Source organism: Pseudorca crassidens, chromosome 17, assembly GCF_039906515.1.
Source record: "Pseudorca crassidens isolate mPseCra1 chromosome 17, mPseCra1.hap1, whole genome shotgun sequence".
In the NCBI taxonomy this organism is placed as follows: domain Eukaryota; kingdom Metazoa; phylum Chordata; class Mammalia; order Artiodactyla; family Delphinidae; genus Pseudorca; species Pseudorca crassidens.
In genome coordinates this window covers 24,802,127-25,306,055 of record NC_090312.1, presented here as the reverse complement: position 1 = coordinate 25,306,055, position 503,929 = coordinate 24,802,127, and the positions used below count along the sequence as shown (strand labels likewise).

The 503,929-nt window shown below is 34.4% G+C and overlaps 1 protein-coding gene across 1 annotated transcript; it reads right to left on the bottom strand.

Moving 5' to 3' along the window:
- Positions 1-18,146: 18,146 nt before the first annotated feature.
- On the bottom strand, positions 18,147-370,008 carry LOC137209954 (CUB and sushi domain-containing protein 3-like). Its single transcript, XM_067711455.1, has 6 exons — positions 369,762-370,008; positions 253,014-253,236; positions 228,441-228,553; positions 134,958-135,152; positions 74,529-74,736; positions 18,147-19,008 (listed from the first exon to the last, which is right to left on the bottom strand). Exons 1-6 carry the CDS (start codon positions 369,937-369,939, stop codon positions 18,864-18,866), a joined length of 1,062 nt encoding a protein of 353 aa, XP_067567556.1. The 5' UTR covers positions 369,940-370,008; the 3' UTR covers positions 18,147-18,863.
- Between the last annotated feature and the right edge of the window lie 133,921 nt (positions 370,009-503,929).

Sequence of the window (503,929 nt, the reverse complement as noted above, 5' to 3'; positions counted from 1 at the left end):
TTGAAGTTACCAATTTTTTTAATGTTTCACACCTTATAAAATCAGAGTAGCATATGGTATTCTAGCAAACACTTTCCTTGTTAGTATTTTTTCCTGCAGTATTTTTATTAAGTGTTTTTGTCAGTTACCTAACCTAAAACACGGATAATATTAATGTTATACAGAAATGGAAAAAAAAAACTACTGTAATAATTATAATATCAGTAATAGTTTATGGTTTAATAAAAACCAAAATAGGCTCTGAAAAAATAGAATATAGAACAGAGGTTTTGAGGTAAGAGGAGGAAAGAACAAATTCAGGAATCTGAATTATTTAGTGAGATATTTTTAGAAGAGAAAATGAAGAAAAAGCATATTTTTGGAACAAATGGAAAAACCAAGATTTAACTCCAGACATTCTGATTCCAGAAATACTATTTACTACTATGCTATAGAAACCAGTGTTCCTATTATCTTCAAATTACATCATACAAGAAACTGTATATTTCAACAATGTATCAATCAAATCTTTGTGTGTGTGTGTGTGTGTGTGTGTGTGTGTGTGTGTGTACAGACTTGACAACATATCTCTATCACTTCTTTGAAAGACACTGGCCTCCGAAGATATGAAACATTTATTTTCCTACTGATATATTTAAGCTATCCCCACTCTATTCCCCTGTAAAAGCAGTAAAGACTAGTGACAGAAATACACTGTAACAATATAATTTATTTTGAAAGGGATATCACTTTTTTTTTTGGTTTTGTTGACATCATCTTGATTAAAGAGGCCCTCAGGTACAGGTATTTTTGTAAAGTTTTCTATTAAATTAAAATAATAGAACTTGTACGACTTTAAAATGTGTTAGTCTCTAAGTACCAACAAAACACTAAAGAATGAAATTCTCTTGTAGGGTACGAAACAAATTGGTCCCATTCAGATTCAGGTTGATTTTGGCCTACAGCCTTACTTATCATTTAATTAAATGGGAATGCATTATGCAGAGCTATTAAGTAAGTCCTGTAGCAAAAGAAGCAAAGAAATGTAGCATGAAAATACATCATAAATTATATAGAAAGAATTCTCACAGGAAGATAAGGGTATCACGGGGTCATCTATATACAAAGGTATACTAAGAAGCATTCAACATCCAAAGAGAAAACATGAGAGAAAACAGAAGAGTTACTGAACAATGTTAATATACAGGAAGACTTAAAATATTGGGTCTTTTATTTGCAAAATAACATTGTCATAAAAAAGGACCTTGACCTCACTTCCTTTACCTCTAATCAGTAGTTTTGGAAAGATCATTCCATTTCAGAATATTTAGCACTAGATCTAGTTAGTGTCTTTTTTTCCAAGGTAACTTAATAGCTGTGGAATCAATATTATAACTCAATGGAGAAAGTTAAAAATTAAAATCTGTGTACTAAGAAAGAACTTTAATTATTTTGGCAATTCTTATGCAGAATTTTAGGAAAAGGAAGTAAATGAATCAGAGGCCACATTTTTAATTTGCTTATTAAAGTATTTATTCATGGTTGGCAATATTTAGTGAATAATTTCTTAAAGATTTAAGTAATTTAATTAAAAAAATGTCAAACACATTTTGATAACGTTAGATAAATTTGGTGCCGTGCTTAAACTTCCATGGATGAGTAATTTAACTTGCATCCAGTGACTGTCTATCTATCAATCAACAGAGATTGAGAGAAAGAGATGGCAAAATAAACCCCTCAGCAAGTACTACTGAATCACTGTGAACCAGGAAAAAAAAGGACATCAGTTTCCTCAGTCTGGTCTTCAATTGCCATGTCACACAGTCAACAAATAACTATGGCTACATAACCATGGTTTAGATGCCCTGGGACTTATTAAAAATAAACGTATAAATGAATACAATCATGTCAGGACAGACATATGCTATATACTGACATATTCATAAAACATGGACTATGTAACTTAAATTAAGACCATATAGAAATCAAGTTCATTTGATTAATTCTTTTTTAGAGTCAGAGCTGCAAAACAGCCCTGAATAAATGAGAACATTTATTCTCATAACCATATACACAAATTTTGTAAAAAAAAATCTAAAATATAAACATGCCCTCAAATGTTCTGTCATCTGCAAATAATTCACTGAGTTATAATTTAAAAGAGAAATGAAATCATTCAAGATTTTTTAAAACTTAGCCAAAAAAGAGAATGATGATTATATAATCCATCTCCTTCAGTTTCTTTATGAGCAAATTAAGACTCAAAGATATTCAGCAAATTTTCTACAGTTAACATACATTATACACTGTATAATATACCATTATACAGTGACATAACTGGGATTCCAATACATAACTTTAGATCTTCAGCTTAATATCAGTGCCTCTCCAAATTTCTCTTATTGAAAACAAAGAAATTTTATGTGCATAGCCTTCTATTTACCTCAGATCCATCCTAGACTCCAGAAATTCCCAACTACTGGCTGATTTTGTATTATCTATTCCTTGTTGGCTTTTCATGTTTAGTTTATGAGCTACACAAATCATAGGAGTTCAACTGCGGTGTGAGAAATAGATTATTGGGAGAGAAAATTTTTACAACTAAAAGAAGATGCAAATCATATGTAAAAATAGTATACTGTAGAAAAATTAATAAACAGAAACTTCAATTAAAGGGGTTGTGGGAATTCCCCAGTGGTTAGGACTCCGTGTCTTCACTGCTGAGGGCCCAGGTTCGATCCCTGATTGGGGAACTAAAATCCCACAAGCTGGCGGTGTGGTCAAAAATTTTAAAAATTTGAAAATTTAAAAAATGAAACAGTTGGGAGATGAGAAGAGGGCACTCTCATGCCCTGCAAGATAGCAGAGCCCAGCAGGAAGAAGAAAGATTCCTCTTCTTTCCTGGAAAGGACTCAGCCAATGAAAAGCCATGGATGGACACTCTGTTTACTGTATCTCCTCCAACTTCTTTTCCCCCCTATACAAGAGGTCTTCCCTTGCCATGTAGGGACTTGCATATGGTTCTCCAAGACTGCAGACCCCTAACCCTAATTGCAATTCTCTGCTGATCTCAGACCCATCTTTGCTGGAGAAATATCTGGCAGTCTATTTGCTTTAGATCAATGATACAAAGTACTGAAAAAGATAAATATAGTTTCCATTGGCTATTAAACAGTCTGACAAGGTAAAAGTTTGATTTCAGCAAGTGTGTAAACATTTCCATATATATGTATGTGTATGTGTGTGTGGAGTGTGTACTAGGAGGTTAGAATGGGGCTCTTCCTGATTCAGTTTCAATGAATGCATTGATTTAGCGGATATAGAGATATTTAAGTGAATGTATGATAGATTTAACTTCTTATATGAATCATTTTCAAAGGAATTGTAGGATTATCTGTTTTGTGACTCATGTACTCTTCAGACCCAGCAAGGATGTCAAAGGGAGACAGGAGAGAAAGAAATTGATGAAATTGTTTCCTTTAAGAGAGCCCATTTAGATTAGAGCCTTTCTGAAGAACTACCTTCTAGTGCTGGTCTAGTGAGTTGGGCTTCAACGGGATCACTCAGTTATGAAATTTGTTTCATGCAGTTGGCACACAAAAAAGACTGGCACACAAAAAAGACTGTCTGTTCATCTCTGAGAAAGCTAAAGTCAAATTCACACAGTAATAAGCTAAAACTGACATCTGTTGAGGAAATCTTAGAGGGTAAAAGAGAAGAAAAAGCTTCTGTGTTGAGATAAACCTGATCTTTTTGTGTTTCTCAGAGCAAGAATTTGTCTCCTGTTTCACCAAGGATTACAGAGATTCAAAATGGCATCATCTGGGGACCTGTCCAATTAGGCCACATGAGGGGTAAAAAATACCTTAGCACAAGAAGACTGAGGGTATCCAATGGCTGGGGACCAAGTTGGGCAAGTATCCCTTTAGAATACTGATGAATCCCCCAGGGATAAGGAATTTCAGAAGAGAGAGGCCCCCTGAAATCACTGAAATGGCCCCACGACTGCCCATGACAGAGTCAGCCTGAATATTAGGATGAGAGAGGCTGTAGCCCGCTTAGGACTTAGGTCCAGGCCAGTCCCTTTACCTCTTCTCCAGTCTACCTCTGTTTGATCTCAGAAAAACCTGAAACAGCAGCAAGGAAGGAGTTTGGAAGAAGGAAAATATCAAGGTGGAGAGACCAGAACAGTCAATCTCAACATTTCCCTTTCTTTACACAGGTACCTAGCTAGCAAGCCTGGGATGGGAAACAGGGTAAAAAGTTTGGCATTCAATCACACTTACTGTTTTGAGTAATATCTGGGGCTTGGTTTTCTAATTATAGAATTGAAACTGTGTTTCTAGTTTTATGGGCGAAATTATATTCCTTTAAAATTCATGTGCTGAAGTCCTAAACCCCAGTGCCTCAAAATGTTACTGTATTTAGAGATAAGTTATTTAAAGAGTTGGTTAAGTTAAAATTAGTTCTTTATTGTGGGCCTTAATCCAATATGACTGATATTCTTATAAGAAGAGGAAATCTGGACATACAGAAACAGACACAAGTCATGGGCATGCACAGATGAAAGGCCATGTGAGGACACAGCAAGAGGTGACCATCTTTAAGCCAAGAGAATGGCCTCAGAAGAAATCAAACCTACTGACACCTCAATCTTGGGTTTACAGCCTCTAGAATGGTGAGAAATACATTTCTGTTGTTTAAGCCAATTAGTCTGTGGTAACTTGTTACAGCAGCTCTAGCGACCTATTTCACTGGTATAATGTGACAACAGGACCTAACTAGGTTTTCATCCTGGAGGAGATGTATGTTGAGGGTGTCTTTCTTCTATAAAACTGAAATTATTTATTAGCTTTTGTCCATATATATTAGCTTTTGTCCATGAAAACTAGAAGAAATTTGAGGCTCTTCTTAAAACTTAATATGCATTTGTGACATTTTGCTTTTTGTATACAGTTACCACACTTTCTGAAACAATGAATATCTTTATAGGGAAAATGAAACAAACAGAATGTATGAAATCAGGCCCATGGTAGAGAATCAGAACATACTGAATCAGAAATATTCATTCAATTTCTTAAACATGAGGTTAATCTCAATATCTTTGTGGTAGGAAAAGACAAATCTGTGCTACACGTCCGAGAGAGTGAACATATGTTAAAGGGCACCAAAAAAAAAAAAAAAAAGAAAGAAAGAAAAGAGAGAAAAAAGAGAAAAAGAAACTGGTTTTCAAATAAATTAATGCTTCTAAAAGTACTAAATAGGAAAAGATGGAATTTTGTTAAATGCTTTTATTTTATGGATTTATTTAAAAGTTCATATGGTGGGGAGAGAAATCATAATTTTAAAAATTAATTATGGACTCTAAAGTTCTGAGATAAGGCAGATATTGGTGGATAATAACAACAAAAAGTTGAGGAAAAATGCTAAAAATGACACTATATCATGTTCTCTCATTGTATTTACTGTGATTTTTGAACAGATTTCTTACATTTTTTATAATTGCAGAACACTAACAGCTGCCAAAAGAAGACTGTGGAGGCTGTACAGTCCAATATGGCAGCCACTAGCCACCTGTGGCTTTTGAGCATTTGAAATGTAGCTAGTGAGACTGAAGAACTGAATTTTCACTTGTATTTCATTGTAATTAATTTTAATTTACATTTAGAAATAGGCAGCACAAAATATTTCATCCATTAAATGCAACTTTATTGTATAGGTAGACTACATATTAACTGCTGCATTGTGTAGGATACAGTATTGTAGGCAAAGTATTGGAAGCATACACTAATGTAACATTAAAATGTGTTTATCTGAATATTTAATTCAGACAATAAGAATTATATTGAAGCCTAAGTAAATCATAATTGCTAACAAAGTATTTATTATTTTAAGTATAAGTAAATGTTTCTTCTGGTCTATAAAAAAATCAACTCTTCCCAATGAAAACGTAACAATCAGTATGAGTTGTGCTGTGAGTGTAAAATATGCATTTAGATTTCAGAGACTTAATGACATATTTTGCATTCTGTTTTTCAATTATCATTTTTATGTTGATTAAATGTTGAAATGTTAACATTTTGGACATATTAGTTAAAAATAATTAAAATTAACTTCGTCTGTTTTACTTTTTTATGTGGCTACAAGAAAATGTAAAATTATATATATATATATATATATATATATATATATATATGTATATGTGTGTATGTGTATGTATACATAACACTGTGGAGCTAAGCTATCATTGTAGCAACTTTTATGAGTTACTGGCATTGGGAACAGTAAATTAAGCCAAAAATTTTAGAACTAGAAAGAAGTGTATTGTTCCATTATCTAATGGCCTCAGGGTCCTGAGATGTTAAGGAATCCATTCAAGTTCACAGAGATGGGTCTGTACCCAGATTTACCAACTTCCAGTCTAGTGCTCTTTCCAGAACAATACTTGGGTGAAGGAAAATATAGCCCTGGGAATCATAGTTTTTATTGTCATTTCTTATTTAAAAATCTGCTTCAGAAAAGAGTTTACTGGCTTTTTTTTTTTTTTTTGCGGTACGTGGGCCTCTCACTGCTGTGGCCTCTCCCGTTGCGGAGCACAGGCTCCGGACGCCCAGACTCAGCGGCCATGGCTCACGGGCCCAGCCGCTCCGCGACATGTGGGATCTTCCCAGACCGGGGCACGAACCCTTGTCCCCTGCATCGGCAGGCAGACTCTCAACCACTGCGCCACCAGGGAAGCCCTACTGGCTTTTTGTTATACTGATAAGCTAGAAAAATAAGTATTTGCTTGGAGGTTTGACAGAAGTACATGACTGCAAAGTCTGGAGGCTCATGTTAGTTATAGAAACTCTAAACGGTACTTGTATTTTTTTGTGGGAAGAGAGCATATAACAATGCAAAATGGTTGTTTCCTTGTTAGACCAATAGTATAATGTTTTAATTTGACCTTTTCCAACAAAAATATATGGGGTATTATGAACTCATTGCCTTTCCTAATAAGGGTTATTATACTTCTTTCATCTTAAGCTGTTTTATAGCTACAGATTTCTTCTCGGATTTTCTAATAACAATCAGTAGTACCTGATCTAATAAAAGGATAAATAAGCCTGTAACAGCAGACTATTTTGTCTGTTTCACCCCATACACATATAGTAACAAGGAATATACTCTGCTGATATTTAACATGTTTAATTCATAAGATGTTTGACTGTTAAATATCTGATATATTTTTACTCTGAGTAATTTTCATTATAATATCTACTGTATTGAAATCTGTATTAATGGATTTTTTTTTAATTAACAACCAACCACTTATATTATGTAATGATATAAATGAGCCTCCAACTAATTACCATGAAAGGTTGGGATATTTTTATTTCACATAATATTCCTATTACTCATAATACACTTGAAATTGCCTTCTAAGTCATTTTTAGTCAAACAATAAAGATGATGATGCTTCTCCTGCTACTGCTGCTATTAGTAATAATAGCTAACATTTTATATAATGCTTACTATCTGTCAGGTACTATTCAAAGTGCTTTACATATGTTAACTAATTTATTAACTGACATTGTTTTATGAACATGTCACTTATAGTCAAGGACAGTCTATTTTCACAAATTCATTTATTTTATTCACTGAATTTGATTCTCAATGAATTTTAGCCTTTTCTAAAAGTAAAAAAATCCATTCTGTGAATTTGCAAATTTGAGTATAACTAAGACTGGAGTTCATAGCGGAATAAGCACAGGCCTTAGAAGCAGAAAGCTCTAAGGGTTGAGACCTGGTTCTGCTAATTCCTAGTATGACATTGGGTTTAACACTATTTTGACAGGGCTGCAGCTAGCTCAAATAGGATGTCGGAATGAATCAGACAAATAAGCCCCTTTCCCTGGGTGATGCAGCATTAGGCAAAGGGCTTAGCCAGAGGTGCACAGCTCCCACTGCCACCTTGCCTGGGTGTCCTTGTGCAAGGCATGTCTGCAAACTTGTCCTAGAGTCTTTGTTTCTTGTTTGATAAAACAGAGATAATGCAATAGATAGATATTGTGAGGATTACATAAAATAATGCATATGCAAATATTTTGTAATTTGTGACACATACATCTGGATGTACAACAGTCAATCATTCTTTCAGCATATACTGGGCATCTATAATATGGTAAACTCTGGGATGCAGAGATAAAAAGATACAGTCACTGTTTTTTGAGAGGTGCAAATTATAAAACCATAAAACAATTCAGAATCTGCTTTCCAGCTTTTATACAGTAGGTAGAATATTTATATCGTCCATACATTTTAATTTACACAGAGGTGTGCTATTCTTTTAATTGAACAATACATTTTAAAAGGCATCCAATAGTAATAGAGAGTAATAATTTTTGCTACTTGCTGGTCACTTTGAATTTGTCATAAACCAGAAGGTCTGGGGTGATACTGAGAATACTGAGTAACAGCTGGTAGGGACTAGAAACTGAATTGTGAATGTTGAACACAGAAGTATCCAGAAGGTGCCCAGCTATGCCAGCAATTAGCCATTTGCTGTATTATAGGACAATCGAGGGGGTCCTGAAGGAGATACGGCAGTTCAGGAGTCAGGAAGGCAGTGCAGGTACTCTGGGCCTAGTGGGAGTGGCTATTTACCAATCAATACTATTTCAATATTTTAATTATCTGTAGAGCCATAGTGGACTAACACAGTTTTATATCACATAGTTATCACGTGTCCATTCTAACGGAAAACTACTCTGCATCCTTGAGACACAAGTCTGAAAGCTTTCCTGGACCATGCATTCTCCTTCACTCCCCACATGCACTCACATTTTCTTAATTATAATACTTCAGAAATTATTCTTCTCTTAGTGGAATATTTACTCATCATTTACATACTAGACAAAAAACTCTCTTAATTCAGGGATTGTGTAATATCAGAGCCTAGTGCAGTGTCTGGTACAGAGTAAGTGCTCAGTAATATTTTTGTTGAACAAAATCGGATGGATAGGTAAATAAACAAATAAATAAATGTGCTATAATACATCTCTAATGGGAGCTTTAATTTAAAAAATCATTTTAGTTTAATTAAACAACATTAGCAATTGGCCTGCCTTATTTATAACAAGTTAATTAAATAACTGAAGAAAAGAACAGGCTAAGTAATGGTAAATTTATTGACAGATAAAGTCAATCCTTTCTATCATAACTTATAGGATCATTTCCCAAAATGTGTCCCGAGGAGTCATAGTTCCAAAATATGCTAAAAGGGCTTATCTGCTTAAATAAAATAATTCAGTTTAAATTTGTTTAACCTAGTGCTTCCAAAGCATTTTGGGCCACAAAATTGGCTGATCTGCTTTGTCATACAGCAAAAACTAACAAACCATTGTAAAGCAATTATACTCCAATAAAGATGTTAAAAAAAAAAATTGACCTCTGCATAACTATTACCATACAACTCTAAATTTCAGGAAAATCCTAGGTTAATAATATCTTTGTCATTTAAACAAACTTTTCCTAAATTGCCTTTAGCTATTTCTGGGTATCTTTGAATTTGAATTTAAGAGTCTAGGGATTTTAATTTCATGATGTCATTTTCAAATGGCATGGTAAAACTGCCTATGAAATAAATGTAATAATTAAAGTCTATAGGCTTATTGTCTCAAACTCCATTTTCATACCAATATGGAGGAATCAATCACATACAGTGTTTTTGACTACTTGTACCTGCTGTGCTTGATTGAAGCCCTTTGGAAGTCATTTTGAGCAATTATTGAATCATTACTAAAAATAAAATTACTTGTTCAATATATTTGTCATCTCAACAGAATTATAAGACAGTGAATTTTGTTTATTAAACACTAATTCATCAATTATTTTTTGTTATGTGCTATTCTTTAGGTGATGTAACAAAACTGCCCTCACTAGAGATAGTAAATGTGAACATTTAAGACTCCTTATTGTGAGTAAAACCCTATCATATATATTCATATACAAATGAATGCTAAATGGAATAGTATTGAATCACCATGAGGTACCACCATAAAAGAATGGCAAAAAAAGAAAAAACTAATAAAACAATGGCAATTTTTTGTAATACTTCATGTTAATTTTTTGTATACTTGAAAATATAAGAAATTCATACAAGTAGAGACTAAAAAAGTATTATTCATTAATTCATTACATTATAGTAATTTAAAGTATTGGATAGAAATCACATTAACTGAAAGGAAAGTGCTAACCCAAAGTTAGTTGGGATAATGAAGACAGTAAATATTGTAGACAATGTATTTAAAAAAATAACTGCAGCTGTAAATGTTCAATAATGTTGAACATTATTAAATCAATACAGAATAGATTTTAGGCTTATGTAGGAAACATAATATGTATATTTCCTTGAGGATATCAGTTTCTCACTTAATAAAAGGTAGGATGTTTTGAACATCTTAAACATTTGTTTTTCTTGTTACTATTAATCTTGATTCTGTGGACTTCCCTTATTCTTTGATTACCTTGGATTCCTCTAATTTGGGAGAGTTCTTGTACAACCTTGACTGAAAATTACATTTTTTAAAGTCCAACCCAGATATTAATCTTGAGAGTCATGCTATATTGAGAGAGATTATGGAATATAAATTTCAAACAGTTCCTTTTTCAGATCAAAAGGCAAGCCTGGAAGACTAAGTTAATAGAGCTTTACAAAAAGTCATGATTAGTGAAAACTCAGGACATGACAAGAGAAAAGTTCTCCCACCATCTGATAGTAACGAGAAGTCTAAGCTGCACCTTCATATAAAAACTCTCATGGAGGTTTTAGGTTAGTGAGGGACAGTACAAACTTTTATATAGATTTGTTAAACCCCATTTGCTAAAGGAATTAATTCTGAAGTCTTACAGCATTGATTTATGGAAAAATGTAAGCACCTTAAATACATACCCACATTCAGTAGAGCATCAAGAATAATATATGTTCAAGATGGTAGTTTTGCATTTTGTTGAAGGATGGGTTTTGGGTGGCAGGCACATATGAGTGAGTTAACAGAGAGCCAGGAACCTGTCATGGGGCTATGATGGTAAGAGAAAAATAAAATTTATTGTAGAATATGTGGTTTAAAGAGTTCTAGCTAAAGAGTGAATGGAAGACCCAGCAAAAAGTATCATGGAGTCGAGTCAGAAAGGTGCACCACTGACGATGCTAAAACTGCAAACTATAAGTTGCCTTGTGGACACCAGCAGTGATGTCTACAGGATTCTCAGGTACCAAGAAATGGTGTCTCCACTGAAACCAGCTAATTTTCATGAATGAGAACAACGGTTTACATATAACTAGTAGGTTTCACCCCATTACTATTAGGCCTCATAGAATATCACTTATAACTAGAAGCTTTCTTTAAAAAGGAAGGAGGTGACCTAAGCCCTGAAAGTTTGAACGTTTGCCCCAAGGAAGCTAAGTTAACACAAAAGAGACTTTTATCCCAGAAGAGACTGTCAAATTTTAAGTTTATTCCATCACCAGTAGGCATGTGTGATCCAAATTAAAATAATAAACAAAAATATTTTTTTTCAGTTTTATATTCATCAAGTACTACATTTTAAACCTACTAGATGTTTTAAATGATCTATATTAAAACTGGATATTTGATCAATTATCTCCTGTTAATAGTAGTTGCTGTATTTGAAGAAAGTAATCTAAATCACGTTTATTTTACTAAGATATTTCTTGATTTTCACAAATTCCATGAGATTTTAAAATAAGGTTAATATAATTTGCCTTTCACTTTTTAAGATATAGCAATAATGGGTTTATATATATTAATTAAACACATTAAGAAAGAACACTTAGCAAATGTAAGCATTATAGACCTTTTTTTAAGTAACAATCTATAATATTTTCCTTTTTGACTATAAGTTAGAGTCCCTCAAGTATCAAGGTTATGGAGACTGATTCAATTCCTCAGAAAATAATGAAATTTTTATAACAGAATCTCAATCCACTATTTAATATGTTGATTTATGTGACTATTTCTTTACATACTTCAAATTTCATTTGAAATGAAATGATAACTACCCAGTTACTGTTAAACATATCCACAATTTACGAACAAAATTTTGGGGTGGGAGATATATAAGACTGGAAAATAAATTTTAAGGATTGGAATGAAAATATAAATATAGTTAGCTATGGAAGAATTTAATTCTAACATCATTATCAACTAATATGATAAAAGGCCTTAAATTTTATATTGGCACAACTATGAAATATACATTTACATCACACAAGAAAATGCTATCAAAGAGTTTTTTTTTTTTTTCCTGGTAGCTACCCTATTTATTTATTTATTCATTTTTTTAACATCTTTATTGGAGTATAATTGCTTTACAATGGTGTGTTAGTTTCTGCTGTATAACAAAGTGAACCGGCTATACATATACATATATCCTCATATCTCCTCCCTCTTGTGTCTCCCTCCCACCCTCCCTATCCCACCCCTCTAGGTGGTCACAAAGCACCGAGCTGATCTCCCTGTGCTATGTGGCTGCTTCCCACTAGCTATCTATTTTACACTTGGTAGTGTATATATGTCCATGCTACTCTCTCACTTCGTCCCAGCTTACCCTTCCCCCACTCCATGTCCTCAAGTCTATTCTCTACATCTGCATCTTTATTCCTGCCCTGCCCCTAGGTTCATCAGAACCATATTTTTTTAGATTCCATATATATGTGTTAGCATATGGTATTTGTTTTTCTTTCTGATTTACTTCACTCTGTATGACAGAGTCTATCACTTCACACCGGTCAGAATGGCCATCATCAAAAAATCTGCAAACAATAAATGCTGGAGAGGGTGTGGAGAAAAGGGAACCCTCTTGCACAGTTGGTGGGAATGTAAATTGATACAGCCACTATGGAGAATAGTATGGAGGTTCCTTAAAAAACTAAAAATATCAGGGAGTTTTTAATGGTTGCTTTAGATAGACCAATGGTTACTCTTAGACCATTTTGATTACTAAATATCTTCTTTTAATTATCTCTATCGGTTGTGTAGACATTATACTAGTTAAGTTGATGAATCTCATAGACCAGATAGATTTATAAAGACAAAAGTAAAAGAAGTTATTTTTTTTTAATCCCACAAAAATGTTTAAGTATTTCAAGATAAAGTAATTATTTAGCATTAAAGGAGACTTAAAGATAAAAAGGTTATATTGTTATTAAAATCAAAAGGAAATAAAGTACAAGATTAGGAATTATTTTCAAACACTACAGGCCAATAGAACTCAACCTCCTATCCTCTTAAAACTCAGTAAATGAAAATAACTAGCTTACTTTATAAGCTTAAAATACTGCAGTTTGTCCATGTATGAAAAGGGGATTATTTTGAGATAAGGATTCAAATTTGCTTATGAATTTTCCCCCAAAATGTACTCAATTAAAATTTAAATAATAGGGACTTCCCTGGTGGTGCAGTGGTCAAGAATAATCCTGCCAATGCAGGGGACACGGGTTCGATCCCTGGTCCGGGAAGATCCCACATACCTCAGAGCAACTAGGCCCGTGCGCCACAAATACTGAGCCTGTGCTCTAGAGCCCGTGTCCCACAGCTACTGAGCCCACGTGCCTAGAGCCTGTGCTCTGCAACAAGAGAAGCCACTGCAATGAGAAGACTGCACGCCACAATGAAGAGTAGCCCCCGTTCGCTGCAACTAGAGAAAGCCCGTGCACAGCAACGAAGACCCAACGCAGCCATAATTAATTAATTAATTAATTAAAAAAATAATAATACCTTCTATTATATATATGCATATATTCACTGAATATTTCTTAAACTGTGCTGACAAAGCTGTGTCCACTGTCTTTATCAGAAATAGCCCATTGGGCCATGTGCTACATTCCCATGAAAGTAAACTATACCTAAACTGTCCAAACCAAAAAGTTTGATCTTCTCTTATTATATCACACTCCCACCTACAACTGTGAAATCATAAACATGACTCACATTGATAGTTATAAAATTACAGGAGAGATTTCATGATTAGATAGTGAAATATGATTCCCTCCCTTTTTTTAAACAATGTAAATATGAGGTACAATAAGAAACAAAATGGTGTCTAAACAAAATTAGAAAAAACTGTAATTAAACAGATTGCTTTGATGCTGTGCTCTATTTTTAAACTTGGATTTTATTTGTGATTTTTAAAATTCTGCTATACAGAGGAAACTGTTTCTCAGTTACAGTTCTAACAAAAATCCTATTTTAAATTTCGGTTCTAAGGATAAGTGCTTTTTTCCTGGAGAAATATGGACACCCTCATTTGTGACAGTGAGAAATACAAAACCTAACATTTTCCTTTTTTTTTTTTTTTTTGTGGTATGCGGGCCTCTCACTGTTGTGGCCTCTCCCGTTGCAGAGCACAGGCTCCGGACGCGCAGGCTCAGCGGCCATGGCTCACGGGCCCAGCCGCCCCGCGGCATGTGGGATCTTCCCGGACCGGGGCACGAACCCGTGTCCCCTGCGTCGGCATGCGGACTCTCAACCACTGCACCACCAGGGAAGCCCACATTTTCCTTTTAATTGTGATTCCTGGATTTAAATGTTATGTTTGGTCACAATTTTTTAACTATTTGTACCTCATTGTTAGACAGTGTGTTTCTCACTCATTGCATATGGTTGATTGTCTCTTTCATAAAACAGCATCTTTACTGACTGCATGTCTGAATTTTACTATAAGAAATCTTAATGCCTTTTGATTTGCACAACAATAACATGTCTAGCCACTGTGACTATTTTTACTCTTTGGGAAACCAAGGCTCAAGACAACTTAGACAGCAGTTAGTAACTTCGCAGTTCAACGCTCATCTTCTGACCCCCAAATCCTGTTCTTTCCCACTATATTACGTTGCATCCCTGATAATCTTATTTATTTTTGTTCAGTAACAGTGCACACACGTTTATGTCAAAACATTTCCAACTGTAAAAAACAGAGTAACTAGTCTGAAGTTATTTCCCACTTAAATTATGTGCGTCTAAAATGTCAAGCAAGGGCCTCTGTGTAACTGGGGTTTATGACAGTGAATTTTCAATACGATTTGAAAGTTTTGTCCATTAAATGTTTTTCTTACCAAAAAGAGGCACAGCTGATCCCAAAATGATAATCTCTTTTAGACCCTATATGAAATATTTTTCTACATAAATTGAAAATACACTGTATTACTATTGACATACCTTTGTTAAATTGCAACTGTCTCTAAAATGTTAACCTGCATAAGAATCATATCAACAAAATTATGAAAGATAAGAGAAAAATCAAAATGTGATAAAATCTATAAGGATTTAGAAAGCTTAATCTATAATATAGGAAAATTCATATACTTAGATATTTGGAATCAATTAAATGCTGTAATTCCTAAACTTACATGTCAAAAACAATTTTATAAATAACTACAGCTGTAGTATCTTTCCACATTAAAAATGTATGATATGCTGAATAACTTAAAATGAAAAATGTAATAATTTTCACACTTGAATAACTGATCTTTATGGATAAAAATAATACTTTTTAATAAACATGATCTAAAGGTAAAATTTTCTCTATTGGACAGTTGTCATCTGAAAATCTCCTTCCAATTTAGAAATTAAGAAAACTTGATCAATTATTCATGTAAATGGAAAATAATAGATTTTAGGTTTATAATAAAGATCAAGTGACAATAATATAGGGATTTCAATAAATAGGGAACTTCCAAATACCACAATTAATGAAAAGTTATACTATTTATGTGTGAAGTAGCACTATTCAAGTTCTCATTAGAAGAGACTTAATGGAACTTGAATGTAGGAATCTTATTTAAAATCAAAGACTAATATAGTAAAATGACATTGAAGTGATTTTCTTTGGGGGAGAATTGAAAAATTTTAAAGCATAGAAGAGATAAGAATAGAGTTTTAAAAGAAGAGATTTCCAGTATAAATAAACTTGGTGGGGGCAGGAGCTGCTTTATTTATTTTAGATACATGTGAATATTTTCAATGTGGGATCTGGGGGAGGGAAAACATATTCTGTATCAAAGTCATTTCATTTAAATCATGATTTTTCTCAGTACTTTTGAGTCAGAACATACTATATTTGTTAATGTGTTATCCTCAACCTCTACTTAACCTGATTTAAGTTATTATATCTAAAAAAATAAGCCAGTCTATAACACAACTGAAAGGAGGTCCTATGGAGGAAAGCATGTTGCTGTGTCTATGTGCCTACTCCATCAATTAAGGATCAATTAAGGGACAAGCCATAAAAAATAGCTAATGGTATTTAGGAATCCTTAGGAGTTTTCAGTTAATTTTCACGGTATTTTATAAAGAATACAGATTAAACAGAAATGCTATGGGGAAAGTCATCAATCTTTGGAAACTCAGAACATTAAAAATGAACTCAAAAGACTAGATAAATCAATAATAATTACTGAGTACTCAATAAGTATTTGAGTTATTAGGAAGCTGTGCTACATGGAGACTTGGCTGTGACTTTTGAATAGTATATTCTACAAAATTTTCTATCTTGAATTAGTTATAATTTAGACACCACTGAAATTATATGGTAGCATAGAACAATCTAAAAAGCAGGATTATCAGTTCATGCCAGGGCATGTATTCAGCATGTCAGAATTATGAATTTTATAGCTATTTAAGTTAGCCTAGTAGAGTTTTTGTTAATCAAATTTCTTTGCTTATAGTTTCAAGAACTGCTTTTCCAACTGAGCTTATGTTTAGGTAAAATATTATTTGGAGATAATGCAATTAGAGAAATCAAGCCTGAATCTGGCAAGTTTTGAAAGGATACAGTGCAAAGGTGTGTTTTTATATTAAAACTTTTCCTTGATTTTATTATAAAATTATAGCTTACACTTTCTCAGGCCACTTTATTCCCTCTACAGTGTGAAGATACAGATTACACCAAAAATTATCCTCTTTTGAGCTCCTTTTCCTGCTGAAAATAGAAATAATTCATACCCCATAAAACACTTCCTTTCTATTTTACTACAGTAAATTCATTGATATGTTATTCTTCAGTGCTAAAACCAGACAGGCAATGCAGGAAAATCAAACTGCATCTTGAAAATACTATAAAAGTCAATTTAAGATTAGTGAGTAGAATACTGAAAATGATAACTAAGCACACAAATCTACTAGCAGCTTTGTACTACTGTCTTATAATGCAAAACAACCTATATCTAAAGATACCAGTTTCAAGAAACCATAATGCATAAAACAAACAAAATACCATTTTATTTTTTAAGATAAGAGACCTATGTTTGTTTTTTTCTCTCCAGGCTGTACATTTAAATATAAAATAAGTGCTACTTTATTTCTATTCAGATAAAGAGTAGAAGACATCTTACTGAAAGATTCCATGAATCAAACAGAAAGGATCACCACATGAGTCAAAGATGATAGTCTTCTGAATTTCTGCCATGCCATCTGCCTTAATTCATTGAAGAGGGAATCAGAGCCATAAAATTATGTGAGTGGAAAACTCCACAAGGAAAGGGGTGAACCCAGAGATAAAGAGGCTCTACAACAGCTAATTATTTTCAATAAAAATTCCTATTTCTGAACTACACAAAAATTTTAGAAATTTAAATGGAAACTCAGTAAAATATAATTGCACATTTAAAAGTGACACTGGTTGAAACTGGTAAGATTCGAGTTACTATGCCCAGTTATTTTTAATAAAATAAAGGAAAATAAATTTCTTTATAAACATTTTACTTTTAAAATATAATGTTTTATGATGATAACAGATATGATAGACAATATATTCTATCATGAGAGATGTTAATACAATGCACAGCTTTAAAAGCAAATTTGCATTCATTTTTCCATTCGAATTAACTACTTTACAAATAGAAATTATAGGTTTTTCTACAGTGGACTTTGTCTAAAATCTTCACTTTTAAGTTACAATCTTAGGAATTTTTATTACAGTGATACCCAATACAATATTACAAATACAATCACAATAATCTGTTGCTATTACTGTGAGAAACATATCGATAGGGCATCTGTAGAAAGGTTACTGGTCTCCAAAGTATAAATTGTTGAAATTTGTATTCCAGAAAACAATATGTAGTCTAATACTATTTTAGGTATTAACTATAAGCTGCCTAAAGTCATCATATTCAATTTACAAAGTGCTTCAGCTGAAGATTATTAAAAAGGAAAGCACTAAAAAAAAACATAAATGGAAATATTTAACTGTGGCAATATTCACTATTCTCTGAACAGTAGCTAATATACTGCTAAGAATGAAATGAATTATTAACACAAGTAGTCTGAGAATAAGTGCACCAAACCCACATAATATTACTAAACATTGTAGAACCTACATTTTTATTAATACTCCATCTTCATAATAATCAAATTCTAAACAAAGAGTTTTTTCAAGTTAATATATCAAATACTATATCTCACTTATTCAAAACTTATACCTGTAAATAATAATACTAACGAAGTTAATGAAAGTAACATTTGCAAAAACACTGTATATGGAAATGGATTTCAACTGATGAAGAGCCTATTTACAACTGCAGTTTTCTGCAGTGTTTTGTGGTACATATTTAGGTAGTATTTTCAACTAGTGAAGCACTTTATTAAAGGTAAATATTACACCTATTACACATTACCTTTTAGAGGTTAACAATATTCTTTATTCTGGACAGTGTACTACAAAACTCAACTAACTTTTATACTGTAATTTAGTTATGATCACAATATTGCCTCAGCAAGAAAATGACCATTTTTGCTTATTCAAATTACCATGGGGTAATGCCAAAGATATTTTGCCTCTATGATAAAATGCAGTTGTGTATACCAAAATCATTTTACACATCAAAAGAGGCAGAGGTATTCATTAAATATACCTTGATATGGAGCACTAAATCCACGGTATCGGTGATTGCTGTCTGTAACAAAATGCAGTCTGAGCCAGTTTTTGTTGCTGATAATTGGTGGTGGTATATTCATTCCAGATAACCTGAATTACAGAAGACAACAAAAAAAATTTAAAAAGCTTTTAAGTAGTAAACATTTTCACTGAATTGGGACCCCCCAAAATGTCTACTTGTATACAATATTCGTGACTTTTTGCCTTGCTAACTTTTTAAGCACAAGTGAAATAGTTATTTTATGCATAGAGAAGTCAATCATAGAATAGTGTAATTCCAAAATAAGCTATTCCAATCAGCTTGCATATATTAGTAAAATCAACTGTAAACTGCATATAATTTTGATTCTCCAAAAATAGACAATAATAACCATAATGGCTGCTGAGCTGACAGTGCTGGTCACAGCATAACACATGTATGTATCAATACAGTATAGTTACAAAACAGAAAGACTTTAAAGCAATTGATATACTTTTTCTATTTAACATATTTTCAGCATTTCACATTCAATGGAAGATTTCACAGTTTCAATTCATAGAACAAGCACTATTTTAATGTAATTGCACAATATTGTACATTTAATGATTAGCTCTCATTATAATGCATACTTCTATAAGGCTCTGGAGGTCTGCTCCAACTGATAGATAGAAAACAGACTGTACTTTGGATATATAGTCACCACATATCTAGTCACAAAGGTAGCACTACATAATCTCCTTAAAGCAAAAATTTTAAACTATGCCCCAGATACTGGTCACAATTAGTAGATGAAATAACTCTCTTGCTCTCTAATCTTTTGAAGATTTCCAGCAAAGTAGTTTTGCTGATTTAATTCAACAAAGGAATACCACCCCTACATACCTAACAATTTCAACACTAGGTGTGTGTTATAAAGCCAAGGTAAAATACTCTCAAAAGACTATTACATCATGAAAGACAATTTTAGAATAAGGTTTCCTAATAACCAGTATATGACATATCTTTCCCGTTCTTCAAAGCTTACACTTTTCTTCATAGGAAGGCAAACTAGACAGCTGGTGTGTGTGTGTGTGTGTGTGTGTGTGCGCGCGTGCGTGTGTGTGTTGGAGGAGGTGATTTCTTCTCTCAGTGCTTGGCAGTCATTCATTCTAGGGGACAGGTAGGGGAGATTGGAATATCCATCCTTGCACATGTAATCAGCAGGTGTAGACACAGTGATGCAAAAACCCTTTATCTTACATTCTCCTCCTTTATTTCCTAAAACTCACTTTTCCTAGGATATTTGGGAGCTAGCCATCACTTTTAGTAGATGACCACCTGCCATAGCATAAAAATATGAATTCACATTTATTTTATCATTGTGCCCATGAATGAATAGAATGGGCTTGGCAACATTACTGTGTAATCCAATTTTTTTGGATTCTAACATGAACAAGTTGGGTTCTATCCCATATAGTTCTCATTTCTCCACCAGCTTTGGAATGAATTTTCTTTAATTTTTCCCCATCAATGCCTTATTTCCTCTCTTCATAGGGGTGACTGTTTACTAGTCAAGCCGGCTGTTTTTTTCATATCTGAATTGAGTAAAGACAGACATATAACATACCTGTATAATTTTAAAACTCATGTTTTAAAATTTTACTTCATTACTTTCAGAAAATGCAGTTATCCAGGTTATCTTTACTTTTGTTTGCTTGTTGGTTGGTTTGGTTCAGACAGCAATTCAATGAAAAAAAAAAACAAAACTTGGATTTGGTACAATTATATTTGCAGTACAGTAGCATGTTTTATGCCAGATTTTGATTTACAATTTGATTCTCTTCAATTCCCCGATTCAAGGAGCATAAACATCCATTAGGAAAAGTTTAAATTATTTCTGACAGGCTGCACACATTTCTAAATGTAATGAGAGTATAATACATGAATGGTTGTGAAAGACTAAAGAACAGAGTTTGGAGAACGGTCCTTAAAAAATCCAACAGATGAGAAGCAACACAACAAGGACATCACGAAAAGTGTGAGAGGAAAGAAGATGAAACAGACAATGCAAAAGGATAAACTTTCCATCTTTCTCAGGAACATCAAAGATAATTTGAGTAAGAGAGTGTCGTAAAAGCAAGTAATAGCTACTATGGAACTATAGTTTTTAACCTGAATTCACCTTCAGGAATTGAGAAAGATAGAACTGAAGATGTTACAGAAGCAGCAGCTAGGAAACACAATGTACATTAGGTGGAGCAAAAATGGCAATTTAACAGAGGTGGAACTAAGAGGATATTCCTGACAGCCTCAGTGCTTATTCTCATGAAGCATAACTGTAGATAAGTCAAGACAGTGAACTAGAAATAGAAAGCAAGTGCACCAAAGACTCATTTGCCACCAGAGAATGAAAATAGCTTCACTGGTTATAAGGGAATCACACGGACCTTCCTGACTGTGGTAACTTAATATTGCTCACTATTTAAACATGATTTACACAGTATGACTTTGTGGCTTATGGAGCAATCTAGTAAATGAAGTTACATATATCTGCAACACATTTCACATGTTATCAGGAGGTATGAGAAATGGAGGACTAAGATGTGCCAACTAGAAAGATTCCATTAAACTAATTAATTGAGATAATTAATTTCTTAAATACTAAAGGAGATATTTTGTAAATATAAATCACTGTTAATCCTATATGACATTACTATGGTCATTTGAAGGTAGGCAATATGGATTAATTCTAGTATAAAGCCAGTGAGAATCACCCCTTAGTACTGAAAAGATTAAGTATACGCAACAATTATTAATTGAGCACTTACTATATGACAAACACTGATGCTAAGGGTTGGAAATATAATTGTAAACAACACATACAAGATCTGTGGTCTTATAAATAAAGAAGGTAACATAAACAAATGAGCGAGATAATTTCAGAAGGCGGCAAATGATGTACCAAAAAAAAAAAAAAAAAAAAGAGTAACCTGATAAAGAATGTCTACAAATGAGGTTTCAATTGGTCTATTACCTTCTCTATTTTACACTCGAAATAGCCATACTCATGATTATATGTCACAAATTACTATACTGGATTTTAGGAGAATTAAATCAATGAAAATAATCATAATGATAAATGTCATAAATCTGTATCCTACAACAGTTATTTGTACCCAAAAAGAGTTTAAGACATGGCTTTTGTGTAATTAATAAATTTGAATGAACACTGTAAATTAACAATGATATAAAATTTCACTGCATATTCAATATAGAATACTGAAAATAATACAGTGTAACTGGCCATAATTAATCTTTGCTAAATTTATTTTTATTTACATCATTTTCCACAGAAATAGTAACTAAATAATAAATTGATATTTAAAAATAATGCAACATTGGGCTTCCCTGGTGGCGCAGTGGTTGAGAGTCTGCCTGCCGATGCAGGGGACAAGGGTTCGTGCCCCGGTCTGGGAAGATCCCACATGTCGCGGAGCGGCTGGGCCCGTGAGCCATGGCCGCTGAGCCTGCGCGTCCGGAGCCTGTGCTCCGCAATGGGAGAGGCCACAACAGTGAGAGGCCCGCGTACCACAAAAAAAAAAAAAAAAAAAAAAAAAAAATGCAACGTTTTCTTTTACAGATAGTACCTTGGAGAATATGATCATAACCCTTACAAGATTTTTTAAAAAATCAAGTGTAAGAATCCTGAGAGAACCAGAGGTCTTTACCATTTTTTTCAAAAGTCCCTAGAACTACTATGAACTTACACCTTTGGTTTATAACTCTCTTGACCGGTACTCATTGCTGTCATCTGTTGACTTTGGTTCTCAACTTTCTCAAAATTAGCATTTGCAACAACAGGTGTCATCTTTGGTGGCTCTAACATCTATTTGTCAATCTGTTCAGTTCCCTAAGATCAGTCAAATCTAATGATCTGTTTTACCTCATCTTTAGTACCTATAGACAGTCAAACCTAAACCCATGACTTTTCAAATAATCACCTGCCTGACTCCTGTCATAGAGTATTCTGCCTATGCTTTCCTCTTAAGAGTTTTATAGTGCCTGGCCTTACATTTAGGTCTTTAAACCATTTTGAGTTTACTTTTGTGTATGGTGTTAGGGAGTGTTCTAATTTCATTCTTTTACATGTAGCTGTCCAGTTTTCCCAGCACCACTTTTTGAAGAAGCTCTCTATTCTCCATTGTACATTATTGCCTCCTTTATCAAATCTGAGATGACCATATGTGCATGGGTTTATCTATGGGTTTTCTATCCTGTTCCATTGATCTATATTTCTGTTTTTGTGGCAGTACCATACTGTCTTGACTACTATAGATTTGTAGTATAGTTTGAAGTCTGGGAGCCTGATTCCTCCAGCTCCGTTTTGCTTTCTCAAGATTCCTTTGGCTATTCGGGGTGTTTTGTGTTACCATACAAATTGTGAAATTTTTTGTTCTAGTTCTGTGAAAAATGCCATTGGTAGCTTGATAGGGATTGCATTGAATCTATAGATTCCTTTGGGTAGTATAGTCATTTTCACAATGTTGATTCTTCTAATCCAAGAACATGGTATATCTCTCCATCTGTTTGTATAATCTTTAATTTCTTTTATCAGTGTCTTATAGTTTTCTGCATATAGGTCTTTTGTATGCTTAGGTAAGTTTATTTCTAGGTATTTTATTCTTTTTGCTGCAATGGTAAATGGGAATGTTTCCTTAATTTCTCTTTCAGATTTTTCATCATTAGTGTATAGGAATGCAAGAGATTTCTGTGCATTAATTCTGTATCCTGCTACTTTACCAAATTCATTGATTAGCTCTAGTAGTTTTCTGGTAGCATCTTTAGGATTCTCTACATGTAGTATCATGTCATCTGCAAATAGTGACAGCTTTACTTCTTTACTGATTTGGATTCCTTTTATTTCTTTTTCTTTTTTGATTGCTGTGGCTACAACTTCCAAAACTATGTTGAAAAATAGTGGTGAGAGTGGGCAACCTTGTCTTTTTCTTGATCTTAGTGGAAATGGTTTCATTTTTTCACCATTGAGAATGATGTTGGCTGTGGGTCTGTCATATATGGCCTTTATTATGTTGACGTAAGTTCCCTCTATGCCTACTTTCTGCAGGGTTTTTATCATAAACAGGTGTTGAATTTTGTCAAAAGCTTTTTCTGCATCTATTGAGATTATCATATGTTTTTTATTGTTCAGTTTGTTAATATGGTGTATCACATTGACTGATTTGCATATATTGAGGAATCTTTGCATTCCTGGGATAAAACCCACTTGATCATGGTATCTGATCCTTTTAATGTGCTGTTGGATTCTGTTTGCTATCATTTTGTTGAGGATTTTTGCATCTATGTTCATCAGTGATAAGGCCTGTAGTTTTCTGTTTTTGTGACATCTTTGATCTTGGTATCAGGGTACTTGGTGGCCTCACAGAATGAGTTTGGGAGTGTTCCTCCCTCTGCTATATTTTGGAAGAGTTTGAGAAGGACAGGTGTTAGCTATTCTCTAAATGTTTGATAGAATTTGCCTGTGAAGCCATCTGGTCCTAGACTTCTGTTTGTTGGGAGTTTTTTAATAACAGTTTCAATTTCAGTACTTGTGATTAGTCTGTTCATACTTTCCATTTCTTCCTGGTTCAGTCTTGGAAGGTTGTGTTTTTCTAAGAACTTGTCCATTTCTTCCAGGTTGTCCATTTTATTGGCATATAGTTTCTTGTAGTAATCTCTCATGATCCTTTGTATTTCTTCGGTGTCAGTTGTTACCTCTCCTTTTTCATTTCTAATTCTGTTGAAATAGGTTGCAGATAGATTCATTATAACCACATTATCTTTGACATTTTAGGGATGTGTGTTTATGCATTTGTATGCATAAACTACTATTCACGTATATTAAGTAGTTAGGGTTGACAGGTTGGATATTATTAAATTAAAACTTCTGCTCGTTGAGTGGAGCTGGGTGTTAGCATTGAGATGGAGGTCGCTGAGAGGGCTTTCGCCATTTGATATTATGAGGAGCAGGGAGCTCTCTGGTGGAACAATATCCTGCACTCTGCTCTCCCACCTCAGAGGCTCAGGCCTGACACCCGGCCAGAGCACCAAGACCCTGTCAGCCACACGGTGTATAGTACAGGGAACTACATTCAATATCTTTTAATAACCTATAATGGAAAAGAATCTCTCTAGTGCTGATAAGCAATTCCAGAAATTATGTTCTTGAGACAGGCTGAAACTGCAATTAAGTCTTGGTTTGCTGTCCTGGGGGCTAGTGGCTCTACCTTGAGCCTGTTTTTCTTTCTTCTTCTTCACACCGTGAGCCACAGAGGCAGTGTAGAACTAGACCAGCTTCCAGGACTCATCCTGACAGCTGCGACTCTTCTCCGACTCTCACGGGAATGAGGTTTGGCTGCCAGGCGTTCTGCCTGCCAGACACATGGTAGCGTACAACTCTCCACTGCTTGGCTCGGCCACTTTGCTGAGCTGCTTGTTTTTCAATGCTACCTAATATATCCAAATTTTCTACTCAATATCCCCACTTGGGTTTCAAATAGGTGTCTCAAACTTAAAGTCTAAATCAGAATTTTTGATGTCCCCTTCACAAGTATGTTTTTCCTCTATTCTTCAATACTCGAATATACTTCAATATTCGTCAAATGGCACCAACACACATGAGTTGCTCAAACATTTAATTGTCATCTTTTAATTCTCTATTCTCCTCACTCCCAGAAGCCCAATCCATTTGCAAATCTTCTTCTGCCTCTAAAATCCATCTTAAATTTGTTCATTATTTTTACTGCTGCTTTTATCATAATAGCCAGGTCCCCATGGTCTCACATAGACCCTGCAGTAGGGTCTTCTTTTGATTCTACTGAGCATTCCTACAAACTGCTCCTTATCCAGTAGCCAAACTGTTCTTTTTCCAACCTACTTATTACTGCCATGCTTAACTTTTCATTAAACTTGAATTAAATTTGGACTCTTTACCCAGGCCTCAGAAAGCCTGGAAATTCCGGTCCTTGTCCACCCTCCTCGCTCATCTCACACGAAGCAACTTTACCTTTAGTACATTCTAGCCACACTGACATTTCTTTTTCCTTAAACATGGGAAATTCTTTGCCACCACAGGGCCTTTGCACTTAACATTTGCTAAGTTTTGAATGCCATTTCTCCAGATGGTCCTCTGGTTACCTAACCTCATCTTTCATTATTCAATCAAGAGTTTATTCCTCATGTGACTGTACTAGGTTGATCCATATCAGGCCCTCCCCACTCTAGCACATGATGCTACCTTAATATTCACATTTTTTTCAGTTTTTGAGCTGGTTCTTTTATTTACTAATTTAGTCATTTTAGAAGCCCTTCCTTTAGAGTACCAGATCCATGCAAGCAGAGACCTTGTCTATCTTGATCACCAATCTATCTTAGAACTGCAGAATAGTATAGAATCCAATTTAAATGAATTTCTTAAAATTCAATTGAATAGAAACTTTAACATCAATTTATAATTTAAAAAGAAAATTTAGGTCTTCTGTTTCAGTCAAAAATATGTACATCCATCAGGCATTCTGTGACAACAAAGTAAGATTCTCTATAATCTAAAAGTTACCAGAACATGGATCTATAATAATTCATAAATATTAATGGAACTATAATTTTGGCCATATAATTATCATGTACTATTACTCAAATCATAAATTAGAAAAGACACAATGAAGTTATCAATAAATAATTTCATTAGAAATAGCCATAAGAGAATTTTCAGTTATAAGTAATGTTAATAAAGATGAAAAAAAATACGTATGACAATCAAGAATCCAATATTTCATAACTAAAATAGAAAGTTTTTTAAAATTGTATCCTCCTACATACCTATATAATAACTACTTCAAAACTACTACTCTTAGATGCAGAGGAGTGAACAGAATTAAGTACTCCAAGGCTGAGTATCTAGGATGTGAAACTTTTTTTTTTTTTTAATAAAACTGCTCATTTTGTTTGATAGCTGAAGTAATGAACTAAATAGTAATATGCATTTTGTCAACACATCTTCAAACACTTTGATTTTCCTATTATGGAATCACTAAAGAAAAATCTCAGCCATGTTTACCTGTTAAGGATTATTTTAATGAGCTGATAGGGATTTCTTTAAATTGAACTCACTGTTCTTGGTAAATGAATACTTTTATTGATATGGAAATATTTTAATTAAAATATTAAAATTCCGTTGAAAATTCACATATTGGGTACACAACCTTCTTTTAAATAAATTTCATGACTTTTTATCAGGAAAACTTGAAAATCATGATCTAATTTTGTTTTTATTGTTATTTTTAATTAGTAAACTACTTTCCTCTGAATATTAGCCAGTTTAGAACATCAGGTATTCTGTGTTCCATTAGAATATCGCCTGAGCTTTAAATATTTCCACTTAAAAATTTAATGAAATAGCTACACTTTAAATAAAATTCAATTATTATGTTTGTAAAACATTTTGTGTAACATATTAAAATTTTCATCAGTCTGTGTTTTTTTCTTTCAAACCAACAAGGAAAAAACTTAACCTCTAATCCAGGATAACAGAGAGAAATATTGGAAATAAATCCCTTAAGTTCAGTTTGTCTAATACGGATATATGATCTGGAATATGTCAATTCATCTGTTTCCATTCCAATCCCTATGTTAAAAACATGCACTACTGGGCTTCCCTGGTGGCACAGTGGTTGAGAGTCCGCCTGCCGATTCAGGGGACACGGGTTTGTGCCCCGGTCCGGGAAGATCCCACATGCCGCAGAGCGGCTGGGCCCGTGAGCCATGGCCGCTGAGCCTGCGCGTATGGAGCCTGTGCTCCGCAACGGGAGAGGCCACAGCAGTGGGAGGCCCGCGTACCACAAAAAAAACAAAACAAAACAAAACATGCACTACTAAAATGATATGCTTAAAGATGCTGAGTTGAATTAAAAAAAATGGAAATATTTATATTATAATTTTATAGTCAAATATTCCCTTAAGTACTCTTTCTACTTTAATTAAAATTATTTTATAAATCTAAAGAAGAAGCTTCCCTACTGATACCTGTAATCCAGTATCTTCTCATGGCTTCACTTATTTGAAAATGCTGAATGAGGCAAAATTATACTTTTGCTCTATGGTGGGTTTTTAATTTAAAAATTCAATACCACCTACAAAAAAATTCTACACACTCAAAGTTTAAGAAAAGCATATTGGAGATAATATAAACTTCAATAAATGATTTATAAGTATTCCAGATTAATAACTAACAAATTACATTATAGCTAGCATAGTGAAAGGTAAGCAGGGTTATAATCACCTGGAAATTAGCAAATTTATTCAAGAAATTACACAGGGCAACATTAATGTTTTGTAGCACAGAGTCTACTCATGATCCCCAGAGACATTCACAATGGTTAAAAATCTAAACAGTTTAGAAATTAACAACAAAAGCACAAAGGTCCATCTCTCTAGGCAACTCAAAGCAGATTAGATGATTTTATTCTGTCAGATTATATAAGCCAAAATTTACATTCCCATCACTGCATGAAACAAAGTCTATTAGATTTATGTTTTGAGACATAAATCTAGCACTTGGAAAATGGAAAGATTTATTTCTGATTTGGCCTTCATATGTAACTGTCTAATCATAGTGCCCTGATAACAGCTGTCCTTCAGTTACTGCATCCTACTTCCACAGTCTCCAGTCTACCCATTTCCCCTCCTACTTTTTAGATACTGCCTTTGTTTCAGGACAATAAATGCTTACATATAAATTAGATAAAATTTTCCCTGCTGATATTTTTGCTAACTACTGATTCACTAAAAGAAAACTACTACTTAAAATTGTATTTGAAATTCCTTTGTCGCTTACTAAATTCTAAAAGTGGCTATTGGCTGAAACGTTTAAAAGAACCTGAGACTGTAGCTATATGGAAGATGAAGGTATTACTTGCTAACTTGAGTTTTAGAACCATGAATCAGTTATTTTTTAAAAAGTCTGATTTACAGAGAACAAAGAAGAAAGACAGGGATTTAGACATGGGCTATCACCTTTGCTTCCAGGTTTCTACTGGCAACATTTGAGTTGGAAACAGAAACAGGAACTTTCTACTTGAACTGCAGAGGAAAGCAGAATCCATTTCTCGGAAGCAGCTAGGGACTCAGCATAAGATAGAGTTTAGTGTAATACTTTTTTGCTTTTAATAAGATATACAAGTTAATTAAGGGTAATTAACCTAGCAGTTGGTTCTAAAGACTACAGGGCCTTGTTTTCTTGCCAAGGTTCATGTGGGACTCTGAGGGCTGCAGGTGCTTGGAACAGAATACCATAAACCTGAGCTTACTTAATTCGTGACAAAATACAATTAAACCATAGACAAAATTGTGATACGTCTCCCACCTATTTGTGCCTATTTAAAATCTTTGATTTTAAGCTATGGTATTCATGTATTTCAAAGAAGTACTACATATTATAAAGAAACATCATTATATCTGTTTTAAAAAAAATGGAAATGGAAGAAAAGGAGGTTGTACCAAATGATAATGCAGAAAATGTGCAGTTGGCCCCCTGGAAAACATCTCCTTCTCTTCTCTTCCATAAGGCCATAACTGTTATTTCTTTTTAAACTCTCTGTCAGCTTCTCCTCAGTTCCTTTATGGTCTCATATTTCCCTGCTCTCTAATGTTTAGAGTCCCATGCTCACTATTCTTGTGCTTTGGAAGGTATCCCTGAAAAACCTTCCTTACTTCAGAGGTTTCTGCATCAGCTTTATGTACAGGATGAACTTTAGTGTCAAACAGACTGTACTGGAGTGTTAGAGGGACCATCATCCACATGGATACTAAAGTCATCCACGATAACTGTTTGAATCACAATGCAGAGCAAATTTGTGAGTTTGCGAGTTAAGTCCTAGGAACATGACGTGGAATTACAGGAGGAAAGGAAATATGAGGCTGAGACAAAAAAACAAACATATTTTCCTGTATTTTGTAACTGATGGGAAAGAAATAGATGGAATTAACTGTTCACACATTTCAAATGGACTTTTCTCATAAAGTTCTTTTAATTTTTAACAGCTGGTTTAGTTCCCCATGTATTTTTGATATTTGATTCCTATAGCTCTAGAATTTATACCTCTAGAATTATGTTCATGTTTTATAGTGGAAGCACATTTATTCAATATCATTGGGACACGTGAATGAAAAGTTAGTGAGCAGGGTATCAAATACTCTGTAAAAGGATCAACAAAAATTTTAAATACTTTATCTTAAGACATGTAGATGTATACTCATTCACTGATCTTCTGATATAAACCCAAGAATTTTCCCTTTAAGTAGATATCTAATAATTACAATTGTAATTAATTCCTTACATATTCTTTATACATAATTCATGATATACAATTTCTTACCATTCCAATTTATTTAAAATTGAATAATAATTAAATACACCTATTAAACAATCTCAGTTTTAAAATGCTTCTCTTTAATATTATTATTTCTACTATTTTTCTATTGTTTTCTACTTTTAACTATTTTCAGTTATTGTATTCCTACCTTTAAAGGTATCTTGTCCATACTCAGTCTATAGAAATTTTCAGTGATCCATCCTTATTAAGTTGTCCCAAAGCATCCAAATTATTTTCATACAAATAATTTTCACTGTTTATTCACTGATATTTCTTCAAGAAACATATATACATATTCACACTAATTCCCAAACCTATGGTCTGTGAATTTGTTTTACAAAGTTGTATTCACTGAATTCATCTGAAGCTACACAAAAGTATTTTCTGCTTTTGGAGGTGGTTTACATACATATATATGAAAGGAGGTATACTTTATTACAGATTTAGTGGCTTCTGATTGTCATATTGTTAAAGGCCAACTTACATGTAAGAAATAATTTGAATAATAATTTTGACTGTTTACAGAAATCTAACTAGAAAAAGACAAATGAAAACAAAGCTATATACCCTACAGTGATAAACTGAGATTAGAATTCAGATTTTCTAAAATCCTTTGAATTTGTACAATAAGGATAGAATATTCTGCCTTCTTCCATCATACTTTTTATCCAACTGATATTGTCATTGCTGTGACACTATAAGTTATTTAGTTAAAGCATATCTTCACTTCATGGATATTCATTTGAAAACTCTACTGATTTAAAATACATGTTACATTTTATACTAAAAATACCATGCTCTACATTTAACACATGTTTTGTTTTCTGCATTGTCAGATTTAATTTGGTGATGAAAGTGCAACTCAATCCATGTCGGACTCACTATTTATACACTTGGTTTCCTTTGAAAATCAAAACCCTGACCTAGAAAACAAGCATGCTGTTCAGGGACACCATCTTATAAGTTTGGTCGTTAGCCACCTGCTGTTCTCAATAAATCAGTCTGCAAACTACTGATCCATGTCACAGCATTTTCACCTATTTGTGGAAAGAATTGCTTACAAACCCACCATTCTTCCACTGAGTTTGTTCAGTTGAAGATATCCTACTTCCTTTAGGTCTAATTTATGTTTATAGACTTTTAAATGTAATATTGTAATAAGTATTAGTTAAAATGGTATATTAATAGGCTGTTAAGTACTGTTATATGTTGTAATATATTAAAGGACTTACCTAAATTCATTGCTTAAATGATATTATTCATTATAACTATAATGGTAGAGGCTTATTATAATCAGTATATTTTAAAATCACTTCCATAGTTTTACATTATACCATTTGCTTTGTCTTCAATCTCAAACACTGTTAAGTAGCTTAGATAATTACTTAGTCTTTGAAATGGTGGATTAACTTTAAAATAAATTTATGAATACAATTAGTATGCATCAACAAGTTCCCATTTTTTTCATTTTGCTAAAAAATATGTATAAATTGTTTTGTTCTTTTTTGTTTCACTTTGCTTAATGTATAATCTACTTAACATGTTTACAGAGCAAGCACCCCATAAGGAAATAATAAACCAGTTACACAGAACTTGAGATTCTTTAAAAAGATATGTTTCTTTTTAATTGAATTACTTAAGCCCTACCTTACTCTTCAAAAGTCTATGATACTCTTATCAATAATACCACAGGATAAAACTAAGTTATCAAGGAAACTAGTAAAGGGTATTTAATAAACGAACAAGATAAAGTCATCCTCTGGTGAGCTGGAGCCCCTGGTCCAGCTTGAGAGAATTTGCACATCTCTTCACAACCATATTCAGTGACAGGAGGTTACTAGCTTGGTTGGCATGGAATTGGAACACTTCACAGATCAGTAATTTTTTTCCTTTATTTTGGAAGAGGAAGTTTAGTAGCTTATCACTAAGGCCATCCCACCTCTGCAAGTCTAGAAAATATTCTGGATGTACTCTATTATATAGACGAAATGTTCGACATGACAAAATTATGTACCATAGAGCAGAGCCACCATAAGTTCAGCTTGGATGCTTTTTAAAGTAGTACAGCTCACTATGTTTAATAAAGTATCCATACAATGATTATTTCTAAGCTATGTGATTTCCTGCTGTATCTTCCACAATAAATTAGTGAAAAATACACAAATATATAATTGGTGATCTAAAGTTTTTGGATATAAATTAATTAGGTATCTGTAAATATATACCAAACATAGTGCTTTGGGCTTGTTTAGATTTTAATAAGCTATTTTATTTGGCAATAAAAAGTAGCTGGATATGTTATTTCTTAGGTCACCCTTAGTTTGTAACAATAAAACCATAAAACTATCTAGAAAAAATGTATCTTGCTATTTTAAGTTCCAAGTACATCAAAAAGCTGTTTCATGTCATTAAAGTCCAAATAAGAGACATGGGATGAGGGACAAAAATAGCCTGTTATTACTTTATCTGGTTTCTATAATACATTCCTTCAAACCCTCCATTATGATGTCATGAAGAGTTAGGAGATATTACAGCATGAGTAGCTGAAGTTATGAATTAAGTTCATAAAATTTAGAATCAGTAGTCTCCATATCAGGTGTGAAATGCGTATGATTTATTAGTATTGGTATCTATTATGTAGTCAATACTCTATATCATATTATGGTTACATTTTATAATATATACTATGTTGCTGTATATTATATATAATAATATATTAAATATTTGTATATATACATATATACTTTGTAAATGAATAAACAAATAAGCAAACAGATATTGGCAATGAATACTCAATTGTTTTTTTCCTGATAGATGTGCAAATTTAGAAAGCATGGAGACTTTTGTTCTGTTCTTTCTTGTCTGAAGACCAAAAGCCCAGGCAAAAGCAAATCATCTTGCTCTGTATTTTGTGTTATAGAGTAATGATCAGCAGTAGAATAGCCAAGTTACTATTACAAGCTTCAGGTTCTTCATCCATAAATTTTACAGGAATTTCAAGATTGTTGTGAGGATTTTAAAGGTTTTAGCATATATCTTAGAGGGAAAAAGTGATTTTAAGTATTAGGTCTAGGCCCTATATATAGTTTGTTGTGGAGGGATAAAGTAAAGAGTGAGGAGGGGACTGTGGTAGAGAACTTCAGTTTAAAAAAAACGAAAATAACAGATGCGATACGCTATCTAAAACACAGATAAGATTAAAGGTGTGTTTGGCCAATCAGAAAGGGAAAATTTTAGTTGGAGTGACAGAATTCTTTCCAAGGCATTTATTTAATTTCAGACTTTAAAAAAATTAATTGAAGTATAGTTGATTTTCAATGTCGTGTCAGTTTCAGGTGTACAGCAAAGTGTTTCTGTTACACACACACACACACACACACACACACACACACACACACACATATATTCATTTTCAGATTCTTTTCCATTACAGCTTATTACAGTATATTGAATATAGTTCCCTGTGCTATACAGTTGGTCTTTTTTATCAATTTTATATAAAGAAGTGTGTATCTGTCAATCCCAAACTCCTAATTCATCCCTCCCCCTCCTTCAGCCTTTTAAATCAACTGTGCCTTGGATTCTAGCTTTCACTATATCAGAGAAGAATCTATAGTATACCTTGTTTGGACTTGTATTCCTACTATAAATCTGAGAAAACAAGCCTCACTAACATCAATCACATATATCATATGGGAGGATAAACCAGAATCTGTCTTCATTCCTGATTCTAATGTAGAGGACTAAATTGTGGTATAAGAAAAGAATCTGTTGACAAGGGTCATCTAAAAATCATGAACTATCTCTGAAGAAATGAATAGCTGTTGGTTTAAATTCTCACAGGTCAGGACTAAGGAAAATGCTTCTTTGTAATGCTGATATACTATCCCATAATAAATTAGGTATGGGTGGGGTGGAAATTAATGCCATTTTCTTTATTTCTAATGGAAGAGAACAGCCTCAATTTGGGTCAGTCAATGTAAAGGCCTGAATCCTAAAGGAACATTTTTTTATTTTCTAATAATCCAAGATTGGTTTTTGCTTCCTCTTGAAATGGCAAGGAAGGAAAAAGAGAATTCCAGCATTGGTTATCTTCTTGTGCTCCAATAGTTTACCTGGGAAAGATGAATAAGTGAAATTTTCTAGATCCCTTTAATCCTCACGTTCTCTCAGTATCCAGATTTTTCAGTAATGATCCAGTCTAAATGGAAGTCACTGTCCCTACTCTAAAATGGAATTCTACAACTCTAGTCTGTTACTACCCCTGGTTACCTTATTCTTGTCTATCAATAATGCGCCAACAAAGCAGAAGGATACTCTCTTACAATCATGAAGATAGGGAAGATGTCCCATAATGAATTTAGAAGCACATGTCCTAGTTTAGACAGTCAAGTGCCTTTTACAGTTTTCACTTAAATCAAGTAGAAAAATTCTATGACCATTCCTTTTCAGATGAAGAAAAACTTAAATAGGTTAACTAACTATTCAAAGACACATGGCTAATAATTAGTAAAATAGGGCTTGAATCTAGGCCTGTCAGTTTCCAAAACTTCAGCACTTAAAACTACTACCCCATGCCTCTCTCAGGAATACTGGCCAGAAGGTTCAGCAAGGCCTTAGCCCTTTTCAAAGTCTATTGGGCTTTTTCTCCTATAATGTGACAGATGGCCTATTTGTACAGATGGCCCTCAAATCAGTAGCTATTTACATCTGAGTCTAAGGATTTTATTTAAATTCGTTGTTGCTGAAAGTACATTTATTTACTTAAATGTTGAACTCTTTAGTATACTAAAATAATACATGTAAACCCCTCTCCATATGGTCAGAAATTGTGTTATCTTTTACTAAACATTGCTAGCATGTATGCCTAGTGTTTGACAAAAGGTGGATAATCAATAAATGAACATATACATATATTCTTGCCCTGAATGTATACATAAACAAATGATCATCTAGGAGAGAAAGAGAAATATGTGTGTGCATGCATGTGTATATGTGTGTGTGTGAAGGTCGTACTTATTTTAAAGTATAAATATATTAGTCAAAATAGGCAATTTGAAGGCATTCTGTTTGAGCAGAAAACTATTCAAAGTTTAATCATGAACTTTTGTGGAAATAGCTCATCATACGTTAACAGGTAGCAGGTGAAATAAACCAACAAACTCTTTGAATCTATCTAATATTCCAGTAATTTTTTAAAGATACAACATTAGAATTGTTCGAAAATCTTAAAGAAGCTTGAGAAATTACTACAAAAACCACTGGGGTGAGTGGGCTGTCCATACATTGCAGCCATTATAAAAAGGAAAATTTTAAAAGAAAGAATAGGCTAACTATAATACAATTGTATGAATAATAATAAGCAGATTAAACCACTGTCAAACATTAAAAGCAAGAAAGAATAAAAGTTAAAATGAATGAAGAACAACTTTGAAAATTAGATTTAAAATGCAGATAAAACTCTAAATCAGTAAAATCAGATATTAGGTACATAAGAAAAATAAATTTTTATGTTAGTGTTATTGTTTACATATATACCTATTTTTATAATAATCATATATAGAAATAAATACCTCTGTTTAATGATTTTTTACTATTCAACCACTTACAATATATGCAACATTTTCTTAAATTTAACCAAATTATTTTTCTTCTCTGTCTTAGTTCTTAGCTCTTTAGAGATAATGTTTATTCTTTTGAATGTAACTGACTTTAATATATTTTTACAAAGATAGTCACTAAGTCAATATTTCTTTCATATTTTTCTAAATCAATATGTTTAACCACATTCAGATTCATTCATTTGGTCTCTTCTCACAGTTTTTTATTAATCTACTTCATTCCCCATATCTCTGCAAATGTGGAAAACAAAGCTAAAGTTCTAACTGGATTCACATTCTTACACAACTCTACATTAAAGATTTAAAATATTTTTTCTTATTTTACTTTACCATTTTTATTGAATACTGGTTTCTAACACTATATAAGTTTCATGTGTATAACATTACAGTTCTACTTCTATATAACACAGCATGCTCTCCACCAAAAATTTAGTTTCCATCCATCATCGCACAGTTGATTGACTTTACTCATTTTGCCCTATCCTTACCTCTTCTCCTCTGGTAACCACTACTCAATTCTCCGTACCTACATGTTTGTTTTTGTTTGGTTTGTTCCTCTACTTTGTTTTTTTATAGTCAACATATGACTGAAGTCATACTGTATTTTTGTCTTTCTCATTCTAACTTATTTCACTTAGCATAATACTCTCAAGCTCCACCCATGTTGTGGCCAATGACAAGATTTCATCTTTTTATGGCTGAGTAGTATTCCACTATATATAAATACCACATCTCCTTTATCCATTTATCTGTCAGCAGGCACTTAGGTTGTTTCCATATCTTGGCTATTGTAAATAATTACTGGATGAACACAGGGGCGCATGTATCTTTTCAATTTAGTGTTTTCATATTCTTTGGATATATACCCAGAAGGAGAATAGCTGGATCATATGATAGCTCTATTCTTAATTTTTGGGGGGACCTCCAGAATGTTTACATAGTGCCTGCACCAATTTACATTCCCACCAACAGGTTATGAGGGCTACCTTTTCTCCAAATCCTTGCCAACATTTGTTATCTCTTGCCTTTTTGATAATTAGCCACTCTAACAGATAGGAGGTATTATCTCATTGTTGTCTTGATTTGCATTTTGCAAATAATTAGTGATGTTGAACATCTTTTCATGTGTCTGTTGCCCATCTATATGTGTTCTTTGAAAAATGTCTATTCAGTTCCTCTGTACAGTTTTAATCAGGTGATTAATATTTCTGTTGTTGAGTTGTGTGAGTTCTTTATATATTTTGGATAATAACCCCTTATTGGATATAACATTTGCAAATATCTTCTCCCATTCAGTATGTTGTCTTTTTGTTTGTTGATGGTTTCCTTTGCTGTGTAGAAGCTTTTTTTTTTTGGCCATGCCATGCAGCTTGTAGGATCTTAGTTCCCCAACCAGGGATTTAACCTGAGCCCTCAGCAGTGAAAGCTCAGAGTCCTAACCACTGTACCAGCAGGGAACTCCCACAGAAGCTTTTTAGATGATGTAGTCTTATTCATTTTGCATTTGTTTTTCTTGCCTGAGGAGTCATATCTAGAAAGATATTACTAAGATGTGTCAAATAACATACCGCCTACGTTTTATTCTAGGAGTTTTATGATTTCAGGTCTTACGTTCAAGTTTTTAATCCATTTTGAGTTGATTTTTGTGGTTTGAAAGAGTGGTCTAGTTTCATTTTGCTGCGTGTGGCAGTTCAGTTTCCTTAACACCATCTAATTAAACAGACTATCCTTTCTCCTTGTATATTCTTTGCTACGCTGTTGAATACTAGTTGTCCATATATACATGGGTTTATTTCTTGGCTCTTAATTCTGTTCCATTGATTTATGTATGTTTTTCTACCAGTACCATGCTGGTATTTTTGAAGTATAGCTGATTTACAATGTTGTGCTAGTTTCAGGTATACAACAAAGTGATTCATATAGATATCTGAATCTCCATAAATACATGTATCCTTTTCCAGATTCTTTTCCATTAAAGGTTATCACAAAATATTAAATATAGTTCCCTGTGCTATACAGTAGGTCCTTGTTGTTTATCTACTTTATATATAGCAGTTTATATCTGTTAATCCCAAACTCTCAATTTATCCCTCCCCTATCTTTCCACTTTAGTAACTATAAGTTTGTTTTCTACGTTGGTGAGTCTAGTTCTGTTTTGTAAATAAGTTCACTCGTATCACTTTTTTAGATTCTACATATAAGTGATATCATATGACATTTGTCTTTCTCTGTCTGACTTACTTCTCTTAGTATGATAATCTCTAGGTCCATCCACATTGCTGCAAATGGCATTATTTCATTCTCTATTATGGCTGAGTAATATTTCATTGTGTGTGTGTGTGTGTGTGTGTGTGTGTGTGTGTGTGTAGGTATACATACACACACATATACATATATGTACCACATCTTCTTTATCCATTCATCTGTCAATGGATATTTAAGGTTTCTTCCATGTCTTGGCTATCGTAAATAGTACTTCTATGAACACTGGGGTGCATATATCTTTTTGAATTAGAGTTTTGTCTTTTCCAGATATATGCCCAGGACTGGGATTGCTGGATCAAATGGTAGAGACTCTAGTTTTAGTTTTTTTAAGGAAGTTCCACACTGTTCTCCATAGTGGCTGTACCAATTTATGTTCCCACCAACAGTGTAGGAGAGTTCCCTTTTCTCCACACCCTCTCCAGCACTTATTATTTAGACATTTTCATGATGGCTATTCTGACTGGTGTCAAGTGATATCTCATTGTAGTTTTGATTTGCACTTCTCTAATAATTAGTGACGTCGAGCATCTAATCATGTGCCTGTTGGCCATTTGTAGGTCTTCTTTGGAGAAATGTCTATTTAGGTCTTATGCCCAATTCTTGATTGGGTTGTTGTTTTGTTTATATTTATATATATATATATATGTATGTGTATATATATATATATATAGAGAGAGAGAGAGAGAGAGAGAGGGAGGGAGGGCTGTATGAGCTGTTTGTATATTATGGAATTTAATCCCTTGTTGTTCACATCATTTGCAAATATTTTCTCTCATTCCATAGGTTGTCTTTTCGTTTTGTTCATGGGTTCCTTTGCTTTGCAAAAGCTTTTAAGTTTAATTAGGTCCCATTTGTTCATTTTTGCTTTTATTTCCATTACCCTAGGTGGCAGATCCAAATATATATTGCTGCAATTTATGTCAAAAAGTGTTCTGCCTATGTTTTCCTCAAGGAGTTTTATAGTACCCAGGCTTACATGTATGTTTTTAATCCATTTTAAATTTATTTTTATATATACTATTAGAAAATGTTCTGGTTTCATCCTTTTCTTTCTTTTTTTAATTGAAGTATATTTAATTTACAATCTTTTGGGTGTACAGCAAAGTGATTGCTACACACATATACATATTGTTTTTTCAGATTCTTTTCCATTATAGGTTATTATAAGATATTGAATATATTTCCCTGTGCTATACAGTAGGTCCTTGTTGTTTATTTAATATATAGTAGTGTGTATCTGTTAATCCCAAACTCCTGATTTCCCTGCCCCCTCTAGTTTCATTCTTTTACACATAGCTGTCCAGTTTTCCCAGCACCACTTACAGAAAATATTGTCTTTTCTCCATTGTATATTCTTGCCTCCTCTGTCATAGATTAATTTACCATACGGGAATGGGTTTATTCTGGGCTTTCTATCCTGTTCCATTGATCTATGTGTCTGCTTTTCTGACAATACCATACTGTTTTGATAACTGTAGCTTTGTAGTACAGTCTGAAGTCCTCTAGCTCTGTTCTTCTTTCTCAAGATTATTTTGGCTATTTGGGCTCTTTTGTGTTTCCGTACAAATTTTAAAATTATTTGTTCTAGTTCTGTGAAAAATGCCATTGGTAATTTAATAGGGATTGCACTGAATCTGTAGACTGCCTTAGGTGGTATGGTCATTTTAACAAAATTCATTCTTCCAATGCAAGAACATGGTATATCCTTCCATCTGTTTGTGTGGTCTTCGATTTCTTTCATCAGCATCTTGTATTTTTGGAGTACAGGTCTTTTGCCTCCTTAGGTAGGTTTATACCTAGGACCTCGGTATTTTACTCATTTTGATGTGATAGTAAGTGGGATTCTTTCCTTAATTTTTTCTTTCTGATATCTTGTTGTTAGTGTTTAGAAATACAACAGATTTCTTTATATTAGTTTTGTATCCTGCAACTTTACCAAGTCCACTGATAAGCTCTAGTAGTTTTCTGGTGGCATCTTTAGGATAGTCTATGTATCGTATCACATCATCTGCAAAGAGTGACAATTTTACTTCTTTTCCAATTTGGAACCTTTTATTTCTTTTTCCTCTCTGATTGCTGTGGCTAGGACTTCCAAAACTATGTTGGATAAAAGTGGCAAGAGTGGGCATCCTTGTCTTGTTCCTGATCTTAGAGGAAATGTTTTCAGCTTTTCACTGTTGAGTATGATATTAGCTGTGGGTTTGTCATATACAGCTTTTATTATGTTGAGGTATGTTCCCTCTATGCCCACTTTCTGGAGAGTTTATGATAAATGGATGTTGAATTTGATCAGAAGTTTTTCTGCATCTATTGAGATAATCATATGGTTTTGATTTTTCAATTTGTTAATGTGGTGTATCACAATGATTGACTTGTGGATACTGAAAAATCCTTGCATCCCTGGGATAAATCCCACTTGATCATGGTGTATGATCCTTTTAATGTATTGTTGAAGTTGGTTTGCTGGTATTTTGTTGAGCATTTTTGCATCTATGCTCATCACTGATGCTGACCTGTAATTTTCTTTTCTTGTGTTATCTTTGTCTGGTTTTGGTATCAGGGTGATGGTGGCCTCATAGAATAAGTTTGGAAGTGTTCTTTCTTCTTCAATTTTTGGAATAGTTCCAGAAGGATAAGTGTTAACTCTTCTTTAAATGTTTGGTAGAATTTTAGCGGGGCCTGGTCATAAGGTGACTGGTTACAGAAACCTAAGGAGCCCCAGGGCTAGTTCTGGCTTACTGGTGGGCAGAGTCCACACCTGATTCGGGCTGTTGCCCACCCCCTGGCAGGTGGAGCCAGATCCTAGAGTTAGTGCTGGAGTACTGGCAGGCAGAGCTGTTCCTGGAGTCTGGCTGCAGGCAGGGCTCAGGTATCCCAGAGGTCTTTTCAGATCACTGAGGGTGAGGAAGGGTGTCCCGGTTCCTGACACAGTTGGATATGAGGCCTGGGGTGTCCCAAAGGTTGCACTGGCCTGTTAGTGGGCAGGACCAGGGCCCAGCTAGTCCAAGGGCAGGGTCTGGACTGCATTGGTGGACTTGTTCCATCAGCTCTGGGATCATGGTTTTCTTGCTTCTGGTGTCTGCTTCCTGGTGGGTGAGGCTGGCTAGAGTTTTGTGCAGTCTTCCTTATGGTAGGGGAGCTGGGTCTTGGCCCTCTTGTGTGCAGGGCTGTGTCTCGGGGCATGTCTGGAAGTGGGTGCGGGCTCAGGAAGTCTTTAAGCACCCTGTCTGCTGATGGGAAGGGCTGTGTCCCCACCCAGTTAATTTGGCCTGAGGTGTACCAGCACCAGTGTTTACAGATTATTGAGTGAGGCCAGGTCTTGGCACTAGTGAGCCAAGATGGCAGCCATCAGGAGTGTTCGTGAGGTTGAATGTTCCTAAATATGTCTGCCACCAGTGTCTATACCCCAGGGTAAGACACAACCACCTGTCTCTCCAGGAAACTCTCTAAAACCAGCAGGTAAGTCTGGCTCAGGCTCCTATCAAATTACTGCTTTTGCCCTGGGTCCTGGTACGTGTGAGATTTTGTGTGCGCCCTTTAAGAGTGAAGTCTCTATTTACCCTAGTCCTGTGGGGCTCCCGCAATTAAGCTCTGCTGGCCTTCAAAGCCAAATGCTCTGGGGGGTTCATCATCCCAGTGCCAGACACCTGCATGGGGAACCTGACATGGAATTCAGAACTCTCACTCCTGTGGAAGAACTTCTGCAATATAATTATTCTCTAGTTTGTGGATTGCCCACCAGAGGGATATGGGATTTGATTATATCACGAGTTTGCTCCGACTACCTGTTTCATGGTTGCTTCTATGTATCTTTAGTTGTAGAAGATCTTTTCTGGTAGGTTCCAGTCTTTTTTCATTGATAGTTGTTCTGTAGATTGTTGTGATTTTGGTCTGCTTGTGAGAGGAGATGAGCTCAGTGTCTTTCTACTCTGTCATCTTGGCCATCCTGTCTCAGATTTTTTAAGGTTAATTTCAGAAGTGGTTTCAAAATTTCCCCTCCTCCTCCAGGCACTCCTCCCAACATTCAGTGCCAGGCCAGCCACTCACTGAATCCAATACCATGCTGTTTTGATTACTATGGCTTTGTAATATAGTTTGAAGTCAGGGAATGTAATAATTCTAGCTTTGTTCTTTTCTCTCAGGATTGCTTTCACTATTTGGGGTCTTTTGTGGTTCCATATAAAAAATTTAGCATTTTTTGTTCTATTTCTGTGAAAAATGTCCTTGGAATTTTGAAAGGGATTGCACTGAATCTATAGATTGCTTTAGGTAATATGGACATTTTAACAGCATTAATTCTTCCAATCCATGAACACAGATTACCTTTCAATTTCTTTGTGGTTTCTTCAATTTCATTCAACAATGTCTTCTTCAATTTCTTTCCACAATGTCAAAACCTGTACAGTTTTCAGTATACAGGTCTTTCACCACCTTGGTTAAATTTATTCTTAGGTATTTTTTGTTGTTTCAATTGAAAATGGGATTGTTTTCTTAATTTCTCTTTCTGTTAGCATACAGAAACACAACAGTCTTTGTATGTTGATTTTGTACCCTGAAACTTTACTGTATCCATTTATAATTTCTAACAGTTTTTTCGTGGTGTTTTTAGGGTTTCTATATATAAAATCATGACATCTGCAAATAGTGATAGTATTTAGTGTTGTAAAGTTCGGTTAGAGGGCTGGGACTGTAGGCACCACCTCTGCTGTTCTCTTGGTTCCACGTTCTCTATGTGTTCTAGTCTACCCGCCTTTAGATATATAAATGTGTGGAATTATCTGGTGTACTGGTGTTTTGGGAACAGGCACCTTTGTTGCACCATGGATATTTTATTAGTTGTAGATTAAAGGGAAAAGACAAAGGTATATTTTCACTCCACCATGTTGCTGACATCAGGCTAAAACTATTTTTCTATTTATCATCTTATACAATTTATAATTTATCTGTTGCTGGTGTGGTTTCCTACTGTATTGTTCCTGTTTCGTATATGTAAGTCATCACTCAACCACTCCCATCCCTATCTGTGAACTTCTTCCTATAAAACATCTTTTCATTTTCTGAGGGATTATCAGAATTTTCAAGTGCTAACTTCCATTTCCACTTTTCAAGGATATTAGTGCTTTATTCCATTCATCTTTGTTTATATGTTATGAACCAATTTATTTTCACTTAACTGGCAAAACTATATATATATATATATATATATGTATATGTATATACATATAAAATCAGGCAGTATACAGTGTTTACAAACACAAGAAACATGTATTAAATAAATAGTATGCTAAAACATTACTAAGCAATGATCTACAAATATACAAACTGCTCTTAAGGAAACAGGGAGACCTACGTCGTTAATAATTTGTGGCTAAAATTTCAGAAGAGAATTTTAATGAGTTACTGAAGAGGTAAGAACTCTTTAAAAACTGTCTGAATGTACAACTCCTAGCTGAATAAGTCATTAGTTCAGTTAACTGCCAGAATATTCAATTATTGGTAAATTGGTAAATATTACTCAGGTATGAACAAGTACGTATTCCTGGTTCATCTCACAGTCAACTATGTCCTTAGTACAATGCAAGATTCTGGTGTGAGTATCACAAAAAAACAATGATTACATTACTTCAGACAAAAGAAAAAACATAAACACATGGCCATCAGTATTATCAATCCATACTGAACATAGAATTGTATAGAACTGACTGAAATTGCAGAATACAGATTTAAGGAGAATGTGCCAGTTTTTAAAGTTGGGAAAGTGATGAAATTTTTATACTTTAAAGCCTTGAAAGACAAAATGTATCTTGGTTGCATACGTTATTAACACAGTTCCAGGCAAAATGGACAGAGAAATATATGTATATTAACAGAAAATTATATAGCAGAGAGAAACATTCAAAAATTATAATTTATTTTCGCGCTTTTCTAATATTTCACAAAATATTTCTTATATGACTTTTTTCTTCTAAATTCAGCACCAGGAAAAGAGTGGTAGATGTGAGTTTATACATGGTGTGCTTATGATTTGAAAGCGTTAATATGGCTCTTCAACTTGAATAAACGGCCTGAGTAAATCTCATATACCATTTTCCTAAAATCACCCGGGCAACATTCTGCTTCAATGGTTTAAATGTACCCTGGTAGTTTAAAACATAATTGCACTTCTCTGGACACCTAATTGACTACAAGGGACTGACTCAGGTACTTTAAATACAATTTTATTACTTTAATTATTGTTCAGTGAGGTGTTCCAAAGTTTTAAAACAAACTGCTCATGTGAAATTTTGTTTCCAGGAAAAAAGAAAAAAAATGCTATCTGAAGTAAATTTGTTTTTTTTAAATAAAATTCCAGCTTTACAGAAGATAAAGTGAAAAATTTTGGGTGAATTTCAGTAAAATAATCTTTATTGATAAGGCTTATTTAGTGAATGTGATTCTCATTGTCAAACAACAAATGTGAGTATTTGGAAAACTGAAAATAATAATAATAGCTAAACTGTATTGAGCAAAGTAGGCCCATGCTGAGGTCTCCTGGGTACAATTTCATACTCCCATTAGGTGGGCATTCACATTATGTTCATTTTAGAGATAAGGAGAATTAAGTATAGAAAATTTAAGTATGTTGTTCGAGGCCAGACAGCTGGAAAGCAGTGGAGCTGGGATTCAAAGCAAAGTTCTTTGGTGCCAGTGATTTTGACCATTACATTATAAACAAAATCAAGACTAAAATATCAGTAACTGCAATGGCAACACCATTTCCTGCTTACTATGTGTGACACATATAGTTTTATAATAACTGATAAATGTTTTATACATTATCTTATCCACATAATAAACCTTCTTCTCTCCACATTTTTACTTGGTGCACAGGAGAGGAATCACGTCCCCTGACACTTTGGATTAGAGTTTGCTAGGGTACCATCACAATGTACCACACACTGAATGATTTAAATGACAAAAAATATTTTTTTTCACAGTTCTGTAGGATAGAAGTCTAAGATCAAGATATCAGCAGTATTGGTTCCTTCTGTGTGATGTCAGAAAGAATCTGCTGCATGCCTCTCCCCTAGCTTCTGGTGATTTCCTGGAAACCCTTGGTATTCCTTGGCATGTAAAGGCATCACCACAATCTTTGCCTTCATGTTCACAAGGCATTCTGCCTGTGTGTGTCTCTGCCCAAATTTCCCTGTTTTATAAGGACACAGTCATATGGGATTACGGTCTACCTAATGACCTCACCTTTAACATGATCATCTGCAAAGACACTATTTCCATCCAAAAAAGTTCACATTCACAGGCTCTAGGGCTTAGGATTTCAACAAAAAAAATTTCGCTGGGATACAGTTCAACCCATAACACAGGTCCTGTACTCCCTACCACTTATTTTCAGTTCTCCTGAAAAAAAGATAAATGCTACTAATATGAGTGATGAGACCCAGAGCCATTTTTACATCATTTCTCAACAATGGGCAGGATAATTGACTTAAAGGTCTACAACCATTCTTCATACACTCCCTGTTTCTTTCCATGTGGTAAACACACCTAGCCCTTAGGACTGGGCCAGCCATCATCTTTGTGTGCGTGATTAGAAAAGTCAACTGACATTCTTCTCCACAAAAGCAATTTTGTTTTGTAGAAATACAAATTAAGAATCATGTTAGTCTTTTAGAACTAAGCCTCCTATGCCAGAAAGTTCCCTGTTACACCTGCAAACAGCTGGGTCTTTCTTAAATGTTAAACAAAAATAGCATAATTTATTTTCTGTTTGAAACTGATGATCCTGCTATTGATGGCTCTGTGGCTGTCAAATCCAGAGTTGAAAAAGTGTGAATTGAAAAATTCTAGCAAGAAAAACCCACCCTTAAACCTTGACAGGTATGATTTGGGTCTCACTGTTAATGCTGTTTTACAGATAAGCAAACAGTACAAAGGTCTCAAGCAAACAAATGAACAAACAAATAGAAGGAAGAGTAGAGAAGACAAAAGACTCTTCTGATATTTATGCCCTTCCTCCCTGTCAAAAGGACCAAATAAAATAAATTTTATTTAAGTTCCTTAATTTATTTCACAACGGGCTTTAATTTTGTATATTAGAACAGGCTATTTTAAACTTCACATATACTCACAATGACACCTAGCAGTTTAGAAAATAAATATAACCCTAATCTATTCCAGGGAAGTCCTCTCATCTAACAGTGAAGAAAACAGCAGAGCATAGGAAACCTCTGGGTTTCACTGCCTGCAAGCTTGGAATACCACGTGCTTCTCCATTTCAGTGCCCACTCAGATCTGGTGCTAGCCCTGTCTGCTTAGTTTTATAACAGAAATATGGAATTTGAACTAAAAATATCTAACTAATTTTAAATTCCATGAATGTAAAACAGTATTTATTTTGAGAGCTAATCTAAAGTAAATTAAACATATTTTTTCTTGACTCTGTTACGATCATGTTTGGCTTCAGGGGATAAAACTCTGACTTATGGTAGCCTTAATGAATAGAAATACATTGTTCTTATTTAGTAAGATGTCCAGGGGTGGGCAGTACAGGGCTAGTATAATTGCTTAAGGTGACTAAGAGTATTGCACTCACTAACGCTCCCTAGTCTCTGGTACCCCTGCTCTTTCTGAGCTCAATGAAGACTGTACTACTTTCTTGCCCTATTGCAGCGAGGCAAGGTCATGTGACTAGTTCAGGCCAAGAGACTAACAGCAGAAGTCTTGTGTCACTTTCAAATTAAGGTAGTGAAAAGTCCCTTCATGACCCTCTTGATCTCTCCTCTTCCCTCCCTGATTTAGAAGGCTTACGCTGTAATTGCACTTATAGGAGAGCAGCAGACTAGATCCCCTAGCCACTGTTTAAAAGGCAGCTGCCCTAGAGAGGACCTGATACTACAACTGACTATGTTTGAGTCAAAAATAAACTTTTGTTTATTAAGCAATTGAGATGTCAGGGTTGATTTGTTGCATTCCATATCCTAGACCCTGACTGATACATGATGATGGCTTTCATCCTCATGCTTGCAGTAAGCTAACTGCCAACCTTTTAGCCATCACTACCACATTTCAGGCAAGAAGTTGGGGAGGGGGGGGGAAGGTGAAAGGGAAATTGCCAAAGGTAATTCTAGCCAAGTATGCTTTTTCAAACTGCTCTCCTAAAAGGCAATCTCAGTGACCTGTACATGAATTCCACTGGCCAAAATTCTTTAACATAGCCATTACAGTTGCCTGGGAATGTTGGAAGGTGAATATATTTAACTGAATACTCTGACATCCCCCAAACAAGTAAGAAAAAAGAGAAAATTGGCATAAAGCAGTCATCCAGTAATATGTGTCTCAATCAATGGAGTTCTTCTAGAAAAGAGCTATTTCCAAATTTTTCTGGGACCTTCTAACTTTCAAATTCTTCTAAGTATTTCTTCCTTGATCTTTCTCAACTTTCAACACTCTCGGCTACTATCCTCCCTGAAGATGTCTCCTCTTGCTTCCATAAAAACTCTCTTTCTGCATTCTCCTCCTTCCTCTCTTACAACTTTCTCTTTGGTTCCTAATTTCTCTTCCTGCCCATCTACCAAGGTTGCTCCTTCTCTGTTTTTATTATTCCACTCATTCCCTTTGAGCTCATGTATTCCAATAGCTTTATCTATGATTCCCTAAAATTATTCTCACTCATATTCTAAATCTCTTCTACCTACGAAGTCATCATTTGGACAGTCAATATCTAAATAATTAAATGCTTTTCTTCCCATCAATCTCCTCCTTTCCTATATTCCTCATTTCATTTAGAATCAGAAAATTTTGAGACATGACCAATTGCTCTATCTCTTTTATCCCATCTTACTTCCAACTGATTTTCAAATACTAAAGACTAAGTTAAGTTTAAATCATTCTCCCGATCCTCAACCTGAGTATAACTCGATTGGTTCTTGTTCTTTTCATCACTCACAGGGGCCAGTTCTCAAAGTTTCTGAGCTGGTACACTTGTCTGCAAATATTCACTCCATTCTCACACAACAGCCTTAATGATAATTCATATTCCAAATCTGATTATGTAACTCACCTGTTTAGAATCATTATGTGTCCCTGTTCCCCCCCAATTAACCTTCAGAATAAAAGCCAAATATATTAGTAAGATATGGCAAGATCTTCATAATCAGGTAACCTCCCTGGAATTTTCACTTTTCATGTACCGAAGAACATACTATCATTTATCTACATGAGACTTCTTAGGGTTGTTTTTTTTTTTTCTCATTAAATGTTTCATTTATTTTGTACATCCTCTATAAACTTTTTTCATTTTTAACAATATTTCTAATGGTAAACATAGAATTGTTTCTCACTTTCTACTCACATGTGTATAAAAAGCAAGATGAAAAACACAACATACTATCTAATCTCTTAGAGATTTATATTTGGTTGCTTCTGTTGAGAGCCAATTCATGAGTCTCTCTCATTTCTTCACACCTTATAAGTAGATCATTGACTTCCTTCTTCCCAATCTATCTTTTCAAGGAGTTTTTAATCACAAACAGCCTCACAATTCAGTTAAGTGGAGCAAAGGGTAGGTTTCATCACACAGCCCTTGAAAGACAGAGATAGCATCTTACTCCAGAGGAATGGATAGGCAATTCTTACTGTTCAGTATAAAAGATTCAGGTTTCCTCAATTCAGGGTTTCTGTCTTAAAGGGACCTACCACATGTGCAGCTATCACTTGGTCCTCTTCATGTCACCCTGTGGGAAATGGGGTAGGAGAAACTGACAAAAACCTGAAGTTCCCCTGTTGCTGTGCCATGGTTAATAAAGTCCTTTAGATCTGACCTAGATGTCTTGTGTCTTCTCCTGCATATTTGAAAATATGTCAGGCTAACCTATTAGTTGACAAGTAGAATACAATTTATGAACCTTCACAGTTGACAGTTTTCTCCCTAGGGAATGTTGCCTAATTTTGGATCCTATGGAACTCAGTCTTGTCATCCTAATTAAGCAAAAGCCTTGCTTTAAGACTTTGCTGAAATGTACTCCCTACATGAAGTTTCCCTTAAGTTCTTGAGCCAGTCTCTTCCTCCTATATTACTCCAGATATGCTTTATGCATATCTGTAAGAATCTCTCAGGGAATTGTTGATTTATAGATGTTTTCCTTATGAGCCTGTGATCTTCTTACTAAATATTATACCTTTTTTGACTGTATATTCTATACATGGCCTGGTATGTAGTAAATACTAGATGACTCTCCCTTTAAAAAGAAAATTTATTGGTAGGTTATCTTACATATGCTGTCTCTAAAATGTTACTTAAAGTGCAAAGACACACATATACACACAAAGAATACATTGGTTTCTACTGATCTATCATCACCAGTCTCTTTTTCCTACAAGAACTAACAGTTTAATCTCACTGTTCTTCTGAAATTGTAATGCATTATTAATTCCATCTTCTTAAGCAAGTTGCCTGTAATTATAATTGTCTTTCTAAAAAAGAAAATGCAACAGCTGCACCTACTCTGAAAATGGACCCTTGGAGAATGTAATTAAGTTATTTCAATTTGGAGACTGAATATTATCAAGAGCTATGGGATGCTAACCTTAAGGTAGACCTTTCCACCAGGTTTTTAATAGTATGTCATTTGCAGAAACCTAGATAAGTACAAAATTAGAATGTAAATTTTTTGCCTACTCCAATCAGAGTCTTAATAAGTGGAATTATATATCATATAATCTTACACGCTATAGTTAGAACACTTGGTAGACCACGGAGCTGAGGCAGTTAAGGCCATGTGTTCACTACTTTTGTGACATTCATTATAGCTTTATTTACTTTGTTTTATGGCCATGGAGTTTCCCCATAACCCACAAAAAATATTGCACAACTGTTTTTTTTGTTGTTGTTTTGTTTTTTGCGGTACGCGGGCCTCTCACTGCTGTGGCCTCCCCCGCTGCAGAGCACAGGTTCCGGACGCGCAGGCTCAGCGGTCATGGATCACGGGCCCAGCCGCTCCGCGGCATGTGGGATCCTCCCAGATCAGGGCACGAACCCGTGTCCCCTGCATCAGCAGGCAGACTCTCAACCACTGCGCCACCAGGGAAGCCCTCACAACTGTTTCTTAAGTTACAAACTTAAGGCAAAAAGAAAGCCGTTATAAATTGCTCATCTCTCTAGAAAATTCTATTCCAAGGGCATAAATATTTTTCTATAGATTATGCCTTCATATATGACAATAGAATGATTTTATAATTGGCAATTACTTTAGGGGGAATGAAAATTAAATATGGTTTAATATTATGTTTAAACAGTTCAAATACTAAGTTAAAACAGTGTTTTCAAACATTACTTCATCTTATTTATTACATTTTGCTTTTGATAATGGTCTACATCTTTAGGCCTGAGATGATCAATGAATGGCTAAATGACTGGTATCATAGCAAGCACTGTCTAAGCAAAATTCAGGCTAGATGAAGTTTTATTTGATGAACACACCATTTAATATTAATAACACTTGGGAAACACTGATGAGACTGTCAATGAAAACAGAAGCCTCACATTAAAAAGGTATCATTATTGATTTCATGAATCCTTTACTGCCAATAATAAATTGCTTACCTCTGTATAAGTCTTTTCAAAGAAAAGGTCTTACTACCTACAAACAATCATCTATTTGGGGCGAAAGCATTAGTCACTTAAAACGTTTACTTATTTTGAGCCAAATTCTCTCCCTTTATAATTTATAACTGTTAGCCTTAGTTTTTCCATTTATTCGAACTGGCTAAGTATAATCTCTCCTGCATTATCAATATTTTAAACATCTGAAATGATCTCATGTGACCATCCTAAGTGTTAAATATTTCATGCTTAAGATTACCATGAAATAGCCTCAAAATATATATTTAGCTGGTAAACCAGATCTAATAGGGCCTTGGGCTAATTCATTCTTATCAACAGAGAGACAAATAATTTAATATTTGAAAGAGACTTATTGAAGATAATGGTCATGAAATATGCTTATAGTATTCAGAGTAACTCATCTATCTCAACTTATTTAAGTGGCACCCAATATTATTAAGATAGTTAAGATGGATACATGCTGATATTGACCCTCACATGAAAACAAATAACAGGTTAAAAAATATTTTCAGAGTTTGTCACTGTTACAAATGATTTACTGTTACATGTAAAAATGATAAATGCAATGTACCAGTGATTTCCTGCAAAGATCAAAATTTTCTATTAGTAACATAAAAGCTGAATACTCTGTAAATTCTGCTGTTTAATCAAAGATGATTTGACATGGGGAAATAGTAGATATAAAAAACAGCATCAAGCAGTCACCATTTCTTCTGGTCTCTACAACTACTGTATTCCCACTGAGCACTATCACTAGAAACCAAACTTGAAGGAGTTTAAGAAAACAAACACAACAAAAGATGTTACCTTATAAAGTAAAGCGTAAACTCATGCATCTCGGTCTTTATACATGGCAGTAAGAACATGGAAATAAAAAACTTATTCAACTAGAATCTAGAATAAATTCATGGACGCTAGATATACAGCAAGTTATCTGTGTAGATATGTAAATTAAGAATTCTTGTGGACAAAATTAACCTTTTGAACTTGATGCCTAGTTATCAAAGTTGTCTACAATAAATCCTTTGCTGCTACTGTCAAGGATAAATTTGTGAACCGACTGTAACATTGGCCTAATCCTTTATAATTTAGAGTTTGAGTTAATGTAAATAATAAATTAAAGCTAGAGGGCAATGTTATAATACCTAGAAGACCAACATTAAATAGTTCTTCAGTTTGAGGCAGTTTTACAATCATAAAATATAAACCTTCTTTTGATCTTCAAAAGCTTTAGAAAAGTGTAAAACCCAGAAAGAGTAAATCTTACCCTATGCTTACCCCAAAATTTAGTGGTAGAGCTAGCACATGCTGTATATAATAATGCTTTATATTTTTAAAATATTCAATGGTCTTTCTTAATAGAACATTTATAAATAAAATTTGAGCAAATTTTATCTCATTAAAGCATATCCTTACAAGGATATACAGTGGATTCCAAATGAAAGGTTGGTAATAGAACTATAAACTATGGTTATAATGACACAGCCAATGTCTTGGGAAAGTCTAGGGAGACAATATGACAAGAAGGAGGTGAGAGAGTAGAGTCAGAAAAACTAGTTTAAAATGTCTCCAATGCACAAGAAAGGCTAGAGGTGAAGCGAGGACAGTTTAATGTCACCAGGAATACAAAGAAAAGAAGTGATATGAGAGAAATAGCAAGGAATGTGTCAACTAGTAATTGAACTACTTGGAGTGGACAACAAAAGAAGTCAGAAATTACTAATATTTGAGACTGAATTTAAGAATTATAGCATTTTTGATATGGGAGAAACCAGTGAGAATGTATGTCTCCGGCACAAGATTATGTCTTTGTTTCCTGAGATGCCTAATTGGAGTTTCTAGAGTGAAATGTCTAAGTAAAATCTGGAACAAAAATAAAGAAGGGGAGTTTGAAGTTAGGAAAGGACGTTCTCTCACTCATCAAAAATAACTGATTTTAAAAGCTTTTTGTTCACATTAGTACAGCCTGGGTAGGGGAAGACAATCCTGGCAAGAAATTACACTCAATGCAAAGAGGAGAACATTTACAGTCACATGGGCTGTGCACTGTACAACACAAAGATGTGTCATTTACATAGACTATGATATAACTGGAGTCTCCTGGAGTTCTATGTTGTATCACCTGCCCAGCTCTACTTGCTGGATGGGGAGTACGGTATACACTCTTTTTTCCCCCATGCCACACAGATCCCCTTAAGACAAATCAGAGATAAAATAGAAACGTAAGTATGCTTTTATGGCATCAATTCTTTTGAACATCCATTGCCTGGTACATAGTTTTCATTGTGTAAATAACTCCAATTTAGTAAATTAAACATGAAATATGTTCTTTGCCTTAAAATATTCTTAAATTAAAAAAATAAGCTATCATGAAAGTTCAGCCTACCTTTCATTAAAATATATGAACATAAAACAAATTATATCATGATTTTTATTAGCCTTATCTTAGTCACTCTGCTTTTGTATAAATTTGGGGTGTTTAAAAGCCTCACTTGTGGTTAATTTTTGGATACCCATGTTGGCTTTAACGAAAGTGAAAATCTTCATTATAAAGTCTGTATTTTATTTCATTTTGTTTCTCTTTGAGGAAAACTATTTTGAAAATACTGTGAGTTAGCTAAAACCGCTGTATCACTTTCTTATTCTATTTGAAGAGTAAGAGATGGACAAACTCCTCCTAAGAATCCCATCTATATGTAAATGCCACAGACAGGAAGTGTTCACCGAACACCTTCAGAACCAGACCATGTAGGAAACCAAGCCAGGGCTCCTGAGGCAAAGGACAAAAAAAAAATTTGAATACTAGACAATTTGTACCTGTTACTCTCTGAAACATGCAAGATTATGGACACAAAGCCTGTGAGAACATCTTTTGTCTCACAAGCAGTATATATTTTAGATGAATGGAAATGCTGCTTTGTGCAAGGATTATGGCAACTTTTTAGCAACCCTGATGCAGGAAGAAAAGTATATTTGAAAGTATTTGCCTGTCATTTACCTTTTCAAAAAACATTTACTATCCTAAACTGTCCCTTAAAATCAAATATTAAAATTAAACAAATGATTGAGACGGTAAAAATAATTTGGAATTTCTCAAAATAAATATTATTCAATATATATTAGATAACATACTTTGGCAAATATATTCTTAATAAATTATAAAATTAGCAAAATTTAAATTACTGAATTAATATAAAACCTACATTTATATTTTCACCACAGGTAATCTTATTCTCAATGAACTTGCTAGAAGTAGTGAAAAAATGACCAGAACAATTTTCCCTAGTATTAAACTTTGATTTTTCTTCAGTTCAACTTAGTTTCATTTTTTTCTTCCTAAGTAGAGAGAATGTTATATATATAGGCTGCCAAAATTTACATTTATACAAAGATTGAAGTAACACAGTAAGTTTATAGGATTTTATATATTGGCTAAAGGAAAATGAAGATTCTTTGAGTGTTAGAAATGGAACACCAATCTTTTGTACAAACTTAGATGAAGACAAATCATACAGATAGGATAGAGCTGAAGAGCTGCACACTAGAAGAACATACTCCAAATCTTTGTTGAAGTAAAAATTAAGTAGTACTTTCCCATTCAACATTATTTTTGGAGTTCTTTGAGGAGTCACTGAAACCACTGCTTCAGTTCTCTATTATAATATTCTGACTTCTTGATCACTTACAATAAGACACCCTAGTTTAAGTGCATTGTTGCAAAGAAACCTGGAGTGGTTATCTTCTAAACCATACTGATAAGATCTTAAAGTGTTTTAAATTTATAATAAACTGCCTTGGTATTTTAATATATTTTTCTTTCTCTACATTCTACCACTTTCAGGTAAACACACTCTTTTTCTGGGCTTGCATAGAACCTTTTGCCTCATTCTTTGGAACTGTCACTGTTCTCGCTCCTGTGGGCAAGAGCAGGGTCTTATTTTATTCTTTTCCTTTAGTTCTCAACATATATATTGGGTGATGTCTGCCGAATAGATGGACTTCAGCACTTCTTAAATGAAACAAAAAACTTTGTCAACCAACTCAAGCGTACACAGGAAAGAATCTAAACTAAATGCTTAATGACAGAATGCCTAATTAAATTATACTATATCTGCCCTCCTTAATGGAGTAATGTCAAAGAACAGTTTTGAAGCTTTTGATTATTTGAAGATTACAATAAAATAAACGACACCTGGAATGGTCATGGCTATTCAAAGTTGTGAATATCATAATTATTTTAACTAACAAACGTTTATCATGCATCTACAATATACTAACTAGGCTAGGCACAAGCCATACACATATGAGTGAATAACTTAATTTGTCTTTGAGGAGCTCACTATCTAACAGAAGAGAAAGAAAAAACACTCCGCAATACACTGTGATGAGCACTACAAATATTACTTAACAAATATAATAAAACCCACATAAGTAAGTTATTAACTCTGTAGGTACAAAATGAGTCTCTACTACTATAAATATTTTCATTATAAAAAAACATGGTCAGGAAAAAACAGGAAAAAAATTACATGTTTTTCATCAAGTTTAACAGGTTTCATTAAGAAAAACCAGGTTTCTTGGTTTTTCAAAACCAAGCCAATCAAAAAACAAGACAAATTTGATTGACAGAGAAAATACAAATGATGTAAATGTATTTCCTTCAGTTCTAAGTAAGATTTAACATAACAAAAACTCATGATCATATTTCACATTCTAAATATAAATTATTTCCATCTATATCATTATTTCTGTTACTTTTTAAGCAATGAAAGAAAATGAGTAAAACCTACTTTTCTACTTTCCAGTTCTCTGTTGTAAGAACTGGGAAACTTTAATGGCATTTCTCCCACACTGAACTTATGTAATGGAAGTATGGAAACATTAATTAGCACCATACTTTTATTTCATGTTGTTATTTGTCCTTGAACCCTTGAATAAATTTTGTACACTATACGAAAGAGCTTATCTATTCCTTTAAATGTGCTCTGAAAATCAAACAAATTACTGAAAATCAAACAAGTTACTGAAAATCACTGTTAGTTCATTAATTTCCAAGGAATTCTATTAAAAAGTACCATAAACTAGGTGTCTTTAAAAAACAGATAGTTATTATTGTCTCACAGTTCTAGACACTAGAAGTTTGAGGTCAAGGGTCAGCAGCACTATGTATGTTCTATCTGAAGTCCCTACCACAGGATCCTTCCTTGCCTCTTCCTTGCTTTCGTATGGTTGCTGGTAATCCTTGTCATTCCTTGGCTTATAGACACATAATTCCAATCTCTGCCTCAGTACCACATATCCTTCTTTCCTGTGTGTCTATATCCAAATTTTCCTCTTCTAATAAGGACAACAGTCAATGGATTAGGGCCCACACTAATCTAATCTGACCTTATTTATACTTGAATATATCTGCAAAGACCCTATTTCCAAATAAGGTCACATTTATAGGTAAAGGGATTTAGGTCTGAATATATTTTTAAGGGGGACACGATTCCACCCACTTAACGTGGTAACAAAGAAGTGGTAGTTTGGCATAATGGAAATAGCATGAGCAGGAATTTTAGGGAACTGGCCAAAAGGCTACTATCCTTCAACATCCAGTTCAGGGTCTACAAGTTCTGTGGAAGTTTCCCTGACAACCACAATCTGAATGCTTCTCCATTTTCTGAACTCATAAATACTTCTACCCTGTACCTTGTATTTGGGGCTTCTATAACATTTCTTCAAATATATAATACAAAAACAAAACTAGGATGCTTATTCTTACATTTCTTTCTTTATAGGATACTCTAAACTCCAAGAATACTCTTACATGTAATAACTACTTAAAGATAATTATTTAAATTCTAAATGTTCCATTATATTTTATTTAGAATGATGAATTTGTACATGATTACATAACAGAAAGTAATAAAACAATGGCTTAACACCATAACATTGTGTGTACAGACAGTTAAATATGGGACAAAAAGGAATTTTGTTCAGCAAAGGAAACCAAAAACAAGACAAAAAGACAACCTACTGAATGGGAAAAAATATTTGCAAATGATGCTACTGACAATATACTGCCTATAGAAGACCCACTTTAGGGCAAAGGACACACACAGATTGAAAGTGAGGGGATGGAAAAAGATATTTCATGCAGATGGAAACGACAAGAAAGTGGGGGTAGCAATATTCATATCAGACAAGACAGACTTTAAAACAAAAGTCTTAAAGAAAGATAAAGAAGGATACGATATAATGACAAAAGGATCAACAAAAGAAGAGGATATTACACTCATTAACATACATGCACCCAATATGGGAGCACCTAAATACATAAAACAAATACTAACAGACATAAAGGGAGAAACTGACAGGAATACAATGATAGTAGGAGACTTTAACATCCCACTCACATCTATGGACATATCTTCCAGACAGAAAATCAATAAGGCAACGCAGATCCTTACAGTTAGACTTAATTGATATTTTCAAGAAACTACATTCAAAAAAATCAGAATATACATTATTTTCAAGTGCACATGGAACATTCTCTAGGACAGACCACCTACTGGGACAGAGAACAAGCCTCAAGAGGATAGCCTCAAGAGGATATCCTTAAGAGGATAGAAATTATTTCAAGCATCTTTTCTGTCCACAACAGCATGAAACTAGAATCAACCATAGAAACAGACACAAACAAACAAACAAAACATTTACACAGCAAATAAACAACATGCTACTAAAAAGCTGATGAGTCAATGGTGGAATCAAAGGGGAAATTAAAAAATGCCTTGAGAAAAGTGACAATGAAAGCACAACCATACAAATCTATGGGGTGCAACAAAAGCAGTTTTTAGAAGGAAGTTCATGTGACACAGGCCTTCCTCAAAAAACAAGAAAAATCTCAACCTAACCTACCACCTAAAAGAATCAGAAAAAGAAGAACAAACAAAACCTAAAGTTGGTAGAAGGAAAAAAGTAATAAAGATCAGAGAGGAAATACATAAAATAGAGATTAAAAAAACAATAGAAAAAAACAGTAAAACCAAGAGATGGTTCTCTGGCCAGGCTCACCAAGAACAAAAAAGAGAGAGGACCGAATAACAAAAATAAGAAATGAAAGAGGAGAAATAACAACCTACACCACAGGAATACAAAAAAAAAAAAAAAAAATACTATGAACAATTATATGCCAACAAATTGGACAACCTAAATGAAATGGACACATATCTAGAAACATACAGTCCACTGAAACTGGATCAAAAAGAAAAAGATAATTTGAACAGAACTATCACTACAAGTGAAATAGAATCTGTAATAAAAGAAATAAATAAATAACTCCTTGCAAACGAAAGTCCAGGACTGGGTAGCTTCACTGGGGAATGTTACCAGACATACAAAAAAGAACTTATACCAATCCTTCTCAAATCCTTCCAAAAGACTGAAAAGGAGGGAGCATTCCCAAAGTCATTCTACAAAGCCACCATCACCCTGATACCAAAATCAGACAAAGACACTACCAAAAAGAAAATTACAGGCCAATATCTTTGATGAATACAGATGCAAAAATCCTCAACAAAGTATTAGCAAACAGAATGCAACAATATATAAAAGGTATCATACACTATGACCAGGGTGGATTCATCCCGGGGTCACAAGGATGTTTCAACATATACAAATCAATCAATGTCATACACCATATCAACAAAAGGAAAGACAAAAAACCCATGATCATCTCAATAGACACAGAAAAAGCATTTGATAAAATTTAACATCTATTCACGATAAAAACTCTCATGAAAGTGGGTATAGAGGGAACATACCTCAACATGATAAAAGCTATTTATGACAAACCCACAGCCAACATAATACTCAATCCTGAAAAGCTGAAAGCCTTCCTGCTAAAATCTGGAACTAGATAAGGATGCACACTCTCACCACTTCTACTCAACATTGTATTGGAAGTCTTAGCCACAGCCACCAAACAAGAAAAATAAATAAAAGGTATTCAAATAGGAAGGGAAGAGGTAAAATTGGGTTATATGCAAATGACATACGTTATATAGAAAACCTTAAAGATTCTGCACAAATACTATTGAAACTGATAAAAGAATTCATCAAGGTAGCACAATACAAGATTAACATACAGAAATCTTTTCCATTTCTTTACACTAACAGTAAAATATAAGTAAAAAAAAAAAATTTGTTTATAATCACACCCAAAAAAAAAAAACTATGAATAAACCTGACCAAGGAGGCAAAAGACTTATATGCTGAGAACTATAAAACATTGATAAAGGACACTGAAGATGATTCAAAGAAATGGAAAGGTAGCCCATGCTCTTGGATTGGAAGAATTAGTCTTGATAAAATGGTCATACTACCCAAAGCAATCTACAGAATTAATGCAATCCCTATCAAATTACCCATGACATTTTTCACAGAAATAGAGCAAATAATCCTAAAATTATATGGAACCATAAAAGACTTATCAGAATTACTAAAATCAATCCTGAGGAAAAAGAACAAAGCTGGAGGCATAACCATTCCAGAGTTCAGATAATACCACAAAGCTACGGCAATCTAAACAATGGGATATTGGCACAAAATAGACATATGGATCAATGGAATAGAATAGAGAGCTCCCACATAAAACCCACACACCTACAGTCAATTAAATTTGGACAAAGGAGGCAAGAATGTACAATGGAGAAAAGACAGTCTCTTTAGCAAGTGGCACTGGGAAAGCAGGATTGCTGCATGTAAATCAATGTTAGATGTGCAAGTTGAACCATCTTTGTGACCCTGGGATGCACATCAATGTAGCTGGATGTGCAAGATGGAACACATCCTCACACCATACACAGAAATAAACTCAAAATGGCTTAAAGACTTAAATATAAGACATGACCCCATAAAACTCCTAGAATATAAGACATGACCCCATAAAACTCCTAGAAGAGAGAACATAGGCAAAACATTCTCCGACATAAATTATATCAATGATTTCTTAGGTCAGTCTCTGAAGGCAATAAAAATAAAAGCAAAAATAGGACCTAATCAAAGCTTCTCCATAGCAAAGGAAACCATAAACAAAACTTAAAGACAACCTAACGATGGGATAAATTATTTGCAAACAATTCGACTGACAAGGCTTAATTTCCATAATATACAAACAGCTCATAAAACTCAATAACAGAAAACAAACAGCCCAATCAAAGAATGGGCTGAAGACCTAAATAGACATTTCTCCAAAGAAGACATACAGAGGAACAACAGGCACACAAAAAGATGTTCAACAGTGCTGATTATTGGAGAAATGCAAATCAAAACTACAATGAGGCATCACCTCACACCAGTCAGAATGGCCATCATCAAAAAATCTACAAACAATAAATGTTGGAGAGGGTGTGGAGAAAAGGGAATCCATTGCTGGTGGGAATGTAAGTTGGTGCAGCCACTATGGAAAACAGTATGGAAGCTTCTCAAAAGACTAAGAACACAGTTGCCATATAAGCCAGCAATCCCACTTTTGGGCACATACCTAGAAGAGATGAAAACTCGAATTTGAAAAGATACCAAGAAATAGTCAAGAAATGGAAGCAACGTAAGTGTCCATCAACAGATGAATGGATAAAGATGTGGTACACACACACACACACACACACACACACACACACACACACACACACATATACATGCAATGGAATATTACTCAGCCATAAAAAGGAATGAAATAATACCATTTGCAGCAACATGGATGAACCTAGAGATTATCATACTAAGTGAAATAAGTCAGAAAAGGCAAATATCATAAGATATCACTTATAAGTGGAATCTAAAAAAATATAATACAATGAACTTATTTACAAAACAGAAACAGACTCACAAACATAGAAAACAATCTTATGGTTACCAATGGGGAAGGGATAAATTACGAGTCTGAGATAAGAGTTACACACTACTATATATAAAACAGATAAAAAAAACGAGGACTTACTGTATAGTACAGGGAACTATATTCAAAATCTTGTAATAACCTATAATGGAAAAGAATCTGAAAAAGAATATATATGTATATATATACACACATATATATACACATGTATATATCTGAATCACTTTGCTGTACACCTGAAACTAATACAACATTGCAAATAAACTATACTTCAATAAAAAAAATTTAAGTACCTATTATTTTCAAACATAGGAGATACTGAATATTATTAAAATTATCATTATTATGGAGAATAGTACAAATATGTCTAAAGTCTCCATACCTTCCTTTATTATACCCTTTGTAATTTGACTGTGCAGCTTCTCCCAAGAGTCTGCCATCTGCCTTCTCTTGAATTGAAAAATCCATATCAGTTTGTAAGATTCATTGTCTCTACTGTTCTGTGCTTCATCCAGGAAACAAAACAAAACAAAGCAAAACAAAAAAGAAAAAAAGAAAATATCTATATTTTCTAATCACTATGACTGTTGAGTATATTTAAAATATGTTAAATAAAGTTATGTTGAACAGAAAATGAGTGTTCAGCAAAAAGATTACAGTCATTGAAGAAGAGAGGGGCACTGCATAATAATATGATTTATAAACAAAGTCTTTCACTGCTCAATCAGAAGTGAGTTTAAAATAGGTTTTAACATTTAACTTTTATGTTGTAGTTTGTATGTAAGTAATTCTATATGAGTTTACTAATTATAACTTTGGAATCTATGCTATAAAAGCAATTTTGGTATAAAAATTTGCCTGTAAGAGTTTTTTAGGGTCACAACACCATTTTCTGTATAAGTGGATTTAATCAAGTTAGGCATAGGCTAGTTTTATGGAAATTATTATGTTAAAGGAGGAAAGAACTATGGAAGGTAACTTACAAAAGCAATGGTAAGTCAGGAATTACAGTTCCACTTTAACTAGAATGAAATCACTAAGAAAAATATACTGTTAAAATGAACAAATACGATATATTTCAAAGTTCATAAAATAATCTAAGATATTTGTGTATTACAAACATACCAATACATAAAAACCTATATAACATTAAAACTTTATATACCATATTATACAGATTTCTAGACTCTTAATTAGCATTTACCTTTTTTTGCAAGCTCTCAAGAATAAATGGTTTATACTAACTTACAGCTAAAATTCATGGATTAAAAAACAGTGTGCTTCAACACTGTGAAAATGACTATACTACCCAAAGCAATCTATAGATTCAATGCAATCCCTATCAAACTACCAATGGCATTTTTCACAGAACTAGAACAAAAAATTTCACAATTCGTATAGAAACACAAAAGACCCCGAATAGCCAAAGCAATATTGAGAAAGAAAACTGGAGCTGGAGGAATCAGGCTCCTGGACTTCAGACTATACTGCAAAGCTACAGTAATCAAGACAGTATGGTACTGGCACAAAAACAGAAATACAGATCAATGGAACGGATAGAAAGCCCAGAGATAGACCCATGCACATATGGTCACCTTATCTTTGATAAAGGAGGCAAGAATATAAAATGGAGAAAAGACAGCCTCTTTAATAAATGGTGCTGGGAAAACTGGACAGCTACATGTAAAAGAAGGAAATTAGAACACTCCCCAACACCATACACAAAAATAAACTCAAAATGGATTAAAGACCTAAATGTAAGGCCAGACACTATCAAACTCTTAGAGGAAAACATAGGCAGAACACTCTATGATATAAATCACAGCAAGATCCTTTTTGACCCACCTCCTAGAATAATGGAAATGAAAACAAAAATAAACAAATGGGACCTAATTAAACCTAAAAGCTTTTGCACAGCAAAGGAAAACATAAACAAGATGAAAAGACAACGCTCAGAATGGGAGAAAATATTTGCAAACGAAGCAACTGACAAAGGATTAATCTCCAAAATTTACAAGCAGCTCATGCAGCTCAATACCAAAAAAACAAACAACCCAATCCAAACATGGGCAGAAGACCTAAATAGAAATTTCTCCAGAGAATATATACAGATGGTCAACAAACACATTAAAGGATGCTCAACATCACTAATCATTAGAGAAATGCAACTCAAAACTACAATGAGGCATCACCTCATGCCAGTCAGAATGGCCATCATCAAAAAGTCTAAAAACAATAAATGGTGGAGAGGGTATGGAGAAAAGGGAACCCTCTTGCACTGTTGGTGGGAATGTAAATTCATACAGCCACTATGGAGAACAGTATGGAGGTTCCTTAGAAAACTAAAAATAGAACTACCATACGACCCAGCAATCCCACTACTGGGCATTTACACTGAGAAAACCATAATTCAAAAAGAGACATGTACCACAATGTTCATTGCAGCACTATTTACAATAGCCAGGACATGGAAGCAACCTAAGTGACCATCAACAGATGAATGGATAAAGAAGATATGGCACATATATACAATGGACTATTACTCAGCCATAAAAAGAAACAAAATTGAGTTATGAGCAGTGAGGTGGCTGGACCTAGAGTATGTCATACAGAGTGAAGTAAGTCAGAAAGAGAAAAATACTGTATGCCAACACATATATATGGAATCTAAAAAAACAAAACAAAAAAATGGTTCTGAAGAACCTCGGGGCAGGACAGGAATAAAGACGCAGACATATAGAATGTACTTGAGGATACGGGGAGGGGGAAGGGTAAGCTGGGACGAAGTGAGAGAGTGGCATGGACATATATACACTACCAAATGTAAAACAGATAGTTAGTGGGAAGCAGCTGCATAGCACAGGGAGATCAGCTCAGTGCTTTGTGACCACCTAGAGGGGTGGGATAGGGAGGGTGGGAGGGAGATGCAAGAGAGAGGAGATGTGGGGATATATGTATATGTATAGCTGATTCACTGTGTTATAAAGCAGAAATTAACACACCATTGTAAAGCAAATATACTCCAATAAAGATGTTAAAAAAAAAAAAATCCAACCCAGAAAAAACAAAAGAAACAAACCAAAAAAAAGTGTGCTTAGAAGAGGCAAACTCCATTGGAAATCACTTCTTTCCCTCTCCAGGCCATGCTCTACCAATACCTTCAATCTCCTCCATTGTCCTAATGTAGTTTGACCTAATGTAGCAGTAATGTTGGTGCCTGCCTCATTGTACTTATATTGTTGCTAAGTAGTTTTGTAGAAATATTGAAGTGCATCAATTATTGCCACTAAAAACTCATGTTTTAAAATCTCAACTGGATTCAAAACACTGCCCAACAATCCTTCGATTTCCTTAGTTGTTTGTTTTTCCATTCTTCAAAGAAGATATTTCAAATAATCCCACTCTCCTTAAATATCCTAATTTATCACCTCCCCTCAGTTTCAGGAGATGACCTTGAATCTTTCGTCAGGGAAAAAATAGAAATCACAGAAAGAATGTATCTCGATTTCTGGTCACTACAGTCATAAACTTTAATGCAGACACACCTGTTCTTTCACACTTTTCTCCTTTCTAAATGGAGTGGTGTCCCTGACTAAGGCTAACGTACAAGTTAATAAATTGCAGAAAAATGAATCAAATGAATATGACAAGCACTAGAGTTTCTGATGAAATTAAAAAAAAATACACAGATGAAGGGAGTAAGCAAGAAGAACAGTGGAGTTTCAGAGTTGTAGTGGCTCTAAGTAATACTTATCTAGGTAATACTATAGGGAATACTTTATTAGAGAGGAGACAAAAAGAGCAAGGAATTATGAAAAGGGCATATTGGGACTTCCTTATGAATAATAGTGACAAACAAGTGGTGTTTGATTTTTATGGATTAAATAAGATGATAAAATTAGTCATGTATTTCACATACTAGAGCTTTGGTTTAACCTTAGAGATCTGTACAGTTTTCCAGTCTTTATGAAAGATCACACAAGATTAAAAAAAAAGTGGAATCAGACATGACATCTTTTTCCCTTTGATGTTGAAACATATTTTTGATGAGTGCATTCCTTAATTAAAATATTATGTATAAGTAAATGAGTTTCTTAAATTTAAAAACAGAAGTAGTATTCGTTTACTTCTGCACTTGCATTAAAAATGCAATTTATTGGGCTTCACTGGTGGCACAGTGGTTGAGAGTCCGCCTGCCAATGCAGGGGACGCGGGTTCGTGCCCCGGTCCGGGAAGATCCCACATGCCGCGGCGCGGCTGGGCCCGTGAGCCATGGCCGCTGAGCCTGTGCATCCGGAGCCTATGCTCCGCAACGGGAGAGGCCACAACAGTGAGAGGCCCGCGTACCGCAAAAAAAAAAAAAAAAAAAATGCAATTTGTTTAATTAAGATGGAACAATGAATGCAAGGTCTGTTTCTTAAAGGTATAAAAACATCACTAATAATAATTAGTGTACACACTAATAATTAGAAGGATAACTTCAAATTTGTCATAAATAATTATATATAATATATATACATGAAATTTGTATTTTTTTATTTTTTATATATATAATTGGTTTTACATCAAACAATGATGTTTTATCTCACATCTAACAACTAACTTTTTTCAACCTAAGAAGTCAGAGAGGAAATATTTTGCATTTACATGGAAGTGGTCTGGTTAGAAACCTTTCAAAATGCTTCTCTCAGTAGTGAGCTGTTATTTGTGTTAATTCTGGTTTCATCTATTATGTAATTCTTTTTTTAATGGATGAGCAAGCCTTACATACATTCTTAACGCTTCTTGCTGCACTGTCAAACAGGTTGTCCTTAAGGCAGAAAAAATATATTTAATTGTACTAAAAATGGTAAATTAACCATACTCGGGATTCTCAGATATCTACAAGAATTTCTAACTCTTTGAAGCAAACTTATATTTAAGTATCAACCCAATATATAATGTCAACTTCAGGCTATATTTAAAAACATTAATCCATACTGTGGTATTTATATGTCAAAGTTTCAGGTTTTCAAAATGTTTTGCTGATATACATACATAGTTTTAAGAAAACCCTGGCTGTATGCCTAAGGAGTACTTTTGTAAAAAAGTACACTGCAGCAAGCATTAGGAGATCTTAATTTTCATCTTGAATTTTCAACAGACACAATGAGCCTCAAGATTCATTTCCCTCAAAGGGGAACACTGAGCAGTCGGATCCTTAGAATTCCTCTGGCTCTCATCATTTTATGACTACTCTGTTTGTCTAAAGAGAGGCAACCATGGATAAAGAAAATGTAGCATATACCTATAAAGAAATAATATTCAGCCTTAGAAAAGAAGGAAATCCTGCCATATTCAACAACATGGATGAACCTTGAGAACATTACGCTAAGTGAAATAAGCCAGCCACAGAAGGACAAATACTTCATGATTACACTTACATGAGATAGCTAAAACAGTTAAACTCATAGAAACAGAAAGCGTAATGGTATTTGCCAGTGGATGGACGAAGGGGAAATGGGGAGTTGCTATTTAAAGTTTCAGTTATACAAGATGGATAAGCTCTAGAGATCTGCTGTCACAATATTGTGCCTATAGCTAACAACAATGTATTGTACACTTAAAATTTTGTTAAGAAGGTAGATCTCATGTTAAGTGCTCTCATCACAACAACAAGAAGGTTAATTCAAAATTATGGAATCGTAATAGATATTTAACCAAATTACTGTTATGCATAAGCAATAAATATGCATGAACCATAGCTTCATTGCATGTTTTAGTCTAATAACTGTCAGAAATAAGGTAGTAAACAGGAACACCTGTTTGATAGGATTAGTATCTACAATATTTACTTTGTAGAATGAATATTATAGCCAGTTACCTCTAATTAATTTATCTTATTTAGTTGGACAATTGTTGATTCACTAGCACAGTCTTTGTGCTATCCATTACATAAATTCATACCATATACATATGTGTATGCATCATAGAATTAGTTTAATTAGCTTGATATATCATGTTAATTAGACCTTCAGCTTTTTGAGTACTAAGAAATATTTCAGCTCTTGTGGGATAGCTTAGAGGACAGTTATATGACAGAGTTGCAATACTGATAAAACCAAACTTACTGCTTTATTTGCTATAGCAATGGACTGGAATCATCTAGTTTGCAGAGTTACTAATTTCATGCCTATAGAATGTAAATGAATACATTTGTGTGGGAGCTCAGAAATCCACACTTTAAGAAATGCTACAGGCAATTCTGATGTAGATATTACAAGAACACCATTTGAGAAATACTGCTAAATTTGGAACTATTAGCATATATAATAATATATATATTCCATATATATGAATGATAATATACCACATATATGTATATCTGATTTATGTATTTGTATATAACATATACGTACCTATCTGTATCAATACATATCAATACGGACCCACACATAGTTGTATTATATGTAAAATACTAATGAATATATATTTTCTCTGGAGGAACTGCATCAGTAAAAACAATGTGGAAGTTTTTTAGTTATATCCTAATATTTCTCCTTTTCTTTCATTAACAGGTTTTTAGCTGAGCAAAGGCCACCTAGAAGAAGAGTCATACTTCCTTGTGTCTCTTTCAGCCAAGTGGCCATGTAAGAAAATTTTGGCCAATGAGTACAAGCAGAAATAGTAGAAAATGCAGGGTAGCAACTAGAACCTTGTTTAAGAGACAGTTGAATGATGAATACCCTTTGGCCCTTCCCTTCCCCTTTCCTTCTTCCTACTGTCTAGACTGTAAACTAAATGGATGTAGTCTGGACATGATATGATCTTTGGAATGAAGGCCACCTACAAATAGAATAGTAATATAAAAGGATCCTGAGTATTTGATATCAGGGGTTTCCACAACTGTCTTGTACACCTACGTCCAGACTTTAAATTTAAAAAACAAAACAAAAACTTGCATCTCATTCAAGCCTGTTGGTGTTTTTTTACTTTAATTTTCTTTTACAGTTGAACCTAATCCAAACTAATGCATATGGCTTTCTTAAATCAAGTGTAATCACTGGGTAAAAGAGGTAAAAACAGATGGTCAACTGATGTCCTTTTTATAAAGGGCAAAAATCATTTATTCATTTCACGAATATATTCGAAATACCTAAGGTGTACAATGTAAAGTTCTAGATATTATGTATAACTTGAGATCCAAGCTGTCCTTAAGATTCTGTTATTTTTGTAACAATATGTATACAACTAGAAACAAAGTACGACAACCAATAATCATGAACATCAGGAGAACTGCAAGTTCTTAAGATCACTGAAGCCATGGAGATTTATGCAAATTACAAAGTAGAGTGAACAGAAAAAAAAAAAAGAGAGAGAGAGAGAGAGAGAAACAGACAAACGTTGGACAAATGCGGGAACACACAGAAAGGATAAAGAAAGAAAATCCACTCAAAAAGATTCTGGAAGATACAGTCAGTAAGGAATAAGAAAGGGTAAAAGACAGGACTTCATAGTAACAAGGGAGATGGATGTTCTTGAGGAAATGATCATTCAAATGTTGCAAATAAATCAAGTAAGATAAGTATTAAAGTAGGAATTCAGATATCATTGGTCATTTTGGAAAAGGCAGTTCTAAAGAAATGATGGGACAAACCAAGTTACATCTAGTTAAAGAGTGATTAATCAGGGAGCAAAAATTGATGGTGTAGAAGAGAATTAAAATTGTGGGCATAACACTCCTCAGTGAGAAAGGATAGGTTCTAGTGTACACATGGAGGAATTAGCTTTCAATGGGAGTTAGCCTATGATGGAACAATTTATCAGCTCAAATCTAAATATTAGGTAGTTAGCATTATTTAAACTACCTAATAAATATAAATAAATGTGCATATATAGTTTAAATAAAATACACTATATACTTTCTTTTATTCTTAATTTGAATACAATTAATTTAAACAGGTCTTCCTATGTTATATGATCTGAGTATGTTTTTGCTAATATTCTGATTTTGATAACTGTGTTAATTCCCTTGATTTTATCCAATACTCCATTTTTTTAGATACTGTAGAGATTTTTAACTATAGGAGAGTAGGAATAACTATGCCAAATAATTATTCCTACCTCAATATCTGTCAGAATTATGTTACATATTACCAGTTTCTGGGGGGAACATGCTCTGTGGAAATTCTGCTGAAGCCTCAACCTTATACCTTACAAAATGAACTCATTTCCCTTCTGTTTAAAATATATTAATGGGTCTTCCTGATCTTTCTATTATTGTTCACATGTGTACTGTCATCCAACCTGAAAAATTACAATTATTATACAATTCTTTATTACTGTCTGTGATAATAACTCATTCCTTGTGGTCTTTGATTGCAAGCCTTTGGTCTTTTATTTCTATGTACAGGGCTTCCAAATTGGTTAAATTCCTTATAACCTCTGCCATGGAATCATCCCTCACTTGACCTTTTAATCTTCATTTTCATGGTCTACCTCACTCTCTAGTTACTGCTGCTTTTTCCTCCTTCCTTCCTTTCACAAACAGATTTTTAAAAGGAAAGATTAGTTTCACTATCTCCACTTCTTCACTTTATTACAGCAAGTCTCCCCACTCTCTCCATCACCAATTTTTTGCACTTTAGCAGATCATTCCCACCAGTGTGAACACAGGGTTTTACCTATCCCAGTTTAACAAACAAACCAAAAATTAAAAAAAAAAAAAAAAAACCCTCTTGACTCTACTTCTTCCTTCAGCAATTGCCCTATTTCTTTGTTCACCTTTGGTTACAAATGTCCCTGAAAGGCTTATGTATACTAATGGCCTACAATTTTTACTTTCCAATTCTCTCTTAAAACCACTCCAGTAAGACTGTCACCGACAAAACTCCTTTCATCACAGTAATCAATAACCTCCATATTACTAAATCCAGTGATCAATTTCAGAGTTCATCTTACTGGCTTATCATCAGTATTTGACATAGTTCATCAGTTCCTTCTCCTTGATATACTTTCATTTGGCTTTTAGGAAACCACACTCTTGGTTTTCCTCCTATCTTATTAATTATCCTTTTGAAACTCTTACCAGTTCCTCCTAGCTTTGTTGTGTTTTTAGTGTTGGAGTGTCCAGGATTCAGTTCTTAGTCTTTTTCTCTCTCTCTTTTTTTTTAATTTAATAATCACTTCCCCTTCTAGACTTCCAAATTTAGATCTTTATCCCACAACTTTAATTCTGCACTAAGACTTGTATAGCCAACTGCCTCCTTGAAATCTTCATCAGAATGTTTATTAGCCATCTCAAACTGCACATGTCCAAAATTAAGCTCTGGAGCATCTCTCCAAAAATGTTTCATCAACAGCCTTCTCAATATTAATTAATGGCTATTTCATGTCCTCAGTTCTTCAGGCCAAAAGCCTTAGAGCTGTCCTTGCTCCTTCTTTTCCTTGAGCTTCACCATCAGTTAGGAAATTCTCTTAACTTTATCTTGAAAACCTAACAATTTCTCATCACCTCCACTGTTATTTCCTCATCCTAATAATTATAACATCTTACCTAGATTACTGCAAGTAATATCCATTTTTCTACCTTTCCTCTCTATAGTTTCTTCCACAGAGTGATTCTTTAAAAACTAAGACCAGGGCTTCCCTGGCCGCGCAGTGGTTGAGGGTCCGCCTGCCGATGCAGGGGACATGGGTTCGTGCCCCGGTCCGGGAAGATCCCACATGCCGCAGAGCGGCTGGGCCTGTGAGCCATGGCCACTGAGCCTGAGCGTCTGGAGCCTGTGCTCCGCAACGGGAGAGGCCAAAACAGTGAGAGGCCCGTGTACCGCAAAAAATAATAATAATAATAATTAAAAATAAAATAAAATAAAAAAATACTAAGTCCAATCACTTTAATGACTTCATATTTCACCTAAAAGCCAAATATAGGTCTTTATCTGGGCTCCATTAATTCTCTTTTGCTTCTACTATTTTCACCCATGTCAATACTTTTGTAGTCACAATCACCTCCTAGATGTTCCTTAAACACAATGAGGCACACTCAAGATTATATATTTTGTTCTAGACATCATTTCTGCCTGGAATGCTCATTGTTTAGCTATCTTACTTGTGTCCAGACTTTGCTCAAATCTCAACTTATCAATTAAGTAACCTACACACCCATCACCCTACTACTGCTCTCCTGACCTCTCTTACCCTACTCCACCTGTTCTTTCTTATCACTCTCTGAACAGAGTGTGTTATTACTTTATTTATATTGATTGCTTTTTAGAGCCTTTTTCCCGTCATAGGGCATAAGTTCTACAGGAGCAAGCCTCTCTGCCACTTTGGTCACTGATGCATTTAGGACAATAGCTGCCATGTAGTAGGTATCTAATAACTAACTGCTGAATGAACACTGAATGAATAGAATTCTAGTAACAACCCGAAAAGATTAAGTTTGGAAACAATTTTAAAGGGTATCTAATCTAACTCTCCATCCAATGCTTTGTAAATAAGGCAGCACCTAGTTACTTTCTACCTCCTTGACCCTGCCATAGCACCTAAGCAGATAATGCCAAACAATATTAGAGTTGAGAGAAGCCTTAGATATTACAGACAAAGAACCTGAGATCTAGGGAGGTGACATAACTTACCCAGTTTCATCTATCCACAAAGAGTCAAAGCTAAAACTAGAACTCGAGCTTCTTTATGCTATGTTATTTTTCATTTCACTGCAATGGAATTAGCTAATATTCAACAGGCCTCATAAAATTCTGCCATCCAGTAATGACTGAGTAGATCTTCCATCCCTGTTGGATCATGCAACGGTGCTGCTGACTGTTGTTTAATAAACAAGAACTTAATGAGTTAGCATATATAGCTTATAAGAGAGGCATTGGCTAACTTAATATTCTCCGTGCAGCACAATTACTGGGCTGATTTATTCCCTGTTGCCAAAGTCAAAGGCAGGTTACAGTAAGGCCTGCTTCACTGCCTGAACTTCCAGAACAGAATAAAATGCATAGTGGCCAGTGGCAAGTTCCCAGTTCCTCAATGAAGGGCCTGTAATCAAGGAATCGTCTGTAATTTTAATCAAAATAATGTAAATGGGTCCCCTTTTCTCATTTATCTTTTCAGTTCTATTAAGGATTGAAAATATTATATGAGCAATGCATACTCATAAGAAAGAACCAATGTAATGCCACCTGAAATAAAATGTCTCATTCTGATGACTATATGTTTAAAAAGATATGAGAACATTAAAAAATGTAAAGGGATTAGAGGGCCAGGATTAGATTTAAAGTTTTAATTATTCACAGATCATTTTATACATCAATTCTGTAACTAATACAATTAAAAGGAATGTTGTTTTATTACATTTAAGTGACTACAGACAATATTATTTACTGACACTGTATCTTTCAATTGCCATTTATAAAAATATAACATAGTTTTGGTATTTGTATCATTTTCTTGAAAAGTGCCAAATGACCTTGGTGTTTATATTTTACAACAAGGAATTTAACAAGTCTATCTAAATATTCATGGTAACATTAATTTAAAAGGACAGTAAAACAATTAATTTCTTGCTATTTTCTTCCTGAGGAAGGGGGAAATAAATAAAGTGGTCCAGTGTCATTTAATGAGAAAATGGAGAGAAAAGAAATTTGTAGATCTGATACTATTATTGAATAAGCTGTATTTATTCCAGAAACTTGGAAACATATGAAGGGTGTTCATTTAGATGATAAACAAATTATTACTAAGAATGCTTAATCTGAAAAGAGAAAGTAACTATTATGAACATAAATGGGTATGTTATGATCCCTAAAGTAAATGTGTTAGATTTGGTTTCTAGAATGCAGTGGTAACAAAGGAACAGGTGCCAAGAAACAGTGTTTTCTAATTTCCTTCTAGTAATCAAATATGTTGCAAGTTTAAAATTTTTCATTTTTAATGGGATCTCTTCTACACCAAGAGATAAAATTATTGGAAAATCCACGGCATTATCATCTACCTTGATATGACTCAAATATGTAACACTGTAGAAGTAGCAATTTATGAAACAATAGTTTTTGAATTCTCTAACATTTTTAAACCAGGATTCTGCTGAGTTTCATTGTACCCAGGCACAAAATTATCATGGGAAGAGTTAAAGTTATATAAACTTGGGTATCGAGGGACTGAAAGATAGAGGAAAACACAAACAAACAAAAAAACAAAGTTGGTATAGCTAAGTGTGTTATTTTCATCTTACCTAAAAAGGTATGACTAAGCTGATAGAAACACGGTACTTTTGCTGACGTCTAGCCAACTATGAATGTATTAAAACACATACACACACACACACACAAACACACACATTTACCTAATGTCCTTTCAACAGCAATCTGCAATGTTGTCTTATTCTTTCTTCTTCACATTTGTCTTGCCTGTGTGACAGCTTATTCCCCTAGATTTCCTCCTGTCTCTCTGTCTTAGTCTCCTTTGCTGGATCATCCTCCTAAGCCTGGGCCTTATATGCTGTTGATGCTCCAACTCAATCCTAGTGCCCTCTTATCTTCTCATTCCATCCTGTCTCTGTCTAGCCAATGTTATTGATGCCTTTTGGTTCTATTACCATCAATATCAACTACACTATCAGTGATGCTTCTCCTCACAGCTCCTGAATCATATAGATAGATATTGTTGTCTATTAGATGGCTTTAACAGCATGTCTCAAAGAGACTTCAAACTAAATATATGTAAAACATCTCTCAATAACCATAGCATTCCCATCCCAAACGTGACCTTCCTTCAACATTTTCCAATTCAGTGAGTATCTCTCCTGCCTTTACCAATTTACGCAAGCCAGAAATGATGTTTTATTTGAACACCACCTTCTTTATCACTCTTCAATTCACTACAGAGGTCTTTATCATTATACCTCCTAAAAATCTCTCAACTCATTCTACTTCTTTATCTCCATCAGTACCATCTTAATACAAGCTACCATGATTTTTTTTCTTGGATTACAGCAAACATCTCTTAAGAAATTTTCTTACAGCTAATCGAGCCCCACTTCAAATCAATCTCTATACTTCAGCAAGAATCATCATTTGAAAACACAAACCTCTTCATGTAATTGCTTTTGATAAAAATCCTTTAATAAGTTCCTGCTATTCTTATTAAATATTTTACCTGGTTTAAAAGGCCCTTTTAGTCTAGAGTTTACCTATGTCTTCATTTCACTAATCCCACCATTCTTCAATTACTAAGTCTACATTATACTTCAATGATATCAGTGCATTTAAATTTTTAAAACAGCATAAAGAAATATTTTCTTTTTACAAATACTATATCCTAAAAGTATGTTCTGAAAACTCTAATTTTCATGAGACCATGCCTTGAGTCTCTAAAGAAACGGACCACATTCACCCAGATCACAGTGTTTAATTTTTGCCTTCAGATAACAGGATACATAAAAGAGCTATCTACAAAAACAAAGGCAAATTACTTCCAAGACTATTCAATTAATCTGAAAGGAACCAGATTATGAACCAGAGTATGAACTGGCACACTAAGGAACACAATTGTAGGAACAACTCTTATTTCCTTATACAAGTTTTGATAAAAATCACATTATTTTTCATTGATTGAGTGATAAAGAAATACTGATGGAAAGCTTCATCTTTCAAAATTCCATTCTATATATTAGTACCCAATCTCCAAAATCTTCCTCAGCTCTGACAGCTACGCCTTACAATTTTCCTGTAACTGTTAGTTCTTTTAAATATTTAATCCTTTAAAGGCCCACATACAGTTTTTCTCTGATTCCCAACTGGCCTCAGGCAATGACATCAAAGCTAGATTGATAGAAACTACTTACCATATTGTAGGTGGCTCAGAACCTTCTATTTCTAAGTAATCATACTTTTCTTCCATTTGGAAATCAGTAAATATGAGTGAAATTGTGTCCCCAGGCTCTGCTACAATGGTCCAAGTGCAATCAGCATTATTATGATACTCATTAGGAAAACTAGGGCTTGATATGACGCCACTAGATCCTCTCATTGTTCCTCCACATGCATCTTCAGCTGTTGAAAACAAAGATGAGATGTTCAGATATAAATCATTAAGAGAAATGCGATTAAATCAACTCTGTTAACATTATTGGATAAAAATAACAGGACAAATGTTGTGATACCAAGTGCATATTATAATAATAGAGATTAAATGAGAAGTCCATGAAAAATTTAAGCACATATATAAATACAAATGCTATCTTGACTATTTTATAACCATTGATTGAAACAGCAATGAAAGTAAGTAAAAATCTATACTCCAATTAGATCTCAGGATAACAGAATTAAGATTTCCTTTTCATTGATTAGGTGATGAAGCAAGTAAAACAAATGAAACATCATTCTTAAGGTCTATAATAGGAAATCTTTAGTCACTTTGTGCATGTTCATGGTAGGTCTGAGCTTTGTTTTTATTTCCTTAATGTAGGTATATACCAAATAAATGATGTAAGAGAGAATATAATATAGTTTCTGTCATTGGCATTTTTCAAAAGCTACTGAAAACATTTGTGGAAATGCAGTTTAAATAGAATACATCATCACATATCTACAAAACTTTAATTAGAAAGAAATAATATAGTAACTTCAATAATATATTCAGTAACATATCTTTAGTAACACATTCCTATGACTCTATCAAACAATGTAAACATATTTTGCTAGGTATTCATACGATTATGTATACACAACATTATAAATGCAATGGCATCAATGCTAGGTTAAATAGAAACTATCTACTTATGATATTGTAGGTGGCTCAGAACCTTCTATTTCTAAGTAATCATACTTTTCTTCCATTTGGAAAGTTTCTACTAATTTTACATTTGGACCTGTGGTTCTCATTTCCCAAATAAGGGTCATAGATTATCCATGAGTCTACTTTTGGCCAATGTTGTATGTAACCCCAACAGAGGGGTTACATGACCACCTGTGTTTAGTGTTAAAACATAAGATAAAGCTCCTTGCTTTATAAAGAAACTGAAGCTATAAAATTTGTCTTGTCATAACACTGTTTAGGCCAGTCAATAGGCTACTAGATTATTTGTGCAATCAAATTTCTCAAGATTTATGCTGTTATCGTGAGCTACTCAGGGAATTCCTTCCATTCAAATCAAATGTCTGAGGAAATATCTAGCTCTATAAAGACCAATTATTATTTGATGTAATAGTTAACAATCTGTAACTTTAATAAATAGAGATGGCAGCATCCTGTTTAACTCCACAATGGGCATGGAATGGCAACATGCTTTGGTACTGGGAACAACTTTCTTACCATATTGTATGCATTAAATAACATTAGCTTCTTTCTGTCCCACTCTTTACCCACCTAGCTCCATAATTCATAAATTGAAAGCATAAATAATATTGTTCTTAAAAGATACTTAATTTTCATCATACACTACTGTGTATATGATATTTATTTTCATGATGCCCTCTCTATTTTTTTAAGTCTGTTGAGTAATTAGAATGAACTAGTAGTGGTCCAGTCTAGACTATGAGATATATTACTACAATTTTCTCGTCAGAACATACAATGCCTTCCCTCAATACCTTAACTTTAACCTCTGGTGAAAATGTCCTGCTGCCCCCAATCCCCAACCACAAATTATTTCTACTTTTTGTCTTCTCAGTACTAACACCAACGCTGAGTACTGCTTCAGAAATAAAATGTTACATTATTATATATTTGTAGTGTAGCTGGCATACAACATATTCAAACCAGCTCTGTGAGCTATTTACTTCCCTGTCTCTAGATAAAATCTCAGGCAGAAACATTTCAGTTCACACTCAGATTAAGAAAAAATTCCTCCACTTTTTTTAATTCAAAAATATCAATTTATCAATTAATTTGTCTAGTCCTGGATACTCACAAAAAATTGTGACTTCATTTAGGTTAAGGTTCTTTGCTCCCCTGGGCTTGTGGCAGATGGGGCAGAGGTGAGGCAGTGAAGTGGGCTCTTCTTCCCTGTTTCCCCTCCTAGAATTTCTTTTCATCCACCCCTGCTCACTGAGCTCTCTATGATTCATCCTAGATTTGGAAGTAGAAAGGATCAGGGGAGATGAATCTTATTTGCTTGGCACTGATTTGGTACTGGTTTCCAAGGGCTTTGGCAGATGATTAAAGAAAGATGGTTCATTTTGTTCATGAACCTTTTCATGGGACCCTCAGAAGTAACCCAATCAGTTCCCTTGTTGTGGGTGAATGTGTTTCTCTAGCTGGCTGCTTATTTTCTCCCTCATACCATGGGTATAGAATGGTATCCTTCCACCCTCTTTCCAACTATGTCTCCTTATCCTTCTAGGTGGGCCTCTTGGGCAGGATCTAGGACAATTCCAGGCCAGAACTCCCTCACAAAAGTCCTGCATATGGTTAAGAAAACATGCCCCATTTATTTATCCTCTGTGGACATGCAATTTCTTCCCAAATGTAGCCTTCTGGGTTTACAACAGCAGACATTTAAATATTTCAGCCATGGTCTTAATGATAATACACTGTGTCCCCCAAGCTCCAGGGCAAACAAATCAATTTCTCTGCATGGTCTCCTTTAAGAAGTAATCTAGGCTCACAAAAGAGAGAAATCACCCCAAACTCCTGACACATGAGATGGAGAGCAACTAACAGCATAGTTCACTCCAGGGAAAGTCTTCAACCCAAAAGCATGACTGACTTGCAGTTGAAAACAAGGATGGGAACTGAGATCTTCCAGCATTCAAACCAATGCTCTTGCCAATTCCTGTATCAAGTTCTTTGTTCAGCACTCCTGTTTGATCTCTTTATTACTACAGAGGCTATCATAGAATCAGTATCTGACAAAATTGTGAAATAAATAAAGTTTGCTTTTAGTACACGTTAGATATACAACATTTTGGCTAGGTAATCTACCTGAATGCTAGAACCTTTGTATTGCAATTCAGACTGGATTTACTATAATATTTATAAAAAAACAATACATTTTCTGTAATCATAGACTCTTATAGTAAAATGTATTATCTAAATTAAAATTTTTACTTTATACCAGAGTTAGAACAAGTGAAAGGCAGAATTAGGACAAACCATGAAACCCTTAAATCTAGTGCTGTGCTCTCTCTGCTAAGTAATATTGCCTGGTCTCTGGGCAAAGTGAGTTGGTACAAATCCTGTCAATGATAGAACTTTTATTCTTTCAGCATCACTCTGTCCTGGCCACCAGGCTTGCCCGTTTGATTAGTGTTGTCTGTAGTATCTTCTGTCCCACATGTCACAGAAAGGGCAGGGTTCACAGGCTATTAAATAGAACCATTTTTTAACATACTCAAGATACACATGGGGTCATGTTGGTTACTTGTATACACTTTCTGTGAATTTTAAAGTTTATTAATTTGGTTATCTATTCAAAAAAATATTCATTGAGATCTACTAAGTACCAGGAGGAACTGCGTTAGTCTCTCATGCTACAGTGGTGATCAAAAGTCAGCACAATACCTGCCCTCATTAAGCATCCTGTCTAGAAGAGAGTAAGGCTCTAAACAAATGACAAGATAAACATATAAAATTACATTTCTGTCAGGTACTTTGCAGAAGGAGCATTTAGTACCGACATTGTATGTTTGGGGCTTTGCAGTAGTTAGAGAATTCAGAAACAAGGATTCTTTGAGGAAGCAATGATGGACTAGAAACCTGAAGGGTGAATAGTTAATGAGGAAAAGGAAAATTGTTCTGAGTAGGTACACTTATGCTTTCACCAGAGGAAATGGGCATTCTCCAAAATTTTCCAAACTGAAAGAAAATCTGTGTGCAACTGCCAAGTGGTACCAAATGAGGTGGAAAGGCAACTAGGTGCTAGACCTTGCAGGATCTTTCTGACAAAACTATTCAGAGCAGTGGAAAGTTACTGATGGGTTTTCAGCAAAGAGATGACATGATTGGTTTTGAGTTTTGAAAACATTCTGGCTGCTCTATGAAGAGGAGAGGGAAAGAAGATAATGGAGGATACAGATTAGGGGGCTGAATCAAGAATCCAAGCAATTTTTGGCATGCTTTATTGTTTCCTAAAGATAAACCACCTCTCGTTTATTCAGTAGTTTAGCATATTATTATCTCAATATCTTCAAAAGATTAATTTGGTCTTTGTAGGCACTTTGGAATAAATAGTATCACTGAACAATAAATCAGAATAATTCTCTTAGGCCCATTTTTAAGAACAGTATTTTTTCACCTAAAGAGTAAAGCAACGTGATTAAATATCTTACACTTCTCTTGAGGTTAACTAGAAGTTATGATTGCTTCAAAATGTAGTTATTTAACATACAGGGAATATAAAAAAGGTTGGTAGTTTCTCTACTCTTGTCCTAAAATCTGTATAGGTTGTAAGATTTTAGGTGTGCTTTTTTTTTTTAATGCAATACATAGGCTGAATGATGGCAAGTTGCATGTTAAGAAGTTTGAAGACTCAGTCTGTTGTAAAACATGAAGGAAACAACCAGTTCAGCCAATAGAATCAATGAAGGCAATGTAGTCTTTTGAGAATAAGAATTTTTTAAAACGTGATCATTTGATTTGGGATTTATTCCAATCACCTGGAGGAAATACTAACAACTCCCTCTTAAATTCTTAGTGTACTCAAATCTACTGATAAAAAAATATAGCTATTAAATTTAAAATATTAAACCTAATTTTGTTTATAATATTATAAATCTATCATCGAATACTCCTATTTCTACACTTTAAAATAACTAAATTTATACAAACTTGATAAACAATGTCCTTTAATCTCTTACAACGTATAGAGCAGGGAAAAAAGTGACAAAATAAAATCAAAATTATTTGTACTTGTTTATCCCATTTGTAAAATTTATCCCATTTGTTTATCTTTGTTTTTATTTCCATTACTCTGGAAGACAGACCAAAAAATATATTGCTTTGATTTATGTCAGAGAGTGTTCTGCCTATGCTTCCCTCTGAGAGTTTTATAGTGTCCAAGCTCACATTTAAGTCTTTAATCCATTTTGAGTTTTTCTGTACAGTGTTAAAGAATGTTCTAATTTCATTTTTTTTACATGCAGCTGTCCAGTTTTCCCAGCACTTTACTGAAGAGACTGTCTTTCCTCCATTGTATACTCTTGCCTCCGTTGTCATAGATCAATTGACCATAGGTGCATGGGTTTATTTCTGGGATTTCTATCTTGTTCCATTGCTCTGTATTTCTATTTTTGTGCCAGTACCATACTGTTTTGATGACTATAACTTTGTAGTATAGTCTGAAGTCAAGGATCTTGATTCCTCCAGCTTCGTTTTTCTTTCTCAAGACTGCTTTGGTATTCGGGGTCTTTTGTGTCTCCATACAAATTTTAAGGTATTTTGTTCTAGTTCTGCAAAAAATTCCATTGGTAATTTGATAGGGATTGCATTGAATCTGTTGATTGCCTTGGACAGTATAGTCATTTTGACAATATTGATTCTTCCAATCCAAGAACACAATATATCTTTCCATCTGTTTGTGCTGTCTTCGATTCCTTTCATCAGCATCTTATAGTTTACATAGTACAGGTCTTTTGTCTCCTTAGGCAGGTTTATTCTTAGGTATTTTATTCTTTTTGGTGCGATGGTAAATGGTATTGTGTCTTGAATTTCTCTTTCTGATATTTCATTGTTAGTGTATAGAAATGCAACAGATTTCTGTGTATTAATTTTGTATCCTGCAATTTTACCGAACCTCATTAATGAGCTCTAGTAGTTCTCTGGTAGCGTCTTCAGGATTTTTTATGTATTGTATCATGTCACCTCCAAACAATGGCAGCTTAACTTCTTTTCCAATTTGTATTCCTTTTATTTCTTTTTCTTCTCTGACTGCCATAGCTAGGACTTCCAAAACTATGTTGAATAAAAGTGGCAAGAGTTGACATCCTTGTCTTAGAGGACATCCTGATCTTAGAGGAAATGCTTTCAGCTTTTCACCACTGAGTATGATGTTAGCTATAGGTCTGTCATATATGGCCTTTATTATATTGAGGTATGTTCCCTTTATGCCCACTTTGTGGAGAGTTTTTATTATAAATGGGTGTTGAATTTTGTCCAAAGCTTTTTCTGCATCTATTGAGATGATAATATGGTTTTTATTCTTCAATTTCTTGATGTGGTGTATCAATCTGTTGGTGTGTTGTTTGATCTGTGGATATTGAAAATTCTTTGCATCACTGGGATAAATCCCACTTGATTATGTTGTATGATCCTTTTAATATATTGTTGGATTCATATTGCTAGTATTTTGTTGAGGGTTTTTGTGTCTATATTCATCAGTGATATTGGCCTGTAATTTTCTTTTTTTGTGGTATCTTTGTCTGGTTTTGGTATCAGGGTGATGGTGGCCTCACAGAATGAGTTTGGGAGTGTTCCTCTCTCTGCTATATTTTGGAAAAGTTTGAGGAGGATAGGTGTTATCTCTTCTCTAAGTGTTTGATAGAATTCGCCTATAAAGCCATCTAGTCCTGGACTTCTGTCTGTTGGGATTTTTTAATAACAGTTCCAATTTCAGTACTTATGATTGGTCTGTTCGTATTTTCTGTTTCTTCCTGGTTCAGTCTTAGGAGGTTGCACCTTTCTAAGAATTTGTCAATTTCTTCCAGGTTGTCCATTTATTGCCATACAGTTGCTTGCAGTAGTTTCTTATGATCCTTTGTATTTCTGTGGTGTCAGTTGTAACTTCTCCTTTTTCATTTCTAATTTTATTGATTTGAGTCCTCTCCCTTTCTTTCTTGATGAGTCTGGCTAAAGGTTTCTCAATTTTGTTTATCTTTTCAAAGAACTTTTAGTTTCGTTGATCTTTGCTATTGTTTTCATCTCTATTTCACTTATTTCTTCATTTCTATTTATTTCTGCTCTAATCTTTATGATTTCTTTCCTTCCACTGACTTTAGGTTTTGCTTCTTTTTCTTTCTCTAGTTGCTTTAGGTGTAAAGCTAGGTTGTTTATTTGAGATTTTTCTTGTTTCCTGAGGTAATACTGTATTGCTATAAAATTCCCTCTTAGGATTGTTTTTGCTGCATCCCATAGGTTCTGGATCATTGTGCTTCCATTTTCATTTGTCTCTGTATTTTTTAATTTCCTCTTTGATTTCTTCAGTGATCCACTGGCTGTTTAGTAGCATATTGTTTAGCCTCCATATGTTTGTGTTTTATACAGTTTTCTCTTTCTTGTCATTTATTTCTAATCTCATAGTGTTGTGGTCAGAAAAAAGGCTTGATATGATTTCAGTCTTCTTAAATTTACTGACGCTCTCTTTGTGGCCCAGCATGTGGTCAGTCCTGGAGAATGATCCATGTGTATGAGGGAAAGATGTGTATTCTGTTGCTTTTGGATGAAATGCTCTATAAATATCAATTAAGTCTACCTGGTCTAATGTGTCATTTAAGGCCTGTGTTTCCTTATACATATCGATAATTACTTTAAATATAAATGGATTAAATGATCCCACCAAAAGACACAGACTGTCTGAATGGATACAAAAACAAAACCCACATATATGCTGTCTACAAGAGACCCACTTCAGACCTAGGGACACATACAGACTGAAAGTGAGCAGATGGAAAAAGGTATTCCATGCAAATGGAAATCAAATGGAGTAGCAATACTCATATCAGACAAAATAGACTTTAAAATAAAGACTGTTACAAGAGACAAAGAAGGACACTACATAATGATCAAGGGATCAATCCAAGAAGAAGATATAACACTTGGAAACATACAGGCACCCAACATAGGAACACTGCAATATACAAGGCAAATACTAACAGCCATAAAAGGAGAAACCAACAGTAACACAATAATAGTGAGGGACCTTAACACCCCACTTTCAACAATGGACAGATCATGCATCTATTTTTGTTCGCATCATATCTGTTTTATTAAAAGAAAGACTGACATATAGTAGAGGTTTATAGGAATTTACTGAATTAAATATGAAATAAACAAATGAGTAAATATAACCATTTAAGCTCATCATCAAATTAAATTCTGATGTCTGAGCCATCTATGGGGTAGAATAAAAAGAAAACACAAGTAATATGTCACTATTACAAAAGAGATTAATTGATAATTGGAACAAAATGTCAAAACAAAATAGAAGAATGAGAAGGACTGCCAAATAAATTTTAAGAACAAAATGTATGTTGCAGGTCAAAAGCTTTATAATAAAAAGGTGAGCATAAACAGAAACTGATTATTGCTATTCAGTACCAAGCAAGTGGGAGTTAACTAATTTTTAGATTTTTCTCCATATTTAACTTCAATAAAGTACAACTTCTTTAATTACAGATAGCAGAATTATGTACGTGGAGTATTCAAGAGACTCACCAGATAAAATACATGACTTAATCTGTGAATTAAGCAAGGTTACTGAATACAAGGGCAATATACAAAAATATATCAGCACTGAACAATTACAAACTGAAATTTTTTTAAATATCATTGCTAATAGGATAAAATTTCAAAAATTTAGGAATAAAAATAGAGAAGGAAAGCCTGAGTAAAGCTCTAATTATATTTTTGAGAGAAAATATAGACCTATGTAACTAAATAGATCTATGTAAATAAATAGATATTCCACGTAATCTAAAAATGTCAGTTCTCCCCAGATTAATCTAGAGACAAGCCCAGAAATTTGCAATTTGAAACTATGGTTTCAGTAAAGATAGTAGCTACCAGCTCAGTTCTTTCTATTTTATAAAAGCCCTGTCCTTGTTTATACCTTATTTTTAACCTCCATTGCTCTCCTTGAGGCCCCACTCCATGTGCTGATTACTACTCTCAGAAGGCAAACTTTAATGCTACTTCATTTAAAAAAGAATGTTCAGGGTATGATTTCTCTCAGAATTTCCAAAATCTTATCACTTCTGTTTCAACACAGATTGAATTATCAGAAATCTGTGTAGAGCATTTTAAAACACCTATACATCAACCCCAACCCCAAGATTCTTATTTACTTGCTTGATAGTGGGGTCAATAGTAGGGCAATCTTTTTTTACATTCCCTAGGTGATTCTACTGCATAGTTAGAATCAACAATCACTGTAGTAACTCATGTAAAATAGCTAATCCATTCATTTGGGTACTTGACCCTATCTTCTACCTAACTCCAGGTCTTTACTTGGGATCACTTAAGCTGATAAGTACCTCTCTAATACCATCCTAAAAGTCCATATAAGATGGAAGCCAACCCCATCCACCTCCAAATAACAAGACAAACTAAATTTATCTTGGTCTATTAACCTCCTTTTCCTCTTCCCTTTCCAAATTCCTCTGAAAATGTACCTTTGCTTAATGTTTCTACTTATTTACCTCCTAGTGATCCCTCAATTAACTGCATTCTTGTTTCTCTTCATACTTTCTATTGAACCCCTTCTCCTAAGCTCAACATTGACTTCCTAACGGACACATACTTGTTAGTATTTTTTAAATGGGTCTCTCAGTGACAGCTGGCATTGTTATTAACTCATTACTCTCCTATTCTTTGGCTTCCATGTGAAATATTTTACTGGTTACCCTTGTAGCTGTCTAACGCTTCTTATCCATCTACCTCACTGCCTCCTCTTTCTCTACCAGTTACTTTAATATCAGAGCTCCCTAGGCTTCTACTCTTCTTTTAATATACTTTCTCCCAAGGTGATATTATCCACTCTCTTTATTTCAACTATCCTCCAGGTAAACTGACAATTCTGTTATCTATGTCATTTAGCTCAATCTTTTTCACTGTCCATTCAATTGTCTAGGGGGAATCTTCAATGTTAATAAAACATATTAACCAGTTTGGGTAGCAATTAGCCTTTCCAAAATCTTTGTCCATTTCATAGTGATGGACTGCATAAATTTCAGTAGGAAGGGTTACTAATTCTCACCTGGAGACAGAACTCTCAAACACTGTAGGAGTTTGAAACAGTAGCTGGGAATAAGTAAAAGAGAAGAAATAATTATCATTTAGACATGAGGAACTTTTGCTTCCAAGATTCTGATAGCAAATGTTGTGAAGCAGAAACAATATTATGTGTTTACTGCTCCATTTTCTCAGTAAGACTGCATATCACCACCACCCAGGAAGCTAGAATGGTGCCCTGAAGCTAAGGGCTGTCAGATGGGAATTGGGCAAAAGCGACTTAAGTCACATCCAAGCCTAGTTCTTAAGAATATTCTTTGACATCCTTTCTGCTTAGGAATGATACAGACCATGACTTCAATCCCATCTCCTTCTCGTGTACCTTTATAATTTATTTTCTAAAGGGGAGCCTAGAATATCTTTTGAAAGTGGAAATCAGATCATTTTATGCACACTCTCCTGTTTGTAACATTTTAATGGCTTTCCTTGAATTTAGAGTAAGACCACTGTCCTTACTTTGGCCTTAACTGATCTTAATTCACAGACTTCTCAAGATAACAGCTATCACAGATGGCAAAAACTACAAGATCAAGATGGGTCACCAAAGCTACATTAGATATTGCATGGGTGAGAAATAAATATTTGCTGAATTAGACAATTGTAATGTCAAGATCTGTTTACTTTTGCAACATGGACTATTAGTTATATAGACAATAAAAATCCATTCCACTGGAACTCATTTTGTCAAATAATTTACTTTAATTAAGGAATTCTCAAATTCATATTTAAATCTGATGTATTTTTGAGGATTCTTCTCCCTGTTCTACTTCATAGACCAGATCACTGAACAGTCATTTATGTCTTGTGTTTAGTTTTATAAATAACTTGGAGTACTTCACCATATCTAAAATTATAGAACTTGAGCCCCATTTACTTGAAAATGGAAATTTTAAAATTTGAGTGAATCTGTTAATTTAGTTTAAAAAAGACAAGGCTTATTTAAACAGCAAGAATTTAACCCTGCAGGGACAGAAACAATTTATGTCTTTTTCATCCCTGTATTTTCAGTGCTTAGAAATATGCCTGACACTTAATGGGGAACCAAAATATCTATCTTAAATGACATTGAATAGAACGGCTTTGGAGGATATATTACTGACTTTTATATGAACTTTGAATGATTTTTTTCATAAAATTAGAGTATTTCCCTCATCCAATTCAAGCTTGCTGAACTTAGGAGTATGTTTATTTCTCAAATCTTTCCAGATAGGTACTGAGTTCTTTGAAGATAGGAATCATGTTTAATACAACTAATAGTAGTTATATATTTGAGTATTAATTTTATGCCAGTCTCTGTGCTATCAATTTTAAATATATATAAATATTTATCTATTTCCCTATATATTTTTGGTTGATTTACTTATCCATGTTCTACCATTTCTCAGTGTGACCAAATTAATATCCTTCTAATGAGAGCCTACTGTATAGCACAGGGAACTCTACTCAGTGCTCTGTGGTGACCTAAGTGAGAAGGAAATCCAAAAAAGAGGGGATATTTGTACACGTATAGTTGATTCACTTTGCTGTACAGTATGAACTAACACAATATCATAAAGCAACTATACTCCAACAAAATTTTTTTTAAATATCCTACCAACATCAATTCCTCTTTCCTCTCTTCTGCCATTAAAATTTATTTGTTACAAGGAAGTAAAGAGTGCTTTTTTAAAGTGGAAATGAAATGATGTCAATCACACTTTCCTATTTGTAACATTCTACTAGCTTTTCTTGAATTTAGAATAAAACCAGTGTCCTTACCATGACCTTAATGATTGCAACCACAGACTTCTCAGTAAACTCAATCCACAGTGCTCATTTTCCATTTCCTTAAATTTAACAAAGCTCCCTCCACCTTTAGGACCTTTGTTCTAAACTATTATCTAAGCTGGTGGCTTCTTCCTCAAGATCTTCCCAAGGCGTCTCAATGATGCCATTCAAACTAGTGAGGTCTTGCTTCACTAATGATTCTAGGTAAAACAGTCCCCCATCAGTCTCTGTCACAACATCTGCTACAGTCTCTTCATTCAACTTATCACTATCCAGTAGTTTTTGTTGTTTTCTCATTTATCTCTAGAATATAAATGTCGTGCAATCTTGACTGCATTACTAATACACTAGTCACAGAATTATCCCAAGTACTCAGAATGGGGCTGGCTTATAGTAGGTACCTAAATAATACTTTATCTGGTTAAATATATTTTTTGCTCCCCAGTATGTCCATGAAATTTCTTGGACAATTATTTGACAGTTTTATGGTGAGCTTAGAAATGGGGGCTCTAAAATCACAGAGACCCAGGCACAAATGCAACACTAATAAATTGGGTGACCTAAATCAATTTACTTAAATTTCTTCTAAGCTAGATTCTTATTTGTAAAATTATCATTATTTTGAGAGTGCACATTTATTGATTTAAATGTTGCCAACAATCTCTCAGTTACATATTTTCTATATTCCTTATCAGTGTCCTGGAAGCTTTATTTTTGTAGGTAGGAAGGTTCCTACAAGGTGATGGCACAATTGACTTGTTACTCCCTCTGGCAAAATTGCCACAGCAGGGAGACAAGAAGGCACTCTCAGTCCCATATAGTTCATTTCACTCTTGCCATCTCTACTGATTAAATGAGTGCTGCTCCTTGTTTCTCATTTTCTGCTACAAAATAGAGTAGTAAGAAAAGAAAAGAAAAGAAAGTGAGAAAAAAAGTAGCAAATCCTTGTCCATGAGGAGCCCTGAAAAAAGGCAATTAATTAAAGTATTTTACTGTAATTTGAAGAGTTCCACAGAACCTGATTGCTTAAAAACTGGCTCTCTCTCAATCTGCTCCTGAATTTACTATATTTTAAATATGTTTGCTTTGAAATCTATTTCTAACCAATGATATTCAGAAGAAAGTAGATATTTAATGAAACAGTTAATTTCAGTTAATAATGGCTAATATTCATTGTGTACATGAAGGTACTGTTCTAAGCTTTTAAAATAGTGTTTTTAATGGGATTAGGCAATATTGACATAACACTCTTGTGCAAATTCATGATTACAGTTGACCCCTGAACAACATGGGTAGGAACTGGGCAGGTCCACTTATACGTGGATTTTTTTCAATAAATATCTACTACAGTACTATATTATCTATGTTTGGTTGAATCCATGGTTGCAGAATTCAACTAAGCCATGGATGGCTCACTATAAAGTTATATGCAAATATCAACTGTGCTGGGGTCCATGCCCCTAACCCCCACATTGTTCAAGGGTCAGCTGTATATTATAGCAATGCTGACAAAATTTACAACACATTGAAATATTTCCACTTAATTAACAATCACAGGCCTTTTATGTGCATCAAGAAATTCATTCTTATTTAAATTAACTGAACAAATCTGATCCCTTAATGATATTTTTCTTTTTTTATTATTTATTCTAAACTAAATGAGTATTCATATTTTTTGTATCTCAAATGTACATTCTTAGCAATAATGCTCAGGATGTATTTTCAGGTTGGTTTAATATGATTGTTGCTTCCTTTTCTTTTTTATTCTTTTCCTTTTCTTTTTTGGGAGGGGCGGAATGGTGTAGTCTACAACTATCTGGTGACATGAGATGGAATGAAATGGAAAATTATGCAGATCATTATTGTATATTTTTTTGTTGATGACTGTTCTTTAGCTGTAATACAACTTCCTATTTCAAAACAAAGTGTTTTTTATATACATGTGAATGTGTTGATCAAAATTAGATTTTCATCTGATCAATTTTAAAATTCAAAGTTAAGAATGAATAAAATGAAAACCTTAATACCTCTTAGTTAATAAGTATTTACAATATTAGCATTTACTTTTACATGTAAAAGTAAACAGTGTTTTCATTTATTCAATTGATAATCTGAGCACCAATTTTGTACAAGGCATTACTATAAGAAATATGTATCAGATTCTACTACAACCGAAGTTGCTACAGCAAAAATGCACTGATCAAAAATTATAGGTGATCCACAGTTCAAGTGTAAATTTTTAGCTGTGTGCTGTTCATCCAAAATCTTGCCACCTACTACTTATCTGGGTCACCTTTTCGGGATGTCAGTTGCCATGTGGTTAGAGAAAACAAAATAATTTTTATAGAGTCCAAAACCAATTATAACTGGGAAGGTAAGTCCAAAGCCAAATGTAAATGAGTTTTGGATACTCTGCTCTTTTGAATAATTTATCTCTTGGCACAATAAATGAAAACTTGGCTGCACAGTCATACCAAGGGTGAACAGAGGTATAGAACATGCACATTTTCATGCAGGGCCCCAGGAACAGCAAAGCTTATCTGTTTCTAAATGGTTAATTTTACCATCCATCCAAAGTGTCAGTGAGCCAGTTAGTGAGGTGAAGCTGCACTTTAAATGATGTCCAAGTGTTTTTTTATACAGTGTTATTTAACATTTGCATAAAACCAGCTTTTTTGTGCCTTATGTTTCCAAATCAATTTAGCTTTGTGTGCTAATATTTTACTACAGCCCTGGAGATAAAGAAGCATGCAGGTCAGCCATGTGTGTTGCTAAATCCCCAAAGGAAACCTTCACTAAAAACCAAAAGATTGACACCAGACAAGATTAGCAAAAGAATTAGTCATGCATAATCAACTGTGTTAAATACTGGGGAAAAAAACATCTGCTTCTCTTGTCCTTCAGGAAAAGGCCATCAGGGTAGAGTGTTAATGCTTCTGGCGTATATTTTTACGTGCTTCTGAGTGTGCCATTGTTTTACAAAGATGGATTTGTTAGAACCAACTACCACAGCTACTTTAAATGCTACTAATGAGGAAGGCAAGTAAAAGCTTCCATGCCCTGTACTATTTAATTCCCAGACCTAACTAGACCCAGAGACCTCCCTAAGGAATACAACAATTAAGTCTCTTTCTCAATCTGGAAATGAATAGGTTTGGGCTCTATCTTCAAAAATGCTGTACAATGGCTGAAATTTTCCAAACCAACAAACCAACAAACAAAAATATTCAAGCAAGTCCTTTCCCTAAAGGGCTTATTATCTAAAATTGCTGATTAAAACAAAGGAAGAAAATCCTATCAAATAGCTAAAAATCATTCAAGCTCAATTTCTGGGAAAACTGGGGATTTGTGCAGTTTTTCTTTGTTTTTTAATATGCTAAATTTTAAGATCTCAAAGAATTATAACTAAAATAGGATGATTTTTAAAAAAAAATTATTCAAATACCTCTCATACCATCTAATAATATTTAAAATCTGGATTATTTGGGAGGATTATTTTATTGTTACTATTAAGAAATAAACCAGAGAATAGAAAAGTAAATGATGCATAAAAAGAGATATTCTATACTTTAGTTCTTATATGTTCAGTCCATCTCTTTCCCTTCTTAGGTCCACATCAAGAAAATAAATCATTTTAGCATAAGTGCTTTAGCCAATTAGGTGGTTACTTCTTTTTTTTTTTTTTCCCAGTACGCGGGCCTCTCATTGTTGTGGCCTCTCCCGTTGCGGAATGCACAGGCTCAGCAGCCATGGCTCATGGGCCTAGCCGCTCCACAGCATGTGGGATCTTCCCGGACTGGGGCACGAACCCGTATCCCCTGCATCGGCAGGCGGACTCTCAACCACTGCGCCACCAGGGAAGCCCGGTGGTTACTTCTTGAGACATCATCTTTCTTTCTACCTGAAATCTACAGGGACATAGCGAATTGTGAGGTACACTGGATTCGGTGGCTTCATTGATTAAGCATATATATTATGCAAATCCTCTGGTTTACACTTTACTTGTGTTGTTAATTAAGCCTTATTCACAGGCTTATTTTAAAGATGAGGAAATAAGCTCAGAGAGGGTAATGACTTTATCCTCCATTACACAGCTACTAAGCATGTGGATTTAGAAAAATTGTGTGAACACTGTGTGCTAGGCAAAGTAATACCTCCCCTCATAGATGTCATCCCTGGTAACCTATGACTATGTTACTTTACATGGCCAAAAATAATTAAATGTTGCAGATGCAATTAAGGTTGCTAATCCGCTGACTTTGAAATGATGGCAAGATCACCCTGAATTATCCCAGCAGGAGACAAATTGAAAGAATGATTAAATTCATACACACATACACACTATAAGTATATACATATGTGTGTGAAAATATAATAATGTGTGCAAAATTATACATTTGAAAATATGTAAAGTATAACTATATTTGAAAAAATATATTAACAAATATAAATATTATATAAGGTTAATACCAAAAAACTTTTAAAAATTAATAATTTGGTTGGAATTAATAAATGCAATTTTGATGAGAGTGAGATTTGAGACAGATTGTTAAGGGAATGGTAACACAGATTGGCAGAAGAATAAATAAGGAGGAAGAAGAGCAAAGGGAGGAGAATATACAACTCTTTTTACATAGTTGTTGACTGTTTGACAAATTTAGGCATTTTTATCTTTCATAAGAAACAGCAGAAGACTCCGTTTACTTTCCCGACTTCAGTTCTTTCCACACCTCCCCTCCACGCTTCCTCTCCTCCCAACTAACAAGCAAGCGCTCCCACCACCAGCATGAGTCCCACTTTTTTCCCTTCTCCTCTTAGATAATCCCTTCCCCTCTTCTCTCCTTCACTAACTAGATAACTCTTAACTTTTGCTTTCAGCATAATCTCAGTTATTATTTCTCTTAATCCTTTTCTGACTTTTCCAGGCCAGGCAATGGTTTCCATCTAAGTGTTTACATTAGCACCATATAGCACTACATTACAGTAATATGATTTATTTGTGTCTTCAGGATACCATAAACTCTTTGAGGTCAGGGCTGTGTCTTACCTCTCAATTCCCTTTTGTCTAGCAGAGTTCCTTGCTTCTGGGAAGTGTTTAACATTTGTGGCAAGGAGATTACTGAATGAACAATGATTCAGAAATTAGAAACTGGAGTTCTAAAATCGCATGTTAACAATCACCTGTCAATGTCCACTTGGATATCTCGCAAGCATCTCAACGTTACATCAATAAAATGAGGTCACAATTGCTTTCATACTTACCACCTTTTCTTGTGTTTTCATATATTCAATCAGCCATTCAGACATGATACAACATTTATTGATTACTGACTGTGTACCAGAATGTATTTAATGCTTTGGGGACCATCAGCATCACCACCTACTCTGTGGCTCGAACAGGAACTCTATGTATTTCCTCCTTTCCCTCATTCCAGTCCCCCATATCTAAGTCACCAGCAAGTCCTATTCATTCTATCTCCAATAAATACTGAATATACCAACTTCTCCATATCTCTAGGTTTAATCCTTTGATCCAAGCTGTCATCTGCATCCTCCTCCTGACTTGTCTCCTCATTTAAAGTCTAATCTCCTTTAATTTCCTATGCAGCAGCACAACTGATATTCTGAGAATGTAAATCAGAGCATGTTCCTCTCCTCCTACAATGCTTCAGTGGTTTTGATTACATTTAAACCAAAAGCGGAATTCTTTCCTGTAAGTCCCAAGGACCTGCATGACCTGGTCCCCCAATTTTGCCTTTCCTATTGTGTTGCCAGCTCCAAAGCAACCACTAAGGTCTTCTTTCATTCCACTGAATACTCCAACCAAGTTCTAACTTCAAGGCATTGTATGACCTTTCTTCTGCCTAGAATATTCTTTACTCCACTCCTCACTGGAAAATATCTCTATCAGCTTTTAGAGTTCAGATTAAATATCACCCACAGAGAGAGGTCTTTTCTGACCATTTTACCTTAAAAAGTTATCCATTATTCTTCATTTCTGCCCCCTGTTTCTTCATTTCAGCCTCTTGGTTTTTTTCTCTCATAACCTATTACTATATTTTACAATTTTGTAATTACTTTGGTTTGCTTTGTTTTGTTTTTCTGTCCTGTACCATGAAGGAACTAAGAATGCTGAGTTTCCTACTGAATATTTAGTTCCTAGCAGAGTGCTTGGCATTTACTACACGCTTAATAAAATTTGAAAATGATGAATGAAGAGAACAAGAAAAAAAAAGATAGGAAGGTAGGTAGACAAGAAGCAATACAGAATTATAACTTGTTGCTTATCTATTAAAACAAAATCCGTAAAAACAGTCTTTTCCCCCCATGGGTAAAATTCAATGACTAGCTCACTGTAGAAAAGATTTTACACTTAAAAAATAGAGTTAGGAAACAAAATTTGCATGTAGAATTTTTATTCTATTAATCAATGACTATGTCAATTTAAAGCTTTAAAAAATACTCCATTATATAAATCATATTAAGTAAAAATGTGTTAAAACTGTATTAAAGAGGAAGACCTAGATGCATTGATTTAAATAATAAATCATAAATATAATTAAAATGCATTTCCAAATATAAAAAATAAGTTAATTTGTTTAAAAACTATAAAAGATACAGATAATACATGCACAGAGCCTTATTAAAATTCTAAACATAATTTAATATATAAATCAATTCCAATCATTTTTTCTCATTTCAAGAACAATTTCAAAATATTGCTCTTCATCGTCTATGCTTTCTTACTTTCAAATTAATCTATAGCTACAGATTGAATGCTTACAAGCAATGTGTGGTGCTAAGTGAATACAGTTCCTCAGGCATAGTGAAAATGTCAACTTTATGGTATAATTTTTTTATGTCAATGGATAATACAATATTTTATAAAACCTAAAAAATGCATTTCTGCTTAAATATTCTGTTTACTGATAAACTGTCTTCCATTGGAAGTAATCAGTACTTTCATATTTTCTTAGCAATGATGACTGCATATATGAACTGTTGCATACAGAAAATATTAAAATGCATAATGAAGACTGGATTTTCACATACACAGAGTTCAATTTTACACACATTTTTATATTTGTCTTTTCATAGTGTAAGCATAAACTTGGCCCACAGAAACTCAATGACTATAATTCACTGACACATATTTTCTCAGGGTACTCCCACCTTTTGAAGATATAGGCGGCAAAAGAGTGGGAAACAGGTCATAGAAGGCATGGAAAGGAAAGCTTCATCCATTTTTTTCCAGACCTCAGAGAAATATTCTCTATTTTCTTTCAGCATTCCAATGATAAGGAAGAGACCTAGCCAAAGGATTCAACAGCAGGCCACTCAGCCCCCCCAACTGATCAGAGTTAAGGATGAAAAAGGAAATCTATCCCATCTTATTAATATGGGCAACTAGATAGAGGCTTGTGATGAAATTCCCATTAACTGAACAAATATTTATTGACAACCTGTTAAGACCTACCACTGTGCCAAGCATTAAGGATAGAAAGATGAAGTATTATAGCCTCAAGAAACTTCACGTCCAGTAGGAAATTATAAATTACATGTAAAAAAGCATTTTGGAAATACTGAGGAGTAACAGCTACCCCAAAGAGGCTTCATGGTAAAGTATAGTCATTAAAACATGACTATGAAATTAGCCAAAAAAAAGAAGGAAGGGAGAGTGGAAGACATTTCATGCTAAGAAGGTAACCAGAACAAAGAAAAGGAAGTGAAAACAGAAGGATCTGAGTGGGGAAATCCAACCTATAGTTAGAAATAAAAATTTCACATTGGGCTTGCTTTTCCTACATGAAAAGATGTCTCAGGAGTGACTATGGCAACATGATGGATGGAGCCTGGAATCTTGTACTTGGCCATGAATTTGTTCTCTCAGAGACAGGAAGATGGATGCAGCCAGTAATTTTGCAGAGAACTTTTAGTTTATACATGTTTTGACTTTATGATATTTTGAAAATCTGACATATTAATAAATTTATAACAGTAATGTGGATATAATTAATACTATTATCATACTATCATTACCAGCATTATTAATCATTAAGGTTAAAAATAATAGCATCTTATATGTCATTGAGCACTTTGTGGCATGCACTGTACTAAATGCTTTGCATGCATTATAATTATAATCCTTTAAGGGAAGTAAAATAAGATTAATCTGCATAAGATATTGGGTTGGCCAAAAAGTTCGTTCGGTTTTTTCTGTACGATGGCTCTAGCAGGACTTAGTTGTCATTAACTTCTTTTGAAACAATTTTGTTAGCTTGTATTGTGACAGCTGTCATAACAGCGTGCATTTTAAAAAAACTATCAAAATTGGTGAATTTTTATGTAGCCATTTTAATATTGGAAATGGAAGAAAAAAAGAAACATTTTCAGCATATTATGATTTATTATTTCAAGAAAGCTAAAAACGCAACCAAAACACAAGAGAAAGATTTGTGAAGTGTATGGAGAAGGTGCTGTGACTGATCAAACATGTCAAAAGTGGTTTGTGAAGCTTCGTGCTGGAAATTTCTCGCTGGACTATGCTCCACGGTCGGGTAGACCAGTTGAAGTTGATAGTTATAAAATTGAGACATTAATTGAGAACAATCAATGTTATACCACATGGCAGATAGCCGATATACTCAAAATATCCAAATCAAGCCTTGAAAATCATTTACACCAGCCTGGTTATGTTAAATCGCTTTAATGTTTGGATTCCACATAAGTTAAGTGAAAAAACCTTCTTGACCGTATTTCTGCATGTGATTCTCTACTGAAACATAATAAAAACGTTCCGTTTTTAAAACAAATTGTGATGTGTGATGAAAAGTGGATCCTGTACAATAATGTGGAACAGAAGAGATTGTGGGACAAGCGAAATGAACCACCACGAACCACACAAGAGCCGATCTTCATCCAAACAAGGTGATGTGTATATGGTGGGATCGGAAGGGAATCCTCTATTTATGAGCTCCCTCTGGAAAATCAAACGATTAATTCCAATAAGTACTGCTCCCAATTAGACCAACTGAAAGCAGCACTCGACAAAAAGCTTCCGTAATTAGTCAACAGAAAACGCATACTCTTCTATCAGGATAACGCAAGACCGCATGTTTCTTTGATGACCAGGCAAAAACTTACAGCTTGGCTGGAAAGTTATGATTCATCTGCCGTAATCACCAGACATTGCACCTTCAGATTTCCATTTATTTCAGTCTTTACAAAATTCTCTTAATGGAAAAAAATTCAATTCCCTGGAAGGCACCTGGAACAGTTCTTTGTTCAAAAACATAAAACGTTTTGGGAAGAAGGAATTACCAAGATGCCTGAAAAATGGCAGAAGATAGTGGAACAAAACAGTGAATATGTTGTTCAATAAATTTCTTGGTGAAAATGAAAAATATGTCTTTTATTTTTACTTAAAAACCGAAAGAATGTTTTGGCCAACCCAATAGCAATCATCAGAGAGAGAAGTAGTTAGGAAAAAGAAGTGAAGTCTCCACAGGATGAGTAAGAGTTTTCCAAATAGAAGGAGAAAGCATTTTCCAAAGAGACAACAACACATGAGAATTCACAAGAATATTCAAGACATATTCTGGAAACAGAAAGACCCTTGTGCGGCTGTGCATTGGGAGTAGGGAAGGGGACTTACGTGTAATGAAATTGAAAATTCATGCTGAGTCCAAATTAGCAAGTCATTTGCCTTAGTTAAGAAGTGTGAAGTTTATCTTGTAGCTTCCAGTTTTGTTTTGTTTTGTTTTTTTCAGCTAGTGAGTAACAGGATTCCATAAAGAAAACATAAAGATCAGTCCAAGGTTTCTAGCTTAAGACAGCATCTTGATAGTAGATAACGTTTCCCCCAGTATGTTCTTGGAATAAACATAAAGCCAAGGACACAGCCTTGTAAAATAAGATAAAAGCAAAAAATAAATAGACAAAAACAGGACTACATCAAACTTAAAAACTTTTGTGCATCAAAGGACACAATCAACAGAGTGAAAAGGCATCCTACGGAATGGGAGGAAATATGTGCAACTCATATATCTGATAAGGGGTTAATGCCCAGAACATATAAAGAACTCCTACAACTCACTGACCAAAAGAATCAAATAACCCAAATAAAAATGGGCAAGAAGCTTGAATAAACATTTCTCCAAAGATGATATACAAATAGTCTACATGCATATGAAAAGTTGTTCAACATCATTAATCAACAGAGAAATGAAAATCAAAACCACAAGGTATCACCTTGTGGGATCGTCACACCCATCAAGATGACTACCGTCAAAAAATAACAAGAAAATAGCAAGTGTTGGCAAGGATGTGGAGCAACTGAAACCCTTGTATACTGTTGGGAGAATTGTAGAATGGTGCAACCTCTACAGAAATCAGTATGGAGGTTCCTCAAAAATTAATAATAGAACTACCATATGATCCAGGAATCCCACTCTGAGTATAAATCAAAAAGAACTGAAAGTAGGGTCTTAAACAGATATCTGCACATCCATGTTCATAGTAGCACTATTCACAATAATTACAGAGTGGATGAATGGATAATCAAAATATTGTATACACATACAAATGAACATTATCCAGCCTAAAAACAGAAGGAAATACTGTCACATGGTACGAGTCAAATAACCCAGTCACTAAAAGACGAATATTATATGGCTCCACTAAGCTATCTAAAATACAACTGACCCCCAAACAGCACAGGTTTGAACTGTGCACGTCCACTTATACACGGATTTCTTCCACTAAATATTCACTACAGTACTACATGATCTGTGATCTGTGGGTGCAGAACTGTCTATACAGAGGGCTGACTGCGAAGTTATATGCAGATTTTCAACTGCACAGGGTAGGCGCCCCTAACCTCCATGTTGTCCAAGAGTCAACTGTAGTCAAATTCATAGAAACAAAATAGAATGGTAGTTACCAGAGGCTGGGAGGAAGAAGAAAAAGGGGAGTAGTTGTTTAATAGGTATAGTTTTATAGTTTTGGATTTGCAACATGAAAACAATGTGAATATACTTCACTCTACTGAACTTCACACCACTTGGAAGTGGTGAAGATAATAAATTTTAAATTTCATGGTTTTTACCACACACACACAAAAAAGCTAATGAGCAATACCAGCATTTAAGAATTACAGACTGCAGCAGTTTGCAGAGTTAAGCAATACCAGCATTTAAGAATTAAAGACTGCAGCAGTTTGCAGAGTTAATAAACTCATATATGATCAAATATCAAAATGCTTTTCTTGTTCTGGGCTAAATTGTAGAGTAGGTAAAGTCTTTGTATCTTATTGTCATTCTTCTACTTTACCTCCTTATACTACTTTTTTCATTACAACCTCAGCTCTTAGAAGGAATGCCTCATATAGGTTTAATCCTTTTTCTTCATCAGGATAAAAAAAAAAAATGAAGAATCTTCTTTGGTGTTCTATGTGCTATGTGTCCTAGGTACATTTATTTCAGTTTCAATAGCATGCTTTCAGTTGAGGTCAGTGCTCATTCCATTCTATCTCATAGTATTCATGAATACTATTCATATGAATAGTATTCATAGAATACTATTCTATCTCATAGTATTCAGTTGTTGACACAGACAGTCCACTTGTTACAGGACAACAGTCAAAGAAATCAAAGGGTTTGGTTTAGAAAGGGTGTTAGAACATGGCTAGCCATTTATAGGGTGTAAACTAAAAGTAACAACTGTAATCTTATTAGAGGGGTACTGTATCTACACTATACATATACATATACATATACCTACCTATGCATGACACATGCCTGTACACATGCACACATACATACATATACATTTGTGTCTACATATATTTATATATATTTTTTAGGCCTTTATAACTTTATAAGATAATCTCAGTGCAGGGGATGTGTGTGCTGCTATGCCATTTATATTTACATATACATATACTCAAAGAGGGACTTCAGCTGTGTTTTTTAATGCGAATGTTGATGTATACCTGACACATATTAGGCTATAGATGATCACTTCCACACTAATTTGGCTATATGTAGACCGAAACCCAATATAAACACCATTTTCAAATTACTGATAAATATGAATAATTAAATGAGTGATAAAAATGATAATTCCAGCATATAGGCACATAGTAAAAATATAATTTAAATGACTACAAGCTCAGTCATACATCCAGTTCTTTGGCCCTTGTTATGTTTCTTTAGATTGAATAATTTTCTTGAGTTTTGATATCAAGTAATACGTATTGTGTTCCTACTGGGGAGGTGACTCTGTATGAAAAATGGCTTTGTGAAACTCAAAAGAATACTTGAGTAGACTGTATTTCTAATCACTATATAATTTAGCTCAGTTTAAGGAGAGTTGGATTCTATATTCTAATCAGAATATGTGAGTTGCTTCTTATTGCATAAAGTCTGTATTATTTAAACATTAGGAATTCCCAAATGCTTAGAAAAAATATATTTAAGTCCTGAGGGCAATTAATTTCACTTTCATTTATGTGTTTTGCAGGCAAGTCATTATTTTCTTAGAAGCCAATCATTGTTTTCTTGATTTGAAATGATCCAAATCAATGACTCTTAAAGAACTACCCAAAGAAACTGATCCTTTCCCCCACAGGCCACTACTGGGTTGACCTCTGCAGAAATATGTGCTAATAAATTTGAATTAAGCCCTAAAATATGAAGAAATTTTAAAATATGAAAAATGTATTTTATGTCTGAATTTAGCTGAAAAGTGCTTAATATGTCTGATTAGTATTTAATTGTTTCATGTAAAAATATTTTGAATGTCTATTATATATCAAGCACTGTGTTAGATACTGAGAATGCAAACATGCACAATGTAGCCCTTGAGAAACTTACAAGAAGTATGGGGGAAAGACCCATGACCATAATAAAATAAATTATCGTAAGTACTGTGAGAACAAATTAAGTATGAGAATAGCTAGAAAATGAAGGAGGGGATGGTCAAGTGTCTCTGGTATTGGGAAGCAGTGCTGATAACTGAATATTTAAAGATGTAGAAAAGTGTTCTGAGACACAGGAGACAAGTAAGTATTTGCTACTAACTGCTTTGCCCACTATGATAACCACTAGACATCTGAAGCTCCTGAGCATTTAAAATGAGACTACTATGACTGATGAAGAGAATTTTTAATTATAGCTAATTAATATTTAAATTTAAATAGTTATCTTCAGGAAGTGGCTACCATATTAGGCAGCAGATCTCTACAAAACTGTGAATAATTTGGTATGGCTGGGACATAAATCATATCGTTTAAAGATCATGGTAATAGATGGAGCTGAAGAGAAAAACAAAGGCAAGAACTAAGAAAGCCTTCTTTGCCACAGGTAAGTCAGATAAGTAGGATGACAACACAAAAGACCCTATCAAGTTTATTAAATGATCATAAGTGACAGAAGCAAAGGTAGTTTTTCCTGGAGTTTTGGAAGCAGAAGGCTGGTTTTAGTGGATTAAAGAAGTTAGTGAGAAGTGAGGAAGTGAAAACAGTAAGAATTTATTATTTTTCAGATATGTTGAGTATAAAAAGAAAGATCTATAGGAAGGTGGGGTTGAGAAAACATGGGTGTAAGGAAGGATTGTAAATTGGGAAACTAGAGCATGTTCACAGGTAGTGGAGGAAGTCAGAAATACAGATCATTTTATAGACAGTAGTTTGAACTAATAAATTCAGTAAAGCTGCAGGATACAAAGTCAATATACAAAAATTCGTTGGGTTTCTTTACACTAACAATGGATCATCAGAAATATAAATTAAGAAAACAATCCATTTATAATGTATCAAAAAATACCTAGGAATAAATTTAACCAAGGAGATAAAAGGCTTATATATTGAAAACTATACGACATCAATGAAAGAAATTGAAGAAGACACAAATAAATGGAAAGATATTCCATGCTCACAGACTGCAAGAACTAATATTGTTAAAATGTCCATATTACCCAAAGCAATATACAATTCAATGCAATCTATATCAAAATTCCAATGATATTTTTCACAGAAATAGAGCAAACAACCCCAAAATTTGTACAGGACCACACAAGACAATCAGAGAAGAAAAAGAAATAAAAGGAATCCAACTCGGAAGAAGTAAAACTCTCACTGCTTGCAGATGACATGATACTATACATAGAGAATCCTAAAGATGCTACCAGAAAACTATAGCTAATCAATGAATTTAGTGAAGTAACAGGATACAAAATTAATGCAAAGAAATATCTTGCATTCCTATACACTAACAACAAAATATCTGTAAGAGAAATTAAGGAAACACTCCCATTTACCACTGCAACAAAAAGAATAATATATCTAGGAATAAAGCTACCTAAGGAGACAAAAGACCTGTATGCAGAAAACTATAAGACACTGATGAAAGAAATCAAAGATGATACAAACAGATGGAGAGATATACCATGTTCTTGGATTGGAAGAATCAACATTATGAAAATGACCCTACTTACCGAAGCAATCTACAGATTCAATGAAATTCCTATCAATCGACCAAGGACATTTTTCACAGAACTAGAACAAAAAATTTCACAATTTGTATGGAAAATCAAAAGACACTGAGTAGCCAAAGCAATCTTGAGAAAGAAAAATGGAGCTGGAGGAATCAGGCTCCCTGACTTCAGACTATACTGCAAAGCTACAGTAATCAAGACAGTATGGTACTGCCACAAAAACAGAAATATAGATCAATGGAACAGGATAGAAAGCTCAGAGATAAACCCACCCACATATGGTCACCTTATCTCTGATAAAGGATGCAAGAATACACAATGGAGAAAAGACAGCCTCTTCAATAAGTGGTGCTGGGAAAACTGGACAGCTACATGTAAAAGAATGAAATTAGAACACTCCATAACACCATACACAATAATAAACTCAAAATGGATTAAAGACATAAATGTAAGGCCACACACTATCAAACTCTTAGAGGAACACATAGGCAGAACACTCTATGACATAAATCACAGCAAGATCCTTTTGGACCCACCTCCTAGAATAATGGAAATAAAAACAAAAATAAACAAATGGAACCTAATGAAACTTAAAAGCTTTTGCACAGCAAAGGAAACCATAAACAAGATGAAAAGACAACCCACAGAATGGGAGAAATCATTTGCAAATGAAGCAACTGACAAAGCATTAATCTCCAAAGTATAGAAGCAGCTCATGCAGCTCAATAACAAAAAAAACAAACAACCCAATCCAAAACTGGGCAGATCTAAATAGACATTTCTCCAAAGAAGATATACAGACTACCAACAAACACATGAAAGAATGCTCAACATCACTAATCATTAGAGAAATGCAAATCAAAACCACAATGAGGTATCACCTCATACCAGTCAGAATGGCCATCATGAAAAAATCTGTAAACAATAAATGCTGGAGAGGGTGTGGAGAAAAGGGAACCCTCTTGTACTGTTGGTGGGAATGTCAATTGTCACAGACACTGTGAAGAACAGTATGGAGGTTCCTTAAAAACTAAAACTAGAACTATCATACGACCTAGCAATCCCACTACTGTGCATATACCCTGAGAAAACCATAATTCAAAAGGACTCATGTACCACAATGTTCATTGCAGCTCTATTTACAATAGCCAGGACATGGAAGCAACCCAAGTGTCCATCAACAGATGAATGGATAAAGAAGATGTGGCACATATATACAATGAAATATTACCCAGCCATAAAAAGAAACGAAATTGAGTCATTTGTAGTGAGGTGGCTGGACCTAGAGTATGTCATACAGAGTGAAGTAAGTCAGAAAGAGAAAAACAAATACCATATGCTAACACATATATATGGAATCTAAAAAAAAACAACAACAACAAAATGGCCATGAAGAACCTAGGGGCACGACGGGAATAAAGATGCAGACCTACTAGAGAATGGACTTGAGGACATGGGGAGGGGGAAGGGTAAGCTGGGACAAAGTGAGAGAGTGTCATGGACACATATACACTACCAAATGTAAAACAGGTAGCTAGTGGGAAGCAGCTGCATAGCACAGGGAGATCAGCTTGGTGCTTTGTGACCACCTAGAGGGGTGGGATAGGGAGAGTGGGAGGGAGGGAGACACAAGAGGGAAGAGATATGGGGATATATATATATGTATAACTGATTCACTTTGTTATATAGCAGAAACTAACACACCATTGTAAAGCAATTATACTCCAATAAAGATGTTAAAAATTTAAAAAAAAAGAATGGGTTGAAGACCTAAATAGACATTTCTCCAAAGAAGACATACAGAAGACCAACAGGCGCACGAAAAGATGCTCAACATTGCTAATTATTAGAGAAATGCATATCAAAACTACCATGAGGTATCACCTCACATCAGTTAGAATGGTCATTGTTAAAAAGTCTACAAATAATAAATACTGGAGAGGATGTGGAGAAAAGGGAACCCTCTTACATTGTTGATAGGAGTGTAAATTAGTGCAGCCACTATGGATGACAGTATGGAGGTTCCTCAAAACACTAAAAATAGAGTTGCCATATGATCCAGCAGTCCTACTCCTGGGCATATATCTGGAGAAAACTCTTATTCAGAAAGATACATGCACCCAATGTTCATAGCAGCACTTGTTATAATAGCCAAGACATGAAAGCAACCTAAATGTCCATTGGCAGATGAATGGATAAAGAAGATGTACTATATACATACAGTGGAATACAACTCAGCCATAAACAAAGAATGAAATAATACTATTTTCAGCAACTTGGATGAACCTAGAGATTATCATGCTAAGTGAAGTAAGTCAGACAAAGACAAATATCATATGATATCATTTATATGTGAAATCTAAAATATGATACAAATGAACTTATTTACAAAACAAACTCACAGACATAGAAAACAAATTTATGGTTACCAAAGAGGAAAGGGGGAAGGAGAGGGATAGTTTGGCAGTAGCAGATACAAACCACTATATATAAAATAGATAAACAACAAGGTCCTACTGTATAGCACAGGGAACTATATTCAATATCCTGTAATGAACCATAATGGGAAAAAAAAAAAAAAAAGAGCCTAACTGATTAAGTCTTTGAAAAAAAGTATCAAAATACTTAGGTGTAAATCTAACAAAATATATTCAGGTACTGTATCTTGAAAATTATAAAATGTTGATGAAAGAACACCTAAAAAACAGAGACTCATTCTGTGTTCAATATAGTAAAAATTCAACATAGTATAGATGTTATTTTTTATTAATTTGATCTATATGTTTAATGTGATTCCTATCAAAATCTCAGCACACTTTTTGTAGACCCAGACAAAAATATTATAAAATTTATATGGAAAGGTAAGTGGACTATAAGAGCTAAAATGATTTGGGAAAAGTAGAATGAAAAGGAATGAACTGGTCTATCTATCTAATTTCAAGCCTTACATAGCTAGAGTAATCATGACTGCATGCTTTTGTTGGGGAGAAGACACACAGATCAATGGAACAGAGTGGAGAACCCAAAAATAGACACACACAAATATGCCCAACTGATTTTTGACAAAGGTGCAAAAGCAGTTCAATGGAAAAAAGAGAGCACTTTCAACAAATGATGCTGAAGCAACTGGAAACCTACAGAAAAGCAAGATGAAGTCGGAGAAAACCTTTAGGATCTAGGACTATGTAAAATTTTCTTAGACATGACACCACAGGCAGGATTTATAAAATGAAAATTTGATAAATCGGATTTAATGAATTTATTTTTAAAGAATGTTTTGCAAAAGACCAATTAGGAGGATGAAAGAAAAGTTACAAACTGGGAAATAACATTTGCATACCATATACCCAACAAAGACTGGTATCATAAATACATAAAAAACTCTAAAAAATTAGTTTAAACCATTTTGAAAAGGGGCAAAAGACATGAAGAGACATTTCACTGAATAGGATATATAAATGGCAAATGAATACCTGAAAAGATATATATTATTGTACAGTATTGAAGACCTAAACATGTTCTGAGTTCAGAGACTACAGTGAGTATATGTAACTTTGTCTGATCACTATTCTCCACCCATCCCATTCTTTCTGGTAGCAGCTTGCTTCCTTTGAGGATTTGCCCTTTCATCATTCTAGGCAGTTCCACTGGGACCAACCAATCACAGTATTCCCACTCTCATCCCCATTACACCTTGACCTTAGGGCAAGAGGCATTTCAGTTTTGTTCAATCAAATTATCTCTCTTGAGAACCTGTATTTTGACTAAAGATGCACAGATTTAAAGGCACTGAATATGAATTTGTCATTCACAAACTATCTTGTCTCTGACAGTCCCAGAGATAGTCTCACTCTTTCCAAGAGTTGAATGCTTAGCTCTTCCCTTAACATGACTGTGATCCAACATCCTTCAAATATTTTTTTTCTTATTTGAATTATTCAGAATTGTTTTCTGTTGCTTATCTGCCCCTCCCATGGCTCCAAAAGCAACAAAAAATTCACTAAGACCAATTTACTTGGTTGTCTTAAGTCCCTATATTTTAGTCTTTAGAGTACCTGTATTTCAAAATAATTTTAGCTACTCTAGTCCTCTTGCCTTTGCATATAAATTTTAGAATACTTTTGTCTATGTCCATAGAATAAAATACTTAGAAAATACCAACTGAGGTCTATTATGCATAAGGCTCTGGTCTAGATGCTAGAACCAGGGGGACAATCAATAAAACAGACCAAGTCTCTTAATCTTAGAGGTTACATTCTAATGGGTGAGAAGGAAAAGAAACAAATGAAAGTATATTACTGTTATTAAAAATATAATAAAGACTATGAAAAACAATTAATTTGAATATTCAGAAAGAGAGTATGTGATAATGCTGGGTACTGTTTTATATAGGGTGGTCTGACAAGGCCTATCTGACGAAGTGATACTTAAAAGAGACCAGATGGGAATGGGGGAGTGAGCTATCATATGTCCGAGGAAGGGTCTTCCAGACAGATAGAATAGCAAGCACCCAGGTGCTGAAGTCAAGAGTATACTGGCAGGGTAGAAGAATCCCAAAACAGTGGTTGGGATGGCCTGGATGGAATGGGTGATGGGAAAGTGGTAGGAGATGGACCAGAGAAATAACAGGACCATGTGAAAATCTAAAGGTCAAATTTAAGACCCAAGGCAAAGACTTGGGCCTTAACCAAGTGTGGTGGAATATAATCGGAGGGTTTTAAGATCTGGTGGCCTTACAAAATTTACTATGGGAATTTACTATGGGAATATTGGACTTATGGTTGATTAATAAATCCTTTTGAAATGGATGAGTGAAGTCCAAAATATTGTATTTTGATTTATTAAATGCCAGTTTTTCTTCTGACTAGAATGTAAATCTCAGGAAAGCATCTAGTTAGCTTGTTTTGTTCACTTTAGTTGTCCAGTTTCTAGACTAGTTCATGGCCCAGAGTAGGTATTTAAAAATTTGTTAAATGAGTAAATGAATATCCTAATTTTACTGATGATAAAGCTGAGTCCAAAAAATATAAAGTAAATTGCTTTTGGTCACACACGCACAGTTAGCAGGGCAGAATTCAGCTACACCAGATCTATAATATGCTGTCTTTCTACTACAATAATTAATTTAGTCATTCTTTCAACCAGCAATTATTGAGTACAAGGTAGGTGCTTAATACCATAACATTATTCTACAAGGAGACATGCTGCTTTTATTTCTCAGTGAAAGAATCTGAGAAATAGCATAGAATGTAAAGACATTATGGTATTCATACTTCGGTTCATTCAAAGTAAAATAAAAGTTGACTAACATAAATCAAAAATATATTAATGCATAGAAAATGAAGGGCCAAAAATCAATACCGTGAAAGTTGATTTTATTTTTACAGTCAAGTATTCAAGAATATAAAAATGAGTATACACAGTATTTACTAACTTCAATACAACTACTTGTTACATTGGCAATAGGAGGTAGTATAGTACTAGGACACCCTGTTCACATTATAATGTGAATTGTACCCTCTGGAGCCTTGCATCTCAGCAGTGCTGAAGAAGTAAGAGTATCAATACATACATTCTAATTTACCAGTAAGTCATCTGATTTACTTTACAACTCAATGTATCAGAAAGAAAATTTTAAAAAACCTAACGTGAGTACATAAACAGTGAAAGAATTAATGTCAGGATTAAGGACCTAATTTGAATAATTCCTAAGATCAGATACATTTTATTCAACATGTAGAAGGTGGCAAAGAATACAGATTAGCAAAGGGGAAAATAGAAGCTCTTACAGAGAAGGAATGCACATCAGAATGAACAAATTAGGGTTGGCAAAATAATAATAATAATAGTAATAATAATTGTAGCTGTAAAAGAAGATCTAGACATTTTAAAAATGTTACAGCGGGACTTCCCTGGTGGTCCAGTGGTTAAAACTCTGTGCTTCCACTGCAGGTGGTGCGGGTTTGTTCCCTGGTCAGGGAAGATCCCATATGCTGCAGGGTGCAGTCAAAAAATAAAAAATAAAAAATTTTACAAAGCATTAGTTATGATTATTCAAAAGGCTATTAAAATATAGTTTGCAATTCTTCAGAACTACTGAGTTATAGGGAATCAAAAGTGTTCCCTGCTTGACGGCAAAAGAAATTCATGTATAATAAAAACCGGCCAGGGTCAGAATCACTATGAATTTAAGTGAGAACTAAATTGGGCTGACTGTACTTAAAAGATAATATGCATAATTGAGCACTTTCACTGTGTACTACTGGAGTGTTTAATTACATCATAGAATAGAAATGTAACATTAAACATTATAGATCTTATGGCCTGATTGTTAACTGTGAATATTTTAGCATGATTGACATCACTCGCTAATAAATAAATAAACTAAAAGGTAGCATATGCTAGTACTTTTCCTTACATAGAAATAAAAGAGAGATGATTTGAGGAGAAGCTTTCTGATTATAAACTGTTTTTACAATTTAGTCTAATAACCATTTATCGAGCTCTAAAATAAGTGATGGGAATAAAGAAAAATAACACTTAGACTCTGCACTCAAAAACTGTATACTGCATGAAATTCTTCCTGGCCTCATTCTTCTAATTATAAAATTTAACCTTAACAATTGACAGTCGGCACAACTTTTTCTCAAAACACTCACTTCTTTTTATTTTCATGATATCACACTCCGCCAGTCTTTCTCTTACATCTCTGGGAGGTTTTTCTATTTCTCACTTCTTGGATCTCCCGACCATCGTAGGTCTTATACTCTTCACTGCCTCTGGACATATTCTTGGACGTGCTTCTCTTCCCATTCCATACTTTCCAACATTTACATTCCAAAGATCTCCAAGATTATAACCCCAGCTCACACTTCTTTATTCTGAGCTCCAGATCCATATATCTTACTCTTTGTTTTGTTTTTGTTTTTAACTTTGTCACTTAGATATCTTTAAAGTACCTCAAAATTAAAATATACAAAACTAATATTTCCTGGTTTAAATATATTTCTCTTCCATCATTCTTCATTTCAATGAATGGGGTGTTTTCCCTCACCTCTGTTCTCTTGACTGATAACTCTTCATCATTCAACCACACATCCACTGATTTAAAAATCTCTAAATTCTGTTAATTCTCCTCCCAAATATATATCAGATGCATCATGTCACTACCTCTCCTCTCTGACCACCCTTGGCTAAGTCACCAGTACCTCTTCCCTGGACCACTACAATAACTTCCTCTCAGTCACCACTCCCATGTATTCTTGGTCACTAGAATCTTTGAAAATGCAGGTTTGATTCTGTCACACAACACCAACACACTGTCTCTTTCTCAAACTATTTAGTTGCTTCCCATTGCTCATAGGACAAAGTTAAAAACTTTTAACATAACTTACAATGTCCTACAGCAAAGTCTTATTTCTAAATTGTTGCATATCCACATTTTTCACTCCACTTTCTCTCACTTACTATTTTCCCAATGCACCAGAATTTTTTATTTAGTTCCTCAAAAGTACCAAATTCATCTTGTCTTCGACCACGTTGTTCCAACTGCTAAATATACTCTCTTTATCACCGTTCTTATGCTTCTCACAGCCTTTTGCAATGCTGGCTTGCTTTATTCTTCACACTGAGCCTGATTGTCATTCCCTTGGGTTGCTTTCTCTAACCCTAAGCATCACTTATATCCTCTCATAGAACACAGAACACTACATCATTTCCTCATAGTCCTTACAACAATTGGAACTGTATCATCTGTATAATATTTTAATTTTATATTTATCTGCCTCTTTACCCCTCAGTAATGATGTGTAAAACAAACCAAAAGTCAGCGTTTTACTGGTTTCTTCATGTATGTTATAAAGTAACAAACTTTAACTTTATTAAAACAATCCAAATAGTAGCATTTTTTAAAAGAGAATTAAAGCTAAGTAGACACTAATTTCTCATATGATGCATTAGCTTTTACATTAATTACAGTTCTCTGAAGATTTATATAGGTATTATCAATGGCTTCATGTATATAATATTTAAAATAAATAAATCATGTCTGGCGATGCATGGTACAAATCTTGAATATGTGTATTTTGTGAAGTCAAAATCTTCTGAGGGGGAAAAAAAAATCTTCTGAGGAGCAGGTTGCCATTTCAGAGTTTGAGTGATGAAACTTAAAGTCTAAAATTTTAAGCTCAATATAATCTCTTACAGTTTCATTTACATTATGCCCAATATCTGGAACTTGAAAGATGCTTACCACAATTTTGTATCCTCTAACTGTTGCTTGCTTCTTCACTATCACATCAGCCAAATTCCTAATACAGGATACGTGGACTGCATCCTCATCTTTCAAGTTTCACTGCCTTCCCGCACTGTTTCATTGCTATGTATTAAGACAGCTCTTTTATAATCAATTATTTTTCACTTCTAAAATCACACTGCTTGTAGAAAAATCCAAAAGTCACTGCTCAAGCTAGTGCTAATCAAATTCAATTCCTTTATTTAAGTTAAAGAGCACTTTTTGCTTCCTTGAATTCTATGCAATTCCTTATACCTCCAAAGTCTAAAAATATATTTTCCCAGAGAAAAGATTTAAATGTTTTCCAAAGTTTCATTGTGCAACATCAACCTAGCCCAAGTCCTGTGACTATTCATGGTGTAATCCTAGGCTCTACTTTTAGCTAAAGAATGGAAATGGTATATTTCCCTAAGATCTAATTAAACAATTTATGAAAGAGGAAACTCCTTTGAAAATAACATGAGCTTTCACATATGCTATCCCTCAAAGGGTCCTAGAGTCTCCAAAGTGTATCAGCTGTGGTGCCATCTGTGATCTGAATCAATAGCAAATGCCATCAATATAGAATTTAGGCCAAAAAGTTAGGATTCGGTCAGAACTTATTAATAGATTAGTAGAACACTGCTACCTCCTAACAAATTTAATACTCTGCATTTAATACTCTAAATGCACCGTGTGAAGATGAAAATTTTTTGAGCAACAAATACTTTCCTACGTAGTTGCAAAATTACCCAGGTTCTTTGATTCACTCACCTGGAAAATATTCAGTGATGGTATCATGATAGGCCATGATCCTATGGCTACAATAACAAACAAAATAGAAAAGTGTATCCCACTCTCTAAGAGTATTCTACATGGGTTGTACACTTCCTGTATAATCTCCTCTGCTTGAGCAAAGGCTGAGCCGTTGAATATGAAAGTGTATCACTTCTGTGATTATTCTGTGTTCTGTTGCAAAAAGAAAGGGCTTTGCAGATGTGATTACAGTTCCCAGGTAGTTGACTTTGAACTAATCACAAGGAAGCATATCCTTGGTGTGCCTTATCTAATTAGCTGAGCTCTTAGAAGAGATGAAGAGTGTAAGTGCAGCAAGCACTCTCCTACTGACCATGAAGAAGCAAGCTGCCATGTTAAGGAGAGTGCCACATGACAGAGAATGGTGAGAATCCCCTGGGATTTGAGAACCTCAGTCCTAAACTACAAGGAACTGAATAATAACAACAACCAGTGAGCTTGGAAGATGAAACTGCAGCCCTAAGCAGCAATTATTTCAGCATGATGTGACCCTGAGCAGAGGATACAGCTAAGCCATGTCCAGATTCCTGACCCACAGACATTGTGAGAAAAAAATTTTGTTGTTGTTTTAAGCCATTGTTTGTGGTGTTTTGTTATGCAGCAATAGAAAACTAATATGGAGGGGGAAAGTCTTGTACTTTTCACCTCTTTAACTATTGAAGGATCATATTTAGTTCCTCATGATCACTACTGGACTTAGATATATAGATACATGAAGCATCCTATGAAAGAGTCACAGCAATATATTAATAATATAAAATAACAGAATATATAATTTGAAATATACCACAAATTTCCTGATTTTTATTAACAGAAATTTCTGATAAGTTCAGAGGAATTTAGTTAGTTTTATAACTGACATTTTATTTCAACAGAAGCTCAACGACAGAATCAAACCAAAAAAACTGTATTATTTTACAGATACTTTGATATGGTAAAAGAAAATCTGTGGTTTACAGTCAAGAATATTTAAACTCAAATTTTATTTCTGCCATTATCTTACTGTATGATCTTGGGAAATGCTTAGCTTCTCTGGAAAATATTAGAAATTTTGATTATGCCATAATTTGGCAAAATATAACAGTAATTTCAATACATTATTAGTGGGACTATAACAAGGTGTGTCTATTTTGGAGAACAGGTTAGAAATAATTGGTCAAACAAAGAATACATGTGTACCAATGACCCAGCATCACATTTCTGAGTACATGGAGACCTTAAAGTTACATGGGTGAAATGTTCATCACAGGGTTATTTGTGGTAGCAGGGTGTCAGAGGCAATCCAGGTAACCTTCAGTGGTACTACAATGGCTTAACACTATGTGAAACCATACAATACAGCATTAGAACCACCTGAAGAGCTTTCTAAAAAGAAATATTGATATTCTGGCCTTACCCTCAGAGTATCCAGTTGGTCTGCAATGGCCTGGGATACTAGATGTTTCATGGAAGGTTGTGCAGCCAAGGTTGAAAATTTTGGACAAAGCTTAAAATCAGGGTGCTGAGTAAAGGGTAAGGAATAGTAAGAAATCTACAGCACAATACGATTTATGTCAATACCACTTATGTAAAAGCATATAAACACAAAATATCACTCCATATTTTATAAGGACACAAAAATAAAAGATGTAACTGACACATTTGAGCAGTTCCTTACGTGGGGAGATGCATGGGAGTACAGAATGAGGATAAAAGGTAGTTCAATATACACATATTCACACATAACTACCTGCATCCAGACAGGAAAGAGGTCTGACAAAGAATTCTGATAACAGCATTCCAGGAATAAGAAATGTGATTAACTCATTACTCTGTAACTGAGCTATAAATAATAACAATGACAACATAAAATTGCAGGATGAGACAATCTTTAAAGACCTATTTTATACTGTGCATTTCTTTTTTTCCTCCAGAGAGTACTTTTTAATGTATATTTCCATCTAGTAAGATGAAAAGTTCTCTTTACTCACTCATTGCCTTTTCAGCTTGAGACACTGTTTCTTTGGCTGAGTCTCACCTACTGAGAATCCAACAGATACAAAGGAATATGCCAAGACTTATGATTATTTTAAGAGGAATAATTAAGAGAACAAACAATGATTGCTCTGCAGAAGGAAAGACTTGGTAATAGGCACTGAGACTATGAGAAATGTTTTCTAATATTTGAAAGGTCTTCATCTGTCATATGCAAAAAAGATGACACTGATTTTGTTTGGCATCAAATGGAACAATGGGAATCACTAGATGGAAGTTACGAGAACTTCACATTTCAACATAACGTGGCTTCTATTTAGAGTTGTCCAGATAGGGAAAGATATGCCATTGAAGATTGTGAGCTCACAATCATTAGAGCACTCAGTTACTTTATTAACCTTATAAGAAATCTAAGTGTATTGATAATCTCCACATTCAGGTTCCCAGAGTGCCAAATAGAAATATATTGTAAGTAAAACTGGATATAATTTCAATATATCTGAGTAAGCTATGATCATATGAAGCAACTTAAAATTTCCATTCCAAACAGCAGATAGTTTTTAATGGTACCTTACCTTTTTTATAGACTTTTCCCTTTACAGCACCCACCGTAGAATGTAATTATATAATTTGGTGGTGATTATTTGTAAATATCTATCTTCTTCACTAGGCTATTCTCTTCATGATGGTAGGACTATGGTTTTGTTGTTGTTGTTGTTGTTTTTATACAGTAGTATCTCCAGTGTCTAGTGTATTTTTTAAAAATGAATAAATTGTCAGCTGCTCCAATCTATCATTTCTCTAATCCTTAGTTTCATAATATCTGGCCTTAAAAAAGGGTTACCATATTCTAAATAATGTTAGAAAGAGAATAGTGGTTTGATTATATTGAATTTTGGTCTTTTAAAAATAGGTTTGGGGGTCACCTCACACTCATTAGAATAGTTACTATTAAAAACAAAGCAAAACAAACAAACAAATAAAAAACAGAAAATAACAAGTGCTGGTGATGATGTAGAGATACTGGAACCCTTGTGTACTCGGTGGGAATGACAAATGGTACAGCTGCTGTGGAAGAGGGTATGGTGGCTCCTAAGAAAATTAAACATAGAATTACCATATGATCCAACAATTCAACTTTTGGGTATATACCCAAAAGAACTGAAAACAGGGTCTCAAGACATATCTATACACCCATATTCACAGTAGCTAAAACATACAAGCAACCCACATGTCCATCCGTAGATGAATGGATAAACAAAATGTGTTATACAGACACAATGGGATATTATTCAACCATAAAAAAAAAGGAAATTCTGACATATGCTACAACATGGATGAATCTTGAGGACATTATGCTAAGTGAAATAAGCCTGTCAAAAAGAGACAAATCTTGTATGATTCTATTCACATGAGGTAGCTAAAGCAGTCAAAATCAAAGGGAGGAAGGAAGAATGGTGCTTGCCAGTAGCTTGGGTGGGAGGAAAGAATGTAGAGTTACTGTTTAATAGTTATAAAGTTTCAGTTTTGCAAGACGAAAGAGTTCTGAAGATGGAAGGTGGTAACGACTGCACAAAAAAATGAATGTACTTAAACTGAACTGCATGCTTAAAGTTGTTTAGCCAGTAAATTTTTTGCTTTGTGTATTTACTACAATAGGAAATAGGGCTAAGAGAAAAAAGATTTTGTTACTACAAAACAAGAAAATTCACTAAGAATGTTCAGCTCTGTCATGTCTACTGCTTACCTTTTAAAATAATTTAAAACTCAAAGGCATATACTTAACTCCTAAGTGTAAGGACATCTTAGGCCACTATTAAAAGGGCTTTGGGAAAATATCAAACTGTATTACTGAGGCAAAAGAATGCTCATAATTCCTAAAGTACATCAAAAGGCTTAGTCCAGACTCTCTCAAAAGAGTGAGGTATTTGTGTCCCACTTATATTTTACCCACTAAAAGTACTGGAAACATCTGAGAACCATCTAAATCAGATAGATTTTATCATATTTCTTAGAATCCCTGATATGAATTATGATTTATAATGTGATATATCTAGAAAATGATCTTTTGGAAGTATTTTAAGATGTATTTTTCAGCATCATAAGCTTATTAAATATGACAAGTAACAGAATACACAATAACTGCATAAAACAGTATATTATATTTCTATGGGGACATACATGATTATAGTATTTAGGCAAACCCCAAAATATTTAACTTCAATATTGAAAAGAAAAAGAAAATAGTATACCTTGGGAAGAATGTATTTGGATCTTAGTACAAAGAAGCCTTTTGTACAGAATTTAACATTATCTGTTAGATGCATTTTGAAGCAAAAAAAACAGCAAGAAATTTAGTTTGTGCTTATTAGATGACAAGGCACTTCTGAATTTTATATCAGCATTAACAGGGCCAGAAGTAAAGTAAGTGAGGCACTAATCTCAGGTGCAAAAAATTCAGTAATTAAGATAAATTATAATTCAACATTAAAATTTTTATAAAAATTAATACAAAAATTCTATAATGAGCAAGTTATCAAAGTCTTAAATAAAGACAAGATCAATACTCTTTTTTTTAACCCCCTTTTATCTCCTTTGACTCCAATATGACTGGGCACAATATCATAATAAGGATGTTTGTATAACAAAGAGTATTGGAAGACAAAGACAGTATCACCCTCTGGAGCAGAGGGGAAATTTCTTACATAAATAATAAAAAAGAGTGTCTCCCTTTGGGGCAAATGTTGAACATGTTTGCTAGAAGTCTGCATTTGAAATACTGGGGTTTCCTAAGTTTGTGGCTCCTCAACTCTGACACAAACTCACTGCATATACAGTATCCACTAGTGGCATTTTACTTTGTCTTGTGGTATTCGGAGGGCAACTTCTGCAATAAGAACTGATTTAACTATGAAGCTCATGGTATTTACTGTGCTTTAATTAATAAAGTCCTTTGTCTCTGACCCAGGAGTCTCATGTCTTTGCTAATATATATGACACTGTGGCAAGTTAACTTCTTAGCTTCCGAGTAAGGCAAAATGTTACAACTTTCATAGCTGTAGCATTTTGTTTTGTTTTCCAATTTCTTCAAAGGCAAATAAAATCTTGGAACTTTCTGCATGCTACAATACTGGTGTTTTCATCTGATACAGTTTACTTAAGCCCCGCAAAATTTTAAATAGCTTTATATATAATTAATATTTAAAGGTCTTTAAATATATTTTCTTCAAAAAAATTTACACTAAATAAATTAGATATTGATGGAGTTGAAGAAAACAGTGGTGCATTTCATATACTTTCTATGTTTGCATTCAGCATTTCAGAAATAGATGCTCAAAATGCAGAGGGAGTTGAATTTTCAGAGGATGCCATATGTATTATAAGCATAGCTCTCTGTGAATACATAACTGCCCTATGCTGAATTTAAATCTAATTTTGTGAACAGCTGTAAAAATGGTTATCTCATAAAGAAAAGCAAAGAAATCAAATTTGTTATTCTCTGAAAAGTTACAATGCTAAATAAAGCATTGTTCTGAATTTTAAACCATAACATTTCCGCCTCTAGTGCAGTTCCTGGGAAAATGTAATCTTTAGAAAATATTTATAAATCACCTTTCATGATGAAGAATTTTGAAATAATTTCCAAACATAAGTAGAAGGAAAAGTAGAGTGGAACTTCTCACAGAAAGTATTTGTTCATAAACATCTGGGCAGAAAAAGAATACTGCAACCACAACCAAGGGTGCTGAAAATTATGATTGAATAAATCAGGTATGTACTAAACCTACAAGATGCCAACACTTCCTGACAAAAAAATGAAAAAGAGGAAAAAAAAAAAAAAACAGATGTCAACATAGAGAAAGGCTGACAACACTGATTCTACGAGCATAGGAGTAGGAACAAGAAAAAATATTCGTGAATCACATGTATGGCAAGGAAGGTCCCCCCGTAGATTATTTTCAGCTTTTTAATTTTACTTTTATCAAATGATGAATGAGAACATAATAAAATAAAGTTGAATATCATCACTTGAGTTGACTCTAAGCTCACAGTTTTCAAGTGCAAGTTACCCAATTTCATCCTTGAAGCAAACTGAAACAGGTAGTGATATTTTCTTTTATCCTTTCAAAGGTCAAAGAGTCTATCCCTGAGTACAACTGCAAACCTAAGCTTAAAGTCATTATAACCATCCACTTGGGACACAGCATATAAAATATTATACTATGAAAAGATATATGATCAGAAAACATTTGGGTTATAAATATGTATAAACATATAGATGTGTATGCATATGTATAAAATTTTTAATGGGCACACGATAAGAAACTAATGATAGGGAAAATGTTTCTTAAATTTGAAGTAATAATCTTTCTTTCACCACATTTAGGAGGGAAAAGAATGGTGGAAGAAAATAAAGATGGTGCCAGATGTTATCTTAAAATCAGCAAAATCTTCTAAGGAGTCCCAGTACTCAAGTGTCTTTGAGATTCCTTAGCCCGTTAGCCAATATTGATGGTTTTTTACCTAAGAAAAGGGGGTGCCCTCATTAGAAACTCCAGATATAATATCTGTTCCTAAAAGCCATGTTGGAAGTATTATGAATATTTATAAATATTCTGCTACTTCTATGCTTGTGTAGGATGCAATTCGATACCATTTGGAGTCACGTGGCTTGTTTTAGCCAATGAAATAAAAAATAGATATATCCTGTCTTACCTCCTGACCAAAGTTTTAAGAAACACTATCTAGTTGCCATTTGTCCTTTTTTGCCCCTACATTAGAAGTTATGGGAAAATGTCCTGAGATGGGGCCTCTATAACCCTGAGTTAGCCAATGACTATGGTAAGCAGAGCCCCTCTGCTGCTTGCATTCTATAGGTAGACTGAGAAAATATTTAACTTTCATTATATGAAGGTACTGAGATTATAGGGTTATTTGTTGTTGCCGCATGACCTAGCCTAATCTAACCGATACAAGCCACACATTAGTCAATTTTGATGTATTAAAATGAAAAGACATTTTTTCTTACTTTTTTTTCTTCCTGAACTGCAGTCACTTCATCTCAAACATCTCCACAGATGTTCATTATAATATCTCTCTTGAGCTGAATTACTCATGAGGGCAGAGGAATTAACCTAAATTTAATTAAGAAAAATCGATGAGGGCTTCCCTGGTGGCGCAGTGGTCGAGAGTCCACCTGCTGATGCAGGGGACATGGGTTCGTGCCCCGGTCCCGGAAGATCCTACATGCCATGGAGCAGCTAGGCCCGTGAGCCACTGCCACTGAGCCTGAGCGTCCAGAGCCTGTGCTCCGCAGCGGGAGAGGCCACAACAGTGAGAGGCCTGCGTACCGCAAAAAAAAAAAAAAAAAAAAAGAAAAGAAAAATCGATGAAACTGACTGAGGTTCTAATTAAATGATTAAATTACTCCTCACTAATAATTTGTTCCTACAAAATAATAGAAAATACACTTAAAGTTCACTTGATTAACACTGTGGGATATAAATTGATTGCATTATTGTTCAAATGACGGAAAATAATGAAAGTGGCCTCTGCTCACTACTCCTGCTAACTGAAGTCAGAGTATTATAGAATGAAAGCTTCATCTCTTATAAGCTAATCAAAACACTGGTGCTCAGGAAAAACAACACTAAAAAAGCCATATACCAAAGAGTAGAGAAATGATGGTCATTGACCCTTTGGTAAATAACTGTAGGTGAGAATGATATCTTGATTTTACTGAAAACACAAGTTGATAGAATAAATGTTTTTTGAATTTATGGAGTCAAGTACTTTCAATTGCTTATCTATATAACTTGTTAACAAGTTTTACTGGGGAATAATTTGGAAAATCATAATTTATACTAATATGAGAAATAACCTTACTAAATTTTCCTTCTATAATCATCTGGGAAAGACTCTGCAAGGTTGTTTAACATATTCCTCAATAATAAATTACTTAAAATGGAAGGCTCATTGATGCATATTAGACTATTTCCATTGATTCAAGTGAATGTGTGGAAATGATGATAATATTTTTTTAATACTGAATCCACTAAATATCAATGGCTAAGGTACACAAAATATTTGGTCATATAGCAATATTTTAAACATTTTCACATTCTCTCTTTTCTACTTTTTCTTTATTCCTTTTCTATCTTTAATTTTATTTTTAACTCTGGATTATATGTTGAAAGTAACTCAAAATAGTAAGAATTCTAAATTTTGAGTGTCAGTTGTAAAAATGCTATGATATGAAACAAACTAATTTTCCCAAGACCTTGTGTATTCATAGCATATAAAGAAAAATGGACCATAACTTGTAATATTTACTTTGTTAATTTAAATTAAATTTAGTTAAACTTTAGAAGGTTTCACAGAGACAAATTATTCTCATACAACTAGACACTTTCCTGTTGAGATTACTGGGTATTGCTAAGGAAGAAAATCATTAAAATGCCCTCATTGAATAATCTACTTCCACATGCCACATAACATCCTTTTATCTCTGACCATTACCTAGAAATTCTCTCCTTATCCTCAAAGAAATCACCAGCAATATGATCCAGGAACAATATGTTTTGTTCAGGGGACAGATGTTAAATCAAAACAGATCATGCACTAAATATGCTAAAACATGTAGGAGAGATAGTCCTACAAGGAATTTAAATATGACCTTTCTGAAAATGTTACAGGGCTAACAGCAGCATGTTCCTAACTAAGCTTTAACTAGTTACACTAAGGTAGATATCAACAGCCACTCAAATTTTTCATTGCTAATGAAAATTTTAGTCTATCTTCTGTGCATTTACAGATGTCCTGGGGGATGAACCTTGATTTGTCTAAATCAGTTGATGGGGAATTCATCCCCCACTGACAAGTGATTGGGGTAGTCTTGCTTTCAATGAATTCAGAGTAATGCACATAGGAAGAATTATCATCATTGGAAAGTTACAGGTTCTAAAATCTTACTAAGATTTTACAGATAATGGTTTTTAGTTTACTCGGTTCTAACTCCTATTCCAGTGTGAACTTTGGCAGGGTTTTAACCTCTACCTGCCTCAGTGGATACTTGTAGTGAGAAAATCATAATACCTTATTGGTAAGTTTTTATAAAGGTAAAATGAGAATTCTTAGAACTATCCTTAGAACATGATAAGGACTTAAAAAATATTAGGTGTGTTATTATTATTGTTGAGATGGTGCTATAGACTAAATGTATGTGTTTCCACAAAATTCATGTTTGAAACTTACCAGTGCTTTAATCTTAGACTTCCCCGCCACCAGAACTGTGAGAAATAAATTTCTGTTGTTTATAAGTCACCCAGTCTATGTTATTTTGTTACAGAAACCTGAATAGATAAGCTGGATGATAAATAGAAACATCCTTCGACTATCATCCAACTCTGTGCAAACTGTGTGTGCGTGTGTGCACGCAAGTGCAAAATGGAGGACACAAACCTTCTGCCTATTGCCGATGCTCTCTCATTTACAATGGATACATTTACATAAATGCCATATTGCCAAAAAAACAAGCTTACCATCTCAAAAATGTTCAAATACACTTACTTAATGGCTTACACCCGCCTAGAGGATAAATCTGAGCTTTAAAACTCTCCTAAAGATGATTTCAAATGATCTTCTCAGTTGAAATTATAACCTCTCCTCTCTACATTTGTCTCCACCAGCAAAAGTCAATTCACTTTTAGTTTCCCCAGGTGATGTGTTACAGTACCACAGCTATAAACATTTACAACTGTACACATTATATATTACTGAATACATTTGTTCCCTAATCCTAGAAAGGTTGAAACATCTTGAGAGTTTGAAAAAGGGTTTGGTGAAGAGCAAAGAAACAACGAAAGACTAATAATTGATTATTAAAATTAAAATCTTTTAATTGATTATTAAAAGATTAATAATTGATTATTAATCAATTTTGAGTTGAAATAAACTGGAAGAACAAGACAGTAACTCAAGACAGCAGGTTGTTATAATCTTAAAACCTTTTGTTTACAAGGTTGATTAGATTTAATTTGAGAGAAAATGTTAAGCATTTTCAAAGACTAAGACTAAAGGAAAAATGGAAAGAATAAGTTTTATAATCAAGACAATGGGGAAGAGAGTATAACACGAAGGTTAAGAACATGGTATTGGAGCCAGACTGCTTAAATCCAAATCCTCACACTACCTTTTACTAGCTATGTGACCTTGGGAAATATTAACCTCATTGTGCTTCAGTTTCCCCATCTATAAAATGGGGATCGAGATATTATCTACTCCGTATAGCATGAGTATGAAGATTAAATGGGTAATTGCAAACTGTCTCTGACCCAAAGAAAATGCTCAATAAATGATATGAGATAAAAAGAAGGCAATACAATATGAACATCTGAGTTATTTTTCAAATCTCCATCAAGATTAATCTCCCTCTCACCAAGACAAGATTCACAGCTGCCTCTGATTTTCCATGACATTTTATTTGTACCTTTCTTGAGGGATGCAGTAGAAGGGGCTGTTTATACTTTACTACAGTATATATTTATGTATGTGTTTTCCATATGTCATAGGCTCCTTAAAATCAGCAACTGTTGTGCATCTCTTCTCCATCATTGTCAATCAACAGATATTTATTTATTTTTGCAGTACGCGGGCCTCTCACTGCTGTGGCCTCTCCCGTTGTGGAGCACAGGCTCCGGACGCGCAGGCCCAGCGGCCATGGCTCACGGGCCCAGCCGCTCCGCGGCATGTGGGATCCTCCCAGATCGGGGCACGAACCCCTGTCCCCTGCATCGGCAGGCAGGCTCCCAACCACCGCACCACCAGGGAAGCCCTCAACAGATATTTAATTGAATATAAATACAAAAATATTATCCCTCCTTTATTTGAAAATATTTTTTGTAATTTTCACATATTTATTATTAGCACTTCAACCATCAAATTCTGTTTTTTGAATAAAAATTAGAGCAATAAAATGCCCGATATTTTTACTGACTCATTATACTTTGTACTGTGATGATTTTCTAAATATGCAGTGGCATTGACAATGACCTCATCTTAGTTGTTTAGAATCATTTTCTTCATTGTAGATATAAAGATTCAGGAACAACAGCCATTTAAGGAAGAGCTATGATAAACACAATCATATAACATTTTCAAAAAATTTGGAATAATCATTAATATATTTACAATAAGCAGTTAAAGATTCATGCTAAATATAAAGTTTTGTTAACTATATTCACACTGAATTTCCTGTATAAGATGTCTAAATATAAAAAAACTAACTTATTTTTGAAATTAATTACACATCTATTAAATGACAAAATGTAAAAGACAAGATCATATTAATGCAGAAATATTATGCCCTTGCTTCTGTTCTCAGATGATGAATTTTCACATCGAATTTCACATGTACAAACTAACAAAGAGATTCACATTTCGAAAATATACAAAAATTGGGTCAGAACTAAATCTAGATAGTTGGGTTTGTACGTCACTGATAATGGCCAATGACATTAGGCATGTGTTGTTTGATTATATTGATTCTATGAATACGATCCTCCATCTTTTCAATAACAAGGCCTCATTTACACATCAGTAAGATGTGATGCAACCCTGGGAAGCTCATTCTCTGAGTTCATATTTACTAATATAGGACATAGACATTAGAGTATACTGTGCCTTCTTCATGTTGTATTGCATAAGAAATTTTGCACTCTGCTTAGTAAGTGTGGTCTTCCCTCACAAATTGTTTGCTTTGTGAGACTATGAACTAATAATGCTCTCCAGATTTGTTTAGGTTCCCAGGTGGATTAAAGCCAAATTTAATGTTGATTTTAACAAGTATATAAGAATACAGAACATCACTTTTGTATATTAACTTTGCTCTTGGTTTCAACTTGCTCTTCCATTATTTTCTCTTAACACAGTTATCCTTATTCTCATTTATTTTATTTACTGTGTAAATCATGTTTTTATGCTACATCATCTGCCTTTTTTACATTAGCTATAAGTCAAATACAAATATATAATAAGTGACCTTAAAATTGTAACTTAGTTTGAATGCTAGGGTAACCTCAAACATAAGGAGAAATAAATGAAGGGAAAACTGTCTTACTCAAAAATACAAGGAATTAGTGACATAAATATGGAACCATTAAAAGCTATAGATAAAATACTTATTTTTCAAGACTCCTTCAATATTTAAGATACTTAGCACCAGTTTTACATACATAACAATTATATAGTAAAAAAGCAAATTATTTGTTTTGTTGAGTCAGATCTGCACTTGGGAAAATCCTAAGAAAAGTGACTGTAGAAAGAATTTAGACTTCAAGCACACTGAGCAATAGACCAAAAAAGTAGAATTTCTGAAGGCATTCAAATTTCAACATTTAAATTTTGTCTTCTAGTATTAACTGCACGAAAGATCTTTCATCACTGAATGGCTCAAACACACACACACACTTAACATAACTTACTAAGGTGACCAATAATACTGCATAGGAGAGAAAGAGCCCAAGCCAAAAATGTATGAAGTGTCCTTCTAGAATGATTCCTATAAAAATTTTGTTTACTGTGCTTTCTTAGCACACAAAAAAAGGACTTTTCACATGAAGCTAGTCCACATAGCTAGCCATGTGTCACATGACATTACTCAATGTCATTTTCCTAAATTATTTTGCCTTATCTTTGGAGTGATGGCTTTACAAAGAGCAATAGAATACCAGATGGTCATTGGTGTGGTTCACTGAGTTTATATCCTAGTAGGAAGTTAGGTGATTGCTCTTCAAGGTTCTTATCATGCATTAAACAATCTATTTCACCACAGGGAATTCTGAAGCTGTCAATATATTTTTGGCTAAGCATGTTCCATCATCTTTTCTGTAAGTCATGGTCCCAAATAATCATGTGAATTCTTTGTGAGCACTGAGACAGTATAATTTTTCTTTCTTTCTACAAGATTTGAAATGTAGGTAAGTGTTAGAAATGAGTACTGCTTAATATTTATAAAATTCTGTTTTTATTTTGGGTATAACATTATCAAACTATATAAACTTTCCTCAAGCAATATGAATCTTTCATTTAGAACAAATACTTTAAATTCTTACACATCAAAACAGATAAACAAAAAACTCCAAATAAACAAAAGTCTCCACAGAAATATATGGCTTAAAGTTACACAGAATAGGCATAAACAATTGAAGACTCAGTTGCCTCAAAAAGAAACTGATTTTTGTGTTTGATTTTCAAAATACACTTTGTCAGCATCTTTCTAGGAATTGTAGAGAAAGAGAAAGAAGTGGAAATCATTCCATTAAGGAAAAAAACACAAACATCTATAAATTAACAATACATTATAATAACATATAATACCAAAAAAATACAGACTTAATGACCATTTCTTTATTGTCAAACAAAATGGATTAATTCAAAATGAGAATGACATATGAAGGAACAAAAAACTTGGACAATAGAGTAAGGCAACAGAAACGTTTGAGTTTTTATATACAGGATGGAAAAGGAAAAAATAATAAACAGCTTCCTGAATGGAGGAAGATGTAACTCACAAATACCTAGTGGGGAAAATAATGTGTGAGTTGAATGTTAAAGAGAATGCTGACTGCTAATTGCAGCAGCAGACAATTATATGGTAAAAATATAGAAATCCAACTTTCTTTTCTAAATATCAGAAATACACAGAAGGCCAGCACCTATTTCTTATACAAGAATGCCACTCTATCTTTTTGCATGGAATTAAAGTACACACATTTGGACAATAACCCAGGTCACCAAATAGATCATCTTCCAAATAAAAGTTCCCATATTCAGTAGACTATGAGTTTCATGAAGCCTGGGGCTGTTTCAATTACCATGGCTCTTAGCTGTATGGCATGTGCATAGTGACTTCTTAGTAGATACCAGTTTAATTACTGAATATATTTCAAATGTGAGAACTTCCAGAAATTAATGACTCAGAAATGCGGTTACCCATGGGAAACATATTTTCACCACTGATGTTTATTACTTGATGATCCCAATCTAATGTGTTAGGCTAATGTGGGGTTTAAAGGTCCCCTTAACTACTACAACTCTGAGAAAAATTCATTCCTCTGCCTGTATGGTCATAGAATGGATATATCTAGACCGGTTTTCAAATACCTGTTTTGATGATGACTATCATCAAGTAAGAAGTAAGGCAGTAATCACTACTTGTTGAATATTATGGAGTCTGTATTTTATATATATTAACTAATATAATCCTCATTATAGTAACTATCAAGTAGTAAGGACTCCCCTATCCTACAGATGAGAAAACTGAGACCTGAAACACTAAATATCCACATAAAGATTCTATATCTTCTCAGTGGCAGACATGTAAAGGAAACCAAAGCTTTTATCAGACCAAAGTCCACTCTTTGCAGACTTTTTTACTCTCTTGTTTTAAAGAAAATATCTTGGAGCTATAGGCATATGTTTAACTGGCAATGGATATTTTAAAATATTCTAAACACATATATAACACAAGTGATAGCTATTACTTCTATATTATTTTTTTAAATTATTTTTTCATGTATTTGAAACTATTTGTAATTTTTGAGTACCTTCTATGTGCTAAGCATTATAGAAACATTTTAAAAATGTTATCTCATTTAATCCAGTCTCTCTAAATTTACAATCTCCTGAGATAAGTAAAAATATTCAATTTTTGACAAAAGAAACAACATTCCAGTAATATGTGGCAGAAAGGCAAATCAGCTCATGGATCTAATACCCTTAAAGACAAGTCTTGCAATCTTTGCTCCATCATACTGGACACTACTAAGACAATTTAATCAGGACATTTTCATCCTTTTAATCACACAAATGAACTTTTCAGAACAAGGTTAGGGTACATGAGAAGGTGGTTGAGTGTTGGCCTGATTGTTGATAGAACAGCCTACATTTTCCTGGGAGAGATGAAGAAACAGCAAGTGACCTGAGACACTTGTCAATTTTTCCTTGTAGCCTGACATCACTAGGATTTTGGTAGTCTTTGAGGTGATAAAATAACCCCATTATCAAATGATTTACGCTTCTCTTGCATGTTTATTAAAAGGCATGCAGAAAATGTTTTCCTCATTACTATTAAATACAGCCGTTCACATAAAGAGACCAGATCCCTTTATCTGAAACGATAAGGCTAATGAATGATTTTGTGCCCAGATAACGTTGTCAAGATAGTAATGGAAAGTGTGGTAGAAAAATTCAAAGTTACACTTAATTTATGTGTAACTTTCACATGCACTTTTATTAGTTTGCCCCAGGTTGTGTATACCAAAATGCCATTCTGAATATAGAATATCATTATGAATTTTAGAATGGTTAATCTAGGACTAGCAAATCCATTTCACCTTGTCTGCCAACTGCTCTTAATTTGTAAGAAGTGTTGGGAGCACAGAGTTGAGGACTCTGAGGCCACATTAAAGCTCAGTGAAATAAATGGCATGGAATGTCTATCAAAGGGAGAAGTGCAGAACAGGTATGTATGGCAGGTATTTTCATTCCAGACTTAGTGCACAGGAATTTGGTTTCACTTTTTATGGAATATTGTTTAGCCCAGCATCAAGCAGTTAAATACCTTTACAAATACTAGCAGATGGTGTTGATAAAGTTCATCGTGCTTGTAAACACAAAAACCCTTGCACCATACTCTCTAGGTTGATGAGGCATTCATTTTTTCTTAAACTATCATGGTTAGGGATCACCAAAACAACTCTCTAAAAGCAAAGGTTTCATCAAGGAGAGAATATGTAAACTCCAGGGAAAGCAATAAGCAGATCATTACAATGTTATCAGCCCCCTGCAAAGTTATAAATTAAAGAATCAGTGTGCTATCAAGTGGCAAAGAGTAGAGCAGGGAAGCCATGGACTGAATAGTCTTTTTTTTTTTTTTCCAAAAATGGCAAACACACAAAATCCAAATTCACTATCCCTCTACTCTTTTAAGTTTTAATTAAAAAAAAATGGCTAGTGGTAAATTGTTCCTTAGAAAACTAGATCATACACTCTATGAAGTATGACTTCATAGACTCCACCTTTAGCCAGTGAATATTAGTAATACATGAGAACTACTTTTGAGGCTAGAAAGGAAAATTATTGCCTCATTGAAAAAGTTCTTGCTCTATACAGTTTGTATTTTTAGCAAGTCCTCTGTGAAATTTTCTCTTAAAGCACTGTTCCAACCTCAACTCCCTTCCACTCAACTGGGAGAAATTAAGGTCTTCCTTATCAAGGTGCCTAAAATTCCATACATTCTGTTATTAAAGCAATTATCACACATTACTGTAACTACTTGATTACATTACGATCAGTCCCACTAGAACTGGGTTCTTAAAGGCAAGATGTGTTTCTTAATCATATTTTGATCCTCATCACATGAAATAATGCTTTGCACAAAGCAGGCCCTTAATAAATATATTTGAATGAGTAAATGTATTCATCAGTATTATTGATAAAGAGAAAAAAAGGTAAGCTTGGCAAAATGAAATTGAGGAGACAGAATTTCAAAAAAACAATGGGCGCCATTTTTTGATAGATAAAAGCCATAGAGGTTAGAATAGGAGTCAAAGAAAATATGCCTGAAGGGACTTGAAGATGACGAGTAGGGAAGTAGAGTATATGCCCTGGCAAAAACAAACAAAATGGCAACAAAATCAACAACAAAAACAGAAGTGCTGGTTGGAAGTTTAGACTTGGATATAAGTATAAATGATATTATCCATCAAGATTTTATTGACTGTAATTCCTTTTTTTAAAGAGAAGATGGTAACAAGTGCTAAGGAAAAGTGGAAAGATAGAGCTACATAAATAACTTTGTATGTAACTGACACTTTACATATGCTATCATATTAAACTCCAACAGTACTGTGATTTTGGTATTTCTATTAATTCTATTATAGCTAAAGAAATAGTTTCTAAAATAATGTAATTTTTGCTCAAAGGCCCTAGTAGGTAAGTGGAAGAATGAGTATTTAGATTCAGATCTTCCTGACCCCATAGGCTCTTAGCTGAAGGGAAAAAAGGAGCCCCACAAAGGAAATTAACTCTAGGATAGTGTTGGGAATACTCCACTGAAACCTCTTAAAACACTTCTTGGTTTTAAGTACCTTAAAAAGTCCTTTTGATTAAGGGAGTTTTATGCATTTAAAAAATTGACTAAACATTTTTGGACTGATTCACATATAAAACTCCATTTACTATCTTGTTATTAAACATTTTTGAAGAGAGATGCAAATAATTTTGGTGAAGTATCAAAGGGATAACAAGCTAAGGCTTTGGAACCTGACCGAATGGGTTCAAATCTGGCATCCCCCCCACCACACCCCAAATCAGGAAAAATTTCTTCATCAGACTCTAATGTTTCTGTACATCTTGCAAGCAGAGATTCCAACTGTCCTTCTTCTCTTTGTACCAAACTATCTTTTCAGAGGTATTTGTCCTGAAGCTCATGATTCCTCTCCTGTAACAACACATACTACATATGCAGATATCTCATACTCTTCATACATTCTATGGGAACTGGGCTTGGAGAACTGGAACAAACGCTGATGCTCTGTCTCCTGACACTTCTGTGAATAATAAACTCTCCTTTGTTTCTGACCCAAGAGTCTTGTGTCTTCTATCACCATCCAAGAAACTATGGCAGAGAAATCGTTAATTCCAAGTCAAGTAAAATCTCAAACTCTTCATGGTTCTTGACATTTCTTGAGTAACCCTGAACAATTTTTTTAAATTTTTTAGTTTCAGTTTCATACTGTGAAATTTAAAAGTGAGCATGCTTATAAATTTCCTAATATACTATAAATACTTAAGCAAACGATAGTTAATTAGCAGTCATAGAAGTAGATAGGGGTGCCATCAGCATCACTGTGGAACGAGAGATGCTCTCTTTGTTTCTCCTCTTCAAACTACAACCAGTAAAAATCCATAACTCAACAAATATGACTTGGCCCAGCACACCAGGGTGCTGGAGAATTCCACACATTTGTACATGTAAAGGTGGATGGACTGGAATACATAGAGAAGGCAGAATCAGAAGAAAAGCAGAGACAGTGCCTGAGATCCTGAACCCCCAACCACAGCAGCTGAGCGCACAGTCCCAGAGAACCTGGTAGCATCAGGGAAGGAGGCATACATAACTCCAGCCTCCCAGCCACAGTGGCTCACAGGGAACCAGGCAGCAGTGGCAGTTGAGCCTGCAACTGGTCTCTCCATCCATGAAGGTGCCTACCACTGCAGCCCTGCCCATCCACAGTAGTAGCACATGCAAACCTAATAACCCCAGATGCAGTAGAGGCAACCGAGACTCCAGCTCACTCCCTACTCTCCTACTCCCTCCACTGTAGCAGAGCCTGAGACTCAGGAGATCCTGGGCACAGAGTAGGTTCTTGCCATCCCAGTGCCCCAGGTAATGATGCCAGCTACAACAGCATCATTAGCAGCAGCGAGGCACAAGCAGCTACAATGATGGTACAAGGCAATACCTCTAGCAAAGGTGGTAGAGGGTGGAAAGTGGTGATTCTCAAATATAACTACAGGCAGCTCAGGTAAGAGAAACCAAAAACAGTGCTATAGCACAAGCTGCTGAAAAACAAAAGAAAGGCCTCTGACTACTAATCTGTTAAATCATTAGAATCAAGGAAATAAAGAACATTCATCTAAAGAAGAAATGTATCCACTACTTCAAATGTACCGGCATAAGAACAGCTCATCAAGCCCCATGAAAAACCATGGTAACACAGCATCACGAAAAAGAAAATTCTCCAGAAACCAAACTTAAAGTCACACTTATGGAGAATTATCCAGAATCCGACAGCACATTAAAAGGATCATACAACATGATCAAGTGGGATTTATCTCAGGGATGCAAGGAGTTTTCAATATCCACAAATCAATCAGTTTGATATACCACATTAACAAACTGAATAAAAACCATATGATCATCTCAATAGATGCAGCAAAAACTTTTGATAAAATTCAACATACATTTATAAGAACTATCCAGAAAGTGAACATACAGGGAAAAACCCTCAACATAATAAAGGCCATATATGACAAACACACAGCTAACATCATACTCAATGGTGAAAAGCTGAATACATTCCCGCTAAGATCAGGAACAAGACAAGAATGCCCACTCTTGCCACTTTTATTCCACATAATTTTGGAAGTCCTAGCCACAGCAATAAGAGAAGAAAAGAAAGAAAAGGAATCCAAATTGGAAAGGAAGCTGTAAAACTGTCACTGTTTGCAAATAACATAATACTATACATAGAAAATCCTAAAGATGCTACCAGAAAACTACTAGAGCTCATCAATGAATTCAATAAAGTTGCAGGATACAAAATCAATATACAGAAATCTGTTGCATTTCTATACGCTAACAACAAAATAGCAGAAAGAGAAATTAAGAAAAGAATCCCATTTACCATCACATCAAGAAGAATAAAACACCTACAAATAAACCTACATAAGGAGGCAAAAGACCTGTACTCCAAAAACTGTAAGATGCTGATGAAAGAAAATGAAGACCACACAAGCAGATGGAAAGATATACCATGTTCTTGGATTGGAAGAATCAATATAGTTAAAATGATCATATTACCCAAGGCAATCTACAGATTAAATGCAATACCTATCAAATTACCAATGGCATGTTTCACAGAACTGGAACAAAATTTTTTAAAATCTGTATGGAAACACGAAAGACCCCAAATAGCCAAAACAATCGTGAGAAAGAAGAATGGAGCTGTAGGAATCATGCTCCCTGACTTCAGACTATACTGGAAAGCCACAGTTATCAAAATAGTATGGCACATGCACAAAAACAGACACATAAAAATGACAGAAAGTCCATAAATATTCCCACACATTTATAGTCAATCTACAACAAAGGAGGCAAGAATATACAATGGAGAAAAGACACTCTCTTCAATAAGTGGTGCTGGGAAAACTGGACAGCTACATGTAAATGAATGAAATTAGAACATTCTCTAACACCACATACAGAAATAAACTCAAAGTTGATTAGAGACCCAAATGTAAGACTGGATACTATAAAACTCCTAGAGAAAAACATAGGCAAAACACTCTTTGACATAAAACACAGCAATATTTTATTGGATCTGTCCCCAAGGATAATGGAAACAAATGCAAAAATAAACAAATAGTATCTAGTTAAACTTAAAAGCCTTTACACAGCAAAGGAAACTATAAACAAAATAAAAAGACAACCTATGGACTGGGAGAGAATATTTGCAAACAATGCAACCAACAAGGGGTTAATTTCTAAAATATACAAACAGCTTATACAACTCAATATCAAAAAAACAAACAACCCAGTCAAAAAATGCACAGAAGACTTAAATAGACATTTCTCCAAAGAAGACATACAGATGGCCAACAGGCACATGAAAAGGTGCTCTACCTCACTAATTATTAGAGAAATACATGTCAAAACTACAATGAGGTACCACCTCACACCAGTCAAAATGGCCATCATCAAAAAGTCAACAAATAATAAATGCTGGAGAGGATGTGGAGAAAAGGGTATCCTCCCACACTGTTGGTGGAAATGTAAATTGGTGCAGCCACTGTGGAGAACAGTATGGAGGTTCCATAAGAAACTGAAAAATAGATCTACCATATGATCCATCAATCCCACTCCTGGGCATATATCCAGAAAAGATTAAAACTCTAATTTGAAAAGATATATGCACCCTAATGTTCATAGCAGCACTATTTACAAGAGCCAAGACATGAAAGCAACCTTAATGTCCATCAACAGATGAATGGATAAAGCAGACACAGCACACGTATATACATATATATACACACATATATATATATACATACACACATATATTTATAAAATATTCCATTACACGTATAATGGAATGTTACTCAGCCATAAAAAGGAATGACATAATACCATTTCCAGAAACATGGATAGACCTAGAAATTATCATACTAAGTGAAGTAAGTCAGACAGAGAAAGACAAATATCATACGATATAACTTATACGTGGAATTTTTAAAAAATCATACAAATGAACTTATTTACAAAACAGAATTAGACTCAGAGACAGAATACAAACTTATGATTACCAAAGGGGAAGGGGGGGAGGGATAAATTGGGAAATTGTGAATAACAGATATATAAAATAGATAAACACCAAGGACCTACTGTATAACACAGGGAACTACATTCACTATCTTGCAATAACATATAATGGAAAAGAATATGAAAAAGAATAGACAAGATATAACTGAATCACTTTGCTGTACACCTGAAACACTGTAAATCAACTATACTTCAATAAAAGAAGACTATTTTATTTATGAGATGTTTTATATAAACCTCATGGTAACCATAATACATAAATCTAGAGCAGAGACACAATAAGGAAAGAAAAAAGAAACTGAGAACTATATCATAGAAAATCACTGAAATAAAATGGCAGACAGAAACAATAGAAAAAAAGAAACAGAGATATAGAGCAACCAGAAAAAAAAATGGAAGTACGAATGTAAATGGACTGAATTCACCAATTGAAACACAGAGTGGGTAGACAGAATACAACACAACAGCCAACTATATGCTCTCCAGGAGACTCAGCTCAGCTCTAAAGACAAGCACAGACTCAAAGGGAAGGGATGGAAGATGACACTCTAAGCAAATGGCAGCCAAACGAAAGTGGATGTAGCCATATTCATATGAGACAAAAGAGAATTCAAACCAAAAAATGATAAGGAGACAGATATGGAAATACTATAATGATAAAAGATACAATTCATCAAGAAGACACAACAGTTATTAATACATATGCCCCTAAAATAGGAGCACCAACATATATAAAATAATTATTAACAGAACTAAGTGAGAAACTGAGAGCAACACAATAATAGTAGGGGATTTTAACATCCCACTTACATCAGTGAATGATGATCCAGAGAGAAAGTCAAAAAGGAAACAGTGGCCTTAAATGAAACACTAGATAAAATGGACTTAATAAATTTACAGAACATTACATCCAAATGTGGAACACACAACCTTCTCAAGTGCACATGGAACATCTCAAGGATAGAGCATTTCTTGGAACACACAAAAAAGAGTCTCAGTAATTTAAGACGACTGAAATCATATCAAACATCTTTTCTGATCACAATAGTATGAAACTAGATATCAATTACAAGAAGAAAGCTAAAAAAATCACAAATATGTGAAACATAAACAGCATGCTACTGAACAACTATTGGATCAATGATGAAATCAAAGGAAGATTAAAAAATACACCTGAAGACAAATGAAAATGAAAATACAACATACCAAAACTTATCAGATGCAGCAAACGTGGTACCAAGAGGGCAGTTTATAGCCAAACAGCCCTACCTCAAGAAATAAGAAAAATATCAAATATACAATCTAACCTAAAAGAACTAGGGGAAAAAAAAAAAAAAGAACAAATCCCAAACTGAGTAGAAGAAGGGAAGTCATACAGATCAGAGTAGAAATAAATGAAAAGAGACTAAATAGACAATAGAAAAGATCAATGAAATTAAGAGCTGATTCTTTGAAAAGATAAACCTTTAGATAAACCAATCACTAAGGAAAAAAAAAGAAGAAAGAAGGTGCATATAAATAAAATCTGAAAAGAAAGGGAAGAAGCAACAAAAGATATCACAGAAGTACAAAGGATTATAAAAGAATACTACGAACAGCTATACACTAACAAATTGGACAATCAAGAAGAAATGGATACATTCTTCGAGTCATACAATGTTCCAAGACTAAATCATAAAGAAATAAAAAATTTGAATAGACAACTGATAAGGTAATTAAAACAATGATCAAAAACCTCACAAAAAACAAAATTCCAGATCCAAAACGGCTTTTCAGGTGAATTCTACCAAATATTCAAAGAATATTTAACACCCATTCTTCTCAAATTTTTCCAAAAAATTGAAAAGGAGGAATGCTTCCTAACTCATTTTATGAGGCCAACATTACCCTGATACTAAAACCAGGCAAGTACACACAAGAAAAGGAAATTACAGGCCAACATCTGATGAACATATATGCAAAAATTATGTTACTATTAATGTTACTATTTATGTTACTATTAAAATTATGTTACAACAAATATTACTAAACTGAATAACAACAATGCATTTTAAGAGAGCATACATCATGATCAAGTGGGATTTATTCCTAGAATTAAAGGATGGTTCAACATCTGCAAATCAAGCAATGTGAGATATATATATATATATACACACACACACACACACACACGTATCTGTGTGTGTATATATACATACACACACACACATATATCACATTAACAAAATGAAAAATAAATATATGTTCCACTCAATAGATACAGACAAAGCATCTGACAAGATTCAACACACATTTATGACAACTCTCAATAAAATAAGTATAGAAAAGAGTATTTCAATGTAATAAATGCCTAGAAGACACAAAGAAATGGAAAGATATTCCACGCTCAGCTCATGGATTAACACTGTTAAAATGTTAGAAGAATTAACATTGGAAGAATTAACACTGTTGAAGCATCCATACTACCTAGACCAATCTACAGATTCAATGAAATCCCTATCAAAATTCCGGCAATATTTTTCACAGAAACTGAACAAAAAGCCCTAAAAATTATATGGAACCACAAAAGACACCGAGTGGCTGAAGCAATTCCAAGGAAAAAGGACAAAACTGGAGATATCACACTGATTTCAAATTACATTACAAAGCTATAATAATCAAAACAGCATGATATTGGCAGAAAAACATACATAGAGCTCAAATGGAGTAGAATTGAGAGCCCAGAAATAAAACTACATATATATGGAAAATTAATTTATGACAAAGCAGCAAAGAACACACAATTGACAAAGGATAGTCTCTGCGGTGAAAGGCACTGTGAAAACTGGACAGCCACGTGCAAAAGAATGAAATTAGACTGCTATTTTATGCCATATACAAAAATCAGCTCAAAATGGATTAAAGACTTGAATATAAGACCCAAAACCATAAAACTCCTAGAAGAAAGCATAGACAGTACACTGTTTGTCATCGATCTTAGCAATATCTTTCTGGATATGTCTCCTAAGGAAAAGGAAACAAAAGCAAAAATAAACAAATGGGGCTACATCGAACTAAAAAGCTTCTGAACAGCAAAGCAAAGGACCAACAAAATGAAAACACAATCTAATGAATGGGAGAAGATATCTGCAAATCCTATAATAAATAAGGGGTTAATAACCAAAATAGAAAAAGAACTCATAAAACTCAACAACAACAACAAAACCTGATCAAAAAATGGGCAGATGACTTGAGATCATGATTTCTCCAGAGAATTTTTTGGGCAAGATTCATGCACGAATTCAGCTAATGTTGAACATGTTCTGTCTTCCAGGCTATGTACTTTGTACCTTTGTCTACATTAGTATATTACTATGTTTTCCCCATAATACAAGTGATCCTTATTAGTATCAATAATAAATTATACAGCATTCTTAATTTCACGAATTCCCATGCTAAACTCTCTACCAGAAATCTTTAAAAGATTCATAGATTCAGTCAATATTTCAAAATGAAAACAAAATCATGATTTTGACAGCCTAACTAAATTTCTAAGCATCATAAACTCCATGTTTTTCCAGTACAAACATCAAGACACATATATACACAATGTATGTATAAATATGTATAGAAATATAAAAATATAATCCATTGTCTCATTTCACAATGTCCTAAGTATTTTTCTTAATCTTTCATGTACTGTATGTGCTTTTTCTAAGCTTCAGATTTTATAAAAGAAACAAGCACCAAATATGTTTTGCAAATATACTGTCTGATTATCACTCTTATTTTTAAAATATTTTCATTATGTCAAACGAATATTCAGTCAACATAAAAATAAACATTATTTTTTTCTTTACCTCTACAGATGGGAACAGGAAAATCCCATGAGGCTGTATTAACTGAACTGGCTATACAGGTGAGTTGAGGGTGGCCGTCAAGGATATATCCAGTTACACAGCTGTAGCGGATCTTGTCCCCAACATCGAACCTTGTACCATATAGCACACCTTTGGGTGGAACTCCTGGGTTTCCACAAGAGCTACTCTGCAATTCTATAGAAGGGAGGGAAAAGAAGAGTTTACAGTTATTTTAATATATATTTTAACATTTTACATTTATAAAATTATATGTAGATACAGGTGTCTTTTTTTTTTTCCTTTTAAGAAGATTTACAGAGAAATGGAAATGTCTGCTATTTCAATTACATAAACAGAGAAGTATGGGAAAGGAATGAAATTTTACTGAATAGATATTAGGTGTCATTCTTCATGCCAGCAAAATTTAGATACTTTATATTGTTTAAGTTTGTGGCTATTTTTTAAATTAGTATTTATTACTCATATTTTACAGATGAAAAGATCAATACCATTTATGTGGCTTCTTCAAAGTTACATTCTACTAACATAATAATATGCAAATCAAGTTTCATCAGTATGCTCTCCATTACTCTGATGCTTCTACTTAACCCCCAACCATGAATATTTATCTGAAAAAAAATATAGTCTGGGTGGAAACTTTTTTTCACTTAAATAAGAAAAATATAGTGCAGCAAAAAATGGACATATTTTTGAAGCTGGAGAGATTGGAATAGAATTCCAGCTCTAATATGTGTTTAACCTGGAGAATACAATGAGAATTATCATAGTAAGTGCATACATTTGTGAAGTTTTAATTAGATCAATACGCAAAATATCTGGAAATTGTCTGATATTCACCTATTGCCCTGTTATTTTATTAGTTGATGCTTAAAAGTATACAAGTATACAAATATAAGAGATTTTTAAAATAATATTCATCTCAGAGAAAAATACATTTTCACTTTAAGTGAAAAAATAGAAAAAATATAAAGAAATAGCAGAAGTTGGGGAGAATTATTTTTTTCTTATAGTATATTCTGAATTTTTTATTATATTACCTTTACATTATATTACTTTTATACTACAAATAATAATCAATAGAAATACAAACAGTAAGGAATGAATGGACTAAAAGGTATTCCAGTTTGAGTAAAGTCTATGGCTTACTTAATAGTATTATACAAATGTTAATTTCCTAGTTTTGATAACTGTGCTATGGTTACATAAGCAGTTAATATTAAGGAAAGCTGGATAAGAGTATGTATATGGGAACTCTGTACTATTTTCACAATTTACCTGAAAGTCTGAAATTACTGCAAAATAAAAAGGTAAAAAAGACGTCGCAATGCAAAAAAAAAGTATGTTTCCAATTAGTCTTGATATTCATCCTATTTGTTCAGTTAGTATTCCATGCAATATCATTTTACATTAAATCAAATAATTATAAACCACTAATATTGAAAATATCAATAACAATAGTAAGTAAAAATACAATACCAAAATAAAACACTTCATAAAATGTAGATATAACTGTACAAAAGCAATCATAATTTATTGATAATTGGTACAGTAAACAAAGCTGAAATTTTATATTTTTACCCATAATATGCTTATAGTACTTTTGAGAGTGTTTCTTACATGAATTTTTTTTTCTGTTTAATTTTTCAAGAGTAATGAAAAGAAAAAAATCAATGATGAATTTCCAATGAGATCAATCAGTGAGAAGTGTATTGAGGATTCATAGAACTTGCTCTATATACATTAGAAATGAAGTATATACTTTTAGTTTAAAGCAATTATTTTAGGTTCTCAATCCTAGAAAAGAACTTGACGAATATTAATTAAATATCAATGGTTTCTATAAATAACAGGCAATTTCCTTAAGCTTCCTCACCATTTAATTATACATTATAAACTGATATCTGTAAAATATTTTAAAATATCTGTAACCAAGATTAATGATTTTTAATATCTCACTTTACTCAAAGGCATATTTTATAGATTCATTTTCAGTAAAATTTAAAACATATTTATTGTCTATAAATTTTCAGCCATTCTTTACAAAATACTTTTAAAATGAACAGTTTATTTTGAGATAGTTACTTTTTTAGAAAATTCAATTGATTAATAGATGAGATGTTTGCTGTAAGAGATGGTGAGGTTAATAAGTTTTGATGAAATGAGTAAGAATTCAATCCCTTGAATATAGTAATAAAAAAGGAAATACTTTTAATGAAACTACAACTTGTGTCCTTAGATTCAATCCACTCCTTTCCCTCTCACCCCTAAGAAATAATTAAGGTCAGGACTTCAATTATCATGAAGTTATATATCTAGGGGAAAAAGCAGTTTCCAAATTATTTTACAAGAAGTGGTTAGGTGTAGGGATGAAAGGAAGAAAGAAGAAAGCTCTAAATAGTTGCTATACTCAAACTTAACTTTTATTTAAATGAACAAACATGCATTAGCCAGAAAAAAGTACCTAAAGCAAAAGGAAAACATGAAGTCAATCAGTGAATTAATAATAACACTGGTTGGAATTTTAATAGATTACCTAATCTAGCCCTTGCCTTATGGCTGAATTATTTCTAAACCAGAAAACAGATAAGAATTTAGCCTGTTTCGAAATGAAACTCAAAGAAGATAATTCCAAAATATATCTGGTTCTCACCTTCAGAAATTCCTGCTTTCATTTGCCCTTGTTCTTTAACCTTCAAAAACAACAACCTACCCATCGTTCTCTGTACATTGAGTAACCCAAGAAGACAATTATTAGGATGCTTCACATTCAGGTTTAATAGATCCCAATTCTATAGTCATTGATCATGGATTCCATTTTTTGTGCCCTCCCAACTCTTTAATTTGGGACTTCTCTCTAAGCTGTTTATATCCATTTTAAAACGCAGAGCCAAGAAAGATGTTTTATTAACTGGAAGAATTATATAACCCACCATTAAAAAACCTGCTATATTCTGATTGAACATTCACTTTTTTTAATTTTTTTTTTCTTTGCGGTACACGGGCCTCTCACCATTGTGGCCTCTCCCGTTGCGGAGCATGGGCTCTGGACGCGCAGGCTCAGCGGCCATGGCTCACGGGCCCAGCCGCTCCGCGGCATGTGGGATCTTCCCGGACCGGGGCACGAACTCGTGTCCCCTGCATCGGCAGGCTGACTCTCAACCACTGCACCACCAGGGAAGCCCGAACATTCACTTTTTATTCTTGATTTTTTTAAATAAATAGTGCTGCACATTTGAACTTTTAAATAAAATTAGCTTTTTCATTACTATAAGAATTTTGGAACTAGCTTTAGATTAATTTTTTAAACACTGTTTCTACCAGCTATCAAGAGTTTGAATTTCGGAAAAAAATGAAGATATACGTGGTAGGTCACGTTCAGTAATACAGATTACAAATCATTAATATACATGGTATTTACAAAGTAATATTGTTTATTATGAAATCATTCTTAAAGAAAATAGAGATTTAAGCATAAAATAAGAATTTTCATGTACTTCATTAAATGTACATGCAAGATTACCACATCGTGCTTGTCACTTCAATGTGTTTCTGAAGCAGATGATTAAATCTAAAAGCAGAATTGCTGAACAGACTACAGCTATCTTTCTTCACCAACAGATGACACTAATATATCAATCAAAAGGTTTAGGTGATTAAAATAAAACTACAGAACCTGATAAATCTCATTTGATATTCCATAATGCAAAGTTTAAAATGGGACTGGAGTGTGTTGGTGGGGTACTATCAAGTTATATTCACCATACTGTTGGTTGAGAATTGATCAAATTTTTTAATGCAAAGATTACTAAATAAAAGAAACTCCCGGAGCTTCCCTGGTGGCGCAGTGGCTGAGAGTCCGCCTGCCGATGCAGGGGACACAGGTTCGTGCCCCAGTCTGGAAAGATCCCACATGCCACGGAGCGGCTGGGCCCGTGAGCCATGGCCGCTGAGCCTGCGCGTCCGGAGCCTGTGCTCCGCAATGGGAGAGGCCACAACAGTGAGAGGCCCGCGTACCGCAAAAAAAAAAAGAAACTCCCTATGTACTAAAGATTTATTTGAATTTACTCTTGGAATTATGCCACGAGATCATGTTTGTAAGACAAAACTGAAATACTTAGGGTGGACAGTTTAGTGAATTGAAAAGAAAACTGGAAAACATGTCTGAAGACTTTACACTCAAAATATGTCTCTAAAAATGTCAGAGACACTTTATTTAAATTTACTGCTCTATCCACAATAAATTATTGTGCATTTGTTGGAAAGATGTATATTTTATTTATCTTCTCTCTTCTCACAGATATTGAAATTATCAGCAAGTAACATGAAGGAATTTGGTAACATAAACTATTCTAAAGTGTAAAGGATTGTTGATACAGCAAACAATTACTTGGGAGAGATACAAGATAAACAAAAATCTAATTGAGTTATAGAGGTTAGAGTTTAGTGACATTCATCTATATTAGTTAAAAGGAAACAGAACAATAAATTACTTGGTAAATGACACAATTTATTCATCAGAGGCTCTTGAGGATTGCCATTAACATTGCTCTGTGATGTGTAACAGGTAAAACAACACCACCTTCCTTGCTTTCTAAAAATTTACAATTTGAGAATGCTAATAGCCTTAATTGTTGAAATCAGCTCTGAGCCACACTTTGTTTTAAACATTCATTTTCCCAACTTACATCTCACAAAATACCCAACACCATATATGATTTCCCTCATTGTACAGAAAGGGAAACTGGGAATCAGCTTAAGAAACTTTCCCATGGCCACCCAACTAATGAATTGTAGACTTGTGGTTCAAGCCTGTGTCTCTAACTTAAAAGTCTTAGATCATTTCAAAATTGCATGCTGTTACACATGAAAAGTAGATATTCATTCCACAAATGTTTATTAACAGCTATCATGGGCAATATTTTGGGGATATAGTTTTGCAACTGACAAACATGGCCCTTCCTTCATAGAGTTCATAACTTGATGTTAACCAAGGAAAGAAATGACTACAGAATATTAATTATAATGTAGTAATTGGGATAAAGGAAACATATAGGCTAAAATGAAAGTATATAATTGAGAAAACTTAGTCTACATTAAAAGGAGGTCTGGAAAGAATTTCCTGATGATGTAAGGTTTAAAAACAGGATAAAGAGTTAGTTAGAAGAACAACAAAAAAGGAGAATTATCAAGCATATTCACAATTTTAAAATATAAGACTCAAAGTACTATAATAGTTATTAGACTTGAAAATACAGTGAAGACAGGTCTTACGGATGTGGTAGCGTAGAAACTAAACTGGAAAAAAAGTATTCCAAAAGGGCTGACCAAAAATATATACGTTCATGTAGTGAATATATATCCTATGCATAAGTCATGAATAGAAAGGAGAGCTATTCTGTCATTAAATGTTACTTTGAAAGAGATACCTTATATAAACTCTTCAGAGGAGAAAAACTGAGAGCAAATAATTGGAATCCCTAAATGTGTTGGCCAAAAGTGCCTTCAGTTTTTAAGTATAAATAAAAGACACATTTTTCATTTTCATCAAGAACTTTATTGAACAACGTTCACCCTTTTGTTCCACTACCTTCTGCCAGTTTTCAGGCAACTTCATAATTCCATCTTCCCAAAATTTATCTTTTTAAGCAAAGAACTGTTCCAGGTGCCTTTTACAGTCTTCCAAGGAATTGAATTTTTTTCCATTAAGAGAATTTTGTAAAGACCAAAATAAATGGAAATCTGAAGTTGCAATGTCTGGTGAATGCGGCGAATGAATCATAACTTTCCAGCCAAGCTGTAACAGTTTTTGCCTGGTCATCAAAGAAACATGCAGTCTTGCATTATCCTGATGGAAGAGTATGTGTTTTCTGTTGACTAATTCTGGATGCTTTTCGTCGACTACTGCTTTCAGTTGGTCTACTTGAAAGCAGTATTTATTGGAATTAATCGTTTGGTTTTCTGGAAGGAGCTCATAATAGAGGACTCCCTTCCAATGCCACCATATACACATCACCTTCTCTGGATGAAGACTGGCCTTTGGTGTGCTTGGTGGTGGTTCCTTTTGCTTACCCCATGATCTCTTCCATTCCACATTGTTGTACAGTATCCACTTTTCATCGCCCATCAGTTTGTTTTAGAAACGGAACGTTTTCATTATGTTTCAGTAGAGAATCACATGAGGAAGTATGGTCAAGAAGGTTTTTTTCCCTTACCTTATGTGGAACCCAAACATCAAAGTGATGAATATAACCAAGCTGGTACAAATGATTTTCAATGCTTGACTTGGATACTTTGAGTATGCTGGCTATCTCCTGCATGGTAATGTTGATTGTTCTCAATTATGTCTCGATTTGATCGTTATCAACCTCAACTGGTCTACTCAACCGTGGAGATCATTCAGTGAAAAACCTCCAGCACAAAACTTCACAAACCACTTTTGACACGTTCGATTAGTCATAGCACCTTCTCCATACACTGCACAAACCTTTTTTTTTTTTTTGCGTTTCGGTTGCATTTTTACCTTTCTTGAAATAATATAGCATCATATGCTGAAAATGTTGCTTTTTTCCTTCCATCTTCAATATTAGAATGGTTACACAAAAATTCACCAATTTTGAGGCCTTTTATAAATGCACACTGATATGATGGCTGTCACATACAATCTAACAAAATTATTTTGAATGAAGTTAAAGACAACTAAGTGCTACTAGAGCCATCTTACGGAAAAAAACAAAAAACACTTTTGGCCAACCCAATACATATAAGCAGAGATTTTCATAGTATGTATGATATGTACTATGTGAGTTTATTAATTGAATACGAATTCAATTTAATATGAATAAGTGCATTAAATAGGATCACCAAAATTAAATTTTAAAAAGGCAAACAGCCAAAATAATGTATGCATACTATTTGGATATGAGAATATCGACTTTACAAGGCTGTTGATATGATTATATAAAACAATATATATACGTAATTTATATGCTGAGCAAACACTCACTACATGGCAGGCATTATTATTAGCTCAACAAATTGCAACTTTATTATTATTACAATCAACTTTCCATTTGAGACATCTAAATTAGGTGTGATTATGATCTACTAAAGATTGGGTCATGCCTTCACTGTGGACAAAAATGTCACCTGCTATATCAGGAGACAAAGGATGTTGCAGCCATCAAGCCATCAGCCACTGCAACCACCCCCAGCTGTGCACCCGGAAGGGACTGAGGATGGAGAAAACAGGAGATTGGCCCTAGATAGTTAAGGTGCAAATTAAAGGAATGATTTCAATGAGCCTAGATCCTTGCATCTTCCCATACACAGAAAAGTGCTAAATTCATTAACTTGAGATGTCTGTTTTTTCTTTAGTTAACAGTAATCTTTTGATGTTCTGACTACCTGTTGTTGTGGGGTTTTTATTTGTTTTTGTGGGTTTTTTCTTTTGCAAAAACTCCTATATATCCTGGCTCTTCCCTTACCTCGTCAGAACAGTCCCTCAGAACTATCTGAGAGGCTCTCTCCCAGGTTTAAGTCCTCAGTATGTCTGCCAAAAAAATATAATTCTCAACTTTCAGGTTATGCATTTTTTTAAGTCAACATCATTAAATGCTAATTATTCAAGGTGTAATCTCAACTCCTGGTAGAAGATTTGTATAACCAAATTCGCAAAGTGTCACTGATTCATTCATTCTTTCATCTCCTGGTTGGTATCATATCAAGCATCATACCAGGCACAGTGATTATAAAAAGATCTTTGATGTGTTGTTGCAGCCTAACAAAACCCCAATAAGTTAAAGAATAAAAAGTTAAAAATACAATTTAAATCCTGAAAGAGTATATATTATAAAGGACTCTAGGAGAAGAGTCATGTTTTCCTTGAAGAAATTCAATAAAACCCTACCAAGTAATTTAGAAAAAAGATGAGTGATATATACTAATAAACACATTAAAACAAACTTGGTTCTAAAAAAAATTCTGATTTCTTAGGAACACATGGATAATTGTGAAAGGCAAGATACTTAACAAAATATCAAGAGGAAAACCTGATCTTGAACACTGGAATGAAAATCAAATGAAAGAATAATGGATACCATGACTATAGAATTGCATAATTATTCAGTCAAACAGATGAAGCATGATCCTGCTGAGATCAATTAACAATGCTTTAAAACATTGTAAAATTATATCTACTATGGGAAGTAAAACCATGTTGTTTGTACTTCTTACAGAAAATTAATCTCAGGGTTTTATTTTTCCAGATGATTAAAAATAATTTAGGAGAGCATAACATCAAGTTGAACCACCTAGCACCTCTCATCCTGAGACTTCAAAGCACTTAACTAATACATTTTCCAACTCTTTTTGTGCTACGAAATGTTCTTTTATTACAGATACTGAATCATTTCATTCACACAGGACATCAATGGTGTTTGAGAATTCATTTGGAGACTGTGGCTTGACTAAACATTTTGTGAATATTTTGAATCAATTATTCTATCTATCATGTCCCCATTGACTTTAATTTCAGCATATATAACCAAATGGAATTTACTTCTTTAAACATTTGCTTTCTCACTAGCCTATGAGCATCTTGAAACGGGCTCTAATTCATCTTTGTGTATCACGTACTTAGTATTGATACATTGTGTGGTATTTTGTTGGCAAGCAAAAAAGGATTGCTCAGTTAATTGAGTTATCTCTAATAGAAAAATATAAAAGATGATCATCACACAGAGTCTGTAGGAATAAATGTTTAGACACAAAATAGAAGAGTGTAACTGGTACACAGAAAAGAGTCATAGGCATATCATGTGTTAAACCTGTGTCATAATAAGCACTGGAACACATTGGCAACATCTTGTATGGGTCAAATTACATAGTTGCGTCATTCAAAATTGTTTTCTTATGAAAACGCATTAACTTCTATAAGCCAATTCCTAAACATGAGAATAATTCCTAAACTGCTGGTCATGCCACAGTCCTCACTGGGACGCTGAAGATGGAGCGAACATTAGGCCTCATTTGCTATTTTGAAAGACATCCTGAAGCTTCAAATAGGTTCAGATTTGGCAATCAAAAGGATAAATGCCCATTATTTTTTTTTTATTTCTTTAACCTAATGAAAGGGAAGTCAAACAAACTACTGGCTGATAAAGAAGAAATGAAAGCAAACCAGCACTGTTCTAACTAATTTACCTAAGTGGAGAATAGATTACTAGATTGATGGTGTGGGTGTGAGGAGAAGTATGCACATAAATTACAATGTATTTCACGCAGGAGAAGGAGAAAAGACTACTGTCCCTTTTTTTTTTTTAATTAAGATAAATCTTCTGGTGGGCTGATAATATTTCCAAAGGAACTTAGTGTGAACCAGTGGAAGAGTTAGTGTAAAACCAAACATAAAAATGTGTAACATCATTCTGTTCTGATATTGGGGTGTAGGTAGGGCCCATAGGCAATAGAGGTAAGTTCTGAGAGTCAGATCAAGAGTAATGGTTAAATATAATATAGAAAACCCACTGCACAATATCCAGGCAGTCATTTACTGGATATGTACTTTTGATCTGTGAATAAGAGGCACTTAACACCTTTCAATTTCACATAGCAGTGCCCCTTTTTTGGCAAAATAAATTTTACCACCTAAAATGAACTTATGAAGAACAATATTGTATTTGCTTTGTAAACTAACTACCACTGTATTAAAAGAGATGGGTGGAAAGCTAATGAAATATAAAAAATGTTATGATTATTTAAAGCTAACTATATCCTGTATAGTTACCAGAATATTAACAAAGCAAAAGAAAAATATAGAATGGAGGCATATTAGCAGCATCGTCACTATAAAGTTTCTATAAATGGAATAATGCTGCATCTGGCAGGGGTAGCATTTGATAGCGTGATTCAGAATAATAGAAAAATATGAATAGACTTTCCTCTCTGTATGACAGAATTGGGACAAGTATCGGTATTAAGACTTTTTGGATAAAAGTAAATTAATTCTTTAAAATGATGTGTTACACTGATTACAGATAATTTACTAGATTATATATTCATTGAATATGAGTGAGAGATACCACTATATTTCAGCAATTAATCAATTATCAAATAATTATTGAATCCTGAGGTATAAATATCAACGGGGTATAAAAATCATTTTCTCTTCTTTTAGACCTTATAACTCAATTGGAAAAGTAAGACATGTGTAATACAATCTTCTGGCAATTAAATAATAAAACTAATTCCAAAAACTGAAAAAATTTTAAGTTATATATTTATATAAAAGGAATAGTAGTATATGAAATGAGATGAGTAGTATTTTAGCTGGGGAGGACTCAAGAGAAGTCAAATAAATCACATGAATAAAGGCCCAGAGACAGAAATGTATAAGACGTGGTCAGGGCAATATACAAAACCAATGGCTTAAGCAGAATACCATACATATGAGAAAACACTTCAGAAAAGAATTGTCACACTTCGCAGAGCTTTTAAATTACCTCTCTTAGGGTCAATGCTATGCTAATGCTGCCAAAAGGCCCCCAAATGAAATGACTTAAATAGATAGTAGTTGTTCCCTCTATGTGACTCTCTGACCAGTCTAGGCTAGGATGCAAGAAATGGCCCGCAGGGCAGGTAATCCGATTCCCAATCGTTTTCTAACCTGTTGCTCTGTCATCCCCTTAGGCACTGTTGTACACTTGCTGAAGCTGGATTGCCAAAAAGGTTAAATTCCAGGCTACTGGGAGTTTAATCAGAGGATGTTCAGAGAAATTCTCCCTTCCTTCCCTTTACTCTTGACACAATCCTTTGTCTTTTCTATACCCTTTGCAAATTCCAAGGTTTCTGGGAGATGGACAGCCATTTTATGTTTGTTTGTTTTGTTTTTCCATTAAGGCCAACTCTAGTTCCTCATGGATCACTGACCTGTTAAGGGAAGAAAATGAATGGTCAAATTAAATCTCCCCATGTGGATAAGGGAAGAAAGAAGAATATTCCACAATCAATGGTCATGGAAATAAATAGATCCTGTTGAACACGAATTATGAAGACCCTCATACCCTTGAAGACCCTGCTTCTGCTCTTGAGAAGGTGCTCCTTTGTCTTGTGTTCTCTGTTGTCTCTTGGTGTTTCCTGTTGAATAGTTCTTCCTCATCCATATTCTCTGTGGCAAAATTTGAAGTGGGTGTGGGAGAGTAGACTATCCTTGGGGCACACAGTTCTTATGTCCTACAACTGTTAATGCAGGTTTGGTGCCTGAAAATTGCCTTAAGGACTGAACAACCAAAGAGTTTTGCAGATGAGTTCTAGGGTTTATTTGGCTAAAATTTCCTCTAAAAACTTAATAGGAACTGGTTTATTTGCTTCCAGTTATTTTCATGTGCCAGTGAACACTCTCCACCCACTCCAACTTGCTTTAACCACTTTTTTTAATTGAGACTACCTTGCATTGATCAGAAGCAATAAGCCTGGGCAGGAATGCAACATTCTTTATCTGATCTTTGCCCCAGGGCTGCCCTATAAGAAACTTAATAGGAGACTCTGATAAACCTTCTTATCCCCTGCTGTACAGAAGCAGTTGGCTTTTCCAACCCATAAATCACCAGAATTTTAGACTCTACTTTCTTCAATCTCTTCTTGAAAACTGGCCAATATCAGGCTGAGCTCTTTTCTTTGTTGTAAACTCTTGTCAAAGGCAGCCAGGAACAGGCCACACACCTTAACAAAGTTTTTTTTTTTTTAACTTCACCCTTTCAAGCTAAAGCTTCAGTGGTCTGTATTCCAGATTGTCATAACCATTACTTCATCACATAACTCAAAAAAGCCACCAGCCTTCCAGCTCATAATATGTTTCCTCACTACTACTCCTGACCACAAAACAGTAACACATATTTTAGGTTTTTTTTTTTTTTTTAATATTTTATCTTTGGCTGTGTTGGGTCTTCGTTGACGCCCGTGGGCTTTCTCTAGTTGCGGCGAGCAGGGGCTACTCTTCGTTGGGGTGCGTGGGCTTCTCATTGTGGTGGCTTCTCTTGCTGCGGAGCACAGGCTCTAGGCACACGGGCTTCAGTACTTGCAGCACGCAGGCTCAGTAGTTGCAGCACGTGGGCTCTAGGGCACGCAGGCTTCAGCAGCAGTTGTGGCTCGCAGGCTCTAGAGCGCAGGCTCAGTAGTCGTGGCGCACAGGCTTAGTTGCTCCGCGGCATGTGGGATATTCCCAGACCAAGCCTCGAACCCGTGTCCCCTGCATTGGCAGGCAGATTCTCAACCACTGCGCCACCAGGGAAGTCCCTAGGTTTTCATTTTAATGCACCACTTCTAGTACAAATATTTCATCAATGCCAGAAATAAAAAACACTTTTTCAAGCAAAAGGGATTTAATACTGTTTCTAGGAACAAGTTCTAGGATGGACCTCTTGATTACTACAGAATCAGCCCAGTAAGGGGACTACTACCTTTAGGTCACTAATGGAATTAAGTTTACCTAGAATCATTGCCACCTCTCTACCAACCTCTGAACAGGAGAAGGAAACTGGAGAAGAGTCACTGCAATTATAATTCAAGGATCCACTATAAGAAAGTTTCAGAAATGTGGTTTTGCTTGTTTCTTTTCTAACATTTTCATATAGAAAAAGAGTGAAATGGAGATTGAAAGGTGTATCTGATCATACCACCTAATATTTAGGTATCTCCCCCCTTCATCCTGTTTCAGAGTTTACAGGTTAATCCTTTCAAAGTACCCTCATACAATCCTTCCAACTCTGCTTACAGAAGCAAATCCAATCTCCCACTTGATCAAGATCCTCCATAACCACACCCCTTTATACTTCTCCTAAATCTCCCTACGCTTGCCTAGTCACATGTTCTGTTTCAAATAATCAGTGCCCCTCAATATGATCTACTCACACTATTATGAAATATCTCCTTTCTTCTCTATCCAAATGTTTCTATCCTTTGAGACCATAATCAAGTCAGATATTATATTTTTCATGTGCATCATTAAAACAGCAAACTCTTTAATTTGGACATACTGGGCTCTCAATATTTTTTATGGTTAAAGAATTAGCTTAATTCAAAGATGAACTGGGAAGTTAGGAAAATATGAGAAATCCAAATTATTTCAAATCTCTTTGTGAATTTAACTTCCTTGAGGAAAAAACTTTTGAACCCTATACTGACAAAAATACAAGACAATGATCTTTGTTGGAGGCAGGATTGGTGGGGAAGTGAAAACCAGGGCCTTCAGAGTTTCCTAGATGGCAAGCAGTGAAATGAACCTTGACTATTTTACTATTCCAGAGTAATGTTCATCCTTTTCTCCCTATAGGAATAGCTCTGAAAGTGTGGAGGAAAACTAAAAACAAATAGGGAGCTTGTTCCAGTTGATTTGCGTTCTTGCAGTTGACCTTATCATTGGAAAAGGAAATACAGTAAAAGAAAGCTCCAATAATGAAATCAAATAAAACTGTCTTGGAATCCTATCTCTGCCATTCACTAGTGTGTGGCCAAGGAGGCTTTCAATACTTCAGTTTCTTCTTTAGTACCATAGGCATTACCAAAATTTATTTGGGCTACTTAAGCAAATTAATAGGAACTATGATTTTAACTATGTTGTGAGTTTCTTGATATCACCACATTCTAACGTTCATTTACTGGTCACTTGTTTCATACTGAAAAGATGGCTGTTTGTACATGAACTCATTTTCCTCAGAAAATATGTATTTATGACACTTGAGTTCATTGAATATGTCTGATCTCATTCCATTCAAACCACATCACATTTAACAAAGGCAAAGGTTTCTCAACAATGCATTTACATTGCTATTCAGTTCATTTATCTTCACTGAGATCTTAATATTTAGAATGTATTTTACCTTTATAAGCATTGACACCTATTAATCATGCTAACTAGTTCTGTTACTGGTTATAGCTAATGGTATAATACAATAGAAACTGCTTCACCAGAGCTATGAAAAACTAACTGAAACCAATTATGACAATTATCTCTCTGTTCAGTTGCCTGCACTGGACTGTTCCTTCATTCCATACTGTCAGACTGCAGAGAATTTTCCTTGATGTAACCTATCCAATTGCATTTCAGGCGTTATTCAGTGAGCATGCATACTTCTGATTCAAATTAATAGGAGCTATGCATGGATTGAGTGAGGACTGGAGTTATTAGAATTGCAATATGAATATAAGTGAGAATTAAGTATCATTGGACTTTCTTATTTTAATTAAGTACCCAAACACTCTTAATCAAGCATATAATTAAATTTAAGAGGAAGTACATTGTGTGCTAATTGCCATTAATAATATGCTTATTTATACATGCAAACTCTATAATGGAATATATCTCCAAACTATTTCTGAATGACAATAACTTACTTCTGCATAATGAAACTATTAATGAAATGAAACTATTAATGAAATGTATGAATTCACACAGGAGAACATCAATAATTATGCTTCTTTTTCCCAACCTTTTTTTTTTCCTTATACAATGTATGTTTAGGGGATATTTGATTAAAACATAAGGAATTCATGTGCACTAAAGAATCTTTATTTTAGCTTTTTTTTAAAATTTTTCTTTTATGTTGCCATTATGTACATTCACAAATGACTTTTAAACATAGGTTATAAATTCTTTGTGCATTTATTAATTCATTAATATTTTCTAATTGTCGCTTATTAAGCACCTACTGCATGCCACACATTGGCCTAGGCACTGGGGATACAACAATGAGCAACATATTACCCCTTCTCTCAGGGAGCTTGTGAGCTAAACTTGCCAGCAGGTGATGGAGAGGGGACACAGATCATAAATAAGGTAATATTTAGGGTACTATTAGATAATAAATGTTAAAGAGAAATACAAAGCAAAGAAGGAAAATAAAAAGTTTAATGGGGGAGATAGAAGCTTATTATGTTAGCTAGGGAAGGGCTCACTGACATGGTGACATGTAAGATCTGACTAAAGGAGGCAAAGGAGCTAGCCATAAGGACATCTTGGGGGAATGTATTCCAGGAAAGTGAACAGCAAGTGCAAAGACCTTGAAGCACAGAATGCCTCGAGCATTCGTGGAATAGTAAGAATCCATATTAGTTCCAGTGGACTGACTGAGGGGGAGATTGGGAGAAAATTAGGTCAGAGAGTTAAAACAAGGTCAGATGGTATATGACTTTGAAGCCATTGTAAATATATCTTCAACTAATTCATTTGATATCTACCTGTGTCTCTCATATAACTATTTCCTGATTTTTGTTTTTTTAAGGCATATGAATTATTTCCTCATAATTTATTCTCTTTCACCACCCTAAACTAACCCCCTCCTAACACTGCTCCCATAAAATTGTGTTTGAAATATTCAGTGTTAACACTATAACTATGTAAATGCTATTCTTAGCATTCTTAGCAAAGCTATGTTATACATAAACTTTTGTTTTCTGCTTCAGTTTCTATTTTCTGTGAAGTTAATAATTTCCCTTTTTTATTTATTTCATGTTGAATAAAAACTCAACTTCAAACTCTGCCAGTTCTCTGAATCATTTCCCAATAAATTTAGATACATCAAGCCTTCAACTTCAACTAACTGAAGAAAAATTTTCAGAACATTCTAGTCTCCATCTGAACAAGTTAATGTCTATTTTATGTTTCTGTTACCAGGAATTATTCTATATATGCCATTAAACTATCTTCTTAGTTGGATCCTCTCTTTCTTACATCCCACAACGTTCACTTTCTTTGTTATAATGAAGCACCTGTAGCTTCTTAAGAATGTGTGCTTAAGAGATCAATAATGCCTCATACTATGCCTCAAACAACATGATAGTTTGGAGACGTACAGAATTCTAGTAAGGAAGCCAGTTACATTAGGACTTGGAAAGCAAGGCTCTGTGACAGTGCTGATCTTGTGAAGGCCAAAGCCATTCTGAATGTTAGCATTTTGAATTTGCTCTTACTTTTCCCTATTTCTCTTGCTAAAAAATATGTATATAATCTCACAGCTTATGCTTTTTTTTTTGACAAAGAAGAAATTATTTCCATCAGATGTTCTGGATAGTTGTTGGTCCTTTCAATATGGAACTTCATGTCCCCTGCTTTAGAAAAAAATTTCAGATAATTTTCTCCCCTTCATTTTATCAATGATCTTTTTAAGAATGATTATTATTTGAAGGCCCTATTGGACTGCTCCTGTAATTATTGATACTATTACTACCAATATTACTTTGTCTTTTCTTTCTTATTTCCTATATCTGTCTTTTCCCCCTTTTTTCTGGAAATTTTCCTCAAATTTGCCTTTAAACTCTTCTAACGACTTTTTCATTTTTATTTCATTTTTTTATTTCTAAGAATATTTGGTTGTTCTTTCTCCATTGCATCATGTTTTATATCTTTTTGAGAACATTCATATTAGTCTTTTTGTCCATTTTTGAATTTTTCTTCTATGCATATACAACTTGTTTCCTCAAAATTGTTATATTCTGTTTGTTTTAGACCTTAGATTTTATGTTAGAGAACTTCTTCAGAAGTTAGGTTATTTTTGTTTGCTAATACTTACAAGTAGTTAAGTAAAAGCTGAATGGATGCTCTGAGTATAGAGTTGGTACTTGATACCTGTAGACTTCATTATAGTCTATTTTCCTTGATTGTTTCGTTGAGAGATCCATTATGTCAGTATCTTTAAATATTTCCTATTGGACTGCTTAGATTCTGCATAAAAGAGTCTTTAATCATTTGCTTGGAGAGTACTGAACTGGTTGACAGGTTTCTGTGATTTAAGAGGTGAATGATGTGTGGGTATGTGAAGAAGGAGGTGTCAAAATTTTGTATGGAAACATTAAACTGCTTGATTTTTGTACTGTACCTCTCTTTCCAATTGTATCTCAGACTCACCATCCAAAGACTCTTCTACCTCCTCCAGAGAATAAACTTCCAATATTCAGTTGGGGTAGGGAACAGGAAGTTGCCTAGTTGCATGTTTTTGCTCTCTCACCACTTCTTAATTGGATTTTCAACTAATCTTCCTCTTTTAAGCATGACCTTCACTGCCTCTTTTATAGGTTTCTGGTGCCACCAATTCATGAGACCTTCTGGACATTCTGAGGTATAAACTGGATTGTCTCTTAGTTTTTCCCACTAGTGACTTAAGATTCAACCTTCCGGTGACTTCTAAGTCTGTTATCACTGGCTCATCTAATTACTACCTCCCAAATTTTGTTTGGTTTTAATCCTCCTCTACTATCTATATTCTTGTGAGTTTTTGTCATTTAAAAACTCTTTTGTTTTAGATGGATTTCAGGAGAGAAAAATAATCAATGTGTTTAATTTTTCATCTTCACACAGAACTCAATACCCAGCCTTTACATATCAAATGGAAAATGATGAATAAACTATATAGTGGACATCACTTGTTAAGCATAAGGTACATCAGGTTACAGGTGGATAAAATCCCTGTATAATCCTAAACCCAAGAGATCTAGTTCTAGTAAGATATTTCTAAATATACGTAATTATGTTTATGAATAAGGGTAAACATATTTGTAAATGAGTATCTAGTGTTCTAGAGGATCTGGAGTCATTAAATTAGCAAATATGTTGGATTTACCTGCATACAAGTCTCATTTTAATGCAAATTAACTTGAATGTACATACTGTTTCACCTTCTGAGTCTAGGAAAACAACATAAAACAACCTTAGAATTGTAGAACAGAATGCCTGTTAATTTCAATAAAGTGAAAAAACATGAAATTTCATTGGATCAAGTACCAACTGTCTTTGAAAAAAAACTACACCAAAATAGCACATTATTTTAAACTTACTCATAACTGCACATGAGAGTGTTTAATATGATGAAAAAGCAAAGGATATTGCCATACTGCCTTGAGTTATCATACTCAAAAGTTAATCATACTATAATCATGCATAAAGGTGCATGTTAAAATATGTAAAATATTTTACCATAATTTTAAACTAAATATAATTTTTAACAATGCCATATATTTCTGAAACTATAAGACCAATTATTTTTGTTCCAGTTGTTTGTAGAATACACTGTTATACACAAAATATGTACTCAAAAATATGTAAATTAAAAAAAAGAAAAAAAACATTGGCAGGGGAGTGATGAACAGGCAGAGAACAGAGGATTTTGAGGTCAGTGAACTACTCTGTATGATACTATAATGATGGGCACATGTCATTACACATTTGTCAAAACCCATAGAATGTACAACACCAAGAGTGAACTATAATGTAAACTGTGGACTTTGGGTGATGATGTACTACTGTAAGTTCTTGGATTGTAACAGGTGTACCACTCTGGTGTGGTTCTTAGACAGATGCTCAAGAAAATACAGGTTATAAACATTTTAAATCTCATTGTTTCCAATTAGCAATATCATACCTACTAAGCTGTTCACTGTAATAAAATTCAATCAAAAAACACAGCTAGGTTAGAAGGAAACATTCCACTATTAGGGTTCATAATATTCTCTATATGCTTGAGGAAAAACTTGCTCAAATTCCTCCTAAATTCTGTGCCTGAGAACCACTGATGCATATATATAATTTTGTATTGAACTGTTATTTGCAGTTTTAAAAGCATATATGAAATGTATAAATCTAAGATGTATAATTAGATTCACTGTTGAATCTCAGAAAAATAGGGCACGCTGTGAGTATGTGACATCAAAGGGTATATGGGGACTCTGTACCTTCAGCTCAATTTTGCTGTGAACCTAAAACTGTCCTAAAAATAGTCTATTAAAAATAAAAATGATACAATTGATGATAGTTTACACTGATGCCATAAATTTCAGTGGGCATCCATAATCCAACCCTTGCTATGGCTTATACATAGTGTGCAATCAAATAGATTTACTATATAAGATAGTGTTATTAAATTGTAAGTATAGGTTACAGAAATTTCCTCCATCTTCAACTGCCCCCCCTCTCACTTCTCTACTGCTGTAGTCCCATTCACTTAATTACAGGTCATTGTGCCTCTACTTCATTGACATCAAGAGATTAAGAGCATTAAAATATTGTTTTTATATTGTCATATATTATCCCTGTAAAAGCAAGTCACTGATATATTGTTTTGTTTTGTTTTTCTTACTTATTAAGAAACCATCAGTACTGAAAACTATTTCCCATGACACTGACAGTTCTCCACATCACTACCTATTCCCCCACTCCAAGCATCCTTAATATTCTTCTGTTTTTCAAGCTTCAGGTGCTTGTTAACAACTTTTATATTTTTAAAAAATCATGAGATTGTCAAGTATCTGGAACAGAAGCAGACTACTGAGATGGCTTTACTCTAAACAACTTGCTCTTAGAAGTCAAAAAGAAAGAACTTTGGAACTGAGCCTTCAAATGGAATCTGTGGGTGAGAAAAAATAAACATCTCAGTGATGATTGCAGTTTTCTTTTTTGAATAAGATTGCCAGATGAATTACAAGAAGTCTAGTTAAATTAGAATTTCATAAAAACAATGAATAATAAGTATAAACATGTCTGAAGTATTACATAGGTACGCTGTATTTTTTTGTTGTTGTTAAATTTAGCAACCCTATTTTTTTTTGCAGGGGGAAGAGGGAATCATTTAAGGACTCCTAGAGGTAAACGGAAGAGGAAGGCTCACTAAATCACAACAGCCTGCATTTCCTACCACCATTATGAGAAGAGACTTACAGCTAGATTTAACTGATTAAATGTTAAATAATACAGTCTTTTGCACAATGGTAAGTATATTTTGGAATAAATTCATATCCACCATAACTAATTTTTTTAAAAAATTTAGCTTCTTTTCCTTCACTTCTATTCAAAGGAAGAGTTATATATCTCTCTTCTACAAATACTCAAGGAAAACATATACCATGAGAAAATTTGTCTTTCTCTCCAAATCCTTTCAGTCCATTTATTAGGAAATGCCACCCTCTCATAAGTTTTGGGGAGAACTTTCAGTCCCTTTCTCACTCCATGGGAAACTTATCTAATTGTTGACCTGCAGGACAGCCTCTTCTGTCTCTTTTTCCCTTAAGCTATTTCTCTGCAAACTTTTTCCGTTTTCCTTTTTTTTCCCCCTACAGATTAAACTCAATGGGGAGGCTCTGGGCCTAAAGGAGAGCCCTTCCATTTTTCCATCTGTTCATTTTGTGAATGAGTATAGGTATGTTTGTGAGGGACACATGGAAAGCTTTCACAAAAGTTAAATGGCACAATCAGTATTACATTTTTAAATATAACTATGGCAACAGAATCAAAGCTAAGTTGAAACAGCAAAAGGATACTAAAGACAACAGAATAAGCTTGCAAGTTTCCTCAACTATAGAAAAGAAGGTCTTACATCAATGGTAACATCAATGGTAAACTAATTTCCTATTAGTTAAAGTCACTCCTGTGCTCAGGAATCTATCCTTACTTCCCACTGTAGAAAGCCTTACATCTTCCTAGCATTAATAACACCCACAATTTAAGCTCACTATTCTTATATAACCATTTCCTACTCTACTTGTTTGTTTACGAGTTCTCATAAAACGTATAGTAAAGTGATTTAAAGAAGATCTGAAATCTAGCTCTGGTCCTGCCACACTGTATGACCTCAGATAAGTATTTTAACCCCTCTGTGGGACAATTTTCCTTACCCGTAAATTCCATGAAGACATGAACCATAGCTATCTTGTCCATTATTACATTTTTGCAATCGAACATCAGTTTGATTATTACTTGGCTATATATATGATCTGCTTATGAAATAATGCATACTTACTGTAGAAAAACTTTATAATAAATCATACCAAAAGTAACAACAGGCATTATGATGCTATGCAGACATAATGAGCAAGATGAGCTTACACCCAGGCTTTTTCTATGGAAATATACACCTCTTAAAAAACAAAAGACCATATCGCACTGAATATTTTATACTCTATTTTTCTATCAATAATAGATTGTAAAAATTATGAATATCATTAAATGTTTTTACAACATAGCCTTAATAGTTGTAAATTATTTATTATGTGCATATTCAATAATTTATTTAATTATCTGATTTATCAGATAATACCATTTCTGTTCTTTGTGGAAAGAATTAAGTGGAGAGATTGTTTTTATATAAAAATCAATTTACTTAACAAAAAGGCAGACTCAGCATTGGTGTTACATACCTATATTTCATAAGCATACAGAATCTTAGTAAATATAGTTGTTCCAATCATATTAAAATAGTATAAATGAATGAATTAATGCTATAATAACCAATACATGAATACTTATTTACTATTAAATATGTCTAAGAAGATCAACACATCCTGCAGTCCATTACTGTGTAGTGATTACCATGTGGACCTGGAGTTGAGCCAACATGGATTCCCATTTTAGCTCTGCCATGCATTAGCTGAGTGACCTTGAGCAAGTCCCAGTCTCCATGAGCCCCAATTTCCTTATATGCAAACTAAATATAATAATAATCACTACACATGGTCGTTATGAGAATTACATGGTATTGTGCTGATAAAATGCTTACCACATCACCTGACACATTATAAACTCTAAGTATAAGCTATTGCTACTTATTATCACAATTACTCTGCACATATGCCATCATTCTTTTAAATCCCAACACTCTGAAGAGAGATCTTCAAAATCATCTCTAACTCTTACCTCTCCCCAAAATAAATTGTATAAGTTATTATACATAAATCATTTCTGGCCAAATTTTACAATGGAATAAACTCATTAGGTGTAGAAAACATTTGGAATTTATTGTGCAGGGATATAGAGTTCTTACATTTATAAATGGAGAAACAATAAAATAGATTAGGTTTGTTTTTGTATTTTGTTTTATATTCTATCATGACTATCCTGAGAAAATATACAAAAATCTAAATTTAAAATACTTATCATAATAAAACACACATTTTGTTATTCAAACTTAATTCCACCCTTTAGAAAACAGTACAAATTCTATTCCGAAATTGGTCTTAATTTCATAATAGAAGGAAAGATTGTATACATATAGCTTTTTCAGTGCTTCACTGCAAAAAAAGAAAAGAAAGTATTTATCTTGGGGAATATGTTGAATTTCCTACTTTATATTCCACATACAAAATTGGCAAAAAGGTCCCTGACCAATATTTAAAATATCCCTTTCTTTCCTTCCTTCCACTTCATACACTAATTCAGGACATGTTTTGTTTGTTTTTTTTTCCCATGAATAAAGCACATTACTACATCTTAACTCAGTATTAAGCACCTTTTGGGGACAAACTAAATAGCTGTTTCAATTATTTTGCAATTTTGGTTATTACTATGTAATCATTACTCCCTTACAGAAGCTGAGGAAATGTAAACACAGTAGCCTTACTGAGGCTCTCTGCTGACCATTTCAGAAACTGCAGTATGTTCCCTGATTCTGCACTCAACCTAGTTAATATCCTGTTTTCATTTGGAGAAATACACAGGATTATCAAAATCCCCACAATCATCAAATAGAGCCAATATTAAAGATATTGTAATATGAAGTTACTTAACTCTAAAGAGGTAAATCAACCATTTAATTTTCTGACTGTAATAAATATTTCTTTCTAATTTTCAAATTCCAATAGACGTTGAGTATCATTTATGACTCATCATGCTAATCAGAAATAAATGTACTTTCACAATAATATCAGTAATATAGTATAGTATATTGCTAGTACACAAATGTAATCTGAGTAGGATAACGTTTTAAATCATAGTCAGGTATTGGGACTTCCCTGGTGGTGCAGTGGTTAAGAATCCACCTGCCAATGCAGGGGACACGGGTTTGATCCCTGGTCCGGGAAGATCCCACATGCCGCAGAGCAACTAAGCCAGTGCACCACAACCACTGAGCCTGCGCTCTAGAGCCCGTGAGTCACAACTACTGAACCTGCACACTGCAACTACTGTGCCCACGTGCTGCAACTACTGAAGCCTGGGCGCCTAGAGCCCGTGCTCCGCAATAAGAGAAGCTACCACAATGAGAAGCCCGCACAGCACAACAAAGAGTAGCCCCTGCTTGCTGCAACTAGAGAAAGCCCACGCGCAGCAACAAAGACCCAACACAGCCAAAAAAAAAAAATCATAGTCGGGTATTAATGACCTAGATCTCTTTAGTAACCCCTTAAGTTAAAAACTGCTTTAACATTTTTTTTTTTTTTACTGTGACATATTTTAGATTAGATTCCCCAAGATAAAATATGTACCTACCTCCTCTATTGGTACAGAAGGTATTTTTAGTCCCCCATTTTCATGGAGAGTGAGTAAGCAGAGGCTCAAAGACATTAAGCAGCCCATCCAAAGCCACACCATTAATAAATGGTAAATGTAAGTTTTGATCTGAGGCAAATGATTGTTTTCCACTACACCATGTTGGATCTCATCACTATAGAAATTATAATAATTTCCATAACATTACAAAGCTCTGAGAAAATGCACAACACAATAAAATGACTTATTAGAGGTTAGAAAAACAGAAAGAAATTCTGGAGTTGAAAATGCTTCTTCCTATTGTGGGAACTGCTCTCTCAGGTCGAGGGTCTTGGTTATCAGAATATGAGTAATGAGAACAGTGCTGATTCCATGCTGACAACTCTCACAATTATCTCTAACCCAAACCTCGTATCTGTGCTTCTGATTTATATACCCAACTGCCTATTTAACATCTCCATTTAGATGCTTCATGAGCATCTCAAATTTAACATGTCCAAAATGGATTTCATGCTTTCTTTTCAGACTGCCATCTTTAGTGACCAGCACCCCCATTTCCCCAGTTGGAGGAAATCAGGAGTTGTCCTTATATCTGGCTCCCCTCACTCCTTTTCTTCATCTACAAATGTTACCATATTTACCCCCCCCCCAAAATGTATCTCTTAGCTGCTCACTTCTTTCCATCTCCACTGCTATCACCTTATTTCAAACCACCAAATCTCTCTCCTGGGTGGTGTGATATGCTCCTACTTGGGCTGCCTATTTCCACTTTTGCCTCTCTGCAATTTATTTCTCTATACAGCAAGAGTGATCAGCTTAAAGGATAAATCAGATCATGGCACTCCCAATTTAAACCTTTTAATGGCTCTCATTTTGTTTATAATACCACCGATGGCCTAAAATGCCTACGTGCTCCAGAATACACTGTACTACAGCTAAACAGGCCTCCTTTCAGTTCTTTTGAAACAAAGCAAATCCATTCCTGTACTTGCTCCCTCCTTCCAGTCTCACCTTAACTGTCGCTGACTCAAAAAGGGGTTTTGTTTATTTTAATCTCCAGTCTTTAACAGCATTACTTAAAAAATAATTACTGAACTTGATTTACTCATTTACTATTTATGGAGAACATAAATCTCTTCAGGGTAGAGGCTATACTTCTTTCGTTCATCAATGGCTCCCAGTGCATTGTACAATCCTTGGCATCTAGAAAGTCTTAAGCGCCAGCTGAATTAATTAATTAGGTTAAAGTATAAATTTCACAAAGAAGCAAGATCTACTGTCAGGTTGAAGGGGGTCTTCCAAACCATTTTTCTCTCTCTCAGAACTCTTTCTACAAATAGCTACATATTAAAGATCTTCTTGTATTATCTCTTTCTAGATGGCATTGCATGGGGCTTATTTATGGATTCAAATCATTTCCTATGGTCACAGTTCTGATAGAAGGATTCTGAACTGCTGATAAATGTCCTTATTTCAAAGCTGAGTTTTGCAGTTTTTTATTTTTTGAACCTCTGCTGGCATCATTTCAAGAATGCAGTGAAGTGCATTAAGAATACAGTCGCTTGTATTTTATAACTGTTGTCTTCCTGTATTGCACAATTTCAAAATCCTCCAGTAGCTGACTATCAAAGGTTAACTGAAAGTGGAAACAAGTTTCAAAATTGTGATCAGAGCTCTCTTCAAACAATCTACCCTACTCATATGTATCCCAGAATGATCTAAATTAAACATTAACTATATCTTGAGCTAAAAAATGGTTTGACAGCCTGTTTTTGTTTTGTTTTGTTTTTGTTTGTTGTTTGCTTATTTGATAAGAATACTGTATACTACCAGGGAATGCATCATTAAAAAGACCTGTGCATTCTTCACACATTCTGTGCTTAAAATGGAGTTTCACCAGTTATATAATGTCATAATGTTTTCAAGGTGGCCCTTGACTTTCAACTTTGGTTATTACTACAACCTGAGCTTTATGCAAAGAGACATGTGACTTTTTGAAACAAAAATTATGTTAATTAAAAAAAAATTTATAGTAGGAAGTTTAGTTTTTATTTTATCCCATGTAAATCAAATCATTCCATGATTAGTTCACTTTACAAATGCACTTGATTAATTGCATAAAAGAAAGGGGAAAAGTTAAATATGCAAATTTTTATGTACTTCCCCCCCCCAGTTGAGTGGGATTGTTTTTATTTTATAACTGGAATTTCAACATAGATTTCTTGGTATTACACACTTTAGAGCTATAGCCCAAACTGCTACAACCAATATGCCACATGTTTTGCTGCTAAAACAGAGCCACAAAGCTGGAGAAAAGCAAAGTAAAGCAAAAACAATGCTCTATTGATGGCACTTTCACGAAATTGTAAATTTACTGGAATCGTGCCAAATTGTAACACTCGCCATCATACCCACTCTGCTACTATAAACCAGGGCTAGTATAAAGCAACTTTCCACAGCATAATAGCTGCAGTTTTTTCTTAAAATTAATTGCACATGTGTTTAATTATATAGCCGCTCTTAAAAGTAATTATATAAAATGTTATTTCTTCTTGGTCTTGCTTGGATCTCTCAAATTATAGTTCTCTAACTCTGAAAGCAACAATGAATTTTAATAAAGGGCAGGGTTTGCAAATTACTGTTGCCGGTTCCTGCGGGTAACTGAAAACCCTCTTTTAGAAACTGAATGAAATTCTATTGTCTTTGTTCACTTGCAAGTGAAAAAGGACTAGAATTGCTCAACTAGGCCACCAGAGGGTACTCTGATGATGACCAGAAGATACTCCTCTTGCAAGGCCACTACCTTGGAACTGCCTTTGTCATTCAATTGCTCTTAAAGACCTTCCTTGATGCAGCCTTTCATTCTGAAAGATTTCAATCTCTAAAACTCCAAAAGTAATATTATAAGTAATCCTCAAAGAACAATGAGCATAACTGGTTAGTACCTAAGTCAAGGTTGCCTGGTTTTCCATTATTCTCAGAACCGAGGTGATTCAGGCACGCTTTTACATAGACTGATTTAGACTGATTTATCTTTGGTTCAAGCTGCCAAATCTAGTTGTATTTAATTTGGAAGCAACAGGAGACAGTATAATGATTCAGTAACCCATTTATAGGTGTAGACTTTATATTAACAAGTAATATAGAGGCTAAATATGTAGCTCTATAATGAAGCTTGAAGAAGAAAGTGCACTTGGGATCAATATACTTTCACCAGAGCAATCATACAGATATTGGCATTTTGTTAGACCCAATCTAGTTTTGGACAATTTATGAAATTACAAATTGTCACTGGTGATCCAATTTATAAGGAAATCCATGTTTTTAACTGGTTTAATGTGCTTTTATAAGGCTCTCTACGCTATATCCATGCTTTTTAATTTTATGTAATTTTCATTCAGTGCAAATAATTAAAATATCAAATACCACTGAAAAGGTTATAATGAAACTTTACAGTCTTTAATCTCAAACCTTTCTACCTCTTCATGCCCACACATCAGTCTTGCTCCCTGGTAGCAAAAGCTTTTAATATTTTTAGATTTTTTTATCCCAAAGGTAGTTAATTACAAACTTTAAATACTATGTATAAACTGCTCTTCCTTGTTTTACCTATTTTTAGACTTCAACTACTTTCTATTATATAAATAAGGGTTTCACTCTCTTATAGCTTACCACCTCCTCTCCCTCTATACTCTTAATATAGGTGCATGCTAATTTTTAGTTAAATCAGTGATAGGTATTTATTGATATGGCTAGGCTCGTAGGAATATTATTCACTGCAGATTCAATTAGCAAATTATATTTTCCATTCCTGAGTAAACACTTGTCCCTCAGAAGCCTGGACCAGACTTTCTGGATGAGTTTAGGCTCGACCAGTTACCAGCGGTATGGCCTGAGGCAAGTCCCGTCATCTCACTTCCTCTTCTATATAATATGGGAAAATATAATATCTACTTTGTAGATTTGAGGCGTGAAGTAAATGAGATAAACCATGTGAAAGTCCTTTGTACAGTATCTGATACATAGTAATCAGTCAATAAATGTTAGAAGTGTCTCCATAATAACAAACATATATTCCTACAATGTATGTTTTTGTCCATATTATAAAATTATGATATGTAAAGGATATTATTATTTGCTTTGATCCACTTTCCATATGTAGATTTAAAATTTGTCAGCACAATTTATAGAGTACTTATTAAGGTAAATAAAACATGAAGAAAAAAATGAAAATTAAGACAGGAAGGAAAATTTCACTAATCTGACTTTTCCATATAGAAACATCAATTTGTATGCATATACATATTTTACATACACTTCATATATATGCATATATGTAGTGTATAAATATATATATAGTATATATATGTGTGTATATACCTATTTCTGTATTTATATGATTTCCCTCTTTTAATAAACTTAGATATTGAAAATATCAATGAAAACAAAATATTTTTTAACTTTCTAAATTGCAGCACCCCTTTTAAAACATCTTTCTAAAGATCAATTTTAATTTCTGTTCTTTTATAATGTTGTAATAGATCACGCAGTAAGCGTATACCTTAAAAGAAACCTTGTATTGATTCCTTATTAAGAAAAACAGCATTGTTTCAGAGAATTGACAAACAATAGTGGTTGATGTTATTTTAAAAAGCTTAAAAGAACAAAGGTTTAAAGGAATTTTCAGAAACTCATAATGTGTAACAGTGTTTTATTCACTCTTTCCATAAATGTGGCACCTACCCAGTAGCAGGTATGTGCTTGTCACATGGGATACAGTGTGAACACATACGAGTGGTCTCTAGATTCTCAAAGGTTATAACCTGCAGGGGGATATTTACAAGTAAGTTAGTAATTATACTACAATGCAATACTTATTTTAAAGGTATGAATTGTTCTGTTATATTCAAGGTGCAGGATTTTTCTATAATTCATCTACTATAACTTTGAGGAGAGGATAACAAGTGTTGCTATCACCATACTTAAGAAAAACACCTTACCCAGACTTGGGAATTCAAGGAAGCCTCACACTGTTAATGTGAGATTTACAATAGAGGCATGAATTGTTCTGAAAGGTCGTTTTACAAAATAAATACAACTTATATGAAAGTAATGCTAATCTAATCTAAGCTATAGGTAAAGAGGAGGAATGACAAACAGGAGGGATAAATGAGATTTCCAGAATTTCACATTTATGCCTCCTTGTTGATAAGACAGAAAACAAAAGGGAAATAAATGCTTAACAGAAGTTAACTTTCTCTTATTTTATTTACTTATTATAAGAGCCAAACAAAGGTAATGTTATAAAGAACAACTTTTATCAAAATGATTGTATGTGTCCAGAACAATCATACTGTAGCTAATCTGTACTATATACGTTATTTTTCTTTGTTTACTTGCAGATTTTAACATTAAAAATATTTTTTATTTTCTCTCTTCCCCTTACTTTTGTAAAACAATTGACCCTGTTTATGAAACTAGCCACAATTTTACTTTCCACAAAAGAGGTGGTAAATATACACACACACACACACACACACACACACACACACACATTTTGTCCCACGTTGTTTTCCAGTTTTAAACAAGTTACTTACAATCTTGGATTTGCAAAGGTCCAGCTACTGGAAGTATCATGTTTTGCTTTTCACAGTTAATCACCATGTCAAAATCAGAAATTATAACACTGATATCTATAAATAACGATCTCATTTTCACATCTGAGTTTCTTAATCAGAAATTTCAGCTTGACCTTTAATTCTTCAATGAAATTGCATGGATTCATAAAGTATGGATAAGAAATATTATGATTTCTATTACACAACTTCATATCAGAAGCTTCAAATCAGAAGAGTTAAAGGGATTGCTTCTGATTTTATTAAAATAATTATCTTCACCAAATGAACAAAATATATATAATCTATTTCTCATTTCTAGAACATAACCAAATATGAAAAAATATCATAATAACCATAAAGACCACTTAAGCTAATAAAAATGTTAATATTTACATATTTTAATCAAATCATCAGAGCATCCAAAACAAAAATTACTATTTTTATTATATACAGGAGAAAATGTTGAATAACTTGAATAACATGCAAGGGGTCAAAGGCAGACACCAGATTTAAACTCATGTGTCTCTGCCTTCCAAGTTTATGTTCTCTCCCATCTGCCACCCTTCTGAACTAAAATATGGCAATACTAGAATACCCTAGTGATGCACTATGTTAACGCATAAATAGAATTTTACTTTTTTAAATAGAAGGAAAGATTATCTTCCTTGGTTAAAAAGAGTCTTTCCTTTAGGCTTTTTGAAAATAATATTAGAACTTCTTAGATATTATGCTACACTTTTTGCAAATTTAGTAAAACAGTTCTGAGTCCTAAGCCTCTTCTAGAAGTCCCTAACAATGACCAAAGTGGCTTAGTCATAGATTCTTAGTAATAGATTAGTAATAGTCTTAGTAAGAGATTCAAAATTAAAAAGGCATGAACTTATTTGTAAGTTCTTATCAAGAAAATCATTTAAATACAGAATAGAGGATATTTTTTCCCTTCTAAGAATGTTAGAATCTATAGTATGCTTCCCTTTTCTTCCTCAATTTCTAACTAAATAATGCTCATTTCAATTTCCCTTTAAGCATCAGGGAGAACCAAGTTTAAATCTAGCAAAACACTAAAATTCACTAAATATTCTCTTTGTAAGATAAGTACAATAATGCTTAATTCATAGATCTTAGTGAGAAATACATGAAATAAGTAATATAAAGCAGTTAACCTGTTCCTAGAAAGTATTTAATAAATGTTACATTATTTTTGCCCTTTATTTGCTTTTCAAGAGGAAATTTTATGTTAAAATATAAAAAACTATTCAGAATATGAAATATTTAGGTCAATAATGTATAGTTTCAGAATGGTATATCATATTATTTTGCTGATTTTTAGAAATACTGCCTGATAATTATGCCACTAAAATGTCTTACATGTGGCAGTAAAACTTTTACATCAGAAGCGACAAAATAAAGGCAATGTGATGATGTGGAAAACACATAAAAATATGGAGGTGGATTTGAAGGCAAAATATTCACAAATAACTTAAATGATTCCAGGTTTCATATATTAAATGCCTGGAGATTTTTAAATATTTGTGGTTATTGCAAGTATAAGAAATTCAAAAGATAGCATTCAAAGAATTTATAATGCTAGGTAGATGATAGTTATCTAAGATTACTAAGATAATAAAATACAAATAATTTTGCGAATATTTTTTTAAATACTAATAAAGAATTTAGCCTTCAGTGAACTACATGCATCACAGGAGATTTAAATAGGAAAATGCACATTAACCTCTGTTACCTACTTTCAAGCTAAAATTTAAGATGTCTCAAAGGTACCCTACTGGCAAAAGTGAGATGACCTTCTAGCTCTTACATGTCTTATTTACTTAAAAAAAAAATTTTTTTCTAAAAAAAAGTAGGATGCAGAATCATTTAGAGGAAATGTAAGTGAACTTTAATATTGTTTCTGGGTATTTAATCCTAACTGCCTACTCATGCTCTCAAGACTTACATTTATCAAGAACATACCATGTTCAATACATTTTGGCTTGGGTTTATGGTGCTATATACTTGCCACTATATCCAATATCCATTCCAATAAAAACAGAGACTGAAATAGAAAAAGCTTACTATATGCAAAATCATTTGTTAAATGTTTTACCTGCATATTTACTTAATTTTTTCAACTATCAGAAAGTTAGCTATTATTTGATAATTGTATGCATATTATGATACATAGATTTAAAAGCTTGTGAAGGTTAGGTTAGGTTAAATGAACCAAAGCTCGAGTTGCTTGATCTCAGAGTCAGCTCTGAACTGCCATGGTATGCTGTCTTAGTAGAGGATTACACACTTTACTTCTCCAAACTAAATAAATCTGGGAAAATTTAATATTTTAGATTTGATACTACCAACTGATAACTCTTCTGTTTTCACAAAACAGTGTCATGTATACAAAAGGTGTTTGAATGTTGTCTATTAAAAAATTGTATTGGGTGAATATTCTAATTTATAGCAAGAATAAAGTAGGAATTGATTTGTCTTAGCAAATGTCAAAAAAATCTAGGCATTACTACTTCAGATATTTTGAAGCTAGGCGATTAGAGCTCAATATATTTGATATTATAAGACTACATCAAAGGAGATCCAATGTTTCAAGTTTATGGGGTGCTAAAATATGATGAATATCATATATGCAGAATTCATTCTATTCATGACAAGAAGCAGAAAAGATCACTATAGACTGACTGGATCAAATCTAGTTATCAAAGACAACAGAATGATGAAATTTTTAATAAAGACAATAAGCAAATCTACCGTGATCAAAAAAAAAATAAGAAAACCAACTGACAGGAGACCTTCAAGATGGCGGAGGACCAAGACGTGAAGATCACCTTCCTCCCCACAAATACATCAGAAATACGTCTACACGTGGAACAGCTCCTACAGAACACCTACTGAATGATGGCAGAAGACCTCAGACTTCCCAAAAGGCAAAAAACTCCCCACATACGTGGGAAAGGCACAAGAAAAAGAAAAAACAGAGACAAAAGAATAGAAACGGGACCTGCACCTCTGGGAGGGAGCTGTGAAGGAGGAAAAGTTTCTACACACTAGGAAGCCCCTTCACTGGCGGATATGGGGGTGGCGGGGGGAAGCTTCGGAGCCACAGAGGAGAGCACAGCAACAGTGGTGCAGAGGGCAAAGTGGAGATATTCCCACACAGAGGATAGGTGGCAACCAGCACTCACCAAGCTGAGAGGCTTGTCTGTTCACCTGCCGGGGTGGGTCGGGGCTGGGAGATGAGGCTCCAGCTTTGGAGGTCAGATCCCACAGAGGGGACTGGGGTTGGCTGCATGAACACAGCCTGATGGGGACTAGTGTGCCACAGCTAGCAGGGAGGGAGTCGGGCAAAACTCTGGACCTGGCTAAGAGGCAAGAGACCATTGTTTTGGGGTGTGCAAAGAGACGGGATTCAGAACACCGCCTAAAGGAGCTCCAGAGATGGGTGTGAGCCGCGGCTATCAGCACAGACCCCAGAGACAGGCATGAAACACTAAGACTGCTATTGCAGCCACCAAGAAGCCTGTGTGCAAGCACAGGTCACTATCCACACCTCCACTCCCAGGAGCCTGTGCAGCCCACCACTGCCAGGGTCCCGTGATCCAGGGACAACTTCCCCGGCAGAACATATGGCGCGCCTCTGCTGACGCAGGCTCACCCTGCATTCCGTACCCCTCCCTCCCCCCGGGCTGAGTGAGCCGGAGCCTCCTAACCAGCTGCTACTTTAACCCCATTCTGTCTGGGTGAGAACAGATGCCATCAGGCAACCTACAAGCAAAGGCAGGGCCAAATCCAAAGCTGAACCCCAGGAGCTGTGCGAACAAAGAAGAGAAAGGGAAATTTCTCCATACAGCCAGAGGAGCAGTGGATTATATCTCCCCAATCAAGTTGATGTACCCTGCATCTCTGGAATACGTGAATAGACAACAAATCAACCCAAAATTGAGGCGGTGGACTTTGGGAGCAAATGTAGACTTCAGGTTTGCTTTCTGCATCTAATTTGTTTCTGGTTTTATGTTTATCGTAGTTTAGTATTTACAGGTTATTATCATTGGTAGATTATTGATTTGGTTGCTCTCTTCTTTTTTTTATATATAATTTTTTTTTTCGTTTTTCTCTTTTTGTCACTGGGTATGTGTATGCTTCTTTGTGTCATTTTTCTGTAGAATTCTGCTTTTACCATTTGGCCTAGGGTTCTGTCTTTCCATTTTTTTTGTTTCTTTCTTTGTTGTATTTTTTTTTTTTGTATAGTTTTTACCACTTGTTATCATTGGTGGATCTATTTATTGTTTGGTTGCTCTCTTTTTTTTATATAACTTTACAATGTTTTTATTTTTAATAATATCTTCTTTTTATTTTAATTATTTTATTATTTATTTATTTCTGTTTTCACCCTTTTCTTTTGAGCCATGTAGCTGACAGGGTCTTGGTGCTCCGGCTGGGTGTCAGGACTGTGCCTCTGACGTGGGAGAAACGAGTTCAGGACATTGGTCCACAAGACACCTCCCGGCTCCACGTAATATCAAACGATGAAAGCTCTCCAAGAGATCTCCATCTCAACGCTAAGACCCAGCTCCACTCAACAAGTAGCAAGCTCCAGCACTGGACACCCCATGCCAAACAACTAGCAAGACAGGAACACAACCCCACCCATTAGTAGAGAGCATGCCTAAAATCAAAATAAGGTCAGAGACACCCTGAAACACACCACTGGACACAACATACTGATCAAGGGATCAATCAAAGAAGAAGAAATAACAACTGTAAATATTTATGCACTCAACACAGGAGCACCTCAATACACATGGCAAATGCTAACAACTATGAAAGAGAAAATCAACAGTAACACAATCATAATAGGATAATTTAACACCACACTTTCATCAATGGACAGATCATCCAAAATGAAAGTAAATAAGGAAACACAAGCTTTAAATGATACATTAAACAATATGGACTTAACTGATATTTATAGGACATTCCATCCAAAAAAACACAATACACTTTCTTCTCAAGTGCTCATGGAACATTCTCCAGGATAGATTATATCTTGGGTCACAAATCAAGCCTTGGTCAATTTAAGAAAATTCAAACCATATCAAGTACCTTTTCGGAACACAACGCTATGTGATTACATATCAATTACACTAAAAATATCTGTAAAAAATACAAACACATGGAGGCTAAAAAAAACACTACTAAATAAACAAGAGATCACTGAAGGAATCAAAGAGGAAATTAAAAAATACCTAGAAACAAATTACAATGAAAACACAATGACCCAAAACCTATGGAATGAAGGAAAAGTATTTCTAAGACAGAAGTTTATAGCAATACAATCCTACCTCAAAAAACAAGAAACACCTGAAATAAACAACCTAAACTTACACCTAAAGCAATTAGAGAAAGAAGAACAAAAAAAACCCCAAAGTTAGCAGAAGGAAAGAAATCATAAAGATCAGATCAGAAATAAATGAAAAAGAAAGGAAGGAAACAATACCAAAGATCAATAAAACTAAAAGCTGGGTCTTTGAGAAGATGAACAAATTGATAAACAATTAGGCAGACTCATCAAGAAGAAAAGGGAGAAGACTCAAATCAATAGAATTAGAAATGAAAAAGGAGAAGAAACAACTGACACTGCTGAAATACAAAGGACCATGAGCAATTACTACAAGCAACTCTATGCCAATAAAATGGACAACTTGGAAGAAATGGACAAACTCTTAGAAAAGCACAGCCTCCTGAGACTGAACCAGGGAGAAACGGAAAATATAAATGGACCAATGACAAGCACTGAAATTGAGATGGTGATTAAAAATCTTCCAACAAACAAAAGCCCAGAACAGATAGCTTCACAGCCAAATTTTATCAAACATTTAGAGACGAGCTAACACCTATCCTTCGCAAACTCTTCCAAAATATAGCAGAGGGAGGAACACTCCCAAACTCATTCTATGAGTCCACCATCGCCCTGATACCAAAAGCAGACAAAGATGTCACAAAGAAAGAAAACCACAGGCCAATATCACTGATGAACATAGATGCAAAAATCCTCAACAAAATACTAGCAAACAGAATCCAACAGCACATTGAAAGGACCATACACCATGATCAAGAGGGTTTTAACCCAGGAAGGCGAGGATTCCTCAATATACGCAAATTAGTCAATGTGATACACCATATTAACAAACTGAACAATAAAAAACATATGATCATCTCAATAGATGCAGAAAAAGCTTTTGACAAAATTCAACACCCATTTATGATAAAAATCCTCCAGAGAGTAGGCATAGAGGAAACTTACTTCAATATAATAAAGACCATATATGACAAAACCACAGCCAACATCATTCTCAATGGTGAAAAACTGAAACCATTTTCTCTAAGATGAGGAACAAGACAAGGTTGTCCACTCTCACAATTACGATTCAACATAGTTTTGGAAATTTTAGCCACAGCAATCAGAGAAGAAAAAGAAATAAAAGGGATCCAAAACGGAAAGGAGGAAAGCTGTCATTGTTTGCAGATGACATGTTACTATACATAGAGAATCCTAAAGATGCTATCAGAAAACTACTAGAGCTAATCAATGAACTTGGTAAAGTAGCAGGATACAAAATTTATGCACAGAAATCTCTTGCATTCCTATACACTAATGATGAAAAATCTGAAAGAGAAATTAAGGAAACACTCCCATTTATCACTGCAACATAAAGAACAGAATACCTAGGAATAAACCTACCTAAGGAAACAAAAGAACTGTATGCAGAAAACTATAAGACACTGATGAAAGAAATTAAAGATGATACAAACAGATGGAGAGATAGACCATGTTTCTTGATTGGAAGAATCAACACGGTGAAAATGAATATACTACCCAAAGCAATCTAAAGATTCAATGCAGTCCCTATCAAACTACCAATGGCATTTTTTGCAAAACAAGAGCAAAAAATTTCACAATTTGTATGGAAACACAAAAGACCCCGAATAGCCAAAGCAATCTGAAGAAAGAAAAACACAGCTGGAGGAATCAGGCTCCTGGACTTTAGACTATACTACAAAGCTACAGTAATCAAGACAGTGTGATACTGGCTCAAGAACAGTAATACAGATCCATGGAACAGGACAGAAAGCTCAGAGATAAACACCCACACATATGGTTACCTTATTTTTGATAAAGGAGGCAAGAATATACAACAGAGAAAAGACAGCCTCTTCAATAAGTGGTGCTGGGAAAACTGGAAAGCTTCATGTAAAAGAATGAACTTAGAACACTCCCTGACACCATACACAAAAATAAACTCAAAATGGATTAAAGACCTAAATATAAGGCCAGACACTATCAAACTCTTAGAGGAAAACACAGGCAGAACACTCTATGACATAAATCACAGCAAGATCCTTTTGGACCCACCTCCTAGAGAAATGGAAATAAAAACAAAAATAAACAAATGGGATCTAATGAAACTTAAAAGCATTTGCACAGCAAAGGAAAACATAAGCAAGATGAAAAGACAACCCTCAGAATGGGAGAAAATATTTGAAAATGAAGCAACTGACAAAGGATTAATCTGCAAAATTTACAAGCAGCTCATGCAGCTCAGTAACAAAAACAAACGAACAACCCAATCCAAACGTGGGCAGAAGACCTAAATAGACATTTCTTTGTAGATCAAAGAAGATATACAGATTGCCAACAAACACATGAAAAGATGCTCAACATCACTAATCATTAGAGAAATGCAAATCAAAACTACAATGAGGCCTTCCCTGGTGGCACAGTGGTTGAGAGTCTGCCTGCTGATGCAGGGGACACGGGTTCGTGCCCCGGTCCGGGAAGATCCCACGTGCCACAGAGCGGCTGGGCCCATGAGCCATGGCCGCTGAGCCTGTGCATCCGGAGCCTGTGCTCCGCAATGGGAGAGGCCGCAACAGTGAGAGGCCCGCGTACTGCAAAAAATAAAAATAAAAAATAAAAAAATACAATGAGGTATCACCTCACACCAGTCAGAACGGCCATCATGAAAAAATCTGTAAACAATAAATGCTGAAGAGGGTGTGGAGAAAAGGGAACCCTCCTGCACTCTTGGTGAGAATGTAAATTGTTACAGCCACTATGGAGAACAGTATGGAGGTTCCTTAAAGAATTAAAAATAGAACTACCATAGCACCCAGCAATCCCACTACTGGGCATGTACCCTGAAATATACATAATTCAAAAAGAGTCATGCACCACAATGTTCATTGCAGCACTATTTACAATAGCCAGGACATGGAAACAACCTAAGTGTCCATCAACAAATGAATGGATAAAGAAGATGTGGCACATATATACAGTGGAATATTACTTAGCCATAAAAAGAAACGAAACTGAGTTATCTGTAGTGAGGTGGATGGACCCAGAGTCTGTGATATAGAGTGAAGTAAGTCAGAAAGAGAAAAACAAATACTGTACGATAATACATATATATGCAATCTAAAAAAAAAAATGGTTCTGAAGAACTTAGGGTCAGGACAGGAATAAAGACGCAGACATAGAGAATGGACTTGAGGACACAGTGAGTGGGAAGAGTAAGCTGGGACGAAGAGAGCAGCATGGACATATATGCACTACCAAATGTAAAACAGATAGCTAGTGGGAAGCAGCCACATAGCACAGGGAGATCAGCTCAGTGCTTCGTGATCACCTAGAGGGGTGCAATAGGGAGTGTGGGAAGGAGACGCAAGAGGGAGGAGATATGGGGATATATGTATATGTATAGCTGATTTACTTCGTTAAAAAGCAGAAACAGACACACCATTGTAAGGCAATTATACTCCAATAAAGATGTTAAAAAAAAAAGTAAAAATAAATAAATAATAGTGAGACTATAAAATTTGAGTAATTATTATTATTAATAATTATTAATTATTTTATTGTTTTCGGTCCTGACTCAAGTGCCCCAGGTAGCATGAATTATCTAAAGAAGGGAATGGCAAGAGTATAATTCAAAAGAAATAAAATTTGCCTTCAGAAAAAAAAAAAAGAAAATCAACTGTCATCAGAAGACAGTAAGATAATCTACTGCCACAAAGAGGAAAATGTATACTAATACCTGTTCAGTAGCAAACAAAAACACTAATAGAAGATATACGAGAAATATAGTTAAAATTTGTAAATTACCCATCCCTTCCAATCTTCTGTTATTTCCATTGATATCTTATTGCCCAAATAAATTCTGTGAACTACTTTACTTTTGCCATGGACGAAACAGTAGACACACATTGAACTACAGTTTTCCTTCACAGTGTATCAGTTACTGATCTAAATCAAACTAGACAAACCTAACTTGGAAAGAGACTATTAAAAATTTCTCAATACATTTGTTAACTACAGACTTTAGTAGAACCTGCAGACTTTTAATCTGTAGAATGCTTTACAAACGGAATCTAAACTTTTAGCTCTGCTTTTTAGAATGTGGGACTTAACATGCATTTTCCCTCAAAAGACTTAAAAAATACCAGGTATTCTGGAGTTATGTCAAACTCATCCATGAATCAGCTGTAGGCATGGTATGAGAAATCCTTGAGAAGACCCTAAATTTGGATGTCATGGCAGCATGAAAACAGTTTAACTTGCACCTCGATTCACGGAAAATTGGAAATGATGGGCATACCACACCAACATGATCTTTGGCTTTGATCAGATCAAAGTGAACTCTTATTATTGTTCCTTTGCCCTGTAAGACAACAATAGCAAAAAAATTTTTTTCATGTAAATATGTCTTTTCTTTTGTGTTATTTTTTACTGTCCAGATTGCAATGTTTAAGTTATCATATATAATCTAAATATGTCTTTAATTTATGATCAAATAAAAAATTATTCTTTACACATTTAGATTCAATACAATCATTTTCTTTGACCATGATCTGAAGACTGACTTCAAGTAGAAACTTGTGATGTCAGTGTTGCACCCCTGGAGATAACATACAATGACTTTATAATAAAAAAGCCTTAGAAAGAGAAAACTTCTTTGAGTAAATGAAAGATAGTTTCTAAGATTTTAGGTTAAAAAACAAAGAAATCAACAAATAAGCATATAAAAACTTAAGAAACTGACTAGTTGCCTGATTGGCAGTTTAACTAGTTAAGCTAAACCCTTTATTTAGAGTTATTTCAATATGTCACCGGAGTGTTCGTACTGGAATCAATGATTGTATGGTAGGTCCATGTGCAATCTAATTTTGTTTTCCATAACTGTGAATCATTCAACAGCAATGGGGATTTTGCAGAGCAGATGTCTGAGATGACAGAAGACTGGAAAAAACAGTCCACTCAGGATGCAGAGGTGAGGTGATGGCAACCAGTTCCGTGATTAACCAAGTAAAATTTTTATTGATTGAGAACATCTGCTTTGAATTTTATTTTTCTTATACAGCAGGTTCTTATTAGTTATCTACTTTATACCTATTAGTGTATATATGTCAATCCCAATCTCCCAATTCATACCACCACCACCACCACCCACCCCTTCGCTTTCCCCCCTTGGTGTCCATACGTTTGTTCTCTATATCTGTGTCTCTATTTCTGCCTTGCAAACCAGTTCATCTATACCATTTTTCTAGATTCCATATATATGCGTTAATATACAATATTTGTTTTTCTCTTTCTGACTTACTTCACTCTGTATGACAGTCTCTAGGTCCGTCCATGTCTTTACAGATGATCCGATTTCGTTCCTTTTTATGGCTGAGTAATATTCCATTGCATATATGTACCACATCTTTTTCCATTCATCTAGCGATGGGCATTTAGGTTGCTTCCATGACCTGGCTACTGTAAACAGTGCTGCAATGAACATTGGGGTGCATGTGTCTTTTTGAATTATGGTTTTCTCGGGGTATATGCCCAGTCGTGGGATTTCTAGGTCATATGTTAATTCTATTTTTAGTTTTTAAGGAACCTCCATACTGTTCTCCATAGTGTCTGTATCAATTTACATTCCCATCAACAGTGCAAGAGGGTTCCCTTTTCTCCACACCCTCTCCAGCATTTGTTATTTGTAGATTTTCTGATGATGCCCATTCTAACAGGTGTGAGGTGATACCTAACTGCAGTTTTGATTTGCATTTCTCTAATAATTAGTGATGCTGAGCAGCTTTTCATGTGCCTCTTGGCCATCCGTATGTCTTCTTTGGAGAAATGTTTATTTAGGCCTTCTGCCCATTTTTTGATTGGGTTGTTTGTTTTTTAATATTGACCTGTATGAGCTGTTTATATACTTTGGAGATTAATCCTTTGTCTGTTGATTTGTTTGCAAATATTTTCGCCCACTCTAAGAGTTGCCTTTTCGTCTTGTTTATAGTTCCCTTTGCTGTGCAAAAGCTTTTAAGTTTCATTAGGTCCCATTTGTTTATTTTTGTTTTTATTTCCATTACTCTAGGAGGTTGGTCAAAAAAGATCTTGCTGTGATTTATGTCAGAGTGAGAACATCTGTTTTAAGATCACTCATTCTGGTTTTGAGTTACGATATAAGCATGAACAAACTAATTTTTTCAAACCTCACTGCAATAACGTAGATTTTGTGTATCTCTTTTCTCTCTTTTTGGCGTTGGCTCTGTAGAGAGTTTTATCCAAATTAGGAATTACACAACATCGCATACATTGTAACTAGCAAAATACATATAACGTATAAATACAATAAATTATGTTTCTTAAAAAATAGAGAAAAATCCAGAGAATAATGTGACAAACATCTGGTTATCCACCAACCAAATCTTGTGATTTTTTTTTAAATAAAGGATAAAGAATCATTATATACGTAGTTTAATCTAAATTCCTCTCCCAGGTACACACCTAACTCTTGCTCATCCCAAGGAAACAATCCCATTAATTTGGGCTGTAACCACTTATGTACATACTAAATGATATTGAGCATTTTATTTTTAACTTAAAGTACTGTCATATTCACATATATACACACATACACACACACACACACACATATATGTAATTTTGCAGTTTGCTTTTTTCACCTAGTTGTTTTCAGAACATACATGTATTTTTTAATTGGAATATAATTGCTTTACAATGTTGTGTTAGTTTCTGCTGTACAATGACGTGAATAAGCTATATGTATATACAAATCCCCTCCCTCTTGGACCCCCCTGCCCCCATCCCACCCATCTAGGTCATTACAGAGCACCGAGCTGAGCTCCCTGTGATATACAGCAGATTCTCACTAGCTATCTATTTTATACATGGTAGTATTTATATCAAATCTCATCTCCCAATTCATCCCACCCTCCTCTTCCCCACCGGGTCCACACATCCACAGAACTTACAAATTTTTATACATTATGTCAGTCTACTCTATTCATCTTTGTCTCTTTATTCATATGTGCAAGACTTTTTTTTCTACAAATTAAAAGTGAAATTACTGGATCTTAGAGTTTGTATATGTTTTTTAGATAGAACCAAATTGCTCTCCAAAGATTTTGGAATAAAATATATTTTCTAAACAGTTTGAGGGTTTCTATTCCCCTACTATTATTCCAAATATTTAGTATTTTTAAACTTTTCTAATCTGATGGGGGTGAAATAATTTTTTGAGGGTTTGAGGGTTTGTTTGAGGGTTTCTATTCCCCTACTATTATTCCAAATATTTAGTATTTTTAAACTTTTCTAATCTGATGGGGGTGAAATAATTTTTTGGATGTCACTTTAATCTTCAGTTCTCTTATGTTAAATGAGGCTGCATATAGTCACCTTCGTTTACGGGGCATTTAGTGTCCCTGTTTTATTAATTTTCTGCCTGTATCTACTCCTTCATTTTTAAATAGTTTGTTTTATCTTTTAATGATTTGGAGAAGCTATTTATACAATATGGGTATGAATTCTTTGACTGCTGTATATTGCTATCTTCTCCCATAAACAAATCTTTATTCAGCATGTACTATGAATGAGACACTCACACAAATTATGGAAGTACAGTGACAATAAAAATCCCCGCCCTCAAAAGCATATACATAAAATCTACATAATGAACATAAATTAGTAATAAAAGTTATGAAGCTAAATGGTTATAGAGCATTGTGTTACACTATAGAAATGGCAACTTTAAAAGTCTCTGAGTGGCTTACACTTCAGCAGAAACCAGAATAAAGTGAGCCTTCTGCTCCTTACTATTCCTGTGGGGTTCTTTCAAGTTCTAGTTGATAGGAAAGTTTATTTTGTTTTCCACTGTATCTACGTTTCCTTTTATATTTACTTTTAATCTTAACTGTCTACTGCCATGTGTTTGCATACAGTAAGTTGTGTCTGTGGCATGTATAATGGGGAAGAAGATGTAGGTTATTTTGTATATTGATAGTAGCTCCCTGACCCAAACCCCTAGTAAATTGTTAATACATGTTTAGTGATTTTAGTATTGTACTGGCATCAACATCACACATTTATGGAGAATCTACAAGGGACATGATTTTTGTTCTGAGTACAGTGTATAAAAAAAGCAAAACTTCTGATCTTCTGCATCATCCACTTTCTAATCAAGAAAACATTTCCCAGGACCATTATTGTCTCTTTGCCTCATTATCTTCAAACTTTTATATTCAATAATTCTTTCTACCAAAATAAACTACAATATCATAATTTTACTTTTTAAGCCCTAGGATACAACTTGGTTTGAAAAATTTGTAGGAATGGCTTGGAAATTCTATGGTGAATGGATGGCTTAATAAAGATATCATCACACTAATTTTGTTGTTTTGTATATGATGTGGGTAGCACAAATAATTAACCAATTGTTATTCTTTAAAGCAAAATCTTAAGATATATCTCTAGTCTAAAATACAGAGTAGATTATATAGTTTTTCAGTCATATTAGACTGAAATAACAAATTTCTGAGTATCTGCAGCTTAAGTAAAATTGCAGAATTCTATGTTAACAAGGTGATTTAAACATGATAAGAAACTAAGAGGAAATTCCATGAATCAGATAGTTTAGACTACTATAGTATGAAAACATTCTTCAATCTTTCAAACATGCTATGGTATACAGAACCATAGGATAAATCAGATGCTCTTAATACAATATCATTGTTATGGTTTTAGAGAGGTGTGTGAGAAGTTCACTGATCTGCACTTGTTAACAGATTGTCTTTGCTTGTGATTTCAACAACAAAATTTAATGACCTCTGTTTTGAGCTTCAAGGAAAAGGCAAAACTCTGACATGGTTTGACTGATCAGCTTCAAAATTAAACCAAAGAAGTGGTCAACGTTGCTTTCAAAAGTTTCTATTTAATATTTTTGTCTTATATAGAAAGACAAAGGAAAGCTAAACATTAATAAAACAGACTCAAGTTGTTCCTCAGAACTTAACAGATTTGTAGATTTAACCTTTCTCAGGCTCATGGACCATTTGTTATTAATGATGTCAGTGAAACTGCTAATCAAAATGGAAGGGCCTTCAAATTAATTGCTACTGACCTTGGGAAAAATCATTATCTTCTAAATGGACATTCAACTGAAGGTAAAATAATTTCAATCAGACTTTGGGTCATTAACTCATGACTGCAAATCTTCTTTTCTGAAAGTTGTTTGCTCTCAAGTAAATATGCTAATAAATTTCACACTAAAATTACATTTCCAACATTAAATAGGATAATGCAAGCACATGCAGAACAAAAAAGAAAGCCTTGATAAATCTTATTATGTTCACTTTCGTTTTCTATATTACATGTTTTTATGATTTCAGTCTCTATTGACTAGTCTATGTAACTTTTCAAATGTTCTCATTCATCTCTGGGATTTTATATACATGTATTTTACTTTTAACAATTTACCATACTCAAAACAGCTTTTTATTCTACCTCAGTCAAGCTCAGTAGTTTTCTGTAGTTGTCAAAAGAAATTTGATAGGAAAGAGACATATTCAACTTCCAAATGTAGCTTGCCAAGGAGGCAGGGAAACTAGCATTCTCATACACTGCTGGTGGAAGACAATTGCTTAGATGTTTTCAGAAAGTAACCTCAAAGTATATTAAAATGTGTTTTAGCCTTTGACGCAGCAATCCCATGAAGGAATCTAGTATACAGAGAAAAGGTAACAAGAACAAGATGTTTACTGAATATATTTTGTAGTGACAATAACCTAAAATTCCTATCCACAAGGAAATAGCTGAATTAATTATGATTTGCTCATAGAATTATTGATAAATGGATCTATCATTACTAAGAGTGATGCACATGATACACTGATTGGTGATTAAAAAAAAATACCTACTAACTTATATGTTCCTTAAGCTTATATATGAAAAAAATAGAATAAATTCTTATCTAATTGTTTTTATGTCTACAAGGGCAATGAGATATAGTAAGGAAAGTTTTATACCACGACATTAACATTGGTGAGCTCGAACAGCAGTGAATTAATGGGAGATGATAGCAAGAGTTCTAACAACTCTGTATTTTTTCAATTGTGACAATAAACACATACTTTTTTTTTTTTAATTTCAAAGGCTGAGCAAGTTTCAAAAAAATTAAGAACATAAAAGTGTAAACGTGGGCCTCCCTGATGGCCCAGTGGTTGAGAGTCCGCCTGCCGATGCAGGGGACACGGGTTCGTGCCCTGGTCGGGAAGATCCCACATGCCGCGGAGCGGCTGGGCCCGTGAGCCATGGCCGCTGAGCCTGCGCGTCCGGAAACTGTGCTCCGCAACGGGAGAGGCCACGGCAGTGAGAGGCCCGCGTACCGCAAAAAAAAAAAAAAAAAAAGTGTAAACGTTACCAGACTTGCCCTCCCACCATAAACAATTATAAAAGTGAACAAAATATATGTGGCAATGTTTTCAGGCACTGAATGACAAGATGTGAAAGACTACAATCCTTGAAGGAAGAAAAACATATGAGGTAAGACCTTTTGCCAGAACTTTCTTTAGCACATGGAGTTTGAGTCCTAGCAGAGCACCTGGCACTTGATGAACTGAAAAGCCAGAGATTGGAATATGGATTTGAGGGTATGGCTAGAATTGTGAACGGACTACTGAAAAGGAGAGAGATGCTGGAAAAGCAAGGTGGTTTGAGAAGGGAGTGCCAAATGTCTGTGTGGGGATTTCCCTGGGAAATTGGTCAAGGCCTAGGATTCACATGTGCAGGGCAAGAGTCCACAAAGCTTCACAGAGTATGGTTAATGAGGGACTAAGAAATGTACCAACAGATCAGAGACCATGAAATTGTTAAGAGTTTAAGTTCAACAACAGTGAAGAGACCACTGAGACCTTCAGGAAATTAGACCCAAGGAAGGCCAAGACTTAAAAGTAAGAACCAGTCATAACATAAGGTGATTCCCTAGAAATAAGGAGAAAACAAAAATAGAAACACCCTGAAAACAAAACAAAACCTGAAAGAATCTAAATTTAGTCATTTGTTTGGCAGACCAAAACTTAATAATGTTTTTTAAAAGACAACATAATGTAGACCCATAATATTTATTATGGATAGTAAGTATATTAGCCATAAAACTTACGATATTTTTTTAAGCTAGATGTACAAAGAAGTAGAAAAATGTAGCTCGTAATCAAACAAAATAACATTCAGCAGAAACAAACCAAAGAATGGTACAGTACTGGAATTAGCAGAATAAAATTTTCAAAATATAACACATTTACAAATAATTAAATGACCTAAGAATTATATGAGGAGAAATAACTATTACTTGTCATCACCACATAGATAAGAATTGCACATGGTTACTTCATATGCTTGAATTATTTTTACTATAAAATATATATTATAAATTAAAATGCTAAATGTATCCTCTATATTAGCACTTCTATATTAGTGTTGCTTTGGTATCATTTTCCCTGAAACATTTCAAAGCAACTCACATTGAAATAATTCACTTGACCATTTTTTATTAATCAAACATATAACTTAGTTACAATTTCATTTTTAAAACTATTCCACGGTTTTACAATGTGACATGCTTTGAAAGAAATAGGAAGGATCACTTAATGTTATTGCTCTTGTGGCTCTGGATTTTCACATACTGTTTCTCTTTATTTTTTTTTGTAGGTATGTGCAATATTGCTTTAAGAGGAGCTTAATTTTGGGTAGTTATTACAGAAGTGAACTGTTTTTTTTTTTTTAAAGACACTAATTATACTTGAACATTTGTTACTTTGTTTTTTTTTTAATTATTTATTTATTTTTGGCCGTGTTGGGTCTTCGTTTCTGTGCGAGGGCTTTCTCTAGCTGTGGCGAGTGGGGGCCACCCTTCATCGCGGTGTGTGGGCTTCTCACTATCGCGGCCTCTGTTGTTGCGGAGCACAGGCTCCAGACGCGCAGGCTCAGTAGTTGTGGCTCATGGGCCTAGTTGCTCCGCGGCATGTGGGATCTTCCCAGACCAGGGCTCAAACCCATGTCCCGTGCATTAGCAGGCAGATTCTCAACCACTGTGCCACCAGGGAAGCCCTGAACTGTTTTTCAGATCATGCTCTTCCTGCTTACTACTTCCTGACATATACTTCAATTAAAAAGTTTTTAATATTAATCTTTTTAATTTTTCTAATAACTTCCTTTACTAAATAGGTCATTTTAATATATATTCAAGACTGCACTAAGTGCCAATTTTTTTTAAAAAAGCAGAAGATTTTATTGCTACCTTTATGAAGTTTATCATAACTTAATTTTAGTCTACCATAATTTTTAAGTCTTGAGCTCTGGAACCTAACAATGTCAACAAATGCAAGCTCCACAACTTCCTAGTTTTGTGACCCTGGAAAATTACAAAATTCTCTGTGTCCTAGTTTATTTATTTGTAAAATGGAGATGGCAGTAGTTTCTGCTTAATATGGGTGTAATGAATATTAAAAGGATTAATGATTATAAAACACTTGAAGAAAAAAGGGCACATGGCAAAAATAAAATTAGCCTTTATTTTTACATTATTCATTTGGTTTTTATAACATATGCTAGTATGGAGATGTGTTAAAATATTTCAGTAGTATTAGAATTATAAAATGTATTTTTACGTACTTATTTCAAAATTATTAAATATTTAATGTCTATTATTTTATTCTTTCATTCATTTATCAAATATATATTAGGCACTTTCTTAGATAAAACATTACTCTAAGCCATGTGCGTGAATAACCATGTGTGGTTTGTATGTTGGTATAAAACAGAAAATACAAAGGTAAACAAGATGTTTTTCTACCACTAAATAGTAGTAATACTACTAATAGGCAATATTATTGCCTGCTGTTAATTAGTGATGGCAGGCAAGTATACAAATAATCCCAAGGAAACTCAGGGAAAGAGTAAAAATCCTGAATGTGGGCTGAAAATGAAAATAATCATCCCCATGTTCTCTAGCTGGTTATCACCATTTAACCTCTGATCAAGTCAAATGAGTGACACCATGCTTTCACAGACCTACCTGGAATTTTCACAGGAAATCCAGGAGCTTTTACTTTTGGACAAAATATGTTTTCTCTGGATTCTGTGGTTTATATTCTTGTAGCTTCTGCTTTTTTTAAAACCTCAAATATTTAATGTAATTTTGAGTCACACTAATCCCGCTTTGACTTATTTTCTTATTTTGTACTAACCCATTGCTGAAACTGGTCATTCTATCTCTATTTTGTTTCAATAACCCACTCAGTCAACAAGCAAGAACCAGCTAACATTTCCACGTATTAACATCTACAATCAAGGCTTTATACTTCCTGACAACACATATATTTCTTTCTCTTCTCATATACATAGAGAAGTATTAAATTTGCTGTGTACAATGACAAAATTTTAGCTCCACTGTAGAGTTTGTTCCTTTAAATTCTGGTTTTCATTATTCAACTCATTTACTTTTGATTTTTTTACCTAAGAGGAATGGATTGCTTTGTGATATTAAGGTTTATTTGATTGTTGAAATGGAATCTCAATATCTACATGCAATTATGTAAAATCCAGCCTTACAGGTAAGGTTTTTCTATCTTAGAAATATGGAGCTTACTAGATATATTACTGTTTATTTTTTTTCTTATTATGAATCTGTTTAATATAAGGACTATGAAAGTGATAAGTTCAGATGAGCCTGGTCTTAGAAACCATGCTCCTTCCCAACACTGGGCTAAACCTGTATATTAATCCCAAAGAAGGCATAGAAAATCATTGCTGTTACCCCAAAATTACCTAAATGAATCACTGAAGCAGGTAAAAGGGATTGGAGAGAGTAAAGGGAAAACTGTTCCATGATGTACTTACCTAAAAACATCTAGGAAGAACATTCAGAAAAAATTTCATTTTGTGGGTATGGGTGCTTCTCTTGTCCATAATATCTTAGCTCTTATTTTAATTCATTGTTTTTGCCCTCTTTTCCACTAGTCAGATTCCTAATCTCTTCTAACACATAGGTAAAGTTTAATCTAAATATGCTCTGGAGTCAGAGCAGTTTGCTTTTCAAGAGGCATAGTCTACTCATGTTTACTTCTGATATACTAAGCAAATGTGCTATATTAAAAATATACTATTAATTACAAAGAAACATTTCTTTGAGAGCATGCTACTGAAACCAGTTTGTAGAGTTGTCAGAAAAGTAAACACACAATTCAGAAAAATAGACTTAGAGAATGAAAGGCAATTCTGAGTTGGTGCCTGGGAATCTGCAAACAAAATTTACTTTATCGGTTGGTGTTACATTATTACAGTTTTCTTTTTATTTCAATTCTTAGCAGTAAATATGTAATATTATCCTCATTAGAGTGGAATATGGACCTAATGTAAATAAACTCTTACATTAAAAACACTTCATGGATACCAACTAATATCTCTGCCCCTATCAATGTTAAAATCCACAGGAATTAATAGCACCACAATATGATTTAAAATATAGTTTCTGACTTTAGATAAACATATATTACTTTACACTGCATATACACATTGTAATCTTATCCTTGCAATTCAAAAAGCAATTCCACAGATGGTGTTTATGAATCTGCCTGAAAGCAGATGTTTGACCTGGAGTCATTACCATCACACATGTGGTCCATCTGTAGGTTAGTTTCTCTGGCCATTGTTGGTTGGTTTTTCCAGATAGTGTTCTATAAGGCCTTACCTAAAATTAACTCATGAACTACTTATTGTTATAAAGGACAAAATGTTGTTTCCTTATTGTCAACAGACAGTCCACAGCTTAAATTAAGAATTCTAGATTATCAGAGGAAAGCAGTGCATGGAAAGAAGAAAAGGACCACGCTGGGACTCAGAAGCCTATAAATTCTATTACGGTCCCTAAAGCAGGCTTTTGTGATGCTCTTGGGAAGATTTACCTCTTTGAGACTGCTTCTTCATCTTTAAAATATTTGTAATAATTTTCTTCTATATTCCCTAGGGTACTATACAGATCAAATTAGATATGTTTAGGGAATGCATTGACTATTGTACCACTGTATAGAATATTAGTATTATTAACTTTATGGGATTGCTTCTGCATAATTTTATCAACATTTTTTCACTTAAGAAAATTAGATATTTTACCAAGATCATTCTGGTTTACATAGAAAGGGAAACAAAGACTTTGGGTTTTAAAATAAGCAAAGTGACTTGCACTTGGTCTTTTATTTTTCTATATACTCCCCACATTAACTTTAATTTCTTTCCTTTCATTTGATTTCATCCACTTCTAAAAAGTGGAGGAAAGGGGGAGAAAGAGAGAGCAAAAAAAATTAGAATAACAACAAAATCTTGTAGAAGAGGAGCAGACACTGTGAAAGGGTTCTATAGTTATTACTCTAGTAACATGAAGCCAGCAGAAAATTCTAGTCATCTAGGAGAGGCCATGTGAGCTACCCATGCCAGGACATGTGCCTTATCTCATTAATGGACCAGAGCAGACTGTATTCACAGAGAACTGGTGGCACTAATCTAATTCACTAGAGACTAAGATATTTACCAGGATGCAAATTTACTAATTAAAAAGAAATAAAACTTTATGAGGATCAGGCATGAGTTATCACCCACACCTTCTCTAGCAACCCTCACAGAACACTAGTTTAATAATAGTGACAATAGAACAAAAACTTAAAGCAAATATCTCCAAAATTTGTCTACCAAAATGAAAAGATATTGAAGCTTCCTAGTCAAAATTACCTTTCACCTTGTCTACGTTCTTAGGTGATTTTCTAAATCCAGCCCTCTAATGCTCATGAGTCTGTGTTATCACATTATCTTTTGCCTCTTTTTTTCTTTTGGTATATTTTTATTTTGGTTGTTAATTTCCTAAACTAAGCTACCGTTTCTGGTCTTCATGATATTTTTGGATAAAGAAGGAATTCCTACCTTCTTTAAAAACTTCTGGACTCTTTGATTTTGCCACTATATCTTTTTTTTTTAATTTAATTTTTTTAAAATTTCTGGTTGCGTTGGGTCTTTGTTGCTGCACTCAGGCTTTCTCTAGTTGCAGCGAGCAGGGGCCACTCCTCGTTGTAGTACACAGGCTTCTCATTGCAGTGGCTTCTCTTGTGCAGAGCATGGGCTCTCAGTATGCGGGCTTCAGTAGTTGTAGCACGCGAGCTCAGTAGTTGTGGCTCACAGGCCCTAGAGCGCAGGCTCAGCAGTTATGGTGCACGGGCTTAGTTGCTCCGCGGCATGTGGGATCTCCGCGGCATGTGAACCCATGTCCCCTGCATTGGCAGGCGGATTCTTAACCACTGCGCCACCAGAGAAGCTCACCATTATATCTTTAATTTTTTCACTCTCCAAATTCAATGTTCCCATTTCTCTACCCCATATGGCTAGTAATCACAGGGTAATTATATGGGAAGAATAATAATAAAAGTTACAAAAATAAACTTGAAATATTACATAGAGCTTTGTCCCAATCTCCATAGCAGAAACAATGCCATAACTCAAAAGAATGTCATGAGAAGTGATTTGAAATTGACCTTTTAAGGCTTTTTTTTTTTTTTTTTTGCGGTACGCGGGCCTATCACTGCTGTGGCCTCTCCCGTTGCGGAGCACAGGCTCCGGACGCGCAGGCTCGGCGGCCATGGCTCACGGGCCCAGCTGCTCTGCAGCATGTGGGATCTTCCTGGACCAGGGCACGAACCCGTGTTCCCTGCATCGGCAGGTGGACTCTCAACCACTGTGCCTCCAGGGAGGCCCGAAATTGACCTTTTAAACATAACCATTTCATTTTGCTCTTTTGGAAAATAATGGTTCAACCATATGACTAGTTCCATATTCTTTCACATATGAGTTCTCCTTCTAGTCCTCCCACGTTTTCTGTTAGTAGGTATACTAAACTCTGCCTCCTGGTCTCCCAAGCATAGCTAAAGCGTGTGACAAAATTTAAGGAACTCACAGCTGATTACTTAGTACTTAATGATGTGCAAATGTTATTCTGGAAGAACTCCAGTCAAGTAACTTTACAGAGGGTAATGAAATTATTTGATACTTGCTCTAGTGAAGCTGTAGAAATAACTTAAATATATTTTCCTGAAACATTTTCTTCCTACTCCATATACTGAGTACCCATCATGTAAAAATTAAGGAGATTCTCCACCACTTAAACATCCAAAGCTCACAATTCAGCAAATCAAAGATCTTAATCATTCCTACTCTCTACTTTTATAGTTATATTTGCATTATTAATGATACATCTCCTTCTTCTAGTGTTGTATAGTATCTTCTAAATGATGAATAAAGAGCAATAACAGAGAACCTAGAATTTGACGACATATCAGTTTTCTCCTGTCTCAGTAATGTATGTGAAGTTACACTCAGCATTAAAGTTACACTTGAAAAACCACTGGTACTCAGTATAGTTATTTGCTAGCTGTGAATCTATCTTCTAGATGGTAATATCTCAGAGGTTGTTTCTAATAGAGGTTTTGTTTAAATATGTGCTGAAGGAAAATTTGTTTGCTACTTTCTTAATGTGCACAAATACCATGGATCTTTCTGACCGATCTATCAAGTTGCCTTAAATGAGTAAGTTTGAAATGAGTGCCCCCCTGTCAGATAGGAAAGATTCAGTCTTTCCTCTGAGAGTGTCAAAACCCAACTGAATTTTTTTTAAATGAGTGTTTTTAGCTACACCTACAGGTATACAGTATTCTTATAACACATATTAATGATATCCATCTCAAGGTATAATTGAGATATATTTAACCTAACTCTTATCCTAAAAGCAAAAGGAATAAGAAGCAAAAGTCTTAACTAGGTTTTCTTCCCTCAAACTTACCTATCCCAAAATAGAGTGAGAAATTAGTACAGGAATATATAGTCAGATAAGCTGTCTCATGGAATGGGAATAAAGAGACCCATGAGTCATGGGTAGAGTAAAACTGTGACATGATTATTGGGCAGAGCCACAGATACAGTGGTGAGATCACAGATTGTGAATGCTGCATAAACCATAATGGCAAATGAGACCAAGGAATGAATGCACATGTCCAACACATGACTGAAGCAGCAATAAGCCATTGGATCTAAAGGGCCCTGTTAAACGGGTACATGGATTTTTCTATCAGCAACACATATGTGCAGATGACTCAATGGTCTAAGGCAAACCTTGACGAATGTGAGGACCACAGAATGGCTTATGTGAGAACGTCCACCACTATGGACACTTGAAATAAAAATTAAGTTCAATTAAAGAAAAAATTTTAAAAGTGAATCTGTTACATACCTGTCAGCAGAAAATCATACTCACTACTTACTGTGTATTTACTCATTTATTAAGAGCCCAGTATATGTCAGACACTATCCTAGGAACATGGGCATATTGCCAAAGAGCATGGCAGACATAACCTGAGTTCATAGAATTTATAAAGGAGTGAATTAAGAAAATAGGTAATCAAAGTTTGGCAATCACAGAATAGATACATTTAAATGTATAATTCCTACACAGATTTTCCCCGCTAAAATTTTTAAGACTGTGTAAACCTTAAATATGTCAGATATACCATTTGCCCACCTTGTTGCTGAATCTTTGCTCTTGAGTTTTGTCTCTCTAATGTTTTCTGCTTCTTCCTCACTTCCAATCCTAGATAGGGTGCATGCCTTTGCTACATACACTGTAGTGCCAAATAATTTGACTAGATAATACTCATCACACTTACAATTACACTTTCTACATCTATATTCCTGGCCATTTGCCTAGATTCCATATCACATGAAGATAAGGATTGTGACTGCAGTATTTACCACTGTGTCCACCATACCCAGCATGGAGCCTACACATAGAGAGGAAACTCATCATCAGATTCTTGAATCCATGAAAGCACGTCTGTGGAATGCTGAAATACTAGGTTGAGTCCTTTGTTTTCTGATGTTTTAAACTAACATAGGGATAGAAATTAAGGACTATAAGAATTGCTAGTAAAGATCTCCATTGAATAGTCTGTCTCAATGGCCAGATGTTTTAAAATTGCCTTGAGCAGCTGCTAGATAAATAAGGATAACAACTGTTGACTTAATTAGAGTAAATTTAACATCTTTGAACCTCAGTTTCATCCATTGTAAAATTATGGGAGTAGCTGAAATGATCTCTAACCTTCCTTTCCGTTTTAGAATTCTTCACTAATTTTTGTGATGCCCAACTTCCTGTATGTGACTAATTCTGCTCGTACAATCTATAAGTCACTGTACAGCCCCAGAGATCTTTTGTTTAAAATTAAGGGCAGGTGCTATTAGAAGCAAAGGATTAGAAGAGTTTAGATATTTTGAGCCTAACTTCCAGCAAATGCAATGCAAGAATCTCTTCAAAAACATTCTATACAAGGGTAATACAAAGACTACAGAATACTCCCATTCACTGAGTACCTAATACTTCTGTCCATTCCATTTTTAAAAAACTGATTTTATTTAAAAGCTTTACATTACACTAAGCATTACCATGTTACTAATGTCTTAATACTGACTCCCAGCAACTTTGGTTTTAATTCTGGTCTTTAGTTTTTTTCTTCTATTAGCCAATTTAGTCCCTTTTCCCTATGTTAGTTTTTTAAAAGTTTGAAAATGTCTATCAGGTTATCGTATTTTCTGTAAAATACTCATCTCCTTCAGATTAAATTTTCTCAGTTCATTTTAATTTTTTAATATGGACATGATTTACAACAATCCTAATTTCACAATTAAGTATGCAAATCTGCCCTTTACACTTGCCACCTCTGTTCATTTTCATCACTATAAATGCAAGTCATTTAAAAAAATCAGAAACTAGCACATGTAGTTATCTCCTTAACTCTATTTCAACTTTGTATTTCTTTGAATATATGCATATGTACATACTTGTGTATGGATACATTCAAGATTCCTGACAAAATTTTGTATTCTTCTCTTTTACTTAGCATAAATATTATCATAATCATTCCCTAAACTCACCATAGTCATAATTTGTTAGTCTTTGCTTGTAAGCTATAAATTATGCAACCATTTTCCTATAGCTAGAGTTTTTTTTTTTTTTTTTTTGCGGTATGCGGGCCTCTCACTGTTGTGGCCTCTCCCGTTGTGGAGCACAGGCTCCGGACGTGCAGGCTCAGCGGCCATGGCTCACTGGCCCAGCCGCTCCGCGGCATATGGGATCTTCCCAGACCGGGGCACGAACCAGTGTTCCCTGCATCTGCAGGCGGACTCTCAACCACTGAGCCACCAGGGAAGCCCTAGCTAGAGCTTTTTAAGATTGCTATACAGAAATAACAGATATTTCTGTTTCATAAAGATTTTTTCTTATCCTGAATATTTATTTGAGGATATTTGCCAATAGTTGAAAAAATTTGGATCATGAATATGTACCTTTCCAAAAGCATTTCCAAAATGTCATTTCATAAGATGACACCATAGGCACAGAGTGCACTTTAGTGTAATGGAATGTAAGAGCATTTATGGCTCACTAATTTTGTTGCTGCAAAATGGTATCTAGGAATGCTTTTGTGGAAATATTTTCAAAGGAAACTAAATTATATTTGATCTTTTTGGTGTCAGCAAATGTCATAATTTATTGTGATCAATTTTAATTTTGAGTTTGTTATAAAAATTATATGTGGAAAAATTTATTTCATTAAACTAAAATTTGACAGTTTTATGGCATAGATGCATATTACTAAATATAATACACAGAAATACTTTCCTTCAGAAAGTATATATTCTAATAGGCATAGATAGATGATGACATTAAATACAAGGAAGGGGAAAGACAATTTGGGAGCAGTTTTCTAAAAAAATTATGGGAAATTCCTTTTCCCTAAAAACAGGAGTGCTACTCACATCTGACTTGGCATGAAAAGTGAACAATCATTTAGACACAAACTATGCTCACTGCCTACCAGCTGAATATCAGTCCTAAATGTACATATTAAAAAATCTGATGCATTTCAAGAGTAATTTCAAGTCACTTTTTCCCAAAAAGATTAAGTGAAAATCAAGCACAATTTTAATAACTCTCTATAAAAGGTTTGATCTTAAGTGAATGAGATGATTACGTATATTACATTTAAAAATAAGCTTATAATTTTATCTCATTTGGCTTGAAAATTCAAGAAAGCTCTGAAGAAGACAAAATTATAACTGTATGTAATTAAAACATTAAAAGTATTGGTATGTAACTTCCATGTACTTTTCCTGACATTGGTTATTTACTAGTGGAAGAACGTATATTTTACATACTTGCGTTTTTTAAAAACTTAGTTTTTTTAAACTTATTGAAAAATATTAAAGAACTAAATTACTATCATCAATTTTAACCATGATAATTAGAGGAAAAACACACGGTTCAAGTTATTTTTCAATTTGGTCAATTTTTAAAGACACATTACTCTTATTTTCTTCTATCTTTTTCACTGTTTGGAGATGACCTTAAGTTATCCAGACAGGATTTCTCATATTGTAATATACATTAATATCATTTGGTGATATATTAAAATGCACAATGTAATTCAGTAAGTCTGAGGTGAGGCCTAATATTTTCATTTCTAATATGCTGTCAGGTGATTATAGCTGCTGATTCTATGAACTACATTTTGAATAGCAAGGATCTGGGCAGACTAGCAGTAAAAGTGAAAAGCTGAATTTTTAAACTCTCATGTGGTTAAAAAAAAAGTAGTCATTATCAAATCAACTTTTTTTTGTATCAACTTCTATTATAGGAGTAATGTCCAGTGTGTTAGAGAATAACTTTTCAGGTAATCAAATACCTTGCCTTCACTATGGTATTTGATCACCCATAAGTGACATCTGTTGGCTCATTGGCTCTTTTAGGAACATTACTCTCATAAAAACTCAACCTAAACTAAAAGAAAGAAACAGTCTGAGAAACTCTATTGTAAGTGTTCCACCCACAAATGTGTTTCCAACTGCAACAGATTTAGTGTTTCATAACCTTATTTTTATGTAGGTGGAACATTTAGTTTTTATCCTTCTAATCATTTCTCTAGCAATATTTTAAAAAATCAGATTAAAGTTGAGTTAGACTTTGCAAGTACAAAAGTTAAGAAATAAATTTTAATAATTGATAACTGTAAGTTCTTAACTTGTTATTTCCACAATTTTTGTAGGCTTAATCATCTTATTTTCAAAAATGAAATTATTAGATACAGTATCTAAAAATCAATACTAAACATTATGTCATTAAGTCAGTAATAACATTTGAAATTATACTGAATTGAAGTTATAATACCAATTAACTCGTATTCAATTAAACTCATGCATAAATTGATGTCATATTCAATGAATAATTACTCATATATATGTGTCTATCTACCACTGATTTATTTCTAAACAATATCATGGTTGAAGCCATTGTGTCATTAAAGTAGTAATCCTTAGATTCCTTTTAATAAATTCTTGACTGTAAAGTGAAAAAGAATATCTTATAAAAATAGATTATGCCCAGAAACTAAAATTATATTCAGTATCCAGATTTTTTTAAACTTGCAATTATAAACAAAATAGAATATTAATTATCAATGGAATAAAAATTATAACTAAGGTGGAAGATCAAATTGGAATGGAAGGACAAAATAAAAAAATATTTATTGATCCAAAAAAAAGAACAATGAAGAAGAAAATAAAAACACTGAATTGGTGGAGCAACTAGAATACAAATATTATGGTATAAGATTATGGTAGATATTTACTCTACTATGGAGAGAATTAAGTTAACTATAAACAGACTATAAACTCTAATTATAAGATAAATATAGTCAGAATGAAAAAAAGAAAATACCCAACCACAAGCTATTTACTATGCTAAATGAAAAAAGCTAGACAGAGGAATATAAATACTATATATTTACTAATATACATGAGACTTCAACTGAACACAAAATATTCTATTTAACAGAAATAGACATATGCTGCATCAAATTTCAGCAAATCCAGACAACTATTTAGTTCAAATTTAGGAATGGGCAAACATTATATAAATATTAAATTTGTAACCTCTCAAGCTTTATCCTCAAGAGTTGATTAAGAAAAAAATTCCATTCAGAAAAAAAAGAAATCCTTAACACAAATGGAAGCTCAATTTATTTTTAAGTTTATTAAATTTAAATGTTTATATTTTATCTTTTCAAGTTGAGCCAATTTTCACATCTATTTTCATAACACATATTGGTCTATGATTTTCTCTTCTTGTGAAGTGTTCGATTTTGGTACAGGGTAATATTGGCCTCATAGAATGAGTTGGGAAGTGTTCTTCCTAATTCTGTTTTTGGAAGAGTTGGGAAGGATTGATAATTTTTCCTCAAGTATTTGGTAGAATTCACCAATGAAGCCATTTGGTTCTGGACTTTTCTTTGTGTGACTTTGTCTCTTAAATGTTAGGAAGTTTCAACTGTAATTCCTTTAATCCATGAGAAATTAGAGAGAGAAACAGAAGAAATGACCTGGCTATTGCTTTTGGTTGTTTAATAAAAATGTGATTTTGGGCTTCCCTGGTGGCGCAGTTGTTGAGAGTCCGCCTGCCAATGCAGGGGACGTGGGTTCGTGCCCCGGTCCAGGAAGATCCCACATGCCGCGGAGCGGCTGGGCCTGCGAGCCGTGGCCGCTGAGCCTGCGCGTCCGGAGCCTGTGCTCCGCAACGGGAGAGGCCACAACAGTGAGAGGCCCGCGTACCGTAAAAAAATAAATAAATAAATAAAAAATAAATAAAAATAAAAATGTGATTTTAAAAATTGGTAGTGTGTAATAAAAAATGAGGTAGTCAAAAAAAAAATGAGGTAGTCTTTCTTTCATGGAAGCTATCCACTCACAACATACCCTTTTAAAATTTTAAGACTTGGTGGGTTTTAGATACCTTAAATTATCTAATTTAATCCTAACAAGAACCATAGGAAGTTCAAGAACCTCATATGTCATCTCCATTTGACATATGAGGAAACAAAAGCTAAAATAAATTACAGAACTTGTCCAAGGTCACAGTTACACATTTGGCAGCGTTTATGAGCAGGAATTTAAATGTCATAATCCTGCCTCAACTACTTAATAAACTGGCATAGTGGGTGAATTACTAACCTCTGGCCTCAGTTTTTCCATCTTTAAAATGAGATTAGCACTACCTACTTCTCAGGGTTATTGTATAAACAAAATGCATGTAAAGTGCTCATGACAGTGACTGGCTTACAGTATGTACTCAACATTAGCAGTGATTTTTTTACTATTACCAGGTATTGCCCAGTTACACCATCTTAGTGGTTCTAAAACTCTTGAGTTTTAAGGAAAATAAGAAACTGTAACTCTTAGATTGGAACATATCCACTTAAAAGGAACTGATTCTAGTCACAAATAAACCATTTTACTACTACTTTTTGTACCTGCTTATTTTACTACCTGTGCATCTAGTCAAAAAATAAAAACATTTAAAGGAAGAAAAAAGTACATAAAATATGAAGTGGTCTTATTGTAAATGCTCATCCATTTACAAATAGTTCATACTGCCTTGTTTACAGTTTTGAGTTTTGTTTTTTGTTGACAGGAATATTGGAATCAATTTTTCCATAACACTTTCTTTTTCTCTTAAGTTAAGTAGGTTTAAGATGTGAATACTCAAACCATATTGCTGCAGATTCCCTAAATCCTTTTTAAAAAATCTCCAAATAATGTTCAAAGGTCACAGTGAAACTTAATTTAAATTATATTTATTTATTTATTTTTTGGCCATGCCGCACAGCATGCGGGATCCCAGTTCCCCAACAAGGGATCAAACCCACACCCCCCGCAGTGGAAGCATAAAGTCTTAACCACAGGACTGCCAGGGAAGTCCCAGTTAAACTTAATTTAAATGTACAGCTGTTGCAGTAACAAATCATTCAATCTGCACCTTCCTGACAAAATTCTACAGTAAGCTATATAGGTTGCAACTATGTTCAGGCACTTTTATTATTTCCTAGGAGTGTTATGAATTGTAGATTCTTCTATTTGCACAATTCATTACACTCTTCAAAACAGTTTCCTGTGCACCATCTTATTTGTCCTTCCCAAGAGGCCCCTAATGAATGGTAAAGTGTCCAGGAGACTTCTCATTCCCATTTTAAAGATGTGAAAACCAAGGTGGTTCATGTGCTAGTTACCATGCTGGGCCTGGATTTCAAGTCTCTTGAGCCTGTATTAATGCTTACCAACTGTCACTTCATGCCCTTAAGTTATCTTGCAGGGCAAAGTGAACTTTGTAACTGAAAGGATATTACAACATGGTTGCCAAAACTGCAGCAACAACTTCTATCAAAACATTTACCTTTGTGGTCCTTGGAAAATAATGTGCTAGTTGAACTGCAGAGTAGAGATAATAAGGTGTGGAACAATGCTGACACCCATTTTCAGACAGGTAAGAAAATCTGATTCTTGCGCAACATTTACTCTAGTAACAGTTCATTCTAGCCTTCTCATGATCAAGTTACCTAGCTTGTTTGCTTGTGCACATGCACAGGTGACTTCCCACACAGCTCTTTATCTCTACTCCAAGTATAATTTCAGCAAATGTACAACATGGCCGTGATTCTATTCATAACCCTCAAACACTGCTGGCAAAAGACTTAAATACAAAATGATTTCAAAGAACAATACAATTCTTCCCTTTAAAAAACTATACTTATTGAAAAATTAAACAAAAAGTTCCATTTCCTAAATTAGAGGTAAAGAGACTTAACTGTGGCCCAACTTTGTCCTCCTAAGCTTTTAATAGTTAGCTGAGTTTAACTTCCATCAACCAGCGTTCATTTGTGTCATGCCCAGAAGTTAACCCACAAGGTCCAGGTCCCTCCTTCCATCACCATAAATTTGACTTCAGGTCCTGGGAAACATGACTTAACCAACTCAAAGACTAGGATGTCAGTGTAGTGGTCCAACACCATTCAGACTATAATAATTTATTGCAATCATAATTTATCCAGCAGTTAATATGTATCAGACCTCCTTGTCCTATTTTACACAAACCTTAATTTAATTCTAGCAACTCCATCAGGTATTATTATATCCATTACTTGGGAAGAACTGGGGCACAAAGAGTAAATAAACAGTAGAAAAGCAACAGCAACAAAAGGCAGATGGAGGTCTTAAATCAGGGCCTTAACTTTAACCACTACATCAAAAATGCCTCGCCCTCAAATACCAACATGAGCCTTAAACTAATCACATGACCTTGGGCCAGTCATTTCATAGCTCTGGGCCTCAGTTTCCTTCACTATAAAAGTACCCACCCTCAGGGAGCTTTGGGGTGTTTTCCAGCTTTTACCGTCCTGTGAATTTCTGACTGGATTATTCCCCATTCCCGATTAGGTGTAAATGTTAAAACTAAAGTTTCTCAACCACTGCGTGTTCTAGTACATTCTCCATACTGCTCAGGGTGTTAGGGTCCAGTCTTTTTTTTTTTTTTTTTTTCTTTTTCCGGTACGCGGGCCTCTCACTGTTGTGGCGCACAGGCTCCAGACGCGCAGGCTCAGCGGCCATGACTCACGGGCCCAGCCTCTCCGCGGCATGTGGGATCTTCTTGGACCGGGGCACGAACTCGTGTCCCCTGCATCAGCAGGCGGACTCTCAACCACGGCGCCACCAGGGAAGCCCGGGTCCAGTCTTTGCTTGCTGTTTTATTTTCAAATATTGAACCTGTAACGCTAACCCTAAATATTCTCCCTCTGTCCGATGTCACCTTTTCCAATACCAGGGATGCCGACGAGGCCTGATCCCACTACAGACCTTTAGCGGGTATCTCCAGCCCACCTCAGGGCTTCCCAGGCAGCCAGCAAAAGGCCTAAAGAAAGCCCTAGAAACTAAGCCATAGAAAGCAGTTCTCGTTCCCAGAAGTCAAGGGCGGCTCTAGGGCACCTGCCACACCTTCTAACTCCTCAGGTGAGGCCTGGGCCTGGCTCCCCAACCTAAGCGGCCCAGGTTGGGGGCCCGCCCCTCACTGACGGCGCGACGCCGGAGGCCTGGGCCCTCGAAACCCAGTCCGACCCCTCGGCCCCCTGCACGGCCTGAGCTCAGTCTCTGGGTCCCTGGACCTCTGCGGCCCACACCCAGACCCCCAAGAGTCCTAACTGGGGTTCCCGAGGGCACGCGCAGGCCTCCCGTCTCACCTCCAGAATCTGGGGAACCGCGTGCGGCACGGGCGCCTCCTCGGGCCTCACGGGCGCCTCCTCGGGCCTCACAGCTGCTTCCGCGCTGCGCGGAAGAAACAGAAGCAGACGCGAACGTCCTCAGAGCCGCAGAACCGAGAAACCTCCGCTAGAGCGTCTGCTGCCGGGCAGCCGAGTCCCACCGCTGGAAGCCCCTCCCTCCGCTTTTTAACAGGTTTGGTTTTTGTGGTTACTTGCTGTTTATCCCTTTGTTGTGTGTTGTGTGTGTTGAGGTGGGGTCGAGGGGCAGTTGATAACTTATCTCTGTAGTTTATGGTGTCCGGAACCAGAGGAATGATTTTACTCAAGGAACTGTATCTGAGTAACCTCATCTTCAAGAGCACTTGATACAAATGTCAAGATTGTGAACATCACAGCTGAGACTAATAATATAATAATGGAGACTCGTGGCGTCCTTTAGGGAGTGAGTGCAATTTGCATGTCGGAGCAATGTAAATAATTCGGGGCCAGATTGTAGACTGAGACAGTCTTAAATATGACAGCAAATTAGTAGGTGCCCCTCAATAAGAGGTAAAGTCAGTGTCCCCTACGCTTAAATCTTGGCAGGTTTGCGACTGGCTTGTAAACGATAGAATGAGGCAGAAAGGATGCTTCGTGATTTCTGAGGCTAGAACACAAAAGATAGTGTAACTTCTACTTTGTTGACTGACCATTTGGCTGCCTGGCTGCCATGTTAGAAGTCTAGTACCCTGAGCGGTCACGCTGGAGCGGCCATGTGCGGGCGCTCGCCCAGCTGAGCGCACAGTTGGCAGCTAGCGTCAACTCTCAGCCTTGTTCCCTGGAAGAACCCTGCCTGAGGTAGCAGGGTGCCCTTACAGAGAACTGAGACATCTTGGACTTAGAAAAAAAAAATGCTTTTTTTACACAACATTAGTAACTGGGACAAGATATAAAGATTGGAAAGGAAGAAGTAGAACATGTATTATTCATAGAAAACCTAGTGTACAATAAAGATGTCTAAGTTGTTCAAAAAACTCTACAGTGTCAGTGAGAAAAAATTTTAAATAATGGTGGGATATAACATGTTCTTGGATTGGAAAACTCAGTTCAGTAAAACAGTTAGTTATCCTAAATTGATTTACCTATTTAATGAAATTCCAATCAAAATTCCACTTGGCAATCTTTTGGGGGGTAGGGGAGCTGATTCTGAAATGTTTTAAACAATGTAAATAACAAATATAAATTCCCTCTTTTAGCAAAAAAGAAAGAGCAGAGGACTGACAACAAATGGTAAGTGTTTCATTGATTTAATGATGGAAATTTGAGGATATTCCTATCTAAAGATATTTTATTGTTGTGCATGGGGAAGCATTAGATTTGGGAATCAGAATATGATGAAAGTGGAGACTTTTTGAAAGAGCCAGTATTTGTAAACCCAGTTGAGAATGATGACTAAAATATTTAATATTTAATATAAGCTTCAGGTTAAATCTTCTAAATTTGCTTTAGTCCCTAGAATGGTTTTCAGCTCTAATTCACCCAGTCATTCTGATACCTTAAACATTCCATTGTGAGTAAGAAATGGAGTTTTCGAATAAGGCATAAACCAATAAGCGTCTCTGAGTAGCTTTGGGGGTATAAAAGCAGTATTTATTTATATACCGGTTAAATCTTCCTTATTAAAATTGTGACATTATGCAATTAGAGGAGACATTTTAATATTTTGCAGTTTGTAAAATAAGCTTATAGCCATAAATTTCAAATATTCCACCTTTAAAGAAGTAAAAGTTTTTATTATTACTGTATTATTATTAAGAAGAAAAGGTGTTGAAAGGGTGAGAAATGTATGTAACCCTGAAAAGGATAAAAGCCAAATCTGGCTATAGTGTGGATTTTCTATGACAATTTCTAAGAGTATTCTGCATTAATAATTAACATAGTTTCACATCAATAATTAACATAGTTATTTCTCTTGTATCTTCTAATTAAATGTAAAATTATATGTCAAATAAGTGTATTATTAAACAAAATTCCTACATTCAAATATGTGTATCAAATGTAACCTCATTTATTTGTTCATATGTTGAAACATGAACAGATGATCTAATGAGCTACATTCTCCTAAATAGTATCTTCGTTTCAAAATTATTCTTCCAAGAAAAACTGATACGTGTGAATTACAAAATGTAGAGGCTTTGTAGTAAGATCAAATTTGTATCATTTATTTGTGATTAGTTTTTGCCTCTTTTCTTTTTGGTTTCAAGTGAGTTAATCTCTTCAAGTCTATTTCTTCACCTGGAAATTGTGGATAATAAAACATATCAAAGGGATTGTTGAGAGGAACAAATCAGATAATATATATGATAGAATCATATTTTTAATATATTGCCTATATTGTTTTTCTTTTTCTCCTTTTATTTCTTCTTTTTTCTTTCCTTCATTCAAGTAGTTTGTATTCTCTTTAAAGATTCTAGGAAGGGTGACCAAAATAGAAGCAGAAAATATTCTGAAATGCTGAGAATTTTCTAGTCTCAAATAAGAATAACAAGAAGAAAAGATATCAGGACTATCCCCATCCTCTGAAAAACCTGGTGAAAATGTCAATGAAGGAACTAAATTAAGTTTTTGCCCCATCAGTGGCAGCAGTAGCAAAACCCGAGCCTGTGGAATGAGCTCCATGCCTAGCACATATATAAGGCACCTAGCAGTGGGCCTCTGAAGAGATAAGAGCAAATAATAATAGTTGACCTATTTCATCACAAATATCTTCTCACAAAATGAATTTGTAGAATCTTAAATAAGAAAAACACTAGATTTTACACTAGTTTATATATTTAATATGGAATTGTCCTGATTAATTGTTTGAATGCTCTTTGTAAATGTCAGGTATTTGGTTGCCTAGAGTCTTTGCTAAAAAAAGAATATATCAAGTACAAAAAAGGTAAGTTGCAAAATGGGAGTGAGGAAGTACAGTTTTCAGAAAGAAAAACACTTTAAAATCTCTCAATAAGAGAGGTTGCTCCTAAGGCATTAAGTATTAGAAATTCCAAAGAATGGATGTCACTTCAAGAGGGAAAATAAAATTTGAGTGGGAAGATCGTATCCTGTCCTCTGACACACATCACTGACTTTTTCAGAAAAGCATCCATGCTGACACCAGAAAAGTGCTACTTTTTTTTTTCTTTCTGATAGGTCCTGATGTGCACTGAATACTAGATTTGGTAAGCAGGATAACCATTTATGTGAACAATAACTAAGTATATATACACAATTTTAGATAGGTAAAATATGTATTATACTAAAAATATTAATACCATTATATTTTGAAAGAAAATAGTTTGAACTTTTGCTTAAGGTTGAGTAACTACATTATGAATTTAAAGTGAAAAAGATATTTAAAATTTAATACAAAAACAATTATGAAAACTAAATGATTAATGTAAATATATTAAGAAGCCATATGTTACTTTTATCAAAAGAAAATCAACATATTATAGTTAGCCTTGTTGTTTAGGGACATTTAAAATATTAGTATGATGGAGTTCTTTTTATTTGTTTCTCTAACTGTTATCAGATATTGTTTCAGAAGCTGAGGAGTCATTTACTGTTTTCAATTTACTGTAATCTGTTAGCTATGTATTACCTCTGTGCCTTGCAGCATGTAACTACTTACAATAAGTGACTGAAATTTCTGTGGACAGCTGCCAGAATGGCTGAAATTCACCAATCTGAAAGTCAGAAATCATAATAATACAATAGTAAAAACAAGTGATTAGATCTCTGTCACACTGTGGTCTGCTTCCACTATGTCACTAACAACACTTCTCTCTTGTGAGAACTCATCGTTAGGTAACGGAATGAAATTTGAGGTCCTTTTAAATGTTCTAAGGAAATTAATTGATTTTTTATGCAGATTTGTGGTAACAAGGGAATACATTTCATATATGTAGTTTAAATATGAAATGTTTACACGCATACTTTCCTTATTCCAAGATGTAAAATTATACTATGTGTGAGGTGTGTTTCTCTCTATTAAATTGGAAATTTCTAGGAGTGCATAGATTATACCAAGAATGTAATGCAAATTCTCAGGATTCTCAATAAGCCTTTATTACCTAACCAGTTACAATATGATTTTCAGGAGAAACAAATGAAAAGATTTCTCTCTTTCTGTAAAAGTTGTTGAAATATCCCAGAGACTTTCACAACCTATTTAAAAAGTTGTGATATTCAAACATAAATAAATGGAAGACAAATTTGCTGAAACCTATAATAGATTTGCATGAATTTAAAAGGTGATTAAAGTGATTTTTCATTTGTATATTTTTATTTTATTTCTCTGTTTTCAATTTTATTTTGCATATATCTTTATCTCTATAAACCACAGACGTGATATATATTAACTTCTACCTAGGGCTGAAGGAGGAAAAAAACGTATTTGATATAAAATTACTTATCTGCAGCTTTTTTTTCTTTAATAACACTTTCATTGGGATATGATTCATATGACATACACACCATCCTTTTAAAATGTAAAATTCAGTGGTTTTTAATATAATCACAGTTATGCAAATATCACTACTGTCTAATTTCAGAATGTTAATTACCCCCAAAAGAAATCCCAGCTCATTAGTGATCAATTCCCATTCCCATCTTCTCTTACTCTCTGTCAACTACTTACCTACATCCTATTTCTATAGGATTGTCTATTCTGGATATTTTATAAAAGAAATAATACAGTATGTAGTCTTCTGTTTTCAGGTTTTCTAGGTTCATGCATGTTGTAGCAAGTATCAGTGTTTCACTTATTTTGATTGCTGAATAATATTTCATTGTATGGTTATACTACTTTTTAAAACATCCAGTCATCACTTGGTGGTCATTTGGGTTGTTTCCACATTTTGGCTATTGCTGAATTGTACTGCGATGACCATTTGTGTTTCTGTTTAAATACCTGTCTTCCATTCTTTTGGATATATACCTACGAGTGAAATTCCTGGATTTGTAAGGTAACTCCATGTCAATCATTTTGAACAAGTGTCAAACAATTTGCCAAAGTGGCTGTTACATTTTACATAGCCATCAGCAATGTACAAGGGTTCCAATTTCTCCATATCCTTGCCAACACTGACTATTGTTAGTCTTTTTTATTTAGCCATTCTACCGATGTGGTCTTGTGTGGTTTTGATTTACATTTCCCCATTGACTGTTGATGTTGAACATTTTTTAATGTGCTAGTCGGCCATTTTAATGCCTGCTTTATAGACTGGCTATTGAAAACTTTGCCCATTTTAAAATTGAGTTATTTGTATTTTTATTGTTGAGTTGTAAGAATTTTTTTATATAATCTAGATATAAGTACTTATGCTTTTGGTATCATATGTAATAAGCTAATGCCTAACCCAAAGTCAATGATATTTACCCCCACTTTCATCCAAGAGTTTTGTAGTTTTAGTCTTACATTTAGGTCTATAACCCATTTTGTTTTAATTTTCTGTATAGTGTGAGGTAGTAATCAAGGTTCATTTTATGGAATGTGGATATCCAGTTGTCCTAGCACCATTTTTGAAAAGACTGTTCTTTCTTCATTGAATTGTCTTGTCACACTTCTTGAGTTGATCATAAATATAAAGGTTTATATCTGGAATGTTTTATATCTTCTGTCATTGGGTAGAGTGTTCCATACATACCTATCAAGTTTAACTGGTATATAGTGTTGTTCAAGTCTTCTATTTCCTTATTCATCTTTTGCCTAGTTGGTTTATCCATTATTGAAAATAGGACATTAAAGTCACCAGCTATTGTTGAATGATCCATTATCCCCTTCACTTCTGTCAGTTTTTGCTTCCTGTAGTTTTGGCCTCTGTTTCTAGGGGCATGTATATTTATAATTAAGTCTTTCTGATGCATTGGCCCTTTTATCATTATAAAATGTCCTTTTTCTGTAGTAACATTTTTTTGTCTTAAAGTCCATTTTGTCTGATATTAGTGTAGCCATTCTAGCTCTCTTTTTGTTACTATTTGCATAGCATGTATTTTTCTGTTCTTTTACATTCACCCTATTTTTCTCTTGTGGACAGCATAGAGTTGGATTGGTTTTTTAATTCATTCTGCCAGTCTTTGCCTTTTGGAGTGTTTAATCCATTTATATTTAATGGAACTACTGAGAAGTTACCATCTGTCTGCCACTTTGATGTTTGTTTTCTATATCCCTTATATCATCTCTCTAGTCTTCCATCACTGCTTTCTTTTGTGCTAAATATATATTTTCTAATGTACCACTTTAATTCCTTTGTTTTTTTTATTTTACTTTATATTTTGAGTTGTTTTCTTAGTGCTTTTTGCAGATTACATTAACATATTAATTTAAAATAATTTAATTAGGATTAATACCAATTTATTTTCAGTAGTATACAAAAGATATCCTTCAGTAAAGTTCCACTCTCTCCACTCTCCTTTCTGCTGTCATTGTCATACAAATACATCTTCATACATTATGAGCCCATCAACAGTTTTATAATTATTGCTTTATGCAGTTGTTTTATAAATTCAGATAGGAGAATAAAAGAATTACAAACAAAAATACATTTATACTGTATTTTATATTATGTATGTAATGAACTTTAGTGACACTTTCTACTTCTTTGTGTGGATTTGAGTTACTTTCTAATGTCATTGTTTTTCAACCTGAAGGACTTCCTTTAGTATTCCTGTGAGACAGTACTGCTCATGACAAATTCTCTCAGTTTTGGTTTATCTAGGAATATAGTAATTTCTCCTTTATTTTTTTAAACATCTTTATTAGAGTATAATTGCTTTACAATGGTGTGTTAGTTTCTGCTTTATAACAAAGTGAATCAGCTATACATATACATGTATTCCCATATCTTCTCCTTTACTTTTGAAAGTTATAGAAGTCTTGGTTGACAGTATTACTTTCAACACTTTGAACATGTTTCACCCCTGCTTTTGACCTCCATGGTTTCTGATGTGAAGTCAACAGTTAACCTTGTTGACGATCTCTTGTGTATGATGAGTTTTCTCTTGTGCTTTCACGTTTCTCTCCTTCTTTTAGGCTTTTGACAATTTGACTGTGATGTGTCTAGGTGAATGTCTAGATTAATGTTTTTCATAAAATCCAGAAAGATATTTTTCCCATTTATTTATTCAAATATTCTTTCTATCTCTCTCTCTCTTCTCCTTCCAGGATTCCCATTATGATTTATATTAATACATTTGATTTTGTGCTACAGATGTCTGAGGTGCTAGTCATTCATTTTTGTTTCTGGTTCTTGGACTGGAAAATCTCAGTTGATCTATCATTTAGTTCACTAATTCTGTCTCCTGCCAACTTAAATCTACTGTTATGCCTCTCTAGTAAATTTTTCATTTCAGTTGTACTTTTCAACTCCAGAATTCCTATTTTGATTCTTTTTAATATTTCTATCTCTTTATTGCTACTTTCTATTTGGTGAGAAATCATTCTCATACTTCTCTTTAGTTCTTTAGATATTGTTTACTTCTTAAGCATTTGTATAATAATTGACTTAAAGTCTTTGGCTAGTATTTCAAGTATCTGGGGCTTTCTCAGATACTGTTTCTATTGACCACTTTTTTCCCCTGTTTATGTGCCATACATTCCTGGTTGGTTAGTTTAATTTTTAAAGTCTCTATCCCCTGTTGTATGTGGCCACAGAAGTCTGCTCAGTTAGCTCAGCACTTGGCTAATGATTTGATGGCTGTTTTTTTTTTAATGCCTTGAACCAACATATCTTTAACATTTCCTGAGAGGCTCTGTTTGTGTGCTGGGGCACACATGCAAGGCTCCTGCAATTTGCAATTTTGCCTTCCCCTTCGCGTCCCGCTTAGAGAGGTCAGTAAGTAGAGTTTCATGTTTTCTCAGGTCTTTCCTGGGCATGAACACAGCCCTGCAAATGCACGTGGTCTTCCAAGTCTCTGGGAATATGTTAGATGTTTTTAAAGCCTTCTGTGGATATCTCATTCCCTAGATGAGATGTTTTTTGGTCAGACTCTTGTCTGCACTAACTGATATCACTTCTTGCAGCAGCTATTACGTTAAACAATTGCCTTTTCAAAAGTATTTCCCCTTTGATAAAAGCTGTGGAGAATAGGCTGTTCTCACTTGAGAAGCTCTGGGTCAGGTCAAAGACAGTTTAAATAGTGACAGTTTTCCAGGAATGGAGCTTTCTGATGAACTCCACACCTGATCTGCCTTTTTAAGTGTCTGTTAGGTCGCTAGTTTTTATGGTTGCAAGTTTTTACAGTTGCTGTGGTAGTGGGGCTGCTAGTTTTCAAGGCTATTATACATCTGAAAAGCGGGGAAAGGAATAGGGGCAATGTAATCCATCACAAAACTATTATTCTTAATGACATTAAATCATTTTTCTTGAATAAACTCTCCTTGGATTGCTGCAAGCTTTTGGTAGAGTGCTGAAAGCAATTTTAACAAATTTTTCAGGGTTCTGTTTGCTTTTATGAGAAGAAAATTTCCATAAGCACCATTTATGATTTGGGGGTTATTCTTTATGGATTTAAAAATTACCCTATTGGATTGTTACCTCCCTGTTTTAGAAACAAGTTCTTAACTAACTTACTAGCAATGCATATTATTTTATACCTTCTGTTAATAATATAAAAGAGTTCAAACAATAGCAGTTACATTGGGAGAGTTGTACATTAACTTCTTATAATAATAGCCAGTGATCTAATTGAAATATAATAAAACCTACAGTAACATTTCTACTGCTTGCAAATGACAGGAATCTTCTTAAGATAGATCATATTATCTTTTGCACGTATCTGATAATGTGGGAGATTGAGGCAACAGTCAGAACCATGTTTTTAAAGACATTTAAAACAATATTTAAGTAGGGAACCACATTGCATCTGACTCTTGGGAGACATTCATAGAATAAATTTTCAGAAATCTAATTTATTCTAGTATTATTTGGACCTATGAATTAGCTGATTTATTAAAAATGTCATATATCTCATAAGTGGTGATGAAATAATGAAGCAATTGGTTGCTGTTTTGAACTGGGATCTTCAGGAAAAGTGCTGTACACAATGCTTAAAAATAATGACAAAGCATAATGTATCTACCTCATGTGTACCATATTACAACGATAATAATCTGGAAAATAATTATAAGGAAAGTAATTTAGATTAAAATTAATACTAATTTGTTTTAATGTTTAGAATTATTTTTGTTTATATAGCTCCATGTTGAAGAAATGAATTTTTAACCATAATTATTTTTAATATATGATGTTCAAAAAATTCTTTAATTGTTTAAACAGTAGGGGGTTTAAGGATAGTCTCCGTACCTTCCCCTTAATTTTGCTGTAAACCTTATACTTCTCTAAAAAAAAAAAGTCTTAATATAAAAAAAATAGCACTGAAAAATAATAAAATAAATGTAATTGCAATTGCTGAAAATGTCAGCTTAACTGACAGTGCTCTTTATAAAAAAATGAACAAATTATTTATATCATGTATTAAGGTATACTCTGTGAAAATGGTAAAATCTTAGACAGTCTAACTAAAGGACAGTGGGTGTTTGGCATGGAAACATTTGAGATCTATATGTCCTTCCAATAAGGTCCCATTTAATATTTGGAAAGATGGTCTCTGAAGAAAGTCTTAGATGACAGCTATATGACTCCTCTTGAGTTTTAGATATTTATTGAAACAGGGACTACACTGGATGTAATCTATTCTTCGTTGTGATTTTTTCTATTTTTTAAATCAAATTACAGTAAGGTGAAAATATTTACACCAGCAGGCTATCAAAGCTTTTCAACAGTGAAAATCTCGTGGTAGATAGGCAGAGTTTGGCCTGAAGACTTTTGTTTGAAAGAGCATTTTCAAATTGAATTTGACTGCCTTTACGTCATGCGTGAATTCTCTCATTACCTAATGCTCTTTACTGTTGCCCAGTTACATTATTTTCCCGGGCTTTAAAGTATTTGATGTGACTACACTTACCTTAAGTGTGGGTAAGTCTTTGTGGATCTTGTTCCTAGAAAAAGCAGAACTAATCTATGACAATAGTATTGAAGAAAGAAAGCAATAATTTAAAAACTAGTTTATAGGAAGGATGGGCTCATGATCCACTAGAAAACAGGGCTATAATTTTATACACATATGCAGAAACAGACTAATTCAGGAAGAGGTGTGGACTTAGCTTAAAGACATAAAAGAAATTAATTGATAAACATAAACACTTTTACTTATCTAACGAATAACTACATATTAGGCCCTATGCTATGTCCTGTTCTTAGGTACTAGGTATACAGAAGAAAGTAAAACAGACCAGAATAGCAGTTTTCTGGGCTGGTGTCAGGGAATGTCAGAGTAGTAAAGGATGATTAGATATAATTATATTCCTGAGAATTCCTTTCTGACATCTTCACCCAAACCCCCTGCAGCAGGTAGTGGAGATGGGATAAAAATTCCAAAGTTTCGATTCTGCCTGTCACTGAAAGGGAGGGTTTATACAGTTTTTAAATTTAATAGATTTCAAACAAAGAGAGATATACTGTTGCAGACCTGAGTTTGTGGTTACTATAGTGAGTACAGCATGTTCTGACATTGAAGGGAATGTTGTTCTTTCAAGAGAACTATAGAAAAAGAGCAGAACAGATATAATACAGGAAGCTGGAGAAGAAAATCAGCTCACAGTAATGAGATCTTATAGAGAGTTCCAGTCCCACTTAAGTATTTTTGGTTTTAATGCTGAAACTGACGGGAAATTATTGATAGTTTAGACTTGGAAGTGGCACAAACAGATTTGCCTTTTTACAATATCCCATTTTATGCGTAGTAGAGTTTGGATTTAAAAGAAGAGAGGGTATATAAAAGTGGCAGGCTGGAGGAGAGGTGGTAGACATGGGTTCAAACACATCAGTCATTTGATGAAATAAATATAGAAAAAAATGCAGAGAATGCATTCAAAGCTTTTTAAGATATAGATGAATATTATGGATTGGATATGGTAGAAGAGGAACATGGAGGTGTCAAACAGGAACTACCAAATATCACAGAGTTTAATGCTCTTGTTTACTGGGATAAAAACCACTAGGTGAGAAAACATTGCTTATAACATCATAGCAAAAATGAAGAGATTGGCATCCAACCAACAGAGGAAATAACCATATTTAATATGGTCACAATTGAGTATTAAAAATAAATAAAATACAAATTATATAACTTTAGGAAAGTGTGAAAATTGTACCCTTGTAGAGGGGCTACCAGCTAGGAATTAAGCTAACAGAATTTTTTTTTTAAATACTGTTTACAGAAGAGTACATGAAGAATAAATAGAATCTTTCAATATCTACTACGTGCAAAATGTGATTGAGAATTAACAGTGAATTAGGCATGCTTCCTATCTTATGGAACTTGCATTATTTATAAGTCTCTAAATGGATAGTTCTTTTTCTTTAATAACTAGTCATTAATTCTGTGATTATCAGTGCCTTATGATAATGATAGTGTACTTATGATAGACTTATGATAATTGAGAGACAAACAGAAATAGTAGAAATCACAAATTATTCCATAAGTAAAAGTAAATTTGAGATTGCTTTAAAAAGAATAAAATACCTAGGAATAAACCTACCTAAGGATACAAAAGACCTGTACTCCAAAAACTGTAAGATGCTGGTGAAAGAAATCAAAGACACAAACACATGGAAAGATATACCATGTTCGTGGATTGGAAGAATCAATATTGTAAAAATGACTATACTACCCAAAGCAATCTACAGAATCAATGCAATCCCTATCAAATTACCAATGGTATTTTTCACAGAACTAGAACAAAAAGATCTTAAAATTTGTATGGAGACACAAAAGACCCTGAATACCCAAAACAATCTTGAGAAAGAAAAACAAAGCTGGAGGAATCAGGCTCCCTGACTTCAGACTATACTACAAAGCTATAGTCATCAAAACAGTATGGTACTGGCACAAAAATAGAAATACAGATCAATGGAATAGGATAGAAAGCCCAGAAATAAACCCATACACTTATGGTCAATTAATCTACAACAAAGGAGGCAAGACTACACAATGGTGGAAAGGCAGCCTTTTCAACAAATGTTGCTGGGGAAATTGAACAGTTACAAGGAAAACAATGAAATCAGATCATTCTTTAACACCATACACAGAAATAAACTCAAAATGGATTAAAGACCTAAATGTGAGACCTGACACTATAAAACTCCTAGAGGAAAACATAGGCAGAACATTCTCTGACATAAATTGCAGCAATATCTTTTTTGATCCATCTCCCAGAATAATGGAAATAAAAACAAAAATAAACAAATGGGACTTAATTAAACTCAAAAGCTTTTGCACAGCAAAGGAAACCATAAACAAAACAAAAAGACAACCCACAGATTGAGAGAAAATATTTGCAAATGATGTTACCAACAAGGGATTAGTCTCCAAAATTTACAAACAGCTCATGAGGCAAACAACCCAATCAAAAAATGGGCAGAAGACCTAAATAGACATTTCTCCAAAGAAGAAATACAGATGGCCAAGAGGCACATGAAAAGATGTTCAATGTTTCTAATTATTAGAGAAATGAAAATCAAAACTATAATGAGATATTACCTCACACCAGTCAAAATGGCTATCATCAAAAAATCAAAAAACAATAAATGCTGGAGAAGGTATGGAGAGAAGGGAACCCTCCTATACTGTTGGTGGGAATGTAAATTGGTACAGCCACTATGGAGAACAGTATGGAGGTTCCTTAAAAAACTAAAAATAGAGCTACCATATGATCTTGCAATCCCACTCCTGGGCATATACCCAGAGAAAAACATGGTCTGAAAGGATACATGCACCCCAGTGTTCATTGCAGCACTGTTTACAATAGCCAAAACATGGAAGTAACATAAATGTCCATCAACAGAGGAATGGATAAAGAAGATGTGGTACATATATACAATGGAATGTTACTCAGCCATTAAAAAGATTGAAATAATGCCATTTACAGCAACATGGATGGACCTAGAGATAGTCATACTGAGTAAAGTGAGTCAGACAGAGAGAGAGAAATATTGTATGATATCCCTTATATGTGGAATGTAAAAAGAAATGATACAAATGAACTTATTTACAAAACAGAAACAGACTCATAGACTTAGAGAACGAACTTATGGTTACTGGGGGGAAGCGTCAGGGGAAGGGATAGTTAGGGAGTTTGGGATCGACACATACACACTGCTATATTTAAAATGGATAAGCAACAAGGACCTACTGTATAGCACCAGGGACTCTGTTCAATGTTATGTGGCAGCCTGGATGGGAGGGGAGTTTGGGAGAGAATGGATACATGTATGTGTATGGCTGAGTTGCTTTGCTGTGCACCTGAAACTATCACAACATTGTTAATCGGCTATACTCCAATATAAAATAAAAATTTAAAAAATAAAATAAAAAATATATTTTTAGAACATCAAAAAATAAATAAATAAATTTGAGGATAAATTCAAACTGAATTGATTGAAATGTTCCAGGCCTTTACTCTAGACCTCAAACTGAGTACACAGAATCCTTAAGTCCAAAGAAGAGTGGTATGAGATACATAGATTTCTCTCTCCTTAACTTTCACTTGCTCCTTTTAAAGAAAGCACAGGAGAAAATAATAAAGTTAGTATTATGTTCTTCATTAGGAAAAAAAAAAAGTTCTTCTTATATGTAATGTCTTAAAGTTAGATAAATTCCTAAGTCGGTATTTGCTTTGGGATTTCCATCTTTTAGCCATGTTAAATAACCTATTATAAAAATACTAATTTAAATAACAAATAATCTAATATCCAAAAACACTTCCCTTATGGAAATTTCTAGGGTATTTGGGAACATTTATTTAGATAAACTAATATGACATAGATTTTTGACCCCTGTGCTAGAGACTTGTCAGGGAATTAAGAGGTAAAAATGCATCAGTTTTAGTGGTCTCATTTCCCTATAATCTGACCATTGCCCTGATTCATTTAACAGAGTTTTGATGTCTTCATAAAAATTGAAAAATAAATTTTGTACTTTTCCCTCAGAACTCCCATGAATTTCATAAGTGTGTACATAAAATAATTCAGGCATGGTCTGACCAAATACTCCTTCAGAGAAATTTGGTACCTAATCAGCACTTACTATGTTATGTTCAAATATTTTAGTTAAATTTCTCACAGATACCACAAAGTGCAATTTACTCTTTTTATCTTCTTTCATACTGCTGCTATTATATCTGAGACAAAACAAATCCTTAAAAATCTGATCAGCTATCCAAAGAACATTCATGAGTTCTTGAAAACTGTCTTTCTATCTAATTTCTACAAATTCCTTACCTCTTAGTTATCTTTTCTTCTCTGACTCTGTCCAGTTTTCAAAATTGATAATCTCTAATTTCTCCCTGATGGAACCAATACCCATAAACTATAAACCAATATCTGGAACATTGGTTTTCACAGCATGTGTCACTCTAATATATCACCAATAACAAAGAATGATCCACAAAATATTAACAATTCTTTCTCTCTGTTTTTTTCCTTAAGTGTACATGCACGTGAAGTTGTGATTCTATGGAAAAAATACTAAACAAATGTCAATTTAGACCTCTTTAATTTTTTATAATTTTATGAAAATCTTTATTTTTCACCTTCTTTTCCTTTTCTTCAATATTTCACATTCAGAAAACTTGCAAATATCTCTATTTCTTATACAGAAATGGGATGTTCTACCACAAACTCAAACTCAACAGAGCAAAGAAAAAAAAACCCACCATTTTCATCTCTCCAAATTTTGTCTACTCTCCATGACATTCTCTCCTGTGACTAGCAAGATTTCATTTTTATATCAAACTCATAGATTTGGGGAGAGCCTCTAAGAGAAAATTATTACATTTCCAAGTATATCTTTTACTAAAATGTTAGGTTCTGTTCCTCAAAACCATAAACATCACATAGAGATATATTGCAGATTAAGAATTCCAAGCATGGTGGGCAGACCAAACTAAAAAAGGCCAGTATCTGAATTTGACACTAGCTCCCTATACTGTATCAAAAGATTCTGGAAGCCCCAGTGGTAAAAATTCAAGCAGACAGGTAAACAGAGAATTGAAAAGGCATTCCATTTAACGAGAGGCATAAGAAACAAGTGTACTGCTTGACTCCCAATAGAATACGAACTTAGTTCTCATAACAAGAACACAGATCAATAATATGGATGTTAAACTAAAAGTAAAGCACAGAGTGTAAGTCCACATATGAACTAAACCAATGCATAGGCCAGAACTATCATGTAACATTTCCCAAACCAGGATTTACATTGCTCCTAGGGTGATACACCTGATAGTTCAGTGGCCCTCTCAGTATGGATTGCTGGGGACATTAGAACAGATCAGTTGACAAAATCAATTGATTTTTTTCTTATCAATTCTATGTCAAGCTTTTCTTTCTGCTCTATCATCCCTCCACTTGTATAGATTGGACTGTGATTTTCTCATTAGCCAAGGACAATTGATATTCTTTTCATATTTTTCTGCCTTAAAATCAATTTTAAGGTTATTTTTTCTTTCGTACTTCACTACTGTGTAATTCTCTATTTTTTCCCTACCTCACTTTCTAACTTTAAAACAATTTCTCTTGAGAATATTTAATCATCTACTATTCCGTATTTTTCTCCTACTCTAAATGGTCCATTTGCTCATCTTTATTCAACTCTTTCTTTTCTCTCTACCTCATCTCTTCCTTTCTGTGAGGGATTTTCACAGGTTATGATTCTTGCATCATGTTCTGAAAACATTATTTTTCAACTGAAGCAAACCAGGCCTTCCAAAACTTATCCCCATATACAAAGAAAGCTAGGAAGTGCATTTAGCTCCTGTGTGTGGACTGAAATTTATGTGTCCTTGCTTTGCCAGTTTATGTGCCACCCCTGTCTCTGATCCTAGGATCTAGTTACATGATTTTTCTTCTAGATATAATTCTTACAATTTTATTTGTCAATTATACCTCAATAAAGCTGAAATTAAAAAAAAAAAAAAACCTTCAATTCTTTCCTTATGCCTGAAGTGACCTGTTCCTCTACAGTTAGATATCATAACTTTCCATATACTTGACCCACTTTTGACCTACAGACGCCCTACTGACACAGCTATTCAGAAAACAAAATCCTTTTTAATATCCTGAATATGACACAGTTGTCCACGGCCTGGTTGACTTCATGTGTACATTTTCCAACCTGTTTGCTCAGTGATAACTTGATTCTTGCTTTGGGGCCCTCTCCTCCTTATCCTGCTACTACCCACCATGATTAAGCACTTATAATTTCTTGAAATTGTCCGTTATTCCTCTTAAAATGAACAATCTCCTCAATCCCATGACACTTAAACGCTTTTCTCCCATCTTTTACAAAAAGTTTGGCACATACAATAATTTACCTTTCCATGATGGATATGTTAATTAGCTTGAATGTGGTAATCATTTCACAATGTATACAAATATCTAAATATCCGATTATACACCTTAAATATATATAATTTTTATTTGTCAATCAGACCTCAATAAAGCTGGAAAAACAATCTGCCTTTCTTCCCCTTACTATTAAAGTTCATAGGAATAAATATCTGGAGGATATTTTTGAAACTATTTAGTTAGGTCTCTTCTTTTTACATCTGAAGGTGAGAAACATTTAACTTTTTGAGGATCATGAAACTTGGTGGAGCAGGGCCTCTGCTATCCAGTCTGACTTAAATTTTTTAAAAAAATTTCTGACAAAAGTATACACATACCATTGACTATTTGTCCAGTGAACTTTTCAAATGTCTATGGAATTTCAGTGAGCTTTCTCCTTGATCTCACTGCTTAAGTGCTAAAATAAATTAAATTGAATCATAATTATTAATAAATTAAATATTGTTTTCTTAATTTTTAACTAGAAAAACAAGGAGCCTTACTAACTCTAGCCTGTGTTCCTATTTTCATCTAATGTGAAAATAAAATAACTAAAAGCTAACTCTAATAATTTCATCCTTCTTGAACTTTCTGAATGCTCTTTGTGCACAACTGGAGAATTAGTTAAAATATAGAAAATATTTCAGAATCTTTTAAAATTTTAGTCCTTTAAGGAAAAAGAATGAAACCTGAACTCAGAAGATTAAGCAAAATTGTAAAAACTCTAGATATACATTCACTGAAAATGTTCCCAGAGTACAGCTAGTCCCAGCAGTCCATAATTCACTCCAAATTTTATAAAGCTACCATAAATACAGCTTATAATATTCAAACATCACACCTAAATTCAAATCATTTGTGAAGACTGCTACTAGAACCTTCTGTTCACAGGAGACTAATGATCCATTAGTTTCAACAAAATACCCCATTAACATAAAAATGAATTTGGCTATGGGAAAGGCTATTATATTACAAGAGTTTTAAGTTTGGATTTAGATTTACCCTTACAACATTAAATACTAGTACTCAGCATCTGGTCAAAGATGGAGAGGCATAATTGAAGTTTTATATGTCAAAAATGGAGACAACTTCCAATTTTTTTAAAAAAATAAAAGAGGTAAAAATGCAAATAGAGAGGAAATCCTGAGAATTCTAGTTTACCTGAAACTTTTAGGCATCCTTTTAGATCCAACAATTCAGATGATATTTATTTTCTAGCAACACACAATATTAAAGTCGTCATAGATCACAGCTGGCACTCATTTATTCACCTAGCCAAGTATTCATTCAATGATAATATTTTAAATGCCAGTTGAGTGAAGGCATTACACATTTGGAAAAGTATGAGTAGTTCAAGAAGGCTGGATTCTAGAATGCAAGTGGAAGACTAAGAAATGAAGATGAAAATGTAAGAAAGGGCTCAAACTTTTGATTTCTCGATTCATGTATGGCCAATTCCTGGGACTTCAATAAATCCCAGGAAGCTTTATTATATAAAAGACACTCTTACTTTTTTTGTAATAATGCTGAGCAGCAGTATTACCTTAGAATATGTAAATGTAAAATGTGGATATTTTAAGTCCTTCATTACATATGGGAAAGAGAATGGAACTAGAGATTGAGCCTACATTTTAGATTCCAGCTCTTGATATTATGTACAATAGAAGCTTCCCTCATTACCTGATTCTTTGTTTTTTATTTGTCTTAAAGTTAAAAAATGGAGAATGTTTACTATACTGGAAATTAAGAGGAGCATATATATGTGATGATATTTTTATGAACACACCTAAACAACCATGAAGAGGTATAAACGTAAGATTTTGTAGAAAAACAGTGATGAAACAACACTGTTTTCTGTTTTATATTTGAGTTTGTTTGGTTTACATTGAGCTTTAAATATTGCATTTCTAAGAGTTGTTCTATCTGATAACCAATTGGAACAATGCTCCCCATTGTATATTACCTTTGAAATTATTACTTTGTGGAAATGAAAAATTATAAAATTGCCATGTTTAGACCCACTAATGAGGGGAGACCATAAAATCAAAATCAGAATATATGCCGTAAAAACTACTTGAAACTATGGGGTTCTTAAAACTGAAAATACAAAGATTTTATCATTATAAAGAAAGGTTTATGTCAAACCTTAAAACCTTATAACACTTATAAATTGTTTCACTTTAAATGTCTTAATTATATATGTTTACCATTTGTTTTATAGTGTGCTAATAATAAATTAATTTAAAGGAGAAAACAAAATAATTAATTTATGCAGAGACTGTCTTTAGGCCTCTGATTCTTTGTCTAAAATGAATATTTACTATAGTAAATAAATATATCAAAAGATACAATTATCCAGATGAGGAGAAATGTGCCACATGAGTGTCCTACATGCTGCTAGTGAATCCAGGGACAAGAAGGTTTCAGGAGAAGCAACTGAAGAAAGAAACTGGATGCAGAAGTAAAAACTTGAACTTTAGATTATGAAAGTATTAAATACTTTTATTATGAGTTTGTTGCTAAATATTGTATTTGTAAAATACATTCTTGCCCATGAAGAAGTTAGTAGAGAATATAATGCAAATCCAAGTTGTTTGTTTTCTTAAAGAATATGACACTTAAGATGTGTCCTAAAAATTCTTGTAACAAGATTTGGATTTGTAATAACTTAGATACAAAGAATTTCATGCTCAGCATCAACGTTATTCACTATTTCCCCAGATGTAGAGCTAATGACAAATGCAAAATTAACTAATGGCATCGTTATAATTGAAGCTGGCATAATAGGTTCATTCGTCTTACAATCTGCTCACTAGAAAACTTTATAACTCATTGCTTTCAGAAGTTGACAACTGGAAATATGGAACTTTGTAATTTGTAGAATAAGACTGCTTCCTAATAACAAAATGTAGGACTAACAAGGTAGAGTGCAGAAACGCCCTCTTCACCTGATTTTTATTTCTAACAATGAAAAGTGATTGACATCAATTTCGACCGTATTACAGGAGGAAAAGTAGGATAGTTTAACTGCAACAAATTTCACCTCCTATTGAAACCACCGAAGTATGGCTAAATAATGATATTTTGAAATAACATGACCAAACTGACATTGAAAATTTTTTTGAAAAGTAAGAAAAATGTTGCATCATGTAATTTGTATTTTGTGGGTTAACAGGATTGGTATCAACAAGATTCTGTTAGAAATGTGGGATCCTGAGCCCCACCAAAGCTTTGAAATAAGAATCAGCTGCTTAACAAGATCTCCAGGTGATTCTTATAAAGCCTGGAAAGCCGTGCTTTCAACAACATAAAAGCGATGTAAAGAATGAGGCCTTAGTTCCAGTAGTCTGCGTGCCAATTACTGCCTTGAGCTGGTAAATGTTAAACAACTAGTGTTCTGGAAAACAAAAAAGCCGTGCTTTTAAAAATTTGCTGATTTCCATTGTGTAAGTACTCCAAACATAGCCATTTTCAAGGTATCAACATGAAGTCACCAGATGCTGAGTTGGGAAGAGAATTCACATTGCACAATTTGCTCTCCTGATGCTCTTTGAGCGGGCTCCAGCATATTGCTATCTGTAAGTCAATCATGTTGTTTTTCTTTATCTGTAGATAAGAATGATAATATTTATCTGACCAAATTAGTTTGTGTCAATATAAAAGGATTTAAATACTTTTGTAAATTGTTAGGATATTAGTCGCTTTTATTTCTTTTTCTCCACCAAATCATAAGCATCCTGAGAGCCATATTAAAGGTTTTCTAACACCTAATATAATGTCTAGAACATGATAGGTGCTTATAAGATGTGTTTTGGAAGGCATTAGTAAATAGATAAGACTGTGCCCCATGCCTTTTTTATTGGTAGAACCACAATATTTTTATCTTTATAAACGGATATTAAACAAGAATATGTGCTGTTTCAACAAACTTACAGAGAGAGTTCAGACTTGTGGTCACTAGAGGCAGGAGGTGTGGGGAGGAGGAATTGGATGAATAAAAAGTACAGACTTCCAGTATAAGATAAATAAGCACTAAGTATGTACTGTATAACATGATTGTTATAATTAACACAGCTGTATGTTATATATGAAAGTTGTTAAAAGAGTAAACCCTAGGAGTTCTCATGAAAAGGAAAAATTACTTTTTTCTATTTTTGAAATTTTATATCTATATGAGTTCACTAAACTTGTGGTAATCATTTCATGATGTATGTAAGTCAAATCATTATGCTTAAACCTATGCAGTACTGCATGTCAGTTATATCTCAATAAAACTGGAAGAACAAAAATACTAGTAGGAAAAAAAAAACTAGAATAGACAAAACACCTGTGTGATATGTTGAATTAAACTATGCATCGTCCATCTATGGGGAAAAAAGAATATGTACTGTTTCTTATTCTGACACTGTGGCAGAAACTTCTAATTGTTCCTTATTAGCTTCTATCCCTTTCATTCATAGCAATACAATTTTTAGCTGGACATATTAACATCTTGAATAAAAGACTGCATTTCCCAGCCCCCAGTGCAGCCAAGTTTCATGTGACTATAATCTGACAATTGGATATAAACAGAAGTGTCATAAAAAGGTTTTGTGCAAGGAAATATTAAGGACTATTACTGAAGAATACACAGGTGTTGGGAAGGCAAGAGAGAAAGCTAGGAAAGCAGACAGGAGTCTAATGTAGTAGTCTAGTTAAATCCAGGGAGAGATGATAGTTGTTAGGACTCTAGGGTAGTAGTAGTAAAGATGGTGAGAAATGGTAAGATTCAAGACATATTTTGGAAAAGAAGGAAGAAAAGAAAGAGGACTCATTATTTTCAAATATTTACAAAATTATCCAAAAGTATATATAGAATGTTGTAGCTTATTAAATGCTTTTTAAAATAATACTATATATAGCCGATAAAAATGTTAAAACTTTTAGATTAGCATCTACCCATATGAGGATCTTCATATAATAATTCTTACAGGTATCTTTCATTTGGAATTTTTAAAAGTGATTGAAAATTGTCTAACATTTATTGAATCCAGATGCTGTGGTGGTAGAACACTCTACGCATGTGTTGGGAAACAATTCTCCAGATGCCTCTCATGTTTTCCACATGCCTCTCATGTTTTCCACATCTTATAAGGAGAGGTAGTGACTCTCTTTGTTCAGCAGCACTGTGGAAATACTATCTCCCTCCAGAGCAAAGGGCCTGTTTACTTACTATCTATTATAAAAGATCCTGTTTCCGTAAGTTAAGAGTTCCTCTCCTCTATATGTGGGCATCACCTGGCCCTCTTCTCATTGCCCTGTTGAGAACTGAGGCTCTGGGCACCTGAATAATTGCCGATACTCTATTTCTATTGCTGTATGTAATATAGCCCTTTGTCCCTGACTCAGTAGTTTTCTGTCTTCTGCCAGCATCCCTGAAACTGTGGCAGGCTAACTCGTTAACTTTCGAATAGGGTAAAATGTCAGAATCATCACTATTCTTAACAATATGTAGATACATAGAACTATAAGATTTTTTTAAAGATGGATCAGTAGTTTCTGTTATTTCTTTGTCACTAGGAAAAAATAATTATACTTAATCAAAATGACCAGAAGTTTGCAGTTTGAACATATTGTTACTTTCAGTTCTGTGTATTATCTCTTCTAGCCACAATGTCTTTCAGAAGATGTTTGTTCTTTGCTTCAGAGCCCTTATAATTATCCATAAGTTTTTTATGAGTTTTTGTTTATGCACTTGCTTAAAGAACTATATTTAGGTAACAAGTTTTATTCAATTAATTTCTATACTAAACTTGGCGTTCTTCCATTTCACCCTCTTTCCAAGTCGATTGCAATGACTGCCTCATCATGCTCCAGTTCTGTCTCTAGCACTGACGTGTTAGCTCAGAGCTGCAACTCTTGAGTGGATTACTTCTCTTAGACTCTGTCAGGGTTTTGAGCTTTGTCCCTGGAAGAGCATTGCACATGTCTGTGCATATGTGAAAACTGTCATTTCTTCCCTTGTTTCAAGCTGAAAATGGATCACCCCATTGGCAGGATTCCTGGGAATCCCTATCTAAGGGTGCTTGCTACTCCCTAACTCATCTGGCTGAAATAACATATGGGTAAATTGTCACATCCATCTTCTTATTTGAACAACACTCTAAGAAAGACAAAACAAATAGCTAAATATATTGTTTCTTTTGAGAAAATGGAAATTCAGAGTTTATATGATATGATGAAACATTATAATATATATATGAATATATATCAATATTACCAATATATAATATTGAATATATATGGTAGAATAGCAAAGATCCTAGCTAACATTTATTGAATATTGCTTATATATCGGGTGCTGCGCTTTGAATGTTGCATCATTAACTTCCTTGATCTTCAAAACAACCTTGTAGAATCAGTATCGTATTCCTTGTATTATGAAGAACTGAGCCTCAGAGCATCTGAGTGATAGTCAGCCTTAAATATTAGGTCTTGTAAAATTTTTTTTCCATTACCCTATATTTCTTACTAAGAAAAAAAATATGCTATATTAAAAATAAATTCATATTAAATTGTGATCATCTTAAAAAATAAGCATCTGAAGCACACTGATTATAATTGAATTGAACTTATACAATAGAATATAAAAATGTCCTACTTACTAACCTAAAGGATATCAATTTACCAAATTAAAGAGAAAACCACATAAAGAATATATTAAGTATATCTCTTTTCAGGTAAAGATAGTTCTGCTTAGAGTGATAAATAATAAAACACATCTTCTAACCTTCTGTTCTTTCTCTTCCTGTATTTTCTATCCTGTTTTGAACTATCGCCTAAATGAGTCACTCAATGAGATATGCTAGGCAGAATTCTAAGATGGGCTCCAAGATTTCCACCACCTTCCCATGAGTACAGGTGGGACCTATGGATATGATGGAATAGTTGCCTCCTTCATTAGGTTACACCATATGGCAATGGTGATGGGACAGTCGGTCCTGTGATTATGTTATACTACATAGCCCTCCTTGTAAGCCAAGTAGAGAGAAAGTCTGAGAGAAGTGCTGTAGCTAAGCTGAAAGGTTTTGAACTGCCTTTGGGTGAGGAGAATGGTAAGGAACCACAAGCAGCCTATAAAAACTATGAAAAATCCCTGATCAATCATTGGCAAGAAAATAGGGACCTCAATCATACCACTGGTAAGGAAATAAATTCTACCAGCAACCAGTAAGCTTGGAATAGGAACCTGGCCTTAGTCACAGTGCTAGCCAACACCCTGACAGCAGACTTGTGAGATCTGAGCTAAGAACCCAGCTGACCCCTGCCAAACTTTTAATCTATAGCACTATGAGATTATAATTTGTGTTGTGTTAGTCCACAAAATGGTGGTAATTTTGTTATACAGCAATACAAAACCGATACAGATGGGAAGGATCCTTTTGTGGAAAAATTCCTTTAAATATCATTATGAGAAGTAAATGCTATGCTATATCTACACAGAAAAGCACAATGAAATATTGTACGAAACATAGCAAGTGATGGCTAGTGTTTGACAGTTATGACCAAAAGAGCATGCTGTAAAATGAGAAAGTCTTCAGTTGGAAGCATGGTGTAAGGACAAAAAGTATCGATAAGTGCCTTCAAAGATGGCAGATAACCAGAATAATTATTGTAAATGCAAATGAATATGAAGAAAATTATTTATAAATATTCAATAATTTTAACTACATAATTGGAAATATCATTGATGTAATAATTAGATAGGAGCAATAACAAAGGAACATTTAGTCCTCTGAATAATACTAAGAGTCCAACAACCAGTGCCTTGAGGTCAATTTATATTAAAGAGTATACAAAACCTAAAGAATATTCTAGACAATATATCACACTATATAGGAAAAGTATAATTTTTATTGGAATAAACTATGTTGTCTTATGTGGTATGGGAAAATTATTAAAAATCCATCTTAAAGCTGAGACTTGTGTAACAAGTAGTGAAAATGGGATTTGATGACATAATTATTTCTCCATGCAGAAAAATAATTTTATCTAATACAGTACATATACCCATTGAATGAAAATGATTGATGCTGTTTATTATTCCCATTGAAATATTTGATTTGCACATTTTATTTTACCTATGTTTATTTCTTAATCGTATTAAATGGTGCTCTGTTAAAGAGCATAATTATTTTTATAAGGAAGAAACCATTTCAAATTTAATTTTCTGTGATATGCCATCATACTTATAGTCAAATAATAAACATAAATTTATGTTTTGCTAATTTACTACATTTTGTTAAGAAGGAATCAAGATAAATCCACAAATTCATTCCTTAACCAAACTCATAGTATAGTTCTCTTTTAAACCACGAGTTGTATGCTATCAATTATAACAATTTATCACAATGTATAGTCTTTGAGTGTACGAAACACAAAAAATCTTTGACATATAATTAGAACCTTATATTAATCACTGTCTCAACTAAACTTCGTTCTAGCACTCCTATAAAAATGATAAATTATAGCGGTTGACAGATATGACACATTTAGCAACATATATAAAAGAAGGAAATTTCATGTGAAATGAGATTACATACTGTGTTTAATTATCCTACTTCTGGAGAATAAAATACAATCTTGAATTCCATCCCATCTTCTCCATATGAAGCACAAAGATTAAGTAGGTCATATGTCACTGGCTTTAACATTTTTTTATATTCAGCTTATTTTTCTCTGTGTGCCATATGGGCAATTTTGTATTTTTAAAGTGCTCCATAAAGAAACTATTTACTTCAGGAAACTAAAGATTTTAAAGTAAAGAAAATATCTATAAAAAGTAAAAATAATTTTAAATATCATTTATGGCTTTTCTCAAATAAAAGACCAAAATTTTTCCTAAACCTTGTTCATTTAATGTAAATATCTGTGGTTACTGCCTTTTAACATATTCACTGGAGTTTTAAATCTTTGTAAGTGGGAGATGTATTAAATCTTTCCTCATTCCTGATCAAAGTATTAGATATTCCTATTTATTACTTGAATGTAACAAGCATCTATTAAGTGCTTGCAATGTACCAGGAATGTGCTAAAATAGGGCACAATTTACAAAACAAGTAAAACAGCTTCTATACCCTCAAGCTTCTCAGAGCCTAGCATGAGCAAAAAATATCAATACATTGTACAGGTGTACTCAGCAGGAGAACTGGAGATTTAAGGTAGAACAATTTAAATACCATAGTATATGTAGAAATTTAATATATGTTCGTGTGACCATTTCATGAATTGAGGCAAATGATGATAAATAAGGCTGGAGATCTGTTGTTGTACAGGTTGTATGTGCCACACTGTGCAGAAATGGGAAATGTTTAAAATGTTATTGCTTTTTTTTAAAAAAAAATTTATTGCTTAATGTCGAAAAGCATTCATAGTATTGAGAATACTATTCAAGTTTTGTTGTGAGTACAATGAAAATGTATATCTTCCTGGATAATAGATGTAAACTTGAGAATTAATAAATTTTTGCGTATACCCAACCAAATCCACATATTCATTATAACACTGTGACTTTTAACTCCATGCTGTAGATGATATTTAAGGAATAGTCTGATTTTTGTTAATTCTCTAGATTGGGATTTTGAACAATTTAAAAGGGAGAGAATATAGCCAGTGTAACTTTAAGTGGAATATATTCTATAAAAATATTGAATCACTATGTCATATACCTGAAACTAATATAATATTGTAAATCAACTATACTTCAATTAAATAAATAAATACAAGAGAGAGAAGGCACTCACGACTTAGATAGATGGTCACTGGCCACTACAGACAAAACCACTGCTGGGGCCAAGTACAGGGTCCCATGAACAGCTGCCCACACCATCAGATAACTAGACGATAGGAAAGAGGTGCACCAAAGAGCCAGACTGTGGTGAACAGACCTTTGGAGGGACCTGCCTGCAGCTGACAAAACTTCTGGAGGGCCAGACCCCCAAAGTCCTCAAACCTAGGGCTAATGTTCCAGAAAGGCCAGGACACAGCTACTCACACTCCGTGAGGACCTACACATTGAAGACAAGTCTCCCAGAGGGCCAGACCAAACAGAGCCTGATCGCCAAAGAGTTAGTTCACAAGAATGGGACATCTCAGAGGACCATGTCATCTGTGATGGGACTTGGGAAGAGTATGGTGGCCTAGATCTCTGGAAGACTAAACCATCCAAGGGCCAGATTCCCAGTGATAAAAATTCCAAAAAAAAAAAAAAAAAAAATTCCAGAGATAGAACCTCCAATGAACCTAGCCATGAAGGATGGAACGCCCAGAGGACTGTGCCATGGAGATCAAGGCCACCTGAGAAATTGTCTTCCATAGTGTCAGACCAAGCAGGCAAGGACCGCTGGAGGAGCAGGCCATGGAAAACAAGACCACCAGCCTAGACCCTGGGGAACAAGAGAGGACCAGATTCCAAAGGGGAATGCTTCAAAAGGGCAATGACAGAGACAGGATCTCATCCTAGTTCCCTGGTACCAGCTCTACCTCCTGCTCCTGCCCCTGGCCATTGGTGGCTAATGAAGCCAAGAAAAGCTGGAGCACAGGGATGGCACCAGTAGTGGGAGTGGAGGTAGGAGGATAATCTCATCCTCTGCCTGTGGCTCAGTCCGAATTTCAGGGCAGGAAGTTACCCAAAGTAAGTAAAGTTGTGGGGGGGGGGGTCGGGGCAGGCCATGGATTAAGATGTTTCAATACCTAAGTTAGCCAGACTCTGTGGAACCCTAAAGCCAAAATATTTGAATTTGATCGAGAGACGAAAAAAAAGTCTCTGCACGTATTACATTTCCTTGTATTATGTTTTAAAAATATGATATCTCTCATTTTTAAAAGTAAGGTAAAGATCCATTAACTTCTTTCATGAACCTAACCTACCTTCATTGTTAGAAAACTAATATATGTAATTTTAATACATAAATTTCTCTTGCTACAATTCAGCTGTCTTGCTAGAAGCATAACTGACTTCATTCTAAGTTGTAATCTCTCCATTAAAGTTCATGATACTGCAGTTTAAATTTATAAAGCTTAGGAATAAAAAATAACACCTAAAATTAAAAATCACTAAAGTCATTTGACATTTTCAAGTGAAAACTTTTGATAAACATGTGTGATGGATAGCTAAAATAGAATAGTAAATAGTATAAACATTCTTCTGTACGTCAAGTGTTTAAAAAGGACACAGAATATATGTCACATGTAATATACACAAAAATATATTTCAGCTTTTATATTTCATATTGTTTTATACACAGCATTATCAGTAATTTTTACTTTTGTAATGTTCTTTTGCACTAAATTTTATGTGGTCATATATATTTATAATGGAATTAGTTTGTAGTTAGGTATAGAATAAGTCTCTAAAATATATACAGTTTATATCTCTAGGGTACTTAAACATATTTTTACATTAAGGTTAGCGCTTTATTGAATTCTTGTTCATTACAATTTTTCATGTAATTTTCTAGGGTGAGAAAAATCCATGTAAAATGTTTAGCTCTGTGATTGACACAAAGAAATCACTCAATAAATGTTACCTAGTAGTAATAAGTTATTAAACAAATTTTTATGTTTCTTAATTAATATGTGAAAATGATTGAACAGCAAATTTGCTAAAACTGAGATTGTTATCCCTGTAATACCTTAATTACTTAGTCATACACATCAATAGGGCATAATAGCTACCTTGAGTTTGAAGCGATTTTCAAGACTTTTTATTTTTATGTCTGTTTCTGATCATTGAAGGATCACTGATACATACTGAAATTATTGATTGAGATTCTCCTAGACATTAAACTAACCAATTCATATAATATATAATAATATTTAATGATTACATGTAATATGTATATAATCCACTATATGCTTGCATTATATTACTTTCTACAATAAACAATTCTAAAGTGATAAGATAGTCCATGGTATATCTTTATGATCTTGCACCTATAAAGAATGATTACGTAGCTTTGAAAGTAAAATGTGAAAGGAGTCCATTGTACAAAATAAGTTTTAGCAGAAACTAGAATATATTTTGGATTCTGTTTGGCAGATCTGGAAAGACAAAAGAGAATTTCCATTGTGTGCTCCACAGAATACAGATGGTACCAGTTTTATCCTGATCAAATTTTGAAAGATGGTTATATGACTATTCAACTTAGTATACACTAGTGTTTTTCCAACTTGTTTCACAGAACACTATTCTACTCATTTGTTTTTATAAATGTTAAGAAACATGAAAACAAAGTTCTATGAGACGAATTTTGAGAAACAGTGACAAGAAATTCAAGTGTATGGTAGACAATAATGAGGAAAAATAAAAATATATTCAGCTAGATATTAATGGGGAAAATTTTCCACAGAAATTTAACACCTCGCAGCTTCAGCTTCAAGAAGTTTAAAAGCATTTCTGATAAATGGTTAAGAGCTCTGAAACTCAATCAAAATTTGTGAAACGGGGACATCACCCTCCACAGTTTTAAAGTGTATGGGCTGAAGTAAGACCGCAGAAGTTTGTAACAACAGAGAAGGTCTGTGACGATCACAGATGACGTACATTTATCAATTATTCTACATTGGATTTGCAATTGGAATTGCAAATATTCTACGGCTTCACTCCACAGTCTGATTCAGGATTGTAATTGGGGCCAAGAATTCTACATTTTAGCAAATTCTCTAGATGATTCTGATACATGTGGTCCACTATTGGCAGTTTGAGAAACACAGAAAAGTGCACAAATATCACTAATAAATAGAGATCTCATAAATTCTAGTATACAAGGACAAAGTCTCAGGAAACTTTAAAAAATAAAGAAAATAATTATTAGTAAGTGATTATATGGAGGGAGATGAAATGAAAATAAATGAGATTCAGACATTAGGTTCATCCTGCAAAAAAAACAAAACAAAAATACAGGTGTAAATTTAGAGGATAGGCTTTGAAATTTCAAACTAAGTTTTCTGAACTTCACAATACTTACCAGTTGGCCTTGACAGTGTTATTGGCTATGGTTAAATAAATAAATGCTTGTAGCTACTCCCTCTGTAAAATATTACATAGTGTTGCACATGGTGTGGTAGGACTAATGAAGCCTAACCCACATGCCCACACACACACCCCAGAGTCCCTGGAACCTGTGAATATATCATATTACCTTGCAAAAAGGACTTTGCACATGTAATTATGCTTAAGGACTTTAACTTGGGGAGATTGGGTCTACATGGATAATCAAGGCTAATCTAATGACATAGGCCCTTAGAAGCTAAGAAATTTCTCCAGCTGAAGTCAGAGATGTGTGGGAAAAGAAGGTAGTAGAGAGATGCACTAAGAAGGGAACATCAGAGAGATTTCAAGTATGAGAAGGATTCGTTTCACCAGTGGCTAGCTCACAAATGTAGGTCTTACATGCAAGGAAGAGAGAGGCCTCTAGAAATGGTGGGCAATAGATCTTTTCCAGAGCCTTCTGACAAAAGCCTAACCAGCTGACATTTTTATTTCAGCCTTATGAAACTCTGAGCAGAGGACTAGCAGAGACGACCAGGACTTTTCAGCTACAAAACTGTGAGATAATATATTTTTGTTGTTTTGCTGCTAAATTTCTGGTTGTTTGCTATGGTAGCCATAGAAAACTAATATACATGGTAGAAGATACCCATCACAAATCAATACCTGAAGATGTTCTGCAGGATGATGACCAATCCCTCAGTACTACCCAGCTGCCTAGTACCTTATATTTTAAGTCAGGATCTCCCAAACATACATTGAAATGTCATGAAGATATATGAATCCATTTTCACTGAAGCAGAAAAGACAGAAATTTAATGTTGTATATGTAGAAACAATGGAGAGCTATGAAAATATTTTTGACAGTATTTCATGAAACTTGACAGTCAAACCAGAAAGTATGGCAATATTATAATACATCTTCCAAGTTCCTACAATTTCAGTATACTTAGTATTCACTGAAAGAATAAACTAACCTAAAATATCTTTATACTTTGATGAACAGAGTGCAAGTTTTCTATTATGGAGCCTTTAATAGAAAACTATTGTATTACTAACTCCTTCAATATTGCCAAAATTACACTTAAAATTAAACCTTTGTGTTTGTAGTGTTTTAAACTATGAATTAAGTTGCCAAGATAAAAATATTCAACTATTGTGAAAGTACCTTCAAAAATAATGATTATTACTATCACAATGGAGGAAAATAAGTCTTGGAATGCATCCTCCCCTGCTAGAGAAAGACAGTTCAGAAATGTATTAGGTAGAAAATAGTGTTCAAAACTGCTCTGATATGGCATTATTAAGAATATTAAAAAAGAGAAAATATTTTTACTCAACAGTTTGCTAACAGGTATTTTTTTCCTAGGGAGAAAGCACTAGATGAAACTTTCAGTTTAAAACTTTCCCCACATGCAAACTGTTAACCTGTATACTAAAGCAATTCTATTTTATATATGATTGTTTTCTAGTGTGCTCTTTAAACATATTATATTTTGAATTATTATGTGCTTTAGAAAGTAACCACCCCTGCTACTGTATTTGTATATCTCTTATCATGATGTTACATCTGGTGTGGTGCATTTCAGTAATACGGACCTGGGGAGGCGAGTTGAATTCTGTTATGCTATTCCTATGGGTAAGGAAGGGACCCTTCCCTAAACTAGGTGAGATTTTATTGTCAAGTCACATAGAGAAGAAATTACAACTACATGACCTCAATATGAAGCACTTGAGAACAGGTTATTTTTACCTTCAGATTTTTTTACACTTTAAAAAGGGAAAACAATACAGATTCTGTACATTTTTAACACCATCAGCAGAGCCTGTGGTGTCACCCAATTATGAAACAATAATTGTATAGTGAAACATGAGTGCCCACACTATGTGGGATAAATAAAGATTATAAATGACCTCCAGTAAGTTCAGGTTTTGATACTAAGTGAGCTTGTAGCAAACTTCCAGATAAAAAACATCAGTTTCAAGTGCTTCTTTATTTTCCTCTTTGTGGTTAAGGGATTATGGATCTGTGGGACTGGAAATACTGGTTTAAAATGAAAAATGTCAACTCTTGTCTCTTAATAGAATTTTCTCTTTATTCTAACTTGCAGAGAACACAAATGACCAGTTTATTTTATGGCAGAGAGGCAAAGAACAGAGGAGAATAGGGTGGAGTCTGTGATGCCTGAATCTCAAATCAGGCCTAGTTTCCTTTTACTCTCAGATTCTGTTCCCTTTTATTAAGGTTTAAACCTATAGAGATGCCATGGTCTCATCTCTAAGAAGATTTAAGGGCAAGATTTTCCTCTGTCTAGGCACACTGCAATGAAACATTAAAGCCTACTAATTCTAGCTTTTTATTATATATTGATGATTATTGAGAAAGTGAATCTTGGTATAAGATTTGATGTAGCAGGATGAACTATAACTTCTGTCCTGGTGATTTTTCTTCTGTTTTTACCCTGGAGAATTTTGGTTTTACTACATTGAACTGGGCAGTGGTCCTTTTATATTACCATCACTTACCTTCATAGTATACTTTAAATCCATGAGCACTAACTGCAAAATCACTGGTCAAACGTAGTGAGAACACAGATTTGGTACTTGTCACTGGTGGTGGCAGATGGAATCCTGTTAACCTGAAACATAAACAGAATTAATTATTAGCTATAGACATTTTTCCTAATAGAGTTAAAGAGTATTAAAAGTCATTTTATCAAATCCCTAAGCTTTGTGAGTATGTGTGGTGTGAATTAACTTATGACATGTTGATTAGAACATGTCACTCATCGGAAGCAATTGCTATAAGTATATATAAATACGTTTATGTGTGTGTGCTATTACTGTTTATCATGTCTATCCCATATATCATCTATATGAAAATATTGATCAATTCAAACTTTGGGAGGTAAGTTATGAGATTATGGGTCTGTGCATATTTTAGCTGTTGATTTTAATAACACTTAGAAGACATTTTTGTTGAATTTTCCTGACAGTTTAAAATATATATGAGTGGGAAATATTTCAGGAAATTTGATATTAAAGGAAGAGATGTGATCTAAATATGAAATCTTGAAAGTAAAATGTCTACATGTGAGAAGTGATTTTGTTTTATCAGATTCCAGGAAGTTCTATTAAAATTAATAGTTGCAAATTATTTTAGGTTAATAATGCATAAGTTTACATAACAAATATTTGTCTGATATTTTTGCCCATAATTTACTACTTATTTTTCTAATAAATTATTGCATATAATAAGCTCGATTATATAAAATATAATTTACAATTGACACTTAATAAAGCAGAAAAGAAAAATTAAAAATAAGAAAAAGCACATTCATTGGATATAATTTTTATAAAACTAATGAAGATGAATAACTTTAAAAATTTTCTATGAATTGCCTTTATGTAACGTTCTCATTTTTTTATTCTTAATATGAGAGTAAGGATTGAGAATTTTATGCAATGGAATTATATTATTTTTTAATATACTTGCTATTTTTGCCCAACATTACATAGGTAGAATTAGTCTGTACTGAAATTATCAAATATTTTTATTTCTGAATAGCAGTAGTTCTCGTTTGTCTCAGGCCTACTTACTCTAAAAATGTATTAAGAAACCCAAAAAGATATTGCGGGCTAGATCTATCAATACTTACGCTATTTAAGTGTAAACTGAGAAACATTTTAAAATGTGCATTAGTAATATCATTTTAAAATATCTAGAATAAATCCATTATGTGTTGACATAAATAATATGTTAGTATTAAATAGCTATCTTTTCCAAAACAAAAAACGAGAAGAATACACTGTGCTTTATTTTTGCAAATCTCTTTAATGCCTGTCCCATTAGTAGAAAGTAGCTAGATTACCATATCTGCTTCTTTATTGAATATATTGCAATATGTTATTTTGTTTGATGGGTATGAAGAACCCTGATCTCACTTAGACATTTAGTTGTAAAAGGGAAGAGTATTCTAATAGCTTTTGCTTGTAAAAGTGGTTATTCTTCTTTGATACTACATAAAAACTTGACTAGTTACAATGTTGAATTCAAACCATATCAGCTAATTTTTTTGCACTCTGTAACATTAAAATCCTTTGGTTCACCTTGTCCTTGCAATAGATTGTATTTACTCATGCATTTTTCAACATTATGCATGCATTGGTCATTTGAAATACATTGGTTCACTGAGTCAGAGAGATCTTCCAAATATTAATACACTTCATTATAAAATATTTAAAACTCACATTTTTATTTCTATTGATCACATCAGAAAAATCTTTAAACTTGGGCAAGCTCTAAAGCTTACAGTGGTGGATTGAAGTTTTCCAAAATTCTAATTTTTTACTTGAAAACTCAGACTTCATCGCTAACAGCAAATCCTGTCAGTTGTTTTCCTTGAAGTAACAAGTCAGGTTCATATTTTTCGGAGGGGCAGGGGGGAATAGATACCAAATGCCTAAGTGTGACTAACCATAGTTTATCTGTTAATCATTCTTTCAAATAAAAAGTTTGTTCCATGAAAAAAGTGGCTAGTTCAGCTGATAACTCAAGCTATTTTTCCTTCAGACACCATCATATTTTAGTAGGCATAGAAAGGTTTTTGTTTGTTGTTTTTTCATTTTTTTCCACTTTGTCGCACAGGTCATTAAAAAGAGGAGTATTACAGGGTGGACATTTAATGACATAATTAGTTATAGCTTTAGCAGGAACATTCTTAAGTACAATTGGATTTTTTTTTTTTTTTGGCACTGCAAGTGTGTGGCAGTAAAGAATACAATAACTAATGATTACTAGTACAGTTTGAAGTCACTGACTTGTGTTAATGCACCAGCAGTTTTATACCCAGCATTACTTTTGTGCATGAGGGCAAATGCCAATACAGAGAAAAAGGTGAATAATGCCTCAACAGTATTATGGAAATAATTTTGATTTCATGGACCCCCTGAAAATGTCTCAGAACTTTCAAGAATACATGGTTCACATTTTGAGAACCACTGTTGTATAGGAATCTACTGCAATAAATATACCACAATTCATTTATTCACTCACTGTTGATGAACATTTGGGTTATATATACTTTGTTCAGTATGTTTTCATCAACATCCTTATCAAAGTCCACTCTTGGGACTTCCCTGGAAGTCCATTGTTTAAGACTCCACGCTTCCACTTCAAGGGGCGTGTGTTCGATCCCTGGTCAGGAACTAAGATTCCCACATACCGCACGGTGAGGCAAAAAAAAAAAAAATATATATATATATATATATATATATACAGAAAATACAGAAAAGTCCATTCTTAAACACTTTCATAGCAATTTTCTCTAGAGTATATAAGCATTTACAGCTTTAAATTTTCCTCTTTTTGCTGCATAAGCTACACCCTGCAAGGGACCTAGTCAAACTTTTTCTATATTCCTTTGTGATTTCCTCTTTGTTCCATGGTTAGAAATACATCGCTTAAATTATAAACATATGGGTTACTTTAGTTATATTTTGTTACCAATGTGTATCTCATTTACATTATAGTCAGATAACATTTTCTCTATGAATTTAATCCTTTGAAATTCATTCAAATTTGCTTCATGGTCGGATATTGTAAATTTTTATTATGTGCCTAGTTTTCTTATAAAGAACAAGCATATTATTTTCCTATACTTAATCCAAGTTATCACAAACTTAAACAACACCCATTATTACCTCACAGTTACGTGGATCTAGGCAGAGCATAACTCAACTGATTCTCTGCTTAGAGTCTCGCAAGAATGGAATCATGGTGTCAGCTTGGCTGCATTGCTTTCTGGAAACTCTGCAGTTACATCTGCTTCACTTCCAAATTCAGCAGGCTATTGCCAGAATTCAGTTTCATGAAATTGTAAAATTAAGGTCCTCCTTTCCTTGCTGGCTGTTAGCTTGGGGTTATTCTCAGCTTTTAGAAATTGAAGGCATTCCTTGGTTTGTGGCCCCCATCCTCCATCTCCAGAGTCAGCAATGGCAGTCCAAGTTCTTCTTATTCTTCAGATATCTGTGGTTTCCCCTTCTATCTCATCCCTCTGCTGCTCAGGCTGGAAGAAGTTCTCTGCCTCTTCTGCCTCTGCTTTTAAATGCTCATGTAATTAGATTGTGCCCAAATGGATAATTCAAATATCTTCCTATTATAACATCTGTAATCTTAATTCCATTTGTAAAATTCCTTTTGCCATGTGATAGAACATATTTGCAGGTTCTGAGGGAACCATTATTCTGTAATCATTATTCTGCCTACCATAATGGGTATATATCAGAGGCTAGGTGCAGTCCCGGACTCCTAATGAAACAAATTAGTTTTCCATGTCTTAAAACTTTATATAAATAAAATCATATAATAAAATTATTCTGCCTCTGGCTTTTTTGACTCAACATTACCTTTGTATTATTATAGCAGTAGTATGGAACTTAATTTTCATTGCTCTATAGGATTCCATTTTATGAGTATACTTCAATTTATTTATCCATTCTATTGTTGGTGGACTTTTTTTTCCAGTTGGGTCTTTTATAAATAATACTGCTATGAACATGTGTTACATGTTTTGTAAGCATTTATACATATTTCTCTTGAGAATATACCTAGTACTAGAATTTCTGGGTAATTGCGGAACTAATGGGTTGTTAAATAATTTTCTAGATTTTTTCAACATTATTTCTTGATATAAAGATGTAAAAATAAAGTATTCCCCACTTTAAATGCTCAGAATATTTTTTCAGAAAAATAAGAAACATTGTCAGGGAAAAAAAAGGACAAATGATTTTGCAACAAAAAAAGTCTGAGAACCTATTTACCTTATAACCAGACTGTTATGATGTTATATATGATATTATACTATGAAAAGTGGCCTTCCAAAATTGCCTGGACTCTAATCCCTGGAATATTTAAATATGTCACCTTGTATGACAAAAGGAACTTTACAGATGTGATTAAGTTAAAATCTTAAGAATAGTAAATTAACCTAGATTATCTGGATGGATCAGAGTATTCACAAGGGTCCTTATCAAAGGAAGGTAGGAGGATCAGAGAGAGAGTAGGAGATGTGACAATGAAAGCAGAGGTTTGAGTGATGCAGTTTCTGGCTATGAAGCTAGAAGAGGGACACAAGCCAAAGAAGGGCAAGCAGCCTCTATAAGCTGGAGAAGTCAAGGAACAGATTTTCTCCTAGACCCCTCCGTAAGAGATGCAGTCCTGCTGACACCTTGAGTTCAGCCCACTTAAATACATTTTGGACTTCAGTTCTCCAGACTGCAAGATAATAAATTTATGTTGTTCAAACCACTAAGTTTGCAGTAATTTGTTGCATCAACAGTTGGAAACCAATGCATAGCTCTCTTTTGGGCTTTGAAATACACATTTTTAAAAAGTGTCTAAAATATTAATTTATTATACAAATGAAAATAGAGGTCCCATGGAACCTAGTGACCACTGTAATTCACTGAGACTCATGTTGATATTATACAAAACAAGTAGATTCAGAGCTTATCAGTGCAACATTTATTTGAAAATAATGTTTTGAAAACCTTTCTATATAGGTAAAACATGCAATTTCACCCTCAGATTAGAAGGCATAAGGGACTGGGAGATATTAAACAACTGGATCAAGTTCAAAATAGGGCCAGGTCTAAGACTACAACATACTGTTTTGTCCCATTTTCTAGTGAACACCCTGTTTATCCTCTCATTGTCTTTGGCACATTTATTAAATCAAAATATTAAATATTTGAACTACTGATGTACATACAAATTATTTTACATGCAATCTCAGATTTTTATACTTGTTCAGATACATTAAATAATCCAATATTTTTAGGCAATACTTAGAACCTTTTACCATTAAATTTTCCAAAATGATAGAGGACAATGTGAAGAATTTTTCCCACTTATCAAAAGCAAGTTTTTTTCCAGTTATCCTTAAATACTCAGTATGTAGTGGCATGTTGTATAATGGAAGATTTAGTTTTCTTTTTCACTTCAGTAAATGATGGAAGATGTATGTTTTTAAACTTATTTTCATGATAGTTGTACCATTATGAGGATTTACAGTAACTTGTTTTACTCCCTCCCATGATACATTACTTGATTGATCTGAAAATAAACTTTAAGTTATGAATCCCATTAGTTACTTTTCTTTACAAGACTTCATTTTATAATTTAATATTTATGTGTGATTATTTATTAAGCTTCTCTCTTTCTCCTTTGGGCACTAAACTTCCTGAAGTCAATGCTTGGAACTCAATAGTTTATCACCAGTTCTTCATGCAATGCATTCCATGTAAGAGGCTCTCTTAACATGGTTAAATTAATGAAGTGGAATGATAGAAAAATGTGAAAGCCATCATAATGCTTTCTTTTTCAAACCAAAAATTTGTTCTTTGAACAGTGTTTTCAAGAATCATGAGAATGTAAAGAAATGCCAATTGTTAAGAAAATCCAAATAGTCTATTTAGAGACTCTTGTTCAGAGTTATTTTTTACCATGTTATTAATCTCAAGAGTTAAAGGGAGACCATATATTTTATGTATACCTATTTGAAATATCTTTTAGGATATAACTATATAATTTAAACATTTATTTTCCAGGTAAAACTAATATGATTTTTATCTTCAATGTGAGTTATAAATTACAGTAGTTAAATATACATGTATTTTACCTGAATTTAACACATTTTCTATGTACTGTAAAAGCATAATATTTTATGGATAAGCATAATATTTTTCATGGAATTCAGATATTTGTGAAATTTAGTTTTTTATATATTGTTTTATACCTTATCAATTATATTCCCTTCTTATTGACATATGATAAATTTGCATAGTGAATGACATTTTATGTTCCTTTTAAAGAATACCAGAGTGTAATTTTATTTTCACTGAATTACAATTGATGAAATCACAGCTCAGAATTGATTAGTAAATTGTTTAAATCCATACAGCTGGTAGGCAGTGGAGCAAAGATATAAACCCATAACTTCCCACTCCAGTCTATCTCTCTCCTTATGATTTTCCCATAGGGGAAATTATTTTTCCATGAAGGGCAAAAATGCATATTTAGTCCATCTTTTTTTCTCCACAATGCCCATATAAATTTCTTAACAAATATGTGAAATAGATAAAAACATGATCACATGATAGCTTTAAGTAGTTGAGGCTGGTAAAAAACTGTGTCATAATTATGAAGTCATTGAATTAAAGGCCTGGAAATTAATGGAGAACCACTGCCTGTACATGTTGATACCTTTATGGCAAAGGTTACCAGTGGTTAGCAAAGATATTTCCTGACTAGGAAAACTAAATAAGAGTAGCAAACAGAAATGTCAGGGGAAAGTCCTAGATGATGCAATGTTAATGTCCTTCAGATATTATTTTTTATAAAAGTTAAAATTTGAGGAGTAGCCAATAAAGTATTGAAATATATTAATTTTGCTATGTAGCTACTTTGTTTTATGACATCACAACAATCAACATTTTCTCTCACCATAAATTTGATGCTTAAAAATGCATGTAAACTCAGATTAAAGAACAATAATTTCCCTTTAATACATTTAGTTTCATTAAAAATTCAAAACATTTCCTCTATTTCACATTTGTATTGGTGAATGTTTCGTCATGAACTACTTTATGGCCATTGTTTCAGTAAGTTCTCTCTAGTGACAGAACGGCAGAGCATGTTGGTTGTTTTTTCATCTTACATTTAATAGTTTCTAATGTATAACCGCTACTCTACCTTTCCCCTAATCCCGCATGCACCCCTAATCATATTTTAGCATTTGTTACTTACTAGACAAAACATTCATCAGAAGCTGTGGAATGTGTTAAAATTCACACACTTAAAGCAAGTGGTCCTATCACTTCTCATGCCTGCTTTTAATAGATGAAAACATTCTTGAAGCATTTCCTCTTAAAAAGATTCAGAAACATTAATGATATCTCATACTGTAATGAGTAACTAGTTACAGAGAGAATTAAATGATTAACTTGTAACTTTATATAATGACTAATATGAAAAGTACTAAAATAATTATTTGGTAATTAATGCAAAAATGATAGAAATTTAAATTACCAGAAAGTCATTTAAAATGTCAATGCATATGCTTTTTAAATAATAGGCTGTTTGTTTAAGATCTTCTTAAATTAATGGCAATAAATGTGCCATTTTATAGCTTAATGTAACAGAAACCCCTAAAACATCAACACTGGTGGATAAAAATGATGCCTGTATCATTATCTAAATGTGTTTATCAACTTTTAACAGTGAGATGTTATTATTTCCATGAGACTTGAGCATGGAGAATGACTAGATCTATACTATCTTTAACAATGTAATCAAAGGGCTCTTTTAATATATACATTTTTAATGTACCTATCAACTGATTGCAATATTTCAAATGTTCTCTAGTTAAGAGAATTAACATAAAAGTCACAGTTTTAAATTAAATGGCTATTAGCATATTACTGCTTATAGTGAGACAGAGGGAAAACAGACATGAGGAATGCAGAAAGAGAGAGAGGGAGCTTTATTTAAAAACTGGTAACATTACCAAAGTCCCAGGATTTTGTGATTGTTGAGTAAGACAATTCACGTGAATGGTCTGGTGTATTTTTTTTTTTTTTCATTGAAGTAGAGTTGATTTACAATGCTGGGCCAATCTCTGCTGTACAGCAAAGTGACTCAGTTCTACACATTCTTTTTTTAATATATTCTTATTTTTTGGAACCTAAGAAATAGCTATAAAACGTTAGTTTCATTAGTGCTATGACTCAAAATCCATTGCCCTTTTGTCTGCACTCAGTGGCATACTAAGACTAGGATAAATTCTATTATAACACCAGCATTTCCACGGTGGTTTCTCATTACTCACAGTAAGAGTTTTGGATTTGAATAATCTTACAATTTTACTTTGGTTATACAGTTCTTAAAACTGATCCAGGTAATATACAGTGAATTGTCAGCTGAAACAAACTGTTAACCTATTTAATTTCAAAATGAATGGGAAAACCACAGGAACAAATAGATCTTTAAAGTAATGACTGTTCTGTGAGAATAAATCATGCATACCCTATTGATATTGGGGTACATGAAGTACAACAGCATAATTCATGGTTATGTCAAGATGACAGTAATTGTAATATTAAAGAAAAAGATGGCTGCAACAATATTTGAATGATTATAGAATTTGTTGAGAGTAAATGAGCTGTAGCTTCTATCAAACATAAAATTCCCAAAAAGCCATCATGTGTGAGGATGGCAAATTCACAATGTTAGAAACATGTGCTAGGTATAGATTTAGATATGGAAATGGATATAGATAATGATATACATAGGGTATGGGTAGGGATAAGATAAATATGGATGTGACTATGAACATTGTAAAGATATAGATAGAAAAGTAGGCAACTAACATTCATTTCTACTCTTTTCTGTTCTTTCCATTGTACTGAAGTGCCTGTGAGTCTTGGAACTACGCTTGCTAGACTACCTCTCTTTGCCAGCAAAGTTGTCTATTAGATTTTGCCAATGAAGGCAATTCCATAAGACTTAGAATGTGAATTGAGTATAAGCCATTATTATGTCTTGGTAGGTAAGTGCATTGGATTCAGCAGGTGTTAGAGGTGAAGATTTTTCATCAGCTTACCAGAATTCTTATTTAAAACAATTGTTTCGGTGCTGCAAAAAACTGAGCTCGCAATTAGTGTTTTCCTGCAATTTCTGCAAATTTCTGATTTCTTGAAAGCTAGTGAAGGTTCTCTCTGACCTTCATACCGCAGCCTTAAATTCAGAAATCTTGTTATTAAATGTGTTCCTACTTTAAGTATGTCAGTTTCTTTCCTTCTTGTCTGAACCCTGAGAGATGCACAAATACTATAAAACCACTATCCCGTGGAGAAAATATTTTCTTCCCTCAAAATATAGCTTGAGAATATCTTTAACTCTGTATGTTAATAATCATAATATCTGTAATCATAATCTATATGTTACATAGTTACATATTTATATATAAAATATATTTTTTAAAAAAGCATAAAGTGAACATAGGAAATTTTTGTGGAAATATGAATTGACACATCAAACAATACCAGTATAACAATAAATCTTTTGTGGCAGTGGGTTGTATTAATATTATTTTTCTTTTTACTTGAATATTTTCCAGTGATCACATCTCACCCCAAAATATTTGACTTTGTAATTAGAAATCACTATTTTTTAAATGAATGAAATGAGGTTGCTCTGAGTGGTTCATGCAAGTAAAAAAAAAAAAATACCACAAATATATTGGTAGCTTTCATGGCAAGTTTCCATATTCTATGCATTTTTTAGCCCTTCTATCCACCAAGAAAAGTGTCACATATATGGCAAGATTCTGAAATTTTATTTTTGAACAAATACCTCAAAGAAGCAAATCTTTAAAGAAATATACATATACTGTATTAATTTTTAATATATAGAAGTTTGAAGATAATATTTTATTACCAGATCTTGCCACTGATTTTGTAATGTCCTTACATTTGGTATATATGTATGTACAAATTTATGATTTTCTAATATTAGTGTTTTAAAATCTGCATTTAGTTAGGAAGATTATTTAGAAAATAATTGTTTCTTGAATCCTTTAAATTAATTTTTTGTCCTTCCAAACTTTGGTCCAAATAACTATTATAATCTTTATAAAATCAATGTAAGCTAAGGATTTGTTAAATACCATTTCTGAATGTACATAGAATTAACTTGTGATGTTTTTCTAAAAATACCAGTTATAGATACAATAAAAATGTCTTCTAAAAAGTACATGACCATGCACTTAATTATATATTTTTTATTTGATAAATTCAATCCTTTTTCTATGAGGGCTCAATATCTTCTAGATATATTTAGAATATCAAATTGAAACATCTATGAAAGATTAGTTCTCTTTGACACAATCATTTTTTGACGCATATATGCCTTTGGATGTATGTTATGTCATAAAAGCAAAAGGGTAATTTTTTAAAAAGTGGTTCCTGATATAAATATGGGTCCTTATACCCTTTAATTCTCTTGACCTTTTAGTTTAGATTTAGTAAAATTACAGAATAAAAAAATGGTTAATAAAAGTTATCTGATTCTGTAGTTGTCCAGTTTAAAGTAAATCTTATCCATCATTCAAAAATGGTATAATTGAAAAATAAAAATAAATGTAACCAATGAGCTGTGCTCTAACCTATTTAGATTCAAACTTCAGTCTCTTGGAAACCTTTTTTTTTTTTTTTTTTTTTTTGCGGTACGCGGGTCTCTCACTGTTGTGGCCTTTCCCGTTGCGGAGCACAGGCTCCGCACGCGCAGGCTCAGCGGCCATGGCTCATGGGCCCAGCCGCTTCTCAGCATGAGGGACCCTCCCGGACCGGGGCACGAACTCGCGTCCCCCGCATCGGCAGGTGGACCCCCAACCACTGCGCCACCAGGGAAGCCCTGGAAACCTAATTTTTTGATCTTGTGAAAGTTATTGATATTTCTGAAATTTTTCTCATCTGTATAATAGGAGTATTGGAAGAATATCTGAAATGATGCTATGAGAGTTGCATATAAATAGCCTGATATAGCCTGTGTATTCAGAAGATGTTAGTTTTTAACAGATACAGAATATCTATAGATCCCCTTAGAATACATATATTAACAAATCTAAAAGAATTCAAAAAGAGCTAATCTGGGATGCCTAATCTAAAAGTTTTATTTAGGATTTTAGGATGCTAAATGAAATTTTTAGTTATGAAAAACATTTATATTTATTAGAACATCAAGTTGCTCTCTGTGAGATAAACAGGCCTTTTGATATGCCATTTTACAGATGAGAAATGAATGTTTATGAAGAATGAGTTACACAAGAAATATTGCTAGTTACTGACATAACACCATGTGTAGTTTACTTTTAAGATATCAGTGCTGTTTTACTGAAAACAGGCTAACGGAAGTAAACTTTTCATAGTTTTGCTGTAAAAAATTAGATAAATATAATCCATAGAACAAAGTGGTTAAACTCGATGATGACATTTTATGTTTTATGTTTTGACCCGTGTTTTAATGATTTAATTTAGTCTGTTTCTTTACTAAAAGCCACCTCAATTCTTTTTGGCAACATGCCTAGTATAAACAACAAATGATTGTGTATACTCTTGAATCCTTGCCTTACTCAGCTTTGAAAGAGTCTTTTATCTTGACAAAAATTTCTAGAAACCCTGTCTGTCCTTGAGATCTATCCAGTCATTAATTTGAATGCTCCAAAGTGAAGAATGATATCTAAGGAGAAGAGTCATTAACTGCCTAAGGTGCATCAAAATTTTAATTGGCATTTTTTCTAATTCGCTTGTATGCCCTATGGCAATGAAGTACATCTTAAGTTATCTAAAATTTGGGGGAGGAGAATACTAGCCACAGTATAACAATTTTTTCAAACTCGTCCATAGAAAAACCCACTTCTATTCTCAATTTCTGTGTTTTGTGGAGTCTGTATTTTCTTTTTTTTTAATTTATTTTTTTATGCAGCAGGTTCTTATTAGTCATCAATTTTATGCACATCAGTGTATACATGTCAATTCTAATCACCCAATTCATCACCCCCCCACCCCCCGCTGCTTTCCCTCCTTGGTGTCCATAAGTTTGTTGTCTACATCTGTGTCTCAATTTCTGCCCTGCAAACGGGTTCATCTGTACCATTTTTCTAGGTTCCACATAGATGTGTTAATATACGATATTTGTTTTTCTCTTTCTGACTTACTTCACTCTGTATGATAGTCTCTAGATCCATCTACTTCTCAACAAATGACCCAATTGCATTCCTTTTTATGGCTGAGTAATATTCCATTGTATATATGTACCACGTCTTCTTATCCATTCGTCTGTCGATGGGCATTTAGGTTGCTTCCATGACCTGGCTCTTGTAAATAGTGCAGCAATGAACATTGGGGTGCGTGTGTCTTTTTGAATTATGGTTTCCTCTGGGTATATGCCCAGTAGTGGGATTGCTGGGTCATATGATAATTCTATTTTTAGTGTTTTGAGGAACCTCCATACTGTTCTCCATAGTGGCTGTATCAATTTACATTCCCATCAACAGTGCAAGAGGGTTCCCTTTTCTCCATACCCTCTCCAGCACTTGTTGTTTGTAGACTTCCTGATGATGCCCATTCTAACGGGTGTGAGCTGATACCTCATTGTAGTATAGATTTGCATTTCTCTAAAAATTAGTGATGTTGAGCATCTTTTCGTGTGCTTCTTGGCCATCTGTATATCTTCTTTGGAGAAATGTCTATTTAGGTCTTCTGCCCATTTTTTGATTGGGTTGCTTGTTTTTTTAATATTGAGCATCATGAGCTTTTTATATATTTCGGAGGTTAATCCTTTGTCTGTTGATTCATTTGTATTTTCTATACAGTGCAATTACTAAGGTCATATTTGGATTAACAGTAAGCAAAATTCATGTTGCCATTTGGATCTCATTAATATAAGAGATAAATGAGAAAACCCTGGTGTTACTTCTCTTTATTTATTGAGTATACAGTTGTTAATATCACACATGCAATTACCACACAAACACACACACACTGTCTACGCCGGGAAGTCAGGCAGTAGCGTATCTGCATTTCCCAGACATTGTGTTATACGAGAGAGATAATCAGGATACAAGGACTGATTCTCACTCTGAAGGTGGAAATCTTCATAGACAGCAAACTGGATTGGGTTGTACCACTCTTAGTCAAACCTTTCTGATAGCCTGGAGACAGGGACTTGGAAGTACAGTTAAAACAGTGGAGTGCACTGCCATAGAGTATACCCTATGGCCATTTGTTTCTATGGTCTAACAAGTCATTTATGAATTTTCTAATAATTTTTGTGGGAAAGTTGTTTTCTACCTCAACATTATATTATATTCTCAAACTATCGCATCGTTTTTTCAAGTAACACAGACTACATTAGGAGTTTTGGATAGTACTGTATTTTAATTTCAAAGAATGAAATAATATGTATTTCATATTGTTCATATTCATAAATAATATGTAGTAAATATAACCATGAATATAGTGAAGATCTCCATTTTCCAACATTATGCCTTACAGCACTATATTACAATTTTTTATCATTTAGATTCTGTATAGTACTCATCAAATTTATATCAACAAATTACTACTTTTGTTACTATTTGCAATATAATATGCTTTCAATTTTTCTCATTCAGCTTTAAGGACATACATAGGCTCAAAGTGAAGGGATGGAGAAGGATATTCCATGGAAATTTTAAAATAAATTTGTAAATAAATATCAAATATAAATAATTGATTATTTTATTATTAATTAATTATTATCATAAAGTCATGTAGTACTGGTCAGAACATAAACTTTATATTCTTAAATTATGTACTTCATTTTTATTTCTTTTTTTTTCTTGAGAATTCTAAATTGTTTCTTTTTTTTTTAACATCTTTATTGGAGTATAATTGCTTTAAAATGGTGTGTTAGTTTCTGCTTTATAACAAAGTGAACCAGCTATACATATACCTATATCCCCATTTCTCCTCCCTCTTGAATTTCTCTCCCACCCCCCCATCCCACCACTCTAGGTGGTCACAAATCCCTGAGCTGATCTCCCTGTGCTATGCGGCTGCTTCCCACTAGCTGTCTATTTTAACATTTGGTAGTATGTGTAAGTCCGTGCCACTCTCTTGCTTACCCTTGCCCCTACCCGTGTCCTCAAGTCCATTCTCTACGTCTGCATCTTTATTCCTGTCCTGCCGCTAGGTTCTTCATAAACTTTTTTTTTTTTTAGATTCCATATATATGTGTTAGCATACGGTGTTTGTTTTTCTCTTTCTGACTTACTTCACTCTGTATGACAGATCCTAGGTCCATCCACCTCACTACAAATAACTCAATTTCATTTCATTTTATGGTTGAGTAATGTTCCATTGTATATATTTGCCACATCTTCTTTATCCATTCATCTGTCGATGGACACTTAGGTTGCTTCCATGTCCTACCTATTGTAAACAGAGCTGCAATGAACATTGTAGTACGTGACTCTTTTTGAATTATGGTTCTCTTAGGGTATATGCCCAGTAATGGGATTGCTGGGTCATCTGGTAGTTGTATTTTTAGTTTTTTAAGGAACGTCCATACTGTTATCCATAGTGGCTGTATCAATTTACATTCCCACCAGCAGTGCAAGAGGGGTCCCTTTTCTCCACACCCTCTCCAGCATTTATTGTTTGTAGATATTTTGATGATGGCCATTCTGACTGGTGTGAGGTGATACCTCATTGTGGTTTTGAATTGCATTTCTCTAATGATTAGTGATGTTGAGCATCCTTTCATATGTTTGTTGGCAAACTGTGTATCTTCTTTGAAAAAATGTCTATTTAGGTCTTCTGCCTATTTTCAGATTGGGTGTTTGTTTATTGATATTGAGCTGCATGAGCTGCTTGTAAATTTTAGAGATTAATCCTTTGTCAGTTGCTTCATTGGCAAATATTTTCCCCTATTCTGAAGGTTGTCTTTTCATCTTGTTTATGGTTTCCTTTGCTGTGCAAAAGCTTTTAAGTTTCATTAGGTCCCATTTGTTTACTTTTGTTTTTATTTCCATTTCCCTAGGAGGTGGGTCATAAAGGATCTTGCTGTGATTTATGTCACAGAGTGTTCTGCCTATGTTTTCCTCTAAGAGTTTTTTAGTGTCTGGACTTACATTTAGGTCTTTAATCCATTTTGAGCTTATTTTTGTATATGGTGTTAGGGAGTGTTCTAACTTCATTCTTTTACATGTAGCTGTCCAGTTTTCCCAGCACCACTTATTGAAACACTGTCTTTTCTCCATTGGATATCCTTGCCTCCTTTATCAAAGATAAGGTGACCATGTGTGTGTGGGTTTATCTCTGGGCATTCTCCCCTGTTCCATTGATCTATATTTCTGTTTTTGTGCCAGTACCATACTCCCTTGATTACTGTAGATTTGTAGTATAGTCTGAAGTCAGGGATTCTGATTTCTCCAGCTGTTTTTCTTTCTCAGCTTGCTTTGGCTATTCGGGGTCTTTTGTGTTTCCATACAAATTGTGAAATTTTTTGTTCTAGTCCTGTGAAAAATGCCATTGGTGGTTTGATAGGGATTGCATTGAATCTGTAGATTGCTTTGAGTAGTATATTCATTTTCACATTGTTGATTCTTCCAATCCAAGAACATGGTATATCTCTCCATCTGTTTGTATCATCTTTAATTTCTTTCAACAGTGTCTTATAGCTTTCTGTATAGAGGGCTTTTGTCTCCTTATGTAGGTTTATTCCTAGGTATTTTATGCTTTTTTTTTGCAATGGTAAATGGGAGTGTTTCCTGAATTTCTCTTTCAGATTTTTCATCATTAGTGTATAGGAATGCAGGAGATTTCTGTGCATTAATTTGGTATCCTGCTACTTTACCAAATTCATTGATTAGCTCTAGTAGTTTTCTGATAGAGTCTATAGGATTCCCTATGTATAGTATCATGTCATCTGCAAACAGCGACTGCTTTAATTCTTCTTTACCTATTTTGATTCCTTTTATTTATCTTTCTTCTTCAATTGCTGTGGCTAAAACTTCCAAAACTATGTTGAATAATAGTGGTGAGAGTGGTCAACCTTGTCTTGTTCCTGATCTTCCTGGAAATGGTTTCAGTTTTTCACCACTGAGAATGATGTTGGCTGTGGGTTTGTCATATACAGAACTTATTATGTTGAAGTAAATTCCCTCTATGCCTACTTTCTGGAGGCTTTTTATCATAAATGAGTGTTGAATTTTGTCAAAAGCTTTCTCTGCATCTATTGAGATGACCATATGGTTTTTCTCCTTCAATTTGTTAATATGGTGTATCACATTGATTGATTCGCATATGTTGAAGAATCCTTGCATTCCTGGGATAAAACACTCTTGATCATGGTGTATCATCCTTTTAATGCGCTATTGGATTCTGTTTGCTAATATTTTGTTGAGGATTTTTGCATGTATGTTCATCAGTGATATTGGCCTGTAGTTTTCTTTCTTTGTGACATCCTTGTCTGGTTTTGGTATCAGGGTGATGGTGGTCTCATAGAATGAGTTTGGGAGTGTTCCTTCCTCTGCAATTTTTGGAACAGTTTGGGAAGGATAGGTATTAGCTCTTCTCTAAATGTTTGATAGAATTCGCCTGTGAAGCTATCTGGTCCTGGGCTTTTGTTTGTTGGAAGATTTTTAATCACAGTCTCAATTTCAGTTCTTGTGATTGGTCTGTTTGTATTTCTTCCTGGTTCAGTCTCGGAAGGTTGTACTTTTCTAAGAATGTGTCCATTTCTTCCAGGTTGTCCGTTTTATTGGCGTATAGCTACTTGTAGTAATCTCTCATGATACTTTGTATTTCTGCAGTATCAGTTGTTACTTCTCCTTTTTCATTTATAATTCTATTGATTTGATTGTTCTCTTGATGTGTCTGGCAAATGGTTTATCAATTTTGTTTATCTTCTTAAAGAACCAGCTGTTAGTTTTACTGATCTTTGCTATTGTTTCCTTCATTTTTTTCCATTTATTTCTGATCTGATCTTTATGATTTCTTTTCTTCTGCTAACTTTGGGTTTTTTTTTTTTCTTCTTTCTCTCATTGCTTTAGGTTTAATGTTAGGTTGTTTATTTGAGATGTTTCTTGTTTCCTGAGGTAGGATTATATTGCTATAAACTTCTGTCTTAGAGCTGCTTTTGCTGTATCCCATAGGTTTGGGTTGTTGTGTTTTCATTGTCATTTGTTTCTAGGTATTTTTTGATTTCCTCTTTGATTTCTTCAGTGATCGCTTGGTTATTAAGTAGTATATTGTTTAGCCTCCATGTGTTTGTATTTTTTACAGATTTTTTTCCTATAATTGATATCTACTCTCATAGCCTTGTTGTCGGAAAGGATACTTGATATGATTTCAGTTTTCCTAAATTTACCAAGGCTTGATTTGTGACCCAAGATATGATAAATCCTGGAGAATGTTCCATGAGCACTTGAGAAGAAAGTGTATTCTGTTGTTTTTGGATGGAATGTCCTATAAATATCAATTAAGTCCATCTTGTTTAATGTATCATTTTAAGCTTGTATTTCCTTATTTATTTTCATTTTGGATGATCTGTCCATTTGTGAAAGTGAGGTGTTAAAGTCCCCTACTATGATTGAGTTACTGTCAATTTCCCCTTTTATGCCTGTTAGCATTTGCCTTATGTATTGAGGTGCTCCTATGTTGGATGTATAAATATTTACAATTGTTATATCTTCTTCGATTGAGCCCTTGATCATTATGTACTGTCCTTCTTTGTCTCCTGTAATAGTTTTTATTGTAAAGTCTATTTTGTCTGATATGAGAATTGCTACTCCAGCTTTCTTTTGATTTCCATTTGCATGGAATATCTTTTTCCATCCCCTCACTTTCAGTCTGTATGTGTCCCTACGTCTGAAGTGAGTCTCTTGTAGACAGCATATATGTGGGTCTTGTTTTTGTATCCATTCAGCCATTCTATGTCTTTTGATTGGAGCATTTAATCGATTTACATTTAACATATTATCTACATGTATGTTCCTATTACCATTTTCTTAATTGTTTTGGGTTTGCTATTGTTGGTCTCTTCCTTCTCTTGTGTTTCTTGCCTAGAGAAGTTCCTTTAGCATTTGTTGTAAAACTGGTTTGGTGGTGCTGAATTCTCTTAGCTTTTGCTTGTCTATTAAACTTTTTATTTCTCCGTTGAATCTGAATGAGATCCTTGCTGTGTAGAGTAATGTTGATTGTAGTTTTTTCCCTTTCATCACTTTAAATATGTCCTGCCACTCCCTTCTGGCTTGCAGAGTTTCTGCTTAAAGATCAGCTGTTAACTTTATGGGGATTCCCTTGTATGTTATTTGTTGTTTTTCCCTTGCTCTTTTAATATTTTTTGTTTGTATTTACTTTTTGATAGTTTGATTCATATGTGTCTTGGCATGTTTCTCCTTGGATTTATCCTGTGTGGGACTCTCTGTACTTCCTGGACTTAACCATTTCCTTTCCCATATTAGGGAAGTTTTCAACTATAATCTCTTCAAATACTTCCTCAGTCCCTTTCTTTTTCTCTTCTTCTTCTGGGACCCCTATAATTCGAATGTTGGTGCGTTTAATGTTGTACCAGAGGTCTCTGAGACTCTCTTCAATTCTTTTCATTCTTTTTTCTTTATTCTGCTCTGCAGTAGTTACTTCCACTATTTTATCTTCCAGGTCACTTATCCATTCTTCTGCCTCAGTTATTTCTGCTATTGATTCCTTCTAGAGAATTTTTAATTTCACTTATTGTGTTGTTCATCATTGGTTGTTTGCTCTTTAGTTTACTTAGGTCCTTATTAAACATTTCTTGTATTTTCTCCATTCTATTTTCAAGATTTTGGATCATCTTTACTATCATTACTCTGAATTCTCTTTTTCAGCTAGACTGCCTATTACCACTTCATTTGTTTGGTCTGGTGGGTTTTTACCTTGCTCCTTCATCTGCTGTGTGTTTCTCTGTCTTCTCATTTTGCTTAACTTACTGTGTTTGGGGTCTCCTTTTCACAGACTGCAGGTTTGTAGCTCCCTTTGTTTTTGGTGTCTGCCCCCAGTGCCTAAGGTTGGTTCAGTGGGTTGTGTAGGCTTCCTGGTGGAGGTGACTTGTGCCTGTGTTCTGGTGGATGAGGCTGGATCTTGTCTTTCTGGTGTTCAGGACCATGTCTGATGGTGTGTTTTGGGGTGTCTGTGACCTTATTATGATTTTAGGCAGCCTCTCTGCTAATGGGTGGGGTTGTGTTCCTGTCTTGCTAGTTGTTTGACATAGTATGTCCAGCACTGTAGCTTTCAGTCATTAAGTGGAGCTGGGTCTTAGCATTGAGATGGAGATCTCTGGGAGAGCTTTCGCTGTTTGATATTATGTGGAGTTGGGAGGTCTCTTATGGACCAGTGTCCTGAACTCGGCTCTCCCACTTCAGAGGCATAGGAGCACCAAGACCCTGTCAGCCACATGGAAAAAGAGAAAAAGGAGAAAAAAAAAAAAAAAAAAAATATATATTTATATATCGTTGCTCCCAAAGTCCACCGCTTCAATTTTGGGATGATTCGTTTTCTATTCAGGTATTCCACAGATGCAGGGTACCTCAAGTTGATTATGGAGATTTCATCTGCTGCTCCTGAGGCTGCTGGGAGAGATTTCCCTTCCTCTTCTTTGATCGCACATCTCCTGGCGTTCAGCTTTGGATATGGCCCCGCCTCTGCATGTAGGTCGCCCTAGGGTGTCTGTTCCCACCCTGACAGGATGGGTTTAAAGTAGCAGCTGGTTAGGGGGCTCTGTCTCACTCAGGCCAGGGGAGGAAGGTGGGGTACGGAATGCGGGCAAGCCTGCGGTGGCCGAGGCCAGCAAGACGTTGCAACAGCCTGAGGCCTGCCTTGTTCTCCTGGGGAAGTTGCCCCTGGATCCCGGGACCCTGGCAGTGGCGGGCTGCACAGGCTACTGGGAGGGGAGGTGTTGGTAGTGACCTATGCTTGCACACAGGCTTCTTGGTGGCTGTAGCAGCAGCCTTAGCATTTCATGCCCATCTCTGGGGTCTGCGCTGGTAGCCGCAGCTTGCACCCATCTTTGGAGCTTGTTTAGGCGGTGCTCTGAATCTCCTCTCCTCATGCACAGTGAAACAATGATCTCTTGCCTCTTAGGCACTTCCAGACATTTTTCCGGACTCCCTCCCGGCTAACTGTGGTGCACTAGCCCCCTTCAGGCTGTGTTCACGCAGCCAACCCCAGTCCTCTCCCGGGATCTGACCCCCGAAGCCAGAACCTCAGCTCCCAGCCCCACCCGTCCTGGCGGGTGAACAGACAAGCCTCTCGGGCTGGTGAGTGCTGGTCGGCACCGATCCTCTGTGTGGGAATCTCTCCGCTTTGCCCACCGCACCCCTGTTGCTGTGCTCTCCTCCGCGGCTCCGAAGCTTACCCCTTCCTCCCCCCACAGTCTCCACCAGTGAAGGGGCTTCCTAGTGTGTGGAAACCTTTTCTTCTTCACAGCCCCCTCCCACTGGTGCAGGTCCCGTCCCTATCCTTTTGTCTCTGTTTTTTCTTTTTTCTTTTGCCCTACCCGGGTACGTGGGGAGTTTCTTGCCTTTTGGGAGGTCTGAGGTCTTCTACCAGAGTTCAGTGGGTGTTCTATAGGAGTTGTTCCACATGTAGATGTATTTCTGATGTATTTGTGGGGAGCAACGTGATCTCCACGTCTTTTCCGCCATCTTGAAGGTCTCTCTGTACTTCATTTTTAAATTACAAAGAAATAATTTATCTAGAAAATTAATTATTCTTAAAACTAACTTTGTTTTTAGTAGTAAAATATGTGAATAAAATATTTTGATGCTATGATATATTCTGTCATTTGACTGATACTCTGCCTTCTCCATGCCACTTTTCATGGTTGAGGTTAGAATGAAATGCACTTTTTCCAGAACACTTTTCACCTAGGAGTGGCAGTGTGAAGCTGTTATCTGAATTAATGCTAATTCTGATATCTGCATTAATTATGAAAGGAAAAAAACAATATATTTTATAATAGGAGAATAATTAAATGAACCATGTTTATAGTAAGATAAGTATCTACTAAATTTGATACTTACAATAATTCTAATCACATGTGAAATATGTATATATTATTGCAAGGAGATTAAATATGAACATAAAATAGCATGTGTAGTATTGTCCTAAATATACAAATATATGTGCCTCTGCTTCATGAGATTGAGTGATCTTTTTTCTTTTTACCTTTTGCTATAACTTTCCTGTTGAGAAAATACAATATTAGCATAAAAAAGTAAGCAAAGCTTACAATTCCTCTTTTTACATCAAGTAGACCAAATTTGTTTTAAGCTAAAGATATAACTCTAAAGGAGTTCTCTAATGGTGCATTGCTGTAAGTATCAAAGTCACCCACCAGTATCAGTTTTTATTTAATAAATTAAAAAACTTAGAGGAAAACAAGCAGAATCTTCAATAATTGGAGTTATAGAAAATAGTTTAAAAATAGGAAATTGTGACTACCAAACTCAATATACCTCTTATACAAGCAAGTATAAGACCTAAAAATCATCTTTTCTGTGTTATTACAATTCAAGTATAGCAAGCTGATTTTAAAAAGTCTATTGGAGTTCACAGAAAGTAACAAAACATGATTATCAATTTCTGAAAGAGAATAGCAGACATACCATAAGGACATGTATTAAGTGAGGATGTGAGAGAAAGAAAACGCAAGAAAGCAGTGAGACAGAGACAAACACAAAAATAAAGCAAACTGCCAGGAGCTCGTTAGACTTCTAATCAAACAGCAGACTGTCTGCAAACACAGTCTGGAAGAAGCTGTAGGTTATACACTGGATTTTTTCCCCTAGTCTTGCTAATTAAAATCAGCTCTATAATATTAGCAACAGTATTTCTTTAGGCATAAAGACCAATAGATATATTGTACATCAACAGTGACCAACATGCTATAGAGAACATATTAGAACTGAGTTCATAAAACAAATACCAAGAATAAACTTGTAATTTATATTTCTGTTTATATCTTTATATGTTCTATACAGTTTAAAAATTTTGTTTTTATTTATCTCATTCATTAAATTTTACCTAATATTGCTAAGAAAAAATAGACTTTAATCAATAAACCATGGATATATATATATATATATATTCTATATATAATTTGTTTTGTAATTAATTGATTGATTGATTGATTACAAGCATAAGCTCAGAGCTCAGACAAATCTGGGTTGCAATAATGATCCTGCCTCTGGTTACTTTTAACAGTGTTAACCTTGGGCAAGTAATATAAGTCTCATTTTCCAAACTGTAAAATGATGATGATAATAGTAGGAATCTTTTCACATTGTTTGAACAGGGGAGAAGTTAAATATAACAACTACAATATACAGTGTGTAATGCTTATGTACGCTCTGTAAATTAAATGTTGTTATTCCCTATTTATAGATTAGGAAAGAAAGAATGAGAACAATAAATTTATTTTCCCCATCTTACCATCTTTTAACTTCCCAGAGGCCACAATTGCTTAAAAAAAAAAAAGAAGGGGGGTAAAATAAAAATATTTTCTCATTTTTGAGAGGATCTAGAGAGAATAGATCCTTGTACAAACAATACTATCAATGAATTGATAGAAACTACCAGATAACATTTGGAGAGCTTTATTTTTTTTTTCATATTTATACCAACTATATATCATACATTGCTGATGTAAAAGAAATATACAAAACTCTTTGTGCTTTTAGTTTTATATACATCAATTTAGCTGACTTAAAAGTCTAAGAAGCACCTTCCGTTTTCTTTCATGGCCTGATTGGATGTTTACAGGTGAAGGCAGACACCCATACCACACCTACATACACCCACTAGTGCAGGCAAGCACACACACACATGACATGCAGTGCTGGATGTTTTCTATCTTGACTTAGTGCTGTATCATTAACAAAAGACATGGAACGTTTAATGATACTAGCAATGATGACAAAATAGCACCATTGACGTGTCTGTCATACTGTATATCTTTGAAATGAATCGATAATAATTTAACAGAATAAAAGGAAGTAGAAAATGAAGTTAGAAATCCTCAGTAAATAAATGTAGAGCAAAAAAAAGGAAGAAAGAAAAATAGAACCTCACCTGTAATCAATCTGGTGACCTTTTCTTTGTACAGACATGTGGTTGCAAACAACCCAGACATTTTTAAGTGTCGTTCTGACTGCAAACAGTTGAAAGGTATACTAAAAGGATTTTATATTCATGCAGCAGTTTCATATACATTATCTCAGATATTCAGAAGAGCATAGTGAAATGGACGGTATTTTCTTTATTACTAATTCTTCCAGTTTAAACACAAACAGATGGTGTGGATTGCTCATACAGCCAATGAACAACAAACCTAACCCTATAATGCAGGTCTTATCTCCTGGTCCAACATCTTTCCCACTATATTATATGTTTTCTGACTAAAAGTGGAAGATAATATATATCAAATATTTATTTTAAATGGGAAAAATCAATGCAAAAGAATATGGAAGACTGGTGAATGTATAAAAACTTAATGTTGATAATCTGATTCCTGTAGATCAGGAAGGCAAGTACACAGTAACAACTACTAGAAAAAGTAACAGAATCACAGAATCATAGCTCAAACATAGTCAAGTATGTAAGGGTCTTTAATTCTTACAAATTATCTGCTTAGAATATTTTGAATTAGAATTAAATAAAAAACCACTATACTACAGTTAAGGAAAAATATGCATACATTGGTAAAAATCTAGGACTAAATGAAATATGCAGTGTCTGGCATTTTAAATTTGTTGGTTGAATTAGAGTTCATTTATGTTTAAAAAGAGTTTTTGATAAGACAGCAAAAATTATCATCGTATGTCTAGATGTTCTATTTTCTAACAAGAAATTCTAAAGAAACACTTATAAACAATCAGTGTGCCAGCTAATTTTCGTATCTGTTTTATCAACCAACTTAAAAATAAATAATTTCATTTGTGTGGACAGAAACATGAATGTCTCAGTTGATGTGAAGGTCTACTCTTCAGATATTTAGGCTTTATAAACCATACACATTATCTAAAATTAATATATTCTGCTATCATATAAATATTGATTTTAAGTATTTTGCAGATTGTTGTATATTAAAATTGGGTACATACCGCTGAAAGACACATTACATGTTAATCTTTCACTTTACTTAGAGTTATGCCCATAAAGAATGAAGCCCTGAGGTAAGAATTTTAAAAATCAAAATACCTTTAAGCACTCTAAAGAGGTACAATTCAATTTAAATTCACTTTTTGCAGAGATAATATTAATATAGTAGTGTTATGAAGTCAGACATATGGAGTTAATTTGTTCAAGGAATGATATATTTCCAAATGAATAATAATTAGATGGCAAATATGACTTTATTATAATTGCACCACAAATGTTAAGCATCCTTTGTAAAATAAACTACTTTTACCCAATAAATATTTCCCTCCATTTTTCCATTCAAAATACACTAACCTTGTCCTAAAGTTTGTAGGATGAGGATGTCCATCATATAAGGATAAGTAGTCGTATTCTTCTTCTAGAGCAAACGACTGAAAAACAATTTGTATTCTATTTCGTTCTTCTGCTATTATTACCCATGTACAGTTTGCACCATTTGGATATCCATATGGAAAACCAGGGCTTTCTATAGTGCCATTAAGTCCTTTTAAAGTTCCACCACATGTATAAATAAATCCTGTAACAAAACACAAATAAACAGACATTAATATTACATAAAATAAGAACAATCTAGAAGACATATTATTTGGAAAAAGCCTTTTGTTTTTCCAAGACCTGTGTTACAATAATTTTATAAATGACAATTTAAGAGCTAGGTAAATTATCTGTTTTTTTTAAATAGGTAAAACATCAGTAGCAAAATACTAGAAGATGTGTCATTTATCATACATCTTGTGCTTAGTAATTATAAACCAGTTGATGAAATAAAATCCTCTACACTTCTGATTCATTATACATTACATGATCCAACATGCAAACACAATCCTAGAAGTACTTCCAATCTAATTGGTATCTTCCCTGAAGTAGTTTCCAATCTAATTGTGGGCACTCATAAACAAAATTTTGACTTTAATAATGTTAGTATGCATTTTGGGTCTTAAAAAATTAACTCCAGTTTTTCTTAGTAAATCATGCTAACTGTTTTGTGTATGCAAATCTCTACCATGCAACCGATGTGCCTTAGGAAAATCTGTCCCACTCTGATTTTATCAGAGGGATAAAAGGCTCAGACCCAGAAAACAAAACAAAACAGAACGCATGTAATTGCTCTTTGACCAGAGCACGGTCTAAACTAACCATATCAGAGTGACATCTAAGGTTGGGGAGAAAAATTGAGCCCTGGACAACTGACAGCAGCCATCTTAAAAACATCCCTACTAGTTCTATGGGAGGTCTAAATTATTGAGAGCTTGACTCTTAGAGATACCTAGAAAACAGCATGTTTCTTGAAGAATCTTTTATAAGTATATAATATTCTGTAGTCATATTGGGTAATGCAAAACCCTAAGATTTATAAAATGGTCAGAGAAGATGGTCCCCGGCATGTACCTAGACAAGTAGGTACATGCAGTTAAAGCTTGGATCTAGAGGCAGGCAGCCATGGTTTTGATACCTGAAAAGGTTTATCAAAAGTCCAGGCTCTCGTTCAACTTGTCCAAAAGAATTTGGTCAAAGAACACAAAACACCAAGGAAAGAATAAACACACGCACGCTGAGGCTGGGAAGAAAAGAGAGCAAAGAAGCCGTTTATTGAGGCAAAAGTGAAAGTTAACACACTCTAAGGAGAAGAGTGTGGGCATCCTCCTGAGTAAAGAGCTGCACTACAGGGTTGATGATCCCCCTTTTCATTTTATTTTTAGCGCTTTGAGTGCGTGGAGGGTCTTTTTGAGTACGGTGGAATATTCATTGAGGGGAGGGTTGAGGTGTGGCCTGGATTACACCAGGTTGCATCAGCTTCTCATCCTGCACATGCATTTGTCTCCTGAAGCTACTGTACATGCACTCTAAGAGCTGTTTTCCCTTAAATTTTTCCTTACTAGTTGAGCGCCACATGTGGAAAGTCATACAGGGTCATCAGCAACCTGTGTGTTTTTATTTGCGTATGCTCCCCAGTTTTCACGATCAGAGTTTCTTGTTCAGATGCTACAAAGTTTCTGTTTTAGATGCCATTACTCCATGTGTCATAATCTTATTAAGTGCAAAACATGGAGGTCGCTTTGCAAACTGCCTAATGCCAATATGTGAGTAGGCTGTCCTTGGGCCTGGTCCTGTCTTTCCTGCCTCAATTTCAGAAGTTCTGATGAGAATTCTTCACCCAGATTTTATTTCCACATCTATGTGTCCTACATGACGCTTAAGTACCATGAAGCTGTCAGTGAGAGATACCAAGCTAATTTTCATAAGAGAATGCCATACTACCCAAAGTATCTTTGAAACTGGATGTAGAGATGCAGGAAATTTGGGGCTTCTCTCTCTGAGAAGAAATGAGTACAGTATATGTAATAAAGGTATGGATATGTTTTAAAAGTGTAAGAAACTATGCATCAAAAATGGGAAGCCAGAGTTGTAGATCATGGCAGATGGAGGCTAATTTGGGATGTTGTCCATTCATTCCACAAGAGCACCTTGATTTTGCTAGGGGAGCCACTTCTCTACCAAACAGCTATATGCTTTGGAATAGCTGACTCTACTGACTAGTGGTGAGGTGGGTGGCTCAGGGCTGGATTAATCAGTATAACCCTATCCTCCTAGCTGTATTTACTTCAGTAATATACTCTGATTATCTTTATATATGGGAAAGTCGTAAGCCTGGGTTATTCAGTTTGTGATATGTGGCATAGTTCTTGTGATCGTTTTGCCCTTTCAAAAGCTTACCAAGAAGCTGGATAAGGTGTACGTTTTTTAAAAATCAATATTTGTGTGTATACTTATAGTTTTGCTCATGCACCAAAAATCAAATAGGGCATTTTCTGATTTTCAAAAAAAAAAAGGAGAGACAGAAAGGTCCCTTTTGAAATTGCTTCTTGCAGAGCAATTACTTTGAAGCCTTAGGTTAATTAGCTACCACCCATTTCTATTAGTTTTCTGCCTGAACAGCTTCCAATTTGAACTTCATAACTAAATGAAAGCATGAATCCCTTCAGCTACAGTCTGATCTATGGGCTGTTTTATATAGTCTCAAGACCCATAACCCTAATAGTTTTAGAAAAAGGACATATGTCCTAAAACAACAGGCTCAGCCTTGTCCACTAATTCTTCAAGGGCCTGCTGATTCATGCAGTTCAATTCCTTTCCTTTTTTTTCTCCAGGCAAATTGGGAATTACCCCTATTTTTAAGCTTCTTATCTGTGTTCTTCATTTGATTTTCATTTTTGTTTATATATGTTTGATTAAACATCACAGTGTTAATAATAAAGTACATTTTTCCAACAGAAGGTTAATAATTTTCACACCCAAAAGATCAGAAGTAAATAGAAACTTTAAAAGCAAAACAAAATTTTCCTCATTTACTTATGCTTCACAAGGTTTGTCATTGTTATAAGCTTACTTTTCCAAGCCATTTCTAGGCATGCAGGTAATATGTATATTTCTATGCATTAGATATATTTTTTTATAAATAGAGTCAGTCATACTAAGCATATTTTCCTGAATTTTTTGTTTAACTTTGTAAAATATAACTGATATTTTTCTGGATCCACATATATGTGTTTACTACATTCCTTTTTTAATGACTACATAGTTAAATGGCATATGGTATGTCTGCACTATAATTTATTTGACATATCTCCTTTTGATGATTTCATTCTTTGTGGTTTCATGGGTGTAAAGAGCAACTTTGAATGTATATCCTTGTGCACTTGTGTGATATATCCTGCAGATGGAATTCCAGAAATGAGAGTACTAAATTTTAAGAGACATATAGCCAAACTGTCCTCAATAAAGTAAAAATTATTGCTGCTTTCACAAGGTTATTAAGTGTTTCCGACCTCCAGCCCTGATTTTGGCAACACTAGATTTTTCATAAGGCAAATTTTGCAAGGCAAAAAAAAAATATTATCTTACTATTTTATTTTTGCATTTCTCTGATTAGTACTGGGATCAAATATTTTGTTATATGCTTTTCATTTATTTATCATTCTTTTTTTGTAAATTGTCTTGTCATATCCTTTACATATTTTTTATTTTTTTATTTTTTTTATTTTTTGCGGTACACGGGCCTCTCACTGTTGTGGCCTCTCTCTTTGCAGAGCACAGGCTCCAGATGCGCAGGCTCAGCGGCCATGGCTCACGGGCCCAGCCGCTCCGCGGCATGTGGGATCCTCCCAGACCGGGGCACGAACCCGTGTCGCCTGCATTGGCAGGCAGATTCTCAACCACTGCGCCACCAGGGAAGCCCCTTCACATATATTTTAATGGATACTTTACCCTTTCTTACTTCTTTTTTTAGGATACAATTGCTTAGGTTTCTGGTTTTTCATTGGTAATCCATATTTGCCATTCATATACTGTACATTTCTAAATGAAACAACTTTGCTTATTCATTGCTGTCATAAATTCACAACTCTTTACTGCTCTTTATAGTGCATGTGAAGCTTCTTCTCCTTTGATGATCTTTCTTCAATATTTGTTCATCTATTCATCACATACGTCATGCCTTAGGTATAAAATGACTAAAAGAACATTATCTTAGCCTGTCTTCATGACAAACTACAACATGAGACAGCAAGGAAATATAGATTATTTTATTATTACAGAATGATTTCTATGATCAGGGTAAGCACACTGTGCTGTGTAAACAGGTGGAAGCAAAACTAGATTAAGATAGTTTGTTATGTGTTTATGGAAAACTGGTCTCAAAAACTGGTATTGCAAATTTTTATAGATTCAGTCTTTGTTCCTGAGTGCCTTATGTTGTATTTTTCACATCTTAACATTTAATGTCCACTTAGTCAATTTATTCTTCAAAAACAAAATTTCCATAATTTGGGTCATATTGTCAATAAGAGTTTAGTTAACAATATAGATTTTTAGATTTTCTTTCTTTCTTCTCCCATGTCCATATTTTACCTTTCCTTCACAGTGAAGAACAATGCAATGACTATTTGTACAGCATTTTTTATGATATTTTAATATTTCTTCTGTTTTCTTTTGTGGTAAGTTCCGTGCTAGAACAACATTCACACTGGTACTTAACTTTTAACTTTTTTTCACATTCGTGTTTATCTACTGCAGCGGCTTTTGTGCCCAATCATATCAAGATTTCTTTTTTTTTTTTTTCCCCACTATTAAGCTCACATTTTTCTGACACACAACATTGTGTGATAAAAACTTAAGAACTCAGCAGTAGCAATTACCCTTTTTATTGTGGTAAGCAACACATAATATGAAGTCTATCCTCTTACCAATTTTGGAGTGTACATTGTTAGATAGCAGATCTCTAGAGCTTTTTCATCTTGCTTGAATGAAATGCTATACCCATTGAACAATAACTCCTAATTTCCCCTGCCCCCCATCCTACTTTTAGCCTCTCTGAACTTGACTACTTTAGATATCTCATATAAGTAGAATCATGTAGTATTTGGTCCTCTATGATTTGCTTGCATCACTTAGCATAATGTCCTCAAGGTTCTTCCATGGTATAGCCTATGACAGCATTTCCTTCTTTTTTTAAAGCTGATTTCCATTGTATATACATACCTCATTTTCTTTATTCATTCATCCTTCAGTGGATGTATAGATTGTTTCCAATTCTTGGCTATCACGCATAATGTTGTAATGAACATGAACGTGGAAGCATCTCTTTGAGATCCTGATTTCAGTTCTTTTGTATAAATACCCAGGAGTAGAATTGCTGGATCACATGGTAGTTTATTTTTAATTCCTCAAAGAACTTCCATACTGTTTTCCATAGTGGCTGCACTACTTTACATTCTCATATCAGTTCACAACGGCTCCAGTTTCTCCACATACTTACATATATATGTATGTATTTTTTTTTGATAATGGCCATCCTAACAGCTATGAGAAGATCTCATTGTGGTTTGAATTTGCAGTTTTCTAATGATTAGTGATATTCACCATGTTTTATATAGCCGCAGGCCATTAGTTTCTCTTTTTTGCAGAAATGTCTATCCAAGTCCTTTGCCCATTTTAAAAATTATTGTTTATTAGTTATTGAGTTGTATAAGTTCTCTATAACTTTTGTCTACTAACACTATATCAGATATATGGTTTGCAGATATTTTATATCATTGCATCGGTTGCCTTTTCACTCTTTTGTTTCCTTGTTTCACAGAAGTTTTTAGTTTGGTATAGTCCAAACTGTGTTTTCTGTTTCACTCTTTTGTTTCCTTGTTTCACAGAAGTTTTTAGTTTGGTATAGTCCCACTTGTCTATTTTTATTTTCATTGCCTGTGCTTTTGGTGTCATATCCAAGAAATTATTGCCAAGACCAATGTCAAGAAGCTTTACCCCTAAGTTTTCTTTTAGGAGATTTATAGTCTGGGTCTTATGTTTAAGTGTTTAATCTACATTGAGTTGATTTTTATGTATAGTATACATTAAGGATCAAATTTTATTATTTTACATATGGGTATCCTGTTTTTCCCAACACCATTTGTTGAAGAAACTTCCTTTCCCCATTGTGTATTCTTTTTTTTTTTTTTTTTTGCAGTACATGGGCCTCTCACTGTTGTGGCCTCTCCTGTTGTGGAGCACAGGCTCCGGACGTGCAGGCTCAGTGGCCATGGCCCAGCCACTCTGCAGCATGTGGGATCTTCCCGGACCCGGGCACGAACCCACGTCCCCTGCATCAGCAGGTGGACTCTCAACCACTGCGCCACCAGGGAAGCCCCCCCATTGTTTATTCTTGGCACCCTTTTTGAAGATCATTTGACCATAGATGTGTTGGTTTACTTCTGGGTCCTTGATCTGTTCCATTGGTTGATATTTCTATCTTCATGCTAGTACCATACTGTTTTGATTGCTGAGTTATGTAATATATTTTAAAATCAGGAACTGTGAGGCCTACTGCTTTGCTTTTCTTTCTCAAGATTGTTTTAGCTATTTAGATCCTTTGTAGTTCCATATGAATTTTGAAAATTTTTTACTGTTTCTTTTAAAAAATGCCATTGGAATTTTGATATGGTTTGCATTGAATCTGTATATCACTTTAGGTAATATGAAAAGCATATGATTTTTTATTTCATTATTTATTGAAAACTTTTAGGTCATAACTAAAATTTCTTCTCCCATACCACAAAATTTTTTCTATGTCATGGTCTTTTCACATATTGAATAGCTCTTCCTCTGATCTTGAAGGAGGAAATTTCTTGTTTCTAATTTATACTGATAGATTCATTATTTGTAGAATGTTCTTTTAGACAACAATCACTATTTAAGGCAACATCATAGAAAATGCAAAAACAATTTCCATAAGACACAGTATTCAATGCTTGTTAATTAAATTAATTGCAAAACCTAACTATCAGAAATTTTGCAGGTAGTGGGTCACCTGAGTATTTTATTCTATCCTTATTCAATCAAAGAAATGATCTGTAGTGAAATATACTTGCAATATTCCTTGAATTTGTGTTATATGTATCATTATATAACCTGAAATATTTTTGCTATCAAGATACTTCTAAAAAAAATCAGAATCCATTACAGACTCTGCTTTCTGAGGAATACAGCCTGTGCCATTTTCCTCTTCAATCACTTCTATGCCTAATCCTTTCTATACATTTTCAACAGAGCCATCCACCTAAAACAGAGCTAAGCTAACCCTATGGAAAAATCTAAATAATGTCATTGGCATGCAATCTAAGCTATGATTTTTGTGTTATCTCTCAAATCATCCCCTGTAAGTGGCATTGAAATTTGTGCCTTTCCCACGTAATTTGCTCATCTTTTCTAGAATAAGCTTTAAATTTCTTACCTCCATTTCTTTTTTATATACTGTTTTCTTTAAATGAAGCTTATTCCCTTCATTTCTGCTTAGGCAAAATTTCAGGTCCTTCAATATCAAGCTCAAGCCACTATAAACAGTGATGATCCCTCCTGACATTTTTCTCTCATTTTTTCTAAATTCTACAATTATCAGTTTAGTTTTCCACATGTATTTTATTGTTTTCTTTTATGGGGGGGAGGGTGTATATGATATATGACATATCTTCAGATGGATTGAGAGGTATAAAGAAACATCTGTTTTCTATATAAAGCCAGGGAGAACAACAGATGTAACAAAAATCATCAGAAATGTATTTAGCCATAAAAAATAGTTTTATATATTTTATTTTAAATTGTATGATCACCAGCCATTAATACAGTGTTTTGATTTAGGCCATGTCTATGTAATATTATTGCACTAGAGATAAGGATGTTTGAAATAGTTGTTGAAGAACTCATTAAAATTTTCACCTAGTTTCATTTTTTAAGAAATCACTATTTTTATTATATATTCTCTAAAATATGAATTTATTGAGACCTTCTTGTCTACATGTGTCTCTTTAAATTTTAAAATGTAATTCGTAGTTTCATTGAAAATACCAGTTTTTCAATGAGCCACAGATTCTGAAGCTAGGCATCCTTATTTCACAATCTAACATGCCTTTTGTGCAAATTACCAACCTTATTAAGTCTGAGCTTCCTTATCTATTAAATGGGATAATAAGAGTACCTGTTTTAAAGATTAAACATGTTAACAACTGCAGATCTCTTTGAATAATATTTTAAGCATAGTGGGTATTATTGATGTTAGCTCCTCTTTCTCCTTTTCTTCTTCCTCTTCTTTACTGCTATAATTATTATTTTAGGCCATGAAGCTCGATTACATAATTTAGCTATTCCGCTATCTTTGAATTAAAACATACAGATTTAAACAAACACCCTAAAAAATCCTATTACCAATTTGTCAGAGAATTAAAAATGCCTACTGCCCAAATGTATCTAATATGCTAGCAGATGGATGCCTGTAAAATATAATTCCATAACTCTAGTTCAGGTTATCAATAAAAACACATTAAATTATTTTATTCTTTATAGAATAGGAAGACAATTTTCATCTCAGAACATCACACAAATGTTAATGCTGGAGAGCTTGCCTTTCTTAAGGGAGAAAATGTAACTTGATATTGGTACATACATTTCCCATGTAGGTTTGTAGAGAATATGTAATCTTTATTTATTGGGTGAATGCATGCCAATTGGGTCAAAATTTTTAATTGTGTTGCTTAGATCTCTCTTACTCTTGCTAATATTTTTTCTGTATTTTTAATCTGCTACTAACTGTTGAAAATCTCTGTAATATTCATTTGTCACTTCTATTTCAGTTTTTGTTCCATATATTTGGACAGTAAATTATTAAGTAAATATAGTTAAAATTATTATATGGTCCTGGTGAATTTACTTGTGTATCATTATGTAATGATCTTTAGATCCATCAATTTTCACCACATAAAGTCTTCTTTATCTGCCATTAGTATAGGTACATTCAGTTATTTATGTTAGTGTCTATACTTATAATTATTATAAGATTATAGTCAGGGTGGATTTCTTATAAGCAGTGTTTAGTTTTTTTTTTAGCTCATGTGACAGTCTTTACTTTTGGAGTATTTAATCTATTTAAACTTACTATATATGTATTTGTTTTCTGTTTGTTTTGCCTGACATTTGTTCTTTTACTTCCTCCTTTTGTTTTCTTTTATATTAATCAAGTGGGCCTTTTAATTGCATTTTTTCTCTCTATTAGCTTTCTAGTTGCATATTCTGTTAGCGGTAACCCTAGAGAGTAAAATGTGTATTCTGGATTATTAGGGTCAATTACAAATTAGTACTCATCATTTCCTGAACAAAGCAAGGATGTTAGAGAATTATAACTCTATCCCAGACCCTGATGTTTGTATTATTGTTTTTGTAGGCTTTCGTTATACATATAATTTAAGCAACCCAAAGACACTATTATCTTAATTACTCAGCATTCATTTAGATTTACCTACATATTTGCTTGTTTTATCATTTCAGACCTTTCATCTAGGTTTATTTTTCTTCTATCTGAAAAATTGTTTCCAGTATTTATTGTAATTTAGTTCTAGCAACAAATACTTTTTTTTTTGCTTTTTTAAGGTTTTATCTATTTTTTATAATTGTTTTTGATGAAAGTTGTCCATTACAAGCTACTCCATCAGAGCCAGAGGTAGAAATTGCACTATGTTGCTTTATCTTTATTTCTTATCACTTATACTTTTTCATTTTCTGTCACACCAACCGGTCTCTCAGCCTTTTTTTTAACCAAAAAAATCTTTCATTCTAAAAATCTGTCTGAACTGTATTTAAAAATCAACTAATATAATTATTCAGGCAAAAACAATTTACAGTGAATTCAATAGTTCAAGGCAATATTATTCACTGAGCATGGGCTAGGTACCAAACACTGTACTGAACATTAGGTTTTACAAAAAATTTATAACAGTGTTTCAACCCTTAGTTGGCAAAATCAAATGGTAGAGCAGACATAAACAAATACTTTATAGATATATAGGGTAAGTACTATAACATGAGTCCTTGAAAAGCTATCTAAAATATAGACTCGTGGGAAAATAAAGATGTATTCAAATTTGAGTTGATTCTTTAATGTATTAAAATTTTTGATGTTTCATTTTTATTCTAGTTTTGCTAGTATCAGGTAAAACATATCTTTTAGGTTTAAGGTAAAAGATGAGGTTGTCCAAGGCATATTTTCTAAAGTGTATCAATCATACTGCTCCACTGGCATGTTGTAGACTGCCCTTACATTTCAAACTTTGTCATTCGGACCATTCTGCATATCCAAAATATTCATTCTTTCCTTCTTGATGGTAAGAAAGAAATGTGTAATTTTGCTTTCCTGAATTCATTGGATTGTTTTATACTGTAGCATCCATGTGTTGATTTGTCCATGTAGTTGGGAATTACCTAGGATATTCACCATTTTCTATAATAATAGAATTGCCAGACAGACTTGAGGAATAGCCAAAACATTTCTGGTTGCATTTGAAAGTTTCTAAAGTAAAAAAAAGTCAAGAAGAAAAATGGGATAAATTAATCAGGATGGAAAGAACAGTTAGGGACAGATATGCCTCTTGAAAATAGAAATAAGTGAGAGGAAAGCCTATCAATCTGGCAAATGAGAGTATCTTAGACAAATATTATCAGATTGCATGTAAGCACTAGCCTGTAATGTCAAAGGGAAGAAATCAGTGGTCTCCAGTTGCTTCCTAACTTCAATACATGATTCTCTAATATATTTTCAACAGTGTAGAATTACTACTATAAATGAATATTCCAGTTGAAAATTATGAAAGTTGAATTATTTCTACAGCATCACCTGCAGACTTATAAAGAGTTTCTCAGGACATTATTGCAAAGTTAAGGTCAAGAGAGACACTACAATAAAATTGTAATATAAATGACTTTTAACTTGATCTGATGAATACTAAATATTGAAGGAAGAGGATAACATTTAATTATCAAGCATTGTAGTCAAATAAGGTATCATGTTAAGATATATTAGTATTTCAAATTTAAACTTTCAGAAATTGTGGCTTTTATCAGACACTGACCACAGATTTCACATTCTACGTCTAATGATATATACACTATATCTTTTTTCCTTGGACTAAAAGAACATTTAAAAATAATAGTCCATTAATATGATGCTTTTCATTGTATTTTTCTGTTACTAATACCTTAATTTTCTTCTGATCTTTAGCCATTAAAGTGGATATTAATTATAACTAACCATACCCTATGAACCATATGTGCTCTAAACTTAATGCCTTTTGGCATAATTCCAATGCCTTTGAATAAACCAAAGGCTTCATAAATCCGCATTCTCTCCCAGCTATTTCACAGGTCTTCTGAATAAATTTTAAAATTGGTGTTATTTGTATTATTCCTTTAATGTTTTTTTCTTTTTTTTTTTTTTTTTTTTTTTTTTTTTTTGCGGTACGCGGGCCTCTCACTGTTGTGGCCTCTGCTGTTGTGGAGCACAGGCTCCGGATGCGCAGGCTCAGTGGCTCACGGGCCCAGCCGCTCCATGGCATGTGGGATCTTCCCAGACTGGGGCACAAACCCGGGTCCCCTGCATCGGCAGGTGGACTCTCAACCACTGCGCCACCAGGGAAGCCCTACATTATATTTAACTATCATTTGAGCATCAGACCAACAAAAAAGCACAGCAAGTATTGTTAAGTATATACAAGAAAAATTAGCATTGGAAGATGTAGTTACATACTCCAACAATTGGTGTTTATACATCCATGAGCAAACCAAATTGTCTTTCTCTCATTATTAAAATAAAACATAACATTTTGACATCAATCACATAAAATTAGCTTTGTAATGAGCAAGAGAATAGGAATTAAAATAACTTTAGTAACTTTTGTTATCTTCTAGTAGAATAATAGTAATTAATTTTGCATAGCACTTTATAGTTTATAAAATTTTTATTATTTTGTCTTTGGATTGATCAATGGCTTTCACTCACTCTTGCTGTGGATAAATATTACACAATTTTGGTATGTCATTTATCTTCCTTGGATCGTACTTTCATAATTAACACTATATAAAATCATTTTATAAAAATTAAAAATAATGTATATAAAGTGTGCATCATAGATACAAGACTTAATACTTAAGGCAACATAACATTTATTATTCGTACGGTCATTCACAAGTATTGATAAGTATCAGAACAAGTGATAAGTCTATGAATCCAACCTATTTTTTTTTTTTTTTTTGCGGTACGCGGGCCTCTCACTGCTGTGGCCTCTCCCGCCGCGGAGCACAGGCCCCAGACGCGCAGGCTCAGCGGCCATGGCTCACGGGCCCAGCTGCTCCGCGGCATGTGGGATCTTCCCGGACCGGGGCACGAACCCGTGTCCCCTGCATTGGCAGGCGGACTCTCAACCACTGCGCCACCAGGGAAGCCCGAATCCAACCTATTTTAACATTACATTCAAGACATAGAAACTATGAAAGGTAAAATGATAATGGCTTTCAATGTAAACCTGAATAAAGATCTCTCAGAATTTCTTCTAAACTACAGTCTTTTTATGCTAACTAAAATAACTATAATGCAAATTGTAAACCCACTTTATTACATAAACACTGCAAGTTTTGAACATCAACATTCCCCTTAATAAATCTATATAAAATGTAATACACTTAATATGACAGTGTCTACTAAATATTATATTTGATGTGTAGGCTTGCTAGTAAATTCCAAAATTTGAATAGACAGAGATAATCACAAGATTAATAGATTTGGGATGCTTACCCAGTAAAGAAGATTTCCTTAGAGGTCTCACAGAATATAGACCCACCATGGTGCACCCCATTTGGATTATTCAAAATAATTCTTTACTTACTGTTTACTTCTTGTACTTTTATAAAGAAGAGAAATACCTAGTCTTGAGATTTGCTTCTATTTATTTTAAGCACTTCTCATGTAACAGCTCATTTAATCCTCTCAACAGCCCTATGATGTAGCCCTGAACTTATCTCAATTTTCAGTTGAGGAAACAGGCACAGAAAAAAAAAAGAGTAATTAAGAGTAAATGCCCAGATCATACCGCTATCAAATGACAGAGCTGGGATTTGAACACAAACATTCTGGCTCCAGAATTTAAATTTCCACAAATATGCTATTTGCTTTTTTTTTAAATAGCTTTTCACTTTTTGTAATTCCTTTACTATGCCAGTTAGATCACTGATCTTTCATTTTTGTTCCATCCTCTTCTCACTACCTACCCTTAGTTTTTACCTGGTAGGATTTGTTTTTTCATAATTTTCTATAATTTTTTCTTTGAAATTTTCTAAAATTTGAATAGTTATTTGACCCCTCTTTGTAGGCTAACTTTCTGAGTTTCCAACCCCCTTCTCCTTTTAATTTCTGATAAGAAATATAACACACTTTTTTTAGCCCATAAATGTAAGATGAATGGGCTTGAAAAAAATTCTAGGTTGGCTGTTCAAAAGGCAGTTGCAGGGCAGGAATAAAGATGTAGACATAGAGAAAGGACTTGATGACTCGGGGTGGGAGGGGGAAGCTGGGGTGAAGTGAGAGTAGCATCGACATATATACACTACCAAATGTAAAAATAGCTAGTGGGAAGAAGTAGCATAGCAAAGGGAGATCAGCTTGGTGCTTTGCTATGACCTGGAGGGGTGGGATAGGAGGATAGGAGGGAGGCTCAAAAGGGAGGAGATATGGGGACATACGTATGCATATGGCTGATTCACTTCGGTGTACAACAGAAACTAACACAGTATTGTGAAGCAATTATACTCCAATAAAGATCTATTAAAAAAAAAAAAACCTGAAGAATCAAAAAGCTCTTCTCATTCTTATGTCACAATTCAAAGGTGTGTTTCTGATTATGGAAAAGCTACCTGACAAGTACCAAGAAAACTAGATTTCTTTTTAAATAAATGAAGCTCTGTGTGTCTAACGACATAAAGTTACTATATGCAGGGCAAATACATTTTCAGAATATATTTGCGTTATTTACACAGCTATGATTTCTATATTTTTACCCTACCTTGTTAAAGTGAACTTTATACCATTCAGTCTAGAATTACTCTATTTCCTATCTCCAAACAAGTACTAAAGTAAGAAAATGACTATGAGGAATACACAAGATAATCACAACAAAGCAAAGAAATTATAAAATGATTTATAGTTATGTGATGATGAATATTGCTTTAATGAATCTCATGGTTTGCCATGGTTAAGAATACAAATAGGTATTCTTTTCTTTTTTAAACATCTTTATTGGAGTATAATTGCTTAACAATGTTGTGTTAGTTTCTGCTCTATAACAAAGTGAATCAGCTATACATATACATATATCCCCACATCCCCTCCCTCTTGCATCTTCCTCCCACCCTCCCTATTCCAACCCTCTAAGTGGTCACAAAGCACGGAGCTGATCTCCCTGTGCTATGTGGTTGCTTCCCACTACCTATCTTACATTGGGTAGTGTATATATGTCGATGCCACTCTCTCACTTCATCCCAGCTTACCCTTCCCCCTCCCCGTGTCCTCAAGTCCACTCTCTACGTCTGGGTCTTTATTCCTGTCCCACCCCTAGGTTCTTCAGAACCTTTTTTTTTTTGATTCCATATACAGATGTTAGCATACGGTATTTGTTTTTCTCTTTCTGACTTACTTCACTCTGTATGACAGATTCTAGGTCCATCCACCTCACTACAAATAACTCAATTTTGCTTCTTTTTATGGCTGAGAAATATTCCATTGTATATATGTGCCACATCTTCCTTATCCATTCATCTGTCGATGGACACGTAGGTTGCTTCCATGTCCTGACTATTGTAAATAGTGCTGCAATGAACATTGTGGTACATGTCTCTTTTTGAATTACGGTTTTCTCAGGGTACATGCCCAGTAGTGGGATTGCTGTGTATTATGGTAGTTCTATTTTTAGTTTTTTAAGGAACCTCCATACTGTTCTCAGTAGTAGCTGTATCAGTTGGCATTCCTGCCAACAGTGCAAGAGGGTTCCCTTTTCTCCACACCCTCTCCAGCATTTATTGTTTGTAGATTTTTTTGTTGATGGCCATTCTGACCTGTGTGAGGTGATACCTCGTTGTGGTTTTGATTTGCGTTTCTCTAATGATCAGTGATGCTGAGCATCCTTTCATGTGTTTGTTGGAAACCTGTATATCTTCTTTGGAGAAATGTCTATTTAGATCTTCTGCCCATTTTTGGATTGGGTTGTTTGTTTTTTTGACATTGGGCTGCATGAGCTGCTTGTAAATTTTGCAGATTAATCCTTTGTCAGTTGCTTCATTTTCGAATATTTTCTCCCATTCTGAGGGTTGTCTTTTCGTCCTGTTTATGGTTTCCTTTGCTGTGCAAAAGCTTTGATTTTCATTAGGTCCCACTTATTTATTTTTGTTTTTATTTCCATTTCTCTAGGAGGTGGGTAAAAAAAGGATCTTGCTGTGATTTATGTCAGAGTGTTCTTCCTATGTTTTCCTCTAAAGAGTTTTATAGTGTCTGGCCTTACATTTAGGTCTTTAATCCATTATGAGTTTATTTTTGTGTATGGTTTTAGGAAGTGTTCTAATTTCATTCTTTTACATGTAGTCGTCCAGTTTTCCCAGAACCACTTATTGAAGAGGCTGTCTTTTCCCCATTGTATATTCTTGCCTCCTTTATCAAAGATAAGGTGACCATATGTGCATGGGTTTATCTCTGGGCTTTCTGTCCTTTTCCATTGATCTATATTTCTGTTTTTGTGTCAGTACCATACTGTCTTGATTACTGTAGATTTGTAGTATAGTCTGAAGTCTGGGAGGCTGATTCCTCCAGCTCCGTTTTTCTTTCTCAAGATTGCTTTGGCTATTCGGGGTCTTTGCTGTTTCCCTACAAATTGTGAAATGTTTTGTTCTAGTTCTGTGAAAAATGCCATTGATAGTTTCATAGGGATTGCATTGAATCTGTAGATTGCTTTGGGTAGTATAGTCATTTTCACAATGTTGATTCTTCCAATCCAAGAACATGATATATCTCTCCATCTGTTTGTATCATCTTTAATTTCTTTCATCAGTGTCTTATAGTTTTCTGCATACAGGTCTTGTGTCTCCTTAGGTAGCTTTGTTCCTAGGTATTTTATTCTTTTTGTTTCAGTGGTTAATGGGAATGTTTCCTTAATTTCTCTTTCAGATTTTTCATCATTAGTGTATAGGAATGTAAGAGTTTTCTGTGCATTAATTTTGTATCCAACTACTTTATCAAATTCATTGATTAGCTCTACTAGTTTTCTGGTAGCATCTTTAGGGTTCTCTATATATAGTATCAGGTCATCTGCAAACAGTGACAGCTTTACTTATTCTTTTTCGATTTGGATTTCTTTTATTTCTTTTTCTTCTCTGATTGCTGTGGCCAAAACTTACAAAACTATGTTGAATAATAGTGGTGAGAGTGGGCATCCTTCTCTTGTTCCTGATTTCAGAGGAAATGGTTTCAGTTTTTCACCACTGAGAATGATGTTGGCTGTGGTTTTGTCATTTATGGCCTTCATTATGTTGAGGTAAGTTCCCTCTGTGCCTACTTTCTGCAGATTTGTTTTCATAAATGGGTGTTGAATTTTGTGGAAAGCTTTCTCTGCATCTATTGAGATGATCATATGGTTTTTCTCCTTCAGTTTGTTAATATGGTGTATCACATTCATTGATTTGTATATATTGTGGAACCCTTGCATTCCTGGGATAAACCCCACTTGATCATGGTGTATGATCCTTTTAACATGCTGTTGGATTCTGTTTGCTAATATTTTGTTGAGGATTTTTGCATGTATGTTCATCGGTGATATTGGCCTGAAGTTTTCTTTCCTTGTGACATTTTTGTCTGGTTTTGGTATCAGGGTGAGGGTGGCCTTGTAGAATGAATTTGAGAGTGTTCTGCTCTCTGCTATATTTTGGAAGAGTTTGAGAAGGATAGGTGTTAGCTCTTCTCTAAATGTTTGATAGAGTTCACCTGTGAATCATCTTGTCCTGGGCTTTTGTTTGTTGGAAGATTTTTAATCACAGTTTCTATTTCAGTGCTTGTGAATGGTCTGTTTATATTTTCTGTTTCTTCCTGTTTCAGTCTCGGGAGGTTGTGCCTTTCTGAGAATTTGTTCATTTCTTCCAGGTTGTCCATTTTATTGTCATATAGTTGCTTGTAGTAATCTCTCGTGATCCTTTGTATATCTGCGGTGTCAGCTGCTACTTGTCCTTTTTCATTTCTAATTCTACTGATTTGAGTCTTCTCCCATTTTTTCTTCATGAGTCTGGATAATGATTTATCAATTATGTTTATCTTCTTAAACAACCAGCTTTTATCTTTATTCATCTTTGCTATTGTTTCCTTCATTTCTTTTCCATTTATTTCTGATCTGATGTTTATGATTTCTTTCCTTCTGCTAACTTTGTGGTTTTTCTGTTCTTCTTTTTCTAATTGTTTAGGTGTAAGGTTAGGTTGTTTATTTTAGATTTTTCTTTTTTCTTGAGGAAGGATTGTATTGCTATAAACTTCCCTCTCAGACCTGCTTTTGCTGCATCCCATAGGTTTTGGGTCATCGTGTTTTCATCGTCATTTGTTTCTAGGTATTTTTTGATTTCCCCTTTGATTTCTTCAGTGATCTCTTGGTTATTTAGTAGTGTATTGCTTACCTCCATGTGTTTGTATTTTTCACAGTTTTTTTCCTGTAACTGATATCTAGTCTCATAGCATTGTGGTCAGAAAAGATACTTGATATGATTTCAAATTTTTAAAATTTACCAAGGCTGATTTGTGATCCAAGGTATGGTTTATCTGTGAGAATGTTCGATGAACACTTGAGAAGAAAGTGTATTCTGTTGTTTTTGGATGGAATGTCCTATAAATATCAATTTAGTCCATCTTGTTTAACGTATCATTTAAAGGTTGTGTTTCTTTGTTTATTTTCATTTTGAATGATTTGTCCATTTGTGAAAGTGGGGTGTTAAAAGTCCCCTACTATTATTGTGTTAAATTTCCTCTTTTATGGCTGTTAGCGTTTGCCTTATATATTGAGGTGCTCCTATGTTGGGTGCATAAATATTTACAATTGTTATTCTTCTTCTTGGATTGATCCCTTGATCATTATGTAGTGTCTTTCTTTGTCTCCTGTAATAGTCTTTGTCTTAAAGTCTATTTTGTCTGATATGAGAGTTGCTACTCCAGGATTCTTTTGATTTCCATTTGCATGGAATATCTTTATCCATCCCCTCACTTTCAGTCAGTATGTGTCGCTAGGTCTGAAATGAGACTTTGGAAGACAGCATATGTATGGTCTTGTTTTTGTATCCATTCAACCAATCTGTGTCTTTTGGTTGAATTATTTAATCCTTTTACTTTTAAGGTAATTATTGATATATATGTTCCTATTACCATTTTCTTAATTGTTTTGCATTTGTTTTTGTAGGTCATTTCCTTCTCTTGTGTTTCCTGCCTAGAGAAGTTCCTTTAGCACTTGTAAGCCTAGTTTGGTGGTGCTGAATTCTCTTCACTTTTGCTTATCTGTAAAGGTTTTAATTTATCTGATTGAATCTGAATGAAATCCTTGCTGGGTAGAGTAATCTGGGTTGTAATTTTTTCCCTTTCATCACTTTAAATATGTCCTGCCACTCCCTTCTGGCTTGCAGAGTTTCTGCTGAAAGATCAGCTGTTAACCTTATGGTGATTCCCTTATATGTTATTTGTTGCTTTTCCCTTGCTGCTTCTAATATTTTTTCCTTGTATTTAATTTTTGATAGTTTGATTAATATGTATCTTGCCATGTTTGCTTTTGGGTTTATCCTGTATGGCACTCTCTGTGCTTCCTGGACTTGATTGACTATTTCCTTTCCCATGTTAGGGGATTTTTCAACTATAATCTCTTCAAATATTTTCTCAGACCATTTCTTTTTCTCTTCTTCTGAGACCCCTTTAATTCGAATGTTGGTGCATTTAATGTTGTCCCAGAGGTCTCTGAAACTGTCCTCAATTCTTTTCTTTCTTTTTTCTTTATTCTGCTCCATGTTATTTCCACCATTTTATCTTCCAGCTCACCTATCCGTTCTTCTGCCTCAGTTATTGTTATTGATTCCTTCTAGAGTATTTTTAATTTCAGTAATTGTGTTGTTCATCACTGTTTGTTTATTCTTTAGTTCTTCTAGATCCTTGTTAAATGTTTCTTGTATTCTCTGTATTCTGAGATTTTGGATCATCTTTACTATCATTACTCTGAATTCTTTTTCAGGTAGGTTGCCTATTTCATCTTCATGTATTTGGTGTTGTAGGTTTTTACCTTGCTCCTTTGTCTGTAACATATTTTTTCTCATTTCATTTTATTTATTTATTTTTTTTTTTGATGAGTGGTGCTGTATTCCTGTCTTACTGGTTGTTGGGCCTGAGACATCCAGCACTAGAGTTTGCAGGCAGTTGGATAGAGCTGGGTCTTGGTGCTGAGATGAGAACCTCCCGGTGGCCTCACTCTGATTGATATTCCTTGGTCACTGGGGGTTCCTCTCGCCCCCTTAGGTGTCCGTGGTCTCCCACTGGTGCCCAGTAGGTGCCCTAGTTATGAGGAGATGCAAATTCCACGTCCTCCTAGTATGCCCTCTTGACCCTGCCCCCCCAAATCGGTATTCTTTTCTCTATTGTTTATAGAGAATTTACAACTTTGGGGTACCAGTGGAGAAATACCAAGACTTTGTGGTGTCTGACATTTAACTTGTTTTTCCATCATTTCTCCTTTATGACAAAATTAAGATATTCCAGGTGATGAAATTCTTCCAAGTTACTATATTTGGGGGGTACCATGAATTCAGTCACCCTTCTCTTCATACTTTACAAAATTTAGAGGTGTCTTACAGTCCTCCAGACATGAGCTGCCTGTCATGTTTATTGCCTGAATACTTCTATTAAAAAAAAATTCTTGCAAGAAAGTACTGAGCTGGAAAGAGCAGAAAAAATATTTCTGTATTGGTAAAGTAACTGAAAAGCTTTCATGGTTGTATTTTCCAACTTCCTTTTGACACTTATTTTTCTTCACTGCAGCAGCAATAATATGATTTTCCTTTTTTTTCTTCTTATTGTTACCCTACACATCTTAACCTAGTGGTAATAATAGGTGTTCTGGTTATTATCTCCTTCCACACCTCCATGGGTCTTCCTTTAAGCATGGAGTCACTATTTGCTTTAGAAGGAATAGTACATTGAAAGGCATATAAAAGTGAAAATCAGGCTTTATGTGATTCCAAAGAGAGTGGTTATACCCCTTGGCACTCAGCAAACAAATCACAAAGATTTCTGAATTCCCTTGCAGCATTTCTCTCTTGTATGGTTTGGAAAGCAAGAGCGTGAGTGACAGCTAAGATGATATTACCGTTTGGGGGACACAATTCTGCAGGTGACATAGTGTGGAAGAATAAAGGGAGGTGAAAGATAAGTTGTCTTGAACTGGTTTTCACACTATTCAAAGTGCATTTTAGTTTAACTCTAGTGACAGTCCAGCTCAAACCTGCTGACAGATGGCTGCTAGCAAGAAAATATATTTGAGACTTACAGTCAAGATACAAGCTTTCATGTTAACCAAAGACCATTTTTTTAAAAAACAGAGTATTTCAAAGAATGATGAAAATAAAGAGAAATAATATTTAGCACATATATTGTGCAAAGAATATCTGAGAGTTCAAAGCAGGGCTTCAGTTGGCAAAGGGCAGATAACTGAATTTCTTAAGTGTGAATACCTCCAAGAATAAAGTTAACCCTTAGGAAAAAGTGTTGGTGTTGGACTTGGGCATTGTATGGATAAGAAAGCCCACTGAAAATGGCAAAGATGACCAGATAAGTATAACTGAGAAGGACAGTCACCTCTGATTCTGTAACCAGAAAACTAGAAAAGAAGGGTGAGAGTGATTTTAATATGCTATAACCACAGTATGCATTTAGTATACTATTGATATCTAGTCATTAGAGCTTCAAATGATCATTAATGAGATTAAAGGCCATTAGTTAATATGTGTACCTGATGGCTCTTTTAAAGGATTTAAAATGCATTATCTTTATCTGTAATTTTTATCATAGCACTTTGAGATACCTACCACCGTTATCCTCATTTTACAGAAAAGGCAGTAGAAGCACAGGGAATTTATATAATTTACACAGCTTTAATAAGTAGTGGACCATTGTATGAAACAGAGGCAGAGTGAACCCATGGCCCTTGCTCTTAAACATTTAGTGCAGCTTCCTAATTCAGCTGTGAAGTCATTCTGAATGCTAAGATATCTCTCTTTACCAGGACACACAGTTTTGGGAAGCAAAGGGTGAGGATGAAAAGAGATACCTTGATATCAGGAATAACAAAGTCAGCCCTGGAGATCAAGGGGACAGGTGTATGTGGCAGGGGGAGGAGTGGGAAGCTACATCCAGATTGTCCTCACATACAGTTAAAAAGGTTTTAGTCTTATGACTACATAACATAACTGAGCCAAAAGAATTAGTCATGGAATGCTCAAGGGCACAGTTTATTTTGGGTTTTGCCTTGTTTCTTGTTTTTGCTTTGTTTTTGATGGTGGTGGTGGTGGTGGTGGTGGTGGTGGTGGTGGTGGTGGTGGTGGTGTGTGTGTGTGTGTGTGTGTGTGTGTGTGTTTCAGGGTTAAGTTTATTAAAATCTGTCCTCTTCAATTTTAGGTTTACATGTATCAAAGAATTTTCAGTGTGTTTATAAATTAAAGTGCGTTCATTTAAAGGCCCTTAAATAAATAATATGCAATAGATTCTGTATAATTCTGCCTTTCTGAAATAAATACTTTTCTGTGTAAGTGTAAAATATATTTATTAACTTCAGATCTTAAATAATGTTCCCAGTTTACTCGTATTTAATTTAAAATATAGGAAGCCAAGTTGGAATGATCATCATGAAAGGGTCAGAGGGAGGGGAAGAACTCTAGACTTCTCCAGTCCTTCTAAAATAAAACAATTACCAAAAACAGGGCTCCTCTGAGCCTCACAATTAACATTTTTTGTCTGGAGTAGGAAGGATTCCTTAATGATCTCCCCAAATTAATGACTGTCCATCTTCCATCATTTATTTTATGTACTCCATCTATCAGCATCTAACATTGACCAGTGCTTGTACCAAAGGGACATATAAACCATTCCTTTCAGTGTTTCTAATTGGAAAATACTAGACTATAAGGAGATTTTTCTCTCTGTGTGGGATGGTTATAAAATGTATGACTTGTAGCAAAAGAATTGCTAGTGCATGAAATTTTATCATCACTATTGGAACTGAAGAAAGTACAAGACATGGCCTAGATCCTTAATGCAGTTATAGTGATACCTAAGCCATATGTCTCAGGAATATCTTATAGGCATATACAAAGAAAAAATTTTATATACCTATATTACGTTATCATTCTGAAGAATAACCTGTATTACTATATGCACTTAAGTTGACATTATCTACTTCAAGGAAGATAATAGAGAAAAGAAAATATCTACTTTCAGAAGTGATCTACAAAATAGGTCAGTGCAAATGATGGAGTATGGTAGAAAGTCTACAGATAATTCCTCTCATCCCTTTATATTAATGGTACTCCAGCCATCAGGAAGTGAAATCTCTATCTCCTTCTTGATCAGCGTAGGCTATATGAATTGGTTTTTACAACTGAATGCAGCTGAAGTCTGTTACAGTTCTGGGCCTAGTTCTTGAGAAGCCTCAGAGCTTCCAATTTCAGTCTTGGAGTCCTGGGCCACCACATTAGAAGTCTAAGTTCTTTCTGAAAATAGACACAGCCTTTCCAGCCATCCCAGGAGAGATTCAGGACATGTGTGTAAAACCATTTTGGATGCTGCAGTCCCAGCTTGGGTCCTAGGTAAAGGGAGCCCAGACAACATCACATAGAAAAGGACCAACAGGCGGAGCCCAGACAGCCCAGAAAATGGTGAAAGATAATACATCATTATTGTTTTAAGCTACTAAGATTTGAGTATAGTCTCTTTTCCAGCATTAGATAACTGAAACATAAAGGAAACTAAGAGACAATAATTGAACCTAAAGAATTAACTTCAAACTCTCCATAGGGATTCCAGACCCTAAAATAAAGAGATTTCTCCAAAGGCAACATGATATGATATTTTACTATAAATTTGGAAGAACTATGTTTGGAGAGAGAATAATTACTGTTCAAGTCAACTTAAGCAAGTCACTTAAATTCATTGAGAAGTGACATCCAGTTGGATGCTAAGTATTAATCACTTTTTTAATGTGACTTAAAACTAGTCCCTTCTTTTCAACCTCACTTACAAGGTAAAGTCAGACCCTTCCAATTTCCCTTAAGGATTGCCAAAGAGCCCCTGTTCTCCCACCTTCTGTTTAACTCATTTCCAATTTATTTCTAATTCCTAATTTGCTGCTCTCTAAAATATAGGTAAATTCATGTTACCTAATATTCTTCAATGACTTTCCATTATCTTAAGATTAAAGTCCATGTCTAGGGCATGACTTTCCAGCCCTCTAGGATCTGACTCTGTTTTTTTCCCCACCCTTGATTTATGCCAACCCTCTCCTCAAACCCAGACTCCAGTCTTTGCCTTTGCCTCTACTGCTCCTCCCTAAATTTTCCTTTTCCCCTTAGATTTAATACCTATTAGTATGTATTAAAAAAAAATACCCTTGGGGGACTTCCCTGGTGGTCCAGTGGTAAAGAATCCGCCTTCCAATGAAGGGGACGCTGGTTCGATCTCTGGCTGGGGAACTAAGATCCCACATACTGCAGGGCAACTAAACCTGTGCACCACAACTGCTGAGCTCACGTGCCTCAATGAGAGAGCCCGTGTGCTACAAACTACAGAACCCACGTGCCTGGGACCCCATGCACCACAACTACAGAGCCCACACTCCCTGGAGCCCACGTGCCACAACTTAGAGAGAGAAATCCCACACACCACAACTAGAGAGAAGCCCACACGCCACAATGAAGAACCTGCGCCACAACAAAAAAGATCCCACATGTCTCAACGAAGATCTTGCATGCTGCAACTAAGACCCGATGCAACCAAAAAATAAAGAAAGAAAAAGAAAAAAATATATACCCTTTGTCTGACAATGCCCTGCACTTAAGTCTGAACCATTTACCACACCTTTACCATAGCACTTGGCATGTATGCCCATCATAGCACTTACCATTAGTGTGCTTCCTAACTACTGGAGGATAGCTTTCAGATCTTTATCCCAGTACCCAGCTTAGTGCCAAGAATGCTAGCAAATATATTACTTCTTGGATGAATGGGTGAATGATATATGAAATGGATAATGCTTGTGAAAATACTTGACAAAGTTAGAAGTACTTTGCAAATATTATTTTGATGATTTCTCCATAATAGGTTGTAAAACTAGTCCCTAGAAAAATAAACTGAAACCCAGAAGAGTTAAATAAATAAAACTTGGGGTGTGGGGGAAGTGATTACACATACATACAGCAGAGGTAGGCCTGAGGGTTGCCTGTAAAAGAAATATAAAAATAAAATATATTTATTTTATATATATTTGCCTCTAAAATGAATATAAAAATAACTTTACACTGTTGTTTAAAGACACTAGGAAATAATGAAAAGAAAAATAAATGTTAGGACTGGGAAGTGGTCTTTCTCCTTACCTTGCATTTGTTAAAAAATTAACTTATTTACAACTTGGTCATGGTAGTTTTAAAAATGATTGGGAAAATGGAGATAGAGTAAAAATAGATATATTGGAAGAATAAGAATCATGTATTTAAATTAAACAATAGTTCATTTAGGCATAAAATTGAATTTACTTACCAACAGAATGAGAAAATGTTGTTATGTTTCTTAAGCACCAGGCATTGTACTAAGTGCTTTGTAGACGTTATCTAGCTTAATTCTTAGAAAAACCTAGGAGACAAGAATTAGCATCTTCCTTTCAAATGTGGAAATTTGGAATGGAAATGTGGGATTTGCAGATTTAATTAAGGTAAAAATTTCAAGATGAGATCATCCTGCATTAGGTTGGGCCTTAAATCCAATGTCAGATATCCTTATAAGAGACAGAAAAGAAGAAAACCCACAGAGACGCAAGGGAGAAGGCCATGTAAAGAGGGAGGCAGAGATTAGAGTTATGCTGTCATAAACAAAGCAACACCTGGCATCACTGGCAGCTGGAAGAGGTGAGGGAGGATTCTCCCCTGGAGCCTTTGGAGGGAGCACAGCCCTGCCAGTGCCTTATTCAAACTCTGGCCTTGAGAACTGTGCCAGAATATCTTTCTGTTGTTTTGAATTGCCAAGTGTGTGGTAATTTGTTACTGCAGCCCTAGGAAGCTAATTGAACACCTATTTCTCATCTCTGTACACCTGTCATGGGCAGTTCTGTGCCTCAGGCAGAGAAGCAGGTGACTGCCTTAGTTGTTTAGATTCAGCAGTTAGTGAAGGCTCTCTAACGTTATACCAGGACTATGTCCAGCAGGAGGGAACAGACAATACGAAGACTTGAAAGGACTTTAAAAAGAGTGTTTGCAACGCAGAAAGGAGACCAGTATGTCTGAAGTGCAATAGATGGTGGGGCACAGGAATCAGGTAGTTTGTGAAGAGGTAAAAAGTAGCCAGATCTTATAGGGCTTTGTACAACTTATCAAGGAATTTGGGTTCCATTCTTAGTTCAGTGAAGAGCCATAAACTGATTTCATATTTGGTGTGGAAGGATAAGGGAGACATGGGCAGAAGAATACTTGATCTCAATTTGCATTTTAAAGAGGTGATAATAAATACTGCCATATGGAGGACAAACTGGAAGCTAAAAGGGTAGGAGGGAGGCGAGGAAATAGGCTTTTACAGTTGTCAAGTAGGGGTAACAGTGGGTTTTGACTAGTGACAATGAAAATGGAGCCATGTCTTCTTTGAGGAATTTTATGAAGGTACTTGACTTACTGAAGATATGAAGAAGGAAGGAAAGTTGAAAGATCAAATCTCTGCAATAATATACCACAGGACAAAGGAGGAGTACAAAAACGAGTAACTTGGAGAGGAGAGAATTAAGAAATGTTCCTCAGAGGAAGAGATTCTTGTATATATGAATGAGTGGCCTACTCCTAAGTTTTTTTTTTATAAAACTGCATATGAATGTGGGAAACAAGAGGCTGTAGGGAGAAGGGTAGATAAAAGATTTTTGTACTAACAAGGCCAATTTGCAGTAGAGCTGTTCATATCCCTTTGACTATAAAGAACAGTAATTATATACAACACTGAAACACTAAATTATTCAATTGCCTTAAATTTGTTAACCTCACATTCTTTTACTGTGTGCCTGTTTTAGGTCCGTCCTCTACATCAAGAGATTTTTAGATTTGTTTTAAATCTGGCATTATTTTACCCAAAGTGAGCTTATTCAGAACGATTTCTACTTGATTTCCAGAAATATTTTCGCTTTTCTCACCAGTTCTACACAGTGACCTTATAAGGGTCCTGCTAAAGTGAATTCACTCTTTAAACAAAGGTTTCTTATCAGTTTTTCACACTTGCTAGAGAGGACTTTTTATTTTATTTTTCCAAATCAGGTAATGGTTCTCTCTATGAATAGTATTCTGTGATTTTGATTCTTAAGCTATTCTATTTAAAAAATCACTGGCTGGAGTATATTTTTAAAGAGTTATTTCATTTTTAAAAAGATACTGCATATTTTCTGCTTGTCTCAGTGACCTACTTTGCTTTTTCAAGCTCTCTAGTAACTTATGTCCCTTATCTCCCAGCTTTCTCATATTATCTGCTTTCTTTTTAGCAAAAGATTCTAGTTCGTTATTACCTTTAATAAAGGAATACAAAGTTATAAATAGCCATAGGTTGTTCTTTGCACATGTATTTAAATTAATGTAACACCACTGGATATATATGAAAGGACATGCCAAGTAAAATCAGAACACACGGTGTCAGAGATAAAATGTCTCCTGGACTTCTGCTATTTACATAATACTCTTATTCCTGGAGCATAAAATGATTTCAGTAGGGCCCTTTTAGTTTTACACTCCTGAATTTGAATGTCTGAATGAAGAACTGTAAAAAAAAAAATTTTAAGTGAGTTAGAGGAAAGACATTGTTTCAGCAAGAGTTCATTTACTCTTATCTAGGGGAACCTTCTTGAAGTTTAAAGGAAGAATGCCTAAGGCTTATAAAAGAGAGGACAAATCATAGAATTATTTTCTGGAAAAAGAAGTATAGAATAAGAATGGAACTAAGTTATGAAGTGTATGTATAAATTAATGAATGATACAGAATGATCCTGTTAAACATGGATGTATTTAAAAAAAATCTCTTTTGGGGGGAGTGGTGGGGCTATTTACCACTGTAAATGGGCATCTTCAAGGTAATAGAGCACAGAAAAATCTTAATAGTCCCTATTTTACCCCCCAGTCCTAAGTACGTGCCTTCTCAAGTCCACTCCATCTCAATATATGTCAATACTATTCTCAAAGTTGCACAAGCAAAAACAACAAATTTCATGAAATGTGAGATTAGATGAAAAAAAGCAATATTTCAAAATTAATTAATATATCAAGTTATGTGTTATGTGGTTTTAAATACATATGTAACATACAAAAAATATTATATTTAATCACATTCCACAATTCCATTTATATTCCTAAAAGTGTATGTGGGTATATACAAATAAATTCACATATCAAAAAAATACATATACAAAAAAAAAAAAGACTTCTAACTTTAAAGGAAAAGTCAGAAAGATCAGAGCAATTCTCATTTTCTCAATTCCCCTCTGAGATTTCTTGAGAGAAAGTAAGCACTCAGTAAAAATGTATTGAATGAGTGAAATAAATGAGTGCTTTAATCAACGAATAAACTGCATATGACACTTATTCTCACTAAGAATGTAATAGATATCAAAAAAGTGAAATGAAAATCAATGTAAATCTTTTGTGTAAAGAGTACTAAGTTTGACTCTATTAAACATGTATAACAGAACCACTGATAGTATACATTATAATGCATAATACTTCTAAATCTAAATCATATCTTGTGAGGGAAAGGTTAATAACATCTACTCTATAGTTACCTAAATGATACTATTGTTTATTTCTCTGAGCATTCTAAAATGCAACCACAAAGAAAATACTTATATGTTCCTTGAAGTAATATATGGGATCTATACCATAAAAATAATTTTTGAAATAAAATGTGAGTTATAAAGTCTCTACTGCTCATTTTTTAAAAGATTATTAATAAACACAGGCAAATATGAATCTAGACCAAAGAGATATAAAAACTAAACTGCTTGAAACTCCTGGAAATGAATATATATTCATATTTATTAATATATATATTTGCATATATATGTACGTATATGTATGTTCTTATATGTGTAAATGCATGGGAAAATGTCTCAATGAATGCATACTGAAAACAAAAAGCTGTGTTGTATTTATGTCAGTGCCAACAGTGACTATTAGGGTATCTTATGTCATTTATTTATTACCAGAAGTTATTTAACAGCAAATGTAGTTTCTTTAATAATGCCTAATGTCATTCATATTTTAAATCCTGTAATAAATACTTACTTTGCATAATACTGCTTAGCTTTTTCAAAAATTCTGTGAGATAGTTATATTTTTCACCCTTGTTTCCAGGTGCAGAAACTGAAGTTTAGAGAATTAAATAATGTTCCCCTGATTACATTAAGTGGTAGAACTGGACATAGAATCAGGACATGCTCTAGACCATGGCTGTTCAATATGGAAGCCAGTAGCCACTTGTCTTTATTCAGCACTTGACATGTGACTAGTGTGAAAGAGGAAATGAATTTTTAATTTTATTTAATTTGGATCAAATCAATTTATGTTTAAAAACCAAAGGACTGTAAAATAATTTTTTCATCAAACACAACTTTTTGTAGTGGTAGGAATGTACTTTAACTTGTAACATTGATTGCTTTTTATCTTCTTATTGGAGTTCAAATATCAAATGCCTGAGTTTTTTCTAGTACATCACATAAACTCCTCATGAGTCTAGTAAATGTCAATGGATGGGCAGTTGTATGATGTTTTTAAGTATCAATGTAATACTTTAATGCATATATTTGAATACTTTATACAGACAGCATGAATTATAGTGATGCCTATGTAAATTGTAAGTGGTAGTTGAGATACTTCTTATTAATTACAAAATAATGAAATTACTTTTCTAGTTTAAAAATAAGTGTAGGCAAATTTTTAAAATTTAAAACAAATTACGTAACAAACTACTTATGCAGAATCAAGTGGAAATGCAAAAGCTAGTACTGCAAACAGAATAGGTGGAGACAAAAAGAGAGGATTGGAAAGAGAAAAAGGAGAAGAGAGTGGGTGTATAAGACTGTTAGAAGGCATGTAGCAAATTTCCCAATGACTGGCAATGGCAATTTATTGCCACAGAGCAAAATAAGAGAAAAACTGTCTTAACAAATATGATAACAAAATTGATTACATTAAGAAACACTGTATTGTATACTTGAAGTTTGCTAAGAGGGTCGATATCTTAATTGTTCTCACACAGAAAAATAATGGTAACTGTGTGAGGTGTAAGGTGACGAATATGTTAATTAGCTTGATTGTGGTAAACATTTCACAGTGCATCGGTATATCAGAACATTACATTGTTTGCCTTTATATACAATTTTTATTTGTCACTTATACATCAACAAAGCTGAAAAAGTATATATGATAAAGTAGATTATATAAGAAGTACATTTCAGCAAATACATAGTGGTTTTGATCAAAGTTTCCTCTCAATAGTCAGAAAATGGGCTTCCCTGGTGGCGCAGTGGTTGAGAATCTCCCTGCCAATGCAGGGGACACGGGTTCAAGCCATGGTCTGGGAAGATCCCACATGCCACGGAGCAACTAGGCCCATGAGCAACTACTGAGCCTGTGCGCCTGGAGCCTGTGCTCCGCAACAAGAGAGGCCGCGATAGTGAGAGGCCCACGCACCACGATGAAGAGTGGACCCCGCTTGCCACAACTAGAGAAAGCTCTTGCATAGAAACGAAGACCCAACACAGCCAAAAAAAAAAAAAAGTCAAAAAATAATCTGTGAATTCAGTCATCTGAAATCAGAATTAAATATCAAGAACTAGTTTTCTTTCAATGATTTTTAACAGGATCTAAGCTTGTAACTTTGGCCAGCTATGATTCTTGCACAAGATATTGATCAAGTAAATCAAATGTTGTGTTGCATTTTTAGTTCTCAGCATCTTAACTAAATATCACCTTTTCTTAACTGGGAAACACGTGTCATGAATTTGTGCCTTAGCTCTTAGAGGTAGTCATTGGGTCCCAAGCAGATTTCAAGCTCTTTGTCTGTAAAATACTCAAGATTCTCTGAAAATATTTCTGAAGTTGTAAGACAGTAAGTGGTGGGAGGGTGGGGGGGGGGTGGGTTGCTTGTCTACTAAAACACGAATTAAATATAACTTTTCTATAGAGTGCCTGAGAACCTGCTAGATCTCTTGAAGAGTGGGTAAGTGGGGGAGGATGTGGGCCCAGATCAGAATGACTGGTTCCTCTGGGAGTATGAGGCAGTGAAAGCCCAGTTCAGGCAGAACCGGCCATCAAGAGAGAGGGGTAGGGGCTTCCCTGGTGGCGCAGTGGTTGGGAGTCTGCCTGCCGATGCAGGGGACACGGGTTTGTGCCCCGGTCTGGGAAGATCCCACATGCCACGGAGCGGCTGGGCCCGTGAACCATGGCCGCTGAGCCTGCGCGTCCGGAGCCTGTGCTCCGCAATGGGAGAGGCCACAACAGTGAGAGGCCCACGTACCGCAAAAAAAAAAAAAGAGAGAGGGTAGGAAGGAGATCATAGCAGATGGTCATCTAACCATTGGTAGTATCCAAATGAGAGAAAGCAGTGAGCCATCTCTATGGGCTCTGCTTTTGATGCATAGTGGTTGTTGAAAGCAATGATTTGCCTTAAATTGTAAAGGTTATATGCTCGAAAAGAACTAAAAGTCTTTAGTCCCGTTTTCTGTATTCTGCATTATACTAGGGCTCACTAGATGCACCTTGAGTTGGGAAAAATTGGGGAAGGATACATCCTACTAACATATGGAAAAAGAATTGGGACTTAGGATTCTGAAATCCAAAAGATGTACCTTCAAAATGGCGTGAGCTAGCTTAGTCATACTCACTACTCTCTCTATGGGAAATTCAGTTCCAAAGTCCAAACTAAAGGTACAAAGGTGATGTCTATGCAAAGGGTAAGTAGAGGGTTTTGTGACAACTTTTCTAGGTTTGCCTCAGGCCTAAAATCTGCTTCTAGGGATCAATTCTTTGTTGGCATTGTTTTTAAAAACTTTGATGAATATTTTGAATGTTTTATTTTTATAATATGGATAATGCTTCTCAAGAAGTGTTTTGGGGATTCTAGGATAGTGAAGATGATGGTGGGATGGGGCAGAAATAACTAAAAATTTACAGAGGCCATCTGCTGTCAGTCCTAAAGTACCAGCTCTGGATTCAGACAGACCAGGGTTTATATCTCGCTTTAGCGCCTTATAGCCACATGACTTTAAGCTTGTTCCTCGTCCTTTGTAATTCTATATTTTTTATATATAAAAATGGTGGTATAATAATAGTTTTTAATCTCATAATGATTTGTAGATAAATTAGGGCATCTGAAGGAATTTGTACAGTGCTTGCCCACATTGATTTATTTTGGTTATGACCACACGGTGGAATACTGTATGCATTTTGTGCTTGAAGTGATACATCAATAATCACTAGGACACATGTTAAATTGACTAACTTGTACACATTTATTGCCTAAATATCAAAGCACTGATAAGTGACTTTAGTCTAAATAAAATTTCCTTGTATAACCAGCAATGTGATGCTTCATGGACTCACAGAAACTAAAACTTATAAAATAAAATAAGGATATTTCAATATTATTTCATTAAAAATCATCTACTTTTTTTACAAGTAGTGGATGAATAATTTTAATTAAAACTGAGCATTTGTGGAATTTCTAAATTTCCTATATTTTGTTTTAGATGGCAGCCTTAACTAAAGATTGTATAGCAGTAACTGAAAAGCTCCATCAGCTGGCTTTTGATTTCACTGCAAATTCATTGTGATTCTGTCCTTTTCTAATTTGATTCCCCTCCCCACAAGAGTTACTGAACATATAATTGCTCCTTTATTCATAGATTTTACTCTATGTTTAGAGTAAAATTTATTCATAGATTTTACTCTATGTTTCAGTTATGTATTTAAAATGCAGTGCTCATATATTAATAAACAAAATGACCGTACCATGATTTAAACCTACATTTTGAACCCATGGCACTTTTGTAACTAGGCAGTAAAGTAGTGGAATCAATTATGTCAAAGGAAGAAGACCTTATGATATATAAATATCCCTAAATATTTTCAAATGATACTTTTAAGTATACTTTTTAGTAATAAATATTGTCTGTGTAGAAGTTGAGAACATTTCCCCTGCATTTAGAAAGTCACTATCCCTGGTGCTATGTGGGTAAGGAGCAATGACAGTGTAAAATATTACCACTTACTATTTTAATGAGAAATTGTAGCCCATGGCGAATTGTATAGGTAGGCAAAGCAGCTCTCTCTCTTCACTCAATATTTTCACCCTTTTTCCCTTTCCCAAGTGTTGTGGGAGGGCACCTTTCGAGATTTTGCTCCATGTGGCATCTGTTTGTTTCATTAGTGTACCTACCATACCAGCCCTCTCTCAGTGCCCCCCACTGTGCTTTCAAAGAGAAGTGACTTAACCTGACTGATGTATTTAGAAGGAGAAAGTGAACAAGGCACAACAGCTTATCCTTCCACATCTTCCTCTTGGGAGTTAGTTAGTCTACGCCTGTCTGCCACAAATTTAAAATGCAGTATTTGCCTCTGCAAGCCAGGAAGCCTGAAGTTTTGGTGGTGTTAACTTTGAATTCTAACCTTAAGGATACAGAGCTGTTGAATCCACTTTTCCTTGAAAACACTCCCCAAACCAGGCAGAATATTGACTTATTTCCACCATATTCTGTACAGATAGTTTATCTTGTGTTTAATCTTTTTTTCTAGTTTGTTTGCTTTTTGAAAAAATTTTATTGGAGTATAGTTGATTTACAATATTGGGTTAGTTTCAGGTGTACGGCAAAGTGATTCAGTTATACGTATACATATAGTCATTCTTCTTCAGATTCTTTTCCCATATAGGTTATTATAGAATATTGAGTAGAGTTCCCTGTGCTTTACAGTAGGTCCTTGTTGGTTATCTAGTTACCTATAGTAATGTGTGTATGTTAATCCCAAGCTCCTAGCTTATCCCTTCCTTTGTTATGATTTCTATTAATTTGTAAAGTATTACTTCTAAGGTGTTAATTATTTTACAACCTAACAGTTTGTTTTGCATATTTGAACCACATATTTAAAAGAATTAGTAATCTGTATGATTAAATGCATATTTAAATACATAATTAACTTGTGTATGTAAATGCAAAAATAAGTTTAAAGCTATTGGAAAACATACGTGAGATGTTTCATCATTACTATTTGAATGTGGGTGGACCATCCTCATTCAGGAGATTCAGTCAGTTTCAGGTTGACTTGAGTCTAAAGCTTGTCTTATCACTCACCACCTCTGTTACCATGCAAAAGGTCTTTCTAATTATGATTTCCCGACTGTGAATTGTGGTTATTAATATAACCACCTCATATAATCACTATGAAGATTAAATGAGGATTTAGTAAAGATCAAGTGAGAAAATAGAAGCAAAAGATTTAGTCTTGGCACTCTAATGTATTTAGGTGTGGAATATCAGAATATATTGTGCCCATTAGTCAAAGAAAAGAGATAATCCACATCATGTTGGTCCTTTTTTATTTTTATTTTTTACTTGTTTGCTTTTGTTGTTTTGTCACTTGACAAAAACCTTTGTAGAGGTTGTTGTTTTTCCTAAGTATTAAGTTTTACCTTATGTTCTATTATTAGATATAAACCTCTATTTTTTATTCTTAAATCATGTACCTGGTGTATACTGAAAAGTTGGAATTTTGTTAAAAGAGAAAATTCCATGTGTACAAAACAAGTATCAAAAATACTGTAAATTTACCTATTTAATACTTATAGCTTTATCTTTATTCAGAAAATCTAAATGACATGATAAAAAATTTCACCATGCAAAAATTTAAACTTTTTAATAGCAATGTATAACAGAATAACAGAAATGAAAGAAAGCAATGGAAAGAAAATATTTGTAATATATATTTCAAATGCAGGAATCCCTGATATGAAATTAAACTGTATAAACCAGTGAGAAATAAAAACAGCAAAAAAGTATAAAAATCTTAAAATTTTATAAAAAATATACATTAAAAATAAACAGTTGACGAGATTGATGGTTTTATTAATTATTAATAAGATGCAAAATAAAGTGAGATATAATTTTTAATATCAGGTAGGAAAACATAAGAATATATAGTCTAGGGACTTCCCTGGTGGTCCAGTGGTTAAGAATCCACCTTCCAATGCAGGGGGTGCAGGTTTAATCCCTGGTCGCGGAACTAAGATCCCACATGCTTCAGGGCAACTAAGACCATGCACAGCAGCTACTGAGACTGAGCACCACAACTAGAGGTCCTGCGTGCCACAACTACAGAGCCCACATGCTCTGGAGCCCACGCACCACAACAAAGACCTGACCCAGCCAAAAAAGAAAAAGAATATATAGTCTAAACATATAGTGCCATTGAAGCTATGACAATATATACTATCATGCAGTGTGTTGGGATGTAATCAATAAGTATTTGAGAGTGACAGAGTAATGAATATTATCAGAAGTTCATTTTCTCTGTGCAATTCCACATCTAGGAATCTGAGGATAAAACTATCATGATTGCAGCACTTAATTGTATACAGCTATATTTTGCAGCATTAATTGTAATATCAATAATTTTAAAACAACTTATGTGTGACTTCATGGAGAAAGATAGTCAAACAAATTATAATGTAATCATATAGTAGAAAACAATACATCATTTTAAAATGATGAAATACTCATATGTCTGATCCAGAAATTGTTAAAGGGAAAAAAATCTATTTGCAGGAAAATTTGCAAAGCACAATTTCATATTTATAGAAAAATAATGTTAACAATAAAAATGATAAAAAGGAAAAGATTTTATAATACAGATGTATTTATCCATACGAAAGAAGAAATATGAAATGAGGAAATACTAGTTCTAATTGTAGGTGATGGCTGTATATTAAAGGTAAAGTTTGTGATGAAAGTGAAAGACAGGAACTATCGCTTCTTATTTTCTGTCTTCTAAAATTAAAAATAATAGATAGAGGTTCCCTGGTGGCATAGTGGTTGAGAGCCCGCCTGCCGATGCAGGGGACACGGGTTCGTGCCCCGGTGCGGGAGGGTCCCACATTGCTGCGGAGCAGCTGGGCCCGTGAGCCATGGCCACTGAGCCTGTGCGTCCAGAGCCTGTGCTCCGCACGGGAGAGTCCACAACAGTGAGAGGCCCGCGTACCGCAAAAAAATAAATAAATAAAATAATAATAATAATGGATAATATTTATTTTGTGTGGTGTATGTATTTGAAAAAAAAATTAAGGTGAAAACTTGTTTTATGAATGAATGCAAAAATAAGCAATAAAAAAGCAACAGAATAGTTAAAAACCAAAGAACTTCATAAAACCAATAGCCAAAGTTGCAGGCCATCTTTGGTAATGGGAAGAAGTAAAATCCCCTAAGTCACTAATCATGATATCCTAGGCAATCTTCTACCCCATCACACTTCCAGAAAAGAATGTCATTAACAATAACAACAAGAAAGGGTGGGGGGTAGTGATTCCTGAAACATAAATTAGGTACTGTAGAAAATGATTTTTACCTGAGCCACATATACTATATAATTTTTCACAGCCTTACAAATGGAAGAAAGGGAGAATTTCTTCTCATTTCAAGGAACCCACTGCCATAATTTCCAAAGTGTTTGGCTAGAATTTTTAATTAAGGTAGTGTCTCCAGCACCCTTCCACGTATTCATTACTTTTTGTATATAACTGTGTCAGTATGAAAGGACTTTAGGTGGATCTTTTTCATGATGCTTTATAGATGACTTGAAGCTTGGACTCATTTACCAGGGTTCTATAGGACACAGATACTGGATTGCCTTAAATACGTCCCATCCCATTTGAGGAATGCCAGCTTCCAGAGGTTCCACTAGCCAAGACACCTGTAGTACTTTGGGGAAGGTATACTTCAATTGCACCTGCAGAGCGATTTTTACGTGCTTATGACTGCCAAAAATAAGTCTACAAAAAGTGCAGGTGTAGTGGTGAACATCCATATCATTATGCTCTCTGATTCTAACTTCCCAACAGAAGGAGCCCACGTAATTGGAATCTGAACTGTTTTGCAGCTGTAATGCATAACCCCTCCACACAGAAATGACATTTTTGATTCATGAGATAGTAATTTTGTTCAATTGATCTTCATGCAGGGAAGCTAATTAAACTTGTATCTTATTCCAGTAGTACAGTATAAGAATAAATGTAATCGAAGTTTCTAAAATATTCACATATAAACTCCTCTCACCACTGAAGTCCTCTTCAGTGAACACCTTTAAGAGGCTAACAGAAAGATTTTGTTACTGTTACTACTGCTATTATTATTATTGCCCCAGCAGCTCATGCTACCACAAAATAAAATTCATAGAATAGTCAAGAATTTTTTTCCAGTCACAGCAGACTATTCTGTCAGTTATCCCATTAAATGGAATTGTAGTGGAATTTATGTGTATAAATGTTTTCTGAATTGTGATTGACTTTTAAATATATATATATGAAAATTATAGCATCATTATCAGCTAATATCTGTCATTTTCAGATATAATAATACTAGTATTGAAAATTCAGTATGTGCCAGTACTGTGCTCAAACTCTTACGTACTGGATCTTATATATTGCTTAAAACAGTCTTCCGTTATAGATGCTGTTACAGTCTCTGCTTGCCAATTGTAAAACTGCAGTTCAGGAAAGTTTTGCAATCTGTAAAAGGAGTAGGTGGTATGTCAAGAATTTGAACCCAGATATGTCTAGATTTTGAGTCTGATTGCTTTACCATTAATTCACAGAGTCTTACAACATTAATTAACAATTGTGACTCAGTATGATCTGGGTCGCAATTCCTGCTTTACAGTCAAATTACACAAAATGATTTTTAGATGTAATAACACATCAAAATCTTCTTTTATTGCTGATTAATTGTTCACATGTGTCTTTGAGGATTTTGGATACCAGTCCTCTAACAAATATGTATTTTGCAGATATTTTCTCCTGGTCCATTGCTTGCCTTGTTATTGGTTTAACCATGTCTTTCACAGAGTGTATTAGTTTCTGGCAGCTGCTGTAAAAATTACCACAAAACTGATGGCTTAAAACATCAGAAATTTATTCTCTCCTATTTCTGGAGAGTGGAAGTCTGTAAATTTTACTGGGATACAGGAATCAGCAAGACCGTATTCCCTCTGGAAGCTCTGTAGGGGAAAGCTCTTCTAGCTTCCAATTTCTGGTGGGTGCCAGCATTCCTTTATGACTGGGCCACTCCAGTCTCTGCCTTCACCTTCATTCACTTCACCTTCTCCTGTGTCTAATCTCTCTCTGCCTCTTACTTATAATGATTGGATTTAGGGACCATCTGGATAATACAGCATGATCTCCCCATGTCAAGATTATTAACTTAATCTGATCTACAATGACCCATTTAAGAAAATAAATAATAAGGTAACATTTACAGGGTCCAAGGATTAGGACATGATATCTTTGGATGGACTTTATTCAGCTACTACACAGAGCAGAAGTTTTAATTTAATAATATCCAACCTGTCAATACTTTTCTTTCATGGATCATGCTTTTGGGGTTGTGTCAAAAAACTCACCCACAAACCCAAGTTTACATAGATTTTCTCCTATGTGTTTTGTTCTTCTAGAAGTTTTATAGTGTTTTATTTTATGTCTATTGAGATCTATAATCCATTTTGAGCTAATTTTTAAAAAATCACTTCAGTAAGGTATGATTGACATGCTACAAAATGTACATATTTAGTGTTTACAAACTGATGAGTTTGGAGATAAGTGCATATCTATAAAACTATCACCACAATCTAAACATTTCAGTCACCTTCAAAAGCTTTATCTTGCCCTCTTTATCTTTTATTATTATGTGTGCATGGTTGTGTGTGTGTAAGAACACTTGGCATAAGATCTACCATCTTAACAAATTTTTAAGTATATAAATACTGTATTAATAACCGTAGGCTCATTCTGTACACTGGATCTCTAGGATTTATTCATCTTGTATAGCTGAAACTGTAACCATTAACCACTACCTCCCCTTCCCCCCCCTCCGCACTTCCCCTCTCCCCCAGCCCCTGGCGGCAACCACTCTTCTACTCTCTGCCTCTATGAGTTTGACTATTTTAGTTTCCTCATATAAGTGAGATAATAACAGTATTTGTCTTTCTATGTCTTGTTTATTTCACTAAATATAATGTCCTCTAGGTTCATCCATGTTGTTGCAAAAGGCAGAATTTCCTTCTTTTTAAGCCTCCTTCCCTTTTCTTTTTTCTTAGCTGCACCCAAATGATCTAGCCATCTGATTCTTTCAGTGTTTTGGATGAGATGCAACAGAGGTAAATTTCTCACGCAGTGCCCCCAAAAGCCGGGGAAGATGAAGGCTCCCTTCACTCTCTCTTTAACTTGAAGGCTGAGGGGTCCTTTCTCAGTGTTTCACTATGTCCCCTGAGGAGAGGGTGATGTGGGAAAAGCAAAATTGTTCTTCTTTCCCTTTTCACTGTGTCTTTTCTCAGTTCCCTGCTCCTCTAGCTTTAACCTTTCACCTGGAATCCAAGCTCTCCTCAAGTTATCTTCATCTGTAAATGGTTGTTAAAAAGGCATTTCTATGGGCTGGTGGGGGGGGGGCAAGGGATAGAACCTCCTATTCCACTACCTTGGTAAAATTAATTAATTTTTGTGAAAGGTGTAAAGTCTGTGTCTAGGTTCCTTTTCTCTCTTTCTTTTTTTTTTCCCGCATGGGAACACTCAATTGTCCCAGCACTATTTGTTACAACATCCATATGTATTTTAGAAGACTTGTTCTGTACAATTTGACTTGCCTATTCTTATTAGATTCAGCCTTAAAAAGAGCTATTACAGGCAATGGATAAAGTATGAGGGCATGAATAGGAATGTACATGATTTCAATCTATGTATAGTTGAGGAAAGTCTTATCATCATAATATCTTAGCTTTGCATTTATATTCTACTCGTTGTTGCCTTCAATGGGAATACTTAAGAAACAAATATTTCTGAATGTGGAAATGTAATTCTAGCAGGGTATTAAACATATTCCACCAAAACATGTACTTCAAGTCCAACAAGTTCTAGCCTTCTGACAGGACTTCCACAGATGCAGTTTTCATGATGGATGCATAAAGGAAGGAAATGGAATATTTCAATAATATTAGTTATATTTGAAGTTTTCTTGCTACAATAATTTAAAAGTTTGAATAATTTTTCCTTACTGTTCTAAGTTTTCTAACACACATACAAGGTCTTTTAAAATTGCTGGCTCTGGGAAATTTGGGAAATGAAAAAATAAAATGCAGAGCTTTGTCTGTGGCTGTGTTTCCTGTTCTGTGCTACAACTATATTCTGAAAAACAATGCATTAGCCTAGAAATATGCCATTACATGTTATACGGAAAAAGCTCCTAAAGTCAAATATTATTGAGAAACTTCAAAAAAAGTAAACAGGTTTTCTTACCAAAGATTTCTTAAAGCCTTTAATTGGTTACTCTGCTATGTGCATCTTAAAGTGAGAATTTATAGTATACCAGATTTCTCAAACTATCCTTGGAATCCTTTTTTTTTCATGGAACACCTATCAATATCTCTCATGAAACCAGTGTTCTATAGAATAGATTTATGTGAAATATTGAACTACAACAGTGCCTAAGGCAAAGACCTGATGAGCTTTCCTTAAGGGAGTAAACAAGGGTTTATGACTTTTCACAGTAGTTATAGCGAATATAAGCAGAAGGAAATTTTAGATAACTTGTTTTAACATGGAAGAAAAGAGTCAGCCATAAGAGTTGAAAACTAAGCTGCTATTAAGAATTCAAGAGTGTTAGACTCTAGATCTTTAGCTTTTGAGAAAGTTACTTTAAACCTAATTCATAAAGTAGCTATATTAAAATAATATATTTTCATAATTCAGGTATAAAATTAAATTCATTGTAGTTACAATGAATCGAATTTGCAAATCAGTCAAAATAAGAAACACATAATCCTTTAGAGATAGAACTTTATATTGTTTCAATTTTACCTAATTCCAAGTAACTCCAGTGAGAATGTTTTGTAAGAAATTCACATAACTAAAACTAGTATGTTGAAATTCAGTATCACAAAAATTGTCTTGTATTTTGAAATTAAAAGAAAACTTTCATGCAGATTTTTTCATTCAATATTCATAAACCATCACTGGTAGATTTGTTTTCATTAGGATGATTTTATGCAAGAAATAATGTACTGCCAATAAACAAAAGTCACACTTTAACTTTGGTTTTCTATGTGCAATATATGTGCCTTTGCACTGCTGCATACCTGCCCCACTCTCTACAGGTGAAGTTTATCAATAAGACAATGAGAGTGTTTTTCTTGTATGGCACTTAGTTTCAATGTGTCAAAATCAAAATTCCATCAGTCTACCTAATCTGTAATGTTAATACACACCACTTTTATTTTTGTTATAATAAACGACTTTTTTTTTTTTTTTTTTTTTTTTTTTTTTGTGCGGTACGCGGGCCTCTCACTGTTGTGGCCTCTCCCGTTGCAGAGCACAGGCTCCGGACGCGCAGGCTCAGCGGCCATGGCTCACGGGCCCAGCCGCTCCGTGGCATGTGGGATCTTCCCAGACCGGGGCACGAACCCGTTTCCCCTACATCAGCAGGCGGACTCTCAACCACTGCAGCACCAGGGAAGCCCTAAACGACTTTTTTAAATAATTCAAAATCACCACACTATACATATTTTCTTTAGAACTTATAAAGTTTCCAGTTTAACCAATAGTTTTTTAATGTTAAGCCAAGAATACTTCTGCATATGCTGTACAATTTGTGTATTTACCATACCAGCTATTCCTAAGATCGCATCCATAATTTCTTCATAAAACAGGACAGAAGGAAGTATACTCTAGGATTTGATACCAAAACATATCAGTATCTCAGGCAATGGTGTCCTGCCTGTTGTCACTAATAAACCAGTTGTCCTAGCTCCTATTATTTTGTTTAGTATCATTTGCTTCTGTTTCGGTAGGTGACAGAATTGTGCAGCTTTGGCTTACTTTTCAGACCTCACCAAAGAGCTCTCAGACAAATTATATTCAGAGATATTCTTTATGAGACAGAATAAGTCTGAAGGTGAGACATTGCTTGCTAAAATATAATATAAAACATAAAATTTCTAAATTGTGTCCCTATAAAGTACCTCAAGCCACCCCCCTAAATTTTCCTATTTCTGAAGAAAAATACCCTCAAATATTATGGGAAAAACAAAACCAAATACCTTACTAAGAATTATAGTTAGATTAAACTACTGTTTTATAAACTGTTTTTGGTCTATAGTGTATAATAGTGTAATAAACAGTGATCTCCTGTCTCCTACCCCCCTTAATAATTTAAAATACAAGGTTTTTTTTTTCCTTTTTGGCTCAGATCAAAATTGAAGAGTCAATGATTTCTATGCATATTTACATGTATTCCTTGCATCTTTTTGAATTACGGTTTTCTCCAGGTATATGCCCAGGAGTGGGATTGCTGGGTCATATTATATTTCTATTTTTAGTCTTTTAAGGAACCTCCATACTGTTCTCCATAGTGGCTGTATCAATTGACATTCCTACCAACAGTGCAAGAGGGTTCCCTTTTCCCCACACCCTCTCCAGCATTTATTGTTTGTAGATTTTTTGCTGATGGCCATTCTGACTGGTGTGAGGTGATACCTCATTGTAGTTTTGATTTGCATTTCTCTGATGATTAGTGATGTTGAGCATCCTTTCATGTATTTATTGGCCATCTGTATATCTTCTTTGGAGAAATGTCTATTTAGGTCTTTTGCCCATTTTTGGATTGGGTTGTTTGTTTTTTTGACATTGAGCTGCAGGAGCTGCTTGTAAATTTTGGAGATTAATCCTTTGTCAGTTGCTTCATTTGCAAATATTTTCTCCCATTCTGAGGGTTGTCTTTTCATCTTGTTTATGGTTTCCTTTGCTGTGCAAAAGCTTTTAAGTTTCATTAGGTCCCATTTATTTATTTTTTTTATTTTCATTACTCTAGGAGGTGGGTCAAAAAAGATCTTGCTTCGATTTATGTCAAAGAGTGTTCTGTCTATGTTTTCCTCTAAGAGTTTTATAGTGTCCGGCCTTACATTTAGGTCTTTAATCCATTATGAGTTTATTTTTGTGTATGGTGTTAGGGCAACCTAAATGTCCATCAACAGAGGGATGGATAAAGAAGATGTGGTACATATATATAATAGAATATTATTAAGACATAAAAAGGAACGAAATTGTGCCATTTGCAGAGACGTGGATGGACCTAGAGTCTGTCATAAAGAGTGAAGTCAGAAATTGAAAAACAAATATAATATTGCTTGTATGTGGAATCCAGAAAAATGATACATGTGAACTTATTTGCAAAGCAGAAATAGAGACACAGATGTAGAGAACAAACTTATAGATACCAAGGGGGGAAGGGGGAGTGGTGGGATGAACTGGGAGACTGGCATTGACATATATACTCTACTATGTATAAAATAGATAACTAATGAGAACCTACTATATAGCACAGGGAACTGTACTCAGGGCTCTGTGGTGACCTAAATGGGAAGGAAATCCAAAAAAGACAGATGTATGTATACATATAGCTGATTCACCCTGCTGTACAGCAGTAACTGACACAACATTGTAATTAATAAAAATTAATTTAAAAAATGTCTTCCTTGTCTCCAAAATGATTTCTTGAGAAAACTAAACATTTGAGTGTCTAATATGTGTGTCTACACCTCTGGCAAAATTTGTTTGCTGATTTACAAGCTTTACAATATAGAAATAAAGTTAGAAGCTTTTAATAAACTCTCCTAAACATAATGTACTATATCTTAATATCTACTGTATCTTGGGATGATGTGTTAGCCATGAAAAATTATGCTTACACAATGATACTAGGAAGAACCAGAGTTATGTAAATCAGTGGTGTTAAAGCAAAGAGGTTCTCTTTTCTCCACAGTATTTAAATATACAACAAAACCTTATTTAGTGAAATTAGGTTATCCCCTTGAAGCGAAGGTTTTTTTCAAAAATAGTTTTCCAAATATGTTGATATGAGCACTTTCTAAGGCTGAAGCTAAAGTATTCAAGATTAATGTTTGACTCCTTTAAATCAGATTAACAATTCACTTCCAGGGAAGAATTAGTCTTGTTAGTGTTTCCCTAAATTGGATGAAAGCTTACTAACCAGATAATAATAATTATTATAAAATAAATCATCTGCATTATCATATCTCCAACACACATTCCTGTTTAGAAACAACAGCACATTATCTATGTTTTCTTTGTTATTATTATTTCATTCAATATGTGTTCTGGTGTACTACATAATTTTTGCACATTTTTAAGTTTTTTAATGAAAATTTTGAGCCAACTATGAAGGTCATAAAATGAATCCCTATTATAATTTTGCCACTTTTACTTTATCTTCTAAATAATATTTTGGTTATTTATAAGTTTGAGATTTCATTTATATTCTGTCCAAACCCAGATATTGATTTACAAAGTCTTGCATATAAATTTACCTATTATAACTTAAAACACAATTATGATTTCTCCAAGATTTTGAACCTCTCTTATAGAAATTAAAATAAATCTGAACACTTCATCATGGTTTAAAAAGACATTCCATAATCTCCTTCCTACTTATCTTTGTAACCTTATTTTATACTCCACACCCCTTTGCTCTCTATGTTCCTTACCCCTGACCTCCTTTATATTTCTTAAGCAAACCAAAATCTTCCCATGCAGAACTTTTGCACTTGCTGTTTCCTATGTCTGAGATACTCTATCTTCCTGACCATTGCATGACTTTCTTTTCATAATTCAAGTCTCAACCCAAACTAAATCTCCATAGAGTAGGCTTGCCTGGCCACCATATCGAAAGTGGTCACTGTATGAGCTCTATCACAGTCCCCTTTTATTTTTTCATGGTAATTACAGTCTAACTTATTTGTTATATCCATTTACATATTTATTGTCAGTTTCCACCAGTGAAATGGAAACACCATGGGTCTTAGTCCTTGTCACTACCTGTTGATTTGTTACTGCCTGGAAGTATCTGGTAGTGCTTAAATATAAGGTCAGTCTCAGGGGAAATGTCTCAGGTCCAAAACAGGAGATTTCTGTTTACAAGAACAGAATAGATATGCTAGATCTCATCTTGGATAAACTTGGATTACTAGACACAGTATTGGCCTTAAACCCCAAAAGTTTCACATTTAGCAACATTAAGTGGTATTACAATGTGTATGTCTACATACATGTATGCCTTCTGTATATTAGCAGTTTCCTTTATAGTAAGTTTCCTTGTAGAAAGTGGATAGAGAGGTTCTTTAATATAAAAACCCGATGTGTTACCTTTCCTTATACATCATAATATTTATCTGACTAAATGCTAAAATTTAAAACAAAATCCAATTTTTGAATATTTTAAAGTCTTTTATCTGCAGTTATAAGGCTGAAGAGGAATAACCCTGGCAAAGAAAATGATGACCTCACCACACACTGTCAGTACCCTTAGGCTTTGAAACTGTATTGTGAAGAACGGATTACATATTCTAATAATAGATTAATATTTAATTTAGTGTTTTAAAACTTTCTGTCAGTATACATCTTATCTAGATAGCATCTAGTCCTACTTTGTTTCTCCTTTAATCTTTATTTATCAGAGGTGTTCTTAAATGAGGGTAACATTTGATGGGGAAATGGACACAGATTGCTGGGATTGATGGAGAATCTTAGGGAATCACCTATAGAGAATCACCAAGGAATGGTGGGTGGTTTGGCTGTCCTCTGGGACAAACACATTCAATGAAGTATAATTTAATGGAAAATGTCCCAGGAAAATTATTCATAAATAGAACTTAATATGCTCAGTGGTGGCAGATGAGGAAAACAAAAGAAAAATATTAATCATTTTCACTCTTGGGGCCAGTATTAGTATATTTATTATAGTTAATCTCCATTCATTACTATGTTTTACATGAGAATAACGATTCAGGTAGAAAATAATTTCACTCTTATTTTAGTCCATCTATGTGTAGCAGTCCCAGAGAATCTGAGTGCTAGTAATAAATGGAGCTAAGACTAGGGTTTTTAAAAGAGTAAAATTAAATTTTGGGATCTAAATTCTCTGATGAATTCTTGCTATCCACATTTATTTTGAATCTGTTTTGAGTGCCTTCAGAAAGAAAGAAGTTTATCTCTGAAAAACATATCAGTGGATTCTTGACAAGAGCGAAAGACATCCCTGGCCATAAGAAAAGTGTTTTCAAACATAGAATAGTATAACGAACTAGAGAGGCCAGTATTTGAACATGAGTGTAACATAATCTTTTGACTCACCTTCCAGCCTTTTCTTCAAAAGCTAGGGTATAAATGTTCTTGTCAAGTTGTACTTAGGTGTTTGACTTTATCCTGTAGACAACTGTAGAATCAATGACGTGTTACTAAAGCTTAAAAATGCATATTGTGAAAGATCATTATAGATCACTTATTAAATGCATGTATGAACTTTCTAAAAACATGATTTTTTTCATATAAAAAGGAATTCAAACTCCAGTTATAGCATCCAAAGCCATTTATACAAATGCATTTGTCCTACTTTTCTACACGCATTTCCTATTCTCTCTCTAGGCTATTAGTCCTTTCCTAAAAATATTTTATAGATTCAGTGATTTTACTCTGCTTCTCTGACAAGAAGTCTCTTCTATAAGTTCCATCCCTATTGAACCTTCTCATTCTATAAGCCCAACCTACAATGTTTGACCTTGTCCCATTAATTCTACTCCAGTTCTCTCCTTAAAATCATTCTTTTCCTTTATATAAATATATATGTATATACTAACATATATATATTTATACAGCTTTAAGGGGTTTGGCTTTATCTTGAAGTCAGCTGATATAAAGTTATTCTAAGATTAATAATGCATTATCTTTATTTCTGGGATATGTATCAAAATAATTTATGGAAGGGGAAAAACAATTACAGGTATAAATAAAACAGCTTGGCTCCTTGACATTGGTCTTGGCAATGATTGTTTTTGGATTGGACACCAAGAGCAAAGGCAACAAAAGGAAAGATAAACAAGTGAGGCTACATGAACTTAAAAGCTTTTGCACAACAAAGGAAACCATCAAGAAAATGAAAAGTCAACCTACAGAATGAGAAAAAAATATTTGCAAATTATATATCTAATAAGGAATAAATATCAAAAATATATAAATAATTCATATAACTCAATAGAAAAAAACCCAATCTGATTAAAATATGGGCAGAGGATCTAAATAGACACATTTCCATAGAAGACATGAAAGCGGCCAACAGGTACATGAAAATGTACTCAATATCAGTGATCATCAGGCAAATTCAAATCAAAACCACGGTGAGATATCACCTCACACCTGTCAGAATGGCTATTGTCAAAAGACAACAAATGAAAAATTTTGGCAAGGATGTGGATAAAAGGAACTCTGGTATTCTTGGTGCAGCCACTATGGAAAACAGCATGGAAATTCCTCAAAAAATTAGAAATAGAACTACCATATGATCCAGCAGTTCCACTCCTGGTTATATACCCAAAGGAAATGAAATCACTATCTCGAAGAGATATCTGCAGTCCCATGTTCATTGTACCATTGTTTACTAGCCAAGACATGGAAACAACTTGTGTCTATCAACATATGAATGAATAAAGGAAATGTACACACACATACACACACACACGATGAAATACTATTCAGCCATAAAAATGAGGAAATTCTGCTATGTACAACAACATGGATGGGCCTTGAGTGCATTATGCTAAGTGAAATAAGTCAGCTAGACAAAGACAAATATTGTATGATCTCACTTATGTATGGAATCTAGAAAAATAAAATTTATAGGAAACAGGTTGGTGGTTGCCAGAGGCAAGGGGTGGGGAAGGACAGTATGAGTGATGTTGGTCAAAATGTACAAACTTCTATTTACAACATAAATAAGTTCTGGGGATGTAATGTACAGCATGGTAACTATAATTAGCAATACAGTGTTGTATATTTGAAAGTTGCTAAGAGAGTAGATCTTAAAAGTTCTCTTTGTAGGAAAAAAATTTGTAACCATGTGATGTAATGACTATTAACTAAACTTACATTTCACAATACATACATAAATCATCATGTTGTACTTCTCAAATTTATATTCCAAGTAATGCAAGTTTATTATAATTATTATTTGCTTTCACAATGCTTGGATGACAGGTGCCCTGAAACTCAGTGACAGTGTTCATAAGTTTAATGTGATTCAGTGGTATTAGAAGGTTGTCACATCAGAGCATAGGATGTAGGCAAAGAATCACAGATGAATTACATAAGAATGATGAAGTAAAGCTGTAAGGAGGGAATAATGTCACTACTCAATTTGGAAAGGGAAATAAACATACTCAAAAATTCCAAAGAAATCAACAAAATTATTAAAGGATTGTGAAGTAGGCTCTAGGAGAAATGGTTGAGTGATTTGTCATTATTAGCTTATGAAGTAAAAAACAAAGAAGGAACTTAATACTTTTCACAGAAAAGTGCCCATATGGGAGTATTCCAATGAGAACAAAATTACAGTGAGTAGTATTTAAAAACAATAGAAAGGATTTTAGATTCATATGAGTATTAGGCAAAGATCCATACTAGTTAAATAAAATTAAGGTGAGTTCAAGGTGGCTAAATCCATTGATTAGTTGTTCACTCAGGATTTGTGACTCTGCAAGGCCAAGTATAATTTTTTCCTGGTATTGCATGTATTTGGGAAGAGAATTTATTTTCTATGTAAGAGAATAGGATTGTTCCTCAAGGTATCTTGTAATTTTAATTCTATGGAGTACGTAAATGATATCATTTTGAATGTGTTCACATTAGCACACATATCTACAGTTAACAAACTTTGTTCTCAATATTCTTTGTAGTTACTGTGGTATTTTGGTAAACTTTTGCTTTGTTGGCCCCATGTAGTTTAGGTGTTTGAGGCTACAGGGAAGGAATACAAAGATTAATCTGTTAGTATCTTGTGCTTCAATATTCTAATACACGACATGGGTGGCAGAATTGGATGATCTTAATTTAGCATTCTACTAAATTTTTAATTTTTCATGAGTGATTTAAACCATGATTTTGATGCAAATGAAGCAGGCATGTAGCCAGTAGGGGGAGTCCTGATCTTATCCCCAGAATAGAGAAACTCTTAAATCTTTGCATGCAATTGTAAGAAATCTGGCTGCTTTATTTTACACCATCCTAAAAGCATGGGAAGAGTATATTTATGCCCAGTTTTTAAAAAGCATAAAGTGTAGCGGCATACTATTCTGTAAAATTTCTCTGATTATATAATAGAATTTTTTAACTGTTTAAAATTAGCATTTTCATTTGATCTTCATCAGGATTAGCTACTAGTCCCAACAACTAATCTGAAGCAGAATCAAATCCTCTAATCTTTCAATAACAGTGAAGGAAAAGAATTTGGCTGGAATTAGACACACATTGATGGTATTCATATATTCTGTGCCTTTATACATAACACCTCCTACAAATCTTTACTTAAAACTATTCAGGAAAATATATTTGCCTGTGTTGATGTATTTAAAAAATTAATTTTCCTATTAATTTTGTAAAATAAGTAACTTGTGATGCTATCTTTGAATATATGGACACACAAAGCCTTTTATTTGATAACTTTTTATTATCAATACTATACATACCTTCTCCCAATATTTTTCAATTTCATAAATGGATTTAAATTTGCTTAATATGTGTGTATGTGAATGCCCACAGCCCAGTGCTTTCAGCTTTGTTATACATATTAATTGAAGAAATACAGATGTTTGTTATTAACTTTACTATTAATTTTGAAATATCATCAACCTTTTTGTTTTCTAAGCTTCCCTTAATAGTAATGACATGGCAAAACTTAAAAGGAACTTAGAATTCATCACTTTTAATTGATTCATTAATAAGATAAGAAAGTCCAGAGTATGCATTACTGACCTAAGGTACTACGTGAAGTTCGAACTACAACCATGTCTAGAACACCTGAGTCACATACCAATGGATGTCCACTATGACATATTGTTCTCATTAATCTATACCATCCCTTTTGGGAGAGTTGTCCACCTCAGGTTAATTAAATGCATAAAAAGGAAAAATGATATGATATTTCTGTAAATCCACAATGGCGTCAACAATTTAACATTTAACTGAATACTTCTCTAAAATTCATATGTAATTAAATATTTTTTCTATTAGGAGGACTACCCCCCAAATAGTTCTCTCTCTCTCTGTATATGTCTGTATCAATATCAGTATCAACCCATATTTATATTTATATAATTTATATAAAAAGTACTTATGTACTTTATATAACACAGAAGAGTAATTCAAACTTAGTATATTCATCTACAAACACACATATTTGAAAAAATTTACTGTCTGATAAATACACTATGAAAGGCACCAGGCAAAGAATATGTGGAAATATAAATAAAATTTAAAATAGCATTTTATAGTCCATAAAATATATTGCCATATATTTCTTGCCCATTTTTTAAATATTATTTTGATGAGTGAAAGTTTGAATTTTTATTCAGACAATACTACCTCTACCCCCAGTCTCCCTGATGTTTTTCCTAGGTAATATTGGTGCTAAGAAATCCTAAGAAATAAAGCAGTTTGAATTTGCATCCTTCACCCACTACTCTGTTTGCCTTCTGTGGTTTTTCCTGCTTATTACCTTTTAAAATCCAAGTGTTTTTATTTTATTATCCTTGGACTTTTTCTAGTTAACTAGAAAAATGCTAGTTACTACTAACCTCTGTTAAGCAAATTAGCATTAAATGTTTTCAGATTAATATTATAGATCTCCTTCAAGATTTTATATTTTAAAAGAAAAAATGAAATTCCATGCAGTAATTCAAAGGGGTGGTCCTTCTTCCATACTAACATTCAATAAATGTGAATAAATTGGTCAAGGGTGGGAATTTCAGGCAAGTAGAAACTAGTAAAACATATATTTGGAACTGGACAACTTCACACTATTTTTCAAATTCAACAACTATAATACCCATTAATATATTAAGCCCAGCTGTGGAGGAATTGGGAGTATTTGAAAGTATTCTTAACAAAGCTCAGTAAGAGTTGGCGATGCTATCATTTAACTCTCATTCCAATACAACTACTTATTAAGTTCTTCTTTGTGCAGACTTCCATATGCTCTTTGTTGTTCAAGAGTGGGAAATGTTCAGTAAAAGAAACACCATAATACAAAAGGAATTTAACATGAAGGTAGGATTAATGCTGCTTACATCCTTATTCATTCCTGGACAGTACTGTAAATGATTTCACATTTGGAAGACAGTGTTCTACAATATTGACATTAAAGCAAATTTTTTTTTCCTGAAATTTGTGACTATCTATTTTAACATCTATAAGAAAAGAATGGGGCCTTATGATTTAAAGTTTATCATAATCTTTGTATGGCTTTGCCTGACTTATAAGATCAAAATCTATACAATGGTGCAAAAAAGATGTCACCCTAAGCGTGGAATACCACTGAATAATGGATATAGATAACAGGCATTTTCCCTAAGGAAATTCTTATGTGCCTCTTGAATCATTGCTAATATAACCCACAAAATAAAAAGTTGTAAACCAGAGAAGAAGCTTAATAACATATAATGGTACCCATGTTGCTGTCAGTCAGTTAATCAATATATATTAACATCTATATGCTAGTAGTTGCCAAGAATATATTTGCAAGATGGGAAATTCACTTTAAGCTTAGATTATAATCTGGAAGTTATCTACCACCCCTCCCCATGAAGGGAACAGGTAGAGCTCAAAGGCAGCCAATAGAAAATACTCCAAGATAGATTAAAAGCCAAAGACCATCTCACACATATATACCCACAAATGCCCAAGAACATTAGAAAACTATCAATAAATACTTTGCAAACAGTATCAAAAGAAATAAACCTCCTTAGCTATAAAGCTGAGAGAGCATTAAAAAAAAATGCTGTCCTGGGAACAACTACATAGAATATTTAGCAATTAGTATTAATGAGACTTAATTTAAAAAAATCTGCCAACATAAAATAAAAGTGCCTGATATAAGACTGTAATGTGATAGAAATGGCTTACAGAAGATTTAGAAGAATGTGAAAATGAACTAAGAGCAAGCTACATTAATCATAACTAGGATAAGGGTCTTCATGAATTACTTAGGTGAAAGAAACTTAAAATTAGAAGTCATATATAATTGTTTTGTTTATGTTATTTTTTAAGAAGTCCAAAATTTAGGAATAAGGCAAAGGATGATTGTGTGTCCTTTTAATGTCATATCAGAGCATTGTCTAAGAGGCACACCCAAGGAGAATTTAATTATCTATGTGAATGTAATTTTTATTGATTCAATTATCAAAGGACTAAAGAACAGATTCTCTGAAATTATCTGTTAAATTGTTGATCTTGTCTGATAGCGAAAAAAATATTTTCTGTCTATTAGAAAAGGTAATCTCAGAGGTGATAGTTTTATTGCCCTGTAATACATTAGCCAGTTCTATACCTAACCTTGCAAGCTTATTTCAACATTTTTTCTTTAACACCTGTAAATTCTCAACATCTTAAATCCTTTCTGAACCAGCTTAACCATTGTGCTGGTTTCCTCATTAAAGATTTAAATAAAATTTTGACATGTGTGTATTCTATACTTGAATGGAAATGTATTTAACTTTTTGAAAATTTTACACTCAGTGTTTCATACATTATTATATAGTGGGTTTTATTTAAGGTATACTGTCCAGTCATGTTTATCCAATCATTTGGTTTTCTTCACACAGCCAAAACTTCAAAGACCCTTAGAAATGTGACTGTAATAATTGCTTTAGCTATGGTCCTAATTTACACTTTTTAAACATTTAAATTAATTTATATGGTATTATAGCCACATATTAATGTAAAAATGAGTACGCTTTTAAATTTATTGTACTGTACATAAACAAGCATTTAAATATTTAAAACTACTTTTAAAATCAAATGTATTTCCAAATATTAAAAAAAAACCTATTTGCACTTTTAACATGTTTTAACTTAAACTCATCATTTTAATAAGATTCAATGACTTTCATAATTATGGACATTTATAAGTGTGTACATTTGGACATAGAAGATGAAATTTAATTATTTTTAAAGGCATAATATGTATGCCCAAATGTAGGTTCCTGTAGAAATACAAAAATACTTTCAAATAGCCTTTGAAACATAACATTTACATGTTTGATTTGATATAAAAATGTATAATGTGTAAATAAATATATTTTCTTTAATATTAAGTACTAAAGAAATACATTTAATATTTGAACATATTTTTCTTATGGTAAGGTGAGTATTTAAAGGTAAACATATGACTTAAATTATTTTCTTAGTAATTAATATTTTGATTAAAGTGATAATAACAAATAGATACATTTTGTTCCAAATTTGCAAAGAGTGTGGGAAATATACAATATAATGGTACATGGCACATTCAGTTCTCCTATGATATTATATTTGGTTTTGCTATTTAAAGTAAATTATTATATAAGAAATCAAAATTTGAAACACCCATTGATATCAATTTTTTAAAATTCATATTAAATGAAAGTCTACCTTCATTAACATTGTTTGCTTTCTAAAATACAGAAATAATAAATTATCTCAGCATGTACACAAATAAGACATTCCAGCTATGAAGCAATATCTGAATAACTGATTTCTCTGTTTCTTACTACTTTTTAGGATATGTTGATAAGTCAAAAGTAAGATCTACAAAACAAACATTACAATTTAAGCTGAGTTTTCCTATGACTTCTGTGTGGCAGGTGTCTGAGAGCTGAGTTTTTAGTTCATTTGGAGTATGTTTTTATTCCAAATAAAGTATATATTTCAAATTTTCTACTTGAGTTTGTGATATATGATTTTTATAAAACATACAAAATATATATTTTTACAAAGGATGGAAACTCTATTATTTGGGAAAGCACAAGACTTGGAGTGGAACCATCTGCACTTCAGCCAAATTCTGCTGACTAGCTTTGAGATGTATACTGGGATTAAATCATTTTATGCATAAAATAACGCTTTCAACACAAAATTATTATAGAAAATTGTATTGAGTAATGATTTATCCACCAAAAGTTATTTATTCAATACTTTCAGTCTTCCTTAGATGAAAAAGATTTTAAAACAGATATTTTGTAAAGAATAAACATGAGCATGCATGAAACCAAAGTGTGCATGTTTTTCTGAAAGATTTTCAAAATCACTTCATCTTCAAAATAATCATCTAAATTGAGATTGAAGTGGATAAACTACTCAGGGAATAAAATAGACAAACAAATAAGTAAATAAGACTGATACAAAGACAGCATGCCTCTAAATTAATAACATAGAATTCTGTATGTTTTTCTGAAGAAGAAGATGACAAGATGATGATGATGATGGTGGCAGCAGCAGCAATAACTTGTATAGAAATGGTGTTCCCTACTTTTCTTCTTACAAAGGCTTTTATTCTTGCTATCACAAGTTTGCTAAGCCCAAAGAGTCATTTAAGAGCTTCCAAATATGTTGTAATGTGAAAATCCCAATTTATGAATTGGGAGATTAATTCCAGTTTTCATTCACATATTCAAAAATATGTATATATTGTCTTCTCCATGTCAGTCCTGTGCTGAGGTCAGTGAACAATCATGAACCAAACTGACATTTTTCCCGCTCTGTTTGGAGCTATAGTCTAGTTGTGGAGGCAGATGTTAAATAAATAAACATCTAATTATACATTGTGATAAGTTATATGAATAAAAGTATAGTGTTTAATCCTGAGAGTATAAGGGTGGATAATAGTTCTAAATTGAATGGGCAAAGGAGGTGTCCCAGAATAAGAGATGTTTTGTTGAGATTTGTAGAAGGAGAAGAAGCCAGCTGTGTGTAGAGTCTAAAGAAGAGTTTTGCTTGCAGAAGAAACTCATATGGGAGTGTCCAGGTGCAAGAAAGTTTGATGTTTGAAAGCAGTAGTAAACTAGGGGAAATATTGCCCTCCAAGGGGCATTTGGCAATGAATGGCTAGAAACATTTTTGGTTGTCACAACTGAGGGGTGTGTGTGTGTGTGAGGCTGATACTGGTATATAGTGAGTAGAGTCTAGAATGCTGCTAAAGGTCCTCCAAGGCCCGTGACAGCCCCTCAAAGGGGTTCAGCTTGAGAAACCCTGCTTTAAAAGAATTGAAAGAAAAAAATGTGCTCCAAGTCCCAGTGCTACAAGATGAAAGGAATTTTGGATTCCATTCTGTGCAAAACTGTGTATTATCATTAGGTTTTAAGTAATTCTATACCATTTATTTACATTTAAAAACTGTCACCTTGGGAAACACTGCGCCAATGAAAAAGGATCTGTTTTTTCTCCGTGGAAGGAACATTAGAATATAGTCATAAGGCGAAAGGGAGGAAGTAAACTATAATGAACATAAACCCATTTGGGCAAACTATGCTAATCTTTTCTTTTACCTAGAATGAAAAAATATCAACCCTCAAATCCCCTCTTGGTAATAAAGGGTTTTCTGAGAATCACAAATACACACACACAGACACACACACACTCTCATATATACTTTGAGTATTTTCTGGATAATAGAATAGCATGAGATAAAAGCAAATACAAGAGTGACAGTAAGGAAACCATTACAATAGTCCAGGAGAAGTATAAATGATAACAGCTTGATCTAGGAAGGAAGCAATAAAAATGGAGTGAACTGGTTGGATTTAAGATATGCAGTGGAAGTAAAACATGAGGACTAGTGGTAGGTTGGATGTATAGCATGAGGAAGAAGACGTGGTCAGGAATACTTGCCAAGTTTTTGGCTTCAGCACCTAAGCAAATCAGGTGCCAGCAATCAAGATTGAAGGAATGTAGTTATGATATGAAAGATCTTTGCAATAAATTCGATTCCTCAAATGCTCTACCCTTCTGTAATTTAATAATATTTTAACTTAGTTTATAATTCTAATAATATACCTTTGTGTATTTTATTATATTTGAACTAAGGTTATATTTATCTTATGGCTACAAAACCGAAAACAATGACGTTATACTTCAGTGGTCTTGTATCAATTGTAGGGGAAATTTGTGGATCAATGGAAAACTATGCATTATTTAAACACTAGGGTACACCCCTCCAAATTTATCTGATTCTTGTTCTATGGAAGCTATTCTACAACTCTGGAAGATGTAGAAAACTGATAGCAATGCAATTAGGTCCTTTCCAGTAGATGTTCAATTGACTTCCCAGTTTTGCTTCTATTTGCATATTCATTTCAATATTCCTGTTCTGTAAGTATGTCTGTTCTTTGAAGGATTCTCTTTTTAACTGGTTATAATATCTACCTGGTTCCCTCATTCATTAATGATTAAAATAAAATCTTTTACATGTGTTCATTTTGATACATCTATGAAAGCTGTGATTGCACCTTTTTTTTTTTTTGGAAAGCTATCTTTCTACATGTTTATTTTATTTCATTTTAGTATAACAACGTGTTTTTCCAGTTCAGTTCAAGTTATTTGCATTACATCCTTAGATTTCTCAAAGTGAGGCATAAATAAAATATGGTTAAAAAGAATAAGCTATCTCTGAACTATATTTTCCTAAATGTATCATTGAAATATTTACATATAAAAATGCTTGTATGTTCCCTCTCTTTTCTAATTTAGAAAGAGGAGAAATAATTAGAAAAAGAAGTAGCACTGTAAATGCCTTTCTTGAAACGGATCTTAATCCCAGACTAATGTTCCTACAACTTGCTGATAAGGAATAACTGCTGCCTGTCTCAGAGAGACTGGCAGTGAAAATCAACCACAATTCACTAACACATCCAATTTCAAAACCAAAGTGCCCAACAGTAACCTTCCATTATAACACACAAAAAATTATTGTAAGCTAATTCTGTCTTCTGTGAATCAAACAAATTGATACTTGGAGCAATTACTTTTAACATAAAAAGTCACCAAATGAAAGTTCCATCGTGCCCAAAGAATGCTTTATATTCATATGTTGTTTTGATTTGTGCTACTCAGAGGCAAAATGCTTTCCGAAATACCTGATATAGCCAGAAAATGGTGTTTTGAAGTCCTGCAGTCTGTAGTAAAACAAATAAGCCAACAAGAAAAAGAAAAAAAAAAAGGCAATCTCATAAGATTGCTTCTCACTTCTTCCCTCAGGCCTTTTCCAGGCCGTCAGCTCTTTCAGCTAGGAATAAATCCAAGTTTTGTCTCCATATATAAATGCCAAGCTTGCACAATGTTTTTTGACTTCAAAAATGGATGTTTATCTTCAATAAAGTTGTCAAATTATTTTAGGAGATTTTATTTGACCCAACTGATAGGAATTCACCACTACAGGTAAACTAAAATGGTTTCCAGATGCTAGTGGACAGAGATGCACAATTAAATAGTTTTCACAGATAATTAAGGTGTAAGTGGGAAAAATCCATTCATAGAGCATATTTGGGAATAACAGAGGGTTGTACAAAATGAAACATTAGCACATGAAAGATACATTTATGAGAATAAAGAGCATTCAAGGAGCAGAGACTGATCTAGGCATTTAAGGCCTGAAGTTTGTTCCTTTGGGGAATCTCACTTTTAGAAGAAGAATGCAAAATTACCAAAAGAAAATTACTAAGGTCTCTTCTGTGTTTTTGAGAGGCTTGAGCAAATGCAAGGCTATGAAGCTTAAATTTCATTAGAATAATTCCATCTCTATTAAAGAAGCAAAATTCTTTTTAAAGTACTCTCCAATTATTAATTCATTTATTAAACAACATTTAAAATACCTGAAGCCCCTCACATGGTAGTTTCTGGGAGATACAATGAGGAATGAAAAAAGAAAAGTGCATATCCCCTTGCAGAATAAGGTCTGGGAGAGCAAAAAACACATTAATTAAATAATAAAATGGCCACTTTGGTAAAGGAAGTAAGACATAAGTTTATGAAAGAGACTATATCTGAAAAATTTAGGTAATATTCCAGCATAAACAAAAAAAACTTACTCATAGTCCCACCGTACAGAGATAACCTATGCTACTGTTTAGCCTGTCCACAAGTAGGTAATTCTGATATTCTTACGACTATACCATATATTCAGATTTATATCTCTTTATTTTATTTGCATTAGTGTAGTTAAAAATTACTTATTAATATATTTAAAATATGTAATTATAGTTATAACAAATATGTTTAAACAGCCCCCTATTTCTGGAGAAGTTTTGCTTTAAATTTTTACTCCTAAATATTACCATAGCAAACTAAATATCTTCTTAGAGTTCTACATGTGGAATTACTTGTGCAAAATATGATTATTTTAGTTTGTACATATTGCTGTTATTCTCAAGAAATATTTTACCAATTTAAACTTACGTGAATTTTGAATTAAGATAATTTTATACCACCCTCATTAGCACTGGTTGTTATGAATTATAAACAATCAACACTTGATAGTCAAAAATGTATTACAGTTTTGCTTTACCTAACAGTTATTGAATTTGAGTTGATGGTGAGTAAATTTTATGATTGTTAGCCTTTTCTATTTCTTCAGTGACTTGTCCAAATTGAGTCCATCATTTTTTTTTCTTTTGGGTTTTTGTGTTTCTCTTTATTGTTTTTGTGATCACTTTTTGTAAAAAAAAAAAAAAAAAAAAAAATTAAATCGATCATAGTATAATTAAGGTATTTTAAATGAGTAAATTTTTTTTTTCCTGAACTGTAGTGCTCCATACTGAAATGCAGAAGAATTAGGACTAAATATTAGAGACAGTGATAATAAATGGGGAAAGTCCTGTGAATCTATATTGCAAGTCTCATAAAACTAGTGACTTTATTCAGCAAATATTTATTAGATACATCTACACAAGAATAATACATTTGCTAAACATTAGAATTTCACAAAGGATATGATAGTGAGATGAATCTTGAGAGAGAATAAGTGTGGGTTAGGATAAGAAAGAGGAACAGATACTTCAGCTATAGGGACCAGCATTTAGATAGGCATGGAGGGACAAAAGCAGGGATACAAGTGCTAAGAAATTCAAATAGCTGCTTATTGACAAAGAATAGAGAAATCAGGAAAGCTGATGCATAAAAGTCAAGAGATGGACAGGAATGACAACAGTTTTAAAGCAAAGTAATCACATGCTTAAATTTATGCTGTAGATAGATTAAATTTCAAGGACCTAAGGAGAGATGTAACAAAAAAGCAAGGAAAGCAATTATATGTCTCCTAAAATGGTCCATACTACAGCTGTGAAAAGGACTTGCCACAGAACCCCCAGCAGAAGTGGAAATAAAGGATGCACATTTGCAAGAGACAGTTGAGGAAACTAGATGAGTGCAATGAGGCAATGAGACGATATACTTGACCTTTAGAGATGGTAGCACAATTCAACAAGATGAGGTTCTAAGGAAAATACAAGGTTTGGAGAGACACTATGAGTTTCCTTTTGATCATGTTGATTTTCAGGTGCCTGCAGATCATCAAGTAATAATGTCCAGTAAGTAGTAATGTTAGGGTTTTGGGGAAATTGACATTTGGTAATTGATGTTTGAATTATTTATTTAAGAAAGTTTCCAGAAACTTAAATGATTTGAACCAGGTGGCAAGTTTTTCTCAGGTTGATCGGTCTTGTCTTATATTGTTAATAATTCTGGGCAATACCTCCTCCCCATTCCAACGGTCATCTCCTCCATCCAGGTGCTCATTGGGTCTCACCAGCTGGGTTGCCAAACCTTCATAATTGGTCACTCTGGTTTCATTGTTGCCCCCTTTCTAACCATTCTCCAACTATTGCCAAAGGGACTTTTCTAATACATATGATTAAGATTCACCACCTTATTATTTCTTACAGTCTTTAGAAAATGGTCTGTAATATAAATGTTTACTTTTATCTCTCAACACTCATTTTTTACCCTAAACCGCCACCATAATTAGGAACATGTCCTATGCTTTATCTGGTGTATATTCCTTAAAGCTAAAATATGAATCTAGGATCATATTCTAATTATTGACTTCTCTTTCTCCTTTACTAGACCGTAATATTCTGGAGAAAATATTTTTACTTACCCTAGCACTTAAGTATCCCTAGCACTTAACTCTGTACCTGACATTTGGAGGGTGCTCAAAATATGTTTAATAAGTGAATTCTGTTTCCTCTGAGAGAATACAATATTCACTTCTGAAGAAGGTGTTATATGGGAACCTATGAATACAGTGTATCAGTCAGGATCCAGTCAGGAATACAAAAACCACACTACCTCTTTCAACAGAAAGAACATATAGAGCATTGGTTCAACAGATGTTGAAGGTCAACAGAAAAAGTGAAACACTGGATCCTCATGAAATAACAGGATGTCCCATCCATTGAGCTGAAGAAACAAAGGAAAGGATTTGGGTTTTACAGAACTGAAAGCTCATTGAAGGGATCCCAAATATATGGGAATCAGATCTCAGAGGAGCAGGCATCACTCGGCTGGTTCTTGTATATCTGAGAAGGCATAATGAGGTTGCTTTGCGAAGTACTAAGAGATCTGGAGAATTAAACAAAGGGCAGCTGCTGAGGTGTAAGTCCACACTGGAGCTTCATTTCTAGAAAAACAAGAAAACAGGAAGATGCAAATACCTTCTCCTCTCCTCTGTCTTTCTGAAATTTGCTTTCCAGTACTCTTATTTGTGGAACCTAGTAGAAAGCCAGCTGAAAAGGGATAAATTGAGTTTGCATAATCCCAGTCCCAGGACCCAAAACAGGGTCTAGTTTTTCTTCTTTTTTTTAATACTCAAAGCAGATGGATAAATCAAGAGCTTAGAAAATAGTTTAATAACCAGTGTATGCAAAAACCAACTTGGCCTTAAAAATTTATTCTAGAATTCTGATAAGTAAAAGAAATAAGGATTCTGATAAAAAATAATGAAAGGCATACCCATTCAGAAAAGAAGTAAGAAAAGATGACTTAACCAATGTTCTAAAACATTAAGGGCATATTTTGCTTATACCCAGCTGTAATCATGTACTGTATAAAATAAAATGAGCTCACTGAATTCATGGATGCCCCCTGAAGGATGTGTCGGGTTTGAGGACTGATCAGGAGTACACTGTCAAGATAAGGTGCTCAGTAAACCTTGTGCTGACTTCACACCGTGCTTTGGCTAACACTTTTTGGCCTTGACTTTCATTTTATTATATATATATATATAAAATATAATTATATGTATTATATAATTTATATATATATATATAAAATTTTTGGCTGCGTTGGGTCTCCATTGCGCGGGCTTTCTCTAGTTGCTGCAAGCAGGGGTTACTCTTTGTTGCAGTGCGTGGGCTTCTCATTGCGGTGGCTTCTCTTGTGGAGCATGAGCTCTAGGCAGGCGGGCTTCAGTAGTTGCAGCAGGAGGGCTCAGTAGTTGTGGCATGTGGGCTCAGTAGTTGTGGCTCGCGGGCTCTAGAGCACAGGCTCAGTAGTTGTGGCACAGTGGCTTAGTTGCTCCCTGGCATGTGGGATCTTCCCAGACCAGGGATTGAACCTGTGTCCCCTGCATTGGCAGGTGTATTCTTAACCACTGCACCACCAGGGAACTCCTGGCCTTGACTTTTCTTGGGGGAACAGAAGTGTTAAATGAATCTGCACCTCAGAGAAGATGCCAGGGCTGGGGATAAAATTTGTGGACTTGTTAACATTTACTTGAAACCTTGAGAGAGGATAAAATCTCCCAAGCGAGCTGTATAGAAAAAGATAAAGTACCCAAGATTGTGCTTTGGTTGCAACAATATTTAAAGTTTATGGCAAGGGATGAGGAGAGAAAAGAAGAGATTGGAAAACACTAAAAGATGCAATTCAGTAAAAATGGGTGCAACTATCCATTACTGTTTTAATTTTCATTTTTATTAAAATCTAATTAAATGTTTTTCTCTTTTTTAGTGGTAGTTTGTTTTTCATTTTTTGAAGATTATCTTTTTATTTCTCTTAAGTTTTATTTTGGAGATTTCATGTTTTTCTTTTAGACATTTCTATGAACCTTTAAATATAAAGTTGTATCATCAGATAGTAGAAAATCTTGAATGACATCATTCTAACTGCTCCTCTGCAACAGCCTTGAATTTTAGTCACAGTTTGAGAAATACTGTGCCAAAAATACAAAATGTTTTGAAAAAGCCCAAATATATGGAAATGCAGCAGAAGCTCTTCCAGTATTCTCTTCTCCTCTTCCCTCTCCTGCCTCTTTGTTGTGATAGGCAGAATTTAAACATAGCTGTTAAGGATGAGGAATGGATGTCTTTAAAGCAGACTTCTTGGATTTCAATCTTATTTTCACCATTAACAAGCATAAACTCCTGAGCAAATTATGTACCTTCTCAATGACTCACTTTCCTCTTCTGTAAAATGAGGATTAAAATATGTCACTCAGATGAATGGATAAAGATGTGGCACATATATACAATGGAATATTACTCAGCCATAAAAAGAAATGAAATTGAGCTATTTGTAGTGAGGTGGATGGACCTAGAGTCTGTCATACAGAGTGAAGTAAGTCAGAAAGAGAAAAACAAATACCGTATGCTAACACATATATATGGAATCTAAAAAAAAAAAAATGGCTCTGATAAACCTAGGGGCAGGACAGGAATAAAGATGCAGATATAGAGAATGGACTTGAGGACACAGGGAGGGGGAAGGGTAAGCTGGGACGAAGTGAGAGTAGCATTGACGTATATACGCTACCAAATTTAAAATAGATAGATAGTGGGAAGCAGCTGCATAGCACAGGGAGATCAGTTCTGTGCTTTGTGACCACCTAGAGGGTTGGGATAGGGAGGGTGGGAAGGAGATGCAAGAGGGAGGGGATATGGCCATATATGTATACATATAGCTGATTCACTTTGTTATACAGCAGAAACTAACACAACATTATAAAGCAATTATACTCCCATAAAGATGTTAAATTAAAAAAAATATGTGTCACTAAGTAAGGTGATTGTGAACGTTAATTGAATTGATGCATGAAGGTAATTTAAATAAGTGCTTTCACATAAGAAACACCTAGTAAATAACAGTTTCACATTTTTTCATTTCTACTCCTTTTGACTAGCATACTTTGGCACGTACTATTAAGATCTCTTTCTCTCTCTCTCAATATGTATATGTATGTGTATAAAAAAAACCCCCGTATTTTATAAATGAGAACACTAAAGCCTAAAGATAATGATATATTGACCCAAAGAGCAGCAAATGAGCATTCAGTGAGAATCATGGCTGTTAGGCTACATTCACCAATCTTTTTCACCACTACATCAGAATAAGCTGCAGGGCTTGTTAAATAAGAGTATGAGCCCGTCTCAGTCCTACTAAGCAACAATCTATAAAGATTAAGCCCAGAAATTGCATTTCAGACTACTACTTCAAGTGCTTCACAAGCACACTAAATTAGGAAATCTTTGTGCAGAAAAATTTGTGATTCAAAATGTTTATGAAGGGGCAGCATGAAGGAAGAGAGCTTCCAGTGATGGAATATATAGAACACATATATTATGAAACATTTCAGATCTTTTCTTGTAATCAAACCTCGGAAAAATTCTCTTTTTGATCCAGAAAGGCAAGGAATATTTTGAATTGGAAGGTTTTTTAATCATATCAGAAGACCATTCTGTTGGCTCTTAAAGAAGATTCAAAACAAATGCAGTGATGGTTTGGATGGAAAATTCAAGATATTTTTAATTCATTAATTGGAAACATACTTGCTGGTTTAGTTGTTAAGGATCCAGCAGTGGAAAATTAAAAAAACAAAACCAAAAAAATTTTTCTCCTCTTATTCTGGCATAGTTACATTTTACCTTTACAGTAACTGACCTCACATCAATGAGACTGAAATGAGATAATGTCTGTAAAACTTTTTGTAAATTGTAAAATGTAATGGACTGATAAATGGTTTTTATTATTCTGCTTTAATGAATACAGGAGTACTTCTACATTACTTGCCCACTTTATACGTGTCTTTAATCAACAGATACATTAGTAACCTACTGTGTTTCAAAGACTACATGGTAAGGCATTAAAGCAACAAAGATAAACAAGATAAAATTCATACCCACAAGTTGTTCATGGTCAGTTAAAGAGTTCCAAAGACAAATAGCATAATTATAATCATAGAGGTATTAGACATAGTGCATATAAATCAGAGAGAAGAGAAATTTTACATCTTCTTGAGGGTGGTTAGAGAAGACAAAATTTGTGTGGGAAGGTGAAGTGGACCTCATAGTATGAATAGGATTGAAAGAGATAATAGAGCACAGGAGAGGTGACATATAGAAGAACCAGAGGCATCTGAGATCATGACATATTCATAAAGCTAGTAGCTCTGTTCAGCTAGATGTCCTGCTGTTTGGAGGAAAGTAAAAACTGAGCCTGGATAGGGTAGAGAATAAAATCATTCATTCATTTATTCACTCATTCAATCAGTGTTTGATTATCTTTATGTGCTCTGCTAAGGAGCGTAGGTAATATAGAGCTTAGGTAACAGGATTTTAAGCAGGGGACACAGCATAATCAGATTTACATTTTATGTGTAGGATCGAGATAGAGCCAGAGGCAAACATAATTGCCTCATGGACAATAATACCATCCTGAAGTAAAAAGTGCTATTGGGATATAGTGGAAAATAAAGGATATTAATGAATTTGAGGTGGAAAATGAGAGAGATAAACTAGAATTCTGTTTTTTTATGAATGACTAAATAAATTGTGGCATCATCCCTTGAAAATAACATTTTGAACGGAAGATTATTAATTTGCTTCTCTACCTTACAACCATCTATTTGGCATATTATCCTATGAAATTGTAGTTATCTGGTGCCTTTTTTGAACCATTTGGCTGAGTTTGAGTAGGAAACTGAGATCCTTAATTTTTTTGGTAATTTTAAATTCACAAGCACTTAAACCAATGTCTGGCACATAGTATAGGTACCCAGATGTGGTTGTTATATTGAATTGAGTATGTGTATTATGGCCTTTAAAACAGACTACCAAATTAACAAAATTATCATCAAGGACATTCAATCCAAAGAGAAACATTTACATTATTATAGTCACTAAAGTTCTGAATTTACCAGCATACATTCCTTTCAGAAAAGGCATCTTCAGCTATCTGAATTGCTTCACTGACTTCCATTTCAGAGATATTTTTAGCACACAGATATTAGCTACTGAGACATATTTGGTAATAAAATAAGATACCTGTTTATCATGAGCTCTAAAGCACCATGGGAATAATTACAGCATGAATGCATGAGCCCTGGCAGTGTTTTGAGTTACAGCTGTCTTTGAGGACATAGTCACTCCTCTTCCTATTCTCTTTTTTGCTCTCTGCCTCATTACTGGGTGATATTTATGACAAATTAAGATGTAACAACAAGGTTGTTAAAATAGAAAAAGTCTACTGGGCTTAATGTTAAATTTACATTACTCAGGATTGCAAAGACCTGTCTACCTGCAGCTAATTCCTACTCTTAACAGGCTGGAATAGACCAAGTACCTATATGTAGGACAAAATGAATATACTTTTTATTTGAAATTCAGTATTTTAAGCATAAATTTTTATTATTTCTCACAGACATATTCCTCTTCAAGTTCTTCCTAAATTAGTGGAATTACTAATTTAGTCAGTCTCTAAAGCTAAAACAGCAACAATAACAACAAAAATGACTCCCCTCCCCAAAACTTGGGTCCTTAGTTCACTCCATCCATTCTCTGTCGTCAATATCTTCATCATAAAGTATCCATATATAAATCTAGTACAGTTATGAATAAAGTGGCTAATGTGTATTGAGCTCTCTTGATGTGCCACACACTGGCCTAAGCATTTCTATGTATTACATCATTTTACTTTCATCATTAAAACACCTTATGGGGTTGAAATTGATGTTATCTTCACTCTACCCCGGAAGAAACTAAACCATAAAAAGATTAAGTAACTTTCCCAAGGATACACATGTTTCAAAGTAAGATTGCCTGAATTTAAATTTTGGCTTCAGTATGTGCTAGTCCTTGGATCCTGGGTGAATTACCTCATCAGTTCAAGACCTTGGTGACCAAAAATCTCAGTTTGCAGTAGACTGAGGGGCTTCCTGAAATACAGGATTTTTAGGGCTAAAATTGATACAAACCTGGAATAACTGATCGCCTTTCCATATTTGAAAAAAGAGAATAGTAAAAGTGCCTGCCTTTAACAATTTTGTTGAGTATTAAATAATATAGTCTGTAGAGTACTAGCATAACGATTGACTCATGGTCAGCATTCAGTAACTGTTAATTCTTCTTGTCATTATTGCTATTATTTCTCCTTTATCTTTCTTGTTCTAGACTCTTGCTGTTTTCTGTTGTGTATATTTCTTCCTAAATTATCTTCCTAAATTATCTTATAAAATCTAGACTCTAGCATGCCATTCTCATGCTAAAAATATGTGTGACTCCACATTGCCTATTTGGTAAAGTGTCTATTATTTAATATAAAAGTCTTTGCAATCCATTCTTTTTTTGCTGTATAGTGAACTTCCTGATGCATTACTTGGGTTGGAAACAAGGCAAGCTCTGTGGGCAGATATTCCTGATTTGGATCCAAGTTCTACAGTCTCTTAGCTGGGTGGCCTTGGGAAATGCTAAACCTCTCTACATTTTTTATTTTTCATTTTTAAATGAGGGGCCATAATATCCATCTTGTTGAACCTTTGTGAACATTAGATAAGATTATTGTAAATTATCTTGCCGATAATAGATCTCCAACAAAGTGTCATTTATTTCTATCCTCTGAGTTTTTACTTCTGCCTCCCTTCCAAATCTGTCTCTGCCCCCTCACCTATACACCCAACACAACAATGCCAAAATAGTCTCAGTGCAGTATTTCACTCACCATGCTGTTTCCTTTCTATATAATTTCTCCTCCCAACTTCTTAATTTGGAGAATTCTTCTTATACTTTAGGACTCTGGTAAAAATGTCATCTGGGAACATTTCTCTGTGGAACATTTTCTAATAAGTTCCAAAATATTCTTACTGCACTTTCTATTTATCTCCATTACAGAGCTTTTCACATTTAATATTATTAATTTACTTATTCTGTTTCTTCCATTACCACCTTGTGAACTGCCTCAGAGGTTCACATGGTAATTCATAGTTATGGAAAGTAATACTCTTTTAAAGATCAGTAAAAGTAATGGATAAAATGATTTGTCTTACTATCTTTTATATATGAACTTGGGTTCAACCAAGAATCTGGCACTTAAAAAGGAGGTCATTATTCTCGATTAATGAATGATTATATGAAAGAATAAATGATGTATTGAAATGGGCACTGTCCTTTGGTTGTTTCCTTATAAGTGTGTGTGTGTGTATATATATATATATATATATATTCTAAAGATACTTTTATTTCTCAAATGTATTGCAGAACTTCTCTGAGACCCATTTATAAATCCTAAAGCTTGGGAATCTTAAGAGCAATCAGTCCTACGACTGCAAAAATCCTTTCTAATGAAAGCTCTACATTTGGAGAGATAAGGAAAAAATTTCTCATGTTGGCAACAAAACTGGGAAAGCATCTAGACTTTTCTGAAGTTGACAAGCCTTATGCATTAGAGAGATGGGAACTGCAAATGGATACAAAGAATGCTGGCAAAGAAATACTGGCAAACTCAGATATCCCATTAAAACTATATAGGTGAGTTTAGTATATACATATAGAGAGATATTTATATTCAACAAAAATATCTGGCAATATTAAGATTAAGAAACCAGGCAGGAGAAGATCCATAATAAAGTGACACAAAAGTTGACCTAGATATTGGGGCTAACAATAGGCACTACGTATACACATTTTGAGTGTTCAAATATTCCAAGTGTCTCAAATTGGTTTGTTTTGTTGAAACATTACAGTAATTAGGAAAGCAAATCAAATATGTATAAGTGCTCCCGTTGGTTTCCCATGGTGAAAACATGGGATAATTAGTTTGTATATGAAATTTTGTATAAATTCCTCACAGAGTTCCATGACTTTAGAAGTAGTTATTTATATTAGAACAGCAATGTCATAACTGTGACAATGCGTGACAGTAAGAAATTATGGGAAGTTATGACTAGTTTGGGGGATGTTCTAATTAGTAAATAGAACTCTTGATTAAATCTGATGTTTTTTTTATATGAAAATGTGAAAAAGTACATGATAATAGTACTGGAAGGGCCCGGTATGAATGCCAGCTGTGGGAATGAATGGAAAATAATATATATATGAGAAGATGCAATGAAAAAATTGACAGGACAGGATGTGAGATGTAAGCAGAAGAGAGATTTCAAAAAAAGTATCCAGAAAAAGGAAGAACATGACAATAACTGGCAGAAGAGGAGGATGAAGAATAAGAAGAAAAAGAAAGAGGATGTAAACAGGAAGAGAAAGGTAATGAAGAAAAGCAAAACCAGTCTGAGCAGCAACAGTATAGAAGCAATATTAACATACAGTGCTTACTAAGTGTGGGGAGCTAATCTAAGTACTCTTATATGATCCCTAATATAATATACCTAATAATTGGTAGAGCCAATGCTCAAACTCTTGCTGGAAATCACTCTAAAAACAAGTTATCATTAGTTTTGATAGTGATGTAAAAAGAATCTTTTGTCTAAAGTATTGGTTGGTCTAGATTACAGCTGAGGTAGAGGATATTGACCAACAAATAATACAGAAGTACATAGTAAAGAGGTAAATATTTCTTATACCAAATCAACAGAGAGTGCTGATGCATTTCTCCTTTGTTCAGGAGTTGACCAAAAAAAAAAAAAAATGGAGATAAGAAAGAAGAATAACCAGAACTTAGGTACCCTTGATGGGTTATAGCAAAGGGGCTACAATTCAGACACAATTTAATCCTCAAGCCAGTGCCTATGGTGATTAACTTTACTATGTGATTCTAGGAGGTTTACTTCCTTTGTCCCTCAGTTTTTTGATGTTAAAATAGCATCTAACCTTGGAACATCTTACCGACAAGATTAGCTAACAGATTTTGAGTGTATACCGTGTGACACAGACAGTTCTTAAGCACTTTACTTATATTAACTTATTTATTCTTCCCCCAAATCTTACAAGATATGCCATACTATTTTCTTCACTTCATAGATAAAGAAATGAGCACAGAGAGATTAAATAACTTAACCAAGGTCAAAGCTAGGATAGCAGGAAATCTGGCCTGGGATGTCTCATCATTAATCTGAATGGTACACTAACATCTAGAATAATGTAGATTCTAAACTATTGGAAAATAAGTGTAAAATAAATTCAGGATCTTACCTCTATAATGATTTATTTGTCAACAAGTATTCAAGAAATGATTGATGGGCCTATAGGTGATGATACTTATATTTTAAATGTTTATAGAAGGTTGCAGTTTAGGAAGGACTTACACATATGTTATCTCAGATAATCCTCAAAAGAAATCTACAAAGTCACCAGCAAAGAGATAGCAGCTCAGAAAGAAAATTGTTTGCAGTTTCATGAACTGATGATGACTTTCTAGTCTTTTCATTACACACTTTTCCTTCTTTTCTCCTCATTTTTATATGTGTTATCAGTATACTATATTTTCTAATTCATTGTACAATTAACTACTTTCTTGTAAGAATGTAAAATGCTATCATGTATCATAAAGACATGCCTTGAAAATATGCATCATACCTCTCCATCTAGGTTGGGAACAAGCCTTATGCCGCATACTTTATTTCTATATTCCATAGAATCTGAATGGCATGTTGTGCTTTGTAAATACTGTTGTTATCAACAGTATTGAAGGTTTTGTTAAGCAGCTTTTTGAAAGCTTAACAGACAGGACCCTTTGATCTCCCTTTCTATTGAACAACACTAAAGAAACTATTGAGGCTCACAGACTCTGCACTGAAAAATTCACAAGACATAAAAATGATTTATCAGGTGAAAACAAATAAACTTCTAAAAAATTTCACCTCAGCCTTTATACTGACAGAGGCATTTAACCTGAAAACTAAGATGAAGCTGGAGAAATTATGATGAATCTGTGTCATGATAAGATACCTACCATCCTCACTTGAATGTACTGAGAAGAAATTGAAATGCAGTGTCCCCAAGGTTAGAGTGGGCAAATGATGCTACTTATAGATTACCAATTCTTATTGTTATTAGAGAAGGAAAATGAGACAGCTGCATGACAGTTTCACAGTTTGTGCAATTTCATTTAGCTCCAAGGGTAACAAACACAACTTGAAAGCACGAATACATTATAATAGACAAAAAAAGCAGTTAGATTTTTCTATTAGCTTTCCTACACATAGACAATGGAAAGAACTCATGGTTGGAGACTCTTTGAAGGTCAAGAAAGTTATCATTCTGTTCCTCAACTTTATTTTTTTTAATAAATATTACCCAACATGAACATTTAACTTTTGAGATGCCTTTGTCTGAAGGCATTTCTCTGAAAAACAAAGCAGACCCCCAGACCCACATTTGTAGTATCGAATGAAATAATATATTCTTAAGTGTTTTGTAAAATACTTACATGCTTTATTTTATACAGAAGGGTTTAGTATAATGACAAACCTTTGCACTTTTGAAGTATATTTAGAATATATGGAATATGTATCCTGGTAATGATTTTGTTCCCAGATAGTTTGCTGGCAATAGTAAATATACTCTAGCATTTTTATAAGTAGGTACTAAGGAACTCTGTTGTTTGTTAAATCACAATAAAATGTTTCATGATCAAACATATTAGGGAAATTCTGAGTTAAACAAGATTATTATTTACAAAAATATTCAGAATCCCTAATATGCTAAGATGCATTGTGAATTTCCAAAACTAAGAAGACTATTATATTTAGTGTGGTTAAAACAAATCCTTTTTCATTGAACACCTTAACTTTGTGTTCCCTGGAACAAAATTCAAGAAATACTAAATTCATCATTTAATCTATCCAAGTTGAATTTTTATCTCTAAGTGGAAGTGTGAACTAGAGGGAAAATCTTGAAATTCTAAATAATATAGGATTACAAAATATATTCCATAAAAATTCTAATGCTGTGTTTTTAAACTATTATGAACATCTTTGCCTCTTTAAAAAGCGTCTTCCACTTTACTGAACGAAAGGAAAATTACAAATTAAATTTTATAACATTAATTAGTAGGCTATGATCTCAGATGCCTCTGTGCTTTTCAAGTTAATGAATGTTTGTTTGCCTACCATGTAAAAGAAATTTTGCTGAATGATATCAATATATAGAGGAAAGGCATAAGCTCTGTCATTAAGAAATTGAGTATATTGGAAGAAAGCAACAGAAACATAACTAAGTATAAGAACTGTAGTCAAAGTATTAACAAAGTGCCAATAAAGAATGAAGAATTGACAGGAGGATTCTGGGAAAGTTTTCCATAGAATGTGACTTTGAATGTGACCTTGATTGATGACTTGGAATTGGAAGCTGAAAAGAGAAAGAGTGGTATATTACAGAGAGAAAAACCAAAACCAAAGGCATGGAGGCATGAAATAGCATAGTATATGTTCAAGGTATGGCAGAAATGACATAATGGCCATATGCATTTCTTTTGAATATATCTAATATTATACTATTTCAGGGACTAAATTTTTTTCTGAAATCAATATGGCCTTTGCGAGTACTCTAACAAAATTTGACATCAAAGACAAATATAATAAGTAGTTAATTTTAAGAAGCAATCCATTCGGTTTATTAACTTTTCTCTCCCCATAATCATAATTAATGACTTTAATGGGACAGTGATTGCTTATATCAATGCCTGATTTACTGCCTTATCTTAAAAATAAAAAAAAATTGAATGAAATATAAAAGAAAGTATGTGATTGGTTAAACAGCAATTATTATGTGACTATTACAGACTTATTAATTTCTTGGCATTTAACTTTCTCTACTTACTGAGTCTCACTCCATCATTATTGTTCCATGATCTTGTACCTTTACTAAATAAAGTTTCACTTTCTGTTATTTCATTCAAAACTACCTTTAATTAGTAATCCTTTCCTTTAACAATGTTCCTATACTACACAGGGCTTTTTTTTCTACTCAAATATCTATTCAGATTCAGTGGTAGCTGGGTCCTGAAAAAGAAGCCAGCTTGGGTATCAGTTCCTTCCTGCCAACAATAACAATTGATTTTCTTCTTCCTAAATTGAAATCAGTGAGGAGAGGAGCTCTAAATGACAATCTATGTCCACTCCACTAACCATGTCATAGTTAATTAAATTAAATATGCTACATTTCCTTCTTTTAATCAACTCTCTAAGGGATGACTTAGAAAAAGGATTTAATTATGCTTTAAATGCACCTGAGAGTGCTCAGACTTTGTAGTGAAACAAGATTCCTGTTGGGAATTATTTATTAAGTGATTACTATATGTGACTCTGTGGAGCTCTTAGATGAATTAGAAGACTTTTTATTCTATGTGAGAACTGTGGATTACACATGTAACTAAGAGCTGGACTGCGTGCCTGTTTAGCTACTTCAGGCACCATTATGAAGTGTTCGGGAACAATCTCAAAGTTTTAGTAAGGCATTGTACTAAAGAACAGCTGTTTTACCAGTCTTATCACAAGTAGATATGAGTTAAAAATCATTTGTAAATTTTTACTCCCACTAGTACACAGGAGGCTAATGTATATCCCACTTATTCAGCAAGTTTTCATCATTTGACATCTATAAACTGGACTGGTGGCTAAATTCTTTGATATTTTTTTCACATAGACTCCAAAATCTTCAAGGGCTAAGATCTTTTGTACCTTTGTATGCCTTATACCACAGTACCTTGCCAAATAAATATTTTAATCCGTGGGAAAATTGGTACCAAATTAAAATATTCAAAGGTATCATCTTTCTTTAAAGGAGAATCACAGGAGTCTTCTATAACTGTAGCATAAATTGTCTAACACAAAAAGCATGAGTTCAGTTACCCTTTATCAAATCATACCTTTATTCCTTATCATTATCAGATAAATTATTTATTTATTTCATTATTTATTGCCTATCTCGTCAATCTAAAATATAAGATGCCTGTTTAAGGGATCTTATCTTTTTCACTATTTTATTCTCAGCATGCAGGACAGTGTCTGTCACATAAAAGGCACCCAATAAATATTTTTTCAAAGATAAGAGAATGAATGTTGGATGGAAGACAATGCCTACTTTAAATCTTGATAGGGACTGGAAAAACTGGCCTCTAGAAAGATTGTTTTGATTTACACCCCTGCCAACTGTGTATGATAGTGCTCTATGCCTTACACACTATCCCAGTTTTGTCCGTATGAATGGTGAAAAAATCTCCATCTTTTAACTTGCTTTTCCCTGATTACTGAAGTGGAGCAACGTTTCATATGTTTTATAAATATTTACATTTCTTCTTTATTATCTTTTCCTAATCTTTATCCATTTCCCTATTGTTTGTCTCATTTTGTTGCCTTTATTTTATTAATTTGTATGAGCTCTTTCTAGACTGCTTGTCTGTTGTGTGTGTTTCAAGCGTTCTCTTTCAATTTGTCTTTTTTCTTATATTTTGAATCTCTAAGTCTTTTTTGAAGTAAAGTATTGTGGTGAAGGGCACATACTGTGGAGCTGGACTGCTGGGTTCCAACACCAGCTTTGCCTCTCACTATTCTGTGACCCTGAGTAAGTTACTGAACCATGTCTAAATTGTTTCATCTGCAAAACTAGGATAACTACAGAGCTTGAACTTATAGGATTGTGAAGATTCAGTGGGTTGATATTTGTCATATGCTTAGAACAGTGTTGGCCCATAGTAAATCCTATAAAAGTGATTGTTATATATGGACCTGGAATTTGAAATCTTGGGAGAATTTCTCCAACTCCCAAGTTTATAAAATATTCTTCTGTATTTTATTCTGGTAATTTCACAGTTTCATTCTTTACGTTTAGATTTTTAATCCATGTGGAATTAATTTGCTCAAGCTGTGAGATAGACATACTAACTTTTTTAACTCAAATGTTTCAAATCTGTTATTGAATACACCATTCTTTCTCTGTTGACTTGAAATGCTTTAACATGGTTCTGTATCTGGACTCTATTCTACTTCACTGTTTTATTATTATTATACCAATAACATTTTAATTACTGCAACTTTTTAGTAAGTGATCTGGTAAGTCAAGTCCCTTTTTTATTCTTATTTTTTGGAATTTTCCTGTCTGCACATGAAGGTTGATTCTTCTGGCTACATTTAGAATGACTGCCAAATCCACATCCCACAAAATCTCACTGCTATTTTGATTGATATGGCATTAAATTTATAGATGATTTGTGGGGAATTAGCATCTTTCTACTAATGGTTTTTCCAACCAGGACATCATGTATTTCTTCATTTATTCTGGACCACTTAACTATTCTTTAAGTTGTGTTTAGAATTATTGTCTTTCAACACAGTAGCTTTCATTTCATACAACTACCTTTCTGTCCCAACAGCACTTCAGATATGTAGCAATAAAGATTTAATTATTTTCCAGTCATGACTGCTAAACAAGGGTTAAATTTGGATTAAAATGTTTTCTGAACCTAAAAGAAATGCCTGATATAAATCTTTGAAGGACTGAAGAGTAAGTTTAAATGTGATGATAAAACTGAGGGGTGTTGAGGGGTGGCAGAAAGCTGATGAACAAACACTGGCTTTGAACCTTAAAGATCTCAGAAATGTTCTTGTAGTGCATATTCCTTTTTTTTTTTTTTCTACAGTGTGAGTGAAATGTACCTCTTTTTTTCCTCTTTAAAAAATTTATTTATTTATTTATTTATTTAATTTATTTGGCTGCTTCGGGTCTTAGTTGCGTCAGGTGGGCTCTTCATTGCAGTGTGTGGACTTCTCTCTAGTCGTGGTGCATGGGCTCTACAGCACACAGGCTCAGTAGTTGTGGCATGTGGGCTTAGTTGCCCCATGGCATGTGGGATCTCAGTCCCCCAACCAGGGATCGAACCTGAGTGCCCTGCATTGGAAGGTGGATTCTTAACCACTGGACTGCCAGGGAAGTCCCCATATTCCTTTTGTTTGCATGGAAAAGAGGAAGGAGTTCAGCATCATTAGTCATTAGGGAAATGAAAATCAAAACCATACCTGTTTAGTATGACTATGATCAAAAAGATAATAACAAGTGTTGGTGAGAATGTGGAGAAATTAGAACTCTCATACAGGGACTTCCCTTGTGGTCCAGTGGTAAAGAATCCACCTTCCAATGCAGAGGACACAGGTTCTATCCCTGGGTGGGGAGCTAAGATCCCACATGCCACAGGGCAGCTAAGCCCCCGCGCCACAAGTACTGAGCCCCCGCCTCAACGAGAGAGCCCACGTGCAGCAAACTACAGAGCCCATGCACCCTGGAACCCGTGCACCACAACTAGAGAGAGAAAAGCCACACGCCAGAACTGGAGAGAAACCTGTGTGCTGCAACGGAAGATCCCCCATGCAGCAATGAAAACCCGAAGCAGCCAAAAAAAAAAAAAAAAGAACCCTCATACACTGCTGGTTAGAATGTAAAATGGTACAACTGCTTGGAAAACAGTCTGACAATTCCTCAAAAAATTAATCATAAAGTTATTCTATGACCCGACAATTCCATTCCTAAGTATATATACAAGAGAAATGAAACATATTTACAGAAAAAGTTGTATACCAATGTTCAGAGCAGCAATATTAATAATAGCAAAAACGCAGAAGAAACTAATGTTTATTAACTAATGAATAGATAAATAAAATATGATACAATGGAATGTTATTCGGTACTAAAATTAAATAATTATTAGTATATGCTCCAACATGAATGAACCTGGAGAAATGTATGCTAAGTTTAAAAAGCCAGTTATGAAGTATCACATAGTTTATGATACCATTTATATGCAATGTCGAGAGTAGACGTTGTATAAGAGACAGAAGGAAGAAGATTAGTAACTGCCTAGGGCTGGCGGGGGCGCTTGGGAGAGGGATAGTGAGAGACTGCTAATAGGTACAGGATTTCATTTGGAGGCGGAGGCAAAATATTCTAAAATTAGACTGTGGTGAGGGCTGTACAACCACATCATTATACAAAAAGAAATTGAATTGCATTTTAATAAGGAGTGAACTGTATGGTTTGTGAGTTATATTTTAATTTAGCTATTTAAAAGAAAACATAAGGATTTCTTTTGTTGGACACAAGGGAAAGTGGTTTATATACGTTTTGCAAGGTATATTATTATTTGGAATGGCTAAAATTATGTTTATCTCTATTCTGTAAAGTATCTTACTTTTGCTTAGTTTCTAAATAACTTTTGATAATACTCTAAAAGGAAATGATGACAGTTTTGACTCTGTTTAAAATTTGCAATGATATCTCTATTTTGATTAGCCAAAGTTGTGTGCAACATTAACTTTGCAGATTTAAAAATGTTCATTAATAAATAAATTGTCTCAAAATAAAAGTCTTAGCCAGTTTACAAAATATTTTTATGCGTCAGGAATGAATTTTCTGGTTTCAAAGTGCATCTAGCTAAAAGGCTATGATTCAACTCCTTCACAATAGAGTAATTGTAAAGCTCAGAAAAATGTAAAATTCACAAAAATAAATTCTGAGACTGATGATCAACATATTTTCCAGAATCTTACAGCTTTCCTCCTACTCCACTTATCCCTCCCTACCATGGCCAAATGCACAAAAATGGACACAAAATAAATTTGTGGTGCTGAAAGATTTTCCAACTCTCCCTCCATGTTTTTCTTCTTTTTTTTTTGCCTTTCAGCTCAAAAATGGAATGACTATGTAAAAAAGTGTTGTGACGTGTTTTAAACCTTTTGGGCACTGCTTTTTTTTTTTTTTTTTTTTTTTTTTTTTTTTTTTTTTTTTTTTTGCGGTACGCGGGCCTCTCACTGTTGTACCCTCTCCCGTTGCGGAGCACAGGCTCCGGACGCGCAGGCTCAGCGGCCATGGCTCACGGGCCCAGCTGCTCCGCGGCATGTGGGATCTTCCCGGACCGGGGCACGAACCCGTGTCCCCTGCATCGGCAGGCGGACTCTCAACCACTGCGCCACCAGGGAAGCCCATTGGGCACTGCTTTTTGAAGCAGAGTGCTACAAATCTTCTTCAGTATTTCTAACATACACATTTAAAGATTTCAACTACAGGGGAAAAATAATTAAAATGGCCAGAGAAGAAAAAGGAAAGGATAGCAGAATCACATTGTGTTCATAGAGGTATTTTGTCGCTATAAGTTAAGCAATGATATTGAAACAAACATGGGGAGATATCAAGTAGAAAGAAACTTTGAGTGTTAGAGCTTCACTATATATTTAAGCATGACACCATGTCAGGAAGGTTGAAAAACGTTTGGAAAAGGTTCAAAAAATCTCCACAAGATGTATGTTTGTTATATGCTGGTAATTTGGTTAAGAAGTATCCATAACATTTAAGTTTTTTTATTTGTGGATTAGAAAGCATTTATAATTCCTAGCTAAGTTTGATTGGACCAATATTAATCTTCATACTCTACAAGTTAACAGACAACAAATCTTGATAGATTTGACGTAGTTGAAAGACGAAGAACCCACAGTTAAGGCAGGCTTTGTGAAAACACTGTAAGACAATTGAAATAGAATGTTACCCTAAACATTCAGAAGAAAAGCACTATGAGGATAAGAAGAATAAAACATACAAACATCTTGATATCTTAAATGAGATAGAAGCTGAGGGACACTGTACATACTATTAAGAAGGCATCCCTGCATTAGATGAGACACTGAAATAAATATGTGTTTGAATCTTTTTCAATTCTCAGATCACATGATTCTATGAATGGTATGTGCCTTTACAATATGTGGTTAACAATTCTGGTTGAGCAGATTTATTTTATTTAAATTTTATAGTTAGTCATTAATGACAAAGTTTATGTAAAAGGGCATTTCACTTGTTCATGCTTTTAGGAAAAAAATATTTTGCTATCAATATACACATGTGGGTCACTCACCTGTGTTTCATGTATTATCGCTATGTTAAGTGATTCAAATGCCAATGCTAACTTCTTTATAGTTTCTATATTTAAACACACAATTTCAATGTATGTATTTTTAATATATTTACTTTCGTATTTCCAAAGTTCTATTAGGTCCCTCATAGTCTGAAAGAAAAGATAATGGAATTATTTCATGCTTGCTTTCTTTTCCAGTCCAAATTAGCAGGGATAAGGATTAAACTACAGGTGTTGATTCTCATGGTTTATTTATTTAAATTATTTTAAGATCTTATTTTATGATTTGCCAATGAACAAAAGGTAAAAAATAATAGGCACTTACTGATCGTTGTTGGTTCTCAAGAGACAGTTTGCACTGCCAATGCCGTGCAAAATCTCTGCTTACAAAATTATAATTTCATGATACTCTGTAATTTACTAGTTTTGGCAGATTTCCTCCTTAATAGTGAAGTTGAGCCAACACTTGGTAGCATTATTCTTTTATAAAACGAAATAGGAAAGTTAGGAAAATGCACATTATTAAACCATACAAAATCAGATGTTGTAGATATGCTTTGCCTGAAATGAATAAATAAAACATAGAACAAAAAATGTTCAGTTTTTAACCTTCATGGAGAAAGCATAAGAAAAATATATTCTAGTACTTATTTTTTATGGTCCAAAATACATTACTTCATGTGTTTTATGGTAAAATCTACAAGATATAAAAGAAATTGTGTAAGAATATTCAAAACTAAAATATATGATCTATATCCAGCTTTACAAACTAAATTGGCAAATTTATTAATGCTTGTGAGATTCTGACATTAAAGTGTTATAATAAAGTTTTGATGCTTCATTTTATATGAGCATTGTTTCATAGAGAATGTTCACATATTAGTAGATAATCTTTAAAAACATAATTTTAACATGTATCATCAAGGAAAAAATAACAGTACTAGCACTTACTGAGCAAATACTTTATACTAGGAATTTTACATAGATAATCATATTTTGATCCTCACAACAACATTTTAATAGCTACTGTTATTGTCCACAATTTACAACTAAGAAATCTTAGACTGGGCTAGTAGGAGATAGAGCTTATATTTGCATATGACTTCAAGGACTACATTCTTAACCATTGAATTATACTGTTAGCCTAGTGTTAAGGAGCATCATCTTAAATATTACACAATACTTCAATAAGCTGGTATGTCATAAATTATTTATTCTGTACTCTGGGCTTTTTTGACATTTTTCCAATTAAAGATAGATTCATTGGTACCATTCTTAAAAACATGAGAAAAGTGCAGATTTAGGAAAGAAAGATGAATTTTTATTTGCATACCTTGAGTTTGACAAAGGAGCTGAATCTCCAGAAACAGGCATTGGAAATGTAAATCTAAAGCTAAGAAAAGAGAGTAAAAGGAAAGGCAGAAACAGAACATGAGAAAGAGGGAGAGAGAGACTGATTTGGAGCATAGTTGAAGCTGTAAAAAGTTATCTTAGTGTAGGGAGAGAGAAGAAAAAAGATAAGGATTGAACATTGGAGGATGTTTTGTTTATTTAGGCTAACAGAAGGAAGGACAGGAACCACCAAAGGCATCGGGATATGCAAAGGAATAAAGAATGTTAAAAATGAGGAGGTGCTCTATAATATCCAATACTGCCAGCAAGCCGAGGAGGTTTAGGACCTTCACTATACGTTTCCCCAAATTTGTGAGACAATAAGAAATGAGTGATAAACAAATTGAATATAATTGGTGTCAGACTTACAAGAAGGTTGAAGAAGAAGGAACAAAAATGATATATTAGCCATTTAACAGAGGGACAGAATCAAGGGCAGATATATTTGGCTGGAACTCCTGCTCGTATATATTCCAAAGGGGAGGAGTCATTTAAGAGAGTGAAAAAAAGAGGGTATTATGAAAAGGATTATATAAAATAGAACAAAGTAGTTGGAAATCTAAATACTACAAACAAAATGAAATTGAGTTTGTCCTGACTAAAAATAATATTTCTTTTTCAATGACCAAATTTAAAGTTAAAGAAGAACAACAAAGCTAAGGAGAAAATTTGGAGTGGAACAAGGATACTAAAGTAGTTTTATTTTCGATGTCTCTTTCTAAACAAGTAGAGGTGAAGTTATAGTGGTAATAGTGGATGTGGAGATGAGAATTCGGAGACAGTGACAGTATTTGGTGAGGCATATAAAATTAAATATAATTAACATTTAGTAGTCACTCAATACATATTTGTTAAAGAAATAGTGAATAAGAATGAAAATATTTTCAATGGAGTGAGGAATAATATGAAATAATATAAAATATGCTTAGAAAAGTTAAATTATATTGTTCTCTATCACAATCATTTGAAAATAATTCTCACAATCACTTGAACTAGCATTCCCTGTTATTTTCAACCCTTCCCCCGCATACCTGTGTCAGTTCTCTCTCTTTTGTTTTTTAATTCCACTCTATAAATTTTTGGTGCCTATACATGCTATATCCCCAGTTCAAGACCTCATACATCTCAGCTAACAAATGTCAAGGCATTTGTTTTCCTTATCTGCTGTCCTTAACTATTTATTTTCAGTGCTCCTTCAGTTCACTATTCCTACTAGCATCATTTATATGCTTAAAACTGTAATTAGTTCATGTTCCCCTTCAAATTAAAAAAAAATGTAGTTCTCCTTCTTCCATGGTAATAAAATCAAAAGCTCAAAAGGCAATATCATTGTACTACTCAAAACTCTCCATGTTCTGGCTACAATATGCAACATGCTTATCTTTCCAATCACAGTAGTATATTCCCCAGGTTATACATACACTGTACCTTCCCAGTGATAGGAGGATTTCTGCTTCCTAAGACCTGAATACCCTTCCTCCTGTCTCCATATACAACATACACTAATCCTCAGCATTATTCTCAAATAATATTTCCTCTAGGATATTTTTTTCAGATTCCCAGAAAGAATGCCACTCCCCCCTCTCCCTTGCCACCATTTCTCAAATTCCATTTTGTTTCAGTTACATGCCTTTCTCCTACACTTCACTGTGAGCCTTCACCACAGGATATGACTTATCTTGCACTCCCTATAGATTATAGTATATTCTAGATCCTTAATTTATTAAATTGTCACCTGAAAAACCAACACCCCACCTCCCCTGCCAAAGTTGGCTCTAGCTAAAGGTCATTCACTGAACCTAAATTCATCCTTCACCTTTGTAAACTGTAAGTGATGAAAGGAAGCAGATTTATAAAAGACACAAATTTGAAGAACCCTATCAGGATGCATTAGTCTTTCTTTAGTTTCAACTCAATATTAACATTTTACTTGTATAGTAGGGTCATAAGGTAAAGGCATGTAGTTCTTTGTTCTTCAGCTATTTTCATTCTTACATACAATCATGTGTAATTATATGTAGTAAGCTACTTGATTAAAGAAACTAAGTTTACAAAACCGGTACACTCCTTATATTGATATTTGCTTATATTCAAAACTTAGGGAAAAATTATAACATCTAATAATAAATATATACATAACTTTAATATAGACTAAATTTTGCTGACATGCTAGAACTGCTAAAATAATCAGTATTCTCTTGTAATTTATGGTCATCAGTAATTTAATGCTAAAGAAATTAGAAGGTCATACAATTATAAATTCAGCTGAAGTAATCATTTTGTATTTCACAGCCTGCCCAAGATTTTATTCTTTACAGTCTCTGTTTTCAGATAGCAAAATGTTTTTATAGTTTTGATTTATTAGGCAATGCCTTAATTTTCTGTATTTCTTTAGCATCTATAAAAAAATTTTATTGGTAGACAAAGTGAACTCTTTATTATCTTTATTCAGCAGGCTCATTAACTTCCCAGATTAAATGAATAGAATTTAATTTTTTACATTTTGCCCAAATAAATTCATGAAAACATATTTTACATATTTTATATAAATTTAACTAAAAAGTATTCCTTTGTATAAATGTTACTTAACTTCAGAGTATAAATAGCACTTATAAAAATTTGAACAGTACCCAGCTTTATTGAAAATAATTATTGGCACTTCCCTGGCAGTCCAGTGGTTAAGACTCCACGCTCCCAATGCAGGGGGCATGGGCTCAATCTCTGGTCAGGGAATTAAGATCCCGCATGCTGCATGGAGCAGCCAAAAAACAACAACAAAAAAAAAGAAAAGAAAAGAAAAGATAATTATTAAGTAATTTTCATCCTTCCAAAGTACCTAATATGGTTGTTATTTTTTTATATATTTTATTTATTTTCTTTACAAATTTTTTTGGGGTGCATAGGGTCTTCATTGTGGTGTGCAAGCTTCTCTCCAGTTGTGGCGTGCGGGTTTTCTCTCTCTAGTTGTGGTGCGTGGGCTCCAGAGTGCATGGGCTCTAGTTTGCAGCACATGGTCTCTCTCATTGAGGTGCGCCAGCTCAGTAGTTGTGGCATGGACTTAGCTGCCCCAGCGCATGTGGGATCTTAGTTCCCCAACCTGGGATCGAACCCACGTCCCCTGCATTGGAAGGCGGATTCTTTACTACTGGACCATGAGGGAGGTCCCAGGTGTTATTTTTAAACAAAACTAAAAGACTAAGGCAACAAAGTGCTATTTTTTTCAAAAATATAAAAATTAAAGATATGTAAAATTCTAGGTCTTTTAGCAAGTTAGATTAATAATGTGTTTTTTAAATTTTATCATTTTCAGCATTAAGAATAATTTGAGAACATGAAAACCTTTTTAAAGGAAATAAATATAACAATTAAAAATTGAAAAAAATTTTCCATTGTCACCAATATGCAAAGAAATGCGAATTAAACAAGATGCTATGATTAGCTCTACACATTTTAATTCTAATACCTAATGTTAATGAAATTGCAGAAAAATGTGCTTCATACTTTGCTGTTAAGAAGTGAATAACAAGAGCCTTAAAACTGGTCATTTCATGTATCTCAGTTATTTGACATTGAAGACTTTTTCTAAGCAAATCATCAGAAATGTGGCTGAAGAATTTATGTTTAAATTGTTATTTGAGGTAATATTTATAATAGCAAGAACAACCTAAATATCCAACAATAGGAAACTGTATAAAATAGAGGTACAGACACAGATATAGAAATAGACAGAGATATTATAGATATCCATAATATAACAGTGTTACAGTCCTTACAGTGGGATTGTCAAAGGGCATTTATTCCCAGTGAAAAATGCTTGGGGTACATTATCAAAGGATAAGATAGTTATTACAAAATTGTATATAGAGTCTTATACCAATTTTGTAGGAAAATATATATGTATGTGTATAGATTATAAAGAAATAATTAGTAAGAAATAATAATTGACGTTCTTGATATTCATTTCCATATATTTCCTGTAATTATTTCTAGAGCATGAGGTTATTGATGCATTTTGTTTTCTTTTTTCCACTTGCATAAAATTAATAAATTTTCCAAAATGACTACATTTTATTTTCAGGTAGATGTGTTTGCGTATATATTGTATATGTGTGTGCATGCATTTCATCTTCTTGGAATGTCCTTTTGAAGAGCTCTTCGTTTAGATAACAACTCACCATCTATAATGCATAAGCTCAAATGCCCCTTTCTCAGTTTGCCCTTGCCAAATTACCTTGCTTCCCACAAATATTATTTTTCCCTTGTCACATTCTTATCCTTCATAACATTTATCAAGATTTTAGTAACAAATTTAGGTACTTGGAACTTATCTGTTTGATATCTGACTGCCTCTCTGAATTCTACATTTTATCACAGCAAGGATCGTAATTATTGTAGTATATCCATTGTCTAGGATTTAGTAAAGGCTCAATTAGTATTTACAGAATGAAGGAATTCTGAATACATATCATCTTACATAGTTTTTTACTGGTTATATTTAGTGATTCTTCGAGAAGTTTTCTACTTGAGTTCATTAGTTCAAGAAGTAGTGAACCACTTTTTTTTTTTTAAGCATCTTTATTGGAGTATAATTGCTTTACAATAGTGTGTTAATTTCTGCTTTATAACAGTGAATCAGTTATACATATACATATATCCCCACATCTCTTCCTTCTTGCGCCTCCCTACCACCCTCCCTATTCCACCCCTCTAGGTGGTCACAAAGCACTGAGCTGATCTCCCTGTGCTATGCGGCTGCTTCCCACTAGCTATCTATTTTACATTTGGTAGTGTGTATATGTCCATGCCACTCTCTCACTTTGTCCCAGCTTACCCTTCCCCCTCCCTGTATTCTCAAGTCCATTCTCTAGTAGGTCTGCAACTTTATTCCCATCTTGCCCCTAAGGTGAACCGCTTATTTTAAGGGAAGTATTCTTCCATGTAAGGAGTCAAAATTATCTGCTTAATAGAAGTAAAATTTGTAGAAATTTAAAATCATGAACACACTGATGAATAATTTAGTCAACCTCCCTAATTTGAAATGAAAGTGTTAAGGTTAACTTCTTGTCTCTTTTTCTTTTACTTATATTTTGACATTTACTTGATACCTTAAAAGGTTAATGAAGCTCCACTGCCAACACATCAACAAGCAAATCAAGAGTTTTTACTTTCTCTCTTCAATGAGTGACATATAATAATTAACATTAGTTGAGGAGTGGCTTATGTTTTCTTGCTTTTCAAATATTGATTTGAATATTTTTCATAATATTATGATAGTTAACATACACTAAACTTCAGAAATGCTACAAGTTCAACAGTTAGAATTTAAATGCAAATCCATAAAAAATTATACAATATACACAGGTAAATTTTCTTAAAAAGTTAATTTTTGAAAATGTCACCAGCTTCAGTTACTGTAAAATGACTGAAAAAAGAACTTTGATACAATGAAGAATTTAAGGAGCTCAAGTTTCAAAAAAGTGATTGTCTACTTAATATAAACTGCAACATGGCAGTTGAAATAGAAAGATGTGACATTTTCAGTGACTGATGTAACTTAAAGGCAATGCACAAAAGATAAATTGCCAAAAATCAAGGAAAATATGCAGAATAAAGCATTAAAGTTTTTGACCATAAAGTCAGATTTTAAAAGTATGTAACTTTGAGAAAATTAGGGAACACTTAAGGAGTAGTATGAAGAAAATTGTCTATTATTTTATATAACGTTAAATTTCTCTACTAAGCTCAAAAATAATGACCATTTCCTATACACTTACAACGTGTACAATGTTAGATTAGTTGAATTGTTGAAAATTGCATTAATGTCTCCAGTTCTTCACCCCACCTTGTAGCCATGGCCTTTGCTATCTGACTTTACATTTTCTCTTCCTAAAAGGCCTGGGTGTATTCTCTTGCCTCTTCATTATGAATTTGCTTTGGCCAATTATGATTTGCTTTGGCATAATTTGCTTTGGCAAATTATGATTTGTTTTGGCCAATGGTATGTTAACACATGTGGCAAAGCTCTTGTACTTTCAACTTCAGCTCTTGTGCCTTAGCCATCACTGTGCATATATGCCCAGGTTTGCTTTGCTGGAAGTTGAGATGGGTAGATCAGAACCAAATCATTCCACTTGTGTCAACAATGATCAGACTAGTGCACTGACAGACAACTAATACCTGATCGTGTGAACAGGTCCAGCTAAGACCAGTAGAAAATTCCAACTAACTTTCAGACTTTGAGCTAAGTAAATGCTTTTTTATTGAAGCCACTGGTATTTGGAGTTGTTTGTTGCACACTGTTTTGACAATAGATACTATCACATACACACATGGCCTTTACTAAATTTCATACTGCTTGTTTGGATAGGTCAAAAATATAAATTAGAAGTTTCCTCACTAGGGACAAAGCAGATAGAATTCAGTAAATGGAATCTTCATGGAATCTAGTTAATAGACATATATTCATCAGCTACTTATTCTATGCAAAGAATTGTGTCATTAAATATGGGTATGCTGATTAAAACTCCTGGATATTCTAGTATTGCCCAGGTTTTCTGTTTGAACAATAAAACAGTTGTATCCATGGGACACTTAAGATATTAAAACTAAGGTAATGGTCAAATGGTGAACACTTCACATGGAAAGAAAAACCATATTCATAAGATAACATGACTAGGGCACTGTCAAAATTCCTGCTTAACTCTTTTGAAGGTAATGTCATGTTTAAGTTTAGTTCAAATGTATTGAAAAGTCTTATAACTGAAGAAGAAGAAAGAGGAGGAGTAAAGGAGACAGCGGAAGAGGAAGAAGAGGAGGAGACAAGAAGGGAAGTGGGAGCAGGATGGGGAGGTGGAAGAGAAAGAAGAAAAAGAAGAGGAGAAAGAAGTTTCTGTCAACAAGAGGATAATTACTGAGATAAAAGCAAAAATCTTCAGAGCTATGGGTACCTTGTTATCTCAAAGGCAAATTTTGAGGAAAGAAAATGAAAAGAAATAAAAGACCTAGGAAACATTCTCCAGAAGGGGAGATACTCAACATTTATCTCATAGGCAAAATAATTGAGCAAGACTCTATGAAGTTATCCAGGGCAGGGTGATGTACCCACTTTAATTCAACATAGTATTGGAAATCCTCGCAAGAGCCAGGTAGGAAAAAGAAAAAGGCATCCAAATTAGAAAGGAAGAAATGAAACTGGCACTGTTTGTGGACAACATGATTTTACATATAGAAAACCCTAAAGACTCCATAAAAAATGTTAGAACTAATAAATGAATTCAGTAAAGTTGAAAGGTACAAAATCAATATACAAAAATCTGTTGCATTTTTATACACCAACAACAGACTATCAGAAATAGAAATTAAGAAAACAATCTCACGACTGCATAAAAAGGAATACAATACCTCAACATAAATTTAACAAAAAGTTAAAAGACTTGTGCACTGAAAACTACAAAGACATTGGTGACAAAAAAATGAAGACACAAATGGAAAGATATTTCATGGTCATGGATTGGAAGAATTAATATTGTTTAAATATTGTCCATATTTCCCAAAGCTATCTACATATTCAATGCAATCCTTGTCAAAATTCCCATGGCATTTTTCATGGAAATGCCACAGACAATCTTAAAATTTACATGGAACCACAAAAGATCCCTAATAGCAAAGCAGTCTTGAGAAAGAACAAAGCTGGAGCTATCACGCTCCCTAATTGCAATCTGATTAAAAAATAGGCAGAAGATCTGAATCCAAAGAAGACATGCAGATGGCCAATAGGCACATGAAAAGATGCTTAACATCATTAATCATCAACGAAATGCAAACCAGAACCACAATGAGATATCACCTCACACCTCCTGAGAATGGCAATTATCAAAAAAAAAAAAAAAACAAGAAATAACAAGCTTTGGTGAGACTGTGGAGATAAGGGAACACTTGTGCACTGTTGATTAGAATGTAAACTGGTGCAGCCACTAAGGAAAGCAGTATGGTGTTTCCTCAAAAATTTAAAAATAGAACTTCCATATGATCCAGCAACCCAAAGAAAACAAAAACACTAATTCAAAAAGATATATGCACCCCTATGTTCACTGCAGCACTATTTATAATGGCCAAGACATGGAAGCAACCTAAGTGTCCACAGATGAATGAATGGATAAAAATGACATGAGATGCACACACCCACCCACACACACACATGATGGAATACTACTCAGCCATAAAAAAGGAAATCTTGCCATTTGTGACATTGATTGACCTTGAGGGTATTAGGCTGAGTGAAATAAGTCAAAGAGACAAAGAAAAACAGGATGATTTCACTTAAATGTGGAATCTAAAAAATAAAACAGAGGTTGAAACAAAACAAAACTCATAGATACAGAGAACAGATTGGTGGTTGCCAGAGGGGTTGGGGTTTGGAGAGTTGGAAAAATGGGTGAGGTGATCAAGAGGTACAAACTTCCAGTCATGAAATAAGTAATGAGGATTTATTGTACAACATGGGGGTTAAAGTCAATAATATTGTATTGTAAGTTTGAAAGTTGCTAAGAAATTCAACCTTAAAAGTTTAAATCACAAGAAAAAATGTTTTGTAACTTTGTAAGGTGACAGATGATAAATAGACTTCTTGTGGTGATCATTTTGCAGTGCATACAAATGTCAATTGTTATGCTATACACTTGAAACTAATGTAATATACATCAATTATACTCCAGTAGAAAAATATCAGCATACTACAGCCCTCTCCTGGAGAGTCAAAATACATATTTATGTTCTATGGGTTGTAGAGAAATAATTGTCTATAAACACCAGGAAAAGTTTCACATTCTAAACTTTAAAAAAATGGTAAGAAACCTAGGTCTCATTCTCATATGGTGAGTAGCTCAGTAAGAGTAACTGACCTAGAAATCTTGCCAGTTTGTGGGACGTAATGCAGAAAACCATTTGTCACAAAAGGAAAATAAACAATTTATTTGGTGTCTCAGTTTGTGAACCATTTGCACTTATATCTTCTCATTTAGTCCTCCCAGAAACCATTACAGTATTGATTCAAAAACATGGAAATTGGCTTTCAGGGAGGATAGAAAACTGACCCCAAATTACACAGCAGAAAAAGCGTGGCACCAATTTAGAAAAAGTATTTTGTTTTGTCCCTAAACCCTTTAATCCACAAGTATACAAGTCCATAGCATTTCTACTTCCAGTAGGAAAAGAAAAATAAAATGGTTGGTATATGAATCCTAGATTAAGGTATGTAATAACTCTTGGAGGAAAGATAAGCACTATAGTATACAGGTGAGAAGGAAAATTTTTGGTATCAGATCCTCGTTGGAAAATGGCTTTGCTCTGCACCGACAGTACTTAGAAAAAGTAAGTTCGCTAATTCTCAATTTTGTCAAGTAAAGAAAGAAATATAATAACAATCTATTTCACAGGGACATTTAGTACAGCACCTCACATATTGTTGGGATCCAGAGTCAGCTCTCATTTGTGGTTGTGGTGGTTGTTACAAAATATAGAACTTGAGTTCATTGTAACATGGAAGAAAGAATATATGCTTTGAAATCTATAGAACTTGGTTTGTAATAGGCTTCAACATCAATTGCCTGGGACTCTTAGAATATGATGTAACCTCTCTAAGTTTCATTACTGCTTCTTTAAATGGCTCTAATATTTTCAAAATGGTGAGGGATGGGGCTTAAAGAAAATGAACTGTAAATTTCCTGATCCAGTGCCTGACACATAGGAGGTGTCAGGAATGGTATCCATTAGTGGCATTTCAGTGAATTATGTTTATTAGTATTTAACATGTATTCAATGACTTAGTAAAGTAACATTTAAAGTTAGTTGTATTAGTTTTAGCGAATGAAGAGAGAGCTTAGGTTGAGTGTTCTCCACTGCTTGCTCAGAGCTATAGGCATAAGTCCCTAAGACCTTAGGGAGGGATGTTTAGCATCAGGACATGCTGAATTTTAAGGTGGAAAAAACTCAGCGCTTATTTGAAATCTATTTTGCAGATAGTCAGAGATGCATTATTTTGCTGAGGTCATTTAAGTAGCAACGATAGGGCTTGGACAAGAAATTGGTTTTCTTATAGTTGTTTCACTGGTAAGAGGTCAATTCCAGAAGGCATCATCTAGCAAGTTGGAATATGAGAAACAACCTGAATACTTGATATGTATGAATGGGTAAATAAGAAGGGAAGGATTCTAGCATGGGCTAAGTGAACAAAGCAAAGTGCACAACTAATTGTCGGTGAGCTGCCCACTGTCTCTAAAAGTGAGTTTTCATATAGAGGAGTGAAATAGATTTGTGAAAATGTAGGTTCAAGGCCTTGCAGAGAGTTGTGAATGCCTGGATTATGTGAACATTATTTTATAGAGATGGAGAAGTCACTGGATACAGTAATAAAATTGGCTTTCTGAAGCATCTAATAGCATTTGAGAGCATAGGGAAGGGGTCAGTGCAAAGAAGCAGCAGCACTGTGTTTTTTTTTTTTCTTAAATGTGTTTGGAAGTACTAATCAGTACACAGAAATACAAGATATAAGATAATGCATATACAGTTGACTCTTGAACAACAGGGGTTTGAACTGCATGGGTCCACTTACATTTGGGTTCTTTTCAATAAATACTATAGCACTAAATGATCCAGGTTGATTGAATCCACAGATGTGGAACTGCAGACAAGGCGGGCCCACTGTAAAGTTACATGTACATTTTTTTTTTTTTTTTTCGGTACGCGGGCCTCTCACTGTTGTGGCCTCTCCCGTTGCAGAGCACAGGCTCTGGACGCGCCTAGCCGCTCCGTGGCACATGGGATTTTCCTTGACCGGGGCACGAACCTGTGTCCCCTGCATCGGCAGGCGGACTCTCAACCACTGCGCCACCAGGAAAGCCCTACATTCAGATTTTTTGACTTAACCTGCAGGGAGGGGTTGGCACCGCTCGCCCTCACGTTGTTCAAGGATCAACCATAGTATCTAAGGAAAAAAGTAAAAAGCAAGAAGGTCCTACAAATAATCATTACCTTCAAATTATTTACACAGATTTAAAAAAGAAGAGAAAGAAAAAAAAAGCTTTAAATAGATTTTTCAAATCTGGTTAAAGTTAGTTAAGGCAGCAGTAAGAAAAACTGTTATATATGTAAATACCATTAAAGTCAGGGTATTTCACTATACATATCTTTGACGATTAGAAAAGATGATCATCTTTGCTTCAGACAGATTGCTCTTTGTGGCTTTGATTATCACTTCATAACATCTTTTGAGTAAAAGACAACTAGTCTTTTACCTTAATTTTCAGATTTGACAGTTTTTTCATGATACAGGATTATTAGTTCTCGTCACCAAAGTTAACACATAAAATTAACCATCAAAGTAAGATGACATTACTTTGCATTTAACTCTTGGAAATTGAGAGAACAGTCTCTAAAGCTAAAAGAAGCTCTTGCCAAAATATCAATAAATTATACTTCAAGGTAAAATGCATACATACATACAAGTACTTGATTTCTATTTTCTTTAAAACATGGATTCTTTTAAAGCCAGGAGAAATTGCTCAAAACTACTCAATAATATATCTGTACCTTCTGTAAATATTGCAATTTAGATAGTGAGGACATAATGTCCCTGGATCTAATACTCTAGTGAGCATATGCATTAATTTAAGGGTAAACTCCTGGCCTAATCTTATTCATTATTATCATCATCATCCTTTTTCTCTTTGATAGTGGATCTTGAAGGAAATGTGATGGTATTCTTCAAAGCCAGAGATTTTTCATCTTAACTCTAAAGAGCTTTGACATCTCCCAAATGCATACATCCATTACTGATACTGAAATATAAGTAGATAAGTTTAGAGAGGAACTGTGAGATATTAGTACAAAGAGTTAAACTTTTTATCTTGCCAGCAGATGATTTATTAAAAACAAATCAACAGCATGTGCCATAGTAAAGTATACCTTTTAAGCAGCTGATTCATTTTTTATAGCTTATTTTCAGGGAACACGTTTTGGTTCTGAACATTAAGTTATAAACCAGGTGCACTAATGACTTCAAGGCAGAATAGAATAACTATCCAAGCATTAAACACAGTTGCACCCTCTGAATATAAAGACCAATTTTTCAGTCCTTACTCAGGCAAAACTATCTTTAGAATCAGTGGGAGTTCTTACTAAATTAGGAATGAATTGGATTTAATAAACCCACAGCTGTGTCCACTTTAGCATTGCTTTTTCTCTAGGATTCATCGTATTTTTTTTAAATTTTAACTAATGAAAAACTTTTTTTATTACAAATATGATGAATAATGAAACAACCAGAGACTAATTTTGATAGCTCTATTTCTGAAAATCTTCTCTTAAAGATATCACTAGAGTAACAAAGAACGCTCATGTAAAAAAAGCAAAATCTAATATTTTAAATTATATTTACTTTCTGTTTCTATGGTATCATCTTATGGGGGATCTTTTGGATCTAAATAAAAAGAGCCTTAGTTCTAAAAAAAAAATTTCAAATAAATAAAGAATCTGGGGGCAGGGGAAAGGAAACTATATATAGAGAATCTGGCAAAAGCACCAGGTTGAGGTTTGGAATATTCCCATTCTCCCCTCTTCCTCTTTTCAGAGGGCATAGAAAGGAAAAAGGTAATAATAAAACATGATTGCTTCCTATGATTATGAAATTCTAAAGGGAAAGCAATTTTTGCATTAATGTGAAAAATTCTTCTGAACTACCCAGTAACAGCTGTTTTAAATTTATCTGCAGCAACTGCAAAAGTAAATACTTCTTTTGAAATTATGATAAAAGGTTCATCTCACCAATCAAGCTATATTTCCCCTCTGCAAACATTTGTGTGTGGTTGAGATTGGAGAGATTTCTCATCTCTGAATGATAGAACCACGTTAGCTCTCATACAGAGATGTGAACCAGAGTAGTTACAGTTGTGGTTGATGTTTCATGCATGATCAAGTAATGCCTTATGATCTATTCACATGTAAAGTTTTAACTTCAAGCAAAATGGACTAGAAAAACTGAACCACCAAAATGATTCCCAAAGCCAACTTAATGAAATAATTATATGGATTGGAAACATTAATAACTACTTCCTTGAAATGTTACTTTAGAAAAATTTCTTAATGAAAAATGTACCTTGTAGAATTTCTAAAATGAATATAACATATTTCTCCCAAAATTTAAAAGCATAGGTTTAAGAAATATGCTCTATATTTAAAATCTACAGCCATATTTGTTCATACCATATGAATACTGATAAAAATGAAGGATCAATGCATATAAATAGTTTCTTTAAAATAAATGAATACATAATATAGTATAAAATAATGTGTTACTATTACCATGGCTTAATATATAGCAATCATGATAAACTAGGCATACTCTAAAACTGAATTTGTTTTAAAGTATGTCTAATACATAGTAAAAACTAAACTTGTTTAAAACATTGTAATAAACACACAATGGATAAACATGTTTATATGTTAAAGTTAATAAACAAAACATACATTAACATATGTAACAAACTTCCCTGGTGGCGCAATGCTTAAGAATCTGCCTGCCAGTGCAGGGGACATGGGTTTGAGCCCTGGTCTGGGAAGATCCAACATGCCGTGGAGCCACTAAGCCCGTGCGCCGCAACTACTGAGCCTGCGCTCTGGAGCCTGCGAGCCACAACTACTGAAGCCCACATGCCTAGAGCCTGTGCTCTGCAACAAGAGAAGCCACCACAATGAGAAGCCCATGAACCTCAACGAAGAGTAGCCCCCCCTCACCTCAACTAGAGAAAGCCTGAACGCAGCAATGAAGACCCAGTGCAGCCAAAAAATAAATAAATAAACATTATGTTTTTGTTAACATAACAATGTTATGTTAACATTTATAAATTAAATGTTAACATAAGTTTATAAGTTAAACATAGGTTTAACATGTTTATATTCCTTAAACTTATAAAAAACCATGAATAACCTAATCTTATTCATATTGATGAACTATAGACGTTTTATCTGTTCACATGAGAATTTAGCTTTACATTCCTTGAAGGGAAGATTATGTCTTTCTCTCTCTCTGTCTATGACTTAATTCAGTGATTGGGATTTACCAAGCCTTAATATACATCTTCTGTTGTGTGTGGCATAATACTGGTTGTCAGAGCACAATAGAATTAAGAAAGTGTTTTCCTATTGCAGATTATAAGCCAAAGAGATAAGGTGACAACCTTTTGCTCCCTTAAAAAAAGAAGTTTTATATGTGTATATATATATACTTTATTATAAAATTAAAACAAAACAAGTTACTGCCCTAATGAAGTTTATGTTGCAGTGGTGAGCATAAATTGCCTAGACATGCTGGGATTTTCAATCTGAGTCAATGAAGATCACTTAATACATTGCTGAAAATGTACTTCCTTAGTGATCTCATAAAGCAATAAAAGAAGCTTTCTTTGTATTTCATCCCAACAACTATGAAAGGAATGCTGAGTATTGTTATATATATACACACATCTCTGTCTCCCTCTCTGTCTCTGTGTGTGTGTGTGTGTGTGTATATATATATATATATATGTGTGTGTGTGTGTGTATCTATAGGTATGTAATATATAGTGTGTGTATATGTATATACACACACTAATAGAATAATTATTTACATAATATTAATGCTAGAAGATGATGTGCTTCCAAAACCTGAAACCAGAGTTAGAATTTCATAATAGAAAATTTATAGGTTATCACATAAGATGTGGAATTGAATTACACCTCTGTCATTTGAGAGCTACACAAACTGTGGCAAATTTCTTAACAATATGTCTTGTTTTTTCATGAATAAAATGTGAATCATAATGTCTATATAAATGATGACTAAATGATGTATGAAAGCACTTATAAACTACAAAACAATATGTAATATATTCATTAATTGAAAAGATGAAATAGAGGTAAGCCGCCCAAAATTTTAAAAATCTGGAAATTGTAATAATAAATCATTGTAATAGTTAGGAAGAAGAAAACTAAATAATTTCAGAGGGAACTTTACTTTGCAAATGGGGGGATAAGAACATTTCAAGGATAAAGACAAAGGTGGTACAAGCTGTATGATCAGTATCATAGACTAAAATTTAGGATAATCCACAGATTTAAAAAATTGTTAAGGGCAACAACAACAAAAACCTTTTTAAAGTTTATCTTTAAAATTGATAAATGAGGAAGGAAAGTATCTGCTTAAGACCTAGCATTGTATACAGTGAATGCATGCTTTTTTTTTTAGAGACAGTGTAGAATAATGATGATTAATAGGGGTTTGAAGCTCAGTATTAGTGAGAGGATTACTTAGAGGATATCATGCTGTTTTAAATGAATTGTGTTGAATTATGTTTCTGATTAATATAACAGCTTGCAAGATATGATCTTACTAACTGTTGTAATCACCTGATAGGAGGTAGTGGTGGCAAGAACTGTATATGGTAAAAGTGTCAAACTTCAAAATAAGGGGAAAAGCAGATGCCAGAAATATAAGAAAAAAAGTGACGCATAACAGAAGCACAAATCTAGAAGAGACCTATTAATTCTAGTCTGCAAATATTTATTAGACACCTATCATTTTAAAGAATTGTGTCCAATTCTGATACTCAAAGATTAACATAACATAAAATGTACACTCTTGTCATACACAGTATCATAGCAAAACAGATACGTGATAAGGTCTGTGATAGATTTGTGGACAGATGCTGTGAAGCATGAAGAAGTAACACTAATTTTTATCTAGGGAAGTGACAGTAGACTTTATATAGGATGTAATTTTTAACTTGAATGTTAAGGAGGTAAGTAAGAATACTGAAGAGACATAAACCATTCAATGAATTTGAAAAAATGTAAAGTGCCAATAATAGTTTACTAAGAACAAATAATTTTCAAAAGCATAGCATAGTGGACAAAACAATGAACCAGGAGTCAGGCAATATGGTTTTAGGTCTTGCTAAGCTACATAAGCTTACTGTGTGTGTATATATATATATATGTGTATATATATATACACAGACACATATGTATAGAAACTAGGGTCTGAAAAGGTATATATAGCATATTTTTTCAGGGCCAAGTTTTCTTATATGTAAAATGAGGATGATGAAACAATTTTTTTCTTCTCACATATTGTAATCTACTGAAAAAGGAGAACTCCAAAAAATGTATATCTTGATTTAAACAACAAATGTGTTCAGTATGACAATTAGGAACAACAAAGCTGTCATTTTTTTTTCTTTGCGGTTCGCGGGCCTCTCACTGCCGTGGCCTCTCCCGTTGCGGAGCACAGGCTCCGAACGCGCAGGCTCAGCGGCCATGGCTCCCAGGCCCAGCCGCTCCGCGGCATGTGGGATCTTCCCGGACCGGGGCACGAGCCCGTGTCCCCTGCATCGGCAGGCGGACTCTCAACCACTGCGCCACCAGGGAAGCCCAAAGCTGTCAATTTTTAAGTGCTTATATAAGTTATATTTTACCAGTGATTCTACATGTATGGTTAGTTTGTGGACATATGAACTGGACAGTAGTGAATTGTGATGCTTCAAAAACTGTATCTACAATGGTGTATTATTAAGTTTATGGTAAACTGAATAATGGTCTCTAAGGAAATACCACAATGCTGTATTTGGCCTGTAGTGATATTGAACACATTTAGCAATTTTGTATACAGCAGTTCACAAGTTGTGTTTACCAAATTAGTAGATTACAGAAGTTAGAAAAGATAGCTAAATTAGAATTTAATGAGACTTACACATGCTGGAAAAATGATGTGGGAGTAATAACTAAATTTGAAAAGCAAATTAAAACTTAACTGAAATTTAAATGAGCCAACATGTACAATAACTTTACAATGTTGCAATTAAACCTGCTTCAACTAAATTATAGTGTCCAGGATGAAGATATATAAAGTCTCAATGTCTTTGCACTGCTTCGATCCAGTCTATAGTATCAAGGTAAGATTCAAGGAGCTACTTTTAAGAGATACATTGACAATGCCTTTAATACTGGACATCTTAAGCTTTATTAAAACTAGATCATAAATATTTTTATCATAAATCATATTTTATATTATAAAATTTATCATAATTATTCATGTCCATATCTGTCTCATAGGCACACTTTAAATTCAGTGTGTAAAATTACTATGAATTAGGGCTTCCCTGGTGGCGCAGTGGTTGAGAGTCCGCCTGCCGACGCAGGGGACACGGGTTCGTGCCCCGGTCCGGGAAGATCCCACATGCCGCAGAGTGGCTGGGCCCGGGAGCCATGGCCGCTGAGCCTGCGCGTCCGGAGCCTGTGCTCCGCAACGGGAGAGGCCACAACAGTGAGAGGCCTGTGTACCGCAAAAAAAAAAATTAGTTAATTAAAAAAAAATAAAAAATAAAATAAAATACTATGAATTAGCATGTGGTATGATGGCACACAGTGCATACACAGTGTTTGCCAGTAAAATGACCATCAAAAAAAAAAAAAAACCCTGTGATTTGTAGTATTTTCCAATTTTAACAGTGTAAATAGTCCCAACAGGGCCAATGTCCAAATACCAATGGACTCTCCATTGTATAAAAAATCTGAGATTGTGAGAAACAATTGAAAATATACTGGTAGCTAGCCTAGAAAAGAAGTAACATCAGCAATTTCCAAATAGTTACAACATTCTCCATGAACAAGAATTCAATTTATTCGAAGTAGCTCTTTGAAGTATACCTCAGACTTAAGTTTAAAGTTATAGAAGAAAAGATCCATTTTTTAACCATTAGCTAGAGCTACTTTGTATAAGGAAGCACTTTTAAATAGTTAACCAGAGCTACTTTTCAAAATGGTAAAAAAAAATTAAAGAACACTTAAAAAAATTATAAACAAACAGGGAATTAACCACTTGTCTTCAGGAATTCCATAGGGTCATTCTACATTGAGCAAAGGACTGAATTTTCTAACTCAGTGGTTTACAAATTTCAGTATGTCCGAATATGGGCAGCAGATTATTTTGATGGTTCCACAGTTGATTTTAATGTATAGGAATGAGAAGTCATTAATGAAATTATTCTGTGATTCTTTGTGTGCCATTGTTATAATGTTACAATTACAAACTATTAAGCATAATAAAAAGCAATCCACAACCATGAAATTATTCTCAGTAGTTGAAGGGCATAGTAAGACCTTCCTCGTGAACTTAAAAATTAAAGAAATGAAGTTGCCAACATTCAGTGACAGAAGTTGGCTGACCCAACAGGGTTAGCAGAAGGCTAAAACAATAAGAGTAGACTTAAGAATTTCTTTCAGTTAGGCAGCATGGGGATAATTCTGAACAACTAGAGCTGTATTCTATAGTTTTTGTATAAACAAGGACATTTCTGATCTAAAGAGAAAATAAAGGTATTGACCAATATAGAAATAATTTAAAAAGAAGCAAAGAAGCATTACCATGCTTGCATTTCCACTTGATGTAAAGAGAATATCTGCAACAAAATCTCTGGATCCGGAGCCAAATGAGATGCTATGTTATCTAAATTTCTTTAGTTCCTTTCTATTTTCACTAAAGCAAGTCTTGGTTTGCTGTGGAGCTTGACTGCAAAGAGAGCTGCACTATAGCAACCTTCACACCATTCTATATTCATGCCTAGCATAGCTCCTGGCAAATAATAAAAACTCAAATATATATGTTAATGGATTACCACAGAGAACCAGCAGTTCTTGATCTTCATGACACTCCTCATTTTCAGTGTGAATTAATAGATTGGAATTCTTTTGTCAGCCTTAATCTTGGTGGTATTTATTTATTCAAAGCCTTTTTGTCTCCTGTGCATAATGAAGAAAGAAAATCTCTAGACCTCCAAGTGGAGGGCCAGATGAAGCCTGCCTTATCCCCAAGCAAACACATCCAGGTCCTCTAGTTAAAATACCCATAATTGTTTCATTTTTACATAGACAAATAACTTTTACATTGCTATTTTCTTTATTTAATCATTCATTGCCTTATAGCCATCGTCATAGATGCTTATATTTTCTCCATATTCTGTAGGTGGTAAATAAATTCTCACGTACAAATAGGTATTGTGGATTTGTTACTGTTTGCTTGTTCTTGTGTTCTATTTTGTAAGTAATATTATGTAAATATTTAAGATAAATTCTAACTACGAGGGCTCCAGCAAAGCTAGCCGTATTCACTCCTTCAATAACATCATGAGCTCATTAGGAAAATTGTGTATGTGTGTCTGTTTTCTCATCACCTACTATCTCCTCAATTCCTTGTAAATTGATTTATGCCTCTACCACTCTACTGAGACAGCTCATTAAAAGGTTATTTATGAATAGCCAAATCCAATAATCCTTCTAAGAGCTCTTTTTCCTTTACCCTTTAATGTCTTCAGTGTTGTACATCTTCCCCTCCTGTTTGAGAACCCTTGTATTCCCTACCAGTCAACCCTCATGGCTCTCTTCCAAACTCTATCAATTGTTTGTCTCTGTCTCTTTCATTAGGTCATCACTTACTTTCTACTTTTAAAAAAGAATGACCTCAAGGTTCTATCATTGAAATTTTACCTCCCCCCACCTTTTTTTTTTTTTTCCTCTCTTTACGCTCTCTACTATTCAGGTATATTAAAAAATAATGGTTATACAGAAGCCTTCCAAATGCAGGGTTGCTGTGAGGATTAAAAGAACTAATATGTTTAAAGAGCTTTGAAGCATATAAATTTGATAGATGGTACTAATTACTGTATTTTTCTCGAAGTCTAAACATACTTTTTCTAATGTTTATTGGATGTCAACAAAAAGTGTCTTACCAGCATCTCAAACCCAAGCTCTAAAAATCAAGTTCTCCCTTTTCCCAATAACCAGCTGCTTCTTCTGATCATCCTATCTTTGTTATCATCACTATCCTTTTAACTTAATTTTCCATACGGAAAACACTTCCCCCTAAAAGTCTTAATCTGTGGAGAGCATATGGTTTAGTTCAGTCAGTTAGGTCAGTTTGTAGAATATATCCAATCACTATACATACATAATAATCTGGTTCAACTTCTTCATTTTATAGAGAAAGCAAATGAGGTCCAGAAAGTCTAAGTAATAGAGGTTAAGTTATCTGCTGATGTTTACATAGCTGATCCCAGACAGCATCAGATTTGTACCTACTATCCTATGTAGCTTAGAACTTTTTATGGAAAGAAACATTTTGAATGTATAAAGTATAAAGATAAAATGCTGTGAAGGAGAAAGTAAGTCATTTGTCAAATAACCTCTCACAGAAGGGCAGTGATATGTATAGCCATTTCATTATAAGAAATTACATCAGGAAAGATCATTTTAGTTTATGAGAGATTGCTGATTGTCAAGCATGGGATCATGCTCTCTGGCTGCCTCTCCACGTACTTGAAGTTAATTGATATCCTACTAAATCCTCAACCACCAGAGACACAGATGCCAAGTTAAATTTACAGTTAGGAAACTGTTAAGTTATGATTTCGGTGATACCACCAAATCCTCTGTGTTGCTCATTCTTTTCTGACCTGTGCCCTAGATCAAATAACTGCTCCTTCTTCTTTAAAACTGAAACACCCTTATTAGTAAAGAAAATATATTTCTTGAACTCAATGAATAAAAATATATATCATTACAATTATTAATTACGGGTTATGATGAGATTCTTGTAAAGCTGTATACTTCAGTAAGCGTTTAGTTTGTGAGACTGAATCAGCTAAGCTAGCTTTTCTCAAAATTAGGACTCAGTGCTTCTGAAATACATAAAGCCTAAACCTAATCTTTCATTCCTTGTGCTTATAGACTTTATAGCATTCTAGACCAAAAGAAATACTAGCCCCATATTTCCAAATTAACCATATTAATTTAATATAACAGATGACATGGAGTTGTTGAACTAATCGTTCATTGGCAACACATATATGGTACCAGAAGCTTCAGAGTAAGATCCTTTCAGTGTATTATGCCAGTCTTAGAATGGAAAAATCTTAAAATTGTAACGACTGCAAAATTTTCTTAGCGGTAAGTAATAGTTAAGACTATGGACTTTAGAAGCTAGAATATATGGGCTGAAATCCTGTCTCTACCATTTACTAGCTGTGGACCCAGGTAACTTATTTAATCTCTGTGCTCCAGCTTCCTTATTTATAAAATGGCAAGATAATACATACATCACAATTTTGCTATTATGATTAAATAAGCTTATAGAAGTAAACCATGTATTTGGTGTTATTATTGCTATTATATATGAGAGGAGACATCATTTGGCGCAAATTATTGTCAATCTCTACAATTTTCATTAGCCAGACCAGCTAAAGAAACACAACAGTTAGCCATATTGATCCTTATACTAGCATAAATTCAGGCATTAAAATATTATCACAGTATTCATAGATGAGATGGTTTTATTTCTCAGGGAATCTTGTGTCTGCAATTTTGCTTTGTTTTCACTAGATGGAACTACTAATAGTTGAACTGGGTAGATTTAGAGAGTCAAGAACTTGAGAAAGCTAAGTTAATGGAATTTTTCCAAGAACAGGAACCCGTAGGCAGTTTCCTTTTTATAAAATAACATAAACCCTTTACTTGAAACTGTTTATCTGTGGTTCATCTGGACTTTCTTGCTATTTTATAATTTGAAACACTCAAGCTCAAGGTGAAACCAGTTAATGATGAAATGTTAACCTCCATAATTAAAAGCATGTGCTAGGAGGGGAATCAGTCTTTCTAATAGAAATCAGTGCTTTCCTATTTGTATTTTTTCACCTGATTCTACTTAAAACTACACTATAAAAGTATTTCATAATAGCATCTCCTTACCCATCTGACCTTCTTTCCTCACATTGATGTACTGTCTTACCAAACATTTTTGCCTGACACAAATTATCGTATTTAATCCTCACCCCAACCTAGGAGATAACTTTACAGGTAAAAAATAAAAACATAGAGGTATTAATTATCTTGCAAATTCAGGGAATCTGAAGTAAAGCCTACATGCCTAGCCAGTTTATTTCTCACATATGCACATCATCACACACTTGGGGACCAGAGAAATCATAAATGGAAGGGAAGAAATAGCAAAACCTATTGGATTATATAAATTACAAGACATGATAAATTAACCACTTCTGTATAAATCATCCATATCTACCTTGATGTTATATTTATTCAATTACTATCAAATTTTGGTTTAATTACAAAATGGATCTTTGGCTGGCTTTAGATTTGCAAATTAAGTTCTAATTCTACTGAATTATATAGCATTACATAGCAAGATCAGCAACTTAAAAATACAATTTGAAATATTGGTTTGAAAGGTATGTAACCCCCTTTTAACTGATGTCATTTCTTTTGTAAGATGAACAAAATCTAAAATGGTTTTTTTTTTTTTTTTTTTTTTGCGGTACACGGGCCTCTCACTGTTGTGGCCTCTCCCGTTGCGGAGCATAGGCTCCGGACGCGCAGGCTCAGCGGCCATGGCTCACGGGCCCAGCCGCTCTGCGGCATGTGGGATCTTCCCGGACCGGGGCACGAACCCGTGTCCCCTGCATCGGCAGGCGGACTCTCAACCACTGCGCCACCAGGGAAGCCCTGATTATATTTCTATTAGAGCCTATTTTAAAATTATTCCATTTAATGTTATACCTCAACAGAAATTGACAGCATTCTGTACAAATTATTTTTAAAAGCACACTGGTTCTAAAGTCTCCTATGATGGAAAAATCTTCCATTGTACTATTCTTAATAGTGCAAATTGTTCTCATCTGCTGTGTAAAAGAAGTTTAAGTATTTAAAATCTGTAGTTGCATAGTCAATTAAGCTTTGCTGTGCATCTGCTCTGTTCTACGTCTGATGGGAAACTTTCAGAATAGTAAGATTAACACAGATGCCATGCTCCCAAAACTTATGAAATGGCAAATATTTAAATTAGCATAATTTAGATTTTAAAAGATTTAATTAAAAAGATTTAATTTCAGATTTAAAAAGGAGCTAAGTCTATCTATCACTCAAGGTTGAGGTGCTTGCATGAGAGACACTCACGGTCCATAGCAGTGGACAATGAAAACGTTTCTTTTTTGTGTGCTGAAGATGAGAAAAGAAATGAAGAATCAGAAAAAATAATAACATATCTAACTGAGGGAAGTGTTTTTACATGTACTTTAGAGAAAAATAACTATCATAAAAATTGAAATAACAACATAGGAGGCAGAATTCATAAGTTGTGAATATTTGTGCTTTAATATACAATTCATAAAAATGGATATACTTCTTATTTTACTTGTGTTTATTCGCTGTCAACAAAATTTTATTGACTGCATTTGGGGTTTAAGAAATACTTGAAGTGTATGTAACAGTGTTGTTTCTTTGATCAAAACACCCTTCTCAGAACTTGCTGCATAGGCAAAGATCACTTGTTCCAAACCCTGAGCCAATCTAATTGTATCCATTTTCATGGTTTTCATGCAGTCTAGCTGTACATCTTACAGGTGGCTTCTCTGATATTCTCTTGTGTACTAACAATAAACAAGCCAGCTTGAGAGCCTCTCCACTGCATTTTACGCAAAGTCTACTTTACAAGACTGTATACAGAATGTGAATTGTCAATAATAGTTTGAAAGAAACAGAGCTGGAACTTGAGAAGGAAAAACCAAATGAATGGAAAGGCAGTGAAGATTTATTTGTTTGTTTCTATAATATAGTTTTGAGAAATGTAAAGGGACCATATCCTTCTTTGTTAAGATAAAGAAGGGAAGGATCTTAGAGGTGGGGTTTGAGATGTTGATGGAACCAAGTCAGCAGATCCTGCAAATTATCTCCCATTTATTAGTTTGGGATTTCAATAAATGGAGAGTGTATTGTGGAGAGTGTTGGAAATTTACTGTGGTGTACATAGAAATTCCTTCCTTTAGTTGTACCAAGTTGAGTAAAACAATTCATGTTACCCAAAGCTCTTTCATCTCAAGCTTCTAAATTTACTTTTTTTTTTTTTGCTAAAGTCATCAGAGAGGACAAGATAGCAATTTACATAGACAATGGACATGTTTGGTTTTATCTTACATTAATAGTTGAGATTTTAGAGCTTAGAAAAACTGGTTAATATTTGTTGTATTAATAAATATCAAATCTGGTTTCTTACACATTAAATCATTAGATCACAAAGAAGTGAGTTTCATGGAATGTGGAAAGGGATAGGGAGATGGCAATCATGAAGTAGCATGTTGGTGCAAACATTAAAATAATGTGAAACGTCAAAGTAATCAACGTGAGGGGAATAAAGAAAATGTAAAATACAGGATAAAATTTGGTGAAGGTCTTAACCTTGTAAAGATAGATCATTCTACTTAACTCCTGTCTAGCAAAATTGGCATTGATCCAATGCCAGCATTTCATCAAATGCCAGGATTTCAGTATAATCATTCATCGATCCTTCTATTGCTCTTTAAATCACAGATTAAAACAAAACAAAGAATAACAAAACATAATCTACTTACTGAAACACTGTTTTCCCAACATACATAAGTCTCCAATAAAGATGAAAAAATTAGAAATAAAAAAACTATGACAGAAGCAGTTATATTTAGTTATTTATTTTACCCTTTGCATGTGTTGACCTTGATAAGTTAGTTCAAGGTTTATTTCATGTGAATCACTAAATGAAGGGGTAGAGATTTAAATTTAAATTTAAAAGGTTTAGAAGCCAATGAGGAGTTCTGAGGCAGAAACAAACATGTAAAAAAGAATGGGTAAGAAGCACAATTTGCTGATTACAAACTATTATATAACTGTACAAACACTGTTATAGAAATACATGTGAGATCTTCATTAATACTGGATAAACTAGTTAATATCAGTTCGCTGAACAGATGGGAGTCAATAAACATTTTAATTGAAAATTACAAGAGAAAATTACATTAGATTAAATCACAAAATGATGACTTTCACTGGAAAGTTTCAAACAATGTCTGTAGGATGTTAATACTTACCTGTGAGAGGATAAAGATTTAATATATAGAATATGTAAATAAAGATGTAATATATTGATATTTCATGATAAAAGAATCACATCAAAGAACTAAACAATTTCACAATTTTCTTTGGTATTATGTTCACAGAAACCCTCCTTCAAAATGAAGACTGTCTTCTTTTAGGGTAGTGACTAGATTTTCATCTCTGTATTGTCAAAGACTAGGCAAGGGCATGACGAACACTGGCCCTCAATAAATGGTTGATGGCGAAGGAATGTGCGGATGAGTCTCAGAACTGGTACATAAGCCACTGGTTCTTTCTGTGGAAATAAAACCTACTGACAACTATATCTTTCACAACTTCTAACTTAAATTGTATCAATATAATAATATTCAATTAAAAATAATACTGTTCTAATAAAAGGTGTAATAAACCAAACTTGACTTAACAAAAAGAAAATGATAGAAACAAATATTTACATGAACTAGCACAAGATGTAACTTAATATGTCTAACATCTTCCAATTTCTCTTGAGGCCTTTGAGAATTTTACTTTTGAAAGAATGACATAATTAGAATGTACTCTTTCTAAGATAGGTAGATTGCAATAATCTATGCAATGACAGGTAAAAAGTAGTGAGCTTCAAAATATTGAAAAATGGCTGATTCCTAAGGACTTACACATTGGCAATATTTAAAAATTAAGTTCAAAATGTCATTTCTGATTTTAATCTATTAATATATTAATGAACACTGACAGACTAACACAGATATTAAAGATTTCCTAGCACTTTGCTAGAAAATTGATTTTAAGACTTTCTGTTTGACCTCCTTTAAAAAGGTTTAACAGGTAAAAGAGCGCTCAAGTACTAGTAGAATTCAGGGATGAAATTTTTTCTTTTCAAGCCATGAAAAGAACATTGAACATGAATTCAGTGCAGGTAATCAGGGGGCTGTCAGCATTTCTATTGCAAACTTCATTTAAGAGGGTTTATCATCTCTATCATCTTATACACTATTAAGCCAGAAGTTGGCACACAAATTAGCAGCCTGGATGCAAATTTGTTAACACAAAACATTTGAGTCAGTTCAGCTGTTTTGATTTAGACATCAGCCAAGAAACCTTAACTTAGTGTTTCTCCATATATGTGAACACTGAGTAAATATTTTGTCTAGTTTACATAGTTCAGTCAGTTAGAGCACAGAGCCAATAGATTCAAGGTACTGTGTTTCATCTCCAGGAGATTCATTTGTGTTTATTCTGCGTGTTCTCCTAACGTTGATCTGTTATCTCGTAAATGCAGCTTTTAGCAACACAGAGCTCAATATTAGAACATACAGATAGATTGTCATAAATTCATTACCAACATTTGGGGGAAATTCAAATTACACCTCCACTAACAGAATTAGAAAAGTCGTATCTGTATATAAAAATATAGTTTAAACATTGAAACAAAACCATTCCTAAAAATTACAAATTATCTGATGTTAAAGTCTTTTAACAGTATCTTATTGTGCTTTAATAGAATAACAATGAAATAGACCAATTTTCACTTCTCTATATTAAAATACTCAAAATCAGCTTAAAATTATATTTTTCATTGATTCAGTTAATAAACCCCAGGTACCATTATATGGTATTCTAAGAGAAAATGAAATTAAAAACATTTTTTCTTCTTAGATTTCATATATATGTGTTAGCATATGGTATTTGTTTTTCTCTTTCTGACTTACTTCACTCTGTATGACAGACTCTAGGTCCATCCACCTCACTACAAATAACTCAATTTTGTATATATATGGAATCTAAAAAAAAAAAAAAAATGGTCATGAAGAACCTAGGGGCAAGATGGGAATAAAGACGTAGACCTACTAGAGAATGGACTTGAGGACACGGGGAGGAGGAAGGGTAAACTGGGACAAAGCGAGAGAGTGGCATGGACATATATACACTACCAAATGTAAAATAGATAGCTAGTGGGGAGCAGCCGCATAGCACAGGGAGATCAGCTCGGTGCTTTGTGACCACCTAGAGGGGTGGGATAGGGAGGATGAGAGGGAGACGCAAGATAGCTGATTCACTTTGTTATAAAGCAGAAAGTAACACACCATTGTAAAGCAATTATACTCCAATAAAGATGTTAAAAAAAAACCATTTTTTCTTCGTATTTCTTTCAAATCAAACAACATGCAGAGTGTGAACAAACACACAAAAAATAGATATTTGAGAAATTACAATAATATCAAACAGTGAAACACAGCTGATAATTTTATTAAGTAGCTGTGAATGAATAAAGAGGCTAATGGGAACGTGAACAAGCTCGAGAAAAACGCATTTTAATTATCAATCTGTTTCCCCTTCCCTTCACCAAAATCATGCAAACAAAACATCAAGTCCGTTTACGATTTAAAATTTCAATAGACTAAAGTGAATTATTACAATTGGATCAATTTTAAAATGGAGAAGTGGGCTAACAGTCAATTTTCAACATTAAATAAAATTCTGGAATGTATAATTGTAGTAAATAGACTTGGAGACAGATTGCGGTTGTAATTTATCCCTAAATTTTGGCAACTTTGGAGAAATCTATACCTAACTGTTGTAAGATGCAAAACTATTCAAAATAACGATGTCCCATAACAGTGTCCAATGTAATACGTATATTCTATGAATAATACATCTGAGGGCATTGTTAGGATATCCAAGATTTAACATTTAAAATATAGGTTAAAATGACATCTCTAAAAATATACCCACAAACAAAATTTTAATAATGTAAGTAGAAAAAAGGTAAGTACATATTTATATTGAGACAGTCTAAAGTTCAGAAAGGACTTAGGTACAACAGTGCTTTTGTTGCATATGAAAATACATTTTATCACCTTCAAAGGAAAATGTGATGCTAATTTTGAGTGCTTAAGTATAATTTAATATGTGTATTTTTTCTTTTTTAGACAATGATGTATATTTCAATGCCCCCATTTAACTTTTAGTTAATTTTTAGATTGCTTGTTAAGTTTCTCATTTACCAATATTATTACCCTCATGTATCTGTGTCTCTTGACACAATCGCTTCAGGAAGTATTGTTTTGAGCCTGGTCAGGATTTGGGCACAGGCACAGTAGTCTCTCCTCTCAAGGTGCTTTATTCCCATAAACCAGTTAGGACTAAATAAAAAAGCTCATAAGGCAGTACCCAGTAAAAAAAAAAACATGTACTGGACAGAGAATTGAAAGACTATTTCACACTCCCTTGTTTGGCAAGTCTCTTCACTTCTCTGAACTTTCTCCTCTGTATGTGAAAATGTACACCTATACCTGTGCTTTTAACTAGGATGCAGTTATGGGAAGAAGTAGAGCAAGTGGTTGAAGCTTGGGTATGAATGTTTTTTTCTAAAGCACTTTGCCTTGAACCCACAAATAAATCTAATGCACATTCCCTGTTAGACACTAGACAAATAAGTCATAAGAGTTTTCCCATCGTTAAAACTCTATAGAACTGAATGGAAGAGTAGGTACCAAATGGAATAAATTTATTTGCCATAGCTTATGACACAACTGGTAAATAGTTTTATGCCCACATATTATTTTATATGTGAAGTCCATAAGTCATTTACTTTCATAAATTTTTAAATTTTACTCAGGAGCACTGGGTTAGAATTTAAGGGTTATATGTTTTGATTTGTATTTTTCTTTTTTGTCCTTAATGCACTAAATAGTTTTATATCTTATATTGACATATTTAACTTTGTATTATTGTTCATTTACTTCACTTACTGTTGCTTATAAAACTGGAAAATAGCTTTCACATCCATCTTACAGAATAATTTAGAGAATAAAGTTAGGCAAGTTAAGTAAAAGATGTTGAAAATTACAAAACTGAGAAGTTATGTATTACTGTAACTGTGATATATATATATATATATAAAACATGATGTATTTATATATAATATGTGATATATATATATATATAACATGGATATTAATTTTAGGCTTTCTTTTAAATTCTCAAGATTTCAGTTTTTCTCTTAAAAGTGAAGAGGTTTAATTAGTAACTTGGTCATTTTTAGTTTTTGTTTTGTTTTGTTTTTTGTTTTTTGTTTTTTTTTGCGGTACACGGGCCTCTCACTGTTGTGACCTCCCCCGTTGCGGAGCACAGGCTCCAGACGCGCAGGCTCAGTGGCCATGGCTCACGGGCCTAGCCGCTCCGTGGCATGTGGGATCTTCCCGGACCGGGGCAGGAACCCGTGTCCCCTGCATCGGCAGGCGAACTCTCAACCACTGCGCCACCAGGGAAACCCCGTCATTTTTAGTTTTAACTTTTAATGAGCCTATGAACTTAAAAATCTATTATCATTTCAGATTTCATTCAACCACTAGCTAACCAACGATCCTGGAAAGTCATTGCACCTCTCTGACCCCAGGAAATGTGGATGATTTATAAATGGAGATGATAATCTGTACATAGGAGATAACAGCTATCTCACAAGATGCTTGTTAGGATTCAAAACAGGAAAATGAGAGAGAGAACCACTTTTGAGATGTGGATGACACACTCTATATAAAGGGCTTAGCACAGAGCTTCCTGCTGCTCATATTTTGTGCAGTAAATACACATGCCTACTTTGGTACCATTTCCCCAAACATAATAATGTCTTATATCCTATCTATATATGAAGCACCTCTGAGTATTCTGGAGTCAACCTGATGAACTTGTATAAGGGAAAACTATAGCATAGTTGTTGTTTTTTTCAGTTAAAATTGAATAAACCCTCTTCTATGAGTCTATTTCCCTTTATAAATTTCCTTTCAAAATGGTATGCAACCCTATTTTTTAAGTTGTCATAGTTAAAAAAAACCCTTGCCATTACTTTAAATTATGTAATCATAAATATTCCTTTAAAACTTGCTAACATAAAGCAAAGGAAGGAAGAAGGACTTTATAATTTTGAATGTTACAAACTCAGCTTTTAAGAGAATCACTCATTACTTTTTATGTATTTCAATCCCTTTCTGAACATTTAGACACTTCAAATTTAGCAACATTCATTATTTTGGAAATTTTACTCCCATATCTTGAAGAGACTTTAGAAATACTTCACATGTCACTAAAATTGAAGATAACCCCTTCACATTATTGATTGTTCTTACACTATTAATATTTATAAAATATATTATTACTTCTATGGGAGTTTTGCATGATACCATCATTTATATAGATCATGTGAGAGAAATGTGCAAATGTAAATACAGATGAGAGAGAATGCATAAATCTCAATATAATGTGAATATATTAAAAACATGAATAAAATAAATTAGGAACAGATTTTCTAGATTTAAAAGCCTTTAAATAAACTGTGCCCAGATTATGAGAAGAAATAAATAAGAATTTGATTAAGTAATAGCCCTCTAAGTTCTTTATGAGAGATTAAAAAACTCAGTACACTGATTTTATTTTTATAGGTTTATGATGTCAAAAATAGACTTTATTGAATATATGATTAGTTATTTATTTGATGTGCATATTATAATAGTCTTAGAAAATATTTTCATTCCACAATTGTTTGTTTGTTTTTTTGTCTTTTACCAAATGGGTAGTTAACATTAAAATTTACCACAAAACATAGAGTCACTAATATTTTTGCATAGTACTAATTGGTATATGGTACTCAGATATTAACTTTTGTGATTATCTTCATTGATGCCATCTGAGAAAACTCTGTAGTAAAATTGATAAGGTACAGTAGAAAGAGAGTTGAACAGGAACTTGAAGACCCAATGATCTAGTCTCAGTTCTGGAGCTAATTATCTTTGTAACCTAGTAAAAAAATCTCTTGTCCTTTCTAGGCATGTGCATTTTACTGTATAAAATATGAGCAGTGAACTAGCTGGTATGTAAGAATTCTTCCAGCCCTGGAAATACCATGGATTTGTGACAAGATGAATTAACAAATTCATGTAAGTACATTAATCAATCAATATTAAAATAAATCAATATTGCTATGCAATGGATAAAATTAGCCCAGGAGTAGGAGTAACATATTTAAGCTATGGGTCTGCTCCTGATTCATAGAGCCAGCACCCAAAGTAACTGTGTAAAGGTGATAAGAAGAAATTTCAAGAGTGTTTCTCTAATGTATAATAGCCTAGGAACTTAGCCAAAGTGAAATAATAGTGAGAAGATGCTACATTTTTAATTTACTGCTGTGGACAAGTTAGGACTGGTAGTGTTAGGGATGAAATGTGTGGGAGTTCATACTAGCTTTGTGCATGGAAGTGTATTTTAATAATACTGATGATAGCTACTAGTGTCAGGCACTATATATGTTACATATATAATCTTCCTACTGAAATTCTAGTTTCCTTTTTAATAGATAATGAAACTGAAGCTTAGGAAAATTGAGTTGCTAGTACAAAGATAGTTGCTGGCAGAATCATTATTTGACTTCAGGTCTTGGTGGCTCCAGAGCCCTTGCTCTTTCTACTTTACTGTAGTGCTTCTCAAATTTTAGATCACATCAGAATTACCTGGATGACTTGTTAAAAACACCTATGTCAGTGCCAACTACCAGGGTATCTGTGTCAATAGGCCTGGGGTAGGGACCTGAGAATTCACATTTCTAACAAGTTTCCAAAGGATGCTGATGCTGCTTGTTTAGGAACACTTTGAAATCACTGCAGTGCAAACATTTATGAGCAAATAGAATGATATTGTGATATCTAAAGGCACCTGATTACCACAGATATACTTGTGAATCAGGTACAAGGTATAGGATGCATATGCTAATCTTATAAATTTTGACTTTTTAGAGATTTCAAAGTGGGTTGCAGGGCGACAGGCTGTGATTATATAAAAAGTATTAATCCTTAAGAATCCTCAACTAGCACCAAGCAATAGCATAGCAAAAGGTGTGATGGCATGAAATGCGTTTGATAGCTGCAAGATTGGAGGCTTGAGAAAAAGAAAGATGATCACCAGCCCTGAGACCATGAATACTGGAAGGTATTCAACAAATTGAATTTTCTCAGTGACATTCCTGTAAAAGTGATATTCCGGATGAGAATGAGAGCCTTACGAGGGGTCTAATTCAGAGAAATTCCTGTAGACATGGAGATTGATCTCCCTGGAAAGTACCATGAATCACCCCACCTGCTGAAAGAAAAGATGAATTGGTAATGACAGTATCTGTTCTATCATCCTTACCAGACCTCATCCAAAATCCAAATTAGAACTGTCACTGTATCTATAAACTACACACCCCTTTGGATTATGAGTAAGGGGAATGGAAAAAAAGAGAAAGAGAAGCTATGTTTTAATGTATGTATAGATAAAATAAAATGGCCTTAAGTTTTATTGGCATCTCAGGCATTTTCCCCTAATCTTTTCGTTAGCAGACATTTTACTTTTAATTTCTCCAACGCTGGAATTCAAAGTACAAGATGGCATATTTTGTCAAATAGTCATGTTACCTGAAGTAACAGGTTCCTCACCAGACATGTTGCTTGGTGCTTCAAAGTTATTTCTCAAACTGGACAAAACATTGCAAGTATTTAATATCCTGAAGCCCTTTCTGGAAACCCTGATATTAAGTAGAAGAAAGTAAAACTTTTGGAACACAAGGAGAAGTATATTTGCAGCCTTAGGGAACTTAAGTTTAGTTGCTTTTGCTTTTTTGTATTTGAGATTAGACAAGTATTTTAGCATTAGAGGGTTTTTTTTCCTATATGCATACAAGGGCATTATTAATTGCTACCTTTCTTAATTTTTGTTTTATCAGATCTCACTTTTGATAAAGTTTTACTATATTTAGAGCCCTGTACGGATGCCATTTGCTACTGCTTTATTTTAATATTTCACTGTTTCCATAGACACCAAACTGTGTGTTCAGGGAAAAGGCATGTGTACCCCAAATCTATTCAGCTAGAGCATAAATAGTAATGCTAATTAACATCGTGAACAGTAATAACTACCGCAACTAAATCTATGCCCCTGGAGTACTTAATCTATGGAGTAATTCTACCCCTTTTCTCCTTGAAGGATCTCAAAGGCTCTGGCATCAGGTTTTCAAAACCTGAAACCTACTCCTTAATTATTTCTGCTCACACACTCACTCTTCCTACATGGACTTGATGCAGCCCTCACATCCTTCCCAAACCCCTCAACACCAAAAGATTCGGGGAATTTGATGCTGCACAGTGACATTTCCAAACGATTTCAACAGGGTAACTGTGCAGTGGAAGTTCAGCTCAGAGCTATTGAAGCCTTTTGAGGGCAGTAAATTGGGTTGGCTTACCAACTCGGTGGTGCAAAGCCTCCCCAAAGGCGCCGTGTTCAAGGAGAAGGGAATCCGCCTGCTGCCTGAGTCTATCTTTCTTTCTTTGGTCGTCCTGCTTCTTGTTCTTTCTGCATTGCGCTACCGTCCCCGTGCCTGTCCCTCTTTCAGCCCTCAGCTGGCCTCTCCAGCAGGTCTGGGAGAGGACCACTTGGCACCCGGGATGACCCTGTACTCTTTCATTTCTTCTTCCCTTTCCCCTAGGGTCCAACGAAGCCCTTGCGGCGCTCCAATATTTGGACTGCCCCCTGCTTGCTTTCCTCCCAGCGGCAGAGGAGGGCTGGGGATGAAGGGCATGGTAGAGGAGCATCAGTCTCCATGACTCATTCCCCAGTGAGTTTTTCGAACTCCCGGAGAGCCTGTTGTTTCAGTGAGGGCAGCGCTGAGGTCAGCATGGGGAAAGGGAGCTTTCTCGGCGCCTGCACCGGATCGCGCGACAGCAGTGGTTGCAGCACCACCGACAGTTCCGGGAACAGAAATATACTGTTTGCTACCCGCCGTCCGTTTCCGCCTTGGACACCCACCCACACCCACCCTCGAGGCCTCCCGAAGGATCCTCCGTGTTGATCCGCGTGTACCTCCTCCTCCCAGCCACACACACACACACACACACACACACACGCACACACACGCACACACCCTCACAATCTCGGCAAAGGCCAAGTCAGGCATCCAGTTTCAACCTCAGGTGGTCCATGAATATTTCAGGTAGTCTGGCCTTCTAGAAGCAAATAAAGTATTCCCGGAGGAAACAGATGGAAGGGAGGGATTCCTGTCCATACTGCAGCAGGACAGGGACACCTGAGGTTACCTCTAAGCAGCTGACTCAGTCCTGTTAACCTCAAGGGAGGGTTTTGATGGTGGCCTTGGCAGTGGGTGGCTTTTTGTTTGCTGTTGTTACTGGTTTGTAAAGACGTTAACCCAACACACCCACCTTTCAAAAGGTCCCTCAAGACACGACAGAAATTTTCCTAACGTTACTGACAGGGCAGACTGTCGCCCTGAGGTCAGGGGAGTGAGAGTTATCAGCCCCTAGCACAAGCGCGGGGCTGAAACCTGCGGCGCGGTCACACTGAGGCGGGCAAAAGGTGCTAATGAGCGCTGCTGGCAGCTCTCCCCCTGCGTGGACACTGCGACCCTTTCCAGTGCTAATTAACTGCGGGAGAGGGTGCGAGCTCCGCTCTTCCAGAAGAGCTCTGTGGCGGGAGTAATATCTCCTTGGAGTCCCAGAGCACGCGGAAACGTGGATCCTTCTCGAAGTCCGGGGTCCAGAGAGAAGCCTTGAAATCACGCTCTAGTACACGGTGGGGGACGCGGCCCACTAGTTCTCACCTGCTGTCCACCGAGGTTAGTGCTTTCTGTACCTTTCCTGCAAGATGTGTGTGCTCCCCCAGGAACTCCCTAGAAGGAGCGTGGGGAAGCACACAGCGGGTGTCTGTTTACGTGGGCGGGACGTTTAAGCACAACTTGGAGATTCACAGTTTCTATGTGATTGAAACCTAAAACAGACACGCTGCAGCTGCAGACTGCATTTCAGAAACCTCTGCTTTCGTGTGTGTGAGTGTGTGTGTGTGTGTGTGTGTGTGTGTGTTTCAGCCTGAAATAGGCATGCATCAAGTCCAAGGTGCCCCCGCCCCCCCTCCACAGCCCAATTTGGTGCCCTCCATGGCCTTTTATTTCAGATGGCGCCAGGAGAGAGAATGCCCAGAAAGGGTTGCCTCTCTCTTCAACCCCACGCGAGCGATTCAGGCCTACTACTGAAGGACACTTTGTCTTCTACTCTGAGGCGTTTTCTCGCACTGAGCCTCTTTGTCATTGCTGTTGCAGGCAGAGGTGAGATAGTGGAGGGATGAAAAGTGTGGACAGAAAGTGGAATTCTCCTGGCAGGAGCTGTTCACCTGGAAAAGCACGCGCCTGCGACTCGGACTTCCTGAACCCTAGCACTAGCCTAGATTAGGGCCTGCAAAGCTCTTAGAAGGATTCCCCATCCGGAGCTTCCCCGTGGGCCTGGAAGACCAGAAGAAAAACAGCGTGGAAGACAAAAGCAGCCGTAGACATTGGGGGAAAGAACATTTAAGCCATTGCTGCAATCTTGGTTTTCGGAAAAGCCTTGAGACTGAGGTAAAATTACAATAAAATAAGGAGAAGGGGAAGAAGGAGAAGAAACAACTGTAAAAATTGGCACCACTGGGCGACCGGGAGCAAGTCTAAAGCATACAGCCTCTGTAGGTTTGTGTCTCAGAATTTGAGAACAGTGTTCCAAGTTGTAAAATATAGGAGATGTCCTTCAAGTGGAAGATAAGTGACAGTGAAGGATCTTATTACCATTAAAATTTTTTTAATAGTCCGTAGAAAAATGATTTTGGACGGGATCAAAGCAGAGTGTGAAATACTCCTTCTTCCCAATGTCCCCGAAACTGGAATATATTCAGTGGGTCGATTATCTCAGTCCAAATTACGGGAGCTGTGAGTAGAGGAGAGGGGTCTCATTCACAGTGCCATTTAAAGCAAACTAACGCGCTGTTCGTTTCTATCGGCGCGTCTTATCTAAACTATACGGTAGGTACGGGCAGCCGGGCTGTAATTGCGAGCAGCGCTGCTCAGTGTTTGTCAGGCTGGCGTGCTCGCCCAGCTTCGGAGACTCCCTCTCCCTATCTGCCCCTCGAATGTGTTTTGACTCAACAGGTATCACATGAAAACTCGCACTTAACCCCCGGTCATCTTCTAGCAGGAGCCACCTCAACATTTTTCCTGCCAGGAACTGTCGCTGGCTCCTTGCGCCTCCGTCACGCGGAGCGCGCGTCTAGCTGGCAGCCCCAGGGCCATCCATTAACCACCGACTCCCAGTGGCAGGCGAACTAAGCATAAATGCAAGGCTCCTCACACGTCGAGCCGGCGACGAAAACCCCTTCTAAGCACCCCGAGACGCATTTTGTGCGCTAGGCAGTGTAGTTACGCCGCTGAGGACAAGCGTTCTGGCTTAGAGCTGTGCTGAGGCTGGCTGGGGGGCGGGGTGTCAAGCTTTGAGGAGCAGTTTGGGATTACAAGGCAGTTGCTGCCACAGAGATCAGGGACAACTTCTTGGCATTTAAGGATGTAAATTAAAATTCGAGACATGACACCCATCCTTGGTCCTAACAGAGGGAGAGGTAACCCTTCCAGCTCCCTCCACCCAAAACATGAATTATCATTTCCACTGAATGCAAATGGACTGCCTTCTGTGGGGGGACAGCCAGCTGCAAGCTGTACAATAAACTGTTTCATAGAGACGCGGCCCGATTGCGGTTCAGAGAGGCACTCCTTTACAAAGGAAGAAGCGTCCAGTTTGTGTTGACAACGGTGGCGCGCCTGGGCCAAAACAACCCCCCTCCCTCCCACCACCCACCCCCGACACACAGACACCCGGGATTTGAAACTAGCTTCACTAAAAACGACATCCCTCGCGTCTATGTGAGCTGCCATGACGGCATGAGTCATAAACACCGCCTGAGTATTTTTTGCAGCAATTAATGGGCAGCAGGGTGCAGGAGAAGTTTTAGAACGGAGCTGGGGATCTATTTTCTCCCGGAGGACAGCTCTCCTTCCAATGATCCTGACTGTCCCTTGCCCTCCTGCTTAGGAATAAATTTTACATCCTACCCACTCCCTCCCCTTGTCTGTTGTGCATGTGACACTCACTCTACCTGTCTGAACGCTGAGACTTGCTGGGGATTTTCTTTTTGGTCGTCAGCTAATGACTTTCCTCCTACCTTCATTCATCGCCAAAGATAGCTCGTTAACATTTCGTGGCGTCTCAGACCGTTTAAAAGCCCCATTTTAAGCGAAACCTCTACCACAGAACCTATGGAAGCTCCTCTATCATTTATCAATGCAAAAGAGCCCACGTAGAAATAATTCACATATGCATGCACACCTTCATGTTGGTGTGAGGGATGCGTGAAAGACCCCTGTGCCCTAATGCATTTAAAATCAGCACATTCCTAACATGTCGGTAACTTTCCTACCTGAAAGGGTTAAAAAGCATTTACACGAGACTCTTTAATATAAATATTCCAGCCAAAGCATCAAACACCACTGGTTTGACTAGAAATCAAGGTAATCTTCACCACCAAGAAAAGTCTTGCAGAGGAATTCTGCCTGGATATCCACTAGTTAGAGGGTATACGAACCAACTCACGTATTCGTTTGAGCATACTGCAAGAATATTTATTGAGCACAAGCTCAATCACTGCATTGAACGCCAAATCTGGCAAGCAAAATGCATTTCCTATCTGAGGGGGAAAAGAGAGCTGTGAATCAACTCCTTCTTCTGTATTATCATGATTATTTTTATCTGTGCAAACTGCAAAGAAGCTACCCCTCTCCGGCGACAAGTCAGCTCACCTCCATCCAAAGCAGAGGGGACCCCCGAAAGCAAACCTACCTTTCACACAAGACACCGTCAATAAAAAGACGAGGTTCCAAAACGTAAATCCACTTTGAGTCCCCATTTTCTTCATCAGGATGAAGTCTAGGCGGCCACATTTAGCGCATTTTCTCGTGTCAGGCTCCCGGGGTTTGGATTCCTTCGCTCGGCTCTCCCCTTTGCGGATCCCTTTCATATTATTCGCGAGCTCCTAATTCCTGCTCCTAAGCCCGGCGCAGCGGAGTTGCTGCTGTTATTGGTGCGCGGTCACAGCTCGAAGTGAATGGTGTTTCTGGGATACCACAGCAACCTTGACGAGGACTCAACCATCTCTCTCCAACGGGGGCACAAAGTCTTTGCTACTCTGGATTCTGTCTTTTCTTGTGCGTTTTTACCCCTCCACCGAAATCTACCTCGATTCTAGCTCGTTATAGCAACCACCAGAAACCACTGGTGAGCCTCTTAAAGGCCAGCTCCTCTCTTTGACAAACTCCCCACAATATTTGAAATTAAGGGGTTTGATTTTTTTTTCCCCCGAATAGATCAATTCTGCCTGTAAAACAGCCCAAGAAATATTATGTTACTGAGGTCTCTATTGCAGCCTATGAATATAGAAGCATGCTAAAGGAATATTTTAATCGGAGAATCTGTATTGCTTTTAGGGAAACCGTGATAATAAATGAATCGGGCTCCATCGATGGCCATGTCGTTATAATGGGACATGTGTTACTACTGTAGTTGCAGTATATTTCAGGCAGGCGTCTCACATTTATCATCCTGTGATTTAATTGAAAAAGGGAGATCACAGAGAAGAATTTATTTGTACACACGCATTTACATATTCAAGTGCCTAGATGTAAACCCACAACCGGGTTTTTTGATCTTTAGGCAAACCGATTTCATCCTTGAACAGGGCGGAGGTGAGAGGTGGGGAGGGAGTCAGTCATCTCCTCAAAGAGTTCGCCCTTTCGTTCTCCCTACCCCATTTTCAGCTGATGTGTGCTGCAGTTAAACTACTTTATCTGTGGTAGTTATCTGGAACAGACCCACTTGTTTTAATTCTGAATCGGTCCCAAATATGTAAATGGGAGGGTTCTTTCAAAACGGAAAACCTATGTATCTATACGTTTGGACCTGTCCGCGCCAACACACCACTCAAGGGTTAACATTGTACAGAGGAAGAGTTCTTGCGCCATCTACTGGCCCTTGCTAAGCCTCCCGCTTCTCTTTCACATCTAAAAGGTACCCTATTTCCCTCATGCCAAGATGTGGGGGAGCTTTGTCCGGAGACCAGCGTGTTTTGCTCTTGTATGTCAATTTTCTAATCTTTTTTTGGTTGCTTCTGGCCCAGGTCTTATAACCCATATGTTCCTTAGACTAGGCGCCTTTTTGGAGATCTGACCTTTTCGGGAATCTGATACCGTCTCAGGAGGGGGAGGACTGCAGCAATGGCTCCGCAATAGATTGCAAAAGCTTCTGTCTCCATTTGCATGCCGAAGGCTATCAGGGGGATTAGTATCTATCTATAGGGCTTGGTTAAGAGGACTGCCCAATTTGAGTTTGCAGCTTTCCACATTGCCCACAAATGATGGCCCTGTCCCGTGTACCACAGGCCAGCTTTTGTCCCTGGGCTCGATGTGGAGCTGCCAACTCACAAGAGCAAGCCTATTGCATCTGGAGGGAGTTTTACTCTGGGAAGTGGGCACTCTGCGAGCGTCAATAGGCGTGCGTGGTGTGTGGGTTCAATCTGCAAGCATAGGAAGGATTCTGAGCTCTCCGGGTACGTGGCATTTTGTGTGAGTCTGTGATTCTCCCACGGAGTGTGTGTGTGTGTGTGTGTTTGTGTGTGTGTGTGTATACATGGGCACTATAGTGAAGGGTAAGAGTGTGTGTTTATGGAAATGTTGAGGAGTATGATTTTCTACGTGTGGGTGTTTTCCCAAGTGTGTCCGTGAAGTATATATGCGTGTGCCTGTGTGTATGTTTGTGGGGGGTGAGGGGAGAAGAGAAAGAAGAGAAAGAGAAATTTCTTTTCTGGGTAGGGAGCATTAGCAAGAGGCTAAAGCTGTAAATGCATAACCAACCTCGTTAAACTCGGAGAGGTACATTAAGGGCGGTGTGCAGGATACTGTTCCTTCCCACCAGTGCTTTCTCTTCTTGTCCGCATATGCAGATTCCAGGGAGGGGGCGACAAGCTTGGGACTAGACGGAGACTGGGAGGATCAACGGTGAAAACGTCATTAGCCTGCTCAGCCACCTTGGTGGCAGCGCTGGCAGTGATTTCAGTCAAGATGTCAGGATGTGTTGCTGCTGCTGTTGCCTTTGTTGGACCTGCAAACAGGTCCTTGGACTTGATGAGGACACTTGACAAAATCCTACTCACCACATGTGTAGAGCTTAGTCACCTCAACTGATTTCACTTTTCATTAAAAGAAAAAAATCTTGGGTGTATGTAATCTATTTGAACACATTGGTATATATCCAGACAGGAGGAATTTACACCCGAAAACTTTATTTCTCAAAAGTCAGGAATACTTTTAACAGTAATTATTGTGCAAAAATAAACTTTGACTATGGGACCATCATGACTACTACTAAGATACCAGTGTCTGAAATTTATTGTCAAACATGCTAATCCTATAATCCAATTATCTTCCCCTAAATGAATCCTGCCTATAATTTCAATAGGAAGTTGTTAAAAGATTTATCTGGTAGAACCTAATACTTTGAACAATACTATAGTTTCTAGTTTTTACAGCTCATAATAAATCACGAGCTATTTTTTACCTGCATCTTCCAGCTCCTGAGATAGGATGGGAAATCATATTTTAGAGATGTGAAAAGTTAAGGCATGGGGAAATGAAATGGTTTATCCAAGGTCGTCATCGTCGGGAACGCTAACATTTAATCCAGTACAGTCAGTGCTGGATCACACTCTTGTCTTTCATGCTAAACAGCTTCCTCTTCAAGGGAGCATTCCCAGAGGTATTCCAGAAACATAATATTATCAGCCAAAATCCTGGATGAGAAATTCCTCAGTTTCTCCGGAAGGAAAACTACAGTGTCTAAATTTGGGTGGAAGAAATCATCTATCTCAGCTGATCTGTAGGAAAGCAGCACAGTTGTACATAGATTTGTTTAAGGCTGGGAATTGGGAGACAATAAGGGTCCTTGCAAATATTTTCTACATTTCCTTTCTCTTTAGTAGGCCATAATATTTGGTCAGTTCAAGTAAACCTCCAGTGGCACATTTTTAAAACAGCTCAGTCAGTGGATCGTTTCATTGAATAAGCAAATCAATTTGTTTTGGCATTTTGTATACAGAGGTTTATAGAAAGAATGAAGTTAGCCTTTCAAGTTGATTGAAGTCATCAGGCATTTATTAGAAACATACTAATAAGATTGATTAATTATTAAATAATATAATTTAATATTAATATAGCACGTAGTAAATAAAATATGTAATATATACTGTTAATATTAATAAATATATAGTATAAATAAGTAGGTAGATTTGGAATATTTTTGTGTCTGGTTAAGTATATTAACACTATGAACAAATACTATATTTGCAAATGCATGGAGAATTTACCTCATTATCCAGTATGTGAATACCAATCTGAATTTTGGGAGATTTCACATGTCTAGAATGGGCAATGAATCTAATGCATGACGTAAGATTCTAAATATATAAATACAATAGCAACAGCATCTCTAAGGAGGTTAAGCTATCCAACAATTGCAATGTGATTATCACTCAATTTGTCCATTTCAGTTTTTTAGAGTGTGCTTACCCTGGGACAAATAAAATCTTGATCCTTATTCTTCCCAATTACCTTTGCTCTTTTTCTAAATCAAACAAACAAGCAAAACATAGTCAAAGCAAACAATGATGACAAAGCAATAAAAAAGCAAACAAATAAAAAACTCTTCCTGGTTAGAAATCTTGTACATTCAGTGATCAGAAAAGAGTGGGGAAAAGGAATATGGTGTGTCAACACAAATTCTTCCTTTTCAAAGCAAAAACAGTAAGATAAATGCTATTCTGAATCTGAAGCAGTTACAGTCATGCCTATTAGATAAAAAAAAACTGAGATTGAAAATGCCTTTAGGGTAAGAAAGCTATCACTTGGTGATAACAGAATGAGCCTTAATTTTTCATCTGTGAAATGGGATAACTGTTTGCTTCACACATTTTTGATTAACATTCTCAAGAGGTATGTTGCTAGAAGTTACCATATACGATGATCACTCCATACCATTTCATAATACCTCTAATGGGCTGAATAGTGCACCCCCAAAAAATGATATTTCCAATTCCTAACCCCTGGAACCTGTGAATGTAAACTTATTTTTAAAAAAGAGTCTTTGCAGATAGATGTGACTAAGATAAAGATCTTGAGATGAGATCATCCTGGATTTAGGGTGGACCCTAAACCCAATGGCAAGTGTCCTTAACAAAAAAAAAGAGAGAAAAGTCACAGAAGAAAAATTGATGCAAAAAAGAAGCAGAAATTGGAGTGATGAGTTTACAGTCCACGTAAGGCCAAAGAGTGCTGGCAGTCACCAGGAGCTAGGAGAGAGGCATGGAATGAATTCTCCCTCAGAACCTCCTGAAGGAATCTATCCTCCTGACATCTTGATTTCAAACTCTAAATGTTGTTTTAAGGCAACAAGTTTCTAGTAATTTGTTTTCACAGCCCTAGGAAATTAATACTGTACCCAAGACAGCCAATGACATTGGTTTTAGGAACATGGTTAGTGGATTCCAATTTGATCTCTGATATCTGTCCCCCTGACCCCCGACAAAGGCTCTTCTTCCTATCCCCACCCTAAGTGAGAGCATTCTTTACTGAAACATTTTGAGACCTCCATAAGTTTTCACTCATTAATATTCATTTATTTCAAAATACTGATGTATTCTTACGACTATCACCTCTTTTAGAATGAGTTTTACATAAATATTTGTGTGTGATCTAGAACTCTCAAGCCCCAGCTTGAGCTCAAGTTATGTACATTTTGTTCTGTTCCTGACATCTCAGGCACAATGCAGCTCATATTGCACTCATCCTCTTCCGTATTCTCCTCCCTCCCCAAATTTGCTTCTTCTGATTGAACTTCTCTGTAATCGTTGCCATTTTCATCCCAACTACTCAGAGTCAAACCTCATTTTTTATGTCTCTCTCTTCCTTATGTCTGTGATAGAGTCAAACACTAATATCTGAAAATGCCTCCTTTATATTAGACTCCACTAAGTTCCTTTCCATTTTACTGCCATCATGTGAGCTCGGGTACTAATTATCTCATGCATATGTTATTGCAAGGACCTACTAGTTACACTGGCTGCTTCATTCTGTCATGCACTGAGTATGATCATTTCATCATGGCTCTTACCTTTTCAAACAGCCTTCATGTTGTTCCATTATCATTATCATTATCTTCAGGATAAATTGACGGTATTAAATCTCATAGTCAAGATCATTCAGGGATGTTTCCTCCTTCTAGTGAGTCAATTCTAATCAGCACACACTCCAAATGTGTTTGAATTCTGCATCTGAGTCTTAGTTGATATTGCTCTCTTGGATTTTAATACTTACTTATTTTTTATTCACATATCCAAATTCCAAATTTCAATGCTGAGTTCAGGTCTTATTTTCTTTAAGCATATACGTATTGTCTATATGGATTATATTATGACATTTATGCTACTTTACTTATTTATAAGTTTATGTCTTTACACATGTATTGAAACATGTTAGGATTCGTTTCAAATGTATCTTTAAAAGGTCCACAATAAATGCTTTTATACTATACACTTTAATCACTTTAATACATATTTGATGAATGCCTAGATTACATTTTGACTATGTAACTCTGAGTTTATTCTTTATTTAATTGATGGAAACATTGGTGTGTGTATGTATATATGCGTGTAGGTGTATATATGCTTATGAAAGAGAGAGGAAGTAGAGGCAATGCACATAGAGCAAAGAAAGTAGGGAAGGGAAAGAAAGATTGTGTCCACTAACATTAATTATAATAAAAGGTTTGATAACTAATGCCAGAAATTCTACTCTCTGATTTCCTCCTTGGCTCTGAGACACTCCAATTTCCCATGCAAAAGCAGTTCTGTCTGTTTGGCAGATTGTTTGAGCTGGAATTAAATGTGCACAGCTGGTACCATCTGCTGCAAATTCTTTAATTCTTGTTATCTCTTAAACAGCTTTTGGTTTTGTTTTATTCATAATTCATTTATGGAGGATGAGGAAGATCTATGGGGTCTTAATATTGTTTAAGGGATGTATTGCTTGTTCTCAGTAAACTATAGTAGACTCTGGTTGATCAATATCACTAAGTATCTACCTAGCTTTACTGATGACTGGATTTGATTTAAAACCAAGGTTGGTTTTAGGTAGTCAAGTAGAATAATTTCTTAAGATTATATATCATGATGATAATGTTTCAAATATTTTTCCTATTTGTACCATTTTTCTTTTTTTAAAATAAATTTATTTATTTTTGGCTGCGTTGGGTCCTCATTGCTGCATGCGGGCTTTCTCTAGTTGTAGCGAGCTGGGGCTACTCTTGGTTGTGGTGCACAGGCTTCTAATTGCGATGGCTTCTCCTGTTGCAGAGCACGGGCTCTAGGCGCACAGGCTTCAGTAGTTGTGGCACACAGGCCTTGTTGCTCCGCGGCATGTGGGATCTTCCAGGACCAGGGCTCGAACCCGTGTCTTCTGTATTGGCAGGCAGATTCTTAACCACTGAACCACCAAGGAAGCCCTGTACCATTTTTCTTTAATTTGTTTTCTCACTTATTTTACAATTGAAGTCTAGGACTTTTGAATCATAATTTCCCAGCCAGTAGACAAAATCAGAAACCTAGAATTTGTGCCTGTTTCCTCTCTTTTCCTCACTTCTTTCTTGTTCTGTGTTCTTAATATCTCTAAAATCAGTGTCTTCCTATGAATTTCATCATCACTGATTTTCTGCAGGCCCTCAACACTTCACATCCCAGCCCAGTTCAATGCATTCTCTACTGAGGACTTAGATTGATCTTTCTGATACATAATTCAGTTCATTTTATACTCTCTTACTTAAAATTCCTCAATGTCTATGTATGTCCTTCAAATTATTTGAAAAATATGTGCATTTCTACCAGTTACTGCTGCTCCCTTTTCCTGACATTTGCTCCCTCATTTTTGTTCCCATTTTGCATGGAAAACTCCAGGATAGGCTTCAAACTAAATCAGGTGATTTTTTTTTTTCCTTTTTGCAGAATTAATTTATTATTCTCCTTGGTTTGAGCAAAATGACCTTCTGTGTTCTGGTAGGAACTTGTGCATAATCCTGTTGGAATATTTATCATAATATATCACCATTTTTACCTATTTAGTCTTTGTATTCAAGTTTGTGGTCCTAATGAACAGTGTCTTTTTTTTTTCCTCCAAAACTTCAAATACTAGTCCAGTGCCCTTCAGTATTAGACATTTGATAAATTATTGATTGGATGAATGAATGATTGAAAAACAAGATCTGTAGTGAAATTCTCAGGGAAGAATTCAATTCATAGTGGGTAAGTAGAGGTCCCTTATATGAACGTGAGAAAGTAAATTTTATCTGGTAATATACACATGAACACGTATTAAAAATACTTTTGTTCTTATTTTGTGTTGAAATTATTCTGAAGTAATTTGACCCTAATTGATTAAAGGTCTTTAGCACATTTAATCCGTGGAAATCAGGGCAGCCAAGGCAGATACTTGGGCTGCTTGGGTCTAAATTTAGTTTAGTATTGACAGGATTCATGCTGATTGGTTCTCTTTACTTGCTACTCTGCACAGAGGCAAGCAACTGGCTTTTCCTTTAGTCTGACATTTGCCGATCTGGCATGGATAAGATACACTATGCTTAGGGCATCCTGTCCAAATGCAGAAAAAAAAAAAATACGAGGAGGCTTGATCAGGGCACTAAATTGTACATGTGTCTATTCTAAGGATTTAAAAACATAGAACATGTAAGGAGAAAATATGCAGGGAAATACAGCAAGTTTTCTGGTATTGTGGAATTCATGTTGAAAACCTTCCTATTTATGGCTTTTTGAGATGCTTGCTGGTCTCTGCAAAATACTAGAGAAAGATGTTATGACAGTATCACTGTTTCCTAGCAGATCATGATTTTGTGTCAATCAAATTCTGATAATGTTGAACAGTTTTCTCTCTGGAAGTAGCAATTGGACTTTTCTGTGCCATGAACAGGTAAATTTTTAAGATTTTAGTGTCCATCAAAATGACCTGACGTCCTACTGAATCAAAAGGGATATAGCAGGCCCCTCCATTTTCAACATGCTTCTTTATAGTAGAGGTTAAAAGAGGATAGTGAATTTCACATGGGTCAGTTTTCCCAGGAAAGAGAATAGGCACCCCACCTAAGTCTAGCCAAACAAGCTTTTGGGTGCCATAGGCTGTTTAGTAAATGGGAAAACTGGTGAAAACAAATTAAACGCAAGAAAAACGTACCTACTGTTATAATTACTTTAACTGTGCGATTTATATACAAAAGCTAATTTTTCCTCAATACAAATTATAAAATTGTATCCTTGAATGATGTTATAATATCTGGAAATCACACTAATCAGCTAACACAGAGAGACCCTGGGAGAGCTGAAGCAGGAAGGGGCAGGGGGAAAGAGCACGCTGTTAACTTGTTGATAAGTAAGTTAAGCTGCCGCTTAAATAAACAGTTTTGCATCAATTATTTGGTGATATTTATATAAATTGCATGCAGAAGAATCCTGAAATTGACAGTCTTCATAAATATAGAAAAGGTGAATATTTAATACACCTGTAAGTGTTTATTTTCTTTTCCCTTTGCAGAGCAAACCAATTTTTAATTCAGGAGTTTTAATTCAAAACCTATTCATATTTACATCATTTGGAAATATCTCAATGTATTAATTTATTAGAAAATTAATGCATATAGAATGCTAGAAGTACACTGACTTCTAAACATTGAATTTAAATGTTGTGTAGTTGCACAGCTCTATCAATTTCTAGTATTTTATAGATCATGTATACAATTTTGACATGATGACTTTTCAGTATTGTACACATATCATGTCAATAATGCAATTATTTTTTCCAGGTATTCATAACTCTGGGAGAAAACTTTTTCTGAATCACAGAATTTTCCAATTATCTGAGGGTATCATTATTTATGTATTGTTGAGACCAATTATTTTGAATAGAAACTACTCCAAAATGTAGCACACACTTTCTATATTTAAAAAATTGTGTTGATGACTGAAACAGCAGGTATTTACATCAATTTTTTTTCTGTTTTCTTTATATTAAATTTCAGGTGTAACATCCATTTCTGTATGGTGGAAGATAGATCTCTGTTTGATGTGACTCATGCTTTGGTTGACGAAAAGATTGAATTCAAATTGCATCTCAGCTCTCATAACAGTTCAGGGGCTTCTGACTTGCTTATCTTTTACTCTCATTTTGTCCCTGGTTCTGATATGATGTTACTGGGGATTTTTCTTCTGTGCTCTGGACTGCTTATGACTCCTGTCCAACCAATGTGCACTTGATAGCTTTTGAGAGACTTAAATGATATTTTCATTCTTTGTTTTTACTTTCATTTTTCTGTTTGTACAACATAATCTTAAACGTTTTTCTGGTTATCACACTGTGATTTCCTTTCTGGTTATTACCTCACTCTCCTTGTCTGCTGTCTTTATAGAGCTGTCTGTCAAGGTTCCTAAAGACACCTAGCCATATATGGGCACGTGACCTAACTTTGTTCATTGTGATTACTTTGGATCCTTTGAATCTTTAACAGTGTCACAAAGACTGAAAAATTATTTGAGCTGATTTAGCATAGTGGTGATAACAAAATACTGCTGTAAATTACTTCCAACTACATTGAATTTCCAATTTGCCCTGGTTCCTCACTTTTCTAAGTTTATTTATTTTTTCATGTTTTTTCAATGTTGAGTGACGCCAGGATCTCAAGATCTCTATAATGAATTCTTACTTTGCATCTGCTAGCCAGAATTAATTTCTATTACGTAGCCCCACAAATAGTAACAGTCTCATAATGCATATCAGGTTAAGATAGCAAGATATAAATAAATAAATAAATAAATAAATGCCAAATGTTTGAGTTATCTGTTTGAGTTTGATTAAGACTCTTTCCACTTGCATTAAAACCCTTCTTTAAGTTGGGTATTCCCCAGAGGTCTTGAACAGATTAAGGGAAAATAACCTGGGCCTCAACAAAGCAGTCTTCCTTTTTCTACAAGTGTGTAGTATTTTCCTCAATATCATCTCCATTATCCAATAGCAGTCTCATGGTCACTAGTTATTACTGGAACATGCTATCACTAACACAACCCACAACTTATGCCCAGCTAGATCTGGTGATGAGGGAGGTGACCAGGTGGTCTGAGAACATGGTGCCATGAATGCCTGAAGATGTGGATGGGAAGAGACTCCCTCAGTTCTGACTCTACTGTGCAAGCCCCATCTCCCGATCATCACTACTTCTTACCCTCTGGTAAGAAGGTAAGTTGATTTACAATGTTGTGCTAGTTTCAGGTATACAGCAAAGTGAATCAGTTATACATATACATATATCCACTCCTTTTTAGATTCTTTTCCCATATAGCCCATTAAAGAGCATTGAGTAGAGTTCCCTGTGCTCTACAGTAGGTCCTTATTAGTTGTCTATTTTATATATAGTAGTGTGTATGTCAATCCCAATCTTCCAGTTTATCCCTCCCCACACCCTTACACCCTGGCAACCATAAGTTTGTTTTCTACATCTGTGACTCTGTTTCTGTTTTGCATATAAGTTCATTTGTACCCTTTTTTAGATTCTACATATAAGTGATATCATATGATATTTGTCTTTCTCTGACTTACTTCACTCAGTATGACAATCTCTAGGTCCATCCATGTTGCCCCTTTATATTTTGCACCTGAGGATAGTGCCTTACTTGTCTCATCCTAAACAGACCTTGCGTTCCTGTCCTGCTTTCCCACTCCGTTTTCTAGTTTCCAGTAGGAACACTTCCATTATAAATCATTTGGTTCCTATATCTGTGTTCTTTATTAATGGACATTGTTAGGATATGGAGACAAATTCTTGTCTCAGGGTCTGTTCTGGGAGAACCTGATCTAAACCAGTAAATGACTGCAACTTGGATTAAATCAGATTGTGGACTTTTAGCCAGTCTTTTTTCAATGACACTAGAATATGCCCTGTTAAATAATACTTCTTCACAGTGTCTGTGAGGTTTGCTGTTCAGGCTTGTACCTGCAACCTTCTTGAGACGATTGTCCTTTGGCATCTCTGTGGAAAAACTGAAGTGCCTGGGCGTCTGTTCTACCTTCTCCTGGAGGTGGTTTATTGCCAGTGCTTTGCTGCTATGGGAGGATAAAATCCCAGACTCTTTGTCTCAAGGTAGACAAACTTTAATTTGTACAGCCACCTCTCAGAATCCGCAAGGTATTGGTTCCAGGACTCCCCAGTGGACACCAGATTAAGAGGATGCTCAAGTCCCTGTAGTGCAGTTGGACCCTCTATACCCTCGGGGTCGAGTTTGATGGCGGTCGGTTGAATCTGTGAATGGGGTATGTGTGGATGCTGAGGGCCAACTGTAATTTATATTCCAGTTTTTCTCAAGGGATTAGGCTGAGTTTGAAACTTCACCTAAAGTCACCTTGCCTTTGCTTATTGTATCATGCTGACCCATATTGGAGCTGGCTGTAAAAGGAAAAATGTGTACCCATATGTATACTTACCAAAATAGTCTCCCATATTTCAAACCAAGTGGAATTAGTTACTATAAGTTTTATGATTTAAAAATGACAGTATAAAGTCCTGAGTTGTTCAATCTCTTCACACACTATTGTCACAAGCTTTCTTGGCAGGAGAGCTGGGATCCCTGGGCTGATTGAAAATGTCTGTTCCTGTTGTACAAATAGCACAGGGTTACAAAACAAACAGAGAGCAGAACAGCAGCATGCCTTTGTTTAAAAATGGACATTTTGTTCATCATAGACTTTTTGTATTAATTTTGATTTATAAATAATATTTCATTAAAATATGACTTTTTAAAAAAATTATTGATTTACAATTTTTGCCACTAAATAAGAACAAACCAAAATGCTAACTCTAGAAGAACTTGAGATACTTTTCAAAACTATGTCTATTCATATAATGAGCTTGACAGAATAAAGTAAAACATGTAAGGCATTTTAGTTTTATAGTCATGACACCAGATAATCAGTGTAAGTTAATTTTAAATATTTTGCACAGATGAAATACAAGATTAAGTTATACACTTTAAACTCAAAAGACCCCATGAGCTTTCCATATCATTCACTCACGCACAAATGGGAGGATTGCAGTTTTCAGGTGTCCTAAAGGAAGCCAAAGGACACAGTTTGCAAAGCGCAGGGTGCTTCATCAAGCCCACTAGGGGGAGTTTCAGTATTTGAATGTGATACCATGGGACTTGCCATATGCAAAAGCACACCAGCCAGTAAAACTTTACTGGAAATTGTCTGAATCTTCTAAAGCTTAATCTCTTACCATTTTTATACCATTAACTAAGGCTTTCAGTAATTTTTTACCTTGGGACACTTAACTGACTGACTCTCAAATTAGTTCAGTTGTCTTTTATTTATTAATCTAATACTGAGCGATTACTGATTAACCAATCTACTTATTTATTCACTTATTTATTCTCTTAATAAAGATTTATTGCATGACTTATGTGTATTAGACACTGTACTATTACCTGAGAGACTAACAAATAAAGTTAGGCAAAGTTTTTGCCTTCAGAGAATTTACAATTCTGTGGAAAAAAACAAAATGAAACAGAATCCAGAAGATTACAATAGACCATTATCATTGCTATGATAGGAGACTATAGGGTTCAATGCAGCATATTCAAGAGCATTTTATTAATTTCTCAAGGTCAGAAAGGTATCATTAATCTGACATTTAAAGTATGAATAGAATATAGCCATGTCAATTTGGGTGGGTGAATGGGGGGAGAGGTAACATTTGATGAAAATAAAAATTCTGCATGTTTGGAGCATAGAAATATAATGAGGGGAAAATGGAGATCTCTGTGTATTTTATTTTTTTGACGTAGTGGTATCACTCATAGCATTTATTCAAACAATCATTGAATTTTTCAGATTTTATCTTCAATTATAATTAGATTGTTGAAATAACTTCTTAATTACTCTCCTTAAATTTGGGACACACAATGGAATTGTGGGTATTGGCAAATACAGATTTGAGATGAAGGTCCACAATATTGGTTGGGAAAGGAAAGTCAAGGGTAGAGAAGACAATGAAGAGAGATTATGAGACTGAGAGCCTTAATTATATTAGATAAAAAGGTGTAATGTACTGGGATAAAATGGTTGGAGAACTAAGATGGTTAAAGATGCAGCAGTTCAGTGGATGATGATAATGTCCAACCTGTGGCCATGGATGCAGTCAGTGGAAGTGGAAGGAAAATAAAGGCTTTTCCTAGAGATGAAGTTACAAACAGAGTAACCAGGATGTTGGAAGGATTGTCCACACAGACATTGAGTCATCCAGAAACATGGAAAACATGAAGCAGAGAAGATGGCTTTTATTTACAAAAAGAAAAAGTTGAGAATAGTTGAGAGCAATTTAACAAATGTGAATACTGAGGTGATATATGCCTATGGTGCCTACCATCCACAAAACAGCAAGGCTTTTTACAGGAGCTTGGAGAGGTAATGAATGTTATGGAAGATATGATGAAGTTAGAAGATATGATCATGGCTGTTTTCTGAAGTACTAGCTGATACTGAAGTACCATCTATGAGGAATCTGTAGTGGAGGAAATGCTTTCAATCTCGGAAGGTTTCATAGACTTACGATGAGGTATTTTCATATTTTAATTATGTGACTGTATTAAGCCTTTGAAATGTAATTTGATTTTAGTACATCCAAATCCAAATATTTGAGGTTTTTAAAGTATTGATTTATTCAGCAAATAGGATTTGATATATACCACTTGATAAGACTATTAGGAGTGGCTTAGTTGTTCATATGGAACAGAAATATCAAAATTCTTAACTCGTAAGTTTTTCATGAGGATTATTTTGAATAATGAAATTAAAGAGCATAGCATAATGGATAATACTGGACAGTATTGATCAGAAAAATGATTTGCTTTATTGAAGGAAAGAAACGTATCAGGATTGTTAATAGAAATAGAATGTATTAAGCCACTACATTGAGGAGAAAAATATAATGGGACGAAGATATTATGGGTGCTATAGATTGAATGTTTGTGTCCCCCTCCCCTAATTCATATGTTAAATCTTAATGTCCAATGTGATGATATTTGGAGGTTGGGTCTTTGAGAAATTATTAGGTCATGAAAACAACTAAATATTCATCATTATTGAAGGGTTAAATAAAACATGACAAATTTTTACAATAGCATAATATGTCATAATAAAAAAAAGTAGGTAGATGCCTATAAATGGGTATGAAGAGATTGCCAAGACACATTATTAGGTAAAATAAGAATATATACAGTATAATCCCTTTATGCAAATTAAATCTTTTCTAAGTGCATTTAGGAAAATGATGAAGGCATGTGCATCAAACTATTATGTGTTTGCCTCAATAGTAAGTTTTCACTTTTTATAGAATATAATTCTCTATTATATGAAAAATTTACAAGAGTATATTCATATGTCAGATGTTACAAATATAAGGCTCTTAGATGCATAAACTTAATGTTAGAACAAATTTTTTTTAAAGTGTTTCCCTCTTGACCTTATTAGTTCTGTTAAGAGTAATATACCTAATTAAACTGTTGTAAAGATGTGAGTATAGGCAAGGAAAAATCATCACTAAGATAAAATTCATGTCTGTAAATTCATTATTTAATTTAAGTTTCCCACTTTAGTTATTAGTATTCATTATTGATTATTACCACGTTATACATAAAAATGAATCATATCTTTCTGCATTTGTGGCTCTCCCTACACCATTTAACATGTGATAGAAAAGTAAGTAAACATAACATTTTAGCAAATAACACAGTTATTATTATAATAAGTCATTGATCTTCTATATTGTAGAATAGAGACCAACTATTTTCACTGGGATGTGGATAAAAAGCATACTATCTGAAACAGGATATGAATAGGAAAGGATATGAAACAGGAAGGATGTGTTTCTCTTCATGTTTAAAGATTCTAATTATGGCACATGCATCCTTTACAAAATAAATCAACATTATGATAGCAGTCAGTGATGGTGGTGTGCATTCATCGGTTATCTCAGTAGATATTGTCTTCCAGAGTGTGGTGCAAATACTAACGCAAAAATATAAGTTACTGTGATTCAACAACATAACCAAAGAAATTTGACAATATTTGTGAATAAATTGAAAAAAGAGTTTAGAGTTAAATTTTGTTTTCACTATTAAAACATTATTTCTCAAAAGTAAATTCTTTGTCTAAATTCATTTATTTTGACCACTTAAAAACTTAAGCTCATGTATTTCAATTCAGGCATTAGTCGGTAATGACCCCAATGCTGACAAATATCTAATTATTTACCAACATTCAAATGGTCAATTATTTTATGTCAGGTCTAGAACTCAGACCTTCTGACTTTCATCCCAGTATTTATTTTATTTCTATTGAATCACATATATTTCTGAACAAGTTTAAAGAATAATACTAGGATCTACTACATTAAAGAGTATAAAGATATAATTAATTAACCTTAGAAAAACAATAATTCATACTTTTTTTTTTACGTGGCCTTGTGAAATAGACCTGTGTGTGTATCTTACATGCCATGAGCAAGCCTAAGGATATTGAGCTGTTAATGCCTCATCCATTTACTTGAACTCAGAATTGGTGACACTAACACGTAGAAAAATGGAATGAAGGTAAAAAAAACAATTTATTCTTGTTTGGAAGAACAAAATATAGTACATAGAGAACTAAGTCCTCAATTATTTTTCCCTATTACTTTGATTAAATAGGCAAATCTGCTTTTATGTTTAAAGAAACATAAAATTACCTTGTGCTAATTAATCCAGTGTCCTTTTTATGTGCACACATTTTTACAGTCTCCTAGATATCTGCAGTTTTAGTTACCACTTTTGTGGGTTGCTCCTATACTTATACCTTTCTTCTTAACTGCTCTCCCCACAGCTAAGTTGTTTTTTACCTTTCTGACTACTTGAATGTTTTCAGAAATCATAACTTTAGCATGCCTGAAATGATTCACCAGTTTCTGCTAAATACATTTTTCTGCATTCTCCATTTTGTTCATGGCATCACCATCTTTCCAATAATTCAGACTTGACTACCAGTGTGTTTGTTATTAGTACCTTCCTTCTTACTGATTCAGTCTTAGCCATTGACATAGTGAATAACTTTCATGTTCCCAGCACTGGCAGATGCCATGACTTATAAACCACATTCTGTCATTTTGTAATTTTCAATCTACCAGAGTGAGAGATAACCAGAAAGTGACAGTCCTGCAAAATAATACTATAGAAATATCCACTTTCATAGCATATTCCAGAAACTCATAATGGATGTTGGAGGAAATGAGGAGAGTCAAGAAGAGATTTAGCAGAAGTCAGAGAAGGCTTCCCAGATAAAATAGTGCCAAGCACTGGCAGTTGCATGTTTGCAAGATTCCTTGCTTCTGTTATGCATTTCACCATTTAAATGAGACTATTCTAATTGAGGCTCTCATTACACTGTTGCAAAAGTGTTCATAAAAGACTTCTTTCCTCTTGTTTCTGTTTTATTCTCATCTACTCTTTCACAAGGCTGTCAGTTGTTGGTCAGTTTGGTATTTTCTATATTTGTGCTCTTGATATTCTCCTACTAGAAAACTTGAAATGTTTCCTATTGCTTACTAGTTTATTACTCAATCCACAAACGGGGCTCAACACTTTATTTGCCACAATTCACTCAAAGGTTGCTCTGTCCAATATGATATTCACCAGATATGTGTGGCCATTGAACTTTCAAGTTAAAGTTATTAAAATTAAATATAATTATAAATTTAGTTCCTTAGTCACACTAGCTACGTTTCAAGTGCTCAATAACCATGTGGCTAGTTGCTGTTGTATTGGATAGCACATAGAGTGGATATTTTCACTCTCAGAAAGTTCTATTATACGGTGCTGCTCTAATTTCTCACAAAACTGAGGTACATTTTTTTGTTCTACATAACTCACTTTCTCACTATATGATTTTGCTCCCTGTGACTTTTCTTCCTAGAAAGCCTTTTCTTCCATTTCTCTTTGCTTAAATGACATTCATCTTTCAAGATCCATTTTTGCCAGCTTTCCCCTCCATGAAATTTTCCCTGATCCCTGTGCCGAGAAGTGATGTTTTAATTACTTAATTTTCATAATTTATCAGTCTGCCTTTAACATTTATCACTTTATATCTTGCATTACAGATATTTGTTTACGTCTTGTTTATCCACTAGAGTATAAGCTCTCTAGCCACCGTATTGTACATATATATACATATATACATATATTTGCATTTTCTGCAACACCTACCACATCCTTCATATACTATCAAGTGTTTATTAAATGACAGAATTTAGTTGCATTTAGTTCTGAGATGTATACCTCTGGTATTCATATATATGCATTTTTCAATCTTGAGAAAAAGATTTGGAAAGAGAATACTTGGAGGCTTAATATAAAATATCTTGAGGATTGTAATATTACTATTTTTATGTATTAGAAAAAAGACAAAATGCTTAAAATTAATTCATTATCTCTCAATTAAAGAACATGTAATTACTCCAGTCTATGAGAGGTTTAGGAAAATCCCTGTTGGCAGAAATTAGCAGCATTAAAATAATCAGTCAAGAAATAGTTTCAGTCAATTTTTAATTTCACCATGATATTTATTTTCAAAATATTGATAATCCAGGTGACTTCAATTCTGATATCCAGCTAAACCACATCTCTCCTCGTAGATGCTATTTATCACGTAGTTTTGTGTTCGCAGTACTTTGAACTTATTTTTAAACACATCAGGGTTCCTTTTAGATAACTTCAAACAAATTCCTAAAAATAAAGATTTCAATATTCTAAATTGTTTCTTAGAACATATGAATCTCAGTCCAGAAACTCAGGTGTGTAAGAAATGTAATTTAATTTTCTATAACTAATCCATATCAAGTATGAGTCCTTGTTCTAACACATATTATTTGTGTAATTGCTATCAGTTTAGGATTTTCTTGCTTTTCTGAGGGTTTGTGTAAGTTCTGGAGGATTTAGGAAGTGCAAAACCATGGCTGGAGAGAGAAGTGGTGGCTTTTCTTTCATGAGCATCATGATTCTTATTCACACCTTTGTTTCTACCTTCCTGTTTGACATCAGGATATATATTCCTGTTAATTGCCTCTGTGCCATTCTTGACCCTTAACCAAAAGTTTCTCCTTATTTGGTTCACTCTCGGCTTCATATATACCCCTCTAAGGGGCAGAGAAAACATTGTACTCTGTAAGTTTCCCTGTGTGACCATGGGAAACTTATATTCAAAGCCCTTCACCATTATACGCCATTTTTATGAGAAAGTAAACGTTTTAATCATCCTGATCCTAGCTGAGTGGTGGGAATTCTGAGACCACATCAGGATTTTGCCTAGGGGAAAAAAAGTTCTTAACCACTTTTATCCTATTACTTCTGCCCTATGCTAGTTACAAACAACCCTGGCTTCTTGCCTCACGTGGTGTTTTCCTGGAAATAGGAGCATGGTGCATCTCTGCTCCTGAAGGCTGAAAATCTGGGTGGAGCTCTACAGCCTTCTCTCACACAGAGCTGGGCATCCAAGTGATTTCACGTGGAAGGCATAGATAAGGACCACCTGTATTTCATCTAACTTCTTTTTCTCCTATCTGGAGACTAGCCTGGTTTTTCAACTATTTCACTTGTTCGTCTAAATTACTCCTCTGAGGAAACTGTTTTTAAACTTAAAAGAGAAGAACTGATTTCTCCTTTTTGCTGTATGTTTGTTTGCAAACTGACCTCTATACATGGAGGGCAAGGAGAGACCAAAGAAAGAAGAAGACCACTCCAAATTGTTAACTGGCTGTTTTAATAAGCAAGGGAACTTACATACAAGGCTTGTGTCGGACGGCCGAATGAGAAGTAGATCTCTGCATCTGCCAGAATCGTAAAAGTTTATATACAGGACTTAACTGCGTTCAGTCAAGTGTACTGTCCAGATGGTCTCTACAACAGGTTGCTCTCTCAAGGTCGCATCATTGAAAATTACTCTCACTGTGGATATGGTGGGAAAAGTGTGCATTCCAAAGACAAAGGAGGGAGTGAGGAGCCGCCATTTGCCCGGGTCCAGCTCAGTGGTCAACCTGTGGTCACGTCCTCTCCGTGACCTCCTCCAGCACTGTATCATCTCTCTTCAAAGGTAATAAATGTTGAAGATTGAGCTACTTATAAAATGGGGAGGAGCAAAGTAGGATAGTGAGGAAGAGGGAAGGACAGAGCTAATATTTATTATATCTAACATCCTGGGAAAATAAATAATATAAGAAATATTTTACCTCTGGTACATATAGTGAAATCAACTCATGGGAAATAACATTAAAAGAAACATTAGAAGTAATGCAAAACCATTATAAGTTAAACATATTTCTCTAAAAATGGCAAGTTGACATCTTAAAGAGCCTCAAGCTTCATCCTGCCAATGTTTGTCTTCTGCTTTTTCATTTGAAGATGCCTCGAAAAGATGGGCACCATCAAAAGTATTCTTAGCAATGCTAAATATAGCAAAATCATAAAGAGTTTTCTTCATTTCCAAATTTGGTTGGGTATAGAATGTCAATTTTTAAATTTATCCTTAAAGATTTACACATATTCATCTAAATACCTATGTCATTAGAAGGCATATTCTAATTTTATGAATATGTCACGACTTCTCAAAATGCCTTATTTAACATTGACATTATTGAACAAATTTATTTCTTTTGAGAGAGGAAAATCTTTCAACATAATTAGAATAACCATAAAACCAAGAAGTGCAATCTCTAAGATAAATTGAAATATATATATAAAATATGAAATATGAAAATATATGTTCAGCTTATATATGGATTTATAAGACAAAGCAATCATTTTTATTAAAAATACTAGTTCCCGTGAACTAATTATTAAGTTGAATTAAAATACTTAATAAATTGTACTAGCATATTATAGGTGCAGTACATATTTCCATACTTTTGGATAACCTGGAGAAAGCTTTTTTCCATTATAATATGAAGAGGCAGATGCTTTGTCCTTGACTATAAAGAGAAATTTTGACAATGAGAGAAACTTAGAAAAAATAAGTAATCTTATCTAATATATTTCTATTCTCCCTTTGATGCCTTGAAATGGATATTGCACAAAAGTGGAGTTATATATGCTTCTTCAAGTGAAATTTGCTTCTAAGTCTACAGTGTTGAATACTGAGCATAAAAATAAAAGTGTTACTAAAGACCCGTCTTTTAAAATCTCATGGTGTAGAGAAGGAAACCGAAATGATAAGGTACAATTATGATCAAGGGTAATCTTTGTAATTGTGGTATGAACACAGTCCTATAAAAACACAGATCACATTAGTGACTATGTTGCCTATGGAAGAGTCAGGTGAAGTGACATTGGAACTGCTTATAGAATAATGAGAATTAGGTTTTTTGTTGTTGGAGTGAAGAAAGGTATCACAAGCAGGAGACAGTATGGAAATGAAAAATAGTGAAATGTCACTTTGAATTTTGTATTCTTTAGAAAAGAAATTTGTGTGAAAGAGGGATTGAATATTTTATTACTATAGTTTGTTTCTTTCCTTTAAAATCGTAAAAGTTTAAAATTCATGAATTTTTAAACAGATTTGTTGAGCTATAACTCACATACGATACAATCTACCCATTTAAATGTTACAGTGTATTTTAGTACATTAAAAATATGTGCAACCATCATCACCAGTCAATTTCAGAACATTTTCTTCATCTAAGAACTCCTGTGTCCTTTAGCTATTGCCACCCTATTCTCCCTGCCCTGTCCTCCCAACCCTAAGCAACCATCAGTCTACTTTCCATCTATACGGATTTTCCTCTCCTAAGCTTTCATATGAATGGAATCATATTTTATGTGATCTTTTGTGACTGGCTTCTTTCACTTAGCATAATGTTTTCAAGCTTCATACACAAGTTGTAGCATGTGTTCATGTTTTATTCCTTTTGTGACCAAATAATATTCCGTTGTATGTATATAACACATTTTATCATTTCATCCATTCCTGGACATTTGGGTTGTTTCTACATTCTGGCTAATATGAATAGCGATGCTATAAACATTTGTGTACAAACTTTTATTTGGATATATGTTTTCATTTCTCTTGAATATATACCGAGGAGTGGGATTGCTGAGTCATACTGTAATTCTGTTTAGACTTTTAAGGGATGGCCAAATTGTTTTCCAAGGTGACTGAACCATTTTACAATCTCACCAGCAGTGAATGAAGGTTCCAATTTCTCCACATCCTTAGCAACTCATTGTATGTGATTTTTAGACATTCTAGTGAGTGTGAAATGGTATATCATTGTGGTTTTGATTTTCATTTAACTTTTTTTTTTGTTTTAAAGTCTATTTTTCTAATATTAGTATAGCCATTCTGGCTCCCCTGTGGTTGCTGTTTGAATGATATATCTTTTTCCATTCTTTTACTTTCAACCTGTTTGTGTCTTGAATCTAAACTGTCTCCTGTACGCAATATATAGTTGTCATTTTTTTCATCCAGTCTAACAATCTCTGCCTTTTGATTGGATTGTGTAATTCATTCACATTTAATGCTATTATTGATATATTTAGATTTATGTTTGCCAATTTATATTTTGTTTTCCACAGGTCTCTTACCTTTTATGTTCCGCTATTTCTCCTTTATTGCTTTCTTTTGCATTAAGTGAATATTTTTAACATAGCATTTTAATTTCATAGATATTGTGATGGTTAATTTCTTATGTCAACTTGCCTGGGCCATGGGGTGCCCATAGATTTGTTTAAGCATTGTTGTGGGTGTATATTTGAAAGTGTTTCTCGATGTGATTAACATTTGAATCAGTAGACTGAGTAAAGCAGTTTGCCATCCCCAGTGTCAGTGGGACTCATCCAATTGGTGGAAGATCTCAATAGAACAAAGAGGCTGAGTAAGGGACAATTTGCTCTCTCTCTGCTCTCTTCAGGCTGAGACATCAGTCTTCTGCCTTCTGCCTTCTGCCTTCTGCCTTCTGACTCTGACTCTGACTGGAAGTTCCACTATTGGCTGTCCTGGTTCTCAGGCCTCTGACCTAGACTGGGTCTCCAGATTATGGCTGCAGATCTTCTCAGCCTCCATAATCATAAGAGCCAATTCTTTATCAATAGTTTCTAGACTATTTATCTCCAGAGAGATAGATAAATATAGATAGAACTGTAGATAGATGATAAATAAACCTTATATATCTTTTATCTATCTATCTATCCATCCATCCATCCATCTAACAATCAAAGCTATCTTTCAGGATTAAATGTGAAAGCTATCTTTCAGGATTAAAGGTGAAACTTAGACTTTCCCATATAAACAAAAAGAAAATTCATTGCTAGCAGACCCACCTTACAAGAAATATTAAAGGAATTTCTTCAGGCTGAAAGCAAGTGACCATGCAATACATGCAAACATGGAGCAAAAGTAATGGTAATTATGTAATTATAACAAACACTATTAATGCACAATTTCCTCATTTCTTCTCTTATCTGATAAAGAAAACAATTGTAATTGAGTGGGTGGACCTATAACCCAGCAATATAGAAATTAATACAACAGAACAAAGGAAGTGGATGGGATCAAAGTGGGTGGGGTAATGAAATTATGACAGTTAAGTCATAATTATGTCAGTATATTATTGGGTATGTAAGATTAGTAAACATACTGTATATTATATAATGCCACAAAAATTGAGAAAAAAGAATAGAGTTATTTAGGACTAACATTTGTATATATTACTGGAATTAAGCTTGTATGAAGCTAAAGCTGATTCTGATAAGTTAATATGTACATGGTAAACCCTAAACATATGTCATATATCATATATATATGGCAAGGTTCTCCAAAGAAACAGAACCAATAAGAGATAGATTATATCTATATATCGATATCTATATAGATTGACATAGATATATCTGTCAATTTATCAGAACCAATAGGGTATAGTTCTATATATCTATCAATCATCTATCTCCTGTTGTATATAGTGTTACAGACATATTTATAAAATATTTAGACAATTGTTTATATTAATGATTTTTATTAATGCTTCTAATTTAATGCATTTAAAAAAACACATTTGGTGTTGTTGCAGCTTCCTTTATTTTGGGTTTTGTATTTTTAGTAGGTATCCATTTGTCTTTTGCATATCAAAAAATACTACATGAAAATGCCAAATTTATTTTTTAAATGAGATTAAATATTTTAAAATAATATAAATGGAACATAAGAGATTATACAAGGTACAAGAAAGTTAAGAAAAAGTAAATGACTTCATATGTGGGATGGTAAAAGACTAAAGAGATTGATTATTTTTAGTGATATTAGAGAAATATAAAGATTACAGTATGTTTAAGCCTAATGGTAGTTAGCCTGTAAAGTTAGAAAAAGGAACAAAAGAGGGAAGAAATGTAGTAAGTTAGCAAAACAAACAAAAAGAAAGTAAATTTCTACAAGGAAAAAGCATAAAAATCTGACAAAGTTTAGATTAAAATGTTATGAAAATAAATATAAACAGCTTAAACTTACTTTTAAAATGCATACTGATACTGAGTGAAACACACTTGCATACATGTGTGCATACACTACAGTCCATTTCTTTTTCTGTTAAGCAGACAATGCTAAAACGTTATTTAGAAATATTCATGATGACAGAAAATGAAGAAGTAATACCAGGAAAAATACTGCTGCAATAAGCTAAGATTTTAATGTGAATTTTAAAAATTCAAGGTAAAAACTATTTGAACCAAGAAAAATTTTTTTTTTCCTTGAAAAGGTCATTTAAAATGTACATATAATAAACATGATCTCCCAACCTCTCTCCTCCAAATACAAACTGAAATGGCTGGAGAAATGTAAAATTAAAAACTGTCTTCCTCAAGTGAAAACTAGGAAGTGATACTGTCAGCCCTAACCTTGAAGGAATATGTACGAGATGCAGGGCAGAAAAGACAGGGCTAGTATTGAAGGCTGATACAAAACTCCCATTCTTACAAGAACAAAGTGATAGCAAAGTAAATAAACAAGATATGGTCAAAGTCTATAAATAACATTGATTTGTTCAGTCATGTGCTGGAGGTGAGAGTGGATCAGGTTCAGATCAGTGGAGTACCCCTAGAAAAATCTTTTACCAGTGGAAAGCAATATTCTATTGTATGGTAAAACTTGCACTTGCTAGTTTTACCATATGATAGAATGGCTTTCCTAGGCTTTGCCCCTATCATGTGGGCATACAAGAGACCAAGGTTATTTTATGACCATTTGAATTTCTTTGTAAGTTTATGTGTTCTGAGTTTTTCTAGGTAGATGACATCATCTATAATAATTTAATGTTGAATTCTTCTTGCAACTATGTATTCATCATATTTCCTTCTTGAATTATTGTATTAGCTAGAACATCAAGGTAATAGAGTCCATCCATGTTTTGTTCACAACTTCAAGACATACACTTCTAATGTATCACTATTAACTTGAAATGCATTCATTATCATGTAAAGGAAATATCTTTTTTAAATTTAATAAGATATTTTATCATGTCCTCAAATGACATTGTATAATTTCCTCAGATGACATTGCAGCATTTAATAACAATCTATATATATTTTTCTTTTGATTCAATAAAATATTAAATTATATAGGAGAACAATCCCAGTATCAAAATATACTTACTTTCTCAAAATACATTTTAGTCATGCTTTTAATGTGTTTCTAGATATCATAATGATATATTGACCTTTTAAATGCATAGTGTTTGAAAAAAAGTTATTAAGCTAAAATATTTTTATATGGTCAAATGAGATTTGAAATATTAACTGGGGCACATTTGTATATTATACATGTATCATAATACATTTACCATGAGATTTTTATTTTTCTTTGTAAATTTGAAAACCAAATCTATAAAGTCATCTTGGTACATTTTGATTTTGAAAATTCATTCCTTAAACAATTTTTCTTAATTTTCTTAATCAGAATGGCCATCATCAAAAAATCTACAAACAATAAATGCTGGAGAGGGTGTGGAGAAAAGGGAACCCTCTTGCACTGTTGGTGGGAATGTAAATTGATACAGCCACTATGGAGAACTGTATGGAGGTTCCTTAAAAAACTACAGATAGAACTACCATACAACCCAGCAATCCCACTACTGGGCATATACCCAGAGAAAACCATAATTCAAAAAGAGTCATGTACCAAAATGTTCATTGCAGCTCTATTTACAATAGCCAGGACGTGGAAGCAACCTAAGTGTCCCTCGATAGATGAATGGATAAAGAAGATGTGGCACTGTATATATACATATATACAATGGAATATTACTCAGCCATAAAGAGAAACAAAATTGAGGTATTTGTAGTGAGGTGGGTGGACCTAGAGTCTGTCATACAGAGTGAAGTAAGTCAGAAAGAGAAAGACAAATACTGTATGCTAACACATATATATGTAATCTAAGAAGGAGAAAAAAGGTCATGAGGAGCCTAGGGGCAAAACGGGAATAAAGACACAGACCTACTAGAGAATGGACTTGAGGATTTGGGAAGGGGGAAGGGTAAGCTGTGACAAAGTGAGAGAGTGGCATGGACATATATACACTACCAAACATAAAATAGATAGCTAATGGGAAGCAGCCGCATAGCACAGGGAGATCAGCTCAGTGCGTTGTGACCACCTAGATAGGTGGGATAGGGAGGGTGATAGGGAGGGGGACACAAGAGGGAAGAGATATGGGAACATATGTATATGCACAACTGATTCCCTTTGTTATAAAGCAGAAACTAACACACCATTGTAAAGCAATTATACTCCAATAGAAATGTTACAAAACAAAACAAAACAAACAAAAGAAGTTTTAAATTTTAATAAGGTACAACTTAATATATATATATATTTTTTTACTTAATATATTTTTAATTAATGGGTTGTGCTTTTGGTATTGGATCTAAGTCATCAAAGCCAAGGTAATTTAGATTTCCTCCTAGGTTATCTTCTAGAGGTTTTATCATTTTGTGTTTACATTAGGTCTGTGATCAATTTTAAATTGATTTTCGTGAAAAGTATAAGGTTTGTGAGTTAGTTTATATTTCTGCACAAGAAATCCAGTTGTTCCAGCATCATCTGTTGAAAGGACTATCTTTTCTTTATTGAGTTACCTTTTCTCCTTTGTAAAAGATCAATTTATGAAATTTGTGAGAATCTATTTCTGGTCTCTATATTCTGTTGCATTGCTCTGTGTTTCTCTTCTTTTTCTAATATATGCTGTCTTGACTACTGTTGCTTTATAGTAGGTATTGGAATTGAGTAATATGAGTTTTCCAGCTTTGTTCTTCTTATTTAGTATGTGTTGGCTATTCTAAATCTTCTGCTTCCATATAAACTTTAGAATAATTTTGTTGATATCTTCAAAAGAGCTTTCTGGAATTTTGATTGAGATTGTGTTGAATCTACATATTGAGTTTGTAAGAACTGATGTCTTAATAATTGAATTTTGCAATCTAAGATATGTATGCCATATATGTATGTGTGTATGTATTTCATATATATATATATGAAATTAAACAAATTACAAGCAGTATTAACACAATAAGTGCTTGAACTACTCAGTTATGGTTATAAAAAAAAGAGCAGAGTGGCATAGAATAACAGGTCTTAAAGTGATGGAACAGAAAAATAACCTTTTTCAGAAGATTATGGATTCACATCAATGTATTCAATTTATTTAACATTTCTAAATACATAATATTTAGTATATAAATATTATGTATTATGTATCATTCTCAATTAGAATCACCTATAGTTAATAAGTACCAGCCAGGAAAAAGGGACAATACAGACAAATAAAAATCTTTAAAGCTGAGTCTAAAACTCCTTTATCTCTTTTCTTCTTCATTTTGCTTGTGTCATTATTCAATTTTTATCATGGATAACCTTAATACTGAACTCAAATTGCTAAGAACCTTTAACAATATATTTCCTGCCTTCGTCTAACCAAAAAAACTACAGAATGCTAGAAAGTACAATTAAATTAAGATCTATGGGGACTTCCCTGGTGGTTCAGTGGTTAAGACTTCGTGCTCCCAATGTGGGGGGCCCAGGTTCGATCCCTGGTTAGGGAAATAGAACCCACATGCTGCAACTAAGACCCAGTGCAGCCAAATAAATAAATAGATAAATAGATAGATAAATAAATAAAAAATATATCTAGGAACATCATAGATTTTAAAAACACTACTCCAAAGTTTAAGTGGAATAATGTCTTAAGTCCACATTTTTACATTACTGTGATGTTTCATGAGATTTAATTCATAAAGGGCCCTAATAAATTTTTCTCATATTTATGTTCATGTTCCATTTACATGTCTCTCAAAGTCTTTATATGTAACTTTATGTCACTTTAGACTCATCTCCAGAGATTTTAATATACACATAGAAACAACATATTCAGTAAATTATTTTTATGAGAAGATCAATTGCAAATGTTCAACATTTTGCATGAATTAAGGCATACCATCTCTGCATGCTTGATATTGCATTTTGTGGGAGCCAGTTGCATGACTTCAACAGAGAAGGAACACACAGTCACTTTATCTGGGTAAATTGGTGGAGTAAAGGTAGTTACGGTTTTGCCAAATTTCATAAGTCGTTGGTTATCTTATTTTGCTCCTGGTTTAGACTGAGTAACTGCGTGGGGTTACAAGTGTACACTGGCAAAAACCTCTCATGAATTAGCTACTTCACATTCACTATCTTCTTGATGGCTTATAATACCATAGTTTTTGTTTCGCTTATCAAATTAGTATCTGCACTCTCTCAGGAGACTTACTATACCAGAAAGCATTTGTGTTGTTGTAGCAGTGAAACTGGAGTCACTTCCATTAAATGCATGAACTTCTTGCATAGAAGGCACCCTTGAGCTGCATTAGGAATGAGACCCAGCTGAAGACCTCTTTCAAGCTCTCAGCATTTGTAACAAGTCTGCATCTTCTCTCATGTCACTTGAATTCTTTTCACCTGGGTCTACAGACAGACACTTTTGTCAGCTTGCATTCAGTTCATTTTTGAGACAGTTCACCTAAATTTGAACCATCCTGTATTGAAAGAAGGTATACACATTTACCCACATTGACCCCTCCCAGTATAGAAATAGTAGTTTTAAACCATAACTTTTAAAATCTCTAAAAATAGGAAGAAAACTTTTAAAATTAAGACTTGGGAGCTGGGAAAGGGCTCGTATGCACTGTCAACCCTTCCTTCCCTACTCCCCACCACGCCCCCCTTATTTCTCAGTTAGCTTCAGCCCAGAGAAGTCATTTTTCCCCCTCAACAAAATTCTGTCAGAAATACATATCAGGATGATCACAAGATCATATTAATTCCATATACTAGGAATCTTGGACAGATCAAAATTTGCAAGTGTGTATTTATTAAATTCACGTTTAGGTGGCATGCCCCTAGCTATTTTCTTCTTTTTCAATTATGTGGAAGTGCTTTTGCTCAATGACTGAGGACTCTTAAGATAATGCCCTTTTTTCAGCGAGCAGCGGGCAGAGAGCCTAATCATCCTCTAATGTGTGGGATGCTTCTGAACAATAATGAATTGCAGTACTCAGAATGGCAACAATGCCAGAGTTGAAAAACACCTTATTCCTGGCCAGCTCCCATACATATTATGTACCATATTTTAAGTCAGAAGTTTCAGAAAGAAATTGCTTTTGCCTACTCTTACCAATTAAAGTTTTCTGTCTCAATTAAGTACTTTACATTTGTACTTGGAGGCCACCTGCTCTAATTAGAAAATTATTTCTAATACTCAGTCTTCTGAATACCATTATTTGTAACCCAATTAGCTTGCACAAATCACAGTGATCCAAGGTCACTGCTTTCATTTCGGCCTGTCTGTAAAAGCAGCAAGATTAACTCACATATCTTAAAACAGAGTTACTCACATTTAAAAGTGATACCAAAGCTTTAACTTATTTTGTCTCCTTTCTGTGATCTGACCCCCTCATCCTCTTTGCTTTTTCTGCAGTTAGAACTGCATCAGTACAAGGGAAAACACTTCTCAGCTCCTTTCTTACCCTTTCCCATATCTAGTACCTCAGCGGTTTGCAAATGCATGCCCAAAAGTTGCTACATGCCAGGCTGGGGCTTGCAAGGCCCACAGGACCTCAGACGTTCAGAGCAGCACCGTTAGAGCTGTCTTCTTTCCAGCCACGTGGACCACAGTTTTACTATCTGCTTCCTTGCCAGCCAGACACCTAATCTCGTGGTTTCCTGTTTCCTTCTCTTTTGTAAAACCTCAGGTGCCTCTTCTACTGAGCCAACAGAAGCCACAGGGAAACTATACATTGTGCTTCCTTCATATTCTAGGTGTTTTTTGTTTGGTTTGGTTTGTTTTTGTTTTGTTTTGTTTTCTTAACCAGTTGGCCAAAGTGCCAAAGAGCCTAGAGTCAAAAGTGACGAGAACACACTTTTACAACTGTTCTTCCCAGTTTTTCAGCTATACTGCTTTTGCTGTCTGGTACAAGAATGGTTACAAATATGATCATTTTTGTTTTTTCTGGGATCATATCCTTCCAGTTTTTTTATATCTCCACAAATCAGTAAACCAGAATGTGATCCTTTATATTAAATTTCTTTAGGCATCAGTCCCAGGTCTTCTGTTATGAGGATGGTGACAGAAAGATGGCCAGACTCAGTCAAATGACATAGGTCCTTTGATATACACAAAATTGCTACTCAAAGCCAGAAAAACAATAGTAGTCTCAGTCAAAAGGACAAGCCTCTCTGATTTTCAAATTCCTACAACAGTGCCCAGTGCCACGCCTGAGTAGAGTAAGTAGCCCACTACCCTTTCTGCAGAGCCATGCTCTGCCATTATTATGGGGGCAGGATATGTTCCTAGATTCAAGTGTTATCCCTGTTTGCCAATCAAAAGCACATAACTGCTAACAATATCCTTGACATTTATTATGGGAGTAGGTGAAACAAAGGTCAGCTTCCCAGGTATACCATCTCTTTGTTATTCAAGGCTTTAGGCTTCCTTGAAGTCTATTCCTGTAGATAATTGGCTCCAATTCCTAACTACCACTGAAAAGAAGTTTCAACAATAATTATATTCATAGAATCATTGATTGCTTTTAGAAGATCATTATCAAAATAAAAATGATTACTGCTAAGTAATAGAGCACATAAATGTTGCACTGGAGATTATGCTCCTTGAGATTTGATGTTCCACAGAAGCATTTGTGAGGTTTCTCTCTAATCAAGTTAGAGAGAAATTGTTAATGCATTCTTTGAACAAGAGTCCAATCAAATAGATTTCTGGGAAAAACAGCATCTATAATATAATCTATAGTTTGAGACTCTAGATTTTCAAGTAACTACAACTCAAGTGCTAGATTGGATACAAATGGCCTTCTTAAGGAAAATTCTAGCTACATCTGCAGATGTCTTTGAAGGTTCATCTTTTATTGAAAGTTGAGGTGTTCTTTCTGGTTGAACAACAATGCTGCCAGCACTTTCTGACCTTCCTGTTAGAATGTCAGTGCTATCCCCTGTTGATATGACAATCTTAATCTTATCTTCCCTTCAGTCACTTATACAGAATAGCCCCATCCAAAACTATTGCTGCAAATGGTCCTTTATTCAGCTCCCCAGATTAGCAGGTAAGACTTCTACTCTACCTTCTTATATAATGTTAGATCAGAAGGTTGTTCATTCAGGGTACATTACTTAGTTTCTTTAAGAGTTCTTCATTTTTTTAAATTTAATATTATACTCTTATATTGAGAATTATCATAGAAATAGTCAGATGTACATTACTACACATCCCTTATAGGCACAAATGGAACTCAAAGTTATCCATTAAAGTTTTCCTACTTAATATTTCTTTGAACTTAGTAGTAGAAAAATAATTGTTGAGCTGATTCACCCTGCTGTACAGTAGAAACTAACAACATTGTAAAGCAGCTATACTCCAATAAAAATTTTTTAAAAATTGTTGAAAAACTTGCATGTTTGCATTAAAATTAATGATTTAATTTTCTTGATTTAATTTTCTATGTCCTTTTTATTATTCTAATTTTCAAGAAATATACCTTCCTTTTGGATAAGTAGACTCCTACTAAAGTGTTTGCTGAACTTTTATTCTGGGATAGTACAAATATTTATTGCTACATAACAGTCATCCCAAAGAACAACCATTTTATTTTCTCTCAATTCTGTGGGTTGACTAGACGATTCCTCTATTGGCCTTGCCTAAGTTTGTCATGCCCATGTGTTTAGTTGGCGGTTACCCTAGGCTGAGAGGTCCACTGCAGCTGCCTTATTGATTATAGCTTTGGCCTCTGTTTAACCTTCCCTTCCCTTAGATAAGTTGTATTAAAATGACCAGTCATAAAATTAACCCCACTTCCTGATTGCATCAAATATAGAGCAAATCCTTCCTTCCTTAGACCTGCCCTAAAGTTACCTAACACAGGATCAAATGCTATAATCAATTTTTTTGTAACACCCTCTTACTGACATTCCCTGTTGCTCCTTATTAATGGGTGCTTTTCCTGGCTGCCATGAGTCATAAAACAACTTGTTTAACTATGGGTATGTTCCTGGTGGTCTTCAGCTAGAAGACACTGATACTTTATTCAACAGGAAGAGAAGATCATGAATACTTATGTATTTGGGCAACATTAGGCATTAAAGATGCTGTGAAAAAAAGACACTCTATTCTCAAGAAACTTAATGTTGTATAGGAAGGAGAACAATAAGAAAATGAGCACTTTCACTACAGTATGATATAAGCCTTAATAAGAGCATTTAGGAAAAGTTTCTAATATTGTCTATCAAGTGTTATTAAGAATGTTACAAGGCTAAACAAAAATACCGAAGTACTAAATTCAGCTTTTAAAATATGCAGTTGATTTCCTCTTCCCAACAGCATCCTCACAGATTCAACCTTGGGGCACCAAGGGAGTAGGCGGTGATTAGTGGTGTCAGGATATCTCATATTTCCCTTCATAAAGATACATCTGTTTGGTACACTGTGTCTGAGAACTTTCTTCTTTCATAATTAGGGTTTATATTACAAAGTGTTGTTTATTTTGTTCTCCTTGAATATGTTTGATAATAGAATAGTTTGTCTTACTCAATGTTTGTGTCTAGCTTATTGTGTCAATAATATCTCCTGGATTATCTTTGGTTTTGAAATAATCAAGATTTAGAAAGCAAGAATAGATTTAAACTGTCAGCCCAAGGATTTTGTTGTTGTTGTTTCCTACTTAGGACTGTGTCTTGTAATTTTTCCTTTCAAAATAGATGCTGAATTGTACTGATTGATTTTTCTTGCTGATGTTAGCATTCAATATTTTTAAAAAATCCACCTTAACTAAATTTCCATTTCATTGCTCATCTCCAAATTTTAAGATGTGTGTGTATGTGTGTGTCCCCAAAGGTAAGTGATATGTGGCATTTACTTCTTTAAAACTTACACCTGGAGTAATTTAGACTTTTGAATTCTCTTCAGAAACGAAAATGGTGGGAAGAAAATTCAGTATAGTTTAAAATGCTTTATTCACATATATTGGAGTTTTAAAAGTTCTAGTAATCAGAGGTAACTATTCATTGGCATGCTAATTTGCATTAACAGTACAATTTTATATTTCCACATCCTTCTTATTTAATCCTGATTTCTCTTAATAAGAAAACTAAATATCCTGAACAGAAAGTCTATAGGCAGGTGTTCATGCATGCACACACCGTTCTCTGTAGAAACAATAAGAATGAATTCCCTCTTAGAATAATATATAAGATCCTGGAATATTTTTTCCTTTTTAAATAAAATAAGAAGTTTGATCATTGGAGAGTAACTTAGAAATAAAATTATGTACTGAAAACATATGTATGAGATAATAAACTGTTTTATGGTTTATTTATTAATTAGTTTCTACATTGATTTTTTCAGTATTTGTCAGGAGTTAACTATGTACCACTCATGGTTATAAGTGAATCAGACAAGACTTTTTTGTTCTCTAGGAGTTCAAAATTAAATAGCGAAGACAAAATGGATCACCTACTACACAGCATTGTGTTAAGAGTTCTATGAATAGGTAAACATGGGTACTAAGAGTAATATTATCCAAGAGGAGTTTGGGAAAAGTGAAGGATGAGAAGGAATTAGTTATATTCACAAAGGGGTGTAGTCAGTTCTGGAAGAATAAACACCACATGTAATTTTATGGAGATGAGAAAAAGAGGATACATTTGGGAAATTCAGCATTTGTTTATGGCTGGAGCATAGGGAACATGAGCTAGGGAAGATATTTATGAACCAAATCATGAAGGAACATTCATTTATGCTAAGTTTATCTTTATTAAAGGGGGGGGTCACTGAAGTATTTCAAGCCAGGAGATGACAGCCTTATATCTGGATGTTTAAAATTTCATTTATGCTGTAGGATGAAAGCCCCAACATCAGGGATAGGGAATCCTAGTTAAGTAGGCATTATAATTATCAAAGAAACAAGGCGGATCTGAAACAAGGCAGGGCAAATATGGATGGATAGAAAGAACTTGTGACATATTTAGGAAGAAAATTGATATAATTTAGAAACCCCTTGGATAGAATAGATAAGGAAGAGGAAGTCTCTCTTATTTTGGGGACATTAATGAGATAAATGATCACATGATTCATAAAAGAAGAAATCATGATGTAGAGAAAAGGATGAGAAAATTAGCTTGGACACATTGAATTTATATTACTGTGGAATGGACCCTAGTGAAGATCTAGTAGGCAGTTAGAAATGTTCGCCTGAACTTCAGCAAAAAAGTCTTGTGTTAGACTTATAACTTACCTAAATACACACTGTCGTGACAGAATCTACCATTACCTTTCCCAGCTCTGATTCCTTGATTCCTTTCCTAAACTGGATTATTGGCTCTCTTTTGTGTTTTTCTCCTTCATAGCAATAGCTATTCTACTCTTGAAATGTCCATTTACTTTCATTAAACTGGTAGGGTTTTTGTTGTTGTTATTTGTTTTCATCACAGAAACAGTTTATCTGATAGGGTTAGACAAACAGTAGACCCTCAATAAAATATTTGTTAAATTCCCTCTGTCTCTCTTCTCTCCCTCTCTTCATTCTTTACATTCCCTTTTCTCTTACTGTCTTCTCATCCTTCCTCTCTTCCTCTTTTCTTGCTTTCTTTTCTTCCCTTCCTTCTTTCTTCTCTCCTTCCTACCTTCCTTCCTTCATTATTATTTTTGTAGATATTTACCAAGCATCTATTACATGAGAGTGTTAGCTATATAGTGGTCAACATCACAGACATAGTCCTTGATTTTTAATATAAATTGTTATAAGTTCTATGAAAGAAATTAGAAGGATAAGGACTTTAGGCATAGTATTTACTGCCATATATTAAGGCTTCCATGCAAGGCTTTATGGCACTTAGTAAGCATTTAATAAATATGTATTGAATGAATGAAAAATAAATTCATTAAGAGATGAATGAATAAAATAAGTAAATAACTATAACGTAGGTCTTCTGACTCTTAGTTCAGTGAAGTTCCAATTATAGCTGAGTTATGTAATAACAAAAACACATTACTTTTCTGTACTCTGAAGTCTAGGCTAACTTGAAAATTTATATCAATGCTGTGAGTGCGGTATTTCACTGAAATTGCTCTTAAAATTTCAGATCAAATTTTTTTTTGTATAGCATCTATATATTTCACACCATCCCTACCATGTAAAGCACATTTAGATGATTTCTAAAGTAGCCTATGCAAGTAACTTCCTCTCATTTAATTTTATTTACTTTTTCATGTAACTTCTCACTGATTGGCATGTTCTTAATCATTAATTTTTTTTCTCTATTTTAATCTTATCCCAACTAGAATGCAAACTTCAGAACAGGAACTTTATACATCTTCCAGCTCTTGGATTGCTAGCTTGTAGAATTCTAAATAAATTATAGTTGAATGAATAAATAAATTATTATGAGTCATAATTTAAAATTCTCTATAAATGTTTTAGAGGTTTTTAAATTAACAACAACAGCACAAAAAAACTTTATCTGTGCTGTATTGTTTTACTACCAGAAAATTTCTTGTGGTTTTCAAGTCATGATTCCTTTCAAGGATGTAAATTTATGCCATGTTGAAAACATTCTGGTGTTGTAGTGTTAGAGTGGCAGATTCAGGGATAAACTTTAAATTCCTTTATGGACATTTTTATTTGTATATAAATATTTTTTTCAAGGTCTAGTTTTGGTATCTGACTGAATACTGTAGGCACATTTTTAGTTTGAAATCTAGAATTAATATTTAATGTTCCTCAGGCAATATTTCTTTACAATAAACACATATTCATGATCCAGCTCTTTTTTTTCTTTGATTTATTCCTCTTAGAGCATCTAGATCTTGCAGTTTTATTTTCACAATATAATGTTTTTCAAACAACATTTTTCTTTTCCCAAACTCTTTTCTTAGCAGAAAACTTTGATCTGAAGACCCTTACTCAAAACTCTCTAGGACCTCTTGTGGTCACAAATCATGTATTTAGCTCAATTCTGAGATCCTTGATTTGCTTTAAAAACAGGTTTAAAAATCTCATGGCCAGATATATATTTAGAATATATAAACACTTTCTGCTTTTGTGAGTTTTCAAACATTTTCCTAGCTCACAATAATATATTTAACTACTTTCCATATTGGTTTGCAACCTGTCTATAAGGATTAGTGATTATATTCTTTTGCAAGCCTTGAATGTTAAAAAATCATAGGAAGTTCTTAGTAGTATGATGAGTGTATGCCTGTTGTGCTTGGATCAGCTGTGAGAGCTTGGGGCTTTTGTGTAAATTAGAAAAGCCAGCCAAGGGTCTGGAAAAATTGCAAAGTTTATTGTATCATCATAGTTTTAATCATTTTTAATATATTGTTTTCTTCTTTAATAATTAATTCCAAATTCTCTCTTTTCCCAATTCACTAATAAAAATTTCCCAAATTACTTTGTGCTATTCATTTTAGGCCTTCTAACTAATGTAATTCGTCCATAGAATATCTTACAGAGAAACAGTTTCTAACAGCTACTAATGGTAGTTATAATCATTGGCATCCAATTTCATGCATTAATTCCAATAGCAAAATGAAAGCATGAAATCACAATTTCTTTTTTCTTTTTTGTGTTTTCTTATATCAGATTGCAGAATGTGTTGGGAAATGTCTCCATGGCCATCTTTTGATTTTACTAGAGTAAAATAAAACTTTGTGATGATTTTAGCTATTGACTATGAAAAAATGGAAATTTATGTAATGTCCACTTATCATAGTTAGATGGCAAATTGTTGCAAGGGGAAGGAATTAATGAAACTGAGAGAGAGTGTGTGTGTGTACACACACACACACACACACACACACACACACACACACACACTTTTTCCCCTTCCAAGTTTGTAGGCAATAAGAATTCCACTCTTCTAGTAGATCTTCCACCAATTCGCTGGCAAGAAACAATCAGGCCATATTCAATTAATAAGGCAGCATCAACTAGTACAAATTTAAAAGTTAGACTCAGGGGTAAAGTCTGGGTCATGCAGAGCTAAGTTGTTGGAACTTGAGTGACTTGTTCAACTTCTTTATTTAAGATGGCCCCTGAATGAGCTGGGGAATCTGGGAAAGGGAGTGGGGATTTCACCAGCATTTCCCATTTCCCTGGGGCCCACCATTAAAAGCAAGCATTTTTGCTAGACTTTTGAGGAATAGGATATTTATTGGGGGTAAAGTGAAAAAAGAGCACATTAGCAAACTAACTGCCTATACCCCAATTATTTCATCCTGGCTCCCAAGGTATGGTGTTCCTGTTGGATGCCTGGCTGGTGACGAATGTAGTAGTGATGGAGGTGGTGCTTCTTAGACTAGGACTTGTGTGCTGCCAAGTTCCCACTTATTTCTTCCTGGAAACCAAGGAAATCAAATATGTTGTCACAGCATCATCTGATTAAGCAGGTTGAATATTTTGACCTGTGTAGATTTCATTGTTTTAATAGCATTTTTCCTTGACGTAGTATTAAGAGTTGAGCCTTTATAATGCTTTATAATGGCACATGATCAGATCAGGTGTGTTTTCCTTGGAACTAACTTACTGCTAAGGTACCACACCAAAATCGAGAGTCTGCTTCTCATTGGTTGAACTGTTTCTATTGTTTAGTACATCATGTCAGGAAACATAGCTGTTATTTTTATCTATTGCTCCTTCCATCTCCTCTGTATTCCCATGATGTCCCTGCTGTGGGTAATGCTCACTGAATTTTTTTAAAGATAAGCAGCTTACACAATATCCCCTGGTAGAAACAGGCAACACATGCCGCCCCACTCAATTTTAACTAAAATGAATTTTTGAATGCATAAAGAGCTAAAAATTCAGCTACATTATCATATAGTCTTTAATCTAAATCTTCCAATGAAACAAAGAAAAAATATAGAAATTACTCATAGGCCCCTCAATATACTGAACTTAATAACTTTATTTCAGTTATTTATTTCAATTGCCTCATTGTGTAAAATTGTTGAAGAACAGATAATAATTTTAAGAAAAGTACTATTAAATTATTTGCTTAGAATGTGTATTAATATAGACTTTATTATTGAACAATCAGTTATTTTTCATAATAGGAGCTCATGCTTGACTCATTATAGCTGTTAAATGTGTTTATTTTAATAAATGAATCCATGAAAAAACTGACCTTTCAGTTAAAGAACTAGAGGTTATCAGGAGAACATTATAATTTCTTAACACTATTGTGTGCACTTAAAAAAACTATAGTACATGCATAATATCCTCGTCACGATCGTTTCTTTGGAAGTAATACAAAAATAGTGGATTCAGTTCTGGTTCAATAAACAGCTTCAAAAATAAGGAGATTTTAACACTCAGAAAACTACAGATTTGCTATGTGATATATCACTTAAAAAATAGGAACGTGAAACAGGTTAAAATTTGAAGCATTCATGAAAATATTATCAGGTATGATATACTAGAGAGACAGTGATTTACATTTTAATGATGAGATTAAAGGCAATAAAACTATTTTAGCCCACTTAAACAGTAACGTCTCTAACAACTAAATGATGGGAATAATCTATATCTTATAATAAAGCAAGAGTTTTATATGTGAAATCATGTAATAATATATTAAATTATACAAAAATTCTATCACAATAAACAAAATTATCATTAAACTTTTGCCACTTTGATTTAAACTTTATGGAGAATAAGTAGTATGGTTAATCAAATCAATCAAAAAATAGTAAGGAAAGTACTATTATTTGAGGCCTCAATGAAGATACCAAAATGTGTAAGAATGAAGATTTATGTTATCAGTTTATTTTTAATTGTATAGTTTCCTCTATTCCAAATAAATTTGTAAATTCCTGAAGAAAGTGGCCATGCCTCTTCTATATCATAGTATCTAATTTATGGTTTAATTTATAATCTGTGTTTGAAATAGTTTTTGCTATGTGGTGTAATATATATAGCAAATAGTGTTCAAGCAATCTCATCCCCACTCCCTACTCCCCACCCCTCTTCCTCTGCTGTATCAATTTGCTTACCTGGGTAAAAATATATTTGGAGTTATTGCAATTTGATTGACCATAAATATTCTGTTTACTGTAAATTGCCTTTCTTAGGTCCTTTGTGGTTATAAGATTGCATGTTTTTCCCTATCACTCCTTCTCTTCAACTGGAATGTCCTATAATTAATTTTAGTTAAATGCTACTGCTTTACAAATAAAGGAGATCATGAGTTCCCATATGTTAAAAAATCATTAGAGAACAGATATTAGGATGTATTTGTTTTCTGAATTCACCAACACATGAAGCCTGTTTAGATGACTATCCTTCTTAGTTTTGTAAACTTTCTCTGGAGCTACTTGGCTTCTCCTGTGGCTAAGCTGTTTTTAAATGTGTAGGGGTAGACGGGTGTGTTGTGGGTAGCGGCATTCCTTGATAATTTTGTATAGACAATAAACATTTAAGGGTAAAATAAATCATAAATATTGTTTCAACATGGTATTATTTTACCATGCTCATAATATTTTAGAATTTATACTGCCTGTCTTACCTGCGTGTGTCTTTATAAAAACATAAAATTTTAGTAGAACATTATTCTGTGTATGGATGCCTAAATACCCACAGCTTGTGAAAAAACTTAAATGTATCAATTATATTAGTAAAAGTTATTACGCTGAAAAGATCAGTATTAGAAAATCCTGGGATTTTCTTGTATTGATATACATTGAGTGTAGAAAAAAATAGTTTCAACTTTGGTTATGGTCATATAATAGAGAAAAGGTCAAAATTATGTTCAGTAGAAAACGACAGTTTTATCTACAACATTTATGTCAGCTCAACAACAACTGGTAATTAAAGACTGTTCATCCAAAGCTTAATTCAAATGGAATCTTGCAAGATCTCATATCAGGGAGGTGAAAAAAATTTCTAGTGTGAGCAAAGGAAGAGGGCCATGAAAAAATGAATCTTTGTGATATGGGTGTATAAAAAGAATAAAGGATCATCTTTTAAACTGTCAAAAATGTAAAGCTTAAGGCAAAAAATGAGAATAAATTATTATATAAAGGAAAGGATTCTGAGGCATATTTAATTAAATATCATGAGGTCATTGAAAGCAAAGCAGCCCTCTTGGCATTACCTGAACATCTGCACTGTGAGCATTTGGACCATCCCATTTAGGCAAATTGTCTCTTATACCCTTCTCTGTCTCTCAATGTTTCTCTTTCTCTTCTGTTCCTTGCTGTGTGTGCTCCTTTTAACCTACTGACATTGTCTGATACTTTGATATTTTCAAAATATTACTTGTAGAAAGTTCATTGTGGGAAATATGATTCAAAAAATTAAAATATGAGAAAGAGAAAACTGTGCATTTTAAATCTATTAATTGAATACATTCTAGGCTAGGCACTCTCTTAAGGCTGATGCAAGAAAGTGTATATTTGCTTTCATTTGGGATATTAGAGGTGAGCACAGAGTAATATGAGAACAGAGAAGAGGTACATACCTAAGACATCAAGAAGTTCCACAAGAGTTGTCACTTCAGGTGAGAATTGCAAAAATATGTTTTTTTAAGTAATATAATTAAACACTATCATCATTTGTACAATACTTAGGTGTCATAAATGAATTTTGAATTTAACAAGTCTAAAATAGACCTTAATTTCTCTTTAAGAATGTGTTTATTCCCTCTACAGTTGCTTTGGCAACTGATACAACCATACTACTATTTTCCCCTTTCCTACCATGCCCTACCATCCTATCAAATCCCAAAGAAAATCTTATCTCTTCAGTCTCCAGAATATATCTCCAACTCAACCATTTCCATCATCTTGACAGATATCTGCTCAAAATGCCATGATCCTGACCTGAACCATGACAATATTTCTGCTGAACGATCAGATTCTACTCCTCTTCTTTTCAATTTATTCTTTACTCAGCAGCCAGCTACAGTATTTTTAAAGCATAAATTAAAGTATACCATTTCTGTTACCACAATTAGAAAAAAATTCAAACTCTTCATCATGCATCTAAGTCTCTAAGGAGCTGGACCCACTCACCTCTCCAAGCTCATCTTCTACTTCTCTTCTCTTTGTTCACAGTACTATGGTCACTCTGACCTTTCTGTAGTTCAGACATACTAAAATTTATCCTCACTTGGGTTTTGATTTCTTATGCTGTGCCTCCAAATCTTCACATGGCTCTCTGTTGTTTTCATTCACGTGTCCACTGAGACATACGTGTCTACTGTTTAGAGAATTTGCATGGGAACCCTAGTTAAAGTAGTCCTCAGAGGCTGAGCAGGGGCTGAGCAATTAGTATTATTTATTTTAGTTTTGTAAAATCCCCTCCTTCCTAACTGATTATAATTGTGGATATATGAATCTACGTATTTGGCAAAACCCATACACTGTGCACATCAAGCAGTATATTTTACTGTATTTAAGTTATGCATACATATATACAGTAAAAAGTACAATGGAAAGTCTTTGGAGTGTTTTCATGAGAGGGTGACCTATCTGTTTTTTATTTCAGAATGATTATTTGGAAATTAAATGGAGAATGAAGAAATGGTGGGCATGGTGGCAGAACTGAGGAGAGGAGACCAGTTGGGAGGCTATTTAAGCAGTGGAGGCAGAGATGTTCAAGGCTTGGATTGTTAGTAATCCATGAAAAGTAGAGGAATGAACTGATATAGGATATTCTTTGGAGGCTGAGTGCCTGGGCATACTGATGAATAAAACATGTGTGAGGGGTTATATAAAAAAAGGAATCAAGAAGGCCCATCTTTATTCTAACTTTTACATTTTTCTATATTGTATGTTATGTCTGTGCTCAAGAGCTGTAATCTGTTGGCAAGGAGAGAAAGGAAGAAGTAGTGAGCCCTTCCATAGTGGCTACATTGTTTTCCACTGAATGTGTCCAAGCCATATATATAATTTTTCTCATCTCTTTCTGAGAAATTGTTCCCATGCATTTCACTTCGAAGGCACTATGGCCAATTAATTGAACACTTAACAGCTGTCTTTCCTTTCGTGGACCTCTCACTTCACTATTATATGGTTATTGATGATAAATGAATCTAAATTATCTCTAGCTTGAGGCTCGTATCGACATTGTTTGAATTAGAAAATTCTCCCTAGAGTGAAGTATTTTGAAACCATCCATATTCTCACTGCGCTTTTGCTTACTATCTCTTGATTTGGTAGGTGAAATGATGGCTACCATATGCAATTTACAATGTCTGTCTTCTCTTCGTTTGATTTCACTCCAAAAACATTTTTTGTGCTTGTATGAATTTTAGTTGTATAACAGAAATTCTAATTTACTTGTTCCAGGTAATGTTTTATATCTCCACAAAGGCAGATTTTTTTGAGGCAGCATATTGAAGGCATTTGACAGTTATTTTCTCCTAACTCTTTCATTTGAAAGTTGGGGAAAAATTTGAAAAAAGTTTATATCATAATGACATTTAGGGATAAGAATGGATGCATAAGGTTAGTGAATGATTCGTGCTTTTGACTCTTCACTCTTGGCAAGGACAGATTGCTTATACCTCAGCCTTGCAGCTCCTGTCCCGCTTAAGCAGATAGCAGATGTAGGAGGGAGCAGTGCAATGGTATAAGACAAAAAGAACTGAGGCTTTAAGTTTAGGGAAAGCTGGGTGTTCTTCTGAACTCATATCCATGCCTTCCTTTCCTTGAATGCCAACTATTTCTTTATCTGAACCTTCAAGATGGGTATGTTCCTCTTAGTCTTTGAGTATTGAAAAACTATGTTTGAAAAAACTATTCGATATCCCTTGGTACATTAATTACATCATTATTTCTGCTGATATGATATAAATTTGTACCATTGTATCCCAGATCTTTTAAAAGCTGGATTCATTTGAAATTTAGCAATATGTATTAATACTGTACAAAAATAATTTTATTAAATGTTTTTTATAGAATGGGTCTGAAATTTTAAAAAGTAAGATGTAGATTCTTTGAGAGTAGTACTTATTTAGAATTTGCTTCAAAAAGAAAGAAAAAGAGGATGTTTTTTAATCTTATGAGACTTGGAGCTTGATAAGCTCTCATAATAAAGCTTCTCCTTTTATCGCAATCATGAAAATGGTTCCCCAGCCTTACAACTATAATACCCTCCAACTCACTCCACATACACAAAAACTGACCTCAAAGTTTTATTTGTCCTATAGTAACACCAAAAGTAATTTCGTAATGTTGTTCAGAAGAAATTATATCTAACACTTGGTGTTTTTATGGGTTGAAAATGTCTATTCATTGTCACTTTCAATATCTCAAGTTTCATTTTGCAAATATTTTCTTCTGTCCATTTCTAATTTAACTACTATTGATTCTGACTGACTGACATATAATGGCTTTATTGTCTTTTTCCCACTCCAGAATTCTAGAGGAACAAAGAACGTTATGCTTATTCTTCTAAGGGAGTATATTTCTAATCACATTTGGTCCCAGAATACTTTATCTTGTTCATACTGTTTTGCCTTTCTACCGCTTATTCCCTCTGACTGAAATAACTTCTCCTCTCATTTTTGCACCTACTTAAGCCCCACTCCCTCTTTTTTTCTAAAAAATCCTGCACAAGTACGACCTTCTGTGAAAACACTATTGTCTTTACACCACTAGTGTGCTTTGAGTTTGCTTCTCTTAAAGCTCCCATCCCAGTATATTGAGTAATGATTTGTTTACCCGTCTGAATCCTCTACTAGATTGAAGGCAGAGCTAAGATGATTTCAGCTCTCACAGTGCAATGCACTTAGCAGACATTCAAAAAATGTTTTGAAATATTATAAGAAAGAATAAGTAACTTGCTAAAAAAGAATTCATTTATTTTAAAGAATTAAGGATGAGAAGCAATCAACCACAGAAGCCGACAGTTTGTTGCTCTATTGCCTGTTTGAATTGAATGCCTGCACTTTTGGGAGAAAAAAAACCCCCAAAACCTGCATGGTAGTGAAACACAATCTAAAGGCTTACCAACATGAAAATATGATATATTCTGGGACTATTCTGTGATCATGTCCTCAATATGATATCAATGAGGACAGCCACACAGACTGGATAAAGTTCTCTCTGACCCTTTTCTATGGCTGAGACCATACAATACTTCCCAGGTGGATGGAAAAAGGAACCAAATCATTCCTAAAATCCTCTCCTAATATACAAGTTCATTAAAGCCAGGCATGAATAATTGTCAACCTTCAAAGGATCCTGTGATCAATCTAAAACAGCATGCATAAGAAGGGACGCACTTAAAAAGAAAATTGTCATTATAGAGTTATTAGAAATGGATGCTCTGGGTCATCTAAAGTAGAAGCTTCCATTTCTTCAAACTTCTAACTTTCATGAAGTTTAAAAGTTTAATTAATCTTTTCTCATTATTACTTCTGATTTTTTCTTCCCTATTTCAGTTTTCATTATAAATGGAGGAAGAAAAATGATACCAAAGATTAGGTAGTATTTTGTTGTTTTGTTTTCTTTGAGCAATGGATAATTCACCTGGGGTTGTGAATCACATATGCTGGGAGAATTCAACTACCTATAAATTTATAGAGCCATTACTCTATTTAATATCACTTTTCCTCCATGAACTGAATCCTCCCACATTCTCCCATAATTCTACAAACATTTATTGAATATCTACTACATGATAATCACTGTGCTATGTCATGGATCACTGGCAATGTTTTAGACAGAAGTTGTAGAAAACCCAAATATCTCTTTTTATATCTCAACCCATACTGGTTTAGAGAAAAAACTATGTTGATAATAAGCCATTTTACTGATTGATGGGATTTGGAGAACCATAGAGAACTAATCAGTTAAAGTATGAGGAGAGAGTTTTCATCTTTGACGGAGGGAGGTTAAATCAGAATAAAAATTCAAAGTGAAACCAAAGAGGGGGGAAAGCAAAAAAATACAGTGAAACATTTTGATATTGTTGAAGTATTACAAAAATAAATTTAAAAATGTATTTCTACTAATGAAAGCATACTATAGCTCAAATGTTATAAAAGTAAAAATAGTTATGTTTCTACACACACATCGATATTTCATATTTCTATACGTACCTAACTATAATTAGAGATAGACTTTTAGATAGGTATACGGTCAGGTGTGCATTTGGAATTATTTTGATGAATCATCAGAATTATATGAAGGTTGATTTGTTTTATCCACTACTGGTTATGATTTCCCCTGAACTATCCAGAATTTCTTTTCTAATGCCTCTTAGGTATCTGTGATAAGTATTTACAAGAGGGATGACTTTTAATTAATATTAAATTATACATTATTGGATCCAAAAATAAACCTAATTACCTTTTGGTGTGATGTCACCCTTGACTTTGGCTTCATCATCCATGTGTGTCACCTGGAGCACAACTTTTGGGAAAGACACATGGATTAGTAATAAGATTTATTTCAAGGCTGAGTTTTCAAATTTACTAGCAGTATAATTTAAAGAATAATCTGAAGATTTCGATTTCTTTCTAAGTAAATGCATATGGTGACAATGAAATCTCACATAAATGATATGAGGATTATATAAAATAATATATACTCGAGCACTCTATAAATTGTATTATTAGCTATATATTTTATCTTATGCCTGTAGGTTTTCCATTTAAACTCTTTCAGCAAAAGGAATGTTTCACTCATTGTTGTGAATGTAGGTATCAGATGGAGACTTAGAAAAGGAGATTTCAAACATATTTTGAATTCAGATATATCAAATTCTATGAAAATGGAATATTCAAGTATAAATATTAGTACATTTTAAAACTAAAATCTGTTTATTTTTTACCAACTTTGCAAATATTTGCCTCATTCCACATAAATGTAATATATTTTTGAATTCTCACACACAAGCAAAGTACGCATGGATCATGGTGTTTAACTGCTACCATAACCAGAAGTTGAAGGGGACCATCAAGCCTAGGAAACAGATCCAGTTCTTCTTAGGTCTGATAACTAACTGGAGTTAAGTATCATCGTCGATGTTGTTTTACCCCTAGGCATTAGAAATAATCTTGGTTTGTACTTTCTCAGCAGAGATATTCATGAGAAAAGAGTTATTAATGCAAAAGTGTTACATTATTTTCTTTCACACACGAAAGGAATGAGTAAGACAGTTTGCTGGCAGGTATGCCTGGACTTGGAATAGTTCATGCTGGTGAGATAATGGAGAATTCAGGTTTGAAACAAAGTGGATAGTAAAAAGGGTTCAAGCTTTCACATGTCATCAACAAAGCAGTTATTTTATATGTTCGCTTTCCACAATTCTTCTCCCCTATACTCCAGCTATTTTGGGTTGATAACAATTCACTGGAAAAACTCAGGGCTTTTGAAATTGTCTACAATACTCTTCTTCCATTTATATTTCCATCTGGTCAATGTCTATTTTTGTTTGTTTTTATTTCAACATTTTATTTATATAACAGTAGGTATTGCATTTGCAATGGTATTTATGACACTAGATTTCCATGGTGTCTTACTTATAAATAATATGTAATATTTTAAATGCATGCTATATGTAAATTTAAATTGGAAATGACAATAGGTAATCTTTGTACCATTTCTGGTATTACCAAATTTATCCCACTTTAAAACTACCCATTAGGTTTTGACTTCTCATTTTTTAAATAAAAATATTGTATCTAAGTAATCATGAACTTTATTTTACCAAGTTTTCAGAAGGTCAGAATTGTAATAACTAGGTGAAATGACTTACCCTAATTGTGTCTGACTGTTGGATTGTGAAATTTTTATTTCATAAACATATTTTTATGCAAATTTTATCATTCAATATGTATGGATTCTTCAGACTATGAAATTCTTATTCACAACACTGTTTGCTTTAGTCCACCAAGTATTACCAGCCTTTGCTAGAGTGTTTCACTTGTTCTCTAGGTACTGATTTTTCCCTTTACTAGCACTCAATTTATGCCAAAAATTTAATGCTTTGAAATCAATGCATTAAGATATGCAGGTAAAATTTAAACTTTCTCAGCATTTGAAGTATCTCCTTACCATTTTTGCAATAAAATAATGTTTCACCTGAAAAAAATTTACTGCAAGTTTAAAGGGAAGAAATACAATAGAAAGATACAGAAAGAAGAATAGTATGTCAATAAATTGCTCACAAAGAATACCACAAGCAGCAGTGATGAAAACAATAATAGTGCTAATTGCATAGTAAAAAGGAAAAACACGGAGAAGGTCAAGAACACAGCTTGCTTTTACTCTTGGCTGGTAATTTTCCATTAGTCTCCCCTACACACCATTGCCTTCAGCATACTTAAGAGCTGGGTTATTCAAGGTATTATAGTTGGTCATACATTCTGAACAAGACTGTTGTGCATTGAATAAGGCATTAGATTGCCCTTTGACTGTGAGGGCAAACTTTCTGATTATGTTCACCCATTCATTTGACAAATATTTTTGTGCCTACTCTGTGTGAGGACACAACTGTGAACCACAGTGTTTCTGTCCTCAAGGAAACTTCTGCATTGTGGTGATTGCTTTTATTGACTATTATTTGCTTTATCTTGCTCCTATGGCATTAATGAGATGGCTTTCTGGCCAGATGAAGGGATCCTCTGTTTCAACCAAGCTAATCAGTCTAAAGAGACTTAGACCTTAGCATCACGACAGCTTTTCTTGTTGGAAGAGGTTTTGTTTTGTTTGTTTGTTTTCATATCTGTAAAACTCCACAGGGGTACTTACAAATTTTAGTGGCTTGGGTAATCACATAGGAAATGTTAAAAATGCAAATATCCAAGACTCACCTTTGGAGATTTTGATTTAATAAGTCAAGGCTTATGCTCAGAAACCTGGAGCTTTAACTAACTAGTACCTCAGGTATAATCCATATTTTAGAAAAAAATCTTAATTTCAGATTTTTGAGTTTGTGTAGTTTTTAAAAATATTTCTAAGTTTAACAGAGCTGGAGGAATCAGGCTCCCAGACTTCAGACTATACTACAAAGCTACAGTAATTAAGACAGTATGGTACTGGCACAAACACAGAAATATAGATCAATGGAACAGGAGAGAAAACCCAGAGATAAGCCCATGGACATATACTCACCTTATTTTTGATAAAGGAGGAAAGAATATACAATGGAGAAAAGACAACCTCTTCAGTAAGTGGTGCTGGGAAAACTGGACAGCTACATGTAAAAGAATGAAATTAGAACACTCCCTAACACCATACACAAAAATAAACTCAAAATGGAGTAAAGACCTAAATGTAAGACCAGACACTCTGAAACTCTTAGAGGAAAACATAGGCAGAACACTCTATGACATAAATCACAGCAAGATCCTTTTTGACCCACCTCCTAGAGAAATGGAAATAAAAACAAAAATAAACAAATGGGACCTAATGAAACTTAAAAGCTTTTGCACAGCAAAGGAAACCATAAACAAGACAAAAAGACAACCCTCAGAATGGGAGAAAATACTTGCAAATGAAGCAACTGACAAAAGATCAATCTCCAAAATTTACAAGCAGCTCATGCAGCTCAATATCAAAAGTACAAACAACCCAATCCAAAATGGGCAGAAGACCTAAATAGACATTTCTCCAAAGAAGTTATACAGATTGCCAACAAACACATGAAAGGATGCTCAACATCATTAATCATTAGAGAAATACAAATCAAAACTACAATGAGATATCATCTCACACCAGTCAGAATGGCCATCATCAAAAAATCTAGAAACAATAAATGCTGGAGAGGGTGTGGAGAAAAGGTAACCCTCTTGCACTGTTAGTGGGAATGTAAATTGATACAGCCACTATGGAGAACAGTATGGAGTTTCCTTAAAAAACTAAAACTAGAACAACCATATGACCCAGCAATTCTGCTACTGGGCATATACCCCGAGAAAACCATAATTCAAAAAGAGTCATGTACCACAATGTTCATTGCAGCTCTGTTTACAATAGTCACGGCATGGAAGCAACCTAAGTGTCCATCGACAAATGAATGGATAAGGAAGGTGTGGCACATATATACAATGGAATATTAGCCATAAAAAGAAATGATATTGAGTTATTTTTAGTGAGGTGGATGGACCTAGAGTCTGTCATACAGAGTGAAGCAAGTCAGAAAGAGAAAAACAAATACCATATGCTAACACATATATATGGAATCTGAAAAAAAAAAAAAAAGGTTCTGAAGAACCTAGGGGTAGGACAGGAATAAAGACTCAGATGTAGAGAATGGGCTTGAGGATATGGGGAGGGGGAAGTGTAAGCTGCGATGAAGTGAGAGAGTGGCATGAACATATATACACTACCAAATGTAAAATAGATAACTAGTGGGAAACAACTGCATAGCACAGGGAGATCAGCTTGGTGCTTTGTGACCACCTAGAGGAGTGGGATAGGGAGGGTGGGAGGGAGTTGCAAGAGAGAAGATGTATGGAGATATATGTATATGTATAGCTGATTCACTTTGTTATACAGCAGAAACTAACAATTGTAAAGCAATTATACTCCAATAAAGATGTTAAAAAAATATATTTCTGAGTTTAAGCATTTTTAGTTGTTTCTTTTTCCCCTTTACAGGATTTGGAACATTTCTATCTTGTGGAAGTTTCTTGTCTGGGTATTTGAGATTTCTGTGCAAATTTTGTTTTCTCCCTTTCTCTCTCCACATGGCTTATTTTAAAGTTCAACAAAATTGTCTAAAAGAGAAGTTGAAAATATACTGTTTTGATTACATAAAATACACTGATGTGGTAGCTGGAAAAGTGTGAAAGTAAGAAAAAATTTACAGAGAAAAATCTCTAAGTCTTACAGTTTCAAGTAGGGCTGTGGTAGAAGCCAAAAAATTTTTGTGTTTTTTTTTTTTCAGCACTGAACCTGCAAAGTTGTGTCAAGTACAACAGATGTGGAATGTCGGCACCCTGATTAACCCAGGTTGTCTGAATTGTAATCTCTTAAATTACATTTCCTTTCTGTTGAAGTTCTGCTTTCTTTTTTATGGATAAAATGTTCCAAGTTTGGTGTGACTTGGTTAATTTTTCTCTGTGGTTGTACATAGATTCAGGTCAACTGCAGGTACTACAGGAATCTCTAGATTTATGCAGAGTATAAAGTATCATTTCTCTCAAAGACAGATCTCTGGTTCCATCTATGGCATTTCTTCCAAAGACAAGGCTTTCTCATAGTTTCTCTAACCTTGAAAGGATTGAAAGTCATAGGCATAGAACTACTGATCAAACCATAGAGTGCTAATAATGTGAGGTATGTGAACTTGGTTTGAAAAATACCCAAGAATTCAGCATGCAAGTTTCCATTTCATGCTGTGCTTCTGCCATCTTCTCTAAGTTGTTGTAATCACTTGGTGATGAAGTTTCATCAACTTAAACAGGAACTGTAATATTCATTTAAGAATAAGCTCAGGTAAATCAAAGAAATTTGAAATACATTTTTTTATTGAAGTATAGCTGACTTACAATATTGTATACATTGCCGGTGTACAGTACAGTGAATCACAGTTTTTAAAGGTTGTACTCCATTTATAGTTATAAAATATTGGCTATATTCCCCATGTTGTACATTATATCATTTTAAAAATAAAAAAATCAAAATATATAGAACTCTCTATATAGTAGAGTTCTACATATTCTGAAATTTCTGAATATATGCCAACACATTTTTCTGTTTCTGTTGTTCTTACTGTAATGAGAGCATTTACCTCTGTTTACCTAAGACATTGGCCGTATGAAACCACCTAAAAGTAAATTTACCACCAGTTCTACTACTTTTCAAGAATTTTACAAATTATTTCAGTGAAATTTATTTGTTTTTGGTAATTCAGTATATTTAACTCTATTTAAGTTACCCAAATTGCTCTGTTTTTAGAATGTTCTCTTCTAAGAGATAGTAATCCAGGAAACAATTCAACCTGTTTCAATCTATAAATCAGCTCTATCTCAACAGTTCTCAATTTATACTGAGGAAAAAAAACAAGAAGTAATGGGCTTAACTGAATCGTGAGTGACGTAGGTTAGATAAGAAGAAGAAAATCCTGACAATAGGATTTTCAAACCTTGTAATGAATTACAGAGGGAAGTTATACAATCCCTCTTCAACTGAGTTCTTAAAATATATATAATTTGCATGTTTCAGTGATGGATTTACGGTTTTCTTTACTGAATGGAGATGTTCTTGAATATACCCTCCAAGAGCTATAGGATTTTAAAATTTTTATAAATTCATCTTTTGCATTTAAGAGAAATAAATTTGTCCTATTAGCTACTATAATTAACTCTTCTCATATAAGACTTGACAGAAATTACAGAGTTTGCAAGTTAACAGAATTTAAACTGTAAAACATTTAATGTTATTTTTGATATACTCTATTTGGGTAACTGATTTTCATTTTTCAAATGAACCACTTAAATGTCAGCATGAATTAATGGGTTTTATAACTGATCATGGGAAAAACCATACCATTTGTATTCTTTTTCTTAAATGCAATTCACATGAGGGAGAAATGCTCTATTGTGATTCTTCCGAACTGTGAGAGGAATAAATATTTTACAGACTTCTCTTTAATAATTACTTTAATACACTAATTAGAATTTTAAACAACCATCATATAAACATATAATCAAGATATCTCCTTTGCTAGAATATATTTGTTTAGAGAATTGGCACCCCTCTGAGATTCAAAAATTTACAAAATGAGGGTGCTAGACAAGATGATCTCTAAACCCCATTTAAGCTCCATGATGCTCTGATTATTTGAAAGTACTAGCAGAGTCAGGAGCTATGTGAAGAGAATTGAAATTTCTAATCCACCCTCTTTGTTCCCTCAGTGAATATACTTTGTTCCCCCTCTTTGTTCCCTCTTTGTTCATATTTGCATCTTAATGATATAAATAAAAAGGCTAATTTAAAAGTGGAAATTAATTTCCTCTTCTGTTCACTACAGAATGCCACATGCTTAGTTTATTATTTACATAATTTGGAAAGTATAGAACTTAACATTTCTAAATCACATCATTGCTTTCCATTAATTCAATGTGATGCTTCTTTTTTAAAAAAGAATATTCAGATACTTAGAATTTTCCCAAAATGTATTACTTAATGAGTAACTAAAATGCCCTAAAAGGAATAGTGAATTAAGTGATGCATCAATTAATAATAGAGAACCCAGAGACCGCATACCATCTTTATACATTTTTCTGTCTACAAGCGTAGCAGGTTTTTTAAATGTTAAGGAACATATCCATAGACTAAGTCTATATGATTATATTATCATTATTATTTAGGCATGTGGGAGGATAGAAGGATGGAGCAAACACACACACACACACAAACATTCATATCACAGTTAACAGAGGAGTACAAAATGCTGGTGATATCAGTTGACTTAGAATAACCATAAGCATTGTATTTTATTTTTTCATAAGCTTCCAACTTATGAATTATTTATGCTTCAAAGTTGTTTATAAATGAGTTATTATATTTTAGGAATATACTTTTTTAGCAAAGCAATGCAATAGTGCTAAGCTACCAGATCAACCCACAAAAATCTAATTCAAGTTTGGATATAATTGTATTATTGGAACAAAAAGACAAAGCAGCAGAGATTTTTAATTGAAATGTACTACTTGTGAAAAGAATGGTAAATTAAGACAAATTAATTCAGGTAATATTTAATGAGCAAGGCATTGTAGGAGTGATGCAAAAGTGGTTAAGAACCAAGGTCCCAAAAAGAGATGGTAGATAAACTGGCCCCTTCATGCTAGAAATCTGGGTGTTCAGAGGGAGAACATTGTAGCATGCTTATTGGATCAACCATTCTGTGTAAGATAAGGCATGATGTACATTGCAGAACACTGTTGCCGTTATGTTTTCATCAGAAATGATGTTATTCTCCCACTGTATTTAGAGTTACCTCCCCTTGGTGTGTGTGTGCGTGTGTGTGTGTGCGTGTGTGTGTGTGTATGTTTCCGTTTCACTAGATTGTCCTCTTATCAGGCAGATAAAACAACTTATTGGGAGTCGAGAGAATACATATTCATTGAGATTTGAGATCCTGAAGTATTTATGTTTTTATCATCTTGCTGTTCAGGGGAACAAGTAGAGGTTTGTTAAACTTGTTCAGAAAACTGGAATAGTCCTACATCTATAATAATTCAAATGGAGCGTTGAACATATCACTAAACCTCTTTATCTTAGCCCACCTACCAGCCAGCAACAAGGGTAAACCGTTGCTTTTGGTAAACTTTGAACAACTTAAATCGTTATGGCAGCTGGAGAGCATCCTTAGATGTAGGCAGAACTTTCCTTTTAACAGTGAGATTCCCCAGAAAGACTTCCTAAGGGAGAAAAAAAGAAACAAATCAAGTAAAAACGTTGTTCTCTTATTTATAATGCTACTTTAAATGTCAACATCTGAGCATTTGCTTTCAACCATAGAGGTATTACACAGATGCCTCAAAGACCTCTGAGAGATGATAAAATGCATGGCATTCAATGTTTCATGTGAACTCTGTTAATATCTCATTCTATGTAGTGCTTAAGGGTTCCTATGATTATTAGAACTGCATATATAAATCAATATTTTGGAGTTTTTTATGTAACTTAAATATGAGTCCTTTATCAGACATGTGCTGGAAATATTATTCCCAGTCTGAGGCTTGCCTATTTATTTTCTTATCAATGTCTTTTGAAAAGCAGCAATTTTAAAATATGGTGAAGACAAGTTAATACATTTTTCTTTTCTGGTCAGTGAAATGCAAATTAGACCACAATGATGTATCACCTCGTACTTATTAGAATGGTTATTAACCAGAAAAGCAAAGATAACAATGAATATTTGAATATGTCAGAAACTGGAAACCTTGTACATGGTTGGTGGGAATGTAAAATTGTGCATTCCTTTTAGAAAAGAGTATGTACATTCCTCAAAATACTAAAAATAAAAATACAATATGATCCAGTAATCCCACTTCTGTGTGTATTTATCCAAAAAACTGAAATCTGGATCTTTCTTTTAGTCTTTCTTTCAAACCTTTTATTTATTTATTTATTTTTTTTCTAACATCTTTATTGAAGTATAACTGCTTTACAATGCTGTGTTAGTTTCTGCTTTATAACAAAGTGAATCAGCTATACGTATACATATATCACCAGATCACCTCCCTCTTGCATCTCCCTCCTACCCTCCCTATTCCACCTCTCTAGGTGGACACAAAGCACCGAGCTGATCTCCCTGTGCTATGCAGTTACTTCCCACTAGCTATCTATTTTACATTTGGTAGTGTATATATGTCCATGCCACTCTCTCACTTCATCCCAGCTTACCCTTCCCCCACCCTGTGTCCTCAAGTCCGTTCTCTACATCTGTGTCTTTATTCCTGTCCTGACCCTAGGTTTTTCAGAGCCTTTTTTTTTTTAGATTCCATATATATGTGTTAGCATACAGTATTTGTTTTTCTCTTTACTTCATTCTGTATGACGGACTCTAGGTCCATCCACCTCACTACAAATAACTCAATTTCGTTTATTTTTATGGCTGAGTAATATTCCATTGTATATATGTGCCACATCTTCCTTATCCATCCATCTGTTGATGGACACTTAGGTGGCTTCCATGTCCTGGCTATTATAAACAGAGTTGCAATGAATATTGTGGTACATGACTCTTTTTGAATTATGGTTTTCTCAGTGTATATGCCCAGTAGTGGGATTGCTGGGTCATATGGTAGTTCTATTTTTAGTTTTTTAAGGAACCTCCATACTGTTCTCCTTAGTGGCTGTATCAATTTATATTCCCACCACCAGTGCAAAAGAGTTCCCTTTTCTTCACATCCTCTCCAGCATTTATTGTTTGTAGACTTTTTGATGATGGCCATTCTGACTGGTGTGAGGTGATACCTCATTGCAGTTTTGATTTGCACTTCTCTAATGATTAGTGATGTTGAGCATCCTTTCATGTGTTTGTTGGCAATCTGTATATCTTCTTTGGAGAAATGTCTATTTAGGTCTTCTGCCCATTTTTGGATAGGGTTGTTTGTTTTTTTTTTGATATTGAGCTGCATGAGCTGTTGTAAATTTTGGAGTTTAATCCTTTGTCAGTTGCTTCATTTGCAAATATTTTCTTCCATTCTCAGAGCTGTCGTTTCATTTTGTTTATGGTTTCCTTTGCTGTGCAAAAGCTTTTAAGTTTCATTAGGTCCCATTTGTTTATTTTTGTTTTTATTTCCATTTCTCTAGGAGATGGGTCCAAAAGGATCTTGCTGTGATTTATGTCATAGAGTGTTCTGCCTATGTCTTCGTCTAAGAGTGTTATAGTGTGTGGCCTTACATTTAGGTTTTTAATCCATTTTGAGTTATTTTGTGTATGGTGTTAGGGAGTGTTCTAATTTCATTCTTAAGCCAGCTTTACAACAAATGCAAAAGGAACTTCTCTAGGCAGAAAACACAAGGGAAGGAAAAGACCTACAATAACAAACCCCCCAAAATTAAGAAAATGGTAATAGGAACATACATATCGATAATTGCCTTAAATGTAAATGAACTAAATGCTCCAACCAAAAGACATAGACTGGCTGAATGGATACAAAGACAAGACATGTATATATGCTGTCTATAAGAGATCCACTTCAGACCTAGGGACACATACAGACTAAAATTGAGAGGATGGAAAAAGATATTCCATGCAAATGGAAATAAAAAGAAAGCTGAAGTAGCAATTCTCATATAAGACAAAATAGACTTTAAAATAAAGTTATTACAGGAGTCAAAGAAGGACACTACATAATGATCAAGGGATCAATCCAAGAAGAAGATATAACAATTGTAAATATTTATGCACTCAACATAAGAGCACCTCAATACATAAGGCAAATGCTAACAACCATAAATGTAACACAATCATCATATGGGACTTTAACATTCCACTTTCACCAATGGACAGATCATCCAAATGAAAATAAATAAGGAAACACAAGCTTTAAATGATACATTAAACAAGATGGACTTAACTGATATTTATAGGACATTCCATCCAAAAACAACAGAATACACTTTCTTCTCAAGTGCTCATGGAACATTCTCCAGGATAGATTATATCTTGGGTCACAAATCAAGCCTTGGTAAATTTAAGAAAATTGAAATCATATCAAATATCTTTTCTGACCACAATGCTATGAGACTAGATACAATTACAGGAAAAAATCTGTAAAACATACAAACACATGGAGGCTAAACAATACATTAATTAGTACCAAGATCACTGTAGAAATCAAAGAGGAAATCAAAAAATACCTAGAAACAAATGACAATGAAAACACGATGACCCAAAACCTATGAGATGCAGCAATAGCAGTTTTAAGAGGGAAGTTTATAGCAATACAATCCTACCTCAAGAAACAAGAAACATCTCAAATAAACAACCTAACCTTATCCCTAAAGCAATTAGAGAAAGAACAAAAAAAACCCAAAGTTAGCAGAAGGAAATAAATCATAAAAATCAGATCAGAAATAAATGAAAAAGAAATGAAGGAAATGATAGCAAAGATCAATAAAACTAAAAGCTGGTTCTTTGAGAAGATAAACAAAATTGATAAACCATTAGCCAGTCTCATCAAGAAAAAAAGGAGGAAGACTCAAATCAACAGAATTAGAAATGAAAAAGGAGAAGTAACAATTGACACTGCAGAAATACAAAGCATCATGAGAGATTACTACAAGCAACTATATGCCAATAAAATGGACAACCTGGAAGAAATGGGCAAATTCTCAGAAGATCACAACCTTCCAAGACTGAACCAGGAAGAAATAGAAAATAGAAACAGACAAATCACAAGCACTGAAATTGAGACTGTGATTAAAAATCTTGCAACAAACAGAAGCCCAGAACCAGAAGGCGTCACACGTGAATTCTATCAAACATTTAGAGAAGAGCTAATATCTATCGTTCTCAAACTCTTCCAAAATATAGCAGAGGGAGGAACACTCCCAAACTCATTCTACGAGGCCACCATCACCCTGATGCCAAAACAAGGCAAATATGTCACAAAAAAGAAAACTACAGGCCAATATCACTGATGAACATAGATGCAAAAATCCTCAACAAAATACTAGCAAACAGAATCCAAAAGCACATTAAAAGGATCATACACCATGATCAAGTGGGGTTTATCCCAGGAATGCAAGGATTCTTCAATACACTCATATCAATCAATGTAATAAACCATATTAACAAATTGAAGGAGCAAAACCATATGATCATGTCAATACATGCAGAAAAAGCTTTCGACAAATTCAACACCCATTTATAATAAAAACTCTCTAGAAAATGGGCACAGAGGGAAGTTACCTCAACATAGTAAAGGCCATATATGACAAACCCACAGCCAACATCATTCTCAGTTGTGAAAAACTGAAACCATTTCCACTAAGATCAGGAACAAGACAAGGTTGCCCACTCTCACCATTATTATTCAAGGCTCCCCCACCATCCAGAATGGTCAGCCCGGTGAGGTGAGTTGGCCTGGCTTGCTGGGTGGGGCCTCCTGCCCTGTGGTCTTGGGCTAAGGCCAGGCCTGCAGCTGCCGCTGGTCGTACTCAGTGATGAGCCTCTTGATGTGGGCCAGCTTGCTGTGCAGGTACTCGCAGCGGTGCTTCTCCTGGCTGTAGTTGGTGTTGGTCTTCTTGATTTTTCGATATTCCTGTAAAATCTGCCCACAAGTAGTCTCGTACTCCTCGGAGCCCTGGGAGAGCTGCCGGAGCTGGGCATCGAGCTGCGTGAAGCGCCGCGTGATCTGCTCGATGCGGGCGTGCAGGTCTCGGTACTTGCTGTACTCAGCACTGAAGTTGTTTTTGTAGCTCTGGCACTGCTCCGAGGAGGAGATAGCGGCGTATTTTAGCAGGTAGTCATTTTTGGAAGTTTTAGCCACAGCAATCAGAGAAGAAAAAGAAATAAAAGGAATCCAAATGTGAAAAGAAGAAGTAAAACTGTCACTGTTTGCAGATGACATGATACTATACATAGAGAATCCTAAAGATGCTACCAGAAAATTACTAGAGCGAATCAATGAATTTGGGAAAGTAGCAGGATACAAAATTAATGCCCAGAAATCTCTTGCATTCCTATACACTAATTATGAAAAATCTGAAAGAGAAATTAAGGAAACACTCCCATTTACCATTGCAACAAAAAGAATGAAATACTTAGGAATAAACCTACCTAAGGAGACAATCTGTATGCAGAAAGCTGTAAGACACTGAAATCTGGATCTTGAAGAGGTATTTGCCTCTACAGTCATTGCAGCATTATTCACAATAGGCAAGTTGTGGAAACAATGTAAATGTTCATCAATAGAGGAATGGATAAAGAAAATGTGGTATATACATACAATGGAATAATGGAATGCTAAGTGAAATAAGCCCATCACAGACAGACAAATGCTGCATGATTCCACTTCTACAACGTATCTAAAATAGTCAAACTCATACAAGCAGAGAGTAGAATGTTTTTTTCCAGGAGCTTGGAGGAGGCGAAAATGGGGGTTTGCTATTAAATAGGTATAAATTTTCAGTTATACAAGATAATTTCTAGATATCTGAAGTATAACATTGTGCTTATAGCTAACGATACTGTATTGTACACTTAAAGTTTTGTTAAGAGAGTAAATCTTGTTTAATATTTCTACAATAATTTTAAAAATTATGGTATAATTTGATAAATCTATTTTTACAAAAATAGTCATTAGATCAATTTTATGATACAAAATCAGAAAGAAATCTAAATGTATTTGAATAAGAATAGAATAGTAATTGTTACATTCATATAATCAAATAATACATAGTCATTAAAAATGATCTATTTATTTGAAAAATATCCTCCCTAGTTATGAAATCATGTGGAAGAAAAATATAAATTATATTGTACCATTTATATAGGGGAAATATATATACGTATATGTTTCATTTGTAACAGTTGAAAATTATGTGTCCGTATATGTTTGGGTCTCTTTCTGGACTTTATATCAGTGTTATTGCTTTGTTTGTTTAGCTTTATACTAGTGCTACTAAGTCTTGATTATGCTTGTAATATTTCCCAAAAGAGGTTATACTAGCACTTGGAAACATGGAAACATGCTCAACATTGTTTTCATCAGAAAAAAATGTAAATTAAAGCCATAATGATATATCATGATACACCCAGTAGTACAGCTAGAATAAAGTCACTACCAATACCAAATGTTGCAGAGGGTGAGAAGACACGTGGAACTTTCATACAAGATTAGACATACAAGTGTCTAATCGTCAAATCATTGTGCAAAGCTATTTGTCCGTTTCTTATAATGTTAAATATACACCTACCGTTTTTTTTTTTTTTGCGGTACGCGGGCCTCTCACTGTTGTGGCCTCTCCCGTTGTGGAGCACAGGCTCTGGATGCGCAGGCTCAACGGCCATGGCTCACGGGCCCAGCTGCTCCGCGGCATGTGGGATCTTCCCGGACCGGGGCACGAACCCATGTACCCTGCATCGGCAGGCAGACTCTCAACCACTGTGCCACCAGGGAAGCCCCTACACCTACCTTTTGATTCAGGACTTCCAATCCTAAGTATTTGCAAAAAAGACACAGAAAAAACATATGTCCACAGGATGCATTTTCACAATTGTTCGTTTTAGCTTTATTCAATATAGCAAAGTATTGGAAGCAACAAAAATATCCATCATTAGAAGAATAGGTAAAAAAATTTGTCAATTTATACAATGGAATTCTACTTAGAAATTAGATGGAATGAACTGGTAATAACTAGTAACATATGCCAAACTGAGGTGAATCTCAGAAACATTATAGTCAGCAAAGAAGCCGGACCTAAAAGTACAAACAATATGATCCTATTTTAATGAAGTTCAAGAACTTCTATGTGGAGGCCACTGGAGGAGGATGGACAGGAAAGGCATGAGGGGACTTTCTAGGATAATGGTTATACTCTATATTTTCATTGGGGTTTTGGTTACAAGGGTGTATATATTCATCAAAATACTTTGCACTATACCCTTAAGATTTGTGTTTCTACTTTATTATATCACAAGAAAAAATTTATGCATGTAGTGGTTTCCAGCCTAAGGACTATTTTATATACTCTTTAATATACAGCCTCTCAAGGGATATTCACACATTTTTGAAGATAGACTTAGTTATATTTTATAAATTAAACCCCCCTGAATTTTCTAAAACCTCGCATGACCTGACGGTAAAATTATACAGGATGCCTTGCTTCTTGTCCATTGCAGGCTTCACTACACCACAGTGTACTTCAGGTTAATTCCACAATCTGGAATATCAGAGAGCAGCTCTCTGCATACAGCAGAACAGAGGCAATAAGAGCATAGGCTCTGAAGTCACACTTCCTTAGTTTAAAGCCTGGCTACACCACTTATTAGCTGCTATCTTGGGCAGATTATTTAGCCTTTCAAATCCTTGGTATATTCCCTTGTAAAAAAGGAATAGTTATTTTAAGTTTATCATTTAATTCCTGTAAGGATAAAAGATGTTACTGGTAAAAAGCACATGCAACACTACTTGCCATATAATAAGTGCTCATTAATGTTTCTGAATGCCATAATAATAATAATAAATCATGAAATTAATTATATATTAACAAAACAATAGCACCCACTATATTAGTGATATAAGTAATTATTTTTATAGAGGCAACGGAAGACATGGTGGCTAAATCACTTCCTAGGAAGTCCAAGTCAGATGGGAACTGAATGGAGTCCCCAGGACACTGAATTCAAGGAACTATGAGAGAAGGTAAGGCCTGTAAAACTAGACTTTATTGTTTATATGTGCATGTGGCCATCAGAGTACAATTCTTTCACCACCTAGGCAGACATGTCAGTACCTCTCGAGGAATGCATACTATCCTGTCATTGTCACAGAAAGCAGCACTTTACTGTCCTGATGATAGATGGCAATGGTAAGATTAGACAGCAGTGAAAGGAGCTGGATGACACAAAGGGCATGGAACCAGGGCATGGAAATGTTTACAATGATGAGGTTTTCTTTTTTAGTTTGGGTGACCTACTTTGACTCTATTGTATGCAAAGAATAATGGCATTCTGCCAGGGCTATATTACATCCAACTTTACAATTTATTTATTTTAAATAATAGATTTTATCTTTAGAACAATTTTAGATCTACAGAAAAATTGAGCAGATAGTACAGGGTTCCAATATATTCCCTTCCACCCCCACAGTTTCCCCTAATATTAACATTTTGCATTAGTGTGGTACATTTGTTATAATTAGTGAACTAATATTAATACATTATTATTAACAAAATCTGTAGTTACATTAAAGTTTACTCTTGTTGTACATTTCTATGGGTTTTGACAAATGCATAATGTAATGTATCCACCATTGTAGTATCATACAAAATAGTTTCACTTCTTCACCTATTCAAGCCAACCTGTTATTGCTAAAGCCTGCTAAGCACTTGTCTCTTTACTTTCTCTATAGTTTTGCTTTTTCCAGGAAGTCATATAGTTGGAATTTTATAGTAGCTAGTCTTTTCAGGATGGCTTCTTTCACTTAGAAGTATGCTTGTAAGTTTCCTTTGTGTCTTTTCATGCCTTCATAGCTCATTGCTTTTTATTGCTGAATAATATTCCATTGCATGGATTTACCATTGTTTGTTGGTACATTCACCTATTTATTGAAGGACATGGTGTCATCTTCCAGTGTTGGCACTTATGAATAAAGTTGCTATAAACATTTATGTATAGGTGTTTTGAGGCCGTAAGTTTTCAATTCAGTTGGGTAAATACCTAGTAGTGTAATTGGTGGATTTTATGCTAAGGCTGTTTAGTTTTATAAGAAACTGCCAGATTATCTTCCAAAATGACTGTACCATTTTTCATTCCCATAAACATTGAATGAGAGGTCCTGTTGTTCCACATCCTTACCATAATTTGCTATTGTCTATTATTGAATTTTAACCATTCTAATAGGTATACAGTGGTATTTCTTTTTTTTCCCCCAAATTTCAGCCATTTTTTTTTTCATCTTTTAATTCCTATGGGGTTCATCAATTCTTTATCAGTTAACATTCTCATTGACAAAGACCAATTTATTAGAGAATGGACTTGAGCATACAGGGAGGGGGAAGGGTAAGCTGGGACAAAGTGAGAGAGTGGCATGGACATATATACACTACCAAATGTAAAATAGATAGCTAGTGGGAAGCGGTCGCATAGCACAGGGAGATCAGCTTGGTGCTTTGTGACCACCTAGAGCGGTGGGATAGGGAGGGTGGGAGGGAGGGAGATGCAAGAGAGAAGAGATATGGGGACATATGTATATGTATAACTGAATCACTTTGTTATAAAGCAGAAACTAACATACCATTGTAAAGCAATTATACTCCAATTAGATCCTTTTCATACTCTTTGGAATTGCTGGATTGTCACTTTTGAGAGAAGAACAGATTAAACCTGTTAGCCCTGTTTTTTGCATGCCTGAAAAAATACTTCAGAGAGTGAATGTTCAGCCTGAACTAGTGATCTAGATTAGATCCCTGATGCAAAAGTTGCTTAGGGGTATTTCTTTGTCGTAATTTATAATTCCTTATTGGTATCTGTTTTTTGTTTTTTGGTTTTGGTTTTGGTTTTGTTTTTTTTTGCGGTACGCGGGCCTCTCACTGTTGTGGCCTCTCCCGTTGTGGAGCACAGGCTCCGGATGCGCAGGCTCAGCAGCCATGGCTCACGGGCCCAGCCGCTCCGCGGCATGTGGGATCTTCCCGGACCGGGGCACGAACCCATGTCCCCTGCATCAGCAGGCGGACTCTCAACCACTGCGCCACGAGGGAAGCCCTGGTATCTGTTTTTTAGCATCTTTTCATATGTGAGTTCTCTGCATATCTTTGATACAAGTCCTTTATCAGATATGTGATTTACAAATATTTTCTTTCATTCTATGTTTTTAAAAAATCCTCTTAATAGAGACTTCCCTGGTGGTCCAGTGATTAAGACGCCATGCTCCAAATGCTGGGGGCACAGGTTTGATCCCTGGTTGGGAACCAAGATCCTGCATGCTGCACAGTGTGGCCTAAAAAAAAAAAAATTCTCTTAATAGTGTCTTTTGCTTAACAGAAATTTTTACTATTAATGAAGTGAAACTTACTAATTTTTTCCTTTCATGGATCATGCTTTTGGAGCTGTATTTAAAAACTCATTGTCAAGCCCATTGTCACCTAGATTTTCTTCTCTATTATCTTTTATAAATTTTATAGGTTTGTGTTTTACATTTATGTCTTTGATCCACTTTGAGTTAATTATTGTGAAAGGTGTAAGACCTGTGTCTAGATTCATTATTTTTCATTGCTTTTGCGTTTTGATGTCCAGTTAGTTGTTTCAGTACCATTTGTTCCAAAATCTATACTTTCTCCATTGAATTGCTTTTGCTCCTTTGTCAAATATCAGGTGACTATATTGTGTAGATCTTATTTCTATGTTCTCTGTTCTGTTTCATTGATCTATTTGTCTCTTATTAATATCATGGTGACTTGATTACTGTACCCTTTACAGTAAGTCTTAAAATTTTGTAGTGTTGGTCCTCTGAATTTGTTCTTCTGTTTCAGTGACATGTTGGCTATAATGAGTCTTTTGCTTTTGCACATAATCATTAGAATCAGTTTGTTGATGTTGTCAAAATTAGTTGCTGAGAGTTTATTGGAATTATATTGAATCTGTAGATCATGTGAGAAAGAATTGACATCTTACCAATATAGTCTTCTTAATATTGAACGTGGAACATTATTTACTTATATCTTCTTTGACATATTTCTTCATAGTTGTATAGTTTTCTTCATAAAGACCATGTGCATATATTATTAAATTTATTCTTTATTATTTCATTTTATGGGTGCTTGTCAAATCAGTCTCATAATCTGATCTTATACAATACTATAACTGACTAATTCAAATGACACCAAAAATAGGATACAGAAAACTGAAAGACACAGGTAAAACTTGGAGAAGTAATATCAACACATCTTTATGGGTGCTTTCTTCCTTCACTCAAGTAGTACTCTGGTCCATATTCTATGTATGAGTATCTAGGTGGATCATACAGGGCAGCACTTAGCCAATGGAAGCTATTTAGGTCATAAAAGATCAATTTTACACTCCAATGACTACATACATTATAAACATTTTCCAGAGTTCCATGCCTCATATATGCATAAATTCCAAGTTTGTTTACTATAAACAACCTTGACACCAGGTATATCATGCTAAAAATATTCCATAGGTAAGGATTTCCTTTTATCTTTCGGTTAGTAATTATTATCAGGAGGAGATTTGACCTTATTTTCTTTACCCTTCTCTCCCCAGGGGAGGGAATTTGGATTTTAAACCAGCTGCTTCCTTCACTGGGCTTTGTGTGTGGGGACTTTGGAGACTGGGAAAATGGGAAGAAAAAGGTAGTGAGAGCTTCTAAGAAATTTTTAAGGTTTCAATAAGTATGAGAATTACCTGGTGTTAGAAATTTGCATTGATTACCTATATTTTCTTTGTATATTTTTTTACTAAAAGAGATATTATTATTATTTTTCTATATTGTACAAGTTGATGCTACTAACCACTTTTAATAACACAGCAGACCCCTTTTATTTTCCAGGAATATTGATTGATCATGGTATAATGAATGAATTACAGGTTTTGGATGAATAAAAGTCTGTCCCTACTACTTTCTAAAAACTATATGAATCTGGTACTTTCTCACTCTATGAACCTATCCTAGACAAATTTTTGTTACTTCACCTATGAAGCAGACAGTATAAAACCTTCCTTGCAGGATTGTTTCAGGGATTAGAGATGATATAAAAAACAGAACAAGGCTGAAACATGTCAGGCATGACTATTATTATAATTATCCATATCACATTCTCCATTATCTGAATGGAATACAATAAATTTACAACAAATTTGAGTTCTTCTTGTTTAAAATTGTGTAATGGTACAGCCATTACTTTAAGAAGGAATTCCCTAAAAACTCCACAAACTTATTCTGTCTTAAAAAAAAAAAAAGTCAATACCAAAAACTAGATCAGTATAACTATAGAACTGACAGATCAGAGGATAAAATATTAAATTAGGGACCCTATTCAATAACTTGTAATTGTAGAGGTTATACTAGTATTCTCAAATTTCAATAACAGTGGCTTACTATCCACATAATAGAAGTTAAGAATTATTTTGACCAGGCAGAAAATAAACTGGGATAATATCTTTGCCCCTCTTGAGGATCAGATTGAGTGAACTCTGAGAAAGAAAAAAAAAAGTCAATAGAAGATTTTGCTGTGCAATGGTTTAAATAGCCATTAATTAGAGAGATCAGTATTAAGTTTTATCAATATTGACATTAAAGGTTAGGATACCTGAGGTTCTCATTTCTTTCCATGGGTTGCATCTTTCATCAGTAATCATTAAGCTCTTTGGTGATGGTTCTCAGCCCTGGATGTACATTAGAATCACTTTGGGGAGCTTTTAAAAACATGATTTCTAGGTCTCCAATCAAACCAGTTAAATCAGAATATCAGAGTGTAACCAAGCTTGAGAATTTTTAAATGCAACCCAGGTTATTCTAATGAACAGTCAAGTCTGAGAACCCATGATCTAGTGGCAAGTTAACTGACAAATAACTTAGTGGTTCTGAAAATAACCAAACAATAGTGATAGTTTTCATTCATTAATATACGTGGGAGAAATGGACTTTCACACTACAACTCCAGTATTTGATTGAAAAACACCAATTTAAGAAATGTAGAAAACATCAGTTGGGCTGGGGCTCTACAGTTTGTAGATCTTATATTCTATTATATTCCTACTTCAAAGAGAATCTCTACCTCATGATCTTATTGGAATCTATGTGATTATTGTCTGGGAGAAATTTGAGCAAAGGTGTCATTTTCTAAAACATTTTTTCATTCCAAATCCTTCAATCTTTTTAAGTTGTTAGGCTATGCTAGCTAAAATACAAAGATGCTTTCTAGTGGAAATACACTTGAACTTCAGATCCATGGTCCTCGGAGCTCTGACTTTGTATACACTGGTAGCAACATCACATTAACCAAGGCACATGATTTGGGGAAGGACAATCACAATATTTGTTTTATGAGGTAAAAACAACAAGCCCCAGTGTGGATTGAAATCATGATTATGATACTGTAAACAACAGAAATAGCCAAAGCTAAAGAAGGAAAAGAAGAAATCATTAATAAGCTTTAAAGTTATAAGAGAAAAAAATCTGAGAGGTGACTGTGAAAATGGAGAATTTTCTTCAAAATATTGAGTGACCTTGAAAAGTACTTTTTTTGAAAGCAAATTATTTTTATCATTTGAATTACAAATGAAGTTTTGACAAAATTGGACTGATGGAGGCAATTATTATTATAGTCTCAAGGTTGAGAAAATTGCTTAATTTCATACTGAAGAGGGAAACTACCAGCTGGTAAATGCAACATAAATCAGAATCTTGCAACTATACCTGAATATGTATAGGTTAAAATATTAAAAGCTCTGTGTTGGGGTCTCCTGAGTCCTATTATTTTTGTATTACTAACAGTTGTCTTTAAGGAATTTATTTGTTGAATTTTATTTATTTATTTATCCAAATATTATTAAATATTTGGAAAACATTTAGAAACAAGTTGATGGAAATCCAATATGTGTTACCATATATAATACACACAGCAATACATTAATTCACGAGCCAGTATTGGTGCAACTACTGTTGGAAGGAATTCAATAAATTGACATTTAGTGTTTTGCAAATCTGTGCCTTTTATGATGCAGATTTGCTTCTGAAAAACCATGTTCTAATTACATTTTCTAAAGGCTTATTTTTGGGTGAGCCTTTCATAGAATATTAACACTAGGACTTCCCTGGTGATGCAGTAGTTACGAATCCACCTGCCAATGCAAGGGATACAGGTTTGAGCACTGGTCTGGGTAGATCCCACATGCCATGGAGCAACTCAGCCCGTGTACCATAACTACTGAACCTGTGCTCTAGAGCCCGCGAGCCACAACTACTGAGGCCCACACACCTAGATCCCATGCTCTGCAACAAGAGAAGCCACCACAATGAGAAGCCCACACACTGCAATGAAGAGTAGCCCCTGATCGCCACAACTAGAGAAAGCCCGCATGCAGCAACGAAGACCCAATGCAGCCAAAAATAAATAAACAAATTTATTAAAAAAAAGAATATTAACACTAAACTGGTCATGTGAGTTTCAAGTAAATATACAGGTACAATTTTCAATTGATTGAGAGTAAGCAATAGCCCAAATTTAATTTAAACTAGCAGAAATCAATTAGAAAAAGACAAGCATTCCAGTACAAAAGTGGGAAAACACATAAATGATCAATTGATAAAAGGAAAGTATTGTGAATGGCCAAAAACACATAAAAATATACTCAACCATATCAATCTTTATAATGAAATAAATATATGTTAAATAATTATCAATTGTTATATATATATAATGAAATAAATATATGTGTGTGTGTTTAAACACACAGACACAAAGAGACATAATAAAATAAATTGACAATTACTTTTATCACCTGTTAGATTAACAGGCACATTTGTTACCAAAGTGTGGAGAATTTGGGACTCCTTGTGTGTTACAATCTTTCCAATAGACAGTGGAAAATATATATTAGATGGAAATTAACATATTTTGACTAACAATTTTATTTTTAGAAATTTACCTATAGGATTACTTGTAAAATTACAAGTAATCTGTTTGTCAAGTCATAATACTAGGGGAATTAATGACGATACATTTATACAATTGAATTGTATTCAGTTATATATGGTAATGTATATTGAAATTAATTGATATGAAAATCCACGTTTTTCAAAAGTTCATTTGTCCATCAGTTACTGAGTATCAACTATGTTTGAGGCATTAATATTATACTTCATTCACATAAAATGTGTGTGTGTGCTTGCTTGGATACGGTCAATAAACCAATTTTATAGGAAGAATGTTAAAAAACTAAAAAAAAAACTTTACTTTTACTTTGAGCGTTTTAACAGGTTTATCCCCAAATATGACTACTGATTTATCTAAATGTTAAAAATTTGCATTAAGAAAGTATGATAATTTGACAATATGCTAACAAAATTACTTTAAAAGTTACTGTAGGAGGAGCATACTTTTATAATTCCTATAAGCAGGCCATAGCAATATACAAATTTGGAGGGTAAAAGTAACAAAAATTAACCTTTATTTTCCTTTTCCAAAGATTGTTCTAGAGGCAGGCATATGACACAGTTCTTGTTAAAGAGACACATGGAATATCTGTTTAAGTCTTATGGGCATCATTTCTTTCCCTGATAAAAGAGAAGGGATTAAGAACTCTGCCATTTTTTTGTGCGTGGATGGCATCCTGTAAGATTGTAATGCTTTAGCTTCTCCAATATGCTACACTATATGGAGGCCAAGGAAAAGCCAAGAGATACTCAGAGTAGTCCCTGCTGCTAGCCTTCTTGAAATGTGAAACAAATATCAGAGTAAGTTGTGTGTTCTGTTAGCTGCAGTCAAAAACAATTCTGATGCACAAGAGGTTAAAAAAATGGTTTATTTTCCATTTAACAAGTGATAAACCCAGTTTATCTTAAATTACATAAGAAAAATACATTTTGTTGAAAAAATTCAAAATAATTTACATCATTTAAAAAATTTGGATTATATAAGAGTCTTTAAATAGATTGAAAAATATCTTGGAGTATCATATCAAAAATGAAACAAATGCTAAAAAATTGTTAGTATATTATAATTTTTATTGAATTTGTTGAAGTAGAGGGTTTCTAGGCTGCTATTTACAAGAACTTATTCACAAAGTACATGTTTTGGGATGCATTTTATATCAAATACACTTAAAAAATCTTATAGATTATCTTTACCATTCACCATCACATGTTTATAATTTTCTTTTTACCATTGGTTTTGCCTTACTAGAAACATTGCCATACTTGATATATTTCAAAATTATAACAATTAGAGAAAGAAAAAGCAAAACTAGCCATGTACACTAATGCTTAATGGTGTGTAAAAACTCTCAAAGCCTATTTCATAATACAAATAAGCAAGAACACAAAGCAAGAACATTCAACTCTTGACAAATGCATTCATCTCTCCCCACCTCCAGAAATTTCACTAAACTCTATTTCAGTGCAAAAAAAATCTTATGAGATTTAAGAAAATATTCTTTGGAAGCATGAGTGGTTTATTTTTTCTACACTTCAATTAATTTACAACTACTAGGACATCCATATCAAAAATAAAACAAAGCAAAACAAAACAAAATACCTCCACACAGTATACCAGGACACCTGAAAGATCTATCCATCTGTGCATTTGAAAATCATTTGAAAATGCTGGCTTGAACCATGGAGGAGGGCACTAAACATGGAGTGTGGTGGTGAAACTGGCAGTGGCAGAGGTGGCAGCAGCAGAGAAAGCAGTGGCAGCTCTAGCATTGGGACAGTATGACCATTCTGGCAGAGGAGGTAGAGGGTCTGGCCACACATTCTGCAACAGGATAGAGCCATTGCTCTCTCTGAGGAGAAACCACAGTGACTGGGAGGAGGAAAAGGAAAAGGACCTATGTAGACCAAGAAAACTGAAGGGAAGTGTCATCTGCTGTCTGCCCTAGGAGTCTGGCATGAAGATTGCCCACAGACCTCTGGGACCCCCCACTTTGAGAGTCCATTTACAGAGCCCAGGGTATACCCATAGCCCCAAGTACTAAGAACACGCCTTTTTCCGGAGCTGACAAACTTCAAAAATAAGATGAAGAATGCATTAAAATGCACTGGAAATAGAGGAGATCAGATGGAAGAGAGAATTAGTGAGCTGGAAAAAAAGAATCTAGAGATGATTCAGGTATAAGAGGAGAGAGAACTAAGATTTTTAAAAAGTGAAGAAACCCTAAGAGAGCTATCAAACTCTATTAGAAAAGCCAATGTTGGGACTTCCCTGGTGGCACAGTGGTTAAGAATCCGCCTGCCAATGCAGGGGACACGGGTTTGAGCCCTGCTCTGGGAAGATCCCACGTGCCGCGGAGCAACTAAGCCCATGCGCTACAGCTACTGAGCCTGCGCTCTAGAGCCTGAGAGCCACAACTACTGAGCCCACCCACTGCAACTGAAGCCTGCGGGCCTAGAGCCTGTGCTCTGCAACAAGAGAAGCCACCGCAATGAGAAGCCCATGTACCACAATGAAGAGTAGCCCCCACTCGCCACAACTAGAGAAAGCCCATGTGCAACAATGAAGACCCAACACAGCCATAAATAAATTAATTAATTAAAAAAAAAACAGAAAAGCCAATGTTTTATGTAATTTTTGTGGTAAGCACAAAACAAAAAACTAGAAAACCACCAACTTACAAATGTAGACAGAAACAGAAAGAAAAAGAAACAATGGAGAGGCAAAACAATTAGAAGGGAAGGAAAAAGATAAAATGGAGGTACATAGCAATAATCATCCTAAATGTAAATAGATTGAACACACTGATAAAAAGGCAAACAGTGACAGGAGAGATAAACAGACAAACAAACAAAAGAAGACCCAAGTATCTGCTGCCTATATGATGCCAGGACTCATCCCAGTTCTAAAGAGACAAATAAGCTCAAAGTGAAAATCAAATAGAAACCAATAGAAGACAGGCAGAGCCATACTTATATCAGACAAAATAGGCTTCAAACTAAGGGTAACAATAAACAAAGAAGGCATTATATAACAATAAAAGAATGTAACAAGAAGGCATAATTGTAAATATATATGCCCCTAAAACCTGAGCATTGAAATACATTAAGCAAATAATAACAGATCTTAAGGGAGAATTAGAAAGCAATACAATAATTGTAGGGAACTTCCATACCCCATTCTCTGCAATGGATATATTGTCCAGGCAGTAAATCAGCAAGTAAATGTTGCAATTGAAATGAACTTAATAGAAATATATAGAACATTCCATCCACCAGCAGCAGAATAATTCTTCTCAAGTGCCTACAGAATATTCTCCAGGATAGATCATATGATAGGACACACACACACAGACACACACACACGCACACACACACACACACAAATGTAGCGAATTTAAGAAGATTAAAATCATACCAACTATCTTTTCTGATCATAATATTATAAAACTAGAAACCTACAACAAGAGGAAAGTGAAAAAATCCACACATATGTGGAAACTACACAATATACTTCTAAAAAATTATTGGGTAAAAGAAAAATCAAAAGGGAAATAAAAAATTATTTTGAAGCAAATTAAAGTGGAAATACAACATATCAAATATTGTGGGATGCAGTAAAAGCAGTTCTGAGAGGAAAGTATATAGCAATAAATGTGTATATTAAGAAATTAGAAAGATCTCAAATAAACAACCTAATGTTACACTTCAAGGAACTAGAAAAAGAAGAACAAATTAAGTCCAACATTAGCAGAAGGAAGGAAGCAATAAAGATCAGGTCAGAAGTAAATGAAATAGAAACAAAAAAGGAAAAACAATAGAAAGGATCAATGAAACTAAGAGCTGGTTCTTCAAAGAGATAAACAAAATTGATGAAACTTTAGCTTGACTAAGAAAAAGAAGAAGATTTAAACAAATAAAATTAGAAATGAAAGAGGAGACATTACAACTGATTCTGCAGAAATGCATAGAACCATAAAAGACTACTATGAATACTTATATGGGAACAAATTACATAACTTAGAAGAAATGGATACATTTCTAGGAACGCACAACCTAGTAAGCCTGAATCAGGAAGAAATAGAAAATCTGAACAGACAAATAATAAGAGGTTGAATTGGTAATCAGAAAACTCCCAACACAGAGAACTCCAGGACCAGAGACTTCACTGGAGAATTCTACCAAACATTTAAAGAAGAATTAACACTAATTCTTCTCAAACTCTTCCAAAATGTGGAGGAGGAAGAACTACCAAACTCAATCTACATACGTCAATAAAATAAAAGATAAAAATCACATGATCATCTCTATAGACACAGAAAAAGCATTTCACAAATGAAATGAGAGAGTAGCATGGACATATATACACTACCAAATGTAAAATAGATAGCTAGTGGGAAGCAGCCACATAGCACAGGGAGATCAGCTCTGTGCTTTGTGACCACCTAGAGGGGTGGGATAGGGAGGGTGGGAGGGAGATGCAAGAGGGAGGAGATATGGGGATATATGTATATGTATAGCTGATTCACTTTGTTATAAAGCAGAAATTAACACATCATTGTAAAGCAATTATACTCCAATAAAGATGTTAAAAAAAAGAAAGGCCATACTTTCTAAAGCCATCTATAGATTCAATGCAATCCCCATCAAAATACCAAAGGCATTCTTCACAGAAATAGAAGAAACAATCATAAATTTGTGTGGAACCACAAAATACCACAAATAGCCAAAGCAATCCTGAGAAAAACAGAACAAAGCTGGTGGTATCAGTGCACTACAAAGCCATAGCAACCAAAATGATATGATACTGGCACAAAAATAGACCCATTGAACAGTGGAACAGAATAGTGAGCCTAGAATTAAATCCCAGTATTCACAGTCAACTAATATTTAACAAGGTATCCAAGAATACTCAATGAGGAAAGAATAGTTTCTTCAACAAATTATTCTAGGAAAACTCGAGAAACATATGCAGAACAGTGAAATTGGACCCCTATCTCACACCACTTACAAAAATTCGCTTGAGATGAATCGAAGACTTAAACACAAGACATGATACCGTCAAACTCCTAGAAGAGAAGATAGGAGGGATACGCAAGAGGGAAATGTGTCATACTGGTCACATTTTAAATGTGTCATACTGGTCACATTTAAAATGTTCAGTCGTCACATGTGACAGTTGACTATTCTGTTGGATAAAATGGATATAGAATATTTTGCCAGCATAAAATTTCAATCGGAGTGTTCTGCAAGTATTAAAAAACAAAATTAAGGTGTGGAGTCAGGATAGAGGGCTAAAGAAATAAGATCACATTTTGTTAGGTGATGATCTTAGTGGGGCAGTTCAGGGACATCCTCTCTCAGGAACTAACATTTGAGAAAATAATTGATTGAACTGAGAGAGTTATGTGAGTATTCGGAAGAAGGGCTGTCCAGTCAAAAAGTTCTCTCTACATACTTCTCAGTAGTTATGAAGTTTTATATTTGGAATTTTTCAAAAACAGTTATAATAGTTATTACCAACCATCTCAACCAATTCCTAAAAGTTCCTTGGAGACATTATAATAATATTTTCGACTTAAAAAATGATTGAATTACATGTGAATTTTTTGTTTTTTTTTTTAAAGTTAATTTCAGCCTTATTATTATTCCAGTTTGGAAATTTTAATACTCGTAAAAGATGTATCAGATCAAATCAAATCTATAAATCCAAAGGATGTAGTGAAACTAATCAGAATTACAAGTGGTTACAAATTTCTCATGTTTCATTCTGTGGTTTTATATTTATTATGATGCATTTCTTTACTTTTACTCATTTTAAGAGATTATAAATATGTTGGTTAATCTATGGCACGAAATTCAGATATATTGGGGACCATACCACATAACTTCATGAATTACTCTAGAAGAATTTTAACAGAAACAGAGGAAAAGCAGGTTAACTATCAAGGCATGTACCAGAAAAGAGTCAAGAATAATGACAAGTTAAAAGGAATCAACATAAGCCCTTAATTTCAAAGATGGTAGAAAAAGATACTAATGTTAATAACAATATTGTGGAACTTAGGAAGAAATGAGTGTGCAAAAGAATATGATGAACCAACAGACTTCCCCCATTGGTTTTATTTATTTATTTATTTATTTATTTTTGCAGTACATGGGCCTCTCACTGTTGTGGCCTCTCCCGTTGCGGAGCACAGGCTCCGGACGTGCAGGCTCAGCGGCCATGGCTCATGGGCCTAACCGTTCCGCGGCATGTGGGATCTTCGCGGACTGGGGCACGAACCTGTGTCCCCTGCATTGGCAGGTAGCCTCTCAACCACTGCGCCACCAGGGAAGCCCTATTTTGTTTTATTTTATTTTATTTCATTTTAGCTGCTCCGGGTCTTAGTTGCGGCACGTGTGATCTTTTAGTTGCGGCATGCGGGCTTCTTAGTTGCAGCATATGGACTCTTAGTTGTGGCATGCAGACTTCTTAGTTGTGGCATGCATGCGGGATCTAGTTCCTCGACCAGGGATTGAACCTGGGCCCCCTGCATTGGGAGCGCAGAATCTTACCCACTGAACCGCCAGGGAAGTCCCTCCCCCATTGATTTTAAACAGTAGACTATATTTAAGTAGATTTATGTTTTAAAACTTTTTTTTTTGCAACTCACCTAAAATATTCCCATGGGACTCCATTTACTAAACGAAAATGTGTGACAAGATTTTTTCTGAAGTGACTAGTCAGTATCTACATACTCTCTGATTACTTAAAATTTGTTTGCTGGAATTACTAACCTCAAGTTTTAATTCAGCAAGAATAATCAGTTTTGAAGTGTATTCATCCTGACAATTTAAAATTTAATTATATCAATATATTTGAAGTTTATTAAACTTAAATTTCACTTATATCATTTATTCATATATTTTTCTCATTGATATGATAAATAGAAATAGACTTTGGCAGAATCTTAACTCATTAGGGTAAGTCAGTGTCATTTTGAATCACTGATTATGACCATGCAGTCACATGCTCTCTCCTTTTAGATAGAATGTTACCTCCTTCCTCTTATATATGTATTTTATAAATTTATTTATACTTCTGTTATATTCTAATCAAATGACATAAAATAGCTTCTACTTCCATTATACTTGAAATGCCATCCAAGATTTTTATTAAAATTTATTAAATTTTACATATTTTAAAGTCCACCTAAATATTTTGTACACATTGGGCTAGTTCATGAGAGTCTAAAGTAAGCATAGTGCCTTTATACATATGCTAGGAAATATATCTATTGCCTTTTGGGGAGTTACTTACTTAAACATTTTAATTCAGTATGTATTGTTGAGCATTTACTCAACTCAAAAAGTGGTCTATTACAGAAATATAAGATATACATATTTTCTATTTTCATATCCCCAGGACTTAATAAGTAATTAGTCTTGCTGGGGAGGATAGACAAGATGGTAAATGGCCAAGGGATATGTTATCGCTGAGATGGGAGTTGACATGTCTTAAAGATGAGTAGATGATATAGGTGAAGTTTAGATGGGGAGTGGATCTCAGACAAGGTGATTACTTTTTTAAGTGAATTTCAGGATTTTGTGAGGGACTACTGATTACATGTAACTCCCCAGCATTTTTTACTACATAATTGAGAGCTCTTAAAGGGAAAACTATTGCTGTCCCTCAACATCTAACAGAATAGTTAGCATGTACTGGATTTTGAATGAATTTGGATTGAATAATAAATTAATTAGTTAATAAATGAGTGGTTTAATAGGTAAATAAATAGATATCACTATCCAAGAATTATATGTCAAGTCCATATAGCAGTAGTATATTAATGTAAATTCATGCCTTTAGTACTGCAGTGCAGAGTCTTCCACTCTGGATGTTGGGTAAAGAAAAATGATTTATTTTTTTGTTTTGTTTGTTTGTTTTATTGAAGTATAATTGATTTAAAATATTATGTTAGTTTCAGATGTATAACATCTGAACATTCAATATTTTTATAGATCATAATCCATGTAAAGTTATTACAAAATAATGGCTATATTTCCCTGTATTGTACAATATATACTTGTTGCTTATTTATTTTATACATAGTAGTCTGTGTTTCTTAATCCCATATCCCAATGTCCCTATTTTGCCCCTCCCCCATCCTCTCTCTCCACTGGTAACCAGTAGTTAGTACTCTATATCTGTGAGTCTGTTTCTATATGCTCATTACTTTGTTTTATTTTTAAGATTCCACATTCAAGTAATAACAGAGTATTTGTTTTTCTCTATATGACATTTCACTAAGCATAATACTCTCTAGGTCCATCCATGTTTTTGCAAATGGTAGAATTTCATTCTTTTATCTAGCTGAGTAATATACTATATATACTATACTATACATTATATATTATATATAGATGTGTGTGTGTGTGTGTGTGTATATATATATATATGTATGTGTGTGTATATATATACCGGTATATATATACTGGTCCCAGAGGGGACAAGTGCTGGAGCTAGAGGGGCTTGTGTGGGTATCTGGCAAGGGTTGGGGCATGGTGTGTCAGAGATCTGGTCTGCCTCTGGTGTGACACCTGTGCAATCGCCAGTAATGGCTGCCCCTCCCTGTTCAGACATCGCTTAGGGTTTGAGTTCCCACAGCACCCCATGGCTGAGCTTTTTCCTTGGCTGTGGAAGCCCTCTCTCCAGTGCAGAGCTGCAAAGTAAGGCAAATGGTGCCAGAGCATTTGCTCCACTCAGACTGGGACTTGTGCCAGGATAGTTTGGGAAACCAGTCAGCCAGCTGCACAGTCTCAATTACCCTTTCTGCCCTTCTGCGAGAGCAAGCAAGCATCTGTGCACTACTCACAAGCAGAATCCAGCTTTCCCCAGCCCTGCTGTTAGTCCCACCAGCCCTCCCACCAGCCCTCCAACCAGCCAAAGGGGCTCATCTTCCCTTTGTTGGCCCCCTGGGCTGGGGCACCCAATATGTGCATCTAACTGCTCCTCCCCAGGGAGGGTCTCTCTCATGTAATATCATTTTTCCTCTGAGTCCCCTGCGTGGGTCCTGACCTGATAATTCTCTTCCCTTCCTACCCAGTACCATGTGTATCTTTCTTATAGCCTTGGCTGTACAGAAGTGTTTCTGCTAGTCTTCAGTTAGTTTTCAGTGAGAATTTTTCCACATGTAGATGTATTTTTGATGTGTTCATGGGGGCAAATGAGTTATTCATCCTTCTACTCTGTCAACTTGATTCAAGTCCCCAAAATTACTTGTTTTGGGCTTTTAAATTAGATTCTAAGTTTCAACAATTTCCTTGTATAAATTTTGTGAGCTCTGAACGCCATGACTTATTGATAAGATGAGAATGATGGAAAACCAGGACACCAACGTGAGACACTGGTTGCTAACTTCACCTACAGCCATAGTTTCTGACTCTTTTGCTATATATCTGGTTACCTAATACTCTTTTATTTTTCTTCCCTATCCTATCTTTATATATGACCACAAAGAATTTCCAGGTTAATTACCTGCTCACTCTCTTATTGCATTGAGTTTACTTACTGCTCTCTTCTGCAAACTTCCTTGGGATTGGCATGTACCCTAGCACAAAAGGGAGAAGTATTTTTTAATTATTCAGACTAATGGAGGTAAGCATTCTAAAGCCACAGCGATTATATTGGATTAGAACCCAACTGGATTATTTGCATATATTATGTTTCATAATCCTCCTTTTACTACTTTGACTAAGATCCTCCATCACACTAGTTCATATTCCTTTAGGTACAGTGATCCATCGGGAGTGAGCATAGCATTTAGCCAGTGCGATCATAAGAAAACCTATGACTATTACTGAAGCTTCAGGAAGAGATGCTCTCTCTATGGCACCTGGAGTCCTTAAGAGAGAGACTGTTTATGCTCTTGGAACAGTGCCTCATAAGGAGGTGATATTAGATTTTGGAATGAATTTAGAGGAAGGTAGACTCAGAGAAGGAAAAGGAGAGGAGTCTAGGCCTTGTGAAATTGAGTCCCTGCAGAAAGCTGCATTTTAAGTCAACTTACTAGACCTATTCGGTTTGGTGAATGAATAAGTCTCCTACATTCTTAAGCCACTTTGGGGTCAGTTTTGTTTTGTCTGTAACAAGTCTGGAGCAAACTGATAAAAATATTAAATGTGGAAATCTTATCCCAGGTTATCTGACCACTAATTCCATTCTCTATCCACTGCCCCACCCTGCCAATTTCAGTCTCCTTATTGCTGATGCTCTATATCTGACTCCAAATTGCTTTCTTCCACTTCTAAATCCTGCTTTTTTTGTATGTGTCCCCACAAACAGCACCTTCCAAATGCCCTCCTATTTTTCCTATTCCTGCATTGTTTTGTGTGCAGAAATAGAAATTTTCTGCTCAATTTATGACTTAGAATTTATTTTTCACATTGAAATTTGAATATCTCAATGTCTTTTTTTTAATATGCTCCCTGGAATGACTTGCTGTCATGCTTCCAGACTCTTGACCACCTTCCTAGTGTTTCCCATTGCCATGTTTCAAATATTGACTCCTGTGTATTCCTATTGCTTGTCCTGTCTTTTAGTTTCCAAACTTTTGATTCAGTATTGGATCAAGTAAATGTCTCGTATGGTATACTAATATGTCAGTTTGATCACCATTCCTGTAAAATTCCATTTACCCTCAGTTTCATGATAATGCTGTAGCCTCAGCTACAATTTCCATCATTATAATCACTCTAAGTCGATTCAAACAGGGTCCTTTGATGCTGACACTTTGTTATCCAAAATATTGAGCTCAGATCAAGTGATCTGCTTTAAATCAACAATCCAATTGACCCTATAGTTCATCCTCCAGCTGGAGAAAAATAACATTAAATTCTGTGTTGACCTTCCTGGTATCAAGGTAGTCAATTAGGACAATAAGCCAAACTGAAAACAATAATCAAGTTTTTATTCACTTACTGTGACTGTACAAGGAAGAGGCCAAAGAGACAGTCACCGTCTCCCCAGTGTTCCTTTTCCCCCCATGGAATGGCACCAGGTGAGGATCAGATGAATACAGTATGGAAGGAAGGAATTACATCACTGCTAAGGATCCCAAACAAAAGTTCCTGCCTTTTTATGGACTCAGGGGACAGAGGAAAGGGACAGGGGAAAGAGCTAGGAGTTGAAAAATACAGAGTTAAAGTGGAGATAAGAGCCTCAGCTTACCTGAGACTTCTGAATGGATATCTTTATGTATCAACCCTTATTGATATTAAAAGCATAATAAGATTATTATTTTTTAGAGGGGAAGTAGGAGATATATCTAATGCATGACAGTTGAGTTCATTATTTTAAAGCCATGGGACAGACACTTTTGAAAAGCTCATTATTCTAATTAGTCATCATGTATCTACGGAAACTATCATTTATTAGTACTCAAAATTAAAAATGAAGTCCACAATTATCTATTCAGAATCAGCCCAAAGGTAAGGCCTGAATCTACACATACACAATGACTTTTATACAGTGAATATGGAAATGGTGGTCAGTGCTCCCTTTTAAGGAAAAGAACAGAATGTGAATTTCATTTGGACACTGCAAGGCCTAATTATAATTTTAGAAATGGGAAGCATTATTTTTAAGTTCTCATATTTGCCACTCTCAGATTATTTGAAATTTTGGAATTTATATGTGTAATGTAGGATCCTAACAAGGTTTCTTATAAAATCTCACTTTGTATTATATCTTTCTGTTATTTAATATTTGATATAGGAACATATAAATAATAATAATTACAGTGGCAATAAAAAGTAATACCTACTATTTGTTGTCCACTTCATACAGATCAAGTCTCTATGGCTCAAAAATCAAAAACTTTATATTATTACAGATAAAAAAATATGAAAAGAAGTATATGAATTTCAGAATATTACAAAGCTGGTAATTGATACAATGGGGATTCACATTGGGTTTCTGTAACTCTAAATTATTTATTTTATACCATATCAAATAGATAGTTGTATACTGGATATGTCAGATTTTATCATCAATCATAAAACCTGAAGATAGTTGCCTAAACATGAAGAAGATATATAAAACATCAAAAGAGTAATGATACCATAGGATAAATCTTTTAAAAAAATTTTGGATAAACAAAAATCATGAAACTTTACTCAAATTAAATTTGAGTCCTAAACACCCTTAAGTTTTCTTTAATAGAAATGCTTATTTGACTACTGAAGGAAAAAAATTGCTAGCCCTTAGAGGAGCTATAGAAGTAATATAAATTAAATTATTTAATTTGGCTGAGTATGGCAATAGTTATTGGAGAGAAAAAGTACACAAATATTTCAATTAACAGAAAAAAGAAATTTGATAAAACTTGACATAAATTCACATTAAAACTCTTAGTAAATTAGGAAAAGAAAGACTTCCTAAGCCACTTACAAGCATCTATTAGGGAATTCCCTGGTGGTCCAGTAGTTAGGACTCGGCTGGGGTTCAGTCCCTGGTCGGGAAACTAAAAACCCACAAGCTGCATGCAGCGCGGCCAAAAAAAAAAAAAAAGCTAAAATTATTTAAGAAAACAGGATCCTAAGTGAGAAATATTGAAAACACTTAAAAAAAAAATCAGAGACAATACAAGGATCCTGCCATTACTACTTTTATTTAACATCTATTTTAGGATGTAGCAAGCACAGTATGATAAGAAAAGAAACTTGAGATTTAAGAATTTTAAAAAGGAAACATATTATTGGTTTATAGATAATGTGTTTTATGTAAACATTTACATATAAAACAAAATTATTAGACAATTTATCATAAAATTATTAGACATTAGCAATTACTAGAAAAATAATTGCTTTTTACTACACCAATGACAGATACATAGAAAAAATAATTGATATGAAATAATTTACAATAGAATTTAAGGCCTCATAATTAATATAACAAAAAATAGGTAAGATCTTTACAGGAAAAAACTTAAAACATTTTTAAGTGGATTAAAGAAAATTAAATAAATGGATAGATAGAAAAGCTGAAGTTCATAAAATTCTCTAGTCTTTCTACTTTAACATGTATGTTCCAAAAACTTCCAATCAGAATCACAACTTGTACTTTATGAAATTTGTTAAATTGATTCTCAAGTTTATATGGGACAGTTAAGGGCCAAGAAAAGCAGCAACCAAAAAAAAAAAAATCTGAAGAATTTGAGCACCATCTACAATTTAAATTTGTTTGTGTATTCTTTAAGACATCCTTCCCTATCCATAAGATTAAAATATATTTCTTAAGTAGTACCTGTTGGGCTTACTATTTAAAACTAATCATTATAATAATTTTAAAATTAAGAAGTTCTGTTCTTAAAAAATTAATTAGTAATCAGAGAAATGCAAATAAAGATGAGGAAAAGTTACCATTCTATACTCATTGGTTCATCATTTCATCATAAAGTTGAACATTCACTTATCCAATAACTTAGCAGTTACCAACATCGGTATATATGTAAGATAAATTCTTGCATCTACACCTTGGGAGATATATACCATAACTCATAAAAATGCTATAAAAATAGCATAGTGAAAAATGAGGAAACAATTCTAATGCCCTATGACAAGACAGTGAATGAATAAACTAGGATGCTAATACAATAATATAAATTAATGATGTGCAGTACTGTTTACTAATGCATGAACCTCAAAATCACAATAAATGAAAATAAATTACCCCAAATTATGCACTTAATGATGTCATTCTTACATAGTTAAAAGAACCAAAATTAAATATATGTCTATTTACCTGTATTCACTTATTATATATATACTTGAGATAGAAATATCTGAAAGGAAAGTGAGAAAATAACAAATAATAGAATGAGGGGCATAGTTAATTTGGATGGAGGGTGGCAGAAGCATGGGGTAGAGGAGTATCAAGTGGCTAGATGAAATTATTTTCAAGGTAATAGCCTCTGGAGAGGGTGGTGATTTCATGGAACATGTTGCTTTATTATGAAGAAGGAAAGACAGAAGGGAGGGAGAGATGAAGGAAATATGAACAAGCAAACAAACAAGCAATGTTATGTGTGTGCCAATGATAAAAATACATCATACTGCTGAGATCATGATTACTCTGTTTACTCGAAGGTAATAAAAATAGATATACATATGTCCAAGTATGTAAAAAACTTTTGTGAGTAGTTGACATGCTTACAAAAAAATGTTGAAATATTTGAGCATTTCCAAAGGAAGAGGGAGCATATTTTACTCATTCTCGGAATGAATATTTAATGAGGGTCTATGCTATAAGCCAGGCACCATGCTAGGTACTGGAGAAAGAGCCTTGAATAGTTTAACCATGATCCTTGCCTTTCTAAAAATGTTCTCATGGTTTCCATATCTTTTAAAATATACTGCAAAGAATTTGGAGATCATTTTCATTTTCTAGTTGAGACTCATGATATTCAAGTTACCTGAGGTGCTAGGGTGAGGAAATATTTATCTCCTGGGCTTCGATGAATTCCCCACATATGCTTAGCACCATTTAAATTCTCTTCCCCCAAATTTGAACAACTAGTTTTAGGAATATTATCTCTTTTGTAATAAAAATTACTTTTTAAAATATAATTCACCTTCTGCCAAATTAGGTAGACTGTATCTATGATCTAGTGGAATTAGAACTTTGGGACATTTTACATTAAATTATTGGTAGTGAATAACTGATAAAATTCATAAGTGCTCTTGTTCAATAGAATATTACTGCTTTTTCATTTTCAGGTGGTATATAATTTATCATAATGAGCGGTAGGTTTGTACAGTTGACTCTCATTTATATGTTACATGTATTGATTGCTATTTACTTTTTTATATTTGTATATCACACAGTTGAGAGACACTGTTCTGTGTGTGTGTTGGAGGGGGCATGAGTGGATGTGGTTGTGTGTAATGTAAGTGGATCAATAACCCAATTTCTCTCTTTTCCCAGGAGTATGTTGCAAAAAATAAGCAACATACCATGGGCAACACTACTGTATATTTCGTGAATGTCAAATAGGGTTGGGATGTCTTATGTATTTTTCTTATACAAATCTTATAACTTTGAAGTATTTCAGGTATGAAAGAGACATTAAGTTGTTTAGCACATACACAATTTCAATAAAATGGCATGCAATTAAAAGGTAAATGGAGTCATCACATTTCCTCGATGCTAATTATGAAAGAATCTCTTCTATAGGTTCCCTAAAGGAAAACAGCCCAGAATCCTTTTCACTTTTTGCTACAAAAACAGCTGTTGGATGACTATTCAGCTTAGTTTAGAACATTTCGTAATTTTTTTTTCAAGAGATTAACAGGAAACAGATGCTTCATTTAACTCTCTCTAGGGTAGATCTTTCATGAGGAAATAACTGTTAATCTCAGATGCTCTCAAAAATCTTGGCCTTTGATCTTTAGTCAGGTCCCAGGATTTGGTTATATCACATTAATTTAAAAATCACTTATACTGATTAGCATGGGATTTTTGTTGTGATGAACAGTTCCTTTTTTTTTCATTGATTCATAACAAGATATGTTCTTTTAACAAGAACATATTTTGGATAGTACATATTAAATTCATAAAAATTGTGGGTATTTATATTTGTATAGAGAAAGATGTAGATATATGTAGATACCTCATTTTTCATACGTAGCCAACAGTAAATATATTTTAAAAGAAAATGTCCTGGCAGATTTTTACTTTGCCTGGGGCTACCAACTTATCTGCAAGAATGTTTTTAAGTGACATTCATAACATCAGCAACTATCTTAAGGTCTCTATTTTTTTCATATGGGTTATCTTGTTTACAATTTATTTTAATTTTGTTTATATTTCCTCTCTCAGTAAATGTAGAAAATATGGAGAATTGGTTCCAATGACAGGAACAAGAGCCTTTACCTTTGCCTGTCTTATCTTTTTGCAGTGATAGCTACCCGAATATACCAAGTTTAAAATTTCTCAATAAATATCAGTTAAATAAATGAATAAGTGAGGTTATCAGTGTGGCAACATAATATATCAATATATTCAATTGTATTCTTCTTATTAGTATAGCCCTACTGATATCTATTTATATCTCTATCTATCTATCTATCTATCTACCTACATCTATGTATATCTATCTCTATATATGACATATCTGTCTATGAATAGATAGACAGATAACGTTGTATTGATTGTTTGGGTTATTCTTTTCTTTGTTGTAAAAAGGCTTGTAATTTTTTCAACTGAGTCTGGCCTCCTCAATCTCGAAGAATGTTTTGTGTTGTAGAGGTTGTATTTTAACATGAAAAATACAACCCAGGTATTTGTTTCAAGAACATACTGGCAGAATAGATGTGTCTGGTGATATGCCTGGAAGAGGTAGCTTTGCCCTGCCCGAGAAGATTTTAAGAAGGATTACTTGGGAGTGGGCAACAGTGGCAGGTTCTGCAAGTTCAGTGAACACTGTGACTTGCACCTCTGCAGGTGAACCTCTGCAGAGATAGGACCTCTGAAGGTATTGCAGTGCACCTTTGGAGACTGACGAGTAACAGCAGATGCTCTTTGACAATGTTTAGTGTGGAGGAACTAGAGCTGCTCCACTCAAATGACCATAGATTCTTGGGATAAAATTCCAGTAACTACTATTCTTGAGCTACAGACCAAAAGCCTTTTCTCTATTTCCTAGGCATCTCATAAAGTACCACACTCTCAGAATTCTTATATAACCTTAGGAAGCAGGAAGGACCATCCCCATTCCACATGATGTAGAAGCACTTTCCCACCCTCTCTTGTGGAGTGAAGCTGAGTCGACATTTATCAACTTTAGAGTCGATCGAACAAGTAAAGCTTCTTAAATCTAAGAGCTATTTAGCATACTCTCACTATTACACAAAAATCTGCCTGACATCCTGGCATTAGAGCAAGATTAGGAAGACCATATTCGAGCTGTCATCATACAGCAGCAATTATCTATATCTTAACAACTGATTAATCATTTATCTATAGCTGATTATATCTTAACAGCTGATTAATCAATAGACTTGATTGATCATTTTCATGTGCATTCATTAGGAAGGATCGCAAAGCCTGCCTTAGCTTCCCTTAGTGTCTATTTTACTTCTAAAAGTCATTATTTTTTCCCTAGGTGATGAATCTCAGATCAGATTCTTTCTATAGTTAAGATCCAATGTGAAGGAGAAAGATACATACAAAGACACATGTAATAAAATAAGGAAAATATTCCTTATGATATTTAGAAATTATCCTTTCTTAGAACAGAAATATTAAGCATTTAAATATGTCTAAATTTTACATTTATTAAAGAAAATACAAATAATTATATAAGTCAAATTAGTTTAGGGAGAACACTTTGAAAACTTAAGGTGATTGTCTGCCATGTTTCTAATCTAAATAGTTATATCTCCATTCATTCATTCATTTTCTGAGTGTTGATCATTAGGTGTACCTTTGATGGGCACTTTCTCCCTCAATTGAGTGGCTGCTTAATGTCTCCTAGCAGAGAAATTCAAGATTCATTTATGTGATGATAAATTGTTTGAAATAAAATAAAAGGAATAAAGTACAGAGATTCTTTAGTCTTTTTGAGGCTTTTTTAAAAATAACTTACACTGATTTGGGCCATTTAATTTCTATCTTGCTTTATTCACTTACATTTGGATTATGGCCACAGAATTGCTTCCTGGTGAAGACTGAGCTGGTGATGGGAAGAACCAGGTGAGTCTGGAACAACTTGGTCTGGTTGGTCAGAAATAAGTGAGCCTCTCTGGCTGCAGAATGGCCTTTGGGATTTGGGGAGGAATAGAGAGATTATCATGCTTCCTTTTAGCACCTGGCTTTGGGGTAGGGAATTGGCAACTTCTCAAAATCTATGAGAGCCCATGGCATAGGAAGGGCTGTTTGAAAACTAGCGCAGAAAGTGCCATGTTGACAAAGACAGTGATGGGTGAAAGAGAGTGTTGGCAGAAGTGGAGAAGGAAGCAAGGCCAGCTTTGTTCTGGACTCTGACATAGAAGGCCACCTCAGTGAGTTTGGCCCAGTACACAGCCCAGGACTGGCAGAAAAATTAACTTCCCCATAAAGTGCTAGGCAGGTGTAGCTGCAAAGACATTTTTGAGGGTGAGGCAGTGGCAAGACCATGTCAGGGCAGGACAAACAACTGTAGCAGTATAAACCAATATAGTCAGTGCACTCAGGTGCAGAATCAGAGGTGCTATATGGAGATTACAAAAGTTGATGCTATTGATTGGGTAGAACGAGACTGATTTCTAAATGCTCTCTGGAACCATAGTAGAGACAAAAACAAGAAACAGAGAACTGGATTTCAGTAGTCAGAAAGGCATCTCAACATAATGGTTTTTGCCACTTGAAAGTAACCCACAGTCCCCTTCCTCAGGCTGGTGTTTAAAGAAGATCCTATTACACATGGGAACAACCTGGGCCCCTCTCTTTGAGGCCTTAGACATTGTTCATCATTGTCAAGACCACAGTGGCTTTAGAGATGATGCTACTACCTTTAAAATCTCTAATTTTTTACACTCTGTGTACACATATTTGCCTTTGAGCCACATTCATTAGAGACGACCTCCACTTCCTCAAGTTTGATTGAATCCTAATGGACTTTTACCAGATCTACCAAATGTGGGGAGTTGTAAGCCTAACCGTCTTCATGGTGTTACAAGTGAGGACATCGTTTTTATCCCGCAATTTGTACCAAACTCTCTGGTCAACCTGATCCTCAAAGTAATCTTTGAGAAGGCACAATGCCAGGTTCTACACCGTGATGTATAAGGAAGGAAGAGCCGTTCCTATTCCCAAAGCATGTCAGGAAATATCAAATCTGCCACAAAAACAATGCATGTTTTTCTACTTAAAACCACTGACATTTAGATGAAGTATCGTCTACTCTTCACTCAAAAGTAGACATATATATTTTCACAGAACTCTCAGAGAACAGCTGTCCCAAATACTTTCATGAGTCGAGTAAATTGCTTTTTGCCTTCCTTCTTTCCTTGTCTTTTCAATGTTTTAAGTTTCTCTGCATTTTCCAGCTCAAAGAAGAATCCTGACAAGTGCCTCAGCGGTATGATTATGACTTGCTACCTACTAGCTCCTTCTGATAGCTATTCTCTAACACACTGGCTCCATTCTTCTTCCTATTTTCAGTGAAAAATCTTGGAATATCCTTCTATGTCCAATATTCCTTTCTGTTTCTTTCCCGTATTTATGGACCTACACTACTCCATAAGACCCACATCCACTTTGTAAGAGCAGACTTTTATTTTCATTTGGCTTGGAAATAACTGAATGCTTTATGGTCTAGCTCAGAATTGGCTTTGGAATGTCAGTTCTTATTCACTAAGAAAAAGAAAGAAGACAGGGTACAGCTTTATCCTCATTTCTCCATTATCCTATGAGATTTCTGATAATCCCCCTTCTCCCACTGCCTTGGCTTTCATTCTATGTGCCATGGAGGGAGGCATAACACAACTCACAGCTGGAGGAAGACCTTGACTATTGTAAAGGCCAGTGCTTTAGTATACAGCAGTATTATGAGGATCAAACAGCCCATTATGTCCAAAATTTCTATGTCCTATTTTCCACAGATCTGGTTGTTCTGTGCTGGAAACAGTTCTTTGGAATACAGTCTTTACTCAGGTTGAGTACTGTGCAGTACCTACACCAATGGAGAATTTCTTAAAGATGTGTAGGTTTGGTGTCTTTTTAAATCTCTTTTTCCAGCTTATAGTTGCCTATTTCAGTTCACCAAACAACAGATGTTTGGATTCTCTGCTGCCATTTAGTCTCAGCACATGTTCTGCCCAGCTGAGTGGTTTTTCAGCAGGTGCTCCTAAGCATCAGTCAGAGCTTTTCTGGGTCAGCTATCAAATAACAAAGCCAACCATGAGCTCCCAGAGCCTTTTGTCACTGAGGTATCTTCAAGGACACACTAGTTATATGTCAGGTAGGAGAAAAGCAAGAGATGCACATTGAGACCTCAACCCCATGTTAATCCACCCTATAGATAACTTGATGTTACACTTTGTCAGTTATTGAACAAAGTAAATTTTAATGGAAATGATGCTGAAACTGTATGTTTTCATGTAGCTAATCAATCACCTGTCAGCAGGAAAATTCAAAACAAATGTAGCTTCATGTTCGCTAGCAGAAAGGAATAAAAAACAATATAACAGTAAGGAAGATGTTAAATTATATCAAATGTAAATTATATCAAAATGTGATCCACTATTTTAAGAGTTATTCTGATGAGAATTTACCATGAATAGAGACATCCCTAGGCAAGATTTTTCTGTAGCAGATGTGTGTTTGTATTAGAAAAACACAGCAGTGGGAATTAAGAAGAGAAAAGGGAGGTAAACTGGGGTAGTATAAAAGAAGGAATATTTCTCAAATTCAGCCTTAGGAGAAATATAACTGAGGGAAAACAAGAAAGCTGAGTCAAAAATTTCCAGAGCTTCAAATGTTTTCTTGTCTTTAGCCAAAGAACTACTATGAGTTGTAACATTTTTGAAGATTTAGGATTTCTACTCAGAAATCTTGGTGTATCAGTTGGCTATACCTACATATATTTCAAAAGATTTCAGTCGAAACTTAAAGGACATGTGGAGGGTGTTATATTCAGTTTTCTCAGTCTAACTCTAGGGAGCAATACACAACTCAAATTAACTATACTTTTTCCTTAAAAGCATAAAATGAATAATTGTGATTCTCATTGGCATCTCACTTTTACCATTTCTTCTGTTCTCCCTATCCCACAAAATACCATGATGTATTTTGATTTATTTAAAATATAACTATTAGAATTAACTTGTATACTTAAAAAACCCTAACCCTAATATAAGCCCATATAAATATTATATAAATTAGGTTTTTATCTTATTATAAAGAATAGATTTTTCAATTTTCATGTTTATAACTTACCTGGGATCTTATGGTGTAGTGAGAATAACAACAATCTTGGTATTTGAAAGCTTTGGTTCACATTACTGTGTGTGTCATTATTGAAGTTCTGTGTTGAAGTGTCAATTTCCTCTTTCATAAAACGAAGCTTATAAATGTTATTTCCCTCCTCCAGCTTTCCCTTCTTTGTGTGTTAAGAGTCAATGTCAGTAGACTGGCTGAATGGGTACAAAAACAAGGCCTGTATATATGCTGTCTACAAGAGACCCACTTCAGACCTAGGGACACATACAGACTGAAAGTGAGGAGATAGAAAAAGATATTCCATGCAAATGGAAATCAAAAGAAAGCTGGAGTAGCAATTCTCATATAAGAGAAAATAGACTTTAAAATAAAGTCTATTACAAGAGTCAAAGAAGTGCACTACATAATGATCAAGGGATCAATCCAAGAAGAACATATAACAACTGTAAATAGTTATGCACTCAATATAGGAGCACCTCAATATATAAGGCAAATGCTAACAGCCATAATAGGGGAAATCGACAGTAACACAATCATAGTAGGGGACTTTAACACCCCACTCTCACCAATGGGCAGATCATCCAAAATGAAAATAAATAAGGAAACACAAGCTTTAAATGATACATTAAACAAGATGGACTTAATTGATATTTATAGGACATTCCATGCAAAAACAACAGAATACACTTTCTTCTCAAGTGCTCATGGAACATTCTCCAGGATTTATCATATCTTGGGTCACAAATTAAGCCTTGGTAAATTTAAGAAAATTGGAATCATATCAAGTATCTTTTCCGACCAAAAAGCTATGAGACTAGATATCAGTTACAGGAAAAAATCTGTAAAAAATACAACCACATGGAGGCTAAACAATACACTACTTAATAACCAAAGCATCACTGAAGAAATCAAAGAGGAAATCAAAAAATACCTAGAAACAAATGACAATGAAAACGTGACGACCCAAAACCTATGGGATGCAGCAAAAGCGGTTCTAAGAGTGAAGCTTATAGCAATACAATCCTACCTCAATAAACAAGAAACAACTCAAATAAACAACCTAACCTTGCACCTAAAGCAATTAGAGAAAGAAAAACAAAAAAAAACTCCGAAGTTAGCGGAAGGAAAGAATCATAAAGATCAGATCAGAAATAAATGAAAAAGAAATGAAGGAAACGATAGCAAAGCTCAAAAGCTAAAAGCTGGTTCTTTGAGAAGATAAACAAATTTGATAAACCGTTAGACTCATCAAGAAAAACAGGGAGAAGACTAAAATCAACAGAATTAGAAATGAAAAAGAAGTAACAACTGACACTTCAGAAATACAAAGGATCATGAGAGTTTACTACAAGCAACTATATGCCAATAAAATGGACAACCTGGAAGAAATGGACAAAGTCTTAGAAAAGCACAACCTTCCAAAACTGAACCAGGAAGAAACAGAAAATAGAAACAGACAAATCACAAGCACTGAAATTGAGACTGTGATTAAAAATCTTCCAACAAACAAAAGCCCAGGATCAGATGGCTTCACAGACAAATTGTATCAAACATTTAGAGAAGAGCTAATATCTATCCTTCTCAAACTCTTCCAAAATATAGCAGAGGGAGGAATACTCCCAAACTCATTCTACGAGGCCACCATCACCCTGATACCAAAAACAGACAAAGATGTCACAAAGAAAGAAAACTACAGGCCAATATCACTGATGAACATAGATGCAAAAATCCTCAACAAAATACTAGCAAACAGAATCCAACAGCACACTAAAAGGATCATACAACATGATCAAGTGGGGTTTATTCCAGGAATGCAAGGATTCTTCAATATATGCAAATCAATCAATGTGATACACCATATTAAAAAACTTAAGGAGAAAAACCATATAATCATCTCAATAAATGCAGAAAAAGCTTTTGACAAAATTCAACACCAATTTATGATAAAAACTCTCCAGAAAGTAGGCATAGAGGGAACTTACCTCAACATAATGAAGGCCATATATGACAAACCCACAGCCAACATCGTTCTCAATGCTGAAAAGCTGAAACAATGTCCTCTAAGATCAGGAACAAGACAAGAGTGTCCACTCTCACCACTATCATTCAACATAGTTTTGGAAGTTTCACCTACAGCAATCAGAGAAGAAAGAGAAATAAAAGGAATCCAAATCAGAAAAGAAGAAGTAAAGCTGACACTGTTTGCAGATGACATGATACCATACATAGAGAACCCTAAAGAGGCTACCAGAAAACTACTAGAGCTAATCAATGAATTTGGTAAAGTAGCAGGGTACAGAATTAATGCACAGAAATTGCTTACACTCCTATATGCTAATGATGAAAAATCTGAAAGAGAAATTAAGGAAACACTCCCATTTACCTTTGCGACAAAAATAGTAAAATACCTAGGAATAAACCTACCTAAGGAGACAAAAGACCTGTATGCAGAAAACTATAAACACTGATGAAAGAAACTAAACGTGATACAAACAGATGGAAAGATATACCATGTTCTTGGATTGGAAGAATCAATATTGTGAAAATGACTCTACTACCCAAAGCAATCTACAGATTCAATGCAATCCCTATCTAACCAGCAATGCCATTTTTCACAGAACTAGAACAAAAAATTTCACAATTTGTATGGAAACACAAAAGACCCCGAATAGCCAAAGCAATCTTGAGAAAGAAAAACGGAGCTGGATTAATCAGGCTCCCTGATTTCAGACTATACAAGAATGCTACAGTAATCAAGACAGTATGGGACTGGAACAAAAAAAGAAATATAGATCAATGGAACAGGATAGAAGGCCCAGAGATAAACCCACGCACCTATGGTCACCTTATTTTTGATAAAGGAGTCAAGAATATACAATGGATAAAAGACAGCCTCTTCAGTAAGCAGTGCTGGGAAAACCAGACAGCTATGTGTAAAAGAATGAAATTAGAACACTCCCTAACAACATACAGAAAAATAAATTCAAAATGTATTAAAGACCTAAATGTAAGGCCAGACACTATCAAACTCTTAGAGGAAAACATAGGCAGAACACTCTATGACATAAATCACAGCAAGATCCTTTTTGATCCACCTCCTAGAGAAATGGAAATAAAAACAAAAATAAACAAATGGGACCTAATGAAACTTAAAAGCTTTTTCACAGCAAAGGAAACCATAAACAAGACCAAGAGACAACCCTCAGAATGAGAGAATACTTGCAAATGAAGCAACTGACAAAGGATTAATCTCCAAAATTTACAAGCAGCTCATGCAGCTCAATATAAAAAAATGAATAACCCAATCCAAAAATGGGCAGAAGACATAAACAGACATTTCTCCGAAGAAGATATACAGATTGCCAACAAACACATGAAAGATGCTCAACATCACTAATCATTAGAGAAATGCAAATCAAAACTACAATGAAGTATCACCTCACACCAGTCAGAATGGCCATCATCAAAAATCTACAAACAGTAAATGCTGGAGAGGGTGTGGAGAAAAGGGAACCCTCTTGCACTGTTGGTGGGAATGTAAATTGATACAGCCACTATGGAGAACAGTATGGAGGTTCCTTAAAAAACTAAAAATAGAACTACCATATGACCCAGCAATCCCACTACTGGGCATATACCCTGAGAAAACCATAATTCCAAAAGAGTCATGTACCACAATATTCATTGCAGCTCTATTTACAATAGCCAGGATATGAAAGCAACCTAAGTGTCCATGGAGAAATGAATGGATAAAGAAGATGTGGCACATATACCCAATGGAATATTACTCAGCCACAAGAATAAATAAAATTGAGTCATGTGTAATGAGTTGGATGGACCTAGAGTCTGTCATACAGAGTGAAGTAAGTCAGAAAGAGAAAAATAAATACCATATGCTAACACATATATGTGGAATAAAAAAAATGGTTCTGTAGAACCTAGTGGCAGGACAGGAATAAAGACACAGATGTAGAGAATGAACTTGAGGACACAGGGAGGGGGAAGGGTAAGCTGGGACGAAGTGAGGGAGTGGCATGGACATACATATACTACCTAATGTAAAATAGATAGCTAGTGGGAAGCAGCCGTATAGCACAAGGAGATCAGCTCGGTGCTTTGTGACCACCTAGAGGGGTGGGATAGGGAGGGTGGGAGGGAGGCACAAGAGGGAGGAGATATGGGGATCCATGTATATGTATAGCTGATTCACTTTTTTATAAAGCAGAAACTGACACACCATTGTAAAGCAATTATACTCCAATAAAGATGTTAAAAAAAAAAAAAAGTCAATGTCAGTAGAATTCTTCCTAACCCCAGAAGCCACTCTCCTATAGGCAGTCAACTAGGAACACCCTTCTTTCCACCTAAAGTGTTTGGAAGAAACCATCGAATCAAATGTAGCACAAAAATATATTTAGCTGTATGTTACTAATGCACTGATTTAAAGTTTCTAGCAAAGACACCAGACACATTATTATATTCACAGCTATGCTTCTAAATCCACTTATTAGACTAACAATGGCAAAGAAACTTAGTATTTCACAGTTATCTGCCTCAAGGACATCTTCTGTCGAAACCTGCCAGGTGGTCATACATCAGAGGTCTCTCTGTACCTGTAAAATGCCTATACATTTATAACATTCTATTTATTATGCAGGTAACTTTAAAACCTTTGATTTATTTATGGTGGTGTTTACTTGGTATGTGAATACTGTGCCTACATATTTTATATTGTTGATGTGACTTAACAAATACTGTCATTTCATATAGTTTGGAAAATACAATAATCAGGTCAAAAAGCATAGTTTTCCTCCTTGCATCAAAGTTCTCAAGTGAATATTTCATTTCATAACTCCTTTGGTTGAAATGATTAAAATTCAATAGGTTTATATTTAACAGGATATCATAAGTCAGAAGTTTCACCGTAAGGTCCAAGACATACATCCTTGGGTATAGCATTTTTCTCTTCTTGATTATTTAAAGTCATTATAGGTCCAAAGAGAACTTCTGTGTCTCCCATAAAAAACTCTGCAGACTTGAGCCCCATCCATTTCTGAGATCCGTGAAAAGGTCAAAGCAATCCTGGCATGAACTTTAGGGGTTTGTGTTCCCCTTTTTTGGTAGGCTAAGGATTTGGATCAAAACCAATCCACAGACACAAAATAGACTGACAAGAAACATTTACAACACATGTATAACTAGGGGTTAATATCATTAATATCGTAGTGGAAAAATAACTGCAAATAACAAACAAAAGTATGTTTAAAACCATTATGTTGGAAAATATAAAGGATTCATCAGATTGCTGAAAATATGAGAGATAAAGTACTTCTTGGTATGTGATTGATGATGATGATAGTAAAATTTGTTCTAGTTTCTTTATAGAACAATTTTCCAAAAACTATCAAACATAAAATAACCCTACATCTGAGCTAGTATTATCTTCAAGTATTCTTTTTCCAGAAACAATGTCTATAAATATATACATAAATATATGAACATATATGTACATGTATGTTGCACAAATACACAAATACTAATATGTATGCATACATGTAGATACAATTCTATTTAACTACCTTAAATACCCATTTTCCCACCTGTAAAGCAGGAATATTAATGACTGGTGTAATGGAGTTGTGTTTATTAAGTGAGATAATACATGTAAACAATTTAGTTAATGCAGGACACATAGAAAGTACCCAATTCATTTCTGTCATTATTATAAAAAACAGAAAATACTCTTTTATTCATTGTGGTCACAAAAATTAACCTGGAAAAGCATACCCTAAAAAATACCAGAAGAGTGGGAATTGGGAAAGGAGCGAGGTAGGAAAAGAATTTTCATGTTATATAATATGGACCCATGTTTAATAATTTTCAAAGAGGATTTGTGGCTTTGTAAATTAAGTAGCTATGATGATACTGATGGTGGTGGTTGGGTGGTGGTTATAATCTAGGAATTCAGGAATTCTTCACTCAGAAATCGGTAAATTTGACTTTAGATTAAAAAAGCATTTTTTTCACTTAAAATCTTACATTGGTCTATAAGAATTAAATAGTCACCGATATACACCTTCTCTAAGAATGAGAGCTTGTTGGAAATGTTTCAGAAAATATTTTGGTTACACATAAGCAGTGGAGAACATACCTTAGGAGAAATATGAAGTTTAATCAATTTAGTAAGCTTGATTTATCCCTGAAAAAATTCAACTGGCTAGTTCTCCTTTTTAAGTCTGGAGGATGTTCAAAGAAAAAACTCTTGATGAAAAATCTTTAGTTCTCTTAAACTTAAATCGGTAAGCTATTACCAGGAACTCATAATTGATCTTACCTATGCTGGAGGAAAATACCGATTTTTCATGAATCATGCCCTTTATGTTTGAAGTTGATGCTTATTATGGTGTTGTTATTGAATGTGAATGAGCGCGACTAAAAAAGCTGAGCAATTAGCAGTCTTTACAAGAAAACCTTCACATAACGATATTTCTCTTCGTGGGTATTTGTAATCACTATTTACCATGCTGCCCCTTAAACTCGCAATTATGTTTCTGAAAATAACTCATTTCATTTTGAATTTTACTTGAAAAAGTGTTTTCTAGTAGTATTTCTTCAAGGCCCTAATTGAGGCCGTCTTTTTTTCAGTGTGTCTGTAAAACTTTTCACACTCCAGCTCTTCATGGTCCTAGTTTACCTAGTCATTCAGTCTCCAAAGTCTCCACCTGTTGTGCACGTGTCCTGACTGTAAGCCCTGAAGATTTGTGTGGTGCCATCATCACTAGAATATTTATTAGTCTGACCTCTTGGGTGGAATCTTACTATTGATCCTGTAGTAACATCATTTAAACTTGCAGAACGTGTTGTGAAGAAAAGTATGCACATTTTCAGTTTCATGGATATTATAATTTAAACAAACTGGGGAGCATTCATTCCTTCATTTAATCATTTGGCAAATATGTTAAAATGACTTCCACATGCCAGGCATGATTCTAGGTACCCAGAGACAGATGTAAACACAATGGATAAAGTTTATTTTTGCCATAATCTAAAAACAAATAAAATCAGTAAATGAAATAATTTAAAACATGAACAGAAAATATAGTTAAGTCTTTGTTGAAAATAAAATAATTTGATGTGAGACCTTGTACCAACTTTGTAAAGGGCATATCATGATTCCTGAAGCCAGAAGATAATTAGCAAGAGATCCAAGAGCAAATAAATAATCAGTGGTAGAGCCTTAATTTGAACCCAGGCATCTTACTTGTTTATCTTTATTTATAATATGGCATATTGTATATTTCTCCCCATCTTTATTCTTAGAAATTCACTTTGGTCAAAAACTGAATGCTGCAAACATCTTCCATATCATCCTAATTCTCAAAATACTTGATTTTGTTACATGTTATTAGGTGAGCCTTAAAAAGTAATATTTTATTTTATTATTATAGGATAAACCATAGATGATTAAGAATTTATAATCACAATGGTTAATTAATATAACTTTGTCTTCTAATATACACCACAGCACTGTCTACTAAATATTGTACGTTCACTCACTCTCACCTTCAGTTCTCACAACAGCTCTAAATTACAATTGTTTTATTATTCTCTTTGAATAATAGATGGAGCTATGTCTGAGAGAGATTGTATAAATTGTCTTCTTTCTGTTCCTTGTATGATCTAAAATCTTTCCTGCCTTTGAGCTTTAAAATTTGCAATCCTCTTTGCCTGGAAATTTCCTCTTCTCCCCCCACCCTCCAACCCCTATCCTTCCCCAATCTTCAATGACTGTCCTTCACATCTGTTTGAGCTCAACTCAGATATCATCACATAATATGTCTTCCCACTAAGTAGGTGGACCAGTACTCTGCCTATGGTTATGCCCTATTGTTGTCTATTCTGTAATTATATTTTAATTTTATAGCAGTCTTTCACTAGCAAAATTACTATTACTTACATCTTTTTTTCTTTTTTATTGTATGTGTTTCCTACTAGCAGTCACCATCTGTCCTGCTTACCAAAATCTACACAGTACCTCAAACAATGCCTGGCATTTAGTAGGGTCTAGCATACTTTAGAAGATTAAAAAATATATTAACTAACCCCTATTATGATTATAAACTGTCAATCATCTACAGTCTAATACATGCATATAGTAGGCACTCAAAATTAGTGGAGTATAAGTAGTACTGACAATGAAAACTAGAGATAGGGTACATATGTTATTGTGGTTACTCTTTAATAAGAATTTCATATGTAAGTAAAGATCTGAAATTAGCAATGAATCCCTACTATACTCTATCTATACATATCATATTAACAGTAAAATTAATATATTTGTGTATAGACATACATTCTAACAACGTTAGTCTTGAATTCTTAAACAATTTTTCCCCTTCAGAAATTTGTCAATTTTCAGAATAAGGCATAGCAGAAAAAAAAAGAAAGCAGCATCCTAAAGCATAAGTATTCTCCATTATATATTTAAATATCTTTGTTTTCTCTAGGATCAATAATTATATCTGCACCTCTTGCTTCTCTCTCATGCCAGGGTTTTGCTTTAACTGCCTGATGATCTGCCATGGATTTTATCTGCTTTTTATCTGCTGTACATGAAGTACAGCAATGGTTTGTAACAGTATCTGCCATGATCTCTCTCTTCCTGAGAGAGGGAGATAAAATGTTGCTTCTAAAGCAAACAAAGTATCTTTGGGAACAAAAGGAGAAGACCCAGGATCTGGGTTCTTATCCTTTAGAATATGAATAATTTTCTCTAGGGGGAAGATCTGCTGTGTGTCACTGAGTTCACAACCCAGGGTTTTATACTCCTTGAAATTTAAATATTTACCTCAAGGAGACTACATCTCTCCAGAGTTTTCACTATCTAGGCTTGTCTTTTATCACAGGTCCCATGTTTCAGTAAAATTTGCCCAGGCATATCCAACAGTTTAAATGATATCTCTATATAACAGTAAATAGATATTTTAAAGTATCTCAGCTTTGGTAGTGTATATATCAATGCTACTCTCTCACTTCACGGGGAGATCAGCTTGGTGCTTTGTGACCACCTAGAGGGGTGGGATAGGGAGTGTGGGAGGGAGACACAAGAGGGAGGGGATATGGGGATATATGTATATGTATAGCTGATTCACTTTGTTATACAACAGAAATGAACACAATATTGTAAAGCAATTATACTCCAATAAAGATGTTTAAAAAAATCTCAGCTTAATATAACAGTATAAAGAAGTTTACAGTCCCACAAAAGGATTGTTTCTGTTTCTTTTTGTTCTTTTGTTTTGTTTTTGCTTATTATTGAGTAAGAAGATACTAGAACATTTTATGAAAATGCACAGCAAAAAGAGAGAAACTGGTAACTGGTTCAGTTGCCAGAACAAATTCCTTGAGGCGTCAAGAGTTAATAGACTACAGAACACAAGTGGAGGGATTGGACTAATTAAAGCAGTTGATGTTCTTCCATCCATCACACCAGAATAAAAGAAAAGAACATGGATACAAATACTAGCAACTTAGTAAATTCCATGATGAGAAAATGAGGGAGTTTCTCTGTGATTGCTTTTTTATCTTGATGAAGTTTATTGCAAGTTTATCAGCTTGCAGTAAGAGTTGGGATGTTATTAGTGTATATTAGAGGTTTAAGATTAGAGGAAAGATCTAAAATATCTATCTTGGTGATTGGGATCATGACTTTACTGGGGAAATATAGTTGGCAAGTAATTAGAATAAGCTAGTAGTTGAATTTTTTCAGATAAATCATTTAAAAAAGCAACAGAAAAGAATTTAAGGGTGTGTGATACTTAATTTTCTTTGTCAACTCTGCTAGGTTATGGTACCCAGATTTTTTTTGCCAAATGCCAGTCTGGATATTGCTCTGAAGGTATTTTGTAGATGTGGTTATATTTACAGTTGGTTTACTTTAAGTAAATATTACCCTCAATTATGTGGGTGGGCCTCATCAAATCAGTTGAAGGCATTAAAAGCAAAAACTAAGGTTTCCTAGAGAAGAAAGCATTCTGCTTCAAGATTGTAACACTGAAAATTTGTCTGAGTTTCCAGACTGCCAGCCTGCCTTACAGATTTCAGATCTGCTATATCCAACAATTGATTTTGTGAGCCAATTCCTGTATATAAGTTCTTCTGTTGCTTCTGTTTTTCTGTAGAACCTTGACTAATACAGGGTGCTTTCATCTAAGTTATGTTGAACTTTCGTATAAGTTATAGACTCTAAGTTGGGTAAAGAGAGCTATGACAAGATGGGGAAGGGATAGATTGTGATAGCATAGTAAGATCAGTGGGTTGCCCTCAACACAGCCACTGAAGAAGACCTGGGGTGGAATGAAAGTTTTGTAAGCTTTCCAAAGCATTTGCTGATGATAAACTGAGTTTTAAGAGGTTAAATTAAAAGCTTTTTTTAGACAAAAAAGGAAAGCTGATTTGGATTGTGAGATATAAATTGTGATATAGAAATAATATTCCAGGTGATGATGCATGAATTGGAAGGCCTGGGTTCCTGGTACTGACTGAAGTAAACAGGCATATGGAGAATAATGGAATTAGCCATCATGGAATCGTAGAATAGTGTGAGTGATCAGTCTAAGCTGCTTTCTGTGTATTTCACTGGAAGTTATAGAGACCCTGGGCAACTCATGTGTCCTGTGGGATGGCTGTTCCCATTGGAATAACAACAACAATGATAATAACGACAGTAATAATAATGACAAGATGAACAAGAGAGGACAAAGAACAGCTAATATTCCTATATTATATACTATGTCTGAGGCACAGTTCAAAGCACTTGCCATATATCACCCACTTAATCTACTCATTGAAACTATTAATTAGCTGAAATAATTATAGATAACTTTTTCAAGGACACAGGTAAGACGACTTTGAAAGAAAATCCCTATTTCTCTGTTTTATCACTTATATTATGGAGATAAATCAATGGCGTGATAGTGTAGATTCACTCCCCAGGGCTAAAGATGCCTACGTCGATTTATCAGAGTAACTGACCTGACCAGAGCTCATGTCTAGCATCAGAGAAATAGGAATCATTATGGACTGCTAAGGGATATATATAATATGTAATATAGCTAATAAATGGGATCCTGTTTAGATGTGGACAGGCTCCACCGTGTAACACACATATATTCCCCCTTTGCATCAGTCATGGTCCTTGGAAGAAACAGATGACACACATAAATGGGATAATTGAGAATAATTTAATTTAGGAAGAACAGAATTATTTACAAAGCTCTTGGCAGAGTTAAGAGCAACAAGTGAGACAGTGAAGCATTCTTCCAAGTAACAGCATGGAGCTATGATCAGCCCAAATCCTGAAGAAGAAAAGTGAGGGTCAGTGGTCAGAATACAGAGAGAGTAGCTCTCAGAGGGAACCATCTTGCGGGAATTGGGCCTTGGTGAGTGGGAAACTGTGATCCTGTGGCTCTGACCATTCCCTTCTCCCACCTGGCCGTCTTCCTACAGTTACTCTTATTGGTGGAATCAAATAGAAAGACAGAGCAAGGGAACCCATTGATGCAGCCCACAAAGATCAGCCTTCCAGGAGCACAGAACAGGGAGAAAATGAGAAGGTTTGGAGAAGCAAACAGGGTATCTCTTACATACAGAAACTCCAACCCAAATCCACACTGCAAGTATCTATGGACAAAGAAACTACTTGTAATGTAACTTTTAAGTCCCAAATTCATGTATATCAGAGAAAGCCCAGAATGTCTTGAAGGATAAAACATTCTTTGACAAAGCAATAGAACAGTATGTGACCTTGTTTCTCTTTTTTGACTATATTATAATAACTTTTATCTTCTACCTTAAGAGGTTTATCAGCTACAAACCACTTTACACAGAAAAAATATGAAAACTAAGTCTAAGAGAAGTTAGAGATACTTGCCCAGTTTGTAGTTGTAAAGTGACTGAGGCAAGCTGCGAGATATTTCTTTCTATAGGCAATGATCTTTCCATTACAATACATCTTCCACCGGAATATTGTTCAGTGACCCCTGCCCCTACCTATCTTTGGCTTTTCAAAGTGAGTTAATCTCACCAGGGCACTTGCATTTTCATTTCTACAAAAATATCTTCTAATCCCCTTTCTTTCCTACATCTTCACTCTTTGCTGGTTATCTTTATTTTTTTTCCTGCTTTTTTCCTGTGTCTCTCTCTTGGACCTAATTGAATCTCATTTCTCTTTTATTGATAATTTCTTTCCACAAATAAAAATGCTCAGGTTCTATTTAACCACCCAAATATTTTTATTAGTATTATTACTTTCTAATCTGTTACATTTTTAAGTTTCTATCTTGAGCATTTCATCAACATCATAAACATTTTGAAAAATTAACAACTAAAATTACTTACCTCGTATTTCTCTAGCCCTTTTCAATCTGCAGAATTCAATCTGAATTCTGACTGCACCATTCCATTGAAACTGCTTTCTTTTAAATAACTAGACTTAGGAAAATTGATTCCCAAACTTCAGTTTCCTCCTTATTCATTCCCTGAAACCTTTATACAGAATTTGGTTTGTTATCAAGAGAATCATTCTTGAAATGTTTTCTTCGTTTTCTTTCAGTGATGCCATACTGTTCTAATTCCCTTAATTCTCATTTCAATTTAGCTGTCCTCTTTGATGTGTTCTATTCCCATTTTCCTCGTAAAAATGTAGGTTATTCATATCTGTTTTGCACTCTCTATTCTATCTGCACATTTTTCGTAACTACCTTCGGCACTCCCAACATTCAGTTCTCATCTACATAAATGTCTTGTCACTCTCTTTCTTCTAATCATAATTTTTCTATTTCAACAACCTATGGGATAATTCTCTTCCTGTGTTTTCTTAAGTATGTGCTTTTGATTATATATTACAGAAAATATGCTGGAAAAATTTACTACAGCCAAGCATTTTTTCTCCTCTTTGATAATCACAGTGTATACTGCAGTATTTAAGGTGCAAAGACATCCTGAAAAAGAAATGACTTTGATCAGGTCAGATGTTCCAATTGTTTCACTAGAGTCTCTCTCCCTTTTCTTTCTCATAAAAACCTACTAATTGCCACCAGAAATTTGGCTTCACAGAAAACACACTGCAGGATGGCATTCCAAGTGAAGTCCCAAATTTAGTAAGTTCCAGACAGAATTCTCCTGGGAATGCCTACCAGTGGCTCTGTGAAGCTCCCATTAACTAACCCAGTTTCAAAATATTGGAGTTATCTTTTCTTCTTTTCCCAACAGTCTACATCTAACCACTCAATAAAATTGGTTAACTCTATTTTTAAAAGAATCATACAGTCACCCCTCTCCCTTCCCATTTCCATGAATATTAACTTATACTACAGACTCTCTTTGTCTCGCAAACAATATTTCAAAACAGAATTTCTATTTAGTTTTCTTATTTTCATAAGTTTAAACTATCATCTTTTAATTTTCCCGTTAAAAATCTTCACTGGTAAAGTTACTCCAATAGAAACAATTATATATGTCATTCTCACATTTAAAATAAATGCTCTAAGACATGACTTTAATCACCGTATCAAGAAGAATTTCATTCTTCATGGGAGTGTTATACTAGATTGCTCTTAGGACTCTTAAAACCATAAAATATTTTGATTATCTTCATTCATTAATTTGTTTATTCAATAAAACTTTGGGGGTATTCAGTATATGCCTTGCTTCATGACATGTATGGGAATACACAAAGATAAACACAACTATGTCAGGCCATTATGTGTATGTGTGTGTGTGTTCTTACCATGGCAAATGATTCTGATTACTCTGGGGGAAAATTTACTCAGTGAAAGCTACCTAAGAAGTAAAAAAAGATAAAAATACCATGTCACAAAGCCCTTCTATTAGATAAAGCATGGCATATGTAGGTGACTATGATTATAAGCTACATAAGACCTGAATGAAGATATTTATTCAGGACATGTATGTTGTGTTTACTGCTCCTGGTCTCAAGAATAATTCCCTCACCCCCCTATAATAGATGCATGAATTCATTGTCTGGTTAGGTCTTTGTTCTTTGTTAACTCCCGTTTGTCTGTGTTTGGTGGTGAGGTGTTATATAGACCACAGTGGTTTAGACTTCATGATCTGAAATCATACGGGGATTCAAGCTCTGACTTTCCCATTTATTAAACTTACTTTAAGTAAAATAAGTTTAAAAAAAAAGTTCCCACCACAGGAAATGGTAGAAGATATTTTTATCCTAAGAGTTGTAAAAATTAATGTGCATTGGCATATAATAATTGCTCAATCAGTGTTATCAGTTATTAGTATTTCATTATCATATCTCACGCTTTTATCTCTCAGAGAGATATTGACTCTTTGTTAACTTATGTCTTTAGTGTGTAGTTCTTTTAGCCCACAAATTCCTGTAAGGTTGTGCACTAGTTTTCTATAGCTGCTGTAGCAAATTACCACAAACTTCTTGGCTTAAAACAACTTTACTTTTTAAAATTCTTTAAATAATATAAGTTATTATTAAGTTAATAAAACAGTTCTGAAAGTCAGCAGTTCAAAATGGCTCTTACCATACAGTGTTGGTAAGCCTGCATTCCCTCTGGAAGCCATAGGGGAGAATCTGCCTTTTCCAGATTGTAGAGACTACCTGCATCCTTAGCTCATGGTCTCTTCCTCTTTTATCAGTGCCAGCAGAGTAACATTTTCAAATTTCTCTTTCTGCCTCTGACCTCTTTCTTCTAGAATGATCCTTGTGATTACATTGGATCAACTAGATAATCCAGGATAATCCTATCTCAAAATCTTATTTTAATCACATCTGCATAGTCCTTTTTACTTTGTAAAATATTCACAGGTTTCAGGGATTAGGAAGTGGACATCTTCAGGGGCCACTATTCTTTCTACCACATGCAGGATCAATAGATTTTGTTTTATTTTTAAATAAAAATTTAGTGTATATCTTCGTCATGTGGGGGGTACAATGAATGTCTGTTGAGCAGATGAATCAATAATGGAAGAATGAATAGTGAATAATAGAAAATCTTAGAAATACCTGGATTTCCTTCTCCATTGCTGATACTCCTTAATTACTCAAACCAGAACTTCCTGCACTCTGCTAGAGTAACAACAAACTCATGAAAGGTTTAGGCTTTTCTATATATTATAAAAAGGCTTACCTACCTATTATAAGTCAGCTTGGGACAAAGCTCCAACAAGAAGTGTGCTTTCAGGATAAAAGTCTGTCGTCTTGTTAACTTGACTCTCATCCATGTATGTACTGTAATTACAATGGTAAGAACGTTTTGAATGAGTGACATGTGTCAGGTGTGTTTCTTTGAGGTGAATGAGTGTGGTACTGCTTAGAACATTCCAAGTTGTAATTTTAACTTGAACACTATTTTTTACTTTGCAGAATGTCAAAAGTTTCTCTGTATCAACTAAAGAGAGGCACTTATCTCTAAATTCATGAAGGCTTAATAGAATATGTTTGATAAACTTATCAATATAGATGGCAGTTATTTATATAGATTGTACTGCTCATTATATATCAACATCCTGCTTTAAGCTACAGTGAAAGAGCTTTGCATCTGAATGTTTTTATTTACTAACTGCTCAGAGCTGTTAGTCAATATTCAGTTTCTAAGGTTTCATAAAGCTCAATGGAATTTTTGCTCATCCATTTAAACTTTAACCATGGCAAAACAGAACATAGATAATGATTTATTGCTTCAAAATAGAACCATGAAATGACATGAAAAATGTTCATATCTTGATTGAAATATGAGCATTTACAAGGTTATTATATGTAATTCACTTCATGTCAGCAGAACCAATAGAGTTTTCAGTGCTATGTTCCTGTATTTATTTGCATTACAAACTCTCATACTGAAGGCTGTTGTCTCAATCAGTTCACGTGGCCGTAGGCAGAAAACTCTGTACATGACATGCTTGTCATCTATGTTTCCTTTATAGATAAGTTTCAAATTTAAAAATTTTATAATCAGCTACAGTTATTTGTTTAAAAGAACACTCCTTATACCATAGTACTGACTTTAATATTTTCTAACGGAATTGAATTAAATAAGAAATATCCTCAGTGGAAGTCTTACTAAATTCCAACCTGTCTATAGGATGCTTTATTTGGAATGTAGACATTTTGGTAAACATCAAATTTATAATCGCACACACAAAAATACTGATAGATGTAGTTACCCAGCAGATTTTTTTTGTTTCTTTAGTTGATGCCTACCGAGAAGAGTAATAGAAGGGCCAAGAGTATTGTTAATTAGGCCTAGCGGCTAATTCTCACTTAAATTCCAAAAAACAAAAGTGGAAAAAACCAAAGCCTGTTGAAAAATTGTAGAAAGTACCCCAAGGTGAGACATTCTGAGGACTGACACTAATACAGGATAAGAAAAAACAACCTGAATATCTTAAGAAATGTATTTTATTCAGTCTAGTAGAAACTTATTGGAGTAACCAAATATCGCAGCTTTCTCCTCATAGTCCCAGTTTACACATTTTACCTCAAATAATTATTAGTAGCCCCACCAGATACTCTCAAAGAGCTCCTGATAGGGTGATAAATTATATATGATCACATAAAACTTAAAGGCCTAATGCTTTAGATCCTAAAAGACCTTCATTGTTGAGAAGAAAATGCTCCCTAAACTAAAAAGATTGCTAGAATTTGAGCAACTTTTGCTATTCTATTAGAAAAAGAGTCATGAAGTTTGAAGACCAGTCTTTGGGAACTGATCTATTTGATGTGTATATTGCTTGGTCTAGTCTGTGACAGTTTCATTAAACTAGTATAATTTTCTTTGGCAGAAAAGTGATTGTATCTAATTTCAGAGCCAAATCTCTTGAGCACCCTAAGCTAAAAGTTGCAGTATGAGAAGCTTATCCATTATTTAAATTTTATGTTAAGCATTCGTTGCACTTAATGGAATTTTTTTTAAGATTTCAAAATTCTAGAGGAGGGTGAAATAGGATACATTTGCTTATAAATTATTATTCTGAGGAAACATTACAAACCCCAACATTAAAAGGATGATATACCTGTGTTTGCTTACCATTAATGTTCCTGGCTTTATATGCTTATTATCGTCTAGTAATGTGTAGAATTTTTTAATGAAATGACCTAGATGAATTAATATTAATAGCAATCAAATTAAAACAGAAGAATCCACTGGTTTTGTTTATATCTGCATTATATTTTAATAGTCTTGTGGACTTTGAGGAAAATAGTGGTCTAAGACATGATTTTTGCCCCTACAGAAATCATTGTGGCATCAAAAACAGCAATCACCATCATCATAATTAATAAAAGTCCTGACAGGAAACAGAAGTGGAGCTCAAACTGGGTATTTTCAGGAGAGTTTAATAAAGGAACTCTTTTCAAAAGGTGTAGAGGAAAGTGCAGTCACGTGTAGAGAAACCACAGGGATAATTCAAAACTTTGAGGCTAGTAACAGAAGGGCTGTTACGACCCATAAACCCCCAAGAGAGGGAGCCCAGGGAATAACCAATACTCACTTTTCCTTCTTTTCCCAGCTAACTTCTGGTGCTCTCTATTGGCCAAAGTCAACAGCGTTTGAGAGGTCAAGGGAGATCATTGATGTAGACCCTACAGACTTCAGCCTCCCAGGGCAGGGAGCGGGGTGGAAACTTTTGCAGAGAAGCTCTTTAGGAGAAAATATAGGACATACAGCAAAACTCTCATCTTCCTCATCAGAACTAACTTCTTTGAACACTTACCAGTTATATACCAAGTAACTTAATCTGTACAACAATGATATAAAATTGTGCATTTCCGCCTCATATTATAGATGAAACTCAAACAATTTAAGTAAATCTCTCAGGGTTGTAAATCTAAGTGGAAGAATTTTCATGAAACCCAAATCTGTTTAAAGACCCTAATCACATTCCTTTCTTTGAAGGTTTCTGCTGGCTGATTCAGGCTGACACAACTGGTGGAACTCTCTCTACTCTTCAACATGTAGATTGGAAATTTTTAACCTGGTGCTTTGTGAAGGCAGTTGGGCAGGAGTTTGCATTTTTTTTTAACTGTTGATGCCTAGGTAGGGGCTTTTAATCCTCCAAAAACCTGCCATTTTGTTATTCAAGGTTGAGTGTAGCTTTAGGGGCTTTGTCCAAAGAAGAGTTTCTCAACCTTGGCACTGTTGACTTTTAGGGCTGGATAATTCTTTGTTGTGTGTATGGGGGACTTTTCTGTGCATTGTAGTATCCCACTAGATGCCAGTAGTACCTTCCTTCCATGTGACAATCAAAAATGTCTCCAGATATTGACAACTATCCCCTGGGAACCAAAATTGCCCTCAGTTGATGACCATTGATCTACAGTTGATGGATGCTCCTCATAAACTCTGGGGTGTATGTGCTTGAAGACCTTGGTGAAAGTTAAGGGTAGAGCTTAGGTGTGGGTTTGTAGGAATTTATCCTGCTTGATGTCCTTTGATCTTCTTGGATCTATGGTTTGGTATCTGACATTAATTTGGGGAAATTCTTGGTCACTATTTCTTCAGATATTTCTTCTGTTCCTTTCTTTTCCTTCTAGTATTCCCATCAAACCTATGTTTCAACTTTTGTATTTATCCCACAGTTGCTAGATATCTTGTTCCATTTTTTTCAGACTTTTTTTTTTTCAGTTTTGAAAGTTTCTGTCAACATATCCTCAAGCTCAGAAATTCTTCCCTCAGTTGTGTCCAGTCTACTAATGAACCCACCATAGGCACTCTTCATTTCTCTTACATAGTTTTTGTTCTCTAGCATTTCTTTTTATTCTTTCTTCGAATTTCCATCTCTCTGTTTACATTATCCATCTCTTCTTGCATGTTGTCTTCTTGCATGTTGTCTTCTTGCATCTCTCTTGCATGTTGTCTACTTTTTCCATTAGAACCCATAGCATATTAATCATAGTTGTTTTAAATTCCTGGTCTGATAGTTTCAACATCCCTGCCATATCTGGGTCTGTTTCTGATTCTTTCTCTCTCTCTTCAAACTATGTTTCTTTTTTTCTGTTTAGTATACCTTGTAATTTTTTATTGAAGTCCAGACATGATGTGCTAGGTAAGAGGAACTCTGGTAAATAGGACTTTAATGATGTGGTGGTAAAGTGTAGGGGGAGAAGAATGTTCTATATTCCTATGAATAGTTCTCAGACTTTTACTGAAGCTGTGCCCCTGAGCTGTGAACTTTACAAGTGCCTTTAGTTCCCCATCCTCCCTACCTGTCTCTGCCTTAGGTAGAACAAGGATGGCTCGAGAGGGCTGGAGTTGGGTATTTCTTTTCTCCCAGGTCAGTTAGGCCCTGTAAAACCCCAACAGTTTAGGCTCTAATTTTAAAACATTTCTCTTAAGGGCAGGTCTTACTAAAAAGGATAGAATGCTTTGTTTAAAAATGTTATTTTCCCTGTCCCCCTACATGAGGCAGAAGAAGTTTTACAATATTCCCTGTGAGAACCTGGTAGAGCTCCAGGAAGTAAAACTCACAAAAGTGTGGTGACCCCCTATGACTTGACCTCACTGAAGTTTTTAACTCTCAGACTTGTTCATGCTGAGCCTCCAGCAATCCAAGAATTACAGTTCAGGTTTTCCTACCCCAGCACTAGTTCCTGTGGAGGTTTCTGCTCATGAGTCTCCTCTTGGTAAGTTGTGATTCTTTTTATGCACCTGTCTATCTCTCCAATTTTGGCAAAAGTGGCAAAGAAGAGTTGTTGATTTTTTCAGTTTGTTCAGGTTTGTACTTGTTAGGAAAAATTGATGACTTTCTTACATGCTGGAGTGGAAACTGGAAGTCCGGGGATTGCCTTTTAACCAAGGGTAAAGTTTATGACCTTGTGGAGGTGAGGCTAGGCTTTGAAAATGGCCTGAGATAAATGGCAAGTGTATACAAAGGGCATTAAGCAAGGCCTACAGGCCACATATTGATACTGAACTACACTTGGAGTGTGTGTGTGTGTGTGTGTGTGTGTGTGTGTGTGTGTGTGCGCTTGCTCCAGCCTTAGCTGATGTGTGGCTGGCAGAGGGGGCTTAGATAAAAGTAAGGAAAGCATTTAAGCAGGGTTTCATATTGCTACAGAGTATTAATGAAGCCCTAACTCTTAGTTTTTAGTACTAGGAACACTTGGGCAGCTTTAGATAGGTTGGCCCAAATTTAATTCTACAGTCAGATTTAGAGGTAACTATGAAGGGACCAGAAAACTTTGGATTCATGTAGTTTATTCACAGGCTCTTAGACATCACTCTCCATTCCTTAAGATCTACTCTTAGCAAATTTCAAGTGTAAAACAAAGTATTATTAACTATAGTAAACATGCTATACATTATCCCTAGAACTTATTCATCTTTAACCCTTTGACTAGCATCTCCCCATTTACCCCACACTCAACTCCTGGTAACCACTATTCTACTCTTCCTTTCTATGATTTTTTTTTTTTTTTTTTTTTTTTTAGATTCCACATTATTTGTCTTTCTCTGTCTGGCTTAGCATAGTGTCCTCTAGGTTCATCTGTGTTGTCATGAAGAGAATGATTTCCTTCCTTTTAATGACTGAATTACATTGTGTCTGTCTTGTCTGTCTATCATCTACCTATCTATCTAACTATCTATTTCACATCTCTCTTACCCATTCATCCATTGACAGACACTTAATGTTGTTTCTATATCTTGGCTATCATTCCAAATGGTGCAATAAACATGGCGATGTAGATATGTCTTCAAAATAATGATTTTGTTTCATTCAGATATAAATGGGTATATATGTAGAAATGTGATTGCTGGAATGTCTGGTAGTTCTATTTTTAGTTTTTTTTTTTTTTTTTTTGAGCAATCTCCATAGACTTTCAGGGCTGTACCAATTTACATTCCCACCAACAGTTTACAGGGGTCCCTTTTCTCCACATTCTCCACATTTGCCATCTGTTATCTTTTTGATAAATGGTGTCCTAACAGGTGTAAGGTGATAGCTAATTGTGGTTTTGATTTGCATTTCCCTGATGATTAGTGGTGCTGAGCAACTTTTCATACACTTTTTGGCCATTTATATTTCTTCTTTGGAAAAATATCTATTCAGTACTTTGCCCATTTTAAAACCTTATTACTTTTGCTATTGTATTATCCATGTTCCTTATATATTTTGGATATTAACCCCTTATAAGATATGTGGTTTGCACATATTTTCTCCCATTCTGTAAGTAGCCTTTCATTTTGTTGGTGGTTTTATTTGTTGTGCAGAAGATTTTTAGTCTGATGTAGATCCACTTACTTATTTTTGCTTTTGTTGCCTATGCTTTTGGTGTTATATCCAAAAAATCATTGCCAAGACCAATGTCAAGGAGTTTTTTCCCTAAGTTTTCATCTAGAGTTTTATGACTTCAGGTCTTAACACTTAAGTGTTTAATCCATTTTGAGTTAGTTTTTATGACTAGTGTAAGATAAAGATCCAGGTTTATTCTTTTGCATGTGCATATCCAGTTTTTCCAACACCATTTATTTAAGAGACTATCCTTTACTCAGTCTTGACATCCTTGTCTAAGATTAGTTGACCATGTATGTATGGGTTTATTTCTGGTCTCTTTTTACTTCTGTTCCATTAGTCTATGTGTTTGTTTTTGCCAGTACCATATTGTTTGGACTGCTTTGTACTGTAAGTTGAAATCAGGAAGTGTGGTGCCTCCAGCTTTCTTCTTTTTCAAGATTTCTTTGGTTATTCAGGGTCTTTTGTGGTTTTATACAAATTTTAGGATTTTTTTTTCTTTTTCTATGAAAAATGCCATTGGAATTTCAATAGGGATCACATTGAATCAGTATATTGCTTTGGGTAGACCTTTTAACAATATTAATTCTCACAATCCATGGTCATGGGATATCTTTTCAGTTATCTGTGAATTCTTCAATTTCTTTCATCAGTGTCTCATAGTTTTCAGTGTACCGATCTTTCACCTCCTTGGTTAAATTTATTCCTAAATATTTTATTGTGTTAATGCAATTATAACTGGATTGTTTTCTTAATTTATATTTTTGATAGTTCTTTGTTACTGTATAGAAATGCAACTGTTTTTTGTATTTTGGTGTTTTATCCTTCAAATTTACTGAATCCATTTATTAGTTCTAAAAAGTTTTGGTGGGATCTTTAGGGTTTTCTATATATAAGATCATGTCATTTGCAAACAGACCCAATTTTTACTTCTTCATTCCCAATTTGAATGCCTTTTATTTCTATTTCTTGCCTAATTTCTCTGGCTAAGACTTCCAGTACTATGTTAAATAGATATGGTGAGAATAGGCATCCTTGTCTTATTCCTCATCTTTGAGCTTTTCCTTTTGAGTATGATGTTAGCTGTGGGTTTGAGTTATACATGGCTTTTCTTATTTTGATGTACATTCCTTCTATATCCAATATTGTTGAGAGTTTTATCATGAATATAGGATGAATGTTGTCATTCTGTTGAGATGATCATATGATTTTATCCATACCATTTTGTTAATGTGCTATATCACACTGATTTATGTATATTGAAACATCCTTGCATCCCAGGGATAAATTCCACATGATTCTGGTGGTATATGATCCTTTTAATGCACTGTTGAACTCTGTTTGCTAGTATTTTGTTGAGACTTTTTGCATCTATTTTCATTAGGGATATGGGCCTGTAATTTTCTTTTCTTGTTATGTGCTTTTCTGGCTTTGGTATCAGCGTAATGCTGGCCTTGTAAAATAAGTTTGGAAGTACTTCTTACTTTTCAGTTTTTTGGAAGAGTTTGAGAAGTATTAGCATTAATTTTTTAATTTTAAAAATTAATTTAATTTTTTAAATGTTTGGTAGAATTCAGCAGGGAAACTATGTGGTCTTGAACTTTCTTTGTTGGGGATTTTTGATCACTGATTCAATCTCTGTACTGGTTTTTGCATTTTTCATTTCATTTATTCTGTTCTTCAGCTCCAAAATTTCTGGGTGGTTATATTTTATGATTTCATCTCTCTGTTTAAGTTCTCAACTGGTTTGTGTTATTTTTTTCTGATTTGGTTTTATTGTCTTTATGTGTTTTCTTATAACTCATTATGTTTCCTTAAAACAATTATTTTGAATTCTTAATCAGACAAATTATAGATCTTTATTTCTTTGTGGTCAGTTACTGGAAAATTATTGTGTTCCTGTGGTGATGTCATGTTTTATTGATTTTTTTGTGTGTTCCTTTACATCTTGTGTTGCTATCTTTGCATTTATAGAAGCAGTGACTTCCTCCAGTCCTTACTGAGTGGCTTCTAAAGAGAAATATTCTCACCTGTCAGCCCTGCTAGGGATTCTGAGGTTGTCTCAGAACTTTTGTATGGATTTACCCCTCCCACACTTATTCTCTCTTGGGGAAGGGTGATAATTCTTAAAATGGTATGCTTTCTATTAATCTTACAAAGCCAGGCTTAATGCTGACAGCCTCCCATTTTCTTTCTCTAAGGTGGTGCTAAATGTTCAAGCTTGTGTGCTTTCTCTTAATCTTTGTAGTTGGGCTGGCTTTCTGCACATGCTCACTAACTGTCTTCAAAGTCTGGTACTTTCCACTCATGGGGCTCACTCAGGCAGCCCATCATAGGGGTTGGGAGTGTGTAGGTGAGGCACATGGAATATTGGGGGTGGCTGTGGGCCAGTCAGGGGGATCCACAGGTGAGGAATCTTCAGCATTCTCTGGACAGGCTTTAGATGGAATCCATGAAGCGATTAATAATGCAGTCGAGGCTGGATTAGATTGTTCAGTTCACCTGCCATATTCTCTCCAGGAGTGGGGTCCACGTGACCACTAGTCCTCTACCTCAGAGCCCTGAGTTATTTGTGACTTCCGTGTTCAGCTTTCCTCTCTCCTCTCCCTGAATGGGGTCCCTGCATGGAACTCAGACTGCTTGTGGGTTCACCACGGCTCCCGGTTCATGTCTCACACTTGTATTGAACGGTATTGTGCTAATCTTATCTGTAGGCATGAAGTGGAGGAAAAGCCTTGGGACAGGGGAAAACCTTGATCTCCATCTAAGTTTCTTTTTAATCTGGAGAAAAAAACCCTATTGAACTATGTAATGCTTAGATCTGAAAGGCAAACTAACTCCTCAGGTGACAGTAGCATGAGCAAGTAAATGTAACGCTTCCATGACAGCCCCGCGTGGAGCTTGCAGGTTGAGACTGAGAGAGAGCTCCTGAGACAAGCTTTCTTCCAGGACCTGGGACTGCTTCCCTCAGGACCAGGCCCAGGAGAACTGGGCTTGGGGCTGTTAAGACCAGCCCCTCCTAATCTGAAACACCAAAGCTCCCCAGCCCCGTAGTTAGTAGGATCCACATCCTTTTGATAAGCTCTGATCCCTGGCTGCTGCATTCCTACTTTCTCCCTGCCCCACAGTTGTGCAGGCAGCCTCAGTACTCTGGATGGACTGGGAAAGAAGTGGGTCTCTTTGGTAGCATCCCACACAGCTGTGGAAGAAGGTTCACTTTCCCTTGTGGGAGACATCATGGGCTAAGAGAGTCTCTCTTGGCATTGAGCTGTGCTGCGTTGGGGGAGGGTGATGTGGGCAAAAGTGAAACTATTCCTTTTACCTTCCTCAGTACATCTAGTCTCAGAATTTTTGCTTCAGTAGTGTACTAGACTACCAAACTTCCACAAAGGTATTCTCTCTTGTTCATGGGTGATAGTCAAAATTGGTGTTCTTTGAGGGGAAAAAGAGAAAACTCCTATTCTACAAACTTGCTGACATCAATCTCCCCCATTATTAAATCTTATGTTTATAATTAGATTTTTCTGTATTGTGCTTAAGAATTAGTGGTATGCCTGCCATGACATCATTAGGTAATGTTCTTATAGTATGTTCTAATATAATATAGATAGGTTCTATATAGAAATGTTCATATATATATATATATATATATATATATGAATTTCTGGAATCTCTAATCTGTCCTATTTCACTGATATATTTATTTATCTTTACACTAACACCTCACTGTCTTAACTATGATAAACTTCATGATAAATTTTGATGTATAACAATGTAGTGGTACAACATTTAAGGTCAATTTAAGATTATCATATATCACTTTGTATTTTGAATTTTCATATAAATTTTAGAATCAGCATTTTCGTTTGGTAAGATAAAATACTGCTAATATTTTAAATAGCATTACATTGAAACTATTGAATGATTTAGAAGGAGTTGACCACTTTGCAATATTAAGACTCCTAATCCATGAACATTTACACCTTCCTCAATTGTTCCCCATAATGTTTACTATAAAGATTTTCATTCGTTTCTTCTTTAACTGTTCTCGATTGTGGTAGGCAGTATGGCAAAAAATCCACAAGCTAATCTCTGGAACCTGTAGATATGTTACCTTGCATAGCAAAAAGGAACTTCGTAGGTGTGATCAAGTTAAACATTTATGGATGGAGATTCTCCTGAATTGTCTGGATAGCAAAGCAAAGAGGAACTTTGTAGGTGTGATCAAGTTAAACATTTATGGATGGAGATTATCCTGAATTATCTGGGTGGACACAAAGATCTGTAAGAGGAAGACAGGAGGGTCTGAGTCAAAAGAGATGTGACAAAGGAAGTAAAGACTGCAAAAACGTAGCCATAAGCCTACTAATATAAGCAGCTTCTAGAAGCTGGAAAAGGCAAGGAAAAATTCTCCCCTAGAGCTTCCAGAAAGAATGTAGCTCTGCTGACCCACTTTGTAATTCTGATCTACAGAATTCTAAGATAATGAATATGTGTTCTAAGTTTGTGGATATTTACTATAGCAACAATAGGAAACCAATATGGCCATAATATTTACTATAAAGACCCTGAACATCTTTCATTAGTGTATTTCTGAGTATTAATATTTTTGATGCAGTTGTAAATGATATTAATTACATTTTCTAAATACTCTTTGCTGTAAAATAGAAATGTAATTATTTTAGTACAGTATTTACCTTGTTTCTAGTGACCTAATTAAATTTATTTATAAATTTGGACATATTATTTGCAGTTTTTTGGGAGTTTCTGTTTATATAATTATGTTATTTACAAACAGCAGCATTTCATTTCTTCCTTCCCTATACTTCCTAATTCTTTGTCTTATGGCATAATTTAAGATCTGACCTAGTATGGGGTACCAGTAGGAAAGAATGTATATGCGAATATAATGTGTTAGACATACGAAAGATATAAATAGTTGTTATAGATATTATGGAATTAGATTTTTTTTCTGAGTATAATTAATGCCTTAGAGAAATACAAAGAAAAACTAAAGGTGATTAGCCACCAATTAATTCCTAAGTGTGAAAGCTAATCGGTCTTTTTGAAAACATATAAAGACTCCTATCTCCTATGATCAGAGGGTAGAAAAATCTGGAGACCAGGCCTAGTACAAAACTATAAGAGTAGAATACTTTTCAACAAATGGGGTGGGAAAATATGCAAAAATAATTAACCCTAAGCATACCTTGCACTTGGTTTAGGTAAAGAGTTATTAATAGAATTCAAAATCATAAATCATAAAACAAAAGAAAAATCCTCTTTTAGTGATAGGGATAGACAAGAACATATTAATTGGCTCACTGGTCACCTTCCTTTTACTTGAGGCCTTGTTAGTGCTCTAAGGAAGACACCAGATATAGCATAACTTCAGTTGCTGTTAGTACTTGCCCATTGTCATTTAACATAATCTATTTGGTTCTGTAACAGCCAGACTGGTAATTATATACAGATAGACAGTCACCTCCATCCTTATATTCTTTATATCTACAAGATCACTATTAATTTCTGCCATTACTCTCTGAAAGCAATCTCTGTGTGTGTGTGTGTATGTGTCAGTGGAGGGGGTGTTGTTGTATTTCTATTTTTATTTACTAACATGTCCAGATGTGGCAGATGGGTAAATTTAGAGAAATCATGCATTAATTATATTACAAACAAGGAAACCTTAATTGAGCAATAAATTTTCATTGACAAGACACATAAAGAAAATAACCAAAAAAAAAAAAACACATTCGCCAAGTGATCCATGTTATGAATTTATGAATTGTATTGACAGAAACATAAAGAAAAAAAATTCAAACTTCCCTTTTACTTTCAAAGAAAATGCTCATCAGAGTAGAAAAGTATAGAAAATGTTGGTATAGAAAAGTAAAGTACAGTTTAGGTAAGACTATGTGAAAATAACTGTTAATACCAGTTTAGGTAAGACTGTGGGAGCACTAGATTTGTCCTTGCTCCATCACGCTATTAGTTATATTAACATATGTTTATTGAACACCTGCTACTTCTGTGGTATTTTATATTTATTTCCCTTATACTTGTTTACAACCCTTTGAAGTATAATTCCTAGGATAATGATTGCAAAAGTTGAGACAGAACATTGAAATAAGGTAAATAAGCAGCAGAACCAAGGAGCCAACCTAGAGTTCTGCCCCTGATTTCCTAGCTCTTGACTCTCTACCAATCATCACTGAAAACTGATGAATCACAGTGAGCATAACATAGTTGTTCTTGGGATAAGATGGGCTATTTTAACACATACTCTACCACTTATCTATGATATTTATCTCTTTAGAAGCTCTCTAAGGTTAGAAATACTCAAAGACATAATTTTCTTAAAAGTAAATGAAATGGGTCTAAATGCCAGGACCATGAGCAAGTGAATTTCAGTCTAATGTCAAGAAAATTTTGGTAAAAAATTTCAAACAGATGATTTATAAACATTTAGAAAGGCAGTGAATGACCCATAAAAGCCAGTGAGGATTTTTAAAAATCCTCACTTAATTAAAGTTATTTTTTGATAGACTTGTGGAAGAAGAGGGTTCATTCTTCCATTCCATCATTTAGACTTTTATTCAGCAAACAGTTTTTGAGTGCAAGGAATTCTTCAAAAGACAGGGGATAAGCTTGTGAATGAAACAAAAAGGCCCTGCCCTCTTGGTGAAAAATGGATTAAAACATAATTGCCTAATATAAGTGTATATCTATATATGTATCTATACCTATATATCTATATCTACATCTACACCTATACGTATCTCTAAATCTATCTATCATCTATTGATCTGTGCATGATACATATTATGTGATATGCAGGGTCAAGTAATGACAAATACTATGCAAAAACATAAAACAGTGTAAGGAGATGAAAAGTGATGGAAAGGGCATGTTCTTTTTTTTTCGCGGCATGTGAGATCTTCCCGGACAGGGGCATGAACCCGTGTCCCCTGCATCAGCAGGTGGACTCTCAACCACTGTGCCACCAGGGAAGCCCAGGACATGTTCTTTGAAGCAGGATAATTAGAGACGGTATCTGTTGGGATATATTTGAGTAGAGTCTGTACACTGTGAAGGAGAAAGCCATGTCCCTATGTGAGGGAAGAACATTTCATGTAAGAATATCAGCAATTACAAAATTTCTGAAGAAAGGCAATGTTTTACAAGAATGGTTGGAGGTAACTAGAGTTCAGATCATGTGGGGACTTATAGGAAAGACATTGATGCATTAGGATCAGGGCTGTAACCTAATCAGATTTGAAGGGTTATTTTGAATCCTGAGCAGAGAACAGTCAGAAGGAGGACAGTGAAAGCAGAGAGACAAGATATGAAATGCTAAAGCTACAGAGTAAGAGAATTTTAACGTGATTATTGAAAATTTTTTTTCATATTTTTGAGGAATCGATGGATAATTCTGAACTTCCTGATAATATGGTTAGCTACACTTAATAACTTCTCAGTGAGAATCCCAAGGGAATGTTGATTAATGACTCAGTGTCAGCTTGGAATGAACAGAGGCACAGGACTTCGTTCTTAATATTATCCTGTTGAGCATCTTTATCTGTGGTTTAGCTGGGTACATGGAAAACATGCAAATGAAATTCACAGATGACCTGAAGCTGGCAGTAAGCCATTGAAGCACATAGACAGTCTATAAAATTACCACAACAGACTGGAAAATATAGTCATATTTTCCAGAGAAACTACTTTGCTTCAGAGAGGCAAGTTTAAGACACCAGACAAAAATTCCACACAAAGCTAAGATCACCAACCCTACAAACCCCCGAGTCCCATGGAAAGTTTAAGCACCATCATAGAGATAAGACTATAGCTACAATGGCAGAGAATAACAAGAAAGCATGCCATCAATATATCAAAAATTTTCAGAAATTTCTCTCAGTAAAGAAGAAGATTTCATTTTCAGATTCTACAGAGAAAGATAACCAGGGAAACCACAGTTCAAATCAATAACAAAAATACATTGTTGATGCAGTAGAAATATTTCAAGGGATATATAAACCAAACTTAATAGAATAATATTGAACCCTCTGGCATTCACTAGAGTTATTAAGCAGGAAGTCATAGTATAAGAGGGTTGGCTAACCACTGTTAGCACTGAAGAATGAGGGAGATGCTTTAGGGAAGTTATAAAGTCTACATAATCCTACCCCTTCCATGCACTCAATAGAATTATATACATAGAACAAACACTGTTGAACAAGAATTAGTCATTAAAAATACAGAAAAACAATCAGAAAGAAATCTAATTCCATGAAGGAAAGTTAACAAATTCAAAAAAATCTAACAGTACAAAATTTAGAAGTTTTTTGGGAAAAATTTTATGTAAATAATTAACACTAAAAAATATCCTATGAAGCTGATGGGCATCTAGTCAGAAAAGGAATTTGTATACTACTGGAAAATCATGTTGGCTTCAGATATTCTCAAAATAAAACAAAATTTTGAGTAAAGGAAATGTATCTCAGTAATTTTATATTCAGAGAAAATTCAACCAGCCATAAAGCAATGAATGTTCTTATATCTGCAAAAACCATCCTTGAGCATTTACTATTGAGAAAACTACTAGAAGAGTATCATATCTGGACAACAAATAAATTTCTGAAAATAAAGAATGAAAGAATTTGGAAAGCTATAGTTTAAAAAAATAATTGATAAGGAACTTTGACTCTATTCAATCTCAAATCTGTGCAAACTAATTTTAAAAATTACATTTAGGTAAGAGGAAAGTAAATGTTGTATATCTTGACTATATAAAATGATAATTCACCTGACAAAATCAGGTTGTTGGAATGGAGATAAAAGGTGGGAAGAAGTATGCTAAATCTCTCATTTTTCAAAACAGAGTCAGCAGGTACAGTCAATAATATAAATGTTTAAAATTATTCTAATTCTTTTCATATAATTTATTATCAGTTAAATGTCATCATTCATAATTAATATTGTACATGAATATAGTGATTTTTTTCAGTATTGCAAAATGTCTTCACACAAAAACATCTGGAATATGAGAGCTTATATAAGGATGTATCCATTAAAAATACACCTCCTTAAAAAGACATCTCAGCAGCAATTGAGAAAACACCTATATTAACCGTGTTTTAATTACACACAAAGTTTTATTCCTTATTCAAATCTCTGGAGATTTGTCATTCAAGTTGGGATCATTGTTCCTCCAAGTTACCAGTAACAGGTTGCCTTCCCTATTTCCAGTGAAATCTTCCTAGAATATTTAGCTCATACTTATACTCAGATGTTTACATAAGCTCCATATATTTATAACCAAATTTCAAGCACATTTAAAAGAAACCAATGAAAGGAGGAAGTTAGAGGAAGGCAGAGAGGGACACATCTCTCCTTAAAGACACTTCTGAATTTAGCACAGACTGCTTCCTTCTATATTTAATTTACTAGCACTTGGTCAGTTATCTATACACAGCTGCATGGCAGGCAAGAATGCAGTCTTTCTTCTGGACCACCATAAAAAGGCAATATGAAAAATATTTGACAAAAATAAAGTTTTTGCCCTGGAAAAAACCAGACATAGTGGACATGAAACTTTTGCTAATGTACTCAGTGTCTGACACACAGAAAAATGATGACCAAGAATTTTTGTGACTCTAGAGAGCTAAAGTGAGATCCATGTTTATAAGATTTTGGAGGGAGGTGGCAGAATAAACCATAGAGAACATAAACATTTGCACATTTGCTTGAAAATAGAATTGGATATTCTTTGTGTTCTGTGAAAACACAGAACACTAGTGATGTTCAAGCAGAGATAGTAGTGTGGTGTAATGAACTAACTAATCTCTACAATCCATTTTTTTAGATTTGATCCTATAAAGATAAAATAGAAATTATTTTGTTAGTAAGATTTTAAATAACAAAATAAAGATTAAACATGTAGCAGTTCTGAAAATCTCTCAATTCTTTTTGGTATTATTTTTTACTTTTATAAGAGATAAAATATATCATTTTATTTCTTATGGTGGATAAACTCTTCCATTTTAATAAATAAACGTGCCCGAGAAAAACGTACTTCTATAAAGTGAACATAGAAATATCACAGGAAGATAAAAAAGGAATAACCAAAACTAAAGAGGGAAACATATGAAATAATTTGCCTTAAATTCAAATCCCATAAGTCATAGATTTTAAATCCTAAAATCCCACAAATTAATTTACAGTAAACATTTTTTAGACATATTTGTTTTCTTAGGGTTCTTTTACAGGTCTTCTCTACCATGTAAGAATGTTCCAAATTCACTTATTAACCCCCTACCTTTATCTATTCAGACTTTTATTTTATTCTGGTTTAGACATCCCACATAATTTTTATTATTAATCATTGAGGTAATAGTAAATAATAATGGTGAGAAGCACCTCACTCTTTTATCCATGGAATAAGCTCTTCACCTGATTTTGGTTCCTCCAAGTGAAAGCAGAACTACTCTCCTATAACTCCAGACCAGACAAGGGAAATTTCAGTAATTGGAGAGGTCCAAGGAAAAACTTTTAATATTCAGTGCTTCAGCGAAAATTTAGGGATTTTCAGAGTGGACCTATTCCTTACTAGTGAACTAAAATATTTAGAAAAAAAAACCTAATTCTAATAAATATATTTGATCTTGAATATTTTTTGAAATCCTCCCCTTATTTTTCTACTTAAAAGCAATTCCACTGCAGAGTAAATAAGCCCGTGCACCACAACTACTGAGCCTGAGCACCCTAGAGCCTGCAAGCCACAACTACTGAGCCCACGCACCCTATAACCCATGTGCTGCAACTACTGAAGCCCGCATGCCTAGAGCCCATGCTCCACAACAAGAGAGGCCACCACAATGAGAAGCCTGTGCACCACAATGAAGAGTAGCCCCTGCTTGCTGCAGCTAGAGAAAGCCCACAAGCAGCAATGAAGACCCAAAACAGACAAAAATAAAAAAATTAATTAAAAAAAATTATTGAAAAGCAATTCCCCAGATGTTCTACATGGAGTGTTTTGCATGAGCAAAGATTTGCATGTCCTTAGAATGGCAGAAAGAGAATTTAGTTGGCCTTGTTGAGGATTTAATATATCCCAGGCACTGCACACAGTGCAGTATATACATTATCTCTGAAACAGCATTTCTACTTAAACATATACTTCAAGTTCATTTAAATATTTTGCTTTGTTGTAACACTTTGAAGATATTCCCTTTAAATTTTCTATTGCCTTTATTGTTAAATTTTATAGTTTTTCCCCTTTAATTTCATATTACGTTGGGCTGCAAAAATGATACAGGATAATGTGTGGGCATTAAGTAAATTAATTTAGATGTGAACAATTCCATATACAATTTAAAGTAAGCATGTAATCCTTAGGTTTTTGAGAAAGTGGGACTAATTCATTGAGTTAGTTAATGACTGTCTAATTATTTCCTTTTCATACTATCTTTACACATCATTTTTATTAAATATTGATATGAAAGTAGCAGAGATACTAATTATTTTCAGTACCCATTCACTCCTTCTAAAGAAATTTAATACTTAGCTGGTCATACAGTCAACTCTAATAAAGACCATGGTTCCATCCTCCTCTGCATTGTGGAGGGACTTTGAGACTGCCGTCAGCCAATGGGATGTAAATGGAATCTGTATGTAGGAGTTATGGGAATCTTCCTAAAGAGATACTATTATCATTTTTGATTCTTTATTATTTTTCCTATTGTTTTTGATTCTTTTTTCCATCTTATTACCTTGAGCACAGATGCTACTCTGCAACATGAGAATAAGTTCCAGACTCTGCACAAGGCTGAGTAATAAACTGAGTTCCTGGAGATACATTTTGCTATTATGCCAGTATAATTTCTGAGGGTTTTCTATTGCTCACAGGTAAATCTATGTCTAAGTTACATATATAGTATTCCCCTTATAGATAATACATTTTTAGCTTAGAACGATTCTTTCTTAATGTAGATGTACTAGATTAGTATAAAAAAGAGCAAATCCTTATTTTATTTACAGTCAATTTCTTATTATCCAAGTCAGTTAGAAAATTGCTATTAATATCAGGAAATGATGAGATTCACTTTACTAAGAACCAAAGTGTCGATTTTCAAATATGAGGGATATATTTTCACCTCAGAGATTGGTACCGAAATCCTTTGTCTTCTCTCTCTGAATTATTTTCCAAAGTGATCTTATTCAACATGATATACTTTAATAATATTGATATACTGACAAATCTTAGAGTTATGGACTCAGCATCTTCCTCCCCTGAACTCCAGACATGTGTATCTATACTTTTCTACTTCATGTATCCACTTGGATTTCCAATAATTATTGCAAACATAGCAGAAAATAAAAGAATACTTGATTTCTACACCTACTCTCAACCTTCTGCTTAAGAATGTTCTTTTTCTTCTTTTTCTCACCCTTTTATTTCCAAACTATTGGCAAATTTTAATGACTTTATTTAAAGAACATATCAATATTCCCCTCTCTCCACTACTACCACTTTAAATAAATCCATTCGTTAGATCCATTCCAGGATTAACAAAGTAGTATTTTATCCTAACTTCCTTCTTCAAAATTCACTCCCTTTCCATTTATTCTCTATATATTAGTTTTTTCATTTCCTGTACGTCAACCAGAATGATCTTTCCCGATACTCAGATCCTGAAGATACCCTGTTTAAGCCCTCAATTGATTCCCATTAACTTAAGAATAAAATCCGAACTCCATGTGATATTCTAAAAAGTTTGTCATTAACTAAGGCGCTATTTGTTGACTTCACTTCCTGATATCCTCCAGCATCCTCACTGAAGTCCAATCACACTGGCCTACTTTCTGGTTCTGCAACTAGCCAATTTTATTCCTCTAGGCCTTTATATGACCTGCTTCTTCTTTCTGGTCTATTTGTATCCCAGATTTTGGCATGTCTGGCTATCTCTTGTCATTTATGTATCATGCTTAATATTACTAGAGTAATGCTTTTCCTGGAAATTTAACTGAATATACCCATCCATTTTTTATCTCAATTAACCTATTTTATTTTTATTATATAATTTACCACTACTGATCAATCTCATTATATTTTTGTTTTCTATCTCCCTTTACCAGAGTGCAAAATTTATGAAATAGTGGTCTTATCTTCTTGTTTATCTGAATTTCCCCAGAACCTAGAACAGTACTTGACATGAATATTTAAAGTAAATTAAGGAGTAGATTACTTTGAAGCTTATTGTCCTGAAGTCTAGATTGTTGACTAATGATATTGCCTTCATTACACATTACTAATTTTTGCCTCTATAGTTACAATATAAGCAATGAAAAGGAATTTTTAGATTTCATTTTGCTCTTGATTGATGCAAATAAATACAGAAAATATTCTCAGTTATCTGTAAACATTGTCATTTGATTGATGAACAATCTGCATCTTTTTGAGATGTTTAAATATTTCTTTTTAAATGAAACAATTCTCTTGCTCAGATTTTAGGCTTACCCTTTGTGTGCGTGTGTGTACACGCATAATAGAATCATCCAGGGGTTACAGAGGATAAAACAAGCGGAAGATAGGGACCTACTTCCTCTTTATTGGTTAAAAGACAGAGCTTACTTTGCACTGAGCTACTGTGGGTGAGGATTACAATAAAACTCAGTTTCTGGTGGCTGCACTTCCACTTACTAAACCTGTCTTTTGCCTACTCATTACTGATGCAGTCCAGACCCAATGATTAGCTTTGTTCTTCACTTCCTAAAATAACTGGCATCTGTCAACAAACAACTCCTTTTGTAGATGTGAGCATTTTCTAGGACTCAAATCCTGGCTTTCAGTCCTCTACTATGCTTTTTTGAGGTTATTTCATTCTAGGACACCTAACACCAATCAGAATTTTAAGCTATCTTTAATGACATTCCTCTAGTCAGTTAAAAATTGATATCAGTATACTAAAATAATAGTAACATAATTGTTAATGTTTATTGGATACAGAGTAAGTATTCAACAATGTACTCAAACCTTATTTTCACTACAAACACTCTATTCTTTGAAGTGATTATTATTTTTATTTTTCAAATGAGAAAACTGAGACTCTAAGATTTAGGAAACTCAAATTCAGATGCACAAATGCACATAATTTGATTTCAAATGTCTCGCATATACCCACCATGTTATGGAGGAGCATTATTTTTCTCAGGAAAAATAAATTACTGATTTCCTTTGTGTTCCATGAGATCAAAAAGTGATATCCCTTCGGTTTAGGCCATCAAAATCAGGGCGTTTCTCATAGCCTATACTTGTGGAAAAAATGCCAATATATTAATAAGTAAGAAAATTTAAAAGTTTCAAACAAGAGAGTAATACACTATATCAAACCATGAAAAAGTTTAATTAGAGAAGATACCTATTTCATTTGAAGATAAAGATACATTTCAGTCAAACTATATAGTTGCTATTGGGTCTGTTTTAGAACTGACCCACTGTACTTTAAATGCTGCACAGTAGGATGTAACTGGTAAAGCTTATCTGATACTTAGAATGTATCAGATCACAGTAATTTCAGTAATTCACAGTAATTCACAGTAATTCAGTAATTTCAGTAATTCACAGTAATTAATTCACAGTAATTCACAAGAAATCACAGTAAGCAGGAGTAGCCTCTTCTTTTTATAATACAGTCTCTTGAAAAAGAAGGAGAAAGTCCAGTTTAGCTTACTGAGAGATAATTTTAACTCTTTAGATCTCCTAACTTCATTTTTTTCCCAGTGATAGAGCTTTAAAAGCGATAGATTTAAATTAATGTTATAATGTCTCATTTAAATGGTTAATTATTAACAAAATCATTCAGATTACTCATCACCAATTTGAAAGCCAAGAAAGGTAAAGCTATATAGGTCAAGGTCCGTATCTTCCACTCGTTTTATCCTGTAACCCTTTGATGATTCTAATGGGCGTGCATACACAAGTACTCACACAATTAAAGGGTAAACCTAAAATCTGAGCAAGAGAATTGTTTTATTTAAAAATAAATATTTAAACATCTCAAAAAGATGAAGAAATAAGGACCAGTGAAATTATAGAAAACAAAATATAGGAATGAAAGGCTATCTTTGTAATTATATATTATGTCTCTATAATCAGCGTTTGATTACTCGTCCTTATTAGCAAAACTGGCCATTTGAAATATACTCAGAGTTCTATTCATGAACCTTATGTAACTAATTCAAAACATTGATTTATTTGCACAAAAACATTATAAAACACTTTTCTTTTAATTCACTGTATTCTGATTATTTAGAACAAGAGACTTGAATTTAATTAGCATCTTAGAAATAAAATATTTAGCTTGACAGTAAAAGAGGAATCATAAACTTGTATTATACCATGTTGCCTAGGCTGTATCACTTACAGTGTGGTTAGCAGCGGTGGTTTAAGTCCATTTAAAGAGCACAGAAATGATGTCCAGAATACTGAGAAATGACTTCTAATTATCTGCTGTCTCAAATACATCACGGTGTGGTTCAATTCAGAGGCTATTGTATCACAATTCAGCCTTGAAGTTAAGTGTAAGCTTTATTTATGGGGCAAAATCTTGGAGAAGTGGGTTATGACTATGAAATGCAGAGGAAAATCTGGCTCAGCATCAAGTATTTATTATATTCCCTTTCTTAAATAAATAATCCTCTTTATTAGGAAGAAAAAGTATTGGACATCAAGAACTATTTATGCTTGTACTTCTAGATAATTGTATAGATTTCCTTACAGAGTTAACTATAACTTTCATCTAACCAATACCAAATTAAATTCAATAAATTTTCCCATATATTATATATTGAAGTGCCACAAGGGCAACATTTTATTAAAAAGTTATTCATTCTTTCAAAATGATATAAAACAACCCACACTCTGTTAAAACATTCCACTTAAGGACAGGCTGCCTGCATAGCACTATAAAACTGTTTAATTGAAGAAGTATTCCTTTTGTTTAATTAAAGAAGAATAATTTAATATTGACCCTGGGATTGCAGATAATCCACAAGCTATGACTGTGGACACTTAAGGCAGTCATACTGAGTCTGAATTTTATGCCTGTAGTACTTTGAGCTGTATGACCTTGAGGATGATCTTTTACACATTTGCAAAATGGGACAACATTTATTGCCTTACCTATAGGCTAGTTGTGTGACTTAATATGAATTTCTCACCTCGGAAAATTGGGAAACAAACCAGTCTCTCTGGATGGCCTCCCTCTTTCCACTTTCCTAGTTAGGTGAAGCACCTTGCCGTAAAGGGTGGAACGGGGCTCCTTCACAATGGCAGCCACTCTGAATATTACAACCTGGAGTGCAGGGGAGTTTGCTTACCATGGTTGGAAACTTAACCAAAGAGAAATGTCAGACAGGAGATAACCAGACATATAAATTCCTTGCAGTTCTTCAAGGAGATAGCCAGACATATAAATTCCTTGCAGTCCTTCAAAAGAAGTCTTCTATGCTGAGTAAACACAACTGCTGAGAAATTTGCTTAGTTTGTTCTTAGCAATGAGGCAGGTGCCAACGGGGTGAAAATCATGTTGCTTCAAATCTTTCCTTGTCTCATTTCCTTTTTTTCCCCTCCCCATCATCATCCTAAACTTGTACCTTCCAAATACACTTTCTAGAGGACACTGCTTAAAACGTATGATGTCTAGCAAGTCAATTATTTATATATCTTAGGAATTATTATTTGATATTTTTGAGGTGGAGAATGGTAGTATGAAATTGTAAATTATAGAATATTTCCTCTTATTATAAAATTAGCATCATGACAAATTAGTGTATTATTAAGGTGAAGGTTTAGAAATTACTGTGACATGTGGGATAACTAAGCATTAATTTGAATCTTTTGTTTGTGTTTTATTGTGACAGTGAGGCAATAAAATTAAATGCTAGTTTCTATTTAGAAGTAGCAGGAAATAATGGAAACAATTTATTTAACTAGTTCTCTTTTTGTTTTCCCAATTGTGTTGAGAATAAAATTTTGCTTTAAGTCTTTGGCAGCAGTTTCCTTATGGATACAAATCATAGAATATACAACTGGGTGTAGGAAGAGAGACAGCTCCTGCATAGATTGTGATTTTATTTTATTTTATTTTATTTTTGCGGTACGCGGGCCTCTCACTGTTGTGGCCTCTCCCGTTGCGGAGCACAGGCTCCGGACGTGCAGGCTCAGCGGCCATGGCTCACGGGCCTAGCCGCTCCGCGGCACGTGGGATCTTCCCGGACCGGGGCACGAACCCGTGTCCCCTGCATCGGCAGGTGGACTCTCAACCACTGTGCCACCAGGGAAGCCCTAGATTGTGGATTTTTTAAAAGCTATTTTAAGTCTGAATTTTTATTTCTATATTCCTAGTTCCATCTTTTTTTTTTTTTTTTGTGGACATCTGTATGTTGAGTTCTCCCATCTGAAAAAAAAAATGATGACAGAAGAAAACAAAAACTGCAGTAGGAAATAAAAATCACTGGAAATGTTAAACAGCCAGAAAATTCCACATGAATATCAATCATTTAAAACAGTAAGTGTAATACCTGTGTAGTTTAAAATATACATAGAATTAAAATGAATGTAAACAATAACAAAAAATCTGAAATGGAGAAAATGCGTTTTAAATGATCTCTAACAATATTGCAGGAGTTGCTAAAGATAATAACTTGTATCCAATGTAATAAGTCAAAAATAATGGTTGTGATATCTAGTATAACCACTAAAAGAACACTGAAAGAATGTAACTAATAAGCAAATTATACAATAGAAAACAAGAAATGAACACTTTATTATTCAAAGAAACAAGAAGGAATTAAATTAAAACAAAAAACAAAAGAGCCTAATTGAAAACATAGTTGGCATATTAAAACCTATTTCAGTAATTATTATAAATGCAAATAGACTAAATAGTTCATTGTGACTAAGATAGCCAGATTCAATTAAAAAAAAATCTATGTGCTGTTTATAAGTGACACACTTAACACATTATTGACCAGGGGATTTTTGCAGAAACTAACACCTATGTCCGTAATACATCTCTGGTCAAAAATATGTTAAAATAAAACAGAAAATTGAATGATAGGAAAAAATGTAACATGCAAATATCACAATGAATGAAAAAACTGATGTAATTATGCTAATATAAAATATTAACTTTAAGGAAGGAAGCATTATTAGTGATTAAGAGGGGTAATTTTGAAAAATAAAGGGGTAAACCCCATAGGAAATTATCACAATTAAAAAATTTGACCAAAGTGGCGTGTGGAGAACCATGCTTTCAATGATGAAAGAGTTCACGTAGTTTTTTCAGGTATCCATGTAACAATTACCATAATTAGTAAATCCTGAGCCATATAGAAAACTTCAATAAATAAATTTTAAAATTATTCAACATCTATTCTTAGACTACTGTGAATTTAAGTTAGAAATTATTAATAAAAGGATAACTAGAAAAAATACAAATACCTAGACATTTTTTTAAATACACTTCCAAATTAATTGAAATATGAAAGAAAAAGTTTAAAATATAGGCTGAAATTAGTAAAACAGGTCAATTAGATGTTTAAATGATTAATATGGGGATAAGGAAATCCATACTTGTGGGTTGTAATTAAAGAACCTCTCCAAGGTATATTTATAACTTTAATGCATATATTAGAAAATAACAAGATTTGAAATTCGCTAACCGAAGCACTTCCAACACAGAAAGCTAGAAAACAAAGAGCAAATCCATCCCTAAGACAAAAAGAGATACGAGGAAGAAAACCTTGAAGATAAGAAGAGAAATAAATGGAATAGATAAATAACAGAAAATTAACAAAGCCAAAAGTTGTTTCTTTAAAAAATAATATAAAAATATATTTTTGTAGAGAATGAGGAAAATACAATTTTCCTACAAAACTAGGAATGATGAAGGGAACATTACTAGGAGTTCTATTCACAAAGAAATTAATAAGATGATATTGTGAACAACTGTATGCCAAGGTATTTCATAACTTAAAGCATAAATTCCTTGGGAAAGCAATTATATTATCTGACATAAGAAGAAATAAAAATTTTGATGAGTCCAATATTTATTAAAGAAATTGATTGTATTATTAAAAACCTTCCTATAAGAGAAAGTTCTATCTCAATTAGATTCACCAGTGACTGCTTCCGATGTAAGAACAATGAACATTTATCTTGAACAATGTTTTCCAAGGAAACAGGCAATATTTCTTAACAATTGTTGTAAGACCAACATAACCAGATACCAAAAGCTGACAAACATAATAAAGGAAAATTATAAATCAATCTCTTTCATATACATAAATTACAGATACTTAATGTATTGGCAAAACACATCCAGATATATAGTGTTCTATAATCAAATGTTGACTTCTATATTATTTCTACTTGTTCAAATTATTTTTTCTGTTTAAATTCTTTCTCTTGCAGTTGAAAAGAAGTGCATTTTTCTATACTACCGATGAGTATGTGTTGAGATATATATATATATATATATATATATATATATATATATATATATATATATATTACAGTAAGTCCTTGTTGGTTATCTATTGAAAATATAGCATTGTGTACATGTCAATCCCAAACTCCCAATCTATCCCTCCTCCCCCCGACCCTTTCCCCCTGGTAACCATAAGTTCATTTCTAAGTCTATGAGTCTGTTTCTGTTTTGTAATTAAGTTCATTTGTATCTTTTTTTTAAGATTCCACATATAAATGATATCATATGATATTTGTCTTTCTCTGTCTGATTTCCTTCACTTGTATGATAATTCCCAGGTCCATCCATGTTTGCTGCAAATTGCATTATTTCATTCTTTTTAATGGCTGAGTAATATTCCATTATATATATATATATATATATATATATATATATATCTCACATCTTCTTTGTCCATTCACCTGTTGATGGACATTTAGGTTGCTTCCATGTCTTGGCTATTGTAAAAAGTGCTGCAGTGGACATTGGGGTGCATTTATCCTTTCAAACCATGTTTTTCTCTGGATATATGTCCATTAGTGGGATTGCTGAATCATTTGGTAGCTCAATTTTTAGTTTTTTAAGGAACCTCCATACTATTCTCCATAATGATTGTACCAATTTACATTCCCACCAACACTGTAGAAGGGTTCCTTTTCTCCACACCCTCTCCAGCATTTATTGTTTGTAGATTTTTTTTGATGATGGCCATTCTGATTGCTCTGAGGTGATATCTCATAGTTTTGATTTGGATTTCTCTAATAATTAGTGATATTGAGCATCTTTTCATGGTCCTCTTGGCGATCTGTATGTCTTCTTTGGAGAAATGTCTATTTAGGGCTTCTGACCATTTTTTGATTGGGTTGCTTCTTTTTTGAATATTAAGCCACATGAACTGTTTGTAAATTTTGGAGACAAATCCGTTGTCAGCTGCATCGTTTGTGAATATTTTCTCCCATTTTGTGGGTTGTCTTTTTGTTTAGTTTGTGGTTTCCTTAACTATGAAAAAGCTTTTGAGCTTAAGTAGGTCCCATTTGTTTATTTTTGTTTCCATTACTCTGGGAGATTGATCAAAAAAGATATTTCTGTAATTTATTTCATAGAGTGTTCTGCCATGTTTTCCTCTAAGAGTTTTATAGTATCAGGTCTTATATTTAGGTCTTTAATTAATTTTGAGTTTATTTTTGTGTATGGTGTTAAAGAGTGTTAAAATTTCATTTTTTTACATGTAGCTGTCCAGTTTTCCCAGCACTATTTATTATATATATATATATATCTTATTAATTATATTGTTTAGGTTGGGTCTTCTCTGTACTTATGTTTTATTTCCATTTGAAGTGTTTTGTATATAGAGTAATGTTAAATCTCTATTTTGGGTGAATTTTGTCTGACTCTCTATCACTTCCTTTATTTCTTTTTTTTTTTTTTTTTTTTTTTTTTTTTTGCGGTACGCGGGCCTCTCACTTCTGCAGCCTCTCCCGTTGCGGAGCACAGACTCCGGATGCGCAGGCCCAGCGTTCATGGCTCACGGGCCCAGCCGCTCCGTGGCACGTGGGATCCTCCCGGACCGCGGCACGAACCCGCGTCCCCTGCATCGGTAGGCAGACTTTCAACCACTGCCCCACCAGGAAAGCCCCCACTTCCTTTATTTCTTGTAGTTTCAACTTTAGAAATTTTGTTGCTGTGTTTTTCATAGGCTAGCTGTTTGGAGTTGTTGTACAACCACTGTGAATTCCAAACTTTAATACTATAGATCTATCTCATTTAATGGTTGGAGGTTAAATTCTGCCTTGCTTGATAAACCTCTGTTTTCTTTTTGTTTGCATTTGGCATATATTTTGTTGGTCATTTTATTTTAGCCTTTTTAATTCAACTTGCTTTAGGTTTATCTCTGGCATAAAGCATATAAATCTAATACAGAGAAAAAACTCAGTGTGTATAAAGTTAATATGGAAAAACAACAATAACCAAAAAGATAATTAAAACATTTCAGCAGATTAAAACACTTCCCCCCCAAAATTTCAAAATGGAGGCAATTGAATATAATACTCATAATATAAATACAATATAAAAATATACTTAAGAAATTGTTTACATGAAAGAAACCAAGAAATTCAAAACCAGAATATAACTGAAGAGAAAAATCAAGGATATGTTAGATTTGAGCTTCCTGAAATCAGAAAATAAATTGAAGAAATGACAAAGCAATCTCATAAATAAAGACAAATTACAAGATATCTAAAATATATATGACAAAAATCACAGTAAGCAACATAGAGATAGAAAAGAGCAAATAAAGACAGTGATTGATATAGGCAACAGACAGATATATTTCAAAATATTAAAACTTGAAACTCTGAAGGAGAAAACCAATATAATGCAATAAAACAACAACTGAAAACTGTAATTGAACAACGACATGCTAGTTGAACATATTAAAAGGGTACTAGTAAAGATGACCCAGGATGGTCAGGCAGGTGCTAGGAAGTTAACAGAAAAAAATTTTTCTCTGTGTGGAGGAAAAAAAGGAAGTTTATCAAGGAAAAGAATAGTTTTAGGTGTCTGTCATCTTTTTTAATGAATCTGAAAACTATATATATGCTGATTTTCTCACATGAAGCTTATATTTTATATATAACATAAATATATATCAATGTATATGTGTACACATATAATATTAACATATATATTATATATAGCTATATATATATATTCATATATATGTATGCTGACCCATGAGCAACATGAATTTGAACTTCATGGGTCCACTTATGCATGGATTTTGTTCCATAGTAAATACTACAGTACTACAAGATACATGATTGGTTGAAACTGCGGATGCAGACCTGTGGACATATCCATGGATATGGATGAACTGCATATACTGAGGGCCAATTATAAGTTAAGTGAAGATTTTCAGGTGTATGGAGAGTTGGCACCCCTAGCCCCTGTGTTGTTCAAGGGTCAACTGTTTATTTATAAATATATATGTTACATATTTATATAGCATACAAATATATATAAATATATAGATATATGGATGCATATGTATGTACATATATGTATGAACTTTCTATATATATGTATATATATACACATGCATACATATATTCTAATATTCTAAAATTAATCAAGTAATTAATAAAAATGTAAATGGATGATGTGTGTATTTCTGTAAATCACCCAAATGGTTATTCAAATGTAGAAATAGTGAAGTCATATTATTCACTCAAAATGTCTTTGACAATTTACCCTATAATGGTAGATACTGAGTACTAGTATTTTTTAGTTAAAAAATGATATATGAAATATGTTCTATGTTGTAGGCATTGAGTTAACATTGGGACTGAAGATGAATAAAATACCCTGAAAACCATTAGGATTTAATTCGCTTAAATGTACCCAGTTATTTCTATCATTCAGTTCTATTGTATTAATTTCCTAATGTTACTCATAACTATTACATAATTTAATCTCTTTTAACCTCAAACTTCTTGTTTTAGCAGTACATATTTATGTAATTGTTTTTAGGAAAAAGTAAGTAAGTTAAATAATAGTTCACATATTAATAAAATATTAACTGCTTGTATTAAAACAACATTTTGGGAAAAATTTGCAAAGTTCTATTGCTCATCTGAAATGTCAAATGTTTCAAAGTCTCATTTGAGAGAGGGAACACAACAAAAGCACTTAAGATTCTGAAGGAACACGGGTGGTAGGAAGAAGATAATACAAAGCATTTGTTTCTAAGGGCAAAAGAAGGACATTGGTGATATCAGAGAAAACCTTTCTAATTGTTTCTCAGGGAATTAGTGGCAAGTAATATTCTACTGATAAGTATGGTTTGTTCCAAGTTTGTAATTCAGACTTAAGCATTTGAAATGTAAGTAAATATAAAGGTAGAAAGAAACACCACTTTGCTTCTAGTTCAACTTCTCCAGTTAGTTCCACATACCTATTTGTATCTTGCCCACTGAGAAGTTAGAATAGGGGCAGAGAGGAAAGTTTGTTGGGGGAAACAGAGAGAAAATGTCTTTCCATTATTTTTTATAAGGCTCCCATTTTAATATCTCCCAAGTATATTTGTCTTTGTTTCTCTTTAGCATCATTATATCTTTAGCATCCCACAGAGGTGGGAGCTCTTGAAGTAATCTATGAACACTCTTGTAATTTTTATTATGATAAAAGAAACTACATATTTTGGAATATAGATATAGATATATAGATACAAAGATGTATGGAATGTGTATGCTGCTGAGTAATGTGAGTTTACAGATAAGCTAGTTATATATTGTAAATGCTCACATTTAGTCAGCCATCTGTTCTTTAAATATTAGGACTTATGCATAGTTTCAACATCTGTGCATGCACATATAGATTTGTACAGTGCTGGTAAAATGCTGACAAAAGTGTAAACAAAAAAGTAAAACAATGAAACTTCAAAGGACTTTGCTTTTATGAATTTATGTAGATTTATCTCCTGCTTCTAAAGTTCATCTGTTGTTATCTTTATTGAAGTTCTAAAACTAATCAGAATCCTTTTGAGAAAAAAAATGCATTTAAATTAAATTTTAAATACTTCATAAATTTATTTGTAAATGTACACAGGTGAACTAGATTTTGAGTATCAGTAAGATAATTTTCCATAAG

What these genes read in the sequence shown, in the direction of transcription:
- LOC137209954 (XM_067711455.1), bottom strand. Translation starts at nt 369,939, where the DNA reads ATGAAAGGGATCCGCAAAGGGGAGAGCCGAGCGAAGGAATCCAAACCC. An exon ending in GACGGTGTCTTGTGTGAAAG is followed by an intron (nt 253,237 to 369,761) that starts GTAGGTTTGCTT and finishes GTTTTGTTACAG; the next exon opens with GATTTATTTATACATGTGGT. An exon ending in CCTACAAACTTTAGGACAAG is followed by an intron (nt 228,554 to 253,013) that starts GTTAGTGTATTT and finishes TTTATGTTTCAG; the next exon opens with GTTAACAGGATTCCATCTGC.